At 37.3% G+C, this 576,716-nt stretch overlaps 5 protein-coding genes across 12 annotated transcripts; 3 read left to right on the top strand and 2 right to left on the bottom strand.

The window, feature by feature from the left end:
- Window positions 1–38,699: 38,699 nt before the first annotated feature.
- CHD9 (chromodomain helicase DNA binding protein 9) lies at window positions 38,700–117,282 on the top strand (the record flags this gene model as incomplete). Of its 5 annotated transcripts, none has more annotated exons than XM_082005826.1 (38): window positions 38,700–41,289; window positions 64,799–65,136; window positions 74,740–74,851; window positions 78,328–78,474; window positions 79,698–79,766; window positions 79,855–79,910; window positions 81,351–81,468; window positions 81,971–82,057; window positions 83,475–83,612; window positions 85,974–86,095; window positions 87,313–87,556; window positions 88,663–88,839; window positions 89,748–89,891; window positions 90,397–90,652; window positions 91,549–91,759; window positions 93,855–94,050; window positions 94,837–95,004; window positions 95,586–95,765; window positions 97,297–97,407; window positions 98,120–98,316; window positions 99,114–99,313; window positions 99,819–99,978; window positions 100,914–101,003; window positions 102,057–102,160; window positions 102,278–102,395; window positions 103,079–103,136; window positions 103,465–103,507; window positions 103,669–103,888; window positions 104,020–104,222; window positions 104,477–105,382; window positions 106,525–106,688; window positions 108,391–108,615; window positions 109,442–109,610; window positions 110,664–110,803; window positions 111,322–111,543; window positions 112,193–112,321; window positions 114,364–114,468; window positions 116,419–117,282. In XM_082005826.1, the coding sequence occupies 38 exons, from the start codon at window positions 39,853–39,855 to the stop codon at window positions 117,280–117,282; spliced, it is 8,628 nt and encodes a 2,875-aa protein (XP_081861952.1). The 5 variants fall into 5 exon arrangements, with proteins under 5 accessions (XP_081861952.1, XP_081861951.1, XP_081861950.1 ...); XM_082005825.1 differs by having other exon boundaries at window positions 108,391–108,663; XM_082005824.1 differs by having other exon boundaries at window positions 104,477–105,385; window positions 108,391–108,663.
- Window positions 117,283–124,386: 7,104 nt separating this feature from the next.
- On the top strand, window positions 124,387–148,413 carry RBL2 (RB transcriptional corepressor like 2; the record flags this gene model as incomplete). Its single annotated transcript, XM_082005880.1, has 22 exons — window positions 124,387–124,581; window positions 126,237–126,367; window positions 127,590–127,790; window positions 130,352–130,416; window positions 134,503–134,631; window positions 135,539–135,699; window positions 135,806–135,870; window positions 136,591–136,777; window positions 138,662–138,828; window positions 139,494–139,603; window positions 140,531–140,634; window positions 140,993–141,130; window positions 141,636–141,800; window positions 142,362–142,473; window positions 143,088–143,360; window positions 143,822–144,096; window positions 144,650–144,826; window positions 145,000–145,071; window positions 145,477–145,594; window positions 146,675–146,877; window positions 147,303–147,467; window positions 148,243–148,413. 22 exons carry the CDS (start codon window positions 124,387–124,389, stop codon window positions 148,411–148,413), a joined length of 3,384 nt encoding a protein of 1,127 aa, XP_081862006.1.
- Window positions 148,414–157,149: 8,736 nt separating this feature from the next.
- AKTIP (AKT interacting protein) lies at window positions 157,150–165,132 on the bottom strand (the record flags this gene model as incomplete). 2 transcript variants are annotated; one of them, XM_082005598.1, is made up of 9 exons in its annotated part: window positions 157,150–157,257; window positions 159,211–159,271; window positions 159,986–160,093; window positions 160,307–160,405; window positions 160,479–160,567; window positions 161,889–161,989; window positions 162,080–162,144; window positions 163,564–163,769; window positions 165,076–165,132. In XM_082005598.1, the coding sequence occupies 9 exons, from the start codon at window positions 165,115–165,117 to the stop codon at window positions 157,150–157,152; spliced, it is 879 nt and encodes a 292-aa protein (XP_081861724.1). The 2 variants fall into 2 exon arrangements, with proteins under 2 accessions (XP_081861724.1, XP_081861723.1); XM_082005597.1 differs by having other exon boundaries at window positions 157,150–157,260; window positions 165,076–165,117.
- A 50,256-nt stretch (window positions 165,133–215,388) lies between these two features.
- Window positions 215,389–286,036, bottom strand: RPGRIP1L (RPGRIP1 like; the record flags this gene model as incomplete). 3 transcript variants are annotated; one of them, XM_082005775.1, is made up of 25 exons in its annotated part: window positions 215,389–215,492; window positions 218,921–219,054; window positions 224,871–224,955; window positions 230,846–231,029; window positions 240,371–240,468; window positions 241,550–241,727; window positions 243,203–243,274; window positions 244,964–245,047; window positions 246,211–246,425; window positions 249,043–249,409; window positions 251,721–251,872; window positions 253,463–253,915; window positions 254,542–254,659; window positions 255,294–255,473; window positions 256,709–256,759; window positions 256,989–257,095; window positions 261,968–262,107; window positions 266,016–266,089; window positions 267,260–267,406; window positions 271,119–271,224; window positions 277,321–277,464; window positions 279,547–279,640; window positions 282,455–282,753; window positions 285,081–285,225; window positions 285,952–286,036. In XM_082005775.1, 25 exons carry the CDS (start codon window positions 286,034–286,036, stop codon window positions 215,389–215,391), a joined length of 3,816 nt encoding a protein of 1,271 aa, XP_081861901.1. The 3 variants fall into 3 exon arrangements, with proteins under 3 accessions (XP_081861901.1, XP_081861902.1, XP_081861903.1); XM_082005776.1 differs by having other exon boundaries at window positions 249,043–249,406; XM_082005777.1 differs by lacking the exons at window positions 243,203–243,274; window positions 246,211–246,425; window positions 249,043–249,409; window positions 256,709–256,759 and having other exon boundaries at window positions 240,341–240,468.
- A 4,595-nt stretch (window positions 286,037–290,631) lies between these two features.
- Window positions 290,632–542,565, top strand: FTO (FTO alpha-ketoglutarate dependent dioxygenase; the record flags this gene model as incomplete). The annotated part of the gene is made up of 10 exons (XM_082005743.1): window positions 290,632–290,673; window positions 335,267–335,344; window positions 340,834–341,494; window positions 350,475–350,618; window positions 359,967–360,046; window positions 361,957–362,100; window positions 368,327–368,446; window positions 402,625–402,749; window positions 446,466–446,524; window positions 542,453–542,565. The coding sequence occupies exons 1-10, from the start codon at window positions 290,635–290,637 to the stop codon at window positions 542,563–542,565; spliced, it is 1,563 nt and encodes a 520-aa protein (XP_081861869.1). The 5' UTR covers window positions 290,632–290,634.
- Between the last annotated feature and the right edge of the window lie 34,151 nt (window positions 542,566–576,716).

Below are 576,716 nucleotides of genomic sequence, written 5' to 3'. Positions count from 1 at the left end.
AAAAAAAAAAAAAAAAGAGCTGCATGGAACCATAGGGAGGAAGCAGAGAATTATAGCTGTGCTGGAACAGTTTGCAATTATTCCCTTACTGTTTTTAAACACAGTACAGGACCACATTTTCTGTTTACTGTACAAAAATCAGTGCATTTCAGCCAAACCCTCTAAACCAGGATGAATTTCACTTCAGTTTAGTGACCTTAGCTATTACTGACAATACTGTAACATCCAACATAAATGGCTTTTGGCTTTAAGTTACATGTTAGTTTGTCAGACTGAGGTCCGCACCATCGTAAATGGAGCCATACACATGCACTACCTCTTTAATGATTAGCTACTCGTTTAATGTAAGTGATAAGCATAGGTTGGCTGTATGGGACTAAGTAGGCTCTTATTTTCTCTATCTAGTGAAAGCTGCATCAGTAAGCTTCATCACTGGATGCTGAACTGCACATTTTTCCTGCATACACTTTAAAACATTAGTAAAGTTACACTGAGGTGAACTGTCTTAGCATGAAAGGAAGACTGATGTTAATATGGAATAACAAGGTAACAGGTGCCTCAAAGATGTACAATAGAAATAAAGAGGGAAACTCATTTTCAGTTCTTTTGAGGCAAAGAATTTGTTGCATGCTTAGGATTCTTCGAAGGAAAGCACTCTTTTTGCCCCAAATTAGGGAGGACCACCAATTTGCACATCTGAAGCAAATCAGAACAGCACCACACTGAGTTCAACTTCATGACTCCAAATACTTCTCCGATTACTGCCTCTGCCCAGTTATCACCAGGGGCAACACCACTTTTTGCTTTGAGGCTCACATTGTTTGTTCTCTTTGTTTTAGTAACTGCCATCAAGAAAGAGTTATTTTTTGTTTACATCGTTACTACCCTCCATTTTATTCAACTTCTATTAGGAACATCCAGTCAACCACTTATGACTATGAGCATTGGTAAGTAAACAGAGCAGGAAAAACATACTTCATTAAAAATACCTGAGGAACACACACGTTTATGTAACATATCTGTTTTGGAAATTTAATTCATACTGCTTTACTCTTGCATTTAATTGTATGTACAGTCTAGATGCCAAAGCAACCATAATGTAGTTACTGAACTTTGGAATTTGTAACTGCCAGACTGGTTTACCCCAGCATCCCTGTTTTCAAAATCTAAGAAAGGAAGATGGAGGCATTCAGACTGCCAAGGGACATAGGTAGTTTTTGGTTTTGTAAGGAAAACCCAGGAATACAATTCTACCATTCTGCATTTCACGATTTGTATGCTTCATCCACTTGGGTATACTTCCTCCATTTTATTCAGGTAGGCCTTAGGAAGCAGAGTGGCCTTCCTCGTAAGGACTACTATCAGACAAAAATCTCAGCAATTTCCCCGAAGTACAATACCTGTATAGGTATTAATGATTCTGGAGTGTTTACTGGTCTGCATTTTCAGAACACTAGCTCATATTCCCCACTAGATGGTAGCTGGATACTATGTTGATTGTGCAATATTCTACAGTCTACGGTAGCCAAAAGAGCTGCACGTGATGATTAGAGTTTTACAGGATTAATCACAATGCCTTTTAATAAAAATAAGATGAGCTCAGAGATGACACTGTCCCAAGTTATTACGGATAAGAGGTACTTAGATAATTACACTATCCTGTTATTTGAAACTGCTTTGGTCTCGCTGCATTCCACTTTGTTAGTTCAATTTTGTTTGCAATATGGGCAGATATATGTTTGACAGCTTCTACAGAAAGGTATTTCTTTGGAACATCTCTAACACATTTACCTCCTTCCTCTGTTGAAAGATAATGCTTTTTTGTAAGGCTCCTTATTACGTCCCTGAAAATACTGAAAAATTCCAAAACATGTTTCTTCATAATGAGAAATCATTCAGCTAAAGTACTTATTGCCCAGCTTGTATTAGTAGCCTAAGATTCAGTGCAGTTCAGACAGCAAGTGTCATACGTGAGAACTGGACAATAAATGCAGAAGCACTTTATATAGGAGTATTTGAGAAAGGCTTAAGGTGTTATTGATTATACTTCTATCCATTCTCAAAGCTTCTAACCTCCCTCTACTACAGCCTGGCTGCACATTGTTTCAGCATCTGAGCATCAGTCAATGTACTGATGTCCTACAAACTTCAACAGCAACAGCTAGCTTCTACTCATTTGCAGCTAATTATTGTTCCCACAGCAACAACACTACTTTTTCCCTCCCACATCTCCTTTTCAAAGCTGGACGTGCATAATAGCCAGACAAATAAGGAGGTCTACTGCATGGTTAAGTTTAGAATATTACTTCACCATGTTTGATTAAATGAACTAGAAGACACTTTCTAGAAACAAACTAAGACAACTTCTTTCCTTTGTCTCCTTATTAGACAGCCTATTACTTGCCAACTGCTTTAATAAAAGCACCCTGAAAGCAGCAGAGAAAACTCCACATTGAAACACATCACTGCGCAACTTATGCTGTCTTAATGGAGTATATACTATGGAGTATATTTGTATTTCAGGCTAGTTAAATGGATTATGCAGCAATACATTATGGCTTTATTTCATACTACAACTACAGTATACAATAAGATATTAGGCTTACAACTGGCTTGGGGCAGGAAGACTCAGCTTCTCAAAGGAAAGCCAGCAATCTTCAAACAGCTTCAATCCCTGTGTGGACAAATTCTGTCTTGGAAGCAGCTTCATCTACCCACAGCAAGCAGGCTCAGCACACTGTTTCCTCAGGATGCCTGAAAAAAGCTTCCATAACATGAAATATAGCTGGACACTGCGCCAGTGATAACGTTCACTCAGCACTGCACACTGACAACAAGGCCCATCGATGTGTTCAGGAAAACGGCCTTCTGTCACGCGTTTAGCTAGTATTTTTATGATTTTTCTCCTATTGACTAGCAGTTTCTGATCACCAGCAGCCATACCCACCTGGTCAAGCACATCCAAGCAAGAAGTATGAACTGCCATTACTTTGCAGGTACGCAATCAAGATACTTAAACATATTACTTCCTTCCCCACTACTGTGTTCTGCATTTCCAGTGAAAATACAAAGTAAGTGTTAAAACTTTCAGTGGCACATGAAGTACATACTGTCATCCCTCTATTTACCTGAGATTTTTTAAAATGTGAATGGCTAAACTAGACTGGTGACATTTTGTACGTCTATTAATTACGGTTCTTTGAAAAGTGGTCTGCGTTCCTCAGATAATAACCTTAACAGATTTTGCTATGAAATTCATGTCGAGTCAGTCTTGTTTAAGCTCCAAATAGTAATATGAAGAGAGACTATTTCCTTTTTTTCATTTTAATTAGTAGATATCCAGGATTAATTTAGCAGTATACTCTCAAAGGAATGCCTACTTGCTATTTATTAACCTAAAAGAGTAAGACAGTAAATAGCTCAGCAGAGAACTCCTCCATATATGCCTATCTTTGCGCATCAATCCTAATGTGCTGTTCTGTTGCTGTCAAATATGCCTGTGTTTCTGTACACTAAGGAGAAAGAACCACGACAATCTGTTCTCTTCAGAAACACAAGCTGTGTTTGATTGGATAAAAAAAAAAAGTCTGTCAAACTAGTAAATATGTTTTAGTACTTGACAATTTCACTGAACTACGTTTAAGAACTGAGCTTTTAGAATTCTTAAGTGAGCTACATCACTAACCTTTGTGTGCATGTTTTTTGAACATCAGTTAGAAATGTCACTAAATTGCCAAATGCCAAATGTCTGCCTTCTGACAGGTGAGGGAGAAAGACATCGAAACAGCAAGCCTACAGTATGACATGATAGAGTGAAGAACCCTGAGATTCTAAGCTTTTGCCTGTTCTGCCAGAAGGCAAGGTTATCTCTGCACCAAAGAAAACACATGCTACAAATTTGCCACATGAAATTATCTATCATAACTTGTTTTCTGTTTCGTTGGAAGTCTTGTTACCTAGCCTGAACTGCAAACCAAAAATAATTTCCATTAATGATCTGACAAGTATTCTGTATTAGCCAGATCACATACAGCTTCCTTCCCGATTTACTAGTAGAAGGATTCTTCTGTGTCCTTGAATATCAGAGACAGCATTAGACCTTAAGTTATGTGGTTTGTCAGAAGACAGGAAGTCACAGTATCTTCTAAGCAACTACTGCTAACTACCAGAAAGCTTACCACCTAACAAAGTCCTATAGCAGGGGTGGAAAACCCCCACAAAATAACAAGACACACAAAACAACACTATTCTTGTTACTGTAACAGGACATGTCAAGCTATTTTACCTGCTCCTCTTCCCCACTCCTCCTGCCCAATTACAGAAGTATTTGCCTAAGATATGCCATTATCACACATCCCAAATTAGTTTTATACTTTTTTTTAAGAGGAGGCTTTCTATTGTTTCAGCTTCCCCTCCTGTATCCTAGATGCCTTGTTTTGCAACCAGAATTTTTCAAAGACCTAGAACATACATGTTTCAATTCCAAAACCTGCATTAGAGCAAAACATCAATAGTCACCATAGTTCAGTGTTGCAAAATAGTCTGAAGGACTGCATGTTCAAGTACTGCCTTAATACTCAACGTCTAATATAATGGGTCAAATAAAAGAGAAATGTAAAATCAGTGCATGGAAAGGGACATAAGAATAAACATTTTAGAAGTGAATAGTTGTACCTGTTAGAGATGTTAACAAGACACACACTCTTAAGATCGCTTCCACTTTAGACTGTTTATTAGTTAATTAAATAGTATACCTTCCTCTAACAATGAAGCAGAAAAACAAACATCTTCCATTCATAAGCTGAAATCATGGTCTTTGTTCCAAGTTACCAATGTAAAAAATTGCAGTTTTACCTGTGATAGAACCTGCAGAGAGACAGGTTCCATCATGCTTGGGATAGAATGAACAATGAAAAAGGAAAGGCAAAGAAGATAGAGCTCAGAATGGAAAAGTCAAACTAAAGCATAGACTGATAATGAGGGGGAAGTGCAGCCTTTCGTTAGTGCAACCTTTCAGTACTTGAAGGGCGCCTTCTCATAGAAAGATGGAGACAGACTTTTTAGCAGGGCCTGTAGCAATACAAGACGATGTAACAGTTTTAAACTAAACAAGGGTAGATTTAGACTAGATATAAGGAAGAAAGTTTTCACAATGAGGGTGGTGAAACACTGGCACAGGCTGCCCAGAGCGGTGGTAGATACCCCATCCCTGGAAACATTCCAAGTGAGGTTGGATGGAGCTCTGCGCAACCTGATCTAGTTGAACACATCCTTGCTCATTGCATGGAGGTTGGACTAGATGACCTTTAAAAAGTCCCTTCCAACAGAAACTATGGTTCTCTAAGTGCATCTTTTTTTATGGCTCATGAAGACGTGGGGAATTTACCAATTTGGGGTGGGGAACACCAACATACAAACCCAACTATTGGAAGCCAAAAAAAAAAAAAAATCTCATGGCAGGATCTTAGAACACAGATTCATAACCCAGGGACTCCTATTCTGCATTCCAATAAAGGCACACAATTTTCTCGAGTGACTTCCCAGTTTTTCTTCGTAAGTCAGTTTTGCTTTAGTTACCTTAAACATATAAAGAATTATTGCCTTACAGTCCACAAAAACACTGTGTTAAAGTGCTACAGTAGCAATATCTGGTAGGTCTATATGGTTAACAATCTGCAGAACTAGTGTAGTAACTTGCTAACCATTAGGACAAACAACTGATCATTTCCACAAGTTTGGTCTATTCAGAGCTTTTAAAATTTGGTCTCGATATATTTTTCATAGTACTTTATCTAGCAAAGCTTATTTGTGGCTCCAGTTGCTCCTTTATTTCAAGTTATTACAGAGATTATTGAGCTTTAGTCATTAATATAAGAAGCTATATCAAACATACTATTTATAGTTTGGACGCAGCATTTCTAAGCAGCTAGATGTCCACTACCAGATGAAAAACTTTAAGTACTACTAATAAAAAGGTAACAACACTATTCTGCCACAACTTGAGACCACCAAATTTGATACCAGCCAAGACATTACACCTAGGGCAAAACTGTGAACCAGAATTTTAAGTATTATTTTGAGAGCTTAGTCGTTCCGTATCTTCAAATTACCAAAGGTATTTAACTTAAATAGTTCCTCCTGATGAACTTAGAATCAGAACTTAAGCTATTCTACATCACCCACTCCTGACATTACATCTCATTAACTATCTCGACTCTCAATATTTTCATCAGCTCTTTTGGAGTTTGTTATTTTAAGCCACTGCAATCCGTTATCCAAATGCTAATGCCATCCATGAAGTCTTCATATCAAGGGCATCACCTGCATTACAAGTCTTAGCTGAGATTCAAAGACACATATTCATTCAGTTAACTAAGATTTCTACTTAGAGGTTGAAATTCTAACTAATTTTGCTGAGATGAGAAGACTTGCCATGAACTCACTGGGGTCACGATTTAACTACACGTCGAAAAACAAAATGGTAAAGTCAAATTGTGGCACATTTAAGGAGCTGGAAGCACATAGAAGAATATAATTATCACCTTTGCCCTCATTTCAAGATGAGGCATATTTAAAATTAATATCAAGATGATAAATATTCAAAAATTAATTCCAAGACCAATACCTTAACATTCATTTTTTTCAAGTTTGTTTTCATAGGAGAGCTAGAATAGAGTGGTATTCAATTCAATTTATTCTAAGAGAAGCAACTTTTAAATTAAAGGGGTTAACTCATGTAGCTAGAAATAAACAAGCAGGTTCAAACTGGACAATGAGACCGGTTAAAAAAAATACATGTAGGTTAGATATACATTACGCTTCCTGAAAAGTGCTGTTAGTTCAGCATACTCATAAAAGAGTGGTAGGTTAAAAAAAATAAATTGAAGTCAGAGTGAACAACACCCTTCGGAACAGGGGGTTATTTTCTTTTATCTCTTCAAATAACAGAAAGGAGAGACTGAACACCCATTTAATTTATCAAATCATATCATCTGTCCATTGCTCTCCCCCTGCCCCCAACATTCCACTGTGCTTTGTCCAGTGTAGCTATTTTCGTAACTGTGTTCTACCTCTTATTCTTTCGTGCTCAAAAGCTTCAACTGCCCATGAGTTATACCTATTGATCGGGAATCCTTACAAGACAATTGGATATATAGCACTGTTAAACAAATGAGATTCTACAAGAGCTCAAAATGCAAAGATTTCGAGTAGCTACAAAACAAGTTTATGTATTTAAACTACTGCAAAATTGAACATAGTAGAATGTAACATAAAAGAACAAGAATAAAGAGTGGCACAAAGTACTTCCATGCCTTCGTATTTCACAGTTAGTCTGTTCAACTTTGCGCAACTGAAATAATCGAAGAGTTTGATATTACCTAATTGGGTGTTATCGGTTGCTGTATACACACACATACTTGGTCAGTTTGTATATACTTACATTCTCTTGAAGATTAAACAATAACGCTCTGCTGAATATATCAGTTTTAAGTTTTGCAAGAATCTTATTCTGACATGAGAGAATACAAGTTCTACACATGCCAGCAAGATACGACGGACAGCACTGACAGCCTGACCCAATACCTCTGGACTCAGAAACACCATAGCAAAAAAGTAGAAACCCAGACCACAAGCCAGTGCAGGTTTACTGTCTTCTGAAGTTTTATTTTTGTAGCAGTATCTAAGCATATCTTATCACTAAGTTTCAAAGAAAAGCTGTCCGGTCATTCTGGGTTGTTTTTTTCTTTTCTTCTACTGCGGGATTTATGACATGGAAGTATTCTAGCCATAGACAACGCATAACAAAATCTTACAAATAAAGATACTGAAAGAGGTCTGTGATTTGGATGGCAAAGGTCACGTAAGAAACGCTTTTCTGTCTAAGACCATGACAAGTTAGGGGAGAAATCAGTGCTTTACTGACATGCTTAGTGTGTCAGATAAATACCTAGAAAAATACTGTGCTGCCCCTGCCAAGCCTTCCCCATCAATGTGACAGCTTATGACCGGGATAAACACTGTATTCCAAGGTAGAAGGGTCTTCAGTTACTAGGAAGTGTCAGTAATCCTTAAAAATAAATCAAACGAGGCATTTCAACCACTAGTTCAAAAACAATATGGCCACAGTAACTTTTTGACTTTTCAACAATACATGAAAGCTCTACCACCTCAGTGATAATTACTTCAGAGCTTACAATACTTTAACCAGAAACAGTTTGGGGGAAGAAAACTCCAGTTGACCTATGAACTTCAGAAGCAGTGATTTCATAGTACTACTAGAAAGTTATAGAGAGTCTTCCTTTAAGCAGAGAGGATATAGGCAAGTGGGAATTAGTTTCTTTATTATTTTGCATCTCATAACAAGTTTTTACATAATGTGATCAATAGGCTTTATAGTAGACTGTTGATGCAGTGAATCAATCTTTTCAGCTGTGCAGAACCAGACCTTAAACTTTGCAAAAAAACCCTAGATTCAAGATAAACTCCATCAGTTGCACTCGGATTCACCTATTTCTTGATGAGGTGGAATCCAGTTAATCAATTCTGTTAACAGAAACTGGAAGATTTAAATCCCAGCACACAGCTCTCACTTAATGAAACCTCCTGGGAAAGTCCTTGACCTTTTTCTCTAGAGTTTAGTTAGCAGCTACTACAGACCAAATAAGCCACCTAACACATGAGGACAGATACCCTGATACTTCTGTAGAAACTGGAACACTGGCACAGGTTGCCCAGAGAGGTGGTAGATGCCCCATCCCTGGAAACATTCCAGGTGAGGTTGGACGGGGGTCTGAGCAACCTGATCTAGTTGAAGGTGTCCCTGCTCATGGCAGGGGGGTTGGACTAGATAACCTCTAAAGGTCCCTTCCAACCCAAAGATTCTATGATGTTGTAAACTGTGCTATGCATGCTAGAAAAATACACCGTGGCCAAGATGCTCTTCCCAAAAGTCAGTGGAACCTGACTTTGGCAGACAGTCTGTTCATGGCTATTCTCTCTTTGAGCCAAGCAGAAAGCACTCCACAATTTATTTTGAATCATTTTTACGAGGTGAGGAGGTGCTACCAAAACAGAGGTGAATGAACAACTCAAAATGGAAAACAGGCAAAGCTATTGAAGATGGAGAAAATAGGTAAGCTAGTAAGGCTAGCTGCTACCCAGGTAAAGAGGAAGTTTCAGGGGAATAGGCATTGGAGAAAGTAATCAGACACTAGGAAACCAAGCATTCCTGAGAATTAACTTGCACCGAAACACAACACAACCTCAGGATTACAAAATGAGTCTGTATCTCAAATAAGCAGAGCCTTCCCCATCCTTTAAGGCCTCCCCCTTAAACACTGAGCTGTTCCATACAGTAACAGAGATACACCTTGAGTGATTATTTCTGCAGAAAAGAACCACACAAGATTATCATTAGAGACAGGATTGGAAGCAGTACACAAAATGAGAGAACTGGACTAGTGACTGCCAAGGAGAGGCATGTGGAGCATATAGGGGCATGAAATGTATATTAGCCCTTCAACTTGGGGTTTAATTCATCAAATGAATACGGCAACATTTAAACATATGTGAACAAGTTCAGACAACTAGACTATTTCCCCCCCCAAGCTTGTCAAATACAGCCATTCCCAAGACCTGCAGGGCCATTTATGGCTTGAAATAGAAAACCATAAACCTCAGCAACATATTGTCAACTCAGAGCTTTGAATTGATGTTTTAGTCCTAGCAACAAACTGAATTAAAGAAAAGCATACTGACAATAGGTGTTTTTTTTTTCCTGAGGCTTTTGTACTAATGCAGTCAAAGAAAGACACTCTAGTATTTTATTAAATACTTCCTGTAGTTGAGTTCTCTTTTGGGGCAAATTGTCTCACAGGGGAAGTTTTTTCTTTCTTGTGTTCCAATATTTTCCTAATATTATCATTGAATAGATAATAGATACCCAAGAATGTTGGGTACATAAAACCCCAAAAGTTTTGCTATTTCAGCTTTAAAGACCACTTTTCACAAAAGTGCTGAAAAAAGTGGCCTATCAGCTCCAGTTAAGAAATAAATGCTTTAGCTAATAGGGTTCAGAGATTCTTGCTCCAAGTGGAAGGGTTTGACAGCCAAAAATATTAAGTAAATAGCTTCTGAATTAATTTTGTTGTTTAATTAAAGTTCTTTCTAGCTCCAGGTTGCAACTGTCCATTTCAACACAGGTCTGAACAGCAACAGAGTCCAAGTTTAACAGTACCATTGGACAAGCTGCTGAAGCAGAACTTCCAAATCCAGAGCATGAGCCTCTGCTGGCAAACTAGGCTAATTAGCTGGAATTAAGATTCCAGTTGACAGTTAATCATGACTTAGTAGCTCTTCATAAGGAGTACATTAAGGAGTAAGGTATTCAGGCTGGTTAGTATTTTCAAGTTAGATCATAGCAGTGTCACTGCATAGGTTTGCAACTTTATTGCAATACACTGCTGTGACTTACTCCTTCCCACACAGGGTCATGTCAAATTTACTAAGTCACACTCATATGCCATGGACAACGGTCATACAACATTTTTAAAGAAGACTCAGCTAGGTTCTTGGTGAACAGTGAGGTGTTCTTGATGCACTATTTATCTAGACATTCTTATTTAAGAAAAATTGCTCTTACCCCATTTCAAAAATGCATTTTCACAAGTCCATCCTGACAGCTCAGACTTCTTAACTTCCAAAACCGAAAATAATTTTTCCTGCCTCTCACCAATATAATGTTTTTATTGTTTAAAACAAAAGTTATCTTCCTTTTGGACATGACCTTCAGAGCACTGCATAAAAAGCAAATTTAAATTCTTCAGCTAAATCCAGTTCTCTAAATTCATTTTGCTATCAGAAGCTTTCTTTACTGAAGCACCTTACATCATTTGTTACTCACTTCTTCAGTAATCTTTTTTCTCATTCTATATCTGGATACCTCTGTTAGCTTTTACCAGTTGTCCCCCCCCGCCCCTTTCAGCTTGGGTTATAATCCTATAGCATATATGCTTCTCAAAAGCATACAATAAAATATTATATATAAAAATCTACTGAGGAAAAACTATACTTTATAACCCCTTCAGCTAGTCACATAATATGGTTCCAAACCTTCCTTGTCGATTTGGTGATATATGCTTTTCCTAACTTAAGAGTTCATGAGTTTCTCTGTCATTCAATAGGGGGTAATTTCAGAAGTGAAAGAGCCATAATGGAGTATTGTAAAACCAGCTTGTTCTAATGAATTTCTTCAGCAGGTAGACCCTAAAAGTCCAACCATTTGTGGGTTGCCAGTCTTTCATATTTCCACTGAGAAAAACCATTCTAGACCAGAAGTTTAAATCCAATGAATGCGTGGATTAACAGGAACAAATACAAAAAAAGGACTCTGCTTTAGAGTTCAGACAGTGTTAAAAAAAGTTATGTAGTGACAACTTCAGTATCAGACTAAATACCTTCATTTTGTTTTACTTAAAGCACAATATTAAATACACACAAAAAAGAGTTTGCAGGAACAATTCACCCACAACAACTAATTATTCTTTCAGGAGTCAGACCTTGAGGCAAGAGAATGCTATGAAGTGTAAAGACAAACATGTTCCTCCAGCTGTTTGCCATACTTATTGGACATAATAAACTTGATATGCTGGAGGCTATAATTAATCTTTACTAAGTGAACACTCCTCTTATGATGACTTGCCTACTGAGCTGTCTAATGACACTTAAGGCTTTGATAAGTAAATAAATTAGTTCATTACGGTCAGTCTTTTTTTTTTTTTCCAAGTGAGATCACAGATTTCTACATATAGCTTGCCTTACTCAATCATTGCCAGCTACAACACTTTGACCCTGAAGCTGACAAAAGGACATTCCATTTCAAAGCTCTCAACTCCAATTTCTGCATTACTTTCAAGAATTTAATCTCAGTTTCCAAAAAAAGAAAAAAAGAAAAAAAAAAAAGAGTTGGAAACCTTTACTGATAAGAGCTTGGTTTTAAAATGAATTATGCTGGAGAGTGATGATATTATTTGCCTTTCTGTTGCTAGATCTCATGGCAAGGCTTATGTCTCACAACAAAGTGCACAAAAGTAAAGTTGCAGTGCCCTCTTGCGAGCAGTCAAATCTCATTTTTGCAGAAGTAGTTTCAGCATTGGTATTGAGGGTTGGACAGCATTTGTGCTACGAACTGCCTTTTCTTAAGTAGAAGCATGGCACTCATTAAAAGATTACTTTATATATACACACACATCCCCTCCCTCCATCTAACCATTCTGAAACCGATAAAGATGCTAATATAAAAAAATGAAAGCATATTTAAATTCCACTGAACTTAGTAAAAAGGGAAATAGACTAAATTCTTTATTCTTAACTTCCAAATAGGAGAAACCAAAAAGCAGTTTCTTGGAGCCGTTATCATGAATCACAATCTTATTTTATTAAGTGCTACTAAAAAACAAAACAAAACAAAAAAACACAAAGCCACCTGCATGCACACACACACTCAAGAAGCCTTCCTACAATTTAAGCATTAACTAGACTGACAAGGACTGGAGGGAAAGGTAACTATTGGAGAAAGTTTAAAAAAAAAGGAAGGAAAAGAGTTTGTAGGAGGGAGAGTAAAAGCAATAAAGCAGTTGAACAATCAAACCCAGTGTAGCCAAAACGCAATCGTAATTCCTAGATGCCTATGGAGAAAATTAGAAGATGGTGATAGAAGTCTGTACAGGCAATGCATAGCCAGTTGGATATAACAAACATTTAAGATTACATTTTTTTAGTGAACTATAATTCAAAGTTAGCTAAAAGTTGGCAGCTTAACTCACTGTCACCCAAAGGTCAATTTTTGTATTCCACAGCATTACAAAAATACAAGCTCAGTTACAAATATCTGAAAATTTACTGAAGTTTTATGGCACCAATAGAAAACTAAACAACTCACAGAGAAGGACCAGAAACAGTACCCCACAACTGATTCTGTCGCCTAGGAAGTTCATTCTAGTATTAACCTTTCCGAAAGTGACAATGTGTTATCTGCCAGTAAATATTTTGCTAAAGGACTCAAATGCCTCATTTCCCTTGCATAGATCTGGTTTATTGTACGCACTAACAGTCAATCATCGAACAATGACAACCACCGGTACTCTAAGCTGCACACAACTGTTTCCGTAAGGCTTCCACAGGTAACATTTAAAGAGGCCTTCAAGTTTAATTTCACCATATTCTTGCACTTAGCGACTGGTAAAGAAGTTTCACAGAAATGAAGCTTAACACAAGAAAAGCAAGCCAGAATATTTCCAAGGCTTTAAAAGTTCATCTTACCACATTAGCTAATCACTTGTAAGCAGATGTTAAATATTTGACTTCAGCCCAGAGAGTCAAGGTCCAAAGGAACATCATTTATTTAGGCCCAGATCCAAAGAATTATTTCAACTGAATTCAGGCATACAAGTCCAAATTGCTGCAAAACCCCAGTGAAACAAAACCTCTCTTCTGTGACTTCCTAAAACCACTGGCAGACAGCCACATTTCTGTTCTGCCTTCAGCTCCCTCTCGGACAGTTTCAGGACTGCAGATGAGCAGAACGGCTGTGGCCTGCTTGTGTGGCTCTTGCAGTACTCCGGCTTTACTAAGGATTGCCTAAATCACTTTAGCCAAATGAGTGCTGAATCCCACAGAGTTTACCTCAAATCTGTCCTCAGGAGAAGATACTTTGGAGCACACAGATGTAAACTTCTTCGGTTTAGAAGTTCTACATTTATCAGTACCCTATCGAAAATTGTAGGGCGGGCACAGCAGTCACACAGAGCCACTCCAGAGGTGTACTACACAGACCAGCAAGATTTCTGGTCTACAGCAGATGATCCAATCTCATTACTGGAGTGCATGTATCTTAAGTAGCCACAGTTTACAGAATTCCATAATATTATCAGTTACTCTGTGATACCTCAGGTACTCACAAGACAACCATTTGCACAAACTGTATGGTACTGACGGACTTTACATAGTACCAAATTTATTTTACACAGGTCTTGAACTGCAGTTCTTGCTTCTACATTCGTCAAGTTAAAAGCAAAGGGAACATGGATCACTTTAAAAATGCAATGCACATCTGACACCAAAAAAATAAACATTATTTTTTTAAATTTGCCTAAGAGCAGGTAAGTTTTATTCTAAGTTAACAATACATAATTATAAAGAACAAACACATCCTCATTTTCAGGTTCATGATTACTTGGCTATTACCTCAGTGCAAATTTGAGGTTTACTTACTGAAGCCAACACTGACAAGGGCTTGAATCACTGCTTCATGGCTTCGTTACAAGTTTTGTAAAGCAACCAATGATAATCGATATCTCTCAGACAAAATGTTGACTAGTTGGTTTGGCATGTTACATTGTTTAGATTTACAAAACAAATTTCTGAACGTGCTCAAGGTAGCACAGGAGATTTCTGAAGACATTCTAGGGATCTGTTATTAGAAAACAAGCTTCCGGAAAGCAGGTTCCTGCCAGTCCTCCAACCTGTCTAGATCTGCGAATGGCAGTCTTGTCATTAAGCATGTCAGCTGGTTCTCCTCCATTTTCATGTCACTTGCAAACTTCTTCGAGCAACTGATAAAGATGTTAGGCAGAACTAGTCTCAGTATGGATCCCTGTAGTATTCTGTTACCAGCATTTGTATAGCTATTTAAACACTCTCCACACCCAATCATCCAACCAGTTTTTCACTCATCTGGCTATCTACCCATTCAAAGCATAAAGTCCTAACTTGGACATATGAATACTGCAGGAGATGGTGTGAAAAACCTTGCAGTTGAGATGAGTGACATCCACTGCTCTCCTGTCATCCACAAAGCTAGTAATTTTATCACAGAAAAATACTCCATATCCTGTAACATCAGCTCTTGCCTACCACAATAAGGACATCTTCAATTTTACCAGCAACTAAAAATTCAGCTTTAAAAGGAAAATTAATGTTCTAACAGCTTCAGAGCAAAAACGTACCTCTATAAAGACCACGAGAGGGCAGCAGAAGCTTTCTACACTTAGTAAGAAGTTCAGTCTTGCACGGCTAGTTTTGAGCACCCATTCATACTGCTCAGTCATGCTCTGCTTTATCCAGTCACTTCAGCTGAATGAATGCCTCGCACAAAACTAAAGATATCAAACCCAAGCTCTTCAAACCCCGATCTGTGACGACAGGGCTCTCACGAGGCAATACATGCATGCTGCACTATAGGAAACAAGTCAGTTTTCAGGGTTTCTTTCACTGGCTTAGTATTCCACAAAGAATAAAATTAAGAATAGGAATTAAGAGTAAAGCATAATATAATTAACATTAACCATTTGTTGCAGTACACTTCATAGAAAGTCAGGAAACAAACAGCATTTTACACTACAGCACTACATTAAAACAACATTTTAGGGATTTGCTTCCTGTGCTGCTCACGATGGATAATGCTATGCATGTAATAAAACAGTATTTCCAGCTGAATTTCAGAGGCGCCTAAGAGAACAGAGTATATATTAACTCATGAGCACTGGTACGATCTATGTTTTCTGACAAGTTTAAGGGGCAAAAATACTATCTGATTTTACAGCTAAGTCTGGACTGCAAAACAGTCCTGAAACTAGAACCCTAAGAAGTTGAGTAGAGCTACATGGGCAAGTCCCACAAGCCTATGGATTATGATAAGTAACCGTATTTATAGTGCTATTGTTCTTGACTATAATATTGTTTTTCCTTTAGGAGGATTCCTTCCCTACTACAGTCAGCTTATGAATTAGTAACTACTATACAGCAGCTGCCAAACTAGTAACTTACTCTTCCATTTTATTTTGTACATTCAAACTACCCAGAGAGTCTCTAAACCTCCTTTTTAACCACTCTGAAGTGTTTTCCTATCTTGCATTCAGAATCCGATATAGCTCCGCACTGATATTGCCCTTCCTTCCCACTCCTTACTAAACTTTTACCAGAGGTCTTGAATCTTTAACATATATCTGATTTTCCCATAGTATATGCTTATCCTTTTCACATGAATAAGACGACCAAAAACCTTCAACAGTGAGTAGAAATTACCAGTAGTTCTCTATCCATTTTGACAAAGAAAACTCTGTGGCTAAAACTACTCAAATATCACTTCCAGTAGATAGTCTTGTCTCACAACACCTAAAACCAGCTCTTTGGACATTCTATTCTTAAAGAAAAAAAGCAAAGGAAAACAACAGCAAAGAACAGAATTCAGTTCTAGCAGGAGAGCCATTGCCATCTCACAGTCAGGAGCCAGACACTTCCAGAAATTTGTATTTTTGTTGAAAAACAAAAAGCATACCTCTACTTCAAATACCTTATATGCTATCTCTCTTCTTTCTCCTCCTCCTAAGAGCTACTTAGTCCTTACTTAAGAACATCCTAGAAGTTTTCCCAAAGTCAAGAAGCAGTTTCCAACTCCAACTATCTTTAAAGCCAGCCCAGGGACAATAAACACAAATAGTGAGACCCACAATAAATAAATCGTAGTAAAAAGTATTTAACAGCACAAAAAAATCAAGGAGAATACTACACTCATTCTAAGGTCTATATTAAAAAATCAAGTAATGACATATTCATTACTTTTCTATGGATAGTAACAAACAGAAGACAATTGAAGATAAAAATAGAAAAGATACATTTTTAAAAGACTAACTACTACATTCACTTTCAGCATCTTACATAGCACAACTCAAAACACTCACCCTATTATCAGATCACTTAAGCCACTTCCAGGCTTCCTCTAGACTTCACAAACAGCTTAAAATCTCCAACATATTTCTACTTTAATAAAAACCTCTTACCTGTTATTTCTACAGCTGTTACTGTTTTTCTTCTCTCTTGAAACCTCCTCCCCATTCAACCACTCTACAGAAAACAGCAGCAAGGCTTACAGTGTTGTCTTATGTGGCCCAAAGAGAGCCAGGTGACTTTCAGTCCTGTGTTCCACCTGGTCATCAGAAGCTCCAACTCTGGTCTTCAAGGGCTAATTTCTTCCTAACACAAGTGCCTAGGAGAGGTCATGTTATCACCTTTCTTCTTTGAACATGATCTCTGCTGACTACCTTTTAAACCCCAATTCACAAATCTCCTAAGTCTCAGCACCCAGATGCACAAACTGGCCTCAGCCTATCAAGATATGAACTTCTGTTCTCTCAAAAGACAATTGCAGCAAACCTTTGCCAAAACCTAAAATGTTTACTGCCAGCAATCCCCCCAAAAATACGCTTTTTAAATTTCTTAATGAAAACATGATTTAGTAAAAAAATACTTTTTCAGTAAGCTCAGATTTAAAAAGTTCTCCTTTCACGCTCCCTATTTCATGACATACTTCATCTTAGTACTATCATTATGGTTTTATCAACAAACAGTGTACTGGTATCTGTCATTGTGGCAAATACCGCTGTAGGTATTTGAGGAAACAGCAATAGAAGCAGCTTTAGAAATCAGCATTTTGATACCCTAACTCCAGGTTTACTCAATTTACATCCGTAGTATCCAGCTACCAGGCAAACCTTCTGGATATATCATCCTGTGAGTAAAACATTCTAGCCTCTAAGAGATTTCCATCTTACGAAGTAGATTATTTGCACATTCAATTAGCAATCAGATTTTTATTTGTCACTATTTACCACAATATGAAAGGTTTATATTCAGAATTCCAGCTTCTCTTTGTGGTCCATACCCTTGGACGCAATTATTGCCACACCCAGAGTCAAAAGAACTAAATTTTGTCCTAATCTAGAAAGACTGATAACCATACCCTGGTTTACATCTGCCTCTTCTAGGCCAAGAAAAAAGCCACCTGCTTGCGTGTACTTACTTTGCATCTGCAGTGTTTCACATCTGCAGGTGTACAGCATAGCTGCTCCTTGCAGGAGTTCCAGTGTACATTCCAGATCAAACAAGTCTACAAGCTGTGAGCCAACAGCACAACAAAACACACAGAGCTCCCCAATTTGAACTGATGGGAACCTATGACTTCTAATAAATTCAGAGGTAAAATGTCATGAGCTTACTCTCACTTTGCAGACTTGTTAGTGGCTCCAAAAGTCATCTAGAGAAAGCATTTTGCTCCCTATTCATGCTGCAGGTTGCAGAGGCAATGCACCAAGCAGCCAAAAGACCTCAGCAAGGGCCCGGTTTGCATGGTACTACAAGTCTTCACCTGCATCACAGCTTCCTAGCAGGCTTTTAGAGCATGTCTACAAAGAGTTGCTCTAATAGCAGCAATCTGTGCAGACAGCTGCTTGTTGCTTCCCCAAGTCACACAGAGTGACTACTGAGAAGGATCAAAGCAGTCACTGTGGCAACAGTGGAATCTCAGCAGCTGATTCAGTTGCATGTGAACTTCATTCCAGCCCTGACCTCAATACCCCTGCAGCAACTTCCATGGATAATCAAAGTACAGGAAACCAGGCAAGTGCACCAGCCGATTTCCTCTGTCGTTTTTTCTTGGAAAATTTTATCCCGCACTCAGAGAAGGATAAAGTATGACTGCCCTTGTTTTGAGTACACAGGACTTCTCACCCTATAGACTACAGTGTATTACAAGGCATACACATGGCAAATCCTAAGGCAGAATAAATTGCTATAGTTCTGTGGGAGTCAAGAACGTAAAAAATGCATGTGTTATAACTCTGTTGTACATGGGACATCCAAAGAAAAATATTTATGGAAAATAAAGGAGGGGAGGGACAAAGTATTCTTCCACTCCTACCAAACCCAACATTTTAGAAAAGTCATCTCTATGCTATGATGGATAAAGGCAATATAATTACATTGTGAAGTGGTGGTGCTGAGAAAACAAAGATCTCATGAAATGTATAAAACCTGCTAAAATCACAATTGTTTGAAACAATAGTAGGATTTCAGGGTGATGATATAAAGTAGCAGAAGTTTTGATGGGAAGAAAATTTAACACATTGCACAACAGCAATCTCCAAAACTCATGAGATATTGACACATTTAAGAAAATGAAGCCCAAAACAAAAATCAACATTTAATTCTGTACATTCAAGCAACCGGGTTTTTTTTCCAAATTCTGAAAGGATCCATCCAGACATTAAGTGTTCCTGAGATTCCATGTCCTTTTGAGCAACAGAATAACCAGTCGATCATAACCATGATCCTATTTTCAGTCATCCATATGATTTATCATTCCAAGCCTGTGCTCCCAACTTATGACATTACTATTCACACTATCTACAGCTGAGAGCCCTTCACAATGTTATGATAGCGTTGACAGCTTTATTAAGGAAGTACTACAATTGGCTGGCTAACTCCAATAAAAGGGTGAAGGCTGCCTTTTTTATCCCCCCTCCCCCCAAAAGTACTTGCTTCCCTCTCTGAGGAGGTTAGAGGAGCAGAGACATATGTTTGCTTTTAGAAATCACTAGGATGAAAAAAAATCAATTAGGTTCACCTTTTAAAGTTGTTCTTCTTAGTGAGAGAAAAGGAAATTAGAAAGAAGGAAAATCTACTGGGATGGCTAAAACAAAGTTAGTACAGAAATTTTAGCATAACTGTTAACATTAGCCCTTCTGAACAGTCTGAGACCAAGATTAAATTTTTAGCCATGAAGGAATTGAGAGGTAGGGAGAAAGACAAAGTGCTGCAAAGCAAAAACATTCAGGTAGCTTGCTTAATGGCTTGTCTTCTGAACTAATGCTGAATAAGAACCTACCTTACACTTGCATCTCCAGCTCAGTTGAGCTATTCAGAAACACTGAAATAAAATAATGTATTATAACACATAATTAAGCATATAAAATACACAAGAAGTCTGATATTGGGTATAATGATAAACTCTTCTCTTAAATGATATCCTAAATATAGAACGAACAGGTTGGAGAGAACTGGAAGTACATCCCTACTTCCCTGCTAGCAAACTACAGAATGAAGCCTTAGGATGAGAGACTCCTCATTACCTCTGTGCATATAGTCCTCCCAGGCACGATATCCAGGTGTAGAGAACCTGACAGGGAATTCTCTTGTATTCCTTGAATTCTGAATTTAGTCCTTAGGTCAACTCTTCAAGAGTTATTTAACTGCTCACCTAAAGAGCTTTTTCTATTTATATGCCACTACAGATGAAACTGCAAGCAAGCCCCTTCAATGACTCTGCTGTCAACCACACTAGAAACGCACCCGCCAGCCTTTTGCTCTGGGCTCCTGCTAGAGGGAAATGAGTCTTGTCGCAACTTTGTAGCTCAGGACTCTTTTTAAAAGTTACTTCAGGTAATATGAGTATAAAGTGTTTTGTCAGCAGGTACTTCTAAATGTTGATCTTGAAATCAATAGTTGGCATTTAATGCACCTCGCTTTACATGACTGAAAAAATATGCAAGAACAAAGGAAAAGGCTTATAGTTAACTTTGTAGGAACGTATGTGTCGTGTTCGCATATTCAAGGGATTCATTTCAAAAGGGCTCGATGCGGCGCGCCGGAGGCCACGGTGGCCCTGTCTGGTGGCCACCTTTATTTACCTCTGAAAGGCGGGAATGCTCCTCGCGCTCCCTGCCAGAGCTGGGGCTTCACTTGCACAATCTGGTGGTGCCATCAGGTCACACTAACTGCAATCCTGCTCACACGGGCTCTCCCTGGAGAGAGGGAGAGAGTCTTGGCTGACTAACGCGCTCTATCTCGAGTGGAGGCGTTAAACGAACCCCAATTTATTTTAATAAAGTGAACGAACGTAGGCGCGTTGGCCGAGGCGGGAGCTCTCGTCCCCTGAGGCAACGCCGCGGCAGGGATCCCGGCCCCGGCGGTGAGGCGGGCTCGGCTCTGCCCCGAGGCGCTGCGCCGCCCGCCGCGCTCGTCATGAGGAAACCGCCGACGGCGACTGCGTAAGCGCCTCGCGGAAACGTGCCGGAGCTCCATGTTTCCCTTTCCCAGGGAAAATCCCCACTCCCCCCGCCACCCAGGGGCTGGCGCTCCGGACGGGCGCCGCTCCAGCCAGCGCCGCGGCGGCCTCCTCTCAGGGAGGGCGCCGCCAGCAGCGGGGCCTGCCCAGCATCCCGGGCCCGGCCTCTGCCGGAGCCTCCAGAGTAAACGCGCCCGGGATTGGCTTCTGTCAGCGAAGGGGGCCATATTGGATCGGCTCACCCAGCCGCTCGCACACCATTTTATCGGCTTCGCGGCGGCTCCCTCCGCCTCGCCCCCCACACCTCCCCCCCGCCCAGGGCTGCCCCCTCCCGCGGGGGCTGCGGCGTGCGGTGAAGGTGTCTCGGGAAGGAAATTCGCACGCTCCCGCTTCCCCTCTCCGCCTCCCGCGTACACCCCTCCCCTGCGCACACCCCTTCCCCCGCCAGCGTCCTCACTCCGCCCTCCTCTTCCTCCCCCCGCTCGCGGGCCCCGCCGGCCCCCCGCTCGCCCCCTCCCTTCTCGAAGCGCCGTGTCAGCGCGCGGCGGCGGCCCCCGCGCGGGCGGCCAATCAGCGCGGGGGTGACAAATATGCAAATGTGCCCCCCAGCCCGTCCCCGCGGGTTCGCTGGGGCCGGTGGGGTCGCGGCGCGGAGCGAGTGAAACTTCGCCCGCAACCCGGCCGCCCCGCCCGCCCGCCCTGCCTGCGCGGGGGCGGCGGGGGGAGCACAGCCCGTCACACCGCGCCGCCCTCGCCCCGCGCCGCCGCCCGCCTCTCCCGGCCTGCGCCAGCCACCCTGCCACCCGGTAAGTGCCGCCCTCGGCCAGCCGTTCCCGGGGCGCCTGGGGAGGGGCGGGGGGAATCCCCGGGGGGGGGAGGGGAAGCCGCCGCCGGTCTCGCCGCCGCCTCTGAGCCGCCGCGTCTGCCCGAGGCCGCCCCGGCGGGGAGCTGTCAGGCGCGGGGCATCTCCTCCTCCTCCTTCTCCTCCTCCCCGCGCGTGTGCCTCCTGCCGGGCAGCGGCGGCGGCTCCAGGCGCTGCCGCCGCCGCCGCGTAATGGCGAACCCGGCGGTGAGTACGTGCGAAGGGACGGGCTGCGCCCCGCCACCTTCAGAGCAGGCCGCGCTCCAGGTGCCGGAGACACCGGCTGGCCCCGGCGCCCCTTCAGCCGCCCCCCCCTCCCCCGCCCCTCCTGCTGGCGGGGCCGGCGCGGCCTGCTCGCCGCCCGGGCTCTCCCCGCCGCCGCGCCTCGACCTGCTTCCGCCCCTCGCCGACACCGGCGGCGCAGCCGGCGGGCGTGGGGCTCCTCGCCGGTCCGTCACACCGCTCCGGCGGAGGTGGGAGGAGGAAGGGGGGCGGCGGCGAGGCGAGCTGTTCCCGGGGGCGGCGGGGGTGGAGCGGCGCGGGGCGGGGGCGCCCAGGGATGCGGTCCCCGCCGCCCCCGTCCTCCCTGCCCCGCAGCCGGGCTGAGGCGGCAGCGCGGGGCCCGCGGGCGGGGGCAAAGTTTGGAGGGGGGGAATTGGGCCTTGCCTAGGTGGCGGGGCGGGGGAGAGGCTGAATGTCCTGCCCCGGCCTCATTCAGGTAAGAAGATGGCAGGGCGGAGGGAAGGGGGCTCGTCGCCTTCTGAGGGAGGTCGGAGCACGAGGCTGGACGTCCCTCTCGCCCCCGGCGAGCGGGGGGCAGCGGGCGGAACGGGCCGGGTGGAGCGTGTCCCCCGCCACCTTAGGCCGCTTAGGAAGGGGGCTGCGTGGCAGGGAGGGGATGTGGCACCCTCCCAGGCAGAAGAGTGGCGACGTCGGACCTGGTTTCTCGCCACACGAGATTATAATAGGGCTGAGCAGCGGGAGGAATTAAAATAATTTCCCAGGGCAAGCGAAGCGGTGGGGAAAAAGAGTCGAGTTTGGCAGCCTTGGATCTGCGACAGCAGAAAACGTGGGAGCTGGGAAAGGGAATATGGAAGGGGGGGTGGCATTGGGTGAGGTGTGTCTGAGGGAGGTGGGCATGCGGTCTGCTGTCCCTCTGGGTTGGAAGGTTTCTGGGGTAAGGAGGGCCGGTGGCGCATGGCTGCAGGTTCCCGCTGCATGGGTGGAGGCTTAAAAAGGGACTTGGCTGTGAAAGTGCAAGGTTGGAATTCACGGACTGGCATTTTCCAGGTAAGGGCCGCAAGCTGACTTCCTTCGGGGATGACAAGGAGAGGATTTTGTGGCTAGCTTGGTACTATATAGCACTGGGTGGATAGGTGACATTCATCTTTATTCTAGTGAAGTGGAGAAATTACGCTAGTTCCTACTCAAGCTTAAAGCAGTGAAATGTTAAAGTCTCTTCATTCCCTCTTCATGCACACAGTTTTGTGAATGGGAATAAAAACCAGGTGAAGAGAGTCCAGAATTCTCTCATTTGGCTGTGTAGCTTTGACATCAAGGTTGATGCATACACTTTCAGTTCCTAAGAACTGGTTTGCACGCCTCGCTATCTTTGTATCGTGCCTTGAGCCTTTAGCAATTAAAAACTTCCTTTGGTTCGTGTAAGTTAACTTCATCAGGGTGAGAAAATACATCTCAGTTTCCCTCCCTTATACATAAGAGATCTGAACCCTTTAGTGTTACAGTGCGTGCTCATGGGGGACAAAATAACAACTTGTGTAAAAAGGTAAGGTTTCTAGTTCTCCCCTTGCGTCTTTTTTGAGACTTTGTAAGAAGTAGCAGTAAAAAGTAATCTTCTCTTGGGAAAACTAGGCTCATCAGTCATAAGAGCTCTCTGCATCTGTTTTTAAACCTGTATCATTTGACACCATCAAGTTCCCATTTGGCAGGTGTGAGGTAAAATAATTATTTCGCCTTGTTTTACATGTAATCATCTGTATGCAAATATAAATGTTTATCATTGAAGGCAGAATATTAACATTCAGTCGTCTTTGAGCAATATCGGGATTTTTAACCTGGCTCTGAGTTTTAATTTATTGGAGCGTAGATCAACTCTTTGCTAGTTTCTTTCATCATGTAAGTATTTTTAAATTAATCATTATTCCTATCTTATACTTTGTTAACTGTTAAAGAATGAGTGGCAATTAGTATCTTTGGGTTTTACCTACTCACAAAGTTTCTACACAACCCCAACCATTCACACCTCCAACTAAGGATGACTTTTTCATTGTCGCTGCATCTGTCAGATGAGACTTCCGAAGTGCCGTGGACTCCAGTGCTCACTTTTTGTAAACCAAAGAGCAAAAATTAATATACATGTTCTTGAAAGTTGACCAATTCAGGGATCTGTGTGCCAGGCCCAATATATAAATCAAGGGCACAGAGAGATGTTAGTGGGAATTAAGGTGGAATTTGAACTTCAGATATGAACAACTCTGTGGTTACTGCCCATTGTGAACTCCCTAACGTTAAAATAAATGTGAAGTAGCTTTCTATTCTCCCCCCTGCCCATTGGTGGGTAAGCTACATAAATTTGCTTTGCATTTATAAGATGATAAGGGCAGGCACATATACAATGTGTCTGTGCTGGTTTAGTTTGTGCTAACTTGTTTGTGTTTAACCAAGCAGTTCAGTTTATAAGAATTTATGCTGCTTTTCATGATGAAGATGTATTAACTTCATCCTGCATAAAGCTGTCATTTCTTTTGTAAAAAGAACTGGAATTTTAAGTCTCTCAATTTATCAAGAATTTTGAGGAATTTCAGCACCTACTCATTTCACATGAGCTGCTGGTGCTAAATGCTCCTGAAGATTAGTCCAAGAATTCAGCCATGGAGAAATGTTGATGAAAGCACAGTGTGGTTTTCAAAAAGTATTTTTGAAACAGTGATGTTATCTAAAAGATGTATGACATGAACCACTACTAAGAGACTACAGAGGCCCTAAAACAGGCATTGTTCATTTGTTTGTTTTATGAGAGACAACTTGGTGTAATGCAGGCAGATTAAAACAAAAAGATTGACACGCTGCTTTAAAATTGCCTTGTTTTTGCAACCCATAACGTAAATGGATGCTTGCTTTATTTGGCTAATTGCAAGTTTTTTGTGTGTGTGTGTATGTTACAATTTTACAATACAAATTTTCCCAATAATTAAAGTATAAGTATCTTTCAAACACTTCAAAAGTACAGGTAAGCTGGACAATTACATATTTTATAGGTCAGGATTCCTTACAGTGCATTTTCTTCTTTTGTATCAGTCTTGTAGAAATAAGTGTCCAAACATTGCATCATTGTCTGTCTTTGATACTTTTCATGCAATTTAGGAGGAGGAGAAGTTGGATCTGATGGAGACGAATGGCATGACCCTATTCATCACTGGATTGCAGTACTCCACTTCTTTCCACCACTGTATATGAACTAAATTCTCAGTAGCATTTGATACTTATGTTCATAAATCATCCAGTTGAAATATTTTTCTATGTTTAACTGAAATCCGGTAACCCTTAGCACTCAGCGTGTTTTCTAACCAAACTAGTTTTGTGGATGCTTCCTATTCTTCCATTGACTTATCTTTATTTGTCCTTTTAGTGGTCTCGGTCCTATTAACCTGTGGAGCTGTGAGCTTAATGAACACTTAAAAATCTCACACTCACTCTGGTTCATGTAGTGTACTCTCATTCTGTTTTCTAGTGCTCTTGCTGTAGTTAGAAACAGTGCTTCAGGAATGCTGGGTATCTGCGTACACATAAACAGGTGATGGAGCAACCATCTGCTTGTTTAATCAAACATTCAAGAATTGGTAGTTAGCATTATTGGAAGTATTTTAGGGTATTGCTGAAGTATTTTCTTTCCCCGTCAGCAAAAGAAACTATGATGCTAAGACATAATTCTTTTGCGGATATAACAACCACCGGAAAGAGTTTGCAGCTCTTGCTTTGGATGAAGGAATAGCAAGGTTCTCATATTTTATCTGTCTGGCCAATTCATAAATGTGAGGGAGAGCTGGCCAGAAGTCAAACAGGCTGAACATGCGACTTTCTTATTTACAACAGTGCGGGGAGGGGAGATTTTTTTTTTAAGCATAATTTTTTTCTAAAGTATTACTTGAAAAAAAGTATATTGTGGTTTACAATGACCATGTTCTTGAGTAACTGCAGTGTTGAAAACTTACAGAAGACCAGCTCTAAATCAGACACTTTTTAATGATGTGGTTAGTGAAACTATAGCTTGACTCCAGAAACATTAGCATCTTAGTAGTACTTTCAAAACATATATATAGTAGTATTCAGATGGATACACAGCTGTCTCTTAGAATGAGCTTTGATGATCAAGTAAAAAGGCTAGTTTTGGCAGCACCTTGGAGCTGAGTTCCACTTCCAGTGCTGCTTTTACATGATGTTCACTTACTAAGCTGCAAGGAACAAGTTGCAAGGGAGGAAGCCTTTTTTTAAACTCAGAATTCAGCAGAAATATATTGGTATGATATGGCATCTGTCAGTGAGCAGATGTGTTGAGATCTTTGACTTCATTCATGCAGATTACCAAAAAGATATCAAATATTAATGTCTTTAGACTGTCAGTGTACATGCATCTTTGTTTTTTTTAGCATACATGTTTTTGTTTCAATCTTAAATCAACAGTTAAAATTTGCAGGAAGATGGAAAAATGTTCCCATCCTTTTTCAGAAGACAAATAGTAATTTTGACTTTGTTCTTTATCTGACTCATATTAGAAAATGTAGTAACTCTGGTTACCAAATTATTTCCTTCTGCAGTGCATTCTTGGGTGCTTTTCCTTGTGTTGCATGAGCAGTATTAAAAGGTTGGTTCACTCTTTTCTATTGGTCGCTAAAATTCAGGAATTCCTCCAAAGTTTTTTCTGCAAATGGCTTTTGAAGAGTAAATGATTTTATTAACATTTTATACTTAACAGCCTAATGAAGAAAATTTTAAGCATCGGAAACATTACGTCTGTATAATGGCATGAAAGTCTACCTATCTGATATTCCATATGTTAGAAGAAGTCTGAGAATTAAATAGGATCTATTTTTGCTTTCAGTTACCCAGTGGTAAAGCCATTGTAGTTAGTGACTTCCACCAACGTTAAAAACGGCATTAGGTAAGATAGTGGGCCTAACTCATTATAAATATGGTGCTGCTGGCTTCAGCATGTAGTTTTTGAATGTATTTTTTGCTGGCTTTCAGAAGCTAAACTAAAATTTAGCTTCAGAGCCAGACTTTTAGGTAAGTTTTTCAGAATTAATTCATAGATACCCTTGAGGGAGAGATGAGTATTGTCTCATTTCACTGGCAGAAGTTTTTTAGAATTCCACTTTTGTCAGACGCTTGTGGCAGAGTATTGATGTTACAGTAGAAGAAGTTTGGAGTCTCTGTTTATTGCAAGTGAATTCAGGAACATGTCCTGAATGTGCTGGAAGGCATAAAACAAGATGGAAAATGTTGTTTTGCTTGAGTTATCAGTTTTAATTGATTTCTTAAATTAAGATGAGTATATTGAACAAGTCACAAACTTGGCGAGTCTTGCTTAACATGTGCTTGGGAGGGACTTTTTTTAAAACGTTCATATCAAATCTCCTTAGAAACAATTTCTTCTTAAAATAGAAAAATTGTATGCAGCCTCTCTCTGAAACGTATAGACTTCTGTTGTAGATGGAACTCCTTATGCCAGCTGATGTAGTATGGAGTGGGAAGTCTGAACCTGTTCTGTTCAGTAGAATACTATCATGGTATCTTCATCTGGTTGTGTCAAGACATGAAATTGTGCTCCTCTTTTCCAAATCTTCACAGAGAAGACTTTTCTCTGTCAGTGTCAAGTCTTTGCAACTGTTGGTCTGTACTTGTAGATCATGATCCATAGGCATCTGTAAAACAGATGTGATCCTTTGCATTGTTGCAGTTGGTACCTCCAGGTTATAAATTTGTTCACAAAGGTGTCTGTCAGACTAGAACATGAGAATTGTTGGAAGTTAGTATATTAGCAGATAGTTTATTGAAAGAGGGCTATGCTGTGAAGTCTTTTGTCTCTGGCGGTTTGTAATGAAATCTTGGTTTAGGCCACATGTGAAAATGAGAAGCCTTTTTTCTGGTTTTCAGTGAAAATGTTTCTCTACATCTTAAAAAGGCAATGTAGTTCCTCAGGAAAGATACTGGAATTCCGAAACATATTTTGTAGGTCTAATTTAAAGTGTAATGCTGAAATTTTTGACAAAACTATAGAAACCCTATAATGCTTACGTCAGAAATCTGTACAGCACCAAGAGGATTTTCTTTTTAAACTGATAAGGAAGCTTGTGTAACTGTCTTTCTAGTGACCAGAAGTAAACTGTAAATTACAAATGTTACGCTAAATACACTATTTTAACTCTTTTGAAAATTAAAGAGGGTAAAAAGAGATATTCAGTTTCTGTACATATACGCTAAGATTTGTGGGCAGATCCCTCAAGGAAAGAAGTTAGGTTCAGTGGTTTTCAAACCTGAAGAAAAGAATACTGGGAAATTTTGTTGCCTGTATTAAAAGAATAAGCAGCAGCTCAGTGAAGTCCTGAAATTTATGAAAGTCTGCACAGGTACACTTTGGAGAAACGAAAAGGCAATAATGTGTTTAAAGAGCAGAACTAGTTCCTAGTATTACTGCAGCTTACTTTGGTAGTCTTGTGGCCAAACCCCTGAACTTTTTAACAATTATTTTCACTAAAATAAACTTCTTTTCAAGAAGATTCTCTGAACTTCGGTATCTTTCTAGCTCACAATCAATTGTACCAAATTAAGATGATGTAATTCTCTATTATTCCTGTCCGTTATCACAATGCCCACAAAATATAAATGACAAAATAGAGTGTATGTATACACCTCAGCCATTTTAATGCAAAGTTTACTGGCTTCATTTAAACTAAGAAGAGGAAGGGTTAAAACTGAATTAGGAGACTATACACTGAAGCAGCTGATGTACATGCACATGTTTAGTTCTGCAGGCTGTGCTTGGAGGGCAATAACCTTTGGCAGAGAGGTGAAGGTCGTTGAAAATAATAACTTCTTAAACTGCTGCTGTTAAATTTTCTAAAGGGTGTAGTTGCAAAGACAGAAGCTGTAAAAGCACACAAGGATTTTGTACAAAACTAAATTGTTTTATTAAATTTATGTAGTGTTTTAAAAATAGGAATTGCGGTAAAGTGGTTATTCTAAACTAATATAATCAATAGTTTATTTCCTGTTACACGAACGTGTAAAAAGTCTGTGTTTTAGTGTCCAAAATGAGAAAGATTAGTGTTGTTCAAAATACTTTGTAAGCAATAGTAATGCTTTAGGATTTCATCAAAAACATAAGGAAATCCATGTGCACTTTGGGAGATGTGGGTTCTTTTATTTCACTGTTTTATGAAGGAACTATAGTAGTTGGGCTGTGGAAGATAATTTTTAAAAAACTTCCTAAGATAGCTTAATATGTACCTAAGCATGCTTGTAACAAATTTAGTTCTGCTTCTATTTAATAAAGTATAAACTATGTCTTATATCAGTGAATTTTTCCAGTTCAGGATTTAAAAGCAAGCATTAAGTCTCTCTTCCAAAGAAGGAGATTTACAGAACATTTTTTTTACCATACCTCATTTAACAGATCTATATACATACATATTTATATATATGTAATTAAAAGTTCCCATGCAATATAGCTTGCTTGAGAATCTGTGGAGGTAGATCCCTTTCTGCTTCTTTAGAAAGCTTTGAGTTCCTTTTGTGTGTATTCCTTTTTGGCACTTCATATAACAATCAGTGATTTTTCTGCTTGTATTTCTTGTATTTCATATTTACAATAATGTGTCATAGATCTAGTGAATGCATATTTAGTTACATATGTGTTTTTCTTCTTTTCAACACAGGATTTTTCAAACTTTTAAGGACTCCACAATTGTCTCCATATTGGAGGCTGCTCAAGCAAGTGGACACTGTCCTAAAGAGTAAGAAACATCTTTTTTTTTCCCTTTATTTTAAGGATTCATGAAGGATCCAAAACAACTATGTTTTGGATCGCCAAGAACTTAAGATAGTGTTTGTATTATATGATAGTTACAGGTGAATTAGGTTTCTTTTTTTACTGTTTTTACTAACTCTTACAGTTAGGAGAAATTACTTGACTGCAAGTGTTCCATCTTTCTTTTTTAATTAAAAATAAACTTTTGAATGCCTCTATTCAGTTAATTTATATATTGTAAAACTAATTCGTGAAGTTAACAAAGAACTTCTAAATAGACAGAAGTTTAGGAATTAAAAATATATTGAAATGATGACTGTTAAGTAATTTCAAACTTTATTCTACTTTCTGGGTCTGAGGAGGACTTTTGCATGATGGGACTTCAGTATGGAAAAAGAGAACAACTAAGAGAAGTTTTCTGGCTGTTCTGATACAAAATTTGTATCACTTCACACAGAAAGAAAACAAAGATGGACGTCTTTTAGCAACCTTCACCTAAGTATGTGTTTGGGCACATGCTTATTGTTTATGAGTTTTGGAAAAAATATCTCTGCATGTTATTTCAGTGTCCCTATTAATGTACAGCAGAGACATTTCAGTTTAGCAACCTTGGAATAAGTCTTGAAGTTACTGAATAATAAAAGGTGGGTAAATATAACAATTTATGTACCAAATTAGTACCGAATAAATTTTTTTACTGGAACACTGCAGGCTTTTATAGCTGTTATAACCAAATTATATCTTTGACATGTTACGACATTGTCTCAAAGATGTGGGGAGAAGAAATAATCCCTGTGTTAACATGTATCACTGCATTAAGAAGTAGATTTTATCTTACTTCTAATAAAGATTAAAGGTTGAACTGTATTAATATTCTTGCTAAGGTGTTCAAGAGTTTGACATCAAGATACTGTGTTTAGGAAGGGGGAAATTTGTATTCATTGGAATTGGAGGATGCACTGTGCCTTGGAGAGAATGATGATGTTTTTGAAAGTGTAGCATTGTGTATGGAAAAACACACTGCTATAGAATGTAAGTTCATATACTAACTTTGTCTGTCTGTCAACGGTAGAGGGTGTTTTTGTTTGCTTCGAGGCTTTTAGACACAGGCCCTGGAAGTCTTTACTTTCACCCCATGCACAGTTTCCTGTAGTCTGTGTAATGTTTTCAAGCCTCTTCCAGATGAAAAGAGAACCTCTCAAAGTTGAGCTCCTCTATTTACTGTCAAGGCAAAGAGTAGGATAAAACTGTTACGCAAGTATGCTCCCCTAGAAAGACGGTGTCAATTCCTATTGGCAAGTACATCTGTCAGTGTGTAATAGCATACTGCTGTTAAAAGATAGTGTGTACAGGGCTTTTTGCATTGACAGGTTTAAAACCTAACCTCAAACCCTTTTTTTTTTTTCTTTTTTTTGGTCCTTTTATTGTGTCTTAAAGTTGCCCTTAAATACTTTTAGTAGTCTGGCACAGACTACCCTTCGACCTTAGAGGTTTTTTCAGTGGCCCTACAAAATGGGCACTTGACTTGTCTATTTATCAGACATTTATAAAATCATGGCTACTAGTGATTGTGTATTAATTCTGGTGTTCTTGGTTTTATGTTCTGTATGAAATTCTTGAATTTAAAGTATTGCATTTGAATATATGCTCCTGAAGTTGGTTATTGTGTGACTTGTTTACCGTGTTTCATTTTCAGGTCTCTAATGATGAGGTATCTGTCTGGATTTAAAGCACATCTCTGAGCTTCTTAATTCTTCATTAAAGAGATGTGTTCTATATTCATGGGTAAGCATATTTTTTATCTTGACTTGGGCCCCTTCCTTAAATATCTTGTGATACATTTTTAATTTAGCCCTTAATTTTGACCCAAGCTAGTTATTAAATCTTGGAATTCATATATCTAGGTATCAGTGCTCTAACTGAATCACTCTCTTAGTATTACAGGTAGAGAAACAGCATGGTGGTATATAGGTAAATAATTTAAAAACTAGTCTGTGCTTTGAGATGCCTTTTCTGATATATACAACAGTTCTACAGGCTTTAATTGGGCATCTTACCATACATCTTGTGAATTTAGCATTTTGGGAAGAAGGAAGCTCTATCCTGGAAAGCAAGAAAAGGAAAGAATGTGAATGTTGTGCAATTAGAAAAAACAGTAGAAACAAAGCAACCACAAAAATCTCACTAGAAAATACGAATTTTTCTGAGTGCTACTAGTATTTTTAATTTTTGTAGGTCTCTAAATAAAATAGTTAAGATTACTTCATACATTACAAAATTTGTTATAACGAGTTCTCCCCATCTATTAAGCACTGCTTGCTGAAATATTATTTTGAGAGTTTATAAATTTACTTTGAGTTAAAAAGCAATGTTAAAATGGATCTCTTAATGACATATAGGAAGCAGCCCAAACATATGCTGTGGGACTTTCTGATATTATGCTCTTGTATACAGGGTTCTGTGATATCCTTTCGCTTTGGTGTGGTTTTGCTCTGTTCAGCTTAAGCAAAGCTGCTCTCAGTAAAGAAGTGGTCCCATTCACAGTGAAGGCAAACATCTTTGAGAATGGTAGAAATGTGTCCTCAGTGGCATTGGAAGATGGATTTTCTTTCCAAGTGAAATGTCACTTATGTTGGTTGACTTGAACTTTTATGAATGACCATAACAATTGACAGTTACTGAATTTTTTTTTTCTATAAATCTTTAATATTCCCCGAGGCTACCTGCTTGAGGAGAAAGGAGGAGAGGTGGTAGAAGGGAGTTTGTGCATGACTGGGAGTAGAGGGGGAAACAGTTACATGAGGTGTTTGGTGCAAGCAAAACAAGTATAGGTATGAAAACAGGCTCCTCTGAATTACTGAAAAACACACATAAGCCAGTTGGCTCCAGTTCTGTGCTCTTACTCAGAGTTGGACCTGTAGCCATGGACTGGCACCTAGTCCTGAGAATTTACTTCAGGACTGTCAGTTTCAAATCTTTCTCTTCCTAATCTTCAAATCAAAATACAGAGTACTTCAGTTATCTATTGAGTGTTTAGCATGATGTCTGTGAATTCTGTAGCAGAAAAGAATTGTAAATGAAACTGGTATTTGGACAGGTGGCTCATTACTTGAAAAATAATTATTTTCATAATTTTATAACATAAGTATTCCAATAAAAAGAAATTTTAAAATAAAATAATGCACATTTATATATCAAATTGGAAGTGTATTTTTTTATTTAATGAAATAGACTATCCAAGCAAGTTTTATCCTAATTTTTGGAATAACAGTAAGATAAAATAATCTTTTCAATCCATATTTAGCTACAGATAGCATGGCAGTCTTGTACAAAGACTTACTTATTCCTTTCTGTTAGTGAATAAAAGAGTTTATCTCTACTAAATGTCTAAATGTTCTTTTTTTCATCTTCTACATTTCTGGGGTTTTGAGGAAATTGTGCTGTCCCTTTGTACATTTTAAATTTAACATGTACATTGATCTTTAAATCTATAATAAAATATAATTTATATTGGCACGTCAGTGGGAAGTAACTTCTGTATTATTTAATTATTTAATTTACTGCAGCTTTTTGAACTCAGCCAAAGCTTTAGTTATAATTATATCTGACAAATAATGATAGTGTAATTGTCTTTTATTTTTAATATTGGCAGGGAATGTCTCTATCATTTCTGAATATTATGCAGAAGTGATTAGTTCTGTGAGTATCTGTTAACACACAGTGTTGTCTACCTCTTTTGACGCAATATTCCATCCGCTAATAGATGGGCAAATCATACAAAGCCACAAACCTGTCACGCTGTTGTATGCTACATAGAACTTTGCAAATATAACTATTTTTTTCAGTCTCTCTGGCAGATTTCTTGTCTGGAAGCAAGTCTGTTATGCCTGGTTGCATTGCTTTCCTAAAAAAAAAAAAACCCCAAACAACCATTTTGCATGCATATAATGTAGAACTTGCCTAGTTATGACTATCTGTGTTGCCCCCTTCTGTGTGCCCCCTTTACCTGTAGTCTGGATTGCTATTACATCATGCTTTTATGACTTCGGTTTTAATTCCTTTTGTCTACTAACTTGTTCCTAGCTTCTTCCTGAGATAGCTTCTGTTATTTGTCTGAATAGCCATCGTTTAAACTTCTTTTGTGAAAAATGGCCATCAAAGCCACGGACTTCCTCTTGTCTATGGTATTGTCACACATCAGTGATATAAAGCAGTGATACTTGGTCTATCAAAGTATAGAAGTGTGATGTTGTGATAATGTGCTGAATCTTTAGCTGATATACTTGCTTATAACTAGAGTAGCATGTTTCCTGTTGTCACTTCATCAAAAGTGACCAACAATGCAATTATGAAATAAAACACTATCAGTAGTTTTTATTATCTTGTATTTTACTGCTATTCCCACTTCACTTTTTCGAAAGCAAAATTTGTGATCTCTGTTCCATTCTGTTTTCTTTTGTGTTCACTCTTTTTTTTATGTATTCTGTAAAGGAATCTTCTTTTCCTTTTTTTCTGGTCTTTAAATCTTGTACCATTCCCTTCATTTCTGCTCTTGCTTGTGTATGCTAATGTAGTATAAAAGGGGATCATCTCTCTGAGTCTTTCAGGCTATCTACTTCTTGGTCTGTCTTTCTTACAAGAGCAAAGGGTTGTTATTAAACTCTGATGGGCAACCAAAATGGAGAAAGTCATCTCCCCTGCCCCTTGCAAAGAGCTGCAGTAACAGTGTTCTCAGCTTCCTAACCTAGCTTTGGTATTGATTCATTCTTCTTGCACACACACTTAAGGAAAGGAATCAAACTGGGCTGAGTGTAGCCCAGTTTCTAAACTGTCATTTCTAAGTGGTTTTGAATATGTTACCTAAAATGAGGGGAAAATAAAATCTTAAAGTTTAAAAAAGTTAGAATTACACTAGTAGTGCATGAGCGCTGCTTTTGCAGATTGAGGAACAACAATAGTGCATTAATTTATATTTTGGTTGTAACTGAAAAGGTATTTTTAGACCATACAGAATACAACATTGTTTGTTTTTAAATTAAAAACATGGGTTATGCAGAAATTAGTATTTTCTTCATTTACTTGTGCTTGTTAGATCTATTTTAATACCTTTTCTCCTGTTCTAATACTTTTAGAGCTATTTTAAAATAAACATTTAAACCAGTGTTAAGAACTAGTGGATGAAAGAAAGTATAGGTATTCAGTTTAATGAATAGTGACCAGAGGGAAAAAACAAACAAACAAACAAAAAAAAACCCCAGAACACACATAACCCAAGAGTTGGGAGATGTTTCTGTTCTGATTCAAGTATGTTTGCAGAATAACTTAATACTTCTTGGAGAAAATGCTACGTTTTGTGCGAGACATCAAATGACACAGTTGGAAATTGGAAAAAAAAAAAAAGCTGTTTAAATTCTAGATGCTTTAGCATATCTGAAGATGACAAAGCTTGAAATGTTTCACCTTAACTTGGAGGATACTGTTGATGTTTCCTGGTAATTAATTTTAGAAAACTTCATGTTATATTTAAAAAAAAAAAAAAAAAAAGAAAAGAAAAAAGAAACAACAAAGCAAACACTTTTTTTCTTTAATAGTGCATCTAATGTATGATTTTGTTACATAGCCATTAGTAGTTAATCTGTAATAGTAGTAGTTTCCGTTTAGTTTTCTACATAAAATGAGCTTGATTGGTACAAAGTTGAGAGTTTAAAAAACAAAGGGAAAACCTAAATACTAGTAAGAAATATTGCTGAGTGCCTTAGGGTTCCATTATATTTTAAAAAACTTAACAAAACCCACTGCAGAAAATTCTAAATTTACCTAATGTCCTATAGTTGGTAAATACTGCTGAAGCAATTCTAGCTGATAGGGGGCAGTAACTTCTCAAATTCAAGTACAACAACCATAGTCTTCCAGTTGCTTCGTCAGGTTGTACCTCTGCTGTGGTGGTCATTTTATTGTCTAGAACTGGTCCAAGCAGTTCTTAGACATTGCTGAATCTTGCTAACTTTAAGCTGGGTAAAGATTAATACTAAATCAGTAGACAATAATGGTAGAGGATTTGGATGTACAAAGTATTAGAATTAATTTAGTTTTTACAAGAAGTGTAACTTCATCATACATTCTCAATGTAAGAGGGCACTAAGATGTCAATTTGAATTTACTAAGAGAAATCAAACTTTAGATTGCTGTAAAATTGAATTATTTACCGTAACAGTGATGGCTTGCTGTGAAATACTTAAGTTTTGATATAACAAAGTCCTCCTATTAAGGAAGAAGGAAGACCTCTTTTTCTTCTTTTTTTTTTTTTTTTCTTTTTTACACATTCTCCTTCTTCTACTGTAGTTTGCTTTATTGAGTAGGGATTCAGAACTTTTCCTGTTCTGACTAAAATGCAGCTCCAACAGGAGTTTATCTTCCATGAGGAGTATTTTGGAACTGGTACTATAAAACACTGGCTGCCATTGCATTGATAAGCTTGTAGTTGTCAAGTCTAATAGATTAAAGTCTTAAAAATATTTATTTCTTTGAATACTTTTCTGCCAGCTGAAGGTAAAAGCATGTCCAAAGTTCAAATTGGTACCACAAATCTGTTCAGGAAAGGAGGTGGCTTCATGAAAGTGTATTAAAACATAATTGTAGCTGCCATCATTTTCTATAGAAGAGGGAGTAAGGACATGGAGAAGAGGATCACTTCCAGAAAGCATGTAAAAAGTTTTCATGTCAGAACTTTTTTGTTTCGTTAACTTGGATTTGAGGAGGTAGGTGTTGTGTTGTTTTTTTTTTTTTAAGGAAGGGAAAGGAAAATAGTACTTGTGTGCCAATTAAGTTTGGAAATTCATCACAGTTTGCCTTCATATGCCTTCAAAATTTGCAAGCTGAGCATCTAATATTTCCAAGAATAGCAGAGAGGAACAAAAAGGACAATTGCTCAATAAATTTGGAAAGTGACTTTGTGTGAAAGGCTAGTTTCTCCAATATCCTTGAATTTCCAAGTTACGCTTTTCTTTAGGCTGAACAAACACGATGGATTTTGCAGACAAGGAAGAAAAAGGCTAGGTGTAAAAGTACTTTGGTCACAAAGCAAGGTGTCTTTGCAACAGAGTTGTGTTCAGGCTATCTACAGCAGTACCCTTTCCAAAAGAGGTTTGGGTTGGGTTGTTTTGTTTTCCCATTTTGTGATCTCTTCTTTACAGAAGAGCTTTCTTCATAATAAATTTACATTGGTCTAATTAGCTGGGAGAGGATTCTCATGTATCCAGCCTTCAGATTTCTTGCTTTGGAAGTTCATCTGTCCTATCCATCTTTCTTGGATCCTTGAAGTGAAGCTGATATCTTCTAGTTACATTTCCTTTTTATACCTACTAAGATTTATTTGCTTTATAAATCTTTTGCATTTTAAAAAGAGAGTTTTTATTATTTGTCTCTCATTTCCTCCCTTTTTTCTTTATGCTAAAAGAAAATAGGAAAAACTAAGATGAAAAGTGTTTCTTTGGTTTTAAGCAAAGAAGCAAATTTCTGTGAGGCAAGCTTAGTGTCACAACTGCAGTGACACCAGCTGTTATGCATGGGGTTTTTTTTCCATTTTTTACTAGAAAGGTACACAGTAGTCAAAACATAAAGATATTGTATGTGTTTTTTCAATACCGGTTTGTTTTAGCCCGGTTTAGTTCTAAGCTACTATGTGGTTAAACTCAAGTTAATTTCTATAGGGTGGCTGGCCCATATGTCACTTACCCTTTAAAAAAAAATAACTCATTTTTACACCCTACTGTATCTATAGCGTTAAAGATGGAAGAAATCTCTTGTTCTATTTTTTTCAAGTTAGCACAAATTGAATAGACTTCCTTACAAATCACAGTGAAATACAGTTTATCTCTGGGCATAACCAAGGAGCTGGTCTATTTATACTCGGTCTCAATATGTAAACTGTCATTGATACAGGCTTCAAATTTGAGTTTCTAAGAGCAGAGTCCTTGATAGCCTGGAACATGACATTTTACATATGGCTACCATAATTTCCATCTATCTTTCCCCAGATGGGGGTTTCTTTAATTAGATCACTTATTCTGTGTCTATGATATTCTTTCTTTGTACTTAATCTGACCTGATCGTCTTCTCTTAGCTAAAATAGCTCTCCCTGACTTAGCTTTTGAGTTTAAATATCCTAAGATATGAGAGATGATTGTATTAGAAATGCTACAAAAGTCTAAAACAATGCCACATCATCTACCTGGATCCTGATGTTGGTTTATCATGCATTGAGAGGTGATTGATACTGGGGAAAGTCATCATTCTGTCGCTTTTAATCATAAGCGGACAACTTGATCGGTGTTAGAAGGTAACGGGGTCTAATTTATGTTAGTGTTTCCTTTAACCTGGGACTTGAGGAAGTCCTAACTTTAAGCAGTAAGTTCTACATGTATCATCTGGAATCCACAGCTACTTTGCTATTCTAAGCTGTAACCTTCCTAAGCTTCTCTGCCGTTTTTATAGGATGCTTGTTCTCTATTCTCATAGTAATTAACCTCATACCAATCTGTACTCAATAGATGTCACCAGTTGATGTCTTTCAGTGTGATACAGGATCCATTTGTTCTTTTTTCTGCATAGACCAGAAATTTTATATACCCAAACCCTCAACAAGGCTTGTTAATTTAGGTTAGGCTTTATTCTGACTATGGTCACAACACTTTCAGTGGACTAGGAATAGAAGCAGAATAGGTTTTCATCAGCTTGTCAAAGACTACATTGTACTTAATAGGTTCAGCATGAACATTGTCCATCAGAGAATATTTCAGATTTCCATGGTGTCCATTTCTGGAAGGATCCTATACTCATTCTTAGGAGAATTCATTAATGAGAATTGCAATTGAAATGGAGGAAGAGAGTATGAAGGTGAACTTTAGAGTAGGGTCAGGAGTTAAAAGCTGTGGTTGTTTTCTTTCCTGCTTTTCTTTATAGTAATTAGATATATATATTGACAGGATAAAGGACTGGTTATTCCATGAAGATGCCCATTTAAAGTGATTGCTTCTCTATTCTCAAGGTTTAGTAGTTATCTGCGGAGGTAAATGATCAGACACACATTTCCATTCATTCCCCATTCTGTTTGATTACACTACAAATGTCAAAGTTTTTAGGCTAAAGTTAAATTAACCATCCTTCTCAGCTCTTCTTGCCTGAAATCCCTGACTGCAAACTAATTCACTGGTGATCAAAAAGAAAAACAACTTGTGTTTCAAAACTATGTAAGTGTGTGAACTCTGAACCAAAGGTAGTTCTTTTCCTGTGTTTATCTTTGACTGCATCACCGTATTCATCCTCTTGTCTTTCCTTTAAATAAGAGTTCAGTTATGTCTTTAAGTGAAATACATTTTTTTTTTTTTTTTTCCCCCCTCAAATCTTACGTAATGCAACCCAAATAGAAGAAACAGAGTATCTCAGCTTTTCCTACTAAGGTCAAGGTAGCTTTGTTTTTACACGTAGTTTATAACCTCTCAAGTTCCTTGTTTAAACATACAGAATTATTGTGTACATTTTATGCATTATATGATTTCTTTCTACAAACAAATCTTAATTCTGGACTACTAAAACACACAATTCTGTTAAAATTTGGTGGTTTTAATGAACATGGCAAAGGAGAATCTAAAAGTGTGCTTAGCTAATAGAGCAAACAATGGAAAAAATGCAACTTTTTTTTTAAACGCTGCACAGGGCATGTATAAGTATAAGCAAAAATAATTGAGTTGTAGTTTAACTAAACTGTAAAGTTATGAACAAAATAGCAAAAATCTGTGAAAGTGTTGGGAAGGGAAAGGAGAGATGAGGAGAGTCATGAAAGTAATTTTTCTTTCTTTTTCTTTTTCCTTCTCCCAAAGGATGCTTTAACACTTTAAGACGAATGTTTCATCAGAGGCATTAATGGATGTTGGCATGCCTTGGATAAGGTGGTGACCACTGGATGTCATTTGTTTCTCTTCACTGCAGAGAGCCGAAATTGACTCCATTTGGAGTTGAGAGAAAAAGCAGTACAGACCTATCAAGATGACTGATCCTATGATGGATTTTTTTGATGATGCCAATCTTTTTAGTGAGACCTTAGAAGGTTTGTCAGATGATGCCTTTGTTCAACCTGGACCTGTTTCACTTGTTGATGAATTGAATTTGGGTGCAGAATTTGAACCTTTGCACATAGACTCATTGAACCATGTGCAAGATGGTCAAAATCAACAAAAGATGAGTGAGTTTGATCAGCTGAATCAGTATGATTCACTGAAACTTCACTCAGTAAATCAGTCTTTTAATAGCTCAGCTGACAATGTCTTATCACCACACTCTCAATTCAATTGTTCACCAATTCATCCGCAAAACCAGTCTAATGGGATGTTTCCAGATGTGGCTGATGGTAGTCCTATGTGGGGTCATCAAACTGCCACAACTGTTTCGAATCAAAATGGGTCCCCCTTTCACCAAGGACATTCTCAGTCTATGCAGCAAAACAAAAGCTTTGTAGCACACCATGACTTTGCCTTATTTCAGGCTAACGAACCACAGCATCAGTGTGCCTCGCTACGGTCGCAACAAAGCAGAAACAACACGGGGCAAGATGCTCTAAGTCAGCCAAAAGACTTCATGGAGGTTAATGTATCTACTTCTCACAGAGTCAGTGTTAACCACCCACCTCCAGTTTCTAATCCATCAACTTCACAGCAGCCTCTGTCTGTTCAACAGTTTTCTCAAACTGCAAGTGCTTCAATACATTTTTGTGGGAATCAAGAAGGAAATTTTGATGGACAGTCCCCAACTATTACCCCATGTTCTGTCAATAATAGCCAACAATTTTCATCTCCTTATTCTTATTCCAGTAACCACATTTCTCCTACCAGCCTTCTTCAGTCTACAACAGCTCTTTCTACTAGCCAGCAGACACACTCTCTCTCTGACTTCACTGGAAGCGATGCCTTTACATCTCAAACAGGGACCAAGCAAGAAACAACTGAGCACATGTTGAATCCTAATACACCTTTGAATTCAAATAGTTTTCAAATGTTGCATTCTGCGCATCCTCAGGGCAACTTTAGTAGTTCAAAACTCTCTCCTGTGAATATTAATTTTCCAGCTTCTGCTGGTTCTGCTTCTCAGATAAGCCATTTCACTGACCCTATTGAAAGCAACGGTTTTACATCTTTAGATGAGAACTTACTTCATCAGGTCGAGACTCATAATGAACCATTTACAGGACTTGACCCAGATGACCTCCTTCAGGAAGACCTTCTGCCACAATTTGATGATTCTGCATTTGTTCAGGATAGCACAAGCCATGTTTTAGAGCATGACCTAGAACATCATATAACCCCGCAGCAAGTTACACAGTCAGCTGGTCTCGTTCGGGCACAGTCTCAAAGTCAGATCCATCCTTGGCATTCTTCAGTTTCTAATCAGCATCTGCAAGACAGAAGTCGTGTAACTTCACAAGGACAGGTATGTAGGGATTTGGGGGGGTAAGGGTTTGAGCTGTGTGATTTGGTCGATTTGATAAAATAAATAATAGTGACTGGTGGTTGTGCCAAAGCATGATAGCTGAAGTCTCTGAGCTGTTGTTATTTGACCCTGAAGAAGTCTAAGTAACTGCTAGTTTAGGGGAAAAGCAACCCAACCTATTGATGCAGACCTTGCTTTCTCCTGTCGTTTTCTTACTGTTGTAGAAAGCAAGGTTTATATTATCTGAAATATTTATTCAGAGAAAATGGTGCTGGTCCTTCTGCTGCTTATATTTCCCCATTCCAGCAGAGAAAATTGATTGGTTTATGATTTTGGTGGAAATGTAATGGCTTATTGTTTTTTTCAAGTATTTATAGCAACATATTTTTAAGAGCTTTAATAAGGCTTGTATGGCTTATGTCCTGCAAAAATTGCCCAGGTTTTGTTGTTACTCGGTCCTTTGCCTGGTATCTTTGTGCTCATGCTCATTCGCTAAAAAGATGAACTTATTTGTTGTTGCCTTTGGTGTGATTAGTAGTAATAGAAAACATATACAAGGTTATGCCTATGTTTGATTTAGTTACTTTTGGCTGAACCAAAAAACTCTGCAGTTGTTTTAGTGTCACGTGCATTTCTACAGCAAGTATTAAAGCCCTCCGCATGGAGCACAAGATAGCATAAAAATGACATTGTTCTTTCTTAATGGTATACCAGAGAAATGAACTTTGCAGACAGTGCTTTTCAAATTATTGGAGAGAAATTAAAATTGTGTGAGTATTGATGAGTTCAGAAAGACAATCCTGTCTCTTAGGAGTGCTTTCTCATAACATATGTAATGTATTGAATTTTATTTGAGATATTAAGTCCACTTTTTTACACACTGATCATTATCTTCATCTGTATCATCATCTTCTCTTTTATAGGAAGTGTGTAAGCATCAATAAATTGAAATATAGACTGCTGCTTCTGGATTGCTTTGGACTCTGAGGAGAGTAGCTAAGCTTTTCAAAACCAAACAAAATAGGGCAAGTAAAGTTATTTTTGTCACAAGACTGTAACCAGCAAAATCATGTTTTTATTATAGTTACTAGAAACATCAGCATATGTGAGAGAGTTGCAGATTTTTCAGCTCAAAAAAATCTTAAACAAAAATACATCTTGAAAATAGGAGAGACTTAATAACCAAAGGCACAAATCGTTATTCTTTCAGCTTTTAAAATGTATCAATCTTTAAAGCTCTTGCTATGACTTTGGAGACTTGTTTAGTGGCTTTCCCTTTAATGCCTGAAGAGCAGTATCAGTGACTGCATTACCTGTAAGTTCATACCTTATCACAGTTTGGCACTGTTTGGTAGCTTCCAGCCCAAATTTGATTTGACAGGAATGACCCAAACTTCTTCAGTTAGATGGTTTGGCAGAAGGAGCTGTAGCTTCTGTGTGATAAATGCCCAGATTCAGCTGCCACTGCTGGTTATCTAGGGTTTCCAAAATCATGAGACTGTTGAAATCCATGTACATGTGAACAGTGAAAGTAGGAATTTTTATTTTAAACTTCTGTTTTAAACTCTAGTAAGAATTCAGCTTGTATTTGGGGAACGAGATTGAATAGAAATGTCTTTGACTTTTCAGTCTGTGCACTTCAAATTAGAGGCAACCCTAACATCAAATATATACATGCAGATGGCTTTAAAAGGGCTGTAATAACTGTATTACTTCTCTATATTCTTGCTACCAATATTCTCTCTACCTAAGAATATAGAATGGTGTCTTACTGGAAAAAGATGATTCGGAAGGAACAGAACTTAATTACTGACTCTTGCTTCTACTTAGTTTGCAGGACACAGGCCTGTGAAGGAGGCAATGTGATGCTTTTTTCCCCTCTTTAATTTTATGTCATTAGTATATACATAAGGGTTAAACACATTTAATCTTCAGTCTTGGTTCACTAAATTGCTCCTCCATTACAACTCCTCCTTATGTTTATGGAGTGTGTAATTTTCAATTCCTACTAGTGAAACTTTTGCCATAGAATTGTGGTGTGATGTTAATAGAACATGTATATGGCTGCGTATTTCAGATTAGCTTGGTTAACTGAGTGATGCAGTAGATGCATTCTGTTGGTTTCGATAAACATCTCTTATTTTTTAGATCGGGGAGGGGGAAGAAGAGGGCATAGCCCAAGTAGCTACTCTTGTCAGTTATCTCATGGAGTAGTAGCTCCTGGTGAAACGTGCTCCTGTTTATTACTGTGTGTACAGTACCGCGGCAGGAGCAGCGCGGCCCGAGTTGGCCGCCAGGAAGTGGAGCAGCAGAACCCAGAGTTGCGAGCAGAAGCGTTGAGGCTGTTGGTCTCCCATGAGCATACTTGGGGTGAAGGGTGAAGAGGAAGTGGATTCCAGGAAAAGTGGGAGTGGCGAGAAATCCAGGGGTTAGTATCGTTTGTGGGGAATGTGTGGGATACAAGCCAGGCAGCGAAAAGTAGGTCTAATAAGACTTTCTGGTGCTGTGACTTTTCTGTTGTATACATCAGAACCTTGCAAGACTTACTTCGATCTCGCTGACATCCGTTTTGGCACGCTCTTTTGTAACTAGGAATAGAGGGAGAGTTCTAAGGCCGATGGAGAGTTTTTGAAGTTTTTCAGGGTTTCATTTTGGTTTTTATTGTGGTGTGAAAAAAAAGCAACTTTACAGTATTTGAACTTTTTTTACGTTTTTTTCCTGGAACTTTGAAATTAAACAGAAAACAGATAGCTATAAAACTGCTTGGTTTGGCTTTTATTATTTTGGGGTATGCAATAAATTGTATAAATTAGATTCTGACATTGAGTTTATGTAATCAGACAGATGTTTAATGTTTCCTTCAGAAACTGCTTGTGAAGCGGTAGCTGTGAAACTATTGTGAGGAATGTATTGATAGGGGAGTGACAGAAGCAAACAATGTAGAAGCCTCTTTAAATCAGCAGTGTGTGTAATATGAATAGTAATAGAAGAGTATGGCAATTACTGAAGTTAAGTGTTTCGGATCTGTCTTTTGTCTGATTACAATTCTAAGAGGGGTTTCAGTTCTAATTCTTACTTTTATTCTTTGATCACTTTGTAGAATTTAAAGTTCAAGATGGGTGTGTTCTGTTTGAGCTTTTTACAAATGTGTGCAGTTGAACCAGAGAGCAGAAAGGTGGGGTAAGGGATGTGGAGGGAATATTGCTCTTACTGAAACTGGTCGTTTTTAGGCTAGGAGTTAGGTGTGAAGGGATTTGGCTAAGATTTCATGTGTAAGAGTCAAGGTGAAATGTTTACTGTTTAACAAGACAATGTCTCATGCTGGCTTTTGTACAAGTTGAGGAAACAATTACTAGTGGATTTAATTATTTTCATCAGTTTTACTTCGATAATGATTGAGGTTTTTTTCAGAAAGGACAACTTTTTATTTTATGAAATAGTTAATGAACTGTAGCTATTGGAATGGACTCAACATTAGACAACCAAAGATTTTTAATTACATTTATGCTGAGGTTATATAAAATTAAGAAAGATCATTAAATACTTGTTTCATTATTTGAAAGTAAGCATATTCATCACATTTTTCCTTGTACAGCTATTTTGATAGAAATTAATTTAAAAGTAATACAATCTGTTCAGTGTAATAATGCTGCAGAATTAAAAACAATCTGGTATATCTTATGCTGCTATGATACTTTCTATGCCTGCTGTAATTAGATTATAATTGTAAATAAATTGTGCCTCAATTTTACATCATGCATTTTTCATCAGAGTTAGTTCGAGAGCAGAAAGTGAAATGGAGAAATGCACTGAAGATTCGTGTAGCCTTAGCATTGACTAATACAACACTTCTGGTCTTTTTAACTCCACTGAAAACTGTTTTGAGTTTGCTAAAACTAAACAATCTATTCGCTTTTTGTAAAGTTGAAAAAAAAGACATCAAAAATACAGGCTGCAACATTCAGTTCTGCATGTTGAGAAGAAAAAGGAAATTAGAAAGATAACGTGAAGTATAAACTGTCCAAAGAGAAGCTTACAACAATCTCACTGTGTATGTTATTTTGTAATAAGCATTTTATTCTCCTCTGGCTACATACATGAAAGCAGAATAATTGAGATGAAACTGGAAAATAATATTCCATTAATAATCTTAAGTGCTCTAGGACAAGGTGGTAGTCTTTGTTCTTAAATCAGGTGAATTGGTTTTTTCCCTCTTCTGACTAAGTTTGTCACATAACTTGGTAATTCGGTATATTCATGAATTCTAGTATCCCACATTTTTTTTTTGTAACTGACTTGAAACGTGCAAGTGCTTTTGCGCCTGCAAGCATGAGCTTTCCTACCACTTGTTTTATAGCAACAGATGACATTGTATTTTTGGAGAGAATTTGTCTTGACCGTTGTGAAAGTTTAGCAAAGAAGGTCTGAACGTTGTAGATGACTGGTTGGTATTGTACAGAAAGGCAAAGCCTCATATATGAGCGTATCACCAGAAATGGAACTAAGTTTCACCTGATCAAAGTCCAGGCTTAGGTGCTGCTGAGATGCATGACCTGAATAAGTGACAGGCCTTCCACCTCTGGCTGTGTTAGCAGATGCCTCCCTTTGATATCAACTCTAAATTTATTGTAGACGAGCATCCCCTGGATTATTCCACCCATAAACATCTCATTCTGCCATTGGTTGCTGTTCCACTTGTATATGAAATCTTGCACTGTAAAGTTTTTATAAGAGAAAGTCATTTCTCATCTAGTTATGGTAGGCACAGGCCACTTACTTGATAGATGCAGTTACAGAAAATGTATGAAGGTCAAAGATGTAGTATTTTTCAGAGTATATTTCTTACATTCTGTATAGTTTAATTTTAAGTGAGACTATAATGAGAAATACTTTAATGGCCTGATCACACACTATATAAATTCTATATAAGAGACTGGCTATTTTGCATAGTAAGTTTATAGGTTATGGCTCCTAAGTGTTGTTACAAGGCTGTAAAATTATGATGCTGTTATGTGTCTTGCTTGTGAAGCAGTGGATGGCAGGTCTCAATTTGCCCTACTTTGCATATGCAATCTGAAAAGTGAAATCTAGACTTCTGTTCCAGTGAGCATTTCTGTTTGGAGAGGGGGCACATTCAAAATCCTATCTTGTAATTCTGAAATGTAAAAAACTATATCCCCAAAAAAACCAACCCGCAAACGATAAGAGCCCTAAAACCTTGTTCTTTTTCCTAAAATGCTTAATAGTGCTGGTACAGCTCCCATTAAGCATATCCACTGTATTTATATTGTCCTTGTTCCTTTAATTATGGTTAATTTTATGGATGGTGTCATAATATAACAAATGTAAATCTTTGTCTGAACTTCCCTTTCAAACATTTCTAGGAGTTTTATGCTCTGGATTTCATTCTCTGTTTTTAAAGAACAATTTTCAGTTTCCTTGTAGGAGCTTAATAAACTATCTCTACCACAGTGAGGCAGCAGAATTCAGTTGTCATCTCCCTGCACCTAATTGGTTTATCATGTATGTATAAGTAATGAAAGTAATCCTTCCACTGACCTTCTTTGTACCGTATTTTCCAGCTTTTTTTTTTGTTTGTTTCTTTCTATTACTTTCAGTAAGGCCTGCACAAATACGGGGGAACGAAAGTGGCAAAGCTGTGTCAGACACACAGAGTTAATGAGAGGACTAGGGCAACATCTCTGAGCTTGAGTAGTGTGGTTCCTGGAATGAGCCAAGTCTTAAAACTATAGCTGTATATAATATGTTTTCATTACTGGTGTATGGCTTTTTGCTAATGATGTATTCATGGTTGAAGATAGCAATATTTTGATAGCTTTGTTTACAGTTGAGATTGTATGAAGCATTTCCTTTTGTATATGTTTTATATAAGCATTTCATACATTTTATTTCTCTTTAAAATGACAAATTGCATAGGTTGGGGAAAGGAAGTGAAATTAGTGTGAAATTAGTTTGTAACACATTTACTGATGAATATTTATAATAATTTTTAGGTTATCCGTTTTTCATTTGTCTTGTTTTTCCATTCAAAATACAGCTGTATAGTAAGGGAAAGACAAAAACTGCTGGACCTTTATGAACAGGGAAAATGCACCAGAGTATCTGCTGTACTGTTTTAAAGGCTTTACGAGTTTGTTAGTAATTGCCATCTCTGTTGGGTAGAGTTAATTGTTTCATCATTCTTTTTTTGAATCTTTTTTTGCTATCACTAATGCTTTTCTTAAGTCTCTCTAAACCTTCATCGCTTGTCAAATAATTAGGCTGTCCAATTCTTTGTGTATGTTTCCTCTTTAAAACGAAGTACTTGCTGTTGTAATGATTGTTATAATTTAAGAATATAATTTTTCCTGAGATAATTGCACACTCATTAAATGACTGCAATAATTGTCTTTAAAATGTGCCAAAAGAGGAACATTTTTGTAAAAAGTAGTTGACAGATGGCAAGCATAGGAAGGAAGTTTCTGGCTAGGTCAACTTACAGGAGTAATATTACAGATATCAAGGTGAGACTAGTTGACAAAACCAAGTAAAATAGATAGTATTTTTTTAAATGATATTGCAGAATAAGTGTGACTGAATAATCTAAATAATTATTTGCAAGCAGATGTCTCGTTAACACTGAAGAACTATAAAGCAATTCAGTCATGCGAGAGTACTGATATAATTGTGCAAGTTACTGTCTGGAAGAAGTGGTACCTAATTATAGAGAAAACGGAAAACAGACCCCATCTTCAGATGTCTTCTCAAGAAGAGAATATACCCAAGTATGGGTAATATAATAATGATATAATATATAGTAATACACTGTTAAAGCTGTAGTTCAGTATATGCCTAAAGTATAATTAAAGGAAACAAGTTTTTGGAAAAAAGCTCCTATTCTTCCACTTTGTGTTAATGCAACCATTTGTGCTATGAACCGAACTGTGAAACTCAGTCGGGTACAGAGAAACTTTTTCTTTTTTTGTCAGGCATATTTTTCAGGAATACAGGTTCCTGATGTAGTTCTCGGTTGTGCAGAACTGTGTACCATAGAAACAGTGGTGGTGTGAGAGGAAGGAGTGGGAAGCATAATTTTCTACAGTAGAGGCAAAATAAGTGCACATGGAACCACAGCCTCAAATGCAAAGATAGTGCAAGGGGGCCTCTTGTGGGACTATCCATTGGCAGCGGTAACCACTGATCTGCTTTGTCTAACGGTATTATCTGAAGTCTGAATTTTTGAGTGGCTTCAAACGTATCATTGCCTCTCAAACTTCCAGAACAGCACTTCACCTTGAGATATTTTGTAGAAAATCAACACTTTATAAAGTGTTAGTGAAGTGTTATTACTGAAAGAGAAGCAGAACTTGTAAAGATGTTAACCAGTAGTATGGTTTTGAAGCCAAAGGACCTGGCTTTTGTCCAGATGTCTGTGTGCTTTGTGCACTCAGGTTTTACAATTTTTTAGCTGTTATGTTAATTCTAAATATAAGGAGAGATCAAAATAATTTCCAGCACTTTGACCACCTAACAGCCTCTTATATCTGGAGAGGTATTGTTTTCTTTGTTCATTATCGGGTTAAAAAATTTGTACAAGTTCCTGGTTATATGGATTTCCAAGAGGGTGTCTACATTCAGGTGTTGAGTAGATTGAATTTGGGAACTCTTAAGGATAATAAATACAATTGAGCGGATTTGTAGGATGATGAGGCTGAGAATTCTCATGTTGATTTGACTAAGTTTGATAAATGAACCTAGGAATGTAGCTTTAGGCTAGAAGCACTTGACATTTCTTACATTTTTGAAAGCTGTGTAATTTGTAGTAGAGATGGATTTTTCTTTCATAAATGTGGCAGGTTTTCTTTTGTGTGGGTTATTTGGCTTGTGTTTGCATTTATTGGGTTTTTTGCTCCCTCGATGTCTTACTGTGAAGGCTAGAGTTCTAATTTATATCTTAGGAAAATGTTCCCGTCTTTTACATACTGCCTTTTCAGGAGTTAGTTTGTATCTGAAAGCAATTTCAATGCTAGTAACATATTGTATATGTGCACATAATGCTTCTCAAGAGCATATTGAATTGCAAACCAGAACTAGTTTCATAGATTGATAGGAAGGCAGCTTTTAAGAGATATTCATGACTTCACAATTTGGTTTTAGTTTATATGTTGGAAAGAAAAGTTTGCCTTAGTGTTAAAGAAGACATTGCAAATATTTTGTTTCTGAGAATTTTGTTTCTGTTCTTGTAGTTTGAAACATTGTTTCAGAGAGTTCTGACTGATAGATTTTTTTTTAAAAAGTTTTAAGCTTACTCTTGTTTCATTGTACCATTTTTTTTTTACTGAGTACCACACATGTGGAAGGAGAGTTCTTCAATCGTATTTTAAGCAAACTTACTAGAAAAACATAGCTATTATGCTTTCGATGACTTGCAATATGCTATGGCTTAATGTACCTGTTTGGATACTTCAGAAGAATAAAAAATAGTGCTAGAAGATACAGTACCTCTGTATTGTTTATCTTCTTCACTAAATCTCTGTAGCAGCTGCTTATGAGGCCTAGGTATGGCTCAGCTTGATGTGTAAATTTTGTTGTTGCAGGAACTTTGGGTCTTGCAAGTCTTAAAAGCAGCAACCAGCTGTTAAAGAACACAAGTTGTCACAGGGAAGGCAGGTAAATTTGTTTAAAGAACATACGAATGACACAATCAAACATGTGTCTTACTGTCTTTGAGTTTAGTAAGAACATTTTATTTTTTTTTTTTAAAGACTAGGCAAATGTTCGTTGATGTATCTGTGTTGTAGCTCCCATTTATATCATCCTGTGGAGGATTCTTTGACCTGCAATCATGTGGTATTATGAAATCTGATCAACTGAAGATACTACACAAGAGGTGTGTTTTGTGGTGCCCGCCCGGTGTGCTTTTTGGCGTAGTATAGTTAATTGCAAACGTGTACAGGCTTGGACTGATTTTAGGAGACTTTCAGAAATGGTGACCCAACCTTGTTTGCTGGGGACAGAGTTATGAGGGTGCTCATGCCCGTGTCTGTGCTTGGGGATGTCCTTGGCAGCACACTGCTGTCTAACCAGGCTGTCCTTGTGCTGTCTATTGGTAGCAGTTTCTGTTGACTTTAACTCCATTAAAATTGATAAGAATTTGTCTTGTCTTGAGCTTTACACTGGGTCTAGTCCTGCCTCTTCTGCTAATAGCCAGACTCAGTTGAGATTAAAAATTACTGCTATGCTTATGTTTCTAGAGAACTGTCTTGCAACTTTTTCTGTTTGATCCCTACCAAAAGTTCATGCTCCCTGCTGTTTTGTTTTTTCTTTTAATGGTTATCCCTGCAAAACTCTTGGATTTCTCTAGAAATTTTTAGGAGGGTTCTGCGAAGAAACAGTTTGGGGTGTTTGGTTTTTTTCTTGCTTTTGGATTTTTTCCTTTGCCTGAAATAGAGTCCTGTTGGTCCCCAGTAGTATCCTCTGACTTCTGACCTCTATTTTCAAACCATTGCCTCTTTTTGATAAATTCCTTTTCTGTAGACATCTAGTTTTCCTCCTCAACTGCAGGGAAGGGTTTTGTTCAGGAATATTTAATTGAGAAAACTAGATTCAACAGGATTGGTTTCATTAGGCTTGCATATATGCTAAAGTACTCTTTTATATTGGAGATTCTGGCACAGAAAGCTGTTGAAGTAGTTCATTGAAGCTGACACAAAAATATTTAACTTGGTTTGAATTGAAGTGGAAGAAGCATGCCCCCCCTTTAATTTAAATGGAAATATGCTGTGCAGTCAGTACTGGTTTTAATGATATTGGTGACTCCCTAGGTGTTAATGTTACAAAGAAATTACTTTTCCCAGTTTCTGTCAGTATATTTTAATGAATGTTAAGAGCTGATTCTTTTTGTCTTGCTGAGATTACAAACATTGAAAACATTTTGGTTACTCTTGTTAGGTATCGAGGAATCCTACAAAAAGAGCCATGTTCAGAGATTGAATAAACTTTTAAATTTACCTGCTTCTAGTGAATAAAATCATTGTAAATAGATCCTATATGCTTTCTGAATATGCAGTCGGTTTTGGTTTAAAGATAGTTCATGCCTAGTATTTCCCTATTAACACAGAATCAAATAATACCTTTTTTTCCTGTCTGTCATCCTTCATAATACTTCATTGTTCTGCCATGAAAGAACAGTGAAAATGCATAGTTTTTTTAAAAAACTAAAAAAATTTCTAAAAGGAGGTTGTCAATATTACAGAATCATTTCCTGGTACTGACCAAGACAACAATCACTTGCAGCACGTTGTTCCAGGAGCCTTCAAACTCTGAATAAGCTGCTTCACTTAACTTCTAAGTAAATTTATTTTACCATTGCACTCAATGTACTACAAAATTCGAGTAGAATTTGGTGAATTACGTTGTTAAAACATGTTGTGGAAAAGAATCTGTCTATGTGTTTTGTTTAATCTGTGGTGGTTTCTCTGACCTAGCCCAGCTTTCCTTTCTTTAGGTAATTGCAGAAGTGAGGTGTTGAGACAAAAGGCGGGCAGGTTCATGCTAGTTCTGCATAGTTCTTGCCTACTTGCCCTTATGCTTTCATCACTTCAGTAGATTTAAGGGACTCCTTTAAGTAGCAGAAGAGTACAAAAAATAGACTGTGGATGGTTCTGCAGTTTATGACACTTCATAACTGTAATGACTTCTGACTCTGGGACAAAAAACAAACAGAGAGGTTTTGAGAGGGAGAGTGTAAGTGGCAGTAGTAAACTTAATGAGGATGAAAAGAGTTTTGTTTTTAATTATAAAAATGTTTTCTTACAAGGCCACTCCCGTGAGAGGTGGAAGGAACACTTTAACTGAAATTAAGTTTTGACAAGAACCAGCTACCATTAAGGTTCTGTTGTTTTTTCTTGCGAACGAAGAGATGTATGCCTTACTGGTTTCGTAGTGTACTTGGGATAGGCATGCTGAAGCTGATCTTGGGTGTTTGGATTAAGGTGAATAAAAAGCTCCTTGTGTTGTGTTCTTTTTGGAGGTAGTTGCCAGGGGCCGGGGGGGGGGCGGGGGGTGACTCCTGGTCTTCCTCTCTGGTTGGTAATGAAAAACATGAGAAAAATTACTCTCTTGATGGCATGCAAAAGTGGTGGCCATTTAGAACATGAGTGGGCAGGTAGCAACATGGAAAAATGGAAAGAGGAAAGGTCTTTTTTCCAGTTTAATTTGGAGTTTTTTCTACTTCTATTCTGCACACTTCTGCAGACAATTCTTTGTTGTTTTACATCAAAATCGTCATTTTTAAAGATTTTGTCATCTTGTAGAAGTCATCATTTCTGTCTAAAGGTAAACAAAATTACTTGATTTAAAGCTACTTGAAAAGAAAACAGTAGCTAAAACTTGAATACCATTAAAGTAATGTGGAAACTTACTGAAGACTGTAAATCTGTATAATGCCTATGTTATTTAAATTGTTGGGTATGTAGTGAAGAGGTTGGCTAAAAGCTATCTCAACACATCAAACTTCATACCCTCTAGTTTGTATGACTTGTATAGGTTACTCAAATGTTCTTTTTTCCTTAAAAATAAAGTCAGTCAAAATTTCAGCTGCTCTTTACAGTTTAAAGCTTTATGCAGCTTCTAAGATAAAAACTTTATTTAGCATCTTCTTTCTGTATCTACTGTGTTGAAAAGATTGTCCTGTATTGTGGTACTTCCCAGTGAGCTCAAACCTGACTTTACAGTGGCAGGTGAAAAAGCTGTGTGCTTGCTCCTACTAGTTTTTAGGTCTTCCTCATTGTGAAAGGCATTCTAGTAATGTAGAAAAAATGTAGCTTTTAAAATTTTAATTTATTTAGATCGAGTTTGTGCATTTCTTTCTACCCCATTCCCTCTTTCCAATTTTTCATGTGAGGTAATTTTATACGTGCATATGGTAGGTATGGTAGGTTTTCAACTGCATATAGGTTTAATGATTGAACACAATTGTGTCTGTAGTTCTCACAGTATTTATTTCACAGTGTGCATCGCAGTTTGTATTTCTTTTGCGGTTAGGTCATTGGCATAGATATTACTACTTTGCTGTCTGAATGATAACAGTACTTGAATGCTTCGGGTCGGTATTGGTATTCTGTTGCATATACCGCTTGGGTATGTATTGCTTCCATAGCTGATACGCCTTAAAGTTGGATTGTTGAACTGCTAGTCTGCATCTGCTTGATACAGCTGCACATGATAATATTTGTGCACTAAGCTAAAGTTAGCAACAGAGTTCCAGTGGATTAGTGTGGGTTTATTTGAGCTGTTATAAAAAACATATTTTAAGAAAAGAGCAATAATTCAAAAAATAATAATTAAGAAAAAGCAATATATTCTGTGTGCACCATTTCTTTCTTTTGCCTTATTATGTGGTTGTAGTATATCTCATGTCAGGTATTTTTTTCACCTTGTTGCAGATTTGAATTTATAATTCTTAGTACTCTGATTACAGAATTCCAACATATTTCAAAGCAAATACAAACTTGGATTTTATGTGGCCCCTTGTTTTGTTTTTTGATCATGCTTGCAGGTTTGGAAAAGTGCTAATGCTTTACTTCCTTTTGTGAGTCATAAGGCCTTAAAGTAAGCTGCTGTATTGTTATAAATCTTACTCCTTTCCACACAGGCAGCTTCTGAAAGAATCTTTCCCATTAGAGAGTAACTTCCTTTGTGTCAGTAAAAAAGATTATGTTTCAGAAATTTTTACTTTGACCATCGTATTGCAAGATCTGTTTCTGCATTTAAACCCGAGCGTGTGAATTGACTTCAGACAACCAACCTTGTAAATTTATCTGTCGTTCAGGACGGGAGCTTTAGAATACCAAAAAAAAGTGTAGAAAGCAGTAGTTTCTGAAATTGATGGTTACAAATAGAAACTATTACAGCAATTTTTTTTTAATGTTGTTTTGTTTTGTGTTTATTATCCATAGAGAATTGAAACAGGCTTGAGTGATCAGAATGGAAATATATTATGTGGAATCTTTTCAGGATATATTACCCAAAATTTTAAATTTCCTATATTAAAATCTTTGGAAGAGGGAACCCTGCATTTCTGGGAATACACAATTTCCTCAAAACTTCAAAATTAATACATTTTAATGTATACATTGAAGTTCCCTTTCAATCAGAATGTAACACTAGATAATTATATTATGTGTGAACTAATACTTCAGTAGAGGACCAACAGTTTAAATATTGTCATAAATGGACAAGTACAGCATTTGCCTTTTAAAAAAGTATTTATTCAGCCACTTCTTAATCTATATAATGTAACAATTTGCCATGGGAGTCCTGTCAGTAGGTGTACATTTAAGAGGCTCAGATGCACAGGTAGGAAGGAAAAAAATAGAAGGCACTGTTAGATACTACTAAATATGAATTTAAAACAATAATAACAAAACAGGAGATGTAAAAGACTGATATTTTGGCCACTTAGTCAAAATATCTTCTGAAGAAATATGGCTCCATATAGCATTTCCACAGTTCTTTGGTTTTGATGCATTTGAATGCCTTCAGGGAAGGAGGAAGAGGAGGTAGGTAACGGGGAAGGTCATTTTAGCATTGCTTTAGCAGAACTTTTGTTCGGGTTTTCTGTCAGATGAGAGTTTGTATGGAAGTAGGGAGAAAAGAAAGAATGAGTAGATTATGCGGTGTCAAAGGGTTGGATTTTGCAGCTTGTGGTTACTCTAATTGTAATGTCTTATGTGGATTCTGAGAGGTCCAAGGAGGATTGAGCTCATGTTTCATTTCACTCCATAAGATATCTCTACCTCTCTGTCTGCTTCACGTAAGTGGTAGGGACATCTCTGAGACTTCTGTTCCTCTAATTTGACTAAATTTGATCAGTGGGTTAGAAGTTACTGGGAGCTTGGAAGTGCAAATGTATAAACTTCTATGGCATGGTTGTATAGCCTTGGTTCTGGGTTTTTTAAAAGCAAGCTGCATAAAGATTGAACAGCTGTCACTTGTAGTTTAATGTGCATGTGTAACTGTAACCTGAGAGCTGAAAAACAACCGAGCTGAATATTTTAAAGCCAAATTTTTCTTGTAAGTCTTTAGTCAAAGAATGTATGCTTATCAGAGACTGGCTTTATGATAAGGGACAAAAGTGTTCCTTGCTTTATGAGGGACAATGGTTCTCTTACTTGGGGGTTGCGGGGGGGGCATTTAGTGTATCTTACTCTTTTGTTTTGGATCAAGCAACTTGGGAAAGAGGCCCATCAGGTGAATATATTAATAAAGTGTTTCCTTGGGACAGCCAGTGAGGTTTATGGAAATTGTAGTGAACAAACGTAGCTGCATGTCACATTACCCTTGGTAAATTAATCTTGAATATGGTAACTGCATGAAGATGAGTTATGTGTCCAGTGATGAAGCATCCAGCTGGGGGGAAATGGGCTACTAGTTTGCACGGCTATTTTCAATTTCAAAATGTGTGGCATTTGCTATGCTGGCGTGGGTTTTCTTTGGCATAGAGGTGGTTTAGGTTGAGGAGCTTCAGGAAAAAGTCTGCTGGTGTCTGCAGAACTTTTTGCTACTTTACCATTCAGAGCTCTGCAGGCAGCTGAAGAGCAGTGGCATTTGCCCTCTGTTCACACTGCTGCTACATCTGTGTGTTTAAAAATTCAGCAGACAGTAGCAGGACTAGAAAATCTTGCCCACAGTAAGCTTGTACTTGGTACATCTTGTTGCTATGTGTTACATTTTCAAGATAACCGATGTTTGCAAACAGACGAAGGAATACTGAATCATTCTGTTACATAATAATGAATTTTTTATGTGTGTATGAATTTTTTTGGTAGTGCTTGTTCTTACAGTTTTGTAATAAATACTTGTATATTGTTCATCTTTTTTTCCAAAGCCTCAAAAAATAACCCCAGGAAAATGTCTGAAACGAGGACTTACCTTGGGGATAGGGAGAGCGAAACCCAAACTTACTCCAGTGAAAAGTCATTTAGAGATTTCCTGTTGTTTGCTTCTATTTTGTGAGGTGGTTTTGTTTTCCCTTTCTTAATCTTAAAGTTAGGAAATAAAGTTTCTTCTTACTGTATTTTTTTTGAAGGGAGAACACAAGTTTAATAAATGTTTTCTTCCTTTTTGAAGTTGGAGAGGCATTCAAAAAAACACGTTTCAGTAGTTCAGTCTAAAGTAAAGCTTATTTTAAGTACAGTAAAAATTATTTTTAACACCCCTCACTGCATTTTATATTTACATTTAATATCTCTTCAGGGAGTCCCCTTACTTTGAATTTAAAATATAATGCAAAAATAAACTGAATTTAATCTTGTGAGGAAATGCAAGGTTTCCTACAGCAAAGAACAAAGTTAACAGCTTATTCTGATTTTCTCCAGTATTGTTACTCAGCAAGTTCTTGAAGCACTGCTTACTGGTGTGAGCAACTGACATTTGTTCAGTGATGAAAGGCTAGAAATTAGTACAGTTTCAGTTAATGTCATATTTTTCTGGAGTATAAAAGGTCATTAAAAAAACATTGGGGAGAGCTGTTCTCTTTTGCTGCTTTGCAGCATTTCACTCTGCATGGTTTATAGATGCTACCTGGCTTTACCTGTTAAATAAAAGTTTTCCTACGGTAAAAACCAGGGGTGTGTTCCAGAAGGAGCGAACTCTTACCTGTACCTTCTAAGAATGTCTTTGATGTGAGATTTCAGTGGATCAATATATTTGTAGGGCTTTATGTGGGGGTTTTGAACTCTAATGTCTAGTCTTTTTAAATCAGAAAGATCTGTGTTGTTTTCTTGCCCATAAGTATTTGGCGAAGCATCTTAGAGATTGATTTCCAGATGCTTGCACAGGACTTGTTGCAAACAGTGAACTGAAACCTGACTTTCCTTTTATAGAGTATTGACTTAAGTCAACTGTTTTTTCTTAAGGAGTCAAATAATTGTGAAAAATGCAAGGTAAGATCAGTCAAAAGTGCAAGAAAGAAACAGAGTAGTGGAGCTTTTTTGCTAAAACGTTTTGACCCTTAGGGATAGGTATTAAAAGCTTTAGAAAATCTGTAGAGGTTTGGCATGACTCTGAAGTTGGCCTGAGCCTAGTAATTCAAATCTGTTGTGCATCCATAGTGCCAGTTGACTTGAATATGATCATTACTTTTTTTTTTATTATCGCAGCCCACAGTTTTCTTATGTTAAGTATAGTGGTACTTACAATGGCGACCCACACCATGCATGGAACAAAAGATACTGACTGCGTCAGCCTCAGTGCAGTACAAGTACCCAGAGTTACTAATTCTGCATGTGAAAAACAGCACCCAAAAAATGTTGCTGAGGCAGTAGGTGTTACTGGTATTGTATATATTGATTAAATAGCTGTGTTCACCATTACAGACTAGAACCAAACAGAAGTGGGTACATGATGGGCACAGAACACTAAGCCACTGAAAACTGGCAAGCATCCAATGCTGTAGCTTGGCAGAGCAAGCAGGATGAAGTTCTCCATTTCTTTCATTTCCTGGCAATTTAATACGCTCCATTACATAGTACCTCCGTTAAGAATTACAGTGAAAGTTGCAGACAGTTTCTATACCACTACTAAATATCTAGAAAAACAATCTAACTATATTTGGCACTGAGTCCCAAAAAACTGTCTTCAAACAAAGTCTTCCAAATGGAAGCATGTGTGTGTTGTAGACTCATTCTCTAATATCCAATGCTGCCTTTGCAGCACGCCCAAGTTAGCAGCATCTGGTCACGCTGGACAGTGGCTTGATTTTGTCCCAATGAATGACACAACAAATCAGAGGTTTACTGGTTAAGAAGCTGCTTCGAATCACAACTTGGGTTTCTTAGCTATAGAAGTGGCGAAACATGACTACTGCATTCCGTAGCATTTAGATGAGAAACAACATCCTACATAGAGAGTGTGACATGCAAAGCAGATGCTTGTTTCGTCTTAAACATGACTAGTTTAAGGTTGCTGACCTTTACATTAATGTTTTCATTTCCACGTAAATTTAAAAGTTGGTCATAAGCTTGGTGTGAAATGTCTTATGAGGTACAAATCACAGTAACCAAATTTACATTCTGAAATGACTATTACACAGATAAAAACTGTTGCCTGGTCATGTTGCTGTAGTTGTTAGCCTTTCATTTATCAACATTACCGATAACGAATATAGAAGATGGAAAAGGTAGATTTCCTCCACCACCACCCCCGCCCCGTATCTTTTTCCTTTTTTAAAATCTATTTGTAACACATCTATTTTAATTAGGGTTAGGTTTCACGTATGTATATCTTGAGATTCTGTATCCCTTAAACACTGAGACATTCATTAGCGATGATAATAAGCAAGAGAAAGAAGGAAGAATATTGCCAACATACTGAAAGAACCACAATTTGGAATGCTTCATTGGCTCTCTTAATAGTTCCATATACGTGCCAAAGAGAATGGAAAAATGAGAGAACCCCATGGATCTTCATTTGCCAGTGCACTTGGCTTTGTAGAGCAATCCCAACAGATGGTGTGGGGCAACTGTTGAACAAGAAAATAAAAAGCAATTCAGAAGGAACTCTGAAGGGAGAAAAAAAAAAGGCACTTTTTGGGAGAAAATACACCCTGTTCCATGTTTACATGATCTTCCTATCGCTTGTGCAGAAGTAGCTTGATTAAGCATGGAAATCTTATTTCAGTATATCATCCAAAGAAAACCACTTCTTTTGCTGAGATTGCCGTTCAGCAAAGGAGACTACTTTCTGTATGCATGTGGGGTGACACACATTCATATTGTAAGCAATATTCCTCACATTGACTCTGTCCAAAGGTGTGAGCTCCTATTTTTTTTAAATAGGTACGCTTCTTGATTATAAAATTGATATTAAAAAAAATTCACTAGAAGAGTTATTTATGCAGACTATTCTAGTACTCTGAACTTTTTTCCTCTAGAATGGAATTCAGAAGTCACTGAGTTGAGTTCATGCATTTTTTTCAAAGTTGCATTCCTAAATACGATTTTATAATTCAAGTGATGCATATTCCTTTAAGATTTTTCACTGTAGCAGCTTAAAAGCAACGGTGGTTTTCAAATTTTGATGTGATTATAATCTGAAAAAATGAGAAGCTAGTTTGGACCAAAACCCCAAACTATTGATTATCATTAGTTATGTGATACATTTATTTGTATTACAGTTGTACTATTGATACTATTTGAGTGACTTGACATGCACAAAGGGATTCCTTGTTTAGTAATAAACATGGACAAAGATGATGTGGTAATGCATGAAGATCAGGTTTCCAGGTGGCTAATTTTAGCTGCTTTCAGTACAGTTGATGTCAAGGTCATCTTTGTTTTCCTAAGGATCTGGTAGCTGGCAAGAACTCGTTATGCTCTCGAGGCATATGGTACTTGGTATGTGCATCTTCCTGCGGGTGTGTAGTACTACCAGTAGAAGTAAAAGAATCATTTAAGGCATTACAAATGTAAACCTTAGCTTTCTATTGTAAGACTAGTTAGGGTCGTCGTTTAGTTCTTAGTGGTAGCTAGTGTTTGGGTGAGTAGATTCACAAATGAAAAATCATTATGTTAAAAAAAAAAAAAGTGCTTTATATCATTAAATCAGGAATGTGTGACTCATTAGAATTCCAGGGAAAGGCATTACCAGTCCTTAGAGTATATCAAGAACGGATGCAACTCAGGAGAGATACTGAGTCTTAAAGATTCTGTGCACGCACAGAATTGAAAGTAATATTCCTCTATCATGAATGGCCATACCTACTGTAGAAAAGGTATTCTTACAGTAGCAGTAATGTTTTACTTATGGAACCGATAAGGCAGGATTTGGGACGGTTTCCTGGGAGAGAAAAGCTTTTTCTTTGTTAAACTTTCTTCTTGGGTCTTCTTTTGTAGAGATATGCAGAGGATCTGAAGAAACTATTGGTTGTTGTGGAGCAAATTAAAATGGGGTTAGGCATTCAAGGAAAAAAAAAAAAACTAATGTCTGTAAGCATTGAGGGCAGTGATTTGTCCTTGTTGTGGGAAGTACTGTTATGCCAGTGAAGGTCTCCAAATGCACGTCCCATGCAACCCACAACAAAATGTTGGAGAAATGCCTTTCCACGAAAAGCCTACTCAGCAGAGTACTGCTAGCTATTGGGGGACTGCTGTCATGATTCTGTCTCTCAATATTGTCTGGTAACGTGATTGCTTTTATATTAGTTTAATTGAGATATCATTCAGATGTGTAGCGTACCTTCTACTCCTGCAAGACAGTATGTCATTCTTTAGAATACTGGCGAAGAGAAGATGCTCCCCTGGCTGCTGTGAATCGGGGCATATGTGGGGAAGTCTACAGCTGTCGTCTTATCTGTTCCGCCCTTAGTAGCTTTTATGGCTGGCTCTTCTGTGCGAACAGCAGTGTGGCCTATACCTGCTGCTATTAATGGCTCTTGCAGGCAGCAGAGTAGCATGGAGCAGCTATGATTCCTGCCAGTTTCCCTGCTGCCCGCAGGATTGTGGGGAGCAGCGGGGAACTGACGGGAGGCTGCTTCTTCACACTGGCTGCTGCTTGGCAAAGCTATTGGCAGCAGCAGATAGCCCGGAGCGCACTCTGTGCAGCCTCAAGACAAGGTTGTATTGGTTTATGTTTGGTTATATTTGGATGGTTATCTTTGCAACCATGAAACGTAAAAACCTATTTTTCCAAATAAAATCTTTAGTTTTTAAATACGTAGCTGCCTCAGGGTATTTCTTTCCACCTTCTATATGTTTGTCAGTTAAGAATTTCTTCCTTAATGCTGATGGATGGAACAGGTCTGTAAGCCGTTGGCAAAAGGATATGCTCCTTGAGGCTGTTTGGTCTGCGTCCCTTCTCTGTAAGGGCGAGGGGTATTTTTGGCTTGGCAAAAGGCTTTGTCCTTTTTCTTGTAGATGCTATGTAGTTTTTTGAAATTGTTTTCAGTGTGCATGATGATTTACAACTGTCTAATTATTTTATAGCCACACATTTTTTGGAAGCGTGGTATGATCATCAGGATAAAAGACCTCTGCTGAACTAGACGATTTTTGTTGCTTTGGTTGTTGAGTACGTGCAGGTACTCTCCTGTGTAGTGCAAATGTGTTTCTGGTTCTTCTAATCTCAAAACACGTGTGCTGCTTTCCAGTTTTGGGTTTTGTGACAATGGTGACTTCCTTGATGAAGGTTTCATTACAGCTTTATTTAGCTTAGAACGGCTGACTGGTGCCTTCCTGCAACTTCATGAATGTCATTTCCATATGGTTAGAAATGTCATATCAAAATTAACAAAATACAGTCTTGGTCTTCTAACAAACAGCTTACTGTTTGTACCGTGCAGGAGGCATGACTTATAAACAGAAGCAACAGTATAGAGCAAGAGGCAGAGGGTGAGCCTGAGGAATTAAAACACAGAGTAGCCTCATGCAGCATATTCACAATTGTACAGTAAGAAGTAAAAGTTGCTGAGGAATAACTTGGGAGGCAGCTTTGCACTCTGAGGAAATGTTGTGTAAGAAACTTTGTTTTAAAGGAATAAAACATCTAGGAAGATGAATGCAAAAGGATTATGAAAAAGCCACCATTTCCGTATTGCCCGCTTAATTTTATTAGGTATTTTTTGTTTGTTTCCAGCCCAGGAATGTTCAAGAATGTACCAATTTCTTTTAAAAATCCTCTAACTGTACTGGCTTTAGTACTATTTGGCTTAGAGCTGAAATTATTCCAAGAATACAGTAGGAATATTTTTTTGTTCAGCTGCTCTCAAAATGCAAAATAGTACATTATTTATCATTTTTACTAAGTTATGAAATAATAACCCTAAAAGATAAATCACTGCATTTCGTTATAGATGCTGTAACTAATAATATAGAAATCCAGCAATCGTCCTTGTGATTATGCTGCATATTTACAGAAATATATTTGAATTTAAGTGCTATTCTTAAGGAAAGAATCCATTAAATATATTGGTAGCACTAGAGTTTTCAATGGACAAGGAACTTAATTTTGAAATGAATCTGAAATAGAAGTGAAATTCTGATTAAGTGTAAGGCCTAATCTTAACAATCTCAAAATCCCTGCAGTATTTTAAATTTTCTATGGGAAAACACATGTGTCACGAAGTAAAAGTGTGGAGATAATGTTAAACAAAACAGAAATCAGATCCTCAGCTATCTTCATTCTTCTTTTAATGGCTTCTGAGGGTAAAGGATGGTAGGATTGGAGCTAGGCTGTCAAAAGCTTCTTGGGTTTTTAATAACCTTTCAGAAAACTCAATGATATCTTCTTTTTGGTTTTATTTGATCTGTTGACAATACATACTTAAAAACTTGTCTGATCTTTTAAACTAGCACTTTAAAACCACCTTGGAATGAAGAGGAGTTTACCATTTAGCCTTGTCCCATGTAATTGAGGAGATTTTCCTGGCAAAGCGTCCTGTAGGTCTGGGCAGGGAGCAGAGGGATAAAATAAGGAGTTCTTCCATTTTCCGTAGGAAGCAGGGCAGCCTGTAAGCAGACGCTTATGCCGTCACTGTTGCTAGCTTAGAGCAACGAAGTCAGTGTAAAAAAAAAAAAAAAAAAAAAAAAAATTAAAAAGTGTATCGGAGAGCAAAATCTGTTTGAGGCCACAGATCAAACGTTGCTCTGTGCCCCCAGCCCCGTTTGGGTGGGAGGGCTGGAGCCGCAAAGCCGCGGTGAAGGCGGCCAGCGGAGGGGAGCGCCCAGTGCCCGCGCTTCCCCGCGGCCGAGCGGGGCGGGCGGCAGCGCTGCGGGGCGGGGGGCGGCCGGTAGGAGTTAACGCCCGCACCGCAGGCGGGGAAGCCAGGCCGGTGGGGGTTAAACTGCGGAGTCTAATGGAATAATGACGGGTAGCACCATCTGCTGGCCTACTTCCGCAGAAGGAGTCCGTATTTTTAACGACATCTCTAATATTCATGCTGATGCATTTTGATGCTTTGTGCATTCATTTCTTTCTGTGCTTTGTTGGAATCTGGCTATCTGCTCCCAGCTGTTGTTGAAAGCCCGCGCCGGGGGGGGGGCGGCAGCCCTCGCCGTACCTGGGCTGGAGGATCTGTGGACGCCCGCTTGCCAAGGGAGGATATGTTGATAAATCACGCTGTGTGTTTGTGGAGGGTTGTGCATATCTTGGCCGCAGCTCGCTAAATAGGCCATTTAGCAATCTCCTTTCAATGCTTTTCTCTTGAGCACTGCTTGGGGTGCTGAAAAAGCAGAGGGCAAGCCTTTGTCTGACGCCAAAAATGTCTTCAGTGAAGAGGCCGAGGGGAAGGGTAAGTGAAAGCCTGAATGAGTGGGAGGAGGAGGGGTTCTTTGGGCTAAAAGGCTAATGGGATTGAATAACCTTCCTTATTACTGGCTGCTTGCTGCGGGAGCCGTGCTGCATCGCCATCTTGAGCTTGTTGCTGTTTTCTCGGGTCCTGGTTATTTGTTGCAGCCCTGTAGGCCTTGAGGTGGCATTTTAGAGAGCGATCCTGAACCCTGCCTCCCTCCCGGCGCTCAGCGCTGCTGCTGAGCCTTTGATGAGGCACGTATAGGACATGTATCCAGTGAAGTGCACTGGATTGGGCCAGAAAATGTGGTTGGAAATTCCTGGTGGCTTTTCTCCATGCTGTAGGCAGAGGCGCATTTACGGGTGAGAATGTAACATAACTGTTATCTGCTGGGTTTTTTGTCTGTTTGAATAGGAAATTCTTTCCATTCCTCAAAGGGGAAGGGGGGAGGGGAGGAAAGCAAAAACATGTCTTCTTTTAGCCTGGCTAGAGAGGCTGATAATCTGAATATTGCTTTCGTACTGTGAACAATTTGGCGTCGATGAAACGGTGCTTAAAAACGTCAAAACAGAAACAGGTTATGTTTCCTACCTAAGGCACTGACCTCAGGCTGATCTAAAGAAAAGAAATCCAGCTTTCCGATCTTTTTAGGAATACAGAGCTGCGTAGTTTTGGTTTGTCTGGTTTTGAATCTTGATTGCGTTCGAGCATCTGTTCTGTTTAGCACTGAGTTTGTCTTGCAGGTCTTTCATCTGCTTTAAGGTATCTGTGGTCCTGGTATTTTATCACGGGCGAAGTACTGATGCTGTTACCTTCAGGAGTTCTTTGCTTTTTTAGCTGTTATGAGGAGAACATTTATTGGAGATGTTGGAGGTGTCTGTCAAATGTATGGGAATGTCTGAAAGGTTAAGGGTTGGTGCCTTTAACTAAGAAGTGGAAAGAAGTCTGAGAGAATTTTAGAAAGATACTTTTTTACTGATTTTCAGTACATGGATTGGTTGTTTAAAACCCACAATTGATGTAGTTATTCTGAAACCCACGCCATTCTGTGGTATAAACGGCATTCCTTCTTTTTTTTTTTTCGGTGTCTGCATGAGTCCCTGACAGTTAAATTTTTTTTAAATGCATAGCCAGATCAAAAACATTTGGACTTTTTCTTTCAAGAAATGTTTATATCCTTAAAATAAGGTGATCTTATTTACTTTTTGTCTCTTGCTACAGCCTCCTTCCTCCAAGAAGACTGATGGTTCAGGATCATATACTAAGTTGCAGAATACCCAGGTGAGGGCAATGTCTGAAAAGAAGCAGAAGAAAAAAACAGACTCGGAAAGTAAACAAGAGAAGGCAAATCGCATAATATCTGAAGCGATTGCAAAAGCAAAAGAGAGAGGAGAGAGAAACATTCCACGAGTAATGAGTCCTGAGAACTTCCCCAGTGTTTCAGCTGAAGGCAAAGAGGAAAAGAAGGGTAGAAAAGTTAAATCAAAACCAAAGGACAAGGAGAGCAAAAAACCAAAAACTGGTTCCTCGTCCAAAATTAAAGAGAAAACAAAAATTGGGTAAGTAGATGAAAATGTCTTCTTACTTTTCTTCAGACAGTAAATCTTTGATTAAAATGAAAACTGCTTACTGATAATAAAATGTTCTCCTCCACTGCCTACACAAAATTCTTCCTGATTAAGTCCATGTGTGGACTCTGTCATTCAGGGACAAGAACGCTCTGTTTCTCTTTAGATAAAATCATTGCAGAACTGTCCTTTTGAAAGGAATTATTTTAAATTCATATTCTAAAGCATTCTATACAAGCATAGACAAGACTGAACTATCTTTCATCCAGTGTTGTAATCGGTTACGACTCCAAGTTAAGTTTATCTGATATTATAAATGCTGTCTTTATCCGGTTTGGCATGTATCTTCAATGCAGTGTGCATGATAAACTGCATAGGGAGAAACTGGAAGCTTAATGAACTTGTTATCAAGTGAATATTCTTACCGATATCACATGTATAAAAAGTAGAGTGTGTATTGGAAAATCTGTATTCTTTGTAGTCTTCCATCGTATCAGTTTAATCTGACCTATTAAAAATTTTGCAGACTCAGCTGGGGTAAGGAGCTTTCAAAAGACGTTAGATGTTAGAATGCTCCGAGGGTTCAGTAGGTAGCATGTCTTCTGACTCTAGAGCTAACCTAGTTCTCCTGTACGCTTTTAAAGGAAAGTGTGTGGTTTCCAATGTTAGGTATGTCAGTCAGGACTTGAAATGTAAATCTTAGCTACAGTCTGATTTTAGGTTTTTAAATCCATGCTCTCTTTGCGGTAACAGAAATATTAACTGGCATATCTCTCCGCGTTTAAATGTCTCATATACATATGCATATTCTCGTGTATATGGAGCAGAAATGAATGTTCTTTTAATCAGCCCATTTCTCTGCATTTTTTTTTTTTTCTACAGATCAGTGCTTTTTTTAAAGGTTCGAAGTAACCAACTTCCTTGAGAAGTTACCCTGTAGTATAAAGGTTACTGCTCTAAACTCAACTTGATTCTTAATGTGAACTTTCATGGTCTTAATTTCTTCCTTGTCCGGTTATGGGTTGGCATATGAGTGCTGTTCATAATACTTAGCACACTGTATAGTGCTTCCTTTCCTGTGTTTTCTCCATCTTGTCTAAAGTGGGATTTTGGGTGTGTTACTTCCAGAGTTGATTTTGCTTTCATGTTTCTGAACTTACTGATGTTCTGTAACAGATATTTTGTGGGTCTGTCTAAGAAGAAAATTTGCACACTGTCTAAGCAGAAAATTTGCACACAAGCTTTATGTGACTTGCCCTTAGTGTGCTTTGTATTCACGCCTTTGGATATTTTAACAAAACCTGCCAAAATATCATCCTTAGGATATGCAACATAGTTGCCATAATATTTTTAATGTTTTTAATCAGATAAGTGAAATAAACTGTTACTTTCAATTTATACTTCTGCATTCCATTTTCTGTCTTCATGAAACACTTAGCTGTGCACATCAGTTAGGACCAGTTTTCAGGATTTCATGAGACACTGTCGGTTGAGAAACAAGACATTTCTCAAACTATGTTTTTAACCATGATATTTGTGCTTGATCCAAAGTACACTGAAGCTGGTAGAGAGACTCCCCTTTAATTAGATATTGTCAACTTCTCATAATTTTGCATTGAGCTGTGAAGGCTTGCCTCCCCATTATTTACCAGTTTAATCAAGTAATACCCCAGTAACACTGTTAACTTAAGCATGCTGCCAGGTATTGCTTTAACTACATGGGACACATACCTAAAGATGTAGCAGTCAGATCCTGATAAAGAACAGTGAAGAGAGTCTTCTAGAGCCACGTATTACAGATTTTACAGAATTTCTATGTATTTTGATGAACAGCAGTGAATCAAGTGCTTTGAGGCATCCACATACTTCATTTTTTTTTTTTATGAAAACAGCTTTGTGTGTTATTATGTTGTGTTAGCACTATTTTATATTATTTACGTAAGTACATAAAATATTAACTGTTTAGGAAAGAGTATACCGCAGCGGTTTTGAAGAGCAGTAATTGCAAGAAGGCCTTGGGTGTTTTTTTTAAGAGAATAATCCTACCAGACTTTGTTTTCGATGTAAAGGTAACCGTTGATCTTAATATAAGAAGAACACTTACTATGGAATGGCTATACTTGTCTTTTCAAAGGTGGTTAAAAAATTGTATGTTTAATAAGATTTGTTTTATTTAGAGAAGAACAAAATTAAATCCAATAACTAATACGAGTTTTACAAGGCTAAACAACTCTTCCAAAGGTTTCTTCCTATCTTACATTCTTAAGAAAATGTTTCTTGACAAATCTAAGTACATCCTGGAAATTATTGTTGTGTCAAAATAGGATTGGGGATTTGAATGTGTGGATTGCTACATTGGTTTTCTAATTTATCTTAAAATAAAACAAACTCTGACTGCATATTGGGAGAAAATTTTACTATGCTAAAATAATACCTTTAGAAGACAAGTGCTTTACTGGGCAAGAAGAGGAAGGGAGGACCCCAATTCTATAAAAACTGTTGTTTTTTTCTTGGAAATAAGGATTTTTGAGATCTGTTTAATATGGGAAGAGGGAAGATTACTGTTTGTTTGGGGTTTTTTTCTTTTTACTCAATAAGGGCAAAAACTTTAAAAAATAGCTAAGTTGTATAGATGACATTGCTTGCATTTAAGCAGGAAAGAAAACCTGAAGACGGCAAAAAGTCCCCTCATGATTAAAAAGATAAACAAACAATTTCCAACTGTTACACATTGTTATCGGCTGTAGTTCTTCTACAAGCAATAAAATTAGTGAAACCTTACAGTCAATAAAGGTCTACAATAAAAAAGAATAAGCTAATACATGTTTTTAACAATAGCGGAAAAAATGGTTTGGGTGCATCTGTACTTCTTTTTTAGAAGGAGTTCTACTGTATGTCCATCCTAGATGAATATGTATTTTTTTTTCAGTGTTTTTTACAGCAAAAAGATTTAACTTGCAGTAACTGTTAAGTATGCCGATTCAGCTTGGATTCGGAAAGCTAGACTGGTGCAGGACACGGTGTGGAGTTGTGTGTTTGAGAAGATCTGAAGTCAGACACATGTTTCGGGTGACTCCTGCTTGATTTGCAGGCTAGTATAGAGCTGAAAGAGCAAAAACTACTAACAAATATATTGGCGCTTTTTTTTTCCTTTGAGAAGTGTTCGGTTTTAATCTGACCTTTCACATCTCTGCTAACATCAAACATAGTCAATCCAATATGAGCACAATTATACTTTCTGTAGTCCAGCACTCAAACAGCAAACTCTTATTTAGGTTGTGATCATAAACTTTGCTGGGAACTTAACAAGGGTCCTGTTTGTGTAGCATATCCTGTGTAGCACGTCCTGTATTGCTGTTGAGGAGGGTTTGCACAGTTACCAAGTTGTCTCTCCATGAAAATTATATACTCTGTGTCACTGATGTGGTAGAGTTGGAGCTGGAACACTGGTTACTGAACAGACCGTGATAAAATGCCCTGTTAGCTGTCAGTAAAAAAAAAAGTATGCTTTTGAATGTAATACAATACAGCTTTTACTGAAATTGGGTAGCCCTCATCTAGGATCAACACAGGTTTTAATTACTGTGTCTTAATTTAGAGGATTTAGGGGACAGGATGATTTTTAAAGAGGTTTTGTTGGGGTTTTTTCCTTGTTAATTGAACATAATTGGTATGTGTTTGGGGGCTTCATGTTAACTGTTCACATTTTCCTTAGTGATTCCTCTGAGCTCTACATGTGCAGAAAAAAATGATAGCATGGTTCTTTCCAATTTATCATTGCTAGTTATAAATTACTAGCAGTTTCTTTCTAGGGAGACTGTAGTTTCTTTCTAAAGGTGAGGATTAAAGTTTTCAATCCTCTGACCTGTTGAAGTCAAAGAAATAATACCTCTTTAATTTCAGTCAAATGGATTAGAACTGGATTCAGTAATTAGTAAAGTTTCTATGCCATAAACATTGGTGAAGATAAATTACTGAATTATTTTATTAACAAGAACATTGTAAGCGTATGACAGGTTATTAGAAGGAGGAGAATGCATGTATAATATATTTAGTGTTACCAAATTAAGTAACCAGTTTGCTTTATGCATTGATTACTGATAATTCTTTAAAGTTAACTTACTTTATAAATTTTCTGAGGACTGCGGAACCGCTTTTCATATCCTGGCTATTTACCCAGGTGCGTTGATGTATGGACTCTATTTAAACCTTTAGTATTTTTGCTTTAGAACTTGCTTCCATTTATAAGCTTTTTCTAACTGAACATAATTCTACTTCTTCCATTTAAGGTGATCCATATTTAAACAAAAAAGTCTATTTCTTACCACTTGATATGAAGAATAGAAGAATTATGAATTTGTGAACATTCTGTTGTTCAAAAAAGTAGATTGGCATTTAGGTTTTATAGCTCTCAATGTATTCCCACCTACTCAAACATAAAATTAAATATCATGGCCCTGATGAAAAGCAGCAGCTCTGCATTGCTGATGTAAGGGACAATATCAGTAGACTACATTTGGGAATTTTTTTTTATCACTGCATAGTTTAAATAAATAAATCCCCCAAGTAGTAGGAGTTTGATTTACAGACGTTTGATTCAGGGTGGTAGTCCTTAAGTTCAAAACTGTTTCCTCTTATCAGAAATGGCTGTATTGTTTTGTGTGCTGAAAAAACAATTGTGAGTTTATTTTTAATTAATCCTTAAGTTATTTAATAATGAATCCAGCAAGTCCTATGTGATACTGTTGGCTACTCAAGTTAGTAAAAGTACTTGTTGCCTTGAACTAGGTTTCACATTTTTACAAGTCGGAGCGTTTTTAGGACCCAAGACCCTGATGGAAAGTCTTTATGTGATCGGTTGTTGATATGATGCTGTTAAGATGGTTTGAAACCTTTGTAAACTCAGTTCGCAACAGGAGACGTGGCGGGGGATGTGGAAAGGCAGTGATTTGCCTGTTATGCTGATCCTGTATCATTTAAGTTTAAATGCGCAGAACTTGAAGTGGAATTTCCTAGACAGCAGATGTTGTGAATTGTCTTCTGTGTTTTGTGTAAGTTGGGCAAATGTTCACTAATAGATCTGTGCTCAAAGGGAAGAGATGCTCACTGAACCTTTTTGTTCTGTTAGATCATAAACATTTTCTGTCGTGATTAGGAATGGCACACAAATTCCAAATTTGATCATCCTTCTGGGATGTCTTTGCTGTGACTCCTTGGTGAAGTTTTCTCTGCTTCCAGATTCTAGTTTTGATGCATAAGTTGGGTCTAAGTGACACAATCTTAAGTTTCTACTGCAAAATACATGAATACAAAGTAGTGTGGTCTTACAGAGTAAATAACTAAACACTTGGTTGTTTTATTGCTAGTAATACAATGAAGTGCTTTGACTACAAATTTAAATACTTGGGAGGTGGCTTTGGACACTTAGTTACTTGGTGTTTCTCTGGTTTGGGAAAATTTAACTAAAATGATATATTAAAGGCATGCATTGAAGGCCAACAGTACTTGTTATTTCTTACATGCCTAATACATATTTGCTGTTTTTCTGCTCTTTGTTCTTTAATGCTTCTTCATGTTTGCCATTTTGGAAGGCTTTGAAAACTGTTCTTTACAGTTTTAAAGCTGTTCAAAGTGCTGACAACTCTACTGTCACATTCCCTGCTATCAAACAGAAGGGGAATGGAGCAGATTCTTACTGGTTCTTAATTTATAAGAAACAAGTTGCAGTGCTCCTCAAATAGTGTCGTGGTGGTCTTGCTGATACTTTTGAGTCTTTTATGTTTGTGGATCTAAACAACATTAGGAGTCTTGTGCTCAGCTAGCAGTACTACTAGTAATACTACTACTCAGTAGTAATAATGCCTCGTGAGATGGCTTCTTTTTAAACTTTTCCATCAGTATAAGTTTCTTAACATCTTTAGTTTGTAGTTACAGAAGAAGAAAATACATGTTGAGGAAATCTGCACTGTCTAATTGTTCAAGTATTTCTAGTTGTTACGTAGTAAGATGCATTCTAAATTTTAAAAAGCAAGATAAAGTGAAATCGGAATGGAGTCTAGTGATATTATTTATTCTGTGTCTCCAGTGTGCTGTTTGCTTTTCATAGAAACAGAATAGATAGTTTCTGTTAGAACAGTTTGTTTCGGGGTGGAAAAAGGGATTTTAGCCAAGGATCTTTATGCTTTCATGCAGAAATTTATAAACTGGCAACAGAACTTGCACTCTCAATGAAAAATTTTCACAGAATTGATCCAGTTTACAAGCTTCTGAAAATCATTGTTTTCACATAGCAGATTTTTTAGAAGTTTTTGGCCAAAATATGAGCAGATTGCATTTTTACTAATAGAAATGCATGACTTTAGCACCATACTGTCGTTCAGCAACTTTTGATAGCAAGGAGCATTGTGATTCTGGGCACTGGCTCAGAAAGAAGTGAAACTGTGCATCTATTTCTCTCGTTGGCACCATATCTGTATTCTGATCTGCAACATGTAGAGAAGATGTTAAGAAAATTTCATGGAGATGCTTGTGAAAAGAAGTACTGGGGGTAGGGAATACAAGAGCAAGATAAGACACAAAAGCTGGCTAAAAAATGGAATATTATGTTTAAAACTGCAGGGGCACAGCAAGAGGTGAACACGAGGGGGGACTACAACTACAGAGGAGGAGAGGAAAAAATATGCAAAGAAAGCTGTAGCTAGAGCAGTCTAATCGCAAAATAAGCCCATGTTCTAAAACACAAGGTCCTTAAAATCCTCTGCTATTTAGTGGATACTACTACAACCCATAGTAAAATGGCCATGACCTTTTTTAATTTTGTGCTTTTTGAATCCAAAAGGGACCTGAGCCTAAAATATTACGCAGCAGTGCGTGAAATGAAGATGAATTATGGTTGCAGGGATACAAATGCTTAACGTAGCAACATGCATTTATGCAGAAGCATTTTAATCTACCATTTCACAAAAGAGGATCAAAATTTGGAATAGGTTGCCCAGGGAGGTGTCAGCCTTGGAATTAAGGAGAACTTGACTGGACTGAGCAACATAAAAGAACTCTGAAGTTGGCTTTGAGTAGGTACCAGATGTCCTCCAGAGACCTCCCCCTTCCAGCTTGACTTATATCTCAACATTTATTTGATGAAAGAACATTTAGTTATTCTTTTCTTCATTGTTAGTAGTTTTGTTGTTCATTTAAAAATTAAAATGTGTATCACATTTACAGCCATCTCTACATGCTATACATGCATCGGGCTGTTAATGCCTTTATTCCAAATCAAGGGAAAGTCTTGGGATCTTATTGATTGGTCAAAAATAATAATTTACAAATTATATTATGTGAGTTCACTGGATTGAATGTGCTCTATGTCCAGCCATTTAAATGAAAAGATGAGCAAGGGACAGATACAGATCAGCACAGGTTGTTGCACTTAATTACGTATGGACAAAGTTTAGAAGAGCGTATACCCAGTTGACACAAGAGTTCTAGCCAGTATCCTCTCTTTGGCGATGGCCAGAAGCAGATGCAATGGGAAAAATTTAAGAGCAGGGAAAACATACATGATACTTCTTAATATTTTCCCAAACTCCGAAGATGCAAACCAGGAACTTTGTGGGATAGGTACTGTTTCATGAATTTACTGGTTTACCAAGAAATTCTCACTCATAAGTTTATCAGGTTTCCCTTTAAATCCATGTTAAATTTTAGCATCCACAGTTCCGTTTAACAAGATCAGAAGTTCCATCACAGTGTGCCTTGACTGCATCACTTTGGAATATGTTAGCTAATTTGACATGCTAGCTGACAAGTGCTAATGTAACACTTAAATTCTATGAAACAAAGTGAGATAAAATTAGAAAAAGTCATTTATCTGAGCCCATCACCAGAAAGAGTCATATTGGACAAATACCGGAGAATCCAACAGTCTTAAAGAAAAAAAAAAGAATTCTAACAAGAGATTGAGAAGTGAGGGGAAAAAACAACCCCAGACTACTCTTGAAGACAGCAAGAAAACCAGTTGTTCATTGTTGAAATTATTTCCTGCAATTATGAAACAAGTTTTCTAAGTAGTAATTAAACTGAGAACACCTAATGAAAAGCAAAAACTTGAGGACCAGAATTTACATGTGAATAAGCAGATCTGTGATTATGCTTACTGCAGCTTAATTTCAGCATGCATTTGTCTCTGCCATTCACTTCATACTACAAGTAAAAAATACGGGAGTGGAAAATGTTTGTGGATTGTTTTTGGGTTTTGGTTGGTTTGTTTTTTTTAACCTTTCCACTGAACATACCTAGTGGTTAAATATTGAAAACCAATGAAAATGTTCATGGCTTCTGATAATCTTTTGTAAGACATGTTGCTTAAACCGTCCATGGTAATTTAAGATTTTCTTTTTCTGTGTAGACTGTTAGGTTGGACATAGTAAATATGTGATAGTTCTCTTATTTAGACACTTGCAAAGAGAAACAAATGAGATACAAGAGTTTCAACCAGTACCTTCTCATCAGTAGTTTTTCAGGTGGCCAATATGTTTGATGTTATTTTGGTATAAAATAAATTGTATTGTCTGTATAAAGACTCAAGTCTTGTTTTCATTTGTTCCATAAAGTGGCAGAAGGGGCTTCTATGCTGGAACAGTTACCTCATTTTCTGTTACACAGATCTGATGGCCAGGTAGTATATAAAACACATATTTTAGGACAGCTCATTGTCATTATCATGATTTTATTGGATAGCTTGTCATCATTTTGCAATTATGCCACTGATAACATATTTAAAGAGAAGCAGTTGGCACATTTCAAATATGAAAAAGTAAATATTATAACCCTTTAGTTAAAAACAATTCTGATAGATTGATACTGTGATGTACAGCGTAATCTTTAAATCTGAACAGAGATAATTGGTGCTTTTTCATTAGAATTTAAGTAATTTTTTCAGCACAGTGTTGGTTCTTAATGAATTCTGAGAGGTTCTGAGACTTCCTACAGATAAAACTACCGGGTTTTGAACACAGCTTCTCTTTTTTACCTTTTTTTAAAGGGCAAAAGGATTCATGCAATTCCCTCATTTTTGCCATTGAACGACTTATTTAAACATACTGGTTTTGCATGTCAGACAGTTTTGAATGATTTTAGATTGTTGTCCATAGCTAATTTTTTGAGTAAAAGTAAGAGAAGATGTATTTTGCAGTGATAAATTGTTTATGATAAATCATTTGCTGTCATCATCTGCAGATGGTATTTATGCTAACTTTGGATAGTTTACCATTGTAGTTCAGTTGAAATGTTGGATTGTGCATCTCTCTTACTCATGTATAGATTTAAAATATGTATGATACAGAGGAGTTTGTGATAGTAAGGTAACTGCTTGCCTGTAGAGAAACTCAGTAACAGCAATAGAAAATACTGTCTACTGTAAAGCTGTAGCTTTTGGTTTTGAGACTTATTTTTCATTTTTCAGACAGTGGTGCTTCCTGAGTTTTATATTAAGAAGAATACGGGAATTTCTCATGGCTGGGGTGTTATTTTTAATCTTAAAGTTAAGTAGACTAGTATATGGCATCCACTTAGATCTTGGGTTATTTTTCCTAACAGAAAGCTAATCATCACACTGGGTAAAAAGCAGAAAAGAAAAAATGAATCTTCAGATGAATTGTCTGATGCTAAGCAGACTCCACAGCGGCCATTGAAAGATGAAGACTCACAGGTAAGTAGTCAGAATTTTTCCCTTTGATTTTGTATGTGGTTTTATTTCTACAGGTCTCTTTTCCCCTCTCTCCAAAAAGTTATACTCCTTTTGACACAGTGACAGTTACTCTGTCACTGCTGTGTCTCTCTTATTGGTAGAACCATACATTATCAGCTACTTTTCCCACTTGAAAATCAGAAAATCCTACATGTTAGTGTCCCCTTTCTGTAATGGGATATCAGTACCCTCCTTGTGTCTGTTTCATTTCAGTACAGAAGTCCATAGATTTAAGACTTCAAGTACTTATCTATTGAGCTGACAGTTAGGCCTGATCCTTACTTTGGCTGACTTCATGGGGAAAATGCAGATATTGCCTAACAGAAGGGACATTTATTAGTGAAACTGGCTCTTTGAGAACATTTAAAAGACTTGTTTCAAACTTTACTGTTTTTTCTGAGCTCTGCTTCTATAGAAACTGAAAGAATTGGTTTCTTGCTTTGCTGGATCTGAAGGGAGCTGTGATCAGTATGCTGACAGGCTCAGGTTGCTTGTGGAATACTTCTGAAGAAAGTGCCAGATGAAGAATTCAAGTGGTGGAGTCATTCCCTTGAGGAGTATCTCCCTTGTGACTTACTTTCTGCAATTTTTTCATATATTGCCCTGGTATTACAGTAGCGTAGCTAATTATTTACAAAACTTATGCACAAAGAAGTATGAACTGTTTGTAAGAGATTATATCATATTTATGCATGTGTTAGTAACAGAATTATAACTTGCTTTAGGGCAGACTCCATTAAAAGTAAGATTATATGCTTGAAATGCACAGGTTTTTATCCTGTGGCAATTTCATCCGCAGAGATTAGATCAGTAGTCAAAATAAGGTGTTGTTGAGTTAAACTTAATTGCATTATTTGATGACAATGTCAGAAAACAATGATGAGATACTGAGTTGACCTTTATTATTTCAGAGATAGTAATGCTGGGGGGGCGGGGAGGGGGGGAAAGGATCAGAAGCCATTTCCCAGAATGGCTTTTTATTAACTTAAGTGATAGCTTGTCTTAGGTAAAGGTTACCTGGAAGGGAATATGGAATTATGTATTTCTCAGGGATTTTATGTTGGTATAGAAAGTCCATTTAGTACACTGAAGGAAGTGAAAGCAGATTTGGTGGTGCTGAAGTACTGTAACTTATCAATAGTGTTCTGTAATCAGATAGGGATAAATTTGTAGGCCAACAAGTATAATACACAAGACTGAAGATAATCTCTTTTTTCTCATGGCTTTTGATTTTTTGGATGTTTGATTTTTTTAGCATGACAAGGGTCATCTTCAATTCTGTTGTGGATAGACAGGGAGTATCATCAAATTGCACGGTCCTGGTGTGAAGGGAACAGAGGGTACAGATAATAAGGGGTGGCATGGGATCAAAAAAAACTATACTGCAGAATGTCACAGCACTGCCTTGTCTATCTTTGCAGGAGTTTGGGAGAAACATCACAGGAAAGACATAAGTTGTTTTACTTCATTAATCCATTCTCTCTATAGTTTTCAAACATTTTCATGATTTTCTTTTCCTATTGCGAATAGCTGTCTATTTCTAAGCTCTGGGGGGCAATTTTCAGTCTTTTTTTCCCTAATTCATTTTGTATGCTTAGTTTCACAGTAAGCGTCTTCCTTAAATACATTGATTTATTTCTTGGAAAAATGTGTGGTACTACTTTATTTTGTGCCTTAGAGAGTTTGTTTATGACCATGCTTCTCCGTTCAGGGAAATACAAAGGGTGTTTTTTCAAACAACTCAGGTTATATATTAATATGTTGGAGAACATACCTCTGTTCATGTTTTGTTAATCGCTTCATACTTTGACAAAAGACATAGTGAGAAGGATTGAAAATGCCAGTTAATGCCTCATTAGGTTTTGAAAAATTCATCAAATACTTAATGAGTAAAACTTGAACCTGGTTCTTAATACTTCTTTTCCGATTTCATACATAGTTTTGCATTGCTCGTATTAGCTGGCTTTTTTTTTTTTTAAAGCTGCTTCTGTCAGCAAACTATTGTTGATTTAGCTATAATGTGACAAAAATGTCACATTAATGTGTCGGTTTAAATATGAAGTTTCTTTTGTGCTAGCACCCCACCCTGCACACACTCACTTTTTATTGAAGAATAGCTAATCTGGCTACATTATTGTGGAAAGCTGATTGAGTAGTTTCATACATGCACTATTCCATATTCTCCAGAATGGTGATGCCCATTCTTTGATTTTTATTGTACATGTAAAGTTACTACTCTACCTTACTGAAATACTTGTAATGTAGTTGTTAAAGTATAGCCAGGTCTTTGCCAGGTACCAAGAGCAGAATTTAACAGTCAGGAAGAAAGTTCCTGTGCTGTAATCTTGCTGTTACTTAATATCTGCTCTGCAGAGGCCAGTATGACCACAGGATTTTGGATTTTGTTCTATTTACAACTTGTTCTTCTCCCAGCTGATTACGGCACTGTATCGCAACCAGCAATGGATTTTCCTAATCAAAAATACACTTTGCTGTGTAGCTTAATTTAATTTGTTTTATAGAGACTGTTTTTCTTTGCTGATTTTATTTCTGGGATGATCAGTTCTCTAAAGCAAATTGCAATGTTTTCAAACGTTAACTGACTAGTCTGATTCTGCTATCATTGTTTATCCAATGGACGTATGAATTAATCTTACGGTTGAATATGCATTGTCTCATTTATTGGTACTAAGGGGGGGGGTAAAGGATATGCAATATCCTAATAATCTAAGTATTTGCAACTTAAAAGAGTGAGTGAGGAGGAGTTATTTTTTTAGACTGAACATTTTTTCTCCAACTGGAACTCGTCATCCCCAGATACTTACAGAAGCAAGAGTGGGAGATTAGAGACATAAACTGCAAAGTAAGCCAAATGCTGCTGTTAAACAACCTTGATTTAAGGTGGAGGAGAAAACACATTAACAAAGCAACAAATTTTATTAGCTGTCAAATCAGACTTCATCAGCAATCTGACCAATATGATCTAATGAGAATCTTCATAATTTTTGTGTATATCACTGTTGTTAAGTAGAGATACTTCAGCATATTTTGTGTCTTTCACTCAGGTTCTTGAATTGGACAGTAACACACTGCTGTTACTCTGCCTTATGAAATTGCTGTTGAAATACTGATGCTTATAGGAGATAGGGTATATATCAGCTTTGTTCTATACCCTGAAAATACTGTTCCATGTTTGCTTTTGAACTCTAAATATAAAAGCACGTGAAACGGGGGGAAAAAAATATTAATTGATCGCAAGTAGTATATGGCTACTTCTGTCCCTTTGGATCATGTGTTAATATGCATCATGTTTTCTATCAAACGTTGGCCTTTGGTTTTAGACACCGCTAGAGTGTTGCTTAAAGTGTCCCAAAACTTGCAATTCACGTTAGAGAAAGTTTTTGCTAAAACCTCTATTTTTACTCTCCTGCATGCAGAAGAGAAGATCAAATCGTCAAGTTAAAAGGAAAAAATATGCTGAAGAAGGAGAAGGCAAACAATCAGAAGAAGAAGCTAAAGTATCTGTGAAAATCAAAAAGAATTCTGCCCCTTTACCTGCTGAACAGCCTTTACAATTATTTGTGGTAAGTAAAAACGGGCTTGGTCTTTTTTTTGGAACGGAACTTTCCATTTGTCTCAAAAAGTTCAGTCAATAAAGCTCATAACATGAATACATTATTATTACTAAGCCAGACTTTATTTAATGTGACACCTTGCTAAGATTTTCAAAACTGGAAGAAATGGCTTATTAATATTTTTTCTTTTCTGTTCTAAACATTTGTTGACTTAACTGAAGTTGAGGGTAAGACTAAGGATAGATATATCTCAAATAATGTGTTATGCTGCATAGGCATATGAAAAAGCTGTATGCTAATGTTATCGTGACTTCCGGAAGTATAAAATTAAATGAGCCTCTGGGGTTCTCTGCTTTTAGACGTTTTGAAAAAGAATACTCCTCCCTTTTTTTTCCCCGCTTCACATTCACACATCACTGTTTCAACTTACGCCAGCTCTGGTAGTCAAACTTAGTGTTGAGCTATTATAGGTACATGAAGTGGCAAGAAAGAAACAGAAAAAAGTGTTTGTGAGACGTTTGAAGGAGTGCCAAAGTTGTAAGGGAAGGAGGAAGATAATACGATTGGGAACAAATCAGACAAGAGGGAAAGTGACCTTTTTATTGGAAGCAACCTTTAAAGATTGGCTCTTTATCTCTGGAACCACAGCTTCAGTCTTGGCAGAGCTAAGTAATCCCATTTCTGTGTCATACCTAAGCCCTGCTGGAATTCCGAGGCATGACCTTGTCTGCCTGATTTGACAGCATGTTTGTTAACTATGTTCAGAGTAAAACTATTAAATTGGGTTTGACACATGCTGGTTTTGTTTTTACTAATTTTTTTTCACCTGTCTGCCAGAGTTCTTATTTCTCCATATCTGTATAACAAAATTCTGGGTATGTCCACTGCATCAGATCAACTCAACAGGGCATTCACGGTGAATTTGCATCTGGAAAGCATCAGAATCACCATTGCTTGCACTGTAAGGGTGTTTGGCAGGTGAGAGTCGCATCTGATGCTCTTTGGAAGTGCCACACTTACTGTACCTTTGTATGTATTTCTCTCAGGTTATAGACCTGGATTTTAAATTTTACTCCAGACTGTTAAAAGAGAATGCTACTGGTAGAGGTCAGATTTGCCTTTATTGTTGATCTTTTAACAAGTCGCTTGTGTTTGAGGGTTTTAAGCCTAATCAGTTTGAAGAGAGGGAATTTACTGCAATTTATAATGTCATTGTTTTCATGCATTTACAGGAAAATCCAAGTGAAGAAGATGCAGCAATTGTAGACAAAATCTTATCCTCCAGGGTCATAAAGAAAGAAGTAAGTGATTGACAAGGGATGAAGTTGCTTGTTTGGAAAAGGGGTTTGTATCTGTCATTTTACATTTCCTCTGAATTTCCTTTCCTAGATGTCTGCTGGGATGACAGTAGAAACAGAAGAGTTTTTTGTAAAATACAAGAACTAGTAAGTATTAAAAAGTTGTTTCATTGTAGGTGTTGACTGAAATAAGTACCATACTCATGTACTAAAGTTTTGTATTGTTTGGAGATTACTTATAACTAGATTTTGTCATCTTGTGAGGTTTTCTCTTTACAAATTTAATCTTAAAATTGCTAAGAATCAGCAGTATATTGTTAGTAATAATTTAAAATTCATCATTATTGTGAAACCCTCACTGACCAATAAGCTAACAGCCATTATTGCCAAAAGAACAGTACTTTTAGAGAAGATATGTTTATTAAATTCAGCATGGGCTACATGCCTGAGGCTAATTTTAATTTCATGAATTTAAATCTGAGCTATTTTCTGAACCTAGATTAGATTTACAGTGTCATACATTTAGGAGACGTTGATGTAGGAGTCAATCTTACTATTGTAAAAAAAAAAAACCTTCTTGCAATAGAAATGATTTTACATCAGAAGCAGGAAGTAAGAAAAGAATGAAGGAGAAGAAACTTTTTCCATATTTTCCTATTGTAAATTTCGTTCTTCTCTTCCTGTCGCTACTCAGTTCCTGATGTTGAAAATGCAAGCACATTTTAAATTTTACCTTTGTGATAAATTTTACTAGATTCTTGCTAATAAATGTAATTTTTTTGATGCTCTGGATTCACATGTTTCTGGAGACCATTTAGATCTTATTTTCTGAAAGGGTAAAGTCTATCTTTTCATCCGAGAATGAGTGATACCCAGGAATGGCTCTTTATTTTTAGCATATCTTTGGAAAGTTTAAAAAGTGATGAAAATACATTAAAAAGTGGGTGTGAGGAAGAACTATAGGTACTTCTGTCACAGCAATCTAACTTCAGAAAGGCTCACTTGGGGTGCAGTTAGATGGTGTAGGTAGTTGTGCTCATGCTTCCTCCTTCCTTTGACTGTTACTTCGTGCTTCTCTCCCAACCCAATCTGATGGCACGTTCTGTTTTGCCATGGGCTCTGATGCTCCTCACTGACCTTTTAATGTGCTCAGCTATAGTTCAGCAGTACCTGTGAAGAGTTGTTCACCTGAAGTACATGAAAAAATTAGATCCAATATATTAAGTACTTTATATCTCTGGGTACTTTCTGATAGAGGTGTCAGACTCTAAACTTGTTTTATTTAGGGTCACTTTAAATACACTTGTTTCTCTTCTTAAGACACACGAAAGACATGTGTGAATCCATAGAGTTCTGTGGATGCTAGCCCAAAAACACTGCCTTAACTAGATGCTGTAAGATGATTATTTGGAGGAATAAATCTTTGATGTTTACAGTGAATTCAGTTTTAAATGATAAAATGATCTTTTTTGAGTGAAAATAGGAAAATATGAACCTGAAAATTATAAAATATATAATCTTAACTGCATATTAAAAATAGATTGTAAGCTTTTGCTTTCACTAATATGTTAATCTCTGTAATTGTAGCTCTTATCTCCACTGTGAGTGGGCCACAGAACAACAGCTTTTAAAGGATAAAAGAATCCAGCAAAAAATAAAACGATTCAAACTAAGGCAAGCACAAAGAGCTCACTTTTTTGCAGATGTGAGTATGAAGTATACCATTAAATAAGCTTTTTTCCCTTGTAAAATTGTGGTTAATAGTTCGCTTTTAATTAGTATAGATGAATGTTGACAAGTAAAGATTAGTCATCGGGGTTGGATTTTTGGTTGCAGCAGGGGGTTGGTTGGTTAACATTATTTTAAGAGTCACAACTAACCTGACTTGCATGCTGTAAAATTGGGATTGTTTGGGTAGCTACTCAAAAGTGTTAGGGAGGAAAAGATTGTGTTAGTATGGCTAGTTTCTCTATTATGTCTTTCCCAAGACAGCACTTCATCCTGAAATGAAATTCCGTTTTCTATTCTAATGTCAGGTCCCCCTTCAGTGCCAGTTGCCCCAGGAAAAATGGGGTGGATTTTAATGTGTCTGCAAAAGCCTCCATAGTTTCCAGTTGCCAAATTAATTTTGTGTACAATGAGGCGAAGTCTTAGCATATACCAACTTTTTTTGCCTCTCTACTGATTTTATTGATCTTGCATTGCAGATGGAAGAAGAACCTTTTAATCCTGACTATGTTGAAGTAGATCGGGTATTAGAAGTATCTCTTTGTGAAGATAAGGACACTGGTGAGGTAAATATAACTTAAAGCAAGTCAGGAAGATACACCTCAAAGCAGTGTTTGATAATCGTCGTTTTAGCAGATTTCAGAGTAACACCTTAATGATTTTAAGCTTCAGTAATATTTTTTGACACATGACAGTCTTGTTAATTCCTATGCTATGTATTTTGCTATTTCCTAGCTATGTATTTTGAACTAGAAATCAGAGTTCAATGGCTTATATTTTTGTTAGTATTAATAGGTCATAGTAGGTAAAGCCGAAGTAGTTACTGACGTAAGTGCAAGGTGTGATAATTGCCTTGCGAGTGCCGACAGAAGGCTCATGGCATATACTGTCCTGTCTCTCTGATAGTGACGTGGGGTCACCGCTGAAAAAAAGCACAAGAAAACGGGGCAGTGGTGGTTCCCTCTTCCTCTCATAACTGTCCCTAGGCTTTAGGCAGGTGATGATTGAGAGGTGTTTCGATAACCACCAGGGGACCTTTCCCTCTGCATTTATCAAAACTGCTTTTAACGTAAAATACCTCTTCTGGAAAGGTATTACAGAAAAAAAACATGATATTAGAAAATAAAACAAAACCAAAACAAATAAACAAAGAAAAACGCTCAAAAAACAGAAAAGCAAATCAAGCAAATAAATTCCCAAAATTCAGAAAGAGTCTGAGGCAAGCAGGGAACAAAGACTGATGAAGTTATTGATTAAGGCTTTTTGGATAGCTGTTAATCTAGATAGCAAAGTGAGCAGACTTCTACCCAGTGATTTCTGCATTAATCTTCCCAAAGCAGGGTTGAGGGTTAAAATTACTTTTCATTGTATGCAGCAAATAAGTTGTTATTACATTTTAGAAAAAATGTGTTGTTGTCATAAGACTTTCCCCCAACTTCTTGAAAGAGGACTTTTTATTTGGTTTTTAGTTATTTATTTACTGATCTAAATAAAATAATCTGCTTTGGTTCCATCTTCTGAGACTTTTCCTAAATTTTTAAACATATGGTGCCCAGCAGACTTGTAAAGCTTTCTATTTTGTTGAGAAGACTTCTGTTTTAGGAACTTTGTCAAGCTCTTCGTTTTAGGCTTTAGCCTGATTGGGAGAGTCGAGGAAATGTTCTGGGTAGCACCTTTGTAGTCAATTCTGCCCCCACCCCGTTTCCCCAAACAAATGCAGTGATTTATCTTTCCTAAGACTAGGATTTACTTGTGGGTAGGTGGGATTGAAACGTACTCCAGGGGTCTACAACAAGTGGCAGAGTATGAGAAGCCAAGGATAAGTAGGTAGTTAACAAGAATCTTCACCGAACATTGTATAAAGGATCAGAAATGCGCTTTTGTTTCCAGCTCTCATGTAAGCTAGCTACTCAAACAGTAAGGCATATTAACAGTCTGTATACTAAATTAAAAGCTGATAACATTCAGAATTTTCTTCTGCAGCCTGTTATTTACTATTTAGTAAAATGGTGTTCATTGCCATATGAAGACAGTACGTGGGAGCTGAAAGAAGATGTAGATCAAGCAAAAATAGAAGAATTTGAACAATTGCAAGCTTCCAGGCCTGACTCAAGGAGATTGGTAAAATTATACCTAATTTACTTGTTTGTCTCAGCAAATTGGATTGGTCTTCCCAATGTTAAACTTTTGTGTTAAAACATAAGGCTTATTGACATTCTGTGTAAAGGATCTGTGTGCCTTGTTACCTAGCAATAATAACACTTTCAGGTAGGCACAGATAAATCACAGAATCATGGGGTTGGAAAGGACCTTTCAAGGTCATCAAGTCTATCCCCCCTGCAGTGAGCAGGGACATCTTCAACTAGATCAGGTTGCTCAGAGAGTCATAAATATTCTCATCTAATTTGTTACTCTGTTTAAAAAAAAAAAAAAAAAGGAGAGAGAATTTTTGTTTAGGAAAAAACATGTAGTGCTGTAACTTTCTGAGTGTCTGACTGATGAGCAATACATTGAAACTGGCTATCACAGAATCTAAACACCATTAAGATGAGGAGAAAACAGAATAAAGTAAAAACATCCTTTTATAGAGAACAGGGTTAAGTCTTGTGCTTCAACACTGAAGGAAATTGGCAAATGAGATCTGTCAAACAGATTCCGTAATTACTTCCTGCTTTTATTTTTCTTCTTGCCATAAAAGGGGTAGTTGAAAAGAAGAAAAATACATGTAATAAGGAAACGTGTTTTATCTTTAAATTATCAGTCTTCTGTATCATAGAGCAGGAGAAAACAAAATAGTTTTATTTTAAGTCCTGTATGTCATTGTCAGAGTAAGACGTGTCCTGCATGGTGTAGTACAGGACTTGTTCTAACTTACTTATTTTACGTAACTGAATATGCACAGTGTTTTAATTGGTAGGCTTTGGACTTTATTTTAGTGGGTTTTTTTTAATCTACAGGTAGTGACAGCAGTCATGATTAACATCTTTGTATTATATTTAGTTCATTTTTCTAGTATTTATTTAAAATCTTGACATTTTGGCATGTGGGAAGAAGGGCTTTTATACCTCTCCATTACTGTATTTGGCTTTGAGAGAAAAAGATAATTAAAGCACAACTGTACAACTGACAGTCATCTTAGCATCAGCAACAAGTATTTTTTGTTCCAGGCTCCAGCAAGTACAAGGAAGTATTTGCTGACTGCAGCTCTGCGAGCCGGAGTGTGGCTGCTCCTGGTGTGAGGGATTGGACAGATGGTTGCTTGTGGGTCAGGGGAGGAAGCCACAGCTGCTGGGGCGGGACAGCTACTGCTGCTCTGAGACCTGGTGTCAGGTGATGCTGATGTTGGCAAAAAAGAGATAAAAAATTCAAACCTAAAATTCAGAGCTGCCAGATAAGGCCACATGAGTCTAGAGTGAATGCAAGCTTTTATAAATACTAAGAAATGTAGGGAGGGTGGGGGAGGTACAGCTGATCAGAAAAGCTCTTACTAAAAATATTTTTCTTTAATGTGTCAGTTTGTTCATGTTGGGATGCAGAAGCTATCCAAAGAGAATGTTTTCTGCTGGAATGCTACCTAGTATCAGTCAAAACCATCATGATTTCTTGGCTGAGTTGCCTGCTAAGCTGATGGCCAGCCTGATGAGTCTCCAGGCTTGGGAACTAGTGTGTGTGTTTGCGTGTGTGTGTGTGTGTGTGTATATATTTTTATACATAGCCTCCCAGCTTTCCTTTAGCTTGCTAGGGATGTTAAGATGACATACTTTGATACCATTACAGTGTGTTTTGTCATGTCCTTTGTATCATGATCCTGCGTATGCCAATACTGTCTTGCATCTGATCCCTTGGTGAAATCGGTTCAGGGAACTAAACCAGCCACAAGTCTCTGCTTTTTTGTATTTCTGGTACTGGCTACCTGAATTGGCTAACTGTGAGATGGAGTGATCAGCAGTGACCAGGGCAAGTGCTGAAAGGAAAGGGCAAGATGACAGTAACACAGTGTAGATTGGCCACACTGCTTCAGCAGGATAGCATCAGCATCCAGAGTTACTTAGATTTCGAGGATTTTGGTAGTCCCAAATACTTGGTTGGCTCTGGTTGTAGGACAGCTGTTTTTAGAGCTTCCTAAGAAGGTGAAACTTCATATATTCTTGAAATTTCTCATAGAAATGAATTAGTGTTTCAAATTACCAGTGCCAAGCTATTTGTATGCTTAGTTTTAGTAATCAGTTGTTTGATATTATTATAATATAGTCTTGAATTAATTTTAAAAGTATTAATTTATAGAGACAAATAAATACGAATTTCTGGTTTCTGCAGACTAGTGGTTAATAAGTAATGTTAACGATGACACCTTTCCAGTTTTAAGGTTGAATAATTGCATTCTAAATCTAAATCGTTACACTTGGGGAAATAGTGAGTTAAAATGTATGTGAAAAATAAAGCATGTACCAACTTGCACATGTATTAATCTTTCCCTTAAAGGACCGACCACCTCCAAACTCCTGGAAGAAGATAGAACAGTCCAGGGAATATAAAAATGGCAATCAGCTCAGGGAATATCAACTGGAAGGACTTAACTGGCTCCTATTCAACTGGTACAATAGGTATATGCATGGAATGTTTTTTAATGTGAATTTTAAACCATGTGGAGTGAATCACTATTACTGAGGATGAATACTGTTTTAACTAAATGTATCTTCTTTGCTTATAGCTAAAAGGGTGTAACTGAAAAAAACAAATTTCTATTCTTTTGGCTGTACAAGTTTGTTTTTATCAACAAAACCAAAAAACAAATCTTAATAAAACTAACCTAACTGAAAATAATTTTTTCAGTGGCTATGAGGAAATTAAAACAAAAAATAATTTCCACCAAAGTACAAGCTTTCAGAATTTTTGGAACAACTGGGAAACTCTTGCATCTTTCAAAATTATTTCTAGAATTAGTATGTATTTAAAATAAAGCTATCTCTCTTCAAAAATAAAGCTAGCAAATAATTCTGTTTTCTATATTGTAAGCTAAATTAACTTTTGTTCATTAATGCTTTGATATATTAATGGAAATATAATCACTTTCCAGCTTTTTTTCCCGGAACGGTGTATTTTCTCTGTATCTAAGTTGGATATCTGTTTACAAATCTTCCTGCTTGCTTTATTTCCAAAATACCAGTTGCTTGTCCTTAATAAAGATGACGTTAGCAAGCATATAATTTTACCATACAGTTTGATGATCTGCAAAAGAAAAATTTGGTTTAATTTGGCTATGTGACCATCTGTGCAAACAGAGTGAAGGGCTGGAATGTATGGTGGTAGTGGTACTTAATGTAGTCATTTGGTTATATGCATTTGTCTCAGTTCTGGAAACAAGAGGGGAAATTTTTCAGTGATGCTATAATGCACTCCTTTTATGTGAGTGTAGCTGGGATACCTTCCATCTGTGACTTTTAGGGAATGTTCATTAATTCTAGCAGTTTTGTCAGGGTGAGTATACACGTAGGAAATCTGACTAACTTGAATTCCTTTAATTAGGGCAGATATAGTCCCAAAAGAACACTTTTGGAATATTTTTTTCTAGGAGAACCTCATGGAACATTCCAGCCTCGGGTTTTGCCGGTGCTAAACATGATTGAAAGCTTGTGGGTTTGTGTACCGAGTTCGTTCTTTCACCATAACTAGGGAACATTTGCAAGCACCTTTTACAGTGCCTCATTTTGACTATTGTTTTAAACTGGTATATCTGAGCTTTGTTGTTATCAATTGCCCATTTGAGCAACAGCTTTAGTGTCTTCAATGTTAGTAACAAATAAATATATTTCACTTTCAGGCGGAATTGCATTTTAGCAGACGAAATGGGTCTTGGCAAAACCATTCAGTCAATTACATTCCTGTATGAAATCCTCCTGGCTGGTATAAGAGGCCCTTTTCTGATCATAGCTCCGCTTTCCACTATAACAAACTGGGAAAGAGAATTTCGCACGTGGACTGACCTTAATGTTGTAGTATATCATGGAAGTATGATCAGCAGGCAGATGATTCAGCAGTATGAAATGTACTTCAGGGACTCCCAGGTACTGTAATGTCACTTCTATCCAATAACTTGTCCAAAACCTGTTTCAGGTAGTGGTAATGAAAAGTACACTTTTTATTATCTGTACGTATGTCTTAGTGAAAGTCATTTTACATCCTGTGATGTGTTTTTTAAGCTTTTAACATATCAGAATGTTTAACATATGCTTACTGAGTAAATTTTGTGAAAGTGGTTGCAGCAAGATGTATGTTGTTTTGGTATGCTGAGTAATTTTGCCATTGAGTTTCAATGACGCTGATACTCATGTGGAGATTAAAGTGTACACAGATGGTTGCAGTTGGGTCCTGATCTGAAGAGCAGTGAGAACAAAAATACAGCCCATTAAGCTCTGTGTTACCTTTATGTAGCTGTTGATTTCCTTTTCCTAGAGTAAACTAGCTTTGTCTGTCTGCTTTTTTGTCTGAACTACTGAATGACACAAAAAAACCTTGAAATCTGACAATTTTAAAAAGGTGGTTTTTTTTCTTTTCCATGTATTCTGCGTAAATAGACTTTTTTTAAACTATTAAGGTATTTGTACAAAATCGATAAGACTGAAAACTTTAAGTAGTGCTAACTATTAAAATGACATCTTGATTCTCTAGTGAGTTATTATATACTGCCTTATTGAAGACCTTACATATTCTCTTTGTCAGACCAGTGGAGTAGAGTAGGCTGGATAAAATGTGATCATTTAGTTCTCCGGTGATTACTTGCTGTATGAGTGCTAAATGTATTGCTGTCATATATTTTGATTGATTGACTGTAGGGATTTTCTGGTCAGTCTTTCACATTTTCCGAGGGTTAAAAATGGGATATTATCTCCATGCACATTTTGAAATAGTTTTATTAGATGGTTATATCTGTAATTTAGAAGTGGTTAAAATTTTACTGTTAGTTAGAGAATACTGGATTTGTGGCTATGGATAATTACTCGTTAGTATTAATTACAGACTTACAGAGATTTAATAAATTTGTATTGCGTAACAAAACAATTTATAATGTAGAATCTGCTGTCTGGCTCTTGATAAAATTTCAGCAACAAAGTCTTTAAATAGAGTAGATTTGAGGTAATGTAACAAATTTTGTGTGTTGATGAATCTCTAGGGACGTATCATTCGAGGTACCTACAGATTCCAAGCCATTATCACAACTTTTGAAATGATTCTTGGTGGGTGTCCAGAGTTAAATGCAATTGAATGGCGGTGTGTTATTATTGATGAAGCTCACAGACTGAAGAACAAAAATTGCAAACTCTTGGAAGGACTGAAATTAATGAACCTTGTGAGTAACTATATTTCATTTTTGGGGTTTGATTCTAGTTAAGTACACTAAAATATTAAACCACAAATTTCTTTTACTTGCCAAAAAAGACCTCTCAAGCAGCCTTTCTCAAGAGATATCTGTTCCTGATAGTGTCTTCCAAACGTATGTATTTTTGATAGTTGATGCTGGTATGTGTTTTTTATTAAATAAGATGTGGCAAGTTTGAACTGTAAGCAGAGTCTATTTCTGATTATACACTTGTATAGTTTGTTTTGATTATGATGATTTCATTTAAAATTTGCTTTCTAATAATAAAATAGTTTTGTGTGAGTTTTTGTGCAGTAATTAATGTTTAAAAACCTAGAAAGTATTTTAAACAAGTTATTTAACAATAAAAGCAAGCCAGTAGTCGAACTTAAACCAGAATTATTGTCAAGTCCCATAGTTAAGGTTTTACTTGATACAGTGCAAGATTTTGAAAAGTTTTGAAAAACTATGATGAATCTTGAGGCTTTTGATGCACTGCTACAGGATGCACCATGACTAGTTTTGAGTTGCTTTTTTGACTTCATTATTACTTTGATACACTTGTTGCTACATGTGCTCAGAAGTAATCTTATTTGCTTTCTGATCCATGCTTAGTGTATATCTTCCACACCATAGAGAGAGAGGATTATACGTGTGTGAATATTACAGGCAAAAGTTGAAGCGTTCAGTCATTTCTTCATTACAGATGTAGGAAGACAGAATTTAAAGAAACGGTAGTAGAAAATACTTACTGTTGTTCTTTTATAAATCTGTTTATCGCCTGCGTACTTAGTGACGCGCAGAAAGTGGTATTTTCAGGTTATGACGCTCAGGCTTAACACACAAATTTTTGCAAATGTGCACACATGAGGTCATGTGAGTTCTGGTTCCTTTTCTAGGAGCATAAAGTGCTGTTAACGGGTACCCCACTGCAGAACACTGTAGAGGAATTATTTAGCCTTCTTCATTTTCTTGAACCGTTGCGTTTTCCTGCTGAATCTACATTCATGCAAGAATTTGGAGACCTTAAAACAGAGGAACAGGTATTGCATGTTCATTTTGAGCTTCAGCGTGTAAGAGTGACTTCCTTGAAGGAAAAACTTGTTTTGCATAGTAACCGTTACTGCTCCCCACCCTACCCTTCACGCCCCACATATATCCTATGAGATCTTCTGTCATGGAATTTATCTAAACTGTGCAGGCAGTAGAAATCAGTTGAAGTATGATATTTTATGTTGAATTATTTTTACTTTTTGGGGGGTCAGTTTTGTAAATTGAGCAGCTAAATAGTAAGAATAATAAAAAATGAAGTACTCTGGCTTTGTAGGCAGAGTCTTTGCAGACAAGTGTTAAAAAGATAATCTTTTTTTTGTTTTGGAGTACATAAAAAAATTCTTTAGTAATTTGGGGTGAAAAATAAGGCTACATGCCACCTGGAAAATACTTTATATCTAGGGGGAAAAAAATAGTGATACAGAGTTCAAAAATTTTTAATTGCAGTACACTAATACTTTTTTATGTTCCAACCAATTGTTGTGTTTCATTCAGGTTCAGAAACTACAAGCCATCCTGAAACCCATGATGCTCAGACGATTAAAGGAAGATGTAGAAAAAAAGCTGGCTCCGAAGGAGGAAACTATAATTGAAGTAGAACTAACTAATATTCAGAAGAAATATTATCGAGCAATCTTGGAGAAAAATTTTGCTTTTTTATCCAAAGGAGCAGGGCAAGCAAATGTACCCAATCTGGTTAACACTATGATGGAACTCAGAAAGTGTTGTAATCACCCTTATCTCATCAAAGGTATATACATGATAAAGACTGGGGGGGTTTGTTTTGGTTTTTTAATTTTTATTTTTAAATTTTTCTTGTAAGCTACTTTTGTACTTTTATTTAAAATATGTAAGAACTTTTGTTGTAATTGTTTGACGTTTTCATCAGACTTTCCAAGGATTGGATTAGGTGAAAGCGTTTTTTTGATGGATGTAAGGCAAAGTTGTGAGGCAGTTGCATATTTGAGGCCTGAAACGTGAACTTGTTGTTTTGTAGGATTTCACAGAACATTTAAAAACTATTATCTCATGGAAATGTTACATCTCTTTAAAAGCAGTATGAAGAAGGACTTCCAGAGCTAACTTTTAAAATGAATACTTCTTGCAAGTGATATGGTCTGTGTCAGTCTCATTTCTCACTTAGTTATAACTAACTTGGATGTTTTTTCTGCTTGCAAGAAAATAGACATTAAGCTCTTAAAAGTTTTTGCTGTGATTTCGATCATAGTGGGACTTCAGAATAAGTCTTCAAAATTCTGTTTTTAAGACTCCTGTCCCATTTAAGGTATCACAGAGGCAAAAGGGATTGTTCTCAAGTATTGTAAAAAAAAAAAAAAAAAAAAAAAATCTCTAAAAAAAACCCCCACAAGTTGTATTTTCATTTTTGCAGTTGGAGGGGGGTGTCACCTCATTCTAGGTGTTTTTTCTGTGGTTGTCGTCTTAAAATCTTAAGACTTGTTTTCAAAGAGCGTAGAAACAGATGTTCTTGCAAGACTTAAGATCCATCCAGAACTTTGTTCTGTCTCTGGCAGTAGCTAATGGGGGATATTTAGAGGATAAGCACTGATTTTATTCAGTTAGTCTTGTAAGGGTACAGAGATATTTGTGTAGATGAACTTCTAGATACAGAAATATATTCTTTGATAGGTGCCGAAGAGAAAATCCTTGGAGAGTTTAAAGAAACGTATAGCCCAAGTGCTCCTGACTTCCATCTACAAGCAATGATCCAGTCTGCTGGTAAATTGGTTCTTATTGATAAACTTCTTCCAAAAATGAAAGCAGGAGGCCACAAGGTCCTTATCTTTTCTCAAATGGTGCGCTGCCTTGATATTTTGGAGGATTACCTTATACATAAAAGGTAAGGTACTGCATCTTCTGTCTCCTGTAGTATACTTTCCTCAGTAGCCATGTCTTTGAATGTTAGTGCAGGATTAATGATTATAGCATACCAAAGGTAGGATTTTGGGGGGGTTTTTTGCTAACCACTGTGTAACTTGCTGTGTTCTGTGATGGTTTTTCATTTATTGACCAACAAATGAAGAACTACAGAGAACAACTAAAGAGAGGTTGTTGAGTAAACCATGTGCCTTCAGTTTGTTGCTTTTCCTATTAAATGTTCTTGTATGTATGTACTATTTATACATTGCCTGTCAGAAACCAAGTAGGTTCAAGCTCAACATTGCTCATCCAAACCCCAGGAAGCATAGAATGTGTTCTTTATTTAGTAAGTGTCAGACTTGGACCAGACAGGGGTAATGCAGCTCCTTACTTCCAACAGAATATAAGTACAAAATGGTAAACAACTGGAGGTTTGTTTTTTATTAATGTAAAAATAAAAATGTGCTTCCTATCTTTCCTAAATTACTACTGCTTTGAATTTTGCAGCAGAACTGAGCTGCCAGCCATAAAGCAGCTCCTTAGATCAGCTTTTGCTGTTACATATAATAGCACCCTTTGATTATACTGTTGACTCCATGGAAACTAAAAGCTTATTTAAGCACGTGACTAAATACAATGCATAAAGCCTTAGCACATAAAATCTAACCTTTAACTTGGTTACAATCAGTAGTTACTAGATCAACCTGAAAAACTATAAAAACTTATAGTTCTGGTTGTTTTAATAGTCTTTCTGTTGGAATGTACATACTGCTTTGAAGTGTCTATTTGGCAGTCAACTACAGAGTAAAATAGAGTTAGTATGTAAATGAATAAAAAAAATTAGTGAAAATGTCAAGCCTTCTTGCAGTGGATACTGGAATGTATATTGAAAATCTTCAGTAGACTGTATTAATACCTCTTGTTGTGATAATTTTATGTGCCTTCTATGTTTCTATGATTTTTTTTTTTGTTTCATAAAGCTATCTAATTGAACTGAGAGCTCAACAGTTTGTATGTTTTACTTCAATAGACTAATTTTAAGTTCATAGTAGTGCTTATAATCCAGTACGGAAAATATTCCCTTTTCTATAATGATGTAACAGACCAGTGCATCATATCTATAGATAGAATCTTCTGAAATCCATAGAAGCTGAAACTTCCTCTGTGCTACTGTTTGATTAGAAATGTCACAGTACACACATGATTAGACTTAATACTTAACAGAATTCATGACTGTAGGAGATGGCTGCAGGCCAAAATGCCTGTGGTCCTGTGGATTATTTGCTGTGCCATTTTATAGCTCATTAGAAGAAAAAAAGGTGATGAGGCTTTTTGACTAGCAGATACACGTTCAGCATCTTACTCCTTTTACAATGTGTGGAAGTATTTGCTCCCTTTTTCAGCATTTCAGTTGATTTCAGAAGTTTCATAGGAGTCTTTGTAATTAGGAAAGGTAACAGAACAGGCTTTTAAATTTGCCAGCTTCAGTTTAGGAAGCCCAGGATTCTTCGACGCCTTGATAAATGCTGTTAAGAGGTGCTGTCATTTCATTTTTCTTCATTTCTATTAATCTTGACAGAATCAATATGCTGTTTGTCCAATGACAGCTCACCAAGTACTGCTTTCTGCTGACTACTTGGTTCATACAATTTGCTATATAATACAAAAGTATGCTGTCCAGCTTCTGTGACCCTAGGCAGGCATCCAAGCGTAATAGCATGTGAAAAACTTGTAAATGTCCACATGGGACTTCAGGTTATGGTGTCTTTTAATGCAACTAAGTGCCATGGTAATACATTTTTTCCGGTCTGTATAATCAGGTACTTGCTTTAATAGACATAGTTCAGAAGAGCTTGTCTTAAAATGCTTGGTGTTGGAACTGGCTGATGTGTCGTAGTACTACAGATATGTGAATTCTGTCATGATTCCTGGTTACATTACCCACTGATAATCAAAGTTAGTTTATATCACTTTTACTCACTGTAAAGAGTAAATATGCAAGCAGGAGATACGTTCTAATTCCCCAGGAAAAATTTTGTAATGACTTGTGTGTGTGTATCTGTGGCAATTTCCAGATACTTATATGAACGAATTGATGGCCGAGTACGAGGGAATCTCAGACAAGCTGCCATTGACCGGTTCAGCAAACCAGATTCCGATCGCTTTGTCTTCCTTCTGTGCACCAGAGCTGGTGGCTTGGGCATTAATTTGACTGCAGCAGATACGTGTATCATTTTTGATTCTGACTGGAATCCTCAAAATGATCTGCAGGTAAATTCCTTTGAGCATAATGGAGGCCTAAGAGCTCAATCAAACTTGGCTGATACAAATTTCATCGCTTTGAATATTGTCTCTGTTTTGAACATGCATCATTTAAAAATGTTCAGGTTTTTTTAAGGTATATGTTTAATGTTTTTTGACAAATACTTTCTACTTGGATAGGAGAGGTCATCTGGGTTTGGCTGGGCTCTAACTTGTTCTTTCAAACTGCTTACTCTTTAAAAGCACAACACAGGTAAACTAAGTCAGTGAGTTGATAAAACCCTTAAGATTTTGATGACACTATGAAACAGGGGGTTAGATTTTTGCATATACTGACTAACACAATTATTGGAAATAGAGCTGTTCAGCTTACTATGTAGAAAAGGATTTAATATGTATTATGAAGCAGTGAATTAATCAAATCTAGGCATTGGATGCTGAATTTGAATCCATTCTCGAGTCGCAACTCCTTTATCATTTGTAGTATCTGGAGATCAGAGAACTTAAGAGCTAGCATGTCTTTTTATCTAGTGTTACTGCAAAAGACGTAACATTCAGTAGCGTTCAGGACAGATCATTCATCTGCATTTTACTTGCTGTGCTGTTTTCAGAAAACCGTTCACTGTATGTAAAATGTCTGATAGCTTCCATTTATTAAGTGTGAATTGACTTCCTTTTGAGTTCATACTATTGTTTTTCAGATTGTGCTAGAGCAGAAAAAACTTCTTAAAAGAATCATATATTATTCCTAGATAAGTCTTAAATTCTTACTGCTGTTCTCCCTTCTTTCAAAAGGCTCAAGCCCGTTGTCACAGGATCGGTCAGAACAAAGCAGTGAAGGTCTACAGACTGATAACGCGTAACTCCTATGAAAGAGAGATGTTTGACAGAGCAAGTCTGAAATTGGGACTGGATAAGGCTGTCTTACAGAGTATGAGTGGAAGAGAAAACAGCGTCGGTGGTGTATGTAGACTTATTTCTTGAAATAACTATCCTTTTGCTCTTGTAATCATGTGGGAACTATTTTTAATTACAGAAGCTACCGTTTTTCTGTCATTGGCATCTCTGTTAATGTTTTCTGATGTGGACAAACAGTATAGTTGACATAATTTTAAATGTAGCCAGTTACTCCGATAATCTTTCACTATTTCTTGCGTCTTAAGGTCCAAGGTAGATAATGTCAGAGCTAAGGAGAAAAGTTTCCCTTTGTTTTCTTGTCTTCTCATATCGGTATAAAGTGTTACTTTAATATGAGATTTACATCTAGTATTAACAGATAACTTTTTTTAAACTTAATGTTCATCACGGTGTTGAGACTACCCAAAATAAAAAAGACACATATTGGTAAAAATGTAGATTGTAGCCACATAAAAAAAAATTTCATCTGCCAGCTAGACTTTTCTCTTAGGTTTTAATAATCTAGATTTTAAGTTTATAAGTTATAAGGCATAGTTGGATTGTAGAAACATTGGAAAGGAAAAAATAAATAGAAAAGACTTCAGAGGATTTTTCTTGACTGTGTAAAACCTATTTTATTTTCTCAGATCCAACAACTCTCCAAAAAAGAAATAGAAGATTTGCTTCGAAGAGGTGCATATGGTGCCATTATGGATGAAGAAGATGAAGGCTCTAAATTCTGTGAGGAAGACATTGACCAAATTTTGCAGCGTCGTACTAAAACCATCACGATTGAATCGGAAGGAAGGGGCTCCACTTTCGCCAAGGTGCAGAAGCAGCAAGTTGTTCTTTGACAGCATAGAGCTGTAAATAAAATTGAATGTTGTAAAGCTTATGCTTTTTTTAAAGTAATGTTTACTTTTATTTAACGTGTGTGTATGTTAGGTACACTTTTTGTGTTCTTACATCTATGTGTTTATGTTAACATGTGCACATAGCAAAATACGATTTGCACATACAGATTAAGTAAATGCCAGATGCAAAGGGCATGCTTGAGCAAAGATGAGTAATGGGTGTGTACCGCTTTTGAAAAGGCTAGAATTTATGTGAGGTATAATGGACTGCATTAACCAAGAATGTTAAAAGAGTTTTCTTTATAGATCCATCTATATTCAGATATATCACGAGTATGGGAAAATGTATGTAAGACAATAAATAATATAAAAATTGTCAGGCTTATTCTAAAAAGCCTACACATAGGATACAGTTTGAACCTTGAGCTTTTTTGGTAAGAGTTTGAAAAGCAAAATAAGAAAGCTCCTGAAATAACAGAGGGTTGACAGTATATATATGTACACGGAGGGGGCTGAGAATATAAGGTTTTAGCAGTAATAGTCTAGAATAAAATTGGACCAACATTTTTTAATTTTTGGTGGATAGGAGAATAACAGTAATACCACAGCATCCAAAAACCTATGCTGGAAAATTCAATGAACAGAACAAAAAGTAAATTTGGACTCCTTAATTTCCAAAGCATGTGCAAATACGAATCTGAACAAATGCAAATACAGGTAAATGTAAAAATGCATAAACAAATACATTTTTTAAAAATATCAAACAGTGTAACTGAGCTTGGAACATGGGTACTTGACGAATGCAGTTGTGACAATTAAAAAAAAAAAAGCAAAGGAATAGGAAAACTTTTAAGAACATAAATATATTTTTATTATTTATAAATAACCCTAACATCTTGCTGATTGTGGCTTAAATAAGAAATAGACTTCTAAAGAAGAGATAGGAAATCAATTAGGGAACGTCATCATCGCTGTCTTTTTATCGGAAGAGTTAGAAATTTTTATATGTATTTACTTTTTTCCCAAAAGCAGTGTATCCGGGTTTTTTAAATGCCTTCTGAAATTAAGCCTATTCCATGCTCTCAAGCTCTGATTGTTGGTAGTTTAAACACTCCTTTGAAATTTCCCTCCAGTGAGTGCTTTTGCGTGAGATGAAATCCCCGAATGCTGATAAACCTCTTCAAAAGATTCTATTTTCTCCCATTCAAGTAATTTAGATTCAGACTTAGAAGGAGAAGAATCTTGCTGCTTAATGTTCTTCTCTCCTGATGGTGCATAACAGTTCAGTAGATTTTTCTGATGTATTACGGATCTGAATGAAAAAAATTAAGGGGGAGGAGAACTTTTGAGTCGCTTTGCACTGTGAGTAACTTCTAAACTCTTAACAGCTGCTTGGGAGGTTTTTGATGAAACAAGGTTATGCAGTCTTCACAGAACTGACTCATTCAAACTCTACAAACTTTTGATGTATGACGTTGGTAAGATTTACTTTTATTTATTACAGGCTAGTTTTGTTGCATCTGGAAACAGGACTGATATTTCACTTGATGATCCCAATTTCTGGCAGAAATGGGCCAAAAAAGCAGAAATAGATATCGATGCTATCAGTGGTAGAGTAAGTACTTCTCTTATTTTTAATGCACGTTTTCTCAAGTATGTGCTTGCTGTTGAATTCTGAAATAGCAGGTGTAGGACTTCTTGTGCTTTTTTGATTCTTTGTAGTGGTTAGTTTGTGTGTGGGTAATCAGCCTGCTGATAGCTTTAACGTATCCTAGCTCCCTGCTGTACCGAAAGAGTTTTGGGGTCTTTGTTTTTTGTCAAAGACCTGGAAATGGTTGAAGGTGTTCCGGTTGCCCTGTTTCTTTCTGAAATCCTGGGCTGGAATCTACAAAATGGCTGACTAAGAATTATATCAATTCTATAATACTGGAAGTTGTCCCCTGTATGTGAAGACATTCCCATGCAATCAGTTCTAAAAAGATTTCAACGCCCCTTTTTACTCACAGAGACTGCAGCATAGTCTGTGTGTATATTCGACTCAGATGAGGTATTCAGTATTGTTTATAACTATGTACCGGCCTCATGGTATGAAACCCTTTTTTGGTTGTTTTTTGGTTTTGTGGTTTTTTGCGTGTGTTTGGTTGGTTGGTTGGTTTTTTGCCTTAAATACCAAAAAATGTTTTACTTTCTTTATGGATGTTTACTGTTATGTCTTCACAAAATCTGTATTAATGACATTAGATAGAAATTGTTGTTTCTGAACTGAAAGCTACTTAAGAAAAACTTCCCAGCTGTTTCTCTGATAAGGTTTGCTTGAAATTTTGCAGAACAGCCTGGTTATTGATACCCCAAGAATTAGGAAACAAACGCGGCCCTTTAGTGCTACAAAAGATGAGCTGGCTGAGTTGTCTGAAGTGGAGAGCGAGGGTGATGATAAACCAAAACTCCGCAGGCCTTGCGACCGTTCCAATGGATACGGAAGAACAGAGTGTTTTCGGGTGGAAAAAAACTTGCTGGTCTATGGGTATTGTATACATCCTTCTTTCTAGGAATTTTTAACAAACTACTATTTTTGAGTATACTAAATTGTATTTATGGAATAGCTTTTAGCTATATTGGCAATAACGTGCTGTGTATATATATAGAACTTATTTAGAATATGAATTAACGTGAATTTATCATGCACCCTGTATAAACCTTTGTGACAATTTGCAATTGAAGAAGCATTAAAAGAGAGGTGAAAACCTTTCTTCGAAGGACATTATGACATTTAACATAGGCACTACAGTAGTCTCTAAAAATCGTTACAGTAAGTGCTGCAGGCAGGCACAAAACTCTGTAGATAAATAAATATCTGAAATAAAGGCCTGGTAGGTAACTTAATGCTCATAATTTCGGAACATCTTGCACCTCCATGAGGTGCAAATAGCAACTGAAAATCTAACCGGTTGTTTTAAGCATACTTAAATCAAATATGTTGGTTTGGAGATAAAATCTTATGTCTTCTCTCACCCATCTTGTAAGATGAATGGCTGTGTTTGCTTATCAGTATGAGTTCCTGTCAGTTTTGTGTCTTAGAAGCCTAAAACAATCATCCATTTTTTTTTTGTAAACAGGCAAGTTTTGTTTAAAACTCTGTTTTAAAGAGATTGGAGTTTTGTTGAAAATGTTACTTTCATATTTCCACTCAGCAACTTAAGCTGAAGGAAAAAAAGTGGAAAGTGAAGTACTTTACAGAGAAATTCCCTTTTGTAACAGAAATCTACAGGCTACCCAAGTGTTTCACTTCGAAGTGCTGATTTGTGTTTCACTGTGGCCTAGGTGGGGTCGATGGAGAGAAATTTTGTCACATGGTCGCTTCAAGAGACAGCTGAATGAACAGGATGTGGAGATAATTTGCCGAGCTCTGTTAGCCTATTGTCTTGTTCACTACAGAGGGGATGAGAAAATAAAAAGTTTTATATGGGATCTCATTACCCCAACAGAGGATGGACAAACACGAGAGTTACAAAATCACCTTGGTAAGGACTTACATGTTTCTGCAGTTAAATAGCTTTATATACATATGCCTGTGGTACTGGGGTAAAAACAGCTGAAAATTCTCTCTGAATGCATCCTACTTGAAATAAATGGAATGTGTTCCAGATATACAACTCAATTCATGGGAAAAGAAGTGTCATTTCTGCTTTGCTTTGTATTTGATGGCTTACGCAAATGGATTGGTGTATTCTGCGTAAGCTTTCTTTTCATTTCAGTTCGTAAGAACTTACTCGAGTGTTTCATACTAGGCGACAACACGCTCTCCTTTCTTTCCCCCTCTCCTGCTTTGTCCTTAGCTAGTGAAATGTACTCCAGACATGGTCTAAGAGACACAAGAGAAGAAAAACTCATATCCAGAGGCTGTGATGCTAGTATTTTTTTCTGCACTGCGGGTCACAATACTGGTATAGGATATAGGAACTATAAGTATCACTGGGATTTATACCTACCTGTTGCTGTTACTGTATTATATTTTAAACTATATAGGCTTATCAGCCCCTGTGCCTAGAGGAAGAAAAGGAAAAAAGGTGAAGACCCAGGCTAGCACTTTTGATATACACAAAGCAGAATGGCTTCGAAAATACAATCCAGAACATCTGTTGCAAGATGAAGGATACAAAAAGCACATAAAACACCATTGCAACAAGTAAGCAGTAGCTGAAGTGTGAATGTCTTTCAATGCTTACGTAAAGACTCTTTTTTTCTTCTAATTCCTCACTGTCTTAGAAGACTTCAAAATACTAGTGACACATATATGAGGAAACAAGTTTTTATGGTGTTAGCTTGCTTAGAATAAATAGGTTGCAGTGTATTAGCAGGTAAACCAAGTATTTCACATTTAAAATAAATCTGTTACCATTTTTAAAGAAACTGTATGTTTGTGTCTGTACACAGAAGGTGAGAGTTACCTTGCATGTTTGGGGAGTCTTGTAGCAGCGAAAGGACTAAACAGCTTGGGAGTGCCTAGCAAAGAAACCGAAAGCACTGAAGTCATTACCCCTCAATTCTTATATGCTGTTTACCCTGGCACGTTTTCTAGGCTACTGACAATCTGAGCTACTAGCGTGTTTTAGATAAATCATTTTTATGTGGCAAAACTTGCCATATTCTGCTTGAAGACTTCATACAGCTCTATTCAAGAATTGAGATAAAGCGTGGAGAAGCCATTGGGGTCATGCACCAAATTCTAAGTGAGAAGGAGTTAAGAGGTGATGTGAAAAATGTTTATTGTCAGCCCACTTGATTCTTTCTAAGGAAATAGTCTAAGTAGGAAAAGGGAAGTAGTAGTTGGTTCTTAGTGGTATTTTCTGAAGCAAGTGAGGAGAGTTCTGCTGGCCCTGGTCTTTGTCTAGAATTTGAAAGAAGTTTTGTAATGAAGCAATTTGTAAAAGTGATCACAATAAAAAGTGTTAGGTCACCTGCATTGCAGGTTATCTCCTTGTAACTGAAGGAAGTATGTTTTAGGAAGATGACTTGAAAGCTTTGTGGTATTTCAAAAGACAAAACAAAACCACCGACAATTAATGAAAGCTTTGAGAGTGCTAATATTTGGTTGTTTGTTTGTTTTTTTTCTTTGTTTAGGGTTTTGCTTCGAGTAAGAATGCTGTATTACTTAAAACAAGAAGTCATTGGTAATGAATTCCAAAAGGTGTTTGATGGAATTGATGCCAGGTGAAATATAGAGAGGTTTTTTGCTTGTTTATTTTAAATGTAAACTATCAAAGGAAAATACAGAAATCTTCCTAGACCTCAATAAGAAACGTTAAAATCAAGTATTTGTAACTTGGGCTGTGATAAAGATGTTTTTGTTTACTCTTTGTTTATTAAACACTCTGTAGTGACTTGGTATGAGGAAGTCCAGATTCCTATTTTTGAGTCTAGCTATATAAAGTAAAATAATTTCAGTCAAGCAGACAGAAAAAGTGAATGAAAGATAGAATTCTATACTTTACATTCTAATTGGTGGTTTTTTTCTGCCTCTTTGTGCACACTTTTGGTTATGTGCTGCATATTCCATGAATTATTATTTTTTTTAATGGAAGTATTACCGTTTGGAAATTCTTGAACTCACTGCTACAGGGGCTTGTGGTGGATAGAAAGTTTTAATTTGATTCAGAAAGCTGTTACAAACACTCGTGGAAGAACAGTCCACCTCACGCTATTAAACACAAAAGCAGATAATCCTTGGTTTGCTAAGTTTTGCAGCACAAACTGCTAGGAGTTGGCAGAGTTTACCAAGAGAGGAAGAATATCGGATGCTGGTTCTGCTTTCGTATTCTTTCTCTGTTACTGGTCTCTGTCAAATACAAAATACCAAGCTGTCTGGGTGTTTTGTACTGCTGTTTTTAGGGTGTTACTGAGTGCAGAGGTGAAAAATTGTATGTCTCGGTTTCTTTAGGTTATCAAAATTATTCTTAATGATAAATTAATATTTTATGGCTTAATACAGCTTAGTAGCGCAACCATCCACTTTTTAACTGTTACTTGCTATTAAATAACAAAGTGCGTTACAAAATTAAACATTTCAATTCCTAGGACTCTTTACAACTTTCCATGTAATCTTTGAATTAATTTTCTGGACATGGAATGTTGTATATGTGTGCTCGACGAGAGAAGTTTAAAATCCCACATAAAGTACAAATGTACAAAGAGAAAATAACTTTTTTTTTTTCTCCTTCCTCTGACTATTATTGATCTTGATGTGCTGTTGGTGATTCTCCTTAGTGAAATTGATGTTTGGGTCCCTGAGCCAGATCACTCTGAAGTTCCTGCTGAGTGGTGGGATGCAGATGCAGATAAATCCCTCCTAATAGGAGTTTTTAAACACGGTAAGTTGGATGACTGTGTATGTACTTCCCCACACCTGAATATAAACGCCCTACACTCAATGTTTTTATAGCTTTTCCTGAAAGTTGAATTTATGCCCCTGTTTTTTTCCTTTATAGGTTATGAAAAATATAACACTATCCGAGCAGACCCAGCACTGTGCTTCTTGGAAAGGGTTGGCAAGCCAGATGAAAAAGCAGTTGCTGCTGAACAGAGAGCAAATGATTATATTGATGGGTATGAGCACTTAAAAGTGGGCATGAATGTTTCAGGGCCTTGAAGTAAAGGAGACTGAATTTCTATTTTGTACTTTATTCTCCTCTTCAGCTGGTTTTATACTACTTTGATGTCACTGTTGTGAAGAATACTACTTTGATTTTACTCCTACAGAGTGGAAAGGAGTTAGGAACAGTGTAACAGAACCAGTGAAGTTTGAGATTTCACAGTTAAAGAAAAATTGCATCAACTTGTTTTGTTAACAAGGACTCTACCTTGTGCTGCTGTATCAGATATATTACTCAAACACTGAGGTGCAAAAGCCTTCAGAGGCAGAGTACTACAGATCTATTTAACTTGATTTCGGGTCAGTCAGCTTGGTGCATTAGTCTTGTGTAGCTAACCAGTGACCCCAGTAGATCAATTTGAGTGTCACTGGTAACTGCTGGAAGGAAGAGCTGCTTTTACTCATTGCTTCATCAGTGAGGTCAGCAGCTGTGGTTGTAAAGAACATCTTTGAATGAGATAGTGAATTGGGGGGCCAGGATTCAATGAAATATTCATGAAGTATTTTTCTCGTTTCAAATAGAAAATTAAATACAGTATATCTAACTAAATTTAAATTAGTTTTGCTTAATTGAGAAGAGTGTAAGGACTTCTAAAATATTACTAAGATGGGTTCTTTTGTGTTGAAATTTTAACAGGGATGTAGAAGATCCAGAATATAAACCAGCACCAGCAATGTTTAAAGATGACATAGAGGTATAGTAGGCAGCTATTAATATCTCCTTTTAACACACTTAGAATGTAATACTTCCACCTTTTCGTTGAGAAAATTATTGCATTTTTCTATATTTCTCTAAAATGATAGAACTTTTTCTGTTCTATCAACTGTGTTTCTGCACTTGTGTGGGCTGGGGGAATGGGAGGGAATTGGTGTATAATTCTGCCTTGTTAGCCATTTGTCCAAAGGATATGTTACACTTGTTCTTTGTCACATTCGTAAATGTTTTGCAAGATGTAAGTTTAAAACCTAAATCTCTGGAGAGGGCTACATTTTAAATTTTGCTTCACTTTTTTTTGTCTACAGGATGATGTTTCATCCCCAGGTGATCTAGTAATAGCAGATGGAGGTAAATACATAAAACTTCAAATCTGAGTCACTTCAGTCTATTTTGAATTGTGTAATTCTCCTGACTCTTAGCTAAAATGTATGTAGATTGCCTAGTGTAGAACCACAGGCACCAGCAGTGATCAACAACTTTATTTTTCCTGTGACTTCGTTTTAATGCAGATGGACAAATGATGGAAGGAGACAAAATCTATTGGCCCACTCAGTCTGCCTTAACAACACGTCTTCGCCGCCTCATAACAGCTTATCAACGAACAAGTAAAAATAGGCAGACCCAGCAGATCCAGCCAGCATTCCCAATACAAACTAGTATGATGCAGCCTCCATATGAAGAAGCTGCTCTAAATCCAAAGATGGCTGCTAAGATTGAAAGACAGCAAAGGTATGTGCAGCATGTAAATACACACTTTTAATACATCCTTATATAAAAAATACTGAAGAAATAATAATTGCTAGCTGCGTGAAATGGTGAAGAAAATTACAGGATTTCCAATTTTTTTCTTGCTGATCAAGATGGACGAGAAGAGAAGAAGCTGACTTTTACAGAGTTGTGTCCACATTTGGAGTGGTGTTTGATCCTGAAAGGGGACGATTTGACTGGACCAAATTTAGAGCAATGGCTAGACTGCATAAGAAAACTGATGAGAGCTTAGAGAAGTACTTGTATGCATTTATGTCAATGTGCCGGAGAGTCTGTCGTCTCCCATCAAAAGAAGGTGGGTGTATGTATTTTTACTTTTAGTTTTATGTTTCATTTCTGTTGCCAGTGCTTAGTTTGAAAAGGTTTTTCTTTCATGTGTTCCAAAGTAAAAATGGGGGAGAAGAAAATAAGGAAACAAGTTAAGTGTAAAATTGAGAGTTTATAATGGGGAGACATACATTAACTAATTAAAGCCATCTACTTCTAGTATTGATTTGCGGTGGGTCCTTTTTTTTGCCAGATTCTCATCTTTGTTTTGTTTTAATACAGAACTCGTAGACCCAAACATTTTTATCCAACCGATTACAGAGGAGCGTGCTTCTCGGACTTTGTATCGCATTGAACTCCTAAGGAAAGTGCGAGAACAGGCTCTTAGACACCCACAGTTGTTTGAACGACTAAAACTGTGCCAGCCAAACCCAGACTTACCTGTCTGGTGGGAGTGCGGGACACATGACAGGGACTTACTTCTTGGAGCTGCTAAACATGGAGTTAGCAGGACAGATTATCATATTCTTCGTGATCCTGAACTCTCATTTATGTCTGCCCAGCGGAATTATAATCAAAATAAAGTGGCGCTCTCAAGGACTTCTACTCCACTCTTGCATCAGTATCAGATGGCGTTATCTGCTTCTCCTCTTACACCTCAGTCAAGATTGTCAGATGCTAAAGTGAATGCTTTAGAGGACACAAAAGCTAAAAATGAAAATCTGAAGGAGGACCCTCAGTCTTCTGAAGAGGAGTCTATGTCTACAGAGGAGACACAGACAATAATGAAATCTGAACCCTTGAGTCCAAAAAATGGCACACCAATACAAAACACAGACCACAAAGCTAGCATGAAGACTGAAACAGACAGGCGCATGGTGGCAGCAAGGACAGAGCCTCTAACTCCAAACCCAGCTTCCAAAAAACAGAGAGTCAGCAAAAGGAGTTCTGACTCTAGCTCTGACTCAGACTCTGACTCAGATAGATCATCCTGTTCTTCCAGGTCATCATCTTCATCTTCGTCGTCTTCCTCATCTTGTTCACACTCTCGATCAGGCTCTAGCTCTTCATCATCTTCATCTTGTTCTTCTGCATCTTCATCCTCCTCCTCCTCATCCTCGTCATCATCGTCGTCATCATCATCATCATCTGAAGAGAGTGATAGTGATGAAGAGGAGGCACAAAAACGTGGTATGTGTGTAGTCTTATTTCTGCAGTATAACTCTTAAACTGAACAAGTTTTGTCTTAATGGAAAAAATGTCTAAAAAAGGATATTAAATCCCTCAAAAGTGAGCTTAAATAATTTGCTTGATACTTCAAGTGAGTTGGAAGAATTTCAGGGATACAGCATTTTCTTTGCTTCATATCATTGCCTTAGATGAGGTACTTGGGATTTGTTGACTGATACCCTGAGCAAGCTTACTGTGCATGTGGTTCAGGTGTGGGAGGAGAGTTGAATGGCTAGTGTCTTCTGGAAGTCTGTTGTGTGTGTGTATTCCCTACTACTGTTTCTTTTTCTTCCTAAATGTAGAGATTCTTTTGGTTTCCCTCTTCGTTTTTCCACTCTTGCTCACCTGTCTTTGTAGTTTCCCACATTGTGCTTTCATGAGATCTTCCAGCTTCCTTCTATCCAAGCTATAGATTAATGTAAGCTGCTTTTTCTTGTAAACTTGTGTTTGCACTCAGTGTGTAAAACCTCAGTGTGCTTGCACTGAAATTTTTCAAACACTTAAAAATATGTACCTGCTTAGAAAAGACTGAGGTGATTATGGAGCATAGGACCAAATAACACAGAGACACTTTTGAAAGCTTCAAAGTAGAAGCAAAATCCTCTGATCAGTGAAATGATTTAAAATTTTTAATAAACCAACCAATGATTATTTAATTATTTATTTTGATGCTATGAAGTGACCTCTACTCTTGCCCCATTGAAACTCAGAGTATGCAAAGACTTCTCTGTGTGATAACGAATGGTAATGGGGGGGGGGGGGGGGGGAAGAGGAGGATCAAGTTAGGCAGTGGGATTACAGCTTACAAAGGAAATATGTTAAAATAAGTAGAGGCTGTCTCAGGTTACTCTGAAGCATGTTTGTTTTCAAATAGCTAAATGTTTGACTTGTTAAGCTCTTGAAATATTAACAGGAATATGTGTGGAATTTACGTGCCTAGAAAAGGATCAGCAGTCATCCTGAAAAACCTAACAGATTAATTTCTCAGTTTAACTTTGCTGTCTCCGAACATTGTTCTGTGTGTTTTGTTCACCTGAACGACTTAACAATGAGCATTTAACTTCTTTACGACATCAAATGATATTAGTGGTTTTATTTAGCAGAAGGAACCCCGCATATAAAAGCCTATGATGAAGAGAGTGTAGCCTCTCTGAGTACAACACAAGATGAGACGCAAGACAGTTTCCAGATGAACAACGGGACACCAAATTCCAGTTATATCCTACAAGGTGGCTACATGTTGGCTGCATCCTACTGGCCAAAGGCAAGTTTAGAAATACTACTTGGAAAACCAAAGTTGTAGGGGAAGGTGGGCTGTGACATTAGCATTCAATTAAATATGTTAAAACCATACCACTGAGTTATGGGGAGATTCTGGAAAAAAACATAATTTTGTTAATGGTAAAATACAGTAAAAATACGACAAAGCATTTTATACATCAGTTGTATAGCTGTATGTGTAAAAGAGAATGTTCACATAGGAAACAAAACTTTAAAGGAAGCATATTTAAGATGAAGATGAGATAATTTGTCGGGTATTTGGATGATCTTAAGTCTGTGAGAGGAATTGTTTAGACTAGCTCATAAAAATGTAAAAAAAAAAAAAAGAAACAGAACAAGAAATCAGTTAGGAAAGCGTTTCTGCTATTTAGTTTAGTAGTAGTAGGACTCCTTCAGCTACACTGCAAAATCCTAAGTCATATTAAAGTATGGGCTGGCTGAAGCACTGGTGTAATACAACTTTTAACCATACGATTCCGCATGTGAATTAGTGAAATTCTGAAGTATGCTTTGAAACGATACTAACACTAAGTGAGTGGAAATTAATCTTGTTTGAAATAAATACTGAATATTTTTCAGCTCCTTAGTCATATCTGAATTTCTATGGCTGACATAGCTTGGAAGACCACAGAGCAGTTTCTTACACTTTTAATTACTAGCTTAACCAAGAAGATGAAGAAAAAATTGCTGGAATGCCTGTTCACTACATAAACTTTAACTGTGATATATTTTTGGATAGGTTTCTTTCCTGAGGAAGGTCTGAAAAGGAAGGCAGCACAGGAGACACAGTGATGAAACAGGGAAAATACACGTAGGATCTGAACTTCAGGAGCTTTTAGTTGTTACATCTGCTCCTGGAAGATGCATTTAAGCCTAAACACTACTTTTCATAATTTCTGAATGTTCATTTTGGGAAGGGGAGCATAACTTTCGTGTCACGGGTGCTTTGCAGATAGTGAAAAATTCCATTCCAAGTGTATAAAATCAGACTTTTTTTAAATACGGGGTGGGGGAGGTGTCTTAAACCTGGCAAAAAATGTTTGCTTACAGAACAGGTAATTTAAATGTTCATATTTTTTCTTTGACAAACAACTGCACTCTGAAATTAACAGAAAACCTGGTAGTTTCCAGAGTCTACGTGTACATAGCTGAGTTTACTGGGACTCGAGATCTATGTATTCTGCAGGTGTGTGAAGTCAGGTCTGTGTTTGGTGTCTAAAGAATGGAACAGTGGTTTCAAAAGCTAGAGATGTGAATAAAAGTCTGTAGATTTAGTTTTATAAGTGCTGTCTGCCAGATACATTACAGTGTGCTGCTCACAGGTTCAGACCCTGCTACCAACGAGTCAAAGCCAGACCTACAAACACTACTTTGGTAGTTACATTATCTCATTGATTTTTAAAGGGAAGATATGGTGTTTCAAGCATTTCAGGCCCCAGACCCTGTATAGATAAAGAGAGATTGCATGTTTGTTTACAGCTGGTGAAATTGAGTACAGAGGTGGCTTTCACAAACTTTTATAGGGAATCGGTACAAATACAGGAACTCAGAAATCTAAGTCCAAGCCCAGTGATTAAAAACGCTGTTGTATCTCTTCTTTTTAGAATTAGAGGATAATATATAGATGGAATATGTACAGTGTTGGTAAGCATTACTGTTACGAAAATATTTTCTCTGTTATTTAGGATCGAGTCATGATTAATCGACTTGACAGTATTTGTCAGACAGTGTTGAAAGGTAAATGGCCTTCAGCAAGAAGGAGCTATGACAGCAATACGGTGGCATCTTTCTACACAACCAAACTTCTGGATAGCCCAGGTGCAGCTGCAGATTACAGCGAGCCCAGTGTACCAACACCCCCTCTTGCAGGTGTTAAAGAAGAATATGATCAATCACCACAGATGTCAAAGGTGAAGAAGCATGTACGAGAAAAGGAGTTTACAGTGAAAATCAATGACGTATGTTTATTTTTATTGCCCTAGGACCTGATTGCGATTGCGGTGTGCGGCATGCTTTACCTGCAAGTGGCTGCCTGCTTTTACTCTCACTTCCTTCACACACTTGTTTGTGGGTATTTGGGTCTGCTGCTTCTGGGCATTGAGTGTTTGGGTTTTGGGTTTTTTTGTTTGGGTGTTTTTTATTTGCATAAGCCACTGGAAGGAATCATTGTTATTTCTCTCTGAATTGAAATTTTGGCGTTCTGGTGCTTCCTCAGACAGCCTGTTTTACGCCGTTTCTTAGAAATCTGGTTAGTAAAGACAGGTATTTGTTGTTTTCCTTTTTTTTTTTTTTGTTAAATGTTTCAGCATGTCCGATCCAGCAAGCACTTCATTATTTCATGGCCTTTTAGAGGGTTATAGGTAAATTTCCTAGTTCAAATGCAGGCTAGAAGCTTCAAACATTTTTCTTAGCTTTAGTTTGAGACCTGTTTGTAGCACATACAAATGTATGAAAATTTCCTCTTGTAATTGGGTTTGGCATTTCTTTAGGACCGGATTAGGGAGCTGGACAGCTGTTCAGTGTCAAGTTTATATTCATAGAAGCAATTCCATGCAATTTCTGTTCAGATTTGGTTTTTACATGGAGGAGAAGCAAGACTTGTTTTAAGGTCTAATACAATGTTTTCATTCTTCCTCAACTCTTCTGGAGTAACTGTTTGTGTTTGAGAATCCTGATTATGAAGTAGTCATTTCTGCTTCAGAAGAGACACTTCTAACCCTGGCATTTATTTAACAGGAAGGTGGTTTGAAATTGACTTTTCAGAAGCAGGGACTGTCTCAGAAAAGGCCATTTGAAAGTGAGGAAGGAGCACTGGGGCAGCAGCAATACCTGGCTCGGCTACGTGAACTCCAGAATGCTTCAGAAACCAGTCTTGTCAACTTCCCAAAATCACTTCCCAAATCAGGTACATAAAATGTTAGAGGGCCTAAGGGTTAGTATTAAATCTTATCTTCTGGGTTCTTCTTTTGATCTCCATGTATAGGCAGTGGAGAGAGATTTTTGCCATGTTATTTGTTCTAAACTGCAGTCTGGAGGAATTCTCTCCAGTGTGTTAGGGAAATGGAGCACATAAGTTGAGGCGTGAGTTTGGACGCATGAATACTCTCTCGCAGTGTCAGTTACTGTAATGTTCATTTATTAGAAGGGTCCCATTATACATCATAAACACCCCCAGAAGAAGATTTCAGTAATCATAAAGTGCATCACTCTACACTGACAGTAATCAGTTTCTATCTCAGAGCTAGTTTGTAAGTAAACATGAAGAGTTCCATATTCGTGCCTGTGTCAGCTTGCACTCTTCATATTCTTCTCTGCATCTCATAAAGAAATAGTGGAGGACAATAGCCTAGAACCAATTTCTTGGCTATAAGCCAAAACTTATAGCTTATTTTCATAAAAAATAATATTGGGTGTACACTGACAAAAATGAGCATAAAGTAAGCAGTTAGAATTTGGATTAAAATACTTGAAATTGTTAGAATTGGGTGTTTGATTTAGGCCAGCTTCTGATTAAATGACTGCATTTCATTGAGATTGCATACATACATGGATGAGAACATTTCCTTTAAAAAAATGCTACCCTTCACTTGCATTTTGTACTTTATTGTTCTTTTGCAACATACCATTAAGGTCTTGTTATAAATATTTATTTAGGGATGTCTGCCTCTGTGTGTATGTGTGATGTCAGCAGTTTTTAACAACTCTCCTTTTCCTGTACAGATTTATTTGGAGGGGGTTGGGGGCAGTAGTAGGAAACCTTCATAGTAGAGTGGCTTTTCAGAGACTGATACTAATAGTGTTTTAAACAGCCATAAAACAATAGGCAATTTCTGTTAGATATTACATGTATGCACTTGCACTAGGTCAAGTAATTTTCTTTCCTTTTTTTAATTCAGACATGTTTCTTGTTACAAACAGCTCAAGTGTCTGACATAAATTTCATTGCATCATTAATTAGGTACTTCCAGTCACTTAACAGCCTGTGCCAATGGAGTCATAGTTGACAGTCAGCCTGCAGTCAAAAAGAGAAGAGGAAGAAGGAAGAATGTGGAGGGAGTTGATGTCCTCTTTATGAATAGAAATAAACAGCCTAATCATGTAAGTAAACTTGATTTTTGTATCCAAAAATAAGGTCAAAGTTACTGTTAATCCGTTAACTGAGCATCACCAGCTCTCAACGTAGAAGAAAATCTTTATTTCTCAAAACTGTTGGGTTTGGGTTTTTTGGTTTTTTGAAGTTTTTCACTGACAGTTTATGACTATACAAATGAGAACTGGTAGAATTTTACCAAATATTAGATATATACAATATTAATAACTATTTTTCAAAAGTAAGTTTGATTCTAGTTTTGATGAACTGTAATTAACAATATGTTATTAAAAGCTTGATATTTGACCTAGCAACACTTTCTGACATGCTCTCCTGTAACATCTGTTACAGGACCTGATTGTACAGTGACTTAAAGGAGCTATCTGTGGCATGAGTAGTCTCGCTGAGTCCTTGGGTGTGTGCATAATGATCTGCAGGGCTGTGGTCTTCATTGTATCATACATGAAATAATTGTGATACTTTGTTTTCTATGGAGAACCTAGTCAAATGTTTTTCATTTCTCCAGGTTAATCCAGGTATTAACTCCTGTCAAGTTGCTGCAGGAATAAACCCAGCACTCACTTACACGCAGTCCCAAAGCATGCTTGATGCAGAGAGTCCAGTCCCTGTTATTAACCTAAAAGACGGAACAAGGCTTGCAGGTGATGACGCACCCAAAAGAAAAGATTTAGAAAGGTGGCTTAAAGAACATCCTGGATATGTTGAAGACTCAGGAGCCTGTATTCCTGTGAGTATTCCTTTCAGCTTTCCTTCAGCTAAATAGTAAAACATTTCTCATAAAATATATTTGCATCTGTATTCTGTGTTAATGGAATTACTCCTTCAGAGTTACCTAAGGTAGGAAAACTCATATTACCATGATGCTGATGGTAGGAGCTGAAAGCAGTATATGTAGTGATGTGCAGGAGGATTAAAGACATTGCTGAGGGATGTATCTCATACCTACATTACAGTGCTATGGTAGTGATGTTTGTGTGGGTATGATGTTCTCATATTACCTCTGAATTTGGGATTTGTTAACTCTGAATAGAATGTAAGAAAATCATATGTATGATGTCTGGAATAACAACCTTACTTCTCCATAAAGATGTTACAATACAAAACAGTAGCAACATTCCTGACAGTTAAAGCACTGTTGAAAACTGAAAAATTATTAAAACAAAGCAATGGCTAGAGGCATCAGAGAGGATTTCGTGCTGTTTACTTGGCTGCTTATTATATGACTGTGATTAGTAAATTAGTATTGTTATTAAAATATTTCTGAAGTCAGAGATGGTGTCAAGTGAATGCCTGACTCAAGAGAATGCACAGATATCTTACATTTTAAAAACAGTTATATGGGAAAGGTAATTGGCTTTTTAAATCCTTTATAACAGAGGATGCAGCTGCACGATGGGAGGCCCAAACAAAAAAGACACCGTTGTCGAAACCCTAATAAACTGGATGTTAATAGTTTGACTGGTGAAGAACGTGTTCAGCTTATAAATAGAAGAAACGCAAGAAAGGTATTTATAACACTATTCCCATTCTGATGTTCCCTAACTAAAAAGTTACCTATATGCTCTATATGAACTCTATATGCTACACTTGCTAAAATACTGTGCAAAATGAAAGGTTACTGTTTTAAGGTTTTGGCACAGAGCAAGAAAGTCAATAACAATCCTCTAGTAAACGTTTTGCAACTATGCAAATATGTAAGATATGGTTAGAAACTTACCTTGTGGTTTATGTTCAGATAGAATTGATCACTCAATATATTATGGTATTTGTGTCAATGACTAATACAGAGGCATGGCCACTGAAATACGTGTTTGTCTGATCAAAGTAGAAACCTCCTCACCAGTTACAAATTTTGTGTACATCTTCTCGTTACTACTTACACGCTGTTGACATTATATTGGTAGTGCATCATGCATAGAAACGTGCCCACTGGAATTACTTAAATCCTGTGTACTGGATTATTTTGCTTTTTCTTTTTTCAATTATCTCTGGCATTTGACCTTTATGGTGCACCAGTATATATCCGTTGCAAATCACATTGCTAGGTTAAACAGTAGTGTATTACAGGGGAACAAAAGTAGAAGGGGCATTCTTGTATAAAATTCCAACAGCAGAAGATGGGAGACCAGGTGTTGAAATTAAGTTTTTGGACAGGTGATCAAAGTTTGGGAGAGGCATAATGCATTTGAACAGGCTTTGGGGAAGGCTAAAAGGTGATACTCAAGAAATGTATGCAGAACATTACTGTTGTTTATTGAACAAATTTGGACACGTGTGGGGATGGTGTCTTTGAATGTCAATGTAGTACCAGAGCAGCAGTCCACGTGTGAGTCTGTGAGGTATTGTGTCAATGTATGGAGTATCTTCTTTTATGATACTGCTAGCATTTCTTTTCGTTAGAGAGCAGTTGCAAGGAAAGCAGGCAATTTTTTTATGCTCTATACTAAGGTCAGAAGCTTTGTGCATCTGTACAGAAGAGTGATGCAGAGCTTGAGAGTCTTTAATCTCTTCAGTGCGTTGAGACAGCAGCTCTAAAGAGGAACCTGTATGGTTGCTAGTCTCTTGAAAAACAGACCCTTGGCTGCTCTACAGTAAGCCGTGCCCTGAGGAATCCTTTCGAAGTTGATGATCGAGGAGTGAGAGATCTGATCTGCGCTTGCTGTAAAAGCCTGTGTATTCATGATGGCTTCTTTAATAAATTTCCACACCATAGTTGAGGCTCTGTTCTGTTACTTCATTAACCTCAGTTTTCCCATTTATAACGTGTCCCCAACTTCTCTGTATCACCAAACTTATTTTGTCTTGTTTTCTTTTTTAATTCAGTTATACATTTAGTAGCAGGGGGTGAAGAGACCAAAAGTAGCCTAGAAATGTGAGTTTAAGTTGCAGTTTATAAAGTTGAGCAGAAACTGGAATTGTTTTGCCTTTCTTCCCTCTACCATTTCTTCTTTCTTTCTGGATGTGAACAATACTTCTGATTAATTTGAAAGCTTACTTTCCTGCTTATCTGATTTTATTAAGACATGCTGCCTAGCAGTCTTAACTTGGCCTTTTTCACATGAAAAAATATAAGAAATAATTTCACAAGAGAAATAGAGCCTCTTCATGGAAGTATTTTTAGAAGTAGACTGAGATGATAGGATGGGACTGAGTTAGTGCATAAAGGAAAAGTTTAACAGGATTGTAGTTACAAGCTTCTTGCTAATACTTGGACTGCTATTTTTCTCTATTCGTGTGGCTGCTCTTCCATTCACTGCATGTCTAAATAAACTCTGATACTAAACCTTACTAGGAACATTGAACATTGAAGTTGCAAAATATGAGTTTAATACGTGAGCTTGAGTTTAGTAGATTTAGAACAAATCAAGAGTATCTCACATACACCACCAGGAACCAGTCAAAAGCTATATCCTACTCATTGATAATTTAATATGAGACTTTATTTGTATTGTTTTATACAAAAGGCAGAAATGAAACCAGTTACGAAATGTTGCCTTTTTCTCACGAAATGAGAAGTATTTCCTGACTTCTGTCTTCTGCTTCTTAGGTGGGGGGTGCGTTTGCTCCTCCTCTGAAGGATTTGTGCAGGTTCTTGAAAGAAAATCCGGAGTATGGAGTGGCTCCTGAATGGGGGGAAGTTGTAAAACAATCTGTGAGTATTTGCAGAATAAGATAACTGTGACATGAAATGTATCTTACAAACAAACAAGGCAACAGGGAAAAAAAAAAAGGCATGCCAAAAGGCATGCTTTTCATTTCTGGTATTATATTAAATGCGGAATGTGAGTCAATGTTAGCTTTTTTTCCTGCTAGCTCTGTTTCCTGAACTGGTTTGCTGGCACAGCTGTGAGTAGGAGGAAGGGAGGGAGAGTGGCTGGCAACCCCAAATTAGAGATTTGGTTGAAGGTGCTGTAATACTGTGACTTTTTTCATCTCATAAATGCAGCCTTGAAGATTTTAAGAAAGGTATTAGCCCACGGAACACTTATTCTTAAAGTTACAGTTAGGAAGATAAATACAGTTTTAAGTATTTATTTCACTTTTTAGTTGATATACTTCAAGTGTGCACCTTTAAGGAGGTTTTGTTTTTAGCTAAAAACTAGTGTTGAGATTCTAGTGGAGGGAACAAGGTTAATACAAGTAGGAGTAGATTTGCACTACAACTTCAGTATTGGCCATGTATTCCTACTGAAAGGATTACCAACAAAGTTAGTGATAAAAGGAGTATGTTCCCTGGTAGTCCTGAGCCAGCTTCTTACTAGTAGCAAGATGCATTCAGTGAGTTTGAGGTTTTGTTTTGTTTGGGGTTCGTACTGGGTTAAATTTTAAAAGAAATTTTTTTGATGGACTTTGTCCACAGTTCCAACAAAACAGCAGGTACGCATTTTCATTACGGGAACTTTTATATAGCTGATCTCTCTTTCCTTTTAAGTGTCATTGGTTCAAGTATAGTGTGTGGTTATGAGTCCATTCCCTGTTTGCCTTGAACATAAGGACATACGCTGAACTTGAAAAGTTGTGTTTGTGTAGTAAAGAATGGTTTCTGGGTAACGCAGTTACTCTTCCATTCCATGTGTCTAACAGAAGTGAAGATGGTTTTCTCAATATTCTTGTGAAGCCTGTTTCCTCACCTACTAGGACTTGTCAGAAGTGTATTATATTTACGCTACACCTTCAGCCTAATCTTTCTGTGAAGTTCTAAATGCTGGTCTTTCCAGTACCCTGGTGGGACATTCTGGTAGAAAAATAGGTAACTAGGAGCAGGATTACACTGCAGTGAACAAGGTATGAGTAATAGCAGAATTACTTGTAGAATTTAGTAGTGATCCACAGGACAGAACAACAGAGCATGAGTTCTGAGTTCCTCTAGTTGTATTGGTGTATTTTAAATTAGAGATATTTGCTGGGGAAAAAAAGGCTATTGTAGTACGGAGGTGAGTAATAGTTGATCTTACGATTGCCATTTTTAAGAGGAATTTTCAAGACAATATATTTCAAAGAGGTTAGTATTAGTGTCCATCGTGATTCTTTCTTCATTAGAAGGTCTTAGAGGTGAAGTAATACTGTACAAGCTCTAAAGAGAAGTGCTGTGAATTTCATTCTTAAGTTTATGGATGAGGTGAAATATGAGGATGTTTAACAGACACTAGCAATAGTAAAAAGGGCTCAGAGATTGGTCTGTGTGCAGTCACACATTTATATTTAACTTCAAATCGAGTAACTAATTTTTTTAATTGAACTGTCAAATGATGGAAATGTGGTAATGCAGCAAAGCAATGCTGTTTTAGATCGTAAATTGAGATTGCTCCTATAATTAGCTATATTTGGCTTGATCTGCAAACACACATCTGAGGGTGAGTTAGCAGACGGTCTGAGAAGATACCTGCATAGACCTCACTGTGGAAATGGGCCTTGAGATGTTTGAGATGTGATAGCACAGTCACCACAAATCCCAGCGAGCTGTCTGGAGATCAAGCTGCTGTGCTAACATACCAGAATAACCTTTGACACCATTATTGTTACGCTTGGGACTCTTGTTTGCTTTTGCTTTTTCATCTTTAAGCTCTCAAAATACTAAAAATACCCAATGTGTCTCTTGCAGGGATTTCTTCCAGAAGGCATGTTTGACCGCATTCTCACTGGACCCGTTGTGCGGGAAGAAGTAAGCCGGAGAGGAAGACGCCCCAAAAGTGAGATTGCTAAGGCAACAGCAGCTGCAGCAGCTGCCACTGCTGCAAGCGTATCAGTTAACCCTCTGCTAGCTAACGGATTGCTTCCGGGAGTGGATCTGCCGAGTCTTCAGGCCTTACAACAAAACCTGCAAAACCTGCAGTCGCTGCAGGTAACAGCAGGATTAATGGGAATGCCAGCTGGCTTAACTACTGGAGGAGAAGCTAAGAACGTGGCTGCCATGTTCCCCATGCTGCTGTCAGGGATGGCTGGATTACCAAACTTGCTGGGCATGGGAGGACTTCTAACAAAGTCTACAGAATCTATTTCAGAGGAAAAAAAGGGAAGCGATTCAAAGGAGGCAGATATAAAGAAAGAAAGGACAGAAGACCAAAATACGGATACTGGTGGTGAAAACTCTGTTTCAAGTTCTCCGTCAACATCCTCTGCTGCTGCAGCTGCCAATCCTCTCTCTCTTAACCCATTACTTTTGTCCAACATACTTTACCCAGGGATGCTTCTCACTCCAGGCCTTAATCTTCATATCCCAGCTTTGTCTCAGTCTAATGTTTTTGATGTACAGAACAGTGAAAGCAATGACACAGGCTCAGCCAAGCCCACAGAAGAAAAGGAGGAAAATTGTAGGGTTAGAGATCAGGAAGACAAAGGGGGAACAGAGCCAAGCTCTCACAATGAAAACAGCACAGATGAGGGTTCAGAGAAAGCAGATGCTTCATCTGGATCTGATAGTACATCGTCTTCATCTGAGGATTCAGATTCTAGCAATGAAGACTGACCCCAGACTCTGCACTTAAATTATAAACTGATTTTGAATTTATTCTTTAATTATTTCATTGTAAATAACCCAGTGTTGAGTGCATCAATGATTTACTGACCGAACATTTCAGTATTTGTTTAGAAGTGCAAACTGCTTTCAGAGACGTTTTGCATGTAATATTTCTTGAAGTTCATAAGTTTCTGAACTTGTATGTACTATCAAATACACAATGGTGTAAAATTACAACAAAGGCATTATAATTTTGTTGGGGGGTTAATTTTATGAAAATAATGCTCAAGTAAGAGCTGTATATTTAATATATTTGCAGTGAACACAGAATACTTTATGCATATTATTGATTTAATTTGAATATAGTTTTACAGCCTCCTTGACACTTATAATTTACAGATCAAAACTCAGCAATAATTTGGGCAGCTAATGAATGTCATGAAAGCTGTAGAATCTACATCACCATCCATTGCTTTAATTACATGAAAATGCTCTAGTGTTGTGATGCACTGCTGTTTCCAATTCAGGTACAAGTGTGTTTAAAAGAAGATAAATTTTTCCCAATCAGCCAATTAAACTGGCTACCTGTTACCTCAGCTGAGTTAGTTTAGGAAGTTTACATTGGTTTCTATTACTTGTTTTCAGGTTTTGTTTTGTTTTCTAAAGACATCCTGTATATCATGTTAAAATCTGAGTTACCTGAGATATGACTGTTGGGGTTTTTTTTCCCCCCTTACTACAACTGTTCCCTTTGACAGCAGTAAGGGGAAATTAAAGCAAAAACTGTCTTATCTCATGCTACTTGGCACCATGTAGATCTATTTAGTTTACACCTTGCAAAGTTTTGGGCTCCCTCCGCAGAATTAGAAGTCCCAAAATGAGGAGTAGTTTCCCCAAGACTCAGAAAAGGCAAACTGTCATAAAGTGCCACTAAAAGACCTTTCAACACTGCATAATTCATGTAAAAATCGTTTGTTTGCTTTGTTTGTGTAGATTTCTATTTGTGTTTTATGTCATAAAACCTCCTGGAATGACCAGTTAATAATGGTAAATAAAGTATAGATAGTTTTGAACTCCTTTTGAGTTTAAACTTTTCTGCAGATTTAAATCTGACTAAATATTCAATATTACCCAAAATCATTATTGGGATATCACTTCATATATTATGCTGAGTTACCCACTAAAGAAAAAGCACTTTGAATAGTAAGGAAGACAAATTATTCATAGGAACCACAGTAACAGGGCATAAGGCATCTGTTCAAGTCCAAATCCTTAGAACCCTTTACTATATAAAATCTGTCTAATATTTGATGTGTGATATGATTCCTCCTTCTTAAGCTGCTATTACTCTGACACAGCCGAGGCCCAGATTCACATTTACAGAAGTTCTGAACTGACCAAGACTTCAGTTGACCTTGGTTACATCGTTTGCGGTCCAAGAATAGGCAAGTGTTAAGAGAAGATAGATACAGGTACTAGTAGAAGTCATTGAAAAAGCTTTACAAAGGGATAAATTTAAAAATAAAAAACAAAAACTGTATATTTTGATATAGTTCTGTTGCTTGCTTGTACAGTAAAACAACTGTGTTGTTTTTTATCAAGAACTTTACCAATGAAATAGAAGTTTCTATGTGCAAAATAACTAGCCCCATCATTAGAAGCAGTATTACATGTGATTACACAATTACACAAATACCATTTGGATTGTGCTGGTTATGTATTTTCCCAAATAGTATTCTGATTTTTGGCCCTTCATGCAGTGTCTTAGCAATAGTGAAAATTAAAAACTGCCAAGAGAAGGGGGTAGCAATTCTTCATCATGAGAAAAAAAAAAAGTAAAAGTATTTCACATTTAGTATTTTGCCCTTTGTAATATAGCACTTTTATTTAACGAGGATGCATCTATGAAATAGCCAAAGTTTTACAAACAGTTATTAACTTAGTTGCTGATGGAGTATGTCAACGATACCATCACTTTCCCACCCTTACCCCACAAAACAAATCCGAAATCTTGTGGCTAAAACCTAATTTATATCAGATTTATGAAATAAAGTATTTTCCTAATGATGGTCAAGTGAGTTTGGTTACCATTCTAGTGATTCTTTCTGTGTAATAAGGCAATTACAGTTTCAAGTAATGAAGGCTGGTGTAGACTTGAACATAATATATTGGGTTTATTTTTAATCAGTTTGAACCAGAAGGGGAAAAATGTCCCACTATCAGCTAAACTATATGCAAATACGGTTGTATAAAGTTAAGGGTTATAAGGAAACCTCAGTAGAATTACACTAATACTGAAGTTAAAATTAAAAGGATATCCAAGGTGATGATAAAGTGTGTGTTGGTAGTTACTAAAAGAACCTTAGCTGTTATTGCCTTGTATTTCTATCCCTTGTTTCAGGCTTCATGACCCAAGTCTTAGTCCAGTTTTTTTTTGGACATTTGCAATATTTGCCAGTTGTGTTCTGTGTAGTCTGAATTTGCTTTCTGTAGTTGAACAAGCGTCTTAAAAAGTCATTTGTAATTTATTGAATTACTTTCTATGATGTTCTATAGAGCAAATGGAAGTTTAATTATTTTTTATTAAACATATTCTTTGACTACCCATGATGTCGGCCTCAATATGTGAAAATAATGCTCTCTGTGTAAGGATTAAACATGTATCTTTCAGCAGCAAAGGTTAAGTTTCAGTGTCAAGCTCTAAAACTGAAATTATTCTTAAGACTGTAAAAAACTCAAAAAAATTCAAGGCAAGGATGTAAATTCACTCCCCCACCCCCCCGCTGCAAAGACCGTGCTTTACTGTCGTATAATTTTCCCTGTAATTCTGTTGTCTTACAAACAAAATAAGCTGTTGTTCCAGCCCTTCAGTAGTTATGGTTAAAAACAAGTATACAGTATAGGTTCTGGTCCAGAAGGTGACTTGATGTGAAATAATGATGCATATCGTCTTCTAGCGTAAGCATGCTGGCAGTGGAGTACCTTCTGAATCTTTCTTTTTAAAACTCTGCATCACTTTGTACATGTTTACTAAATCTTTCAATTATGTACACTGCACTTACTATTGCTATTTTTCATATATTTCGTACAGGGCATAGATATTTCTCCTGAAGGCGAGTTGTCTCCTGGTTGTCAGGTGCCTTCTTGTTTAAACCTGTCGTTGCACTTGAATGATTCAGTGGTATCCTTATTTATTCCGGTCTGAATTCTGTCCTCAGATCATGATCAACCTTTCTGAGCTTCTGCTTTCTCAAATCTGTACACAGGTGATACAAATGCACATACGTGTTATCAGCTCTCTTCTCCATGTTCTCGCCTGTTTCTTTTTTCCTTGGAGGTTCTGCAGAATCCCTAGTAGTATTTTCTGGAATATATTTTAGCAGGTCTATTGGAAAACTCTCACAGATTTTAAAAAAGGAAAAAAAAGGGGGGGGGGGGAAGTAATGTCTTGTAATTTTACAATCCAATCCTCATAGCCTGTAAATCAAAACATAACTAGATCTATTTTTCAATGAAACTCCCTTCAAGGAATAGATGATCAGATTTCTTTTAAGAATTCCCAAACTAGCTGGCATTAATGAGAGTCTAGCACTTCTCTACTTAAAAGGAGAAGGACATTTTCAAATTAGCCACATTAAGGCTATGATTTGTATTTTCTAACACTGCCTCCTTTCAGGCTCTCTTGCACCAGCAAGGAAGGAAAGTGTCATTGACAAGATCCAGCCGAAAGGTTACTCCGAACAATTAGGACTTTTTTCCCCCCAACCACCTCTTGTCTGCTTCAATCATGAACAAGACCCAAGAGTGCAAAATTGCTGGTATTCCAGGTAAAGTCTCGTGCCTAACCCTTTTACTGTCTCTTCTGTGTATAAGGGATCCTGGCTGGTTTGGGAACTTCTTGGGATCCTAATGCTAGATATGGTATCATTGTCTTCACCAGTGCTCGCCAAAACTGACAGCACGTCCTCAAGCTGTTTTCTGTTCTCAGAAGAGAACAGCTTTGACTTGGGAACTACTGTGTCGGCTCCTCTGCTTCACGCTGTTTGGTCTCTGTTCAGCTTCTTGAAGCAGGTGGTAGGAGCTTGGCTTTTTGCTCCTGTAAACACAACTTCTAACTCCTGGTCCCTAAATAGGGTAAGTGTACACTGCTTCATTTTTAATGCAGCAGCAATTCTAACCTGAATAAACTCTTTGGGTTTTTTTTTTTCCTTTTTAGTGTTACGCTTCTCGGAGTCGTGAGATGAAGAAAACTCCTTTCCAAAAGACAGCTGAAATCTTCATGCAATCATTGGTCTTCATCAACTGAGGCTTAAGGTAAAATACCGAATGTTGGAAGATTCTGATAAAGTTATGCACATTGACAAAATAGCATCAGAAGTATCAGGAGACTGGCTGTGTTGGAAGCGTCCCAGGGAGAATACAGGAAGAAAGGCTTCTGTGGTGTGTTTTTCTCCTTAAACATGTACTTCCAAGAATGTGTCATCTTGGACTTTCTGTAATAGGAGATCAGACTTTGCCTCCCAGACTTTGTCTGGGAGGCTGCCTTATTTCCCTGCAAGTAGACAACATTAACCACCACTTCAAAAACTTCTTGTCATAGTCAATCTTCAGTACTTGGGGTCAGTGTAGTCGGGGCCTGGGCTATGACTGTGCACTATTTGTTTGGCCTCAAGATTTGCTACCTGTCCCTTTTATTTTGCAAGGAAACTACAGTGTATTATCCAAAGTCACCTGGATAGAAAGAATTCGAGGTCATTTGCCGTATTTTTGTGCAACCCTATTCTGAAAAGTTTCGCTAGTTGTTCTGTGAGCTGCAAAGGGTAGCTGTGTCTCTGGAGTGCCACGTGCCTGACAAGCTTTCCTTGCCACGGCTGCATTCCCCAGTGTGACATGAGCCAGAGTGGGGCACAAAAAAAATATATATGCCTGAAGCCCTTTGATGCTCTAGGTACCATGTGTAATTCATACAGAAGTCCATTCCGTAGCATGCTCATGAGCTAAGCGGTTGAAACTTCAAAAGAGTGAAAACCGTGTTTTATTGTAGGGTAGCCTGGCAGCTGTCAAGGACCCAGACCGAGAGGATGTATGTGGTATCCCCGTTAGAGTTTTGCATTGGTGGTAACACTAGTGGCTGTAACTTACAGTATTGGTAGATACAATATGGAATCCAGTCACGGAAATTATTCAAGTAACTAACAGGCCAAATGAGGCTGTTTATTTCAGTGTTCATGTTGATCATTGCTGTTGTCTCAAAATTCTTGCTTCTTTGTAAGGAGGAAAAAGGGGGGAGAGGTAAAGTGGAGGAACAAGTGAAGTTAAGTCCTCAGGTATGAGATTTCAGTGTGTCTATTTAGCATCTAAAATGGTTCTTGTTTTAAGCTTTCAGTAGACCATTAAATGAAAAATTACCTTTTTTAAGTCTTCTATACAAGAGCAGTCAAGTCTGGATACATGGAAATATAGGGAAGTATGCAGGTGTAATCACAGCATAACTATCTCTACCTTTAACCTAGGCTTTGTTAGTCTTTCAATACTGTGGCGTTTTGATACATTTTTTTTATCCAAACTATTTTGAAGAGTAAATTCATGTTTCTCAGTAGAAGGTAGAGTACTGTAATAAATTACTCTGCTTTCTGCTTTCACAAATGCTGTAAATCTTGCTTAACAGAAAAGCCCTACAGTATTACATACAGACTTCTGGGTGGCAGAGAGCTTCCCATCAATGCCCTATATACTTAGAAGCATCTGCTGCCTCACTGCAAAGTTCACATCTTCTCTGTCTTAAAAAAAGAGATGTAAGACATTAGTGACAGTCTAACATTAGTTTTTAATGTTGCAGTGAAATGTGCAAGACCCTCAAGTTGTCCTGTCAGGCCGGGAGGCTGCAGGCTTGGGGGAACCCTGCCGCCAGCATCATCTTCCAGCGCCAGCTCTGGCTTTCTGCCGCCATCTGGTGCTCTCGCTGATGGGTAAAAATGCATACTCATGCTCTGGAAATTATCTCGGGTTAGACTAACCATCTTTTCTTGACATTTCCTTTCTTCCCCTGAAACTTTCATTGTTGTTAGCTTTGAAATATTAGTAGTACAAAAGCAAACAGACATAGTCAATAAACCTCTTCTAATAAAGTACAGTCTGTTTTACTGATCTCTTAATTCACAGGTATCTGCTGTAGGACTGACATCTCCTTAAGGCTTATTTTTGAGACTCTGCTTGGTAAGGCCTTTTCAGCTTCTTGCTGTCTCTTTCCAGCGTGTTGCTGTGGATCCTTTGAAAACTGCACTCACATGATTCACTTCCCGTTACTGGGACAGCCATTTAAAAGTTTTGACTCAAAAGTGATTCAAGTCAGAAGTGAGTCTTTGTTATTTTGTGGCCTCGTTTTGAAGCTGGGGGGGAGGGGTTCCTTCACAATGGTCTAAAACTTTGCAAACGTACTTGAATTAATGCCGTTTCTACTTTGTCGTGCAAATGCTCTGCACAACTGCCTGTAACAGAACCTGACTTCGTTGTCTTCTGGTTTTATTTAGTGGTCTCTTACGAGAGTTAATTAGTGATGTTTTTGATGTGCTCGTGAAGATTTCAGAGGCTCGAAATGTGACTAATTTGTGCAAATTCTACAGTAACAGCAGTGTCGGCACTCATCATTTACGGAATGTAGTCCCAGCCCCTGCCCCTGGGCGCGAGCCCTCCTCTCTCTCATTCCTCCGCCCCATCAAGCTGCCCCGCCGGCAATCGTGCTGTTTAACGGGACAGCGGCGTCGGAGGGGCCCGGGCCCGCCTGCCCGTGACGCGTAAACCGTGACGACAGCGATTGCGCAGACTTCCATCCCCCTGCATTCTGGGAGCAGGGGCAGGGCGCGCTGCCGCTGTGCAGGGTGGGAGGGGAGGGCTGTGGCGTCACCAGGAGCGCGGTGCGCCTGCGCACGGCGAGGATGCGGACGGGTGGGGCGTTCGCGCACCGCCCAATGAGAGGCCGCGGCGCGACGGAGGGCGGGGGCGGGGCCCGGCGCCGGGGTGTTTGGATTCGAATGCGCGTCTCGACCCAGAGGGGCGGCGGCGCAAGCGCAGTGTCCGGCAGGGCGGCGCTGCCCCCTAGCGCCGGGGTGTGGCATGCCGGGCGAGGAGGAGGACGAGGCCGAGTCGGGGGCCGGGGGGGCCGCCGCCGCCCCCCCCTCCCCGCCGGGCGAGGAGGGGGATACCCGGCAGCGCTACGAGGAGCTTTGTAGCAGCCTCAACATGGACGAACGCGCCCGCTCCGAGGCCTGGCTCAGCTACCAGAGCATGAAGCGTAACTACACCCTGGAGGTGAGGGGCGACGGGCCTGGGGGGGGCCGCGCTGAGGCGGTGGGTGGGGGGGCAGTCGCGCTGAGGCGACCGGCCTGGGGCGGACGGCCTGGCGGGAGGGAGAGGGTTAAGCGGGGGGAGGGAAAGGGACGGCCCTTGAGGCGCGACGGCCTCTCCCTCGCACCGTCCGGCTGAGGCGCCGCCCGGGCGTTAGGTCGCCGCCGGGCGAGGGCACGTTCCGCCCCACTCCGCCTCGCAGCGCGGCCCCGGCCCAGCTCGGCCCGTCAGCGCTCGCCCCCGTGGGGGTCACGCCTCGGCCGCGGGACGTTTCCCACACCCCGCGCCGTGATCGCGGCCTCGGCCCTCCCGCCCGTCGGGGGAGCGGGGCTCTCCCGCGGCGTCGCGCACAGCGGGCGCCCGCTGCCGGGGTGCGCGGGCGAGCGGCTGCGCAGCGCTGCTCTCCCGCTTTGAAGCTGGAAAAAACCCACAATCCTGAGTTGTAGCTCTGAGAAGGCGTGAAAAATAAAAGCGATCGTATCGCTGCAGTCTTCCTACTTCGAGCTGCCTAGCTGACGGCCGTAACAGAGTCATCTCGGTGCGCGCTTATCGGCAGCTCTTCAGTTGCTCACGCAGATGCTTTCAGCGCAATTATGATAAATTGGGTTTCGCGTGAACGTGGCACAAAGCTTCGTGGAAGGTTAAAGGTGCTCAGGTTTTGTAACATCATTCTTTAAAACGCTAACGTAAGGTGATGCACCCGCTCTGTTTTACCTGGTAGCCTTTTAAAAAATGAAGGTGGCGCTTACGGAAAAGCACATCTGCTTAGCGTTATTCGGAATTCTTTAGGGCTTCCCTTTCCATAGCAGCGCTAACGGCGCTTCCACGCGTGGAAGGCGTTAGTTCTGCGGTGCTTCAAGCTGTCTGCGTCTGCTGGAGGCAGGAGGTGTTCTGGGTCTCAAAGCACCCCTGTCACGCACACTGCTCCTGACACCAGAAGTGGGCTGAAGCGGCCAGAAAGAAAACTTGCCTTTGCCTCGGAGGTGTGGGCTCGTCTGGCCCCGTGGTACCGCGTAGCCCAAGAAACCCACAGCGTCGAATTCAGTGTTCTGTGCCCCCTTTTTTTACTGTACTTTTCCCATTAAGACCGTATTTTTTTAATCGAAGAGGGAGAATAAAATTCGAAAGATTTTGTTGGAATTAATGTCTGTCTTTATGTACCAGGTTGAGTAATTGTTCTGTTGTGCAACACAGAGAAAAATGGAACCTATGTTTTTCTGTTCCCACTGTCTGTGGAATCTTCTGATAGAAAGGGACTGTAGCTTTTTTTTTTTTTTTTTTTTTTGGTAACACCAAGGCAGTGCAAAATGTTGTTACAGAAGAGCAAAGCTAAAAATTTATTGTTAAGCTTTGGATCGAGTGTGAAATTCATAAAGGTAACCAGTAACCATGTAATTTTAGTTTTGCCATGGTTCCATGTTAAGTGTCTTGTTTAGCACCTGTTTTTCTTGCAGTTAAAAACACAAAGTAGCTCAACAGAACTTTGAAACAACAAATCTGGTTGAACTACATCGGTTTAGGACACAGTTACATCCTTTTTCCTGTTGTTGGGTGCATAGCCGAGAAGTATGTTTTTCTTTTAGTCAAATCTTTCAGATGCTTGATGTTTTAATTCACAGGGAAATGATCTGCATTGGTTAGCGTGTGCCTTGTATGTGGCTTGCAGAAAAGCGGTTCCAACTGTGAGCAGAGGGACAGCTGAGGGAAATTATGTATCTTTAACCAGAATTTTGCGCTGTTCAGAACAAAGGTAACTTCTTTTTGCTAATTTTTAAACACTTACAAAATCTCAAAGACTGCATATCAGCTTGTGAAATTTAGCCATTGAGAGCAAAGGCTAAACATCTTTCTTGTTTCCTGCTTTTAAAGATAGAATTTGTATCACTGGAATCTTTGTGTTATAGCTCATTACCACCGAAGTAGGACAGTTCCATTTGGTCATTACTATGTTGTAAAAACATGGGTTTTCAAAATCAGAGATTGACTTCTTTCAAATAAGAAAGAAACCAGTCACTGAAGAATAGTCTATTTTTGAAGAGTGTGCAAAGTGTGCACTTCTCACATGAGAAACCATTTTTAATTGGCTGTGAAAATATTCACACAAATTACCATGGTTTTTTGTTTTTGTAAGGAGACTTCAGTTTTCCCATGTTCTTGCTTTATGAAATTAAAGTGGTGTCAGAATCTGATAAACAAATTTGTATCAACTGTTTTTGTCCATAAAACAATGAAGTAAAACTTCCTGAAACAATTGACTTTATTTATTAGCAATCATATTATTTTGTAACAATTTATTAGATTGGCCAGAAAAAAAAAAAAAGAATGTCCTTATGCATTATTTCTCCCCATCTTCTTCACCATTGGAGCATGGCTATTGGTTTAAACAAGTGTTCCTTTAAAAACTTTTTTTCTTCCGAATCGGAAATTCAGGGATATTCAGGAATGTGGATAAATTGTTTCTGTCATCTGGGCTATATTAATATATAACATTGAAAAATAATAATAACATTGAAAAAGTAGGTGTAGAAAAAGGAGTGAAAAATAAATGAAACACAAATTTGTGAAGTGAAATTTACTGGAACTTAGGGGTTTTTTCATACTTTGTAGAATCCTCTTCGCATTGTACAACTCGGGGTTTGTTCTATTTAAGTGCATAAATTATTCAGAAAAATGAGGGAAATCTGATTTTTAGAGTAATCTGTCTGTTGGAGCTGATTGCATCTTCGTGAGGAAAAGCCAGAACTGTGAATATATAGTCGACATGGTCATCAACTGAGGATATAAAAATATTTTGCAAGCTGTCCGAGCTCATGCTGCTTTATGACAGAAGGACTGGCTCTGAGTACGTTGTCATATTTACAATAACGCCATTTTATCAGTAGTTTGGGAGACAGAAATTGCGTTGTTGTTAAAAATGTATATTTCTGCCAAAACCCCCGCCCTTTCAGATCTAACCCTTTTGGTATTTTCAGCTTGATCGAGTTTTTTAACAAGATGAAAAAGTGGGAAGACATGGCAAATCTACCCTCCCAATTCAGAGAACGAACCGAGAGGTTAGAGAGGAACTTTACAGTTTCTGCAGTAATTTTTAAGAAGTATGAGCCCATTTTTCAGGACGTTTTCAGATATCCTCAAGAAGATCAACCTCGTCAACAGAGAGGAAGAAAACAGAGGTAAGTCTCTGTTATTTCCAGACTGATTTTAGAGCATTACTGTTACAAAAATATAATGAACTTGCTTGGTTGTTTTAGTTGTATTTTTTACTATATTTTCATAGTAGTTCTTTATAATGTTGGAGTTGGTCTGTCTATCCTTGCTGACAGGGTGCAGGAAATCCCAAAGCTGCTAAGCTTCAATGATTTGGGAGGGCGGGGGAAATCAGCCTGTAGACAAGAGAAATATTAATACTTCTCAGGTGGGAAAGGCTGGAAGAATTTGATCATTGTACAATCTGTATAGCCTCAGCAGCTCGTAGAACGAGCCAGCCTGTTTCACTGTCCAGTAATGCCCATAGTTTTTTTCACAGATGTAGATCTTCCGGATCTTTATAGTAGAAGCTTTGTTTCTTTGTTAGTGTTCATATTAGGAGTGCTGTGAAAGCTAAGTCCTAGTCTTCTTTTTTGGTTATTCTGATCTTAACAACATTTTGTCTGTTTCTGCCAGCACTTAGGATGGTTTGTGATTTCTCCTGGTAGTAGAGATTGATTTATTCCCGTTCATTTTTTCTTTCATCTTCACTACTGTGAAGGGCCATTGTTTGGTTGCTGTTATGTGGGGTTTTTGGTTGGTTGTTTGGTTGGGTTTTTTTCATTTCTTTTACTTTTTCTAATATTTACAGGCTAGTTCTTAGTTGGGGTTTTTGGCTTTTTTTTTTTTTCTTTTTTCCCTCCTTTCTCCTTGATGTTCTTGTGAGCATCACTTGGTGGCACTTACAACCAAGTGTATTTGAATCTATAATAAAAGACAGGATTGTGCCTCAGTGATTGTGTTGGAGAATGCAAAAGGTGAGTAAATTGGAATTGGATTATAGATGGAATAGAGTTATGTATTGAGATGAATATTTGCTTACAATGTTGAAAGTAAAATATAGTGCATATATAATTTATGATTATATGAGCTGTACTAGTCGGCTAGCTTGGATGGTAAGGTGTGAAGTAATTTTGAAGATTAAGTTGGAAGATGATACTTAGTAATTTTTGTGTGAAAGGTTTTTGACATTTAAAACCATTATTTATATAATCTGATGGAGTAACTAAATAAGAAAGCAAAAGATTAAGGCTGAACAAAGTACTGAAGAAATAGAAAAGAATATGGCAATACCATGATTTAATTTGGTCTGAATGAAAGAATTTCCAATTTAAAAATATAAACCTGAATGAAATACAAAATATTAAACACAGTCTTAGGGAGCAAGCAAGCAACCGAAAACCTGATAAAGACTATATATATTGTGCAAGTACAGCTTGATTTTGAGCCTTATATGTCTATTTTAGAATCTAAATTAGACAGGTACACTTTAAAATAACCTAGAAGAGATGTGATAATGTTGAGCAAAACATGTCTCTATGCCACCTTCTTTGCTGCTCCAATGTTCTTCTGTCCTGCGCATGAGCTGCAATATATGAAATAGCACTTCCAGTGATACGTTATATTGGAAACAAGGAACGATGCTATGGAGTTATAAAAATTGGTGCTGGGGAGGGATTTTGGCGGGGGGGGGGAGGTGGTTTTGTGTTTGGGTTTTTTTTAAGTCCACACAGTAAATACTTAACCACAGTTTCTGATATTTTGGGGGTGGCATTGGGTGGGGAGGTAAATTTGGATGAGTTGATTACTTTGTCAACATTTTTATGTTACCAAGAACACAAACCAAACTTAACTAGACAGAAATGTGAAAGTAGGAAGGATATATAAGAAAATGGTCCAGTATGGTATGCGTGGCAGTATTAAGAAATAGCAAGTCCTCAATAGCTGCTAAATTTCTGATTTAAGAAGGGGCCTCATGAATGAGTTATATTTTATTTGAAAGCATTTTAAACGAAGACCAGCAGAGGAACTTGGTTCTGATAAACATTTAATGTCTTTCAAAATTCTGTATACTATATAAAATCCTACACAAAATGCTTCACATCAGTACATAGATGACACTGGTGAACACACAGTTCTGAAAGTCTTGCCTGTACTGGGTATATTAATATCAACACACTGTGTAATGAGTTTTTCCAAGAACACATGCTTATATTGCTCAGAGTGCTTATGAGAAGGAATTTCACCTCTGGCTGTCAAAGTACTTGAATTGACTACATGTATCATTTGTTGTACGAAAGAGCAGAAATAACACTTCCTGTAGATTTAAAATTTAGATGTTTACCTATTCTTTGGAACCAAGGTCATAATTTTGCCTTAAAAGAAACTGTTTAGGCCAGCCATGTTTACCATTAAATTTACAGTGATTTTCTGCTCAGGTCTTGGCCTGTTGCTAATGGAATCTGCTGTGTCAGGCTGCTGTAGTGACATTTGAATCACTGCATGCAGACTGAAACTGGGGGTCCACTTGTGTCCGCACTAAACCAGTGTGCGGCTTGCTTTATTACCTTTAGTCAGGTTTTTAAGGGAAGGGTTTAAGATTTTGGCCATGCTATTTTTCTTTTAGAGTGATTGGATGTTGTATGATGTTCTGTCACTAATTCATTGAGCTTATTGGGTGTCTTCTTGCTGTATTTTTCCCCCAAAGACGACAACCGTGCACTGTGACTGAAGTTTTCCAGTTTTGTTGGGTGCTGTTTGTTCATGCAAAAGGTAAGAGACTTGAAAGGGATTAAATACTGCAAACCTGATTTTGTTAAGTCATTGTATCAATCCTTAAACACTGGATAGGTACAGGCATTTCTGTATTCAGAACAGAACAGCCTGAAGGAATGTATTCTCTACTAATTTGCTCAGCTGTATGTTTTACCACACTTCTAAGGTGAGCTATATGTCCAAATAGTTCGGTAGCTTTTATGTGGAATATTTTTCTGTAAGTTTCCAGTATTGTGGAGATTTATGCTGTAATTCCAAGGGAAAAAAGCAGCTTAGAATTTTAGTGAATTCATATTTAGATGTTGTAATTAACATAAGGTGTATATATATGTTTACTAGGAACAAAGCATATTTAAGTTCCTCTGAAGTTTCCAGCAACACTGAAAATATGTAATGAATTTTTTTCTACAACCTAGTAAAAAATTATCATAAAATTCTAGGTGTGAATACTTTCATGCTAGTATCATGGATAGCATTCTCATTCTTTTGATAGCTTTTTTGCCCCCTTACCTTTTTAAAAAATGAGCACGCAGCAACTGTATCGAGTAACCATATTGCATTACTGAGTAGTTCTGCGTACGCCTGTCTTGCCAGGGTGATTTTCTCTTGCATTTTGGACGTGGTGGTACACATATAAACGTCTGACTGTTTTGAAGACTCAGATTCCTTTGGAACATGTAAGGGAATCCTCTGTTAACATGCTTCTGCAGAAATAATGCAATGAACAGACAATACATTGCAATGTATATATGACCATAAGAGCAGCCTTAAAGCTAACAACAGCAATTGCTCTTGACAACGACTGATGCGAGAAAAAGCCACAGGAGGGAACAGGATTAAATCCTTATTTTAGGCTTAAGTTGTTCAGTCATAGCCCGTATAGTCTGAAGTCTTTCTTCATCAAACCTGCGTCTTAAAGAGCTTCTGCATATTTATTTATTTAGGGCTTATTAAGGTACTGCTTGTATGAGTGTTCACTGGGAATTCTGTATAAGTAAGATAGTGTTTTGAGGAAAATAAAGACAAGATTTGTATTACTCACTAAAAGAACATCTTTGTAGATTCAAGTCCATTGATAATTTCCGGAGATACTTATTTTTTATATTTTTTCATAAGATAACTTCTGGTAGAAGAAAATTAATAGTTTAATTCCTACAAGGAAAGGGATAAAAGGAATTTTGTTTTGGTTTTGGGGGTCCGTTTTTATCCAATTTAGAAGTAAATCAGTGTTAAGATTCCTGCAGCATGCTGTGATTTCCTGAATTGGCTGCTTTTGTGGGTAGGACAGAGTAGGCTGTCACAATATTGAATTATCTGGCACTAATTTTGTTCATTACAGATTAGCCTTTCTTCCTACACTGTGCCACACTGCCTAGGGTTGCCAGCAGTTCCTTTTGGAAAAGTTACTGGCAATATTACTGGGCCCTCACCGTCACATCTTTGTACAAAGATCAAGAAGGGTGTGGTGTACACAAGTGCTGTACTGAACACTGTATCTTAATGTAGAAGATTCCTTTTTCCAATAGGCTGCAAATGACATTTTACTGGGGAAGAGAAACCTTTCCTAAACAAGTATGTTGCTTGCAGCCCTGAAACACAGTATGATTTTCATCTTTTTTTATTGTGGGGTTTTTTTTCAGTTCAGAATAGCGCAGTCAAGTAGTACGAAAAATCTATTTATATGCCGGGGAGTCCAGAGGAGAGTTAGTACAGTGCTTTATTTCCAGTCAGTCAGGACTGTACTTCTTTAGCACAGTTAGGCAGCTGAGAGAGTAAGTAGGTCAGTCTGAAAAATCCGAGATTTTTCTTTTCCCTTATAAAATCCCCACTTCTATGGGGAGATTGGACAGTTGACAAGGTGCAAAGGGACTTTGAGTCTCCCTATTGCTAGATTATTGGTAAACATGTTTGAGCAACTACATCATCAATTAACTACCTGTTAATTGCCGAGCAGTTTCAGACATTGAAACTAACTTTGTAGAGAATACCATGCTGATAACATAGTCGATTCAGTTTTACAAGAAAAAAGAAAATTAACAGTAATTATAAACTGTAAAATTAGTAGGTGACTAGCGGTAAATTTATTGAAGTGTGGCAGCACAAAAATGTAAACTAAATGCTGACCATTTCAGGCATTAAGTATTCATGTTAAGTTTTGTTCAGTGTGTTTTGAGGGTTGGCAGTAATCCTTTTCATGGCAACCACACATCAGTGGCAAGTTCAGGCTCGTCTCTCTGGTATTTCTGCAAGCCTGAAGCTCACTGCATTCAGTTTCACAAACGCAGAAAGTACAGATCTTGTTCATACCTTTGGTATACACTGCAAAGTGAGATAGTGACTTTGTTTAGCGAAACTGCAGTTCTTGCATACTGCAAGAATTTATCTTTAAACTCTCTTGACTTTTTTTCTGTCTTTAAAATGGGAATGAAAAAAATGCATCTCTGCTGCACTGAGACAGCTATTTTTTGTTACTGGTACTAGGTTGTGAATGGGAGTAGTAAGCTATTGTTTGAAATGTTATTGACAAATTGTTTGTATGAAACTACTGGTGCTGTAAAATCAGCTTCATTTCTGATTGTGCTGACAGTAATGATTGCCATGCTAGACTTTATATGGTTATGAAAGTGAACCTATGTTATGAGAGTTACTTCTTTTATTGATAAACATTTTGCTATTCTATTTAGGACTTTCGTTGCTTTGCTGTGAACCTTTAATGATTTGGAAATAACTAATAAATGTGTACAGTTAATACAAATTTCACGTGGGCTTTGTTATTTTAAAGAGCTCCAATTATCTGCATTGACATTATTTTTCTTTTAACAAACATGGAATCAGAAAACTGATTAGAAATTTGAACAAACTGGTACATTACTGGCAGAGAAGTAACAGCATAATTTAGAAAAATTCTTTAATCGTATATACCTTTAGATGTGCTCTAAGTGAGTTTACTACTACATGATAGATTCCTTCAAGGAGTTAAACCTGTGCTTCATTGTGGGCTCAGCCAAGTGGTTTGGAGCTTACCTGGAAAACAAACAAACAAACAAACACGTAGAAGAGTTATTAGTATTGAAAGAGTGATAGAAAATCATGCTGTGCATATAAATTCATGGAATTGTGATTTATGGTATTAATTAATGGTATAGTTTATTTTACAAGACTGTTTTTAGCTATGGCCCTTCCTCTAAAGGAGTATCATAAACCTAAATGAGTTCAGTAAAGAGTAATGAATATGAATATAATCTTTGTGAAAGGTGATAAAAGAGTGAAGAGGTTACAAGGATTCTTTTCTATAGAAGATGACAAGTAAAAAATACTTTAGAGGTACATGAAATAAAGCTACATTGTAAACCAGATCAGTGATACACATTTTAGCTCTTTTGTAAAGCACAAGGGAAATAAAGTTTCTGGACAATGGGGAAGGGGGGGAGTTGAAGGAGGGGGAGTGCTTGCTTTTTCTAGGACATGTGAACACTTGGCTCTATCCTAGCAAAAGTTGAAGTTCTTTGCAGCACCTTACAGCAGTGCAAAACTGGGGAGAATGAAAGGCTCAGGCGGAACCCATTCTTCCGCCTCATATGCCTTCAGACCAAGACTCTGCTTCAGACAGATGGAGTAAGAATCTCTTGAAGGATGTAACGCTGCCAGACAGTGGGGCTTGTGTTGCCAGAGTTATGGTAACAAATCTTTCTTCTTTGAGGCAGTTAGCATTATACAGTTCACGCTGCTTCGTGTTATTTATGCACCGATTAATCAGATTACTGCGAATGAGGGAGTCTGCAATATCGTATTTATCAACATTTTGGTAAGGTTTGTTTTTAAAACTGCACAATATATTTGAGTTCCTACACAATTACTGCTGTTCCTGAAAACATATTTTACTGTTATCTTTGCTATATTTTATTAAGCGTGTGTCTGTTTTACTACCTGCATTTCTATCCACATATTTATAGTCACCAAAGTCTGTGTTTCCAAGACTCCATTACTGATTGTAATACAAATCTCAACAGTTTCTTGGTTAAAAGATGTTTTTTAAGTCAATGCTAATTTTAATTAATCTCTTATGTCTTTCTAATATTGAAGGTAATTTTCCTATGATCAGTGATGACTTGGTCAATTCCTACCACCTCTTGTTGTGTGCTTTGGATCTAGTGTATGGAAATGCTCTCCAGTGTCCTAACCGTAAAGAACTTCTGAATCCCAATTTTAAAGGTATGTTGAAAAAAAAAAAACCTATCTGTCTTTGTCCAAAGCCTGCAAGAACTTCTAGGGCTACTGAAATTAGTATGAATCTATGTGGCAGTAAATAAATTGGATAATATTGATATTAAATATATGGGGATTAATATTTTCTATATCTGGCTACACAGATTTCTATTAATGTAGTATGTAGTAACAGACTACTGAATTTTGTCAATAATATAGTAAGTCAAGAATTTAATTTACTTTGGAAATACCATCAAAGGAAGTTCCAAAGTAAAAATTCCAGTTAATGACATTTTAATGCCAGTGCAAGAGTGCATAATGACACTGTCATTATTGGACACAGTCAAACTGGAGACCTCTCGTGAGGCAGCAGTTTGGACAGACCCCATGTTCAGATACGAGAGCGGCAGCTTGATTGTTTCTCTCTCATTTGTGGATTGTTGCTGTTCTGAAGAGAATGGAAATGTAGGTTGACTTGATAACCACAAATGCAAATGAATGCTGAGAAGTTTCCATTGAATTTCTGGTGCAGTTCTTTCCAGACTTACACTTCATTTTTAGTGCTGTACAGTATTCGCATTTGCTCTGTAGTGGTTTGGATCTGAACTGGGACCACTGTCTCAAATTTATGTGAATAAATTTTATAGTTCACAAGTGTTTGATTAGTTTTCTATTAGAACTGATATTTTAGATTTTTATCACTCAGTATCTAATTTTTTTAAATCTCTGATTCAAAATTGAGTTTTGATAACATAATCAAATTGTGTGGGCATTGTATAAGTAATAATTCTTTCAAGAGAGCTAATTAGATTACCATTTCAGTTTGACACCACCTGGACTACACAGTTTGGGTTTAATAAGAAGACAAGATATGGATTTGCAAAGTTAAATAATACAGTATTCTTAATTGTAGGTCTACCTGAAGACTTTCATAGTAAGGATTACAAAGTATCGTCTGATCCTCCCTGCATCATTGAAAAACTGTGTTCATTACATTATGGATTAGTTTTAGAAGCAAAAGGCATCAAAGAGCATTTTTGGAAGCCGTATATTCGGAAACTTTTCGACAAAAAGGTTGGGCAGTGGATTTGCAATGTAGAAAATTTTCCCTTTGCTCACTATCTTCAAAACCTCTTCGAAGAACTGAAATGTCCATCCTTTGTTCTTAACTGTCTTACAGCTTTTAAAAGGAAGAGATGAGAATCTGACTGGATTTCTAGATCCTGGGAACTTTGGAGATAGCTTGTGAGTCACTGCCTTCATGGTTGGGTTTGCATTAGCATCCTCTGTAATACAATTGCACTTGCATTATCATCTGTATCTTAACAGTGATAGTAGCTAGGTGACTTGCGCATTTATTAATGTTTATGCATTACAATGCATTTCAGTTCCTTTTCTTTGAGGTGGTACGGTCTGAGGTGTGTTTGAAAGAGGACTGATTCTTCACGACGATGTTACTTGATGTCTAATTCTATTCTTACGTTTCTCTGTTTCCTCGATTTTTCTGTATAAAGTTTTAGTATGAAAAGATGTGGGAGCACACTGAGTGAGTGGGAAGTGGGAGGGGAGAAACTGGGTTTGGTGGTATTTTTTTCTTTATAAACCTAGAGATGTTTATGAGTAGGACTTACTTTCTTTTAAATGGTAAGTGTAGTTTATGATGAAGTGGTGCAGTGTAAGTTTTGAGGGGTTTCCAGCCACGTAAGAGTTCTCAGTATTTTATTATGTTCCTCCTGTAGCTATACTAAATGGCAACAACCAGATATAATGGCAAAATAATGTCCTTGCCACTGTCATGTTTAAGATACTGTAGATTTTAAAGGAACTCCAATACTTAAGTCAGGGTTATAAGAAGTTCTGAAGTAGACTTCCAACAGGCCAAAACTGTGTTCATTCAGTAAGCAGGTGAACAAAGCGCTATCTAAATAAAGGGGGGTTTGCATCTGTCTTTCCTTTCTGCTGTAGCAAAGCCATCAACAAGGCCTACGAGGAGTATGTTTTGTCAGTAGGAAATCTCGATGAGCGAATATTTCTTGGGGAGGATGCTGATGAAGAAATTGGAACTCTCACGAGGTGCTTAAATACAACTTCAGGAATGGAAACAGCTGAAAGAGTACAAGTGAAGCATAATCTGCAGCAGCACTTTGACAAGGTGAGTCTGATGTGGTCTGCGTTGCTGTTTTTCTATGGAGAATGAGTTGAGTTAGTCTCTGTCCGATGAAGAGAAGTAGCTAGTACAAATTACCCTCTTTACTGTTTAAGGTGATCTGGGAGCGTACACAGCATAGCTGAGTTAGATTTTGTAATTGATTAGATACATTGTTTACCTTTGGGGATTTTGGACAGAGTTTCTCCTTGCATTTGGGTTTTATTTGATTAAAACCAGTATAGAGAGATTGTTTAGGTGATCACCTAAACAGCTATCTTCAGGTGAAGACTTTCAAGCACAACAAAACAGGAATTCTCCATGGTGGTTTGGCAGGTGCTGAATTGTCCTGCAACTGTTGGGGCCCTCTGGACCTGTTTGCCCAGCTACCCCTTCCCTCACACCTCTGTCCCATACGCAGAGTTTTTTAACATATGCAAAGCTGCTTGGCACTTGGCTCTATGCGCTTTTTTTTTTTCCTTTGAACAGATACACTTCAGGCATTAATATTGCATCTGTTTACGCTTTTAGCTAAATCACTAGGGAATGATTTTCACCTTGCTTGCCTAAAAGCATGATACATATATGACTAATACAATAGCATAGAATATGGGCTTTGAGAGGATAAAGAACACTGCATGTTTCAGAACAATGAAGTGAAGACCTATAAAATTATCAGGGACTTCGTGTGACTAGGGTAGCTTTTGAGAACAGGCACTGGCTTTGAATGCAGACATATGTATATACCTGTGACTACAGCATATCAAAATGTTCCTGAAGATGGAAAAGATGTCTTAAAGGAGGAAGGATACAAGACAGGCAAATGAAGAAGGATCTGAGCTGTCTTAGCCTTTTGCTCTCTGTAATGTAATTGTGCTAAGACAGTCTAGATCACTGAAATAGTTGTGTGATCTTTTCCCAGAGTGAGACCTGGTTTAATGTCTTTCAGTGCTCTAGAGAGAAAAGGTCAAAATAACCTTATTTGTAAAATCAGTGCAAGTGGTTAATTCTTCGCTTCGGAGGTATTTAAAGAAGCCATCAACAAGCAGGTTCTGGGTGCACAGGCCTGGGTGTGTGACTCCTGTACTGATGGAACTGTGGCCTGTAAGGCAGCAGCTCACCACAGCGCCTGTCTGTGCTGGTGCATGTGCCGGGGAGTCCGAGGCAGGGCTGGGGGAACCATCTTTCCTGGTAGGGTGGGGACACAGAAATAAAACACACTCCTTAGGAGTGTGTGGGGAAAACGGGAGGAGTATCGGCAGCTAGACGTAATGGTGAAAAGACTGCAAAATGTAATGTGTTCATTAAAATAAGGAAAACATTTCTTGGTTAAGTAATTGTGTGGTTAGATAAATTAGAAGATGCATTGTTTTTGCTGTACGCTAATTGAAGGAACAGCCTTGATGTTAAATTATTACGCTGTGATGACTTGATCTGATGCAAATTAATTGTTATGCTCAGGAGGGCTCTTCATGTAAGAGTTAAACTTGCTGCAAGGAAACCCTGGCTCAGAACACTTTTCCTTTGGTACTCAGGGAGAGGAGGGGACGGTTCGGGTTTTGGGGGATTTTAGATTTAGACTGGCCTAGCTGTTTCACACTTCGCTCCCAGCCATCTGCATCTCTGTGTGAGGTCACAGCCTCTGTTTATACGTTTATGCAGTACTATTTGATAAAAACATCCGAGTGACGCAGATAACTCTTTCATTGCTGGCTATTATCTGAGCCGTGAACTAGTTTGGGCTGTTTGATTCCTAGCCATTTTTTCCAGGCATGTATCATAACACAGGGTAAGAACTCTACAGATTGGCACATTTGAGGTTGTGACCCCTGTCTAAGTTTTGTAATAATAATGTAGAGTTATATGCGCTGATTTTTTTTGTCCTTTTAGTCCAAATCACTTAGGATTACAACCCCACTTACTGGCCGCAAGTACATTAAAGACAGCAACCCGTATGTGACACCGGTTTCCATAGCAACGTACAGTTTGAGCCGCCTCCATACGATGCTGGCAGGACTGAAGAATGCCCCCAGTGAAAATCTGGAGCAAATCCTCAGGTGAGTTTGCCGTCAAGCTAACCAAATAATTCTATTTTTTAAAATAGTTTTAATAACTGTTATTGCTAAACAGTGTGATTTAAAATGTGAGTCCGTCTTGAAATGTTCTGAAGTAAAACAGGACCCAGAGAAATATTCAAGTTTCAAAGGACTCTGTCCTCTTTGTTTGGACGGATTTCTTCTTCAGAGACTGATGGCTGTAAGAACACACAACAGTTGAAACCCACCAGCTCTGAGCTTCTCCAACAGCAAACTGCTAATACAGAAGTTTCAAGACTTTTCTTCTTCCTACCTAGCAAATCACTCCATACTGTAGGAGATTCAAAATAAAAGTTACTCTCCATGTAGATAAACGGTTGCCTCCGGTACAGTGTATTTTAAAACCGTTTTTGTATCACGTGGAAAATGCTGTTTATCCCTGATGGTGAAAAGATGTGCATATTTACTACAGTATATACAATAATCATAATATGTGGTGGTCATTTTACAGTACGTATACTGTTAGGCACCTATGGGTGTGTTTGTATTGCTATCCAAGTTATTTATAGTTTCATGCTTTAATCGTATGCTAAAAACAATTGTACTTTTTTTTTTTTTTTTTTTTTTTTTTTTTTTTTGGTCTTAGTGGGAATAGTAAGTTGAAAATGTTCAGTTTTTATTTTCAGGGCATGTTCCAGAGATCCTTCACAATCTATTGCAAACAGAGTAAAAGAAATGTGTGAAGTATACTGCCAGAGCATGCAGTCTGAAGGAGAATTCAGTAACTTTTCCAAAGGTGGGCAACATTTTACTTATGCAGATAAGAATTAAAGTGCCCGTCAACACATTTATCTCCTGTAAGTAACTTACAGTTTTACTTACAGGTTATGCTGGAGCACAAGCGTCTTTTCTATTACTTTTGTATTTTATTGGTATTCTTAAGGCATGGCAAATTTCAACCCTGCATGCAATTTTATAATCAGCCTTAGCTGAAATCATTGGAATTTAATGATACTTTCAGCTCTACTGAAAGAGCAATGACAAGCACTTGTATGGGTACCTCTTTTTCTCTCAATTACAATAGCGATGGCATGGATGGCATGGGACAGTAATGAAAAGTCTGCCTCACTGTAGTCTTTGAATGTCCTACAGCAATTCTGGCTTACATACAAGGATAGGTTAGTACAGATACTATGTAAATCCTGCCAGTATAAGCACAAAGTATTGTTAGCAAAGTTGTCAAGATCTGTGAAGCGCATGAAGACAAATGAAAAATTAGGAAGATGCTCTTGACCTTCTTGATTCTTAATAGGGCCTTACTTTATTTGTGTTTGCTCCTGTCAAGATCATTGCTTCAGTGGGTTCTGTTGCACAGTGCAAGCTGGATCCATATAGATATTCTTTTCAAACAATGCATCTTCTCAACTTGAAATACATCTATTATATTATAGCAATTTCAAGATTGTTCTTCTGTATGGTGTTTCCAGCAAAATCCAGGTTCAGTAGTAAGTTATTCTGCTCTGCATTCACAAGGCAGTGCAGCAGAGGAGAGGGATGCTGAAGTGAACTTCAAATTAACTGCTTTAGTCCTGAAAGTATTGTCGCCCCAGCAGCACAGAAATCCACACAAGCTACTAGACTGTTGTATCTCTATAGCTTAAGATAAAGAACATAATTCCTTTATTGCATTTCACTATATTGTTTCTATTTAAAATTCCTGCAGATGTTGCTAGTAAGCATTTTCGTCGTGCCGAGGTGCTGTACTATAAGGTCTTGGAGTCAGTCCTTGAGCAAGAGAGGAGGAGGCTGGGAGACACTGACTTATCGGTAAGGAAAACCGAGCACATAGTACCTCACTCCTGCAGTTGGATCTACAACAAAGGGAAACAGTTAGAGAGCAGAAGAGACAGCTAATTAAAACGAGGTAGAGCTCTGAAAAGTAGCCTGTAAGTACACCCGAATGGAAGATAAAGCATACAAGAAATCACTTGTGTTGGCAAACACAAAGGTATATGAGATTTTTAATGAGTAAAGATGTCTCATTTTGGATTCTGTTCTGTCTCTTACAAAGCTAGATCTCTCTTTATAAGCTTGATAATCCTGCTGTCGATGCAGAATAGAAAGCATTTTACTGTTCTGTAGTTACACTGTAACTAAAGCATTGAAATTTGCAACTCTCTTGCAGGCAATACTGGAGCAAGATGTGTTTCATAGGTCTCTGCTGGCATGTTGCCTTGAGATAATTACCTTTACATACAAGCCCCCTGGCAACTTCCCATTCATCACTGAAATATTTGACATTCCAGTTTATCATTTTTATAAGGTAAAGTGTTTGATAGCTAGCACCACTTATCAAGTCGTGAGCACTCTATTGCCTTATATATTAAGGAATCTCCTTACCTAGAAGTTAACTTCCATATTAATCCTTTGTTCTCAGCTTTGCCCCTTTTTGTGTTGAAAAACTATCACCCAGCTGTCTGTCATTCTGGGGTGTGTCTTAGGCGTTTAAAAATCAAAATGCCGCTAGCAGTTTAACACGGGAGCAGTAGTGCCCAGGTACTGATGCAGTACCTAAGGGGTTACCATTTCCTCATGAGCTCTAGTTGCAGCTAGTCTGCAACAGTGCTTGACATGCTTGTTTGTTTGGTAAGATAGAAATGTCTGTCTTCTGCCAGAACTGCAAGGTGGTGTATGAGTGAGTCAGAGTAATGCCACTTTACTATTTCTAACAGTCTCTTCGTCCTTGAAATCAGGAATTAGAATTGGACCTTTCTGTAAGAATATATGAAACAAGTACATTATGTTGATCATAATTATCCTCCTTACAGGTAATTGAGGTTTTTATTAGAGCAGAGGATGGCCTTTGTCGGGAAGTAGTAAAACACCTTAATCACATCGAAGAACAGATCTTGGAAAGTATGGCATGGAGACAGGAATCCATACTGTGGGACAGAATCAGAGATAATGAAAACAAAGTTCCGAGCTGTGAAGAGGTGAGCGCTTCTTTACATTCTGTAACATGTTTAACACAGGTTCCTCTGTGGAGAGGATGGCAGAGTGTGGACGTTATACCCTGAAGGAGAGGCTTTACATGTCCACATTTCAATTTCACCCAACAAGCTCATCAGTATAGGGAAAACAGTAAATGTAGCGTGCTCTGGGCTGTTGTCTACAGAGCCATCCAAAATGGGGACACGCAGCTGAGGGCATTCCCACCCAGTATTTGCAGAGCGTAGCAACAATGCACCAACTGGACAAGCAGGGAAGGCCTGGGCCAGTCACACTTGAAAAGATTACTAGACAAGAAGAAATGTGGAAAAAAGTACAGACTTTTAATTGTAGTCACAGAAAGATTGTAACAGTACTCCATCTTCTGAAGCAGTACAATCACTACAAACCTTCAGTTAGACTTACGGTAAGTTTTTTAGTGTTCTTGGTTTTATTTTTTTCCATACAGTTTTGCTGTTCAAGATTTGCAGCGTGGTAGCCTTTAAAAACTTGTTAGAGAGTCAATCTGTGCTACAGCCACTCCAATAGAACTATAAATATTTTAGGTAATGCCGCCTCAGTATTTCGAGAGATCTGCAGGGAACAGTGGTGTAGGTTCACCACTGACACCAAGACGAATAAACGAGGTTCGTGCTGAAACTGGAGGACTAGGAAAAGGTAAGACTTTTTTTAAAGCATAGCATACTTAGAATTAAAAATTGAAGCCACTTACAAAAACTTTAAGTGCTGTGCAGCAAGGAGGCTGCTTCAGTGTCAACGTACAATTCACTGCAAACACACTTGTAAATGGTGTTTCTGTTGCAACTCAGTTGTCAGGTGTCGAAGACGGATGCAGTCATTATTTCAGTGTGAACAAAACACTGTTTTGAGACTCTGTTTTCAGGAGGTTATGTATATGAACAGCATGTATTCATGCATGTGTTAAATAATATTTATACACACACTCGACTTACGTTCTGATCAGTGGCACTTGAACAGTTTGCTGTATCGCTATACCAGAACAGAAGCTTCACTATATATCTGGTTATGTGAAGTCTCCAAGTTTTTCTCTGGAAAAATAAAACATAATACATTAGCTTTGGAAAAGATTAAGCACAGCGTTATTCATGATTAAGTAATCTCTAGCAGCAATCTGTAAGCCACAAATATATTAAAAAAATATGTTTCCTGACCTATTCTGGTTCTCATTTAGACTTCTTTCAACATCTGTGTAATAAAGGACTACACAACAAGAGTTAAATATCTATGGGTGTGGTTTTTCTAATCCACAGGCCTTTCATCCTCTCCAACTACCCTGTATGACAGGTACAGTTCTCCTACAGCCAATCCTACAAGGAGAAGACTGTTTGCTGATAACGATACTACCTCTGACAGCGGAACTCCAGTAAGAGTTTCCCAGCAGCCCGTGGTAAATACGGTGCCAGTGCAGAACATGAATCCCGAAGCCATGTCGGTGACGCCAGTGCCCGGCCAGACGCTGGTTACAGTGGCAACTGCCACCGTAACAGCCAATAATGGGCAAACTGTTACGATACCAGTACAAGGTAAGAGAAAAGCTGCGGTGGCATTATTTGGACTTGTTCCCACCAGAGTATCAGTACACAGTAAGGGGGAGAGGGAGGAACAGTACACCAGTGGAGAAAAATGTATGTTTAGGGATTCATAATTGGGAAGAATTGTATGACTAAATAAGCAGAATTTAGAGACAGAACATATACACACAAGGATGTTCTGACTGCCAACATCTATCTTGTAAAACTTAGTTATTTCAGTATGTCTTCTTTCCTGAACTAGCAGGGGATGACGGTTGCAGTAGTATTATAGACTTAGTTCAATTTCATTATCATCTTGTCTCCTTATGACGAAAATTCCAAAGTATTTCGATGAAACAATTCCATGTGTAATATACTAAATATATAGTTATAAACAACTAATTAAAAATTTAAAAAAACACAACCACCCATCCTTGCTCTTATTTTCGACTCTCTTTTTTCTTAAATTACAGGAATTGCCAATGAAAATGGAGGAATAACTTTCTTCCCAGTCCAAGTCAATGTAGGCACCCAGCCTCAGGCTGTCTCTGGGCCCATTCAGCCTCTCAGCGCCCAGGCGCTGGCTGGCACCCTGAACACTCAGATGACGGGGGCCACGCTGCAGTTACCAGGCCAGTTAACCGTTCAGCAGATCTCTCCTGCGGAGCAACGGCAAACCCAGCAATTTACCGCTGCCACGTCCATCAGGCCTCGGAAGATGGGCTCGCTTTCACTCTTCTTTAGAAAGGTACTTTTCAGGCTCATTTGTGCTTTGCTGGGGTTGGATTCTGGTAAGTTGTCAGTCATCTGGGAAATATGTACTTATTGTTAGTAATAATAAGAGAATATTCCATTTCAAAGTTAATTTATATCCTTTGTCTATGCATGGACGTACCTGAAGAGTAGTCGTCTTATGCAGGAGTAGACTATCACCACAGCCACGGTGAATTGGGAAGAGTAGCTTCTGTACTTGACTGGCAGGTACTTAAAGGTGTCCATTTTCTTTAGGCTCTTTAAAAGAAAGAGATTTACCTTTGAGACATTCTGGTTTACTCAATACAGTGGTTTCCCTAGGCTATGCAGGGCCCTTCCTGCGCTCAGGACAGCTCAGAATTTAAGCTTCAAACAAATGTTTTCTTAGCATCAGTACTGGGACTGTCTGTGTCTTGCAAACAGAAAGCTAACTTTAGTCATTCTTCTTTCGGCTTACCATTTGCATAAGTTCTGCAGGGTGTGCAAGCCTGACCTGGGTAAGAAAAGCATCATTGCTGCAGCCCTGAGCACAGTCTCCATTTCAACAGGTGTATCACTTAGCGAGCGTTCGCCTGAGAGATCTCTGCGTCAAACTTGATGTATCTGATGAGCTGCGGAAAAAGATCTGGACGTGTTTTGAATATTCCTTGGTGCACTGCCCCGAGATCATGATGGACAGACATTTGGATCAGCTGCTGATGTGTGCCATCTATGTAATGGCTAAGGTAAGGTGTACATAAATTAAAAAAACAACCAAACAAAAAACATCTTTAAGACTTAATATTCCAAAGATTACAGTTCCTCAAGGGGGGAAAAAAAAAGCCAACAACGAACCAAACAATACACACAAAAAACCCCACAGAAAAACTGTTAACCTTTTCTGTTCATCCACTCTTAGGTTACTAAGGAAGACAGATCATTTCAGAACATCATGCGCTGCTACCGGACACAACCACAAGCCAAGAGCCATGTAAGTACAGTTACTATTAAATAATGGGGATGCTGTTTATTCAATGCCTTAGTTCTGTTTTTGGAATGGATCGCTTTTTAAAGTAGCATTTAGTGTTAAATGAATGCAGCCTGTGAGCCATTCTCCTCAAAAGACAGTGGTCATATCCAAAATCCTGCACTCCAGAAAGCTTTTTATACTAAAGTATCTCTCAAATAGAAAATAGCTTTACTTAAAACCTAAGGAGGCGGCGCCTATTGGATAGTACTCCTCTTAGGAGCCGCTATTTTCCTCTCCAAGAAGCAATTTGATACCACAATGAAGTTTCTAAAAAGCAGATGTATCATGCCAGCTGCTGTTTCCTGACTGTAAAACTGCACATCTAATCACACTACCTTTGCTACGCTCCTCTTTTTCCCCTGGCAGGTATATCGGAGCGTCCTGATAAGAGGCAGGAGACGCCGATGCCGCTCTGGCAGCAGTGACAGCAGTAGCCAGCAGAACTCGCCTACAGACAGAAGTAAAGACAGAAACAAAGAAAGAAGTGAGTGATTCCAGATGTTTGTTTTTAATTCCATTTCCAAGACAGCATGCGTAAAGTAAGAGTTGGATTTTGTGTCACCCCACCCCAAACAGTTCTTTCTTCGGTAAATGTGCACAAAATTAAGAACATACGTGTAACAGTTAAGAGTTGCTGTAACTCAACATTACACCTGCTTTGACAGTCTTGAACCTATCACCATGTGAGCTCACCTTCAGAGGTTAATGCGCTGGCCAGCCTGAACTCTGAGTTCGGTCTGTACGCCAAAGAACACGTCTTTGTAGATGAAAGGAACGCTGTGCGAGCCCATCTTCACAGCCAGTCACGGAGCTGCTTTTGCAGGCGCTGGCTGGCTGCAGAGATGGGAACGCACTAGCCACCCCCAGCATCTGTTTTAGCGTATCTGACATCCCTTGAAGCTTCCTTCCTTGGTATTTGAACTGACACGTTTCCCTTGAATTAACTTTTATAAAGGAAAGCAAATAAGTGATGCTGTATATTCCTAAGACCGATTTCCAAGATCTTTACTAGATGACAGTATAAACTGTAGGTAGTAATGTCTTCTGTCACAGGGAGGGGAGGAAAAAATTACATGTATTTCACAACTTCCCACATTAAACCAGCAGGAAGCATTACCAAGCCAAATATTTCTACTACTAGCTGAAAGCACTGCCATTCCTTATTTGACATCATGCCAGCTAGCAACAAGAGCGAGCCGCTGTTAAAAGTATAGCACAAACACCTGAAAAAATGGAGTTTTAGCTCTGCTTATGTGTGATGAAACTCTGCTCATACAGAAACACCACTTGCAGTATATCCAGTAAGAAGTTAGAAAGCAAACGTGTACAGAAATGTACACATCCTCAGTAGTTTGTTGTCTTTAACAACAGCGTGCTTTCTTGTAAGGAGAGATGCTAAGGGAACAAAATTAGCGTCACTGATATTGGCACCACATTCACGGCCCCTATACTGCCGTGTGAGCGTCTGGGACGTGGCGCCTGTATGCAGCTGAAGGCCTGGGGTGCCAGTGGCTGGGGTGCACTGCACAGCTGAGGCCAAACAGAGTCGCTCTCGCCTTTGCAGGCAGCAGAGACTCCAGCCCCGTAATGCGATCCAGCAGCACCCTGCCTGTACCGCACCCCAACAGCGCTCCCCCTACTCCAACCCGCCTGGCAGGTGCCAACAGCGACACTGAGGAGGAAGAGCGAGGGGACCTGATACAATTCTACAACAACATCTACATTGAGCAGATTAAAGAATTTGCCCTGAAGTATACTTCAAATGCAGTAAGTTAAATTCTTTTCATTAGAGTAAATAGATTTTTTTTTTTTACCATACATGCAGTACCCTTCGCTAAACTTACTGTAAGCAAATTCAAGGGATTATACTTTCATGTGACAATGATTTCACTTCAAGGACATACACAGCTGCTGAAATATTAAATACTTGTGACACCTGTTTGCTGTTTCCTCCTGTATGAAAGGCAGTGCTGAGCAATGTCATCCGCCAGCTGCAGATGGCGTTAGAAAAGTAAATTTAAAAAGTACTCATCTGGCCTAATAACGTGACAAATCTTGCATCTATTCTAAATGCGTACAGTATGACACGACTGGAAAACGACTAAATGGTGTTTAAGGTGGCCAGTTCACACTGTAGCAACACCGGAGATCAGACACCAACTATTGAGTGACCTTCATTTTCTCTTGTGCAGGCCGATTCGCCTCCGCTCTCGCCCTACCCCTTCGTAAGGGTTGCCTCCCCTCGCAGAATACAGCTGTCCCAGAATCACCCAGTGTACATCTCGCCACACAAAAACGAGTCTACTCTCTCTCCTCGAGAGAAAATATTCTATTATTTCAGCAGCAGCCCATCTAAGGTGAGACTAAAGGGTTTTAGTTTGCTTCTATAGATCTGTAATTCTAGCTTTGCTTTTTGGTAATGAAATTGGAGAAGATTGTGCAGCACACCTGTCTGTTTATATTGTTTAACATGTACTTTCTCACCTCGCGCTCTTCAAATTGTCAGCTGAGGTATCGAGGAAGTTGTAAAGCAATCGGGTGTCCAAGCTACTTGTGTACTTTTAAGTTACTCTCTGTGCTGGTAGACATGAAAGACTGGGGAGGCGCAGCTGTCGTGCCCTTCGCTTTCAGGTGACAGGCGGGTTGTAGGGTATAGAGACTGTTCAAGGAGCAGAACATGGAAGTACAATCACAGGCTCTTACCGACCCAGGGGGAACGAAATGGCTCTTAAGGTGCAAAAGCTCACCAGGTGAATATGTAAGCGGCTGCATCCTGTCATCTCTGGTCACCCAGAACAAAGCAGAAATCTTCCTCGAGAAGCATCTCTGTTCTAGACAGACGTTGGTGCATCTGTGGTGCAAGGTAACAGCCGTAACTGCAGCCGGAAGGCCCCTCAGCTCTACAGGTGTTGAGACAAGCAGCTTGCTCGAGTCCGAGTAAGACAGTAACACACAGGCCAGGGCGGTGATTGTAAAGGTTAGTCCGTCACAGGAAGCACTTTGGTGCAGTCCAGATCTCCAGAAATAAAGCATATGTAATCCCACTGCCACGCAGTTAACAAAAGTTCACTTTCTATTTTGGTAGTCACAATAATGACTGATAATTCAATTTCTGCCCCCACCTCTCTCCAGAGGCTAAAGGAAATTAACAGCATGGTTAGAACTGGAGAAACTCCCACAAAGAAGAGAGGCATTCTCCTAGAAGACGGTACGGAAGCGCCAGCCAAGCGCATCTGTCAGGAGAATCACACCGCTCTGTTAAGACGACTGCAAGATGTAGCAAATGACAGAGGGTCTCACTGAGCCCCGCACAGGTATCGCCCGCGGCCCTGCGAGTCACCAGGCCCTGGCAAGTGGCTTGAGCCAGGATGCCCTCTCCCCACCTCCCCGCCCTGGCCATTCCGGTCCCCTGTCCCCTGCCAGACTGCGCCGGAGGGGGCAGAGCCTCCCGCAGCGCCTGGGGCAGCGAGGACATGCTGCAAAGCCCGCAACCCAGCCTCACCCCAGGGTTACGCTAATCACAAGGCAAGCGATCCGGCTTTGGCAAGCAGCTGAAGTGCTTTTAAGTGCTTGCAGAACACATCCCTTGTACAGCTGCTCTGCGCTTTTCTACCCTGCACCAGGTACTTAAATCCATTTGCTCTAACCAGCGCTCTGCCATTTGCGTCCCGGGGCTAGGATGTTGCACTTGCCAAGACAACCGCAGTCAACGCTGTCTTGGCTTCTGCAGTTAACCACCTCCGTGAAATCAATGACTTACCCCTAACAGTCTGGCAAAGTCCAGTTCTGCTTGGGAAGGGAAGGTGGGAATAATCTTTTCAAGCCCCGAAGGAAGCTGGCTGAATGGATTCTTTCCGTATTCAGGATGTTTCGCGTGCCCCTGAAAAACCATCACGTTGTTTTGCTTTAATCTTTGGGCACCTTGTTGTATAAAGGTAGTTAATTGTGTTTATGCATTGGTTTTAGCTGTGCAATGTTTTGAAGTGAACTCATGTTCAAAAGGTGGCACTTTTGATAGGGCTGTGAAGCGTCATTTTTAACGCAGATTAGTTTTGCTGTATATTGGCAATGGCACTTTCTAAATGTGAATATTTTTTTCAAAGGCCGATTTCATGTGTCTTTCTGTACCGAAGCAATTTGCCTTTTGTATTTATTTGCAAATTGACATCCCACAGCTCCCCTCTTCAGCAAACAGCATTAAGAATTCATTTTAACGTGATGTACAGGCAGTGATGAATGCAGGAGGCCACGGATGTCTGCTTTTTCAAGGAATTTTATATGCTTGTAATGTTTCTTCAGATCACTCTTCTTGAGAGTCAGGAAAGGGGCCACCTCGCCTGCTCGGCAGGAAGAGGGGGGTGCCCATCTCTTCAACCATAGACTGAGCTTTTTCATTTGTTTTTAAAGGATGGGGGGTGGGAGGGGGGTGTCGTTTTGATTTTGTAATGGACTAAATCAGGCTGCCTGGGAGAAATCTCTCCCCTACTAACAGGATAAGAAAGTGGTGCATATATTAGACTTACTAGTTGTTTTCATTTGAATTAAGTTCCAAAACACCAGACTTCTTGTTAGGAAAGCTTTAAACACACTCGCACCTGGTGCAGTACATCACCGTGCCCCATTTCAGTGACATAACTGGGGAGAGCGGTGCTGCTCATGTACAACGCAGCACACTCAGATTCTAGGAATTTTTATAAGGAAGCAAAAAGTTAAAAGTGCCATGTTTTCAGTCATTCCTGCTCCTCTGAATAATGGGAAAATTTAGGACTTGATTCCACTGTAAAGTAAATAAAATAAAATAAGCATCTTTCACTCTTACCTGCATAACAAAAAGGCTGAAGTCGAGAAATTGTGTAGGTGTTCCTGTAAAAATATTTATGAAATTGTCAGACAATTCTTGTTACTCTGTACCATTTACATTACTTTGTATGAAAATACTGCAAGTGTATTTTTCAATAAAGAATTTATAAACTCCCAATTTTATGTTCTCATATGAAAAAAAGCACCATATGCACAAAGCTAAAACCAGGCAGTAGCTCTCAAACACTCGGGTTGACGGGTACGGAAATGATTGCATAGCCGGGCCCACAGGGCAGGTGCTATACATGATGGCAAGAACTAACTGCAGCCTGACCTTGCAATTAGTGGTTTAAAAGAAAATTTAAAAAAGTCACACACCAAGGAAAGGTTTTGCTTCTGCCCCCATCCAGGCATTGAGTTTGTTCTAGATGCGTTTCTCCCATTGCTCCGTCAGAACTGGAGCAGGGCTGCCTTCACCAGGAGTCACTCCAGCGCAGCCCAGGGCTCCTGCTACAGCTCCTCTTCCCCGAGGAAGAGGAGGGCTGGCTCGGCCTGAGCAGAAGAGGATCCTCAAACAAAAGCAGGCTGCTCTGTCTTCCTTGCGGGAGCTTTTATGACAAGATGGCACATTTTGAGCCAAAGAAAGCAGTATTAGTTTTGTACATAGTAGCCTATGTCCTCTCATGCACAATTGAACTAGGGAAATCTCCCAAGAGCTTCAGTAAGCTGCTAAGGGTGGGTTTGGCCACTGGCACCAGGTTCTGTACTGTTACAGCTGAGTCCGTATGGCTTTCCCCTGACTAAGTTTCATCAGCTTCTGTTGCTTCCACCCCTTTCTGAAACCAAGTTGTTTAGTAACCCTCTGTCATGAATAATAACAGGGGTACAATTTGTAGTTTACGCTTTGAAACAAGTGCTAAAACCAGATACTTCACCAGAGGTGTTCCAAAAAGGGAAAAAAATCCCGTAAGTAAATGTACTTTAAAAAAAAAAAATATCTCTAGTAGTTTCAGAGCATGTCTTTCAAGAGCTGGAATAGAACATCTCCGTTGGAAGGGCCCAACGATGATCATGTAGTCCAAGTGCCAGTTACCTGTTTAAAACTGCTATGGCATAACTGACGTTTCTCTCTCTGAAATATTCCTTATGGAGCTCAGAATTGCAAAGGTGATATTCAAAAATGCCACTTTGTCAAAGTATTGGCAGGGACTGACTTAAATTCAGGATTTCAGTTAACTTTTCCTTAAATGATATACCCACACTAGGAAAGAAAGGTGACAGCTAAATTCAGGAGAAAGGGTTCGATTTCAGTGGTATCGTTTCAGTACTCATTCACCTACCTTGCCCCTGGAACAGCTTCTTATAATGCCCAAATCCCATCACAGAAGACATAGTCACAGTGTTCTCTCCCCTTTGTCAATCTAAAAAAAAAAAAGAAAAAAAATTCAGACTTTTCATTCTAAGCTAAACAAAATTCAGCAGTCTTTAAATTAAATAAATAAAATTAATTTTCCGCAAACTGCTATTAGCATGGATTTAGCTCAGCGCAATCCAACCTACTCACCAGACCTACAGCTGTGCGTAACAGCTCAAAAGATAAACAAGACTTACTCCACTAACCATCATTTTTACTACATCACTCTGTCATTCTTCCTTGTCACTGTCTTTACCCATCTTTCACTGTGGTGTTTTCTAAACCCCAGCAAGTCGGACCAATAGACACTGGGTAACCACAGCTGGCTCCATGTTTAGCTCCCCTCCATCAGCCAGCGTGGGGATACAGTCGCTCTTCTGTGTCGTACAGCAGGAGGAGTCAAGGCCCACACTGCGCCTGCCGCAGCGGGGATGAAAGGGCATCCCAAGATTAGAAGGGATTAAACTTCTACGCAAGTCCTGGACCTAAGTGGCTACGGACATTCGCAAGTCACCGATTTATTACAAAGGCTTCTGAACAATCATAAAAACCAACCAAAGAGGACCCACCACATTCCCATTTCACGCTCTAGTTCTGTACACCGTGCTCAGTCACAATGCTAGGCCTGTTTTCTGCTTCACACAAGAGTCCTTTGAACTTCTCTAATGCTAAGTCTGAAGCATTTATATTTCCATTTCAGCCTTCCCCAGAAAAGTGCAAGAGAAATAACAGCAGCAACAGAATTAATGTTCACAGCGTTTTAGTTGCCACACCCCAGGCTGGTACACTAGCCCTTGAAAAAACCACATCACCGCTTTCCAGGCAATACATGCTCAGCTTTCAGGTCAGTTCCTCCGTTCCTGTTTTTCTACTGCAAACTCAAAACAGGCATTTGGCAACTCCAAGGCACTTGCAATTCCTCTTAACCTGCCAGATGTCCAAAACATACAGGCTAACGGGGGCAGGAATGCCATACAGGAGAGACAGCTGCCCAAGGAACATGACACAGGGCCACCTCTCTTCCCTTTGTACTGGGATACAAGGAAGCTGGCTGTTTCTCTCACAAGTTTTTACAAGTCCAACACAACGTTACTATGCTGAACCCCATTCTAGAGACCTCCCTAGCAGAAAAGGGCTACTGAAAGCAAGCTGCTCAATAGCAGGGTCATGCCCGAGTCAAAACTATGGATTTGTTAGAAAGGTGAACAACCAGTGGCAGATGACATGGAATATGGAGTGGAATCGAACAAACACATATTTAAGATTATCAGAAATCTGTTCCCTAGAATGCAAATAACAAAAGCCAGAAACACTATGAAGGATTTTTTTTTTTTTTTAAACAGCAATCAGCTGCACAAGAAGCAAGAAAAAGGTAAGAGTGCAACAAAAGAAACATTTCCCAAGTATTAAGCTAGTTGTCAAGCAGTTGTCAGTCACTCCCAGAAGTAGTGTGATTTAAGCTGCGGCTGCTGCAAGCGCTCCTCAGTATGTTATGCCACACGTCCACCCCTTTCCATGGGCAGAAAGTGCTGGGGAGGGTGCAAGCTGCACATTCCCTTCCTAACCATACAAATTGCAAGGCACAGCACTGAACGAGATCTCAAGAAAGATATCTAAAAGGATTGCAGGGATCTAAACCAGACTGAACGAGCAGCTGAACGCAGCTGAATGCCCCAGCTACGCAGAGAAAGGCTGTTCCCCACGTGCACTGCCTTCAGGTCCACAAAACTGCAAGCATGAAAAAAGCAAAATGAGCCCAACAACCTAAGCACACCTTTGAGAACAAAAGATTTTTGGCCAGTTCCTTTCTTCAACCCTATGTGCACAAGCACTCAGGCCTTTGCTTCTACAAAATGGCCGTTCAAGCAGCCTCCGCTTGTACACAGTAAAGTATTTCAGAAGTACTTGAGATAGAAAACAACGGAAGTCCCACACTACAGCCACTGTTACAGCCCTGCCCTGCACTACCTATGAGCTTTTCTTCTGGTACAAGAGGGAGGCTGAGCAAGACACCGATTCCCCACTACTGCCTCTCTCCCTCCCTCAGCAGCAGATCAGCAGCGAGATCACTCACCCTTTTCCACGAGGGGTGGACATGGTCTTCGACCCCTTCAGCAAAGATCCCAGGGAGAAGCAACCACATCCATGCTGGGAGATGAAGGCTAGAGCTTGCTGCGGAGCTGCCACAGGTGCTGCCTGCACACACTTAACGCGCCACCTCAGGGAACACACCGCATCCAAGAGCGGGCGCACACAGCCTCCCAGCCTGCAGGATTTCCCTCTCGCTGGCAGAGGTGGGCCAGACAGCTTGCGTGGTCAACAGTACAGAGCAAGAATGACATTCTTCGCTTTGAAAGACTAAAAAATTAAGTTTCAAACCCCTATCTTACACTGGCAGTCGTTTCATAAAGATCACCCAATCAGAAGGACTGGAGCAGGAAAGGGCCAGGTGCCCAGATATTCATTCCAGTTATCCTCACATAGGAAGAAAACCACATGCACGCACGTGCGCACACACACACACACGCTCTCATGCTCTGTCGCTGTTACTCACTAGCTTTTCGAGAAACAGCTCTGGCACTACACAACTGCTCCAGAAGGTTTCTGCTTCCTTTTGCTTTCCTGTGGCGGGTAAGGAAGAGAGGGAAGTACAGAAAGTCTTTCTGCACATGTCATCACAGAGCTGGCAACAGGAACAGCAGAGAGAAAAAACTCGCCTTCTTCCAAGATCCACAGGTTTTTGCTTCTTTTCTATACTGACACACGGAAAAAAAAAAAAAAATCAAAGGGTTACAGCTATCTGCCATCCCAGCCCTGTTCTCACAATTAGCTTTAGCATGCAAGATAAACAATGCAAAAACGACGTTAGAAAAACCATCTTTAAATAAAGAGGTAGAATGTTCCTACTATAGGAAAGAGTACACAAAACCCAAGTGCCAATTCAGAATTTTGCACTCTCCTCAAAGTTTTTGACCTGAAGACAGGACTTAACAGTTTGCTTCTGATGTGACATGTTTTTTCAAAAAAATACTTAAGAGCAAAGCTCTTGCAAGCCCTAAACCTTCCCCCACTCCTTCCTTCCCAAGGGGTGGGAATGGGAAAAAAAAGAAACCACCACAAAAATCTCCAATCCATTATTTGCATAGGTTTATTTTGAGGTTTGGAGTTGAACCTTTTGCTCCAACAAGCCGCCACTGCTAGCAAGAAAGCAACATTTAGTTTGACGTTATCTTGCTGGTTTCCAGTGTTGCTGTAGAAACAGATCTAGTGCTTCTCCTAACAGCAGCCACTGCTTCAAGACTCAAACAGCAAAACATCCTACACCAAGTCTGTTGGCTTTGTTCTAGTTACGGATATATCACAGTGCGGGATTGTTTGTGATTAGCTTCTCTGGGGATGACATGGTAATACCGACGTAGGGGAAATACACAGAATTATTCTAGTAATGACTTTGCAATGGTCTGAAAACATACCAGCAGCAAACTTCAGAGAGCCACTGAAGACTGCAGGTTTGCTCTAGATTTCCCTATCCATTTTTAAATACCACTGCCTTAACAAACCTTCTTCTCAGCCTCATAACAAAGTTGGATTGAGCTTTGAGCTCTGAACTAGAGGAGACAGATTTGCATTGAAGACAGTAGGAACTGAGTTTACTCTGAGCTAATTGCCCTACAGCATCGTATCAAGTCACAGGCATCTCACCCAGTGATTGCCTCGCCTTGGCAAAAGTATCCTTTTAGAAGATCTGCACTCAACCACTACTTTCAATACAGCATACAATAAAAAACACCGCAGCGCATTTAAAGCCACTCAGTATGTTTAAACCTGCCGTACTAGTTCACGTGACCAGAGTCTTCCGTTTAGAGAGACCCATACCTCACGTATACAGAGCTAGCAAGAGCTTTCAGAAAGCCGAAGGCAATACATCAGTTGCAAATAGCTTGTTCAGAAGGACCCGCTTCTTAGGCGTAGAATTCCTCTTACTTTAAACTTGGATTTGTTTAGGAAGGAGCCACTCTAAATTAGATTACTCTTATTGCACTGAGTATAAACAGACATACTAAGGTTTAGAAAGAACATTGTAGCATTTAGTCCAGAGCCTCAGTCCTGCAACAGACACTTTGTAAGATACGGGGAGTTAAAGGGGAAAGAGTAGTGCCAAGAAATGCACCTTTGGAAACACTTCCTTCTCTGCCTTAAGGAGGAGGATCCTTGCTCCCCGCATACCCTCTGCATCCTTCTGTCTAAGGAGGAATTCCAGCAGTACTAGAGAGACTCCAGGCAGCCCCAGGAAACCGCTGCATCGCAAAGGCAGAAGCTTTAAAAGGTCTGAAGCAACATCATGCATTTAGATCTCAACACTACCTAAACCAAAGTACTTAATTTATACAATGTTAAGCGCTGCACAGAACCCACTCAAGTCATCCTTAACAGTCCATTGAATTAATCAGTTGATATACGATTGCATATTACGTGTGAAGTCTTTTGTCTATTTATGTGAGGGCTAAGAAGTTGTTTTCAAAAGGAACAGGGAAAGGTTATTACATGACAATAAACAAAACACCACACCGCTCCCCACCCTCCCCAAACACCATGTCCCATTTATATATGAAGTCGCTACTACTTGTTACATAAGGTTTGCATTAGTAATACAAAACCACCAGCAGAGGTATGAGAAGCCAAAGAAAATGCAGCCCAGCTGTAAAGGGTTAACATCACAGGTTTTGACAGGAAATTCCTCTTGGGCAAGAATAAGGCATTACACTAGGCTATGACACTAGGAAGACTCCTGTGAAAAGTGGAAGATTCTGTCCCGAGTTCACACATGCTTTAGTAAGGTTTTCCTGCACGCGGAACAGAATTTAACACATCTCTTCAGGACATCCTGTTAGCCCATTAACATCCCGAACACCTATGCAGCAAAGTACGTATGTAGCCAGGTGCTTCCATCCCGGTTCCAGTCTTTGCTACATGTCTACAACATTGAGAAACAGAGGGACAGAAGCTAGATCATGGTTTCTTTTTATTTTAACATGTCACTATTAACACACATTAGTCAAGCTATACTACATAATCCCCTAGACACCTAGGGAATCTAAAATCCTCTAAGATTTTATTTGCTTAAGACACCACCGTTAAAAGCTTTGATTTTAGTGTTTATGTAATTACAAGTCCAACAAGCCTGACATTCTGCTTTCACCCTGTCAGACTAATGTGCGCTTTAGTGACAATATCCATTTACAAATCAATAATACATCATACATCATCCCCAGCTTTACCTCTGGAAAGTGCTAAATGGAGTCAATGAACCATCTATTTACAATTTCAAATCCTAATATATTTACAATAGAAACCGAAGTATTTAAAACCATTAAATATAGTGTTTAACTCTGCTATATTAGTTTACATGAACACAGCTTACCTCCGGCATCATATTTCCAATGCTAATATTTCTGCCAGTAATTTAAGATTTTAAAAAACATTGCTATTCCTGGAGGGAAAAAATAAAAGCTTAAAAACCAACCCAAATCCTCCAGGCATTTCAGAGCCCTGAGGAATTACCCACCCTAGACAGTTGTCAGGTAGAAGTACTGCAGTGTTCAAGAGAGACTTCCAAACTCCAGGCAAGCCTTTAAAACCTAATGCATATGTAAAACATTAAGAGTCAATAATCCACCGAACAGGTCCAGGTCTACTGGAGTCACTGCTACCATTCAGTTTCTACTAATCCGTAGTGAAGAAGGAAACTGCTGCTTTGCTGTTTCTCTCTCCATTACATTCCCTCCACCCACAGAAAGTGTTTTGTGCACCATAGTCCAGAAGGGCTAAGTAGGCATCGTCTTCTCTTCTTTGCTGAAAGGCTGAACTGAGCCAGGCTTTACCCATGACAGGCCAGAAACATGCGTGCTTTTGCAGTGCTGATCTTCTGGCTTCTTCTAGGTAGAAGAAAGTTAAAGTCAGAATTGTTAGATACCCTAAACCCGCTGAAGTCCCTCCCCATCCATTTTACCTTTGGCAAATACAAGCATAAGAGAATTCATTAGCTAGAATGCTCTAATTTCTGTGAATGTGTGTGGCATCCATAGAACTACCCTGACGTTACAGGAGAGTTTTAATGACTTCGTTCATGTACTGCGACCCCATCGTACCATAAATATTAACAGATACTCTCGGAATAGTGCCTTTTGCTTGAAGGCCGTGGCCCAGCACCACTCTTGGCCAAATTCCTTGGTTCTACAGAGAGAAGTGTCAATCCAAATCAGAACATTTCTGTCATTACTCTGACGTTATAGCCGTGGCATACTACCCAGCGATGCTGGGCATACTGTGGAGGAGCACCTCATCCCACTGACAGCTTCTGAACGCAAATTAACGTGGCAAAGCAGCAACTGATACCTTTGCTATACAATGGAGTTTTTCACTGCTTTCCAATGATGGTCCTTCCCTTCCCTGAGCATTTATCATTGTGAAACGCTTGAACAGTAACTATTTCTACCCAACACAGTGCAACAAACATTTGAGGCTGGCTATTGCAATTTAGGAATTTAAGAGACCAAAAAAAAAAAAACCAAAAAAAAAACCCCCAAACTTCAAGTTGAGGGAGAAAGGTGCAACTTCAAGCATCTGCAGACTTACAGTAGTTTAAGAAGATTAGTAAATTAGATACCTACTCTAGCAGGTCAAAGAAACAGAACAGATTGCATCTTTTTTTTTTGCATACCAGGAACTAGCCCTGCCTCCACGCTGCTATAGGCTCATCAGATCATCTGTATGCCAACTACATCAAACCTGGCATGACCTATCAAGTTCTAGAAAGGGGTAATTATGCGAGTAGACTTTGTCATACTATGGGAAGCCTTTTGCCTGACAAAGTAAATTACGTCAGTAAGAAAACTGAACCTGCACTTCTTTTGTCACTCCCCATGTTTTGTGTAAGAGGCGACACTGCATGACAGAATTGCCAGAACACATCAGATAGCAGGAAACAAGAGGGATCAATTAGGCTTGAGCCTGGCAGTGTACCACGTATCACATGCTGCACACAGGTCATCTTTTAGCAAAACCCACATGCTCAGCAGGGAACTGGGACATCACAGCCTTTCCTGGGTTTCAGTTCTAGAATGGCTTAGTTGTTTCCCAAGGCATAGGAATTACACGGGTAATACACCGTGGATCCAGGGTTGCAGAGGAGGGAAAGACAGGATATAGGATTAGAGAACTTCTTTTTACAGGGAAGGAAAAGAACGTTCTCAGCTACACTGACATTTTGGAAAAAATCTCCTATGGCACAGAAGTTTGGCCATTCCTGCTGCCAACAAACTACCCAAGCAACTCAAGTACCATACATGCAATAGTTACCAAAGATGTTAGTTTTCACTTAAAAAGAAATTGACCTGCATCTCCAACGATGTGCTGCTTCATAAGTTGGGAATGAGAAGCAAGCCCTGAAGCTTTAGATTCATTAATGAAAGGTCTCTCAACAGAAGAGAACAAGAAGTTGGGCACTGCCACGTTATGCAGAAGTAGTAATGGCCATGACAAGTGCAGGAGAAGCTAACAGGCAGTCAGCAAATCATCTTTCCCCTTCTTCTCTCCCTTCCACCCCTCAACAACAACAACAACAAAAATCTGCCAAGTGTTCCAACAATTGTACTAACAAAGCTTTCTAGCTGGCTAAATGAGTAATTGCTTAATACACTGAAGTGAGAACAGTGACATAACTGCTTCGTTAGGAGAGCAAATCAGTTTCAGCACACCTGCTGATCCAAAAGAGGGGTGGAATAAGGTCTGTCTAGCACATGTTCATCACAACGAGACAGAGAACCTTTCTTCCCTTATCAGGCATAAACCCTTAACTATAGGCAGAATCTGGACTTCACGCATACCTTTTGACTCAACATCTTCTCTCTAGCTTCATCATGTATAGCTGGATTCCACGGAGAAAAACTGTGGAGAAAATACAGTTCTCTCTTACTTTGCATTTTTGCAAACTACAGCAGAAAGCAGCAATTTTCCACAGTTTAGTTTGTTGAATGTCAAGTAAACTAAAAGTTTGCGTTTTCAGTATTAAAACATACAGTTAAGAACTAAACTCCCATTGTCATGGGTCTTTTCAACAAGAAATATTTAAGTTTGCATTTTTGTTTGCAATGAGAGCAGGTGCTACATGAAATACTACTCATATTCACTATGGAGCTGACTGTTCCACCCCCCATGCAGTCAAGCTTAAAAGTATTTTAAAAGTATGACCAAAGCTACAGTCTTGCAAATACAGTTCAGGAAAGCCCAAAAGAAGTATTTATTCCATGGGTATCTCTGCTTGAGGGAGGTGGGGGTTGGGGGGGGGGGGGGGGGGGGAAGTAGGGGTAGGTTTGTTTGTTTTGGGGTTGGTTTGTCGGGGGGTTTGTTGAGGGTTTTGTTGGGGTTTTTTTAAGTCTTGGTTGCTTAGTGACAAGCCAGTAGAAACACAAGTATCTGATTATATTTAAGATTCACTCAATACCAAAAGGAAGGAAATGAGGGTAGGAATATTCAAAGTATTGCTATAAATGTAAGAAAAAACGCGTCAGTCAACTTGGCAGAGAAAGGCTTCAAATCAACAATATACCAAAACTTGTTCTCGAAACATTAGGACATGGTGAATTTGCTCATGGTACTCACATGATTGCATAGGGATCCTCTATTTTGGGCTGATCAAATAAATGACTGCTGCATAGCTTGACACTGTCCACCACTTTACTTTTGAACAGCTGAATATCTTTTTCATACCTGCAAGAGAGAAGTAAGTAATGTTAAGTAATTGCAAGGAGGCACAGGTTTGCTCTAGAACGACAGACAGACTTGGCAAAGCCTCCACTTCAGTTCCTAGCGCGACCAGATCGAGACCATAAACTGATAAAGAATTTTACAAACCTCTCGTTTCTGCAAGTCTATGCAAAAATCTCTTAAGAGACCATGTCTGTACACATGAAAGATACTTACAGCACTGCAGCCTCAGGGTTCAGAGGACTAGTTGTATCAATCTTGTAGAAGACTCTGCGAGCATACATTAACACTTGCCATATGTGATTATGATTTCGCCTACAAAGAACAAAACACAATGAAAAAAAGGAACAAAATTCTTTCAAATTATACATCAATATGTACCACTAACCTCCATTTCGCAAATGCTCTTTTCACATCCAGTTCACCAGATAAGGGATCTACTAGCGGATGGAAGACAGGCAGATCAAAAACCAAGCTCTGCATTAGAAAAAAGAAATTCATTATGACAACTTCAATCCTAATGTTAAAACCACCGGGTGAAGGTCAGTCAGATGTTGCTTCCAAATCATAATTTTTACTCTATTAAAAGAAAGCAACCTAATTATATCAACTGTGAAACTGTAACCCAACACACCCATGTTACATGCAGGGTCTTGTCCTCTCTCACATGCTTATCACCAAATCTGGAAACTAATCCAGTGAACTGCAAAAGCACTAGTGCCAACACAGGAAATAATATCAGATAAGATCAGATTAAAGGAGTTTTTCTGGTTTACCTATTTGTGACTGAAAGCTTTTTGTATACTTGAGCTACGATCAATACTTTTCTTATCCTACACATTTTTAAGTAAACTGTGCAGTGGTACCACAGTGTCTTCAGTTCTGTACAGCTAGTTTCCTCTGGTGTTCATGCATTGAACACTTCTTTCCAAAGAACTTTCCAAAAGAAAACTTAGTTTCAACAGGAAGGTTTTAAAGCCCTATGCTAGCAAAAGAATGCTGGCTGTATGAGAGATACTGAAGTCTAATCTTTGAAAGAAACTACTTCTGTCCTTTTAAAGATGATAGCTTTACACAAAACTTGACACCAAGCAGACAACTTCCTGACACAGCAACTTGTTCTCAGATACAGCAGTTTCATACACCTGTCCCCCAATTTTCCCCTTAAAGAAATATGGCCAAGAGGGCCAGCTGCTCTGCTCTGGAGAGTCAGATTGCCACAAGATTTTTTATTTTTATTTTTTACTTGATGTAATAACTTGGATCCTTTTCCCTAAAGAGAAGAGGAGAAAGCAGAGGTGAAAGGTAACACCATACTATCTCCTCTCCCTTTGTTTCACCAACTTTCTCCTCGAGTTCTTTTAGTTCTTTGTTTCAATGTAATTTAGAAGAGAGAGGGGCAAGAAATCTTACAGCAAGCACAGCAAAGGTGCCTGGATTTTATGTTCCATTATATCGCTACTCAGAATTTGGATGATATTTTAAGCGTTTCAACATTAACTTCCTTGCCAAGGAAGTAACAGATCAAAAGTTGAGGTAAAGAACTGGTTGATTACTTAATACTATAACGCATCTAACCTGAAGAGTTAGGTTACTCTACACCAGCCTCAGGAATTACAGTAACTCAACTGCTTTACAGATGTTAGGAAATATGTACAAGACATTGCAAATGAGCCCAGCCAACTGAACAAAACTAGTTCAAGGAAATGAGAAGCTAACTGGCATCTTAGCTTTAACAAAAAGTCATACTTAAAGTACCAGAAAACAAGAAAAACCCAGGACACACAGAACCACTTACCGGGCAGTCTCCATCTGGGTAATTATCAGGAATATAGACAGTAAATTTAAACACACCATCCTGGTAGAGCCCATGTCTTATGAATATTACACCAAACCACACTGCAAGTGAGAAAGTTTGCTTGAGTGAAAGAATTTAAATATATATATCTCTCTATTAAAAAAAAAAATCAAAGTGAAGTTTAAACTTACTTAATGCTGATCGGTAAGATGGCTGCACGTAGACACCTGGCAATTTCTGCTTTACAACCAAGGTACTGCAATTAGAATCGGTATTTAGAACAGCTCCACAACTACACTAAATCTACAGCATTTTCCCAAACTTGCACTTATTTGCTATTTCACTTCTTGTGATGATAATCCAGTCACAATCTTCAGTCATCAATGACCAGTGCATTATGAAAAGAGTTTCTCCCTCTCCCTTTGCCTTTTAGGAAAGTCCATTTGATAATCAACAGTTCTACTGGGTGAAATACATTTACTGTTTTACAAACCAATGAACTCAAGAAGTTGCCAGTAAGTTTACCCAGCTGTAGTTGTATGGTACGCAGATTCTACTAAACACTTCAAATGATAAGCCAAATTATTCACTTCATAGGTTTTCCAGTTACTTGGCATATAGGCCCATTAAATTGAACTCCACATGCTTGCACAAATAAACAGTAACATAAAATATCAACAGAGTTCTCTGCTTCGATTTCCATACTATTCATTATTATTATTTCCCTAATAATGAATTTGTTAAACTAGAGGAGTCATATTACGATACCAATATATTTTCGCATGCTGCAGAATAAAACCATCTTTCTTGAATGAAGAAGTCAGGGTCAGAAAAAAAAGAGAGAGAGGTGAATGTTTTGAGAGTTCTCACTTTCAATTTAATGGTTAAATGCAAGAACTGAGACTTAGTGTTGCATAAGGACTCCAGGGATTTCATTCCAAAAGGCACTACATACTTGAGAATCCAGTGTGTCTATGACAGAGGAAGTCCCTTCAGCTTTGTAGCACAAAACAGTTTATATAACTTTATCTAACTAGGAAGTTTTGCAGACAAATACAGATTTGTATGCTCCCACAGCAGTCTACAGATCACTAGACTGGATTAAATGCAACTGATCCAAAGAAAGCTATTTAAATTGCGCTAACTCCTCCCACATAAGTTTGATCACTGAAGGACAGGAAAGAATATAGTCTTCCTAATAAGCGATATCGGGCAGCATTCAAGTGTTCCATGTAACAACTGAAGGAAGCTCACACACTCTCACTCCATTAGACAGTACCATAGATTCATAACCAGCTTCCCACTAGACATCTGCTTGCTTCTATTTTCATACTTGTTTCAAAAACTCAGTATTTCTGACCAAAAAGCTTTTAGGATAACTAGTCAACATGCCTAAACCCAAAATGCATTTACTTGAAGACTGAGAAATATAGTACCTCAGAGAATCACATCTAAACACACCACTTAAAACCTCATCTCATTTCTGCCCTGCCCTGCTACCTCCTGAAATTGAGACTGCTGCTCCAGAAAAAGAACTTTGTGGAACTTAAGTTTTACTGCCTTCTTCAAGGACTAAGGCACAGACACCATGCAAAAACTAGATCCCTGTATGTCTTTTCCTCACTGAAGCATAAGCCCAGTGACCTAAAAGAGACAAAAAAAAGTGAAAACCTACAATTCTGCAAGGAGGGAATACTCCAAATAAAAAGGCCCATAAGAAGCATGTGTTCCATTTGTCGACTGGGATGACGTGGCAGGTGAAGCAGGCTTGGTTATTGGCACAGCATTCTTTGGAATAGAAGGCAACTGTTTCTTTGTAGATGCTCGGAGAGGACTGGTTCGCAGCTCTCCACTCAAACTTTTCTCTTCAGCTTCAGGTCTCTGTTAGATGAAGAGAGAACCATGAGGTTACAGGCCATAGTTCACAAACATTTAACATACGAACGTATTTTAACACATTTAAACCTAACCTTGCTCATTACAGGTTTGGCCAATTAAAGGTATCTTGGGGCTTGCAGGTGGGAGTGGTGTCTCTTTGGCTTTTGCTTTTAAATAGACTTTTATTGAGTGAAACGTAGCCTACAAGTACAAAAGTAATCAATGCTGGACAGGAAATCTGCAGATTAGGACAAATGCTTAAGGAGGCTTACATTTATTTAGAAACTGGAACCAGACAGTATACAACATAAGCCTAGAAGTCAAGCTATTTCCAGCACACGGTGCATCAAGATAAATCATTTCCACTGACAAGCATTCCCGTGTTCTAGTCTTCAAAGAGTCTTTAAAAGTTAGCATAGTAAAGCTGAGATGAAGTAAGAACTTTCTACAGAAAATTTCATGTATTTCAATTCCTGCCTGTGCTTAAGACACCAGTATCCCACTTGGAGCTGACCATATAGCCCATTCCCACTGTGGGAGAATCACCATTTGACAGTGATATCAAGCCCAGTTTAAATAGCTTCGCTATAGCAAGCTTCTTATGCCTATGTTGTCTTTAACTAAAAAAGAAAAAACATTTCTACTTAGTTGGTCACTGCTACACTGCTAGAGAACACTGTTCTACGTACAGACCTCAAAAATCATGCTATAGATTGCCAAGACAAACCTGCAGGCTACAGACTTGCAATTAGCCTAGCTGTGGTGACTAAAGGCATGATTTAGGATATAGTGTTTTGAAGGGCTTGAGATTCAGACTAGTAACAATACCTATGTCACAAGCATCGCCAATGAAGTGATATAATTTGCCCCAGCACTGAACACCCGAGAAGTGATTAACCCTAGAACTGTCATGCTTTCATACACACAGTCTAGCAGCAATAGCATTATGGAGGAGCAGTTTTGTCAATGCTTGCTGCACATGCAATACGTAGCTAAGGTCCATACAGGACAGTAAGCAAACGTCCTAAGAAACAAGTGTTTCAATCATTCAAACAAGTTTGTTTCATCTTTCCTACTTATAGATCCTTCAGATAAGAAACGTCAACAAATTCTGGAGATGACTGCATCCACAGGCACATTCCAGTTATTGCAGCTCAAAACCAGCTTACACTTTTATTGAAGATTATCACAATCCTCTGGAGAAAACACACACTCCAACTGTATTTGTAGATTGTCCAACGGTCTTTTCCAGAACTGCTACTGCCCCTCAATGTTAACACCTTATGGCATCCATTCATTAAATATGTACCTTGCGCACAGAACTCGTAGACATGCTCCAGAAAGGGTTCATAACGTGTATTCCAAATAAAGGACTGCAACTCCTCAGTGTCTTCAGAGTGTCTCAGGCCTCTCTGGTTTACACCCTAAAAACACACAGAATGAATATACATTCTAAGAGATAAACAGGACTCTAAATATATAAATAACATTCAGATCTAATTCTGCAGTCAGCTTTGTATTTCTGTAACATCAGAAGAAAACTTCTTGTAGTTAAGACAGACAACAGCTAAAACTGCCAAAGCTCTATTATATTTCAGACTCCAGGACAATAATATAGTTGTTTATGAAATAACTTCTGTGTGAAAATCCCTGCCTTCCTTCTGCTAGAAAGACACTCTAGATGCCGCATTCCACATTTTGTCTTGCCAGCTGGAAAAAAAGATGATCTTTTGGCTCAGGACGGTCAACAAAGATGCTCTACACACGCAAATATTAAAAAGTTATCACTTCACCATTCAACTCCAGCTCCAGACAGTATTATAACAGCTTACTTATGTAGTTACAGTTAAGTGTTGCCCCTTGCATACACTGCTGACTTTGCATGTTTCTGACACGCTCCACTTTGAAAAAAATCTCTGCCATTCCCAGTGAAAGAGATGATCCTCCCATTGAGTTTGCATCATGTATGTGTCATTTTGTTTTCATCTGCATTGGAACAGCACCAGGAATAGACAAAGCCACAGAACACAGAAGTGTTTCTGTAGCTTATGTAATGGTTTTATTATGAGCACTAAGGCTTAGTGCTCTTTAGATCAGCAGTTCAATAACAAGGACTTCAGCAGTATTTGGCATTTCGGTGTGTCATCTACCGTATATTTCCTTGGGTTTCTCTCTCTCTTTTTTTTTTTTTTTTTTTTTTTTTAAAAGTCTTGCTATTGTTTGTGCAAGAACTCTCATCTACAGCACGTCTCATCTGGCACAGCCTATTTCCTCCACGCTTTTTTTTTTTTGTTCCCTCTGGTTCTAGTTTCCCTTGCCTCCGGTTGTGTCTATGTTAACTCAGGTTTTGAGGCAATTCACTTTACTCAATTTCTTTAATAGGAAGCTGTACAACATTGACAAGGCAATTCATAGGTTGTCAGAGAAACAGAAAGAACGGAACAGGGTTCCATTGTGGTCAACACTATTTTTTTTTTTACAGTAAGCAAGGCACCACCTGTTTACCCATTGCTTTGATTAGTTTATAGAGAAAACAGTAACATTATGATCAAAAAACTTCCTAAAAGGAAAATAAATGTCTGGCTTTTTTTTTTCTTCCCTCTTTTAACAAGATTGGCAATTTATCCAAAGAAAGTCTAGCAACGGTAAATTTGTAAAAGAAACATTGATATCAAATCATAGGTATCCTTCTAGACTATATAGCAGCCAAGCATTCAAAAAATGCAAGCACGATTCAGAGACATGATGAAAACTAATTAATTTCCCCACCCCAAAATCATCTCAAACATTCCAGTACACATGATTCTTCCAGATATTTTTCCTCTTCAGCAGCCAGAGCACCTCACATCAACTCTGAGTCACTGAAAACAGAAAGTCAAAGCATGGCTACTGCACTGGGGCATGCCCTGTGACAGCAGTGACAAGATGTTTTCACTCTTCCCCATCTCCTGTCTGGAAGGTAGGGCTATGCCAGAGGGCTATGCCATGGGCCTCTTCTCTTCCATAAAACCCAGCCAGACTAAGTAAGACAGAAAGACACTAGGCTAGGAAGGTACAAGACATTTCCTCAGGAAACTTCAGCGTAACAAGAGAGTGGAGGAACTGACACACAAAGAGAGCACCTGCGTGCTGTGGCTTTGGCAAGAGAGAAGAGTGCTGAAAGCTGAGGTACAGGTTGGAAGACAACTAGCTGGAATCTGGAAGGATTATGGGGTTTGGGTAGGATTTTTTTGTTTGCTTGTTTGTTTTGGGCTCGTGGGTTTTTTTAAGACTAGGGAATATAAATTGCATTATTCCAGAACTAGAAATATGAGATACAGGAGTTGAGCAGGACAAAGAATGAGGTATGTACATAAAAACAACCTAACCTGCTACCAGTGAAAACAAGGAACTGATCTAGAAGCTTGATAACTGGTGCTAGACGGAGTTCAGTCACTGACTCCACCTTTCAGAAAGCAGCTATGCATCTCAGTATGCTTCCAGCTTTGTTGAAAAGCTTTTCATTATACAGATGCCTATTTGCAGGCTACTAAGAACAGTTTATGTCTCCAAATAAAACATTATTTTAGCTCTAGCTAAACTACAGAATAACTTCCAGAGATTCTCCTGCACAGAGATCTTTTATCCAGTTGTGTGCCAGTACTAAGTGAAACATGGTGTTGTCCTAAACTTACTGTTAAACTGTCTCCAGTCTCATTCACCTGTTAAAAACACTATACTAAAAACCTCAGAGTACCAACTTCCCAGAGGAGGGTCATTTAAAAAGCCTTTCAAGGTGTTTCAGAGTTTATTTCAAATCACTCCTTCTAGCTATGCTATATGGGAAGGGATAAAGATTTCAGCACAGGAAGCTTACTACAACTGATTATGCTCTCTAGTGCCCTCACCTCACAATTTATTACCCCACATCAATCGGAAGAATAATTAAAAAAAAAAAAAATCAAGTAACAGCACATTTAAGGTAGACTGTTTATCCTACTTCTCACTATGGCAAAGGTCTGCAATAGGCAAGGACAGCCAAGTCCCAATATCATTAAGTGGAATTTCTAGGCAGTTTAGTCACTCGGTCTCGCACAGGGCTACCATGTCTACTACAAGGGACCTACCATTACGGCAGCTTAATAATGCTGTAACTACTGAAAACATTAGCTTCCCAAAAAACCCAACACACTCCTCGTTTTATGAAAAGGGAATAAATACACCTAAAATTACCACCCTGTCTCCTTTCACGCTGCCATCATTCCCAGTGCCTCACTTAAGAAAAGGCTTAATAGTACCCCACTCAGTAATACATTCTATTAAGTTATACTACTTCAAGAATAGAAAGTAACAGTAACCCTCCTAAGCAGTCCTCCTCCCAGGGGCTTTTTACAGATATTTTTCTGTAGCGTTTTTCTTCTAGTACAACAGCAATTAAAAAAAGGCACAAGACAAAGTTGTGAAGAAACATTATTTCAAACGCTGCTTCTTGGAAAGACCTTCTAACTTCCGTAGAGCACTGCATTACTAAGGTCCTATCATACCTGGACCTGACGCCAAGCGCAACCTTCTGTTGACTTTCACCAGTACTGAGGCACACAACACATGAGAGAAGCCAGAGCAAACAAACTCATGCAGTACTTCATCATCACTCTAAAATACTTCAAAAACAAAGCTATCACTAATGGAAACCAGAATTTTAAGTACTTCGCTTTTGCACCTTTTCCTTCTCTACACTAGGTATTCTCATTAAAGACTACTTCTACTATTTGTACCTGCAGTCATATCATGTGTCGTATTTTTCCCCTGTCATCAGCAGAGTCATTAGGTTAAATACAAGACTAAACCAATTCGACAAAAACGTCATCTCCCTGGAACAGAGCACTTTTGTAAATATTTTCAGGGAACATAAATGATTCCTCAAGAAGGAAAAAAGAAGTATAGACAAACATATACTATATATAAGATAAGCAATATAGATAATATAAATTGATATATGCATAGATATTTCTGGTTTTATGCATTTTATTCCCTACCTAAAAGGGCAGGTAACCACTCCTGCACCTGAGGATAAACAGAACTGATTAGGCAGAGCACTACAGAAGAACAACACACGTTGATCACAATGCTGTTACACATTTGCCCAGCAACCATAACTATCAGTTTACAGCAGAACTTATTTCTCGTCAGCATACCTACTCCTGATCTTCTTAGCACCCAAGGACTTCACTAGCCCACACCTTGGCCTACTGGACAACAGGGAGTCGCTGAAGGAATGCTGGCAGCCCACAGGAACACTGACCAGTCGAGCCTGTTTGCCAACTCTTCCTCCACAGGTGGATTACACCTTTCATACCAGCACCTGCTGCTACAACTGCAATCCCCTAACGCACTTCTCAAGGAAATCATAATCTATGCCCATGAAACCAGCTGTCGAACAGCAACTAACAGTTTAAAAGATGCAAGGGGAAGACCAGCCGAGTTTCACAGGACAGCTGAGTTTCCAGAGGGGACTGTCAGCTGGAGGGCTCGTGGATCACAGTATTAAAAAGACAACACAGTTCTGCGAAGTCCCGCGACCTGAGCGGGGCGAAGCCTGCCGCGTCAGTCCCCGGCGGTGCCTCACATCGAGGCCACGGCTGTGCCTGGCGCCACAGCGCGACGCCGTTTAGAAGGGCGTGGAAGGAGGCCCGCCGGGCCCCAGCCCCGCTGGCGGCCACCCCGCGCCCTGATGCTCGGCCCCGCCGCGGGGCGCCTCACACGGCAGGCACGCCGGGCCGCTTCCCCGCGAGGAGCAGGACTCTGCGGCCCAGCAGATGCTCTGCGCGGCGCTAGCAGCTCCTTACAGGGCGAAAAGGCGGGCGCCGCCCGGGCCGACCCAGACCCTCCCGGCGACAGGTGACACGGCCGCGCGGGGCTCAGACAAAGGACCCGCTGCCGTGGTCGCCCCTCAGCGCGGCCCGGGCTGTCCGCCGCCCTCCCGGGCCGGCGGGGATCATCCCGCCACGACCAGCGCTGGCGCTGCGCCCAGGAAGGCAGAGCTGGGCCGGGCCGGGCCCTGCCGTACCGCCGCGCTCAAGCGGTCGCACGCTCGCTCACCCGCGCCAAGGCTCCCGCCGCTCCACCTCACGCGCGGCCCGGCCCGGCTCTGCCCCGCCAGGAGTTGCCGCGGCTCCCCCTCTACCCCCGCCGCTGCCCCATTTAAAGCCCGCCCCTCGGCATCGCACATCCGGACCTGGCCTTCCCCTCGGCCAATCGCCCTCCGATTCTTCCGGGAAGGCTCCGCGGAGCGGGGCGGTGGTACAAAACCAGCCAATCACAAGCCACCGCCCTCTCCGTGCTGCCGTAAAGGGCGACTCCTGTCCTGTCACGGCGCGGGGCGGGCGCCCACTGAGAGTCCCGCCCCGTAGACGGGGACTTGCCCGGGTGCTTGTCCGTCTAGGGGCGGGTGGACCAATGGGGCAGGGGTGACGCACCTGTCACTCTCTCAGCAGGAAGAAAGCGTTGGTGCCGGAGCCTAGAGAAATGGATCTCTCTCATTGGCTGGCGTTGGGGAGCAAGGGAGGCGCGTGATGGGCCGGAGGGACGGGAGAGGGGGCGGCCATGAGCTGCCGGCAGCGAGCCACGGGCGGCGGGAGGCGGGGCCTAAGGGCGTGTGTCCGGGAGGAGGGGTGGCACCGCGGAGGAAGGAAAAGGTTCGGCCGTCACGTGATGGCTGTCCGTCACTCTCCACCTGTCCGAGCAGAAACTGCCGCTGGGGGCAGGTGGACCGCGGTAGTATGGCGCAGCCGGCAAGGTTAGAGTGACGGACTGTCGTCACATGACCTGCAACCGAGGTGAACAACGGACGGGTAGGGCGCGGGCCGCGAGGGACGGAACCGCACCGGGCTGTTCCCGCCGGAAACCGCGAGGACGAGCTGCCGCTCACATACCTGGGAATACATACACCTCGTTAGCTATACCCATACACACGCGCACATGTACAATTGAGCTCTAAAAAGCGGCTGCAGCGAAGGAGCAAAATAAGAACGAACCTCAGGAGTTAGTTCTTGTTTGCAATTAGACTTTTCCTGAGCCCAGGACAACAGTTACAAAAATGCTATACCAAAACTCAAGTAATGTGTCAGCGTTTCGAAGATGACAACAAAAGCCATGCTATCTCAAGTATAAACATTACAGAGAAAATTAGAATCTTTTTTTGTTGTTGTTCCTAAGCCATGACCAAAAATGCCATGCTGGGATTATCACTTTGTCTCCGTTATTATAACCTTTGCCTATGCTCCTGTCCTCAAAATGCCACTTTTACATCTTCAGCCAGTTAATAACGCCATTATTCTGGCCAAACCAGTGTCTCGGTTGCTAAAAGCCTTTTGCGATTTCCTGTTCTTCAGCGTTTCAAATGCAAGCTCTCTGCCCACACCTCTAAAGCGCTGTACAACTTCCCTTTAGGTTCCGGTCCTAAATGATCCACTTTCCGCTGCAACATGCAGTAGCAGCCACTTGCCACCTCCTTTTCTTTCTTAATCTCTTTCCTGCTACATAAATTTTTTTTTTTTTCTGCTCTAAATGTTTTCCCACCATCTCTCCGTTGAAGGTGACGCTTCCAGAAATCTCTTTTACATGGTCACCTTCATCAGTGGGTTTTTCGGGCCTAACCGCTCCTCCAAGTGTCTTACATGTTTTAGGTCCTGATCTTGCTAAGGAATGCAAGATGATCATTAAACGCTCATTTCCGTGTTACGCAGCTGTCATAGATCTGATACTGCAAAATTCTGTGGCTTGAACAATGTTCTAGTGTTAATTGAGTGTACAGATTCAGGTTGTTGCAAAACTGTATCACGATCATCATGTGAATACTATTTTAACTTTGACACCAGGGATTGAGAGGAATACGTTTATCAAGCCATTGAAGACAACGCCGTCAATCCTCCAAACCCCACTATAGTCCAAATTTCCTGTTTTGCCACTACAGAAATAATACTTTGACAATAAACTAATTTTTGTCTAATACATTTTCTTGAATGCTTTTTTTCTGAACCACTGATAAGGAAAACACTTTTTCTACCCTTTTTTTACTAGAACCACCTGTAATTGAAGTACGGATCTACATCATCATCTTTTCTGTGAATCCAGAAACAGTATCTGTTTGCAATCTGGATGCAAGGTCATCACTTCAAATAGTGTTTCTGTGCTCAAATGATACTAAACGTTTTCCTAAAATACCAAAGCACTGCGGTTTAGGCCCCTGGATTTGTTGCATCATTTTGTCCTGTGTATGATCAAGTGAGGAATTCTGGAAACATGGCTTTCAATAAAATGCGATAGAAAAATCTTTGGGTGTATGCATAAACCTCACTTAGAGGTTTATGCAGATTGTACAACTGCAGTGTAATAAAATTTATTCCCTCTTTTGCTTCGGAAACCCAAAGCCCATCCAAACAGATGTCCTCAGGTGAGCTTTACACATCAGGGAAGTTAAATGAGTGTACATTTTACACACTGGTAAATCAGTAACACCAGAATAGCTAAACTGAAACATAATGACTTTGAAGAGGAATGCAGAAAGTTGACCTGCAAGCTGAACTAAAATACCAAAGCCTCAAAAAATTACATGGTAGACTAGATTCCCTTCTTAGTCATACCAGATCCGAATTAATTCTACTTAACAAAATCTTTGTATTTTGACTGGTATAAGAGCACAATCTGGCCTAGAATGCTTTTGGAATATTGCTTACCTTATGAAAGGTTTCTTTCCCTTTGGATTAGTACCTGTAGAAAATATCGTAAGATTAATACAAGTCTAAATAACCTTTAGATAAAAAGTAAGTAAAAGTAGGAAAAAATAGTATCTATTTCACCCCGAAGTCTAAATACAGTACGGCATTTCACTTAAAACAATGTTTTTCAGGTTAGCATGGGAAAAAAAGCACTGGCCAAGATTGTCAACAATGTGTATGTTCATACCCCCAAACCGTATATACTCGTAATCCAAAACCTACGATCGCCAGGCCCCTGCCTGTTTCTCTGTGGAAGAAGGAAGAGCGCGATGGCCGTATCGCTTAGGGCATATTCCATATTACGTTTACTCGTTCGGTGTGCAAAGCCTCTGGATAGTTCTGACTGGCAACCGGAGGCAGAATTTCACCTCGTGGCGGCAGCAGCTTTGAGAAGTCATCCGGCCTAAAATAGTCGTCTTTAATGAGTCCGAGGGACCGCTCGGCACCACTAGGTGGCGCCCTGCAGCTGCTCTAGTCGCGCGCCGTAAGCCACAGGTAGCGTCACCGGCTGCGACGCCAGCCAGGCGGCACGACGAGCAGAACTTCCCGGGCCTGGGGCGCTTCCTCCCAAGTAGGTGTGCTCGTCCCCACTGAAGTCCCCAGCGGTTCTGCAGGGAGACTAATAAAAGAATTTTTTTTTTTTTAAATAACCGGTATAACTACACAAAAAATTACCTTGCTTGGTAATTATCGCTATAACGTGACTTTTTTCTCTCTAAAAATGCAAAGGTGGAAGATGGTATTTTCTCTTTTTCAAAGCTAAAAAGCAGAACTACAAACATGGTTAAAAACCTGAACCCCTGAACATCGTTTTTATACTTCCAAGTGCAATTCCTTTGTGATTTGTATACTAGAAGAACACTTTATAGAACAACCTAAGTAAAAATAAAAGCAGCCAAGTAGTCAATTTAGCTTTTGTTGGTTTGTTGTTTGTTTTTTTTTTTTACCTTTGTGAAAATGGCGTACTCCTGGATGCAGGGATTGTTTTAAATTTCTCCGTGCTGGTCTCTGTTTGCATAATTACTGAACGGTGAGTGTGGAATTGCTGATAACAGGACATATCCTTTCAGTAAACCAAGAGAGAGAAATGATCGGATCCCTAAAATATGTTGCCAAACATACAGGAATATTTAAAAATGGGTGTTTTCATTTTGAATATATCTAGAAGTCAGTGAATGGAAGGAGGTTATTTCACAGTGCACAACAATAGAAGTTGTCCATGAGGGAGAATTCATCATGTCACAGGTCTCTCATCATTCTGAAGGACAGTAGTACAAACAATATCTGAGTAAACTCCTTGGAATGGGCATTTTCTGGTAGGGCTAGAGCTATTGAATGTCTCTGGCCCTTCTTGCTAGATGATGTCAGGTATATGCCAGAAAGGTATTTGATTTGGGAAGACCTCCCCAAAACTTATTACCTAAAATGCCAGTTTGCAGACAGGCCTTCACAGCTTGACAGAAAATGCTGTCCAGGCTCCCATAACACGTGCTGGGGTATGGGTCTCTTGAGCTGCTTTGGCACACTGCTCTGTTTGGATTGGAAAGTAAGCACTGTTTTTCTCAGTTTCACCCAGATTTACCTTAGCACAAGACAAGCCTGTTATCAAAGTATAGGAAAGAAAAGATCAAAATTAGTAAAGATTCATTAGAAGGTAAGGTTTTTTAGGACCAAGATTGGAAACAAAGAGCAAATCAAATACAAAACCCCCTTCTAGCTTACCCTTAACAGTGTGATATTTCTCTAGTTCCTTAGAACCAAGCATAAGTGAGAAACTTTTTCTTATAATACTGTCACAGTTAAAGATGTTGTACTTATTTTTCCTAGTGTTTTTATTACAATGAAATTCCTAGAAAGGATGTAGCTATAGATGCACCAACATAAAAATACTTTTGACTGCATATTTATCTTCCTTGAGGAAGAGATAAGAATAAACAGCACATCATCATCATTTGTTATTTAGTTTGTAGGGTGGAATCGCAGGATCTACTGTTGGTCTGTGCTCAGTCAGAGCAGACTGCATATGTATATAACATTCAGACACTTTTATATTTGCGTGGCTGTCAGTGCAGTTAACAACATGAGAGGTTGGCTGTATTAATGGTTCCTGAATAGCAGAGATGTATAATGTCAGAATAAATCCCATTAAAGAAGTCTTAGATCCCAATTGCATTGTTTTTCTACTTAGGGGAATATCTGTTTATAGGGTAAAACATCCCAGAAAAGGTAAGTGGTTGGGAGGCACTAAATTTGTTTGTCACACGTTTTGAAAACAGGTTCTGTGGGTATCAAAATCATATGAATCCTTTGCCTTGTAAATGCTAACATGTAAAAAAAAAAATTAATCCAAAACCTACAAATCCATACAACTTATTTATATGGAGACATTTTCAGGATAAAAGCCCATATTTAATTCTTACCAACGTATGTCTACTGATGAATTAAAATTCCTCATTTTAGATTTTTCACAGCCATTCTTTGATGATTTATCACAAAGTGGCAATTAGACGTACAAGCTGTAATTACTATTTCCTTACAAACAAGGTATTTTTTTTGCAATACCTTCCTTTCATGTAACGTTTTGAATCATAAGCATGTAAACATACTTTCAAACAAATATGTATGTAATCTCACACTCTCAAGAATAACTAAGATTACAGAGTAATCAGATTAAAGAATCTTTTTGAAAAATCAGTTTTGCAAAGAATAGTCATTAAAGTGCATCTCTATGAGACAGCTTTGGCAAATGAGTGAACACAGTCCATGTAAACAACCTTTGATCAGCAGTTTCCACAATATCATTATGAACTCCAGTTTTTGCTGTAATGGTATGGTATGATGAGTGAAAGGCAGACCAAAACCAATCCAAAACTGTGATTTGCCATCTGAAAATTAATTTGTTGACTGAAAAATGCCTACATAATTTCAGAGATGATAAGACATAATAAAGTAGGACTATTTCTTTTCTCCACTCACACCTTGAGCCAAATTTCTACACAGAAGTCACTTTCCTCCTTTCATCTTCTTACTACTTTCCTGGTAAAGTGACATATTAAGCAGGTATGTAAGTGGCTGGTAATTTTAAAAAGCTGCATATTTAAAAAAACTTAAGCGTATGACTGATCAAAGAACTGAATATGTAGAGTAAATATGGAGGGAGAGGGTGAATATGCAAAGGAAGCTATTGCATTCAATGAGAAACAGCTATGTAAAGCTACCAAAGATGGTGTCTGCCTAGCTCAACTAATACAGTTCCAAATAGAGACAATTTAGGACTCTCTAGTCCAGAACATATCCATAAGAATTAGCAAGATCTGATACTTGGAGGAAATAATGCAGAATGTCCTCTTTCTGTGAGAAAGAGTATCACATCAGACCAATTAAACCTCACAGCTCAAATGTGGGACTTTAAACGTTTACACCTTCCACCTCTCTTCAGTTAAAAAGCCCAAGCATCTCTCAACCATATGAAACAATACTGGGCTCCTGGCTCCAAAGACAGAAAGAAAAAGCAGGATATGAACATGCATGAGATGTGCTTAAATAAATGGCATGCCACTTAGCAGCACCTTATATACCATGCTTCCAATAACATCTGCCTTCTTTAGGGCTTATCCAACCCTCAGTGAGACAATCTCGATTACTAGCTGCCCTGTCAGCCAGTGTAACATGTGAGGTATCCCAATAAATGAAAAGTTTGTGAGAAAAATTGTTTCTCTTCCCTCCGTATAGAAGCTGTAGCCAATGCTACCTACTCAGAGTTTATAACTCAGGACAGAGAAGCTACAAGAACTGAATGAATACTCAGAAACACCCCACTGACCCCCTCAATTTCTTGGGAGTTCTATATTCCATATATACATTTCTGGCTTTAAATATAAATACTATAGACAGTGTATAAAGAAAAACAATTACTTTGTTTAGCTCCTTCTAAAGCTAGACTGAACAGAAAGAGAAATAAAAGACTAGCTGCCTAGCATCTTCCCACAGCCTGCACATCCTGGCATTTGGGGTAGATGTGGTACAGTCATTCTTCCACTGGAAACAGGCATGTAGGAGCTGGTTATGTCTCAGATTTGTTCTCAAATTTTTAGCCAACACAAGCTGAGCTGGTGGGTGGCGTGGGAAAATAGACTAACATTTTGGTTCCACTGCAAATGGATCCCTTGCAATGAGCTAGAGAGAAGCAAGGAGAACACCGACTCAGACGACTATCTTGCAAGTACAGTTGGATTCAGGATCTGGCTATCTTCAGTTACAGCTGGAGAGCCTCAGAAAAACAAACATTGGTATCAATTTCAGTTGAGATACTTCATCTATGATTAAGAACTGGCAAAAAATCTTCAATAGAACATCTCTGTCCACATCTGCTTCAAGTCTTTTATTTTTCAGCTGAATTTTGGTAGCTTTTCTATGCCACCTGCAACCTTTTCTTTGTAGGTTAGTGTAAGTTTGTACCTACCCCTCAGTTGTTTCTCTTTCCCCAAGGGCCTGTGATTCTTATTTCATTCAGCCCTATCTTCTATCCATTTGACAGGTACCAAAACCACAAGATGTTGGGAAGTTTAACTTTTCTTCTTTTTTAAGGGATACAAGTAGTGTCTCTACAGTTTCGAAATGTGGTTTGGCTGTTTGTGGTTTCCTTTTATTGCATAGCATTTCATTCTAAAAAGCAAGAGTGTGAGCTGAGATTAGATTTAAACTGAGTGTTTCCAAACATCATGAGAATTCCTCTATCAAATAAGACTTTCATCTTAATTATCTGTAATAATTTCCACTTTGCAAATATAAGGTCCCTTAATGCCTTTGGAAAATGAAGATTATGAGAAAGACACTATACAAAGACAATCATGTCTCATTTTGCAGAATTTTAAACACCTTCTTTCAGATAGTAAATCTAATGTTAATTAATAGCAGGGTATAATATTAGATTTCCCTCGCTTATGAAAATCCTGGATAGGATGTTCCCTGATGCAGTATTTTCTGTGTTATTTTATATTGGTTCCAATTTATAGCAGAGCATATTGCTGGAAAATGTCAAGTAACTTATTCAATAGCCAAGCAAAGAGCTACTGTCGCAATTGAATTACTTTTCATTATTTCAGTACAGACTGTGTAATTATAAATTAATTTCTCTTTTCAGTACCTCTGAAAATCCTGCCCACCAAAGTTTTGAACACAGGCATATGCTTTGGGTATTTGGGCTGGAGGGAAATTCCCCATCATCTTCAATTCATGACAACCTCAGTCTGTGTATATGTGTATGCACAATATACAATATACTCTCCGTATAGGAATACAAAGAGTGCTAATCCAAACACACCAATACCTTATCTAAGTAATTATGGCAGCTGTGCACCAAGCTAAGCACTGCATTTTTAGAAAAACTCATATTATTTTCATTTTCTGTAACACACAATTCAGTATCCTATCAACTTCTAAAAACAATTTGTCTGAAACTAAGATAGCTCTACAAAAAAATATAGGCAACAATTTATTTTTAGGACTGTTGCCACTTCCTGTTGTAAATTGCATAAGCATGCTCTTAAAAAGGAACATGCAATGGACTGCATACAAAAAGGAGAAAGTGAGCCAACATGAAAACAATAGTAACGCAACAGCTGTACTTCCATGTGAGAAAACCATTAAGCATACAATAGTTAACATTTCTTCCAAACACTCATTACATTCCATAAAGCCAAATCAGTCACCATGACAAAATAAACGTATTTAGAGAAATAAGATCTTTTTAGTATTAGAGATTAGAAAGGATCAACAACCACCATAAGGGCAGGAAAGTGAAACTCTCCTTCCTTCCTCCCTGAGTACTCTCGTGATTAATCTAAATTCAAAACAATCCTTAGGGCTCGGTGTTGAAATTTTATGTGGCTGGCCTCTTTAAAAATCTGGTTAAAAACCTTCCTAACATTTCATTAGCAGAAAATATTTTGAACTTGCTCCTATTGACTAATAGTCGATGCAATTGGTCAGGCCTAAAAATAGCTAAGTAGATCTGTATTTTTTAATGCCACCCCCCCCAACAACAAAAACCCCACAATAAACTAAACAAAAAACCCAACCCAGGAAGAGAAAGCCAAAAAACCCAAAGCAAAATGAGGTTTGCAATTTCAGGCAAAATGAAGTTCTTTACAACTAGTAACGCAGATTAATATTTTGATCTCACTGTTAAATTATTCCTTACCAAATATGACAATAAATAATATTATATATTTCTATCCTTTATATAAAGAACTTTTACAAGCCATATGGCACTTAGGCATCCTTGAAGTATGGAAAGGATGAGGTGAGAAGGGTCCTCTGGAGACGGCCTGGTGCAACCCTCCCGCTCAGAGCAGAGCCAGCCAGAGCAGATTGCGCAGGACCACATCCAGCTGGGTTTTGAGTATCTGCAAACATGGAAAGACACCACAACTTTTCTCAGCACTTGATCACCCTCACAAGACCTTCAGTTTCATGATCTGTCTATATATGCTACTGTGTAGTAGTAACAACAGCGTTTCTGTAGTGAACAGCTATTTGGGTCAGAACACAATATGAAAGGTAAACTATGTTAGAGGACCGGATGAGAAACTGTCTTCTACAGAAAAAAATACCATGTAAACTGTTAATGGCCATGCAGACTGGTGAAAAGATCTTTAGTAGTCTCAAACTTAAGAGGAAAACTTCTCATCTCCCTTTCCTACTCACAAGATCTCCATCTATGGGTCTTTAACTACCTGAAGGAAATTTATATGTTTTCACCAATTTCCTTTGATGAACATTTTGTTATTTGGGAAGGATAATTAGAGTTCTAAGTTAGACTAAATCTGCAGTATTATATGTAATGTAGAAGAGGAGTATCCAAGGTCATTCATGAAGTAGAAGCAGCCTAGGCAAGTAACACTGTGGCTTCTAGCTAGAGCGTGCTTCCGATACCTACACCCCACATTTCATGTTTGGGTATCTCTATACTACACTGCAGCACATAGTTCAGTTGAGCTCCGTCGCACAGCCTGTCAGATTTACAGTGTTTTATATCATAACCTAGAACGAGACATCCCAGTGCTGTGTTGATAATGGACCTAATACATTTTTCCCTAGGAACTGAAAGTTACAAGCATACTTGGATAATACAAATGTTCGATCCATTCCACAGTGGTAAATAATGATCAAGATGCGTAGTCAGAGACTGGTCACAACTGGTCATTCAAACAAAAATGAAAGATAATTACTAAATGATACAGCAAAGAAAAAAAAGAAATGCAGTCCTTTCTTCTATTTCAAAAAAAACACAGAACTAAAAAAGCTCACTATTAGCTGCCCATTACAAGTGCTATGCCTCCCTGGCCCCCAAAATAAAGATTAATGTTATGCCAAACACTGCTCATATATCTGATGTCATTACTTACTTGTGATAAAAACAGACAAAGAGCCATGTACACATAAAGAGCTGGCAAAATGGCATGTGAAGGGATATGCTAATTTTGCTAAGAAACTACTGAGAAAGAACTCAATTACAAGACGAAAGAAAACAGAGAGAAAATGCTGGGAGATAAATATCTTTTTAATCTAGTGTGGAAAGCCATAACAAGAACCAATTTCAAACAAGACATTCAGTAAATATTTTAATAGTGAGAGTGATTAACCACTTAATCTAACTACTGAAAGGAGTTGTTTTATATCTCTTGATTTCTCCAAAGTGAGTTTGGAAATCTCACAGTATAAATTTGTTTTATCTAGCTACTAGGTTCAATATCACATTGACTGGATGAAACGTAATGGCCTACCACAAAGGCTGGAGGTGACTTACTAGTCCTTTTTTGGACTTCTGTGAGTTAACGGGCTCTTGTATTTAAATGTGGGCTTTCTGAATTCAGGCATGAATTAACTATCCCCATGTTAATATTACAACTAATCATTCTCTCTTTCTATATCTGAATACTATTAGATTGAGTTTATACAAATAGAAAAGATGTTCTCAAGTTCAACTGCCTTAAAATATTAGTACTTTCTCTGACCTATCAACAGAGTCCCAACGATCAATGCAGAAGAAAGAGGGAAGCTGAACATAAACATATTCTCTCACAGGCAATTTTAGTCTGGATTTTCATTTTCTTTAAAGTAAACCATTAAGTACTTGCTGTTTGGAATATATTTAAAAATACAAGTATTTTAGGCTCCTACTGAGTATGCCACTGAGATGGAATCACCCCCAAAATACGGGACCGTGGTTATTCTCACATGGCAGTGACTGCTATATTAACTGTGCAGTGAAGGAGCTAAGGGTTGTGTTACACGGACAGATTGCTTGTTTTTACTTCCACCATCCATCATAGTAGAATCTGCTGGAAAACGGAGTACAAATCATTCACAAATTTACAACAGTAAGTTGAGCTAGTTCTGTGCCATATCATTTCTGGAAGTGAATGCCTTTGTTTTGCACCCTAAGGGCTGCTCATATGCATAAGTGGCCCCCTTTTTCCCGTTTCTGAATCACAGTGTCCAGCCAATACAAAAAAGATTACGGAGTATGAAAACCGCACATATCTCCACCACAGAACAATAACGAGATCTATACTTTGATTTCCTGGGAAATAAAAATTGTAGCTATACTTCCTGTCAGCCCATTCCTTTGAACATGTTCTCTTCATAATTTGGATTTTGAATCGAGTTTAAATGGCAGTTAAAAATTGGATACGGCAGTACACAATGAAATTTAGCTTGACAGCTCGGACATCAAAACTAAAAATAAATGACTTCACATCCAAATAATAAGTAATAACAATGTTAGCCTGCATAAGAATAGCAGGACTGGATTCAAATACAATATTAATTTTAGGGATATGAGTGACTAGGGAGAGACAGAGGCAAAGAAACAAATCCTTCATATAGCAATAGTCTCTTCTTATCCCCCAGGCAACTGGCTGCCTTTCACCTCAGCGGCAGAGCAATTATGTGGCATAATGACTGCGGTGCAAATAAGCAGAGAGATTTTATTAAACCAAATGAGCAAATCATCTGCGTATTATTGCGATTTGATTGACAGTGACAAGTGTCGAGCAGATACGGATGTGAATATGATAAAGAAGCTTGCAGGAAAGCTCTTGATAATGTTACTCTTGATAAAGTTGCTCGGCAAACCTCTCTAAGTAAATAAAAGGAAAGAATGTGATGCATATTAATTCGCGTAGTTTGCAACCCGCCACAGGACTAGAGGAAAAGTTGCAGTAGGTTCAGCACATGGCATTTCATATGAATTCGAAAATTGCATTTATGAGTCTCATAGACTTTACAATAATATATTAATATTAAAAGTAAAGGTCATTCCACATAACAGTTAAGCTGCCTGAGCTTCAACCTTTATATCAATAACAGACTCGGGCTGGGGGCAAGAGGAGGAGGAAAACAGGTGGAACGATCTGAATAATGTAAAATGTTACTTTGAAAGATTGCTGCCTTTCGCTGGGATGTCCATTTGCACATTTGTACTGTCAGTGGACAATTACATTTCTGGCAGGCCTGCCGTCAGAATGATTAAATTGATACCTTTCATATGGGAATGGGATTAATTGGCATGGGCCTTCAGGTCTCCATATAAGCCACTGTCACATCAGTGACTCCCTTATGACATCATAGCTGCACAGATTCCAAAGTTTCACATCATTGCAGAGAGCGTAAAACTTAGGATAATTACTTTTGGCACATGGAATGAATCAACCAAGGGGACTCAGAAGGTTTAGCAGCACCACCCATGGAAGAAAAGCGGCAGGAATAAAATCACCTGTGCTGTAATGGCACTAACATCATGAGTAAACCTGAGCTTACAAGTTGAAACTGTTTTAGTGGATAAACCATATGATAAGTGGCGCTCTCTCCTCCACTCCTTTTTTTTTAAATGCTTCTAAATCTGAAAGTGAACAAGCAGCAGCATTATGCCACACTTAAGTTAACATTCTTTTGCCATCAAGTACCATCAAGTTAAAGATTTTGACTCTTTGAAAAAGAATTAGATCTGAGAGGAAATGTTGTTGTCATATGAAGTACACTATAAAATGTGGAGAGCATTTCTGATTTATGTTCTAATATTGATTTGAATATCTATTTGGACACAGTTCAGAGACCAGCTTTGCAAGGTTCTGCATACTTTGAACTGATTCCTACAAATTTTGTGCTGAACAAATGCAAGTAAACTTCAGCAGAGGCATTCAAGAGCTCACATGCTCAGAATAACTGAGGCTTGATGAAAACATACTTAATCCTTCTATCACTTACTTACATGAAAGATATCACAGATACATTTTCCATGATGCGAGCCCTCCAAACTCTAATGAGCCATCCAAAGGGTATGAACTAAGAAAAAGAACCCACAATAGAATACAATATTTAGTACAAAATCCATTTGTTATAACATTTGTTATAATTTGTTGTATAAGACATCTGTTATAATAAAAATTGTACTTATACAAATATTATCATTTAAAAGCATGAGATGACATTAATTCCACATAAAGGAACTAGGGTATTCAGTAAAATAAGTTACTGTACTAACCTAGTCCAGTTGCTGGAAATTAATTATTAATTTGTTGTTTATACAAAAATCTGAGTGAAATTTCATACAGGTGCAGGTTTTTCACAGTTTTTGAGTAAAATGTAGCAAAAGTATAGACGTCATTATCTACACACCAGGAAAAAACTGTCAGCATAAGAATTTCCTATGCTTTGAAATTGCTGCTTGTGGGTTTGTTTGGGGTTTTTTTAACAATTTGAATATAACTTTCAACATTTTTTTTTCTTTTTGGTAAATTGGTTTAAGAAACAGTACAACCTAGACAACTTTAGAGTGCCTAATATTCTTCAACTGTGTATCCAAGTTGATGCAGTCTGGTCATTAAATAGAAAAGTAAATACTCTGGTTATCAGATTTTGGTCATCTTAGTATCTAAATACAGATAAACAGCATTTTTTAACACAAAGCAGTTAAGCAAATATCTAAATAAGTCAAATGAAGTCCAAACCATCTCATTCTAAAAGATTATTTTTCCTCTAGGAGAAAGTCTGAAGTTTTACAATGAAATTAATATTTAGATTTGAAGATTCACATATGAAGGAAACTAGTTGATATTTAAACTAAATATTAACTACTTAAAACAGTTTTAGGAGTTTTCTTAAAGTTCTTGTGAGCCTTCTGGTGTAAATTAAAATCACATAATTACTATCACTATAAAAATAGTGCATATTATGATCTAAAATGCAAAGTTTCTTTAAAGAGCCAATTTAGAACCAAAAACCATTAGAAACAAAAATATTAATCACATATTCAAAGTTAACTGACAAAGTGACGTTTCCTGAGACTACTTATATTTCTTTGTAAAATTATTATGGTCCCCTTTAAAAAAAAGATGTCTGTGCTTATAGTGGAAACCTTAACATTTTGCAGAAGATAACATGAATCTGTTCACTGTAAGGAAGCAATTCAATTTTATTTTTAAAAAAATCACGTCTGTATATTTTAGGCAAAATTAGTATGTATATGCAAGCATGTAAGTTGAGGAAAATCAGACGTTAGCCTCGTCTTGATTACTGGGCAGATTAAAAGGTTGACTCACTTTGTGACACTACTTTCCAGGGTATGCAAATATTAGGCAGTCCTTTGGGGATACAGTCTTCGTTCCTTGCTTTTGTGAAATCAGAATTAATTCTAATGTGTAGTAAGCTGGCCCTCCTGGAAGGAAAGAAAAGAAAAAAAGTCAATCAAACAAACAAACAAAGAGAAGACATATTTTAGGCCCTAATCCCAGAGACTCAATGAAGTGAGTGTGCAGCAAGTAGCATTCAGTGACCCTACATTTTTTTTGTATCATTAAAGTCTTATTTATCTTACTATTTTAACACAATATTTATGGGGAACAAAAATTTGCTAGTAGTCCAGTACGGGAAAAGAAATATTTCCAGAACTAAAATATGAATAAGAAAAACATTTTACATTTATTTTCTGAAATATTACTTCAATTATTTTCAGGGATGCTTTGAGGGAGACAACCAAATGTTATGATAACCATTCTTTACCTAAAATAATACTTCAAAGCAGAAGTACAACCTAAGTAATGTTTAAACAATCATGCCAAGCCTAATTAAATTTTTTATTAAGTGTCAAACAGCAAGCAGCTTCAGATGCTCCATTTTTTCCTGAAAAATTCAAGTGATTTGCTTAAGAAGTAATAATAATTAGGGACTTACCTTAAGAAAACACTAACATTGGTGTTAATTTTCCCATTCAGTATTCCCACCTTTATTCAGTGAAGTATTTAGGCACATATTGAAGAGTAAGCATATGCTAAGTGTCATCTAAAACTTCTGCTGTTCTAGGAAATCTGGAGGATATTGAACTATTGAAGGCTAAACCAAAACATGTTATGGGCTATACGTTTGCATAAACTAATTGATGGCTGTAGAGGTAAAAAGCATTTATCACTGCACATCTCAGTAAACACGCAGCAAAAAACAACCACAACTTGCCATTGCATCTGGCCCTATATTCTTCATCCTTTAATTAGGCAAAAACTTTCATTGTTCCCGAGTTCCTACAAAGCTTATTGAGAACGCCTAGCAATCAATGCACTATTATTGGCCTTTGTTATGGCTCCTAATACCATTGACTAGGCTAGGTATGGGTCTTACCACACTTCTCTCTTCTCCTGTTATCTTTCAGAAATGGAAGATGATAATTAGATGTGAACTAAAGTCAGCAAGCTTACTCTTAAAACCAAAAATATGAAAGATAACCGTTAAGAATGTTTTGGTATACCACACAATTTATATTGATATTAGATATTTAATTTAGGATGAACATGTTATGAGAAGCAGTTTACCTTTAAGATTAAACAATACTTCTGGAAGTGTAATGAGAAAAGCAGCACTCAATTCTTGTTAGAGAAAATGACCTGGCCACTAAATCCTGGCCTGGTTTTAGTTTCTCTGGTAATAGAAGAACTTAACTACTGTTACATACTTAAGATAGTTAGATACCAAGCTAATTTTTGAGTGGGCTTCTTTCCTACCATGTAGGCTGAAGGTGTTAGAACGGTTTGTTAGAACTCACAATTTGAGGACCAATCCTGGTCACAAGAAGATGGAAATATAAATACATCTCAAGTCATTTTTGCATCATACTATCCAAACTTAGGATCACATGCTACCAGTCATAACCTGCATTATATATGGCAATGTGCCACCTTACTATATTTGTTGTAAGAACTAAGTATTATCTGTATAATAACAAGTGCCAAGTAAAAATTTGCCATTTGAAAAATAATATAGAGGCATTCAAGCCTAATGATTCCACCGCACTTCAGAAATAATGAGATATTACAGATAGAGGAGGCACTGATACAAATCCCTCTTTGGGAAGGATCATAGCATCTGTTAAACTAGGCAACATTTTAGAATTAGAAAAAATAAATTAGTTAAATTACAGGGCACTTTAGGCAAGTATTGTTCATCTATTCTGTGAACTGTAGCTCCACCACAGCTCCAGATAGTCCAATAATATCTCTAACGATAAGAAGTCACGATTAGTTTCTGTTTTACATGAAAAACCTGAAAATCAAAAAAAGCAAAGTGCTAGGTCAGGTCAGGGCTTCCCTGCTAGCTCAGAGGGTAAACTGATGCCTCCTTACAGGTATCCCATTCATAACGCACCTCACCTGACCTGTTAGCTTATGAACTCTGAGAAGATGACTGCCCGCGGTAAGATGGTATGGCTGGAGGCCATAACAAAACGTGTGAGCAGTACCGGCATTCCAGCTAGGCTACGGAATTCTCAACGATGTCCATAAGAAAGAGCACCTTTCTGAAACAGCTAATGCAGAGGTCACAGCCAAGTTGTAAACTTAATCAACTCGGAATACATCCTGCACAACACAGAACGGTTTGTAAAAACTACAAGCAACCATAAAACAGATCATCAGATTTTGTTTCCACCCTTTCATCCTTTCTAGTAAAAAGCACCTTCGATGTGGCAATCATAATTTAAAAAAAAAGTGAACCAAGCCCAAATACATTAGTTGCTCTACTAGAACCTATCAGTTATTTTGATACATTCTGTGATACTGAGGCTAATGAACTTTTTTTAGAGATAAGACATTTTTTCATTTTAGAAAATAAAATACAAGGTTATTACACAGAACTTTTGACAAAGCAGGAAAGCTAAGAACTCACACTGCACAAAATACAACACACAACTACTTCTTTTTTAAATTAAGTTTTAAGCATTTGGGGCAAAGCTAGAGAAACAAAGGGATGAATACGTGGCTCACAGTGGCATAAAAAAAGTACGGAGTCATAGAATGGACATTCACTACCAATATTTTACCTCCAACAAAAAAGGGAGAATATTCTGAGACAGGAGAAAGCAAAACAGGTAGAATGATCGTGTGTAAATCTCAGCATTGTCCTTGTATCCAGCCGGGACACAGGTAGGGTCCATGCTACATCTCTCAGTCCTGGTCACACCCCCTGCCCCACCCGATACACTCCTTCCCAAGTTGTCCAGACTGCAGGGTGACTTCTTAGTCAACTTAATCCTATTTATATATTAGATACTTTCATGTCAACATGTTAAACTTGTGTTCTGTACCAAACCCCGTAACTATTACCAGTAATATCTCAGAAGAACTGAAGTAGGTGGTTGACAATAACAGTAAAAGGGAACTTTTTTCCTTCCTTTAATTGGAACACTCAGAGGGAGAAAAACATGCCTCCAAACCAATGAACGTGCAATTCTACTAAACCCAGCGTATGCTTAGCCAGTGGATGCATTTCTGTTGCTCAGAGTGGCACCAGAAGTTACATGGTATATTTTTCATTCTTTCCAGTGGTAATTTCTTGGTCATTTACCTCCTCAATAATAATGTTTAGCTGGGTAAAATAATGCTTTAGGCTTTGCGTCTTAAAGGTTCTTCCCCCTTCCCCCCCTCAGTAGAATGACTGATTTCAGCCCTTTAGAAAAATAAGCTTACTTATGAGACATTAGTGGCATTATTGCCTCCTTTAATATTCGTGACAGTCTCCAGCAAATGTATCACAAGTTGGCATTTATTAGTGCTAGGCACAAGTAAGGGGCATGTTATTTGATTTGAATAACAGCTTGGAGCTACAGTTTGAGTCCAGAAATATATTAGTCAGAAACAATCTCATTTAATAACACAGAAACTAATAAAAGAAAAGTATTCCAACTGATTCAAAATTGAATTTATGAATATTGCTTAGCAGGATTAATGATCAAAAACTGAACCTGTTTGTCATGTTATAACAGACTTTTCGATTTAAATGCAAAACTAGAAGTCAATGAGTCCAATGGATTGTATATTGCTTTGAAGAAAACCAGTTCATTTTACACATAAGCTTTGAAATTGGCAATAAACTTTAATTACAGGGTCAGATAATCAAATTATAATCAAATAGCCTCACATAAAATCTATGTTTGAAATTAATGAGATACAATTCTACTAGTCTGTAATATTGTACCTCTGAAACTTACTAAAAGACATTTCATTTTCATTTAAAAGTCACCTTAAGGACTTTTCCCTCAATTTCTTCCACATAGCTCAATTTTATTTGGGAATGTCTCATTTTTAGACCACACAGTTCTAAAGATTTTTGCGTATGGAAAAATCATTTGTTATTCCACAGATTTTTTTTTATTGATAATAAGAATTTTAATATAGCAATATTAGAAATCTTTCAAGTAGTTGCATATTTATGCATTTTTAGAGAAAGCCACAGTTCAGATAATAAAGCTATATAGTTGTTCTCTGCACATATTTAAGATTTTCATTCAAGATTAAATTCTTGATGACTGATCTTAACTTGCAAGTGTAAACATATATGCTAATGTACATTACCACAGAATCTATTTATTTTCTGGGATATACAACACTGAGAATTTCTCCCTACATGTCTTACCTTATTTGGAAGAAGAAATAGATCTTATATTTAAAACAAAAGATAGAAAGAATAAATCCAAACTCGCTCTGGCTTTCTTAAAGATTTGCTGCGTGGCTTCAGGCAAGCCACATTATATTTTACAGCTAAGCTTTCTGAAGTAAAATGGCAGTTACAGCTTGGTACAGCTTCAGTACAACTCCATGGGACCTTATTAATTGTGCTCTGATTATCAAAATGAAGATGCAACATTGTCAGATAGATAATGTCAGACCTCATTGAAGATGCAACTGTAAAGGTACAGTAAAAGTTAAGGACTTATAAAGCTACCATTCCGCTCAATGGCAATATAAGCGCTTGACAGCACGCAATGTAATTTCTAAAAACCTATGCCAAAATTAACAAACCTCATACCAAAAGTGCAATTGTAAGATTTTACTACTAGGCAAAATATTTGCACTTTTACAAGTCAAGTTATTCCAAGTTGAAAAATAACAATTGACAAAAAGAACTACTTAACACAACTAATCATCTACTTAGAGGGACTACAAGAAGGAAAATTAGGTATGTTGCACAAGAAAATCACTACTCAGAAAACTTGGGTGTGAACTTACAAAAGCATAGTTACTTACCACATCTCAGTTAGGCCCCAGCAGGGCACTGTAGTCTTGCTAAGCTAGAAAATCCATGGAGAGAGAGTGTCTTCTCCAGATCTCAGGTGAACGAGGTCTGGACCTAGCTCCCTACGCAAATACTTGTACTACATGCCAAACACAATACACTGAGTGGCATTAATCAACAACTATGACGCACGTGTTTCTAAAGGACCCTCTGAACAGGCGCCTTGCTGAATGATGAGCTCCTCAGCTGCAGGCTCATACCCACAACCTCCCTCATAGTCCGTGGCCCCACGGTGGACAGCTGTCCCTTACCAGTGGGGGGCAAATGACGTTTTATGTCTTGCACATGGAGTTTAAAGCAGAAACACAGCACTGCTGCTATGCAATAACACAAGCTGCAAAGGAAGCTTTATAGGTGTGACCTATAGGTGTGGGGTAGCCTACAAGTTTTTCAGTAAGTAGCAAACTACTTCCATTTACCAAGAGCTAAGACCACACGCACAGGTTCTTAGCATAGAGTGGCATCTATTCGCATGTCCATGCCCTAAAACAACTCCCTTAACACTGACGTTATTTTGGAGAACACAAATGAACCTTTAGAAAGTTAAAGGAATATTACAATTCCTGTTGATTATTCCAGTGTAAGAAGCAACAAAGTCATACCATTTGGATCACAACAAAGATTTTGAAAAAGTAATTGTCACTAGTACAACTGCTCAAAATTGTTAATATCCCTGATAATTATGGGTCATACTGTGAAACGTTAAATACTGAGATGGGGTAGGAGCCTTTGTCATTCATAGTTCAGCCTAATTCAGACAGATTATGCTTGAGAACATACATCATATTTGGAATAGTTTTAAAAACTCTTAGGCAGTGGGGATTCCCTAGCCTAGTTTGTGAAATTAATCTACAACTTTACATATTTCACCGTTATAAAGTTTCTTGTCTTTCTAAGTGTGATCTACTTTCTGTCAGTCTCATCATTTCATAGCAACATAAACAAACATCATCTTTGGTGTTTATACAATTCAAATATTAGCTCCTTTCTACACTGCCACATAAAGCTATCATTTAGGAAAGTTATGCTGGCTAATACATTCAAGCCAGCCAAAAAACAACCACAAAACAAAACAGATAGAATATGTATTGTTAAAAGCAGAACTTTTTTCCTGTTTGCTGATAAGCAAGGTTGAAAATGTTCACATTTTACATGGAATTTCTGCCTGCCATGGAAACAAATGTCTCATTGTTTCAGTCATAATAAACCTGTGTTTTGTCCTTTTTATTTTCGGTATATATATTTAACCCAAAACGTTAAATTACCATTAAACGTCTGTCTGTAACACATTTCACTGGAAGAGAGTGATAAGCACATATGCATGCAAAAATTAGGCTTCCACTATAGTATCAAAATAAACTCAAAATAAAAATATCAAGCTCAAACATAGAACTGCTTTAATTCTGATTGGTCTGTACATCATAATGCTTTTTTTCCCCCTTCTCCCCTATAATGTTTTAAAGCTACATATGTTCCCCCCATCTCTATTAGATTCTGAGTGTTTTATTTCCTTGCAGTGGACAAAAGCCGATAAGGGAAAATACAATTTACCTAGCAAACATCTAGAAAGCTGCAAAGAACTTGAATTGAGCTTGACGTGTTAGTACTTTAAGGCAATGGGTCATGACAGCAGATGAAAGGGACAAAGTCGAGGACTGACCTTGCTCGTGGGACTTTTATGAATCCATTTGTACAGCAGCAGTTTCGCTGGATGCTTTGCAGAGTGGAGAGAAGGTCCAGTCAAACACCTTACATGTCAAGACCTTAATTATTCTCTTCAGTTGGGTGCTTTGCACTCTGATGGTGACAAGGTAGATTGAATCATGGTAGATTTGAATCATGCTGGTTAAAATGTGAATTTTGATGGTGATTAAAATCCGCAAGATACCTCAAGGAATAGAATTTTTCCTACTTTTTCAACTCCAACCTCTCAATTTTCAGTAAGCATTAAAATTAACTAATATGGTGGCATAGTTTAGCATCAAAATCAGAGTTACTACAGGCAGATTATTAACAACAGTTTAGGGCATGTAGAACTTTCACAGAAATACAGCTGGAAGAGAAAGGAATGTGAAGATCTCACCTGTATCATAGTGATCAGGTGAAACTGCAGCTCTATGCAGTGATTGTCATGTAGTGTAAAGAACAGCCTGGAGCTTTAAAGGCAACTCACTGTTTGCCAGCAGAAGAATGTTAATTTTGTACAAAATTTCTTTAGCTTCAAAGTTTTGAGGGTTTTTTTCCCTTCTGACTTTTACAGAAAAATATATGTTTTGTATAGGAATCCAAATTCTTTCCCTATGAATGCAACACCAAGCTGTTACTATTGGACATACTATTACTCCATTTTTTTAACCTGAGTTTTGGGGAAGAAAAAAACCCAACAAACAACAAAACCACAAGCAAAAAAACTCCACCAAAACCACTCCAACAGCCAAAAGCTTACTAACCTTAGTTTGTTTCCACTTGAAAAGAAACAGATGCTGAAATCAGGTGTGTTTCTCCTTTAATCCTGTGTATTTATAAAGAACGCACAACATTTTTGACCAGATGGAAATTGTTTCTTTGCTTCTTGCATCAAAGTCTTTGTTAGTCAGCACATCATACAATCATTATATTGAGGCAATTTTACTGAAATCCTTGTTATCACATCATCTATTCCTTATGAACAATTCTGAATAAAGTCTTGGGACACATAAGTATCCCATTCATTACTACTTATACACGTATCAGTATTTTATTGGATTCCTCAAAGAAGTCCTGCTTTTCTTTCTCCTAGGATTGCAAAATCATGCTGGTAGACATTATAAAATGTACAGTTAAGTGTCCTTACCTGCTAGAGTGTTTTAATTTTTGCAGAAATAAACATTGTTTTTATCTACAGGTTTTCTACCTCATCCAAATTATTGGTTTGGTTTTTTTTTCTTTTTAGAAACTTCATCCATGAGAATAGTATTTTTTGCCGGTTCACTACCAAACACTGTATGAAATCCCTTGGGGGTATTTACAAAGCTCATGCTTAACGTAGTGTGCTAAGCTCTCTTGATTTCTTCTCTCTGGCAAGAAATGATTCCACCCAAAAGGTGGTCCATCAAAGTTTGATCAAATTCCTGATCTGAGTGACTTTGCAAACAAATTTTCTTTCTCTACAGATTAGAGAGCTTGACAAACTTACTAAAACAATTTAAGTCTTTAACCTCACCAAGTGCAACCAACTTCTCCTTGGTTTCTTATAGGCCACTTTGTGAAAATATCCGGAGTTCCAAGACTGCGAGAACCTCATTCAGGTCCAAGCATAATGTGCAAAATGCCAAGGCTTCTGCAGTCCAGCAGTTTAAAAATCAAGATGTTATCTATCTCCTTTGTCTCAAAAAATTACACACAGATTGATGCTACAGGTACCCATCACCGGAGAGGAAAGAATAGAAAACACTTTTTAATTTTTTTACCAAGTTCACTCATTCCTGTTTATGGAAATACTTGCAACTAGCAATCAAAATGCCCTATGAATGCAACAGTAGCATCACCATGATTGTGTTCAAGTTTGCGGCACAGTGTGGTAGATCTGTAACTGCTTGGCAAGTTTCCCTCAGAATACCAGAATCTACAGAATCACTGAATGACATGCATGGTCTATCCTGATCATAAATTTCCAACTAAGAAAATAGTCTTTAAACATAGTCATGAGTTACTTTTGCAATAATTTGTCTTTGGAAAACTACCCCCACACGTCCTCCCCCTGACCTTCCACCCTGGTAATAAGCTAGCAATATCTCAAACCCTTTGTGTTCCTGTGTCAACACTATCCCCAAACTGTAAGTGTTAGCAGCTGTGCACAATATGAAAGGGTTTTTGAAACACAGGGAGACTAAAACAGGAGCAATCACAAGAGCCTCTTTGACTCTTAAAATTCTAAATCACACACTGCTGATCACTGAAATGGTTTCCTTTCTTTACCCAACTTATGTAGTGGTTTTGCTGTTCTGGCCAACCTACAAATGATCTTTTTGTAATAGGAGGCCTAAAAACTCTGAACATATGTGAGCATCCAAAGAGCTGGCAAGTTTTGGACAGCCTCAGCTTTCTTTTCATTGTGAAGATTTCTCTCACTGATTGTATACTCAAAATAATTTACTTGTTTTAAAAACTATTCACATTTCTTGGATTAAATTTTAAATTCATACTACAAAGTTACTATGTTTATAAATGTATCAGTTCCTGCTCATCCAAATTTTGCATACATCAAAATACAATTTAGGTAGGCTGTAAAAAAAAGAGTGCACCAATGTTCTGTAAGCATGTAAAACATGGTGACACGTCAACAACACAAGACAAAAAGCCATCACTTTAAATGACCACAGACCTTGTCCTTCTCTGTAAGCAGGGTCTTTCTGGTCTTCCACATTTTCTTCTATTTGCTGACATCTTTTTTTACAGTCCACTCTAGAACAACAGCAGAATCCTGCCACAGTGTTAAGGGTATTATCTACTCATGATTTAAAACAAACAAACAAAACCCAAACACACAAACCCTTCAAAATTATTTTACTGAACTTCATACAGTTTGCCCGATATCTACTACTGCAAGCTTTTTCTTTAGTTGAGCTGTGAGCGCTTTGTACGCCTCTCTAAGAATTGTAAAGGAATTTCCCTTCCCCATGCTGGTAAATGGTGAGGTAACTGCGCTAACAATGGTTTCTCCCATATTTTCAAACCTGCATTATCTCAGCCTTGTTCATTTGGAGCACTAGTCCTGATTTTTAACCAGAAAGTTTCCTTAATAATTTTGCTCTTCCCCATTTAAGTTAGGAGCACTGCAATGAAACTAGTCTAGAGAGGTATTTTTTTGTGCCCATCTCCAACTCTCTTTTCTTTGCAGTATTTTCCTGTAGCAGCATCTGCTAGAGCTGCTTGTTCTCATTTTGCAACCCTTGTTTCCTTCCTTAATATTTCTTACTTGTCACAAACGTTCAGGAAACAGACACACATCCATTCCAGTTTCAGACCTACAAGAATATTAGCAAGTAGTGGTTTTGACATACAGGGTACTAGAGGGTACCATCATCTGCACCACAGTAATTGTGTGTCCATTCCCTTACCGTACACCACCCTCCAGTAAACAGGAAGATAGAGGACCTCACTGCACTTGAGATACTGGAAGTAAGCAACTTAAATTTACCCTCAGTAGACACCTATTGCTAAGGCTTTTGCAGCTGCATGAAAGACTGCTGCAAGTGGATGCACAGAAAGGATTCACTTTGTGGGAGCTTTATTTTAGAAGAAAATTAAGAACTGGATTTTTTTGTTTGCTACTTATTAAAAAATTATTAACTATTAAAAAACCCCTAACTAATAATTTGTTTATCCATTATTTCAATTAGTCAGTCTTCCTCTTCTAATTAGAAAGTTCAATGTTCAACCTTAGTTACTAGACAGTTGTCATATTCTTTAACACCACTCTTTTTAGATTCTTACAACTTTTTAACATGCTTGGTCATACTCAAGAAAATGCCCACTACTCCATTAATTTCTTAGCTACTACTACGCAGTCAGTAGCTAAACTCTCATTAATACAGATTAACTATTTATGTACAAAAACCGAGAGGCTGATCTTTGTACCTCTAAGCTTTGTCCTATCAACTTCATGTGTCTAGTTGCTTACATGTGAGGCTTTCAGTAAACCGTGTCAATACTTTTGTATTGTCCCATGTTTAGCCCTCCTTTTTATTGCCATTTTTGATATTTAACTATTTCCCATAATTTACTACCTACTTCTACTTCTTTTATGAGTGAAGGACAAGACTTGGGTGTTTTTTGTTTACTTGTTTTTACTTATATAAGATTAACTATTCAATAGATTAGCAGACAGACAGTAGTAGAAAAATAAACATACTTGCACTTGCGTATTGCTCAGCTGCTTCGGTTTTCCTCACAAGCAGTTGTTTCCTCTTCTGCTTGAGTGTTCCAAAGAAATAGAAGACCTACGTCAAATTCCAATTCATATGTAGATGGCAAAAAGTACCAAATAAAAGAGCACAGTTTCAGTCAGTTAGTTAAGTACTATAACTGTTTCTAAATGTTATCTTAAATCGAGGGTGAGGATTACGTCCAATCTATTTTAACTCCAGGTCAATAGTGGCTTAGAATCAAGAGGATACAAGAAGCCCATTAATAAATTTAGATTGAAAGTACTGGAATGGTGCTTATCGTCTGAGGTACGATATTCTTGACGAGCCTTTCAACATGAAATAGTGAGGGGGCAAAAATGCTAACAATATTAAAAATGGAACTTGATAAATGTGTGAGTGAGATTATATGATAAGATTCTCTGTGTCTGCTATCTTTTTGATAATAAAGATAGTTGAAATTTAAGCCAACCCTTCCAGAATACTGGCATATGAAGAAATAGTCAATATAAGATTATTTGCTGCTTTATTGGAAATAATTAGAGATAGATACTTCAACTGTGTCTGCAAATCAGCTTGGAAGTATGCTGACCCAAATAAAAGGAGAGAGGTTTTTTGTGTTAAACTTGGAGAACCAGTGAAGCCCCAGAAACAGAGATAGCTGCAATCAGTGGTAAGATTATTTACTTCCTCATGACTGTAGATGGAGCCCTAACATAAGTAAACACCCTCTTGGCAATACAAGTTCGGAATTTTACAGAATCTATTTAGAGGCTTCTCAGCATTTTTACATTATTAAGGCTCTAATTTTCAGGACAAACAATGTGAGAAGCCCACTGTTTTCCTGGTTTCTCAACATGCCAAATTGATTCAGTTATCTTCAAAGAAACTGAGAAAGAAAGAAAAACGATTGTTCAACTTTTATTCTGTCCTGCAATCATCACCTAATCTAACCTTCTCTAACAATTTCTCTGCATGGCACCTCTAGGGCTGTCAGTCCAGCTGAATTCATTTAGAAAGTGAAATCCAAACCTGACTATACTTATTCATCCCCTACACGTATTATTCCTTTCATAATTTTATGCTACTGTACTAAAAGGCAAGGCAACAGCACATTTTGTGGATTTTATTGTATTACATATAAAACATACTGCTGAAATACGGAATGTAGGAATCTTAGTGAGGAAGGAGGGACCTTAGCACCATCTGACTGAAAGATGTTAGATAAAAGAAGAGCTATTTATAGGAGTAAAATATGTCTACAGTTATCACTGTGGCTAACAATACAGGGTTCATGAGTATAATTAATTCTTTCCTTCCTATAACTCACTTGTTCAAAAAACGAAGTATTTCTTGATTTCTTGCAGCAAAACAAACACAAACCTCCACAAAACAAATAAGCAGAAATATCAAAACAATACATTCTTTCATACTTCTCAAGATATTTTGTCTGTTTCTAACTCCAAGCAACAACTGGTATCACTAACGTTCTGCAAGTCAAAATATGTATGCAAGGACTATTGGTATTGGACTGGTATTTGGCATCAGGGTCTGAACATGGAGAGCTCTAGCAACCAGAAACACTTTTGTTTGTATTTTGTAGTTTTGGGTTTGTTTTTTTTTTTTTTTGGGGGGGGGGGTGGTGTGTGGGAGTGGGGAGGTGTTTCCCCAAAGTTAATGGAAACCCTGATTTTATAGCATGGCTGGGAAATCGCTCTGGTTCTAAAAGCTGCATATCAAAAAATTCACATGGCCAAAGATTACGAGAGCGCGAGAGATATAAAAGGGAAGGAACAGCACAGCTTACAGGTAGAAAGTAGAAATAGCGACCCTGTACTGCACTGTGAGTTGGGACTGGGTCACTTCACTCCCTCTTAAAGTCCGCAGTGTAAGGTAATTACAAGCCCATGTATTGCCTTCCATGTTCACATGACATAGCTTCTTGACCAACACTCAAATACATATGAGCCACAGGTGATTTAAAGGATAGCGGTTGATCGCAAATACTTGTATCCCTTAATTTATGTGAAACGAACAGGTACATGAGTTTATTTTGAGACCAAGGTTAACTTCTTGTAAACATCTGTGAAACTCATGCACTAACTGCCAAAATTGACAAAAAAAATATTATTTTCTAGTACATGTCCATGAAAGTGAACATCTGATTGTACAGTAAAGTTGTACAATTATCAGTTCTTGTTACATTACTTAATGATGGGACAGGTACTTCCAAGTTCAATACATTTACATTGCATATAGATACAGAACTTGAGTGTAAACTAAAATACAAACTACTGTTAGTTGGGTCAATTACACACCCTATGCATTTCATATAAATTGCGTATTTTATGTCAGCAATTGCCTTGAATATGGTTTTTCAGATTGAAAATTATTTGCTGATTCAATTAGCATGTTAAGTTAATAATAAAAGCACTTGGGAATATCTAGGTTTATTGCATGGTAATGGATTCTCAGAAGAGAAATATGATATATCCTATTTGTTATAAATTGTTTCTTTCAGTTGGTCTTGGACTATAGATGTACTTAAGGTTAAGAATATACTATACTGATTTGCAACTTGGCTTTGTTAATTTACCTCATTTTGGAATCAATTATTCTGTAGTCACTTTAAAATACAAAATTTTCTATAGGGAAGTGAATTTTTTTTTTCCCCCCAAACCTATGAGCTAACAGTTTTCTTCTCATCACTCAGAAAATATCCCTAAATGACTGATAATAACCCTCTTCATATTTTCTTTATTCAGTCATAAGAAAGATATCTGGTAGTTTTTACATATTATTTTTTTAACTCAAGGAAAAGCAGTCTGTACAGATGAATGACATTAAATTCAGTCTATCCAGATGCTGAAATGTGCTCCAAGTTATATTGTATGAAATATCATAGATGTCTGTGTATTCTACTTAAATAGAATTTTCAGATTCTACCTAATTAAAATAAAATTAAGTTAGTTTTAAAAGCTAACCTGTCCAAAAGATGCCCAATAAATTCCTATGTCAGTTATTTATTGTTTTAATCTGTAATCACCTATACAACACTAATAGCTGTAGATACTGTATAACATCAAGAGTTCTATTTAACTCTCTGTATAAAGACAAATAAAGAAAGGAGCAGAGAAAAAAAGGAAGAAAACAGGTCAGTTCTGTCCTGTGGTGACAGAATCAATATATTTAAACCAGCACAACATAGTTCAATCAACAAACCTTACAGCTCCAGTGTTTGAAAGCACTTGTTTCAGCTTCTACACCGTGACTTGGATCACATCTGAAAAGTAAGGAAACAGCATTTAACTGCATCATCTTTGGGTACCTGTTGACCCACAGACCAAATCATCTATCTGCAGCGTCTAAACTCTGGAGCAAATACGTTATATAATTAGGTGTAGTAAGATAATCTCATATTTCAAGAAACTCATTAGCCAAATAGAAGAATCCTTTAACAAAAACAGCTATAGCAATTAATTTCATTAAGATCAACATGTTACATTATTTATTTATTTCATAACTCTGCTATGGCCTTTTTAAATATATGACAGTAGAACTTGTTTTCTGGTGTTCTGTCTTACATTAGATAACCATTTTTGGATTTTATGCAAGACATATGGAAAAATTCATCGGTGATTTACTGCACGTTTCCACACACAGTCAAACTAATATCCGATCACTATTGAAGAAGCAAAACCCTGCTTGGCAGTGAATACATAAGCAAATTTCCAAACACATGGATGTGTGCAGCCTTGTGCAAGAAAGCCTCTGATAGTCAAAATAAAAACCAACGCACTACATCATTTACTGGGAAAAGATAATGGAAAATTTAAATTGGGACTTCTTTTCACTTCAGAAACTACTGCAACTGAAACAATCGCAAGAAAATAAAAATACTGCAATATCTATCTACAATACTTTGTATAATAGGTTTTAAGTTTTATAATTTATCTATATGACAACACCTGGGAAACTTTTTCCTTATTTTTAATAACTCTAGACAATAGCAGTTTTGAATGTTAGTCTGAATCTTTGTTTGTCAATTAAATGTTTTTAATTCCATTCATTCTTTTGGGTGACAATTTGCAGTTATCCATACTGCTGCTTCCAAGAATAAAAGCTGAATACGCTACCTCAGTATAGTTTACCACTTTCTGTCCTAACCTACTTTTTTGTGAATTTCAGTTAGGCCAATAAGGCTAGGTTTAGTATCACCGCAGCAGGTGGAATGACCTTTTCCCCATTCCTGTTTTACAATGTGTTTTGTGAGACTCTTGTCAAGTTATTTCAGAGCCTGTTAGGAATAATATACTGCAGAAGTTCGTGTCTTTAAAGTAAGATTTAATTATTTTCACATTTTATTACAGACAAAGCTAATAATTAGAAGATGTTATTTCAGCTAATCAGAAATCAAGCCTCTGTTTAAGGACTCATGCATTTTTTTTCCTTGGGGAAAAAACCCAACAAACAACAAAACAGTGACCGCTAATCCTGATTTGGGAAGTATTTAACTGCAGGGCATGGTTCACAGACAGTTTTGCATCCTCAATAGCTTTATGGGCAAGATAGTTAACTTCGATGATATGAAAATGTCAAGAAGAATTATGAGGGAGAAAAAATTCAAAAAGTTTTCTGAGGTTAAATGTCAATAAGGAGCCATCTTTCCTCAAGAAGTAGAAGCAAGTATAACCCATTTTTGATGAGATGATCCCCTTGAACAAAAGGAGAAGTCGTCCACTGGAAGAAAACAGAGTATTTGAAAAACAGTATCATGCCTCTTGCTTGATATTCTATCATGTGTACATAGTAGTTAATCCATTTTTTAGGAAGATTAGCTGTCAGATTAACACATTATCCATGTGAGTCACAGTTAGTCTAAACCAAGGATGTGCCTGAAGAATGATGTGCACCCACATGAAGGAAGGTTTACCGAGGCTAACTTACAACACCACTGTGGAATGCAAACCCAGCTTTTTCTTTTTTTTTTCCTGCTAATGCTGGCCAGAGCTTTACAAACAGCCATTCTCAATTGCTGTATCATGCTGAGTCGATACAAGCCTTGATGTGGATTTGAACATCCATATGCAGGCCTTGCATCTGCCACACACATCCAAGTATTAACTCCAGGGCATATATGCCTCTGTTGTTCTGGACAATATATAGTAAGACATTAAAGAATTTACTTACTCAAAATGCTCTTTAAATACTGTGTTTTTATCCATCCAAGAGCATTTGACTTCTTCTGGAAAGCCAAGTTTAAGTCAATTCAATTTCATAATAGAAAAACAGGACACGGTCTGCAAAGAGCATACTTTCTTATCAACCACGGGAGCACAGATGAAAGTTTTCACAAGCAGCTGATAGGTGTCAATATCCCATTAAAAAAAAAACATACCCTGAATATATGTACCTATTGTTATGTCCCTCAGACATCATGTAAAGAAATATAATAAGACTAATTCCATCTCAATTCAACGACGGTCCATGTGGAAAATAACTCGCTTCTGGAGAAATTATCTTATAAAAGATTGCACTATAACATGCAACTGCAGCTCGGAGTTGAAGACCTTTCCCCCGCTCACATTTCAGTTCACAGCATTATTTTACTCTCCATTCTTATTCAATCCCTGGCTTTATTTTTCACCCTTCAGCAGGCCAACAAAGCCCCTTTTTTGCACAGCCTGTATGTGTATCTTTTTATAATCTTCCAAAGTTAATAACCAAGCTAAATGAAGGCAAAGCCTGCTCTGAAACAAGCTTTGTTCCAATACATGAAGATTTGGCCAAAAAAAAGCCGCCTTCCTGTGGAAGCTTCTTAGAAGACAAGTCACAGCCAAACACTCCAAGTGGTGTCTGAAAGATCTGAGGCTTTTGTGCATAGTCAATGTTTGCTACCTATAGGAGCAGCTAAAAGTAAAGAAATAAGCTTTCATTTTCTTTCCTTTGGCTCTCTGTATTTGGTCGTGAACTATCTAAACAGTTGTGGCTTATCTTGCAGGCACATGGGCCAGCTGGTCTCTATGGGTAACCCCACATATGCAACGGAGCACAAATCAGAATATGAACTTTATGTGCTCATAATCTAAGGACACAACTGCCATTTGAGTATAGTTCACAGCTACTTGCAATTAGAAAATCTGTAGAAGTCAGCAGATTTAACTCTAAAAACCAACAATAACAACAAAAACGAACACAAAACTTTGTATGCACAACTGTATTAAGGAATTGAATTCACTCAGAAATGATCAAGCATCAGATTTTAGACCAAATATATTAGACACAGAACAGATTATTTCATGCAGTCTTTTGTATCAAAATGAGATAGTTAAGAAAACTTACCAATTCAGGTTAGAAACAATTCTAAAATTAGATTTTTTTTTAAAAATTGAAGCAAAGAACATCTTAAATAGCAATTTGGAGAAGACACAAATATTTTCAAGGGGCACACCTAGTCTTGCTTTTAAAGCCAAGTACGCAATATGAATGCAACATGAAATATTCTTTGTCAAAGCAATGCAATTTCTGATTGCATGAGAGTTACTTTTAAGTCTTAAGTCTTTTCAATGTCACTAAAAAACATTATAGGAAGAAGCAAGGGAAATGCCAATCACGTATTTTTCCAATCATCCACATCTGCTGCACTGTACTAAGGAAACACTGAGGTAACTGTCACAGGCTGAGTACTTAACAGTCTTCCTAGTAATGGATCATTCAACATTTTCAGGTAATTAATACAGACGCCCCACCTATTTCACATTCTCTACAACTCTAAGTAACAATATCCCAAAGTTAATAAATTCAAACGTAATAACAGGGGCAGCAAATAGGGACACAACTTACGTTTGAAGATTTCCCGAATTCACCAGGAAACTAGAATCCATGTTAAGATAAGCTGAGATTCAGTATTGACCTGTAACTTAAGATGTTCAGCTGACTAGTAGCTCCTGCATCAAGCATTTATCTCTAAAAAGAGAAACAATAACTACTAATTCTTTTCATTCTTCGTTCTAAAATGAATTATTGACATAAAGTCTATCCCAGTACAAATGGTGATGTTATTTCATGTTCATAAATGAAGGTAGTTCCTACCCCTTTACCTCTAAAGAACCAGTGTAGAGGTGGGGAATAATCTGATTTGATGTAGATGATAATGAAATAGTAGAACAACAGATGAGTAATGAAAACCGACAGGTTTCGTATGTGTTTGAAGTAAAGGATTTTTTTGTGTGTGTCCAGTAGAAACACTATTTGAATTGTTTCTCTGTATTTAATTTAACATTTCAAAACAACATTCTTTTCTAAGTAGACAATAGGAACCAAGGCAAGAAACTGTATTAAATAAATCTCTAAAAATCTTTTTAACAGGCTTCAGGCTATGCTGTACTTTTTCTTTCAAATATTTCCATGTAAAATCAGATGTTAACTCTCTGAGTGAACCCATGTGCAAACTCTTTATTCATCAGATTAATGGCTGTGGAGCAACAGGCAACTGAACACATTTCCACTCACATAAGGTATTCATGACTTTCCAGAAAACTTCACATTATTGCAACTACTTTTCAGTTAAATATGTTGCATCTAGTGAGGAAGGAAATAAATTGCAACAAGGTTTAATGGGAAACTACAGTAAATGTATTGACACAAGTAGGAATTTGTTTCTTTAAACAGGACCTTGCTATTAATTTGACAGACGGATTTTTGCCTTGCTCTACATTTGAAAAATTAAAAAAAACGCCCAGCCTTTGCCCTGGGATACTTCAGATTGCCCAGGGTAGTGTGTCTCTTTCTTGTTGCTTTTATGCTGATCTGAGGCACAATCAATAGAAGAATTTAGTCAGCCTCTGTGCTATACTAGCTAAGGAATATGTTAAGAGTGATAACCTGTAGGGTGAAAATATAGAGGAAAACACAAAAATTCAATATTCTATATCACATTTGTATTTATACTGCATATTAGTGCATACTTTTAAATTTATACAACATAACATTTGTAATATACACAGCTATATACACAACTAAGGGTAGGGTTTCACTTCTGGGCACTTTGATCAGCAGGAACATGGTCAGTATAGACAAGATGGAACATGCTGGTAAAGATGTTTATGCCACAAGAAGAGCAATGAACTCAGTAACGTTTGATGTAAAGGTGACAATATACAAGTGAAATTAAGGAATGACTCAACATTCATACATATGATAAAATTTGACTACAATAATAAACATCAAAAAGCAAAACCTTGGAACTTTTGAAAAATCTCTTCTTCAAATACCTCGTCAACCTTTCTCTACGTTTCTAGGATTAAAATACTTCCCTTTTTTTTTTTTTTTTCTTTTTCTGAGAAAGACATCTGTAATATTGCTAGATGCCTGCTTTTTAGGTTGATCATTCTACATCCTTTCAGAAATACTGAATCAGATCTGTTACTTCGTCTGACACTGTTTGTGAATGCTTACAAATATGATTGTTATGTTCTTCTTTTTGTTTTTAATTTAATACAGATAAATTGACAGTGTATGTTTGGGTTACAGTGCAACATAGTTAAAATGAACATTTTGGGACCACATCACAGTTCAGATGAGAGGAAGTTCAAACTTGTGCAACACAGTGGTTGCCTGTTCAAGTTGTATTTTCACATATACTAATGACTTCAAAGCGTATGTACTAAACCCTAAATTCTTGAAATGATAATAGTGGCTGGAAGAACAGAGATAGTGGCAAGTCAGCAAACCACAGAGTGATAATTTGATTACTGGATTACAGAATAGTTGAATTCCGCTGTGACCCCAAACTTAAAACTGTGTACAATTCACAACCTCTGGCATGCAAGGAATTCAAGATAAAAGAACCTGAGCAATTAGAATATATGACCTGTACTGTGCTTCAGCTTTCATAATGTCAGTTCCCAATTGCTTTTCGTTCTTCCTCCAGTTTAAAAGCATCTGCTATACTGTTGTCCCAAGAGGAACTAAGCTGAATGCAGTATACTGTTGAAGAGCTCTTTTGAGCAACAAAGTAGAAGCCTAACAACCAAGAGGCAGCATATAAGGCTTAATTTCATGCTCCAATATAAATGACTTAAAATTTGTATTGTGGAGTCAGATCAAAGGTCCAACTAGCTGATAATCCTGTTTCCTGCAATGTTTAAGAGTGCCTAAATAACAACAACAGGGAAAGATTATATGACACATCCTCCTAACATTCTCTCACCCTCTACCTATTTTCAGCTCAGGGAATTGCTGAGCCACAACCGGTTTCTAAGTATTTAGTAAGCCTCCATGGATTTCTGTTTCTTAAATTTGTGCTGTTGTCCCCTGGAGGCATGCAATCCTTAACGTTTAGAGCAACATCCAAGGAGAAGCGGCCACTCCTTGATATGGCTGATATACTCCCCAACAGTGCCAATGAAACCTCAAAAAGAGAAACAGGTCTTCTACAGAAATTAAGTAGTACAGACAGGAGAAACAGGTACTAGGACTGAGAGGAAAAGAATGTGTTGCCTTTAGAAATACACCATTATTCCTGCAATCTCAGTCCTTGTACAATTGTGTTGCCACTTTGCCATTGACATATCCTCAACTCCCATCAACTGCCCCCAGGCACTTTTTTCCCCTACTTTTTCTCTTTTCCAAGTAATTTCTATGTGCTACACACTTTGTAAAATGCTTTATGGGTTCCTTGTTGGAAACTGCAAATCAAAGATAGGATTTGAAAAAACTGTTATTTCATAAGATATCCAACAAAAATGGTAACTAAAACTTAATAACAACAACGTAATAAATCTTAACAACATCAGTGTGATATCAGTTGTCATCTGCTACAATGTTATGTTTGCCATTTATTACTGAATCATTTGAGATCTTTACATGCAAATTGTTCTGTCCGACATAATTTGAAAGCATAAACATTGGCAATTGTTTTGTTACCACTGTAGCTGTTTTCAAGTACCATTTGTACAGTGTAAATAGGAACACATACTCACATTGTGACTATGACAATGCTTTATAAGCTTCCCAGAGGTTTGGCATTTGTGATTAATTTATCCTCAGCTTTAATTATTTACGCATGTAATGATTGTGAACTGCTAACTCACATTGCTGACAAATTCTCAGTAAGCATCTACAGGTAGTTAAACTGAACTAACTACTACTACTACTACTACTACTACTTAAGGGATAAAAAAAGGTTGATTTACAGTGTTCTGAAAAGGCATCTTTTAAAAACTTAAAAGCTTGTATATTTGCTTCTTTCTTAATGTCCACAATGATTTGAACAAACAAATTACTTAAATTAACCATGTATGGTTGATATAGCATAGAAGGATACTCTACGATTACTGTGTAATTCAAATAAGAGGTCAGAAAGGGGTAGTTTGCAGCAACTAGCTAGATGCTGAAAATGAATATTTTAAACCAAATACCTTTACAGATTCATAACATCAGCATGGATACAGATTCCCTCAAAATTACATTTTTATTCTCTCAAAGTTTTATATGTATATGGAATGAAACACCAATCAATATCTCAATAACATTTTTGTTTTCCTTGTGTCTGTAATCCCTGTTTTCCCCTCCTAAACCGCCTTTTCTCCTTTTATCTAACATTGTATGCATTGAATGGCAGAGTCACGCTGTGTGGAAATCCATGAAATTTCCATCGCAATAAACAAATAGGAAAAACAATTAAGGCCATTTCAATATATTTTTTGATATAAATATATTTTTCATAAATAAATAAAAAATCGGAGGAATTGAATTGAAATGGCCGATATAAATTTTTTTAATATATATAAAAATAAATTAAATGCCAGATCTGCTTTACACTCATGCACAGGCCTAAATAAAACTAAAGAGATTACTTAATTTTAGTGTTTAATCTGTTCAGTGCTACCTGTTGGCTTTCACTGATGCACTCTTTGAGCTCATTTTCTTCCTTTAACATCTGATCCTGTATGTACCATATGTCCATTTGGAATTCTAAAATGCAGAATTAAAATATGTTCTTTAAATAAATAACAGGCAAATTAATCTCAAATTTTGTAAATTACTATTCTGTATGCAAATGTCACATCAGACAGTAGGGGGCAACTTTCACCCACAAGTCGTACTTCATGCATTCTGATACATAACATGACATGAAGTGGGTACTTCCAGCACTTACCTAAGTTTACTGTGTGGTCTATATTAATTTTCTAAAATGGAAGGTTTCATTTTTAAAGTCCCATTTTGTTCTCCAGGCAGTGTGCTGAAGAAATATCTGGTTTATACACTAGAAAAATGCTGCAAGATAAAATAACAAACTGCAATCTCAAAGCTGTTGAGAAGTAAAAGAGGACTATTATATTCCGCTAGTTTGCTGTCATAGGATTTGTGAGAAACCAATCTCAAAAGGATTATTTTTCCACATTTAAATTTTGATAAGTAATTCTTCCTTGAATAAGCGATTTATAAAAGCGGTAATTTAACACTCAAAAATCCAGAGCGTGGACTAATATAAAAGTTGATATAAAAAGCAAAAATGTAATTAATTATATTAACATCCATAATTAGACTATGTTTAACAATAAATCCATATTTAAGAATAAATTGATGTTCTACATTGTGTGTCAAATTTTGTTTCATTTGAAAAATGAAAGTTTTGCCATGACTTTTCCAGACAGCAAATGCTAAAAACCAGGCATGCCATCAAAGAAAAAAAAGCAAAAAACCAAAAAAACCCACACCAAAACAAAAAACCCCCAGACATAAAGTAATATTTTTTTCCAAGTGTGCTCAACTGTATTATGCAACTATGATTTGTGGATTAAAAGATTATATAATTTATATAATTTAACATGCAACTAACTGATTTCCCTTTAAAATTTATCTTTCATTTTTAAAATGAGCAGATCAGAGAAAGTAAAGAAGTAGGGTAGCACTGAAACTATCTTCACACCAAACCTAGTTAAGTAGAACAGTAATATGTGTAATAAACCCACAAAACCAGCGCTAGTTTTGCTATAGGGTTCAGAGAATGAAGTGCTTAGGCCTAGGGTGAGTTGTTAGCAAATTTGGGCAGAACCATGATTTCAAGTGAAGGATGTCAAACACCAGGAACTAAATCATACAAAACTTCATGCCCCATTTAAGCTTCAAACTTGAGAGTAAAATACACTGGATGTCGAACTGCAGTAACAAAGTGAGAGACTGACTGCAGACCTTCCTTCTAAAGTGTCCTGAGATCCTTCAGTATTTCAGGTAGGTAATGAAATGCAACAGCCGTTGTTAGGTGGACAGACTAACTTCTGGTGAATGTCTTGTCTGGCTTTAGACCCAAAGAACATCCAGTATGTATTTGTTTTTCTCAGCGATGTAGCTAATAATTATTTCTCTAAACATAACCCCACCTTAAAATACAAATCTCCCATTTCAGTTAGTGCACTTAAACTGTATTTTACTTAATAGACAGAGCATAACATAAAAAAGGATTACAAGATGTGAAAGACATCCACCCTCCAGCAGTTCCCAAAATGAACTTGCATTTCCATGTTAATACTCAAAGAGCATGTGTGTAACTGGTATCAACAGTACAACTTCACAGGCAAAACTAATCATAAAAAGCATAGCAAAAAAAGCATAGTAAAAAAAGCAGGGCAGATATTTTACCACAAGAGATTACTTGAGATTACCTCATGATCCCATAATTTGTGCTGTTTTACAAATTACTGGGTGGGGGATTTTTTTGTTGTTTGATTGTTTTGGGCTTTTTTGTCTTTTAAGCTATGGCCGAGAAGCATCATGTGGTTTTATCGCTGTGTTTTGACAGGACTGAACTCCAGGTGAAACCAAACGGTTGATTTCCACTCCCTTTTTCTCCCCCTGATGATTTTCCCTCTCGGTGCCCTTTCAGGAGTTGAAACTCAACTTCCAGTTCATTCGCCTCCTCACTTGTATCCCCGGTTTGATTTCAAAGGGGCAGTGGCAGATATGGTTCCTCAGGCCGAGGAGGGCCATCCTGGAGGGGCAGCCAAACCGACTGTGAAGGTCGGTTGTGTCCTTCCCGTTCCCTTGGCACAAAACCACCTCTACATGACAGACTTGCTTCTGGTAAAACCCTGGCAAGTGTGCCCCAAAGGCAAAAAAGCTGCAGAGGTTTAAGGAAATCTCCTTTTTGCTACTGTAAAAACGTCAGGAAAACAGGCTTAATACTAAACCAGGCAAAGGAGCAGAGACAAAACCAGACTCAGGCCATGCCCGGCCTGCGGTCCCCCCGGGATCCCCTCCAGTGCCTGCAGCCCTGCCTCTCCTCTGCATCTGAAACCAGCCCTGCTTACACGTGCTGAGGAGAAGCTTAGTACGAAACCTCGCTTTGTTTACAAACTTTACAATGTTTACTTCTCTCTCCATTTTCTTTTTTATTTCCTCATCCTATTTTTCCTCCTTCCTTGTCTCTCAGGGCATCTCCTGCGCGACTTCCTCTACCGCAGACCCAGCTTTTCCCTCCGTGTCCTCACCGACACACAGCAGTCCCAGGAAGGAGCCCATATTCCTCAAACATTCAAAAATTACCACATCCTTTGCAGCCACTTAACTTACTCTAGGTGGACGTAACTTAAATCTCAAAGGTCCTACCTCCACTTTTTTCCTCACCACCTGCTAGGCAGCAGCCAGGCTGCGGCCTGCTGTCTCCTGACCGGGGCCGGTGAGGGCAGGGCAGCGGGCAGCTGTGGCTGCCAGCACCCGCCGTGCCCCTGCTTGCAGTGGACCGCAGTTACGGGCCTTTTCCTCAAGCTGCCCGAGCGCAGGCTGGAAAGGTTCCCACAGATTGCTGGTCCTTTCCGTTCTCTCCCAGATGATGGGCACTGATGTGCAGCATTAGCTCGAATACAACAGAACAGTCACAAGAAGTTACGTTTCTTCTCCCGTTAATTGTAAAGCCTCGTTTCCTCACGTGGCAAGCATAAAGATAGAAGGGGAGCTTCCAGAAAATGGCTAATTAGTTTCATCTCTCATTTGAATAAAAGCCTCTGTTTCACCAATATCCCAAATGCATTTATTTGGCACCTTTTCAAGGATTCTTTCTGTTGGGAGGAAAGAAAACTTTTGGGGAAATGGTGGGGTTGGACAAGGCAACCTCCAGAGATCCTCTCCAGCCTCAGCCTTTCTGTGATCCTGGGATTTCTGAGGCAGTGCTCTCTGGTTACAAAGAAGGCAAGTCAAGTCCATTAAGAGTGCAACAGGAAAGAAACTCTTAAGAGACAATATCCACAGTTACAAAACGGAAATATCCAAATCGTTGCCCTCTTAACTGTAAACTAATTCTACACCAAAAAAGAGCTTAATCTCTTTGCTCTACATCTTTCTGTACTCTATTTTTTTTTCTGTCGTCATGGCAATTTGCTGAAAGTTCATAAAAATCTACAACCAAGTGCAAGAATTAAGGTTATGGACCTGATAGGTTGTGGACTTCCCACTTACTGAAGTACAATTCAAACATAAAAAATATTTTGATTTATAGCATCTAAGGAGTTCTTGTCAATTTTTCTCAAAGCCTTTCTATATGTTGATTGAAAAAAACCAAACAACAACCCCCCCCCCCCAAAACCAAACCACCTTCACCTTTAGTAGCAAAGTTGCCCTTCCACTTACCTGCTGTAGGGAGCCTGTTCCGCAGAGAATGAAGATGGAGAAACAGCGTGTCTCACACCCTACAGACTTCCTAACAGTCAACTTCCGTGCTCTCCCTTAAACAGGCCAACTCAAAAAGAGAAGATACTGAAGAGAGACTTAAAGCTACGGTAATCAGTGCTTTGCACAACAATGTATGCTGCTGTAGGATCCATCAGTAGCTGTACAGGAGCTATGTTACAGACTCCTATCCTATTTGTCCGGTGTTGTGGGTAGAAATATAATCCCCCATTACTCTCACAAACTTCTGTGAAAAGCTCTGTTACTAAAGACTTTGAGCAGGTAACTGTAAATTCCATTCTAAAATAAATTACTAGTCACACTAACTTGTTAGACTTAAATATAGATAGGCTACAAACCCCCCCCCCCTAAATTCTTGCTCAGGTTATTATTTACTGTATGCTGATATACAACTGATAGTGCTTTATAAATAGTTCCATTTTTGGGTATTTCACCTAAGATGTAAATTATACCATTGACATTACCAACCTATTGGAAAGTTTCCAAATAGGTCTGGTTTTGATATACTACAGTAACTGCTTATTACAGCAGAAAGAAGGTTAAAAAATGTTTTCCAAATGTAGAAAAATGTTCTGTATGTTCTCTTCTTAAGTTTGCTGTGCTTTATTTACTATTCATGTACTGTGTGTTTGGAGTCAGATGCTGATTGGTGTTTCCTCCTTTCATTTCACTGGGAAAATTGCCCTTTATATGGTAACACATTTTCAGTTTTTCATTATCATTGAACTCAAAGGCTATCAGCTATTGTAGCTATTTATACATATGAGTAGGTAATCAGAACAATCACGGCTGCATGATAGTTCTTCAAGTAAAAGAAACTTCACTGTATTGATTGGGGTTTTTTGGTAGAAGGACCACATTTTTCCAATGGTTTTTCAAGGAAAGTTCAGTTCTTGCAACTCTAATGCATAAAGAAATAATTTTGCATTCAACAAGAATAATAGTTTGTCTAAATAGAAAATAGATTATTTTCCAAATCCACAAAAATGTTAAACAAATCATTGCTAGATCATGAGCAAGACCTGTCTTGCACTGTTGCAGTTACTGATATTGGACTACTGAAGCAAGACGTATTTAGATACAGAGAATGGCTGTGGACAGAGGTTCCAGGTTTATATCCCTGTTTCTCACCATTCAGGGAACACAGTTTCTTTTTAAATCTAAAACATGTTAAGAATTCATGAACAAAGATCATGACGAGTATAATTCAATGTGAGCCTGGTCTTGTTTGATTTATCTGTTTGTTTTCTTAGTCTTAAAATAATCTAGGCCTAATATAACAAAACCAGGAATAAACCACAGTAAATTGGAAAACATGTTACTACTGTAATCTACAGAAAAAAGTTATCTGAGCAAACCACATTGTTAACAATAACATAACTATTTTTTGTCAATTGCTTCACAAAACTGGATGGAAATTTGATGGCATACTGCGAGGCAGTAAGCATGAAAGTCAACACTAAAATGCACAGTTATTTGTATTTCTGTGCAAAATCTTAAACGGCTGACACAAATGACAAATAAGGTCATGCTTATGCCATCCATAGAATTAAAAAAAATTAATTAGGTTATTAGATGGTTAGCTGTTTTCACACGCTTAGAGCTAGATTTGGCTTCAGTTTGTATTTAAGTAATATTTAGAAATATATTTCCTTTTCTCACCATGAGGACAATCAGGCATTGGAACAGGTTCCTCAGACAAGTTATGCAGTCTCCATCCTTGGAGGTTTTCAAGACCAGATTTTTTCCTTGAGAAACTACTCAGATGAAATCAAGTTCTTCAAAGGTTACCTCATCCCATTTTAAAAGATGCAAAGAGTATTAAAATTTGTCAGCAATACCAAAAAAGGAGCTAATGAAAAGCACAGACCAGTACACCTGTAGCATACTATGCCAAAAGCAAATTTTTTTATCACATGCGTACAAAGGTATCTACTTGAATTCATATTCTGCAATTAATTTCATATAGGCAACATAATGCATTCAATTCAGTATTAGTTGCAGGACTGGGATCTAGTCCAATCACTACAACCTATATCATAAACATTAATGTAAGGAAGTCTTATAAAGAAAATATTTATTCTCTTGTGGAATATCTCAAAAACTGATAGATAAATCGTTATTATCGCCTGCAAAAAGACCTGTTTATCTAAATGAAACATAAAATATTTCTCTGTCTCTGAAACATGCAATAATGTTTGTTGCACAATTTTAAGTCACTATTTGAATTTATTTCTCAGTTCTAATAAAAAACAAGAAAATTAAATTTAACAGATAATATTTAGTCTTCATATCTTTGGTGACTTCCTGAGTTATGATAATGTCTTACTATGCCTTGGAATAGTAAAAAGCATTTTAAAAATAATATTACTGGTAAACTTACATACTGATCTTCAGTTGCAGAAGTTCTGTGAGGCAAGTTACTATAATTTTTGTCAAGATATATATCTACTCTTATAAGCATATAATGAGATAAGCTGTGACATACTGTACAGCAAAACTGATTGAGTTCACACAGATGTTATCTTGGTTCGTGACATTGCTCTTAATAACATCTATCCCTAGGTTAAGGCTATAACATATTAAAAGCAACATTTTTTTTTGCTAAACTTAAGTTTCCATCTTGATAAACATACCTGGGACTCCTGGAGAGTAGCAGCTATTATAATTATATCACGTAAGAAGATACCTGAGCAAAACTGTAAGCTGTAACAATTAATGGAAAGAGATATAACATAACCAAACTGATCAACTGACTCTGCCCAATTCATCTCATGCAGGACTACTGTTACATCCAAGTTACTCCATAGACAAACAAAAAAACCCCCAAAAGAAAGAAAGAAACAAAAAATCGCTCTATTCCACAAAAATTAATTTTTATTAAGTAACATTTTAAAGTATGGTAGTACCCAGCATTAATAAGGCTCCTTTTTTAAAATGCAAAAAGGATTGTGCTTGCAATATATTGCCTTAGGCTAGAGAGTACATAGATGTAAGTTTTCTTCAAGCTATTCATAACTAAAATCTGGACAAAATACTACTAGATTACATTTTCCACTTTCCCTACACGGTGCAGCATTTACACTTGAGATTTAAGAGCATGTTGGAAATACAGACTACTTAGCACAAGAACAAAACTTTCTATTATGTTCATATGTTTATGTTGCATAAGATAATCCAATCCATCTGTTGGAAAAATCCTCACTGAATATTATATCTATCTTAGTAATAAATATGAATAGAAATCAAGATTTTTTTTTTCTTTTTGTTAAAAACCAAAACTGAGTAATAGCGAGCCTTGCAAAGAAATATGTTTAGGAACCTGAGGTAAATTATACATGTTAATGTTGGAGTCACTGAGAACAGTTAACACGATGTAACCAAATGTCAACTGGAATATTTTGCAGTAACTTACCAGAGAGGTCTGTGTTTAATGAATATATGAACGCTTGGTTTCTAAGTTTTCAACTTCAGATGGCGAAGATTAAGTGCTAAGGGTGTTACTGTAAACGTTTAAGTATGATGAACATCACTGATTTTCTAATTTTACCACATGTTTTTTTCAGAAGAAAACAAGCACCAGTTACATAGTTCTCCTGCAAGTCAGTAAACAGTCACACATGAAAACTCAATACAATTTGCTGCTTTGTTTATGTGCAGGATATTTAGTTTGGTTTGCAAAGTATTAGAAAAATAATAAGAACCTCCTGACAGAATACCACAACTAAATTTCTAAAAAGCCACTCAGTTAATCTCAGTGTTGAATCTAGCTGTTTCAAATTACTGTAATGTATAATAACAGTCTTATTGACAATATAGATGCACAGAGCCAAAAAAAGCTAGAAATAGTGGCCAAAATGATGAACTAAGCGCCAGCCCAAACGACAACAAACATATGGCCATTAACTGAAGAATGGAGGGGTTTAGGAATGCAGCTGTCTGTGGTCTCCTAAAAGTTCCAGAGGAATGAAATGCTGCAAGGATTGGCAAAGTCTGGATGAGAAGTACTACTGAAGACGGTAGGTCCTAAAATGGAGTCAACCATCGGTTCATGTTGGAATTCAGAGATTTCTGTGGTCAGAATATATTCATTCCATTGGCCTCATAATGTACATCAACAAATTAATATTGTATGGATGTCATTTCAAAGCCTACTGAAAACGAAGAGCCGTTATTGAAGCCATTATAGCACAGATGGTTCAAACTATATGCAGATATTCATACTTGCATTTCTGCATTATAGCTTTTTTTTTTTTTTTTTTTTTCCTGTGGAACTGTAATGAATTGTCTTATAATCTATTCCATCTTCTTGCCATTAGCAGGCTTTGAATGTTCACAAATAGGAGCAAAGAACTCATTTTCCAGAGCTTTAATCACACAAAGAGGGAATGCCTAATTCTCTAAATGAAATGGTCTGTGATCACTGAAGCAGAGATTTAATATATCACGGCAAATTAGGTAGATTTTAATAAATTACTTATCTCTCTGAATACTTTACATATGCTTATGAAGAAACATAGCCTGTTTGCAAACAGTGGAAATCCACAGCCTATAAAATCCTTTGAAGAAAACGACAAATAAAAAAAAGTAAATTAAAAAATGAAACGTATTATATCCTCGTTCTCAGGAGACAATCCTTTTGCAGCATTGATTCACAGCTCCATTAAAAATATCAATTAAACCCTTCACTGAGATTGGTTAAAAGCTGGAAAATTAACTTTCCAAGTTAGACACTGGTTATTCAGATACAACAATTCATTGTATATGTTTGATGTAAGTTCTAAAAGTGACAAAAAACAAATGAAAACACAGTTGCCTGTCCCTACTGCTCAAACTAGGTGAACTAAAACCTGAGGCTGTATGGCTTCTTTTTGTGCTTTGACAGATGTTAGCTGAAAGTAAATCTTTTACTGTATAGAATAATTATTGTGCCTGCCCTCCCCCTACTTCAAATCATGATAATCATAAACAGTTGATTATAATGTTAGTAGAAGGGTAAAAGTTATTTAAAAAAAGGTTGCAGTAATTTAATAAGTCCTGCAACTAGCCTCATTTTTTATATTTAATTGATAGGAACTGCATGCATCAAAGAAAACACATACTGAGATTTAATGTGCATAAAATGGATATTAGCATTTTAAAGAGGCAGATTAACACATTAATCCAAGTAATTTTCATATATTGCTTTTAATAAAATCTTCACAGTATAAAATTCTTAATGAGGCTAATCACAGGCATTCCATTTAGTGGGGTGATTAGGGATAACATAAAAGTATTTTTAATCAGTTTTCTAAGGCTTATGGTTTTTTTATTAAAAATTAAAAATTTGACTTGCATTTTTATTACTGTTTTATGTAGGAAAAAATCTTGAAAATGCAAATAAAGCACATCATTCAATCATGTAGGTATTAATTATTTACAAGACGTTGTCCATTGTGGAGAGATTCTTAGCCTTAGGGGGGAAATATAAAAACAAACAGACTGAAAAGTATACAAAACTTTACAACTACAAATCAAGCGTCCTTTTCATATAAATTATACATTAAATATACTGCAAGAATTACAAAGATTTCATCTTTGAAGCACTATCAAGCATGTATTTACACTGGGAGAAGGAACTTCTGTAGGCAAACTTCCCTTTCATGCCTCCTAGTCATCTTTGCATTCCTCATAGACTGAACGCAGCGCATGGAGGGCTTCCACTGTTACTTTGAGCTTTCCAATTACTGCACTATCATCTTGTGAATCGAAAACTAGAAAGGAGACATCAGAAAACAGCATTAGCAATTTCATTTAAGGTTTTGCTTTTGTTCTGATAATTTTCCTTAGCATTTGGACAGATTAAAAGGCACCTAGCATATGCTTAAAAAAGAGAAAATAAGTAAATAATTAAAAAAGACATCTTCCCGTTCAGGCACTCAGCCTACTGGAAACTGAGCACTCTAAGAACTAGAATGTACATCATTAAAAGTATTAGTGTTGGAATTAACTTTGAAATAAAGAAAACTATCTGTATGATAATTGCCTATATAAATTAATTATTTTTCACAATACATAAATATAGATGTTCCAAACCCTATTAAAGACATATATGCATACTTATAAATAGTTTTAAGTAAAAAATACACCGATGACTCCGTTTTCTGCACTGTATGTATGACTGGTCCAAATCAGCCTGGACAGTTATTAGTATTTAAACACTAAATCGTTTTTTCCAGTTAGTACAACGCAAAATTATTTTACTTTCAGGCTTCTATGTGTTGTAAAATAGTGAAGTGTAAAGATGGTATTTCTCCTAGACTACACTATTTAGCAACCTTCATCTTTGTGTATGTGGGTTTTAAAGTAGTATTTAAAATTTCTATTTTACAGAAATTAGCTAATGTTTTAAAATTGCACTCTTTTACAATATCCAAGTAAGCCCAGAGGGCCACAGTCTCTGCTGCTGTGATTAGAAACATGCTACTAACGGTCAAAAATGAGGCGCTTTCCCAGTACTGCATAACGAGCAATGAGGCTGCCTAACAAGACTCTAGAAGGAATTTGAATATAAAAAAAATCATCTTGACAACACATCTTTTCAAAGCAAATTATACAGTAGACAAATGGCAGGGTTATGCATTTAATATATAAACTGGGATAAGTGGTCTGGGACATGCAATGACACTGCATGCCACAACTTCTAGGCTGCTGGGACAGCTGAGAAGAGGTTTAAAGAAGGAAAAACATGGGATGAACCTTCCACCGTTTACTTTGTTGATAGAGCTATTATAGGACAGATTGGATGCTATTCTTAGAGATCCAAAGCATTTTGTATATCCTTGGACAAACCACTCAGTGAACTGCCAACTTAAAGAGCAGGCTTCAGGGGACATCATTCTTTTTACTTACAGTTATCCTACCATTCCTGTAATTCATGATATCAGAAGATAACATTAATTCCCTTTTCTCAGTTTTAATATTGTCGTATTATCTCTGAGACATATTGTTATATGTTTTGTCTATATTCTTTTTTTATCCAGCCTCTTGCTTAGCTATTCACTTAATTTCTTCAAATTTCATGTAGGCCACTTTCACACAATCAGCAATGAAAAGAACACCATGTGAAAAAGATACACGCTTGCAGTTGTCAAGAAGAGTGAAGGAAGCTTATGGTGTATAACTTAAGAATGAGTAGATCTTCATGTGGGAGAATCCTATGAACTTCCCTGTGTCTAGGTTTATTCTTTTTCCCTCAAACCAGTATCCACCTCAGAAAATGTGTACAATATTGTTTAGGAGTTCTATTTATTGTGCCATTACATTTAATTGAAGTCTGTGTTCAAATCTTAAGAACAGATCCTTTTACAATGACTTTGTCCAAGAAAAGATACTGATATATTCTACTTTTGCCATGATCTGACATATATTAATGTAAACATCATTTCAGTTCTCTGAAAGTTGTATTTTTCAGAAGATATGTTTATGGATGCAATAAAGAAAATCTGAGCTGTACAGCATGTGCAGGTAAGGGAAGAAGTGTGGATTGGAATAAGAATAAGAGTATTTCTATCTATTATGATCATTTTCATAGATATAATGTTCATAAGGTAAAAATTAGTTCATATGTCTCGTTCAAATGATTAGGGGAAGAAATGCTCCTCACAATATTGCAGTAGTTGTCATGACACGGTAATGATTACCTTTTGACAGAACAGCTAGTAACAAAACCCAGTCCTTCCTGTCATAGTTATTATCTCAGATGATTGGGAGTTCTATGAGTTTTGTGAAAGGTGACTCTCAAGGGTACAAAATTATATTTATATCACTAATCAGTCTTATCAAATGGGAATTATGACAATGGGAATTATGGCCATAGAATCCAGAACAAAAACAATTTTCCAGTGAGAGACTATGAAATACCTTTTTGGAGGAGATGTGCTTTTGCAAAACTACTTGGAGAAAAATTATTGGTGGAGAAAAGATTAAGTGGTTCAGCCACAGTAAGAAGTGCATCAAATCTGTATAGTATTTTTCCAGGGTATGAAATTTGATTCTTCCTAGAATTTTCCTTATCATGTTCCTGGAACTTTGATGCGTATTTTCAGTATTTTAGCTACAGCATGGATGCAAATCATGTATGATAATGGAAATGGGTAAGAAAGCCTATTGTTTTCCCTCACTACGCAGCTCCCCATCACTCAAGGTATGGTAATTAGACACAGCAGTAGAAGTAGCAAGGTCACATTAGCTTGGCATTCTACAAGGGCTAACTAGAATTGTTGCTATTGCAAAGAGTACCTTGCAAAGATGCGTGCACTATGTCTAGTAATTAAGCTGGTTCACTTACCGTTATAGGAGAGTAACGGTTTTATAACAGATATACTCTCAGCTTCTTCACTGAGCTTTATCACAATCGGGGAAGAGGATGGAGAGTAACAGGTAAGGAGAAAAGTACAGCATTGATAACCATGCCCCTGCAACCTTGGGAAACAGGAAAGTCTAAGCAAGGATAATGTTTTCCTTCACTGTCTGTGAAAGGACTGAGTAGCCTTCTTGAGTCTTCTTAGCAGCATTATACAAATGCTGTCTTAAGACGCAGGAATCTTTCCTCCACCTTCTACTCACCTCATCTTACTTTAATGGGTGACAGTGAAAGTTCGGTCACAGTTTGCTACAGAAGGACGTGTACTCTAAACTGATACCTAACCAAAGCCACCAGTGTGTTGTATTGTCTCAGATACAGGTTTCATATGGAGGACAGAAGCTTGAAGTACTCTGGGGGATATAACTTAACTTCAAAAAAGATACAGACATTAGCAATGCAGAATTACTGACATAAATTTTAATAACAAAATATATATTTATAGTCTTACTAGCATGAAGTATGTTGTACAGAATAGAGCATTGTAATAAGTGGACATGTCCTGAAAGTTCTTAGGTTTTATGAACTAATTACTATGAGCTGAGAGTGCTATTTGGTTTTGGGTTTTTTTTAAACAGGTTCTAAGGAATAACAGCAGTACACAATTTTTGAAGGCTTTTGTAAACAAATGTGGATGCCATTAGTTAATATTATAGAATTTCTTATTGAAACAATGTAAGTCAATTACTTGCACAGTAAAGCTTGTAAAGAAAAGCAGAAATTCAACAAATAATTTTTAGGTTACAAAAGGTTACAAGAAAGTAATCTCAAACTTACCATCAATATCTTGCTCAATGATATCTCTTTGCTTCTGGAATATCTCTCTCAAACTGACATAAGCAAAGCCGATATCTTCACATTCAAGATCCTGTTCATCTTCTGGGGGATCACTGACCACTGTAAACCGTAGGCTAAGCATAAAAAAAGGAAAAAAAGGATAGTCTACTTTTAAAAAGGATTGAAAATTAACTCAAAAAACAGCAAAAAACCATGGCAAAACACACACTGTATTTTACAAGTTAGGCATAAACCAGAACTCTTTATCAATTATATTCAACATTTTCCATAACAAAAGAATAGTTTGAGACCCTTTCTTTTAAGTCTTCTCTCCTTCTTTAGCATTATTTAGCAGTACTAGAAGGACAGAGAAGTTGTAACCACAGAACTGTAGGCTTATAGAATTGTTTCATTTTTCTCCCCCCTTCACCACCACCCACCAAATTGGCACAATTCTTGTTCATATGGCAGTGACAGGCAGACTAGTCTAAGGATTAAAGACTTTTTCACGTTTGAAACTTCTAAGTTTGTTTAGCTCAGCTGCTGAATCAACTGTTCAAGTCACTGAATTTCTTTTTATTTACCCCCTCATAGGTAAAAATCGAGAAGGTATCTATGTATTTTGAAGCTCTTCTAGCAAAACTCTTTTATATAAAATATCTAAAAATATAGTTAGGGTTTTTCTTGTCGTTTATTGTTTTGTTTGTTTTTGTTTAAATTTTGACTATGTTGACTGTACCATGCAAATTATTTGATGTGAAGAAATAAAAACAATTCATAAGCAATAATGAAAGGTTTAGATTAAAGGTAATTATGTTTTGTTGGTTAAAATCTTCTAACACCATCAACTTGTTAAAAAAGTTCAATTCCTTTAATTCAGTCAGGCCACATAAGATGAACCTGTATGACTATTTCAGCTATGATGCTGAGCATGCTTATGAAGTAAAACTTTTCAGTTGTCCCCAGTTACGGTGCTTTATTTGCACAGTAGTCTTAGAACACGGTGACTGGATTCCTGTTGGACTGGACTAAACAAAACTGAAGATGTGCTCCGGGAGTACCTAACCCTAATGCACGCTACTGCAACAGACCTTCAGTCAGTAGGATCAACTAGTATTCTCAATTCTCAAAATCATCCTACAAATCTATGTACTGTGATTATCCGATCGTTGGCAACAACTGCTTTGTGCTAGCGATTATCTGGTCTGCACCTCTTGATAATTTAGATCTAGCCTCAGTAATATTTTAAGCCATGCATTTTCTTGGCTTTACAGTGAGTGATGTGGGACACATGAGAAAAATAATTGTGAAAGACAAACCATATCAAACATTTTCCTGATATCAGAAATACTAGCCGTATTCAATGAAGCAACTATTTCCAAACACCAAGTGTAAAATATTTATCTGGAAGTTATGGAGAATTTTCACACCTCATTTAGATACTTGGAAAGCATATTCTAGCCAAGAACACATTCCACAAAAATAACAGGAACCTAAAAGCAGTTCTCTCAAATTAGTATCTTTCTAACGTTGAGTATTCATTATTTAAAGTTGGACCTTACACAGCAATTTGCCCTGCACTTGTTCCCTCTGACCAAACACCCCATATTTTATCTTCATTATTCTGTTCCTGTTTTATGCATAAAAAACTACCCGTGAGTATAGCCTGGATACAAAGGCCTTTGAGTATTTACCGTGCTGTCTAAACACAGCCTGTTTGTCCAACGCAGACATCTAAGCCCAAAACCTATACAAAATATTTGCATTTCTTCTGTGAACTTAAATTACACTCATAGCACCCAAGTATGGCTTTTCTTTTAAACACATAATTCCAGTATTGTGCTGGAGCTAACTTGAGTTAGTGGCTTATGTTGGGGCCAAAAACACCGAGACTGACAAAATGACAGCAATTCAGAGCTAACTACTTTTTTGGTATGTCTTGGCAGTGGTGTTTAAACTGTGAATGCTTATGAGCTTCACAGCCTAATAATGTTACAATAAGCATAATTGCAAATGAGTAACAATGAAGTTGCATAAAATCCAAGTCTACAGGAAAGGATAACTTAGACCAAATACAATAAAATCTTCCTAAAAGGCTTTAAACAAAAGACCAACCACAATATGCTTTTCTAGTAATTTTTTTTGTGCTTGGCTCTTACTAACAAATATTTACTATAGAAAATATATGCATAAATACTTGTTTGCCACTAAAACCAGACATGTATTGAAAATATGTGTCTTTAAAAAAGATTTCTGGAGGCATAAAAGGAAGAATATCACCGCTATTTCCAACAGCAGGTGTCTTGACTGAATATAATGACCTAACAAGATTTTGGCATAGAGCAAAACTGCCAAAACTCAATCAAAAAGAAAGAAAGAAATACTTAGATATGTAAGATAAATATTAAATTAAATAAAAACAAATTAAAAACTGTACGAATAACTGATAAAACTGTTAAGACATTGGGAACATATTTGTTTTGTTATGATTCTGTCAATGTTAAATCAAATCATTTGGAGAAACCAGCTTAGCAGTTAAAACAGTGACAGAAGAGGAGCAGATTAGTGCTGGATTAATTTTTATCACTTAAGGGTACTAACTACCACTGAAATTTTCCCTAAAGCATAAATTAAAAGCAGGCCTAATAACATTTCTCTAACACCAGCTATTAGTACTCACTTCCTTGCAGGAATCCCATGCCTACTAACAGCAAGGAATTCACAGTGCCCGGACAAAGCTGCGACGTAAGAAAATTTGATTCTAATTCTTCATTCCACAGGTAAAGTAATTTTTAAGCAACAAGGAGAAAACCTTGTGTGTTAATATAGTATATTAATGTGAAGCTAACAGGGTACACATGCTCTATACTCCCATGATGTGGACGCATAGATTTTGTTACTTTGGAGAACAATGACTTCTTACAGTCAGCTTCTTGGAGTAACAGTTATTTCCTACCAAGAAATGATGCACCTGTCAGGATCAGCCTGGAAACCTCTTGCATAAACCTGTTCACTCTTGTTAGCACAGCAGGGTGGCTGTTCGAAGAATGGATTCCTCCATTCTTCACATATGTCTCTCCTGACACTTGTCAGAAGAACATATACTCTCTCGCCAGGTCTGCAAGCTTGCAAGTCCAATCTGGCATGAGGAATCACATAAGTTTTTCTACATGAGCCGAATTTCTACACCTTTAAAGTACTGGAAGGCAACAGCAGAATACTAACAGAATGAACAATAGAAGATTACTATGACACAGTTATAGTAAGTTAAATGGACTGCCAGAAATGCAGCCTGTTATTAAGCGATTTAAAGACTTGAACATGTAAGTAATTAAGTATTGGGTTCAGATTATAAAATAAAATAATAATTTTGTATCCTTTTTTCCCCCCCAAACTTTTACAAATATTAGTAAGTAGAGCTTCCTAAATGTAAATAATGAATGTAATTTGCATCCCTGTTATACAGAAGAAACAAAACAAAAAGGCTACCCATGTCACGCAATACAGCTATAAGAGAAAGCAAGTGTTCTGACAAAATTTCCATATTAATGACAGAGACATTGTCTGTCTGAAAACGTAGATAAAGACAAAGACGCTTGTCAAAAGAGAAGAACCATCTTTGTGGTATGCAACAATTACTAACCTAAATAGGATTTCCAAGAGTCTTCCTAGTCTCCTACTACCACATGCTCATATATTTTAGATTTTACATCATTTTATTTAGCAGCATATTTTTTTATTATTTTCTTGAATACTGAATTCTTGTGGCAATACAGACGATCTTGCATTTTCTGCCACTAAACCCATTTATTCAAATGCGGAACCAAAATCAACGTTTCTAATAAACACTGACAATGATTCCATATCAAGAAATGAAATTGAAAGGAGAAATCAACTTTGTTTTGAAATCTGAACTTTTAATGAACAGTAAATCCCACTCCCAACAAGTAAACACAGTTTCTCACATAAATGCCATGTCAATCCACATTTATTTATTTGTAAGTATAAACTAAAAGAGTATAAAGCTGTGAAATCCATTATTTTCAGGGCCAAGTTGGCTCCTGTTTCAACTACAGGATTAGGCTATAGTTGCAACTTCAGCTTACCAGTAATTTTATGTATTATATTATCTCTGTTGACACCTGAGAATATTTATTGTTTTCAAGGGACATTCACTGAAATGACTCTCCTTTTGGAAGACAAAAAAATAGCATGTCATGTACCTATTTATTTGTGTTCTAATATGGACCCAATCATTATGAGTATCATTTGTAACAACGTTAATTATGACAGGGAGAAAGTTCACCTGAAAACTTAATACGCCACTTAACAGACATAAAACACTATATATGCTCCTATAATCTGGCATAGCACAAACACCAATAAACTGTCAGGCTAAACCATGTGCAGGCAATTTTCAATGATATTTATATTCTTGATAATTTGGTTTCCTGAGCTTTAAAGCATTAGTTTAGTTCAGTTCCTGTTTCAGCTGAAAAATCTCTGATATTAGTTTGTAAGGCTTGTGATAGAAAACATGTGTTGAAGATATAACCAGGCCAGGTTTAAAATGCATAGAGTTGAAAACATTTGGTGCATAGGCAGAATCTTTCCATAAATTTTGTTTCTTGGTGGTCCTCTTGCTTAGTCAACACAGAATTCAAAAGTCACCACAGACCAAACTAGACACACTGATAAATACAGAAAACAACCTATCTACACAGAGGACAGTACCATGATGGCTCATATAAAAGATGAATACTTCTGTTGTGGGAAAAAGCTTGCTGCTGTTATTTTACCTTGTTTTTACCTTAGGTTTGTTAAATATTTTGTATAGATACCTAAGTATTTACAGGTGAAATTTAAGCCTACAGACTAGCTATTTTACTTTGCTGAATTATCCCTCAGGAAAAAAAGAATATTTTGTCCTCAGTGTTGTTAATTTATTAGTAGAACACGTTCCCCACTTTCCTATTCTATATGGTAATATGGTAACATAAGTCTTCTGCTTGCTTATTAAGACTTTTTTTTTTTTTTTTTTTTAGATCTCCAAACCTAAGAATGTTTTGGTATGACATTTGCATCCCAACAAGTAATCATTTCATGGTGTTCTCTGCTCCATTCCAGTAAAACCTCTTTTCTGTTCAAGACATGAAACTCGGCTTTAGAAGGGAAATAGAATGAAGAGAGATCACTCTCTTACTGCAGAGTGAATCTGTGATTCGTGACTCAGTATGTATTTAGAAGATCTACAAGTAACTCCTACACTTCAAATACAATCAGCAGGTATTCTACTCTTTGGCAAATTAAATGAATCTTTAAAATACTAATTGTTCCATTTTGTTTAAGATTGACCTTCAAGAGGAAACAGAATCAAAGTATGTCATTCATTCTCTCAAACTAATGCACATGCTATTTCAAAAAATTTGGATAAGAACAAATTTATTATTATGAGCTTGGACAAGACTAATTCATACTATTTCTCATATGTATACATATAGTAGCTGCCTGCTACATATATATGTTTTTGGAAATTCTAGGGCCAATTCACACACTCCTCCTAGTACTCTGAATTCAGAAAGCAACAGTGGTATTACTCTACCATAAGGCAGATATATGCTTTTCAAATTCATTATTGATAGAATGCAGACGATAGAATCTCTCTTTTGCAAAACGAGGTTGTTAAAAACAAAACCAATACACAGCACTAAAACAACATTAAGAGACATTGCAATATTCCATGCCACATGAACCTACTCAGGAAAGAAATGTAGATCAATTGCCACATTAGAATATAGGTATCATTCCTAGCTGAAACTAAATCTTCTCTAGTTAGTTAGTTATATATTAACTTCTCAGGGATACCTCCTCAATAAAGTCAAACAACAAGGCAAACCATACACACGATTTACAAAGACTTCTTATAGAGTTTTTCAGCACTAATATGTACCTGTCAGTATGTAGATCTGGCTTTAGAAGCATAGACTTGAGATACTCTCTTCTTGCACGATTATTTGCCTTATCCACATGTATCACTGCAAAGCAAATCGGAATTAATTTACTTAGTTATCAATTGTTTTTCATCTTTTAGAAGAAAGAGCATGAAGAAAAGAAGAAAGAAAAATAAACATTTTTTTCCCCTTGTCTTTCCTAAGGAAAAGCAACAATATTAGGATCAAATTTGAAAGGTCATGTGATCTAATGGCATGTCATTGGCAGGTTTATGTGCACGCTGTCAAAAAAGATACAAGCAGCATCTAAGCATGCCACATAGCTGTCATTTTCTGTTAATGGCAATAGCAGTCACGATTTTAAAAGCCAGTGGTCTTTATTGCTTTGTATTTGAAGTGATTTACTGCATTTTCTTCCACTGAGGAAGCTAGTGATAATGATAATGTATGGCAGAGTGCTTGTCCTTTTTGACAGCCTCAGTAATTTAATCCTCCTTTCCTGCCACAATATTTCAATAAGAGAAACATCTAGACCAATGGACTGGAGAAAATCCAGAGCCTAGGGAGTGTGTGTGAGTGCTCTGAAAGCCTTTCATTGTTTTAATTTAAAATACAAACACAAGGACCAACTTTTAATTTTTGTACCATTAATATGACCTACAGTGAAAAACAGCCTTTGGAAAAAACAATGAGAGAATGAGAAACAGGGTTTTAGGAAATTCTTTGAGACGTTTTTTGGGCATCTTATACTTAGAAAGTAGCTGCTTTCTTGCAAATGGTATCAGCCTACAAGTATCAGTAAACTACTGTGAAAGACTATGAAAATTCAGGATGTAAAAATTGAAAAACAGTCTTAAAGGAATTACTTTTTTTTTTTTTTAAGTTAGAAATGCAGCTGAAAAAATTTTGCTAGGACAGAACTAAAATGAACATAACCCTCTGAAAAACAAATGTCGCTCTTAGGAACATTTTTAATTTGTTTTTGAGGGCAGGAGGAGGAGCTAGAAATTTGTCTGTGTTTGAAATCCAACATCTTTAGTATTCACTCTCTTCTACTGTACTAAAAAAGCTCTTTTTCACTCTCCACATCACATTAAAGTTCCCTTTTCCTACGTGCTGGCAGAAATCTTGGTTGTATTTTATACTGTCTTCTATTGTCTAAAATAAACTTATTTTTATAAACAGAAATTACCAATTCTGCCAAGGAGCAGAGAGTATTGGACTACATGAGTAGGAAAGAGAGATAAGAAGGCTCAAATTAACCCTTTGCAAAGGGTTAATTTACTGAGGGACGTATATCTATAAAAGTCCTCCGAGGAAGTACATCTTCCAGAGCTACTGGTTCTCCAGTTTTCTCCAAAGCTGGCTGCTCCTCAGCTCTTACCTGGCCAGCAGAATCACTATTAGAAATCAGTTACTTTCAGGAAACAGACAGTACAATTGGTATCTGGAACTTAACAGATTTACTAACAGAAAAGCAAAGCATTGGTGCTCTATCTTGGAATCCTTAGCTTCCACCCACAATATTCTTACTTTCTTAGACAGGTTAAAAGAAGCTGTTACTGCCATCTGCTATTCTTTTGGGCATGTGGATGACTTTCCACATGTGCTACTCTCATGGCCAAGTGCTCCTGGGGCCACCACAGGAAGTGATGGGGAGGCAGCAGGGAGACAGATGGACAGCCAACGGACTTCAAAGGCGCTGCCACATCGACAGATTCTTCCCTTTCCCATAAGCATCCCAAATGGAATTTCTGAAGTTTACTAATTCTGTAAACCAATTTTAAGTGGAAATTATTTACAAACCTGAAGTGTTCAAATTCATTTCACTCAATGGAAAAATTCAGACTAGCAAGTAAAACATTCCGGGCAAGAACTCCATTCAAGTCTGGGGAAAACTATTAACCATAGTGAAAATATATTTTTAGATCCTGATGAATAACATGCTTTTGTATCACCCCTTAGTACAGCCTGAATTTAGAATTATAACATTGCTCCAAGGCACGGAACAGCTCATATTTCTATCCAATTAATTGCAAAAGTCATTCAACATTAACTTGTGACAGTTTGCATCTAAAATCATAATTTTAAAGTTTGTCCTAAAAAAGCACTAAAACCTCAAGATTACAATGACCCTGGAACCCCATTAAAAATCACTACAATTCCAAACATTACCATAACTGGTTCTGTTATAGCATACTTTTTTCATAGTTTGCTTTCTAACAAAACTAAATGACTATGTATCAAAGCAGAGTTTCATCACAATGATTACGAAAAAATGCCTCACAGTGTTGAGCTTTAAATGGAGAAAAGGAATAAACACAAAGAAGTATAACAATGTTTTGTGATGCAAGGCCTTAACATTTTCATTTGGGTTGTACTGAGGAATCCACCTTTCAGAATATGGATCTTCAGAAGTTTATTTTTAATAAAAAATAAGCCTCATCATCTTTCCCCCACTTCCCCTTCCTTTGATCTACTTAGACTTGTACTTCAAGTTGTTCAAATAACTACCTGTTCACTGACGAGAGAAAGCTTTCTGGTTAAATGTCATAAAATCTTTGCAAAATTTTGTAAATCTTTCTTCTGCTTCTGCTGCCTGTTCTCTAGAACCACTGTTTGCAGTGATAAGGACACATTTCAGACCTTCTATCAATCTTACTTTCTAGTAACTTTCTTGCCATCTCAGCATTTGTATAGTTAAGTCTTCATATTTAATAAAATATGAATGCTTTTGGTTAACAACATTTATGAACTAACCTTAGCCTTGTAATTTAAGTAATTGTGGCCTTGACAAGAAAAATGTTCATTTTATTGAAATTATGTATCAAATATCAATAGATGCATTTATATGTGAGGGAGACTGGGCTTTGTTTGCTTGGTGTAACATGTTTCCCGATGTTTTTCAGGCAGTGAAACTGCTATTACGTTTGTTTTAAAGCATATATTGATTGTGATATGACTGGAATTAAACACTTTCTGGCACACAATTTTAAACTTCATTTAAAAGTTCAAGTATGAATTAATTGCTTACTATGATCTGCAACACACTAACATCAAAACCAAACCATACCAAAACAAACACCATCAGAAAATCAGAATCCTTCCTTTTTACCAAATTACAGGACAGAGTCACGGTGTAAGCACAGGCTGGCGAGTTCCACTTCTCTTGGAATTTATGGGACTGTAGTGTTTGGAAGCATGCATGGATATTCCAATAACTCTTTCCACCACTAACACACACACACACCAGCTCCTCTCCTCAGTCAGTATGGCCATCAGGACATAACACTTGAGGTCATGGGAAATCAAGACTTACACAGTATAACCCTAGACTATAAAAACGTCCCATTCAAGTTCCTGTTCCAAGACCTTGGAAGAAAGAAAATGATCTTTTAACCATTCCTAGTCAAAAACTCACAGTCAAGACAAGCCATTAATGCCAAGTTACATGCTCTAACTGCTTGTGAAAAGAGAAATTCATAGGATCTTGTATGTCCAGATCAATGGAGTTCTACTATATTGGTTTTCAACAAGACTCCATTAATCTTCTGGTATCTTACATGTCAAGCAATGACAGCGAAGGATGTGCAAAGGGCATGGAAAATCTTCAAATGTTTTTTAAGGAACAAATCTCATGGAGCCCTCTGTATCTGTTAGACATGTTTTTAAAACAGTGAAGCTGTTCCAATTATAAATAATATAAAATGTTTTATTTACAAGAATTCATAATTTTTTTAGATTGCTTATGGACTTACCCCGATTTTCTCCATGCAGAAATCTAGATGAGTGTTAGTTTCCTTCTAAGCTCAAAATAAATTTCTTTCTACCCATGCAAATCTCATTTTTATTAAAGAAAATATTCAATTAACCTCAAATATTCAACATACTTAAATCTAACCAGACATGAGTAAGAGATGCAGTAAACCTACAGTAAACACACATGCAGATTTCATTGCTATTATCTTACTGGCTTTCCAACTGACATTATCAAAAAGCAGACTCATCAGGGTTTTCTTCCTCCCCCCCATATGCAAAGCCAATCTTGACTAGAAATTAGATGACCAATTATCTAAGCAAAACTGTGCAAATGACAACCACGCTACTATGTATTATGCTGCAGAATACAGTCCTGAAGCAATTAAGACCAAACCCACCTTTTGATATTGACTCGTTAGGATATTTTAAAGTTTAAACAGTTCTATATTTGATACTTAAGCAGCAAATACAAAAATCAAAGTTATGAAGCCAGTTTTTGACTAGCAGAAATATGATACAGCACTACCAGATTGGAAAGCCTTATGAATTACAGTCTCGAGAAAGCATGAAACTATTTTCAAATATCACAGCTTAAAATTGTCATAATTGTCTTGAGTTTGAAATTCAATTCTGTATTCATCGTAACTTTGCCGCGTTTTCCTAGTTTAACTTTGCAGAGTCAACACTTAAAAAACTAATATTATGCTTAGACCATACCCAATACACACAGAATATTACATAAGAATTTTTATACCTTCTGAATGCTTATGAGCATTCAAGAAGCACAAGAAATTAAGACTGTTAAACAGCTTTTATTGGCTTATGGTATTATTTCAATGTGGTTTTAGAAAATTTATTTCAATTATGTCTGCCTATCTAGAACATTTGCAAAAGTGTTTACAGCAGCTAGCAAGACAAATATTGTTCAGCTTATAGAAAGAGTTCTTACTTATCTGATGTGTCATTTAGTATGTGATGCCAGAAATCCCATTTGTTTGAATGGAAATAAGCCTCAGTGAATGAGAGTTTGCTGCGCTATTAGTTTTTGTGGTTTTGGTTTTTTTTTTTGCTAAAGCCTTACAAAGATTACTGTCTTTCTCAGAGTCACAGAAGTTAACGTATTGTACCCTGTCCTCTCTATTCTCTCTCAGATGGGCTATAGTGATGGTTGATGTGACACCTATGAGGGATTTCAGGCTCCAACTATGGGGTAATCCAACAGTTTATCAGGAGGATATAAATAAGTAAATTCTTTGGCAAGTCTCCTTCTAAAATCAGGTTTCTAGTTGGTAGCAATTTTAAAGATCTAACTGTGACACCACTTTTGCAAAGCCATTTTTACAAAATAAATTTTAAAAGAATGCTTAATTTGAATGTCTGTGTTAGTGGTATGTCACAAATAGCAAACCGATTCACTTGCTCCAGGATACTCTCAGCTAAAAATGCAATACTTAAAGTCCGAGACAACATCAAGCACTCAGACTGAATCTTGGATGAAATAGACTTTACCAGGAAAAAAAAAAAGTTAATAACTGAAACACTATGAAATAGCTGGGGAAACAATTAACGAGAGAATTATCAATTATTATAATAGTTCTGTGTATGCTATTAGTGTAAATTGACAGAAAGTATTTTCAAATGTTCATTTGTTAGAGAACAGCATATGGAACATGCAGAATTAAGTATTATGAAGTAAATAGCAACGTATTAGTATTAAACATGGCTGAATAATTGCCTATTTCAGAAAGTTCTTATTAGAGGAACACTGAGTATTCCCAAGTGATGGTCAAGTCCAATTAGATATTTTCTGTCTTTTCAACTGTATTTTAGTCGTACATGGTTACATGGAATGTTCTTCTTTTGCTATATCATCATGTACCAATACAGAAACCAGTTCATCATGTTCTTTTAAAATGGATATATAAATTTCAGTTACGTATAGCCTAACTTTAAAATCTACGTGCTAGCAGCATATTTAAATATGTTGTAATGTTACCATTTCATACACAAGCCTACCTCAGTAATTCATTTTATACTTAATAATTGCATCCTTTCCTCATTGCTTAAAAAAACCCTTTAATATTTCCCAAAATATTTGAGAAATAGACAAATACAAATCGGTACATAGATAAATGCAACTATAATATATAGAGGAAGTGGGCTTTATTGGCAGGTATTTTCATAAGACAGAATACAGGAAATACATCATACTTACCATTGCTATAGTTATAGTGAATCCTCTGACCACTTGTTGGTTTTGGAAGTGACAGTGGGGTCTCCTCTGCAAGGAAATTGTATAATCTGCATTCTACAAACAGCTGCTGTATTGTTTCATCTGATGCAATTTGTGACTCAGTAAGACCAAGCGATATAATTTCAATCCGGATTTTTTCAGTTGCCTATTTAAAAAAGAAAGAACAAACATAACACAGATTATTTTTGTGTTTCTTGAAGTGTTAACACAAAACAAACAAACATACATGTAAATAATTGGCTATTTTGTATGATTAATGCTGATTCATTGATTTTGACACAGACACAATGAGATTCTAAAGCCCCAGGGTTTGTAGTTAAGAATATTGTTGCGACAGACACCGATTTACATTCAGTGCTGAAAATAGTTTTGCAATAGTCATATTCTGCTGGAGAAGATTAGGTTAAGGTTATCTTCACGTACAAATGATATCTGAAACACAAATTTCAGTTGCCATTGTTTTTAGCTACACAGCAAAGTGATTTGTATGTTGATCCAGTAACTGCTTGAAATAGTCTCAGCAATAGTAGGTACCAAAGTTTTCCAAATGAAAGAGGATTGTTAGACTTAGTGCCTACTGCAGACTATACTACAAATAGTTCAGTAAAAATCCATCAAGACACAAAGTAGTTAGGCATGTAAAATAACACTTTATTTATATGGAGTTCAACTTCATATACTGAACTTTTCTAGCCAAATATACATTTGAAAGTTAAAATTAACAATATGATAATAAAAAAGTAATATCCCAATTGTTCTTCACCAGAGCCTTTCCTTATTATCTTTAACTAAAATGACATTTTTCTGTTGCTTATTTGAAATTGTTTCATATTGCTCAGCAAAGTCTATATTATTTGCATACAGATATATTTTAACAAGTTAATGTATTTAAGAGGGAATGTCAGACTCCAGAAGAAGAGTCACAAATATTTCCCTAGGTAACTCTGTAATTCAAAGAAAGAAAAGCCATTATGGTTTCAAAGTTGGAGTACACAGGTGAGCATTCAAAGACGAGATTCTTCAAAGAGCAAACATAACATGTTGGAGCTCAGAAATGTCAAAAAATTGTTTTTACTTCTTTCTTTTCTTTTTAAATTCACAACTTTATTAAAAGTATTTCCCCTATATGGAAATATTTTGACAATTTTTGATTGTAAACTTAAATCACTTGAAGAAATAAGTTATATTCAAAAGATTATTTTTCTAGATTCAGTGTTAGAACTGCAAGTCAATACTTAATTTATTATGGAGATAGCTTATATTTTTCCAAGCAAATTATATAATTAATCAAAATCAAAAGCAGGTGTATCCTATTGTAAAAATATCCATCATATAGAACAATTTCCCATGCTGTCAAGCCCTTTCAATATTTGATGAAGTAATTTTACCCCCTCCTTTCAAAAAGACATTTCCTTTTATTACGTATCCTAAGACACTTTAACTAAAAACGCAAATCTGAATATTTCAATAAGGTTGTTTTATTATTCAGTAGATTCATGGAAATTTTACTAGGATGACAGAAAATTCCACACCATTCTGTCTCCACTAATACAGGTACACGGCTTCAGCTGGCAATATTACTGGGATTAGCATAGAATGATGAAATATTTAAAGGAATTTTTTTCCCTAAAATCTAATAAATCAAATGACTGCCAAATGTCATTAAAGTGATGGTCTTTGACTTGAATATGCTTTTCATATTCAAATTTGAAAAGAAAGAGATGAAAGCCTGGAAAGGTTACTCAGTTTCAACTAATAACCTCAAGCACTCTACATTCACATGCATAAAAAATGAAATTGGCTCTATTGTCTAATTTTACTTCAGAAACAACTCTTTTCTTCTTGCAGTGAACAGATGTATTAGCATCTGTATTTAAAATGGTATGCTGAGTGGTTTTGTTCGCCCAAAAGTATTTAGCAGCTATGTCAAACTAGTTTGTACACAGACAGTAGTTTATGAATCAAGTCCAAACACAATATCCTGTATTATAAAGTATTCCTTTTACATATCTTAAAATTTGTTTGACATATTTAATACTTGTAATTGCATACAGTAGGCAAAGAATATTACAGTTGTTCAAGGACAGCTTGGTAAATCCAGGTATCCTACTTATAAGAAAGCAAACAACTGAGTTATACTATTAGAAAATGGTAAGTAAAAATAGTAAATTACTTTAGAGCTTAACAGTCAAGAATACTTTACGGCCTGGTTTTATTAATACTAAACATGAATACAGCATATACAGAGAAGAATACAAGCTGATTAAAAAAATTGTATTTACAAATAAAAAATACAGAACTGCTTAAGAACTGCACAGCTAGCATGACATATTTCACTGCTAATACAAAACCGCTCATATTATGCTGAAGATGTATGTAGCATCCAATATACGATAGGAATTAATTTTTAAACAACCATTTATATTTCTGTGATGCAGAGTGAAGTATGTTATTTAAATCTTTTCCTAAGTTGCTTTTTTTAAAGCCTTGGTCTCATTTATTAGGTACTATTCAAGTGAAATATGGATAGTTTGTCATGACCAATTACTTCCCACAAAGCATTCGACTTCAATGGGAATAAAATTAGTCTTTAAATTTAGTGTTTAAAAAAAATTACAATACACAAAAATACATTTCCTTTAACAGAGAAACTGGACACGTATTAAAATAAAGAACACTAAATGCTTTCAAATACTGTCTCTGAGAAAACTGGATCAGTGCTTTCTTTTCAAGTGAGAAAAACAAAACATGGGCAAGATGTTTTTGCAAGATGTCTATAGCAGTATTCTTTCTTTTCAATTTAATATCAACTCTTTGCAATTTACACTACCCAGAGATTTGGAAGAATCACTGAACTCCTCCAACAAGCTTGAGGATTAGGTTAAGTACTAAACGCATGGGACATTACATCAGAATTTGAAGTCCCAACATATCTTTCTCATCTTTTAAAAAAAAAAGCTCTTTTAAAGCCATAAAAAGTCTTGACTGCCATCTTCAAGAAGCTGTATATTCTGTATTTCAATTTCCTTTTTGGTCACAATAAAATGCTAAGACTTTGATGTGAATAATAAAATTCCAATTGGCTCAAATGGTCCACAATAGTATCCCACAGAATTAAGTGTTTTATAGAAAAAAGTGTTTGTGCTTTTTGCACAAAAGAGCAGCATTGAAAAATGCCTTGTTTATAGCAACAATGTAAACAATGTTCCTATTTTTACACCCACAGTTTTAACTAATATACCGCCCTTGAAAAACTCAAAATAAAGGAAACTTCTTAACCTTTAGATTGACTTGAATTCTATCTTGACCAATGCTCAAAAATATTTATGCTTTACTCCTTAATATTTTATGTATTTATTTCCACAGTCCACTTACTCACTTGCTCCTTTCTATTTCAAGCAGAGAGCATATCAGTTAAACTATAAGCTATTGTCCAATAGTGGCATTTGCTATCAATACTTCAATCCCTATCAATATGACTTGATTGACAAATTTATTTATCGTATGAGAAAGTACCCTCTTCCTCTAACAAGTGCCAAGTTCCTGTGATAAACCTATTAAGCATGTCCGAACAGAGCTGCAAAGGAATGCTATCACAGGAATGTCAACCTAATTTAACTGGTCAGACACACAAACATTACTCGTTAAGTAATTATGATTAACAGGGCAACATCTTACATATACACATAAAAAAACATGTTACAAGGAATTTTTCTAGTCCTTAACTGTATGGAGTGACTTTTCATGGAACACCATCTTCTATTTTTAGATTTTCCCCATAACGGTGTAGATGCAAGAACAGAAAAAGGGATACAGCAATGCTCCCTGTTCCTTCTCCAAATGGATGGGACCTACAAAAGTGTAAGACTACACTGTAGCCTCTCCCTAAGACCTGGGGCAAAGGGATCTCTTTCTTCAATAGCTCTTTTGGAGCTGGATTTACTGTGAAGGAGAGTAAGACACATATATTCTTCCCCCAGCATCACTGTTCTTTGCCATGTGCTAGGAGGAGAATGCAATGGTACAAGGTTAGTACCATAGTAAGGTTCGCTGCAATCCCTTCAGCTCTATCTAGAATTAAGAACCCACTAAACAAAAAATCTGTTTGTGACAATAAGGGCGTCTCTGGTTGCTGCCATTTTATCTACTGCAGAGTCCAAATTCATCATTTTCAGAGTACGAATTCGTCTTTAATATCTTCCAAGGCATGAATTAGTAGCTACAGCTTGAGCAAATTCAATTCTTAGGTATTGCCTCTTCTATGCAAATCTGTAACATACTCATCAATACATTGATTTTTTTCAGAAAAGGCAATTTCTAATTCAGTATAAGACACCAAGCATTTCAGAAAATACTAAGTTCTTGAGGGATCTGAAGCTTTCCCACCATGACCATGGCAACTATACATCTGAACTTGAAGTCACATTTGCACTTTGCTCATAATACAACTTTTGATCCCCTGAATAATATACTTTCTTCCCTTCAAATGGCTTCCCCCCCCCTCTTTCTGAAGAATAAACTTGTTCAATGTTTCTCCAGAAGCTGAATTTTTTTTTAAAGATTTGGTTTTGCAATTTGCCTGTGGCATTGCCTCAACTAACAGCTTTTAAAGATAAACTGTTTCTAGGGATTAATAAATACAAAAAACCAGATATATCTGGAGCTGTTTGACTGGTGAGGTACAAACTTCCTTAACTCTGGAGTGTTATTTTCTCGCCAAGAAGCAGGGAGGGACACATAAGCAATATTGTTACAGTCCTGAACTAAGCTACACCCCTCTTTACCGCAGATTGTCTCAAAGAGGAGATGACTTTTTTTCTTTTTTTAGTGTTTCAACACTCACTGTTGATTATACCACAGAAAAAATAAAAAACAAATACAAACTTTATCAAATCTCAAAGCCAATTAGCTACATCAGTACTAACTAGTCACACAGTTAAGTAATTCAAACTCTGTAAACGTACAATTAACCTTCATTTCAAAAGGCAACATGAACCTTAGGTGAATAAGCATGAAAGGCAGAAAATTTTGTGATAAAAAGAGGTCTTACTCTGTACATTTTTTGGTACACGTCAACATTTCAGTTACAGAAATAAAATTAAGTAGCCGTATTACATAAAAAACTAAAGACAAATAAAATAGGATTTCTGCTTTTGTATATATCTATGCATGTATTTGTCTATATATAGCTCACAGACTTCTGGTTTGATTTAAAAAATAAATTAAATTTTAAAAATCTGTATTTGAAAGTTAATCCATTTAAAAAAAGAACCCCTTAGTACGGTAAGAAAGCAGAAGTATGAGTACAGCATTTTCATTTGTTAAGAGTGCATCTGTAGTGAAAAAAATATATAATATTGCATATTTTTAATACAGCTGTTCTTTTTATTTAAAGCTTTAATACTTAACATTTGATACTGTCCCCTCACTGGCCCTGCCATTATAGTATTGTATGGAGACAGTATATACATGCAAAAATTAATTAATTTGATTCTGTCTCATACTACCCATAGGGTGAAAAAAATTATGCTTGGCGATATATATCTCAGCTAATCAAAAGTCAAATTTAGTTTCAAATCCCATCCTTTGCTTTTTGGACCTCCAGTTAGAAAAAGAGTCCTTTCTACTTGTGAAGTCACCACAACTTACTTCCACGTCGATGAGCTCTGATAAATATAGTGTCTCAAGTAAGCAACTGAGGAGCATTCATCTTCATAAACACACAAAAATATTACCAGATAGGTTAAAAGTGGCTCCTGTTGATGGTTTTCCTGTGGTTTCATGCACTCAGCCTTTAATCCAACTTTCTACTTAATATTCTGACTTATTAGTTTTGATACCTAAAAAGTAATGGGTTACCTAATTACCTGTTGTTTTGAATAATTTTAAAAGCTGGTGTTTGGGGTTTTTTGGTATTATTTCTCCCTCTTCTTTCAGTTCTTCCATCAAGAAGAATGGCTTGTAGTACGTGCTTCTAATTATTAAAGTATATTTGACAAGTGCCAGAAGTTGTAAATCCATCATTTCAGCGTACTATCTATTCAAAGTACCGTCATCTCAAACTTTATCAGTGGCAAAAGACAATTTAGGTTTTTCCTGTATTCTTTGAACTTTCTCTCTTTTACTTTAGTTCCTGTCTAACAGTGACCATAATAGCAAACACTCACCTTAAAGGTGGAGAATGGCAAATGCTCTTTTTTAATCTTAGACCCATCAGTAGTCTTTGAAAATACTGACTATAAAGCTTTAATAAGTTACTTTTATCTTACTCTGATAAGTTAGAACCATCTCATCCCTGGAAACATTCCAGGTCAGGTTGGACGGGGCTCTGAGCAACCTGATCTAGTTGAAGATGTCCCTGCTCATTGCAGGGGGGTTGGACTAGATGGCCTTTAAAGGTCCCTTCCAACCCAAACTGTTCTATGATTCTATTATATTCTGTTCTATGACTTCAGGAATTTTATTTCTTGTTTTATTAAATACGCTGGTGCAGCGCTTTTACTTGCCCAAATGCAGATACCTCATAAGAGGAAATGCACTGTTCAAGTAATTGTACAAAAAAGGCAAAATAAAAGGAAAAGTAATTATTGCTTTGCTATACATAAGCTTTATGCTTTATATCTTCCCACCTTTGCACAAACATGTTTCACTGACCAGCAGAACCACAAGCAACTGGTATTGCTTTTTAATGGTGTTTAAGAAAGATTTTCATGTCAAAATTAACTAGACTCAGAGATCTTAATTTACAGGAACTGATAATGACTGTTTTCAAGAAACTGCTATTAGTGCAAGATAATGCACTCAAAGTATCTGCAACAAAAAAAAGAGACATAAACACACCTATAGAAAAAAGGGTACCACCACCGAATAGATTGGTTTTGCCAGTAATTGCCTTATGGGTACATTTTAAAACAACTTGGAAGCTGACAGCAGTAAATTTTATTGTGATAATTTAATGCTATATTACCTTCTGTAAGGATAAAGTGTAGACATGGGGGTGAAAGGGAGAAGGGGATGGAAGAGAAAGGATTTTTCTTTTTTAATATATTTTTTAAAATATAAAGACCATGCCAAAGAAAATGCAAATTCCCAGTTTTGATGTCTATTTTGAGGATCTAAAACAAGGCTTTTAATCAATGTATTATACATCAAATTGATAATGTTAACTTCTGATTATTCAAATGTATGAAATATTCATAGAGAACTGTCCAAACTTTTACATTTCTCAGACTTCTTTTCTCTATTAATTATCATGCCTGGAAGCTTTTTAGTAAAAGCAGCAGCCATCAGCCTGACTGAACCTGACAAGCTAGCAAGGCCCAATTACACTGGCACTCTGTGGCACTTTGATGTACTGGAAACGAAAAGAGATAGGGGCAAATTGTATAGCACATTATGTTAATGACTTGATTTAATCCAGCCACTAAACTTTATGTAGCCTGTTAAAAAAGATGCTAACACTAATTACACCACTTTGGAAAGGAAAGAAGGGGACAAGCATTTCATACCGACAAAGTGAAGCTCATAAATGTTGTAAATGAAATGAAACAAAATGAAGTAATCTGTGATTAATTATACATCATAGACAAGAAGAAAAGAGAAGGAAGCAAGTGGTACAGCTAAGTACTGGAAAATCTGTTAGATACCCTTTATGATCAACATATCTAAGAAATAACCATGAACTGTCTAATTTTCAACATGCAAAAAAGAAACAGTATGATCTTAAATGGCTTAAACAGTTTGGCATACAATGCAGATTTATAGGATAATTAGCATAACGATCTCTAAAAATCACAAGTCTTATTTACAGTGTTTGATTACCAGCAGGATATTTATCTCAAAAGATAAGAGGCACTGATTTTTAATCTTAAAAAAAATACAAATTCAATCACATTTTTTTCATGCTGTATTCTATAATTAACCCAAGATTTCAAATATACCAATGCCTATTTTTAAAATCCAATTTGTATAAAACATGTTGGCTTAATAGTTTATAGCTTTCGTTGTCTTATTCTTCTTGAACATGCACTTTGTTACCAAAGGAACAGATCAATGGAGAGAGGTAGAACTTAATGAACCTGAAATGCATCTACACTCAAAATCCTCTCATAGGTGTTCTTAAATAATTTTGATAAAATATAATACAGGACGACTAGAAATGTATAGATCAACTGTATTATAGTTTGACTTAATGGTGATGAGTAGCAGTCATTTTAGTTCCCAAAATTACAGATGAAACAATTTTTTAACATTTTATGTATAAGCAATGCTATTTTGTCTTCAAAAGTACCTTCTGTATCTTTCTGCAGCATATGAGTGATAGCATTTCTAAACCCCTTCTACAACTTAAAAAAAAAAAAGGAGCAATATTTCTCATGTTGATAGTTACTTTATAAGTTGTCACACAGCTTGAAAAAAGGATTAAAAAAATAAAATCAAACTACCTCTAGGTTATAACAGCATACCCCTGGTCCTTTAAAAAAAGACTAAGACAGATCAGAGAAGTATTAACTGTTACAAGTATTATAATTGATTTTAAGTGCTAGTTTTATATTTAAGATTGTTCAGTCAACATTAGATCTAGAAGTATGAAATACTCTTATTTTTTTGAGAACTATACGATTGAAATAGTGTTCAAAGTAAATTTTCCAAATTTGTATTATGCTTTGTTATTTTGTATATATGACTTTATACTCATTAATTGCAGGTTTTAAGAACAATTCAAGACAATATCATTACTGTACACGCCCACAAATAATAATAGAAAAAGAAGTACACTGTAGTGATTGGATACTGTACATGTGCAGACTTTATTCAAAGCTGATGTTCAGTTCTAAAACTGTTGGGAAGTCAGGAACAAAAAGATATCTATGTGGATGAACTAGAAAATATATGCAAACTTTGCATGTTATTAACAACCTCAAGCTTATGCAACCGCCATTTCAACAACAGTCAATCAAGTCAACACAGTGGGATGAGACACAGCAGGTAGCTAAGCATTGTAGATTTACTACAGGCTTTGACAAGTGACATTATTGTCCCCTTCCTCAGAAAGCAATGTAAAAAGCAGAAAAGCACATTTTCCCACATAAAGACAACAGGTAAGACTGAACAACAAGACTAAGTTCTTCAGATATTCACGTTACAAAAGTTATTTTTGATTAGAGAGATTTTGTGCAGGACTAAAATTTGAATTCAGACTGAAACTAGAAATGTCTACTTCTAAGTGTGTATGACAATAATGGAAAAGATAACAAATTTCTCTATTAAAAAAACACCTATAAATCACATGCACAATATGGTCAGATTAATGTTTTTTTCCCCTGTGAAAAGGTGTCTATTTGAACTGGAAACAGGAAAACATACATCTGTTAAAAATGCCTTCGAATCTGACCTTAGATATAGCAAAGCTAATCTTAGAGGACATTAAGCTTAAAATATGTTTCTTAGACTTACCAAATAATTGCCATAAATACTCTGACTCACCTGTTTAATATTCTTGGATACTGGACTTGAAATAATACAGTCATCACTGTCAGTTATTATTGATTCAATGGCATCATTTGCTTGTCTATCATCTTGATCTGTGGGGGGGGGGGGAAATGGGAAATCAATGTAGTTAAAAACCCCTGTATTTGTAGTCCATCTGAGACTTCCATGCTGAGAAACCTGATAGCAATATATTTACTTTTCTAATAAGTAAAGAACAAGTGCCAGGTAAATCTTCTCTTCCTTGCAGAAGATTAACCCTGGCAAATCAGTGACCTTTAAAGTCATCTAAACTGTATTTTTTTTTTTTCTGATTTGCTAAAAAAACAGTAATGTTTCCCAGATGAAAGTTGATGAGTGGAACGCTATTAAGTCCTGTCATCAGCTGAAGTATGAACAGCAGTTAGCTTTATATAAGAATATGGCCTGAATTTGTGGATTTCCTCTGACTCTGTTTAACACCATGCACTTGTAAAGAATAATGTAGTTCTGCTTGCAGGTGGATTATTTTCTAAAGCATTCAGGTCTCTTTTTCTCCAGAGCAAATTACTTATAAACACAACAGGGATTCAACATCACATTTTTCCAATTTTTCTGATGCATTCTTATGCAGATGCTCCAAAAAACTGAACGTAAAATTTTAGCACTTGGAATCATGGACTTCGTTTATTTCAATGATAAACAGTTTAAGCTTGAAGGTGGAACAGGATCACCCAGCTTTTATAATCTTTAAATAAATCTGCCTCTAAGAACTTTATGTCACAGATGTGATAAGACATACTACCCCTCTCACTGTCTGAAAGGATTTCCAATATCAGCATTGGCTGTTATCTGAAGGAGCACATTCATTAAAATAGTCTTTAGAACAGCATCGTTCTAAGGGAGAATATAAAGACATTTAAAACAGAAGCTAGGTTTCCCTTAATATTTTATGAATCTAGGTCAGATACCAGATTTTTGCATTCAATTACAATACAGTTTCCATTTGGGAAGAAAATAACACCACCATATCCACCATCCAGCTTCAGCGATAAAGTACACCAGAGTATCATTTCTGTCATAAAGCTTCTCATAATGAGGCAGCTCCCACTGCTAGTAAGAAATGCCTAAGAAAATGGAAAGAGATACAGGTTTATTAAGGAAATACAGTTACTTATTCTTAAAAATGAATTCTACCTTCTGGTTCCAATTCTTCAGTTATTTCTGTTTCATCTCCAGAGGTAACTGAGCTTTGGTTGGCCAACTGCCCCTCTGACAGATGTGAAAGGTCTTCTTTTTCTTGTTGAGTTTCTTCAGCCATCTTCTTCACCTTATCACCTGCTAGCTTTTCTTGTTTAACCTCATGTACCACATGCTATATAAAAATAGATAAACTTACAGTCTTTATAACACTCCTTGAATAGTATAAGTTACTAAAGTTCAAAACTTGAAGAGTTATGACTCACATTCATTATACATAGCCTTTAGACAATTATATTGCTTATGCAGTGCAGGAAACAGTAAGAAGTTGTCAACTGCAGTAACAAGTAATTGATACAGTAGAAAGACAATTCTCTAACAATGTATATTTGTGAAAGCGTAACTATTATAACAATTTGGTACCTGTCAACATATATACAGCCTGTTAGATTTCCAGATTCCTTTATATTTCAGTTCTTTCAGGTCTACAAGACTCAGTTTCAAAAAAAAAAAAAAAAAAAGAATCCACCACCACCTTACTCAGATGTCAATTTTATAACTTAAATTATGCAATATTTTCTGTTTCAAAAGCTAAAATCATACAAAAAAAGAATTGGCTTTGCTACAAAATACAAACATGTTATCTAAGGTAAAATACCTTTAATGCATAACTAACTTTTAAGTAATCTTATTCCCTTCTTTCTCTTTGAGTACAATTACATAGAGTAACACCTCATGAATGCATATAACATTACAGACATGGCATCTTCCACGGAAACTTGCTGAAGACCTATGCATTACTTTTTATCCAACAATTCTCATCTAGGACTGAATTTTCCACAGACACTGATGCCTCACCTTCCACCCTCAGAATCCATGAGGTAACTTTCTGTTACAGAAAGCTGTCCACAGAACATCCAGGTTTTGAAAACGGGACCTCAAGACTTACTTGTATTCTAACACATTTGGAGCCACACAAAGCAAAGCGATGTTAACAGACACTGAAGAGTCTTATTCGATAAATAAAGGTTATCCTTGAAGTTTTCAAGTCACAGAAAATTGACTTTATGTCTCTTACGCTCCTCCTTGGCATAAAGGATATATCTTAACCACTGTGTTTTAGACCAATGTTTTGCAATTCTTTTGAATTCTTTCAGTGACAGAGTTGCATTTTGTGGATAAAATTTTCAGAGAGAGAATACTTTTCTGTTATTCTACTTGACCAATACCACCTGATGTGGTGGAAGGGAGACTTCAGTCAAAGCCCCAGATGCAGAAAGTAAATGTTCAAAGTAGAGAAGCGAAAGGAAGATAAGAGCGAGTCATTAAATGTTGTGTTACACCACTAGAAACTACACATAATAGACATATAGAAACTGCTATATAATGGTAATTTTTAGAAGGAAGTAAAAATAAACTTCATCTAAACAGAGCAGGAAATAAGTAAAGATATTCCTCCCTTTCTAATGACCAAAAAAAAAAAAAAGATTGTCATCACAAGGAATCATTTTCATATTTCAGTGAAGTTTTTTAGCTCTTACTTTACTGTGGTTTGACTTTTGATGCCTGAGTCTGAATAAATAACATACACATGGAATTCAAATGCAATGTGTTATATGAAACTGCAAAACCTGAATAATAATCTCATACATCTGAAACACTTGGAATTCTTGAAGCCTTCACCTTCTGTGCAAGTTCCATGTTACTTTCAACAACAGAGCCCTAAGTTATGGGTAAAATAAGGGGAATCCTTTAATATATAGAAGACAAATAACACACAAAAGTAGGTATAAATTTACTGGTGGAGAAGCATTTGGACAAGAAATTATGTCCTCCTTTGCTTCCCTGCACTAACATTACTGCTGCTGTCCTCTGCTATAGCTCCTACCTATGAGGCTAGACAATACTTACAAATGGTTTGGCCGAGTCAAACCATTCATCCCACTTTTTAGTAAGTCTGCTTTTCCCAGAACAACTATTGCTTTGGCATATGTCACATTGATATCAAAGAACTAGATTCTCTGCTGTTCAGAAGATGAACCAGGAAATGAAACAGACTTTTCCTGTTCAATTTTAATCTGTTTTGCTTCTAATTCTCTTATATGGACACTCTCTTGCCATTTCACCACAAGATTTAGACATCAGAGAAGCCTCAGCTATTTCATTATTTAGTTCTAACAGTACTTTTGCTTTAACCAGACAGTGAGGCTTGGATTTTAAAAACAGCTAGGGGAGCTGCCCACCCAGTAATGAAGGCTTCTGAAGAAAACCAAGTATTGTCTCCTTTAGAAAAGCCTAGTTTGTGAAAAACTGTCAAACTTCGAGATGTTACTGTTTTGACAGCTGGAAATATGTTGTGTGTGTAACTGTATGGCTAACATTTCCGTTTTCCATGTCTAAGCTTTCAAAAGATTTGATTTCACCAACATTTGACTTATTTTTTTTTAAAGTTAATAAATACAAGAGATCAACTTAATTCTTATTTCCAGTCTATACTATATGGCTCAAAACAAAGTCTAGTCATGGTAAACTAAACAATAGCAGAAGGACCTGTGAATTGAAAACATGGTAACACTTCAAAAAATAAATCCAATCAAGGCATTTACAAATGGAAAAAAAATTATCACAGCTAACTTTTAATTAATGCAACATAATATTATTAACTAATAATAATAATAATAATTTTCATGACCTTTTATAATTAGCTGTTAAAAAAACTACCTTAAATTACTGGATTTAATTAAAAGAGGAAAGACAGCCTATTCTTAGTTCTCTGAAGGCAGATTATTTAGGATCAAATGCAAATCTACACTGTGCAGCAGATATGTTTGAGTCAGTTTCATGCAGACTCTCCTAGAGTCTGGAAGGATGTACACAAGATAGTGCATCCCAAGTTCAGAAGTGTAACTGTTTTCACTGTGTGTGTAATCTCACATGATAAACCTCGTTTAAGAGGTGACTCTGAACTGTGTCAAAGTGTGTATCTCATTAGCACAATACTCAGAATCTGTTTGGATCAAGCTGGTTTCTGTAGAGCCATTTGTATGTCTGTGCAAGTGGTACACTGTATAAAGACACTTTAACTAATAAGCCAGAGAGCTGAGAAACACAGTGCAGAGACAGTTGATTGGTCCTTTCGGATCTGCCCTACATCTATGAAAGTTGAAGCTTGTAAACTGTGGAGGATAGCAAGCAATTCTGAGGAAGTCACACAAACATTCCTGTATTGTATTTCCCTCCACCCACCCGCCCCATGCACCACTATGCTATTATTCACTGCCTGGAACATCCCAGCCCTGTGTTGCTAAAATAATTGAGTCTTCTTGATTATTAGTTCTACAAATTGTCCATTCTGAGACATAAGTAGTCTCTCTTGCTTCTACATGCATGAGCAAAATACTTAAAACTTACTGTCATCCGTGTTGTACTAAGATCCAGAAAAGATACTTTCTTGTCTGCTTGAGCTGCACGCTGCCTTGGTTTGGGTGTCGGTTTCTGTAATAAAACAAAAATAGTTGAAGACCATTTATTGCCATATTCCAACCATCTTATTTCACAGTAAATTTTGAGAGACCCTAATTTTTCTCCAAACCAAACTGCACTACATTCAATTCTAAACAGGTAAGATGATGTAGATGTTGTTTGAATAAGCAACCCGCCCTGCAAATGGAGATATATTTCAGAATTCAGCCACAAATGGGTATAAAACTCTACAGAACATCTATGGAATGCAATGTGAGTTCCAGGTGAGAATAATTGTAGAACTGAAGTCTGTGGTCGCATATATTTGGAAGAATGATTTATTATTATCTTTTATGGAATGCTCTATTCCTTTTCTTGTTCTGTAGGCTTACCATATCTTTCACACCTTTCCTCATCCCACTCTCTTTGGAGAATTTTAACACAGAAACAGAAAACAGACTGATAATAGTTGCAAAATTAAAAAAATTACCCTGAAATATTTCTGTCCTGATGTTACAATAGAAAAGACAAAAAATAATAAAGAAAAAGTGGTTTATTACTCTTCACGCTTTACTCTCTTGATGAAGGTAGAAGTTAGCCTCCATTTCCACTGATTTTTGTACACAAAAAAGTTCCTTACACTACTTTTAATTTACAAGTGATTTTTAAGAAGTATCTTAGCACCATGCTCCAGGCACCAGAATAACAAAGAGTAGGTGTATCTGCGCCACACATATCTGTACATATGGCTTGGGTCTGGCTGCTTGAGAATTCTTTTGGCTCAAAGACACCCGAGCTGACTGGGTTCTGAGTTTCTAAGAGACTACAGAAATAATAGCTGATTTTATGACTGACGTAAATTTTAACCGTAGCCCTGAAGTTATACACGCACGTGACTACCTTTCATGTAGGACATCCGCATTGGAAAGAGAATTAATAAGCACTAAATTTATAGGGAAGACATGTCATGTTTGTTATTTCTCCTCCCTTTTCTCCCTGCCCTTTTGCTAACCAGTTATCTACCATTATAAAATACTTTTAAAAGTTTTGGACACAAGAAAGATTTCTCTTCATAAAGTAAGTCGAAGCTGGTGGTTATATGAAGTATTTATACTACGCGTTATTTTACAGTAAATGACCTGCTGTAATAGGTCTTTTATATCTCTTAACTTCCATGAGTTTGTCAAATTACTTACTGTCACTGATGAAATAAAAGAAGGAGACGGGGCTGGAGTCTGTGTTTTTTCCTCTGCTAGTAATTTAGTTGCCATTGATTTCTCATTTTCAATGTAATTCACTAAGTCTGCAGCCACTGTTGATCCACTTGGTGGTAGGTAGACAAACTTCCACTTTAGTTCAACTGTGATGGTACCAGTAGCATGTCTTTCAGGATCTGTTAGTTCAAAAGTACCTGAAAGCAAAATGCAAATCTTGGCTAAATTATCTTACTTCATACATATACAAAAAAATGCAATACAAAACTGAATGGGATTAATGAATTAAGTAACTTAATACTCTTCATTTTAGAAACTAAATAGTGTCAAAATATTGTGTTTTGGAGGTCCAAATACATCCAACATAACACTGTGGACATTCCAAAATACAGAATGTAGAAGGGACTGGATTATTGTGTGTGTTCAAGATGTCTTGTAGGTTTCTGAGATAATCCAACACCAGATAACTAACTCTTACAGACATCTTCCAAAAGATCCAACTAAAACCTTTCCATGTTTTACTAATACTTACTTGTGTAAAAGAAAATAAAAGGGTTTTAAAAATCTGTAAGTTGCTAAATCTTTGTCAAAGAAGAAACACCCTAAATTCACTTGCAAATTTCTGCCTATTATCCATTTAAATGGGGTAATTATGGAATCGTATTTTTAAATTTTCATTAATGTCTTAGAGTTGACAATGCAATAATCATTAAGCAGCTTTTGTATTATAAATAGTAAATTTATAACTGATCTCAACTTGCAGGGAGCAGCTGATGCACTGAAGGCAGGGCTGCTATTCAAACAGTAGAAAAATGGACTGATGAAAACCCCACGAAGTTCAACAAAAGCAAATGCAAAGCCCTGCATCAGCCTGGGAATAGCCCCAAGCAGAAGTACAGGCTGGGGGTTGACTGGCCAGAGATGATTGGAACATAAAAAAGGACCAGTAGAAGAAGATATCTAATATTTCCAGATTTCTTTTGAGCCAGAGAGAAACACTTGATGTCTTTTTTCAAAAGTTATTTCAAGACACCTACTATTTTTGTTTCACAGATATCCTGTCAGTTATGAAAGCAGTAAATATTGAAAGTCAGCTTTCAGCCACCCCTTCCTACCTGATGTTAAGACTAACAGGGCCTTTCTACCTCATAATGAAAGATACTCATAATATAGTAGCGTGAGAAACATAACTGGTAAATTTGGTAGGCTTCTCAAGGCAAAACACAGTGGTAAGAGACAGATGCAAAAAGATTACTAAAATGCTAACAAAAAAAGAAAACATCAATAATTCATTAGCAATTGCATTTAGTCAGTGCTAGAGTGACACATCATTCCAATTATAATTATTTATTAAATCATAATTATTCTATACCTTCACCAGTATAGAGGACAAAAAAGGGTTTAGAAAACTTCTCATCCTTGTTAGGACCATGATAAATGAATGTTTGGACACCAGATTCTTTTTTTTTTTTTTTTTTTTTTTACTTGTGAATTTAAAAAAAAAATATTTACTTCTTTCTCTTAAATCTCAGGAAATGTGATGAGGGGGAAAAAAAAATCCTGCTATTGCAATCCACCCTGCAAGGTACAGGCATCCTGTTCAGATTCATTGCAGTTGATGGGTAATCACAAACACAAACATCACTTTAAAATTTAAGTTAAAATGCAACAACGCTGGAACATTCTGTTACTACTGTCTCAGTAAACCAAAGAGATATTAGAAACTTTTTCTCTCCCTTCGTCTATTCTTTCTTCAATGTTTCAAGTTTACTCTTTATATTAAAAATCATTTATCAGTTTCAAGGCTCTGACACACACTTTTCACTAGCCATGACTTAAGTAACACTGAGATGCAAAATTTCTTTCCACGATTTCATTAGAATTTAAAATACTGTCAGACAAGAACAGTAGATAAATGATACAGGTTTTTAGAATCATAGAACCATTTAGGTTGGAAAAGACCTTTAAGATCATCAAGCCCAACCATAAACCTAGTACTGTCAAGTCCCCCACTAAACCACGTCCTTAAATGCCACATTGACACACCTTTTAAATACCTCCAGGCATGGAGACTCAACCACTTCCCTGGGCAGCCTGTTCCAATATTGGACAACCCTTTCAGTGAAGAATTTTTTCCTGGTATCCAATCTAAACCTCCCCTGGTGCAACTTGAGGCCGTTTCCTCTCATCCTATCACTTGTTACTTGGGAGAAGAGACCGACACCCACCTTGCAACAACCCTCTTTCAGGTAGCTGTAGCCAGTGGAAAAGTCTCTCCTGAGCCTCCTTTTCTCCAGGCTAAACAACCCCCGATCCCTCAGCTGCTGCTCGTAAGATTTGTTCTCTAGACCCTTCACTGGCTTTGTTGCCCTTTGGATATGCTCTAGTACCTCAACATCTTTCTTGTAGTGAGGGGCCCAAAACTAAACACAGTATTTGAGGCGCAGCCTCACCAGTGGCCACACTGTTTCTGTTACAAGCCAGGATGCTGTTGGCCGCCTTGGCCACCTGGGCACACTGCTGGCTCATATTCAGCTGGCTGTCAATCAATGACCCCAGGTCCTTTTCTGACCAGCAGCTTTCCAGCCACTCTTCCCCAAGCCTGTAGCGAGCGCTGCATGGGGTTGTTGTGATCCAAGCGTGGGACCTGGCACTTGGCCTTGTTCAGCCTCATACAGGGGGTCTCGGCCCATCGATCCAGCCTGTCCACATCCCTCTGAAGAGCCTTTCTTTAGTATAGTTCTTAAAGAGATTTAAAGAAATATGAAACAGAAAGTGAAGATTTTGTTAAGTTTAAAGAGGTCTAATTCTTACCTGAGATGGATCTGTCATGTGCCAAAGAAATAAGAGGCACAGTGGCTTTCCCTACATAAGCACCTTCTTCCGTTTCACCATCATCAAATACATAAAAGGTTAAGGGTTCTGATTTTAGGTATCGGTCTAAATCTGCATTCATTGGCACTTGGAAACACATATGGTCATCTATTTGTGGATTGTTGCTGCTAGTAATGATGGGAGTATCATGGTCTGCAAAATCAAAGAACTTGTAGACAACATACGGATTTGGCTGAAGATGTTTTTTTCCGGATTGCACATTGTTACAACATTTTATCGTAATGTGGAGTTCATTTAAATTGCCATCTGTTGAAGTGCTGACTGGGGCAGTTCTGAGTATCTGCTGCTTTAAATGAAAAAGAAGTCAAATTAAAAACATTAGAATTCTTATGTTGGCAAACTCGAAGAGCTATATAAATAGAACAAATAACTGATTGATTATTTCAATGACACTCCAACTACTGTTTAATTTTATATGTCAAAATATTACTTGTTCTATAAATTCAATGACATCTCATTTGGGTTGTTGGTATAAGCTGAAGTTTTATAATCGATATGTCATTTGATTATCTACAAAGCAGTGAGGATCAGAGTTTTAAGAGTGTTTCATATCCTTAAAATTTTAGAAGTTTTAAAGTTAAGGATTCTGATCTTGACAGCTAGTCTGTGTCAAGAACTTTTTATAACTGTATATATGTACTTTTCCAATAATTAAAATTGCACTGCAGATTTCTCTGGGTTTTTTCCTCCAAAACCTTTACCTATATAAACAATTTAGAAAAAAATTAGAAATCAGCATGTGAAAAGTAATAATAAAAGTCTGAAGTAAAATAAAATATTCAATGATATCACAAATTTTTTTAATTACCTATCAGCCTGGCTTGCACATACTGTGGAACCCAGAGCAGGCAAACGGGGAAATTCATTTTAATAAAAATTAAAGAATAAGAAGAAAATAAAGAACATGACTATCTTAAATGAGTAATCCCCATCTATATTGATCTCAAAAGGTTTTAACTTTTTACTGTAGTATGTCACAGATATTTTCTTACTTGTACATAATTTTCTTGCTTGTGAAAGCAAGAGTTCTGCCTTCTGGTATATGGAGAAATATGTATCAACTTGATTTTGTGTGACATAATGTAAGTATTTTGACTAAATCATCCACACTGAAATAGTTAATAAGAAAACCAAACACGAAGTCCTTAATATGCAACCTCAGGACTACTATTTCTGGCTACATACAGAACTGGAAAAAACATTATAGCAGTTTATGCACAGTTCATGTCTCCATGATTTCTGCCACTATACAGGACAGAAAATTTTATATGTATGTTTAACTACTGAAAGCTTAAATTTTGTAACGCACAACTGAAGCTACTTTTGCAGCTGCAGATCGACAGAACCCTTAACATAATGTAACCATCTGCTATAGCTATAGGACATTTAGTGTCTGCCATGAAAACAGTTCTGAAAACTGTGGTGGTTCAAACAGCTCTGTAGAAGCTGTTCTTCATTTCTGCCATTGTTCCTGTTTTATTTTCTCCCATATAATCAGTATATTTCAGTTGCCATGTTTGAATTTGCAATTTTACAATAATTACAACAAAATGCTCTGTTCCACATGCCTTACCTTTCAACTGTGTTTGAATTGGTAACACAGCTAGAAATAACATAAAAAAAAATACAGAAAACGAAATAACAGATTTTGGCATTTAACAATGGCCAGATTTTGAGAGTTAGTTAAAAATACCTTTGATTCTTTTAAAAAATCAGATTTAAAGCAAATGTTACAATGTTATCAAACACGAAGTTATTCTGAAAATGCCCACACTGACCTTTAATAGAATTCATACACTAAACATACTTCTGAGATTACATCATGGAATCCATTGAGATTCTGGTATAATAAAATTTACATTATGGAATAATATAAAACATTAAAGTTACTCCAGACTTAGAGTAATTTAAACAGCTATAGATAAAAAAAAATGCCTGTTAGAAATACTAAAATGTTTTAATTTATACATTTCAACCTAATTGTTTTTTCTTAAACAATTGCTGAAGATGTCTGAAAGTCCATTTTTTTATGACCCTTACTTAAATATGATTACACAGTGCATTATATAGTCAAAATTCTCTTCATTGTTCAGCTAAAACAAAAAGGGAAAAAAAAAGAAAAAAGGAAAAAAAAAGAAAAAAAGAAGAAATAATCTCAATCTCATAATACTCAAGCATTAAGAACTTTGAGACCTTTCTGAACAACCACTTCAGCTGTTGTACTGTTCTGACACCCAGTTGGTTTAACATTCCTGAATATGGTACTAGAACAAAATGTTAATAGAACAAAATTTTAACAAAATCTGGCACTTTGATGTTAAGAAAATTAAGTATAATAATTTCAAATATTCTAGTGACAATTTCAGCAAAAACAAATACCTGAAGTTTAAGACTTTGTCCCTTCAGAAAAGCTATAATTCAACTGGTTCTTCATCTCTTTATATGAAAAACATTCAAGTGCAAAAGGTATTTTCCAGTTCAAGAACCTTTAACTTTAACCTTGAACATATCAAGACTTTAAGTAAGCTATTTGAACTGAAAAAGTAATTTTCAACAGTTGATTCTACCAAAACTATGCAGTACAAACGCAAACATACCTGGGATGGTTGTTCACATTTCCTAAAATTGGATGTTATATACCCCAGAGCCTTTGACCTCTCTTTGTAGAGACTAATAGCTTGATCCATAGGAACTCGTAATCTGATCCAGTATTCTACGGTACCATAATTTTGAATTTTTCCTTTGACTCCTTCGGAATAAATACATAGGGGATTGCATTAATTTTCTTTTCAACATTAATATATTGAAGTCAAAAGCTAGGAAACACCACAAATGAAACATTAGTTATCTTGTGACTATGCATGATGACAGCATTTGTGACACGAGATGTGCAGTTCCTGTTAGAAACAGAAACAACTCCTCTGGCTCCACATGTATGATCCAAAACATGACTATTTTTTCATATTGTAATCTGCATCCTTTACTGTCCAATCTATAGAGTGAAGTTCATTATTTTAATCTCTTTAAAACAAATAAATCTTAGGACAGTTTTGTATGTCAACAGTTGGAAATGTCCCATAAAGTGGTATGCAGATTAAATTACTGGCAAAAATACCACTTACAATGGCTTATTAAACCAGATTTTTGACAAAAGGAAGCAGTTAAGGGTCTCTGAATATACTGATCTGACAAAATACTTTCAAAAGAAAAAGTAAGCAGCACGGAGTATTAAGTACTTCTTAAAAAAGGCTTGTCTGGGATATCTTAAAATTATTTTTAACAATGAATTAAATTAAAAGGAAAAAATGCACAAAACCTAAACCAACTCCCCCATAGATTATGCTACTACACAAAATATTATTACCTATCATCACCATCATTTGCACCTTTTTGATGCCTTGCGACTACTATATGAAGACCTCTGGCTTACCAGTTTAAATTACAACCACTGTAACCATTTTCCCTTTATTTATTGATAAGGAATGAGGGGATATATATTTATGACACTGGGCCAGATACAAAGCCCTGATGTTTGACGGTCTTATAATGCAGAAATGTTTTTGGTTTTAATGTATATTCTGCCAAACAGAGAAATTGCATAAGCAAAAGTAGACTTATTTCATTTAAATATATTACAAGACTTCACTGAAATCACTGTATGTTTCACAGCTGAAGTACGGCCCCCTTGTATCAGTCTCAGAGGATGAAAGAAACTTGCATTAAATTACTAAAACACATTTAACTATATATAAAATAATAAAGCAAAATGAAAAAGAATGTCAGTCTTATCTTAAAATAACTTCTCTACAGTATTCACAGAGAAATTCTAACATATGAGTAGTACTATGATGCACTCAAGTAGTAGAATAGTACTACACTATTCTACTAACTACTTTTCTCCATGCTGTTTTTGTATAATTCTGTTGAGTGAGGTGATATTATCTTTTATTAAATTTCTTTACATGTCTAGTAGTAACATTTCGAAGTAACCTTTATACAAGACAAAGAATCACTTGCTATTTTCAGACAAGATTCTCTAATGTAATTTCCAGCACGTCACATACTTCTAAAGTCACGTACTTCAGGATCTCTCTATTAATTCCACCTTTGTCCTCAGCCATTATTGGCAAAACTGCACCTGTTAGACCTCTCCCACAACTGGCAGTAGAATCACTGGGACATGCTGCACATCCAACAGGAAATACCATGTTGTGTAAAGCTTTTTTTTTTTCCCCTTTTGAAATAGCAATACATTAATTCATTGTAGGCCAAATACACATTACTTAATTGTCACTTACAATGCTGCATCAAAGAGAATACTTTTTGCTATCTTAATTACCAACTAAATTTGCTGTGCTGTAGATCTTCCCATTGTTTCCCAAGATCTCATGGAGCTTCAGTTGACATGCAGCAACTGTTTCATAATCTGTGCCATATGCATGATGAACCTCAAGTGTGATACTGTTTTGCTGTACATAGTGCAAGAAGCAGTCATCAGCCTGCACAAGATACTGAGAAGTGAAGTCATATGATGGTGTATGCCCATAAACTACTGGGGTTGTCTGAAGTTCAAAGTCATAGAATGCATAAGTACAAAAAGTTGCAGGTTCATGGTCACCAAAAGCGTGCGTAGCTCCAGAAGAGAAGGTCACTTTGCTGATATGAATTTCAAAAAGGTTCTCTCCTCTTTCTAAATGTAAAGTTTCATCAAATTCACCCACTGGATCACCTGGCAATATTTCTGGTCTGGATTTATGTGGTTTTGTACCATAGACAATATCTCTTAGTTGGGCTGCAACAAATAAAGTAAAGTAAAATAAAATAGAACTACAATATGACCATCTTGTTTAAAAATCAAATATAATTAATGACTGAGTAGAGAGGAAAAAAGCATAATTCAATTACATTAACAATGTTACTTTCTTAAAGGCATTAACAAAAAGAAATCACACATTTAAAAATCATACATCTACTGGTCATTTAGCACACTGACAACAATCAAGAATACCTCCAAAATAAGAATAGACACAGGTCCCTAACAATTAATAACAGATTACAAGGGAGTTAACAAGCAAAAATTCAGAAGTTTTATGCAATGATCAAAATAAGTATCACTACACAAATGTAGCAGAGACTTAAGATACATATTTTCATAGGGTTGAACTAAATTTGCCAGGGAAAGAAAGAATACATTTGACTTTAACCGCTGTAATATGTCAAGCGGGCAGACCTATCAGCAAAGCCCTTTACAGTTGCCCGGCCTCACAGTAACCAGTGGCAAATGAAGAAACTGAAATACATGCTTACAGAATTAGGACATAAATCATCATGCAGTCCTTTAGGACATGGGCTGCAACTTGGAGACAAAAAATGAAAATTGTTATATATATATATATATAAAAATATATATAAAAATACCTTCTAGTTTTCTGATGCGTGCAGCTCTAATATCAAGAAGATGGGCATACTGTTCCAGTTTTAACTCATAGTCTTTCTGTAGACTTTCCATCTTTTGTGTCACTGCTTCTACTTCAGTCTGAAAAAAATTTGCATGTAAAAAGGACTTTTGAGGCTTGTCTGCACTGATGATGCACATGCTTGCTTTTGGCTACAAATTAAAACACAGATTTGAGGAAAGAACATTTAGAGTACACAAAGAGAGCATCCATTTTTAATTCAGCAATACAGCAATTAGTTTGAACTTCAGCAAAATATAAAAACATGATTAAGAAAAACAGACTAGCTATTATTTCAGGACAATGTTCCTAATAGTTTCTTTAATGATTTTGCTATTTTAAACTTAGATTAATTGAATGAAAAGTCAAAATATGATCTGCAATAATCCAGCACAAGAAAGTAAAAGCAGAGCGTTGTGGAAAAGAAAGCTTATTTGATAAGTACTGTTACTATTTTTTCTGTGAGGACATGGTAAGAGCTCAGAGATAATCCAAGAAGGCATGGTTTGAGGGCTTTGATCAGTGTGAGTTAAAGACTAAAGCTGTAGTAATTTGGATCTCATGCTTTTTAAACAATACTTTCAACAACAGCAAATCTTGTGCTAGGTTACCTACAAACAGGCTGACTTTGTTGCTGAATTTGCAAGTCTCTATTGCTACAAATGTTAAAAAGTTATCATCAGGTTATTTTCCATTGTGAGTAGAGTTTAGTACCTGGTAATCTTTGTTAATTTTGTGCTGCACAATTAACATATTCCTTGTCTTTTCAAGTTCTTGCACTGTTTCTGCATGTGCTAATTGCAGCTCCCGCATGGAGTGTTCTGAATCTTTATGGCTATCACCTTTCACTTTTTCCAAAAACATAAGGTCCCCATTCTTCTGCTGCTTTCGAACCTGGAGCAAATTTGAAAAATTACTAGAAGAAACTTTTGCAAAATATTTGGATGTATTTGTGCCTGGTTAAGTGTAACACTGGGGTATAATTTTAGAACAACAGTGAGACAGTAAGCGTAACTTTGTAAATTTTGAGCATGTGGTAACACAAAAATCAGGAATGAGGTAGACCACTAAGTGTCAGGATTGTATTCCGTAATGTAATCTCGTGATTTTCAAGAACCAATTACAATGTATGAGATATTCAGAAGCAATCACTCTTGTCTATCCAATGAAAATACAAAACCCTTAATATATTTGCCTTTCACATAATTAATAATTTTGCTTCAGTGAATGTACAAAACCTGAATTATTATTCTCAAGTCTACATTGCTTCTGTTATTAATACTGGGATTTTAATTTTCATCTAGGGGTTTTTGTTTTGGTTTGGTTTTTGCTTTCTTTTTTTTAATCAGTATAGAATTATCATTTGCATTTCAGTAGCAGAAAAAGATTCTATTTACAGTAAACAATTCCCCAAGAAAATAAAACATAAGTCACTGGAACAGTGGAAACTTCATGCAAGCTTACTTTTTTACTGATTTCTTCCCACCACCCCTACTTCATTTTCAATTTTGCTGTAAACAATAAAATTACAACTTATGTGCAAAAGAAAAAATAGAACATTTCTGGCTTTTTTGGTTTTCTTTTTTAACAAAGACAAGATGCTAAGCATTGCTGTATCGCATTTCAGAACTTCCAATGCTTAAAGTACCCATAAATTACCAAATTAATAAACAAATGTGTTTTTTAAGAAATACTATAGAAAGAACAAAATGGCATGAGAAATCATTTAACTAAGAAAAAGTAAGGTGGTTTGGTTTTTTTTAAATGCTTGTGAATCTGGGCTAATTCACTTTTGATGTTATAATGAATTATCTGCATAACCCTAGATTTCATCCTGGCAATTTTTTCATCTTCCCTTCTGTTTCACTGTAACTGAAGAATGACAAAACACATAGACGAGCTTGAAGCATCAACTAGTAAAAGATGCACAAATAATTCAGCCCTTGAAAATCCCAGGCATTGTGTAGAAAACATGTAACAGTCAGCCAATGGATTAAAAAAAAAAAAAAAAGAAGATAGAAAAAAAAGAATAAATGCAACATATATAGAATCATAGAATTGTCTAGGTTGGAACAGACCTTAAAGATAATTTTGTTCCAACTCCCATATGCTCGTTCTTTGTAAGTTACCTTTATAAGCAAGAGGGCTTCACTGAGTTCTGCCACATCAATATCACTTTCCTGAAACAGAAATACTTAATGAAAAGGTGTTATCAGACGTGAATGAATATCGACGGAATACATTCAGAATAACAAGATGCATTCTCAGTAGACGTGACATTTTGCTTGGTATCATGAATAAGTAAACAGTTATATTTCTGTATTCTTTTACTTTCAAGAAGCATTTACAATATGCATAAAACATAGAATAGTGTTTTTTGCTCATACTCTAAAGAGAAATAGAGTTCACCTTGGTCAAAAACTCCATGTGATTTTTCAGTTCATCTAGTTGTTGCTTATGTTCCAGGTAGCATAACTGCAGGTCTTTGTTCTCTTGCATCAGCTTTTCCTTTTGGTCTTAATGAAGAAAAAGAACAAAATATTCTACTTAATTCAACATAATTATCAATATTATAAACTTGTTTTTTCATGCTAACTTATGCATGAAAATTTCCTTTTAAAACGTAGAAGCTAATTTATTTTGTATAGGGAAATCTTTGGTATTAACAAACAAAAAGTGAGGGATAGAAAACTACTCCTCTTTGGTGTGGTATAGGTGTATGGATTAAAAAAAGCCAAACATTCTCACTTTCATTAAAAGAGAACTTATAGCATCAAAAATCTACACTTTGTGTATTTCTAAACAGAAAAATATACCAAACTAAGTTCAGCTTTCTGTTTTGGGGAAAGGGAAGGAAGAGAGGAATAGAGAGGTTATAAAACCCTGTCAGTGGGAATGACTAAACACCATTAAACTTATCAGCAGAAAGTTACACAGATATTGCACAAATACCCACTAATGCATAGCTACATCCACAATGATTTCTCAATAAGATGTGACAAAAAATTTAAGGATTAGATGAAATAATTTAGTTATTACAACATACCTTCTTTCACATGGAAAAGCATTAAAAGCAAGCCTTTCTCAAAATCACTGAGGTTTCTAAGGAACAAAAGCACTCTCTCACTCTCCTCCCGTGGCCAAACTCCTTATTCTCTTGATAACGATGTTTCTTCTTGTTCCATTTTTTCTTGTTTTTTGAAAGTCACAAAGTAATATTCTCATACCATGTCCTTAAATACTACGAGTTCATATTTTCAGTCAGAATGATATAAATGTTAACTGTCAACCTGACGTGCAAGTATTAGCCTTTGTAATTCCCATCTGCACTCGTGGGAGTTGACTGGTAAAACATTACATACTTAGTTTACAGTATATTCTACTGCTTTCAACGCAATAGTCCACAATATCTTTTTAATGCTGGAATCTTTTCTGTTGACCCTCAGGGCATGATGCACAACTTAGCTATTTTTAGGGAACAGCTTTTCAGTTTAGAGGCTCGAACTGAGCAGGAAACATGTGGCTGAGATGCTAGTCTCAAGGGGTTTGAAATGCTTCAAAAATTGACATCAGGTTAGCTGTAACTTTGCAGAGTTTATATATCAAATGACATCTTCACTAAAAATGAATCAACTGTAATGCCATTACTCCTATACAGAATAGCCTGACTTATACATGTGTTGGGATGCAACAAGAGTCACTTTCAATTCAAACACATAATAACCAGTAAGGTTTTAATTCTCTGCAGTTGTGATGAAAATGTAATGCATTTGTACAACTGAGAAGAAAATATAATTTGAAACACTAAGGGCTAAAAATTAGAAAGCAAATAAGAAAACAATGAAAATCAGCTTTTTGAATGGGCAGAGAAGGCAGGCCATCATAAAAGATGGTGAAACACTTAGCAGCAATTGAGTCTTCTGGACTCTCCCAAATAATATACCCGAAAGACCTATATCTGTTGGGAGATATCCCACAGAGAAAAAGGGCTCCTCGTGCTCATGTTGTTTCTTTTCCCTACAATATAAACTGAGATCTGAGCTGGCAGTTCTCCAGGAATAAGGACACAAGATATCCCTCCTCAAGTACTTCCATCTCATTGTGTTGAATTGTCTGACAAGACTAGCAAGCTCAATCCACTCTTTTTTGACATGAACCCCAGTGAAGTTTTTGCACACATTTTTAATATTCATTCATACTTGCTGCTTAAAAAGTTAACTTCAAAACTGTGAATAGTATATAGAAAGGAAACAAGCTTTTGTTCAAATTGAGGCAATTTCAACAACTTGTTGTACTGAAGTGGGCCAATCTGTCAATAGCAAAGCTCAGTCTACCTTAGTGGGCATGTTGCCTCTTCAGATTCTCAACAGGCTGTGTTTCTAGGATCCCAACCAAAGATAAAAATGCAAGACATGCTGGGAAAGAGGCAGGAAGAAAGGGAATATTTCTGCAATAGCCTTTAGGGAACAGAAGCAACAGGAGGGTCCTGCCATTCAGTTTTCCCATATAACTACACTGGTTTTCATCAGGAACCACTCAAACTCTCTATTGGTTGTTTCCACTTATAATACTATCAGCACTGTTTGGAGCGCACTTCGATTGGCATTGGTGCGGCATGCTGGCTGCTGCTTAGCTTGCTTCCCCTAATTTAACCCAAAAACTGCAACAGCACCATTGGTGACCGCATCCCACAAGAACACATCATCACAACAAGATCAGTGTTTTCAGCTGCAAGGCTAGACAGTAACAGCAGAAGAAAGAGGGAAAAACACTGCCACAGCAGCTTGCATAAAAGGCTACAGAGCCACGAGTGGAAGCAGACTACAGAGCTGCGGACAGCCCTCTGCGTTGGTAAGGGCCTTACAAGACACCTAAGGCACTGTGCAACAGTACTCTTCTCAGCCATAATCAAGATACACATTGTGCCAATATATGCGATCCCATTAAAAATCAGCATTTGAATAAACTTGCACAGGTGCCTTCCATATTAAATATTTTTACATATTCGCAAAACATGAAAATAATTAGCATTTTAATCAGCAAAAGCCTGACTAAAAAAGATGAAAAAGCACATACTTCCAAGACAACCGAGACCTATTTTGCTTACTATCCTGTCATCTACCTATTATCGTGTACAACAGCATTTATCCTTGCCAAACCCTCTATTTGTCTAGGTCCAGTTTAGGACAACAGGATTGTCGTCTTTGTTAGCCCATGGAATAAAACTGGAACAGCATTTATGCTGATTTTTTTGTGGCAGTTTTATAGACAAAAAAATATTTAGGGAGTGAAATATCATTTTTACTTGTATATATTACATGTCAGCTGTTACTGACACAGAATAAATATTTGTCCATTAAAACAGATGTAAAAAAACTTCAGTTAGTAAATAGTGTGCTCTGTGTAAAACAGTACTATGAACAACAAATGCAGCAATAAATTAGATTGTATTAATGAAAAATAAAAATTATTGACATAAATATTAGCAGGTAAAGAGATACACTGTATGAATTTATGAGATAAGTGACACCAATCTTTGCTATAGTAATTGTTTCAACTTAGATTTTATATTAGCTTATTTCACCCTTTTGGGACTTGCATGAAACAATACTGTCAGGAAGATACAATGAACATGAACCAAAGAGCTTTTGTAATTTATTGCTGAGAATCTGAGAGATATTGAAAAGACAAGAAACACAAGAATAAATGCCTAAGGGAAACGGGGCCGGGGAAGTGTGATAAAGCATCTGCAAATACCATATTCAAAAAAAAAAAAAAAAAAAAAAAAGCAGCAAACATAGTCACAATGTGAAATAAGTTATTCTGTTTTCTGTGTAAATGGACAGAAAAATACGATTAAAAAATTTAGATCCAGATTATATGATCACTCTAAAAGAGAAATACTGAAGGAGGACATGGAAAAAGGCAAGATGATGTTAGTCTCCTGTAGCATTAAGAATTTTTAAAACTTCGTTTATTTTAACATCTTTCTTGGTCCTGGAAAAGAAGTTTTGAAAAAAGATTCATATGCCAAACTACAAAGAGTAGACAAGACACTATTTCTACTGCACTTATACTGCCTAAGTTCTGTAATAAAATCCAAGCTACATAGGCCTTAAAGGATATTACAGCATCTACTTAAGCTGCAGCAAGTTCAATTCAACAGAAATTTCAACAGAATTGTAGTGACGTGGTGATCAGGTTTAAGAGTACAACAAACTATTAAGTCCCAATCTGGGGAAGGGGTGGTAAAGACTTACCACTTAATAATAACGCCTGTAGGAAGGATATAAGATGGAAGCTGTTGCCTGATTTTCCACATTCATCTTAAACAAACAATAGTATGGCCTATAACATTTTCATGCTTTTGATACCACTTTAAGATTTGCATTGCATAAATCAAACTCTCATTAACAACTGCCACTGTCAATATGTCATAACTTCATATTTTTGTAGCTTAAGGCATTTTATTTATTTCAGTATCACTTAAGGCTAATTTTGCAAACACTTGCTGTGGTCAAATAAAATGTTTAAATATTTCAGCTGGTATTTGAAGTCAGTAGAGCTACTCAGAATCTTAATAGTAAGCACATGCTGAACTCAAGCAATAATCATAAGAATTATTCACAAGTTGGCCCACTCGATTCTATTAGGTTGTTCACAGAAATACATCTTTTAAAAATTTGAAGCATCAAGTCTAAAAACATTTAGTTTACTTCCTGCCAGTGCTCTTATTTGTAAACTTCATGCTGCCACAATATATCACGGTATTGAGATTAAAAAAAAAAAAAAAAGAAAATATTGCAAGGTCTTAAAGATCCACTAAGAAGTTGTCCTACGGCATGGGAAAAAGACATATGAAATAATCTGTCCAGTAGATAGAAGAGAACTGTATTATTGTAAATGTACATAGCTGTAAATAAAAATTAGCATATACTGAGAATATTAAAAAATTACGAATACACAAAGTTGAAAGACAGTCAACCATCTTCAAGGGCCTATACAGGCTTCATGTAACTTTGTACAGTAAATAAAATAAAAATAGTCATTTATAATTTGAGAGGGACTGTCAGATGGTCTTGTTTTGCATAAGAATTATCAATGTAGAAGAGAGGACAAATATAGAATAAAGAGTAAATATTAACCCAACAGATGAAGAATGAAGGCAGCTGGAGTTACACAATCCTAATACAGCATGTAACCTGTATTGGGTCAATTTTGGTACTTAATAGCTAGTCATAACATAAGCCTATTGTTCAAATGTACACTTAAAAGGCAACTCTGGAATCACCAACAACAGAAACTACACTTTTCTGGGCAATATACCTGAACTGCAACACAGGAGAATCTCACATCATGACAAAATGATAGTTATTTCAGAAATATACCTCTTTCTACTTTGATCTTGTCAAGGATTTCATTTTTGTCTGCTAAATCAGATTTGATAGCAGTCTCTAGTTTAGCAATTTGCAGTTTCAGCTGCTGTTCCTTTAATATCCATTGCTGTTCATGGGTCATACTGAAGACACTGTAATAAAACATGCGGCATGTGAAAAACTTTTAGGAATCGGCTTCAACAGAAAATAATAAAGAAAAAAAGCTTTTAGTGGCACAAAGACCACTGTCATCATGTCTTAGGAATTAAGTAAACATATGCTGGTCTGCTGCTGTTGAAACCAAGGCGCCTTTCTCAGGCTGCGGTTAAAAAACATGAAAGAGTTTGTGGGATGAGCAAAGGAACTGGCCTTAATTTAGAGCTCCAAAGTCAGAAAAGTTGGCAGCATGCAACATTTGTGGGACTAGAAACGGAATTCAGATGCCTATCCCAGAGTAATCCACAACTCCAAACCTCAGCAACTGACAACTGACAAAACCATTCTTTCCGCATACAAAACCTCTTAATGTAGAGAACTGGGATCACCCACCTGATTTCTTTTAAATCTGTGAAACATGCAGAGCCTAAAGTCAGTTGCCCTTTCAAAGAAATGTTGACCACAAAGTGACAACAGTTTTCTCATACTGTAAAACAACAATTCTGATACTGATTAAGAAGCACATATAAAGTAATCTTTCTCCTACTTTAAGAAATAAAAAACAGAGATGGGCAAAGAAATTAGAATAACTATTTTGCCTGTAACACATTATTTACTTGTAAACTACCAATCTATGTGCAATAAGGATTGCATGGACACAGAACCAGAACTGCTGAAACCACAACAAAATGTTTAACTCAGATTGAAACGAAATTAAGTATGTTATATAATTTACAGCATAATTCCCAGTAGGTAAAAAGACAATGCAATGCAATGTGCTTTCATATAATTAAGACAGTGAGTACTATGGTCTTTGTATTATTATTATTCAATACTTGTATTCTTATTGACTGGAAAAATGTCCTTCATCTTAATCAATCATAAATCAGTTCATTGACTTTTGTATGCTGTGAAAACTCAGAAATTGTAGAGTTTTTTTTTAAACAAGAGTCTGTTCCTCAACTCTTCACTTTGTTGAAGGTCACCATTAAAAAAGTTATTTTTCACATATGTAAATGTATTAAAAAAATCTTCTGGTATCTATCTATCTATCTATTTATCAATCTATCTCTCCCAGAGATCTATGTAACAAAAGCTTCAGCCAAAAAAACATAGAGAATAAGAAAGAAATATCACAAAAGGGACAGCCCACATAGCTTTGAAGACTCTACATGCTGACTGAAAGAGAACTGCCTGTTTTGATGGCTATGACCACATAAAGCGGTTTTAAGTACATATAAGTGCATTTATATCTAATGTATTTGAAGAATGACCTTTAGATTACAAAAAAAAAGAGCTCAAATTGTAGACTCTAAAGTATATAGCATGAGTTTATATTCTTGATTTGTGATCTTCATAAAAAGTTCTACCTGTATTTTGTCTTTCTCTCATACTATATCTATCTCGCTTATTATAGAGTTCTCTAGGCATATACCATCTTCTAGTGTGATAGACTGTCTTTTATAGGATGCATAAACTTAAGCAATGCCTCTAAGTCCTACAGCAATATATACTTCACCTTGCTATAATTCCAAAGACAATGTGCAGTGAATATAATGCACGGAACCCACAAACATTTCTATAATGCTGCATAGGTAGAGAAGACACACAGTGTGTTCTATAATTGCTTAGATTTACCACTCTTCAGAGTTTGATTCGCTTCCATAAGGAAAGAATAAATCTTAGCAAGAGAGGATATCAAATACCCTTAGTTTTCACACTTCTGAAAATGTTTTGATGTTTTAATGACCGTCACATCTGGTTCTATGTGCATTCATTATCTTTAGGTACAATTAATTCACATAAAGATGTAGCTACACATGATTGCAGTTTTTTGAAAGACTATGCTGCCAGAAAAATCCTTACAGTTACTATGATAGTAATTCAGAATTTAGATGTTTAAATGAAGAACAATTTAGAACGCAGAATATAATGCTAATGTTTACTTCAGTTTGAATTGAGTCCACTTCCGTTGCTTTCTTCCTTTGAATTTTAAGATTACTTCTACTTGAATTCATGTAGAATTTCTTTCACATTTACTGTATTTCACTGGAGTTGGAGCCATCTGGGTAACTATAAATGGTCAACCACATCTGGCACTGTTTCCTCTGGAGGGAGTTTAAGCATTGCTAGACTTGCATTACAAGGTCATATGAAAACAATTCCTCCAAACCTTTTATCCAAATGAATTGTTTTCTTGGATACTGACTAAATAATAAGAGTCAACTGACAAATTCATACTTGTTCTTTGTAAACTTTTCAGATCCAGCTCTGCAGTTTTGGCTTTGGCAAAATTCCCATCAACGTCAAATGAATTTCCAAAAAAATAACATTAGCAAAGAATGGGTTTACCCCCTTTTCCTCCATTAAAAAAAGAAATAAATATTTACTAATTATCTGGCACCTGTGGACATTGGCCTATCCACTGCTAGCAACAGGTAAGCTGTAGTAAAGTTGCATTGTTCAAATGGGCAACAGGAGAAGTTGTTGGCTATTACACCGTAGTTATATGGAAATGATCCATTTCTCTTTCTAATTTCTTGTTACCTATATAGTAACAGGGCATGATGAAACATGAATCAAAGTTTAAATGGGAGTATATGAAAAGACAGTTCATTTTAGGGAAAAGAAAAGCCATATTGTAGATTACTGGGTTATGAGAGAACCATATTTAAATTTATCTAGTTAAACATCTTTTTAAGCTATCCCACTATGATTTAAATAGAACAGAAAATTATAAGCCAAGATTGTAAGTTGATTTGTTAGTAAGAGTTATTTCTCTGCATAATGATAGAGTAGAAAAAAAATCATAATCAGAAATATTTATACCATGAACAGACTTTGGAGGAATCTACAATGAACTTAAGTGAGAGACAACTGCCCAGCTGCCCCGATACAAAACTCTAAATATTGTGATTATACAACTGTCAGATTTCAGATGTAAAAAAAAAAAAAAAAAAAAAAAAAAAGTTTTAAGCTATTTTTATTCTGAGTTTTTTACTATAATTTTAATTTCACCATAGAAAGTACAAAAAGTATACTAAATATTGTACAAATACTATAAACAGCTTTTGATATCAGTCGCATTGTCTTTACTCATTGGTCATTTTTTTGACAGACATCACACTGACAAACCAAATAAATTTTAAGAGGATGTAAAATTTTGATATGAGAAAAGACTTCAAGCATTTTATCTACTTTCTGAGGCAATTATTAGCTCTAGGAGATTTCTCTTATTTTCTAACCCTCTTCAGTGTAAAAGACCACATGGTTTCACAAGGAAGGAAAAGTTCATTTGAAGGTCATTCCTTTGAGATGCTTGTGTCAATTGACTACAGTTACTTCTTTTCTGTACCAGAGAATTTCTGAACCATATCTGGCAATGTATTTTCATTGTAAGCACTGCTGATACAATTTATACAATTTATTATGTATTGGAACCTTTGTAAGTATTTACATGAGCCTACACAAAAACTTCAAGCAGAACCAGTACAAGTGAAATGGCTATTATCAAAACAAACCACCCCTCAAAAATAAACACTGGAGAAGTGTCAAATATCACACTTCATATAAGTCCCCCTGAGAAGTGCTGGAAGAACTTGCACAAAAAATTCAAATGCCACTTTTCCCCAAATAAAGTAAAATAACATCAAATAAACCCAAAGGAATATATGTCTACCTAGATGCATTCTTCTTTCAACCATAACCCTAAAAAAAAAATTTACTAGAAATTCAAATAAGAACTTTTTGCATTGATGTTCAAAGTAAAGTGACTTCTACTTATTTTTAATTAGATTTTTTTAGAAGAAGTAATCTGCTATTTCAAGAGTTTTAGAACAAGTATGGAAGCTGCTCTGTTTCAACAGAACAGATGAAATACAGACAGAACACCATAAACGCTTACCTGTTATATAGCTTATCATAGTTTTCCTTCAAGAGTTCCTTCTCTTTTTCTAGATCATTTATTCTTTCCTGTAACTAAAATGAAGACGGAAGTTTCAAGCAATGCACAGCACAAAAGCAAAGTACAATGACTGTGTAAAGACAATTAGTTAATAATTTGTAGGCATAGTCAGGCTTTTATTTGTTCTTTTAATACAACAGCCTCTTAAAAGCTTCAAGATAACACCTTTTTTCACCACGTGGATTTACATTTTGCGCAGACCATCATTTTCATGTTGTTTATATGAAGCCGAGACTAACATGTCACAGTTGAACAACAGTATCTAATCACATTCTGCCTTATGCAACAAAAAATAAATCTATAGCATTAAAAATACCTTTCATTCCAGTGAGTGTTAGTATTAGCTAGATAATGGTTCCTGTAAATATTTTTTTTATTGACCTTACTAAAACAACAAGTCCTTGCTTTCAAAATACTCAATAAAGCAGGATATGGTTTTAAAGATACAAGATACTTTAACCCAGAAGATATACCCTATATGCATTACAATAGTTTAAAGGTTTGGAGGAAATATCTATGAGGTAGTCTTGGTAAACTCGGTTCCCGTAAAATACATTCAAAACAGGTAAACCAGGTGGTAAAACTAAACTTAAGTTGCTACAAAATGAAAGAAAAAACAAGTAGAGTTTGTAGACACTTAGTCCTCACGTATTGAAGAGAATGAGGAATAAAACACTTTTTAGCCCTATATCTGGGTGACTGTTAGTGATAACAATTGCCTCGGAGAGACAGTAGACAAAGAAATAGAAGTGGCTGAATCAACTGCTGAATCAGATGTAATACTACACTACACTGTAACTAAATCAGGTTGAAATAATACTAAAAAACTAGCAATATGTGATCCATAAATCAAGTAGTATTTTTTTCTGGTTAAGAAACCACTTGCTTAGTATCAGAATTGACATGAACTCCTATGCTTTAGCCTCAAATATTGTCCAAACACTGGTGCAATGATTAAGTGCATGGGGACCAGGTACGGTTCATGATTCTATGAAATGCTAGCAGCAGCCACAAGATTTTCTTTTTTATGGGATAAAAGTATACATATTACCAGGTCAGTCTTCTACATGTGTTTGAAAGGTCTATTCACAGCTGCACAATTAAACTGTATCCCATCATTAACTTTTCCCTTATCTACATGTACTATCTAAAGCAGATTCTATCTCTCTTGAACACAATCTCACCTCCTCTGTCCTTCGGTTTGAAATAGTCACTGATTGCAATTCTTTTTCAAGATGGAGGCACTTTAACCGCTCCTCTTTAAGCTGTAAATTTAGTTCATCACCTTTTGCTATTAAAGCATCATGGCTGGTCTTCAAGTTCCTTTGGTTCTATGAAAAGGAAGGAAGGAAAATCAAGAAAAAAAATAAATCACACTTAGTAGAATGTTACAGCATTCTGCATGTTCAACCAGCAGTCTCTCATGGCAGTATTTAATATATATTCTCGATGTGGTCAACAGGAGACACTCTTGAACTGAGTAACTGCAAGCAACTTTCATTACCCATGGCCAGGAGAAGGTGGCATTCTTGTTGCTCTTATGAACATTAAACCCTCAGTTCAGTCACGATGAAAACAACCAAGAAATACATCTGTTGAGCAATTAAAAGATTTTGCTGTGGTTACAGTGGTTAGACATGCTGACCAAAAACACTGCAGTAGCAAGCAAAAACGAATGTTGACCAGAGTTATGTTAATCACAGAGCTTGCCACAGCTCTGTTAACCCTTAATTGTAGATATATAATTGTTTCATAACCCTAATGCACTCAGTTCTATTTCCCTGCTAGCAGTAATTTAATGAGGGACTTATGATTTCTTTTACATTTTAATTTACTTCAACGGATTATATTGAGACACATTTAACTAATTTTAATATTAAACTGAGGATGCTGATAGAACCTCTATTTTGAGAATATTAGTTAGTATTATACACTGTGCATTCCACAATGCTTTAATAAAGCCTCATTCATTAAGAAATTCAACATAAACCACATTCAAAGTATGATTTGAAACAAAACAGCCCAAAAGCCAATCTTCTGTTTAGTAAAATGATTATATGAAAATCTATGTCAAATACATGCAAGAGTATAATGTTTAATGATTGTAGGCAGAAAAAAGTTAGCTGCTTTTTCTCCATATAATATTCCTACAAAGCAGTTAAATGGAGAAGCTGAATGTGAATCCTGCACAAACTCTTTAGGCTCACATGCAGTCTGATTATCTTAGAAAAAAAGAAAAAACCCACAGAAAATCCAGTCACCAACCTGATCTTCAGCTTCTCATATTTCTCCATAGGAAAAATATCATGGAGAATAAATAATATTAGCAGTCAGTCTTATTTCAGAGAGATAAAGAAGCATATTACTCATCAATTTTTAACAGTCTTTCTTCAGTGCTCCTCTTGTTCTGTGCTATATCTGTGAACTGCATTTCAATAACTTCAAAAAACGACACCTTAAAAATTATTCTTTTACACTCTTTTCATTTCTCTCCAGATTTCTTTCCTTTCTCCTCAACATAAGAATCCCTACAGTCTCTAACCCTTCCACTGTGCAAGTGAACTCATCTTTTCTCCCCCACCTCTCAGATTCAATTTTTTCATGAACTTGTTTTCCATTTCAATAACTTGCGTCACTTCAACCTACTACATAAGAAGAAAAAAAAAAAACACTGCACCTTGGCAAAGCTTCCTTTCATATATCATTTCACCCTTATCTCTTTCCTTCCTTTCCAAAAGAGATGAAATCAAATTCAACAATCATATTTATTCTACTGAACCATCTCATTAAAAGCACTAAAAATAGCTGCCTAAAATCTCCTTGCTTCAACTTCTTTCTAATCCTTCAGTGTCTCTGCTACTCTCCTGACTGTTTTGGATTAACTTTCCTCATTAACTTTAACGGGACTAGGACTTCACCCTCATTATTATTTTTTTTTCCCCCCCTCCAAAACGCATTCTTTTACTGGATATTCTTCTATATCCGAGTGCTCTGTCAGCACTCTTTTTCCATTATGCCCAAACTGTTTTCTATCCTGCTCTCCCTGGAATAACCCAAGACTGAGGTCACAGCAACAACTGGGATGATGATTTTAGTTTAATATTTCTAGTCTGGAATTTTATTTCTTTGGGAAACATGCCTTGATATTGTTGTCAGTTAGAAATAACTCATTTAAAGAAAATTAATATATGCCTCCTAGAAATATTGCACAAATAAACATAAACTGCTCTCAACTACAGTTGTGAGATTGTTGTACCAATTGCTCAAGAGAATAATTAACTCTCTATAGTATTTTAAGTTGTAGCTGCACAGGTTAGCATATTTCATATTACAAATCATGAAATCCTGAATGTACAGTCTGTAATTAAAGCAAATAAATATCCCAGTTGTATCCCATATATAATCCAAACAGTTTCAGGGTCCTTTGTTCTTCTAAGCAGATTTCATCATTCCTTCATTCAACTGGCTACGTTAAAATTCTTTTTTAACAAAACTGTCCTGTAAACCTTTGTTAGCAAGCTCAACTTCAATATCATTAGATGGAGCAGGATTATAGGCTCTCATCATTCTCTGGTTTCACATTCTGGGCTGAGTCAAGTTCAAAGATGAACATGAAGGAATTATATGGGTTTCAATTGCTAGAAGCTTAAAGTAAATGATAAATAACTCAATAGTAACAAAAATAATCAAGATAAACATAAAAACCCCACTAAAATCTGCTCTGTTGAGAAGTACTTCGTACGCCACCTAAGCTAGAAATTTTGGATTTTACAGTTATTCACATTTAGTAGACACGTTTCAAACATTCAAATGATTGGAAACGGGAAAACCATTGTATCCATTATCTTGTTAAAAAAAAAAAGACAGAAAACACACTCATCCTTTTCAAAAATGCAGCTTTCACTGTGAATATGAGAAACAAGGTCTTCAAATACCAATTTGAATCCTATGCATGTGTTTCTATTCAGCTGCTGCCAAGATAGAGGCGTAAGTACTTGATGTTTGCTGTAAATTACCAAAAAGTCACATATGATTTAAAATGGAACAGTTTACTTATTGCTTTCTATTTAAGAACACAAAAAACCATGTGAAACCCCTGGAATTTACATTCTACATAGTCCAGTCTGTGAAAAATTAGGAAGTGCTGCTTTGGTAGAAAAGATACAGGTATGAGACTGAGGGGGGGAAGTGAAGCAAAGTAGAGCAAAACGTAGCAGAACAACACGGGGGAAAAAGGAATGGAACAAAAATCTGATGGCACAAATATTATTTAGCATGCTAAAAAAGCAAGAAGCGGGCAGCAGTAAGAATTTGCAAGGGTATCTGCTACTTCCACCTCATAAGGCTAAGATACTTTACAAAGCTCTATTGCATGTAGGATTCCTATTCACAGGAACTCTCCCATTTCTAAGCTATTATCATACTATCACTGTCTGTATACACATGTGGTTCTGCAAATAGAGAAGCAGCAGCACAAAAATGCTGTGTAACTAAAACCTATATGGAATCTATGATGCAGTTGCATATTCTAGTGATATTTTCATAAAACTGCTCTTTTGTAAATCTATTACTCACAGTAGCCCTCCAAAATAATTCCCATGAATCTATGAACACAAATTAAGTCCTAATGTCAGAACTCTAAACAGCCAAACCTCTCTAACTTTATCAAAGACTGATAAAGTGAAGGGGATCTGGTACTCCTTCTTTAGCAAATCAGTACATTTAAGTCAAAGCCCTCTTTTTAAATGATCAGGAATCTCTTTAGATAGCCAGACAACTCAGTTCATTCTCCAAAATCTGCCTGGGATGGCTTTGCAGATAAAATATTTAAGACCTGCTAGACCCTTCTGGGGAAAAAAAAAAAAAAATTAAGACTGAAAACCCTACACATTTGGAGTAGCTTGGGCACAATGTATTGGTTTGTGGTTTTGTTTTCATGTACTCAGCATTGACTCAGAATCAAGAACTGTGTATATTTATTTTCCATTTATGCATGCTTATGTGACAAGAGTAAAGGAATGTTACTGACCAAATTGCAATTACCTCTTGAAGCTGGAGAAGTTTTCCTTCCATTGCTGAAAGAGCATTGCTTTTCTCAACCAGCTGTTTATGGACCTTGATCATTTCCACATTGTCCCGAATGTTTAACCTTCAAAATTGTATTAAAAATAAATGCATCATAAGCTTAAATATACAGAATGAATTATCTTATTATTTTTGTCTTGAAAAGTTGAAATCCTTTGCAAATCAGCTGTCTATAACACATTTGGGAGAAGATTTAGTGTGTAGTAACCAAATTAATTTCCTCTTCTATTACGGAATTTAGGTAAATAAACATTCTACCACATGATGACATAGCAACTTGAAACAATACATATACATATTTGTTTATCATATTAAACTATATATGACAGGAAGATAAAACAGCCCTATACCTAAAGAGATTATTTGTTTTCCATTCACTTCTTTTCCACCCTCCAAAGTATTTGGTGCCAGTAGATTACCATTTTATGGAGTTTCCTCTTAGAGTTTAAACCTATCAAATACTGCTACAAAAAAGTGATTTAGCACTTTATATTGTAACACTTTAAGGATGGCATTCAAACAAGCTGCAGGTGTGTCTTAGCTGCATGAAAATCACTTAATATCCATGTAGATGTTCTATATTGTTACAATTCTAAGATTAATTTGACAACATACTGTTTAATAGAAAGGATGTTTAAAATAATTCAAAATTTAAATAAATATTGATTTCTGATGTTTTCCCTTACTTCAAACAGCGAAACTAAACCCCATTATTTTCACAGCTTCTTCGAGTATGGAAAAGAAACTAATTCTGATTTGTATTAGTATAAAATATGGTAAAATCAGAATAAATCTTTAGCATTTGAAACGGTAATTTCTCTTCCAATATTTATTTATTTTAGACATATCGGAGGAATTGTCACAATGCCATGCTGGAGCAAAAAAATGGACTACAAAGCTCACACATCTGTAAACCAGCTGAGTATGTGAAATACTTTTCTTTTATTCTGTAAAGTATCAAAGCCTATTGTGTTTTGGCATTGCCCAGTTAATTGTCCTTACACAGAAGATAAACACACTCACAAACCTGAGATCTTCCGCAAGAAACAGCCCTAATGCAATGCTAAAACTATCATGTGTCTAAAACATGTTATCTACATAAATTTAAGTTGTGGTGAGTATAGACAGCAGCACTGTCTCATGCTAGCTATTTAAAAGCTAATGTAGTGGCACGTTTTTATTAATCTTGTTCCACACATCAAACAAAAGGCTCTGATGCCTTCAAAGGCTTTTTCTTTCTCTTCCCCCCCTTTCCCCTTTTTTTTAAGCAGGGGGCTTTTTTTTTTTTCCTTTTTTTCTTTTTAAGTAGAAAAAGGAGCAGATGATAGTGAAATTTATGATGTACAGATGTAAACCCCATGGCTCCTGACAATCAACATTAAGTATTTTTTCAACCGTGAATGAAACAGCATTTCATTTGAACAGGTTAGGGGTACTGATATTATGAAGTAAATTATTGAAATTCATAAGTCAAAAATTGCTTTTTATTGGGATTATTTCAATTCTTACAATTTTAAGAGCATTTATCTCATGAAGTTTCTAGCTACAGAAAGCGTGTGCCACTAATTTCTTATTAGTGCATTACGTCAATCACAATCTCAGCTCTCATTATACGCTATAGCAAGAAAATTATTTCTCTACAGTAGTTCTACAATATTTTGTTTATTTATTTAAATAAAATATGTCTAAGAAATGTCCAGTGCATCTAGGCTCACGACAAGGAGCTTGCTGTTGAAGAACAAAATCATTTCAGAATTTCTGGGCAAGGCAACGTTAATTGAGGAATAATATGTTGGGAAGATTTATTTTTCTATAAATGAAGTCACAAGACAGTAGAATAGAGTAGAAATTAATTATCTACACAGCTTTCCCCCTCTCAGGTAGTTGATGTATTCTGCTACCAGAACATCTGCCCAGGTATTCTGATGTAACTTAAAAATAGGGGTTATATACAGATTTGATATACTGTCCTGAAGACATGGAGGTACACCTGGAGCAAAAGTTAGAAAAAGAAAAGGAACTAATATCCCTTTTGAGGTAGTAACCTGAACTAATGGGCATACGATTTAGCTCTAGCATACCTTCTGCCATAAATGCAGAAATAAGGAACATGAACTCTATCCTTCCACTCTAGACCTCATCTAAAAGCTGGATTAAAAAGTCTGAAATTGGAAATGAAGTTAGGAGAAAGTGACTCTTTAAACAAATAAGAATTACGTTTGGGGTTAATGTCTGAAGTACACCAAAGAGACAAATCTCTTCTCCAGACCTCTCATCATTTGGATTAAAAGCATATAGAGTGGGGTCCCAATAACAGGCTGGGGACCAGCTGCGTGGGAATGGGGGACTGATAGCAACCTACACCAGAAGGAAATGATTAAAGAAAGGATCTTGACCTGCACTGTACAAATTTATGCCAGTAAATCCCAGATGGCAAAGCTAATAAAATTGAGCTCTAATTAAACCACATCCCTTGCATCTTGTCTTTACTTCCATATGAGCAGGACATGGATACAATACTGAGACTACTCTCAAAGAGTCCTGACTGTTTTATCAACTGGGCCTGTGGCTCACAAACTTTCCCCTTTCACATTCAGAACAAGAAAAACAAGCAAGTAAAAAAAAAGTCACCACCATACTTCTCAGGATCACTTACCCTCTGTCTGGCAAAATAAATAAAAAGGTTTCTAGGCTAACAGTTCTCAATCACAAACGCATCAATGGCCAAGATACATAGACTCCCAAGCAGAGAAGTAAAGGATAGAACTGTGCAGTACTCTGCTCATTTTACAGTGCTTAGGAACTAACAGGATTATATATTGATATACATTATGTTCTTTCCTTTACCTGTTATTCCTTATAGGAAGTCAAATATAAAGGGGAAAAAAAAAAAAACCCTCAAAAATGCTTACCTTCTAGTAGCACCTTTATGTTGTAATTGCTAGTATATTTGCAATAAGCAAAACACTAACATTGCATCAATAGCTCTCGCATCCAAGTAACACAGATTATTTAGATACCAATATAAAACTCTCTATTTGTTTCCTTGGCTAAAGAGCCATCTACAAATGAAGAAAAGTCATGATCTTTAGGGAAACTGATTAAAAATTAAAAATGCAAATACAAGGGTGTTTTCTACCAGACATGATTTAGCAAATCTGTATACATGCTGTAGTCTCTCAAAACCGTTTAGATGATGCATTGTGACTAACATGTTCAACATTTTGGTCCAGGTCTGCAATGCTATAATGCAAACACAGAAATCATGTGTGCATCAGGTGAGATACTCCTGCCCAAAACCCCACACATTTAATAGGTCTAATTCCAAAGTCACGTTGCGGCAAAAAATGCCAAAGGAATTAAAAACTGACTGGCAAATAAGCTTTTTCATTAAAAAAAACAACCACCAAACAAACCACAAAAACCCCCACAAATGTGCAAAAACCAAGTACCTGTTTCGCAAATACATTTTGGGGTGGCTTTAAAAATGTCTTTGGAAAGTACAATGAGCAATTAAGTTATTTGAAGCTAGCTGCTTGCAAAATGTTATTGTTTAGACTTAATGTTTTAACTTGCATGTTGTGTATCATAGACATCAAACCATGAGGTGGTTATGGTTTTGGCCATCTTTGAATTAAAAACAGTCAAACTAAATACAGTTAAATTTTGTAGTTAAGAAAATGTCTTTAGTCTAACAACCCACAGGCCAAGTTTCCCCCTTAAGCTAGAATTAAGTCAGAATTATATATTCCTGAAACAATCACCAAACAATCTCTAGTGAAATATTGGAAAAAAAAAAAAATTGATTGCAGCCATGTTACAATAATCAAGATTGAGGAGTACACTGCATATGAACTCAGCTCTGTTATGTAGCTCTTGAGTTGTTATACAGAAACTGTAGTGAAGCTGCAATGCCAGCTTAAAAATATAACTGGATTTCTTGTGGGTATAGGACTCAGGATAACTAGTATCTCTATCCCTTACCACTGATGGATCAATGATTATTAACTGTGTCTGCTTCACTACTTGGAAACTACAGTTATTTCAATCACAAGAATTTCTTAATCATGTAGCAGAGTAAAGAATGTTTTCCTAAAGGTTGAAAGTAACCTAATTTTGTTAACACCAGGCTGAGATCAAATGGTACTACAACATGAAGATTGGTGGAAGCACATTTATTATGTCCTTTTGGCACCATACAGTTCCTAAATAATTTCAACAGATTAACTGTCTTTGGGTAGTAAAGTAACTAGATGACAGCCAAGTGTATTCTTACAAAACACAAGAAAAAGCTGCCAATTGTACCAAAATTTGAAGATATAAACTACAAAGACGAAATAAGATGACCTTATCAGTCACCCAAATTTCCAAATTTTCCTCCAACATTCCGGTATTGACAATTTCTTCTCTGCTGATGCATAGAAGATTAAAAAAATAAGAATTACATAGAACCCATAAATCTATCTCTGTAATAAAACAACTAACACAGACTGTTCTAGATAGCAGTTACAAGACTTCCAAGAAAGAAAACCAATGAAAAACTCCTAAAGCTAATATGTATAGGTACCTATAGTTACAGTTAAACCTGGAGAGAATAGTATCCCTCTAAGTTACAGCTCTGGATTGTTCAGTATAAAAAAAAATATATATAACTTGAAAAACATGGGGATTAACAGCCTTCCATAAAACATTCTAGTGGCAAAATTATAGAACTCACACTATGCTGGATATGCACTAGCGGACATTTTCCAATGTCTTTCCCAGTGTCTTCAAACACAGTAACTGTTAAATATTTAACGTATCTTTTATCCGGTTTCAAACAAGAAATAGACTGTAAAGGAAATAATTCCAGAACTTCAAACACGAATTCACAGATTGTAACTTAGGTCAAGTATCATGGATTGTACACAAGTAATTTGAGCAACGTAAATAAATAAGGATCTGCACTACTTTTTATAGACTGACTTTATTTAAGGATTTTTTATCTGACTTTGAAGTGTATCTTTACATTAAAACTCCTTTAAAATTTCACAGAAACATGGTAGCTGACATGGAATTTAGAAGTTATGCTTGGTTTCTGACTGCTGTACTTAAAGAACAGTGTTTATCTATAGAAAAAATAAAGCACAGAAGTTCTTTGAGATTTGTATCTGATCATTTTCAAATGATGAAAAAATCTTTTAAATATTTTCTGAATTCACTGTAGGCACAGACTGAGAAATTATTTATGGTAATAACTTCTTTAACCTATTTAAACTATATAAAGGAAATTCTGAATAGGGGAGACTTACGACTTTGTGAATAATTTAATAGCAAACATTATGATGTATTATTTATGTAGCACTACTGATGCATAAAAGAATGCTCATACATGATACCGGGGTCCCTCTTTTGAAGGTAGTTAAAGAACTGACCACCTATTTCTCATCCAAGTAGAACTTTCGTTGAAATCAAATGAGTAAGGAATGCAGGATCGTGGCATATTATATCCTTAATACAATTAAAAGTAACTGGCTGAAGTTGAAACAGTCAAAAGAGGGAAAATATATGCAACGCTATATAATTTTGCATATATTTTTGCAAAAGTAAAGAAAACAGAGAAAGAAAAGAGATTAAACTAATAGAGGCTTTACTGTGAAACATATTCCACAAGCATGTTTGTCTTACTTTGTTCCACTGCACAGCTATACCATAGCCCTTCAAAAATTTGCTAATCTACCCTTACAGGGCCATTATTTTTCTAGTATTTATAGACTCCAAATTGTCAATGAGTATTAATGAACATTAAATTATCCACTATGAACCTGTATCTAAAATTTTCTAAGAATTATATTGAATAAACAATAGATGATTAACATTTAATGAGTTGAACTTCAGTTGAGTCTGAATCAGCTGGAAATGAATTCTCTAAAATGGTAATTATGAACTTCTTTGTTTATTTGTGAAAAAACATAATAACCTATTATCATATCACTCTCCTTGCTTAGAATTATACATGGCTCTTTGGTAAAACATTTCATGACTTAAGTTTCACCAAAGGAGGGGGGAAAAAAAAAATTAATAAAGCACGTATTTTGTAAGAGAACAAGTAATTTTCACAGCTATATATAAGCATGATGACATAGCTCTTCTAATGCGAGATTTCCACTTTTGACAATACCTTTGGCTTGTTGTTTCTTGCTCTTTCAGCCGTAGGACGGATTCTTCAATTTCCTTTTCTTTCCTTCTTAGCTGACTCACAAGCATCTCTCTGGCATGTTCTAGTTCCTCAATGTGTTCCCTTTGGGACTCAATCACAGTCTCCCTGCAAGTACAAGAAACTTACGTTCCAAAGCAAGGTAGGTATTTAATAAAAGAAAAAAATTAAATGAATACTCAAGAGAGAAAAATTTTTTTAAAAGGTTCAGCAAAATCTGTATTTCTTAATGACATGTATCACAACAGAGTTTGAAGAGTTCAACTTACTATGAAAATAATTAGAGGTTATCACATGAAAAGATGTGAATAGTACAATAAATAGATAAATAATTGAAACATTATCAAACACAACAGAAACAACATAATACTCTTAAAATAAATGTTTACGTAGACTGAATAATGTTTAGCAGAACCTAGCCGAAAACATCATTTATGTCTTATACTCTGTACTAAACATACCTTCCTCCTAATCCACTAGTAGCAAGCATTTCTGTGAAAGGAAAACACCATTGCTACCTATCAAAAGAATACGAGATCTTCAATGGATGGAGCAGTGAGAATAATTTTTAAGCTTTTATTCCGAGTTGAGTAGCTTTACAAAAAAAACCCTCCACATTAAGTGTCTTCAACAGTGGAAATTATCCAGTAGATGCAATTAAAAAAAGGCAGAAAACTACAGAGATCAGAGTCTGAATAATTTTTAGTAGGCCACAACTTTAAGGCTTTGATTTTCTTGACAATTTAATCTCAGATATCTTTCAATAACATTTCTTCTAATAAGAATAAGCAACACTTTATCTACAATTTTTTCCACGCTGGAAGTTTTGATGCATAAGTTACAGTTCTTCATATACTTATCGTAGACTTAAATACCCAGGAATTTTTGGCCATGTGCTTGCTTTTCTACCCAAGTGCACCGTTCTGAGCAACTGTGGTTATTTTTTCCACATTTGTGAGAACTGAACTCTCTGAAAAAATGCTATTTGAATGTTTTCTGCATTATAACACAATGTTTTTGATCAGTCTTAGGAGAAAAGCTGTTGTGAACACCAAGATTCATGGCAGTCTTAATGGATAGCGCTTATTTTAACAGTCTTCAGAAGCGATAGGTAATAGGAGAAATAGCCCTTTTATGGCCCATCGCTATAAAATCACTACTATTTTTTTTTCAGTAACAACATTCCATTATAATGCAAAGTATTTAAAAAAAATTAACTGTTCAGCAAGGGCTAAAGTCAGACAGGATGCTAGCAAGAGTGCCATTTAAACAGTGCCAAATAACTGAAATTTATTTACTGAGATCATTTACAAGAATATTTCTGTAAAATTATTTCCTATGATCCCAGTAAATCTTTGTGTTTACAAAACTTCAAGCACAAAATACATAATTGCACATTAATTCATATATTTGCATACTTAGCTTGTCCATTTATTGAAAATTTAGCATTTACATTTATGTCTAAAAAGCATAATAGGTTCTGATATACTTTGGAGAAGAAAAATGTTCTAATCAGACCTCACTATGTTTAAATTAGAAATTAACTACTTTTTCTCCATCCTATCTAACACCTCTTTGTTCTGAGGCAGTGTCTACATTAAGGATGTTATTAAGAGTTTCCTGAGCTTCAATTTCAGTTAAAAAGTGCAACTGGACTACAGCCAACTTTCAAAAGCAGAAGTGAATCAGAATCATTTTACATTGCTATCCCATATAGCGCTTTTTGCAACTTATCCATAAAATCTGACCACCTCTAGAAATGAAGCTTAAATACATCAGTGTAACACATTCAATATAGTCACCACTTGCGTGGGTTATCCTACACATTTTAGGAGTTCTGTTGGTAATAATTTTGCAGCTAAGATTCTTTCTGCTTTTGTCAGTTTTGTCCAGTAGTAAGCTAGGCAGCATTGTATCCTAGCAAAACAAAAGGCTCACCATTGAAGATCAATTTTTAACTTCCAGCCAAATTCTTATGTATCTACATTCTGCATTTAAATTTCTGATCCTATGTTTTCCTTATCACAACACTTCTACATTGTTACCAGCGTTACTGTTGTCACATCCAACAACTTCACTTTATTTTCTGAAGTAAAAACTTCTGAAAAATGTGGGGGTTTTTTTCCTTCAAGAAAACCACAAGTTTTAACAATTACAATGACAAAAAAAAGAGAAATATTAAAATCATACAGATTTCTTATTTCAGCCCTTGGATCCTCGAGCAGACTCTGCCCACATCTTGGGGGGTTGGGTGATCTCACTTCTAAATCCTGAAATCTCATTCCTGAAAACAAAGAAAAGATAAATTTTTGTCATGCTGAATGAAAAAGCATTTAACAAAAACCCCATCTCTATACAGTACGAACACAGTATGAACACTTACAGCACCTACATAGATGCCATAAAAAGTATTTTTCTATCTAATTCACATGGAAAGAGATAATAAAAGGATCTGCAACATAGCTGCTGTAAAATTTGAACTATGGGCAATACAGCATGCGCTGTTAAAGAGAAGTGTTAAAACCTGTCTTGAAATGGTTTTCTTGGAAGATTTTACTTTTAAAGACAGAGAACAGAGAGGCAGTGTCTTCAAAGACGACCAATATCAATATAATTAAACAGGAACATGGACTTGTAATCACCTTTTCTCTGATAGCACTTTTTTACAAGACCATGAGTGTCATTTACCTAGACTAGCAACTACAGGACCATTTTCAGCAGCAGTGCAAATATTTCCTTTCCTTTTAGAAGCACACTAAGTCCCGGTGAAGAAGAAAAGTGAGAATTACTTAAGAAAGAATTGTTAGTTCAGGACTTAAAGTAATGGTTTCTCCAAATCCTTCTCCTTCTTCTCTTTCTTCAACAAGAAGAAATTAATGAAGTTTTGAGGTGGGACCTAACTATGCATTAAATTTCAAATACGGCATTAAGGCTGCCATCCCTCAGTCCCCAAAATGGAGTCATTTAGGTTCGAGGTACAACAATAACAGCAGGTTCACAAAACAACTGAAAAAAAATGTATCTACTTAGCATTTGTGCTGAGTTAACTTGATTTATTTATATGTTTTGAATGTTGATCTTTAAGTATTATTTTAAGGTATTTTAAGGTATATGCCTAGAGTATATATTTTTTTAATTTATTTTGTTCAAATAATGATATATCTTAGATGGCTATACTCAATAAATAAAGTAATGAGAGGAACCAGTGAGTATTTAGTGAAGATTCATACTTGATCACATCTTTCATATCAACTTACTACAGTATTTGTAAATCAGCCAAACACAAAGCAGACACAGTAAGGTGTATTTATTATTTATGGATTCTTCTTGCCTCTTCATACCCTGGAGACAGCTAAGTTCTCCTCAATTTTTCCTGGCACTTATTTTGTTTTTGGAGAATTGCTCTGAATATTTTCTGATCTGCACTAAAAAAATTTTCAGATTCAGCCTCATGGTTCCAGAGAGCAATGTAAGAGTCCAGCAGTCTTTAAAGACAGGAGGAACATACCCAACACCAGACTGCTATATTTATCATCATTAATCAAAAGGGCAGTATGAGAAAACATGCAAGAGAAAAACATGAAACACCATATGCTAATGAATACTATAGAAAATATTCTCTGACCTTCTGGAAGACAACACTACTGTGTCCAAGTTCTGAGTATTGGTTACTAGACTTTTAATAACAGTCTTCACCTCAGAAAAGTGTGTTCAAGAAACTGCATATTCATAGCACTCCAATTATCAGAATCCCTTCTAGTATGGACATGGTCTTAGAACAAAGATAGGCACACTAGAACTTCTGAATGTTATCTGAACTGGACATTCTGTGGACAGCGTTTCATTTTTTTTTTCTTCCTCATGTTCTCTTCAGTTTAAGAAGCACTGCCTCAGTCAGCATGGCCCCAATCCTAGTTCTGCATGGGAAATCTTTGATCTGGATCTGTTGCTATGCCAAGAGAAGTCCTCACAGCATGCCATATCGACATTCGATCTTCAATCCTTGAACCAAGTCGCCCTTTTCTCTCTGCTAGCACTGGGCCTGAATTAATTCATTATATTTCTACTCTATTTTTGCATTGTTAAAACAGGAAAAAACAAAAAACAACAAAAAAAATTTGTTTTGGTACTAAAGCTGCCTAAATCATGACATAAAGTGTGAAAATGTTGGTGTATTTAATATGTGAAAACTTGCACTTTATTCAAATTAAAGCAGCAAAGTGGTAGAGCCAATTGCTTTTTATTGCCTGTCTACAAACATGAGAATTGTTTCTGTTTTCGTATACCTGAATAATCGACGTAACCAAAATAAAGACCAATGGGAGGATGAGAAGCTAAGGAGACAATTCTGATGACTCAGTTTTGAATCAGGACCAACATAGCTGTCTTGTGGTTTTTTTGAACACATTATTTTGTACAGTGTACAGTTAACTCAGTACAACTACTCCTAAAAAGTTCGTATGACAACAGAAAGGTTTTAAAGTGTAATTTCCAAATGTAGCTACCATAAATAAAGGACCGAGAGTGAGACTGCCTTAAGCAGTAAGTCTTGACAGTAAAAAGCACCATTAAAGACGGCTGCATTGTGGTATTTTCTTTCGAAAGTCCACACATGTAATAGTTTTTCAAGTCTGCAGTGTTGTGTACACATGTATCAAGAGATTAGAACAAACCTTGAAATTAAAAAAGGAAAAACATGTGCAAACAAACTACAGATGTAAAACTTTGTTATAACATGATAATGCTAAACTTTTTCATATACCTCTTTTATAAGCCTTTAACTTGTAGAAAAGTTATACTAAGAAAGTCCCATGATTTTAACTGTTAGAAAACTTGCTTGATAACTACTTCGTTTCCAAATTTGTACTTTTGTTTTACCCCTACCACTGTGGATTCTCAAAGTAAGGACTTCAAAGGCAAACAAGTTACCACAACTGCTGTAAATAAATACAAAAAAAGGGCAGGGGGGAAGAACAATATTTCTGCCTGCAGGTACTATTGCTCACTGATGAACAGAAAAGAGTACATACTGGCTACAGTGAAGCAATAATTAGTGGTACCCACATGAACCACTATTCTTAATAAAGGTGAATTATACCTTTCTTTGCGTGCTCCGGCATGCCAGCAGCCTCACTCGCTCTTTTGAGACCAGTGTTAATACGAGATTGAACATAGCTGTACGGAAAAGGCCTATGGCCTTGAATCTGGAGCTGTTGTTTAGTTGAAATTAGTTTGCTGCGGAGGCTCTCGTTTTGTTTCTCAAGCTCATGAACTCTCTCTTGCAAATGCTCAATCATTTCTTCAAGCTCCACAGCCTGACCCAGCCGCTTGGGGCCGCCACCAACCTGTTCAGACCTTTTTTTATCATTAACAAGCCGTATTAACTTGGTGGCCATTCTGGAGAAAATAATAAAAAAGATGAAAAAGAATGTGAAAAGTCAGCATAAAAAGCATTCTGTTGAAAGGAACATAATCACTGTGAAGACTTCAGCATAGAACCTGAATAATAAATTTCAGGTTTTGATATAACTATTACTGCCTGTGAAGAACTCTTTGAAGATAATTGAAACCACTGTGCAGCAATCTGCTTTATAGCACTGACAAATAACAGTTTCCTAAGGCTTATCATTTAAGGTTAGTAAAGAGAGGACACATATTTACTCCATATGCTGCCTAAATGTAATTTTTAACGCATGACCTTCCTTATATAGGAACCTCTGCATGCTGTTAAGTAAAGTTACAGATTTGGGATGTGGTGGGGCAAACTATAAAAGCTACAATTCCACAAAACATTCAACTATTGAAAGAATGCTAATAATGTGCAACATTCCAATGATATATCATTTCTAGCATTTTAGGATTTAAATATATATTTCAGTTCTAAAGTGGCTAAAATATGTAGGTGGAGATATTTAAGAAGGTACTCTGGAAAAAGAGATTTCTCATTACCATACTCAATTTTATACGTGGTAAATATTGCCAATGTGCTTCAGAGAAGGAACGGTTAGCTGAAGAATATAATTACATACAGAGGGTATGGTTTTCATCTATCTTTAAAGGATACGAATTTTGCTTTTGGCATCTCAAGAGTTGTACCTTTGATTTCCTTTAGTTTTGATAAACACTGGTAAGCTAGAACAAAAGGCAGAAAGGGCACATGGAGGTGATGTAATATACAAGAACAGAAAACATACCCAGCAGTAAATGGAAAAAACTTGGCATATAAAGAAAGAAAAGGTGGCTTTGATGAGAGAGACAAGTTCAAGACTTTACAAAATTGGTCGCACATCTTCAAGACCTGTATCTAGTTTACAGGGAATCTATCTTTGCAGATCCAGAAAGAAAACTGAAAATAAGGACACAATTTCTTTAAGGGGGCTTGTTTTATTTTTGTATACTTGTGGACAGAAGCTTCTACTTAAAAAGAACAAAAATGAAACAAAAAAGATCAGTAATAACTTTACCATGTCACAGAATGTTACTTGCCTGTAAGCTGTTTTTTTATTTATTTGTTTTTTTCAGTGTACTTCTACTGCAAATTCATTCCAAATTTTTAGTTACAAGGGTTCTGGCATGAGGGATGCTGGGAAAGAAATTTAGTTTGAGTATTTAAGGTTTTTCTCTGGCAATCTAAACAAAACCTGTATTTTATATTTTCTGTGCCTTAAAAATATTAATTCAGGTATTCCAATTTGGACATTCTGTGCAATTTTACTTCAGTGGATGATGAGTGCATTTGATAAGTCATCTAACAGAAACACACAACATCTTATTTGGAATAAGCCAACGATTCATTTGTTCCACCATCTTGTATTTGACAGTAGTCTGACAGAAAAGATAGAAGTTATGGCATGCTGGTCAATGTGATCCTGACTCACTGAATACTGAGTCAAAAGGAAAGAAATTTTTGGACTTTAGAAAAGTACAAAATAGTCCCACCTCTAGAGACAGCATCTTCAGATGTCCTTTTATGAATGGTTTAGCTTCTAACCAGAAGCTGGCTTAGATGCAGCAAGATTTTATTATCTTAAACACAGCACAATGTGAACACAGGGTCACAGTGCTTTTGGATTAATTAGCCCTCCTGGAATACAGTAATACCATGAACAGTACTTCTGAGTCCAGACTGGTTTGCCAATACCGCACTAAGTTTAATAATCAGTGTAAAGTTGCTTGTATATATTTGGGTACGCTGGGTACTGTGCTCCTCATGCTTCTTGGGACTTCTTCAATGAAGTTATCTATTACCCTGAGAGTAAAGGAGAGCTGGTCATAATTATAAATATATTTGAGGGTTAACTAGACGATAAAAGGCTAGATGCTAGTCAGGTTCTTAGAGGACGCAGAAGGACAAAAAAGGGGCAGAATCGCTCTGTATAGGCCATTGTAATTCTAGGACAAAATTCCTGATGAATAATTAGGCTTCTATAGCCTCTTCTTTAGTTCCCAGAATAGCTGTTGAATTGGTACTCAGACAGCATAGCTATGAATCCAAGCGACCAACTCCGAAGCAAATGGATAGCAGTGTATTTCTCTGCGTGGAGATCTAATATGGCCCACTGCAAAAAAATTTCCCATGCACCACAGAGACAACCAGAAATCAATACAAAAATGAATTCCAATGAGTCATTTTTGTTACTGTTTTAAAAAATTTAATTTATTCGTAACGCATCGAAGGGCAAAAATGTTATTGTGAGCTAAAGTAAAAACATTAGAAGCCATACCTTTTAATTTTCTCCTCTTGCTTATTTGCATGCTGTTTGAGTAAGATGTTGTCATCACGTAAACGAAGAAATCTGTCTTCCAGTTCCTCTCGACTGACTCGTGAAACAGCTTGTCGAGCTTTTACATTCTGTGTAGTTGATGATTCTACCCAAACCAAGACAACTTTAAATTACCTTCAATACAGTCAACAACATGCAATCCAAAGTCTAACTCATTTTGAAATACTGGAAAAAAAAAAAGACAGTTTTCCAGTAATTTTATTATTCACTTCCTTTTCCCTCCCTCTTACAGATAAAGTAATTCAAGTGATACACCAAACTGATTACCTACTAGACAACACAAAGGAAATAGTTTAGCAAGTAACAAGGTACTGTCAAACATACTACATAAATAATATCATCATTACCACAGAGATGCTTTATCATCTGTTTCAAAGTTAACATACTCTCTTGAAGCTTGAGAAGATTAACTCATAATTCTGTAAATTTACTCAGATACAAGACTAAGCCCAGTACTTCCATTCTAATAGCAGCTGAGTAACATATCAGAATTACATAGTACTTTAGGTACCCATTTTGTTAAATGGGTCTGGCCTTGTCCTCAATTCAGCAAAGTCGTCTTTTCTTCTGGAAGGATGAACGTTATAGCTCACTGAGATTTCCAGTGTTTAGCATCTCACAGCAACTTCGCTTTTACAACAAGCAACATGAACACAGGATGGGTCATTATATCTTTCAGAATTTAACCCAGATTTTGAACAGTATTTGAACTTAATTTTGTGAGTGGGAATGTCAGAAACATTTTTAGAAAGAAACTAAAGAAGCCACTGGTCAAAGTCTGTAACTGTCATAAATATCACCTGGTACGAACCTTGTAATCCTCCAATTCCAGCTAGAGTTAAACCTACATCTCTCACAGGCAGGTCCCCCACAGTTTCATCAGCTGGAACAGACATGGCTTATCTACGGATAACAAAATTCAAAAGAAATTCTTCTCCATCTGTAACTTAAACTGCGAGACTAGAACAAACTACAATATATCATATAAAATAAAAGTAATGACAGGTTCATTGAAATGACAGACTTGTACGTCACTGTAAATGTTCCTATCTCAATTGTTATCGCTCAAAGAACAATCTAAACTTTTAAGTTTGACATTATGCCAGTTTTAATTTGTGCACAAAACACGGCTTCTTTGTTATGCAATCACTCCAATTTTATTTAATATATGTAGAATCAGCTTTTTTAACTTCTAGTTCTGTTGTCTTCAGCAACCTTTGGGCTAAGGCCATATTTCTAAGTGCGTGCGATAGGCGGACCTGTGGGAGGTTTTTTTATTTTGGTTTGGGTTTTTTTGGTCATTTTAAGACAGGACAAAGCTTAAGGCATCAACTGGTAGAGGAGTAATGCCATCTTCCACATTTTGAATGGGCCTCTTTCAAACAGAGGTGCTGGGGATTATGAAGTCATTTCAGTGTTGCCTACCAATTCCCTTAGTCTTTTTTCAATCATTGTCATAAGGGAAATTACTCCCCAAGATAGAGAATCTCCTATGAACGATTCTCATAAATCCAAACACATTTCTTTCTTGAAGCAACACAAAGCTTAGGTACATGACAAAGTGCGATTAGGAAAGTATTCATGTGAGAAAGTAGCACATTTGTTTCAATGTAGTATATGAAGATACTTGTTAACAACTACTGTTTCTTCTCTTCCAGTGCAGAAAACGGGGTGTGGGCCATACAGCCAAGTAAGGCTGAAATCATGTGAAGAGAGAGACATGAAGTCCTTTGGACAGCCTCTTTTTTCTCCTGTTGTTATCATCTCTCCAGGTGATATAAACCCCCAGTGAATCAAAAAACATTTAGGAAAGCACTGGAAAATTAACAGTGATGTTACTAACGAGCTGCAGAAGACAAAACTGACAAGTATAACCTACAAGACATTCCATCCCATCTGTTAATTCTATCACAACCAAAACTGCTGCTAAAGATATGCCTTTCCTCTACCAGTAATGTCTTCTATTATAAACAAGTCTCCTTATAGCTTTGTCCAAAAACAATGAAAAGGATTAATGGAAGTTTAGTTTCCAACAAGTCAATCTTACTTTCAATCTTTTGGTTTTTTTCATCATTAAAATTTAGGATAAAGTATTATTTCCAGCTTTTATTATTTATAACAGCCTGAACACATTTTTCTTTTGTGTGGAACAAATGTTTCCTTGTCATGACTGTTGAAATGCCTGAACTGATCTACACTGGTAGATTAGCAATGTGGTTGCAGTTTCAATGCTGTCAGTCACAGAAATGGAGAACAATACTTCATGATGTTGAGGTCCACAGCATGCAGCCATTGTAGCCAATGGCACAATTCTAATGACAGATACCTATCAACTGAAATCCAGCTCCTTTTGTGTTATTCGCAGAGATCCCTCAAAACTTTTTTGTGATTTGTTAGATTAGCGCTATATGCAGTCATTGACGTCGCTCAGGTGTAGGATCATTATTATGGTCATTATTTTATGTCACTGTATCAACATCACTGCAGAAACTGAGAATAAAGTAAACCAGAAACCTTTATCTCCATATGATCAATCCAAATTTGGTTCATGATGGTAGCAAGGAGAAGATGCTACCATTATATGTCTTTCTATAATGTGGTTGTCTTAGTCTTTACAAACAAAAAAAGACAGGGTTTTTTTTGGCAAATTTCAGAGACATGAAGAGCTAAACAATATTTTATGAGTGCAACTTTGTAATGATCGTGATCTATCAAAATCAAGCTCCAAAAACTCCAGCACAATAACAGGCACAGGCAAACATTACTGTTTGTCACTATTTGCCACTTGCTAAAGAAACTATGAATATTTACCTGTTATTTTCAGTGTGAAAGAAATCCATCCATTTAAAAAACAAAGACAAAACAACATGTGCTTGTCCCTCAAATAAACAAGCAAAAACCCCTTGCCAGCAGCAAACCATTAGTGGCTGCAGCAAAAACACAGAAATACTTAAGTTGTAAGCAAAGAAACATAGCAGGGCTGTCCATGAAAGCCAGTTTTTATCAGCAACATGACATGACTTGAAGACAAGTGACAAAATAAAGATGCTATAAATCTAAAGCCCAGAGAACTCAGAAAGGTGAAATTTTCAAAATTAAAAGGAAGAATTAATTGTTTAGTTTTCATTACAAAGTGACGGAAATTAAGTATTCCGCTTTCTTTTCTGTCCTGGGCCACAGGAAAGGGAAAAAAGAAAAAATTAACTGTTTTTATGAGAAAGAGTGGTTTTATGTAGAAATAGTACAAACTTGCCTCTTGGTTTTAGGGAGATAAAATACAATTACAGATTTAGAATTTGGCCTGGCAACTTACTTGCCTCATTAGTAACATGAGAGCCATCTATGTCTTCAATAAGTGCTAACAACCGTCATTTATGCTGCTTTTCCGAGTGGCCACTTCAAACAGCAAATCACACATTACATATGTTACAGTTACTTTTGAATATTACCTCAGTGTCAATCACAAACACTTAAACAAAACTATTTTCCTTGTAGTCAACAGTTCCAGGAGTATTTCTAAAAGCATATGAGATCTCTCCACAGAGAGATCAGTTCCAAATTACTTCTCTGGAAAGCATTTCCGAAGTGATTAAATCTGAATAAAATTTGTGCAGTGACACAATTTTAAGAATCAAACATTTCCTAAAACAAAGCATAATAAAGCAGAGATATATATACATTTGTATTTTCATCTGGTCGGATCCACACGCCATGCTGAACCTCAAAAAGTTAAAACAGTTTATTTCCAAGAAAGGTTACTCTACAGTCACTTCAGCAATTCTTGTTCCTAAAAAATAAAAAAGAATAACTTCACATACAAAGAGAGGAAAATTTTCCATATTTCTGAGATTAACCTACAAGAATTTCAAGTTTGGTATAAGCCAGAATTTCAGATATAGTTACCAAAGTTAAAGAAAATCTTTCTTACACACTGCACTATTTACAAAACTGGTACTATCACCACCTGTGTCTGACAAATTACTACAAAAAACTGCATACAAGTTTGTAGTGTTTTGCAAGACCAGACAGTAATGAGCATGAATACTTGAAGTTAACTATCAAAGCTCATGCTTTAGGTCCAAATTCTTATATAACTCACAAAAGCGTATTGTTACCCCAGCATAGTTCAAATGTAGCAAAACTGAGGAGAAATTACGTAAATCTTTGAAAGTTCTCAGTCAGTGGGGCTAGAAAGGACAGTTGCTAGGGGAATCTTAAAAATTACAACACTTACTTAATTGTTTCAACATGGATTTAGAATTTCATGAGTCTTGGCCATGGCCAAGATGATGCTTGTTTTACAAAAATCGTACCGCACTTCTCTGGTAGAAGGAAAAAGAAAAAAAAGAAAAAGAAAAAAAAAAAAAGGAGGAAAGACAGACTATCCATCTATCTTAGCCTATCACAAAGTATTACCAGCCTACATTCTTCCTCTATTGATTCCTTAAAGATAAATGCACTCCATTGGGCTTGTCATCTAAAATAATCTCATTTATTACTCGGTAGGACGATACACACAATTCATCTTTCAAACGTCACCTGTTGCAGTGTTGTGGAAAGGAAAAAAAAAGAAAAAAAGAGAACAAAAATCGAAAAAATTAGGAAACGAAATCACCACATCCTGCTCTAGCCTGAGGCAAGAAACTTCTCTCAGACCTGTAAATTCTCCTACAACACAGAAAAATCAGAACAACCGTGTCTTGCCTTCAACATATTTTACAAGTGGTTTCCAAATTTTTCTCCCGCTCCGTCAGTTCTGACGGTAACTTCGGCGGCCGGAGGGGGCAGGGAGGAAAGGTAGCGTTTGCCTCATGAAGGAACGCCTACACCCCCCATCTTTTCCCGCCCTCGGGCACGGGAACACAACTCCTGCCGGAGTCCAGCGGCCTTTTCACATACATACCAGAGACCACAACTGAGGAGGGCTATAGGGCTACTTTTAAAAAATGGAGAGACACCCCGCCTTTTCCCACGGGCACGAAGCTGCGAGCGAGGGAGCCTCCTCACAGGTCTGAGCCAAGCGCCTCAGGAGCTCCCCCTCAGCGCGGGAGAGCACCGCACGCCGCCCGCCCCACTCCTCAGCGACACCCCCGCTTCGGGACACAGCGCCACAGTAGCTCCAGTAGGGCTGTCCTCCCCCGCCTTCCCGCGCCCCAGAGGGGGAAAAGCTCCCCCCATACTCACAACGCCCTGCCAGCGCTACGTCTTCTCTCAGCGTTCTGTTAGCAACTGCTTCGGTTGCTAACCGTACCCTTCCACTTCCGGGGACCGCGGGTCCCCGCTGCCTGCTGGGAGTTGTAGTTCGGCAGCTGTCTTACGCTCGGGACTACAAGCTCATTTTCACCACCTTCTTCCCGTGTCCGAGTCGTGGTGTGTGCTGGGAGTTGTAGGCGCGTTGGAAGCGGCGCGTGAGGCAGGGTCTGGCGGGAGCAGCTGAGGGAGGACGGTTCCCGCCGCGTGCCGCTTCGGGCGCGCGGCTGGCTGAGGCGGCGCCATGAAGAGGAGAGCAGGGGAGCGGGAGAAAGACTTGAAGGTACCTTCTCTTTGCTTCCTGCTCCCCTTCAGCCCTGAGGAGTGTGCCCACGGCGAGCTCTCTTTCTCGCGGCCGCTGCGCGGCTTGTGGGGTTGTGAGGGATAGAGCGAGCCCCCCCGGGCTCCGGCGGCTCTAGCGCTGGAGCGGGAGCCCCGTGTGAGGGGGCTCCGAGGCCGCCATGAAGTTTATTGCGAAAGGGAAGCGGCCCAAGCACCCAGCTACCTGCCGCCGTTACACAGCAGGCGGCTGCTTTCCTGCGGCGCCTGGCAGGACCGCTGCTGCCCGCGCGGGCAACGGCCGCCTCCTCCCCGAGTCTTTGCAGCGGCTTCGAGAGGCCGAGGGCAGCACTTCCCTAGGCCGGAGCCCTTGCAGGGTATGGCCCGGGCTTGCGGCGTTAAAGTCGCTTTGGTTAAGCGAGCGCCGTGAGTGAAAGAATGCCCCGCGCCTCAGGGGAGGGCGCCGGGAGGGGGGGCGCGTAGGGCTGGTGGGGACTCTGGCGTGGCCGGGGGCGGCCTGCCTGCGGCCAGGCTGGCTTAGCCGTGGTGCTCTAATTTAGCTGGAAACCTTGGATTCTTTAAAGAGGGGAACCTACTACGGCTTTAACAGTAGCTAGAAATAAAGATTTTTACCATCTAGGCAAGATACTTCAATTTAAAAGGGAGTTCTTGGTGTTATACAAGAAAAAATTGTACAAGTAAATATGTGTTTGTTTTTGTCAAAACATTCTTAGTGAGATGATGCATTATGTAACTGCACTTTTATTCTCAAATTTTAAAGTACTCTTACTCTACACCAAGCCTAACCTAAATAAACGTTTTTAAGTCTTCTAACACCCCAGCTTTATAATGTTTTTTCTTGATAATGTGTTTAGATATGATACTTACATTGAAGATGTAGTTATACCGTTTGTGTCAGCAAACATCATTGCTGAATGTTTTGCCGTTTCAGGCGCCTTTAAGGGTTTTGTTCTTACTGCGCTGTACAATATTTGACTGCAACCCTTGATGGTGGTTGTAGCCCTGCTGATTTTGTTTACTAAATAGTAGTACAGAGAAGCAGTAAATTAGATGTATGAGAGCGTAATGCTGATTTTAATGATGTTGATGAAAGGAAGGCTATGTTCCATTATAAGTATAGAAAAAGCTTTCTTAAATGGTAATCTGGTTCACCTGTCTTTGCATACAGAATATACTGGTTTTGGTATTAGTATTCATTTACTATTTAACATTAAAAGCTATTTCACTATAGGGACAGGGAAGAGGTCTGACTTAAGTTTGCAACTAAATAATTTAATTGAAAAATAACTTTAAAGCCTTTTCACATTAGTAATATTCTTAAAAACTCTTTAAGGCCAACCTAGTCATTTTGTAATTAGCCTTTCTGCTGTTCCTCACCACTGAAGGACAGTAACTTCAGTATTTTGTGTCCTGCTCTTTCTATATATGTGAAAACACATGCATGTGTAAGCTGTCCCACCCAATCCAACGTAATTATATTGCAGAAAAAAAAAAAACCCAACAAACAACCCATACCTTTTTTAGCCTGTACATTTGTGCTATCCATCCAAGGGCTTTCGTCTTTGCAATATATCTCAAACATATTTGGGAATCTTTGCATTTGGAGAATAATTGCCATTGATAAGATAATCATCCAAGGATGTGTGAGGGAGTAAGAGGATGGAACTGTGAAAGATTGTAGGAGGACAAGGCACCTGAAGAGGTATCAGAGGAGCAATGTGTAAGAAAAACTCAAGGAGGCTAGAGTACTGCCTTAGACACACCTAGATGTTGCAGGTGCGCAAACAGGAGGATGAAAATTAAGAAGAGATCCTTATAGAGAATTTAAAGGTGTGACACTTAGAGGATGCCTTAGGGGGATGTTGTAAGTTGGGTGCTGTCCGAGTGAAGCTTTGAGTATACTGAAAGTGAAACAAAAGGAGTCTGTAGAATGTCTTAGAATAAAGGATGCCAAAGCAGAAGGCAGCTATGGGAAGGGGAGGAATTATGCAAGAAGAAATGTGTGCTTTCCTTCTACGGGAGCATCCTCACTGGCATTATTTTATACAATTTAAATAGGAATGTTATCTTTGGAATTCTGGCACTATGCCAGTTCACCCTTCAGTCCCTAGGTTTAACCATTGGTTGCTTATGTTGCTCACTTGAGAAATGCTGAAGGCAAAGGAAGTATTTATTGTAGCAGTTCTGCCAAGACTTCCATTTAGGTCCTGATCAAAATATTTCATAGCAAACCAAATATTAGTGAGGTTAACCCGACCTCTTCTGGAGAGTAAGATTTATGAGGCCTACTAATGAGAAGGAAGTGGTTGGATGGAGAAGCTGGTTTGGATTATGTATCTCCTGGCAATGTCTCTGTTCTGGAGAATTAAATCCTGAATAAAAGTTCTTGTTTTGCTATAATTGTGTACAGTTAAATGCGCTCTATCAGAAGCCCAGGGACTGGTGTTTGCTTTGTAATTATGCAGTATGTCTCTTATATGTGATAAGCTGTTCTCTCTCTCAGATTTTCATGTGTATAGCAAGTTTTGATTTATGCTGTTATAGAAGAACATTTCTGTTCTAAGTACATGTGGTAGAAATTCTTTAGAGTGTGGTGCTGTCATCCAGCAATTTCCACTTTGCAGATCACTCAATTGGATTGTGTAAGATTGACTGTGTAGCAGAAGTGAAATTGTTTATACTAGTATTTGATGTTCCAAGCCCAAGAGGAGGAGGATGCAAATTCATTCCTGGGAAGAGGGTCTGAAAAAAGTTGGGAAACAGAAGAAAATTACTTAGCTGTCTTAAACACCATGTTGGGGATGCTAGTGTCCTGTGGAATATTCCTCTGAATCTTAAGTGGGCAGCAAAACATGATTATTGTGAAGTTTCTAAAGGCATCTTTAGAGATGTTGCATACCATCAGCTTCTCTGGCCTTCCCCATAGCAAATAGTACTCTGTGCATAAAAACAGAGCTGTTGGAGTAGATGTTGCTCATTAGCTGGAAAGACATTTTAATGAAACAGGCCATTGGGGGTATGTTTTGTTTGTTTGTGTGTGTTTTAACTTAGAATTCAGTTTTAATTAGTACAGTTTATATTTTGATTCTTTATTTATTTACACTGTTGGTCAGAGTTTTGGTCAGCTTGCAGTAAACTTTCTTTTGCTGGGTGAAGAAAAGTTGCCCCGTAAAGTAAATCCAAACATAAACCTCTTATTTGGTAGTCTGCTTAGACTATTTTCTCCTTTCAAACTTGGGAAGAAAGCTGGTTTGCTTCTAGAATGTTTATTATCCTGACTAATCTTCACAGGTTAGTTAAAGTTCATCTTTAAGACTGTTCTCAAGACTTATTTAGTCAAAGGTTTTTTGTTTTTTGTTTTTTTTTTAAATAAGTTTCAGTGTGACAGATGGCAAGTTCTGGTAACTACCTTTATATGCTTCCTCTTGCCACTCTTTGCATATTGAGACCCTATGTCATTACTGTGTGAAAGATAAGATGCTCAGCTAGTCTGGAGTATTACTTTCTTTTACTTCAAAAGGATTACATTGATGGGCCTTTGGAATAGACCACCAAGCCCAGTTCACAATTACCTTATGTAGCTGTTTATGCTAATTCACATTACTGTGAAACCAGAACTGACTACAGAGAATGTATTCCACAGACATTACTGTTATGTTTGTGCAGCTCCCAGCACAGCTGGGACCCCAATCCAATGGAGTTATTGCTATACAAATAATAAATGCATCAGTATGCACATATCTGAATATTCACAAGGGCTTTTACAAAGATATTCATGCGCAATTTCACATTTGTGAGACATGTTAGACAAAGTGGCAAGGAAATATAAAGCTTTAAATAACACAAAGCTTTGCATGTGTTTTATTTACAAGGAGGAAAAGGGGATACAGTGTTTTGTCTGAGATTGCAATGAGAAATCTTATTTCCTGCATCATCCTTATTTTTGCTGGCTGGAAGATAATATTTATTTACAAGATAAAATATGTTGCTTCAGCATATTAATAGGCAGGGAAAATAGGCAAATTTTCTGACACATCTTAAAAGCAGGGCAATGATTTTAGGATTGATGCTGAAAAATGTCACCCGTACCATGCAACGAAGTGTATAAACTTAAACATTGTCTTATCATCATTTGTTCAAATATTATATTACTTTCTTGTTTCCTTTCTTGCTATTGTTCTGTGTCTTAAGATATAAAAACATATGAAATTTTCTAATTGGCAGATTAAATAGCTTCTTTTGGAAGTTGAGTTTAGGAAAATTGAAGTTAATGAAACAGCTTAGAGGCAGTTAAATAAGCTTCTTGTCATGTCACATTTCTGCTTAGGTAAATGTTGTGCGGGTTTTAGCAGAATCAGCAGCCAATATGCCAGTAGCAATTTTTGTGGTAATCACCTTATTGGCCCTTCCCATTATTAATGAGACAATAATTAAGAAATAGTGTTGATAGTCACATAACACATGATTTGTATATTGGAAGTGGTCAGGTAGAAGCCTTGCATATGCACAATAAAATACAAGAAAGAATGAGAGGCAAATGTTCCTTGCTTTTAAATTCATCACATTCCTGCTGCTTAAATTGCCTCAGCTGCTAATGCTGGAACCATTACAGTAATGGACTCAGCAAATGAAGGAGAACCAAGACATACACACTTTATTACTGGAGGGGTAATTTTCTCTTCATCTGTAATAGCAGCAGTGCCTAGTATTGATCAGACCATCAAGATACTAATCCTCTGTAAAATTACTTGTTATAACTGAAAATGTGTTAATCCAAATCAGTCTGTGTCCTGACTTTCTACTTACTATTGAATACAGACTATTATATGGTTTATTTTTTCTGATTTAAAGCCTTTATATTGATAATAGTAGGAGCTTCCTTTGCAAGAGCACGTGCTTAATCTTAGCTATGGCCCAGGGTTGTCTTTTTATTTTAACTAGAACATCACCCACTTAATTAAGAAGTGCGTGTCGATCTTGCTGCTCTGAATGATACTGGTACTTCAGGCTCTGCAGATTTATTAAACATGTTGTTTTACATTCAGTCTCTCGTTTTTGCTGTAAATAAGAGAAGAACTATGCACCACTTAGTAGAATCTTCTAAGATCTTGGAGCTAAGGACGTGAGGAGCATGGATACTGAAAACACTAATTCATGTATTGTTGATTGTGGCCTGTAAGGCTGTTGTGTGTGAGGGTAATGTAAGGGAAGTCAAATGCCAAGCGTCTAAAGGTCCTCAGTTTACTTCCATCCTAGTGATCCACTGCATGAGACTGTGGTATGGGAGCTGCGCATATTCCATATCGAAATATGCACTCTTGGGAAGGCTTTTCCTTTTTCTTTTTTTTCTTTCAGTGGTGTGTTTTTTTCTTTCCTCCCTCTGCCTCAACTTTTTTTTCTTAGTCCTGTATGTTAAGATTGTAAGTTTATGTCTGTTACTTGTATAGCCTCTAGCCAACTAAATTTTGGCTCAGTTGCATGCCACAAGTATAATAGCTGTTACAGGTACACAATATCCCGTAGGACATGGCTGCATGGCATGGTTCCATTAACCCTGACCTTTCATTAGACTTATTAATATGGACTCTTACCACGTGGCAGCTATTGGTATCTTTCCAGCTTATGGGGGCCAAGAAGTGTCCTAGAAGTGGGACAAGATGCAGAAGTGGTTGTTTATTTTAAAGAATCTGGTAGTGTTCCATGTATTTTAGGAAATATTTTTGTTGTTGTAGAGTCAATTAGATTTTTGCTCTGGCAAAATGAACAGCATGTTTATTTTCCTAATTACCCCTCTGCTTTCTTTTTTTGGACATAATTTAACTGATTCAACTTGTATCATTTAGAGAGACTTCATGTTTCCTAAACATATTGGAGTACCAATACCTTTACAGGGACTTTGATTCCTTGTCTCCCTCTGAACACTAAAGCTTTTTTCCACCTTCTAATAAACAGTATGAACAGATCATATGTTGCTTGCTTAGTTCCAATTTCCCTTTTGAACAGCCCCTTTACTATCATTTTCAAGACAACAGATGAGAAATGCATACAGCAAAGCATCTTGTGTGATGATTTGGTGATTTGGAGAAGTTCACTTATTCAGCTGAAAGCTATGCTGCCAAATGTAGGATGAGCTTTAAAGTTTTTTGTTGTCTTAGTAAATTTACGACTAGACTTATTAAACATGAGTATGTTCTTGGACAGCAACACTGAGACGAAGAACAATAATTTACAAATCCAGTGTTAGATGTGTAGTGTCTGAAAATGTGATGATAGTTGTTTACATTTTTTTCAAATATTTCTATAACTTGTGGCATTCAGGAAAGTTAAATTTACCCCCCAAAATGAGGGGAAAGTACGTGTGGAAATCTTTCCTGTTTTCTGTAGAAAGTAAAGCTTCATGTGGATTGAATTTTTGGTTTTGAATGAACATCTTTCTGGAGAGAAATCTTTTGGAAGTTGTTACCAGGTGATTCCATTTCAGAAAGCTCAGTGGTCTCAGATGTAGGTCGCCCAGCCGTTGTCTTCTGATGCTGAACTTAGCTTATCATCTTAGAAGCTTCAAATGGAAATCAGTGTTTTTTAAATGAAGCTATAATGAAATGTCCCTGCTGGAAGTGCAGTACCGAGCCTCCTTTCACTTTTATTTATAGATTTGGAAAACATTTAATGAATAATTATTATACTTTTTCTTTTTACAGCAGGTAGGATTCAGTTTCATCTGACCCAGGTTAGTGAAAACTAGATAGGCCAAACAGTGAATGCCTAAAGCTTGTTTCTGTTCCCAGTACAATTGGTAATCAAACTTAAAACAGCCTTCAGCTGAAGCAGGACTGGGCTTTCTTGCTTTTAAGAATTCATCCATTTCTCTAAATTATTTAATTAACCTTTAATGACCAAGAGCATCCAAAATACCAGATGATGGTCTTCCCTTCAGTTGATACTCAAAAGCACTGTGGAGTATTACTGTATTCTATTAGGTTCACTAGTGAAGTGCAAAACATGGTTATGAATATTTATTAGCATTTAAAGTGTGGGACAGATTAAGCATATCTTTGAAGCCTTCTGGATAGAAAATGATAGTGCTGTAATTTCAAAACAATTTTTTTTAGTTACTGGAGTCTTATTATGGGAGGAAACTCTGCTCTACCTTTAGCTTAATATTTTTTGCCTTTGTATACATGCTACACCACTTTCTAAAAGAAGTACATCTTTATCTCCTAGAACTTGTTCCGTTTCATTTTTTTTCCTTTTATCTGCTGCTCATCCCACCATTTTTATTTAAGATTGTAAAGTTACTTTAGTGTAACTGCTATTGTCACCTTTGCCCTCAGCTAATCAAATAGTTTACCTTGAGGGAAGCATTTATCTCCCACTTCCATTATTATTATTTTCGTAGCTGTAAAGGTAGATATTTTATGTCTCCAGAAGGCTGTAACAGTGAAACGAGGTATTGATCTGCTGTATTTGGCAATTTCTTTCCACCTTGCCATCGATATCATGTCAGCCTCTGTCTGTACTGTGGTTGACCTCACAAATAGCTCTTTATGTTCCCATTGGATTCAAATGATATACTGTGCTCAAAACTAAATCAATGAATGATTATAAAGTTTTTAGTATTATTTCATAACCCCCAGGCAACTGATATTTCATTACATTAAATTATGTTGCTGATTCAGTTCTAAGGTTTAAAATTGTATTAAAATCAAACATCCCATGATACTAAATTGAGGGTCTGATTTGTGTATTTCTGTACAGATACGAAAATTACTGAAACTTCCACCTGTAATTCAGTCTGTAATGGCAAAAGGTTTTACTTAAAGCAAAACCTCCCACTTCTGATGCATGCTGTGTCCTCTGTTTTGAGTGCAAAAATTTCGCATGCTGGATCTTGCCAGTGAAAGATCATGGATGTTACACTGCACATGCTTTTAGGTGAAAAAATGGACGTAAAGATCAGATAAAGTTTTCATCTCCAAACAGCAAACAGTGATTTTAAGTAACTTTGGGGTTGGAAAACATTGCTATTACTGCTCTGTAGAATCATACACCTTACATAGACTTCTAGCAGTTTTACGGGTAAAATTCACGTTCAAATACACATGTAATAGATTTTTCTTTTTTATTTTAAAATCTGAATCAAAATAGGTAGGATTTTCACAAGCATTTAAAGGACTTTCCTGAATTTGCGCTTGAGTTGGGCAAGAAGCTTTTAAAAATCTGCCTGTTGTCTCAAAGCAGTAGGCCTCTTGAAATGGACATCTGTATTTGGAAAGGACTGATGGAAGATTGCATAAAACTATCCTTTTGTATGCAAACAGCTTGTAGATCTGGAAACAATTTGTATTTGACTGCGTTCTCATCTGATTTTCTTCTACACTTCTAATGTAAATGATGTCATTGCAGCAGGTAGTAATGCTTTTGTGCTCAAAGGCAATAATTCATTGACTGGTATCTAAATCACATGATGGCAAATGACTGCAGATGGTAAAATATTGAACAGTGCGCTATGGTGCATATGTCAGTACCCGATCACAGAATGAAAACAGAACAAATAATCCAAAGAAACTGTCTCAGAGGAAGTTATTTGGGGCCTTCATCATAAACATTGCATATAAACAACAGTGAAGTGACCATGTTTCTGGGTTGGCCAGCCTATTTAGAGTCAGAATTTAGATAGAAATTTCTAATAACTTTTTTAAAGAAAATGAGCATTTGTCAAAGATAACACTTGTGCAAGACATTTATGCAGAAAAAGTGTGGAAAGGTGTTCCAGTGAGATAGATATGCAGTATTTCAATTATGTATTTTTGAGACCACCTAACTGGCATATTTTAGTATGCCATATGGAAACACTGGAAATTATACCAAAGCTCTGATCAGTCTGAAACTGTTTTTGTAAGCCTGTAGTTTTTCTGAAATTTAGACAAAAATTTTTTTATGTACTGCAGCTATTTTGAAATTCAAAAAATCCACTTCTGTCTTCTAGCCAGGTAGGAGCCAAAAGGTAACTTTTACTATATTTGTTATTTGAGATTTCTTATTTGTGGAGTATGATGGAAGATCAAAAGGCAGTTCCATTGCCCACTTTCCAGCTATTCCCTTTTCAATCTTTTAGAATAAGACGATTTGAATCAGTTGTGTGGCTCCTTTGGTGATAGGGAAGAGAAACGTTTGGTTTGGTTTTTTTTACTGTGATGACTAGTTCAGTAGGCAGTTACCTTTTATGAATGTTCAGTCTCTGTTTTTTGCCTTTGGCATGTGAAATGTAAAAAGTGTGCCATACTGGTGGTTTTGTTTCTTTCTGAACTTCATGAAGATGGTGGGAGTTGAACTTTTCATGAGGAAAAGTACAGGGACAAATGTTACTTTGCATAGACTTCGCCCTTTCCTTAAAGCAGAAGCTATTAAGCTTCTGCATTGTCAAGCTTGGAAGCCTCCTGGTATGTCTTTCATTTCTTGAACTTCTGTTACTGGTGTCTGAAAAATAGTCCTGTGATAAAGTCGTATGGACACTATCAATCTTGGTTAAATGGAAAGTGTTTATGGAAAGCATTTATACATAGACAAAAATGAGATAAAAGCATATTATGGGTACTGCCAATGTTTTGATTTCCTAGCCTTATATTTCACTTTAAAAGACTTTAAAGTCTTTTACTTGCATCAGTAAAAATGTATTCCTGGGTGCCTTCCTCTTTTTAACCAATTTTGCTTCAATATCATGGGTAATTTCTGTACACGTGGGAGTAGAGCTATTTTGATTTATATATTATATCTATCTCTATGATATACTCTGCACTCAGACAACAGTAATCGACAGGTAATTTAGCAGATCTAACACACAGTTTGGTTCTTGTTTTGTTTTGTCTTTTCTCAGGCCAGTAATGCCTTCTCCCAATGTTTCTAAAAAATTTTTTTTTTTTTTTAAGCTTTATTTTTCTGCTGGGTTTGTTTGCGTGATTACTATTCATATTTTCAAGTTACATTCCATGTAACAATACTCCAGTATTGTTGCAAATAAGAGTTGAAATTTGTATGAAATTTCCTGATTCCAGGAACTGATATTTTAGAGAACACTTCATAATCACTTGACTGTTGCAAGTTGTGGTGCTTGATAACAGTAAATAACAGAGTTCTTAGTGGCATTCAAGCCTAAACTCTCAGAATGAACTGCAGATATTAGTCAGCCTTCCCTGAACTGTTTTAAAAATGTCTTATGTTACTGAAGTATTTGTTTTATATGGTGTACTTACCTGCGACTCCTTAGTGTATCTTCTCATATTATTTTATAAGTTTATCTTCACAAAACACCTCTGTACTAGGGAGGTACTTTTCCCGCTTCTACAAGTGGAAATTACAGCGCAGAGAAACTTCAACTGTCTCATTATCACAAGTAAATTGATACTGTATGGTAGGTATCAGATACACTGTTTGCATTCCTAGTGACTGAGTGGTGTGTGTGCAGTAAGTCCAGTTCATTTGGACAGGGTTTTGATTGCCTGCAGTAGCTTGTGTATGTGCGCGCCCACTGTGCAGCTCATGATGAAAGAGTCGGGAAGTGCAGTACGTGAGCAGTAGCATTACGCGCTTCAACAATGAAGGATGAAGTCAGGACACGCAGAATTTAAGATCTGTAAATCTCAGACAAGTACAGAAGTGATCTGAATTGATTTGGACCTCATTATAAGGCAGAAAGAGAAGAAGCAACTGGGGAAAATGGATGTGCAACCAAGCAAGTCCTCTAACAATTAAAGCATGCTGTTTTCTTTTTCCCATTCTCATAGAGTTGTAAAACACATTGATGACTTTTCCCCAAATTTAAAATTTCTGCTATAGATAGCACCCTCTTGCCTATGTAGAAAAGCCTTGAAATTTGTCCTTCAGTCCAAACTAAGTTGAATTGTGATTTTATGCTTCTGGCTTCCTGAAAGCCATTCATTGTAATCAGGACAATAGATTGGTCATTATCTGTGATTTAAAAAGTGTTGATAATATGACTTGTGCAATGGAACATATGAATTCCTGCCTTAAAGAGTTTCTGCTCTGTGTGTGTGTGTGTCTGTGTACATGACAGACAAGTGGTTTTATGCTTCATGATCCAAACCTATTTCTCATAAATAATGGCATTTGCATTTTCTCTTTAGTTTGCAAAGCACAGGTTGTGAATAGGGTCTTAAACATGCTGGTATCATGACAGAAATTGGTACAAAGCAGTACCAAAATGTCACAAGCGGAATGATGCCAGTGACCCAGCAAAAAGAAACAAGCATGTTGCATGTTGATCTGTTTTGTTAAAGGGCAATATTTGGCCCTGTAAGTGCAAGAGAGATGTTCATGAAAAGAGCATAAAGAGCTAACCCATATGATCCTTTCTGAGCCTGATTAAATTTAGTGTCAAGCATTCATTCATATGAAAGATGAGCGGCGTCACTGTTTATCTAATAAAAAAAGTATTTATTTTTCCTGAAGTCTTTTATATGTTAATAGAGGCAAACGTGAGTATGATCACGTAATTTAAATGTGTAAGTAAAAAAATACATCTTCACTGGCAATGGGTTAAAAGTAAGATGTATACGTTTTATGCAAAATAATGCAATTTGATTGTTAATCATGCTGTTCAACCCATAACTCCACACAAAACAGTGCTTTTTAAACTAATAGAAAATACTGTTATTGTACCATTTATAACAGAAATGCATGGAATATGTAGAGGCTGATACAAAGTATTTGTTTGCATGCTTTAATGTATACTCCTATTGCAATATTAATATACAAATGCAGAATTAAAATTCCAGGTGAGTGTATTAGCCCTAATAATAAGGTGTTAGGCTCTGCTTTTTAATACTGGAAGAAAGCCCAGCATTTAGAAAAGGGGATACAACAGATGTAATTTTGGAAATAAATGCATGCTTTTAATAGAAAATGGAGAATTTCTTGTGAAATAATCAAACTTCTCTTAAAAGAAAGAGAAGGGGAAAAGTTTAGATGTCTTTCCCTTCACCCTTACTACCCTGCCAAATCTGGCTTGCTTAAAGCAACTGCTGGGAGTTCTGTTTAACGTTATACTTTGCATGCATTTGTGATTTGAAATAAAGAAGGGGGAGGGGGAAGTTAAATTTGAGAGAGACAGTTTGAATGGCGTGCTGTCAGTTTGGCTCTTCATGAATTGGCAGTGGTCTCATTTAGGACCTTCAAATATGTGTCTGCCTGGACAGAATGAGAACATTTTGCATGCTCTTCAGAAGACAACCACTCCTTGCAGCCACACAGTATTCAGTGGTGCATGACAGTTGCCCTTCATTGCTGTCTTCTACGAACTTAACCTTTGACCATCCACTTAGTCGCTGTGCAACCGTTGGAGCACGCCAAGATGTTCGTGAATGACGGGCATTGGCCTGCAACGTGCTTGTCATTATTTGACTGTCAAAAGTAGCCTGCCATTGGGTTCCATGAAGGTTTGAAACCTATGTGCAGCAGTCCATACTACTTAACTTCCAAGACTGTCAACAGAACGACCCAATGTGCATAAAAAATTTGATCATAATATAGGGAGATATTTTTTGTGGGGGCTAAATGTATTCATATGACTTTCACGAGGCCAAGAGGTTGAATCTGCTGCCATGGTAAAAAGTGAACTGTTGTCTCCTGTGGTCTAAGTTTCAAATAGCACAATTTAGATTTGAACAGCTCTGCCAGTTAAAACTCTCAGCTTGTCTTGCGTACCCTCTCAGCTTTTCAGCCAGCAGTATAAGCAGCGCGATGCTAGACCAGTGGTGCCTGAGGTTAGCTGTCAGACTGGAATGTTATTTTGGATCTTGCTGTAATGTAATATTATAGAAGGAGGTCAGGCTGTGTGATTTGTAAAGCAGTTGTGTGAACTTAAGATGACTGAGATGTTGTTTATTTCAGGTACTTTTTTTTTCTCTTGAAAGAGTTGAAGAGAAGATAGAATTTATCATAATAAAGTAGGAAACCTAAGGCAATGTAAAATGGTCATTTTTCTCTCAAGTACAGAATACAGTGCATAAAAGAGCATCAAAACTCAGTATGAAGAGTCACTGAGGCTGAAATTCACTAAGTGTTAAATGCTTGACATGGGAAAATATTTAAGACAGACATTTTTATCCTCTGATAACGAATGCTGAAGACATTTGGGGCTGAATCTCATACTTAATTTAACGAATGGGAACTGTATCCCTGGGTTAATTAGGAACATAGGCTTGGTGTGTAGGTAAATCACTTATGCAGACTATCATATATTAACACATACTTGAATTGCTTCATGCTTGGAAGAGTTGTATCCTCCTTTAGTGTAATATTTGGTATTTGCTTGGGCAAAAGCCATCTGTAACTGCAGTTTATTTTATTGAATTTCAAACATGACTGTTTTCTTCTCTTAAAATATCCCAGTTCCTTTCCATTTGAGATGGTATATCAAAATGACATCACAAATATAAATATCAGCTTTAAAAACCAGAAATTCACTAGAGCTTGTCCGTAGTGTCTTCTATCCAAACCATAAAAATAGCATTATCTTGCTGAATGGCTATGAGATTTTTTTTTTCTTCATTTTTCAAAACATCTTCATGCTAATTGAGCAAAAACAACAAAATCCTATGAAGTGGTTAGTGGTTAGATTGCTTAGAAACAGAGTGTGTTATTTTTGTAATATTTTGCCCTCTGTATTTTCTGAACAAGGTCTTTTTTTTTTTCTGCTTACAATGTCATTTGCAAGAGACGTCAGTTCAGATGCACTGATCTAAAAAATTAGATTGTGTCATGGAGAGCTTTTAGACTTTGGTCTCTTTGCTCTTAATCTTAAATGCTGTTGCTGTTTAATGACTGTCTAACTCTTTGATTTTAGTCTTTGCTAATGCATTAATATGTGCCTAGTCTGACATGGAGTATAAAATACATGCATTCAGATGTGTGTTTGCATACATGTATGTATATGGGCGTGCTGTAAATGTGCAAAGTTCTTTGGCAAATGAAGTGGTCTGTTAGATGTTAAAATCATGTTGTTCTAAACACTTTATTCTGGTCATGAAGCTGCTCTTACTAAGCTCTTCTTGTATACTTATGCAATATGTTTTGGTGAAGGAGGTCTGAATTTTGAAAGCGTATATTTGCAAATATGCAATCATTTAAGTGCATTTAAGTATACAAATAAATAATGAGCACTTAAATAATGAGCCATTGTGTGTGTTGGTATGACGTCTGAACTCAGAACTACCTTCATGGCCTCCACAGTTTAAAAAAAAAAACATGACCAAAGCAAAGAAAGATTAACCAGGCTGGTTTCAAAATAAAGGAATGGTATTTTCCATTTCAGAAAGAAGTAGGTCTTTCTCTTTACTGTACAACTCAAGGTTTGATTTCTAGTGGGAGTTAATAATAACACTTGCAGTTGTGTTCCTGGAGGGAAAAAGTTTAGAATCTTCAAACAGAAAAGTATTATTTCTCTTAAAGTAATTGGAAGAAATACCTGTTTGCCTCTAACCAGAGGCTGCTCTTTTGCCCATTTTGAAGTAACATTTTACACTTATGTGCAGAAGAAATAGAGCATCATTCTGCAGTTTATTTCAAGTGTGTTCATATCTTTATATTTTTCCAAATAGAAGAAATCCTTTTGTGAATGCTGTCCAGTCTCTGTAATAACTAAGCAGTTTGTGTTGATCTTGCTCTTGCTCTTGCCTGGCAGATCTTTTTAACTTACCGCTTTTTTAAAAGGATATGGAGAAACCAGTTTATTAACATAAAATGCAATAAAAAGTAAGTTTTTGTGTACAGGTGGTTATGTATTAACAATTATTAGGTGATGTCTTTTCCCATTGTCTTAAAAGATGTAAGGAACATTGCCATAAAAGTTTTCCAACTTTCTTTAGACTGTAGAATCAAATCTTTGAAAGTGAAAACACAGTGAATAAAGACAACAGCAGTTAAGTGTCATTACTTTGTTTTGTGTTCTGAATTAAGAGTATCCTGACTGAAAGCTAAATGTTTTAATCAAGCAAAGAAGCTTCTGAAGTTGTTTTCAGGGTGGCAGGAGGTGTATATGTGCTTTTCATTTCAACTTCCAAAAGTGTTCAAAAACTGCGTACATGTACTTGAGAGGTTGAACATCCTCTGTGGTGTTAGAGGAGAAAAATAAATCCTATTACCCAAAATAAGAGAGGTAGATACCTGAAGGGAAGTATTTTGTTTTCACTATACTCTCTGCAGTACAAATATCAGATGGTCGCAACCTTTGTGACATTTGTAGTGCATTCTTTCACAGTACAAATCTGTCTCTCTTCTGGCTTTAATGCAATAGCTGTGAAATATCTATATTAGGTAAAATAGAGGTGAAGGGACCTTAAGGGCACTGAATTCTTATCTCTTTTTACTAGCACTGGTGTCAACATGTACTAAAATGTGGTGACCTACTCTCCTCTCTGATAAAAAGGGAAATGACCTGTCTACTGTGGATGGTGATAGAGTTGCCTGGGGCAGATTATATTGTCACCTACTTTAGTATTGGTGTGTAGAAAAATAAAAAAGGCTAGGATAATTCTGTTTACCATAGAAGTATTTGACATATCTAGCTACTGATAAAATATACTCGGGGGGTAGAAAGAAGGAACTGGTTTATGCTAGTAAACCCTGTTATGAAGAAATGTAGAGATTCGTTATTGTGTGAGCCCTTGGTATCACAGGACACATGATATGTATTAAGAGATTCCTTCTGACCACTTCTGACACTCAAGGTTCAAGTTCTGCATTTAACCCTGCTTTCTACTTGTCTGTGGCCTTTTGGTACAGAAGAAGCTGACATCTTTTGAGTCATGTCTTGAAATTCTGATGTACCCATGTACTGTGCAACTTGGAGAGTTTAATCATGCAGTTAGGTAATCCAAGTAACAATATTTCTTATATTCTGGAAATAATCTCTGTCCTATTCAAGACCCTTTCTCTGTAGCATTCCAAAGCATTTATAGTTTTATAACAATTAATTTAGCAGTCACTGGTTAGTCATTTACTGTAACGTTGAGTGATGAAATATATAAATAACTTTGAGAGTTGATTTAAACTGTAGAGCTGGAACATCTCAAACTGTTAAATGTAATTTAAGCTATCAGGAATATCTCTATGGCACTCTAAATTAAATGAAGGTGTTCTTCATGCTAATCAGAAACTGGACTTAAGGATGAGAGAAAGATTCCTGTTAGCCTCTCTATCAATATTTAAGAACAGGGTGTGTTTCAGCACTCGTTCACACTTTGCAAGATGGTTATGAAATGCAGAAGATGCTTCTTGTGTGAATTCCTTGCATAGTAATTTTGTTTTGGGTTGAAAGCCCAAAGATTTCTTTCTGAGATATGATGAAACAGGCCTGCAAGTTAGATTTGTTTACAGCATCCTCTTAGAAGATTAGTGCAGTATCTTTTACCACTGCTTTACTGGGAGCTGTACAGGCTTGAGTCACGTCTTGAAATGCTGATGTACTGCGCAACTTAGTTTGAAAACTTAGAGAGACTAAACTCTGCCTGAATTAGTCACTTCTATCGTTTATTCCATATCAGTTTAAAAAGCCTGAGGTTGAACCAGTAACTTGTTGAAGTAATGAAAATGTGTAAAGCTACCTTTATAAAGTGTGACTTTTGAAAATTGAAAAATAAATGAGGAATTTAAAATCTGTCCCCTTCAATGGGCTCATTTGATGCTTGCTGACTGGTGTTCCAAAAAAAAAAAAAAAAAAAGAAAAAATGTTTCTCCTGTTTGCAAATGAAACTTATTAAACTATTTGTATCCTAAAGCTCTAAGTATTCATAAAGAAGGTAGAAATGTGTTGGTATTGGGTGGAATTACAGTAGAATAAGATGAAACTAGAATGTCAATGTTAACTCATTTAAATCAGATGAATGAAGTGTGTCTTGTTAGATCTTGAAAATTCTGTCATTATATTCTTCTGAAGCCTAAACAATTTACCTTTTGTTTTCCCCAATTGTTTAGAAAATTTACTTTAAAGCATGGAAAAGAGGAGATAGCTGTCAGACCATCCTGACAAATGACTTTAAGCAGACAATTCTTTTCAACTTGTTGAAATGGTACTTCTGCTGGGTCAATTTTGCCTCAAAAGTCTGCAGTTTCCGTAAAGTTGGTGCTGTACCATGGTATCAAGTGCTACAAACTTGACTTCCGCTTGAAAGAATTTTGAGCATGATGAGCTGATGAATCAAATCAAGTTTATTTTAAGCTATTTATAGTATAGCAATATCTGTGGAAATATCAATTTAATCCTTATATCTTTTGGTATGGTTATAAACTGAAATATGGATTAAGAAGTGAAAGAATAGTTAAGTCCCAGAATTTGGATTTATCAAGTGTTGTAGAATGTTTCTAATGATATCCTAAAAGGTAGTACCTAGATCTAAAGTAAAAGCTTATTGCTTTACAGAACTTTCCTCTTTCAATTTCTAAGTGTATATAGAATTCAATTTTACATTGGCTCATACTTGACTGGCCCTCGTTTTACATAAGTTTATAATTTAAAGAGTGTTCAGAAATTTGCATTACCAAGCCCATTTATTTATCTTTTTTTGTTCCATAATCGGTGGGGTTTTTATTTTGTGTTTTAAATAGTTTTATTTGAAGGAATTTAAGTCAGGAACTGGAGATAATCCAGTTAAGAAAAATAAATTAGAGAATGAAGTCAGTAGTGGAGACAGGCAATGAGCGATGAAGGAACAAAATAACAACTCAGCAAATAGGGACGTGCTGGAAGATGGTAAAATATCAAGGCAATGTGATATTTTGGGGGGAAGGTTAAATAAGCAGAAAAGTGACAGAAAATTGAGTGATGGAGAATCAATAAAACATGAATTAAAAAGCCAGACACCTAGTGGATTCCAATGTAATATCCTAGCATTTATTTGACTGGAATGTAATCAGTAACTGTTATATGAACTATATATAAATGAATTTACATGTCTGTTTTGCTGTTTAAAAGATTTACTGTCATTTTCTGAAAAGGAGCTATTGCTGTAAGGACATGTGAAGGACTAAGACTATCCAACTGTTACACACTAATGTGGCTGGAGGGAGTAGGTTGTGACTGCTATGCCAAACAGAGTAGGAGGAATAAGTCTTTTGTAAACCCAGCAGCCTGATCAGGGGGAGAATACTTTTGCTCCTCTCCTTGTTTCCCTCACGTTAAGTGAGGGATATTGGAGCTGAATTTCAGAAAAGAAGGTTGTGGTTATACTATTTTTTGTATTCAGATGAATTCAGGTGAGGCTTTTTGGAATGTAAGTGCATCAAATTTTTTTAAAGGCAAGTAGTTTTTTCACTTGGGCATCTGCTAATTCTTGTTTTATGAAAAGCAGTGAACAAAAGTAATTAATTGGCACTGAGGAAAAAAATGGACTTATTTTTGATCATGGAACATTAACATAGCTACAATTAAAAAAAAAAAATTCCAAATAAACTTGGGGAGACCATGTGGCCTGCTCATGCATAAGTACCTGCTGGGACTTGGCCGTTGAGTCCCTTAGAGAGGTACCCGACTAAAAACATCTGAAGTACTCTGTCAGAGGAGAGAATGTTGAGGACCTCTTCGCTTATTTCTACAAAAATCTCCTTTGCATGTGGAATCTTCTCTACTCTTGTGACCCTGGGCCTAATCTTCTCTCCTTTCTAATTTAGTTTTGGAATTCTTTGAGAATTCCAAATTTCATCTGTGTGTGCAAAATGGCACAATTTTGCATGTGTAATGAAAGCTCAGTGACTTCTTGACAGTGCCAGTGGCATGATTAATTCCCATGCATAATATATGCAGTCATCCTGTACATATGTAGTGACAATATAAGCAAAGAGGAGTGAAGGATCCCCATGGATGATGTCTGGGAGAGAGCTCTTGTCTTGCTGTCAAATACGTTTGCCTCTTCCTAACTCCCCATAGATCTCTTTCTCCTTGGGCTCTGTGCCAACTGCAGCGTCTTCCCCATCTGGTCAGTAGCATGAAGCTGGACTATACCTCAACCTCTTTCATCTCTAGCTGGCAAGTTTGTGTGACTCCTGGTAGAGACAGAAAATGCAACATAAATGGCATTTTCGGGAAGAGCCTTTACATAATAATCCCTGGTGTCTGCTACATTGAGTATTTTCCTGTTAATAAACTAGCACTGTATACAGAAAAATCATGCCTGGTGTTTTGACTGCAGAGATCTGGTATCAGATGACTTACGGCCTCATATCCTAAATATTAGGGCTTTTATTGTGATCATTCTTAGAAATGAGCCCGACTTTTCTTCTTACAGTGTTACTCAATCGTGTTTGTAGCATGCCGTATAGTTTTCTGTGCTTCTACAGATAATTTCTAGGCATTATTACATGAACAATAGTAAAAATGTTAAGATATTGGACGTAATTAAAAGATTTTTAACAAAGACCACCAAAGCTCCCAAACTAGAAAATTACTCAATCTCTTTTGTGATATGAACAGTTGCTCTTGCAGCCTCTAAACCATTATCACATGGCACCTGTAAATGTTAACAAGAAGCCTTAGCGAACTTCTGCTGAAAAGCCAGTATAGCTTTATGACATTATGCTGGCAAAACTGTGTCACATTTGTAGCTACATACATGGAAAGGTATAGTACATTTTGCTAACTGTAGTATTTAGGCAGGCATTGTAATTTGATGTCATGCTGCACATATTTTTGTATCGTAGTAAACAAAATATTTATTGGATCTATCTCATTAAATTAATAAATCAAGTAGGTTTTGCAGCTGTGTTTTAGACAGCAACTGGATAAGGTATAATCTGAATTCTCTCTGGTTATCAATGTTTATCAGTGATGAAAAATTACAGATTAGTCTGTGTTTCTATAATCAGAACATTTACACAGTGGATATATTGTTCCAGTTGTCGTTTTAGTTCTGATTATTACTCAGTATGTCTACTGCAATTTTCTCATTTACAGCTGTTATTGAGCTCCAAAGTAATAAATGGAATTACTTTGTCCACCATTTATTTTATGAATAGCCTACAGAAACATTAGTGTTAATAATATTATCCACTTAATGTACACAACAGTTTATAATATGGATAGATGAATAATGTGTTGCACTATTTAAATTTTATTGGAATGAGATAAATAGATCTAGTGCATTTTTGTTGGTAAATGCAGTGTTGAAGTCATGTGATGGATTTTAAAAAGTCAGTTCTAAGCAAAGTGATTGCAGCTGTTATCTAATATCTGAATAAAATAATTTAGATGTACAACTGTTTCTTTTTTTTTTTTTTTTTAAACCAAGAAGAAAATTTCCTTCTAAGAAAGAAGTGAGAGTATCAGCCATTCAAGTTCTTTTTTTCAAGGGGTGTATTCTGCTAATAAGGGGAACTAGGTGGGAAAACTACAAAAACAAGCAATTTCGTTTCTTTTCCCAGTAGAGAGAAAGTGTACATGAGATGCATATCTTAGATGAAACATAGCTAAACTAAATTTACCAGTTTGGTAAATATGACATACAGCTTTGCTTAAATAGGAAAAATAGTAGCCTGTATAGGAAGCAAAGTAAGGCCTTGCGCAATGTATTGTCTCTTCTCAATTTAGGAATTTTGAGTTTCTTGTTTTGTCTTGTTTTTCACTTCATACATATACAGATTTGAGGAGCTTGCACGGCAGTGCTGATTCTTTTTCACAGTTGTTGTCTTAACTGTGATTATTTGCTTTTTTCCCCCACTGCTGTTTCAGGTATTAGGATTGTGTAGCTCGAGATGAGAGGGAGACTGGACTGCCCCTCTACAGCAGCAATTGACGTTTTCCATAGGGAAATATATCAGATTGTAAAATTCTGTGTTGTGCTTGGATTGTCTAGTTGCCATTATTACTAGAGGAAGATGGTATGTAAGCAGCTTTGGGACTCCTCCTGTTTACATACAGGATTTGTCCATTTGCCTCCAGCCTTTGATTCACCTTCTGTTTTGTTTTCTAAGAGTAAAAAAACATTTGTGTGTTATTGAAGCACAAGTTACTTTTGTTTCTGGTGATTCTCTTGCATCAGAAGGTGGACATTAATCAAATTTTGGCTAAGTGGAAGTGACTTTTAGGCAGGCGGCTTCCTAGCTCTTGTTCTTTATCTGCTCTTTCGGCTTAGATCACCATAGGAAGGCTTGGTTTTATAAGCTTAAAAGGAAAATTATCTTTGTTTTTTTCCCTAGTTTTGGGTAATTCTGGTGGTATGAAGGAGAAACTTCTTAAACTGTTTTGTTTGCTTAAGTTGAGCTTCTCTAAGTTGATTCTTTAAGATACTGTTTTTGAAAATATCATTGTATTACAGATAGTAAGGATATGCTTTGGTTTCATGAAAAAGCACTGGATTATTCATTCAGTACATAGAGGAACTATAATTAATAACCACAGTTAAGGGATTTTTCACTTATTTTTTCAGGATAGGCACTTAAACAGAAGATACCCAATTAATGTTGTGTAGAAGTTAGGCTGTTTGAGTGAGAGAAAATGGAAGTTTTGTTAAGACAAGTTTGATAGGCAGAGGTGATATGTATTAGACCAGCTTGGAAGGTTATAAAAGTTAGACAAGGCTGAAGAAGGGCTTGTGTGTCCTAAAGCTAGTGCTAGTGATTCTGGGTGATCTTATAAAAGACATACTGACAGATATTACCTTGCCTCCAACTATCATGGCTGCCATAGCGCAATGTATTTTGGGTTAGTTTCCCCATACACACACAATGTGTACTTTGTAACAGACAGGCTGTGCTGTGCAGGCCAGCTAGTCTTTGTTGCTGAAATTGTACTATTAATCTATTGTTTAACTCCACAGACCTCAAAAGAGCTCCAAGTGATGTTTGGCATATTCAGTCTTGAATTTTAATTCTTTTTTTTTTTTTAATATGTATTTTTAACTATGTGGTCATATGGTTTAACTGTGTGCAGGAAGCTGTCTGTACGCTTATGTATATCTGGTGGATTCTTCTTCTAAATAAAATACGTCCCCAATCTTCCTGCCATAAGAGGTATGTTTTTGTAGTTGTGTACTCACAATTTTTTTAAATTTACTGGTACTTTGTCATTTAAATTCTGTCCATTCTGAGCTACATTGTAATGCATGGATTCATAATGACCAGTGATCTACTAGAATTTCAGGGCCACAGATGACTGCAGAGAGCTGTATGATATTTTGCCTCTAGTCCCAAAAAGTACCTGATGTTTTAGTGAAAGGTGAAATGTGCGAACCACAAGCACATGCTGTGTTTCCAGCCCGTTGTACAATATTGTCATTTTCTTTCTTAAGAGAACTTTACCTGTTATTTGTTTGCAGCCATCTAAAATTTTATTGCGAAGTTAATTTCCTTCCATCTTTCATATGATTGTTTTCTCAAAAACGTAGAGGTTTTTAGAAGTTATGCAACATGGAACAAATGAAGAATAGCACAAGCCTGTTATTTGAGCAGAATTATGGTATCTTCAGTGTTTTCTCTGGTTACTCTAGCAGTTCTTTTCACAGATTTTTTTTTTTTTTCCTTACTACAGGAAAATTACATCAAATGCAGGATAACAGAACATTGTCAAAATAAGAAGGTTTTATATGGACAGCGTTAGACAGGAGCAGAAAGATCCGGTGCACTAATAGGCACGCTCACATGAGCTACCTAGTCCATTGACAGGTTTTCCCTTTGTTCTCCCTTTCGACCCACTTTCTGCCCGTGATTTGTGACATATTTTTGTAAGAGATCAAATAAGCCCTTGACACCTGATTGCAATGTAGTGCTTGTTTACAGTTGCATTTTTGAAGGACCTCTAGACAAGATGGAAGGTTTGAGTTAAAAGTAATTAAATTTGCATCTGCTCTGTGACAGGAATTTTCTTATGTATGCATCCTGTTGAGCAACTTCTACCATAATTGGCCATGAAGTACCAAAAGAAAGATGCAGGTAGACAAAATCATTGTTGCCTACTACTAAAATCTGTCATTGTATTTCATAAGGATTGGCTTGTTACTTGGGTTTGTGCCTGATAGTTTGAAATACAGGAATGCCTACTTTTACTTGGAAGGGGGAAGGGAGAGATTCACAGAGCTTTGGACCTTTCTCTGAGTCCTCTCACAGTACTTGAGTGAGACTAGATGTCTAAAATGCCTGTAGTTACACTGATGTCTTTCAGAATTACTTTTGTTTTCTTGATCGTTAGTTACTATTTTGTTTTGCAGTTATCTGCCTTTTTTTTTTTTTTTTTTTGGCATGTCTACCTTTGTCCTTGGGCAGATTCCTGAGCTGTTTGATAGTTGTATAGCTAGGCACTGAACCTACCTCCTTTCATCATCTTGATTTTTCTTGATCATTAAAGGTAGATCTGATGTGGGGTGATGGAACTGTGCTGGAGTCGCTGGTGTTGTACTCCCTTCGGTTGGATCCAAATTTAACCAGATGTTACATCTGCAGATACCATTATTTTACAACAGACTGTTTGTGTTTCTATGCTAGTTTAGGGAAAAAATGAGTATTTGTTTGAAATTATTAAGGTGAGAGTTTCTTGATGTATTTTAAGTCTTGAAACAATCTTGAAGGATGCTAGAGGACTGGACAAATAAGCCTTAGGAAAACTGATTGATTTGGTCATATTCAAAGCAAAATTAGGGAATTAGCACTGGAAATTGAATAAAAGGTTCTTATTACTCAACGTCTGTACTAATCAGTAGGGTATGCTGTTAGAACTTTATAACAGTAGCAATGGTAACGCCCTGCCACCCTCAAAAAAAAAAAAAAAAAACCCCAAAAAAAAACAACCCAAAAAAACCAAACCAAAACCACGCCAAAATTAACAAAAAACCCTGCACAATTTTAGGAAACCTACGCTTTTACCACACAAATACAATGTAAAGTGGTTTTTGGTTTGGGGGGTTGTTCTGTTGTTTGTTTTCCCCCCACCCCTTGCCAGCCATTTGCTACCAGTGCATTAAATGTTTAGTTGTCTTGTCAGGGATTTCAGTAGAAGTTTTCTAGTGGGCTTTGATAAGAATTGGCTATAACTTTTACGTGTGTACTTGGCTTAGTAGTTGACCCGTCAATTAAAAAAAAAAATCAGTGAGGTTTCAGTTGGTGTCCCATAGTATTCATGTTACAGTAGCTCTTAGAGGCCCTAAGTGAGAGATGAATCTCTGTTGTTCTACATACTATACACATGGTCTCTCCCAGTTATGTATAAAATGTTGATGTGATTAAATGTGGCATAGAATTTTTCTTTGTGTTGCACAACCCAAAATTTCTGTGGTTGGGGTTTTTTTTCCCTCCTATTTAGCTATTTTGTTGAGATGAATAAGCACTAGGTTGCTGTTAGTTGGCAGAACTCTCAGGCAGTGTTTAAATTCACTTTATTCTAGAACAATCTGCACATGACTTATGCTCAGTAGAATATTTTTTTTTAAGCATGCATTTTATTTGGGGAAATACTACTTGCTGTGTATCCAGTTCGTCACAAATTTGTTAGTAGCCTGGTAGTTGTCAGCAAGCTTTTCTTAACACCTCATTTTGAAATAAGTGTCTGTTCTCCAGACAGTACTTAGATCTCTCATTGAGTTATCAAGTTTAATTTTTATACTGAGCTGCTGTCTCCTAATGATTCCCAGGATTCTCATGTTCCCCACCAATGTGAGAATCTTTTTTTCTTTTAATGTGATACAGGTCAATGTTAATTCTTGTAAGTCAGAAGGCAACCAAGACACACTATAGAGACTGAAAATAAGTAAGGCTCTTTTCTTCTTATATTCTTTTAAACGTGGACCCTGATTGGAAAGATAAATTAAGCTGATCTTGGTGGATAGCATTTTCTATTTGCATTTTAAAAGCTGAAGAACTATTTTACAAGTGCTTTGAATTTACCATGATTAATTCTTATCCACTCTTTGTGGTATATTGTGGCCAAATGCAGCTGATGTGACGTAGTATAATGTACAATTGATATTGTTGAGGTTCCTCCTGTCAGTGACATTTGAAGTAACATGCCATGATGTTCATCTAACACCATTTGAAGTGGTTTTATGAGGACCAAGAGTTATTTGCGTCTTGCATGACCTGTCCTTATTGCTACTTTTGAGTACAGCATAGGTTAGAAGAAGTAATTATTTTCAGCCTACTGACTACAAGCGAGATTAATAGCTTTTGAAAGGGCTGTAATGAAAGGCTGACCCAACTGGCTTTTGTATTACACCTTGTTTATCCTACTCTCATCTCTATCACCTTTGGGCTACAACAAAATGTAATTTATGTTAGCAGTGCTTCATAGAAGGTGAAAGGTCATATTTTTAATGAGGGAAGCTCTGATTGGGATTCAGGTTTTAAAATGTTGTGTGGTAGCATACAGTCAACAAAGTCCATGTAAACAAAGTGATTGCAGAAAGGGGCAAAAACCCCTATTATGTGACAGGAAATAAGACCTCTTTCTTTTCCTAGGCATTAGTACAGTTCAACTAGCAGAAGTTAAATAACTAGAAAAAGGGATTTACAAAAATACCAGCGTTGCGATGGTCAAGTCTAATAGACCTTCATACTTTCGGGGGAGCACTGGGTTCCTTGTACTGAAAAAAATATTTTGCAGATATTAAATTTCCTCTTTATTTTGATGCTGTTTGCTAAAAAGAACTTTTATATATATATTTAAGAATAAAATATGTTTATCTCATCTTTGACTTGAGCAGGGCAGAAATGAAATGACCACTTGTGCTTGTTCCAGGGCGAAACATGCTGTACAGTGCAGCTGAGCTTGTCCACATTTGGAAAGGTTAACCATAGTACTCTCAACTGGTTTTGAGATTTCCCTTGGAAGGAAAAGTTGCATTATGTTCTAGTACAGTTTGTGAGATGGAACAATGGTGTCTATTAGTAGTGTGTTCACTTCAGTAAAATTGAACTTTTGAGAGTGATACGCTTTAGTGATAGTCAGTGCTGCTGGGTTTATTTGTTGAATGGTAATATTAGAGTTTACTATGTTACTTACATAATCATTTTTCACAGAATGTGCTGCCTCCTCACAGAAGTGAAGATTATTATTTTTTTTTAAGTAGGTTACAACTTCCAGAACATTCTAGTCAGAGGGAGTTTAGGAGGTGCAGGGGGAAGTTTTAGGGGGTAAGAGAGAATGGTAAAGATTTCAACTTGGAGTAGTCAACTGATTTGAAAAAAGTTCTTGGGTTTGGGTTTTCAGCATTCAAATGCCTACCCTGTGTGACTGCTGCTTCCCATCAAAGCTCACTCTTGTCTTTCATGCATGTTTTTTGCAAGTGACAAATTGCTTCAGTTATGTTCCAGAAAGGAACGGGAAACACTTCAGAGGTTTTGAATTTCATTACTGTTTGTGGAAACAACTTCTAACCTGGGTTTAGTTCAAAGTTTGCATAGAGAAGAATGGTGGGGTGAGCTCCTTCAGTTATTTACAGCCAAATAGCCTTTCATGGAGGTAAAAATTATCAAAACCTGAGCTTTTATCTATTGGGATTTTACCACGTAAGAAGTTCAGTGTTAGAACAGAAAAATAATTGTTAGCTTTCCCATATAACAGCATGGTAGCTGATGGTAAATGGTAGCCACTATGGGCAAAACCATGAGGCATATAGGATTCGCTTTGTGTGGGAATTTATTATGAAAGTTTGAGGGCAGCAGTTTAGATTACCAAAGAGCTGCAAAACTTTGGAGTGGTATTGTGCTGATGTCACATGCTTTTCTTCTTGGTTTTGCGCTATTTTCTGTGTATCATGCTGCATCATAATTAAATACGGGATTGTGCTCCTATATGACATGACCTTTTTATTTTGTGGTGAAATGTGAAGCAATATACTGAGAACCTGTTCTAGCAGTTTGAACGTTGGGTTTCTTCTCCCCGACACTCCCCACCTCTTGCTGAGGTCAAGTACCTACTTGACTGCCTGTTTAACCTAGGTCAGGCTTGCTATGCTGTCCTCCTGCAATGCCATTCCATGCTGCTGTCTCCCCCCTTCTCTACAGCAGCACTCCCCCATGTCTTTGAGCTTCTGATGTCGTTGGCAAGGAGGAGAGTCACACGTTACTTTAAAGCAACATAATGTTGAGATTCCCCTTCTTTTCTTCAGTGTCAATAGGTCTTAACCTATTAATGCAAATCTTCAAAATGATTCTTTTAAATTTACACTTGTTTTACATTATTTTATAATTACGTTTTAGTGTTTAAAGAGAAGAAAAGAATGGAAGTTTTTCAAGTGATTAAATATTAATTTTATTCACATTTAACCCTAATTTACATTAAGGATGTTAACTGCAAGGCAGATCTTTTGAATTCAACGTTTTCATTTCCTCCTAGCCTCATTGATGAATAGCTGGATCTTGTCATATATTCATAAAGGGTGATGGTCCACTGGGATATAAGGAATAATTGTGCTGTCTTAAATTTTCTATGATGGTCTGTTTGTTTCCTTTAAAAAAAAAAAGCTAATGATTCCCTTTTGTCTAAACAAAAACTGAGATTTGAAACAAACACTTGAGACCATTAGAGAGACCATCCTGCTTCTCATATAGCTAATTGTTTTTCTTTTATTTCAACAACAACATTCTCCTTAAAAATTATGAAAGTAATATATTTCAAATATCTTCTTGTTAAAGGCTTCTCTTTTGTTCTTTTGAATGAGACTTTTATTAGCTCTCCCTGGTTAGGTGCTTCTGCTTAAGTCTTAAACGATTGAACAAACAGACCAGCCTTAAGCACCTGGAAAACTCAGCCACTCCTGTATTGTCCTCATTTGACTCTTTGTATGCAGGTGACATTAAGGCTGTAGATTATGAAATATTCTGCTTCCTTTTATGTATTTCATGTCCAGATTTTTCTGCTACATACAACCTGAGAGATTGATTGGAAGACATCTGTTTAATCTTAGGCAAGCCTTTTAAGGACTCTGGCAATTTGTCTTGTCTGTCTTCACAGGGCTTCAGTGTTTTGGAAATCTGATTTCTGTGGTGTTTTGTTGGAAGGTGTATCAAGTGATAATACTGATGATAAAATCTTGTGTTGCACGTGTGATATATCTGTTACGTAGATACAGGTAAATACAAAAATATTCTGATGCATGCAACTACAACTGAGGGTAAAACTGACTGCTGATGTTTATTTTCCTTTTTTTTTCCAGAAGATTATCTTAACTAAAATGCATTTGGTATACTCCTATTAAAATCTGTATTTCTTTCCTGGGAGTTCTGGTGACATACAATTTATTTCTGTAATTTAGATTGCTTACAGAACCCTGAGTAAAAGTACAGTCTTGGTATTGTATAAACTGCTGTTGCCTGTTCCATGCGTTCAGTACATACACTTGCACAAGTAAAGTCCTGCTTTTGCATACTCTACAGTTAGGTGTTTTTGTAAATGATAGAGACCTTTGTGCACTGTTTTTTATAAACTATTGAACTTTGAAGAACCTTTGAGAAGTAGGGCCTGCCTGTGACTGAGCAGTAGACATGAATGTTATCCTCAAGTGTATCTAGCAGACAATAATAGATGCTTGATCAGACAATATGAGCACTGAGTGAATGATGGTAATAACATTAAATATTTACATATAGCAAAAGCCTTTGGACAGCAGAAAAGAAGCTGTAGTAGTAGAGCTCTGCAATAAGGTGGATAAAACCCACTGTAATACAGTATACCTTTCTATAAGACAACTTTCTGCTAATAACTAGCAGCATTTCTCTGTAAGGCACATATTATAACAGTAGTTGTTTGGGACTCACAACTACGGTATTTCAGTCAACCTATTTTACACAACATTTTAAAATCTGAATATGTACTGTCATACAAGACTATTTTTGAGCCTTTTTCTGTATAATTTCCTGGTGTTGATAGCACTCCATACCTATTATAATCTAAAAATGATGACTAAGTTCAAGAATAAGAATTAATAATTGGATAATAATAAAATGTTTCATATGAACCAAAAGTACATTTTGACCTGTGTGTTATTAGAAGCTCAGAATAGCTCTGCTCTACTTCACCTTAGTTTTACACTGGATTTTCTAACATAGGAACTGTCTTGAGAATTGTGTCCAAATGAAAGTTTTACTCTGGCTATGCTTAAAAGAATTCATGCAAGCAAGAAGCAATATCCTTCTCCCTCCTGCCTCCTCCACTGCTGAGCAGTTTCATGGGAGTAAATACATTTTATTGATGTCCAGAGTCCTTGAAGTGCATGACACTTGTTTATGTGCCCTTGTTTTGGGTTTTTTTTTGGGGAACCTGCAGATTATGATTGTATAACAGTTGGTATTGCTTGTACTGCACTTTTTAAAATTAGGTCACTCTTGATTTTCCACATAATTTTAAAAGGAAATTACTGTAGCAGAAGCATAGGATAACTACTTCATTTTTATTCTGAAGAGTAGGTTAATTCTTTCAGAAGTTCTTATGCTTTTTAATGCATCCCAAACAGCTTTCAGTTATAGGAAAGAAAGAAAACAAAGGTGGCAATAAATTGATTTCTTTTTAAATACTCTATGAAGCTTTTATTACTATGGTGAACCTGTTTGCATTTAATGATCTGTCATGTCATCTAAGAAAACAGATTAATATTGAAAATGATGTAAAATGGCATACTGTCAAGCCACTTTTTCATATATTCATTTTCTTGTAATAGCAAAAGACAAGATAGAACCACAATTCTAGATTTTCTTGCTTTAAGTTGTCATTGAGGTTGTTTTTATATTTTTGTGGCAAAGATGATTCATTGCAAGTAGATATTGGAAACTTTGTTTTACCTTTTTGCTTAGAATTCTTCCTCTTCTTACTGGTTTTGTTGGTAAGATGCTTAGCAGTTTGTTTCTTAGAGGTGGCTTCAGCATGGGTAGCCATTCAATGTTTGCAAGTAATTAGCACCCTTGAGAATATGAATGATTATGGTGGTGGAATAGCTAAGCCTTACGACCAGTTGGGCATTGGTCAGTCAAGCCTTTCTTGAGGTATAAGGGCAAATACATTTTTCCAGCTCTTGAGGAAAGATGCAGATTTTTTTTTTCAATGCAGATACAAAAATGAAGAAGATTCTTTGTTTGTCAAATAATCTTTATGGTCCAGACCCTGTAACAGTCAGGATCTGAGCACATGCAAAACCTTGCTAAAAATCTTTTGTTTTGATTTCATTAAGTTTCAGGTAGGGTAGCCTGTATAATATTTTAATGAGCAATGTTTTAAAAGCTATTATTCCTTCTCTTCATTCTTCCCCCTCACACTTCTCCTTGCTGCTTCAGCATTTGGGGAAATTATTTTTAAAGCAGTCTTTAAGCATCTTTCTTTACATTTTGTGATAGAGGTTATATTTAAATTGGGATTTAGATTTTTTTTTTTCCAGATTTTGTTTCCTCGTTCTGTAGTGTGCAGTTCAAAAATGCACCCTAAAATATATTAGTTTTATTTAACTTGATGAAGCCAAGAACATGAAATTTAGTCATGAGACACTTGAAGTGGCAATTTAATGCCAGTAATATGAAGCAGCTTTGAGGGTGGTTTTCTACTGAAATTAGTACTGTAAAGTATTACTACGTTGCTATCCATTTGATGATAGATGTGAGGTACAGATGCAGAATTTTTAATTTATTCATCTATGTGTAAAGTGTCCATAAATAAATAGTATCCATGTGCTAAATGGCTGGTGAACTTAAAGATTTTACTTGCCTTTTCTTGTAAAAAATCTTGTAAAATTAATAATGCCGGGGATTATATTAGAATCTTTTTTGCAACCTATGTTTTTGACTTGACCTAAGCATGTAAAATTTTTGTCTCTTCGTGTTGGTAAACAATTATGCTGGTATTCAACACACGCTAATTTACATTTGGCATAAGATATATTTCAGCCTCTTCACGGCTTTTCTTGAGCTAGGTTGCACTGCAAAGTTTAGTTAGTTTGCAGGAACCTAAACATTCAGCTGCAGTACTAATCTGCAGTTCTAGTCAGCAGAAGTGCAACAGGATAACAGAGATGTGAAATGGCTGTTATCTCCACTGTAGTAATAATAAATACGGTGGCAGAAGTATACAAAATGTCAAAATGCAAACAAGGAATGAACGTGCAAAGTTTACAGTCTCTAAAACACTTTCATAAGATGTGAAAGCACTTCGGATAAAATAATAATAATTAATAACGTCCATTCAAACGGGGGGGGGGGATAATTTTGAAAATTATTAAGTTGATGGAATATTTTCCTAAAATCAATTTAATGAAATATCCAAGCTAACTAAACCATCTTCTGCATAGTATAGGCTTTAAAATAGTCTGGCTTTTGTTCTTTCTCTTTTCTCTCTGTTTTTTTGGGGGGGGTTTTTTGTTTGTTTTTTTTTTTACTGTAAGAGCAGGCTGTAATAAAAATGTATGTAATGCTATATCAGCTATTTAAGGAAGCGTATGTTTTAATCATAAAGAAAGGGGATTAGTTTGTCTCATGATGACCGCTTTTTGTTTTGTCTTGGCAAAGAGCGAGGCTCCTCTTCAGTTACTGTGCGGACTCCACACTTGAGCTGAATCAGCTTTTGAACTTTTCATGTACTATAAATCTTATGAGACAGTAAAGTTAAAGTGTGCGTCACTAGGTGGCACTGAAACATCATTGTATGCCAAGTACAGTCTGGAGCTCTTCGCCTGCGCTACTGGAGCTGCCTGGATTTGTAAGTGTCAGGGAAATTGTTTTATTGTTAAAGGGCATAGTGTAATATATTCATCTCCATCCAAGGCAGCCATTTCATGCCCCAAAACATGCCCTCTCACAGCTCTGGCCTGTTGACTATGCTTAGTTTGGTGTAATAATTAGCAGAATTTCTCACTAACAGTAGTACTTACTAACACCTCACATTTTCCTCTGTTTTTGTACGTGATGGATTGTGCATTCTATGAATAAAGTTAAGCGGGTCACAGCCTAAGCCCTGTACAACACAGCTATTTTCTGCACAATAGTTTTGAAAAGATATATATTAACTCCTTTTTAATCCCTATGGGGTGTAATGCAAACAAATTTTGGCCTTTTTGTAATAGGCTATTGAAAACTTGTAAGTAAGTAACTTGTAAGTTAACTTGTCAGCTTAAAGAGCTATAGGGCTATAGAAATTAGAGTATGCTGTCTTTTAACAACGGCAGGCTTTAGAACCCTGTTGTAATGCTTTATGAACTTTGGTACAGATCGCTGTACTTTGTTCTAGAGAAACAATTCTCATATGCATGTTAAAGGTGATCTTTCTGCTGTCACAATGTTTTAACAGTTACTCTGCTTAGTATGAAAACAGAGGTCGGAAGCCTGTGTTACATCTCTCTTGCTTTTTTTGCACCTTGTTAGCCGGAAATGAGGATGTTGAGAATTGTTCTGACAGAAATAAAAGGTCCTTGAATAATGTACTGTGGTAGGGATCCCTGTCTTGTTTCTTTCCAAATGCAGTGGCAAGGACAAATACATTTAAGTGTTCCCAAAATTATTAGGTAACGGTAGTCTTTTTTTAGTTAAACTCCTAACTAAAAATCTAATGGAATTGCTGTATAATAAATTAATTCAAATACCAGTGATCTGAGGCATTTGTCATGTGGAAGCTCAGGTCTGCATGGAGACCATCCAACCTTTGTCAGTTCTAGTTTAGATGGTAATTGCAGCATCTGTAATGTTGAATATTGGTCATAAGCTCTTGCAGTTGTCTGATACTATGTAACTTTAAAATTCTCCCTTCCAATATTTTTTTTTATCCTGCATCATGCATTCTTTTTTTCACCTAGGCCTTCCTGAATTCTAGTTACTGCTGGAGCAATTCCATTGTAGAAGGGGAAGTAATACAGCATGTTAAGCCAGCAAAGGTGGCTGTGGCAGCTTTGTCTTAATGTCAGTTCCTTGCCCTCAACCTCCTGCATTAATGCATCTGAGCTGCTGTCACTCAGATGGTTTTAACACAGGCGTGCATACTATGAGTCAAAAAGGGTGGCCTAGATTTTTGAATTTCAGGTTGAGAGTACCCCAACGTTTAAAACCACTGTAACAAATCATGAAATGGTTGACTCCAGTCCTTGTAGACATTCTGAAGGAAGTGAAATTTATTTATTCTTGTCTTTGACGTATGCTCTAAGGAAGGAAGAGAGTTTAGAATTTTAAGGTGTCCACATTACTTTCATTTGGACAGAAACTTGCCTGTATGCCTTTAATTTTATGATAGTTCAGATGAATTCTTCTCTTTGTTGAGTTGTACTTCCACATTAGGATTTTTTGTGTGTGTGTATCTCTCTTCATAAAGAGTTTTTGCCTCTCCTCACTGCCCCAGCTCCTTCCCTTGTACTAGTTTACCTGTGGGTTTCTTTGGTGATGTTCTTATGTAACACATACAAATACTTATTTAAAATTACAGTCAGAAACTACTTGGTGCTTTTGCCTTACTGGGTCATTTAATGGATTCACTCTGAATGTTACCACACAGTTGATTAAACATGTCTGTATTTTCTAAAAGCTGTACCAGGCTTATTGGTATCTGTTAAGGATCAGGATGGCTGCTGTTCTTCTTCCTTTTTTTAGAGAACGAATCCAAACTATTCTAGAATGAGCTAGTACTTTTTCTAGGAATAGTTTGTTTATTAAGTTTGGCAGTAGGAATAATTGCAGTAATGTTAAGTCTAGGCCTTTTTTTTCAGCAGAAGGGAGCAAATAAGGTAAAGGGGAGTTGTGGTGAAATCTGGAATGGTCTTCTCTTTGCCAGCCTCTCTTTTTCACCTTCAGCAATCCATCCTGTAGTTGAAAATAGCATGGAGAAAGGAAGAAATGATTTTTAGAAAGACTTGTCACTACTGTACTACTCATGTTCCCAAAGTACAGTACAGTGGTAGCAGCAGGACTATCTAGACTCTTAGACCAGTTAGGAATATAAGTGTATGGGGAGAAAGGACAGACAAAAGTTTCCCTGCACAAGTATACACAGAAGACTTAAGAAATAATTTTTGCACATGTCCGTTTCAGTCGAGTAGTGCTGCTCTGCAAAATTACAACTGATCACTGCAAGTAAGGGAAAAAGTTAACAAGAAATAAGGTCTGTTTATGGAAGTAATAAAAATTAAAACTGGAAATTAAATATTAGCTTTTTCAAGAGTTAGGATTGCTTTATTTAAATAGCATTCTTTGAAAAAGTAACAGTTCTTAAGTTTGCTCAACAAATGTGTTCTTCAGCAAAACATTACTTTGCATGCTGAAATTTGCCTTGTTTTGGCACAAAGGAGATGGCTTAACAGACCTACTTCTTTCATACCAGATCAGTACTCTCTTGTGTTTTACCTCTTGGTATGCCCTAAGTTTATTCTTTAAATTATGCAAAGTCAGTTTAAGAATAAAATGTGAGTGAAAGGAAATTGAACTGGCGTACATGTAACTACTTCAGCTGTAGTTCTTTAACCTTATGATAGTACTGTGACTGTTCCAAGTACTATGAAATGCAGATCCTGACAAACTTGTCTAAGTTTGTATGAGTTGTGAGGGAGAAGAGAATTTCTAACACCAGTTTTAGGACTTCAGTAAAATATATTCTTACAGAAGTAGACCAGGGTCTCCTGATTCACTGACCGCTGGTGACTGGCAAAGTGATGAATCACAACCAAACTGAGGAATAAAATGCATCAAACTTTGTCAGTGTGACTCTACAGTCTCCAGTTTATTTGGTTAGGCTGTATGTGCAGAACTTCTTAAGGAAATATGGATGATTCATTGCAATCTGCTGGTCTAAACAGCTTGGGAACCACTGAACTAAAATGTATGATTTAGAAAAACATCCAAACTTGATATTAAAAAAGAATTCCCATGAGGGAGAATTCACTTCTCACAGCGGTGATCTGCTCAAATGGTTAATTATCCTTCTAAATTGTGCTCCCTGTTTCTGGTCTGAACTTGCCTAACCTTCTTTCGGACCCTGAATTTTGCTAATCTTTGTCTGCCAACTTAAATGTTAGCTTTCTGTTCCCCATGTGACTTATTCCAAAGGCTGTGAACAAAACAAAGCCTTCAAACTTAAACTGAGTTTGAATTGTTCACTATGCTTGCACTGTTCATGATGAGTTTTTTTCTTTAAATAATTTTTGTTACAAGAAAATCCCATCTTCTTTCAGCAAACCCCATATTGCAGTGTCCTCCTTGAACTTATCTGCCAAAAATAAATGGTTTCATTAATAGTTGTCTGTTATGAAGTGTATAGGTTTTCTAAGTGAGTGTTGTTACCATCATTTGACCAATGGTGTAGTTGATGCAAAATTAGGAAATTAGTATGTTAAAAATACAAAACAATGTTTCTGCATTTATTACGCAGTTTACTCTTATAAATGTATAAAATGTTACAATTTGCACTTTTTGCCACTGGATAATCCTGTACAAATATTGATACATATGGTAACTTATCTACCTAATGTGATCGGTAAGTTTTATGTCCTTAAAAATTACTTGTAAGAAATTATGCAACTGTATTACCATTGTACTCCTGTGTAGCTTCAAAAATAACATCTCATTGGTTGTGCCCTTTTGGAAATAGTTGACAATTTGTACGACACCAAGCTTGTTGCAACCATGATAACAAGTCAGTGATGGTTGCTTTTAAGTTGTTTTGGGGAGAAAAGTGGGAATTTCACAAAGCTTCTGCTCAAAGGCTCCTCTAGTATGAGAAATGTTTGAAGGGAAATCAGTGTTTATCATGTCCTTAAGGACAAATCCCAAAGGTTGAAGAGCAGAGGCGGGAAGCAGGGTCCTGTTTCTGCAGCTGAACCCCAGGGACCTAATATACCCTTTCCTTCTGTGTATTCTGTCTGCAGTGATTTTGTTAATTATAGCATATATTCTCAAGCATTATCTTGTAAATACCTCCTTTGAAATACATCGGCTCTGTATCTGGTGAAATGTGACTAACACAAAAGAAAAGCATTCCTGGAATACAATCCTTTTATCTTTAAGGCTTTCAACCATCTTCTTTTCTCTTCATTCTGGAATGAAGAATACAGTTAAATAATCAAATGTGATGTCTTAGAAGGCTGGGAAGGTCTCCGAATTTCATTGAGTTTGTAAGTGCTTTCATACTTTCATAGTGCTTATTGTGCTAATAAAGTCTCTGGAAAACAATTTTGTTCTGTAAAAATGTCAAGAGTCAACAATTTTGTAATGGCCTATGAAGATGTTCAAATACTATGTAATGGGCATGGCAGTTACAGTATGTGAGATTTAATGCTCTAGCTCCTTATTGATCTTCCTTGTAGCTGGTTGCATGGCACAAGCATTTGCACTTAGCACCTGCTTTTTCTATGTTAACACTGTCTTCAGCAGTGTTACCAAGGGGAATTTGAAAACCACACTTGATGCTAAACTTAAGTATTTAAGGAAATATATTTTTTTTCAAGGATCCATTTTACTTTTGACTGCTGTTTCTTCTGGGTGATGTTTTCTCCCTCCACCCCTGTTTTTTTAAAGTATCCTTATTACACAGTGGGTACTTCTACCATTACCTATCAAATACATACAGACCAGACATCCTGCAAGGCTCATATATTTTCTGGAAATGAAGAAAAACTGCAGGAACATTAATTACATCTTTGATCTTGCTGGTGGTTCTGAAAAACTGTATTAGTGTGACCTGCTCATCTGTGTGTTTCAAAGTTCTTTCTCTGTCTCCATCAACAGAAGTCGCAAAGGTTCTGATTCTGCATCTTAAGCTGTGTCAGCCCTTGGTTTTCATTCTGGGGGTCCTTGATTCATTCTCTGGTTGCTGGTCAGCGTGTTTGCCCTTGCTTTGCTAGACTGATTAGATATTATACTGCAGTGAAGGTTGTACAATTCCACTTTGCAGATATGCAATGCTTCCCAAAATGTTGTGATTCATAAGGGTTCTTTGTGTTTCCTTGAGCTATTCAAGGAGGAACAGCACCATGTCACTATATTTCCCATTCATAAGCATAGTATGCAACTCCCAAGGCTATTCAGCTCTAGTACCCCACATTCTGGTAATAGACTTCAGTAGAAGTTAGGCAACATCAGTAACAACTTAGTGTTGTTAGAACATGGAGGTCTACAGATAGCAATTCCAAATGTATCCTTGTTTCAACGTTAACCCTTGTTATAAACTATGGTTTTATTTTACCTGTTTTTAATCTTTATCAAATCTTTTCTGTGTTAAAGTGTTGGTGCTTTGTATTTCACAACTGGCCAAACCCACTTGGTTTATTGGAATTGGGTGTGTAGGGGCAGTTTTGCTACATTGTGCAGAACCAATTATTTGTGACAGTCAAAAAGGTTTCTGTCTGCTGATTCTTTGGAGGTGAGCTGCTTAAGAACTGCTTGATTAAGAAATGTGTTCGGCAGCTATTGGTATTCTTCAGTGAAACTATGCAAAGACAGACATGCAGAAATGGCCCAGAGTCCTTGTGATTCACAAACATGTTGATCTAAATGTATCTACTGTTTTAAACGGTTTTTTAGGTGCATGTATGCTCTTGTGTCCCTATGTGTATGAAGAAAACTGAAGAACTGGAAATCTGATTGACACTTGATCGTTATTTTTGATCAAAGTTTGAATGTCCTTACTTCTCGCCTAAACACAGCTGATTTGTTTGCCAAGTGGTACCTGCTCGAAGAGGATGCACAGATGATAGAGGGTACAAGAAATGGATGCTGGTGTCAAGATGCTTGCAGTGATGGTAGACGTTTATTGACAGGTATACTGAGGAGTCTTAGGGGTATTTTGTCACCAAAAAGTGGCTGTGTTTTGAATGAATTATTTCAAATTTCTCTTATGATTATTTCAAGTGCTAATCCATGCATGACAAATCTACACTCAGCTGGGTAAGAAAACTGCCAGTTCTGTTCCATTAACAGCCACTGGCCAAAGGTAACAGTGTTCCTGTAGGTTAAAACAACAATTAAGGGGCCCTTAACATGTCAGGGTGGGGAGACGGGGGATACTGGTAGCAAAGACATTTTTAACACATTGCTAAGCTGCTTCAATGCATAAATTAACTCTTAGTTCAGTTACATCAGTCAAGTATTTTGTGCATATGCATGACTGGCCTGTGTGTGTGTGAACCAAAATCTGGGCCTGTTCATTTACGAGAAAGGGTAAGAGAGGTTGAAATTAGTAAGCAAAGCCAAACAGTACCTTTGCAGGAAAGAATGTCAAACAGTCTTTTAGACAGCTGCTCAGTTACTGGTGTTAGACCTGTAGTCTTTGCATTAGAGTAGATTGTTCACTAGGTAATTTTTTTGATGACCAGATCACTTGAATTGCATCTTACTACTTCTGTAGCTGAACTGGTTTGTTCAGTTGGAGAGCAAGATGCACAATGGTTATATTAAAAAAACTAGCATACTTAATTGTAATATAGTTAGGAAATGGATTTATGGGTATTAAATATTGTTAGAGAGTGATGGGTAATTTTAATATGAGCATGTTATTATTATTGATATTATTATTATTGATGATAGTAGTATTATTATTACAAGGTGTTGTCCTTCATATAAATTATTTTTGGCAAATAGTATTATAGGGGGGAAGATACAGTATGCAACGTGTGGTACAGTATGGTCATATGTCTGCCAATATTTTTGACAGGCTGGATTATAGAAAGAATGTAGCACAGACAAGGCTTTTGGTAAGACTTGAGTGTCATGAAGGGTAACCTGGAAATATAACTTTCATGTGAGTAAATGGTGCTGTAAAATTGGCCAGTCCCTTAAGATCTTTTAATGAGTGGAGTTTACAGAAATAATTTGAAGAAAAAAATGTCTGAAATCTAATATATGTGATAATGGAGAAATAGAAGCGGTAATAGTGCATTTAGAATGTATTTTTTATTACCTAGGTTCATTTCTGGCATAACTGGTTTTAGTGAGCCACTTGAATGATCTTGGTTGCTATGAAGTTTTAATGGCTAACACTTGCAAAGCCTTGCAGTTTAAACAAATGTCAACTTCAAAATCACATTCCTGCCTTAAGTAACTATCCTAAATTTGGTGGATTTTTTCCTTTTTTTTTTTTTTCTTTTTTTAAAAACATGTGAGAGAATGTTAGGAGGTAAGGTTGTGGAAGTTCCTGTGAAGTGGTGGCTTTTTTCTAGATGGGGTCTTAGTACTGTGTCACAAAATTTTTACTATATAAAGTATTTAATGTTTCTCCTTTATAAAGCCATTGAGCTCTCACTTCAGAGCACTAGCCCTTTTCTTCATGCGTGAGTTGAAAGAAATACATGTTTTATTTTAGTTGATTAAAAAAAAAAAAAAGAAAGAGAAACACAGGCCCTAATGTACATTCTTATGTGGGCAAGAAGCTAATAGAAAGGAGGGATTTTTGGAAAACCAGAAGTTTGCATTTAAATTTCTGATACAGGTTATTCGTTCATGACAATACGTATTGTCAGAATGCCTCGCTAAACTTGATAACCTTTTGGAAAAAAAAGACTATTGGAAAAAACAGTATTGAAGATGATACTTTCTTATGCTTTGAATAGAGGCCCTTTTTTTTTTGAAGCCACCCCAGAAGTTTCTGCAAACACGTTGGATTGCACTGAAGACAAAAAGATGTCAGTGTCTGTGTTTTACTAATTCTAGTCCCCAATCAGTATTCTCAAAAGTGTAAAAACTGCAGCAGGCAGTTAGCAAAACTTTTTAGGATTAAAAAATTGGCCACTATATTAAGAACTTCTGACGAAGAGAGCTAAGGTAGAAGGTCTTTTGTAGGCTGTGAGAGGAGATGATGTTTCAAAGCTACTAGGCCTTCCTTTTGCACTCTCACCTGTAGCAGTATATTGTTCCCTCCTTCAGCCCCAGTAAGATTATTTGTCAGATGTAGACATAATATAGGTAAAATTCAGCCTAGGTAAAATGTTCAGCCTTCATTTACCTCTTTGTCTAAGATTGTTGGGGGTTGGTGGGAGTAAAAATGATGAGCATTTTCAATCTTTGCTGTATATTAAAAATAAATTGTTGATCCCATGAAATTAAGGCAACATTAGGTGGGACTTTAAGTCACTGTAACATGACTATAGTCATGTTGTGACTTATTGTCACAGTTGTGACCTCACAAGTCAGGTAGTGAATCAGAAAATTCAATTACTTAGCAGGGAAGAATGTATATAAGCACATAGAATTGTTTTGCTGGTTATGCTGTCTTCTCTGCGTCAGGCAAGCACCAGCTTGCTGAAAGGTAAATTGCAGAGTCCAGCCAATTGTTAGCCGTCTGCGGAGTATTGAAAAAGATTGTTCCCTAGTGTGATGTGTATATGAAATATTTGTCAATAATAAATACGTAAGAATTGTTAAAAGGAAATAAGAAGTTAAATGCATCAGTGAGATACTCAGTTTTTGTTGGAATTGTCTTCTTTCATGAGTCTTTTCCATAGCATGATTCATCTTTTACTTCATTCTGCATAATGCTGATTGTAAGGTGAAAGCAAGTAATCAATGGCTGAAAAAAAATTTGCTTGCATCCCCTCAGAGGTCAGGAATTGTGCCTGTTAGATGTTCCAAAATACTGTCTTTTATGAAAAAAATCTTTTTTTAGGGATTAGTGAGATGGCCTTTTCCAGAATAGTGGGTAGCAGTCATGTTTTTTGACAATCTACTAGTTTGAATAACGTATATCTTTTCAGCTGCTCATCAGAGTGAGTTCTTGTTGTATAAGTAAAAAACTAACATCCTAAAGTGTTTCATAGGCACTGTTGTATCTGTCCATGTCTTGGACTTGTGTGACTGACTTTTTATACCTGTATGGGATGCTGCTCCAGGTCCAGAGAGATTACTTGGTGTAGTGAAGCTGAAATTTTCCCCAAATTCAGGAGAAATGCGGGGCTGCACACAGCGTTATCTTTTTAGAGATAAGTTACTTAAGTCTCCTTGTGTGAACAAATGCAATTTCTTCAATAAATTCTTCAGTGTATTTTGTGCCAAGTACAGGGGGAAACAAACTTTTGCTTCTAAATGTTTTCAGTGTTTTTATGTGTTAGAAATTGTTGCGACATTGCAGCCTTAAATTTGTTGTCAGAACTAATTTCAATAATATTTCAATAAAATTAGTTTTCAGAATTGTTTCAACCTAGACAATAATTTGTCAGTTGGAAAATGACTATTATCTTCTGACTCGTTTGATGATGAAACTAAGTGGGAATTCTATGTTTGAAACACCAAGGCCTTCATAAACCTTTATAGCCTAGATATTGAACTTGTGTGTTACAATCAAGAGAGAAACAAACTTTTTGAGAATGGTATTGACACCCTGCAGGGAAATGACAGCTGCAAAAATTTTTATCCTGTCATGCTTCTTGGCCAGAAAATGTCAGAACAGTCCCGTCTTTCCCTTATACCACTCAATTTGAAAATAACAAACCGTGGATGTGTAATATAACTGTATTTTGGCCTGTGACTTTGACGTGCGTTAGCTGTGTTTCTATTACTTCTCCTGCTCTGTAACATAGAATGCTTTATTTCTATTGCCATGAAGAAACTTAGGAAAAAAATTAAATAAAACTGGCATGTATAGTGATTTGAGAGATTCCAATTATTGCTACTGCACTTGCTGAATTTTACAACCAATCATCTCGTTAATAAACCTGTTTATTACTAAGAAATGATCCGAGCTTGTTAAAATCTGCAGGAAGTTCATCGCACACTCTGAAATTGGGTATTAATGCTTCTGTTATTCATTCCAGTTATCAGAGTCAGATGTAATAGATCCATTAACAGCCACAGCAGCCTATGAAATAAGATACTTGCAGACGTTTTCTCCTTTGAAGGCCCAAGTACAACAGTTACAAGGTTTCTTGAGCTGGGCAGAATGCATGATGACATTATAGGGATGGTGCACATACGATTATCTTTCACATATTAGCATCGCTAATATATATATAAAAATTATATTGGTTTTTAAAGTGTAAGAAACATAATATTGGTACCCGAATAAACTGTTACGCTATTGATAATTTTTAAAATGTAAACACCAGATTTAGAAAAATGCTTTTCAGATGCCTGATACCTTCAAGTAAAGACAATTTTTAAAAAATTTATTTAGGGGCTGATGTGTTGAAAGAGCCTATAAGCGATGCTTATGTAACAGTGCTTACACATCAACCAACTGGTATAGCCAGATCTTCAGTTTTTCTCTTATTTTACTTTTTGGAGGTATTTGTGAGTAGCTTGATGTTTTTGACATCTGTTTGACAGCTTCTTGCGTAAGAGATGAGCAGCGTGTTATACCACCCAGCTGTCTGTATTAGTCTGTACATCAAGCTGAAGAGCAGCATTTAGCCAGATCTGACAATCAAATGTGAGCTAGTACTACCTATACACAAGAGTGCATTTTACTGTGGTGTGCTTTTTGCCAAGAGGCTGGTACTTGACAGAAATTGTCAGAATCTTTCTTCTTCCCATCTCTTTTTTTTCCCCATAGATGTGAGTCCATGTTGAAATATATTATTACAGAAAACAAAGCCAATCTAACGTTTTCAGTGATTTCATGTAATAACATTGCAGCAAGGTTTTTGTAATAGAGAAGTTTTATCGTTTTAGAATATGCAGCAAATTACCATGTCGTTTTCTGCCATCTTAATCTGAAGTTACATTATGCTGGGTTTCACCATGTCTTCATGTCAACATACCAACAACCTGTCCCCAAAGAAAACTAGAGACCTAGAGAAATTAAATTACATTGCTGGCATGTAAATATTGCTGCTGCTCTTCTCACTTTAGTTGAGTTGGTGATCAGCAGGTTGCGAGTGTGGAGAAGAGTAAGTGAGAACTACCTGCTCTTATTTTAGTTTGACTGATCTGTGAGCTGTAAACCCTAATCTTCTATACTTCCTCATGAATTTAAGCTTCTGTCATCTTCGTTGATGCTGAAATTTGAATAAATGAAATTAACTGTCATAGCATAAAATACACAGTAACACTCTTCATAGTTCAGCTTTCCTTGTTTATGTGTTTGGTGTAAGGCAGAAGTTAGTTACTACTGTAGTATTTTTCTTCCTTTTTTAAATAGAATTGCCAGAATAGGGAAGACCTGTTTTGGCCTGTATATGCAACCCTAAAAGATTATGAAAAGGGTAATTTACAACAGAAAAAAAGAATTTTTTTTAAACAATATCTTGTCTATGGAGTAATCAATTTGCTGTGACATCTAGGTGATGAATATGTAGTTGTTCCCATATAACTTGGGTTTATGAAAGTGTTAGTGATACCCTTTTTAACTTACGCCATGTTTTCCTTTGTATTATACCCTTATAATTAGTCTAAAAACTGTATTTCCGTCTGGTCTTATTCTTACAACATAAAAGTATTGAGCGAGCTGCAACTTCAATTATTCCTTTTGCTAGTGTTTATGTAGTTGAAAATACTACAATAAAACTGAGAATTTGAATCCTGTTATCTGAAATATTCAAACATTATAGCAGAAGTAGTTTTATGATCTTTGAGTTACATTTTTGTTAGTAAATATTTGTTAATGATCAAAGTTGGTAAAGAAACCATTTCTGCAAGCTAAAAGAAAGACTAAATAAAGGAAACTGTATTAGTCTTCTAGGCCAGTACTTCCACTGTAACAATTTTTACACTGTTGTTAATCTCTGCTTATGTTGATTTAATGTTGAGTTAGACTGTGAGTAGATAAATGTGAATGGATTTGTCATGGATTGGGGCTGTTTGATTCCATCTGATGGCATGTTTCAAGCATTTCTTGCACTTTCCAAATCTTTAGCTGCACAATTAATTATATAATGCATGCAAAAATTCTGTTTTTATTAATAAAAACCTGGAAAATGCAGTTTGGGGAAAATCAGGCATTTACCTTAGCGATTTCATACTGATTGTGTTGGCTAAACATTGATGGAGGTACTCTCAGTCTAAAACACAAGTAAAAAGGGAGTTAAGAGAACAAGGGGACAGAGAAAACCTGCTCTTCAGTGTCAGCTCGTTTTTAGCATACTCCCAACATCAAATGAGATTTGTGGCTGTCTGCTGGGATGGCAGGTCTTGAGTATGGCTTTTTAAATACTGTCAGGTTGTAGGGGCTTTGGTGTGCAATAGATGATGTTTACTTTTTCCTTCATACACCCATTTCAGAACACATTTTAGAATATGCCTAACATTGAGGGTCATTGTTTTAATAAAGTATATAATTGAGCCATTTAAGGGAATAAGAACTTTGTGGCCATTGGATCCACAAATTGAGGTAGAAAATAAAATGAGAAAGAAATAAGAAATTAGTGTCAAAGTACAAGGTAGGCATAGTTCTGAAGAACATTAGAATCCTTCTTGGTGAAGGATTTTCATCAGTGTAATAAGGACTGGTTATCCTAAAAAAGAATTTAGGAGGAAAAATACTCACATGCTGTGAAACAACCTAACCTGAATTACTGCGTTGTAAGTGGAGGAGCTCCATGGATTATTTTTTTTTAATCCATTTTTCCTTATTTAATTTCCCAGAATTGAAGGTAGCAAGAGAAATAATTGCACACATTTGTATCTCTCTAATACAACTACTTTTATACTTGGCTGTTCATATGTTGCATTTCAGTCTAATTTTCTGTTTCAAATTTACCTCTCCAAAACAGAAAAAAAAGCTTCTTGAAGAACTTGGAGAGAATAGACTTCCATATATGACACCAGACGATGCTGATTTCCATCAGTTGGTAATGTATTTCTTTTAACTGTACTTGTTTTAAACTAAAATGGCTCTTTGCACTGAACAAGAAATAAATCTTTCTTCAAAGAGACACTGTGAAATCTGATATGAAAAGAGTGTCCCAGTGGCTGATAATGTACTTCCAGCAAAATAAGGCCTCTAGAATTTGGATTATTCAAGAATGAAAACTTTATGAACTTCATTTATCTTTAGGCTTTTGCCCTGAGTATCAGTACCCGAGTACCAGGTAATACATGTAACAGTGAATCAGTTTCTCATGCTTTGGTAAAATAAAGTCAATCACCATTCTTGTAAAGTTGTTTTGTTTTGTTTTGGGGGTGGTGGTGGTATTTTTTCTGACTTAGAACTATTCTTTATAGCTCAAGTTTGGCAAAACAGGGAAAATATTAATACAGAAATTTGAATTCTTTTGGCTTAATTCTACTTTCAAACAGTAAGTATCCCTTAAGATTTTGCTTAAAAAACAAACTGTGGAAACTGGAATGCATGCCTCAAATGAAACCAAATAAGAGTAAAAACAGGCCCAGCAGCCACATGAGTAGTAAACTAAATGGGTGTATGGAAGAGTACTGTGAAATTAATAGAAGATTCTGCTTCTATCTTGGATCTTTCTAGGTCAGCTACAAAACATGTGGCAAGAATTTTAGGTTCAATCAGATGAAATCAGAACATGGTAAGATGAAAAGCCTAAGAAAGAACCTCGTAGTTTGAACAGCTAGAGCAAGTGTGCTTACATTACAGGCACGTCACCTTTCCTGTATTGACATATGGCTCAAAGATGTATATGGTAGCATAAAAATAGGTATGACTCTTTCCTTGCAAGGATGAATTTCCCTCTGCAGGCTTCCAAGGCCTAGAAAAGTTTAGCACACGTCACACAACCGAAGAGCAAAGATGCATTTGTGGGTCAGGTACTGGACTGTGACTGAGAAGAATGAATTCAAACTCCAGCTTTGTCACGGGATTACAATTGTGATATTGAGTGATCTGTATATTTCCCTCGCCTTTCTTGTTCATTTGGGTTGTGGGCTGCTGAGGGAAAGCATGGTTTTCTCCGTATCCTTACAGTGCTGAACATAGTGGAAATAAGCTCTTGACTGGGATCTTCAACAGCTGTAAGGATATAATAATATGAAAACACATAATTTACTGTTAGCTATGAAAGCACTTCTGTGGGTAAGGGCAAGGAGAAGTGCAGAAGAGCTGGAAAAGTGTAGAAGAGCTTAACAGTGATTTTTTTTTTTTTTTTTTTCCCCCCTTTACAAATAAAAGCCCCAAAAACATTCTTTTCAGTCTTAAACTAACATTCAAGAAGCTCTTCTCCCTTTTGAGACTCAGGTAGCTTCCTAGTCCTGTTACATCCCTTCCTGTTTGTTCTCTTCTTTTATACCTGTTGCTGACAAGAGCTGCTATGCCCAGCATCTTTTTCTTTTCTTCATCTTAGTAAATCCACAGTCTCTTGGAGCTGACGTGAAAAGAGAAGATGGAGCCAAGGCTGCCCAAATGGCATCTTGTTTGCTCAGTATCAGTAACCCATAAATATAGAAGACAATGGCAACAAGATAAGCAGTGAAATCAGACCTGTTCAGGCCTTAATAGAGTTTAGATACATTCTTTTTGAATCATATAGAATTATACTTTTTGTGTAGTGTTTGTGTGCATGCTAGGAATTGTGAACTATATGTAATAGTGCACGATAATGCATGATGCTTATCACGTATAAGAATCACCAAATTCTTATGGTGGCTATGAAATGTTACTTTAATCACAGCTGTAGATTTTACAAGTTCCATGGTGCTTAAATGTACTATAGAGAGAGAGGAGATGAAGGGTGAGAGCTTGAAGACAACAAACTGGCAAAATAAAATACCACATACAGTTTAGTTTCATACTCTGTCTTTCCTGGAGAGACTTGCCTTGCTCCTTTACGGATTCAACCCTTATAAAGCAGTATATTTGAATGTGTTGGGAAGGTTAGGTAGGATGTGATTAAAAAAACTACAGTATCTTGTCAGGTATGGAAACGTACAGTGTGAACAAAATGAAGAAATTCCATCATACGCAAAACTTCACGGACATACTCTTTCAATGAGTCTTGCTTGATGAAGGATTTTAGAAAGGGGCCCCAAACCACAGGCTGAAACAATGTAATGTTTAAAGCCAAGTGTGAACAAGGCAAAGTCTCTTAAAGGCAATTCACAAATAACTGAAGTACGAACTATCATTTTATCATTTAAGTGGTGGTTTGTTTAGGAAGGGTCCTTATTGCTGACTTCGAACTTTTATTCTATCACTTGAGTCATCCTGTAGGGTGATTCTCTGTATTGAGTACCACCATTAGAAATTAATGCTTGTGTATATTTAAAATCATGTGTGTAACATTCATAAGAAGAATTGAGCATCAGTGTGCCTTTTTTTTTGTCCTGTAGTTGCCAGTGACATACATACTTCTTTCAGAGTGAACAGTGAATTCACCTTTAATATTTGCTGTCAGTTACAACACAGAGTACATGGTTGCTTCCCCTTTCCCATCCCCCCAAAACAAAAAGGTGTCCAGTGTGAACCCAGCGTTCACCCTGTGTTCTGATCCCTTAATGCTTTCCTTATGTAGGACATATCACAATGACTGGTTAGAGATTTAAAGATGACCAAACTGTTTTCATGTGATGTTTTGGAAATGTGCTTCCACTTCCTGCTTTCTTCTGAGATATCAGTGTGGTTTTTTGTTTTGTTTTGCAAGGTAGAATCCCAAGTATACTGTGTAAAGCTTAATGATAAAATAGTTCTTAAGCATGTAATCTTAAAACACACCCTAAAAGTAACATGCCTCTGACTTGGCTGGCGACAAAATGTGAAACACATTATCTCTGCAGTTCAGGAGGGAAATACCATGTTGTTACCTCTATAAAATCTGTATGCTTCCTTTCTAGTGTGTGTTTCCAGGCATTTAGTTGCTTTACATAGTATTGTTATTTCCCTCCTTCTGTTTGTAATAATTGTTTCAAATTTCATGCGTGCGATTCATGTCAGAAATTCAGTATATTAAATGGTTTAAAAGTATGTAGTAATAATGACTTTTAAAATATGGCATAATAGCATATGTAATGTGGTAATTGGTTAATCTGACCTGAGTATGTCTAATATACTCTATATATGTCCAAAGAAATACTGGGATACTAATAGAGAACTGTTAGTGCTCCTTTCTTTTATACATGTCATTTGCATAATGAAATAAATCATGCAGTAATAATATTTATATGTCACAATATATAATGTTCTGTCATTATGAAGTATGATTGTGAAAGAATACTTATGACTCCCATCAACTTATATCCACACATGTGATTGTAAAATAGCTGTAAATCCTTAAAATTTGCAGTTACTGATTTCAGTACTTATTCTTTGTAAGGATTTTTTTCACCGTACTGTTCAAAGGCTACAGATACAAAGCACCGATTGAAACAAAGGTGACAGTTCAGGACCCCTAAAGGAATTGTTTCAGGCTTTTGGCAAGCTCAGGCGAATTGCATTTATCAAGTTTATATTCAGTTCTTTTCATGAAAGCTGAGATCCAGTATTCTGTGCTGGGGATTGCAGAGGGACCTTCAAACAGATATCTGGGACTATTTGCAAGCTTTGGTATTTAATGTTAAGCGTGTAAGTGCTATTGTCAGAAGTTATTATCTGTAGATAACGTTAGGGTTTTTTTACCTCTCTCTAGGAAGCTAGTTTCTGGAAACCATAGGAATGTGTAAAAAAAGGGAGTTAGCTTCATTGTAAAAATTCATAAGAAATGGCAGCAAGGTTTATAGATAACATAAGATTTATTATGTGTAATCATTGTTTTTAAAATAAACTTCCTTTTATGTTCCCCTTTTTAGGGGAAACAAATGATCCTGTAAAGCCACCTCTTCAGTGCTGTAGGATAACAATGTGTTATGATGCAAAGGTCTAACTGTTTTCATGCGGTAGAAAATGTGCTTACTGACTTACTGCCTGGTTTGTGCTTTTAAAGGCACATTTTCCGGATTTTAAAATTAATTTCCTGAAAGGCAGGTTCAAATCTGACTTGGAAGTAGATAGTACTTGTAAAGTGGTTTTGAGTTATACCAGAAGGAGCCCACAGGTGGATCACAGGTCAGTGTGATGCTTTTGTGCTGGTGGCTTTTATTTGTTTTTTAAAAGCACTTTGAACATAAGCTGTTATGTTAGTAAAGGTTTTGGAGAGATCAGTTTTGTGCATCCATGTGCTCTTGCCCCATTGCCCTCAGATGTCAGTTTACCTTAAGTTTTCTTCCCACACCACAACCAGTATTTACCTTTTCCCCAGACTAGTGACAAACTTCTGGACAGAAGGGAATAGGTGTAGTGGGTGGTTCGGAGCTTCACACATTGATACCTGATAGGCTCACATTACAACCTTTCCCTTGAGGGCAGTAGTTTGCATCTATTTCTTTTATTTATCTATTAATTTTAATGAAGTACATCAGAATTTAGTCTATTCAAGAACTTATTCTCTAGCTTTTGTCCAGTTCACCAAACAGTCTCAGCAGTAGCTAAAGCAGATTTACAGGCAACCAATAAAAGGTGTGATTATGTGATACTTCCTTAGAAAACCAGATTAACAAAATAAATTTATCCAAGCCTTCCTGGCATGGGAAGCAGCTTTTTGCATACAAAGCAAGGTAGTGCTGATTAGCAGCATTATACCTTGCTGGGGGTTGTTGCCTCCACACACTAATGGATTCTGAATTCCAGCTGATACCAGAGCTGGTGTGGTCAGAAAAGGGTATGAGGAAAAAGGATATTACAGGTGGGAAGATGGGGAGGAAAATGAGTTTGGAAGTTTTCTTTTATCTAAAAGGGGACCTTTTATCTAAAATAGGAGAGCTAACCTAACTAATAGGCATGCATTGAGGAATGTGAAAATAGAAAGGACCAGTATGTCAAGGACTATTTTGAAGGTAGTGAAGCAAAATGTTGGCCTTTTTTGAAAGTATACATTTTCATTTGTTGTTTTTGCCCAAAAAATTGTTGTTATATAAAACTATTCCAGTTTGTCATTTAGCCCGCTAGAATTCTGTACATCAGAATGAGACAGAACAGTCTTTGCAGCCATGGCAAAAAGAGGAATTGCTTTGTTACTGGTTGATATTCTATTGTTTATATACTTAAAGTAGTATAAGCTCCCCAGGTGAATCTCTAGATAATACGTTCTATTGATTTCTGCCAGGATCGTTATTTACTTATTTAGAAATTTGCCCTGGTGATACTCTCTGGTTACAGGCCACTGGTACGTATCCACAGTTTGTGCAATATATTGGAATCTGAAAATGAAGTGATAAATACTGGCATCTATTTCTTCACCATATTCTAGATTCATGCTTGATAACTTGAAATACTTCAGTTACTGTAAAAAGAATAATTATTTTGGTGTTTTTATTGTTGGTTTGTTTGTTTGTTTTTCTCCTTTAGTGGAAGGCCAAGTATTCCAAGCTGATTTTCAGAAAATCTGATACAGTACCTGAAGAGCTCCATCAAATGGTACAAGAAGGATTTCTGACCTTGCAAAAACATGATTGTTTCTTTCGAGATCTTGTAAGGATCAAAGGAAAAGATTTTCTTACCCCAGTGTCTCGTATATTAATTGGAAACCCAGGATGCACTTACAAGTACTTGAATACAAGATTATTTACAGTTCCTTGGCCTACTGAAGGTTATGATCTAAAATATTGCAGTCCTCAAATACATGATGCTTGTAAAGCATTAATCAGACTTAATGACTACTTGCATAGTGAAGCAGTCAAGGCATTACAAGGACAAAATTTGTTTGAGACCAAAGAAATTAAAGATACTACTGTAATAGATAGGGAGCAAACTTTTGCTACTTCTCTTACAGAGAAAGGGTCTGTTTCAAAAGATCAAAGCAGTTGTTGTGTACCAGATGATGACTACATAAGTCTAAAGAACAGAACATCTTATAACCTGACTTTATTAAATTACATGGATCCACTACAAATGCTGTACTTGAAACAAGAACCGTATTTTGGAATGGGGAACATGGCAGTGAGCTGGCACCATGACGAGAATTTGGTTGAAAGGTCAACGGTTGCTGTGTACAGTTACAGCTGTGAAGGTGAGTGATGGAAGATATGAGTTGACTAGTGATATAAATATCTTACATTCCTGAAGCTCTTCCACATTTCTTTCCTACGTGTGTACGTACATAAGCACACCTGCATGCTAGTCTAGATTTGTCATGTGCTTCTGAATACATTGTGGTACTTCTTGTATTTGAGCCCTATCTTTCTTTCTATTAAAACTTGTACAAAATATACCTGTGTTTACTGCAAATGGCTTATCAGTTGTTCTCTAAGTAGATTTAAAAATTGGTCTGATTAACTGCCTGACGAAGAGCCGGGAAATCAAAATCTGTCAAATACCTATTTCTGGTTAATGCATGTGCATATTTTTCTGTCCTGTAAAATGTTTAATTGTAGTTGAGATCACTGTCTTTACTGTGTTATTTGCCATATACAAGCTTGCTTCTGCTTTATGTTGGTTTTACTACTCTTCTTCCTTTGGAAAGATCGTTTTAGGTTGGTTTTGTATTAACGTATTACTGTATTTACTTGTCTTGTGATTTAACCTCAGTCAGCAACCTAGCACCACACAGCTGTTTGCTCACTCCCCCGTGGTGGTATGGGGGAGAGAATTGGAAGAGTAAAAGTGAGACAACTCGTGGGTTGAGATAAAGACAGTTCAATAGGTAAAGCAAAAGCCGTGCACACAAGCGAAGCAAAACAAGGGATTCATTCACCGCTTCTCATCGGCAGGCGGGTGTTCAGCCATCTCCAGGAGAGCAGGTCTCCATCACATGTAACGGGTACTTGGGAAGACAAACGCCATCACTCTGAACATCCCCCCCTTCCCCCTTCTTCCCCCAGCATTATATGCTGAGCATGACGCCATACGGTATGGGATATCCCTTTGGGCAGCCAGGGCCAGCTGTCCTGGCTGTGTCCCCTCCCAGCTTCTGGTGCACCCCCAGCCTGCTCGCTGATGGGGTGGAGTGAGAAGCTGAACAGTTCTTGACTGCTTAGCAACAACTGAAAACATCAGTATCTTATCAATGTTATTTTCATCCCAAATCTGCACCATAGCCTCATACTAGCTTCTGTGAAGAAAATTAACTCTATCCCAGTTGAAAACTAGGACAACTTGGAAGCATATACATTTTGTCTAGGCGTGCTGTAGTGCTAATGCATGTTTTGCTGAGGACTTGCCAACGTTTCTGTAGTTGGGAAGGGTGGAAGTTTTCCATTAAAAGACCTGTTGTCTGACAGGCTTTGCAGTTGTTTAAAAACCATTTAAATGCTGGATTAGGGGAAAAGAGTGTAGTTGAAGAGTCATTAAATATTTCTAGTTTGAAGTACCTTTCCCTTTTTTAGTCTTTATCTAAGAACAGACATGAAGATTCTTGTGTATTTTTTTCCTAACAATTTTTGAACAAAGCCTTGGATTTTTTTTTAGTGGTTTCCAGTTTTGCAAACGTAAGATCAAAATTTAGACATTTGATTTGAATTTTCAAATGCTCCATTATGTTTCATAAATCATGACTGATCTTTGGTCCTTCCAGAAATCCTTTCATGTTTGCTTCAAAACATGGAAAAATTCACTTTGGTTTTGGTAGATTTTGGCTAAAGACCATGACGTAAAAATAATAGCTTATACTTTCACGTGCATTCTCTTGCTAGTTTTGCTATTAGTTTTGAAACTATGGGTCACTTTAACTTAATTTTCATCTGAAATCATCATGTTTACATTTTCCTGGACATAAAACATCAGCTGGCTTAGCAAACTGAATAAAAGAGATTCCTTGACCAATAGAAGTGTTATTTTGTTCATGAACTTTTTTCTGTCCTATTTGCCAAAGACATTTGCCAAATGTCCAGTAAATGTATTTTTTTTTTCAGTAGTACTGTAGATAAATATTTTTTCAGTAACATTTTAAGTTAAAGAAAAATAAACATGAACTTGAAGGAATAATAATGTGTGTGAGGATTTATTGTAATATGCTTAAAACCTTATTACTTTAACATAAAACTTGCTTGTGGAGGGGAAAATATGAGTCCCTTGAAGTTCAGAGCACTATAAATTAACAAAAAAAGCAAACTTCTGTGTTTATTCATAACTCATCACTTGATTTTGTTTCTTCAAGTTCAGCAAGTTAGATAGGTAAAAATTGTGCAAATTCTATGCAAGGTTTAATTAGCATAGAAAGAAATATTTGGTATATTTAGACCAAAAATTATTTTGATATATATATAATGTAATTAGTGGTTTTGCCACATACAAGATTTTTTCATAAATACACTTGTACTTAAACGTTTATGTTGTTTTTTTTCCTGAAGGATTTAAAAATAGACATGAAAGCTTAAAAAAAGCTAAGAGCTTGCCATGGAATAAATGGATCATTCTATCATTTACATTTACAAAAAATATTTTAAAATTACTACTTCAAATTTTTATATTTTTGCAATGATTCCAGAAGGTTTTGATCAAACTAAAATGTGATAATATATTGTGGGGGGAAAAATATCTCTTGGCAGGACGTGCCGATATTAAAACCTCAGTGTAGCTGGAGATAGTGTAAAAGACACTTTTGGGGAAGAATATGATTTATGCAGTCAGATCTAAATCTGAACAAGGTTGAAATCTGCTTGATAGCTCTTGAGCATGGCTCAGGTTCATTTCATGAACTTTAGAGGGCATTTAAGGTCCTTAGCATGGCTCCTGAGCATGATGAGGAAGTGCCCTGTAGTATATACCTTTATGTGAAAACAGTTCAATCACATCTGTCTGTGTTCAGGTTGTGGTTGTCTTTGTATATCCCTAAAGTGAAGCTGTATTTACGGTTGGCCTACTTACTCATAAATTGGAGGAAATGGAACCTGTTTATAGCTTATGAATATGGCAATGTAATTAAAGTGACATTAAATACTTGTTCATGTTGAAGTTTTCTACCCAGGGCATCCAAGAGACATAATTAGTCTACTTGATTCTAGAGAAATAAATAGATGGTCTTTTTGCTCTTGTGTTTTCCTGTTTATAGCTTTCAAATGCTGGTGGTTATAAACTGATGAGTGCTTATAATATTATTCCTTCCAATTCCATATCACTTCAATGTGTTGTTGGTTTCTGTAGTTCACAAAGACTGTCAATACTTACTGTATCTCCATAACTGCGAAGCATGAAGAAGCTCTGCATCTTTTTGAAGATTGTTGTTAAATCTTTGTGAAAGTGTGTCTAGACTACTCTTCACATTTTCCATAAATATCTGCGCTTTTTATGCCAGTATCTTTTATTAATACTTACTCCATTTATTCATTTAGTATTGATTTAGCATAGAAATCTCATGGTAGTGTATAAAGACTATCACAGAATCATTATAGAATACATAATAAAAAGCAGAGAGGTGGTCAGAATGTTTTTGGTGGAACAATTTTTCCTCAGATAATGACTAGATGGATTAGTAATTTTCTAGGAGAGAACACTAATTCTGGGGGAAATTCAAACATAAATAAGGCATGTTGATTTTTATTAAAACTAGCTTGATATTCTGCTAGGTCCTGCACATTTTTTTGTGCGATTTCTATTCCTCAGGTTCTCACTGGTCTCTGTGGTACTGCAAACCCCGAAGATCTGTGGGAGCCCCGTGGCATGGGGAAGCTAGGGCTTCCAGACCTTCATGGCTAGTACCAATCCATCCTGCCACAAATGCGGAATCCCCAGGTTTTCAGATTTTGAACAGCAGGAGCCCTTGGAGTCAGGCAATCTTAGCGCGTTATGGCAGCTCTTTGTCAGACTGTTTAGAGATGCACAACTCAGGTTATATGGTTTTATTTTTAGTTTAAATTGCATTTTTATATCATTATTTGTTTGGTACCTACTTACTATGATTAAATAGTATTAAAACAGATCATGCTGTAATTGAAATAACTTCATTTTCTTGTTTGCTTGTTCAGTATTTGATGCTATAATGAAAATTTAATATTAGAAACTTTGATCAGTATTAATTGGAGTAGAAGAGGGTTTTTAATATGCCAGAAAAGAAATTTGAGAGACAACTTAAAGATGCTGGAACAAGCTGATATTCTAGGTGGTATCACTGTTTGTTTTCTTGTTTCCAGTGTCAAACTGTTTCACAGTAACTTCAAATGAGGTACATTTCCAGTAACAAAATAAGATAGATGTTTTGCTTGATGTTGATCTGAATAGTATTTACTTTTATTTACATTGAAATAAAATGCATTACATTACACGAGGTTAAAAGTACATTATCAGGGGATGAGAATAGGCCCTCACAAAAATTTGGGAAATTTTCTTTTAATGCGTATACTATGTGAAAACTCATGAGTGGTAGTCATGATGCAGTTGCAGAACTGAATACATTATGGACTGTGTGTTCACTAACATTGTTCAGAATTAATTTACTTCTCAGAATTTATCATGGAACAGTAATTCCAAATTTTGAGCAATTTAGAATTTTTAATAACACATTAGCTTACCCATATCCTATCACATGAGAGCATTAAAGTAAAAACTTTTTCAGGATTGTAATATAGTAAGCTAATAACCCATTTTAATTTCCTGCTCTATTTATAAAAGTGAATTGTAATCCAAATACTGGTGGAATAAGGGCATTTTCAAAAATTGGATTTTATCCCTGAAAATTTCCTAATGAACAGTTTTCCCTCAGGTCTTAGTAAGTTTTGTAGGAAGTTTTATTGCTTAGCAGAGCCCTAGTTGGTTCTAAAGATGTTCTTTGAAGTAGAGACTTGCTTCAGTTACCAAATTAAGGAAGATGGAAGATAATATAGTCACTGGAAGTGTCCATCTTTCTCTTACCTGAATTTCCCACAAACTCTGTTGGAGGTTAGATAAGTAGTTTTCTCTAGATTTCTTACAGTATCTTGTTTGTCGTCTTCCTGTAGTGCCTACTTGCTCTGTACATCTCTTGAAGTACTAAACAACTGGCCCTGTTTACTGGCAAGGTAGTTTTGAAAGGTTTAACAAAATTCCAGTTAGTTGCAGTAATGACTGATCTTGAAGGAGCTTTTATGCTTATTTCTTTTGTAAAACACTGTTTGTATTTTTTCACACTATGATATTAGAAGCAATATCCTAGCACTAACCCTGATTACTGTAGAAATGAAATAGCCGCCATCACGAAAAAAAAAATTGAGATTCACTACAGATGTATGTTTCCTCACTAGGTTAAAAAAAAATCCTGAAACTACAACAGTTGTTCAGAATTGTAGTCAATCTAAATTTTTAGTGGACCAATAATCGTCTTTATGTACTGCTTAATGGATAAACGTCCTGGAGTAGACGTTTGTACACGATAAAAATAATTATATGAAATGGTTTATATTGTCAGTAATGTAGTAGAAATACTGCTTGTTGAAAGAATAGAAATGGTATGTAGAAAAATATATATTACTTCTTAAGAAATGACTATGTGAGTGAAATGGTCACATCTGTAACTTGTAGATTCTGGCCAGCTAGAATTATATTCCAAGGGAATCACAAATTTTTCATGATCCAATTACTTTTATAATAATAGATTTGAATCCCTGTTTTCTAAAAAGAAACCATGATTTGAATTAACTGTTGTGGGCTGTGGTTTGTTTTGGTTTTTGTTTGTTTTCATTTTTTTTACCCATGCTCTCAATGATTTGATCAAATGAAGCCTCTCCTTCAAGAATGAAGGGATGACAGAATATTCTTTGTTCTTATTTTAGTGCTTTTGTTCTTGATATATTTGGACACAGTATTCCAAACACGAATTGTTAAGGACAATGTTGGCAAATCATTGTCCCATTTTTTGTTTTTGTGAATGTCAGTGGCAAGCAAACATTAAAATGTTAGTACAGTTTAATTAACCTCTTATGTTATGTCTTATCAGTAGTAAGGTAGACGAAATAACTCTGGGTAGATGGTCAGCTGCTGAAACACAAAGCATGTTCTTTTTTTTCACTTCTTGCATGTAAACATATAAATTGCTATGTAAGACAGTAATAATGTATATATTTCATTAATTGCTGAACACATGCCCAAATGGGGCATTTTCATTCTGGAAAGATCAATTTGTAAAAGAAAAGAGGAAAAAAGTCTTTTTTCTTTATCTATATAACAATGGTCAGTTGGATTTAATGACAAGGTAGATGTTTACAGTCCTCCGTGTTTTTATCAATGTGTTGGCAGTGATACCTTGATCGAAGCAATCATGTTTGATTTAAGACTACGGTTAGTATATAGTTTGGCATTATAGTTTGACTTGAGTAGAGAACATTCAGGTTTCAGAGTGTCAAAAAACTCTCAAACTTGTCTTGAAGGTTTTGGTGCCGAATAGCAAATAAACTTTCAAGGCTACTTTTACTTTATGTTTGTGGAACAATAACCAAACTAGATACAGGAAAACAAGTTTCATGTTGTTATGAACCTAACCATGACCCAAACCTGATAAGGTCAGGTCTTAGAGCTGTAACATCTCTGAAATTTGTGCTATCTGGTTAGAAAGAAGCATAATGTTGTGGCCAGTTTTCTGCAGCTACATTCTCTCTTGCATGGTTCTACCTTAATTGGAGGTTTGATGAGGTATTGTTATGTTGTGGTAAGCTTGTAACCTGGTTGCACCATTTCATTTGGGATGCAAGCATAAAGGTTTCTTCAGGCCAAATTCTATGAATCTTTAATTAACAGAATTCAAACTTGCCGATTGTTTTATTGTATTTCCATTAAGTATTGCTACATTTGACCATTTCTGTGTAGTATAATCCAAAATAAATACATGTTCCTAAGGTGCTGTGTATGTGGGTTTAGATGCATCCAAATGTTTTCACTTAAATGGGAACTGTAATTATATCAATGAACATACAGCATTCAGTCATGCTTGAGGTGTGACATACAGAATTTAATAACAACTTCTTTTTATGTAAAAGTTTGTCAGCGCCACCTAAAGCTATACCACAAATGTTAAGGTGCCTTTTTTTTTTTTTTTCCTTGGTCTCACTTTCAGAATAGCTTGCATTTAAAAGCTAGTAGCAGCTTGCTTCCATTTGTTACCAAAATAACATAGTAGGAGCAATCAGTTTCAATTGCTGCTAATAATTATAAGGTGCAATAATTGAGAATATAGAGAAAAGGAGACTGTGAGCTATATTTGAACTCTGTACTTAAGCAATAAAAAATTTATCAAACTGCAAAAAATAAGTCATTTTAACGAGCACATTCCAAAGGTGCTGGATTTATGAGGAGACCCCAGGAAACTTTGATTGAAATTGCTGTCTCTGATTGTAGTTCTATATTTTATTGGTGCCATATTGTGAACAGTGCTGCTGCCAAAGTGAATGGGAAAGCAGTGTAACAGAGAGAGTTAACCCAGAAAGGTTACCTCTTTTTATAATATCCATGATGTATTGCATTAAAAATGCCTTGAAAGCCATCCTATTTGCAGTTTTCAGAAAACATTTTTCTTAAATTAGGTTACGATTTATCTGAACAGGGCAGAAAATATGAAAGCCCCTTGAAGACTTTAGTATTGATTTTTCTGAGTATTTGCTAGCTCATGTTTTCTCATTTGTGTGCTCCTTGATAGAAAGGCCTAGAGCTGCTCCTGAGCCAAGACTTCAGCTGGATGAGAACTGCAGCAGTGGAGGGAGGGAATATGGGGCCTGAATTTACTGTAGAAGTTTTAACTAAGAACTTTAGATTGGCTGTTTAAAAGGTTTTGGCTCTCTGCCTCCTGAATTTAGGCAATGTTTAATTGACATAGAAAATCAGGGCAATTTATTAATTATTAAAGGCTATGCCCAACTAAACAAACATTGCAGTAACCATGCGAGATGAGTGACTTGAATATTTTGTAAGTGTGAGTTCAAGGTTACTTTTTATGTGTGCGTATTATAAGAGTTATAAATCTTTATTTTAGTATTTTTATTTTAGAATTAAATGAAGACAAAAGTTTTAAAAATTATTACACGAAAGCACATTTGAAATGGATAGTGAAATGGACAGCACAGTTACTAACTTAAAAGCAATAAGGAGGCGTGCTACATAGTTGATGATTTCTAAGTGTTCACTGCCATGCTGTGCCAACTGCTTATTAAAACTTCATCCTCCCTCTGTCAAAATGCTCTGTTGCTTTAGCCATGAAACTGTTATACCATAGCTCTCAAATACCTTGTTATAAATGCTGACTGTATCTTTCAATTTATACTGCAGTGAAGTAAGCTTATGAAAACAGTTCTGAGGGATTAAGCTCTCAATACTATTTCTATGCAATGGATTATTTTTTTCCCCAAGCTCAACACATTCATGTCGCTTAATGATAAGAAAAATGTTGTAACAGATGTATTAAAGCTTTGTTGGCTCTTGCACATGTTATCTAGCATGTTTGACTAACAATTTTGAGAAAATAATGACAGATATGATTCCAAGATTCAATCAGCTTTGGTCTAGATTGTGTTTTGTGCCCATCATTTCACCTTACTTTGCCTCAGTTTATGATTTGGTGAAATTGCAAGTATTGTTTATAAAATACTTTGGCAGTTTATGACTTGAAATCCTTTCAGTAGTTACCTATTTTTATATCAGTGTTGCTGCTTTTTTGTTTTGTTTTGTTTTTTGTCTATGCTTACAGTTCTAGTAATGTAAAAAAAAAAAAAGTTTAAAAAATTGAGAGAGAAGATTAACTAAAACTCCCATTACACATACTTGATACTTCAGAAAAACTTGAGTCCATTACAGACTTTACCTTGATTTGTCTTTACTTTGTAGTTAACGTGCAGTTTTCATCTTGGTAAAGTTGGTTGCAAAAAAAATTCCTGATCTCATGTGGCTTTTTTGTTTTGTTTTGTTTTTGCTTATTATGTACTTTTGAATTTGGAGGTGGTGATTATACCAAATGGAGATTATAGGAAGTTTAAGCCTACTAAAGTTGTACCAATGTGAGAGATAATTAAATCTATATTGTTAGAACAGCTTTTGTATTTTATGTTTCTAGCCTTGTCTGTTGTCTTTGTGGTATTTTTCCTTCTCTCTCTTTACAGGTTCAGCCATGGAAGAAAGTAATGAACAAAAACTGACGGGAAGAGACCCAGCTGTTTGGCACGTAGGCTTGAAGGTAGCATGGGACATTAAGACACCTGGATTAGCAATACCACTTCACCAAGGAGACGTCTACTTGATGCTTGGTAATTTTCAAGGGCTAAGAAGGTGAACTTTCTGTTGAAAACAGAGAAAATGACACTTACTTTAAGATAAATTAATCATACCTTCCTTTCATTTAGGGCTTTCCTTACTTAGAGAGACACGAGAGCTGGCTAGAGATACAATAAATTCTTCCTGCTCTGCCCACTTCCAGTGTATTTTGGGGAACGTTTTTTTTCTAATGTTTCTTTTACTTCACATCTGAAAAAGGAAAATACTCTTTTCGAGTCTTTTTTTTTTGTCTGTTGTGCAGTCAGAATTGCTAATCCAAGTCAGGCTTCAGGACATAAGCAGAATTCCCCCAAATCCTGTGAGAAGTTCAGCTGTATTTGTCCCATCCTTGTATTTGTAGATGCTGATCCTTTTTCTGTTCTTAATGCAGTTACTGTGAGCATCTGCATCTGTGACGTTAAAATAAATAAATAAAACCCCGTTCTTGAGTTTGCCATGTAGACTGGCTACCTATTATGTAAGCTGAGACTGTAGCAGTCTTAAAGCTTTCTGGTACCGTGGTTCTTAAAGTGTCAACCATTATGCCAATCTGTGGATGTTTTATTGGTCACCAATTTTAGACATGACACTTATCTCTTTCTCCTATGCTTTTCTATGTGTATATTCAAACATACTCTTTTCTAGTAGTGGGATTATACTCTGTTATAATAAACAGAGCTGTCATACTCCAAGAGTGAGTCTCAATGTTTCAAGAGTAGAGGGCTAAAAAAGGAAAATTAAATTGAATTGATTTACTTGAGCAGCTGAGCTCACGCATTAAGGTTTTTTCCGTTGAAAGAAACGAGGCAAGAATTGTGGCTAAGGTTTCTTGACACACAATCTGTTGCTTTCTCTTTTGGCTTGTGTTTCTCTTAGTTATCATTTTTGTTTAAACAAATTTAGTTATCAATCACACAACTTAAAACATGAACAACACTTCTAACATCGCCGTGTTTGCCTGTTTAGTGCCTTGGCTTGACAGGCATCATCTTCGAAGAGTGAGAGCACTTGCAGTGTTCCCTGTTCATGTGTTTGTGACTTGGAAGGTAGACACCATGGATCATCCCTAGAATTACCTGTCACACTGCCAACTTGTTGGGCTGAATGGTCTTTTCACTTCCAGCCTCTATCTTCCAACAAATACGAAAACAGCTTACTGCAACTATACATTTGTGGGCAAGCTTAAAAAACATATACCATTCCTTGTTCTTAGTTACCCCATCAAATCCTGTGCACTGCTGTCAATGAAGTATATTGTAGAAAGGAACTGGTCTCTCCGTGATCTTAAGTATGTTCAGACATGTACAGATCAAGTATTAAGATGTGATATCCTTTGGCAGAGTGAGGTAGATATGCCTCCCTTTTCTGTATTTCTGAGGATATAGAGTAACAGCCTGGAGGGAAACAGACATTTCTTATATGAAAGTGAAGTTTAAGTGGCAGCTAAACATTCCTAGAAAGGGCATTATTAATCCATTTTTGTGCAATAGCAGTTTGGGCATCAAGTAAACTTCTTATCTAATCCTTCCTGACTGGAAAGTTTGTGCATGCACAACTTTGATAGGCAGCAGATTCAGAAGGCAAGTAATAAAAGAAGGGGTCTAACTTCAGTATTTTTATTGCAAAATACTGTAGATTGTCGTTGACTGAGTTATCAGATCATAAGGACATTTCTTTATTTCATGATGGAATTTATATACAGTGACTAAAGTAATATCAGGGATGCTATATGAAGGGTGGGTCAGAAAGTTAGTTTATTTAAGGCATAACATCATGATCATGTTTAGATGGAAACAAAGGATATATTAAACATTCTTTTGAAGATGATGTGTAAATCACTTTCTTATTAATACTTTGTGAAGAGCAACAGATTTGAGCTCTGTAGGCCAGGTGTTAGATCATCTCTTCTGCATTTCCATAGCCTTTGGTGTTGTTTTTTTTCTCAATTACATTAAAAATATTATTTGATACAGTCTGAGAGAGTATTCTCAAACTGGCCCTCTTATTAGGTTTCTGTATACAGCAGAACTGCCTTTATTGTTTTCACTTGAAGGGAACGACTAAGTGGATGTATACAGTTCTAGTGTATTTTTTTTACTGTTCAGATTTTTTTCAACTGACTTAAGAGGAGGCATCTTGAGGATGCCATCTAAAAGATAAAATATGGAAACTTTGTTTAAAAAATAACTTGACAATAAAGAAGCCACTTTTAGATTAATTTATCTTGTGCCTTTATATATCATATGTTCCAGAACCTCATTTCAGTAAGCAGAGTCGTCTTGCTCGCCTTATTTTAAAAGCAGGAGCAGTAGTATTCAAGGCATCTAGAAAATACAATATTAAGAAAAGACTACTGCAGCTAGTAGTATCTGTTGATGTACAGGGACTGATTGGTTGGACCATGTACTATTTCTGACTACCATAGACATCCAACTCTAGCAAAAAAACTTAGTAACTCTGTAGGTCTGTTCTTCCAATTGTTGAAATGGTGTAGTGCTTACTGCTTTATATGAATGTTGTAAAATACTAAAATGTCAAATTCAGTATGTTGCTTATAACTAAAAAGTCAAGTCTTATTAATTTCTGTACCTGTAATATCCCAACTATTTCCTGATATTGTACACACAAATCTTAAATGTGGTAACTTGATATTTCTGATAGTAATGTGCAAGTACAGTGACTTGTAAATCCTGATCAATGGGTATATCAAAGTAACAAAAGCTTGGGAGTGTTTTTTAGCATTTCGAGTAGACATTTAGTAATGTTTATGTTCCTTTCCATTGGCTCTATAAAATGTTTTTTGTTATTCTGGATAGAATTTTAGTAAAAGGCAGTCTTAAAATATAGATTTACACCTGCATTCTCAGCAGTCCTCTTCAGATGTAATTTTAAGCCATACTTAAACGTATTTTGGTACTAAACATGAGGTGATCAAATCCATCCTTCAAGTAAGCTATTACAATAATATAAGTGTATTTTGTTTAAACAAAACCAAACAAAATCCAAAATTACTTTCAGCAAGACAGATTAATTTTTTTACTTTTTTTACAGCTCGCTTTTCGTAACATGAAGAAAAAAGATCTGGTGAATAACTGCAAATCTGCTGCCTAAAAACTCAAATCTGAACTTTATATCACTCATGAAACGGAAACACTTTAGCTCAATTTAGAATAATATATTGGTCTGCAGAGGAAGTGCATACTGAACCCTGCTGTCTCAAGTACACAGTCAAGGGGTGTCTAATATGAAACGTGTTGGGCACTTGCAATAAATCCAAAGCGCGTGGAGGTGAGCGAAGGGCCCCATCTGCTCTGTCCTAGAGCATGCTTAACTAGGGTTGTCATGGTCTTACTATTAAATTGGAATCTTTCCCCTAATCTTTGAGTTAGACACGACCAGATTTGCAAGCAGATTTACAATTTTCACTAATTTTCCTACCATGACTTCAAAACATACTTAACAAAAATACATTCTGGACTTTTTCAAAGGGAGGTTTACTTTTCTGCAGCTGTTTCCCATAGATCAAGCTCTTGCTTGAAGGTTGGGGTTTTAAAACAGCATGAAGATGAACTTGGAATCTTATACCCCTCCCCAACCCCTGCAAATTATAGTTCAGGAAGCATCAAAAAATTATTTTCATAACCAACCAGAAGTAGGGTACACACACTGCAGAGCTTGGCTTGTGGTAAAAGATAAGTATTTAATGGAAACACTTCCACATGTATATAGTGGCTCATTAAACTATTTCTAGATATTTAATCTGCTTCTATTTCCACAAACTAACTTGAACCCTCTTTGCTCTCTAGCATCTTGAACGTGTTGGAGTGTTTTAACCCTTTTTTTTTCTTGAGTCCATATTTAATCCAAATGCTATATTCCTTGATTATTAAGACTTTGAACCCCAGAAACTTATTTGTCGTTACCAAACTTTGATCATGAAGTTTGGCAAATCCCAGACATCTTTCTTTTTTTCTTTTTTCCCCCTAGTTCAGCCTTTTAATTCATTCTGTGTTTTGTTTCTGCGCACTTTCTTGTTCAAAAAACAAAAATATTTCTTAATTAGGGACAGATCATCCCTCTAGCTTTCTGTTATGAAAGTAGTATTCTGCTAACCCATAATTTCTTGGGGAAGGAGACATACCTTCCTGGTGCTTTTTCTTGACGTACTGACAGTAAAACTAGTTCAGTTAGGTTTTCTCCTGTTGAAGCAATCGTGTGCAGTTGGATACAATTAGAAATGGTGGAAAAACATTTTAGTGCTTTTGAAAATTGCACTGTAATATCATGAAAAATAAAATTATTTGTTTATTGTAGTTAAGAAAACTAATAGCACAAGTCCATTTCACTTTTGTTTGTAGATACTTGTGGTGTTTAGAATGTCAGACCTTTTGCCGGTGCTTTAAACCCCACTGTACCTATTGCTTGCTTCATGCAACAGATGACAAAAAGACAACTCTCTAAAAAGTTCAGGAAGAACACTTGAAAGAAGATAGAAAAGGTGATATAAACCCCTATTGCTAATTCTGAGAGCATTTTCCGTTGTGGTTTGTGTACTTTACCTAGAAGTAATATGTTTTGGGCCTTTAGTCCCTACTCCTTTCAGTAAGTATTGGCCAAGAATTAATTTAATTTCCTTCTACCTTGTATTTGTGATGTTTTAATAATCTGCAGCGACATGGGTATACAGTCACTCTTTCTCTCCTAGTGCTTTGGCACCTCACTGGTGCTCTGATAATTAGTTAAGTAGTAGAATTAGATAAGTATACATATGTTAGCTAAGTATGTATACTTACACATAGCCATTAGTCCATCCTTTCGCAGTCTAGACAAGCACAAGGCTTTCAGTGTTTCTGCTGGTGGTGCTCACGTAATTCAGCTGTCTACAAGAAAGCATACAGGTGAGGTGTGGACAGAGCAAGGACAGGGACCGAGAACAACAGGATCAGAGAGATAGGAGAGGAACTGGCAATAATCTCAAGCAGTGGAGAGGACTGTGCTGAGAGGGATGAATTTGAGAAAAGAAAACAGGATGGCAGAAGTCTGTATGGGGGAGGGACAGAAAGATCTATGACACGAACTTGCTCCCACAATTAAAAATAGAATATGCAGCATCCAAATTCCAAAATGTATCTGCTGTCTGTAAATAGCAGGAAAATCACTGAGAAGCTTGTCTGATAAGGGGATCCACATAGAGAATAATAGTCTGCATCTGATAGTAGAAGGGTGGTCAGGTGTTAAAACAATAGCATTAGTTTTAGGAGCAGTAAGCCTGCTTATTTCAGAATTTCCAAGTAAGCTTTGGCAAGTCCCTTAACCTCTCCTTACCCTTAGGTCTTTCTCTGTCAGTTACCAACTTTGCAAAGGTCTTGCATGGGTAAGTGTATTAAAGCACCAAGTACCTTAGATGGTTTTGTGGTGTTTGGTTTTGGGTTTGGGTTTTTTTTTTTCCCTTTTTCCTGCAGGTGTGAGGAATAGGGATCTGTGTTAAATAAAAAGTCCGTTTTATAACTGTGTTTTACACAAGGTGCGTTATATGAAATTTCTGTAGCTGGAGAGTGTGTGACAAATAACTGTATGCATTTGCAACTGATCAGATCATCTGCTAAATGTTGTGACTTCTTAGTACTTCATCTGTAAATCTGACCTCCAAATTATTTAAACAGACAAAGTTGATAACTCTGTTTTCCAAGTGGCTTTGGCCACTTGAACACAATCATACATTTGATAAATTTCTTTTAATAAATCTTGCCTCAGCTATAGTAGCCCTATAATAGGATCTGGCCGTAAGGTGACAGATGATTCATTGGGAAGCGGCAGGCAGAAAGTAGCAGAAGTAAAAGAATAAAACAATCCATTTAAAAGGAATACAGATTTTTGCCATATACTTGTACGCAGGAAATTGTCTCCTTGTTTCTTAGGTGATCCACCTCAGAAAGAAAAATTAAGTTATTTTTTCCAGTATTCAAATACCAAGTGTCTGTTACCAGCCAACTTGTGCTCCTTAGAGTGCAAAGAAGCCCTTTGCAATGTTGTCAGTAGTTTGGGGAAACGGATTTAGGCTTTGTACTGCCTGACGTGCAAGTGATTATCCACACTTGCATAGTGACTGGTGGCACAATGGTATCCTGTTAATACAGGTAAATATGAATACCTGTAATGCAGGTGATTAGGCTTTGATTGAGAAAATTCTCTTGGTCAGGATTGCACTCTAGCATGCATTGGATGTCTTAAGTTTTTCTTGATTGTTTTCTAGAATTACTATTTTAAGTTTGGATAATTTGTAGTGTTTTAAAACTTGTAAACGAGTGAAAAGCCTGATCAGACTTCAGAAAAATAGTCTGTGCAAGTGACAGCATTTTTCATGGACCTGGGAAAGCTTTGAGAGAGCAAGAGTCATGTAAGCAGAAAATTGTTGGCCGGTTCTCAAAACTTGTCTCTTACCTAGCAGTTAGTTAATTGGCATATGCAGCTCATAAGTATCCATATGGAAGGACAAACTTTTAAGAGGGAGAAGGGATTGTGTGATAGTTCTTGAAACTGTGTACTAAATACATTTCTAAGTTGGTGCTAAGGGTGACTCAAAATAAAAAGTCACTTCTTGTGCATTATACAGTTCACGTAAGTTTTGTGGGGTTTTGTTTTTGTAATACAGATTGAAATGAGATGTCCCTGCCATAGTTCTTCTGAATTTGTGGTGAGATGAGGGCCCACTCTTTTGTGTCAGAAAAGACACCATGTTGGCTTTTACCTCACCACAAATTCAGGAGAATTGTCGGACAAATAACTTGCCTGCATGCAGTTTTCCAAAGCAGGACTGGTACATATATTCCTGCTTCTATGTGCATGTATTTTATGTGATGCGTAATACTGGAGAGGCTGCCTTTTGGTTTTCCAAACCTTATTGATCAGTGTTTAGTCATGTAAAACTGATGTTAGCTCAATATGTATTGTATTTTACCTAAAACCACGAGAGTGCTACGGTAGTTTTGAAACGGCTGTCCAAGGAAGGTAACAGTTTTAGTTTGTCTCTAAAACACATGTGGTAATCTGGGTGTAGTGTTCTGTATTTGAATAAAAACTTTTGCTGCCAAACGTACAATGGCCAATTTAACAAGAGTGCTTTTTCTTCTCAATTAATACATTTTTAGAAGAAAAAGAAAAGCAAATCTTTACTGTAATCTTTTAAGACCTAGAATGTATTTTTTCAAATATCCTTTGAGACATGCAATCCATGAAGCTTCAACTATTTTTGTACAATTACAGTTTTAGATTAATTATAAACTCTTAAATGAAATTACAGGCTTCTTTCTAAGAGTCGTAAAGGATTAGAGACACTTGGAAGCAATTTCAAGGGGGAGGTCGACGATGAAAGATTTGCCAGGGGTTTGAATGAAGGTGCAAATCAAAATGTAATGCTTTTAATGCTGTATTTGCTACATAAAACACACTGCAATGAATGGGCACTGAATGGGGTGGTAGAGGTTTTTAGGTTTGTTTTCTGTTGCAATAGTACTTGAAAGTGATTGTGATATTTAAATATTGCCGTGTCCAGAGGTAATATTGTTCTGTGGACCTTGCAAGACTTGGCTCTATGCAATTTAACCCTTGTATATTTATGTACAAAATGGCTTTTTTCTATGTTCTTTTTGTTTGTGTTGGAGCGTTTTTTCAAGCTTTTCAAATTCATCTCCAATTACAAGCCTCATGCAAATAGAAGATAAGCCTCCCATCTAAACTTTCTCATTGGGAATTCAATCCTGTTTCTTAACACTTGTCTGCCTATTCCTTACATAAATTCTTTTTATTTATTTTTATAATAAAAATTTATTTTTATTTAAAAATTTAAATTTGTTTTTATTTTTTTCAAGTTTGTGACTCTATCTGCTGTCTGGGATATGAACTTTGTTAAAAGGTGCTTATAAAATTCATAAAAAGAAGACATAGTTCTTAGAGCTAGGATAAATTCAGTCATCTTTCTGAATTCTTATTTGTTAGACTTTTCTCAGTTTTGACGTTTCAGACTTGTTGCACGGTGAAGTGAAAGTTTCAGTGCATATCTTTTTTCAGTAATAAGGAGAATACCATTAAACCTCACATACTGTGTTCTGTTCAGTCTGATAATCTGTAATTATGGTCAGAAGAGCATTTTCAAAAATCAGTAGGAATTTGGGATATCAGGTTTCATGTATGCAAATGTTGATCTCTTCAAGAGAACTTATATTTATGTGATGTAAGAATGAAGCTTGATGATTTCTCATCATGCTGTATTAAGATGACTGAAGCTGAGTTCCTTGGAAGAATAGATGTTGTTGAAAACTCCAAGGTAACTAGCATCTTGTAGGTCTCAATTCCCGTCCCCTTTGAATTTTGTCTATGAGGGTTTTTTGTTTGTTGGCACTTCAGGTCACCTAGTTTTCTATGTTTTTTTAGTCTCTTCCTACTAACTTCCAAGACTGTAACCCAGGAGTGATTTTACAGAAATTTTTGATTGAGAGGGCAGCATATTTTTAACCCCAAAACTGTTTGAATTGAAAGCACTTCATGAATGGTTTTCAACATAACACGTGGGTGGTGTTACTAGATCTAGTCTGAACTTTTCCAGAGGAATATGTTTCCTCTAAAAAGTGCTAATTTGTCAGAATTCAAGCGTTCTTCAGTTATGATGATTTTGATGAAGCTCTGATGGCAACCAAGTAGATTCCATCGACAGAGGTTTGTGGAGTGGTTGGTTTGCCAGTTTGTGAACTTAAGTCCATGACAGCCCTCTGGCAGGCTACAAGAAAGTCACAAATGAAATGCTTTGGAGACAGGTCTTTGAGCAGATTGTGCTTTCTGGCTTCCTGGTTTCTTGGCTCTGAGCTGAAGGGAGAATTTCAGATAAGTTTCAGATAAAAAGATGAAATAATATGTCTTTTTCTTTCTCTTTGTTTGTTTCTTTTTTCAAGAAATACCAGTATTGTTTAGTGATTTTTTTTTTTTTTTTTTGAGAAAAGAGATTGTAATTTCTGAGTAGTCTGTTCTTTATAGTGATCCTCAACTTTGAAATAGTTAATTTGTTTACTTGAACTTTTCCTCTAAGAGGTGGGGAAACTGACACTTACAAACTGTATAAACTGAGAGAAAACTAATATGAATAGAGATCTCTGTAAGACTAGGACAGTGAATAGGTATCATGCTCTGCTAAACATTAGAGCTCTACGGAGATAGCACTATCTGAATGAATTCTCTATTTTTTTTTCCTTTAATTGCTGAACTTAATGTCTTTAATTTATATTCAGCTAGAATAAGTTTTATTAAATATAATTTTTCCCTGTACTTGAGGTTTTCTAATCTGTCCCTAGATGATCTCAATATGACACATCAGCACTGTGTTCTGGCTGGTTTTTCACCTCGATTCAGCTCAACTCACAGAGTGGCAGATGTAAGTATCAAAGTGGATTGCTGTGTGGTCATTCGTAAAACTAATATTCTGGTACCGTATATGTAGCATCATGTTGTCTTATCCAGAACTGTGGTTCACAGTTGTGCGCATGACTCAGACTGCTTTCTTGAACAGCTGATGTTTGTCTCTTTTTGGATCGAGATACACTTGTTTCTGTATTGGTAGTTTGCCTAAACTCACAGTTAAACCTATAAGATATGAATTAAGAATGTGCCACACCACACGTCATGGATTACGGAAGAAATGTAGAAACAACTGTATTTTTACATTTACAAAATTAAAACATTTCAGTTTTTTAAAACTTTTTTTCTGTGTTGACATCCTGGTCCTAGCTGAAATGCAGGCAGTATTCGTGATGAGATGTAAATACTCAAAACACGTCAGTGGTGTCCACTGGCAAAAATGGCCTTTAGGAGGTCAGGACAACTAAGAGCAGATATGAATATTCTTTAAATTGGATTCTTCTGTGCGTCTGAGGATTGAAGAAGCAGAGAAGTGATGCAGAATCCCTTCTCTGAGTTGTTCTGAGGTAACAAGGCTTCAGCCTGATAGTCTCAAGTGCCTTTTTTTCACTAAGTCTCTCCTCCCTCTTCCTTTCCATGGTGTTATCAATCATTTTGTTTTCATAGTATTCTAATGGAAAAGCACACAGAAAAATAGAGTAGAATGTATTGTTAAAAGACATTTTAAAATACTGCAATTACCACTTTCTTCTTTCATAAAGGCAAAATATACCACCATTGTATCCATAGGCTTCTTTTTTTTTTCTCCATTCCTGCTCCTAATTTCTGCAGGAATGGAAATGAAGCAATAGCACCAAACATGGACATATCAGGCATATAAGCTGTAATATTAAAAAAGTGCCTTTATTTGCCAAACAAATGTATGCTCTGCTTGCTTGAACTGTGTTTTGACATAAAGTTGAAGTACACTGTACATTTTCAAACAAATAATTCTGTATTTTTCCTTTCTCATTTTAAGAGTGCTCTGACCAGTAGCTATCTGTTACTTTTGCAGGAAAACGCATGCTTGTTTTCACAGTATGAAAAGCTTCTCTATTAAGTGATTACGCTTTGTTTTTTTTAAACTGTTATGACTTCAAGTTTTATAGTATGTAACTTTTCTTTACAAAGAATATGAGACCAGGGGGTCCTTATTCAAGATTATTCCAGGAAATTTAACTAAAGGTACAGATATTTAATTGAAAATAATTAAAAGATGTAGATCTTCTTTCTTTTTGTTTCAAAAGCTTTTTTACATGTTTCCTTCTAATTTTGAAGGGAATTTGATGGGAAAAAAAAAACAAAACAGAAGTGCAAATTTGTATTGTTCATATTATCTATACCTTGTAAGTAAACAACTCGCTGACTGAACTCCATTTTAGTGTTTCTGGGAGCCCACAGAACTAGGCAAATATAACGGATTCTGAAATACTGTCAGAAACTGACCAGGAAGCAATGGAAAGCGTGGCCAAGTTTTTGTATGCCCGTCCTGGTTTCAGCCAGGACAGAGCTGGTTTTCTTCACAGAAGCTAGTGTGAGGATAGCGAGTGGCTGCGTGGTGCTTAGTTGCCAGCTGGGGCTAAACCATGACAATGCCATATTTGTAAAGTAAATTTAAAAGGGATTATTTTCTTTCTCCTTTTAATCTATGCTGTACTGGTCGGCTAGATGTTTGATATATTACACTTTTGCACAATTTGTATCAATAACCATGTAGACAATCTAGGGGCCATTACACTTTTGTTTAAGAGATCATGGCATAAAGTTATAGAAATACATCCCTTCTACTCCTTCACTTTGATTGTTTCAGAAGCAAATCGTTCAGTATATTTGAGAAATACTGTTCTGAAGCAGCTATTTATACATTTTTTTCTTGTATCTATATAGTGTTCAAGAGGAACATTGGAATACATATTTGGACAATGTGAACTGGCACTCCAGAATTTACAGACTGATTCTGATTCAATGGCTTTATCTTTGAAATCACTGGAAACTGCAGTTATAAAGCAAGTAGAAGAAATACATAATGAGGTGAGATGATCTGCATGGAAAATACTTCAGCCAGGTTCTCAGAGTTGCAGTCTGCTCATGGAATTAATGGCAATTAAGTGTGTTCAGCTGCTCACAAGGCATTGCTCTGTATAAGTTTGAAGTGTGTTTTCTGTGACTTTTTAACTTGGGTACAGTAATTGGGATTAACTTGGACTGATACTTTCATTCCCATGACGTTTTCATTTTCCTTCTTAAGATCCCTCTGCTGGTGGAGTAAAAGAGTTTTTTCAGTAATATTACACCAAATCTGATAGTGTGGTGGACGAACCAAACTACTCTAGCACTTTTCTAACACAAAGTTACACGAAATGTAGTCAAAACTATATATTGGGAGCTTAAAATGACAGATTGTTTAGTTGCTCTGGAAAAGCTGTCCTTCTACCTGAAACAAAACTTTCAGCCGTTCCTAACTGTAAAGCACTGATGAACATCTCTCTCAAAACGGCTATAGCAACCAATTACTACAAACTTCTGAACCACTTTTTGCTTAAATATCAGTGTGTTTTTACAGCACTCCTGTATTCAGACATTTTGAAAGAGCGGTTCGGTATTTCTACTAGGTATGATCACTGTTAGGAGCTATGTACTACATAGGTAATTTTCACTCCAGTTAGAATTTGCTGAGAAATACAATATTTTGTGTTGTTACTAAAACTTCGTAGAACGTGTTTTTATCTGTATTGTGTTTACCGTTGGTAAGACTGAGAATAGTGATGGCAAAAGATTTGCACTCTTGACTTTTAGCAGAACAGCTCCTAGAGCAATTTAAAGAAGTCTGATGCATGCAGGTTTTTACAAAACATTAATCAGGCTCAGTCCATAAAACTATACGCATATGTGGTTTGCACAGCTAGGGCCACATGCACAGCTGGTGTAAATTTGCACGGGTCCTTTAACATCAAAGACATGTGCCGTTTACATCAGGTGAGAGACTAGCCCCTGGTGTTCGCAGTCACCTGAATAATTTTGCTGTGTGACATACAGGGATGTTTCCTGTTATGCATGTGGGATATACTGTAACAGAAATCATTGTTTAACTTGTACATATTGCGCACTTAGATTCAGTAGACACGTTGGATCTATATTTCATTTGAAAAGAGAATACCCGCTCACCTCTTTTCTTTTTTTAATTCTTTTTTCCAAAAATCACCTCTTTACTTGAAGGATAAATTTCATATGTTAAAGTGCTATCTAAATTTCGTTTATTTACTGCACTAGTAAACAAAATTACTAGTGGCTTATCACTGTGGTAAATGCATGTTTCTTCTTCAAACATCACTGAAGTGAAAACGTACGGATCTGTGAGGCTAATTCCACTTTTTTCCCCATGTAAAACCTTCCCACCTTCTCATCACTCTGTAAGTCTGTGTATTTTCAGGCACTCATACAGGTTTTAGGTTCAAATTTTCTCAAGCAAGTGAAGAACAAGAATGTGTTTTGTTTCTCTGAAGAATCAAACTATTTACTGATGAAAATGAGTCTTCCATTTGATTGATATGGTCGGGATTTGGTCACTGGTTTTTGGTTTTTGCTTTTTTTCCCTAGTTTGTTAGTATTTTAAAACACAAAAGATAAAATTGCACAAACACTCAAACATAGAATTAATGAAGAACTGCCATCCAGTTCTGCCTGTGTATTTCTGTTCTGATATACAGCATTCTGTGCTAGTTCTAAACCTCCTGGTGATTTTTTTTTTTTTCCTATTCTTTTGGACCAGAGATCATGAGCTTGAAATTAGGTACTAGCCCTGTCTCTAGAGGAGGTGGTACGGTTGTGTTTTACTTTCAAGTATTGTCATAACTGAAGTTATTCACAGAGTTTAAGTCAGATAATTAGATGCAGCCATTGTTTTAGTTCTTTATCCTCCTAAAATTCTACGGATTTGGCGGGGGGGGTGTGTGTGTGTGTGTGGTTTTTTTACCCCTCTTGCTGGCATCTCTGAAGTAGTCATCAGAGATCATTAACCACAACAGAACCATCATGGTACCATCAGGCTTTGTGTGACTAAGCTAAACTATAGTAGTTTAGTGCAGATTCAGTCTGTGCTGAAATTAACTGCTGTGCCAAATGAGTTCTGGATGCATTATCTGTGTCTGCTAGAGGGAAAAAGCCTAAAAGCAAGTCTGAAAGAATGAGGTATGAGAATGTGCCTTCACTTTTGTATTCCTGGGCAGGAAAATTGACTTGCTGTGCTGATAAAGTGGGTTTGAACTGAAGACCTGAAGCTTAGGTGGAGTCTGGTTTTTCCATTTTTGTGGTGGGCAGAGAAACCTCTACAAGAGGTATGGGTGAATATCTGGGGGATGTCTTTACTGATCTTGCATTTCCCAGAGTTCATTTGTCAGAGCCCTGTCTTGGATGTCTTGGCAGAGGTATTCCTGTGGAAAACAGTAAGATGCTAACCTGAGGAGGTTTTTAGCATCTCTAGCAGGCAGCCAGGTAGAAGTTTAATATTTCTTTAGACTTAGCTTTTTTGTCATGGTCTCCCTCACTAAAACAGCCTTCAAAGGAATGTCTGCGTAATTGTAAGGTATGTGCTGTTTGTTAGATATGAGAGTCGCTTCACTCCCAGTATGTACTTTGCAGTTGTAAGTAAAGATAACCTTAATTAATGGTTTTCACGTGCTGCTTGTCTAAGTAGCTTATGGGCTTGAAGCCTGAACAAATACTTCGGTGGCAGGATATCCAGTGAACAGAGTGTAGCAGGGTGAACAGAAGTGATTACCTGGACAGCTGTGAAGTATGAGAGCCTAACAGTGCACGCATAGAGTTAGAGATTGAATGAAGTTACCTCTTTAAGCAATCAGACTGCTGTTTGGCCAGTAATAATTTATCCTGAAATAAATGGTCTTGCAGAGTTCACTGAATGTGAACCTCTTGCCCCTACTGAATCACACTTGAATTTCCAAAATACATACAGGTACTGGGTGTGTCCCAAACAGAGCTACAGGGGACCTGGAGAAACCCATTATCAAGGAAACACTTGTTAAAGTAATAAAACACTGCAGGACAGATCATGTAAATGCTCATACATATAAAAAATCTGCAGAAATTGTCAGCCTATTCTTAACATTTCAATGAAAATTTGTTTTCATTGCTCCGAGTAATGTAAAATCCCATAGTAGTTCATGTTGTGTGAGGTCGTTTCAAGGCTTCTTTATTTGCCAACACCAAACTAATAATCAGATGTTCTCTATGAAATAAAACACTGGAGGAAGTTTTTTAGTATCTGTGAGTTGTGTTGAAAATGTAGCAGGTTTCAAAGTAAGTACTCAAGTTTGAAAAGGGAGGGTTTTTGCTCAGATGTGATTATCAAATCCTGACTACCGTGATTAAAATTACAACTGAATTGGTTGCTTTGTTGCTTGTGAGGTACAGTCACTTCTGACTACAGCAAATCTATATTTATGGCAGCAGTGGATAAATTTGATGTGGTGAACGCACAGGGATGTAGAAAAGCCTGGGCTAGCTAAGTTGAAGGCATGTGGTGCTAGACACTGAGGTTGCTGCTGGGAAGGGGTAGTGGTGTACACAGCCAAAGGAAGGTTAATATGTTTTAGCACATCGCAGTCAGCTGACAGCATGGTTGGTGGCTGGCTAGTACAGAAGAGAGAAAATATAGATCACCTACATGTGTGGCATTTAATAACCAATACTTTTAAATAATTGACTGAGCAGCACTGCCTCACAAAATGTCAAATGCCAGTGTTGGCCTTTTACTACCCAGTATTGACTATAACCTAAAATTGACCTTTAATCATTGTTTAAAAGACAACTTGAAAATACACAAAGGTTATACATAATGAGGCCTGATTCTGAGCTTACTTGCACAGATGTAAGTCTTAAGTGAAAATTAATTAGGAGATTAAAATTGTTCCTAAAATACTCAGCATATATATTTTTATATGTTAACACGTTTAGACTTTGTCCTGTTCAGTCATGAAAAATGCTTCCTAATGATAATGAAAGTTAGCCCTGATATGTGGGAGTCTCCAAATAAAAACTCCGACAAAATCCTTGGCAAGAGCTGTTAACGTGAGAGTTTTGTCACAGAAGATGAATGTTCGGTAACTTCAGAGTACCACTAAGGCTAGAATTGAGCTTTCTGTCTCTCTCTGGTATTTACTGTTGTGTGTGTGTGTTTGTTTGTTTTTCCTGGTACAGCTCTTCTTGTTTGTGGAAGGAGGCAAGCCAGTAGGGGTGCCTTGCTGCTACAGGAAAAGATATTACTGAATTGAGTTCAATGAAAGCTAGAGGACACAGAGCTTTTAAGAGAGCTTGGAAAGCAGATAGCATATGTTCTTGTTAAAACATGTACTTAGTAATGGATGTGGTGAAAAAATTGTTCATGTGTTAATTAAAAATACCAAATAAACTTAGCATAACTGGAATCTCTGGAGTTTTTCAGCAAAACTAAGTGTTTATGTGTGCATGTATCTTAAAACAAGGATACAGGGACAGAGTAATCGTGTCACCATTGCCTTATCAAGATGATTCCCCCCCTGCTCCAGGAACCAACAGTTACCTGTTCGGGGTGATAGTTCAGAGCGGTCACTTGTCAAGCAGCTTGATGGCTAAATTGGTGGGAGAAATGGTTTTTCTCTCCAACCTTCATTTTATTAACTCAGTTTAGAGCTAAACTGAGACCTTGTGAGATGAATGTGGACCTGAGTTTGGGCGCCCTAGTAAGTGGCAGTCCACATCATTAAACAGCCACATGTTGCAGTTCCAGCTAATCCTGCAGAAAATTAATTAGCCTGTTGCTAAACTTCACTTCTTACACTCAAAAAGCAGCACTCATGTGAAGTTGTATATTCTGTAGAGGATCAAGATACATTTAAAATTTGCCCAAGATGCCAGGCTTGAATTTGACTGAAATTGCATAGATTAATGTAACAAATCAGTATGACTAGTCAAAAATCAGATCGAGTGAAATAGATTCTTGTCCTGATGAGCTGTATTGTAACATTGGTTTTAATTATTTTTTATTGTATTTTATTCGTTACTAGCATCATGTGATTCATTTCCTGAAACATGTTTGCCAGACATCATGCCCTTTCAGTGGCAGAGGCCAGAAAAACCAAAAAGAAGTGGGGGAAGAAAAGAAGTATTAAGTTCTTAAAACTAGTTGAACTGTTGATGTGCTCAGCCTTCCCAAAACTGTGTATACTGATTCTTAAGAAACCATAACTTGACCCTTCATAACTTGTTAATACTGTAGAGGAAGCAAACTTTCCTTCAGCTTTTTGTTAGGAAAGATGTCATCAAACTTCTGTGCTAAAAAGTCCCTAGACTTGCAGTCAGTTTTTTTGGAAATATTTTAAGATCTGTGTCTGCCAACTAATCATGTTGTTATATTTTACCAACACAGTTGCTTTAATATTCTTTTAATACATTTCAGATTTAAGTATCTTTTTTTGTAATCCTTAACATATATTGACCAAACATTTAGTTAATGTTAACTGAAACATTGGTTTTCAGGTTTCTGTAGCCATTCTGTTCACCCTTGCAGGAAAGAAAGCGTGAGGTGACAGCTTTGGGCAGTTTCCTTCATTCTTTCGCTTTGGCAGGTTATCTGTCTTTGCATCATCAGAGCCGAGCAGGGATAACCAAAAACTTCTTTGTGGTACAAATAATGATGAAAGCAGCTTTGAACTCGGTGTGAAATGTAACTGTTGCAACAAAGAAAATACAGAATTCTAAAGACTAGAACTACGGATTACTATTAAAGGAAAAAACATTTAGTAGAAATTAGGATAAATGGAATTCTTTTCCTTAAAGAACATCTGTTGAGTTACATATTTATATTATATTTTAGTAAGCTAATATTTCTCTCATCTAAAGTTGATGTCCATGTGCATACGAAATTTTTTACAAATGTTGCTATTTTTTCGGTCCTGGGTCGTGTGCCTTGCTCTGCGTTAGAGGCCTCTGATGCAACGGTAGGCCCAGCAGAGAGAGCGTGAGTGCTGAGGGACACGCCTCCTCCCCACAGCCAGGTCATCCAAAAGCTGTTGGCAGCCCAGCTGGTAACGGGCTTCTTGGGTCAAGTGTGAGATACTGTACTTTGTTATAATGCTACACTCTCCTTCCATAGCAATTGACTCGGCTGCATTCTAGCAATTTTATTACTGCAAGTTTTTTCCATCTTTTTTCCAAATAATTAACGTAGATGTTTATGCTACCATATGTTTTTATCTTGCAGGTTGAATTTGAGTGGCTTAGGCAGTTTTGGTTTCAAGGCAAGAGGTATTTGAAGTGCACTGATTGGTGGCTTAAGCCTATGGCTAAATTGGAAGATTTTTGGAGAAAAATGGAGATTATGGTAAGTACTAGTTTTATAGTTTAAAGCCTCTAGAGCTTAATTCTGAGAGCACTCACAATTATGTTTTTAATTGTACTGTAGTAACAGGATTTAAACTTTATTCAGAACATATGACAAGTAGAATCAATGTCAGCCTTCCACTGCCGCCTCTTATCTTTTCTCCCCCAGTAGCCAGAAGAAATGTGCGCAAAGTAAGATCCAAAAAACCGAGAGGAGCTTTTAGTTATTTCGTGACTTTGCTTGTTTTTTCAAGTTTGTCAGCCTCATAAGATGACTGTCATAGATTTACACTGCACCAATTGGTACGTGAAACTGTGCTTTGTCAACTTTTTCATACAACGCCAAGGTAGCCAGCTCTGCCAATGACGACAATGGCGAATGCATCTGAGGAGAGTTGAGAGCAAAATTTGATGATCTGGAGGTACAACTATCCATCTGTAGTCCACCTGCACACTTACATCATAGCTAGAACCAACAAGAGATTAGTTTCTTGAATAATTGTAGTGACATTGCTTCCTGCATACTTGAAAGTACATCCCTGCTTTCCATGCAAACAGACTCAGTGACAAGCACTGTTAAGCCTGCTCTCTGTTGCAGTCTATGTAGAGACTTAGCTGGGAGACTTTGCTAGTGTAAGTGTTTGATACAATTGCCAGCGTGCCTCCTTCTAGATTTGTACACAGAAGGTACTGCATTGACAAACGTGTCTTGCTCATGTCCATACATCTCCCTTAGAAGCTTCTCAGTCATTTCTGCTGGTCACAGCATAAGCCTCAGTTTGCCCGTAGTTGACTTGGAAGTTTGTAATGTAGCTGAGGATGTTCAGTACAATTTGTAGTAGAGGTGTTTTTGAATCTCTGGAGGTGCGGTGCAACAAGAACATGCTCTTGAGTCTTGAGGCAAATGTTGTGACTCCCTGACCTGCTCAAATGTATTGCAAGCTTTTCCAGGAACAACTGATTTCAGACTTGGAAAATAAGTGTGGAAAAGTGGAACTTTCATTTGTGAAATCAGTTGCCACAAGGAATCGGTGAACATTAAACTTTCCTACAAAAGGAGATAAATTATTTATAACTTGTTTATGTGGTTTTTTCCTCATTTTTGTGTTCTTATGTGCTCGCATTCTTGAATGACCGTTATAATTTTAAAAAAATCTTTTGGTTTGTTTTTCTTTCAAATGACAACTTACTCTCTTGTAACACAGGCTTAGATGAGGTAGAGACAGGAATGTTTGATTGTTATTTTATATCCATTGTGTGTTGAGAACATGGAAAAACAGCAAACTCGGGAATTCTCAAGGGTTAGGTTTTCTGCAATTGGTGTGACATTACCATGTGTCTCCAATTAGAAACATGGTGGCGTCAGTGTATCTCCTTTCAACAGGCCTCAGGATGATATTTATCAGCAAACTGAAGGTTGGGCCAAGACAGAAGCTGCTTCTAATTTAAATTTTAAAAATTGCTTTAATGTTTTATGACTTATAACATATTAATCACAATTAATTGCAGCTATTGAAGGAGACAGAAGAGAATGTTAATTGAGAATGTCTGTTTTGTTGAGCCTCTAAGTAAATTTGATGCTTGATGTATTTGGGACTTGGAGGTAGGGTGAGGGTTTTTTGGGTTTAACCTACTTTTTGTCCTTTAGTGTTTCACAAGATGACAGTAGGGGGCAATGTTGAGCCGCAGTTTTAATGCAACAACAGGCACTAACTGAATAAAAATACATAGAAATGTAACATTAGCATCAAGAATTATCCCTGTTGCTTCAAGTTAGCTGTAATCTCTAAGATTCCATAACACAGGAAATCAATTGTGGGTTAACAAATTCAACAGCAATTTAACATAAAAAGTGCAGTGTTTCGGTGTATGCTTAGCTTCCACAGCATTAAGTTAAATCAAAAAGGTATTTCTGAAGGTACTCAGTGGCCTACAGTTGATGGTTTCTCTCCAAATTTATAATTTCAGATGGATGATTTTTTAAAAAAGAAAAATCGTGGCAAAACGCTAAAAGTGAAAATGTCTTAGAATTGTTGATCTTGTCTTGGAAAAATATTCTTGCTTAAAAGGAATTATTTCTTAAAAGAAAATACTTAAACATTGTGTTTTTCTTACTTTTATGAGTGAGATGAACGACTTACAGGGTTTTTTTTTTATATATGTGTCTAGAGTAATACAAAAGTCAGTCTAGGTCCCTGTGTGCCTTTTTTTTTTTTTTTTAAACTTGTTTAGTAAAGCAGTTAGAAGAGAAAGTTGCCAAAATAATTTCTGATTCTACTAATTGTAATTATTCCCGTGTCACAGCAGAGCATGATACTGCAGGAAGTTTAACATGGTGTCTTCAAACCTTTGGGCTGTATTTAATATTTTTGTACATTATAGCAAGCACACAATTTTATGATAATGTTTATTCCTGGCATTTCTTTCCCTGAGGATAGTTTTACTTAGAGCTCACTCTTGTGATGTAAATGTTAAACCTTTCATTTGAATGACATTCTGATAAAACATCACATCTCCCACAATATTACCTCATGAATTTATGAACCATTAAATCCAAAGCATTTTAACCAATCTTCTTCTCTTTTTCCCCCTCCCTTGAAAATATGAAGGCTATTCAAATGTTTGAGGGTTTTTTTTAAAAGTCATCCAAGATTAACACGTTATCATCTGCGACATCAGGATAAATGCTTACTGAATTCAAAGGGAGAGTTACCATTTGAAAAAAGACTGTACAAGCTTTGCTTTCTGGGTAAAGAGAAGTCTGAAAAGCTGAAATCTCATGTGATGTGAGGAAGTCTTGCTGTAGCTGTTCTGAGATTCAGTGGAGAGACAATTTGTCTCTCAGGGTCTGATATCATGCAAACCTTGCAATCTGACATTTATTTTAGCTATGAAAATCTTTTAACACTATGCTAAATCAGTAAGAGCTGCAGAAGTCCTGCAGTCTTTTTTTTTGTTTTGTTTAGTTTGTTTTAGAATGATTCACATTTGAATAAGTAAAATGTAAATCAATGAAATGTTTTTGTTTATGTAATGAAAAGTAAACATATATGATTGTACTTAAATATCGAATCTTTACACTTTTTTAACGTATCTGGTGCCCCTTTAAAAAAAAGAAAGACAACCCTACTAGTGCTATATGGTGTGAATTGTATTTCCTGCTTTGACAGTCCATTTAGCAATGTAGCAATGTATTTATATGGCAGTTGGCCTTAATAACCTTTATTGACTTTAGTGGGTAAGAGCCAAGACTGGGATTATTAAAATGTATCAGTTTCATTGCAGTATAAAGTCACAACATATATAATTATGTTAGGTAGGCTAGGCTCCATTTAATCCCACCTATTTATGCGGGAATTTGGCAGGATGAAAAAAATTGTAGAACTAAAATATAGAGAAAAGTATGACTGATTTGGAGTTATATTTAACAGCATTAACCGTTTGCCTACAATAAAGGGTCTACTTAAAGGAATGAAACATAGATCTTAAAAGAACTGATTTTTAATGGTATAACCGAAACACAAGTAATTGTTACACCATTTGTTTCACTTTTTGGCATCCTAAAATACAGCTAATGATAATGACATGTAGCACACCTTTTAATTTATAAGTGTAGTGTAAAAGCAGAAGTGTGCACTCACTGTGTAGGTATAATGAGCAAAGTGGCATTTCATGCAAACTGGTAACTGGTATCTTTCTACACAACTTCCATTTTGATTTGTAAAACTTCTTAAAAGCTATACTTACTAGTCAAGTTGTTATTACTGTTATTCTCAATAGCATGCTTTTATCAGTTTATACAACTAAATTGAAATTAGAGAGCAAGGCTATTTTCTTGTAAAATTATTTTTCTTTCCTTTTTGAGATCTATTTCATTATTTGCTACTGTTACTACATATGATGTATGTCATGGTTTCAGCTATAAGAGCCTATTGTCAGGGGCTTACAGCCTGACAGTTGGAATTGAGTCTAGGCTGAAACTTGAGCTACAAAATCTCAGCCCAGGGCCATAATATTCCCCCCCACCCCTGCCCAAATTAAAACAAAGATTTAAATATGTATTTAAATCAGAGTATTTCAGTTCCAGAATAACCATGAAAAGCTATAAACAAAATATGCCTTTAAAAGGAATCCTCCTAGCTTTTATAGGCTTTGGCACTTTAAACAGCTAACCAATTATATTAAATAAAAAAAAAAAGATAATGGCATCAAACAAGCTGGTTGGTTATTTAGCTTTTTTCAGAAAATGCAGAGCAACTTAACTGATATTTGAATTGGTTTGGCCTTGTTAGCCAAAATTCAAGAAATTGTGAGGTACTATTTTAATTTCGTTTTTAGCTTTCCCGTTGTACTTAGATATTGCAGTGTCATACTCCTTTATTGGAAGACCATGCAGTGATGGGTGATCGTATTGCATAATGAGCTGTGAAATGTAGGCACAACATGGCAGCTCAAAGACCTACAATTTAGCCATATTTCTTGTCTTTTGGGGCTGCTCTTATCTGTTTAGGCCAGACACTTTAAATAAATGTATTTTTGGCAGGTTGTATTTTATGTACATTAGGAGTCAGATGTTTCTGGGAATGTACCTTTTATCTTAAACAACAACAACAAAACCTGATCCTGAAGACTTGTTTTCTTTTTCTTGCCTTTTTTTTTTCTTTTGGCACTAATTTCCTTGACCCTAATATTTTTAGCTGTCAAATGGGAGAAAGGATTCAGCATTGTGTGTAGTAGAATCACTACGGATCTTTAAAAAAAAAAAAAAAAAGTTAAGTTTTATTGCACATCTTTCAGAAAAAAAATATTTACAATTCTGAGGAAATTCAGACTTAAGCTTCCAAAACAAAGTGTGTGCTGAAAGCACAAAGGACTGTGTTTATGATTCTCTTTGAAGTGTTTTTGCAACAGGATAAGGAAAATTTTAGAAACTGTCTGATAGTGTTAAGGGTAAATACTTAAACCCCTTTAGAGAATTTCACACACAGATACTGTGCAGCAGAAAAAAGGATACTTATGTTTCCTAAAGCTGCTACAGCCTACAGCTTTGTACTTAAAGACAGAGGTGTTGAATAGAATTCTACTGAGGATACATCCAGTGACAATATCTACAGGAACATCAGAGCAAACCAGTGGATAGCACTTTCTATTTTTAACCCTTATATGAGCTGGCTGAGATCTTAGCTGTGTTGATATGAACCGCTATAACATTTCTGTTATAAACTGGAATTGTTAAAAGGGCAGCCTTGCAACTCGTACAGCATATTGTGAGGACTGCGCTGAAAACATTAAGGTTATAATGTAAACTGGCATGAGCCAGGAAAAGTGTAGGACAATTTATGTCCCATGGGAAGGCGAGATGTGTTTCTGACAGCACAAATGGGAGGACCATGGGTGGCTTGTGCAGCTGTGCATGTCACGTGGCTGGTGGTGTGTGCTGCACCAGATGGTGCAAAGGAGGTGGGCATGCTGTCCCATTTTTGTGTTCCCTTCTAGGTGGCTTTGCACCTGAGTTACAAGTTTGACATTTGTCAGTGTTCTTGTGCACACAACTTTGTCTTTGCAAGCTTCAGTTTTGGATGACAAGAATTCTGTTGTCTTAACTCTTGCTGTAATAGGGCTTCTTTCTGTCATCTTCAGTATATTTTTATACCATCAGATGTATATGATCATGTGTAGTCTATACACGTACTTGCACGTAAAATGTGATGAGCTCTGTGTTAGTGTATAAAACCTAATACATGTAACACACAATCAGCAGACATCAAAACTGTGCATATAGGTTATTCCCCAGTCTTGTATTTGAATTGTGTAAAGGGGCCCCTCTGTCCGAGCTGAGCACTGTGGCTTAAACGGGATTCTCCATCCCATGTAAAAGTTTTCTCGTAGTGGATAGACTATCAGAGTTGGTCAATAGTGTGACTGTATGTCTATGTACCTGCTTCTACACGCAAATACATACACAGGTGTGTTGTTTTTTTTATCTGTGATGATCTTCTAATTAACTTCTTTATGTAAATTCTGAATCATAGATAGTTATATTTAGGCAAAAGGCATTTATAGGAAATGAGCACTGCAGGCAACTGCTTGCAGTTCTTGGAAGCAGGAGCAAGGTAGGAAAAGAGCTTAGAGAGCATTAGACTACATGCGGTAGTACTGCAAGTCACCCCCTGTGTGGCAGAGAGGGAAACGCTCAGATCGTAGTACCCGCTGCATCCCTGTGAAGCCAGTTTTAGTCCTGGAAGGATATTTTAAACCTGGTGTTGCCCTTTTATTGTTAATGGGAACTATGTGATTGATTTCAGTGAAAGCAGAATTGGTATGATGGGGCTACTGTAGATTGCATAGAATTGTGTGCTGTTTCCCCCATTTTTTTCCTCAGAACCTTGAATGGGCATATACTGGAATAACAAAAGATCTCTTTATCAACAGTGTGTTTATCGAGGCTTATTTGCTGTGGAAATAGTGAAGTAGTAGTATTGTGCTATTGTTTTACTAGCCCAGTTAATCTTTGCAAAGCCTTTTATGTTCTTAGAAATCCATCTCCGAGTAGAAAAACTGAATAAAAGACCATATTTGAACACTGAGGACAACATTTCTTGAAAAGAAATTCTCAATTTTTGAAATCTGTGTATGTATGTTGTGGAAAACTTGATTATTTCTTAACTGTGAAGTGATTCCTATTTTTCATTTATGCAATCATAGATGTGATCAGATACAGAGTCTATGGATTGGTACATTTGTGTATGTATGTTTATGGACATGCTACAGAGATAGAAAAAAAAAGATTTGGTTTGGTGTTGAAACTGTGAATTACAGTGGTTTGGCAGGAACAATTTTTATGGGGTTTGCTATAAACTCGAAGTTGTGATTTCGAATAAAAGAAAGCAAATGGCACTATGACTAAAACGTCACCATCTACATTGCTATAATTTTTTAAAATTTTGAGTACAACTAGTATTGCTAAACATGCTTTTTATTGGTATTGTATTTTAGTGGCTATGTAACCACTGTAAAAAAGAATACAGATGTTTTACTTTCCAAATGGCTTTTGTAAGCAAAGGGGGTGACATCTTCCGAAAAGCTGCCGTTGCTGCATTGATACTTTTTCTTTCCTATCTGATCATCAGTCCTTCTAATTCCTAACAAGATCATGGGTGAAGAGTGTTTTTGCAATGTCTTTTTTAACAGTGACTTCATCTTTGATCAAAATTATAGCTCTCATTTTATATATAAAGAAATAAAACTTGGCTTCAGTAATTGCCATGGAAAGCATTACGGTCTGATGGATTTGGTGCTAATTCTTTCACTGACCTTCTGTTTAACTTGTGCAAGTAACTTAAGTGAGGTTTTCAAAATCAGTGTGGAGATCAAAACGTTGAGGTCTGACTTTGATTTTAGATTGCAGACTATTTCTGATCTTAAATTCCTCATCAATAAAATGAGGCTATGATTTTTACTGTAACTGATAAAGAATTACTCATAGGCTATGTCCTAGGGAGAGAACATTCTGCAGTCAAAGGAACCGAACAAACTTCTGCCTCCCCTCTACCATGACTGGAAATTGTAGCATTTGGGCCACATCTAAGATTCTTTAATTTTTTTTTTTTTTTTTTTTTTTAATTCTTTTACAGATGGACAAGTTCCATCCATTTAAGTATGACTGAAGGAGCTTACTGTGTTCTGGCTGACCCCAACTGTCTCACGGCAGTTCCCACTTGTAGCTCTCAGGAGCTTTTGAGTGAATCTTTTTTGCACTTTTCATTTCTTCCTACACATGCTTCTGCTTAGTAATCCTGAAGCTGTAGACATAATATAATGTTTACTGTTCTGAAGTAAGAAGATAATTACTGGCTTTTCTCAAATGTCTCTAGTTAACATCAGGTTTTGGCAGTTCTCCTTGGACTGCTAGTGAATTTGAACGCTGTCTAATTCTCACAGCAGAGGCTCTGATGTAAAGTTTAAGTGTAGAAAGTCTTGAAATTATTCCTGTAAAACAATGTGATTTTTTATCACAATCAGACTAATGATATCTCTTTCCGTAGGGTTCGTTTTGAATTTCTGTAACGTAACAGAATGATTAAGGGAATGGTGAGAACAGACCAGATTCTTGCTTGCGAATAGGAATGGCATCAGTGGAGCTATGCTCAAGATGAATCTGACTACCTGCGTAGCATGCACTCTTCTGCAAAGTGCACTGTTAATAGCTGCACCAGTTTATGTTGTCTAGCTGCCTAGGGATCAATAGAATTGTGTAATAAACTGAAGTGATATTTTAATTTCTTGTGTGTGTTTATATATGTATGTATATACACTGCTAATAATTATACTTTAGCTTGATCTTCAAGCTGTGTGCTACATGCTAATGGACTAAAGCCTCACTAGCTAGCTAGGTCAATTGTTTTGTCGATGTGGTTGGACTCAGCTTGGATAAGTGAATTATAAGACTTTTCTTGTAATTCAGACACACGGCAGAGTAAGTTTACTCATTGTCATTCTATATTGATTGTTCTCATATTCTGTCCAGTGTCATGCTTCTATTTCATGAAATAGGGGTTTCTGTACTGAAATCGTAGGCAGTAGTAGGACCACAGAATTCACTCCTTTGCTCAAAACTAGTGATTGGTTATGTTGCTGGTGAAAGAGTTGGATAGAAATTATTTTCAGATTAGCCTGTACAAACCAATTTATGCTGTTGCTGTGTAGTGCCAAAGTACAAAAAGGTTGTACTTCCCATAATTCCTGGAGGGGATAGAGTATCTCAGAATCTTTCAGCAGCTAGGCTTTGTATTTCTGTCTTCTCTTACAGGGAAGAGGAAAGAGCACCTTGGTATTACATGTACAATGGTAATACATCTATCCCCAAAGAAGCAGGGATGCAATAACATGAAATTAATGCTATGCTGCATTTATGTAGGTGTTCAATGCAAAGGCCAATACAAGTCCTGGCCGTATCTTAGTCTGAAATGCTACAAGGCTTTTAAAAGGATTAAAATTATACATAATTGGGATTATTATTATTTTCCACTTTTAAAAGTCTTCTCCTGTAAGTAGTATCTTCATTAAGGCAACCTTACAGTGACTGACTTTGTCTCTCAGAGGAATGACAGTAGAGAAAGGAGAGGTTACCATGCAATTATAGTTTTACAGTCAAGGCTTTTCAGACCATTATTCTGTTACTGATCTTTTCTTGGCTTTCATGTAGGACATCCTTGATACACATTTATAAAACATGTATACATTGATGGGTCAATGCCACTGGTGGTCGTTGTGCTAAAGGAATTATGAATCTACAGTATCAAAACTTAGGAATCTACTGGGGTGGGGAAAAGATGGGTAACATAAAGTGAATCAGTCTTTATAACTCAAAAATTGCAAAAATACTGAACAAAAAAAAAAGTGCCACTGGTTTCTTTAAGAAATCCTACTTTTAAAAACAGGATACAGCATTGTTTTCTCAACTTTATTCTTAGCTGTTCATAGTCTACATTTTTTTGTTAAATGTAAAATACTGTAGTTGAATCACAGCATTAGCTGGCTTTTTCCAACAAAACAGCAGATTTAGGCTCTTTGCTGCGAATTTTGAAAGTAACAGAGAGAGAGAGGTCGTGAAGACAAAAATTGAACACATAGATGTATAATCCCAAAGGAGTAAACTGACTTCTACTAGACAAGCTGAAAGCTGATTAAAATATTTCTCATCCTTTGGGTATGCAACAGCTTTTGATGATGGAGAGTGTATTAATATTCAGCTTAGCTGCTTGTCGACACTTCAGACAGGTCCCAGGAAAGACTCTGATACTGACCAGGTTTTCTCACTCTGCCAGAAATCTTTATGAGACACAGAGCAGCACCCTTGTACCAGCAAAAGCCAAGATAAGAATAATGCTATTATGCTATGTCTTTATTTTAGAAATTGCTTTTAGACATTTTGAAAGGATTGAAAATTTTAAAGAATTCTTTTAAGGATATAAACTCATTTAGGTACAAGAAAGGAGAAAGATTAATCTTAATTGTTTTAAAATAAGGCAGCTGCAATCTATTCAGTTTTAAATCTGTTTGTCTGGGTTGTTTGCAAACATACAAAGATCCCAGTAATAATATTAGTGACCGAGATTTTTCAGAGAGAGTGTTCCTACTGCGATTATTTATAAAACAGTCAGGTCTGAGGTGTTGGGGTAATGTTCTCTTAACTTCATCTATTCCCTTGTAATGTAATACCTACCTTCCAGACAAGAATGAGATGTAAACAGCTGCTTTATCAGCTGATACTTCTTCTGTTCTTTTGTTGGCAGGCTGACATATGGGTTGTTTGCTTTTTCCCCTTCCACGGTGACTAAATATATACAGTATCTCTGGAAAACATGTCATACGCTCTGTGAGGTGCCTTTAGGATGGCTGCAGGGCTAAATACTTCCTGTAATAGGTGAAAGAGCATGGCTTAATCAGCTTAGTTAACTAAATTAAGCTGTGCTTTTTCTCATGGTGCAGCCTTAAAGTGTATTTCATTTAGAAACTGTATTTCATACTTGTGGAATGACGCAAGGTTGGAGAACTCTCATGGGTTTTTGATAGCGGGCTTGAAAAAGGTGAAATTTGCTAGTTATTCTGCAATGTGAAGAAGTGCAGTCATGGCGTGTGTCTTTTTGCTGAAGATTTGAAGGAGAAATTCTAATGCAGTTTAGATAGTAAAGGCTTCTCAAACTGAGAAAGTCTACTTTTCTTTCTTTTTCCCCATCTAATTTTAACGTTTTTATACATGGGAAGAGCTGTCCATGTTCAATCCAACCTCACCTTGCCTGCTTGCAGATGTGTCACCAGATTCTGTTACACTACCTTCTTTCATCATTCTTTGGAAGGAAGTAAACTAGTGTGGCATGATTGTAAGGATGTGGATCTTCTCTCTCTGATCGCTCGGTCTCAGTAGAAAATATGATTACTGAGTTGCTCTTCCTTAAGATGAGTTGTTCTTCACGAGTTACTCTGTGTGAAAGACAAGGTCTGATTTTCCTCTTGGGAACATGTTGGGATCCTGGTCCCAGTGCAACCCTCCTGCCTGGGAGCTAGAGAAGATTGATTAGCAAGGCACAGGCACAGCTGGAAACAGTTCTACTTCCTATCTCATTTGGTTAATCTAGTATATTAATGTTTACTTATTTACCTGTACAGGTTTTTGAAAGACTTAAGGTGTGTGTGTGGGGGGAAGCAATCGGGACAGCAGGGTGCAGTTGGCCAAGGAGAGAGTGGCAGCAAGTGCCAGTAGGCAGTGAAAACATGGGAAAGAAGGGTTAGGAGCCGCCCTGTTCACAGAATAATAGGACCAAAGGCTGTATGAGTGAGGACTACTGGGACAGGAGTTTTGAAGTGGTTGGAAAACTTGAAACTGGATGTGTTGTAGGTGGAGCAGACCTTTGGGTACAGTGGGAATAGATAACAAGCTTGGCAGGAAAAGCTTTGGAGATTGAGAAAGAGTAAGAAAGGGTGGCAAAGGCTCTTGGGCAGAAAAGGAGTGGTGTGGTTTGAGAGAAAATAGGGTTGGGGGAGGTTTGCAATGGGGGAAGCGGTTATGGAGAAGATGGCAGAAGATAAGGTAGCTGTGTGTCTCCTTCAAAGCAGAATATTGTGGGTAGTGATTTCTTTGAATTTTTTGTTTGCTTGTTTGTTTTTATCCCTTTAAAAAATTGTGTTTTGATATAAATTTCTATATTGGTGCTTTTGTGCAGTAATAATACTGCATTTAGTATGCTACTGGGTTATACTACTGAACCAAAAAAGGGAGAACTAGTCCTTTTTTAAGCAAAAAAGGGTTACATCAAACACAGAAATTTATTTAAAGTATGTTAAAAAGTATTTGATGTTAATGCAACAAACACAAAATTACACAGGGAAAAAAAGATGAAGGAGATCTTAGACGCATCGGTTTTTACAATTGAAAAAATGCAGATAACATTTAAATTGTGTGTTTATATATATAAACACGTGGGCACACACACATACATACGTACATATATATATACACACACGTGTACACATAGAGGGAAAGGTGTTTAGCTATTTAAGTCCTGAGCTGTTCTCCATAATGCTTGAAGTTGCAGAATCTCACTGAACTATACACTATGTTAGTTTCTCATAGTACCTCCGACTGGTTGGGCATAATTCTATGGTAGACTTAAGTGTTTCTTGATTATATGGGGTGTTATAGTTTCCTGATGACTGGTTATGTTATTTATAATGCAGAGGGTGTTAATCCTTCAGTGATTAACACCCTATTTGAATTACCAGAGGTTAAAGGTACATTCTTTTTATTTGTTTTTTTGCAGTGTTTCTTCCTTTGGTATGTTTTTTTACTAAAGGTTTTGTGTTCTCTGTTTTATCTGAAAATTACTTTGAGGTAATTTGGGATAGGGGGGAGGAGAGGAGCATCCTTCTTCGTTAGGGGCCCAAGTGTGTTGAAGCTGTGGTCATTAGAACATAAATTCTCTTTGCAATGAGTAGGTCCTCCAGAAATCTTCCATTTCAAAATAGTGGTAATCTCTTAATGGACAGACACATGGTCAAAACCACATGGAAGAAGGCATTCCCTACTCTAGCCTCTAAAAGAGGAGACACCTACCTGTGTTTCATTCTAAGCCATTTTGGAGAGATTTATTAAATAAAAGATTATATGTGTGTGTATATATATGTATATGAAATCATGTGTATGCATACACACACAAACACGCTTTACAATGTATAAATATATAAGGCTGTCATTTCAGGTGGTTTGGAGATACTGTAGAGATTCTTGTCCAGCTCCCAGCTCTCTCCCAATTACTGTGTTTACAGAATCGAGGTGCTATGTTAAAAGCCTTCAATTCTTTCAAAGGTTGTGGCTGCACAGAAGTTACCCTTACTCTAATATTTCAAGCCTTTCTCTAAATACCGTGGTCTTTCTTCTGTTTTGCCGAGCTGTTCCTCACAGAGCTGGATGTGACGAGAGGGAATCAGTGAAGGTTTTTTGCCATTTTGTTTTTCACACAGTCCTGGGGTTATGTAACTGTTCATCTATCTCCAGGAGAATTCAGTTATGTGTCCAGGTTTTCTGAGTTGGTGTGTCCAGCTGCAAAGACTTTCCAGTGGTGTACAGCAACTCTCAGGGTTTACTGAAGAATGCTGTGACACTGGCTTTGCTCCCTTCTGTAAAGATGATTGTAACACATTCCTTGATTGCAAATGCTGAGGGAAATGTTCCACCTGGAGGTTTCTTCATTTTGTGGGTGTTCCACCTACACCAAATCTGGAAAAGTATGGGGATGGCGAAAGACCCACAAGAGTTCCTCACTGACACTTTTCGGCTCTACAACCTCTCTGGTACTACCTGAAACTGCTAGAAGCCAATTACAGGAGAATTGTGTTGATACATGGTAACCCTCTGCAATGTTTAGGACTTGGGTGCATATGTAAAATCCAGGAAGGTGGTCAAAGAGCAAGGAAGGAAACATAAATGCGAGGAAGCCAAAAAGGAAAGGAGAGCCCCTCATCTGGTGGGGTCAGTATTTCATGCTTCACATGTAGTATGCTCTCAGTTCAAATGATTCTAATCTTGGAAACTGCAAAGGGATATGATAGCCTGCCTCTGCATTTTCCAATAGAGGCATAACTGATCTTGACTTGGTGTTTTAAGAAAACTCATCATCAGACTAGACTGATCAAGTGTTAACAATGTGTATTTTGCAGAGCTGGAACATGAGTTCACTGGTGTATAAAAGCTCTGTTTTAACTCAGTTACCAGCTACAGGCTTAATGCCTGACCTGCTGGACGAAGTGTTCAATCTGTCAGAAAATTGAAACATACTGTAATAATCTATGTTTAATCTACATACCAAATCTGCGGGTGTTTTAATGTTGCTCTGCAGCAGATAGGATGACTGTTCAGTAAGTGGAAGCGCAGAGACAAAATGTTCCTGTACAGCTAGTCACTTATGATTTTTGTTTTACTGTCTGTTGTGTGCTAGCTTTCTCTCTGCTTTTCTCTCTGGTGTTTTGCTCAGAGCTCTGTGAGGTGCTAAGATGAGTGCTGGTTTGCTTTTGTCATAATCTTTCATGTTTGCTCTGACAGATAGGTGAAAAAGTAGTATTTGTTCGGCTCCAACATGCAAGGAATCCAGCTCAGACACTGAGGACAATTAGTCCTGTGTGGTGGCATAGAAAGCAGACATGCTAAAATTTTAGGGGGACTTTTTTCCTGTACGTGCTGCAGGGGGAACCCTGCATATAGCACTGTGGCTTCCTACCTGACTTTTCTGTTTGAGATTGTTTAACTGCTGTCTGCCATTCAATTGCTGGCCTGTGGTTAGCTGTATTTCTCTTCTACAATATACTAAGCACTACATTGGCTTTGTTCCTTCTTTTTTTGTTCCTTTAGTGTTTCACTTATATTTTAATAGTTTCATTTGTGCCTAGAAATGTTTCTTCTGCTTCTGCAGAGAGATTGTGAATAGTATGGCACCACAAAATGTATGGGAAACTTAGGAACTTGAAGGAGGGTTCAGCAGGAGGCAGAGTTAAAGGCCAAGGTGTTACTGTGAGCAGAGAGAGAAATTAGGAGGAAATAAGTTGCAGGAAAGATGGGAGGAACAAGGAAGGGAAACAGTTGTAAGAAGGAAGATAGTATAACAAAGTGAGAGAAGGGTTAAAAAAATAGAGAGAAATGGGAACAAAGATAATGGAAGTATGAAGAATTTTCTAACTGCAAGAGATAATATAACAGGAGAGAGAACAGTAATAAACTATAAGGTGTCTGTACTTTTAAAACTTCTTTTTGTAGTCAGCATAATGAAGTTAATGTGAAAGTTGATGCCTTCTCTTTCAGAATTACTTTTTCTTTCCTTCCTGTTACTCCTTGAAGTTAGAAATACCACAGGAAGTGATAGAAACGAGGCAGATATTTGCTTTCATGGCACAAAAGAACTGCAAGGTGCAGATCTGCAGTATGAAGATCTGAGTTTTCATGTATTAAACTTGAACTTGTTGGTTATGGCATTTAATAGGGTCTTGCTCTGGGAAGACTAAATATGTAAATCCCTAATAACAAATGATGCAACTAGTTAAAAATGAGAGTTTTGTGTGAATGTGTTATTTCACTTTACATATCAAAAATTGCTTTTTGTCTGCTGACATGTTTCGGAATCAATTTTCTTGAAGGAGGAGTTGTATTATGGCCTCACTGTAGCAGAGCATGTAGCCTGAAAGTCTGCAGATAGAATGTTTGCAACAGTGTGTATATGTGAAATTTAAAGTGACGAGCTGCTTGATTAAAATCAGAATATATTTTTTTTTAGTAAAACTTTTTATTGGTTTGGTATAAATCCATTTTTACTACTACAAGGGGAAAAAAAGAAGTGGGGAGGGAAAGAAATTAGGGGGTAGCAAGAAAAGACTGAAAGAACATACAGCTGAAGGTGTAACTTAAACTTACATAAATATCAACACTTTATATGTGAATAATAAGATCCAGCTTGGTAAGTAAGATTTGGTTCAGGAAAGATGGAGCAAGTTGTTTGCTGAGTTGGCTGGTAAAACTAGAACAATCTACTTAACAGTTTTTATATCAAAGATTATGTTGTGTACAACTATATATTGTATTATAATTTTGTTAGTCCCTTTTCTAAGTCTGCTGAAATCTGCTTGACTACTTCTTGTATCTGTCACAAACAATTATTTATGTTCTTGGGTTGAACCTTAAATATTTGCAGAAGTGCTGCAATCTTTTTTTCAAAACAACCATTTGAAAAGTTTGCATAGTGGACTTAAGTAAATAACATGACTCTCTCAATAGGGCTATGAATCTGTTATTCAGGATGTTCTTTTTTGGTGACTCTTTCCATAAGTGGAATTTTTACAATTAAATTCATTACTAGACATTCAAAGTATGCTACTTGAAATAAGCTTAGAGATATACATCAGGAATATTAAGTCTTTGTATCCTGTTTTCATTTTACTGTCGTGTCTCCTTCTTTTTTACAGTTGTACTAACCCAGTCAATAAAGATGTGTGAACCAAGTCAACTTTTGCTGTTTCAAGAACTAATTGCATTTTTCAGATATATTTTAATCGAAAAACATTTTATTGTTTATTTGCACAGTACAACTTCTAAACCTAAGACAACACTGAGTTCAGAAGATAGTGGGTAGCCTATACAGTGTTTGAACTTGTACTCCATTTTCTGGTTTCCTGAGGATAAATGTGATTGCTCCAATATAAATGTTTTAGATCACAGTGACAGCTGTGGAAATTAAACCTACCCAGCAAAATCTATTTTCTGTCTAGCTAAGTAAAGGAGAGGACAGATGAAAAAAAATCCCTGGTGAATGAATTCTTATGAACAGTGATGAATCTTTTCCTTTTGCTACATTAATTTTATTGTAGTCTCAAAAAAAAAAAAAAAAAAAAAAAAAAAAGGAAAAAGTCCAACTTGGGTTTCTTTGTATGTTCTTCATATTCAAGTTTATTATTTAAAGGTGAAAAATTTAGAATATCATTGCTAGGCCATGTTGCAGAACACATTGCAAACACTTTTTTGAACACACAGAAAATGTACCCTTTAGGATAGTTTCCAGAGAGTTGCAATGGTCTGTGTATGGAATAGGCTTTAAATTTCTATGAAAATCTGGGATTTGGGGAGAGGAGAAGGATTTCCAATTTCCCAGGAATTTTGTTGCTCCTAACACTGCTCTGTTTTCAGAGGCTTCAGCTATATTAAGCATTACCTTATCCTCTTTAAAATATCTTAAAATGTTGAGTCTTCTACAGAAAATTCTCTTTTTTAACTGTAAGTTTTGATACCTGCTTCAGAGGCTACTTTATTGCAGAAAAATGCAGAATTTTCTCATGTAGACTATGTAGCAGTTTTGCACCAAGAAAGAAGCAGCAGAGACTACCCTGCCAAAAGGTAAATCTTTGAGTAATGTTCGTCACAATTTTATTGTTTTCCTGAGGTGCGTTCCTGACCTGTGTAGTTCTGGAGGAGTCATTTTTCCCTTCTAGCATCTCCTCAGGATCTACCTGCATCTTCACTAAACCTGCTCAGTCTTGACAACTGGTTTGAGTCCACTAAATTTGCACTCATCAGAGGAGAATAAAGGACTCTGCCTTTTCAGGTGGTTAAGGCTTGGAGCACTTGAGCATGCTGTCGTTAATAAGCTTGTGCTACTCCTCTCTGGGCCAATTCTTTCTTGTTTCCACGGCAACTTCTTAAGTAACTCCGTCTAGCAAAGTATGCTTTGTAGCAATTTGCTGTTGGAAGTAATTTGATAGTCTTTTTTGTGAATGATACTAGTCACCGGGTATTTCTGGTTGGGCTGAAGACTCAAAATGAGCTATGGACTGCTCAGTTGTTGCATCTGTTGTGATTTTTTTTTTTTTTTTTTGCCAAGGTGGGGGAATTAATGTAGATTGTAGCTCAGATATGGGGCTGTAGGATATTGTTTGTATATTTTAAAGAATCAGTATATTGTGATTCTTAAGATATATAGACTTTTTTTGTGGGAAAAAAGAAGTTCTCTTAAAAACGTTTATTGCAAAGTAAATGGTTAAAATGGAGCTGCAGTTACTTGAAAGAGACAAATATACATTCATTATTTCCTGAGTATGTTGTTTTTATGGGAAAGCAAAGGAAGCAATGGCTGGGTGTCGTTAAGGAGTAGCTAGTGGAAAGCGGTGAAATGAGCAATGAGACTTGTAAAGCGTCATGAAAACTGAAACACCAGGGTACAAAGTACCGCTTATCCTCACAGATATGGATACCATATGGCAACATGAAGGGAAATGAAGGACAGGAGACAAGAATCCTATTATTCCTCACACTTTCATTTGCTTGCTCTTTGCTTTGGGCAAATGACTTAAGAAGTTGTGCATGAACCTTCTTCTGGCACAGTATTTATTGACAAGACACCTGTCTTCCCTCTCAGGCTCCTTGAAGTTTCTTTGGTGTCATTCCAGCTTGGGCACTTGTGGTTATAGTTTTATTGTTATTTTTCTCATAGTTCCGGAATAATCTTTTCTCAATTGTTCCGAGGTTGAAATCTGTATCCGTTCTTCTCTTACAGCATTTCACTTACTTTCCTTAAGAAAGGCTGTCTGCTATGATTGTGTTACTGCTGTCCCTGAAACCTCTGCCTTCTCTTTTTACCTTTGTTTGCACATTTTCATGTCTGGACAACCTTCTGCATCTCTCTTTAATATATCTTTGGTATCAGATGGTCTGATTGCGAGTACTTTAATACCAGACGTTGAAAGGATTTGGCTTCTGGAAAGACGGCTATGTGGTCCACATGCCTTTGAAATGATACACTGGAGGAGACCCTTTATCAGCTCTGTAGGGGCTACTACGGCTGTGAAAAGATTTTTGTCACCTCCTCAGCTGCTTCCTCCTTCCCACCTCCTAAACTACACACCTATCTACTGGCCACAGTTTCCTTCACTTATAACTGTTTTGTATTAGTTTCAAATTTCCCTGAAGTTTACAGATCCTCCTTAAAAACTGTTAAACTAAGCCTACCAATATTCAATAGTTAATCTTCACTGTAACAGTTGTTTAAAATGTCAATTCTAACATCTTTCACTTTTGCTCCTCTAACTTCAGTGTTTGTGAACCTATACTTGAAAATTTCCTCTTCTGATGATGTCTCCCAAAGTTAATGGTTGGTTGTTAAGTGGTTACACCATGCAAAACCAAGGAGAGTATGCTTACCCTCTGTCTTTCATTGTTACTTACATTGAAACTTTCAGCTATTTTGCCTTGCACGATCTGAGGGAACCATTAGTGTATTTGATTTTGCCCTTAGCTGAGGTGGTGGAAATGAGAAGCTGTTTGGCTGTGTTAGAGCAAGATAACGTGATTTTCAGGGCAGGTGAATGCTTTTGTCATAGCAGTGGGTGCTATATCAAGAGAGAACAAGAAAAGCTGCACAGAAAGGTTGTATGGGAGGGCAGGAAAATCGTGCAGAATTTAACAGAAGATGTTATAAAGGGAGCCCCCGATGCATAAGTTTTATGCTTTGTGTGTTGTAACTCTGAAAATTAATGCTTCATGTGTTATATCAGGCTGTTGTGGGCGTGTAGTGGCAAAATTACAGATAATAAATTACGACTCTTCCTACTGAAGCTATATAGCCTTCTCCTAATTTTAACACCACAAAGAAACGCAATTTAGTGGCTCTCTATGCTATGGAGTTTAGTGCAAATGTTTGAACTTCACTGTGGTCTAGGAAAGCTGGCATTTTAAGAAGTATTGCATAGTTACAAAGACTACCATTACACCATTATAATGGTTTTGCAGTGCTTTGCTCAGTGGAACACTAGCCTATTTGCGGGGAAAAAATGTCCAAAAGACATCCTAGCTTCTGTTCTCTAAAGAAGTGCTCAATGTGACCTAGCATTAAGGGATAGAATCAACCCAATATATTCTCAATTTCAGAAACAGGGAAAAAACTGAAATATGAAGCTATTCCCACTAGAAATGTTGTAAATCTTACAAAATATATAAGCTCTCCTCTTCGACACACATCAAAGGCATGAAACTTGGGAGATTAAAATATGTTTTTAATCTTGGTTTGATGAGCAAAACTTTCACTGTAATATTTATTATGAGAGGCTCTACTTGTGTCGCCTCTTCCCTTTGTTCTGTTTATATATGACTTCCTTTCTTCCAAAAAAGTAGGAAGTATCGCTTTCACAAAGCCAAAGGATATTGCAATGGTTTGTTCATTTAAGCTGAATCGTAGGTCCACGTGGCAGACACAAACTTTTCTTTTATTGTCCTGGGTCCCAGAGGAAGAGCAATGCTTTCTGATGGCTTCCCATGAATGCCTTTCATTTGTGGAGGAGTTTCAGTGGCTTATGCTGACTGTACAAAGATCAAACAGGCAGGAAAATTGTGGTTTTGAGAAACTTAGCCAAGATCTTTGCTATTTTCTCGGGAGTTTTTCTTCTCTAACCCTAGTTTTTAAGGACAATATTAGGACAATTGGTTGTAGTGGCTGATGGAAAAAAAGCTCATTCTTCTTAAATTTTCTCTTTAAAATTTAATTATTTTCTTACTTATTAGAAAATTTGTAGGCATGTATAGAGAAAATACTAACCGTAATTGCAATCTGTCTTAATTGCATTTGGAATCAATGGTATCCAAAATGAAGCTTAAAAAAAAGTGTTGTGGCTGCTTGGTCCTGCAATTTGATCTATATTGGGACACTGCGCTTGCAGAGTTTTGCTGAAATCACCCAGGTTTTTTTGCCTGGGCACAAAGGTCTGTCAAACTGATTATGGGAATTGACCTGCTCAAGTCTCTTGTTTCAAGAACAGTTTTGGGGGTTTTTCTCAATAGGTTTTCTTAATGTTCATCATAAAAATTTCCAATTTGCTTTGCTGTTAGTGAACTTAAGTACTGGAAAGAGATGTGCAGACCACACCACCTTTTCAACTGTGGCGACGGCATGTTTTGCCAGCAATACATAATTTTCATTGTGTTATTCCCTAAACCTCATGTTTGTCATAGAAATTCAGGTTTTGATGAAGGATTATTTTAATAAAACTAAAATGGCTTAAGTTTCTGAAGTAAAACACTAGCATCTTTAGAGGTCAGATGTAGCTGAAACTTGAACAGCTGTACAACATGCATCCTAGATTGTTTTTAATTGTCTTCCCTTTCTCTAACAGCAGTAATTCTTGTTTATATTGTCAAGAACCTTTCCACTGAGCACAAGCGCACCATACTTTAAGGTCACATGCTTAACCCCACTGCACGGTTACAATGTAAATGGGCCCCCTTTGTTTTCATTAATGTGTGAGGGGTGGGTGCAAGGCAAGCCTGTTCACAAGGATTAAATGACTTATTGTAAAAGTGTCTTAAAGAAAGCATATTTTGTCTCCATACCACAGTTGTTTAGCATTACTCTTGTGCATCCAACCAACAGCCAGTTTGGCAATGGATTTTTGTGTGTCATTTTGTTCTTTTGACCTGTGGTACTTTTTTCTTTCGTTTTTTTTAACTGAGCTAATGGATTCACCTCAAATAATACAAAACAAAGAAGCTTTTCCTCTTTCCTTTCCTAATACCCTAGAAGTAGTAAACAGAGCTGGAACTGCTCTTTTCCATACAAAACCCTTTACATAACAATTTACCGGTTGTTGTTTGTGTGTTGATGTAGAGGTTTAAAATTAAGACTTTCTAAAAACGTCAAATTAAATTAGTATGCTCAGTGCTTTTAATCAGTTTAAAAATGAACAAAGTATAGCCTCTTAAAGTGGTTTCAGGAGTTTTAAGTAAGTCTTTTGCTTTTCTACCTGTAGTCATTGATGTATGGAAGAAAAATACTGTTGAAATCTTACAAGTTATTTTGGTTTTGGTTATCTAGAATTGGCCCTGAGTCCCAAGATTTTAGATGACTTCAAACCCAATGCTGATTGTAATCTGTGGCTGGCATCTGTAATTGTTTTTGTAGGCCAAAAAAAGTTAAGTAATGCTCTTAAATAAGCGCTGCTCTTTGTCAAGAATTGAATCCTTTTTTTTGGGATATCTCTGTTCCAGGTTGTTTTAGGGGTGGTTGTGTTTGTTGTGGTTTTTTTTTTTTTTTGTTTATATTTGGTTATAATTTTGGACCATGAATACAATTTGATTCATGTCTGGTTTGAGACACACAGATTTATGCCAGCACATGAAAAGAATGTATACAACTGGCTGTGATGCATCCAATGTGATGAACTTGATCCAAGAGGGTTGTATGCAACAGTTTCTGTGTGTGTACTGAATGTGTAAGCAGTGAATGAACAAGGCAAGGGGAAACTATTATCTCTAGAAGATGAAGCAATAATACTTGCTTATCAAAGCAGAACACTGTTCTGAGTATGGCAAGTTGTAGCTTAGTAGGAATAGTACTTTGTTGGTTTTGAAATTGTGTTAATCAAGATAGAATATTGTTAAAAGGCAGTCTGTATCCTACTGAAAATCTTTTAGCTTATTTTTTCCTAAATGAAGTTGTCCCTGAGAATTGATTTGGTATATATATAAAAAGATTGCATAACATCTTAAATAGAAATTTAAGAAGGAAGAGAAAAAAAAGAACACAAGCTCCAGAGTCCAAATATTGACGAGAGACACTAGTTTTTTTTATCAGATAACATGTTTTCCTCTCTAAGAAGAGAAATTTTTATATATACACCACATGAATAGTTTGGGTGATTGTTCATGTAGACTAGATCTCTTACCTGTGGACTTGAATGCTGTGAAGTGTGATTTGCCCTATAGTGTCATGTTAAAGCAGAATGCGAAGTAGATAGTAACATCAAATGGAGGTTTAGAGCTGTAGTGTGTAGCTCATCGTGATGTATCTTTAAGGTCACAAGTTTTTGTATGAGGGAACACAGGTCAAACCCTCCTGCTCAAATTTCTATGCAACCCAGAAGATCCACTTTCTTAGGTTAGTGGAGAACATCTCCGTTGTGGCATGTACTCACTATGGGCCTGTTAAGGACACTTCGTCAGCTTATGTTAATACATCCTTGACATTGCTTTAACTTTTACTAGTGGATTAACCGATTCTTCTTGAGGAGTGCAGAGGTGGTTAGTCAGCCACCTTTGACCTCTCTCTTAAGCTGGACTTTGCAGCTGAACTTGAGAACCCCTATCTTATTTCACGTGCCTGTAGAAGGCAACCTTAGTCAATGTAAGGCAGGAGCTGTGAATGTTGCGGTGCGGTGTAACAGAATATACTGTTATGGGGTGGCACAGAGTAACAGTGTTTTCTGTTTGCCAGATTGTATTGTCATAGTTTGTGAGCACATCATGCAAATGTCACATTTGTTGAATTGCCTGAATCTTCTTTGGTTCAGAGAGTAATCGATGTGCATATATTCAGTGATCTGTTGATCACGCTGTTTGTTTGTTTTCTTTGTTAGGCACATGAATCATATGATAAAAGTTTTATTTTCCCTGATTGAATGCTTGAATGCCATGAATGAAAATTGTCTATATAATGACTTTGAGCATAGTGAACTTTTCAAGTAGTTGGCCGTTCAAGCTTTAAATGCTTTTTCAAGTATTCATGTTTAAATACTTGAATGTTCATGGAAAATGAATATGACAAATGGACAACATTTAGAACTTGATTAAACTCTAAAGAAAAATATTTCCAGAAGTTTTTTTTAATGCACTAGTAGGTGACAGGAAACAAATTCTAAAATTCTCTTAACTGATTTATTTTGCCCCTGAGCTACTTCCTTGTTCTTTCCTTGTGTGTACTTTTAGTTGTTGGGTTATTAGTTGATAATCTTCCTTCTTAAGGGTGAAAAATGAATCTTGTGTTTTCTTCTTCCTGAGGAGATAAACTAATCACTGAGAGCTTTATTGCTCCCTTCCTAAGACTGTGAGACAGAGCAAAAATCCTTCTCCAAAATCACAATAAAGTGAAAACAAACCCATATGGGATATCATGGAATATTAATGGAAGAAGAGTGCTACTTCGATAGCATCGACTATTAACATGTTGATATTTGTTGTACCTGCGTAGCCATAACATCAGATTTCTCCGAAAGAAAAACATGGGCAGAATACAAACCTAAAGCCCAGGAATTGTAGCATATAGCATGGTCTTTTACTGGAATATAAGTCTATCAAAACAGAATAATCAATAACTGGCTATGGTTTGCATTAACAGGTTTATAAAGTGTATGTGTTACAGACATATTGCATTCAGAAGAACACTAAATGGCAAGAAATGTTACTTGGCATGATGGAGTTAGGCAACTGGGCATCACAGGAGGCCGAGACCCTCTGTGGAAAGTGACCTGTCCTCGGAAGGGGTGGAGGTCCACCTGCATGTACGGTGGATCAATGCTCCAACTCCATGAAGGCATACTGCAATTAAGCAGGATGAGACGAAAACTGTGACTGGAGGTGTCTTATCTGTGTTGTACTCTCCTCGTCTGTGTGTATCTGTATAAAGAGTATACAGGCAGACACATAGAGGATTAGGCAGAGTTTACTTTCCGGTTAATTTACTTTAATTTAGGAGGAGGGTTGTTTTTGTTCTGGAAAAAAGTCTGTGTCTTTTGAGCCTACAGGTTTGTGAGCTTGAGCAGACATATTAATTATAAGTAATAATTAATAATAAGCATTGCCTTATTTAGCATTTTAGGTGTGCCTGGACTACTGAATTCATTCTGCAGTTACCTTTTTTCTTGTAAGGGCAAGATTTGTGTTGCCTGTGTATACTAGTAAGACATATTCCCCTTTATCACTCATAATGGGAAATTAGTGTTCATATGTAGGTGGCATATATATATATATATATATATATATATATAAAAAACAGGGTTATGTAGCTTTATGTTCTAATATGTCAGGATAACATGTGCAAAACTTTGTTCCTAAACATAATCTGAATGTAAGAGAACTAAAAACAAGTAGTTGCCTGTCCTCCCAGGAGGAATCTATATTTACTCTAAGTACCGCATCTGAAATAGTGACTGTACTTATTATGGGTGACTCTGATGAGAGTTAAATTGGTAAACTTCTCTCTATGTTCTCCTTTGTCAGTCCCCCATTTTTAAAATTTGATAATATTTTGCATTTGTGTGTACACTTACACTGCACACCCTCAATGGCAGGTCATCACCTTTTGCATGGCCTATATATCAAGTGCCTAGCACATGTTTTTATGTAAAAATATAGTTATGTACTGTAACAAAACTGCGGGAGGATAAGGCACTGAAATTTCATTGCCTACTTTTCAGTTGAGGAACAAGGATCATAGCTTGCCAAGTTGTTTATTTCCAAGTGCTGTTTTAGTCATCAACCTCTACTAGTGGGTGGTAGTGTCCTTCCTGCTTGACAATGCCATATTCCCCATACATTAAATACATGTAATATATCGGGTTCCTGTGCTCTTCCCAGGGGCGTGCTCTAAGTTGTTTTTCTGCCCCTTTTGCCATGACAGCTAGTACTACTACTTTACTTACATGATTATGAATCTTAAATCTATGTAAAGGTGTGCCATGGTGTCAGTGGGCATAGTGAAGCTGTTACTTGAGCTAAACATGACAGAACTTCATTGTTGAGGAGTCCCATTCTCACGGGGGTATCCACAGACCTGGTGTGTGGATGATACAGGCATTGAAACCCTTATATAATTCGAAGATATGATTCAGCTGTATGTGGTTGTCTTGCATATGTACTAAATTGCTCTTTTGCTATGGCATGTGTCTTAGACAAAGCATGCCCTCAGGCACTTCTGGACATGAGTGGCTTGCAGCTTCTTCATTCTGCAGTGTTTAATCCATTCTCTAACTTGGCTTTCTGTGTTTTAAATTATTTCAATAAAATTAATGACACTGGGAATATGTCCCAAATTATTACACAGCTGTATTTTTACTAGACGTTGTGCTAGAAAGCAAGCATTGTGGCTAAGGCAGTAAGTGGCTTGAAGACAACAGGTGGTGGCTTTGGTGATGGGAGGAAAATGGTGTTTCCGTACTAAATGGATATGAGCATGTGCTTTTCAAGGAAATCAGTAATATGACATGTAAATAAACCCTAAAAGGTAGTCACAAATAAAAATGCAATAAAGAATTCAGAATCTAGCACTCACTATCTTCCATATCTCTTTATATTTTGGGGATGTTTAAAAATAATTTTTTCTGTGACCAGTAATATTAACTTCAGTGATTCCAGGTTGTATTTTGAGCGCTACAAGGACTGGGTGTCTAGTCTGGAGATCTTGGTACAAGTCTGCATCTGTAAATGTTTTAAGAGAAGCTTGTATGTAGCTTAACGTATTAGGGCTTCAGTATAAATTAGATGAGTCAAAGCAAAGCCTTGCTTACTTGTAGAATTATTTAATTAGAATCAGTAAAGTTACAGGAGTATTTAATTCAAACTAGAGTTTGTTTCAGTGTCTCTTGAGATGGTATTATCTACTTCTGCCTTTTGAAGCCCATCATTTTTTCCTCTCCTCTTCCCTCCCCCCAATTATTCATAATATGATGCTAATTTTGATACGCTAAGAAAATTATAGGGTATTCTTGAATTCATTTGATCACATAAGATTGTTTATTTTATGATTCTTCAGTGCTTGTTAGAACTGGGCATAATTATTGACACTCAACATCCTGTCTGCTGGCTAAGGGAACTTGTGCAGATAGTACTCCACGTGATTCAGTATTGCAAAACGCAAGCTGTCCAGAGTGCACATTAGTGAAGTGAGTCTTGTATTGCATCTTAGCTCAACTGATTTCAGCAATAGTAAATAATCACTGAAGCATACAGTGCTGTGCAGCCCTTCAGAACTTAAGTGTTCAGCCTAACTACTGTTTGCATGTGACCAAAATAGGAAAAGGGAGGTGTATACAAAGGAGTGAATTATAACAAAGAACACTTTCTGCTTCAGCTCTTGTTCAGAAAACATATGTTCAGCCATGCAGGCAACAGTTGGGGTAAAGACACACTGTAGGTTTGGAAACAAAAGGCGTGTTCTTTTCTTGCATTCACAATGTTTTCAAACATATTCACTTGTTAGGGACTAGCCTGTCAGCTGGATCTTCTTGCAAGCATGATTTCTTTTTCCTGACTTCTTTCAAAAGCTTTTTCCCAACAATGTTTTACACTTCATATAATCCACTATGCATGGTAGGCCTGCTTCAGTCTTTGTGCTATTGATGATTCAGAGGTGGAGGGGCCATGCTCTGGGAGAATGTGGCTAAAGAGTAACCTTTCACTCACCCATACATCTGAAGGTGCTAAGCCACTCTTTATTCCAAATATCTTCAATGGTTCCATTGCTCTTCCTTGATGAGATGGCTTATAATTCACCATTAGAACATTGCCAAACTGATTAGTACAGCAAAAATATTTTTAAAGTGTTGATCCTTATGGTGTTTGTTTTTTTTTTTTTGTAGAACTAAGTATTGAAAATCTTTCAGAGACCTATCATAACTGCATTGAATCATCCAGTAAAAAAGACTTTTTTTTTCTCTACTGGTAATTCATTCAGTTTTGACGTGCCAGAGTAACCAAAAATTACTTGGTCATTCCTTCTGTTTGGATTCCTTTTTCCTAAATATATGGTTTGAGACCCTAGTATAAATACACTTATATTGGCTTAAAGGTAATGGTTATTTCCAAGTAAACTCTGCCTGGTTTAATTTATGACCTTTAAACTCACATAGCTAGAAAATGTACTGCTTTAGCTCCACAGGTATATAGTTAAAAGGTGTGACGTTCTAGTATAGACAAGGCCTAAAGTTTCTTTGAAGATGTCGCAGTGATCTACTCTCTGTAGGTTTTTCTAGGTCGAACTACTCATCTATCAAGTAAGATATTCATCCTTTGTTGTCAGCAGTGAATACCTCAGAGAGACAGGGCTCCCTACATTTTAATGCGTTTAGACTTGTATATAGAGCTCAAGCATATGTTTAACTTTAAGCTTTCTACTCTATAATTGGGTTATGTACTTGCTTAGTTTAGATGTGCACCATTGAATATAATGGTAGGGGAGAATATATAATCTTTGTGGCAGTGGTTTCACACCAGAAACCTGAACCCTTGTTCCTCTTACCCTACAGAAACACAAAAATTATGTGTCTTTCATGAAGTTCTCTATCTCTTTATATTTTATTTAAATACAGACATAATATTGGACTCAAAGACAAACTGTTCTAATGTTGGAAGTGCTCTATCAATAACCAGAATGGTTATGGAGTTTTATGTTGACTTGTGGATTATTCTTGTATTCTGTTGGAGTATTAATAGTGCTAGCTGAATTCAGTAGCCTGGGAAATTACCACTGATTAATGTCCATGATTAGAATTTCCCACATAAGGCCCTTCAGACCATGAGGATCATTTAGACAGCTAGAAAATCCACAGACAAGAAGACTCCATGTAAATATTTTCTAATGGAAGGTGCCAGCAAATACCTCCTTGCCAACATGTCAAAACTGCCAGAAGATCTGTGAGGATGGGGATTAACTTTTTAGCATTGTCATCTTAAGGGCCTTGACAGGCAAACATTATTTATATTTTTCTTTGACTGCATATGACTGAAAAGATTTTAACGGTAGATAAAACTAATATAAAGCAGTTAATGATACTGATGTATATTCCAAGTGTGCACCTTTTTCTTTTCATTGAGCTCTGTGTCAGGCATCCTTGAGAACACTACAGCTTTAAAATAAATTGTCCTTCCTTCTCAAATCAAATTTGATTTGTCTCCAGTCTGATAAAAGAAAGCACACACTAGTGTATTGCTTCTTTTCAGGAATTTTTTCTTTTGTTTTATAGGCTCTTTAAAAGTAAATTATGTTTTAGATGTTGCAGTGACTTCTCTGACTCTCAGGAAGAAAACAGTTAATAATAATTTCTTTCCTTTCAGCTCCCATGAGCCTACCTTCATTGTACAGTTTGCATATAACAGCTAGTAAGAGTAGAATGTACTGAACCTTAAACAAATCTATTAGGATCACCATGGCAAGAAACTGGGAAAATGGCAGGAAAAACGAACAATGATTTTGTAAACCCTCCAAAGGTCAGAAAAAGGCTTTCAGTAAGTATGCAGAGGCTAGAAATCAAATCCCATTTCCTATCATAAGAAACCAGTTGTTTTAGCAGCAGTGGTTAATGTACTGTACGTGAAAGATTTAAGACTACTTGGAAAGCTTTGCTTCTGTTTTATTAGGCTGCTATTGAAAAGCCAACAGCATAACTTCAACTAGGTGCTTTGAGATTTCTTAATGGGCTGTCAAGGGCAAGACACCAGGTCTGTGCTATACTAGCTCTTTCCTGTACATTAAAACAACAGGGGCCAAATGATCATATACAGAAGTATGAATTACTTGATGCTTTCTCTGTTCCATATGGTCAGCCATGTCTTTAGCAATTAATCATGTACAGAATCAGTTGAGTGCTCTCTGAAGCATTGAAGTCAACATTTAGTTGTACCTGTGCCAGTGGGGGCAGTGGGGGTTGCGAGTGTAAAATAGCAGGATGAAGAGCTGCTGGCGCCGAAGCCAGAGCAGCTGGCTTCTATAAACAACACTTTTTTCCTCTTTACCTTTTTTTTTTTTACTTTTTGACAAATATGAGCCGTTTTTCAATATCATCCAAAACATGAGGGTTGTTGAGTGAAACTCTGATATCTGGCATAGTGGATCAATAAACAAAAGGCAGAGAATTGGGTTTAATGTGCCCAAATTACTGGGTGATAACTTAAACCATACTGGCTGCTTCCATCGTATCAATGAAAACGGGTACATTTGCTCATATTTTAAGTAAAAATTTTAAAAGTAAAGAAGAAATGAGCAGTGGTTTGTAAGCAATTACTAGCTTTTTTTATCACATAGAAGTTATGACATGTTCAATTAACATGGCTTAAAACATTTCAGAGGGGAAAAAAATGAACCTAAAAGGCACAGTGTTCTAGTTTTACTGAATTTCATTAGGATACTTTTTTGCATTAAAAGCAAAATCAAGTCACAAAAATAACAAGGAAGGTACAGAACGACTTCTAAAATTTTAGCCCTGCTTACAGATTTTACGCTTTATGTTTTTCCTTTCCGTATTAGTTATTGACTATAGAGAGATGACTGCTCTATTAAAGTAGAAGTGGTTAGTAAATATTCAGAAGCTTATCCTATTTAAACTGGTGGTGAGTAAATTAAATCTTAACTCAGAGTGAAAAATCTGATTTGTTGACCCAATCAAGTGGGACCAAGAGACAAACTGTCCCAAGTGCCACTTTAGTTCAGACTGAAGGCTAATTTGTTTGACAGAATAACTAGGCTTCATGTCTCCAGCTATACAATGCTTCTAACCTTAAGTCTGGCTCCTCAAGAGGTCTGTATTGAAGGAGGGAAAATCTAGCTTTAAAAGACTAAAAATGTACCAGTGTGAATCCTGGAGTGTTTAGAGTTTGCTTGAAAAGTTTTTTTGCTTGCTTGTAAGCATGTTGTGGTATTCACCGAGGATACGTACAGTTAAGCAGGGTAGTGGCCTATTGATGTTGAAATAGAGTTTATTCTGCTGTCTATCTAAGAAAAAACACACCTGTACTCCTGTTCCGATACCTAGGTTAGCTCATTAAGACTCACAAAAGGTATCTAATTTTAAGTGTGTATCCTGGGTGAATAATAAGATTTGGCTATAACATTTTTGTGTTCAGTCCTGTGTCACTGATGGATTTTTTCAGAGAGAGTGAGAGGAATATGATACTGGTCTCTTAAAATCTCATTTTAGTACCTTTCTTTCTTACATGATAAGAAAGATGCTCTGATGGCTGTTGCCTGATATGTCACTAGAGCACTAGAGTTAATTCTGCCACTGTACCAGGAGGAAGGTAAAGGATGTAATTCCCTAAATGCTGTGTTTAACATAAAAGGCTGAACTGGCAACTGCTGTATATACATGTGTGTATGTAGCTTTGGGCTTTTTTGAGGGCTGGGTTGTGTGTTTGTTTTTAAGACCATGCTGTTTGGGACTTCAAGGAAGTGCCCTAAATACATTAATAGATCTGTAAGGAGAATTGCGGAAGATTTGCTGAAAATATTAACATATTACCAGTACTACTTATTAGAGAGACATGCTGGCCAATGAGACAATCCTTCCCTCAAGTGATCAGCAATTTGTGTAATCTCGTTGCTTAGGTTGTCCAGGATATGTTTTTGCCAGCTCAGGAAGCAGAAGAAAGAAAGTTTCAACAATTTGTAAACATTACCACCCTCAAGAATCTCTGTGGACACAAGGATGAGATAAGACAGGCTGTAGGGCTGGTTACACTGTTTATTTATTCTACTGTCCTGTGGTCCCATGTGTGCAGAAAAACACTGAGTCAGTGCTGAGTCCAGCTCCGAAATGTGAAGGCTTCACTCAGCATTGTGCAAAGGGGGCCTCTGCAGACAATTATCTGTCATTAAAGAACATTAAAAGAATTGAGACACAAGGTCAGATTTTCTTTGATGGGATGTGCAACTATAGTGATGTTCAAAAGAAGGTCACTCTTGCCCTTTAGAGCAGGGGTGGTATCGGCTGGGTATCTGACGGTTTTTTATCAGTGTTGATGTGAGGAAATGGCTTTCCCAGCTGATAACATCTTTGACCGAGTTTCTTGAACCCTTGACCTTTATCAGTCAAGGTATATATTGAATCCCCTTGTTAAAAGTAAATCCCAAAACAAGTTACATGGAAAAGGAAACTTTCAAAAGAATGTGGTTTATATTATTTTACCCAGAATGCTGCTTTATTTGCTACAATTTGGGATTTTTATTGAGATTATAAGAATAGCAAGTTATTAAGAAATGCCTCTATAAAAGCTACGTATCAAGCCCTGGACTTGTGTTGCAGGTAACCTTAGTGCCCTCAGCACTCTTGGAAAACAAGTAAATCAGTTAAATTGCTATGTATTGTTGTTGTATGTTGCTTAATAGTACTATTTCACCCTCCAGGTAGCTGCAACTGGACTCACAGGGCTCAGTAAAGAAGCATTTATGATGTCAGTGTCAAACTATGAGTTTGATTTGAACTGTGTACATCACCGCATAAATGAAAGGTATTAACAGAAGGCTGGAGCAGTATAATTGTTCTCTCAGTAAAAGTTAATTTACGTTCAGTTTCCAGAATTATGATGTTCCTGTAGATGGAGGGAACTTTAGTGGAACTCAGTACCAAAGCTGCAATTTGGCCAGGCACTCAGAATTCGTACAAAAGCATTATGTGACTGTGAATAGTTGAAGAAGTGGTCACCCATCTTCTCTGACTGATAATACTCTAATCACGTCATCTTTTCATCAGATTTTAATTGAAAATTCTGTAGGGACTATCAGTTCTCTATGCTCTGCACTTTGGGAATCACACATTTAGGGTATGTTGATGGTTTTTGCCTGCAAATAACTATACTTTCAGCTTTGTGAGGCATAGCATCACTAAACTTGGGGCTTTTCTGCAGTCTTGGAGAGAAGCAGACTTTTACGCTATCACCAGTGGATTTCACTATCCCATTGTGTTTAATAAGGCCATCTAAGGACTCTGAAAAGGTGTTCTGTGTCACTCGGTGTACTGTGACTTAGCTGTATGGCTATACTCTGATGATCCTATAATACAGAGACAAGCTTTAGTTATAGTGCTGTGTCAAGTATTGCACATGGTAAATATAAAAGTTAAAGCATGAACGTGCGAGGAGTGTTAATTGACATTCATTAAAGAATGTACATCTCTTCATCTCATGTAAGTATGTTCTCGCATGCAGAAGTCCTCTATCAAATCCTGCTTTAAACTGTGCAGCTGCTGGAAGTGAGACTCTTAAGATCAGATTGTTGAAGTTGGCAGATACTAGAGCTTGTGGAAAAGATGTTGTAGGTCAGTGCAAGGGAAACTCATGTCAGGGAATCCTTATCTGAAAATAGTCTCTGGCTTTTTGTTTGCTTTGTAATGTCAAAGCAGGGTCAAGAATGTGATCTGTATAGACAGAGTTTTGAACGTTTTGGGTTTTTACAAGAAAATGGTCTTTTTGATGTCTAAGTCCTGTATGACAGGGTAATGCCTGTTGGTAGGCCAGCTGATAGAGCCGGGAGGTGGGGAGGAAGATGCTATTCGCTCTTTGTCATCTGATGCTGGTGTAATAAAATTATTTTCTGTCTCTATGAACCCTGTCATTTTTGTCTCTTGGAACCACCATGGCAGTAGCAATGTTACCACTCCTTTACATAGCTTAAGAAGTGTGTAATCTGCATATTATTCTTTCTCGTGGAAAAAAAAAAAAAAGCTGTCAGATCAAGGATAGATCTTCCTGTTTTCACAAACTGAAGATAATAATAACCATTTACTTCACAGAATCCCCGCAGGAATTTTAGTGGTGTACATTTGGCCAGGGCAGAATGCAATGTGTATGTGATGCGGAGGAGGCTACATGCCATGTCTTTTTGTCATGTTGTTCCTGTAAGAGAGGCCATGCTGGGAGTAGCAATTGCAGCTCTTGGTGATGTTTGAGTTGTGTTTTCAAACTCAATTCTACAACTGCTCAGGTTAGAAACACGTTTTTGCATCATTTTCTGTGGAAAAAAATAGGCTTGTGCAAGCGTTCTGTCCGTTCAGTCATCCTTCCCAAAATTAGATTAGATACTTTTATATGTTTGCAGAAAGTGTGACTGAAGGTTAGAATAGCAAAAATAATTAAGTGAATATTAGGGGCTGGTTAAGGTAAGAAAGGCAAATACAGTATCTTCACTGAAGGAAAAGGCTACATCGTCGACTCTAGATCTCTGTTGTGGCTGGAATGCTGCACACCAAGTCAGCCCATGTACCCTGGTCGACGTATGTGTTGGTAGCGTGAACATCAGCTTGTGCCATTTCTTTCCCAAGTTGGCAGACATGGGGAAGCACAGGGGAAAAAAGAGGAGAAAACGGTGGGCAGGTTAGTAGTTGAAGGTAAAGATGGAGTGAGGGAGTTTGAGTTAGCTTGCTGGGTGGATGAAGGACAGTAAGATGATCTGTAGTTTCATTACATCAACACTAACTGTTGATAAAACATTTGGGAAGGCCAGTAACTTTTGGTCTGCAGAGACTGAGTGTGATCCTACTCCACAAAGACTTAAATCCATTATATGTGTGTGTGTGTGTGTGTATATATATATAAAAAAAAGCTATTTTTAATTTATTCCATAAAAGAAAAAAGGTAGAGTTTTACAACTTACTTCATGATAAAGAGAGCATGGGGACATCAGAAATTCCTTTCAGAAGATACAATACAAACAGGTATTTCTTCTTTAGCTTCACCAAAGATCAAAGCGGAGGTGGAAGTCCCCCACAGGAATGCTGTATTGAGGGAAACATTTCTGATATGATTTGGGACAAGAAAATATTTAGAAAAGAAAAAAATTATGTCTCAAAAAAATGAGACCTAGAATGCACAATGTCATCTTGTGTTACTTAAGGCAATGAGATTTTAAGGTTTACCTTATGTGCCATGTACATTGATTAAATACCAAATATATGGTGGCCATTTCTAACCATCATTTACTGTATTGATTTGTCAGCAGTGGAACTGTAATAAAAAAAGCTATTGATTTACTGTCCTTATTTGCTTATGGGCTTTTTATTAATTTTACACATTGTTTCCTATTTCTAGATTATAATTTTTATGTGGGTTTTTTTCCCTTTAAGACAAGCCTGGTCCTCTCTGAAGTTGGAAAGGAGGAACAAATTGAGGAACAAAGGAATGAAACCATCAGCTGCTTCTTGCTAGTTCTTACTGAGCGACAAAAGCTGCGTAAAGAATGGACAGCAAGGTGAGAAATCTTTGAAAAACAGTAAGGTAATAAAATTAAAAACAAGTATACGAATATAGTCCTATAAATGTCCTTGGGGGGAGCAAGTTCACGTTTTTAAAAAATTTGGAATTTTTGAAGTGTTCAAATAGTACTTTTCCTTGAATGGGATCCTCAAGGTTTCTGCTTCTGATTTCAGAGTTACTTTTTGGGAGAGAATGCTCCCTTACTGTGCTTACATAGTGCAATCTGTTGAGAATAGCCTGATAGGCAGCATACATATTTAAGGATTCGTATCACCTTAAGTGCCCTAAGGTTTTCCGCATACTGCTAACAATATGAGCAGTACTCCTTGCTGGCATGCCATGCTAATAGATGTCTTGTCCTTATTGTCCGCTTTCTTCATGATTTTCACATTTTTACATGGTGTCTTACTGGTATTAACTGGGTTGTGTTGGGTGAGTTTGGCCTAAATATACATATTGCTAGAGTTCATATCATGTGACTGTTCTATTATACCTGAGTTCTTAAATTGAACTTACTGCCATGGTAATAAATCAGGTGGTGGTGTCAACAATTTTTAAAAGTTGTTTATGTTTTTATGTGAAGAAGTTTATGTTACTGGAATCTGGTTGGACGCATGCATTTCAGAAACTACAGATCCATCATACTTCTAGTTCTTTCAGAAATATGTGAATTCAAAAACAATTTCCACTGAATGCCACCTTGTGTCCTCTGTAGCTGCTAAATGAGTTGATGTCACCTTTTTTCTATTTCTAAAAGCTATAATTTATACTCTTTTAATATAAATCTCCTCTTATTTATGATACTTACATAAAATATATAACAGTCTGAAATTTTCTACCAGATGTACAGCTTTCCTTTAAAACCGGATGTCCCATGCTTACAATTAAACACAGTTTTTAGTCAGAAGTATTTTTTAATGAGATTTTGTTAATCAAAAATTAAACTAATCAAAACTAGCACTTAATTGGCATGATCTTTTTACCTGCACTGAATGTTCCAGTTAAGGGAGTTCTCCTGTGTTGTGTTAGTGTATAATTTTGGAAAATTCCTAAAAATTCTATGGGATTGACTTTAAAAAGTTGATTGTACATATGGGATCTGACACTTGAGTGGTTTTGCTATTCCAAATCATTACAGTGAGTGGACTTGAAACATTTTAGAAGCTTTAGAGAAAAATTAACCATTATTACACAGCAGCAATTATTATTACAAATTAGAGGCTGTGTTTGATAAGTCTGCATTCTTATGAGTATGGAATGTTACTAATTAATGTTACTAATGTTACTGATACTAATCAGTTAAGATTCCAGAGCGAAAAAAGAGCTTAGTAAGGTGGATCTACAGTATTGTTCATATTATCATGTGGGGTTTGTTTCTTCCTTTTTGAGGAATATAAGGGATTTGGAGGGTGGAGGAATTTGCCTCCCATCACCATGCTTACTAAATAATGCCAAGTGTTTGGCTACATTGGAGACAGAGGAAATCACTTCAGGCTTTTCCAAGTGACGCGTGCATCTTTGTTGTGAACCAAAACAGAAAGCTTCCTAGAGCTTGGAAAAGGCTAAACAATTCTAATGAGTGGAGTATCTTTTTAGTGTTCGTTTAGTTTAAGAATGATTTCCTAATATACGAAGTCATCAGGACTCGTGGCAATCGGAACTCACGTAAAAGCAGTGTAGCTGTAGTGTTTCTAGTCTCTGCTTGCTGCTCACAATGTACCCAGAGGCTGGAGCCAGGGTTGCCGCTGTAGACATAGTCTAGTCTTTGACACAGAAAAGCTAAAGTTCTTGGGAAGGGGTAGGGAGAGGCACAAGCAGACAAAGTGCAGGCCTCCTTAAAACTAAACACCTGAAAGAAAATTTCAAGAGCATTGTGCCTTGAAAGTTCTGAAAGAATGTGTCCTTTGAGTATTAAATATCCATACTCCTTTTTCTTTCCATTTGATGTTTCCCATCCCAGTGACCTGTCTGAGAGTCTCATCCATATGATCTGCATAAAGAGACTGTTACCATACACCTCACTTTACTTCATCAAAGCTTCAGCTAGATGTCTGGAATGAAGCACTGGCTGTGGTAGCCATCAAGCATACGGTGGTGAAAGTTATAAAACGTCCGCCGTGGTACTAGCAGGGCTGCCCATGTTTTAGAGATCAGTCTATTGTGTACTTTGGAATTACATGAGAAAAATGTGCTTGGACAGGAAATAATTAGCACTTGTCAAAGGGCAGGCAATAGGTTACAGTATTTTACTTTCAACAGGCTATCAGGGGATCAGCTAGATTAGATAATAGAATTTTTTTCCTCTGGAAGTTAAATACAGATGACTCTAATTACCTTACATTGTGCATTAGAGAGCACATTATGAACACTACAACTTCAAGAAATTTAGGTCAATGAAGGGAGGGCAGCTGGCAAAAACTTTACTCTGCCCTTGGTCTTTGTAGAGTTACGTAGGCATGCTGTTCTTTCATGCGTTTTATTTGTGTCATTGACACCTTAAATTAAAAAAAAACCCACGCATGCTGGCAATTGATAATACAAACTGATTCAGCTTTTACAAATTCAGCCTTTCTCAGAGAAAGGCATATGAACTGTTTTGATACATGTATGTATCTACTGGGCTAGAGCATGCCCTTGCTGTATTTGCTTTAAGTTGTACCACTGTTTCTCCATATTAACCGACTGAAATTACTCTCTAAGTTTTTATTTCAGCTCCATAATCCAAAACGCGTGGTAGTGCATTTAGTCTTACGGCTCGCCATTTCATATACTTCTGACTCGAAGACGTCCTCAGGATCTTAAGTATCAGAGCAGGTCTTCTAGGGATTCAAGTTGTTCTATGTTGAGTGGTAGTGATCCGAAATACTTCAGGTAGGACTCAATGAATGTCCCCTAAGTGCTAAAAGAAATGGTCCAGAGTTTCTAAAGCCCCAGATTTGTTTATACTGCATGATAGTGCCTGATGGACAGGTTGTTAGAGCTGTTAAAGAGCTGCTCTAGCCCTTTGAACTGACCCCTTCTTGACCTCTGCTTACAGAAGGTCACTGTTCAGCTTATGAAGTAAGGGAACCTTAGATTCTACTGTAACAAATAGCGAGTCAAGAGAACAGCTGTGAATTTTGGACTAACCATGCAAACCTGTGTAGACTTTTTAGGGTCACTGTATGATAATTAAAATTGTTACCAAATTATATGGAAATTTAACAGCAATAGTGGGAAAGAGAGGGTGGAGTCTAATGCATTGGGTTTGATAAATGAAGTGTGAAGTTACCCATCTGGCTCTAGACAGCCCTCTTTTTCTCAACGAAAGGGAAACATTTAAAAATAACCATGGTACATCTAGAATCAATGACCCATAGAGAGCTGGAATAGATCAAGGTTTAATGGTGGCTGTGGAAGAAATTATCATTTGAAAAGTGAGACAAAGGATGAAAAAGTACAGTTCAATATCTGCACCTGATTCATTTCAAAAAAGGCCTTAATATTTTTAGCCCGTTGATGATGCTATTGACATTTTTTATTTTACTTTTTAACTGGAACCAGAAAGTTGTTATATCATAAAGAAACAGTTTGGCCAAAAAAAAAAGTACTTGAATTTCAAGAGAGAATGTTGCCTTTTCCTGATCAGTAAATGGCCAAGAGGACTGGGCAGTATAGTTCAATAATAATTGTATCTCTTATTTCTCTTAACAGAACTTGTATCATGTTATAATAATACTGTCTTTAATGCTTGCATGACATACTCAGCTTATACTACCAAACTAAATTGTCATCAAGGAATCAACAATAGATTAATTTAAAGGATAATGTTTAACTACATGCAAAATTATTAACTGCTAGTAAAAGAACATGGTTAGTTAAACCTTTACTAAAATAAGTATTTTTCATGCAAAAATTTTATTAGACCAAAATGGTTTTATTATGATGCAGACTATTGCACCATTTCTTCTAGGGGAAATTCAGTCAGTAAATGTAAAGTTTTGGAGAAATACATATTGAAGTGGAAACTTTGATAGGAAAAATAAAATTATTTATGATGAGTGTATTTTCATAGTTGTGCTACTTAAATTCTGAAATGTTAAGTTCTCTCTAAGTCATCACATAACGACAAATTAACATAGTGAAAACAGCAAACATCCAATAAATAATTTCAGCCAAAATAAACACAAAATTCTTCTGGTTCATGAGAGAAACAGCAGAAAAGTGTTAAGTGATTACATCTTGGAAGAATCAAGAACTTAAAACTTTGGCTTATCGAAATAACACAATGAAAAAAAATCTATTTTATGAGGTCATTCTAGAACTCATAACATTTTGAAGATCAGATCAGTGTGTATTTTTAGAATCGTTATATTTTTCTATCTTCGCACAACACTTCAACAGAAGAACTTGTTACTCACGGCAAATAATAAAAGTTTCAGGTTTCAAGTCAAACTTGAGCTACAATTCCGTAGCGGTTTTTTGCCTTTGTCAAACCCTTCTTACATGTCACAGTTTTGACATAACAATGTAAAGGTATCTATTTTTCTTCTACCTACAGAGAACACTTATCATACTACCGAGATAGTCTTACCTCTCAGCAATGAAATCTGTATTACTATGTGGCTATTTATATGGGTATTTAAATTATAAGTACATAGCGTAACAATTGAGTCCTAATCTGTGATAATTAGGTTAGGTTCTGTTAGGTTCTATAATAAGAAAAACAAGAAAGAATGTGAGAGTGGAATCCTAAAATAGTATGTATGCTAAATGAAATAGATACAAACAGGAAGAATTTTTAATATTTTCTGTTTTGAATAAAAAGTTTGGGTTTTGTTTTTGGTGTTTTTTTCTTATGCTTTCCTTCTTCATACCTTGGAATTTTAGATCATATCTAAGAAGGTAATTGAGGTAGATTTTACTCTTTTTGTCTCCAGTAGGACAAAGTGGTGTTGACATAAAGAAGGAACATATATCCTTCTGTAACAGAAGAAATGTTAAGAAGTAAGTAGGGGCTTTGGGAAAATTGGAGCCGATTTTTTTCCTTCCATCACAGACTTTGTGTATTTTTAAGGAACTCACTAAATGCTAGGTTTTTTTAATGAAAAGTGGTAATATCAGTTGAAAGTCTAGTTGACAAATACTGAACTGTTTTACACTCTCAGGCCTGCCAAGATGATACATGTATGAAACATTGTGAACTCTTCAGAAACTACTGCAATGGGAGCTACACCAGTTCCAAAGATTTAACAGACAAATTGCAGAGGTGTCAAAGTCTGATAGAGAGTGGGGAGAAGCATTTGGGTTGTTTAAAGCTTTTGTGGTTGTTTTGTGTAACATTAGAATGACAGATTTTTTTTTTTTTTCTCATGTTGAGGATTCCAGCTTCCACGTTTCTGAAATTGGTAAGGATGTCAGTACACACAGCTGCGTGATCTCCAGTGGGTTTTTTGTGACAGTTGTCCTTTCTGGACAATATGTGTGTCAGCTGGAATGGATACTCAGTAAGTTAGCAACAAACATAGACAAAAATTTTGATTCGTTATTTTGGAAATCACGGGGCGGGGGGGAAGAAAATGATATTTGGATTCTTTGATATTCATACTTTGCCTATGTGCGTTTGTATGCTCTTTAAAAGAAGAAAATCGAACTGTTCAGCACCCAGTATGTCATCTAAAACAGTTTTTCAGAAAATAGATGTACATTGTGACTTAGATGGTAATGTTGAATACTGTGTGTTAATTGGGACGAGGCTTTGAGGCAGGCTGAAAACCAACCTTGCATCTTTCAAATGAATGGAGGAAACACTGCGACTTCAATGAAGTTGTCAGGTCTCCTGCTGTAGTTATGCTTAGACATCAGCTGCCTTGATTGACCTTTGACTTTTCTCCAGTTGCTTATTACCAGACTTCTTTTGCTTCTCGTGACCCTTCCTGTTCTCCGCCTCTGTCTTTCACCTGTGTTTCTTGTACTGAGGAGTCTTTGAAGCAGCCAAGCTTGGGATCAATAGGTACAAGTACTCTATGGAACAATGGAAATACTGCTTGATTAAATGCTGCTGTTTAACCACCACTATTATTTCCTTTCAAACTGTCTTGACCCTTTACCCTTGAAAAGACTTTGTGTTTACAAGCTGTGGCTACTTACAGAAAATGCTGCTTCTTACCTTGGGATGTCACTACATCCACAGCAAATATGGTGCAAAAAATGTTATTTGGTGTAGGGGCTTAAAACAAATTGTATTATAGGGCAGTCTGGTATAAGTTGCAGGACTTCAGCTCTGTGTGTGGCTTCTGTGTGTGTCAGACTCTTTCATTAGGCACTTTGTAGGCAGTTTTTATTCTGAGGGTTTACTTTATCATTTTAGTTTAGCTTTAATGCTCCATTTCTGAAAACGATGAAGAGATGCATCATTCCCTATCCGAATAACTACTAGATCAAAATTCTTTGACATTTCCCTTCTTTGTTTTCATGCTTTTCTTGTTATGGTAGATGGATTTTTTCAAAAGATGATTCAGTGACACTTCCAAAACTGACAAAAGTCACAAATTTAGTCCTTATTTATAGTGCAATTAAAGTTTCCAAAACCAAAAGTGATAAAGAAATTGCCCACTCTATCAGAGTGCAATTGATGATGGTTTGTTTTTTTTTTTAAGCTAAATTTTTTAGAGGTTTGACTTTATTGCACCTGGACAGGCTCTTAAAGTCAGCATGGGTGACGTTTCCTTATTTATGTAAGCTTTATACTAGTACAAGAAAGATATTTATTGCTGTTTTTCCAGTGGTTTGACAATGATTTGCTCACTACCACTGGGAGATCTGAATGCTGGAAATGGAGATTATTGTGTTTCCAGGCTGCAGGATACTGGAGATTCTATAGATCACAGAGGTGACAAATTTATAATCTGTGGAGACGAAGTGTTAGCCACATCATCAGACAGTTGAACCACAAAGTAGCATTAGCATCAACTGTCATCTTTCCTGGAAGAGAGAATGGTATCTGCCAGAGGCAGGGGAAAAGGAGAAAAGCCAGGAGAATTCAGTGTGTTGTACATTGCTCTTTAGCTGCCCCTATTAGCCAAAGATCTGGTGTTATAAACTAGGGATAAAGTGTGACTGGTCTAGAGAATGAAAAATTATCATAGATCTTTTTTGTTTTATCCACTGAGTTTTCTTTCTTCTGCAGTATCAATCCATACTTTCCTTTGCCTTCAGCAAAATGTGCTAATTGTATGTAACATGTCCATAAAGCTATTCACAAACTTATTATGAACTGAAACGTTGTCTAAAACCAGACATTTAAAATTAAACAAAACTAAAGATAGAATTCTCTCTTCTGTAAAATAATAGAAGCCTTATCCAACCAAGACTTTATTGTTGTTAGCTGACCATTATTGTCACAGCTTTATCTGTCATAAAGCTGAATTAAATTAATTTGATTTGGAGGATCTGTGTTAAATAATCTGTATATATTACCAATACAGAAAAAACAGAGGGTGACATAAAGGGTTTACCTAGCCAAATGGTGTGCTTATCATGTCATAGCATGAAGCATGAGTGAGCAGATTCTTACATAAGTTCATGACTGAAGTCTTAAATGCTGTCAGCCTTATGTTATTAAAAGTTTCTCCGCATATATAGAACTTGATGACTCCAGGGATTGGTAATGAAATACAAAGCCTTTTGTTTTTAGGTCAGAGGTTCAAATACAGTTCAGGTAGATAGTGCCAAAGATTATTCCCATTGGGTATCTGTGTTTGGCCTATGTAAAATGCACTGGTTCTCCAATCCTAGTAGGCAGGTGTGTATATCACATAAAGCAACTGTTACAGCTGACACTAATTGGTACCCTTGCTGGCATTTTTGGAACAGCGAAAAATTAAATGGATGTAGAAACTGAGCAAGATACTGTCAATGCTCTAAGCAGTCTAGACTGTGGTTGTGAGGTAGTGATAAGCCAATGAATATCATGGCAGACTGTCGTCAAAAAGAAGAATGTCAGTCGTTGCATTGCTCTGCAGTTTGCTTTCACTAAATGTTATGGTAACTTACTCAGATAATCATATGCTGGTGAGAAAGCAGTGGTAAATTACTGGACGATGTCAACAGCATTGGACGAGAGGGAAGTGCAATCCACTGGGAGCCCAAAAGAATGGGTTGGAGACGTATCGACTAATCAGAGAAAGTAAGATGAACTAGGGAATAGAATTAGATTTACTTGCTTATTTTCACTACTAAAGAGATCTTTTGGGCATCTTAACAGTTTAATTTGGCTATGTTATTTGTGCTGTTTATTTTGTCTGAATTTTCAATTCTTAATGTATCATTGCTGTGGGATTATTCAATTCTAAACTATGATGTTTAAAACAGCTAAAAAAGGAAGTTGCCATTTTTTATGCTTAAGATGTTCTGTAAAAACAGAGAACTTGGGAACCTGTTACATAGCATGCATTGTTTTGGTATTCTTCGTCTTGTTTTGGTAAATGACAGCAGCCCCAAATGGACCTTAAATCATATGTAGTACTAGCAGAAGAAAATCCCCCTATAACTTACTTGAGTAGCTTAGCCAACTGAGAACATTTCTGGACATACGCAACGCCCTAACTTACTTGTAATTCACAATATATATTGGTATTTCCGTATTGCTGTATTCTAGAGACTATTGAGCTTGGGTTGGTGGTGGAGGAGATAGGACTCCATGGATGAGGAGTGTGTTAAAGTAACATCAGTGGACATCAGTCATCCATAATTGAGAGAAATAACTGAAACAAAAAGGTACCTTGAGATGTATCAAAAAGATTAACTGAGAAACAGGTTCTCAAAATGCAGGGTTTGTGGGAAAAGCTAAGAAAAGTTGGTTGACTATTAAAGTAAAAGCGGTAATACTAGGAGAAAAGAGTATTCTGCTGGAAAAGGAGAGTTCTGAGAGCTACTAATAAGACAGTGTTCCACACTTTCCACAAGGGTAAGCTGAATGGATCTGTTAATTATACCGGTGGATGTGCTGGGCTTAGATTTAGCTCCAAATTATGCTGGAGGGCATTTTTTGTACAAGTTTAGACGGTAGTCTTAAAATTTTGCCAGCTGTTTTTGAGCAAGTCGACATTTTCTCATTTTTGTTCTCTCATCTTTAGTAATGTCAACATTTGGTCTTTCTGAGTTCTGAAAAATATTCCTATCAGAATGATTTTTGACCACCTAGTAAAGGTGGATTTGAACCAACTGCTTAGTATCCACTCCAGCATAGATGACTTGCTAGCTGTACAACATGTTTGTTGCAAGGCATATAAGGTCTAATTATTTTATATTAGACCATCCTGAAAGCAATTTACGTATTTGCCCTTCTTTGGAGATACGGGTAATCCCAAAATCCAGATGTGTGTGTTAGGGATTGAGGGGGAGGTCGACAGAGGGGAAAGGAGGGGAGGAATGGGATTTGAGAGGGAAGAGGGTGCAATGTTGGAGGTTTTTAACTGTTTTGCTTGCCTGTAGGTGACACTGTTGCATCATTTATCTGCACATTTTCACATATCTTGTCCAGGGACGAAAAAAAAGTTTCACTGAAATCATTTGAGAGAGATTCAAATAAATACATTACACTAATGGTTCCTTAAGCCTATTCCTTAAGATACAGGTAGATGAATTGCATGTTCTCCTTCCCAAAGATGGCAGCAGTTTATAATATTATTTCTGATTAACTAGCTCACTAGCATTGCATCTTCAGTTCAGTATTCCCTTGACAGGCAAGATGCTAAAAGGATTGCTTTGCATGTTTCTAAAGACTAATGTAATAAACCAAGATGATAATACACTGATGAAAAAAAAAAAATCTTAATTCGCTGCTAAGTTATGGCAATATAAAGTTAAAATGTTTTTCTTTGCTCAAGTCATTTAAATTAATAATGTGTGCCATTAAGTGAAATCTCACAGAGGATTTTTTTCTTCTTTGCCATTAAGTATGCTAGCTACAGAGAAAATGAAATATTCTATGAGGCTTGAGCAATCATCTGTCTCTAAGCTACTGTGTGTCTGCTGCCAGATGTTCAGGTGCTGGTGCTGCTGCTTTGACATGTATATCTCTTCCAGGCAAAAAAACAATATATACATCAGTCCAGGTGCAAGGTGGCCTTGCCAGCAAACCTGCCTCCTCCTAGCTGTGACACTCATCCGCTCCCCATCAGAATGTGTACGTTAGAAGGGGATTGTAATTAACCCCTGGAAAGCATAGGTTTCACTAAAGTGATGTGCACAGTAATGATATTGTTAGCTTCCTTAATTTCCAGTTTCACCATCAATTATGCCATGTGTTTCATCCAGTTGCTGCTACCCTCCCAGTGTTAATTATAACCTACAAGACTGTTACAGTTAATTTTATGGCAAGCATATTGTCTCTTCAAGGCTCCACAGCAGCTCATAAATTATCTTGAAGGTAAAATGTAACTTGGGGAACTAGTTATGAAAATTCCATCCATCTCGCTTAGGAGGTGCAGCTGCTACTGTCAGCTGCCTCGCTGCTGCATTGTGAAGGAATTATGGTGGGTCAGGTTTAAGAGGCTAGGCCCAGGCTGTCACTGAGGAGAAAGGCTGTCCTGGCCCTGTCAGACAAGTACCTTCTGCCAATCCCTTGTGGTTTCACTTTGCAGGCAGGAAAAGGCAGGCAGTGCAGGTGGATAGTCCCCAAGCTGTCTCCATTCATTACTTTACAGAAACTTGTTTTAGGTAGGCAGGTACGGAGACCTTTTCACCGTTGTCATAATGTTAGGCATCATCTGCAAAGTGCAAGATAGATAACTCTATAAATAACTGGCTCTTCTGTTGGGCTGGGACGGTGGAGAAAAGATGATTAGCACTGTAGACGCACGTGAAATAGCTCGCTGGTTTGTAAAATGACTGTTGGTTTAATTGTAGCAATAGCTTGGTTTGGAAGAGCACATCTGTTCCCTTTTATTTCGCATACACAATACGAGGAGGTGCAATTTCACTGCTAAGTAATTTGTGTTGGAGTCTCACATTAAATAAATTAGCATGGGTTTATATTGGAATTATTTATGACATCTGTGTGTGTGTCCTGTTTTTCTGCTGAAGGATTTGCAAACACTCATTTTCTTTGAAAAGGAGGGGGAAGGGGTGAGAAAAATAAAAACTAAGTGGTCCACTGCTCAGAACAATGAGCTCGGCATTCAGTGCTATTTATATTTTTGTAGCGCACTTGTATTATGACTATAATGCCTCATTCTGCTCTTTATAGTAATAATACAAGACTACCATAAAAATATAATGCCTTATGCTGCTGTCTCTTCCTTCAATATTTTGTATTGTAGTAGTTTGAAATGCTGTCAAGCTTTGGGTGTTCCTTTAAGAATGAAACCGAAGTACAAATCAAATTTCCTGAAAAGCTTCCCCCCGCCCTTTTACCTTTCAAAAGGACTTCTGTGTTTACAGTGTTGTTTCCTAACATCATTTACAGCTGGGAGGGCATATGAGAAGGAACACAGAAAGCTGATACTTAACGTATTTCCATAGGCAACCTCTGTGCAGATGTGAACATACAGACACGTTGTGAATGAGTAAATGTTGTGAATTCAACTGAGGAGAAAATGAGCAAACACAACAACGAAAGCCAGCAAGGGTAACGCGTCTAAATATCTATTGTGCATTTGTTTTGACAGTCTTCATTCAGTTTTAATTATTTTTGATCATGTATTATACAGGGAAGAAAAAATTTTCAAAATAATGTTGACTTTGTAAATTGGACCTCTTACATGTTTGCAAAGTGGGGGGAAAAAGGCTGATTAGAGTGCAAATTAGTACGCTTCTAATGTATGTTCATTATTGCTTCTCCCTTGGACTTTAGAGCAAACGTGCCTTGTGATATCTTATAGAGACCCATTCTATTCCCAGAGTCAACAAAACATGTTTCAGTGTATTCAGAGAAGAAACTCCAAAGCTTCAACTAACCAGAATCCTGTATTTCTATTGGTTTAGTTTATTCGGAGGGAAGGTGCGCATTAGGCACGATGGGCAAAGTGAGGTGTAAAAACAAGATTGCCTCAAGAGTAGACGCAGATGCATTGCTTCTCAGAAGTAGAGTTCCTTCTTGGCTTCACCCCTTCCTTGTCTCTCTCAGAAGAGAGAGGGGAAAAAATGTAACTGGTGCTAACATATGCCATTTAATGCAGGGTTGCTTCGCCTGGTCATCTATCATTACCTCCGACACTCTAGGATGTCAGTTACTCTACAAAGATTATCCATCAGTATTGCCAAAGCGATTCCTCCATTGTGGGGTACTTCCCAGTTATGATTCTGCGTCATAACTGGGAGCTATCTGCAGCTGCTGTAGTATAGTTCTTGCTAAATTTTTGATGAATTTGTGTAGGCGGAGGAGGCTGGGGACAGGGAAGAAGTCTGAGAATTTTAACGTCCCGTACTCGTTTCTGAAGAGATGAGATGACTTCTGAGTATCCAAAAATGTAACATTTATTTTGTTTAAAATCATGTGAAAGTGTCTGGATTACCATTGTCGTCGTCATCTCTTCTCAGGTTGATTTTACACCATTGCAATATCACTGAGTTCAGTAGAGTTACTCTTGGTTTAAGTTAGTGTAACTGAGAAGAGAATCAGGACACAGGTCATGGAAAATACCCTTCACATCTTGTTTTGATGGAATCTCAGACTTTTATTGTGACACGGCTGCAGAAGGACGCATCCAAGTGGAAAAGTCTTTATGGTTTGTAATTTGGCACGTAAAATGGTCATTGCCAAAGTAATTCTTTTTTAAATATAAGAAATTTCTTTGTGCAATTGAATGAGAAGAAAAACCTTCTCTGGCCGCCCCCACCCTCCCCGGGAATAAAGTGCCTTTGTTTCTTGGCTCTTGGCCAACTTCCATAGGAAAAGCTGTATTTGGAAAGCGTTTGAATTATGTAGTAGTGCAAACTTGGTTTTTAGGAAGATGGATTAAAGTAGCTGTAAAATAATGCGAGAGAGGACAACTTCAGGGTTGGATCCAGACCACTCAGTTGTCACAGGTGGACATGTTTGAAAAAATGTTGCTGTTTCTTGCTTAACATGACTTAACATGTTCTTTTATATCATCAACCCAAGAAGAAAATTAATTTTCAAAATAGCCTCAGTATTAGATAGTCATTAGATGCCAAAAACATCTGGGGAAAAAGACAGAGGGTTTTTTATGGCTTTAGAGTCTTATTTATGACACACAGAATTTAGACTGTTGTAAAAGAAGTAATTTAAAAGAACAGAAACTCAGATGAAATATGTTTGCCAACTAAGTGCCCTATAAGCCAAATGAATGTCTAAGAATAAAAATAATTTTGTAGCTCCAATATAGGTAAATATCAAAAGGATTTAAATCGGTGATAGGTTGTGCAGATCAGTGATGAAGCTTCAAAATGTATAAAGAAAAGAAATAATTTTTAATGTTGTTGTAATAGGAGAATTGATTTTTGGAGTTTTCTGCTTTTTAACAGTTAATTATAGGTTCCAGTAACATGGGAAGATTTCTGTGCTTGTTTGAGTCCTGTGGAATCGATGGAGCGCTGCATGCAGTTGACCATTTGCTCATTCAGTTCACCCATGAAAACAAGTTATCAATACTGCTTAGCTCTCTTACTGTACTCTAATATAGCATGTTTTGATGTGAAATAATTTTTTTCTTCCATTTCACAGTACTCCCATACGTTGGTCTTCTGTTACTCTGAGATGGAAAATCACTGCTCTTCACTGGCATTTTAGGGCCTTCTGATCTATTTGCTCTCTGTGTAAGGTAGCTGTTTTATAATTCACCTTGGGTGAGAAGTTTAAAACTTTCTGAGTAGGATTGCTAGACTACCAAAATATTATTTAATTACACAAATTTAATTGTGTAATTAAAATTACATGATTAAGAAGTATGTATTTGGTTCCTGGCTCAACAGAAGCATTAAACAAGCTAATTTCAAGAATGTATATAGTCTCTTTGAAGGAATATACCTTGCAACAAAGTAAATAGAATCACTTACGTGTTTGAATTTTCACATGTTCAAAGCAAGCTACTTCATATGTCTGAGTTCTAGCATGAATTTAGGGCCTCTTGTCATTAGTCCTGCAGTTTAACTGAGCACACAGAATTACTTTGTTGAAAAAACATATTCTTGGTTTGATGGATTTGGACTATATTTAGGGATTTCTCTCTCTCCTCGATGTCCTTCTGTAAAAGGAAACCCTCTTGGTCTCTCTTCAGAGTGTCTTAAAACAAACCAACGAACCAACCAAAACAAAGAAATTCCCCAAAACAAAACCAAAAAGCCCCCTTGAACTCTATGAAGTATCTAAATTTATGAAATACATAACTTTTCTTTTTTTCTCCCTGGAACCTATAAGCAGTATGTGGTACGATGCTAACAGAGTTGCTGATCTTGAGAAGTGCTTGCTGACTGACCTTTACTGTGCACTCTTAATAGCTAACTGATATGGAAAATACTAATCCTTCAATTTTTACTAACTTTTAGTTTTATCCTACAAAAAAAACCTACAAAAGAAAACCTCATACTGTCAAATATCAGAAGAGAAAAGGTTTAATTTTTAATGTTTAAATGTACAACTTTAAAAAATGTATCAATTATTATGAGGTGTAATTGATGATAAATACAGAAAAATAATTTTGTTTGCCTGCTCATTTTTTTTGCTCAAAGCCTAACCTTTATTTAAGCATATTATTTTTCTGTGTCACACACACACCAAAAAACCTCTCAAGATTTATTGGCGTTTGTATGGAAAAAATGAAAGGATTTTCATGTTTTGTAAGAAACTTAATACACTCTCACAGATGGCCCAGCTCAGGTGTGATTTTAATTATGAGATAAAACAAAGCCCAACACAGTAGGAAGTAGTCTTAATAAACGGCCTGAAGCTTTTGTCTTCATGTGTCAAAAAGCCTTTTTATTGCGTGATGAAAACATTTTTTTTTACTAGCTGTTTCTAAAAATGCTTGAAAAAAATACAAGGGCCTCCAAAGTTCAAGTTAATTACTTTGGTCAAGTAAAAAAATAAGGGATTTTTTCGTTTTCCATTTCTTTTTTCTTCCCAGTAACTTTAGACTACTGATGGCAAATGATAGAAAAAATGCATTAATAATAATAATTAAACCTGCAAAGACACTAATGCTTTATTTATAAATAAAATAATCTTCTAATTAGATGTTGTCGTGTTTGTTGGCGTATTACATTGCTTAGTAGTAACAAAAAACGAGAATTTGTTAAGCCTGGCTTAAACTGCACCATCGGAAACTAATCTTAATTTAAACTCTGCTGTGGTATTCAGCCTTCATTATTAAAACACAAATAGTATGATCCTGTTGTTAAATATTACTAATGTATTATAATAATGTTGTACTGTCTTTCCCTTAGTGGGGAATTACGAGGATCTCCTGTTAGGACCTCGGTGTCCTGACATAGTTAATTATCCATAGATAATGGTTTTCAGCAGTAGCTGTTCTGAACATCACAACCTCACTGTTAAGGGCTTAATAAATATTTGCAGACTCAGGTGCAGAGCACCTACGTACTCCTCTACAGAAGCAAACAGCTGTGGTTTCTTTCCTGTGCTATACATCACATACAACGTCTCATTTGTTGTGGCAAACCTAATGGTGCAAATGGCAAGCGTTGCGTCCTATGGTATACTGCGGTAATCTGTTTGTGGCAGATATGCTAACTTACCTTTCATGAGTTATCTGTCTTTTCTAATACAAAAATATCTGAGAAAGCAGAAACTTCTGGGGTTTGTTACTTGAATGTTGTGTATATTGATAAAATTATTTAAAATTTTGTTTCAGGGTGTGTAACCACTACCACCACCAGTGCTGGAAGGTGGAAAACGAGAACCAGATGGCTCAATTGAATTCTGTGTCCATGAGCTTACTTTTAGGGGACAGTTATTTGTAATAATTATTTCAGTTATAGGACAGTGAAGAGCGTGAACATAATGAGCTTTTACAAGTAATACAGGTTAGGGATTTTTTGTGTATGTGTGTGTAGTTGAATACATTTCATGCAAGGAAGTACCCATAAACTTCATGTAGTGGTGCATCACCTTAACTTGTGGCTTGGAATATTGGGTGATTCTTCTATAACATCCCATCTTTAATTGCTGTTGTATAATGGAGTGAAAGGAAGAAATGCTGGGTTTATGTACATGGAGCTAAGCCACATTCAGACTGGATTCTAGCAGTGGTATAACTTTCATGGTCTTTGATTAGTAGTCAATAAGCCTCCCTGTGTAACCAGTCAGAATAGAAGTAATATTTGAAATGTTACTCAACAAATTAATTGGTGTTCGGTCAAAAAACACCATTAACAACTTCATACATTTCCCATAGATTTCAATGCTTTCAACAAAGGCCTCAAGGGGAAGTTTTGGGGCTTTTTTTCCAGAAACTTTCCATGCAGTGCTTCCCCCTTGCCCTGCCATCCATGCATCTTTGGTCCTAATCCTTTTCCATATTTGGATTTTAAGGCTTATATTGTATTAATGCATCTCTCTTCTAGTCGTGTATTATGAGAATGTATAATAAATTAGTAATGATGTCTTTTAAGCTCTTGATCATGTGCTGATTGTGAGGGCATTTGGAAGAATGGTTCATATTCCGCAGAATTCATGGTCCAGTTTAGGCAGGAAAATGATCCTTGTCTGTCTTGTCCTGTGTGCATCATCCACCGAATCTCAGCTTATGTAGTGCCAAATGCTCTGTCAATATTTATCTTTTCTATGATTTCTAGGAAATCAGTTACTGATGAGAAAGGGTAGCAATCTTCGTTGCCTTGATGTGTGCCATGACTTGCATGGGTTGCTGTGAAGCATGAATACTCAGCACTGATTGCCCTGGTCTCTGAGACACTTCTAACTGGTTTATGGTTGTCAAACACACCAATTTTTTTATACTCAGCAGCTGGCAAACTGTGTAGTGACTGTAGGAAGCTTTGTATACTGGTGTTAATATTACCATGAGAATTATGTTTCAACTGAAGTTATGATTATGATGTTGCATAGTCAGATACCAGATATGGCTTTGGTACAAACCTTGAGGAAGGAGTTTTCATTCCGATGTGCATCTTATGTGCCATAGATTGTCTTTCTACTTGTTAATCCAATTCTGCTGATTGTCTTAAAGTGAAACAAAAGCTGGAAATACTGGTCTGTTTTACTCTGACAGATGCTGCATTCTTCTTCCACACTGGATGTGAGTAGTGTTGACTGCTAACATGCCACTAACATGGCCTGGCTATCTGGCCAAGAAGTCATTAATGTCAGATAAAAAACCAAAGTAAATGAAGGATGCTGGTTTTAAGTGGTGATAAACTGTCGGTCCTAAGTGTTATGTCTCCCCATCGAACAGGAGAAACAATGGCAGTGCTTGCTTCCCTTAATTTTTAATGGTACAAACATAAAAGTTACTTGAAAAACACACATGACTCTAGGATTAAAATTCAGCATTAGATTAATTTAATTGCCATTATATACCTTTTTAATTGAGTGCACTTTAAAATTCTGCTGGTAACCATTCTCTTGGTAACCCATGCCCCTTTGAGTCATTAACAAAATGTAACTGATCTTCATCTGGGTTTTTTTGGGGGGGGGGTTAATCTTCAATATAATCAAGGCAAGAAGCTTTTGGCTCATGAAAGTAAATGTTTTCGATCCTTTGTTGTCAGATCCCACAATTTTCTCTACAGCAGACTTAGATGAAACAGAAAACTGATATACTGAGCCACTGGAATTGCAGTCTTGTAATTTAGAAATATCCATTTTATCCCTTATAATTTCTTCACTAAGATTCTTCGGTCTGAATCTGATATAGGTAGGAGCCAAGGCAAACAGTAACCATTTATAGTCATTCAGACCAGTTTGGATTTCACCAGAATGTAAAGCCAAAGAGTTCTTGGCTTTGTTTCATGTGTCTTAGAAGGATAGAAAGTGCATTTAAATTGTAGTACTCACCATAGCTGCATGTTTCTGTAACATCTGCAAGCTTTTATTTTCAACTTCATAAAGATGTGAAAATACTTGTGCAGTAAAGTCTCTTAACTTACCAGCTGAAGAGCTTGATGGAAGGTCCTTTAACTTATTAGAAATAGTGTGTACCAGAAGCCATCTCCAGTCCTTCAAGCAGGAGCTAGAATGCAGTGATACCAGCGGCGCCATACATGTGCTTATATAAAGGAAAGGGCAGGTGTCCATCTGTTCTGTGTGGGGCATTGCCCTTAGAGTGCTGACGTGTATTGAGAGTTTTGATCCTTCAAAACGCTTCTGAATGCACAGCTAATTTGCTGTGGTTTTAAAGAGCAAGTGCTGCAGCAGGTAGTATTTGCAGGACCGAGCCATAAAATTGCTTTCCTAATTTACTTGTTTACTTGTTCTAGAGATATTTGCCAAATAGCTAGAGTAGATTATACTGAGTGTTCCAGTGGCGTAGCACAAAAATGGAAAACGTATTTATTTTGCTCCAGGAGTCTTAGTGATAGAATTATAAAAACTGTTAAAACAGGCTCTTCCCCTCATTTTAGTATGTTATTGCCTTACCACCCAACATGCATGTGCACGTATACCTGTGATTTCCTGGTATGTTTACTGAAGTGATACATAATGAATCCTTCTACTAAGCAGAGTTTGCCAGAATATCATTCAGAATTTGTCTTGTCTAGCCCTGTCCTCCTGCGTTATAAATCACTTGAGATGCAGAGCAATGGTATAATTGCTCTGTACCTCCAGAAAGCTTTTTTAGCATAACTTAAACTATTTAGTCTACCTTATATAGCACTTTGAAATTCCTAGAGAAATTGCCATGCAAGATCTATGACAATGAAAAAGAGAAGAACCCTCCTGTTTGCAACATCCACGCTGAGAAAGCAGTATGTCAAAAATGTTGTAGTACAGAATTCTTTACAGCTGAAAGTTGTGGAAGAGTTTTGAATGTTGCTGTTATCTGTTGCTGAATGCCTTTGAAATAGATGTATGTAATCTACAGAAAAATGCCGTGACAAACTGTGTAGAGAATGTGTCCCCCACCAGAACGTGTATATGAGGATGGGACCTTTCTCATGTGTAATTAGTTTTGAATCAAAATAGGTGAAATAGTAACATCTAGTTTAAATGCGTGTCACAAAAATACGCATTGGGTATTTTTCTGTCAAAGACTGTAGTACTTATTTCTCTGTGCAGTAGACTGTTACCTATTTTTCTCTCTTCTGCTTCTCATAAAGAAAATGTTTACTATGAACTCATAGTGAATTCAACTCCCAGTCACTGAATGGAGTTCAAAGAACAAAATACTGACTTCCAGTACTTCAAAAATCCACAGCAGTCCTTTATCCATATAAATGACATAGAGGACAGAAGTATTGGCCTCAGTAGAAAGATACCTTGTGTGGAGGAAATTGCAAACCGGATATCCCATGAAACAGCTTAAAAACACATAATTTTTTGAGATAGGCATTAGTACCAATTATTAAAGCAGCTGGCCTAAAATGCAGGGCCCGTAGCGATAGCGCAGGGGGTAATATTTTAAACTAAACAAGGGCAGATTTAGACTAGATAGAAGGAAGAAATGTTTCACAATGAGGGTGGTGAAACCCTGGCCCAGGTTGCCCAGAGAGGTGGTAGATGCCCCATCCCTGGAAACATTCCAGGTCAGGTTGGACGGGGCTCTGAGCAACCTGATCTCGTTGAAGATGTCCCTGCTCACTGCAGGGGGGTTGGACTAGATGGCCTTAAAAGGTCCCTTCTGTCCCGAACTATTCTATGATTTAATGGACTAGAGGAAATAACTGCATTCTGGATAACTAAATTTGGAAATGGTTTCACAAAAATCTCTCCAAATGTGCAAAAAAAAAAAAAAAAGGAAAAAGAGTTTTGAAAGACTATAGATATTGGCTTGTGTTGTCATCTTAGCTTAGAGCACTCTCATTCTATATAGAAGTAATCAACTGGATTATAACCTAAAGAACTGATAGAACCTTTTAGTTACTGTACGCATTTCATTCTGGGGACAGATAACCTTAAGATGACCTTTCCACATCTGGGGTCAAGTGCTAGCAAAAGTTCTTACTCTTGGACTTTATCTGGGCTGGCATTTCTGACAGACGTGTAAACAGATGCAAGCATTGTTGCTAATGACAGGTGATTATAAGTGGCATGGGTGCCAACGTAATTAAACCATGCCTTGACAGGAACATTTGGTGAAGTGGTATTTCAGCATCAGAAAAATCATTGCAACACATTTTTCCCTGCTAGGCTATAGACCTGGATATCATTAATTTTGATTCTTTGGCCGTAGTACTCCAAAATCTGCTCGCTGCTTTAAGTATAGAAGTACTCAGTGTAGCGCAATGGGCAGAAATTGCTAGTTGAATAGAGCTGGTACATATGAGTGGGGTTTTGGAGCTTTGAATTGAAGCATCTGCTTCTATCAAGGCTTTTAGCATATAAATACAGTATAAAAATCCAGCATGCAGGGATTGCAGCTGTATTACCATACTTTATGACAAGATAACGGTTATTGTGCCAGATTTATTAATGGCTGAATTATTGTGCTGTTCTTTGTCATATATTTCTTATTGAACATCTTAACTGCTTTTACTGCTGCAAATTGTAGTTTCTAAATCTATTTAAGATTTTTTTTTGTATGAATGTACTTCACAATGAAATACAGATTATTCTTAAAGTGAAAATAATGGTTGCTTTAGAAATAATGTACTTAATACTAGAACTTTCATGAACTTCTGAGAATATACTGCCTGATCTTCACTGAGCAATTTCATAGTTTAAGATGACTTGGTTTGCTGTTCAGGTTTCTTTTGCTGATAGTGAATAATCACAGAATCACAGAATGGTAGGGGTTGGAAGGGACTTCTGAAGATCGTCTGGTCCAACTCCCCGGCCAAGGCAGGATCACCTAGGGCGGGTTGCACAGGAACGCGTCCAGTCGGGTTTTGAAGGTCTCCAGAGGAGGAGACCCCACAACCTCTCTGGGCAGCCTGTTCCAGTGCTCTGTCACCCTCACAGTAAAAAAGTTTTTGCTCATGTTGAGGTGGAACTTGGAACTTCCTGTGCTGCAGTTTATGCCCATTGCCCCTCGTCCTATCACTGGGCACTACTGAAAAGAGACTGGCTCCATCCTCCTGACAGCCACCCTTCAGATGTTTATAGACATTGATAAGGTCCCCTCTCACCCTTCTCTTGTCCAGACTAAACAGCCCCAGGTCTCTCAGCCTTTCCTCCTACTGGAGATGTTCCAGTCCCTTAACCATCCTTGTAGCCCTCCGTTGGACTCTCTTCAAAAGTTCCCTGTGTCTCTTGAACTGGGGAGCCCAGAACTGGACACAATACTCCAGATGAGGCCTCACCAGCGCAGAGCAGAGGGGGAGGATAACCCCTCTTGACCTGCTGGTCACACTCTTCTTAATGCACCCCAGGATACCATTGGCCCTCTTGGCCACCAGGGCACATTGCTGGCCCATGGATAACTTACTGTCTACCAGGACTCCAAGGTCCTTCTCCATGGAGCTGCTTTCCAGCAGGTCAACCCCTAACCTGCACTGGTGCATGGGGTTGTTCCTCCCCAGGTGCAGAACTCTGCGCTTGTCCTTGATAATTTCATGAGGTTCCCCTCCACCCAACTCTCCAGTCTGTCCAGATCCCGTTGAATGGCAGCACAGCCTCCTGGTATCAGCCTCCTGGTATATCAGCCACTCCTCCCATTTTTGTATGATCAGCAAACTTGCTGAGGGTACATTCCAACCCTTCATCTAGGTCATTGATGAAGATGTTGAACAAAAACAGACCCAGTACTGATCCCTGGGGAACACCACTAGCTACAGGTCTCCAACTGGACTCTGCGCTGCTGAACAAAACCCTTTGAGCCCTGTTGCTTAGCCAGTTCTCGATCCATCTCGCAGTCCACTCATCCAACTCATGCTTCCTGAGCTTCACTATGAGGATGTTATGGGAGACAGTGTCAAAAGCCTCACTGAAGTCAAGGTAAACCACATCTTCACTTACTTGAAGAGATTCAGTTAAATGACTTGTTAGATACCTTGCTTCCACATTCTTATGAAAAGAAGGTAAAATTGAGTTAAACCCATTAAGATCGCAATGAAATTTTCAGTGTCTTTTATTGCTTCCCCTCTCCCCCCATCTCCAAGTCTCTCAGCTTTCCATCCATTCTTTCTTCTAATGAATGTACTAACAGAATTTAATGTGCAATTAAAATACAATTTTAAGCCCCTGGACTGAGACGGATTCTGGCAAAAATTTGTGTGGTCAAAGGAAGCTGTATATATCTCATGGAAGTCAAGTGTGGTGGTGGCAAGTGATGTGTCTGTCAAACACAGCAGAGGTGACCTAACGAAGTGTAGCAGTGCCTCTATGGAAAAAATAAACTAGGGGATCACCTGTAAGGATTATAAAGCTGAAAAGTGGGAGGATGTGTTTTTGCATTTAGAATTTCTACATACAGCAGTGTTTCAGAGGCTTTAAAAAGCTAGGGTGTTTTCCCTTGTCTTCAGCATATCAGAGGGCATGCAAATTATGCTTCCTGTGACTGTTTGCAGCATACAAGTAAAGAAACTGTAGAAGACAGATGAGGATTTGGATGCCTATACTTAAGGGAGGTGTAATACTTGTAACGCCTATCAGAAAAAAAATCAGTATTATATTTTGGTCCAGTATTAAGTGTGTGTGTCTATAAACGTAGTACAGTATATAACTTTTTCTAAGGGTTTTAATGTTATGTGCAAGTAGCCTTGGAGCTGCCAGTTTGTTTTATTTTTGATGTTGCCCGCTAGTCCCTGAAGCAGATAAACTATGGATTTTTTTTTTTTTTTTTTTTGATCTTCCATTTGCTAGACTTTTGTTATATTGTGGCTACAGCCACAATGTCAGCACATAAAATGTTAAACATCACTGGTCTGAAAGAAGCTTCCATTGTCTTCTGCTTCTGGTGCCTGGGGATTTTTTCTAGTCTTGCAGTGGTGGTTCTGTCAGTGTAATATGTCATGAAGCATTTCTCAGTAATGACAGACATTGAATATGAGTGACAGGAACTCTGACCGAGTGAAATGGGTTCAATTACCAGAGATGTAGGGTTACCTGAGATAAAACCAAATGGTCCAATTGTGCTTGGTTTTGACCCTTTGACTCCCAACTACCCAGCAGCAAAGACAAATGGCTGATTAACCATCCCCTAACCCTCCTTTTCTGTGATAAACTTGTTTGGATTTCCTTGTCTGAATAAAAATCTAAGTGTGGCATGTTTCTAAAAGGAAATATGATAGGAAAACAATGGGTACTGGTGCTAGTCATTTTCTCCTCTTACCGACACAAACCAGAAAGCCGTCATTCTATCTTGGAATGTATCTAGGACACAGTGTCCAGAAATCAATACAAGATAAATGATTGCTCTCTTAACCTCACCTTTCTTCTGCTGCAGTGGTTATGTTGCTCCTGTTCACCTGTAGCCAACCCGACGCCAGAATAAATGAGAGAACCTGCCATGAAAAGTATCTTCTTGGGTTTTTTTTGTGTTGGAGGGTTTTTGTTGGTTGGGGGGTGGCAGGGGTTGCTAGTCAGCATTGAGTGCTGTTTTACACTTGTTCTAGTCCAGTGCCTACAGCTCCCAGATAGAGTTATAGCAAGCTCCCTAATTAAACTGTCGCTGTCTGCCCTCACTTGACTGCCTTTACAAAGTCATTTAACTAACAGACATTCCAGACTATTAAAGCTAGGAGCAGTGTGTCTCCAGTACTGGAGATAAAATGAATGAAATTTGTTAATCTCCACTGACACTTGATCCTAGATGTTGAACTAATGCTGTTGCACCTGAACTTTTTCTTTATTGTAATTACTTCTCATGTTATTATTTCATATAATAAATTGGAGAGAGATTTCAACAGGTATTAAATTATTCAAGTTGATTTATGGATGCTGAGTGAATATGACATTCATCTTGTGCATTCTTCAAAAGCACATTTCAGTGGACATTCAAAGCTGGATTCAAGGGTTGTGCTAATAGAATACTATAGTAAGTGGTTGTATTTCCTTCACCTGAAAGGAATGGCATTTTTAAGTCCATACCCTTTAGTAACAAAAGTAAATTTTGCCTTTGTGATTTTATCCACTCTTAATTTAAACAAATACTTTGAATGAAAATTTAGTACATTTTCAAGTAGCACATCAAAAGCATTGCACGCCATTGGTGAAATTAAGAGGGCTCAAATTACAGAGTAGAATTCAGTTCTGTTCGAAGGAACAAATATTTAAAAAAAAAAAAATTTGTAGTTTATTTGCCATCTCCTGTATTTGTTCTGTGTTCTTTTTCTGTGATTCATAGCTTCATAGACTTTAAGGCCAGAAGGGACCATTAGATCTTCTAGTTTGACCTCCTGTATATCATAAGGCATTACATTTCAACTGGCTGTCCCTGTATTGAGTCCAATGATTTGTCTTCAGGTTTAAATGCATCTTTCACAATCATGTCCATTGGTCTGAGGACAATGGGAAATAGAGAATCTACCATGTCTCTGGAATTTAATTCAATTGTTACTCAGCCTCACAATTTAAAAGTTCTATTTTTTATTTGGATGCTTGGCTTCAGCAACCTTTCGGTCTGTAGTCCTTACTAAAATTTTTTCTACTAGACAGGAAAAAAACCATTAGCATCCAGTACTTTCTGCCTACAGAAGTACTTACAAACAGCAGTCATTTCACTTGTCTCTCTTGTTTCTGAACAGCTTGGCAGACTGAGGTCTCTAATGGTATTTACCTCACATAGTAAGGTTACGTGCAGAGCTGCTGTCTTGGGTTCAAGAAGCTATAGACACTAAATGTGATATTAGATCAAGGGTCTGCACCACCTTCTGTCGTGTACTTTTAGGCCCGTACTTCCAGCATTGTAAAGTTTCTATAGGATGTTAGTGTTTTACAACTAAAAGTGAACAGCAAGCAAAAGAAAAAACCCAAATCTTCTCTTCCTGCTCTTTAGGAACTCTTGGATACCTAGTTACACAGTTCATTTTAAAAGCTTATACTTAACAGGTGATGATTTATAATGCTTTTGATTCCTCCTGAACTTTCACATGTTCATCACCGTGTTCATCACTAGGTTGTGCTCCTTATTTCCAGGTCTGAGAGGTATGTTTTGAACATTTCTGACTCTTCTGTATAGTGTACTAGTAAGGGTATAAATACTAGGAGGTCCAGTTGATCCTGGAAGCTATAGTTCAGCATAATTTTTCTTGCAGGGTTGGAAGGAAGATATTTTCTTAAAACACTCTCTTCTGCCCTAGAGATACTTTAGTTAACTACTTCTGCTAAGAGCAAATAATAATGCCCCTAGAGCCTGACACTGCAATTTGTTGAGCTAAATCAATGGATACATTTTCCACACTCAGGACATCTGAGTGATGATATAACTGGTTAATCATAGCTGGGTAAAGAACATATATTTTCTGTGAAAAAGATTTTTAAAAAAAGTTCAAACTGGGTTCCTTTCCAGATAGATCAGTAGTAGAAGTATTATTACATTGTTTCAAAGTACTACCAGAAAGCTGTAGTATAAACTTCTTCATATAAAAGAGTATTTTTAACCTTGATTTTACTGGCTTCTTGCATCCGCTGACTGAAGCAGTATTGTGATTAATTTTTAATTGTGGAGGTAGAGGATAACCATGAACTACCTGATTCACATCTTTTCTGTGTGACTGGTAGTGTATCTAAAGCAATTTATTTTGCTTTTAAAAATTGTTCGTTGTTTTTCTGTTCACAAATACTATTCCTATCACATATAAATAGAGTTCTAGATAACTGCTGATTGCTAAGTGTTCTCTGCCCTCTGTTTTTAGGGTTTGTCCTTTACAGCTAACGGCAGCCAACAAAACTAGTGTTTTCTTTTTGAAATAACATTTTGATCATATAGGGTTAGATTTCTTGAAATTAGATGGGTTGTGACTAATTTTAATTCTGTTTGTGCCAGAAAAAGCATGGATATGGCTCTTTTTGCTCTGTTATATTCTCACAAAAGAGTTTAGTAGTGAACTTCTGAGTGAATCAGCAAAAAGCTCTGTGCCTGTCTACACAATATGCAGAAGAGACCTACATCTCCAGGAAGGTCTCAAAAGCGTTTCACTTGTCATAATAGTTTCTTAATTCCTCCCATCTTTTAATGCCTATGAATTTGCATCCCCAGTGCAACTTTTGTGTTCTCGTTGTGCCCACCGAAGCAGTAGTCTTCCAGCTGAATGGTGTGGAGCTGCAAAAAAATAAGTGCAGTAAGTTTAGTGGAGTATGTTCAGAAATTCGTACTGTTTATTATTCAACGAAATAAACTATCCTAAATAATAATAATAGAATGAATGAATTTTTTTTTTTTTGTCTAGTTGGTGCAAAATCTGTCTTACGTTGTGTAGAATTTCCTCTATTTTAAGCAGACTTTGTAGCCAGGTCTTTAGGGCTATTCACAGAAATAAAATATTCTATTAATTAGTGCTCGCAGCACCAAGGTATTGGACACCAGTGGCAACAGCCAGAGGCAGACAAAGGAGAAAAATACATGCATCTCTCTTTACAAATCTAAATAAAATATTTATCTCCTTAACTAGTAATCCAAACTTCTATACAGTGGGCAACCTTTTCTAAAAGCAAGAAATATTTAACTAGCATTTGAGTATGAAAGTAGACAGTTATCTGCCAGTCATAAATTTACATTTCTTTCTGTACTGTTGTGATAATAGTCCTACCACATCCTTCCTCTGCCTCCCCTTTCCTATTTTGACCTTTTACTTGTATCATTATAATCTATCGTTGTAATCCACAGGAATAAATTCTTTGAAAACTAGTTATTTGGTTCATATACATTCATTTTTACTCTCAAATTCCACAGCATTCAACATATTTGACAAAAATCCATATCGATGTATAGCAGAGTGCAGTCCCATGCTGTTCTTACCAGTGCAGCTATCCATTAAAAATGCTTTCCACAGCTGCTGGGATGAGACCTTGCAGTAAACCAGTGTCCTGGTTTCAGCCAGGATAGAGCTGGTTTTCCTCACAGAAGCTAGTGTGAGACTGTGTTTTGGATTTGGGATGAGGAACTGTTGATAATGTGCTGATGTTTTGGGTTGTTGCTGAGCCGTCAAGGACAGTCCAGCTTCTTGTGCTGGCCTGCCAGTGAGCAGGCTGGGGGTGCACGGGGAGCTGGGAGGGGACACAGGCGGGACAGCTGACCCAGACTGGCCAAAGAGATATTCCCTACCATCCGACGTCATGCCCAGTACATAAACTGGAGTTGGCCGGGGGGCGGAAATCGCTGCTCGGGGACAGGCTGTCGATCACGGGGTGGTGAGCAATTTCTGTATTGGGCCTCACTTGTTCTTGTACATTCCTTTGTTGGTATTATCATTATTGTTCCCTTCTTTCTTTCTGTCCTATTAAACCGTGTTTATCTCAACCCACGAGGTTTTTCCTAATTCTCTCCCCCGTCCCACTGCGGGAGGGGGAGTGAGTGAGCGGCTGGGTGGTGCTTAGTTGCCGGCTGGGGCTAAACCACGACAACCAGCCATTGCATCCATCTTGGAGCACTGTTTCCACACTGTCCCCCCTGAGCCTGGTGGGCCAAAATTAACGGTATGAGTAGTTGATGGATGGATAATCCATGCTTCAGTAGCATCTTATTCTAGGCAAACTTTTTCACCAGCTCAGGTCATGAATTGTGCGCTATGCCATAAGAAATTTAGGAAATTAACCCTCATATTTTGGTATTCAGGAGATTTAAGAAGGTTGTTTGGCTTGAATTTGTATGCTCTGTTGCATAAAGAGCAGCAAGTGTGGGGATAAAAGTATGTAGCACCGTGTTCTGAAAAAAAAAGAAAGTGGATATTTCCAATGGATGTTTCCAAAATGGATGTTTCTAAGACCTAAATATGGGCTAGCAAAATCATCCTTCGGTTGCATACATGTCAATTATACTTTTGGAAAGTATATTTTCTTTCAAAAGCTTGCATATTGTGGTGTATTCACTATTTTGGATTTTGCTTTTTTTTTTTTTAATCTGTTGGTTTTCACTTTAATATTTGCAACAACTCTTGTATTAAGTTCAGTGTTCTAAGGTAGCTGGAATCTGTTTCACAAGTATAAAAGTACGTATAGGGCATTTCTCTCAGATTTTAGGGGTCTCTACAAACCAACCGAAACAAGCAAAAAAACCGCACCCTCTGTTATTCCTTAAACTACATTTTTAAAAAATCATGCACAAGGTCTGCAAAAGAAAGCACCGCTTAATGCAAGTTCAGAAACACAGGGGATTTACTACATTACTGTAAAAGGTACAGTGTATAATCTCTTGTGTGGCTGCCCAGGTCTGCTGCTCTTTGTGTGTGTCTCAGGAGGAAAGGGTGGAACTTTGGAGTGAAAATTTTTTGTAGATGTTTTTTGCATTGAAAAGCTGCATTTTTCTGCAGTCTTGTAAATGGTCATCTACCTGCATAAGTTTGATGACCTCTTGGGTTTCTTTCACTCCGTATTTTACAGCTGCCACAGTCAGGTGCATAGGTTTGAAAACACAGTTCACAAGAATATCAGAAAAATAATTTGGTAATATATTTTCTGTTTTAAATAATAATAAAAAAAACCACCCTCATCTATGATGGGGAGAAGCAAGACTTAAGTAAAAGATTATAGGGAAATGAAAAAAAAAATACCATGAAGGAAAAAAGCTTCCATATTTTGTGAGAGGGAGGGCAAATCAGAAAATTCCTGAAGTAAAGCAAAAGTACACTTAATTTATATAGGTCGGACTTGGGTAGGAATACAAATGCTGCTGTCTGGGAGGGGAGTTCTTTCACCTGTGAATTCATGCCAACAGTAACATTTCAGAATAAAATCCAAAGCTAACTTCATATGTTTGCTTAATGTAGTCATACATCTTTACCCAAGAAACCTCGAACCCAGAATAACCGTAGAATGCAATAAATGAAACTATCTGAATTTAAATTTCTCATAAAGTAAGTACATTTCCAGTGAATCTTACTTGCTTGTAAATATTTGCTTTCAATCCTTCAGAACCATCTTCAGGGCACCAATTCTATACTGTGACTGCTGATATGGTGAGGAGGCCTTTTGGTGCTTTTATTAAGGCCCAAAAGGCCTCAACCAGCAGCTCAGGAGGAGGGTGGCGTGCACATACATTTACCTAAAGATTAGTCTCGTGTGGTCCCTGTTCCAGCATAACAGAAACCCTACGTTATAAATAACATTATGTCTTCGCAGACTGCACCGGTAGCTTGATCTCATCTGAATCCCAGGGTAACCCTTCTTCCAGTTTTGGCTTTGGCCATGTGCTGCCATTGATTCTGCACGTGGAAAACAGAATGCCAATACTTAGCAATAAGTATACGCAAGAATTAGTAAATGCTTGTAATATTTGCACGTAAATTTTGGCAAGTGTTCTGTGATGTTATGGTTCTGCACAGCATCAGATGCTAACCTGTGTCTTAGTAGGCGAGTCGCATCTGATTTAATAGATTTCAGGGCTGAATGGTAAAACAAAGGAATAACAGAGTTCTGTGCTAAAACAGGCTCGTTACCTTCTATCGAGCGCAGTCTTCTGAATTCAGCTAAATTCTTCTGCCTTTGAGGTATTGATGAGGATTGTCTTGTGCTTTAATGAATTTTCCTTAATAGGCTTCTATTAAAAGGTAGTAACTGTAATTCTTGGTTTAAATGAGATGTACTCTGGCTATAGCAATTTATTTTTACAATTCATCTTTTTATTCTGTCCTGTAAACTTGTATCAATAAGGTTGACTAATCTAGGACTATTTGCAAGAGATACCCGTACCCTTATTCACAGAGCATTAAGATTTCTTGTTTGTGGTGTATCTTTCTTGGTTTAAATGTTAGGCAGCTGGTTTTTGCCGGCTTAGTTTTGTTCCCAATAAAGTCAGTGGCAGAAATTCTTTGACTCTTGTGGAAGTAGATGGTCCATCATGTACAAGTTTAAGCATGGAGATAAGATTGAAGGAGTATTAAACTGATGGGGGTAGGTCTCTTTTTCTATAAATACTGTATTCTGCTAGTTCATCAAATGTGTATTTGAGAAGGATGCAAATTTAAAAATCAAGTGTAACTATTAGGTAGAACTGTCTAGTTTTCCTTTATCAACGAAATAGGTATCTTGGTACTTGGAGTAACCCCAAATATTTTTTTTTAACTATCGTGAGCTATTCTGAAGAGATGTTACTTAAAAATTATTGAATGTCAATGCATACGTCGTATTTCTTGGATGTAATGATATACTTGCATATAGTAAACTTTTGTGGTAAATAGTCTGAAGTCCACCTTTTGGAAGCTAATTGGCAGAATTTTTATATTCATATTCTTTGGATTAGTAGAAAATAACCTCTACATTTTCTCAGCACATTTAGTAAGAGTCATGTAGTTTTAGTAGCAATATGTGCTTTATTAGCACTTCTGTAAAGTTGCATTCCTGTCATTAAGAGAATGCAACTTTTTCTGTGTTGTAACTATTTTGTGTGTAACCATCAGGCTCGGATAGGACAGGTGAGTATTTTCCCTCACGGAGACTTTGATCTTCGTAGGTCTGCAAGCTAAAACAGATCTCTGTGTAACTTTGTTCTGTGGATATCCATAAGCATACGTAATTCTGTTCATTTTAAAATTCTGTGGCTTTAAAGCTGCAGCTCTCGTATTTCATCTGTGTAAATAAAGCTCCTCCTGCAAGCCAGCCAGGAAAACATATGATACCATTTGCGATTGCAGAATGCGGCATGCTGTTCTTCTGTAATTATAATGGCCTGAGCAGTGAGGGGTTGGTTAGCCTTCCTTAGCAATCATTAATCTATTGAGTCTTAGTTACAGTGGCCCATCTTGGAGAACAGCAGTCCTTGGCGTGAGGCACCTTGGGCTGCGAGTTTGTTTTGGGCAGGGGATAGCCTTGTTTGTTACGTGCTGCTGCTCGCCGGTCCCTCAGGAGTCTGGCAAGAGGTTTTTTCCCCGTCTTGATTGCTGCTTGCCCTCTGCTTCACTCTCTAGCTTGTCCCTTTATTTCTCCTTGTTGTGAAAGTTTCTTTCTGTGTGACCGCGAGTCTGTTTAGCAGACCATATTGCAAGTCAAGGTGCATCGTTTGTTGCCTGATTTTGGCAACGCTGGGCAGTCAGCTGGGATGTAATTAAGACTCTGAGAACAGGCTGTCTTCTCCACAGGAAGGGCATGTTAGATGTTGCTGGGATTTGGGGCTGTCAGTTTGGCCAAGGCTGGAAACTGCGAGCTAGGGACAGTGATCTTTCCTTTCATTTATAATCCCTTTATGTACAGTGTATGCACTTGGCAAAGTTTACATATAACCTAGTGGCTGGAGCTTACAAGCCAGTGCGGCTAAATTAGCATATGTTACATGTATATTTTAGTAACGTTTTAAAGCAAGTGCAAATTTCCAAAGTGAATTATGCATGTATGACAGAAATAGGGTTGTGTTGCACTGGGTGTCAAATCCCACAACTTTTTGTCAAGACCATGGATTTTACATTAAAAAGGCAGAGAGACTAAACGAGGTAAAACAGTTTTAATTTTTAACAGTTTGGTCCAGCCCAAGGAACTGCTCTCTGACAGATATAACTGACATTTGAATAATTGGATTAATTCAGAGAGGGGCAAGTCCTGTATTGATGGCTGTGCTCATTCTATATATTTTTTTAAGTTAGGCATGAAGCTGAATGGTTTAATTATTTAAAGGGCGCTTGGTGCGATCTAAAATACTGCTGTTTTGAAACGTTGGTCTAAATTGAAGGAGGAAAAATATTTGCCTTATTTTATTCTTTACCTTTAAAGGTTTAAGGACAAAAATTATGAAACTTACTGTTTTGTGCTTTTTAAGCCAATGTAAAGAAAACTGGGAGACATCATTTGTGGCCCAAAGCACCAGACATGGAGATGAGCATGGTTGAGTCGACTAGATTACAGTCTTTTTTGCAGAAGTGTAAACCCTCAGTAATAATTGTGTTATACTGTAATTGGAAAATATTCAATTAATGCTATTTCAAACAGTATCTCTTCCAGTTTTCTTAAACCAATATTAAACTCATTTTTTATTCAGAGTCTTTTTTTTTTTCCCGTGAGAAACTTAGTATTTACAAAAGCAAATGGTTTTACTGTGCTTAAAACCAAGGGTACGAAGGCTAACTATTGTCAGAGACAGTTTAGAACACCAGTTTGGTTCTGACTGTTTTCGCAGCAGGACATTAATAGTATTCACACTCAAGGAGAAAGTGTTGGTTCACAGCCTACGGCATTAACACCCTGTAAGCGAAGTATGAAACACGCCTATGAAATGCCACGTGCATCTATGGATGCATGTATGATTTTAGACAAGCAGAAGTGCTTTTTTTGAAGGATTATGAAGTCTTCTTTGGTTTTATTAGTTTATTGAAATGTTTTTACGTTGCAAAACAAGCGAAGAACATCTTTCCTAAGCGTTCCTACCTGCCATGCTGCATTTACATACTACCTCATTGTAAATTCTGCTAATATAATTTTGTTTCCAAAAGGATTTGTTTCAACGGATTTGTATATAAAGAACGAAGTGAAATTTGAAAATGGGCAAATGAATTCTAAATTTCTATGATTGAATGACAAGGAAACTTATTCTTTAAGTTAATTTTGTCCATTGTCATCCTAAGGAGTTTCTGTACATTCCTGAAATGTTTTATCATTTGCTTTGCAAACAAGGCAGTTCAGCTTTCCTGTATCCAGACTAGCATTCCTTTGGGAATTCTCAAAGCCTTTTAAAATTATGGGCGTTTTGGTGTTGGTTTTGTTTTGGGTGGTTGGGTTTTTTTCTGGGGCAGTCTAAGGAAGTCCCAGGAGTGAAGTTGCCATCTGTCCTCTATATTAAAAGAATCTTCTGTGTTGTATACCTGATGTTCTTGTCCCAGAGATAAATGTTAATAATTAAAAGGACGGAATTTGTCCTTTATTCTGAATAAAAATTCTTTCTTATAAACAGTTACAAAACTTACGGGCAATTTTTAGGTTCTTTAAGCTGATATCTTCTAGTATGTCCCGTGTTTTTTTTTTTCTCATTCCAGAGTTTTGATAAGTATTGGCAAGTAAATTGCATAGTTTATTAATCTAAGCATGTGCATGTATGATTTAAGGAAGGCTTCAGCAAGGCTGAATACGGTAGAGTTGTAGATAAATTATTGTGATAGATAAGTCTGTCTTGTGGTAGAGAGGAGGGAAGGCAGCAGGTCAACAATGAGAGATTTGTTTGAGCCAGACACCTATTTTGGGATTGTTTCCTCCATAAAAAATGCAAGTTAGAGACTCTGCCTCCCCCGTTTAGGAAAGCAACCTACTTCATTGTATGAACTTACTTCACCAACACACATTTGCACAAGAACGATTCTGCATCTTTACACTTCTGCTGTAGCTCATTAGTGTCCATAGTTGCTCCCAGTGGTCCTTCCATTCAGTGAATATCATAGTTGCGTGCGTGTTCTGAATACCAAGTACCTATATTCCGAATATTATATTTATGCAAGTCAAGAGTAATAATTTGTAAGTAGCATCCTTGTTTGTTGTTTTAATAGTAGCTGCATTCGTGAGTTTAATATAATAATGTAAAGAAGAATGTGTCTATCAATAAGAAGAGTGGAAAAAAGAGTGCTGAGACGTTGCTATAATAATCTATTGTGCTGCTCTTCTTCTCCCATGGTAAGCAGCACCATGCCAGGTGAGACCAAAGATCTTTCTAGCTCAGTGTCATGCAATGCTGGATAATAGCAGATAGCAAAAGAAAAAAATAAGAATAAGGAAAGTATGTAGTGATTCTCTCTCTGGATATTGATCTAGCCCCAGTAATTTGTGGCTAACAGAATTTCTGATGCAAAAGTGGTATCTTTGTGTTTAATGGTCCTGCATAGATGATACCTTTCACTGAATTGATGCAATCATTTTTGATTTACGTAGATTTTTAATGGCCTCAGTATTCTGTTCTGAGCAGTTGCATTACATACTAAAGATTATGACCCCACCCCACCCCCCAAAAAAAACAAAACAAAACACCCAAACCAAAAATCCCACCAAACCAAAAATCCTATCTGCTTTTGCTTGTTTTATTAGCAAACAGTGAAAAGCAATTCCCTGGGTAAGTTTGTGTTTTGGGGTTTTTTTTGTTCAATCTTTATTTTATCAAGTTCCATTGCATCTCCCTTTTGTGATCACTTTTTTTGGCTGAATGGTCTTCCTCTATTTAATAATTCTTCCTACAGAGTCCTTTCCATAGTGCTCTGCTTTATGTCTTTCTTAATTGTAGTGTATCTGCTTTGAAGAGGGGAACCAAAACTGTTTAGTTCTTCATGCTTTGGCATCTAATCATACACAAACATTACCATATTCATATAAATGAGTTAATTTTTCGTCCTAGTTTGAATGGTTTTTTACTTCTAATTTGTCTAAAAGAGCCTGTGTATTTTTTCTGAAGTGATATGTAAGAATTCACATGCACGAGTAATAGTTACTATTTTCACAACACAGTAGATGTATAGCATCTACTATTCAGATATAAAATTGTATCTTCATTTCATTGTGTGTATCATTAAACGTACAAGGTGGAGCTGAAGTCAGATCAGAGTTTATTTACCTGCCTTGGGTAAAAGAACAAAGATATTTATGATCTCTTTGCTAGGCAGAATACTGGTGTTGAGATATCAGTGTACATGTAAAGGGACTTCACAAGTATCTGTTCTAAACTGGGGTTATATTCTGTCTGGAACACCTTGGATATGGAAAACCTATGCAGAAGTTAAATTTGGGAGATATGCTAGCAAGACTCCTCCTTATAAATAGGCCATTGGAGAAGTCTATAGATAATTAATATATACTAATATATTAATTAATATATTAATATTTCATTCAGAAGGCTTGTTCGCATACAGTGACTATAATTTCATTTTAGTGCCAGACTATCAGTAATCAGAAGTTTCATAATGACTCTCAAAAACTTAAACCTCCTGTGCAGCAGCTCTCTGTATTTCTGTCACAAGTCAGCCTTTTGTTAGTAACTATTGTTAAGTTTTAGCAACTAAAGATTTCCTTTCAGTAAATGTCTGTCTGTTGTTTCTTTGTTTCTAAAATTATATACTAAAAACGTTAGTGATTTGTAAGGCATGGAAATATATTAACATTCATTAAGTGCTTTCTTATTTGTTCTGGTTGCCATATGTAGTCAGATACTGTATTCTTAGTTAATTACTTTGTTTTACCTAAAGACAAAATATTTTGCGTGGTCCTTAATGGCATAATAATAGTCAAATGTATGCTCTGTGTAGATCCAGCTGTTCAAAAGGAAAGTGATTGACAGGCAGTATGTTTAAAATCCCATACCCCTGTGCCACGTGACAAAGAATGCAACATAGCCCATGTGCCATCCTACGCATTCTTTAGTATAGTTAGGGCAAGAAATAAGAAAACCAACTTACTCAAATTACAGGGGAGGCTGCATACACTGTGCAGCATAATTCAAGCTGGATGTTGGACTTGACATGGGGTTTGTAAAAAGTTCTGTGGGATTTCTGAAGATTTTAGGATATGACATTTTTGTTAGGCCAAATCTTTGGTCATTTGGGGAAGCGTAAGTGAAATCTAGTCTGGTATGTGCCATTGAGTAGAAATGCCTTAAAATGACTCTGCATGATTGCTCTGACTTTCAAACCTCAATACTCTTCTCAGAAATTGTGAATTTCAAAGTTGATTGTTTGCATTATTCCTTCTCTAGGTTAAGGAGAGACAAAGAACCTAGATACCTGTTCTACGAACGTGGATCCATTTCATTGCAGTCAGGGATCTTCCTTTCTATGCGTGTGTGCCCTCTGGTGGTACAGCACAGCTGTAAATCCAGGGGTATGGATGGCTCGATGCTAGGTACCCTGTCACCACCCAGGTCATGTTTAATCCTTCATAAATGCCTCGATGGAATGCTAGAAGAGAAGAGGCAAGCACCTGTATGCCGAGTTACTTTAAGGTTATTTCTAGATCCATCTCCACCACCTGTCCTTCAAGTCAATAATGTCTCCATTGATCTTAGAAGCTCCTTTAGACACCCAGGTTTGAGATTGATTTTTGAATATCCTACAATGGTTTTGCAGTTTACATCCTGGCTCCCAGCATGCAAAATTTATCAGTAATGGTCTTCCATTTTTCTTTGCCTGAATTTGGTTTCATCTGTACGCACCTTCTTCCACCCTATTGCTAGCGAGAGGAGTCAACTCTTAAGAGGAACTAGTAATACTAAGAACTGATTCTTAGAAGGTCTCATGTTGAAGAAGACTTCATGATCAAGTCTTAATGCTTGGCTGGATTTACATGCAACTAAGAATTTTGAGGTTACTTCCTTCCTGAGCTATGAAAATTGCAGGAGGGAAATAAGACAGTTGTGCACAAGAAGTAAAAAGAGCCTATATGTAAAATGTAAAAGCTACCGCAAAAGAAAAAGAGTATTTCTATGAAAATATATGTATATGGCAGTTAGTTTGTGGATGGGGACAAATAATAAACAGAAAAACTATCATTGAACAGAAGGATGTGTCTGACAGGCGAGATGGGTGTTTTAGAAGGCATTGTTAACAATTGCATAAAACCATGATGAATTAAATATGGGACACAACTATAGGATACAGCATAACACACTTGGATAATTGCTTCATTTCCATAAATGATTGCTGCCTAGCAATTTTGTGTGCGATGAGTTTGCTACTGACATTATGTGTACAAGAGGCATGTATTGACTAGTGATAAGCGGATTATTTCAGATGTCATTCTTCACCTTCTTAAGAGTTGCTTGTTCAACTTCCTATATAAAGTGGTCAGGTAGTGTATGTGAGGTATCAATCCCTAATGATGAATGACCTTCCAGAGTGTATACAGAATTGTTAGTTTCTTTCTTCTTTAAAATCATGCTTTGTAGATTTTCTTTTATACAATATGTGTGTATCCCTCTGATTATAGAAAACTTAATAAAAAACCCAAAATCCTGTTCCCCAATAGCTACTAACGCACTAGGTTTTGTTACCGTAACATTTTTCTTTCATTAATATTGATTAAACTGTAGACGGCTTCATTGCTGTTAATAGGGGGCACATTTTAAATTTTAGATTATTAACATTTAAATAGATTTTAATTGTTAAATGTAACAAATTTATGCAGATAAAGATTCAATTTCTTCAATTAATTTACATTTACATGTTCAGAGATCTTTCGCTAAGGCTATTCTCATAAAACTTTAAGGGTCCCAGAAGAATCTCTCTATACTTTTATTCTTTTAATTTTATCCCTGCTACTCTCTCCATATTATGTCTTTGAAATTGCTAGGCTTTTTTCCATGCGCTATTTAATAAAATAACACTTCTCTTAGCCTTTTAGGCAGAGGTTTGTTTCAGCAGATTTATATATAAAGAACCAAGTGAAATTTAAGTGTGTGACTGAATTCTAAATTTGTTTTACAAGTTCAAGAATTGATCATCTTCTCCGTTATGCACCCATGGGAAAAATAAGTATCAGCTTGTTTGATGTAACATGCAAATCAGTCAAAGGAACAATTCCTGGGAGTACTTTTCCATTCCCACAGGTTCCTAAAGCCCAAATGAAAATAGGCAGCGTTAGTTTGGTGTTTTATCTCATCCTCTAGAGGAAAATTCAGAAAGATTGTATTCTTACGTATTCCTTGATCTGGGTCTGGCATTTCTCTGAAAGTGTATTATCTTGGATGTAGCCACTTTATATTTACATAGTATATGAATATGTAGGAGAAGTTTCTAACAGCTCAGTAAAAAGTTCTATGTTTTACTTTACCAAAGTAGTAAGTTAATATTGACTTGCATGATGTCAAGATAAAACACAGTATAGAGCAAGGACAAGAAAGACAGAGGTGAGGAACATGTCTGACTTATGAACAAGAGGAGAAATATGTCTTGCAATGTTAAATTTTACAAAGAAGGGAGACAAATGACTTAATTTACTTTAAAACGGCCTGATCAGCTTATAGTTGCATATGTATGCTCCCAAATAAATTGCTAGTGAAGATTAAATGTAACACATTTTATGTTACTATGTGTTCATTGTTTGCCGTGAAGTAATTTTCTGAATTCGTTAACCCATCACGCGTAAACAGGGACTCAAGGGATTGTAGGAGATGGATCGGTCATTCAAAGTTTTTAACTTTAAGAAAGTCACAGAGAGATGTCAGGGACATGATGTGAGTCTGACAGTGGGGTCAAATCAGTAAATGAGAAAGGGTTTAATATGTTGGAAAGTAAAAGTTAATAAACTCCTTATGAAGGATCTGGTCATTTGAGGAGATGAGTGGACCAAGAATGGCTCATGGGAGGAGAACCACCTGCTAGAAGACATGTGAAAGGGAATATCAAATCTATCTTAAATGCTTAAACACAAACAGATTTCAAAGATTGTGGGCACAGAAAGATTAGGGGCAATAAAGATGGGGAAGTAAAGGGGAATGGAAGCAGGAAAGGCTTGGGAAAATTTTTCAAGGGAAGTATTACAACGTTCAATGGAAGTGATTTCTGTGAACGAACGGCGGACCAAGCTGAGGTGAGCAGAAAGGACGCCGAGAGGAACTTGGGCCAGTGGTAGTAAACTGACATTCAGTGTATATGGGAGGCATAAAAATTGAAGTAAAGATTGAAGAGGAAGTTGAGGTCTAAAATACTGTGGGGTTTTTTCCTCATTATAATAAACATTAGTGTTTTGGGAGGGCTTTGCCAATAAGGAGTGAAAAGTTGAGTGAGAGAAGAGAGAAGGAAAGAGGGGGGAAAAAAGGGCTCACACACGAAGGGGAAAGTCAGTAGTTAGTTGACTCAATATACAATCAAAAGGGCACACTGCTGGAGTACACTGACCATGAAGGAGCAAAAATGTATACATATCTTGAGGGTAACTCGACTTGTCCCTGTGTTATGAAAGGCAGCTTGTGTCAGAAGGTGGAGTGTTTTTCTTGGTAGTGATTTATTCTGTCAGGCAGTATTGATTTTAATTGTGTAGAAGGTATTACAGAAAAAAAAAGTAGAAAAAAAAATTACCGATTCGTGGTGAACAGACTTGTATGCAGAGCTGTTGGCTTCCATGCTGGCAGCATGCAGAAGTGTGATTATCGTTTGTGAGGGAGAGAAACTCACTTGCAAGTGTGATGGCTTGGTAATTGGGGGAAAAAAATTCTTCACTGGGTCAGTTTCATGAGTTTCTGATAATCATAGGCAGCTATATGTCCCCCTTCAAAAAAAAGAGGAAAAAAGTTACACAGCTATATATTAATAGAGGAAATAGAGCTAAGCTGGAAAGTGATATAATTTATCTTAAAACATAAAAACAACAAGTCAAATCAAAGGATATTTCCTCCATAGAGCCAACGTTTTATTTAATTTTTAAAAGTTTTTTAAAATTATTTATTATATTTTACCTATTAATTATTTTTATTATTTATTTATTATTTATAAAATTTATTTATTTAAAAATGTTTTACTCATTATTTCAGTGAAGGGTTTGCATTTCCATGTTTATGATTCTATATCTGTCCACCACCAAATGCACACATGATTTTATGCTTTTGATTCTGAGCTTAAGAGGAAAAGACAACCTGATTTCCAAGACGGAAAGTCTTTTGTATCAGAGCATCATGTTAGTCTTGGGCCTTCTGCTAATGTGAAAATAAGAGTATTTACTGCTGAGGGACTAAGGTCTACACGTAAAATAGCTATGAAGGAGATATATATTTTAAAATGCAAGCACTAAAGTTGTATTGGCACTTCAAAATAGGGTCAGAGGCTGGTTCCTCCTTCAGAAGTGTCAATGTTCTAATGCGTATTACTGCAAACACTGGAGCTTTCATGATAAAGTAACTGCTGTTGCTTTTTTCCAGTAGAAAAAACACACAGAGTTCTTTTTTTATTTCAAAAGATTTCTATAAATAGTCATATAGGGCTTCAGTGTTACGCAAAAATGGAAGTTTTCAGAAAAATTATTTTGTCTATCCAGACCGCACAGGAGAGACCACCAGAATAACGTCTGCCTGGCAAGTTAATTCATGTTTCTTTTAATGAAGATAATTTATTTAAAATTAGCAAAGAAAAAGCCATGATTCCACAAGATAAATGTATCTTTTTTTTTTTTTCCCCAGTTGATCCATATCTAGTGCCAAAACACGTAAAAATGTACTTCAGCCTGTATGCACTTAGCCTTAGTGCAGAAAAGGGGAGGTGTGCAACTTTGTGTCCGGAAGCCAGGAATTCTGCAATCTCAGCAGCCTGCTACCATCAGCTAAGTCCCGTTTGTTCTAGGTAGCATAAACGATGCAGAAGGAGATCGAACCTTTGCTTCAAAACCTTCTTGCACCTAATGTTGGTGATGTTACTTGATCTATCTTTTTCAGGTAGACTACTAAAAGTAGGACTTTCCAGTAGTCCTATTTCCTTCCGATGTACGATGGCAACAGGGAGTACTCAGATCTACTTGCTGCCTTTGCATATTCCCCCAAATTGGTTTGTGCCTTAACAGTAAAATATGTTTTGGTTTCAAGGTCAGATTTTTGTACAGAATCAAAGTGTATATTATGCTTTAAGTAATACTCTGTAAATATTAAACCTCTGGTAGTGATGTCTGGATGGATAAAAGCAGAGAAGAATAGACTATTAATAAAATAGAAATGAGGGGAGATAGATTTTGAGGACCCTAAATAGGAATTTTGCTTGCGTCCTGAGCTGAACACATACTAAATACCTGTAATTAAATGCTGAGCAAGCTGAACTTTTGTTGACCTGGTTGGGAACTGAAGTTGTTTCAAATGTGCCTCCTATCACTGAACAACCCCCAACTTTCTGTTGCAAATTACATATGGTTTTGTGTAAGTGGGAAGGTTAAATAGCTTGTGCTCTTTACTTTACGTGTTCTTATGCCTTCAAACTGCTAGTAGGTGAAGCACATGTTCAGCTGTACGATTCCTTAGAATTTGCTATACTTAAAGATTAAAATTCCAAGGCAAACAATGAGAGGACAAGAGGTGTGGTTTATCAGTGAGTGACCACCTCAAGTCAAACTGGAATCTGGTTAGATCGCTGCTGCTTGCGGTGTCAACAAAACAATCTCACAGAAAAAGGCAATTCCTAGATGGAATTTGGATATTTGTAGATATTCTTTTTAAGCAAGTAATAACTTTAAAGAACATATGTATATGCATATGCAAAACAAACTGCGTGAGTTACAAAAACTGGTGTTTGAATTTCCTACTGAAATGGTTTAACAGAATTTGTTAGGGTCTGGCAGATTAGGGGAAAACAGAATCATAAATTCAGGTGTTTTATAGCTAATTATCTAAGGGACAACTAAATGAAATTAAAATGTCAGGAAAAGTGAAAATAATGTGAATTTGAACATTTCAGTAAGTTCCTTGGTGCTGAAGAGCTACTACCTCTATCCCTTCATTGTGCAGAAGAGTCATCTGTGTAAGTGTTATTGTCTTGTCTTTTTTTCAACAAAGCAGCAAGCACACATCGATCTTGCCCCAGTGTGTTTCTAAAGAGGACAAAGTTTAATTCAAGTCAACTAATGATAAGTGTCCTGCAGGTACCGAAAGCATCAGTTTAACTTTAATGTTTACATCAGCATTATTTTGAAAAAATACTCAATAATATCCCTGTTTATTTAATATAAAAATAATTTGTTAGAAAAAAAATGACATGCTTTTGCATGTTCCTACAGAGCTCTGCTTATCAGCCTGTTGAACCTTCATCAGTCATACGCAACCTAATAAGTCAACGGAAATGTAATAGGATATGAAGAACAGTCTCTAGCAAAGTGTAGATGTACAAACAAAACCTACATAATAGCTGCTTCATGCAGTAGATATAAATTCCACTCTCTCATATCCACCTACGGAGGAAGTCTGTACACTTGGCTTGGAAAGACAAGCATGCAGCAGGCGAATTCTGTAAGATACTAAGTATAAACAAATAAGGTAATTAAAAGACAGGATTTATTGCAGATAAAAATGTATGATTGCTTTTCCCTAAAGTGGTGCTCTAATAGAAGGCACAGCTATTTGCATGTAATGGAAATATATTAATACAAAATGTTACCACTGTCTTAATTTCCTGAGAGTGACGGTAGGAATACGGAATCCTGCATTTGTGCTTCCTTTTCCTGACTGTCTCACATAGGCTTAAATATGCCTTAGCAATGCAAGTCATCCTTTTGTATTTGTGTCCAGGCTTTGAAATTTTAGACCTTTCTGGTAAATATGTTTGAATGAAAATTAGATTTATTTTCCCTTCTTTAAAGACCCAGGAGGGTTGATTCTAGTCTTTCCACTGTACTCACTATATTTTGATTAGCCCCTCAAAGTTAGCTCTAGTGAACATATGTTTGCATAGAGAGCAGCAGAAATAAATATGGTATCTCTTCTGAAGACTGCAGTTTTCTGCTAAAAATAAAAAAAAACACATTCTGATTGCACTGTTGGGACATGATTTCTGAGTCCAGCCAGTTCAGACAGTTCTGCCTAAAACTATAATCAAGTTGATTGTATTGCATTGGTATTCTAATTTCCAATTTGGGATTTTGCTACATAATCTCTAGTAGAGTATGTCTAATCTTTATGAGACCCAAAGTCTTTGTATAAGCTCTCTGAATTTTCCTCCATGTGTCTCTGCTAAACTGAGATGTGTCTTCTGGCTGAGTTGTAGAGACATTAAATTACTGAGTAAATCAATACAGTGCTGTTATGTCACTGTATCTTTTTCAAAGACCAGCTCAAATTTTGTATGCTGTAGCTTTGATCCCTTTCATTTAATTCTAAGTACACTTGTTATTATAGTAACTGTTGTTTGTATGTTATTTTAGCTTTTTACTTAAGTAGCTATTTAGCAATTTAAATGAAAATGTAATTAGGTTACATCTGTTTTACATGCATGTAATACCACGCAGATGTAAACTTATATTAAAGCCATATTTTCTTTTTGGCAGAAAGACGCAAGAATAAAATCGTAGCAATCATGCAATACATCTTTTTTTTTTTTTCTTCTTTTTTTTTTTAGTAGTGTACACAAGATGTATTCCAGTGTTTATGTTGTGATGGTAACAGCCCTTTCTATTTTTATGAGAGACAGCACAGGGAGCTGATGGGTATAACCTTTTATTTTAGTTGTACAAGGACAAGTACACTGTTATGCTGCTGTAAATCCAAAGGAACTCCGTTGAAGTTAGTTAAAATTCCTTACCAAACTAATCAGTTTTAATAACTGACTCTTTCCAGAGGCAAATTCCACTCTAAGGATCTACACTGAAATAAAGAATCTGTGCAGGTTTGCACCATTATGAATGACAGTGATATTTGGCTTTCAATAGCTTTATTTTAAAGAAAGATGAACTTCTTGCTGGACTGATCTTACAAAGTGCTGCGTGCCCTCGGCTATTGTTGACTTTGATAGGGGTTTTTTTTTCTATGCTCTGGAAAGAGAGATAAGAGGTATGGATTCAATTCCAGCTTTTTTTTAGTCTTTGTATAGGTACTTAGGGAAGGTGCTTGATGTCTCTGTACTACTGTAATCATAACACAGAATTTCTCCTGCCTTATTTGTCCTTTTCTTTTTTTGACTGTAGGCTCTTCATGGCTGATTACTACTCTTTGTTTATATGGTGTCTAGCACAACATCAGGACTGTGAGTAGTGTCCGTTGATACAGGTGTAAATCAAGACCCAAGTGAAATATATAAATGCATTGGGGTATTGGGCAATTCCCTAAAGAGTACTAGTATCTTTTTAGACCTTGGAATTTCTTTGGAAGAGCTAATTTGCTTATCAGTCGGCTAAAAATATTAGGCATTAATATGTTTATTCTGTAGCGCAGCACACAACTTTTTGATAATGTAATGCCTTGAGACCTGCATTAATAAGGTAAGACTTCTTACTCATTTAGTTTCACTTGTATAAGCATCAGTTCAAAATAAACTATGTATGTTTTCCTTGGAGCAAGGGTGTATTTTAGTAGACTTTTATTGTTTCAATCTATATTTCTGTTCAATAACTCTGCCTTTTTAGAGAATAACCGTGAAGGACACATGAGAAAACCGTTGCATGGTTTTTTCCTTACTTTTTTCCTATGAACATTTAAGGCCCTGATTCTACAGCTGTGAACATAATCATACAAGTCTATATGGAGACAGAATCAGAATATAATTGAAGATTTATTCCCGTTACGTATTATTAAACACTTCAGGGTAAACCTTGCTGCTCTTAAGTGTGAATTTGGCCCAAATAAGGACTTCAGGACTGTCTCTGAGGAGTATTTATACTGGTAATTTAATGCAAAGATGATTGGAAGCCACAGAGAGTCAGTATTATGGTATTGTTTCTTAGTCATGCCTGATAGCTCTGCTACAGTTTGCATTTGTTACAAGGTTTGTATTTCAGGAGTGTGTAACTTAATTATTCTGAACGATCTGTAATGACTCAAAACAATTTTCTCCAAACCCATTGTTTATTTGTTTAAATTAGCTAAGACAGAGACTTATCCATGAAAAAACCACAATTTAAGTCTTGGTTAAAATTTACGACTAAGTAGTTTTGTAAATACTGACTAATCTTAATATTTTTGTAAGCATATAGAGTATTTTAAACATCTAATTTTAAAGTACTTTTCCCACATATACTGTGCAACTCCAAGCTCTGTCATTTCATAGAATTTATCTTTTGCTTTTGTGTTAACCGAGCCGGTCCCATTAACTTTGCCGTATGAGGTGCTCCAAATTTTCTTCATTACTTTGCCAGAGAAAGTGATGGATGCAGATATCTTTACTTCCCACACACAGAATTTGGTTGATTGGTTGGCTGTTACGCAGGGTTATACATATGATATGGGTGTAGGATGGTAATATTAACAAGATGGAAAGAAGAAACACAAAGGTTTTTTTCTAACTTATTATCAGGCAAAGACTGAAAGCTGGGGTGCTGAACAGATTTCCCCCTCCTCTTCCTTTCTGCGTGGAAATTTTTTTTTTCCCTTTTGGGAAATCAGTGCCGTTCCCCTTTCCTGTGGACTGGGCTGTGAAGTACTTGCCCTCAAGTTGATATAATGATTTATTGAGATACATAGAGAGATGTATAAATATAGAGAGAGGGATGTATATATACAGATGTTTAAATATATATGGAGAGAGATGTATATATACATATTTAAAACCTCTTGAGTTTTAAGAATTTTTGCGTGGCCCAAAGCCATGTACTTGGTACTTGAATAACTGTCTCGGTTTCCAGACTGCTGGTGCCAAGTGTACCTCAGCTGCCGCTGGTGAGCAGAACTCGGCTTTCTGCACCTCGCTCGGTATTCACAGACTGTGCGGGTAAACTTCGCAGAGAATGATTCAGTGTTAACTTACATGACGACTGGCTGTGTGATTTATGGTGACTTTAGGTAGGAACATACTATGTACAGTGGATTCTTTCTATTTCTGTCTCCTCCTGGACAGACGTATCTCCATTTATTGCGTATAAAACGTAACTGCCTGTTGGTGGCAAGGAGAGCCGTCTCAGAGATGTGGTGGTGAGGCTTGTAACTCCTAAGTGCTTTGTCCTGGATCCACACCTGTCCCGGCCCCGCTACTCGAGTGTTCCTTCCTCTCCTGGCAATGCGACGGAACGTGCTGTTCGTCATCCCTAACCTGCCCTTTTATGCCAGTATGATTTAACGCTTCTGGTAAATAAAACCATTGTAGTTGAGTTACGGGTCAACATTAACTTTGATTATTGACACCTCTAGTTGACTGAGACAGGCCTCTGTTTATTAGTATTTTAATAGTTTAAAAACAGCCTTGCGAACTAAAGATACTGAACGTATTTTAAATTCAAAATACTGTGTGGAGGGGGAGAACATAGCTACAAGATTAATAACAATTGTTAAAGAGCTTGATGTAGCGTGTCACATCTTTCCCTTTATGTTATGGCAGCTTTCTTTGCTGAAGAGGTAAATGAGTGTCTGTTCTGACTGCCGGAGTGAGGAAAGAGCATTGAAACCTGGACTCAGTATCAGATCGTGTTTCGCTAACAGAACAAGATTGATTTATTGTGTTACATCAGGGTTGGATGGACCTAGTACTGCTTCACCACATGCTATTTCATTCCCTTGTCTACTAAGTATGCAAGTACAAACAGCTTTAACACAATTCTTTACCTAGAAACAAGCCTGAGGCTTCATCCAAATACTTTTAACATATGAAAATTGAGCTGCTTTGAACTTGTATGTTTTTGATAACTGCTTGGTATGCTTCCTGGAGGATCACCTGTAGGCTTTTCTTTCCAAATCCTAATCCCTTTGATTAAGTGCCAGGACAGATAGCTCTCATTGAATAACTCCAGTCTCATAATTCTTCCTTCATTCAGAGTTGAAAGGGAGCTGCTCAAGCTTCAATAGGTAAATCCTCAGATGTAGTTGAAGTAATTCAGACACTTAGAAACTGAAATTGTTTTGTTCGGAAACAGGGTTCAGATGGGCCGCTGAACATTTACATACCACTTGCTGCCAGAAGCTGTAGGATGAAAAAACAAAACAAATTTTTTAGCAAGAAGGATTAAGAGTAGGAAAACTTTGAGAACCAGACATTAAAAGGCAACCTGGCACAGGAATTTAGGCCCAGAAATAGGAACATAGCTACTTTGCTTCACTGCTCTTGTTTTCTTTTTCTGCAAGATGAGACTGCGGTGCTGGGCTAAACATTCCATTCCTTCCTTAGCCCTTCTCCTTGTTAATAGCTACGAAAATAGGGAGAAGGGGGAGGGGGATCCTATTCTTTTTATCTTTACAAGTATGCCTCTGGGAACAAACTTGAGCCAGTCCCAGATTCTTCTATTTAAAAGTCTTTGTGGCAGGAGAGTATGATGGGGAATTAGAAATAAACCTGTTAGCTGCTGATATCTTGGGGTAATAGAGATATCTATTGCATATACATTTTTGCACACGTCATTTTGCGTATGTGCATAATGAAGCAGTTTTCTCTGTGGAGGAACAGTGTTTCCACATGAATAATTTGCCTTGGTTAATTCTAGCACAAGCAGAAATGGAGCAGAACAGTTAGAGACACTACACACATTTCATGTCACAGATTTTCATAGCTCCTTCGGCCCGAAAATTCGTTATCTTTAGCAGCATGCAACCTGCTGAAACAGTACATAAAACTGAGTATTGTAGCACAGTACTGAAGAACTAGCCCATTCTGTGAACAAAAGGTGGTGCTTCCGTGGCTATAACCACAGCTTCTGGTTAGACTTGAGCAAAAACCATCGGGTGACTGCACCTTCCCAGCAGTAGACTTTCAGTCAAGTCCTTTTACCTCTTTGCTACCAGATTGTTCCAAAATATTCATGTACAGTTAACCTTGTAGAAAACCTTTTTTTTTTTTTTCACCCTCCTTGTCTCCCTTATTTGTTGTTGCCATGGTAGGCAATAGTGGGGTTTTTTGCAGCTCTTTGGCAGGTCGACCATGCTAGCCATTTGAAGACATGGCTTTACCGTTAAAATAAACCACCTTTGGAATTAATCATAGACCTCAAAAACTACAGGAGTAGATTAAAAAGTAGGTAATATATAAAGAAAGCCAGCCCCCACGAATCTGGATTAGTTCTGACTGTTCAGATCACTTTCCACTGTGACAATAAAGTTTTTTTTTTTCTTTTAAGACGACTGTTTTTTCAAATCATACCCACAATATCAAGAAATTTGTAATTGAGTTGCAGTTCAGCTACATAGATAAAATTGAATTTGGAGTTAAAATGGAATGGTATCCGGCTGCAACTAATAAGCGAAAGTAGGCAGGCAAGATGGCATAAATGAGCTAGAATTTTTAAGGACATAAGTGCTAATTTCTTTGATTAGCTAGATATTCTGTACAGGAGTTCAATGATTAGGATTTCAGTCTTTTCTGAGAGATCTTGCTGCAAACAGCATAGCAACACCTATTGTCTTGAATCAGCACTAAGTCAGTGTTACATAGAGCCGAGGTCATCTCTGTCTAGTATCGTGAGGCTTTATAAGGTCTTAGCTCTAACTTGTTATTTGATTCCTTAACTATCTTGATAAATGAATCCAGTAGATCTTCAAATTATTATTAGGGCAACGACAACTTGAGGGTTCTGGTTAATAAGATAATAACAAAAGTAGTTTGGTTAAATAAACTTTGAAGCAGAAAGCCTGAAGGCCTCTTGTTATTACCTCATTAACAAGAAATGCCATTAAGTTATTATTATTATCCTGTAATGGTTCTCTTTATCACTCTCGCATTCTGATCAGCAAGGATATTTAATGAAATAGCAATAAATTTTAAGAAATTGCATGTACCCAAGCAAGCCTATTAAACTAAAAATGAAAACAGAAAGATTTAACATTTGAACATACACTTCTGAAATGGAGAAAGATTCTGCGTGTTCTCATGACAAAGCTTTGGAATGAAAGCAAAAGTTTATGAAACATTTTATTACACCTGTAAATCTGAAAGCTTAGCTATCGTTTTTAATTTTTATTTTGCCTCTATAACTATTTTTATACCCTTTTTATAGTTGACTGGTCCAAGGTTTAAAATAAGTTCTGCTGGGAGTCTATGCCCCATTAGTCTTCTATAATAAAATGTGAACCTGGCTAAAATAAAACATGATGCCTTAAGAGCAATTAAGAATGGTCTTTTGTAGATAACTGTAACATGAAATACAATCGCTGTTTTTATTAATGGATTTGGGAAAAGGAGGTCAATGATTTATAGCAGAAGAGTGGGTTATTTTACACTTTTATTTCTTTTATTTTATGTCTCACTCTTCAAAAAACCTTTTAAGACCCCTGAAATAATCAAATTCTGTTTCAAATGTTTATCATGTTAACGTGAACCTTGGTATCTGTTTTATTTAGGTAGTGCTATGATGTCAGCTAAGGTGGTGTCCTTTTTTTTTTTTTTTGCTGTTACTCCAATCCAAACAAAGTGTTGTTTTTGAAAGAAAATCTTGCTGAATGTTTTATAATAGTGATAAAATGTAAAAGCTGTGCTTTGTACTTTATAACGGCAGGATTTGTAGGACACAGACGTAATCCATGGGCATTGTCTGAACACAAAGCATAGGATCTCATTAAGGCATAGTTTCTTAAAAACTATAAATACAGTTGACAGATGTTTCTCTACTAGTATAATAATAGTTTCTTTGTGATTGTTAGGTTAAGCTTCTAATAACTTCAGGTCTTGAAGATGGGTGTTTAGTATGGCTGGAAGTGAAATCTACGCTGTTAAACTTGGAGAGGTTATAGTTCTTATGTTTGAAACATTTAGAAAGACTTCAAGGACAGCTTGAAATGTGAGAGAAAAGAAAAAAAGTAAAATTGGTGTCACAATGAATGCGGAGAGAAGGAAAGGGAAGTGAAAGGCAAGGCTAAAACGGCCGGTGTCTTTTCTCATGTCTCTGAGACCGTAAACGCTGTCAGTAATATGTGGGGTATGTGTTCCCTTGGAGGCCCTGGTTTTCCAGAAGGCCTGAAACCACCTTCTGCCGCTCTGCCGGCGAATCAGTTAGCTGGAGGGTACCACACACACGCCGTGTCCATCTCAGGAGCTGTCTGCGGGGACTCGCAAAATCTTCAGGCAGCGCAATCTTGGGTACGCAAATTTAGAAGCGTGTTTTTGTACTAGTATATTTATATCTCAACTAAGAAATTGATTAGTATGTGCTACTAAGTGTGGGAAGATGTTTAAATAAAGGTAGCTCGTTGTGTCTTTCAAACCTGTTTTTCCACAGCAGAGCTGTGCATAGCTTGAAAAGCCGATAGCGTATACAGAGAAGGGCCACGGCAGTATTCCGCACGAGGTGACTGCTGGCATTTAGTTCATGCAGGATCAAGGTAGACAGAATGTGTGCCTGGTGAAGGACAGAGTTTACACTCCTTATAGGCTAGGTAGGTTGGGAAGCCTGAATTCTAACCGATAAAACGGAACTAAAATGCATGTCTTACATTGACCTTTGGTAAAGCAATCAAAATCATGTTAGCTAAGCTTGTCGTAAACTATATGTAGTATTTATGTATGTGTGGGTATATATATGTATTTTATATATATATATGGGGGGGGTATTTTAGTGTGGAAAAGGCTCTTTATGCTTCTGAAGAGTAGTATGAGTATTGTCACTGGCCTTATTTTACTTTTTGTTTCACTTGAAACAAGAAAGCGCAAGTTTTAAATTAAGTTTCCTTGCAGGGAATACTGCTTCCACAGCTATGTCGAAACAGACAATAAAAATCAGTAGGCTAATGCTTCTGCACTTGCAGAAAAGTGTAGTTGCAGCTGAAACAATTTATTTGATTTGTAAGCACATTTGCAAATGTTGGTTTGAGAGCCTTCTAGTTTACACCGCAAATTTTGTGGTAGCAATGATTTCTGGAGTTAAACCTTCTGGCCCAAAACCAAGGGGTGGTCTTAACTGTCTTCGAATGTTTGGCCCTAAGTCTTATTTGGTAGAGACAAATAGTAGCTGACATATACTGTGCTAGTAATATCCTCTGTCTGCTGTAACCAAATCCTTCCCTAGCCAATGCAGTGCCCTATTTTGGGAATGTGCTGGCTGGCAGTACAAAGTGGGCAGTTAGTCACCTTGAATTCCACCTGGCTGACTTTCAGTCCCCAGGGACTGGGCTCCACGCTCAGTGCTAGCTGCTGCTGGCATGGGCCCTTCAGTCAGTCAGAATTCTGGTCATTCTTCAAGATAAGATGTGAAATAAATCTTCCTTCTGAAAACTTGTTGCCATAGGCGTAAGAATTCAGCCTTCATTTAAAATCGGCAGCGTATCAGAGGCACTATCTGTGTCTTTCAGAAAATGTTACATGGATTTATCTGGAGATTCATAGTCGAGAATGAGGAGCTAGGACCTCAGCCTGCTTCAGAAAGGTAGCAGAGAAATGTTAAAAGACTAAGTCAAGAAGTTTCAAAGGTGTAGGTAAAAATCTAGTGTGTCGATTCTCTTTATAAATTATAGGACTTGTGCTCTGAACTCATCTACTGCAGCTCTGAGATGTGCCACAGAAAGTCTAACAGGGCTGAGGGGTAAAGTAGCCCAAGGAAAAAAGACCGTATTGAGAGACCCAGCAGTCCACCTCTGCAAATCCACATACCCCAGATTCACCTCCAGAAGAGACAAATGAAAATCAGAACGGCTAAAAAGTATTCTGTAAACTTCCAGAAATGTCCTCCTGCTGTCTGGAGTAGTTCTGTAGGAACAAAGGGGTTGTCATATAAGTGCTGCATGATCTGGGGTGATATACACAGAATGATCCCTAACAAATTCACGCAGTGGTAGAAAATTTAAAGAAAAATATTCATTTTGGCATCACACTACAGGAATATGAATTTACTGTGTTACTGGTTTACAAAAGTCGTGTGTTAGATATTTTTCTTCTCTCTGTATGGTACTGAAAATAATCATGAAAATTAATGATAATTGTCGCTTTGCTGTAGCACTTTATCTTGTATTAAGTTAATATTTTTACTCAGCTTTCACTGCTAGTATCAACATGGCCAATTTCCAAGGGTTTGTTCATGGTTTACTCTATGCTGTGAAAGTGTACTTTAATGTGATGTTTCTCGTACTGAAACTGTCAACACGGTTGGGAGATCTGCATGATAATTTAATTATCACTGGTTTTTTCACATTGAAGCAATTAAAAGCAACTTGCCACAAGTCAAAACAGTTAACTATGCTCATACAGGCTAAAAAGAATTCTCAGAGAATAATAGTTCATATGGCAGAGACAGGAGTGGCTGTGGTGGAAGGGAGTGTATAATTACTGGTCATCACAGAAAATGTTTTCTTCTTCTGTTTCTTCCTCTTTGCTAATGTAGTTATTAAACAGTTTTTATAAATGCAATAAATAGTCTTCTTTAACTTTTAGAATTTTAAAACACTTCAGCCTTTCTTGAAGGACAGTACGCAATGGAAATATGGTGCATTTGTGTTAAACAAAATGGATGCTCTGGTCTTGTCTTAGTAGCATTGACTTGAGAGTGAATACGAATGAGATGTAAGACGCACAAATCCGTTCAGGGCCTTTGCTTGAGAATTTGTGATGCTGCACTTCCCCATGTGCTTTGTTCGCTCTCTCTAGCTGCTACTCAGCCTTTTGTCTTCAAAACAGGCAATATGATTCAGGCTAGCCCTGTATTTTAGTCTTCATTGGAGCTTGCCATTTTCATTCATGTTTTGCATCATTTAAGTTTCCTAATATGAGGAAATGCAGGTCGACATTGATGTCTGTGAGAACTTTGCAATTAACTACAGCAGACCCAGGAATTTGATAGAGATTTTGCTCATTGAAGGTGCAGAGCTGCAAATAGTGTCTGGGATTGTGGAAAGTGTATATATCATGTTTCTGAGGAAGTGACCTAATAATCTTGTGGCAAATTAGATACACGCTAGAGATTAATTCTGTAGGAATAGATGTTGGTAGTGTTCTAGTTTAGACTTAGAATTCTAGATGCTTGGTTTCATTGACAAATTGTCAACAAAAACTCTTGTCATGCATTCCTGGCATTTCTGTTGGCATTTATATTCTTCATAGATATTCTGTTTGTGATGTTTAAGTATTTATTATAGTATCCCAGAATTATTTTTTAAGGTAACAAAACGGAGGAGCATAGGAAGAAATAATGTTACTGTTTGGAATCAATAAATATATTTGTATATGCATTGGTTTTAGTTATTATATTTTTAATTTTGTTATTATGAGATGTTAGGAGATATTTCTGTACTGAAAAGACACTTCTTATCCTCCGTATAAACAGACAATAGGTAAGCAAAGCTTAGTTTGACTGTGATTTATAAGGCTCATCATTGACGCTCATCACTCATGCACAGTAACTCATGCCTTCAGCTCCTTCTTCATATACAATAAAATGTTCGATTAACACCGTGCTAATTTGCACATCTGCAGCACCTTTTTCTTCAGCCTACTGTATTACAACTCTTACCTCTATATACAACTGTTGGTGGGATGCATGCTGTTTTAAATATTTGCAAGTAGAGGGTATTAGGGGTAAAGCTGAATTATTAAAAATCTTACGTTAAAATGGTTCGTAAAGGGACCTATACTTTCACACAGAAAACTGAAAATACACATTTTCCTATCCACTTAGTTGTTCAGTATAAGTAGCACGAAAATAATTTTTAATCAACTACTTTCAAGTGTTTGTATTCTCTGCGGGGAAATCCTTCAGCTTCTTTGTAATTCGTAGAAGTTACCTTGGTGCTTGTATGTCCCAATGTCTGTGACATTCAGTTCTGCACTGATTGTACTGAGGCACCTAGTGCTGTCGATGTTTTGCTCTTAAATACCGTGATACGAAATATGCACGAAAGACTGCGATAGGGAGTGAAATACTTTATTAAAAATCGGTTTACGGGAGCAGTTTTGGGACGAAGCGACCCACAGAGTGGTTGCTGAGATCACAGACAGTTGTGCTTTCCGTAATTTTTAATCGCGTCGTTACATTTATTTTAAATTATAGACTAGAAGCTGGCTGTTGCATTGAAGAAGGCCGAGTCTCTATGTGGTTCACGCTCTGGTTTGGGGGCTCTGGCTGGAATTTTGTAGTCCTTTCAGGAATTCCCTCACTGAGTTTGGATGAGTCTCTTCATGGAAAGTGAGAAAGCATTAGTTAGCGAACTGCAACGAGCTGCTTGTGCAGACAGAATAGATGTCTCCAGCCTCCATGCATAAGGTACGTTTAAGATCACATTTACTCACAAGCTAAACGATATGTTTGCACCACCCTAGCGTAGTACGTGTAAAGGATGCTGGGAACAACACTAATAATCAAAAGATTTTTAGTGGAACGTGTTAGTGCGTTGAGGCTGGGTTAAGCTACTCTGTTACTCATGTTCTTTCAGCAGGAGGTATTAAACTTGCTTGTGTTCTTCAGTTAAGGACAAATGTCAGATCATCTTTCAGTAATGCTGGATCTGTCTTTGTGCTAGGGCAGATAATGTTGTGACTGTGTTTCAATGCTGTTGATTTTTCCCATAAATTACACAATGAATGAAAAAATTGCAAAGGCATGAAGTGTTTACTATAGAGGTATGTTTACCCTGCTTAGCTAAATCCTCATATTTCCCTTGCAAAATTTTTTTGGAAGTCTGTAAAATAATTTTGTGTAACGTCTGTAGACTATGAAGAACAAAGGTACCATATTTGCACAGAAGGGGGGGAAAAAAGAGCATTTCAATGATGTAATAAATAGAAATGCCTGTGTTCTGTTTGTCAAAAAACAACAGCTCTGTATTTCAGAGCGTATTAACGGTGTGGCACACTGAGAGGTTTTCTGCACAAGGATTAATTTAATCTTTGTGTTTTGTTGGACACTGCCTACACTGGTTTTGAAAACTGTTTTTTGAGAATATAGTTGCTTCAAGTCAAACGAAAAGGGTACAGAGAATGCAATAATGTTGGTAAAATGGAGTTCTTGGGAGCACGGCATTATCCCTGCTTGTGAACTTTTAGTATTTTGATTTTCTATCAGAGTGAACAAGGGTTGAAAGACGACTAGCTCCTGCTGATTATGTGCAAACTTTATCACTCCGCTATTACCATCTGAAGTCTTGTGTAAACAATTGTACCGCAGGGCACATCCTCTAAATTGAGAGGTCTTCCTGGTGTGCTACCACAGAAGGCTGACTGCAAGTCAATCCTTGTCAGCTCATGTTAAAATAGACCCAGTCCCTGTTAGGTCATGTATTAGAGATACATCTCTCTGCTAAATCAAATTAAGCTTTTTCTGGGCATCTGCTTTTTATCACCAAGATTTCTAAACTGCTAACACTCATTGCCACGAACAGGGAACGTCGTCTTACTGGAGCACTAAGTAACTGCATATGGGCTTTATAGGCTTATGGACGCGTTATTTCCATGCCGTACCTACGCACCTTTGAGGAAGGAGGTATTTTGTTGACCTGCTTGGGCTCATGTTTATATAATTACTTCAGATGTATTTAAGAAGTAAAATTTGCTTCTGATCTTCCCTTAAATTTTGAAGTTAAGGAGACTTCTTTGCTTCAGCTGTAAAACTTGCTGCGAGAACTACCTGCTGAAAGCACTGAGCTGGACTGGCAGAGAAAGCTACAGGAAAGCGTAGTTTTGTCTGTTTTCCTCAGACCCTCTGGAAAAGCTATTGGAGGAGAATTTATATAATGAAGTAGAGGTTCATGTTCTTCTTAAGAAATATAAAGGCAAGTTTAAATATGTTATGTAGAAGTTAGAGTACATAAGAAAAAAAATCAATGTAAGGAAATTAATAAAACCTGGGGTTTATACACAAATCATTCTGGTTTAAAATAAATATGTAAAAATAAACATGAGAGTGTTAACATACAGACTTCTTGAGATCAATGAAACCCATTTGTAATGCAACGATATTCATGCAGCACACTTGTTTCCAGCTGAAGTTTTAAAGAAAGTCAAATGACTGAAAGAGTTAAATACCTGGAGCAAGTCTGCTAAACTGCTAAGCTGGCTTTCGGCAGCAGTAGCAGCATGCAGAGAGAGTTTTTCCTCCATTATGGTTCAGTTCAGTGACTAATTCATTCAAAGCTGAGAAACCGATTGAGAGTTGAAAAGGCAGGAAAGCTTATTTTATTTTCCTATTCTAACCTTTAAATAAATTGATATATAATAGGACTTGAGCTACAAGTTTTAAATGCTTGCTGGACATTAAAAACCAAAAATTAAAAAAAAAATTTTTTGGTAATGTATCCAATCTACTAACTTTTTTTAATTTTAGTTAAAAAACAACTATTCAAGAAATTATCCTCTTGTACATGTTCAATTCTTTCCCAAATGTAGACCAAAATCACACTTATTGTCATTTTTACTAAAAATTTAAATAATTAGTAATTATTGACAAAGTACTAAAATGTATAGAATTGGCTAAACAGATAAGTATAATATAGACTTGAGAAAAATATATGTCTATCAAGTGTTGTAGTTATTGCACTGAGTTGTAAAACAACTTTTTTTAATAGTTACTAGTCAACTAGCAACATTTTTGTAAGAAAACAACTGAAAGTTGTAATTAGTACTTCTCAGCCTCCAGAAAGAATGCCTTTCTCTGGTGGGTCCAGTTCTGTTTACTTAGTTGATGTTGCTCCTCTGAGCTAAAACTATTCCACCGTGACACAATATAAGGTTCACATGTCGGATCTTGGGCATTTACAGGTAGCAATAACTGATTTATAATAGTATCTCAGGTTTGCCTATATGAAAATAAATACTTCTTTTAAAAGGTCAGAGGCCATCTATGTTTTGATAAATTATATTCTTTACCCAGATCTTCTGTATTTTTCCTGTACTTGTGAAGGCAAGTTTAGACAAGGAAGAAGTCCCATGTATTTTCTGAAAATAAACATGATATAAGCCCACTTCCTAATTTGTTGAATATGTTTGGGAAGTTTGGAATAGAGGTTTAGATAAACAGATGGACTCTCAAAGAATTGAATTACAGGAAATACTCGGTTTGAAGTTTTAATTTTAGTTTTTCCTCACCTTTTGATTCCGGAAGTCAGACATAACTTAGAATATTTTTAATCTATTATCTATTGTTGGCCATGATCTTATAGTTACCAAAACAAATTCTCAAAGCAGTGTTCACAAGAATACATCAAGTACTAGTTGAATAAGATTTCAAAGGAAAAAGGAATTTTTTTTTTTAGAATTGCAATTATAGAAAAATAATTTTTCTAGTTCGTTAAGCTCTATTTCATCCCTCTATAAGTTCAAGTTTCGTAACCTTTTCCCTCTTATTTCAAGAGATATTTTGAATATGAAAATATCATGTCAAAACTTAGCTGAACCCTTCATCAGGCTTTTTAAAACCTAAGTTAGAATTCTGTTTCTAAAATAAACAGATTTGGATCAGAAAGATTTTCAACTAGCTAATATTCATTTTGGCTGAGAGTTCAAGCAATGTCTTTAATCATATTTTTGTTGATTATTTATTAGTTTCTGTGGGAAATCAAAGGACCGACAACCTAAAATCTGTCTTCCATAAGATACATCATGAATCAGAAACTGTAGCAAAGAATTTCAAGGAAGTGTCTTTCATGTACGGATATGAACTGATTGAGAGATAAAATATGCATCTTTAGTGTGTGTATAACATGCAAATGAAGGCTGACCCAAAAATGGAAGACTCCACGATTTGGCTGGAGTAGAATTTGTATTGCATCACTAGAGTAAGAAAATCTGTTGTGAAAGAAAAGAGTATTTCTGTTCTGTTCCATGTCATCAGAGGGATGATCGTTAAGACTAATGCGAAATGAAAAAGAAAGTTGACATAAGAGTGCACATTAAGAATATGTTGGCTACCTTTGGAAACTTGGCAAAATATGTATTTCCATGATTGTATTGGGTACTAATAAAATTTGCTACCATTGAAATATAGCTATGAAACCCCAATCGACTTTTAGCGATCACTGTATATATTTTTGAATGGTGACAGCCGAGGACTAGCTTTAGTACTGACACTAACTGGCAGAAAATAGTATCTTATTGTAGGAATGTAAAATATGCTGTGCATTTTATTGCAGACGTCAGCACTAGAAAAAAACATTAGTTATTTGAAAGTGTCATTATGTAAAACTAAATCTGGATTTTGAATCTTTTGCTGGAGAAATACTATACTGAGATTTTTACAACTTTAGTAACCCGCATTTAATTCAGGAAGCCATTGAGAAGCACCATTATCTGACATTTTGAGTAAGAAGCCTTTAGCTGTTTTCTAGCTGCCAATTCATGTTTCCCAGTGAGCTTTCTAGCCTCTTCAGCTTGCAGGGGACTTCTTGTCTGCTTCTCCCTTCCTTCCCTTCCCCAGCCCTTCTGCATGCACATTATCTAGGATTCCTGCTTCTCTCGTAACAGGGTGCCTGTCATCAGCGATGTAAATTTTTACTAGCATAATTTGTTGATACAAACTGAGCAGACAGAATGTCCATCATCAAAGGCTAAGGCGGGATGCTGCTGGCTGCCTAGAGAAGGAGGAAAATACCAAGAGAGTGACACATGCCCCCCACCAAGAATACTAGAGAAAAAAATAAAATGCAAGCAGATTCATGCCAAATTTATAGTAGAATTTGGATTTTCTTCTAAAATACACTGACAGTTTAATAAAAATAATTTTAGTATTGAATTAAATTGTTAAAAACAATTCTTTTTATCAGCTTTGTTTCCAGTTTGAGTGGCAAATACATTTTTCTTTGATTTCTACTGCCACAGGATATATTCTGTTCTTTTTTCCCCCAACACAGGATAACAGAAACTAACAGACAAATATAAAATTTTTATAAATTAAATAACATTTTCTTCATTTTGGGTTGCAAAGCAATCAAATACCTTGTAAGAAGACTATCGTTCTTCCAAAAAAATATATTGAGCTTTTTTTTTTTTTTTCCAAAAAGCCATTGTTTATAGGGGAAAAAGTAATGATTTCATTTAATTCTTCAGCATTTCCTTTTGAAGATTTCTGAAGGGCAGAGTCTGCTGGAGTATTAAAACAGAGGTTTAGTCCCGTATTTGGAATTGGGTGGTATTTGGCAGTCTAAATATCAGTGCTGCCAAATACAATATGATTCACAACCACTAATAGGTTCTTCTTAGCCGTATGTGAGATTTTGTAAATGTCTATGGAAGTTGTGCAATACTCTTTTTTTTCTTTTTTGGATGATCTAAATATGCAAACACAAACCGCGTCCTCGTTCTGTATCCTAAGGCAAGATCTCTGAACGAGGGAGGGTACAGGCCACTAGCCAAAATACAGCATCGCTTTTATTTTGAGACGAGTATCATCATCAGTGTAGAAGTTCTGTTTATCCAAACAATGAACTACATTGCCTTGTGTTCCATTTTAATCCAACAAGCCAAATTCTTGAGGAAAGCATCAACTATTTATTATTGCCTTTACTAGTTATATATTAGATGCAGACTTTCATATTAGTTTGTCCACACAGCCCTAGGTTTGCTTGCCTTTGTCAAGAAGGGGAGAGATGTTACTGCGGTTTATTTCTCTTGTATCTCAAAGTTAGAGCAAAGCCGGTTGTTGTTTTTTCCCGTAGCTTTTCATAAATACTTTTTTTCTTTATTGACATTAAGTGATTTAAGGACACTTGGGAGCAAGGATTTTTTTTTTTTTTAATAGTCATTATTTACTTTCTAGATGTATTGGTGAGGAAACAAAGATTACCTTGTTCATAAGGGAATTGGTGCCCCAGGTTAATGTCCAGGTGTTCTTTCAACTGAAGTCTGAGACTAATTTCTTCCTGGCCCTTTGGTAACCAGCTGAAGCAGGAGACCAGCTGGTATATCCTCACTCTTGCATACCAACATCTTTCACTGATTCACAGATTTCCTTATATCCTCAGTACTTCCTCTACTGCTTAACAATCTTTGAAACAGTAGTTTGAAGATAACCGCTGTTGTGCTTTGCAATGGCTGCATTTGAATCAAGGAATGAATGATTAAAAAAAAAAAAATGGCCTTTATGAAAAAAAAATCTTATCATGATCCTCATAAGCTCCATTTGTCAGAAGGTCATAAATTTAAGAACCCATCAAAGGTTTGCTAAAGAAGTGCTTAACACTGAGTATTATCTGGTTTGAATCTTACGAGTTTGGATGGCTTTTCAGCAGGTAATGCTACAAAGAAGAATTCCTAATATATTTAATTGAAAGGTTCAGTTTCTTATATTCACACACAGACACATACGCACTTACTCCCAGTTTCAGTTACTTTTTGCCTGCTACGTACAGTCATCAACTACGTCAATCTAAAAATACTGAGCAGCAGAAGCATCTGATATTTCTTTACTGCATTCTGAACTTCAATGCATATATTGTGTATTTATTTTTTAAACTTCTATGCAAAGTTTACAGACCTCTTGTATTCACCATTTGGTGTAAGACCCATTTGAATAAGGCAGGTAGTAAACTTAAGATGGAAGCAGGCGAGGGGACAGCAAAGGGGCAGCCATCAATTTCAGCTGCATCTTAGTAAAGAATTTACTTACCCTGAGGGTACAGGGAAAGTGGAAGCTTGAGAGTTGGAGTTTCTTGTGGGAAAGGATGGCAAAGTGATCTTTGCAGGTGCTGTTGACCTGTGAAGTAGGAAAAAAGCAGGTTCACTGTGTGGTGGAAAATGTTAGGTGGGAGTGCACAGCATAGAGAAAAATAAATTTAACCTCATACAGTAAACACCAGTTTGAGGAAGTAGACCCTTATCAGGAAAAAACAGTGGAGTCGTGAGGGATTCATTGAAACGCTTAAATCTGAACTGAAATAGCTTCAGACTTTTTATATAAGCCAGATAACACTTCGTAGCTCCAAGTGCTTCTCATTACTACTGTAGATGTACTGGTGTGATGTTACTTGTTTGTACATAACTGAATCATACTGTGAGGAAACAGATTATGTACATTTGGACATTTAGACCAAATAGTTGGATTCAGAGCAAATACCACATAACTGCGTCAGTTATGAAGGTGTGGTAATTAAGATGTGGAAACGGAAGTCCTTATTCACCGGAATGTCCATATAACTCCATCTCTGCTTTCATTGTAGTCGTTCAGACTTTTCCGTCCCTGTTAGACATTTAAATGACTGTTAGCAACTGTGGACGGAGGGAAGCTGGAAGCTGCTTATAATGGTGTGTATAAAGGATTGTCATTTGAACAGCTCTTGTAAGAGAAACCTCTGAGATGATTCCTTTGGTATTGTCAGTAAAAACTGAAGTGGAGGTCAGTGAGTTATGTTAATTACCTCGTGTATGTGTTCAGTATCTTCTGGGGTTTCTTCAGTTCCACAAGGACCTTCACAGCATAACTGTGTGTTCTAATTATATAATCACACATTTACACCACTTATGTCATTAAGTATAATTGCACTTGCTATATGAACGTGCCATGATAGAGCAAAAATTACTTTGAGCAAAATGATACAACAGAATCTTAATTAAAAGACCATTAAGTAAGTAAGACATGCTTACCAAAATATAGTCTGTACTGAAGGCTAAAAACCTCCTGATGCACGAGTGTTTGCAAAGTCTCAGTGTTTTCGTACACATACGCTTGTGAGACCTTTGCCTTAATTTACATTTCCATACACATTGTGTATGTTAAACTCATCTAATGCCTGTGCTACATAGAGATAACACTAGTAGTTGAGAACTGTAGTTCTGGATGTAGTCAAAGAAACCGTTGTGTATGCGTTCCACCGTGATACTTCGCTAAGGAAATATGAGCAAGCTGATTTAATAGTTGTAGAAGAATGCATTGCAGAAAAACTTGGTGCTGAGCTAGTGCGTGGCGTCAGTCTGCAGGTGGCACTCTTCTTTCTGCTCCTGACCTGCTGTTATCCATGGAGAGGTATTTGCATGAAACCTAGGACATTGGTGGAACAATGGTATTTTGGGAGAGACCAAGTTCTGCCTTCAAGATGTTGTGAGGATTCCTAGCATGGATGCTACAGGCACTCTAGTGAAGAGCAGACGGCCATGCAGATACCCATATTCTGACTCAGTTCCCTGGACTGTTTCAGTTGGGCTCTGGTTTGTCTTTCCTAAACCGTTGATCTGTGTTAAACAGCTGCTGCCTTTTATTCAGACCTGGCTGCAGTTCAGTGATTTATTTTAAGTTGTGAAGCTAGTGTAAGACAACTCATCAAAGGCTTAACAAAAAACAGTTTCTTAATGGGAAATAATTTTGCAATCAACTTAGAACAGAACTGTAGTAATACATGAGAGTGTCCTTTTCATGTCGCTTAAGACATACGGTTGCCTAACAAGAATGCCTAATTGTACAGGTTTCATTGTATGTAGCTGGGGAACAATTTTTACTATCTTCTAAGGTGTTATGGGATACTTTTGACCGAAATTTAAATTCAAGATGATTCATATAATGAAAATGGAGACATGCTGCATTAGCATAATTATATCTCTCTAGTTGTAAATATTTATATAACAATACTCCAAAGACCAAATATAGTTATGTGCTTTTATTCCAGTTAGTCCAAACATTCAAGAAAAACTAGTTCTTCAGCAATTCTAGGAATAGTTTATTCATCACGTTATAAGCTTTCAGAGCATTTAAGCTCACCTTTCTAACACAATTTTTTTTCTTATTTATTTGTTTCACTCTTGGGGTTTCTTTATGGTATCCCATGAAATTTCTTGTGCTTCTAAAAAGAAAAAAAGCCACTTTTATGTCAAAGTTTCTGTTGGAAAACACGCTTTTAAAGCTCACCTGTACCTTTCTTTTAAATTAAAGGTCTGGGCAAGGAACATTGTCTGCTAGGTATCTCTCTTAACATATGGGCTGAATTACTCAGCAAAGAATTGAACCACGCTGTTTCAGATTGGTTACGGTGGTAAAAACCGCCTTGCGCTGCTCTGCAGAAGAGGGATGGATAAAATGCTCTTTGAACAGTCAAGAATTTTTTAAAATGTCAGTGCAGAGGGCTTGCATTTGTATTTGGCTTTCTAGACCTGCCTCTTGACCTTCTAATTACTTTATTTGAAACAGCACTGAGGGTATAATAAAACTGGAGGTTGTCTCTCGTTTGCTTTATCATAAATTAAAGCTGTTAGTTTGGTGAGGTGAAAGTAGAGGCAGAGTGTTCATTACCGCTCAAGTGACGGCTTGTCAATAGCACTGCCTTTTAGTTTGTTCTAGTCAGCACTTGCTGTGCATTTTGTTGGACCACTGGGAAATAAATACAACAAGATTATACATTTGGAATACCACAAGAGTTCATGAAGGGGAAAAAAAAAGAAAAAAAAAAAGATAAATTATACACTTGGTAGAAAGTGACATGCTATCTTGTGCTATTAACAACGAGAGATAATTGCAGCGAATTGTAATTGCAGTTTGCAACTTACAGTACAGTGTGTCCAACATCAATCTTAATAGTGAACAAAGCAATTTATATTAAAAGTTAATTCACTTGGTAAGTTTCGGTTGTATACAAGGGAGCTAACAGATGTAGCTCTTCAGAAAGTTCAAAGGCATTTAGAACATGGAGAGAAATGCTAATGTAGTAAGCCTTAGAGAAATATTGCATTACTACTTGTAAAGAAAACAAATATGCCATTATATCCCAGTTTGTGTTTATTTAACAAACTATACAGTTTTGTGCATTGAAGAAATTGTATTTCTGAATATAACAAACCCAGATTTGTACTCACAGATTACACAAGAATAGCAATTATGTATGTATAGACTAAAGAGGGTCTAGATTTCCATGCATTTTGAGTCTATGTTTTGTTTTAACTTAATCCTTTTATGAGACAGTAGTAAAATGAGTGAATGTGTGTATATTTGTTTATATTTATACATATGTACTGTTGGAATTTTTAAATCTAGGGCTTTATTCTGGAATTCTTTACTAGTGCCCAGGATATTTTGCAAGGTTGCCTGGTTATAATTACTCTAGATTTTGAGTGATATTTTTAATCTGGTTTAATTAAAATGAAACTTTATTTTGTGAAAGGCTATCATCCCTTCTAATGGAGATGATAATCTTACTTTCACTGACCACCTAGTGGTGCCCTGAAGTCTGGAAGAGATTCTGCATACCACTGACTTCTGTTACGTGGGCTACATCACTTCACATGTACTTTAGCAGGTATTACCATTTTCTCAATGTTGTGGTCAGACCTCGGTGTTTATCAGACGACAGAGAATCCCCTGAACTGCAGAGTCAGGACCTAAACACGTGCTGTTCTGCTATGGGATTGACTGCGTTTTTGTGAGCGACCATCAATACAGTTTGAAAATGCGGGGTGAAAGTGCTGCCTTTTTGGATGGTTATTTGTCCAAGTATGAAAATCTCTAAATTAAACCATACTTAGGTTTGCCTAATTGAATAACGGCTACCTTTTTTTAGAATGGAGAAGAGACGGGGAGGAGGGGTTTTTACTTTACTATATCAACCTTACATATCCAGACCTCATTCAGACAATTCATCCAACGCAAAAAGAAGCATTGTTCTTCATTTTGTACCATCATGTTTTTTCATGAACATCTTATCCTTACGAGAGTGCAGAGTTAATTCATATATAAATCTTGGGTAGATTCTCGCCTAGCGTGAACCGCTGTAGTTCTTCTGAACTCAGTGGAACAAAGACATTTAACAGTAGCTAATGATTGGTTCGTACAGGAGTTTGGGGAGTGGTTGAAAAGTTGGACTGAGGCCATTTTTCTTCTTTATGACACCGTTTTCATTGGGTAGGTAAGAATGTGCATTTCAGAACTAACAAACTTGCTTAGATGTACGACATGGATCTTCACTTGTCTGTGCTGAAGGAGATACCGAGTTGCACTAAACTTCGTATCTCGTACACAATATACCCGTATGCTTCAGCCATGGTTTCGGTCTAGGCTTCAGTAAAGATTTATCCTGTTAAAAAGTATAAACTTAAATTATTTGATCATTAGTGTTATAGTGTAGAGGTAAACTAGCAATATTCAGTAGCAGGCTTTTAAATTTGGCGGTAAATAGTTGGTTGGAATTTTTAGAATGGGATATAGCAAATAAAAAGACCTTTTTTCCTGGTAATGAATTCTCTCCTGTAAAACAATGTATTGTATCTCACATAAATTGGCAGGAAAGGTAATTTGAGAAACTCGGTTTAGAAATGTTACGTATAGTTTTCCATTTCTTTTAGGAAAAACTGTCTATAAATCTGAGGGGCGTTTTGACAGCCAGTCATTCTGGATCTAAAGTATTCAATTAAAATTATATTTATTATGTTTATTTTTCCACAGGTAAAAGCAGAATTCTTAAAAATATATAAAGTTATCTTATATATTTTACTTTGTTTTTATTAGGACCAAGGCTCTCTGCATATATGAATATACTAACAAGTGTGATTCATTTTACAGAGAAGGTCATGTGGTTCCTCCTGTATATATTTATTTTATATGTCATAATAGGAATTCTTTCCCTATTTTTCACCTTAGCTTTGTGACTATTAGTGCATGTTCCGTGCATTACTCTGTTAACAGAACACCTACCCAAAAAACCCAAATTAAATTAATCCTAAAATGTATGACTAGTCTATAACCCATTTGACGCTGCTGCAGAAGAATAGAAGGCAGTTGGACACGGCGATGCATAGCATCACTGCTCCTGGCAGTGGGGAGCATCTCCTTTTCAGAGGTGGGTAGGGTGACATGGAGGTAAACATAGGACTTAGTTCAGACCAAGGATCCATCAAACTCTACCTGTTCCATCTCCAAGAGTGGCCATGTGCCACCACCTAGGGAATAAGGAAAGGGCAGGTATAAATGGTACTTTACTCATCCTCTAAATACAAATGAAGGGGATTCTTACCTGTTATGCCAAGTGCCCCAATGTATGCAGTGCTGTATCTGTGCCAGTGTATCAGATGGGTGTGCTGAAGTAGCCCTGTAACAGTTAACTCTTGCACTGGGGCAGTGTGGAGTCATGGCTGGAAAGTGGCTTGCTTTTGCTCTCTTCCAAATAACGCTAGCGATAAAGGAGCACTGCATGAGACTGGGTAGCAACGTCACAATTTGGCATGGAGTAAGATTGTCTTGCCGGAGAAAGAATGGGAAAGCACAAAGATTCAAATTTTTAAAAAGCTCAGCAATTAACACTTCCCATTTAACAATCTAATTAAAGGAGACAGGTTTTCACAGGAGTTCAAGTACCACTTATGTATTTACTCTGCTTGTATATACATTCCATAAAAAGGTGTGCCTATCTTTTTCTCCAGGCACTCTTTGAGAACTGTCAAAAGTGCAATTATACAAATAGACTGCTTAGGACCCTCAGTTCACCCAGTAATTAACATAAATCATAATCAGGCAACAAACCTTATTCCTAGTGTTTGTCATCTCCCACCAGAACAGTTAAATGGTCAGACATCCAAATTATTGAGCTGTTAGTAACTCTCCACCTGGAACAGATTTTTTTCTTTTTTTCTACACCTGTATATCCGTGCAAGAAAAATTTCTGAATATTAGTCTCATGAATCAGTTGTGGCTTAGTATTACCCTTTCTTTAAACAAATGATGTCACTTTGTCAGTTAATGAGTATGTTTAGCATTAATTTGTAGTATGTTTAGCACCTACTACAGAGAAAAAGTTGCAAAGAATTAACAAAAGAAACCTAGTGACAGGAATTTATTAATAATGAAAATGAGCAATATGAGACAAGCCTGAAGAATTCTACCAGCTACTGTAACAGAGCATGCCATGAAATACCTTTTAATGAAATTGAAATTGAAATAATTTACAGTATCCCTGAAATAGAAAAATATAACTAACAGAAGAAGCCAGTATGATATCCTCCGGACTTCTTCAAAACTGAAATATATTAGGGATAGAGAGAGGAACAGAAAGCAGAAGACGTAACAAAGGTTAAATTGAAGACTTACAGAAAAAGAACAAAGGTCATAAACACACATGCATGATGATCTACTTCTAGGAAAGAGGACTAGAAAAAGCAAGGCTTCAAAAAGAGCTTTGTTCAAAAGAAATGTTAATAAAACTGTAAAGCCACCAGTATGTAAAACTGGAGAAAGGAGTAAGAATCTGAGGAACTTTACATTCATCAACACATTTTGAAAAATCACTTCATTCTTTACATTTTTTTTCCTCATTTCTTAATAGAGCCACAGTAAAAGCTACATACTAAATGACTGTGAGACAACACTTGAATCACTTGAACATGTGAAAATAATCACATCTGGATGACATGCATTTTGTAACCAGGAGAGATTGGACTAGCAACTCCTTTTTAATATTAGGGTACTAGAACTAGATGAACTGATTTACAAGTGTAGTTTGGAGATAAAAGTAATAAGTTCAGAGAGTTGTAAATTCTAAGTTCATATTTTTTCTTTGCAACATTCAAAGAATTTTTGTGCATTCAGGGAAAAGCTTGTACATTTTGGTACAAGTTCAGTGCCTTTTGAAATATAGTTCCATATTTGTATTTTGTGTTCACTAATACAAACATCATTATGTTACTTCTTCCATGGTACTTTTTGGCAGTAGATCTCTGAATAATTCACAAAGAGGTAAATAGTATTACCCTTCAGGAAACAGATGAATAGAGAAATGCAATAACTTATCCAAAGTGACTTTGAAGTATCATGGTGTGTTACTTTAACTTTTTTAATTTATGCTTTCAAACAGTAAAACCACCAGTCTGGTATTTGGACAGCATGCCATGTAACGTAAATAAAAAATAGGTGATACAAGGAACAAGAAGTTTACAGAAACCATTGTCTGAAAACAACTTGCCAAAAGCATTTAAGCCATTCTTGCAAAATAAGGATGCCTTTAAAAAAAAATGAAATTCCTGTAGATAATTCTATAAGATCCTCTTCAAACTTGAACCTAATTCTTGGGGTCAGGGGAGAAGAGTGTGCAAATCTGTTTCTGTTGGAGAATTTTATTTTATTTTTGTGAAATAATTGTTGATGCTGTATTTCCAGTTCTTAAGGCTTTCGGAGGGGAGAACAAGTCTAGCTCCAGTTACGTCAAGAGAAATGAAACCAGGCCAGGAAACCACTATAGTCTGTGAAAACAAGATCCAGCCTGAATACTTGGTGTTGTGTAGTGCTAGGAACAAACTTGAACAATTCTGGTAAAGTAGTGAAAATAAGAATTTTTGGTGGGTTCTTCTTGTTGTTGTTATTTTTGTGAAATATGTAAAGCTGGTGAAGTTATTGAGAGCTAGGTATTTACTGCAGTGCATATTTTTTTCAGGATCAGAAGTAGCGCTCTGATTTCAGGCATTGTGAAAGAGATGTCTGTGGGGATTTTTTTTCAAAGTAAAGGTACAAATAGCAGGAATAAACAAAGAAAAGTTTAGCTTATTAAATAAAGTTCCAATACTTCTTACTTGCTCAAAATATTTGCAGCAAGTTCTATGAAGTAGAAAATGAAGGGAATGTGCCATGCAATTTTTCTTTAGCCTTTTTGCAATGCAACAGGGCAATCGATACAAATCTTTGCAGTAATCATCTATTGATTTTCCTAGAATATAACTCCATTTAAAGCATTTTTATCCCCAGGAGTGAAAGCATGGGAGGCTATCAAAGGAGGAAGTAGCTTTCCTTGACCCCATCTGCAGTTCACATTGATTAACAGAGGCTAGGTAAAATAAATAAATATGTGTGAGATAGAAGAAAGAAAAAAGAGTCACAGAAAGGTTAATACTGGCTGGGGAGAAACATAATTATAGTGCATTAGGGGTTTTGTAAAATTATTAGGTCAGGAGAAGCTAACAAGTGACTTGGAGAAGGTGGATTCTTCATTAAGTTGGAGCACAATATTACAATACCTATTTTTCACTGGCTGCTGCAAATTCAGGTAATGGGGAGCTTTCTAGTGATCTACCCGTGTACACATACAGGTATCAGGGTAGCAAAATTGAGCTGAAACTGGTAGGTTTTTACTTTACTCTGTAAAGGAAGGTCTGTTATGATATACTGAGTCTGGGACAAATTCATAGTGAGCATGCAGAGGTGGCATTGTAATATTGTAAAAATGCCATTGTTATAGTTTTAAAAGCTGCAGAAAAACAATATTTTATTTATTATTGAACTTTATGACAAATTATAAATAATGCAAGATACTCTTTTAATACCATTTTAGTAACACTGAAGGCAGTCCCTTCTCCTTGTGTGATGTATTCTAGACAATTTTTAGGTTTTAACCACTTCTTACATTCACTGGAAGTGCCAAGTAGATGATATCACATCTCATGTAAGTGTTATGTTCTGTAGTGTATTACTCCTACGTGAGACAGGACACCCAAGACGATGCAATAAGTGGAGGCCATGTGCCATAATTTTGGAATCAGGTTTTTCTTCAAAGCAAGGGATATTTGGATTTCCTGATTCATCCTAGAAGCCCTAGAAGTCTCTGCAGCCCGTCCTATGCAGCTTTCAGTTCTGTACTTTCAGTCTGGCAGTTTTGCCGCCTTTCCTGCCATTTACTGTTTTGATTTCCTGGCCCTTCTCCATTTCCTATGTTTTTGTGGCTGAAGCTAGGTTCTTCATAGATCAGCCTGTATTAAATTAAAAGGTGCATGTAGCCTCATTATCCTTCTTGGTACGTTGTAGTTGATACTGTTTATTTTACCAGCAACTTCAGAGCTTTTTTGCTTCAGGCAAAGCGACTACTACACATTGTCAGATAAAGTACCTTATCTGTCAGCAGCACTCTTGTGAATTAATCATAATTCAATAGGTTTACTAATCAAGATTTGAGATGAATGTTTTGATAGAGCAATCAGATTTATCTAATCTATCATTACTTGACAGTTGCTTTAGGCAGAGTGCTAACTTGGCATTAGTACCTGGTTTTGATCAGTTTGGCATGGCCCCACCAGTCAGTAGCATCAGTTATTGCAGCAATGGACTTCTGCATAGATAGTAATTGTGGTTCTTTCTCAGTTTCAAGAGAGACTGGAGTGAAGCTGAGATCAAGCAGCTCTCACCTATCCTGTAACACATTATCAAAGAAATTTTGAACCAGGAGTTCACTTTGTAATTTTCTCAAACAACAAAAGTACTCAGAGCTTGTTGACAAATCTGGGACATGATTTATGGTAGCATATGCACACATTGCTCAGAACTGAAAGGGTCACTGGAATAGAAAGGAGATAAACTTAATATATTGTTAAGTGTTGCTAATTATGAATCCAGTCACGTCTGATGTCACTAAAATTTGTTCTCTATTTTGCCCAGTTAAACATTCTTGGGGGTAATTTACAACATCGCTTGCAGCAGTTTGCTCAATTTGAAAGCATAAATGAAAGCTTTCATTGTATATTGACATATTTTTCTTGTTAAGCAATGTTTAAAGTACTGATACAAGGTGCTGTAATAGTGGGTTAGACTGCAAGTGCAAGTTTGGTACATTGTAGTCAATAATGCATTAGTGTGGGAAAAAGGAGGAGAGACTTGATGTATCTTTTTTTCTTTAACATGGGTGGAGTCTTGTCTCCATGTAGAAGAAGGAAAAAACCTTCAAGCATCAATATATACCCTTATAGTAAGGTATATACCTTTACTCCCATTTAATTTAATTCTAGGGTATTTGTCAGTACTATGAACACAAAACATGTGTGGGCCTTTAGTTTCATCATCAGCTCAACACATACTCTTTTTGTCATGCTATTCTTACAGTACTTGTGATTTTGGGGATCAAATAGTATTTGCAGGTTAATGTGATGAGAAGTCCACTGTGGACTGTCCTCTGTGCAGGTGGTGGTTATGGGTGACGCTTGTTCTTGTGCAGCAGGCTACCATGAGAATTATGTACCATTTAAATTCTGTTGAAGCCTTTAACACAGAGCTAAAACCAATCCCCTACCAACAGGATATAAACTCTTCTGCTTGTGTACAGTTTCTCTCCTAATCTTTTTAAAATTTGAAATACATTAGGCAAAAGAAGCAGCCAAAAATTCCAGTTCTCCCTAAGCCCAGAAAAAAAAATGTGCAGGTGTAACATTTTACATTGCAGAAATTAGTGTCCAAATGCCTTTACTGTTCCGGTTATGAAGGAGTTGAGTACAGTGTAGTGGCAACTTGCAGTGCTAATATTTTGGTAACAAGATGGGACAGGAAATAGATGATCACTTAGTGATGAGCTCAGAAGACCGTGGTATAAATATTTGTATTCACTTGAGACTAAATAAGCAATCATAATGCTGGACCTTCGTGGCCATGCTTTAGTTGCTTTCCTGCAGTTATCTATGAGCTCAAAAGCTCACTAACTTCAACTATGCCTGCACAGATGCCTTCTGAAGTCCTAATGCAAATACTTCTTGAACACTGCTGTGGAGTAAGTATACCAGTAGCACTAACTACTCAAGAGTATCAGCAGGCAAACTGAGTCAGAGTGTAATGCTCAGCCGGTCTGTATTGAATCTATTGCAGACAGTGAGGACAGTAATTCCTCTCAGGAATGATTAATGAGATACTTTCCTAGGTATTGTCATCACAAGTGAAACGCCTTCAAGTATCTGCTGCATGTCAGAGAGAACTTTTGTGTGCCATCCGGTGATGCAACACTGATTAGTTTAAAAAAAAAAAAAAAAAAAAAAAGTACTTAAGTGCAAAGAAGAATGTACTTCTAATTTTGCCCTTTGGGGTTTTTAGCATAGCCTGGCAAATTAAAAAAAAAAAAAAAACCCAAAACCACCAAAAAAACCCTTTTTGTTTTAAAAAGAATTTTTGTACTTTTGCCAGTCACTACTCTGCTAAAAGCCAAAGTGCATATTATTTGTACTCGCTGCTCATAAGATACCATAGGCCTGTTTCAACAGTGATGAGAATTACATTGACTTTGCCATCACAGGATTCCTTCTAATATCCCGTCAACAGTCTTATGCCCTGCATTTACTGCTGTGCTCAAATCCCATCTCTATAGCATTTAAAAGGAATAATGAAAGGGCACCCTTTCCAATATCAAACTACTCTATTGCTTCATTTGTGCACTGAAGTGCTGTTGAGTACTTTGCAAGTTCCCTCTACCTGGTAAACTGGGCAAGATTTTTTCTATACAAATTTAGATGGGGAAAGCTTTTTGATGATCAATGAAGTATCGTGCATGTTAAGTGGCTGATTGAATTTCCTTGCTTCCTCCATCAAATTCTGCAAGTTAAAAATCCCACTCTGAGGTTCTCCACTCAAAACCCTGCTGCCTTGACAGCTAGCTTTGACTTCATTTTCTTCTTGATAAAATCTAGCATGACACACGAGAGTGCCTTGCTCATATGTGAGATGAATGATGGTCCAGCGTGCTTACTACAATAACATGAGATTAACATAGATCAAAGATTTGCCAGAGATATTAAGAGTAGGCAGCCTCCACATACTTAATTCAACTGGATATTTTCCCTTTTGCTCGTTAACATATCAAGCTAATAAATAGTAATGAGTCATTTTGGTTTTTTCTTTAGAGTGCTAATAAATATATTTGAGTTGACAGTTTTAAAATGGTGAGGAGACAAAAAATGTTCTTGGTAAAAAGATGCTCTGTGTGAATACTTGTATGCATTTCTGTTCACATGGTCATATATGTAACACCTGTGTGATCCCTCAGGCAATTCAGTCACTCATTTTTCCTGCCAATTTGCTTGCTTCATTTTGATCTATGTTTGCTATCATTTGTCAGCTGACACATTTAGCATGTTTTCACATCAGTTGTTTTGAGAATATGAATGCTGATAATTACATCAGTACTGCCCCATTGCAGAGGATAGACTAGATGGTCACCTGGGACTGCTTTTTAACAGTTATTAATTTCTGATTTTCATGTGTTCCAGAATTACTGGTTGCTTATCCAGATTTGTCAGCAGTAACTAGAACTCCTTCAGTAAGTGCATGTCCTCATGGCTTCAGTATTGGAGCTTGGTCCTGGGTGTCTTCCCCAGTTGTACATGTCTTGCCTCCCCTCAGATAGATGTAAAAGACCTAAAGAATAGTTCAAGTTTCCTGTGCCTCAGTTATTCTCAACTTCCTTAGACTGGTCTTCATGGAAATTTTGTCTACCTTTAGCATGGCTTACTGAGATTCCTTAAGGGCTTCATGCAAATATTCTCTATAGTGTGAAGCATTCCTTATCATTTCTGCCTCTTTATCATTACCATGATAGTTCCATCATCATCTGGATCCAGCTACTGGTTGTTCTTCCTTTCTGTGAGGGCAGTATTCTCTCTAGCACTCACTTTAATAAAGGAGCACAGGTGAGATCTAGACAGTAATTGTGGTTCCCATTCATATATGGCTTCGCACAAACAAGGTATCCCAGAGGACTCTCTGCCAAAATTTTCATTTTAGTCAACTGATTCACCTAGTTTTCTTCCCCAAACCTCATGCTTTGAGAATGGAAACATTTGATGGAAGGAGTAACTTGTCGTTCTGTGTGTATATGGGACTAAGCATTTCACCCAACTGTTATCTTTTCATTTAGACAAACATCAAAAGACATCATGAAATAAGCCAGAGATTCGTTGAAACAGAATCATGTCATCTTAACAGAAACACATTTTGTACCTGTAACCAGTAGGTGAAGCTCCATAGCACAAGTCTTAAATAAAACAAGAATTGTTCCAGTAGCGCTGAGCCAGTGCTACTGCTTTAAAAGAGACTTAACCCAAAGGGCTTATTACCACAATTTTCCAAGTCTTTAATTTATTGCATGCTCCATGTTTTACTACCTTTCCCAGATTTTAGTTGTCTCAGCCCCACTTTTGAGTGCTGAAAGGTCAAAAGGTGCACTGCAAAGGCTGAGAGTGTAAAGGCACAACAAATGCTAAAATGTTTAAGCTATTTGAAATCCAGGAATAAAATATAAAGCTGTTAATTTCTGAAGTGCATATTTTAGAATCCAGCATAAAACCTCTTTAAACATTATAGTGCGTAATTAATGTTTATCTTTTTATCTATCCTTTTTTTCATAAATGTCTACAACAGGATTTATGGGAGTTCAATACGGGTCTTATAGCAAAAGGTCTGTCAGGTTTTCAGCCTGAAATCTAAATTTGTGGGGTGTGGTTTTTTGTTTTTATTTTTGGTTTGGTTTTTTGTTGGTGTGGGTTTTTTTGTTGTTTTTTTACTAAAATGTCTTTTTAGTGTGTCTGTCACAAGCAAAGTGATAAGGTCTTCTCAACAAAAATGCAACTTCTTGTGCAGTCTGCAAACATCTAGATGTACATGTGTTATAAGAGAAACACAACTTTGTTATTTAAAAATATACATCTTACATTTATGTAGCACCTTTTCTCCCCAAGGACCCCAAAGTACTTTAGAAAACTCTTAACATATGTTGGATCATCTAGCACACCACTAGAGTATTGGCACCTGTGGTACAGAACACAGTGGCCTTTTAAACAAGTAAAATTCTTTTTAAAAAATATAGATACAAAAGACAATAAGCACAATAAGCATCCAGGTCAACTGCCACTGAAGTCTTTCCAATAATTTTGATGGGAGGTACACAAGAAAAAAAAACAGGAAATATGACCATTTTATTTGGCAAATTAAAAAAGAAAAGCATTTTCAACCCCACCCCCCCCCCATAGTTTTACAGAATCACTTGTATACTGCTTATGATTTCAGATCCTAAAGAGACTTTCTAGGCCATTCCAGTTCAATTTCAGCTGAATGTACCTAAACTCAAGAATATTTTTCTATTGTAAGTGAATAGGATTTTAGTTAGAGAAAAAACTGGAGTTTGACTAGGAGTAGAATGGATGCTGTCATTTTGGAAAAAAATACTACTATAATGTTAAGATCCAATCTTGCTTGCCTTGGCAGTGAATAGAAATTATGGTGGCGACTTTGACAGGCTTTGAATATTTTTTTTTTTTTAAACTGAACATATGTTAAAATACATTGAGTTTACCTGTCTACCCATCTTTCCCTGTATAGATGTAGTTCATGGTGATATGCATAAGAAGTGCTTCCAAGACTTTTAGAGGGAAAGAAAGTGGAAAGAGAGTTTTCCTCTTGCATATTAATGTAGGTAGTTTCCTTATTTCACTTCTGTGTGCTAAGGGTTCTGGACTGATCCTAGTTAGACTTTTTTTCCCCCCGCTCTTCTGGTCAAAAAGACAGATGCCCAAGGCTATACACCTGAATGCACACAAGGACTACTGTAGCAAGGTGTATGAATCTAAAATTCACCTGTATGACTTAACAGCTGCTGGTTTTCATCGGAAAGGAGAGACACCTGATGTTGTTAGTGCAGCCAGGGAAAACTGATGGTCTTTGTTGCAAGTCGTGCCATTTCACATATAAATTGCTCCGAAACCAAAGCTGTGGTCTTTTAAAAAGATCTTCCCTCAAAGTTTTCATTTACACTGTCCAGCTCTAGGTAAGTGCTAGGCATTTGCCTTAGAGGTGCTGCTGGCACAGAGAGGCATAGAGCGGCATTGCTGCTGATGGTTGGTTACCGCTGTCATCGAGATGGGCTGTAACAGAAATGGCGGCAGCACTAAGCTTGTCCTGACACAGAAGTGCTTGGCTGTGGCTTAAAGCACCAGTACTGATTTTATACTGCCGGTACTGGCAGTGCTTCACTTAGGAGCCCGAGTCAGACCAATGTGGTTTTGTCTTTTTTTACAGGTATTGTGCCACCTCATAGCAGCTACTGTAGTCTCACAGGCGCTGCTGAGCTGGGAACGGTACCAATGCCACTGAATGGTTTGGGGGTTTTTGTTGACTATCTGAATATTTGCAATCACCATTGTTGTGTGTAAAATATTTCCTAATTCTGAATCATAAGTAGTACTGGAATATGTTGTGGTACATCAAAAAAATCATCCTTAGCGTTATCACTTAAGGGGAATACAGGAGGTGTAACTTTGCTAGAAAAAATGTGCTTATAAGCTTTATCAAGAACATATGATCTTGATGAAGAGCTCTGATAATATACAGTACATTATCATTCTTAAAAGCACATTTCACTTTAATTATTTGTCATAATAACCACTTGTTGGAGAAGACCTGAAAAATACTCTTCTCCAAGTCCAGTGGATTGAGTTTTGAGAAACTTGGTACACGCAGCAACAGTAACCAGGCCATGCACATTTTTAGTGCCTACGAAACACCTCTGTGAAAAAGCTTTTTAATTTCTGATGTAAAGTTTTTGGTTAAGAAGCATCGCTTCTGTTGGCAATTGCATTAATGAATTTCTATAATTAAAATACTTGGATTAATTTGTTTCATTTGACAACATCAACAGCATTGATGATATTTAGACTTTCTCTAGTCTGAAGTACGCAGTACATATTTTTGAAAAGGAATTCATCTGTTCTTAAGTGAACATACAAACATAAAAGCAAACAGAGATAATGTGTTTCTTACCCCTTTGACCATCCTGCTAATATTCACTGTCACTTTGTAGCATGAGTCACAAAGTATCTAGGAACTTCAAATGTGGAAAAAGCCATGTTGGCATTCTAATGTGATCTTTCTAAATAAATGTTTGGCTTGGGAATGTGTTTCAGCTTCCATGCCCAACACCCCTTTGTTGAAATACCCTCCAAAGAGAAGAATTTTTAATTCATGATTAGTCTTTATGGTTTAACATGGTTTAGTTGCATTTGCAGTCCCTGAATGTGTTAGCAGCGTGGGGTGGAAGTGCAATAATTACTCAATGTTATTATACAGAATGTAAAGAACCAGACTAGAAAAAGTTGTGATTCTTTTTTTCTAGATCCTCTCCTTACAAAAGCAGAGCAGGAAAAAATAAGGCAGCCATTGGTATGGGAAATAATTTGAGAAATACCCATAATTATGCTTTATCCATGTAAGGATCCAGAAGAGCCTGGACCTTTGGAGTTTGATATGATCACCCCGGCTGAGATTACAACACAAACGAGGTTATCTATCGGTTGGGAAGGCTCCAAGCTTTATTGGCGACGAAAGAAGTGAGAGCAAGCGAGGCAGAAAGGGAAAACATAGCGAAGATAGATTTTAAGCAGGGGATAGTCACCACCGCGGGTCCGAGCAACGCCTCACCGTGTCCCATACAGCCTTTCCTCGCTAGCGAAGTTGCGCCCAGGTGCCCCCAGCACCGCCTTTTATAGCTCTCCAGTCCCGCCTTTTTACTCCGGTTGCCCGGGGAAACGGCACGTCTCACACGTTCTTCGGTGCCCAAGCGACGATCGCAAGGTACCCTGGGCAGCACGCGCCTCTGTCCCCTCCCACCACACGCGCGCGGCATCAGGCGCGGCGGCGGGAAGCGAGCTCTGAGGCAGGAGGTGGGTGGAGACGCGCGTTCCACAGGTGGTGTGTGAGGCCACAAGTCTGCGGTAGGCCGCCACAATCCGTTTCACTGATTGCATGCAAACCAATGGCTTTTGTGTGTATGTTTTTAGTAAGGCTGGATGGTACTCAGAAGAATTTAATATGCTTTGGAAAATGTCCAAAACTTAGATAATGTGCGCTTTTTTTTTTTTAATACCGGTTAATAAATATTCTATAGTTAAAATTGGTAGCAACTGAGTGTTGATTAGGGTCGGATAAATAGGAACAAATATTCATAACTTGCTTGTGTTCTGTGTGGGCAAAATTTCGAGTCGATAATAAAATATTGTTAATCAGTGGATTGATTTGACTGTAAAGCAGTTGTATATTGATGCAACTGAGGCATTAAATTTGAACATTGTCAACTCTGGGTGTGTCAGATCTGAAGGCTACATTGCAAGCTATGAATTCCCCAGTATTGATAGTAATCAGAGCAGGGGGTTTTAAAGGAGATATCCGCCCTCTACAGAATGGAAAGGGTAAAAAGTTCTCTAATGAATATGATGCGAGATGATCAAAGCAGATCATCAAAGTCTGCAGTAGCTACTGTACCGGCCATATCTCTGCGAAGGGCTCTTGCTGTCTACCTGTCACTGAACTGTAGAGAGGGGGAGGGGAAAGTAGTTCAGAGGACAAAGTAACATGGTGGGGAGATTATTTTCCCAGACACATTCATGATATTTGAGACCCTGGGTCATATCGGGCACCATAGGCGCGTCATGCTGTAATTTTAGATGTATGGCTTTTACTGAGCTAGAGGTTGTCGTTCAGGAGATAACACTGAGGTCCGGGTTTAATTCTCCAGGAGGTACTACTTGGCGTAATGTTTGGTGCATTGCTATTAGCTGTACATTGATTCAGAACCAAAGGCTTTGGCAGTTACTGTGAACATCTGATCTTTTCCCCTTAGCAGTGGGTTTTCATCAAGTGATCTTTTATGATGAAGAAACTGAACTGAGTTTAGAGAACTAATTTTTGATTTCAAAATAAAAGGACATTTGAGTTTGGGCACAGGGGAAGATGTCTTCTCTCTGCCTGTTTAGCACCTCTCAAATTCATTGGAATATGTTTATTGGTTCTGTGAAGACTGAAAAGGCTTTGAATTGTCAGTGGCACATGTACTCACACGCAGAAATCTGAGGGAAGCTGAAACTTTTGGGTTTTTTTGACTGGCACTTGCAAGACATCGGCTAAGTAAAATGCAGTATGTAATGCAGTATGTACTGTGAACAATTTCCTCCTCCTTCTTTTGTGTTCATATTTTATTTACTATTTCTTACTCTCAGTGCTCCAAATAATCTTAAAATAAATCTGATCCTATTTGATAAGAAGACCAACAGTTTCTTCCCTTCTTCTCTCTTCCAATCAAATCAAATACCTTATCAACCTAAAAATAATGAGAGCAAGTCTCTTGAGAATTGCCCAGAATCTGACTTTGCCCAGAATGCTTCCTCAACTCTTAGGGAGAAGGGAGTGCCAGGGAAGGAAAAAAATTACAATAATCTGGTGTCAAAGAAAGAGATCTCACTCACTTGCCAGTGTTGCTTCTCTTAGGCATTTCTTCTGCGTACAGTTGGAGCAGTTGCTATCGTGGACAGACGAAAGAAAGGGCATTTAGACAGGTAATTTCCCCCAAGTTTTAGGAGTTTACAGGACAAACTGTGTTTTAAAATGTGCTTAGAAGACAGTGGTAAATATAAATTTCCATTGCAAATGTTTAGAGAGCCATCACTTAGCCAGCACATTGTGCACTGGCTACCATTTCCAAATAGACTTGTTATAGATATGAAACATTATGGAACAGTCATTGCCATGTTTTCTATGGCAAATGAAGTAATCGTTCAGCAGAAAACAAAACCAAACCAAAGCAGGTGGTGTGGTGTCCTTTGCTAGCTAGGAAGCAGTTATGACGCATGCCAGAGCAGCTTCCATAAGCAGAAAAGTTCTGTGATATCTTAACCCAGTAATGTTGTATTGCATGGTTACACATCTCAAATGAAGTCAGAACAATTAAAGATTGAAAGACTGTTTTATAATTATTTTTTTAAATCTATGCGCATTATAAATAACATATAGAACTCGATCGCTAATTGGGGTAGCATTGTGTATGGTGATGAACAGATGTCTAAGTGCCTGAAATTAAATGAAGTGAATGGCCCCTTCTGTAGTCGCAAACCATAAAGAAAAAAGAGAGAGACTTACTCGAGGCCATATAGGGAGTTCCTGGCAATGCCAAGGTGAAGCATTACAATCTTCTGAATCTCAGTCCAGAGCTCAGTCCGCTAGAGCTCACTGTCTACCTTGTATGGAGGGATGCTCCCGCTACAGGCCAGCACTTTGATTTGTGAGCTCTGGACATATTTGAATGGTACTGTAGATGTAGGATGTAAATTCTTACATTTTTATTTTTGTAAACTATAATTCACTGAAAGACATGAACTGAAGGTGAAAACTAGCCATTTTATTCATGACTACTTCTCTCCTGTTTCGGGCTCAGTAAGAACAACAGTGAGGGCCAAGTGATTGGATCGCCCTTAAGCGTAGTAATTTGTCTGAAATTATCTTCTCATTCTGATTCTGAAAACATGACAGAATAGGAATAGGGAACAATTTACACCTGCTTTTAAGAATTTGTTTTAACATTGCCATGTGAAATAAAAATTTCCATTTGCGCTTAGAGGTTGAAAGCTACTTCACAGCAAAAGCAAGCAACTTGTTTGCACTGTTTTCTTACTACAGAATGTTTAAAGCAGCAGAAACTAAATTAATAAAACTGGGTGAAATAAGTACAAATGTATCAAAGGGATCTAGAAGGTGCAATTTATGAATGAATCTATATGAAGACAGACTGCAAGCTGCTTTTTGGTCTATATGCTTCTCTCATCCCCATGTACAAAGTCTGTGTGCAGGGGAGGAGAGAAATGGGGCCTTTTATGATTAGTGAATCGAGAGCTGGAGTACACATAAACGCTGTAGTATTAGTATAGCCCAAGACCAAAGGTATTGCAAATTAATTGAGCAAAAAAAATTGTGTACAGTTGGCATGTCTGTTTATACATGAATCAGAAGGAAGAGTTGGGCAGAGAACCTTTTAGGAAGAAAAGAAAAACATATGTTAGTTATTGTATTGAGAGGATGTTTTTATGAGGAAAGGGGATGCTACTTCATTAATAACTCTGACATGTCACACCAATTCTGGTAGGTCTGATAGATTAAACATGAACCTCTCATTATTCAAGCAGCTGAAATGTATTGGCTGCTTTACCCACCTAATATTTATTCCTTGCACAGTATAACTACAGAATTGACGTCTTCTTTTAAAATTGTTTGGCCGTAATAAATATAAAACTTTCACCACTGATATAAAGCATTGCTAGCTGGCATAATTTCCTATCCCTTTTTAATTATTCTTGACACTGTGGAGAAACATCTAATATAGATCTGTAATGTGCTCTGATGACAAACTACACGGTTGGAAGACCATGTAATCTCTCCACAATTAATTAAAGTGCACAGAGCTCTTTTTCCCTCTTTTTCTCTCTCTCTCCCCCCCCCCCCTTTTTTTTTCTGTTTTTTCACCCCCCAGCAACCAGATGCCACAGACTGGCTCAAATAACATTGCTGTCAACTGTAAAAAATTAAGATCCAAACCCTAAGAAAGGTACTTAAATAAAGAAACCAGATGCCAGGTTATTTTTTTGATACTATGGCATACATCTTGGTGGAAGGCACTATTGTTCAACATCTGTAGCTCTACATACTTAATTACTCACATAACTTAGCAAATCTGTCGGCAGTTTATTTCCACAAGTATCTGTCACTTCAGCAAATCCTTTATTAAAAATTGAACGATGCCAATAAGTGTGCATAGTTCACCAGCATTCCTAGAGCAACTAAATTGTGGAGGATTTGGCTGCTGTTTGTTGAATGGGCATATCCTTTTGTTTTTGAACGGGTGTGAATCTGCTTCAGACGAGCTTCAGTTCCGTGCTGGAAACAGTTAGCAGTGCTGTTAGGCTCATAGGACACATGGAGTCGATCAAATACAAATTATTAACAATTTTTAGGCAACATAAGAATGTTGTTGTAACATTTACTGACTGTAATAATACTGTGGGTAGAAGACAGGTTAATAAAAGGTGTTTATTAAATATTACTGTACCACCATTTGACTTTTGGTGGTGAAGTCTATAGCCACAGGAAACTGCAGGTGCAGGTTAATTTGCAAGATAGCAGCAAAAATCCAGATACTATTAAATCAGGTTAAAAAGAAAAAAATGCATAAGCACACTCTAATTTTTCATTTACATTACAGTATGAAAAAATCACCTCATTGTTATTTAACATGGATATTTTTAGAGAAATGTTTGAAATATGTTAATGTATTTTCTGCTGTTTCTGTAAAAATAGAATCAAACGGATGGTATGCTAGTGTCAGTGGTTTTCCTACCCACATGACAAGTGTATTTAGAGCAATAAAGTAAAATGTTTTGGGGTTACAGTTATTTGGAAAAACTTCACTATGCCTCATTATTTCTCAGTCAGGACTGTTTTATTTCTTAAAAAGACTTTTTCAAGCACCATAAAAGAAATTGTTGTCAGTGAGGCCTTTTGTGGGTGGAATGTGCAACTGTTGTGACAAGCGGCGAGTGAGTTTCCATCTCCAACCCATCTGCTATATGCAGTGCAGCCTTGTTCTTTGTGCCGTTCCGTGCACAGTACCAACTGTAGGGCAGATGTCATAACAATTGATCTCTTCAAGGATTAGGAGCGTTGTATAGTAAGTATTTAGTCATGGAAATAACAATAAAGATATAACTTAACTATCCCAGTTGATTATGTAGTACTGATGGTTTAGGATAGAGTGGAAGGTCTGTGCTTCTGTTGTGTTTTGGAGAGGTTTCTTGTTATGAAATAACATTAGTGTCTGTAAACTCTTCTCTAACTCACTAACTTTCTGGTTCACATTTCGCGTTACGCCACCATTCAACTCACTCATCATGAATAAAATGAAACAATAGGTTTACAGTACATTTCCTTGCTGCATGGCGTATTTCTTAAAAGAATTTTACTACTGTTTCTAGAGAAAGTGGATTTTTTTTTTTCTCCTGTTACTAGACAGTTGGCATAACTAGAACCTAAACTACACTGTAGTGGTTAACGCTCTTGGAGAGAAACCTCCTCCATTTTACCAAGAAGCACTGACTCGTCAGCTTTGTAAAGCTTTCTGATGGAGCACACAGTGTTTCCACTGAAACATTTTTAAAATAGAACAGTCAAAACTACAGAGCAGTTCATAAATGGGGAATGTGGATGCAATCTGGTGGTTTAAATCCATATAAAACTGATACAAACAATGTATAAGCTTTTCTGTGCTGATTATTTTTGCTGTGTTTTTTAACATACTTTGTGTTCTATCAAGGGGTTTAGTGTATTCTCAATGATTACATTTTTTGAGTCATTGTATTTGGGGTTATATACAACATAATCATGTTATTTATACTTGCATTATAGTTGAGGGATTTGAAACTGTGTTACAAACTATGGATCAAATTTCACTATCAAGTACCTCCAAGAAATCCCATTAGTTTCACCCATTTTAATGGGCTGTAACTGAGACAGCATGTAGAGATCCATATGAACGCGTTTACATGCAAGACACTTCTTGAAAACATTTGAAGGGCAGCCACTCCTGTGGCAGAACACAGCACGATTGCAGTGGGCTGGCTCAACACCGAGCGGCGTAGAGCAGGCGGGGGAGTTCTGGCTAGAAGAAAATGCACAAGGAATAAAGCTAGGTGGCATAAAACTTGTGTATTAAAAACATTCCACTGCGGGCAAAATCAACATTCTAAGGGTACAGTAAGCGCCAGGGGATTTTAGTGACCACAAATGGTTAGAAACTTGGTTTTACATCTCATCTGACCAGCAGTTTATGACACGCTGTGGTTTTTGCTTTTCTGTAACAACATGTTTCTTGGATCGTTTAAAGTATTTGGCTTGCAACACCTCTGAGGCATGGGGTTTAGCTCGCAGTAATGCATACTTTGATGTGTCTTATTGTTAAATTATATAGTGCATACAATATTTCATTTTATTTAATACAAATCATTTTTATTTACTTAAAAGGAGCAAGCTGTCTTATTATATGTGTTTGGCTTAGAAACAAAGGAATTATATTCTTTTAAGAGGTGTTTTATGTTTTACGGTTACTGAGAGAATACATGGCCCTTTAATAGGCATTTATATAAGTGGGATCCATGTCTCCACTCTATTATATATTTTCAAATAATTAAAAGTGCTATACAAATGCCATATGATAGCCTTACAAAAAAGAGGGGAAAAACCATGTGGTTTAAGATGCCAGGAAAAAAAAATCCTGTTTCTTGGGGAGGAGAGGAGGCAGAAAGGTTTATTAGGGTAATTTAATTTCTACTGATGCTACAAACATGCATGGGATAAGGATGTGGGAGTTCAAATGTAGACGCTGGTTGTACTGTTCCCTATAGTGACCTGTTCTTCATTGAGACAGTCAATTGACACAGACGCCAGTGCATTTATTACTGAGTCTACTGTAAATGAGACTTTCAGTCTTGCCAGGGATAGATATTTTTCCTGTGTTCACCACTATCACACATCACGTTCGAGGGAGGGGGAAAAGGAACTTTTAAAACAATAATATCAAACAACTTGGAAAAAAATGTTAAATATTACCATATGAAGAACTGATTAAATTTGTATGGTTTTCTTTCAGTAAAAATTGATATGTGATGAAACACAGTGCAGCTGGATAACTTGTTTTGGCTAACGTTCCAGTGTTCTCTGATCTCTTTACTCAGCTATATATAAAAAAAGAAACCATATCAGCATTCTTGTTCCTATTGTATAAGCTCTGACATAAATGCCCCCTTTTCATTTACCCCTTACCATCTGGACTGTAAAAAACTTCAACTACCTCACTGGCAAACTCATGCTATCTACATATCTTCGTCATACTCTCAAGTATCATTTTTGTAAGTCTACTCATCGTAGTTTTCATGCATTGAATTTGAAGAACTACTGTAGTTGGATATTTCCCCATGCTAAGGAGCCAATGAGCAGACGCTGCTCACGTTTCCTTTTTGGTGTATCCCAAGGGAAGTATGTTCAGATAGCTGGGAATCAAAGACTAGGTCTCATATTTAGAAGTTGTCTTGTTCTGTCCTTCAGACTCCATGGGGTCTTATACATGGTCATTAATTAGTAAAAATGCCACAATGTTTAGGTACCTCTTCTGGTTTTATTGCAATGCTTTTTTTTTTTTTTTTAAATATATTTACTGGATTTATGATAGTAGTATTTTTAGTGTGTTGAAGAAACTCGGGATCAGTTCTTCCATGAGGATAATGTTTTCAAACAAATAACTGATTTTTAAAAAGCATAAAAGCTTTGTGTCAGAGGCATAACCTTATGCTTGTCAGTATCAGAGGTGATTTTAAAATTCATATTCCTTATGAATATTCCTCAGTACCTGAAATGCAGGAGTGTGAATTTAGGCTAGTATCCTTATTTTAAATTCCTTTCTTCAGCGAAATGTCCTTATATTGCAGCTTTTTGGCTGGCACAGGAAGATCAGACTTCCTGCTCATTGATGTAGATAGAATTTTTCTTTTATTTTGGGAGTGGCAGGGGGTTGCTACAAAGTTTAATTTTCCATTTTGTTAACTAAGAACATATGCCAAGGGTCTTGGACTCTCTGATGTACTGACTGACATAAAATATAATGGCAATCTAGCATGGGCTGGGGCTGGAGAATCTTGGATATTGTCCCACTAGATACTGGAAGACTGCAGATTTTTTTAACTGGGATAGATAGCATGGGTAATTTGCTCTTCACTTTGGCACACTCTGTTTAATTGCAACTGCAGCAGAGCAAAACCATCTGCTAAAGTGATCAAGGTCGGAGTTTCTGAGTTATGAATGTTAGAGAAAGTCTTAGATACAGTTCTTCTTGTCATTTCTTGTGGTGGAACCCCGCAGACATAGACGCCATTCTTGGTATATAGTGGTTGTCTCTCTTGTTTGGTAAGTGCCAACCATGTGTTCATCCTACTGCTAGTCCTGTACCACTGCAGCTGCTAGCACAACGTGCTGCTTCTGCTTGCTCTGTTTGTCAGTGTTGTTCCTAACTCTTCTATGTTTTTCAAGAGTGTTCGGTGCAGTGCTGTGTTGGAAAATAGTAAAAAAATAAGAAAAGCTTCATGACCATAGTAGGCTCAAGTTAGGGACTGCACAAACCAGAACATCTAGAGCTATGAAGTTTTCCGTACTTAATAACAACAAAGCTCTATTTTAGTTAGATTTTCTACTTTTGCTGACATCAGAACATTTTTCTTTTCCGTATGAAAACTTTGCACCTTGGACCATCAGTGAGGACTGCAGAAGAAATGACTCCTCTGTTCTTGTGTTTGCCATCGTGCATCATTCTGTGATGACTTACAAACCATTCTTCAGTCTCAAACATAAGTTTGCTCTGCAAACATCTCCTTAGATTTTTTTTTTCCCCCCTGTGTAGAATGCTACACTTTTATGGAAGAGAACACATCTTTCCTGAAAAAAAAAAAGAAATCTATAAGCCCCCAATAGAGAATTAAAGAAGAACAGGGATTTTTATCCCTGCAAGAATTATCTAAATTAATAAAGAAATACCAACAGTTAATATAATATTAATACTCTAATTCTTTCCATTCCTATTAACTTAATTCTCAGTAAATTCTAATGAATTTTTATATTAAAATAGATAATTTCTCTGCTTCAAGTGAAGAGGGATTATTATTATTTATTGAATGACAGGACAGAAAAGATTTCAGTGTGCTTTTTATCCCCAAAATACTAATGGCAGAATTCTGATGTTCTGACATTCTCGTAGTTAGCTTTCCTGAATGTGATCGTTACATAGCGATTTTATACCTCCTTTTTGTCACTGCTAGCACTGCACAATTGTGCATGTATGGATTTTTTTATGCTCAGAGTTCATACTGTAAAACTCAGTAGTATTACAAAACCTACCTTTCTTGCCCAAACTCGTAACCATGAAAATGAAGGCTAATATTCTAAAAGGAGCAGTCAGTAGCTACTTCCACTCTTTTAACAAAATTTTGACCAATTGTAAGCATTTTCTGTACATGTAGAGAAAGATTGTGGCCTTCTACACCCTTTAAAACTTACTTGTTTCATTTTTCTATCTTATTGCTACCATAACTCTTCTTCTGTTCATATCAGTTAATCACAGAATCATTAGGGTTGGAAAGGACCTTCAAGATCATCAAGTCCAACCGTTAACCCAACACCACCATGCCCCCTAAACCATGTCCTGAAGCTCCACATCCACACGTTTTTTTGAATGCTTCCAGAGATGGTGACTCCACCACCTCCCTGGGCAGCCTGTTGCGATGCTTGACCGCTCTCTTGGTGAAGAAATTTTTCCTAGTATCCAATCTAAACCTCCCCTGTTGCAACTTGAGGCCATTTCCTCTTGTCCTATCGCTGGTTACTTGGGAGAAGAGACCAACACCCATGTCGCCACAACCCCCTTTCAGGTAGTTGTAGAGAGCGATGAGGTCTCCCCTCAGCCTCCTCTTCTCCAGACTAAACAACTCCAGTACCCTCAGCCGCTCCGCATAAGACTATGGTGCTTAACTTCTGAGAAGTGGCTACTGCCTCAGCTTTGTGGCTACTAACTTTTTTTTTATTCTAAAATACTGATTCTGACATGATACAGAGACAGTAGAAATGACCCAGAGAATGTATGAATCAGCTAAAAAAAAAGAAACAAGTGCAAGGAAACAGTAAAAGAAATATTCTTCTATCGGTTCAAAGTCTTGTCCGTCTGCTCTTAATTTATCGTCATGCAGAGGTTGGATCTTTCACTGCTGTTAGGCCACACAATGAATCAAATCCTCCTTCCTAATTTCCACCATTCTGAGTTATGGTCCTAGGAAATGGAATTCTGCAATTCCTTGCCTCTCTTTATGACAGCTGAAGGAAAGGAACGAGACAAAGAGAGGAAGATGGCAGTGTAGACTTTTCACTTGGAACCTGCCTAGATCCCTAACTTTGGCTTGGAAAAGCATTGACTTTTTGTATGTCTTTGACAGGCTTTAGGTAAGGACTTTTAGTGGCCATTGTCTACTCTCCTTATTTGTATATAACTGTGAAGAATTTGTCTTATTTTTGCTAGATGCTGTCGAACATTTTAATGGCATTTCACAGAAATTAAGGTGAAAATGTTCTGTGGCTGAATAAAAAAAGAAAACCCCAATGGCTGACTTCATGCATTACTTAGTTGCCCTCTTCCAATGAAGTCAAAATTATATTAAAACCTCAGCATATCCCTTCTCAGATTTTACTTGCTGATTTTAGTATGCCTGATTTCTTTATTTAGATGTTCTTGAATTAAAAATATACACAGTTGGGTAGGAATTTAAAATAAAATCTGGGATCAAAAAGTCTCCAAACCAAGTTCATAGATGTGCTTGAAAAGGAACTGCTTCTCCTAAGATGTGGGAGCAGTTTGATATGAAGTGACAAAAGTCTGAGTATTAGTCCTGTTCTACACATAAGGGGCCCAATTCACTGCTCCATTGTGTTCTCCAGGCGTCTGTGTATCAGGATATCAATTGCTGCAAAATTAGGATGCTCACACTTCACATCTGCTGACTAGGCAATGTGCAAATAAAAGTAATGCAGGCTTAAGATATTTCTGGGATGGCGAAGCAAGGCAGGTTTTGGCAGATGGTATTCAGGTCTGGTTGGAGTCCCTGTGTATAGTGTATGATTCTGCAAAAAGTATGTGATGCTTATGTTTGGTTTCAGCCTATAGTTGCTGAGGTCAGTATCTGATACTGTTAGTTCCAACAATGATGTTTTAAAACATTGATAGCTTGATGGGGAAAGTTGTGGACCACACGTCAGCCCACAACCCAGTCCCATTTGAAGGGAAATAAAGGCTGCACAACAAGGAAAGACTTTGAGCCTGTGTGTGATATATTGCAGTAAAGTATCGGCTATTGTGAAATCACCTTTATGTATTGTGTTGAATGTCTGTAGTAGACTTCCTTTCCCCAAAAAGCATGCTGAGAAGATGTGGTTGTCTCAACTCTCTGAAGAGCTTTCCAAATTAATTTTTTTTTAAATGTAAGTAATTGATTTACTTATTAAATTTATGTAAGCTGTTAAATGTAAATGCTTCGCTTTCAGGGGGAACCTAAATCGTTTGTACATTGTGGTGTAATCCTTTTCTATTAGTATCAGAATAGTTTAGAGCAAGGCATGGCTTTCTCCCACACAGAGTCAGTATGCAGCCCCTTTTCTTACACATCCTGGTGTGGGTTTTTCCATGAACACTTTTTGCTCTTTAGTTATTTGTTGTAATTATCAAGTTCATTTTTCTCTAATAGATGTGATTAAGTATATTTAGCACTGTGTAATGAGTTTTCTGCCTGGTTGCATTCTGGCTAATAAGGAATTCCTCAGAGTCTCTTCTGACAGCTGCTGTGGATCCCAGGTTTGTGCTGCCACAGGAGACCTCTTCCATGAATTGCTAACATTAGAGAAATTAACTCGGTTAGACTAACCATAAAATCGGGGCTGAAATTTGATTACTAATAGATCTTGTGTTAGCTTTCAGCAACACAGATATTGTGGTGTTGATTCGCACAGAAAGACCCGCAAAAAAACATCAGAATTCAAAAATACTTTTGCGTTCACACATAGTGAATATGTAAAGTTCTTTGTGGATGCTGTACTGGTAAATAAGCCTGACTGAAAATAATACTAGCAAGAATTGGTCAGTGTTATTGTTATAGTAGTCTCTTTTTTAGTTCTTATGATCCATCTGCTAAGTTATTGGTCTATGGATAATACTTTTGGTACCCAGACTACTTCCTATTATTATACTAGCTCCCAAATTTGTGAGGCTGAAAATGATGGGGAAGATGTGTAACTGGTGATGCAGGGCTGTGGTATAGTTGCTTAGCAACAGTCGCTGCAGCCTCTTCGCTGAGTCTCCGGAAGGGGGATACAGAGACAGGAAGATGAAATAAATACAGTTTCGGCGTGGTTGACTTTGTAAGGGAATGGTAAAGGTTGTAAGTTATTTTTCTGCTAAGTATCGGTGACTGTGGGAAAAGTCTTCTGTAAACAGATCCTGCGAAAAAGGAAAAAAAACAGAAACTGGTCACTTGACTTTATGAATTAGTACAACAGAATGAAAATATAGCAGTAAATGTTTTCTTGCTAACTGTGAGCCTGTGTTATATTATGAGGTATTTTCTGCTGTGATGTGTAATTGTTACAGAAAATGCATAATCATATCCGTGTGTCTTCTATTTATCACTACAATTGAGTCCCAAATTCATGCAGAATAGGTATTGAAAATTAATGCCAAGTACCTCTTAAATTCCCTGCTGGTATGTTAATTACATAAAGACTGTTCATAATAAGGTTAGTGGTAATGTAATAATTATGGATGGGTATACAATTTTAAATTCTTTTGAGATCTGAAAAGCTCTACCTTTAGCATCACGCAGTATTAATTGCTAGGAACTATATTTCAGCCCTGTTCTCTTTTATCCAGTGAGATATTTTACAAAGACTCGTGTGATTACTGAGGTATCACAGTGTTATTTTATTTTCAGTACCGTATATCCCACACCTCGAAGACTTTGGAAACGTGCTGAGCTTGAAGCCTCTCTGTAGAGCGAGGTATCATGCTTTGCAACATTATTTAGTACAAAATCTCAGCCTTCAGAAAGCATAAAATGTAAAAGGGAGTAGGAAGTAAGTTGATGCAGATATATCCAACTTTAAGGAGCTCTTATCTGCAGTAACCAGCAACACGCGGGGTTTTTCCAAGTGCAAGTTATTACTGTTAGTGCTGCTTTGCAATTAGTGTTGGCGCACCTAGATAAGGTGGATATATAGGAACTAAGAACAGATAACATAATGCAAACAGAGAAATTGAAACCTTTTCACCTCCTTTGTACATGCTTATTTCTGAACTGAATCTTAAGCAAAAGAGCAAAAAGAGGTTGCATTTCATTATGGTTTCTTTGGGGGGAAAATATGTTTAGAAATTTAGAAAGAAACACCTAATTATGTAAGAGTTTGTGTTGCTTCACTTCTACATTGATGCATTTTGCAACTGCACCCATCGTAAGCCTGATCCTAAAATGCATCATAAATAAGACACTGCATATCGTAAAAGTGAAGAGGTTTTGATCTAAGTGGGAGTCTGCTGGTTCATTTTTAGAAGGTCAGATTGATAGACAATATCTCACAGTCTAGATAGTGACTCTATCAAACTCATTCTTAAACACATAGTAGTACAATGAATTATTCCTGTCTTGGAAGTATGGTTTATGACCTTTCTGCCCCAGGTATTATTGCTGATTATTATCTGAGAAAGGGTAGTAGCATGCTTTTTGTTTCATTGGGGTTTGTGTGGTTTTTTGTTTTTGTTTTTTTAATTTTAACTCAAGATGTTTTTTAAGCAAGTATGTTTTATGAACCATTTAATATAGCAGATCCCTGATAAAATAAATTTCTCTTATAGCATGGTAATAAAGAAGCACTCTTCACCTTTTTTTTTCTCCCCACTCGTAGAGGATATTGCTTAAACTAATACGTCAAGTTGTGCACGTAAGTATTTCAGTGACCTTTTGTTTTCTGCTTTTTTCACACTGAGTTGCAGAAAAATGAGAGCATTTTACAATATTTTAATTTATTTTGCAAAATGTGCATTTGCTAATTGCTGGCTTTTCAAAAACAAAATGGTAGAATTTTTCATACAAGGCTGCATAAAAGATGGAGCTATTTTGTATATAGAATATTGCCTGTCCTTTAGATCTATGTGTTTTGCTTATGGAATAAACCAAAGGAGGAGAGATAAACTAATATTTTGTATAAGCTCAGCCAGACAATACACATGATAAAGATGTTTCATCTTCTTATGTATGCAGAAAATATGAAAAATTGTAGTTTACACATATTTTCTCAATTCAAGTGTAAAATTGGGCCCCCAGATTGCCCTGGGCCACGGTGGTTGTGTTAAAGAAGCACTATTTACCTAGCAGCTGAGTGAAAAATGATCAGAATATTAGACTCATCTAGGCCACATTAAGGAGCCATTGCATTTCCCGACAATTTTATGCTATCTCAATATGAAAACAGAGCAATTTCAGCTCATATCAGGTTATGATCGGCAATTACAGTTGCATAATTCACCTAGTCGTCTCTTTTCAGGGCCTTTATTTTCCCTCTTGGTGACATTCCTGAGAAAGTGCCTGATAAAAATGTCATATATCATCCTGGCTTTAAAACTCGTAAGGGGGTAATCTGCTATGCCTTGCTGAGCCTATATTCATCACTAGATTTTTGACTTGGAGGGGTCATGACACTCATAATTTCCTTTTTGATATTGTCCTCACTAGATATGACAAGGGGCTGTAAAAGCTCAGTTGTGTGCTGTGGTTAAGAGCCATTCCAGTGGGGCTCATCACTAGCAATAACAGTGCATTACTGTGGATTGTGCAGTAGTTGGCCGTTTCGAAGATAATTAGATTTGATGTCAACATTTCTTTATCACCTGCATCCTTTTGTGCATCTGCGTGTCAAGTTGTTATTTCCGGATTTATTAGCACCCTCAGAGCTACTATCTATCTGTCAGGCTGTGTGGTGGTTGTGTTGACAGTTGTAAAGTTAATTACTAGTACTAATGAGCATCGGGCTTTTGGTGGACATGGCATTTTGGGCATTTAAAACTGTAATTAGATTTTTTTTTTTTCCTTTGTGTACAGCCACAGGAAAAATGCATAAAAAGAAAAAGAAACCCAAACCAAGCACCCTGACCTCAAATCTCTATCTCCAATATGACATTGTTTACAGTATCTCTGATTCAAAAAACTCAAAAAGGCAGCTTTGTTTGCTTTTTACTATTTTTTTCTTCTCATCATTAACTCCATGACTATTTGTCTTATCATGTCATTCAAACTAAGATCTTAAAAAAAATAAAGGTTTGTTTTCAGATGACTGTATAAAAAACATGTCCAAATAGTGTATGTATCAGTCGTTCCCTTTTCTGTAAAAGTGTTTGTATTTTAGCACATAGTCAACGTAAGTATTGTGTTTGAAATAATTTAGTAAGGACAGCAAAATTAGCCCGTCTTCTCATCCCTCTCATTTTAATATAATAATCTATTAAACCAAATGAACACTTGTTGTTTATTATACAATTGTAAATCCAGAGTAACTTCAGTGCAGTGGGATTAACACAGATGGAACAGAAAGAAGAACTTTGATACTTATTTGCCTTGCATACATGTTAAATTCCGTATCCTGTAAATCATATTACCAGATCTTTTATGTGATGTTCCAAGTAACATATAACTCATAGGATTTAGAAAAATGGCACTTACATGTGACATATACTTTATGTAAGTATATTGTTTATTCTACTGCTGCAACTAAGAACCACTCCCTTGCTGCTGTTTCTATTTACTTTCTATTTATCATTATCTGCCATTTTGTTAAACAACTACCCTTCCCAGACATAAATCATCGGTGAAAATACTCTGGCTCAGAGAAAATTTCACCCTGGCACTGAAATGATGAGATAACCATTTTCATCTCTTGTTGAAGCATTGAGATTTATTGGGCTTTGATGGGCTACAGACCAGACATCATTCTCTGCTAAACAGACTCCCACTTGCATTTATTCTTATTGCATTTAGCAATTCAAAATGGAGCTCCCCAAGTCCCTGCAGAGCCTCTTCCCAGCTTAGGTGGGGCACAGGACGTCAGTGTTATTACTTTATATTAGATAAGGAAGGGACACACGCTGCAGCGTGTGGTGATTCAGATGATTTTTTATTTCCGTTTAGCAGTGATGACAGCATGTCATAGTGAAATGACTTCAAAAGTCATTTCTCCCTCTGCCCTGGTTCTGCAGCCTTGTCCCTCGAGGGCACTTCCATTGTACAGTTATATTAATTCTGCTAACTTTCAGACTTCATTGCTGACAATAGGCCTTTTGGCTTTCTTGGACTATTACATTAAATTTCCCATCAAACCATGTCAGCCTCTAAGGTCAGAGATTCTAGGAGAAGCTTTAGATATTTTGCCTTTTGACTTCACAGGCAGGTATTTCTAAATTGCTTTTAGGTTTGTTTTTCCAGTGTCAGAAATCATATTGAACCTATTTGAAAACTCAGACAATGAATGCTCATCAGGTGAAGGACAAATGGTCTCAGGGGTGGGAAGGGTGTCCGCGGACACCCAGACACATGTTTGCTGGAGCATTTCTGTCCTCAGTTGTGCCAGTGTTAACGAGGATCAGCCACCCTTGGTCCAGCTGCATTTCTCAAGGTAGCAGAGTTTGACCATACATTTCACATACACATGCCTGGTCATTCTTTAAAGGTTCATCTTCCAAACCAAAGGCTTTTATTCTATCTCAATGTATGTTTAACGATAACTAGTTTTACTACTCCGCAGTTTGCTTGGCATCTTTATAAAAAAAGCAGCATCATATTCTCCAATTGACAGTTAGGGAAACTGAGGCACGGAGAGGTGAGCTGTTTTAGTGAGGTGGTGGAAGCACGGGAATGCAAGGCACTCTGCTTCATGGAGTCCTGTCAGCTGGCATTGTCTGGAAACAGTTACCTTGACAGCATTTGGAAGAACTGAAGACCTAAACAAAGCAAAACTTATTTACATAAAACATGGTTCAGGTAAGAATCATTGAAATCCTAGATTGTACTATGTGACCATTAAATAGTTTTTAGATTATTGAGCAAGCTTTGCTGCTGAAGCATTCTTTTTTATATATTCATCAAGATTCTCAGTCTTCTCCAAATAACACATAAATTGTTTTAACTTGATGGATTCTTTTTGTCTTGGAATGATTTTACGTTGGGGGGCAGGGGAGAAGTATTTAAACCAGCCTGTGTTGAATAAGTTTTTTAATTTATCACAGATTCACACCCAGCATTGAATTGGGGAAAACGTTATTTTAAAAAATGTGTGACTGCATGCAGAATATAATTAAGTAAAAAATGCAACAAAATCGTGGGGGGGTGGGAGGAACAGGCTTTGCGTGATAGAAACACATCAAGAAACTAAGAGGTTGTATGGCATATAGAGTTCAACAAAATTCAGAATGTATGTCTATCTTAGCCACTACTTTGAATTTGTAATCATGATTTCTGTATTTAGAAAGCAGGGATTCTGCAGTGTTTTCTTCCCCCCAAAACCCTATTATTTAAAAATAAGGCAGAGGAACAGACTTTTCAGAGAAGAAGATTTCACCCTGCAAACAACCTCTGCTCATTTTTCGTGGTCATTTTAAAGGACCAAAATTAGAACTGCCTTAATTCTTAACTGAAAATTACATATGTAGAGGGGAATGGGTGCATGTGTGTACAGAATAATGGGTGTGTGGCAGGACTGGAGAAAGATGAGCTTAGAAAGGCAGTGTCGATGTGTTACTACCTGCTTGCAGCCATAAAGCTAGGGAATCATTTCTGACACTCCGGGGACAATTTTGTCACCCTGACAGTAATGCTGTTATGCACCAACTTGACACACAGGAAGAATCCATAAAGACGGATAAGTAACTGTGAAAGTGGCTGGGGATCAGCCTGAGTGGTACCACTCACCTGCAGTGACAAATAGATAGTCATGAAGGATTGAAAATCCTGCCCAACACAAGAGATATGTCAGTCCAAGGCTAGAATACTGCATGGTTACACGAAGGTTGTAGTAAAAATACGCATAAGGCATGCTCACAGAAGAGCCCCCAGGTGTAAGTATAAGAAGTATATTAGTTCTTCTTTGTAGCTTTTTTCTTTTTTTTTAGAAGAATACTTGATGTCTTTCACAATTGGGCCAAGTTCTTATATTAATTACATTTGATTGGGCCAATTGCTGCGACTTTAATTGAAATCAGTAGAGCTTAACATTGACATAATGAAAATCAGAATTTGGCCAATGTGATTTTCATGGGAGCCAATGGGTCTGTCTCTAGGTGTCATTTTTTTAGTAATTATTTTATACCAATAGAGGTCCCCATCTGCAAATTAAATGAAGAAACTTGTAACTTAACAAATACATTCTGCTTTTAAAAATATTGTACTTGTAACTGCTGCAGTCAACCATCGGTGCTAAAAATCAGTACTAAACTCTTGGCTGTTTATTAGGTTCAAGAATGTGTTAATTCCTCTTGCAAATACTTTTTTTTTTTTTTTTTTTTGTTACAAAAAGTGACTTGCAGTTTTTAAACTATTCTTTGGAAATTTTATGATAGTTTTAGTGCCTTTTTTGCTTGTTTGTTTAAGATAAAGGAATGTAATCCAACCTTGAAGACCACTTCTGAATTCAGTTGCTCTTCGTGACCTTCTTTTCATTATTCATATTTTATAATTTGAAGTTTATTTCTCAGGAAAGAAATGAGTTACAACCAAAGGCAGATGATATGCTTGGATTTTTATTTCGTTTAGTTTATAATCTCCATTTTCCCCCTTTCTTCTCAGTCTAACTTTCACTTTTAAGAAACTGTCCTTCAGAGGCAATCTCTGAAGTCATTTTGATCCCCAGAACAGAGAGCAAAAAGAACTGCCACCCTTACATTTCCTCATATCCCACACGTTCAGGATTATTTTTTCCATGTTTGTTTCTTTTTTCTTCCAAACTGGAAGTTCTTTGTTATGTCAATTCCCTTCCACACTGCCAGCTTTTGAATAACTTCTGCAGTGCTGTGAAATGGTACCTGTTCCCTTCACTCGAATACCTTGAGACATCTGGAAAGCAGCAGGGTACGACAGGTTCCATGCTCAGCCCCAAGTGCCAATCCTGACTTCCTTGCTGAGCACTTCTATACATCACATAGAAACCCTATTTAAGTATTAATTTCATACTCTACTATTTTCTTTTTATTCTTTGCCTCTTTGGCATAGTGTTGGGCACAGGTTTTCTGGATGATTTGTGCAAGGTGGGACATAGTCATACATTTGATCGTCTCCCCACATGATCTGCGCTGACCTTCCCCCAGTCGCCTGCTCCCTGAGCATATGCCCCGTGGCATAAACGTTTTCTTTTCCTGAAGATGCCCGCCTCTGGAGCTCCTGAAGAATATGAGTTTGAGTCACCTCAGGAACCAGTCCCAGTAAGGACAAGCCACATAATGGGCTTTTGTGCAGTAAGATACACTGGTCATCATTACCACCAGTTTCAAACTATTTAGCAATGTCTAGCTTGCTTCTCCATTGCTATATCTTTTTTGAAGCACAGAGCAAACCCTAATAAAGAGATTGTGAAACCTGTTTTCTGCCCTGCCCCTCCCTGTCTCAAGTTCCTCATCACAAAATGCTTTTTAGGCTTAAGTCAGAATTCTGTAGTCCCCAGTACCTTCCCCCTTGCATTCTTGCACTGCTTTAGCCTTTTCTGTTGGTTATGTTCTTTCTTTTTCTTTCCTTTACCTATCCCTTGCAGTAGAGTCCCTGTTCAGACAAGGCTTCCATTGCTCACAGGTCTTCTGTTGCTGTCTATCAGCTTATATGAGTGGGTCCTTTTTCTTGATCTGCTTGCTTCTTGTCCGAGGCTACAAGAAGTTTTGTCTTTGTCAAGAATCGTTTGTAGTCATTTTAGCCTGGTGTAAGTTTTTTTTTTTCCTGATTTTTTCTGATTGTTACAGTACTTTACAGAGTATTGAGAGAACAGTTTTACAGTAAAAAAAAAAAAGTTTCAGGAGAAAAATGAAGATAGATATTTATAAATTTAGGGTAAATATACATCAGTGTATCTCACAATTGTTAAAGGTGATGCCCCCCAACCCCAATCCTTATACATTTCTAGATTCTAAAAGACCATTTCTAATGTGTTTTCCGCTTCTATTTTTGAGCAGGTAGGGTTTGTATTTCCATTGCAATTTTGAACAGTAAAGCCTTTTTGAAACAGAGGTTAAGATTCATGTGTTATTCAAGTCCAAGAATTTCTTATTTAGTAAAGATGCCACAAATACTGTGAAATTTTTGGAAGTGATAAGAATTAGCAAAGCAGTGTCTAACTCTTCCCATTTTACCATATTTTTGCTGAGATACAATTATTTGAGCCAATCAAAATTAAGGTCAAAGGCTTTTTCACTAAAAAGCTCAATTTTTACCAAGCTAAAGCTTTCCATGCTAAGTATCTCTGTTTTATTCAAACAAAACGTTTAATTGTGTATGAGTTTGATCTGAAGTATAGTAGTTTAGATTTCTGATTATTCAAAAACATTTCATTTTGTGTGATTTGAAATTGTCTTCTAGAAGTGCAGATTAAACTCCCATTTTGTTCTGTCTGTTCAGCTTCTTGGCAAAAATAGTATATCTTGGATGTATTTTGGATTTTGTGTAATATCCTGTAGGAGTTAAATGACTGCTGAATAAATTATAGGAGGTGCAGTCTCCCATAAGGGCTGTCGACTACAGTGTAAATGTGAGTGTCAGTCTCACCTGCCACAACTTCTATCAAGCTATATGTCACCATGAAGAATACAGTTCAGTGTCTTACTGATTAAAACACGTGTTTCAGCTCAGTTCTACCCATCAGAGTGAACATCACAATTTGGAATTATTTGGGCATTATTTGATTTAAAAAAATGCACTATATAAAAAAGCAATGGAAATTTCAAAATTTCCTCTGGCACGGAGATTTGTGTGTTCATTCAGCTTATGTGCAATATGCAACTGGCAAAACATTTTTCTTCTATAGTCAGTTGCTCTTGTTGGTTGGACTGAATGCTAATGGAGGAGCTTTCATCTCATCCAAAACACATTAGTCAGAACCCAGGGAGCAAGAGGACACAGCCAAAAGGTGTCTTGCATTGACAGCAAAACTTCTACCTCTAGAACTCATCTCTCCCATCTCCATTCTAATCTTGGCTCTGAGTTGGGGAAGGAAAATACAGTTATTTCCTGTCAACGCTTAGAAATATTAAAAAAAAAAAGAAGTTTGTTTCCCATTTTCCTTCTCTTTTTGTAGTGCTTTTACCCAGAAGGTGCGTGATGACTGCAATTCTTGTGCTTTGAATGGTGCTAAAGCTGTAGTCGTGCTTTACTACCTCATCAACTTACAAAGGGAATTGGAAAACATTTTTTATACCTCTATACTCTCTTCCATACACTCATGAAAAAATTGACTGTAATGATTCGATGTATTAGAAACATAATATGCTTTAGAAAACTGGTAATGGGATATCTGTGTTCCTAATGCTTACACTTCTTTAGATAATGTTCATTTTGCCTAGATGTTCTCCATGTTTTCAGTGTATGTGTCTATATCTTTCCATGAAAAGAATTTTGAAGCGATGTTGACCTGTCCCTGCTTGATGTATAATCTATGCATATATAAAATGTGTGTGTGATATACAATATAAACATTGCTAATAATGAAAGACCTATGTTTTTAATTGTATGTCATCTTTGTGCACACTGGTGTAGTAAAAACTTTTTAAAGACTTTAGGAATTGTGTTCTTGAATTGATCTTAGTTAAGCCTACAGATTTTGCTAGTAAATACGTTATGCATTCAAACATTTTTAGCCTGAGTGTTTGATGATGCAAAACACTGAGCTGAAAATGCTGGTTAAATTTACAATGGAGTGATCTTTTAGTAAATTAATTGCTGGAAAGAAATGGGCTCTTCCTACTACCAGTCACAAGAGGTTGAGTGTTCACTCTAAAAGCCTATTTCAAGTCCCCTCATTTATGGTTGGTACTAACAAAAACCCCAGGAATGTTTGCTGTGACACATCCGCGTTCCTTTCAGCTGAGCCCTAGCAAGGAGTGCTTTGGCCTGCTTGAGAACTTAGGCCTGTGCTGTTCTCTTTCTTTGCCTTATGTAGGTACTAGAAAGGGCAAAATCCCTCTCTGTTCTTTAGGAGTGATGATAATGAGTGTCTATGTAATACCTAAACCGAGGCTATGTAATTTTGTCCAAGGGCAGGGAGTGGAAAGAAAACTGGCTTTGTGGGTGTTTCGTTAGAGACCCCCACAGTGTTTCCAACCAGTTAGAACATGGGGTGGCTGAAAAGTGCTTTCCACTGAATAAGCGGTGTGGGCACAAGGAATTGTTTCGCTGGAATTATTAATAGGAATTGAAGTAACGAGACACCATAAGTATTTTTCTGCAGAGAAGCCTTGGGTTGTGCACAAAAGGAGGAAAGTCACAGTGTTACTAGAAGGGCTTACAAAGGTCAAACCCTCAGTTACAAACTGAATAGATTGTAAATAATACACGTAGGTCACAGACATATCTCTTTTTCCAATGATTAATTATGCAAATCTGGTATTCTATCTCAGGTCAGATCTATGACTTTATAGCGTGTTCCCTTTTTGTGGAAAATTTCTGTGTTCTACTCCTTCCTCCCAAAAAGGAGCTACTAGTACAGTTTCAGAACTTGCAAACCGTGTTTCTTGCTAATTTATTTCAAGCAAAGTGCATTTTATGGGCTTATCTACTAATTCTTTTGATTAAAACACAAGCAAAACTCAACCAGCTTGAACAGGTTGAATGCCACATCTGTGCAGAAGATAGCAGCCCACTTATTTATGGCTCAAAGAAACAGAGTCTAAATTAAAGCAGCTATTGCTATAGAGTGGATAAGCGGCCATTATGAATTATCCTTAATTATAGCGATTTCCTAAACTAATAAACCTGCTAAATCTTTATTGCAAAGGTTAGTTTACACAGTGCATATAAAATCCGCATGTGCTATGCATCAACCACCAGCTGTCTGACAGTGTGTTGCTATTGCAGTGAGTGTTCACATAAATTTTATGTTGGTTATATTAACAGTCAGTCCATATCACTACCCACAGATGCCAGTAGACATAAAAATTGCTCTCCAGTGAGCCTAAATATCCCTAGAAGCTAGTTGTGTCTAATGTTCCATGTAGTATTTGTACGTGAAAGCAGCAGATTGAAAAGTTATTTACAGATGAATATTTCAATCCAGTTAGTTCATATTGGCCTACTTAGGCTTCTTTGCTGGTTTATTTGTATGCTAAATAATTCAGTAAAGGTTCTTGTTTACTTTCAAAGGTAGTTTCTATGAAATGCAAACAACAGAACCAACTTTAGGTGCTCAAAAGGCTGAACAGCCCTGTTTTAAATGCAGGTCAGAGCTACAGACAGCATCTTGCAGATGGGCTGTCACTCAGTTTTACCCTTTTAGTTGCTGGGTTTTTAAAGAATTTAGTGAGATTTGATGTTTTCTTATGCATTTTTGTCAAGAATGGGTTATTTTTTCTTAATCTATCGCTTTTCACAGGCAAATGTGAAGTCCTTCAGGGTCTTCCCATTAAGCAGGCAGCACTGGCAGCACACAGCATGTTGTGGGCTATTAGGTGGATTCTTGACAGTGCACAGGACTAGCAGGTGCAGTGGATATGCGATTCCTCCTGCTGTAGGACATAAATACATTTTTGTATGAATTTCTGTGGTACAACGTTTGCATACCATTTGTTGCATACTTTGCTTTCTTGATTAATCAGAGCACTGAACAAATTCAGCCACTGTCCCTTTTCTGAGATGCAAGAACTTAGGAACACTCCTAGCACAGCACTGTCTAGATCACAGAGTTCATCCATGTGCTAACTTTTTATTTTATAATATTGATTTTATCATTTTTACTGTTTGTAGTAGGAGTTGCTTTATTGATATTTACTCAACCCCTCTTTGTGAAAACACTGTAGAATACTTTGTTGCAAGTATTGACATACATCTGCTGGTTGTTTCACCACCATCAGCTTATTTCACCCAAATGGTATTCAGATGCTGTAATTGTTTCTTGCTATTGATTTTAGATTGCCTTTATAACATGCTTCCGAAGACCATAGCACACATGCTGTGTCCAGCTAGAGTTTCAATTCAACCTTTTCAACAAGAATACAAATCACACGTATTGAAGTGTCTTATATGTGTGCATATAAGCACACTTACATGTGTGTGCTTATACACATACGCACTTAAAATATATGCATAATATTTTAAGTATAATATTTTAAGTCTAGATTTACTTTGCAAAGATCTCTCAAGAAACATTGAGACCAGTCAGCTCTTGAGAGACCATGAAGGAGTATCTTAATGCTTCCTAAAGAATAGTTGGTTATTTTTGCAGCATTCTGAGCTGTTACTGAATATACTAGCATAATACTAGAGATGCTATACTGTCAATGGTGACCTATTTTTCTACAAATATATAGTTGCTCAGGCTATGGTTCACAAAAGACATTTAAGAGCCAGTTATTTTGTTGTTATTTTGTTTGTCTATGTCCTACTGTTTGTAAAATGAGGACTTTGGGGCAAATTTCATCTTCAACAGTTGCTAAAGATGGGTGTATAATGCAAAATACCTTCGCAAGTGTTTCTTTAAATAATGAGGGTTTCACTTGGTTTATGCTCAAGTCCCATTAAGTCTTTCCACAGAATTTTTTTATTAATAAGTTAACCTGCCAAAGTGCCATGGAGGCACATGCCTTTAGTGGCATCCCCCAGAGAATGAAAACTCTGAATGTGAAATTAAAATACTTGCACTAGGAAATACTCAAGGATGAAGTAGAAGCCTATGATATCACCTAGTAAAATTAACCAGTAGAACATACATAACATATCTGTTGAATTTTATCAATTATATTTTTATTTATTTTATTTAGCTAACAGCAGTAGACCATAATCTTTATCCTCAGTTTACATAACATTAGGAAACCTGACATAACCTTCCAAAAAATCAGAGTAAAGTAGGTGCTGTAAAGTATAGGAAAATTTCTTCTCTTGTGCTGCTAAAATGTGAGCTAACTGCCGAATTTTTACTTATTGGCTGGTGGTGCATTTTGCACAGCAAATGCTGTGTTACCATGCTGGTTATAGAATTAGGTACCTATAGAAGATACCTCTTCGAAGAACTGAATAGTGGTTTTTAAAATGAATTTGCACGCTTATTTTTGAAAACCGAGTTGCATTCTGTTTAATAAAAGAAGGGTGGTAAATTAAATAAGATTAAATGCAGAATCACTAAGAAGGTTAATGGGGGTTTGCACCGAAAGTGTTTGGGCAGTTTTGAAAATTTCACTTGCATTAAGAAAAATAAAAATAGTTAGAATATTTCATAAACATGCAACTGTGTCTGTTTATGTGGAGGGCAACTTCACAGGGAATTAGTTTTCCCAAAAGGGGCCGAGTTGAACATTGTTAGTATTAAAATACAAAACCCAGCTACATCTGCCAAAATATTAGCAATCAAATTCAGTCCTCCCACGATTGCATCAAATAGAAAACGTGGCCCCACAGTGTTAGCTGTGAGTAAAGACAAATCAGCAGTACTTCTACAACAGACAGGCAAAGAAAAAAGGCCATTATGAAATATTAGAGTACGTGTTGTGAGACATCAGTATTTTGCAGAAGCTGTGCCATTTGTCAGTGCTGCCCCAGTTGCCGTAGAATACATGTATTTAAGGAAATTTTTCTGTGTAAATTTTATATGTTAAAAAAATCTGAATTCGTTCCAACTCTCATGTAGCACTGAGAAACACAAATTTTAAGAAAGGACTTAAATTACATGCTTTGTATTTTGATAAGAGAGTGTAAATGTTTTGCAAGTCTACTAAGTATTTGGAATGCAGCATTTTACAACGGAGAAATCGTGCCATCTTCAGACAGATTCTCAGCTTCCTGAGGACTTTTCCTGAATTCAGGGGAGTTTTCCTCTGAGCGAGAAGCTCAGGGATGGGCTCCGTCATTGTCAGTTAATTGGGCAGAAATCTGGCAATGAGAACGTTTGAAAGAAGCATGTGAATGAAGGCAGACAGGCATCCTGCAACAACTAATTCCCCCACATAACACATCTTTGAACTGTCTACGGCATACCTAACTGTTTACATGCTACCAACAAGAGTAAATAGTCTGAACAGAGGGAAGAGACACAGTTGCTGTGAATAAAGAAAAAGATTACAAGACAGCCCATCTGCTAGAGAGTACCTGTCACCTCTAGTTACAAGCTGGAGGCAGCCCTACCTCATAGCAACTAGAGAGACCAGTTTATTATTCAAACAGGAGAGAGGAAGAAGCTAACTTAGTCCTCCACTTTCTGTCTGACAGTGGTGTCAAAACATTAGTTTCAGGGAATCTTGTGGACAGAATAGTGAGGATAAGTTGCGTCTAAACACTAACAAGAAAATAGCTGAAAGAAACTACAGCTTCAGCGAAGCTAAATGGCTATCCTTGCTAATAGCCGTGAAAGGGAATGAACACATTGGCTGTCGTGTGTGGACAAGAATTCTGCCAAGGAAAGTACTACTGGCAATGGGGACGAGAACTATATTAATAGCTAAGGTAATCTTGTTATCCTTAAGAATCCTGATTATAGTCATTTAAAAAACAACGACCTATTTGTCACTGTACTGTAAGGCTGACAAAGGCACTTTTAGAGGCCCTTAAATTAAGCCACCTCATGTTCTTTTCTCTTTGGAATACCTATTGTTTATACATGTGGAGCAGGTATTGGAATACCTATTGTCATTGGAAACCTATTGTTTATGCCTACAGCCAGGTCAAGTTTCACTCCTTTCGTTGACATCTTCAAGGTCAGGTGGAGTGGTCATAGTCAGTTTTCACTGCTCTTATAATGTTTTGTTTGGTTTTTTTTATCTAGTATCCCTTAGGGAACAGACAAATTGGGTGCATACATGTAGCAGGCCATCTTGACATTGATTTTTGAAGGTTCATTAGATAAATGCTGACATCATAGATTGATGTCTCTTTAAAACAGTGCCTAGCACAGAACCATTGGGGGAATCAAAAATATCGACTTACCATGTTTGTGCAGAAGGCCCATTGGAGATCTTCAGCATTAATGGGTCCATCAATTTAGATGTTCTTTAATTATTCTAATTGCACACCTTGCAGCTGGAAACTGACTTTATTAGGACTTCTGGCTAGGTAGTCACACCTTTCACTGAGAAGAAATAGTAGTGAATAATAGTGACTTTTATCTACATCTTGAATTGTTCAGTAATTTTTTTTTTTTCTTTGTTATGGGCTAATTTGCCTGTGTAACATGGTGGTAAAAATGAGTAGGGCTGCAGTGATGGGCCAATGCAGAGGCCAAGAGGATATATGGTACTTTAGAGAAATACATGCTGGTAAAATAAAGTTGATGGTTTTGTTCGTGTTTAACCCCTCACCCTGGTACCATCAATAGATTGAAGACATCATTTGTATCTGCAAGTGTTTGTTTAATTAAGACCTCCTAAAAATCTTTGCTATTGATCCCTTCCATTATCTTATTGATTAACTGCACTGGATCATGTACTTGCTCTTTAGTGGAAGGCAACAGTTTCAGCCTGCTGTCATTTACCCACAGATGTGAACAGTAAGCAATGTTCAGCATCCATGTCTGCCAAACTGTCTTGTGTTTTAATGAAGTACTGGCTGCAATTTCCTGTATTACATGAGTAAAGCCAGTTGTCTCCTGCTGGTGGTGTGACCAAGCATAAAGGTTTTCTTCCAGTTATTCATAAAGCAGCTGTTTACCAGCGAATGTTAGAAAGTTGTGCTCTGCATTTCTATGTTAAAATCTAGAGGTTCATGTCAGAGCAGCAAATTAACACAGATGACCTGCATATTTTATGTCCACGCTTTTGTATTTGCGTTTTTTTTCCGTACTGGAAAATAATGTAAACCAGGATTTTTTTATAATATGATGTCATATTTGTACCTTACAGCTTCAGCTTGTGGAGTTTGCTGCATGACCTAGTATTATTATATGTGTATCTGATAAAAGCATCCCACCACTGCCTCTCTGAAGATTTCTCTCAGGAAAATAGTTTGGTAACAACATTCTGACTGCTGAAGAATTGGACTGTCTGGCTACATTCGTGTACCTGCATGTGCCCTTGTTTGTCAGCTCTTTCTCATCTTATTTGTGGAGAGAAGTCCCTTCCTTCACACACCAGTGTGATAGCAATGTGGCATGTAGTACCTTATTTTACAATTCCAGAAATGAGTTTCTGTGTTGAAAGTGGGAATCTGACAGCTCAGACCTGTGGGGACTGGCTGCCAGGAGGTCACACAAGAGTAACGTACCCATCTACTTGCCCACCCCTAGGTAGGCTGAGTTGCTGGTTTTAGAAATGCTCATGCTGCCTCTCAGATTTTTAGGAGTTACCATTAGTAGCAAGAAAGAGGTGGTGACTGACAGTAAAATTACAGGTAAGTATAAAGCGAAGGGAAAAACCTAGCCTGGCATTTTCTCCTTCTGTCTTGACATTTGAGTGACAATCCAGATTGGTGCAGAGTAACTGCCAATATTTCAGTGGAAAATTTTAAAACATTCTGCATGCCATATTGAAGCGTTTCATAGGAAATAGGGCATATATTCTTTATTTTCACATGCAGCTCTTTCTTGACATTTCCAATATACTGTATGTACTGTGGGTGGTCTCCTAGTGAGTGCTAGTGGGTTCTTTGTTGCCATTGTGAAGGGAGGGCTCAGAAACTCCTCCCCTCACAAAATCGCTACTTTTTTTCCTCCCTTTTTTTTATATAAAAGGAATATTTCTCGACTTGGGCTTTTTTAAAGTTCTAGCTCAGCTGAGACTTTTGTGTTTAGTTAAATTTATGTATCTGCTGTCATGCTTTGTTAATTTAAGCCAAACCCTCAACTTTACCTTGGCAGAGACACTGATTTTGTTGGGTTCCCTGCACCCTGTTAAATGAGCTAGTACCAAAACAACATCCAAAGGACAAATGACTATGTTCTGATTACTTTTCAGGGTCTTTGATGGCAGCAGTAAGTCCTGACTCAGCCTTTACGATACCTTAGCATGGCAGTTCTGAATGCCTCAGGTTATTTGTAACTGCATAAATGCTAAAATTAAATCACAAAGAAAAAGTTCTTTTTTAAGTTCTTCTTCTTTAAGCCATCTCTGAGAGCATATCATAGAACACTCTTTTTTTTTTTCCAGAATCTGTTTACGTGCAAATAATAGGTTCTTCTGTTTGCTATCATGAGTAATAGTAATATTTATGTTATAAATATGTAATATGTATCATACATGAGAAGTTACTAGCCAAATTTTGGAATTGTGCAGGACAAGGTAGGCTGCCTTGTTGCAGAAGTCTCCTTCCCTTCTGAATTTCATCTGTTTATTTAACCCCAATAACTTCATCACTTTGGGATTGCTGCTGTGGGAGATCCTGGGAATCACCCAGGTGGCTGGTAATATCCTTAGAAGGGTTTGTCTCAGAACAGACCTAGAACTGGATTTTGTATTTGGTGGGGAATCAGAGTAGGCACAGAAACGCTTGCCTGACAGGTCTATGGAAGGCTGAATGACTAAGGCAGAAGGCTGCTGTAGGTTTTAGCAGCAGATGGGGCGGGGGGGTGGGACAGGACAGGACAGGACTTGTTCCTTAGTTTGATAGGGCTTGCTCAATTACACAGTCTTGGCATCTATGTGATATTCTTTCTGTTCCATGTCTGGCTTGGATTTTTTTGCTTAGCTTCGGTCTGCTCCTTTGCTTAGGTTCTGAGCACTTACTGTGATTAGAGAACAGAGCAAATAGCCAGAATGGGCTTGGTCCAGTTCTTTACCAGTAATTGGAATAATGGGGGAAAAGCTCTATGTGTCCCTTCTTATTTCATCTACAGATGGGCTGATTGGAGCCACTGTTTTAAATTACAGTGCAGCACTGGAAATTCACTTTAGGTAGTCATACCCTGGATGGCTTTAAGTAAACTGCAGTTGGGTACTGGTGAAGCATAGCTGTATAGTGTTGATCACCTTGTTGAGGTCTGAGTTTACTTTGTAAGATCAAAGACATATACTATGTACTGCTGTTACCTAAACTGGTAAGTGTATTCTGACAAGCTCAGGGATACACTTAGCTTAGAGGACCTGCATCACACCTTTGCATTGTGATTGAGGCTTTATTAGTTTATACTCACAGAAGTAAAGAGCAATACAGTTTCAGCATGTTACTGGAAAACAGACTGGTTTTGTTTCTCACTGTTCTAAAATCCAATTACTTTGTAATCTTAAGTAATTCACCTATATCTCCACAGGAAAATGTAGATAGCAGTAATCAATATTGATAGAAAGGGTAGATGTGAGTCTCGGGAAAAATGTCAGTGTTTTAGACATTTTCTATAAGGACAAAAAGTCAAATTATTAAAAATCTACTGTAACCTTCAATTCAAAAGACACTTTAACAAAGGCTAATGAAAGTATTTTATGTTCCCAAAACATATATGAGTTTTGGGAGTTCTTCTGGGTATATTTAGCTGAAATTTCCAAATGGAAATTACTTGTTTTGAATATGTTAGGAAATATCTTTCCAAAATATTTTGGAAATGTTTAATAAATTGAAACTGACCTTTTCCACCAACCTTTACAGTTTCAAGAAATCAGAATTTTCTGGGGAAAACATGTTTCATTGAAAAGATCCCAGCTAAATCTATTGAAGATTTATTATTTATCATGGACCAAATCTTGCTTTCTGTACCTACATAAATAGTTAATGAAAGTGCTTCCAAGCATAAAGCATAAACTATTTGGACCAATGTTATAAAGTGCTTTGGGCTGAGAGAAATAGAAGCTGGAACATGGAAGTTACATTATAAGCAGAGTTATTTTTGTTCTGTGGAAAAACTTTTAATTGTCAAAGACTTTAAAAAGAAAGTCTCTTGCTTTCCCCTTTAATCCTCCAAGAATTAACTTCAACGCACATTACTAACATTTTATTGCAGTTGTCAAACACTCAACACTATTGTTTTGATTACTGAGATTTAGCAGAGATCAATTGAACAATTAGAATCTCCAAATAAAATTTCATGAATTGTCAAATTGAGCATGAGCTCCCAGTGGAAAGGACTTATTTTTTAAGTTGAAATTTTGGTCCATAATGTCTTTACCAGTTTACAGCTTCGCTGAATGGAGCATACAAAAATATTTCACAAACCGTGACACTTGGTCTTTTATGGATAGTGACCTTACTGCATTCATATAATAGATACCCTAACTCATGTATCATTATGTAACGTCAGATAAAGTAGGTTATTTTAGAAGAAAATAACACTGGTAATTGCTGAAACTGGCACAAGTGTTTGGAGTTACTTTGAAATCTGAATAGAAAGCAAAGAACACTTTCAAGTAAGGTCTACATTAAAAAGTAATGGTTATCCAGTATTTTGGGGGAAAGAAGTGTAGGGTTAATCTTGCTGTCATATTAATATAATTTCTCCCAAAATTTGTGGTTTACTCTCTGAGATAGATTAATTCTGAAAGTGCTTCCTATATAATTCTGAACACTGTATCAAAGGGAGTGGGAGTGTTGTCTGAATAAGAACAGAATAAAACTGTAATGTCAATATGAGGCATTGCAAACTGAAAGAAGTATGTTTGGAAAAAGTAAACTAAAGCTTCATGAAACTTTCTTGTTAAGTAAATTTAGTGGAAACATAAACAAGACTGCTTTCTCAATAGATAGGGACCACCAGTAATAAATGTAATTGGGCAAAATGTCTCTAAGAACCTAGGTACTTGGGAAGTAATCCTATGCTGAGCCCTTGGCTGCTGTCACTATATTAGCAATTTCCAGGTTAATTTTCATGTGGAATACTGCAGAATAGAATCCTAAAATAAACACTTCATATCCACCAATTCCTTGACTTGTATGTAACCTGTACAGTTCAAATGCAAACTATGACTATCCTTCTATCCAGTATGTTAACCAAAAAATGACATAGAAAACTTTTCTGGAAATAAGATAGTCATAATTTTCACTGATGTGAGTGGGGTTTAGTTATTTGCTTGTATTTGCTTATAGTATTGGTGAACTTGATCTTCCGGCAGAGGGTTTGGTAGGTCATTCCACACCAATGAGGAAAAAAGTGCACAATAGCACAATCTAAAAGTAAAGAAGCAAAAACCTCTGTGGAATTTCTGCTCTGTAAAACATTGTCTTGTGAAGATTTCTTTTTAACTTTTTTTGCCTTCCATGTGAGCCCAGATATATGCCTGTTAGCATTTCTTGGAGGCTGTAGCAGACTAAAACAATCCCTGCTGTGGCTGCTGGTACACACATGTTAGGTCTGTCCCTTCTTTCCTACAGACAGTAGTGTAGGTTTTTCTGAGTCTTTGGCCAGGGCTACCCCAGCAGCCTTCTGTAAGTGGGAGATACTTACTCTGGAAGAAGAATCCAAAGGTATGGAAATGTTGATTTTCATTCACCCTAAAAGACTCGGCTATCTGTATTTTTCCGCTTGCAGTTGCTCCATCTCTCTATAGGTAGGCATATATCTTTTCACCTGGAAATGCAACAATGACCAAAATTGTATGAATTGCTTTTGTTTCCTGACCACTTATTGCTAAAACACTGAAGTTTACTTTTAATCCTGTCTATACTTTTACAGAATCCGTAGGGAAGAGGAGCTGATTTATGTACAGCTTAGCCTGCAGCGCTTGCGTCACTGTACAGTTTTGTATTGCTTGCTTAGTAGACCACAAAAGTCAACATCTCTTTGGAAGAACAATTTGTGCTTAAAGTAGTCACAAATTCCAAGGGATCCTGTTAAGGCAGGATGTTGTGAGAAACCCAGAGTTGGAACAAAAACTCTTGTTTCCTAATTATAATGTTAATACTTGGGAAACCTTAAGCCACTGTGTCTTGGTTTATGTCAATAAAGGTTTGGTTTTTCTACTTTTTTTCTTGCCCATCCTGCTTTGGGAAGTTGGAAGCAAGTCAACGTTTTTAGCTGCAACATAAATTTCAGATGTCTTGTTATGGAAGCAGATGCAAGATCACATCTCTGAAAAGAGACAGGAGAGAGACAGACAATCTGCATTTAAAATACCTTAATAAAACAAGGTCAAAAACTTCAGTTCACAGTTTATAGAATACATGAGGTTGGAAGGGACTTGAGGAGTTCTCTAGGCCAACCTCCTGCTTGAAGCATTATAATCGATGAGGTCAGATCAGATTGCTCAGGGCTTTAACCAGACAGAGCTTGAAAATCTCCAAAGATGAAGACTACGCAACTTCTTCAGGCAACCTGTTCCACTACTTGGCTGTCCTCATGGGAAGAAAGTTTTTTCTTATCTCTGGTCAGAATCTCTCTTGTTTCAGTTTATGTCCATTCTCTCTTGTCCTCCTCCTGTGCAGTGCACTGAGGAGCCTGGCTCCCTTTTCTTGCTAACCTCCTCATAGATAGTAGGAAGCTGCTATCAAGCCCCCTTTAAGCTGCTATTTCTCCAGGCTGAACAAGCCCCATGCCTTCAGCCTCTTCTCACAGGGCAGGTGTTTCAGCCTTCAGCCATCTCAGCAGCGCTCTGCTGAACTTATTTCAGTTGATCAATATCTGTCTTGTATTGGAAAATCTCAAACTGGACACAGTATCTGGTTGTGATATAAAAAGTATTGAGTAGAGGGAAAAGATCACTTCCTTTGAGCTGCTGGCCATGCTTCCCTTTATACTGTTGGCCGCCTTTGCTGCCAAGAGAGACTACTGGCTCATGTGCAGCTTGCCGTCTACCAAGACTTCCACAGCCTTTTCAGCAGAGCTATACCCCCGCTGGTCCTATATCATTATTCCTTCCTGTGTGCAGGGCTTAGCCATTTCCTGTGTTGAATTTTGTAAGGATCCATGCCCCATTCCTCCAGTCTGTATGGGAACCCTGCCCTTGAGCATATTGACTAGTTGTTGTGTGTCCCCCAAGTCTGATGTCATCTACAAGCCCCATGAGCATGCACTCTTTTACCTGCTCCATATCGTTGATAAAGCCATAAAATGATGGGCTCCAGTATAGACTTCTGTGATTCTTTACTTGCTTACTGACATCCTGGTGGATTGCAAACCATTAACTACTATGCCCTAAGCCCCCAGTCACCCAACCAGTTATTCTTTTTACCTTTGTAGGTGTCCATTCAACCTGGGATGATCTTTTTTTCCCTGCAATGGTTGGTTGTAGGTGCCTATATCACAAAGGCAACTACTGCATTTAGTCACATGCACAAAACATTTGGTTGTTCGGTGCTTAAATAGGTTTTATGTAGGTGAAATGCAATTAAATCATTAGTCTTACAGGAGCATAAAAGTGATGTATAGCCATATTCATGCCAAGTTTTTACTGGCACTTTAAAGTTTTCATCTTTGAAGGATTAAAATAACAGCAATTCTAGATTGCGTCCATATAGCTTGCAGCATGAGCTCACTTACAATAATCGCTATTAAGAGCGTGCCAGTACATACTTCAGATCAGTCTAGTTTCAGTGTTCCAAAGACCTGGAGTAGGAGGTTTGTTAGGTTCAGTTCTGAATGGGTTGGTTTAATGTGAGGGATGAAACTTTTTTCGCCTTAAAATAAACTTTAGTTATATAAAAGACATATGGTATAACATTGCTCATCTTAGTCACTTTATTCATGTTAGCTTCACTAATTTTCATAAGATGTGGCATGTAGTATACGCTCTTACAGAAGTGTGTAGTATGCATTTACAGAGGAAATTAAGCACTGAAGCTGATATAAGATTGATGAGAAAAAGCTCATTGTCAGCATGTCATAGCATTACAGGCTATAGCAGATTCATGTGTCCAGCATTAGGTTTAGAGGGAGTGCATGAAAACCAGTGTATGGTTGCCTGGTTTCTTCTTGAACTATCAAATACAAAGCCACACATGAGCAATTCCGAGAGATGAATATAACCCCCCTGATAATGTCAAACTCTGGAGTTCTTCTGACAGCCACTGATAAAGCCAGCTGATTTATAGTATAACACATTGTCCATTCCTTCAGACAATTGAAATTACTGTCCTCACCTGGTCATATTGAAATGATTTCATTTTATTTCAGGAAAATCCTTTTCTAATAACGTACAGATTTTTAGCAGTTTCTGTTGCGATGGATAATTTTACTGATTTCAGACAGCAGCTAGAGCTTCTAACCACCTCCTATAGTAGTCATGAATATTTCTATGTATACACTCATGTCAATATTACACGTGTTTCATTTCACAGATTGCTAAACATTCCAGACCTACTTATGCACTCTGTATGGATCTCTGTGTAAGAGAATTAGTAATTCTGCTGAGACTCATGTCTGAAGATGAGTGCATGGTGAATGACTTTGTTGAGTCAGAACCAGAGTATACAAAATTTTGTGGCATTGAGTTAACAGTTTATTGAGGTGCAGGGTCGACAAGATACTTAAGTATGCCTAAGTAAAATGTCTTGATTTTCTTTTAATCTTGGATTTTCCATCCAAAAAAACTTTCTGTAATTGTGCTTTGACTATTTTTGAAGGGGAAAAGAAATACGAGCTTTTAAAAGACTGCATGACCAAGTATCTTAATGTATAGATACAAATGATCTAGGCAGCTTGTCTGTTCAGCTGTTTGCTGTGGCAAATCCACATGTTGCCATCTTCCTAGAAGATAGAAATCTGAACTGCAGTTAATCTGCTAGATTTTTGCCGTAATCAATATTACTATCATATCTTGAAATGATAAGTGTATGGTTAATGTGGTTGACATTAAGCCCCTTCTGCACATACCTAATACCTTACGATTATTTGTAATGTGAATATATAACATTCTTCACAAACATACCATATATTTGATGAAAATATTTTTTTTTAACTGGGTTGTTTCTGTAGGGTTTTCATTGTTTCTTTTCTGTATTAACATCACCATCATATACGTTAATTTGAACATCCTACTTTGGAAGACTATAACAGCAATTTAATTTTTTCATTAAATGTATACTGTACTTCATTTGCTCATTCTTTAGTAGAATGTGTATTTTGATTAATTTAGTGCTCTGATGTTTTCCTTCTATTTCTAAGTTTTTCACCGATGTTTGCAAACTGAGTACCTTGGAGCCTCTCCTCCACTGTAAAAGAGAGTAGGTTTTCTACTACAGTGACCTGTTTCTCAGCCATTTTGGCTTTTGCAAGACAGTGATGTTTGCACGTAACGTTTCTCTCAATGTTCCTTCAATTTAGCAAGGACATTTTATCAGCACAAGCTTGAAGTATGTAGTGTTTCTAGTCCTCCTTTCTTGGTGAAAGTGGTGAATGAAACAGATATAAAATAAACTCTTTGTTGGATACAAAGAACAGACAAGAACACTGGGTAGCAATTAAGAACAGGTTTGAGGGATTTAAACATTATTGAGAGAAGGTTAAGCAGAGTGAGAGGTAGATAATCAGAAATAAAAACAGGTAAAAGATGAGAAGTGCAGCAATGAAGAGCAAAACATGGTGGTGTTTGTATACCATACAAAAAGGATGAAGACAAAAACCTTACTTGTAGAAGTTATAGTTAAAGTCTAGTTACAGAAAGACAAAAATGGTGCTTTAATGAGCTGCCTGATGCTGAGATTATTACAGGTGACCAAAACCCTACTGTTTTATAGACAACTGAGCAAATCATGAAGAAATCCAAGGGGCAGTGGAAGTGCTCAGGTACAACAGAACACAAAGTGTTGAAAACACTTCTGCTGAATTATTAACATTAGCAAAGGGTAAGTTTTGTTTGAAGGCTTTAAGTGGAAGTATGAAGACTTTTAAAGATAGAATTTGGAGATCTAAAATAAATTTAAACAGCTGAAAATTAGGTTGCAATTGAAAAAAGAAGGGCATGTAAAGTACCACTGCATCTCAGTCCTTATTACAACCTATGGGATTCTTTCTTTGATGCTAATTCACAAGCTCGCTTAATATTTGGCAGATACAGTAAGAAAATACTAGGAAAAAACCCTATGTCCACTATGAACGAAGTCTTTTTGTTATTTCATATCAGTGTGGGGCTTGGAAAAAGAGTACGCAAATGACCTCCAACCAGCTTTTGGACAGCTTGTGATGTTATTATTTTAAAGAAATATAGGCAGGTGAAAATGGCAAGTAAAATGTCATCCAGATAGGTAAAGATGAAACTAGTTTTATCAGGTGAGGCAACATAAGAACCCAGACAAACTTACAAACAGTTCATAATGATAATCATACTATTTAGTTTATGTACCTAGAAGCATTAATTACTAGTAATAACTTAAGGAGAAGAAAATAAGGCACAATCCAAGCAACAGTGGGTGTTTGCCTCTCACTTTTATCTTTTGAGAAGTTTTGGGTTCAATTACCAAGATAAAACGAGCTGAAGATATGCAAAGCTAATTAAAAAGAAAACAAAAAACCTATTGTTTATGATAAAGGAAATTGAGCAATCCTGTGGAATAAATTACTAAGGCACGTTTTTGGGTGGACCAGAGAATGATTGATATACTAAAATGTAATAAGGAACTGTGGGAGGCTGGTAAAGAAGCAAGTGTATGAACATGAAACCAAGCATGTTCCAGGCCAGAAGAGGTAGCAAAAAGGTCAAAAAGACCAGCTAGGTGTCTTTTGGAAGCTTATTCTTTTGGGGTTTCATCTTATGCCAACCAAAGAGAAGAGGGAGCAATAGTAATTGAATGAGTCCTAAGATACTTAATATGAATTACAGCAATAGACAAAAGATACTGCTGACATAAAATGGGGCAAATTATGAGTGCAGCTGAGGACCTTTAGGGTTCATAGAGCCTAGCAGGTACATTTTTTTTTTCTGGTAATTCCCATAACAACAAGCAAAATTTTTATTCTAGACAAAATAGATATAGTACTGTTTTTTCACCAGTAATTAATTAAATCCATTATCTACATTCTTATAGCATACATAGAAGGGGGGAATTTGTAGAGAACTTTAAAGCAAATATGACTTACTTTGTCATTGCAAGAATCTGGGATCAAATTTGCAAGTGGTATCCTGCTCAAATTTCTCTTCTAGGCTGCTATGCTCTAGCTCTTTGAAAGCTGCCTGTTATTTTCTACCCGTTTGTTACAGTATCCTGTTCTTGGCAATATGCCTACTATTTAAGGTTACTTTCCTTAATCAGCCATAAGTTAATTTCTTTGTGGGCAGAATCTCTGATCTCATTATGTTGTCTTTAAAGCTGAAGGCCTCAGGTGTCTTTTTTTTTTTTTTTTTTACTTTGATATCACTGTAAAAAGATACTCTTAAGTTAAAGAACTGTGTCTCTGGGGACTCACTTGGTAGTCTTTGAAAAAGTGACAGTTTGGGCAATCATAAAGTAATATTCACATTTTTATTTAAAAGTTACAGAATTCAGTGACTGGTGCAGCTGTGGAATGTGGATCGTGTCCTTAAAATAACCTGTGCTCCATAGATTGCCTTGCAATGGTGCATAGAAGAATTATTCTCACAGGCTGCCTGGTCTCAGGGCTAAACACACAATCAAGTCAGTTGGTAACATGACAAAATCATTTTTCCTGCCCTGATGACATGTAATTCTTTTCCTAAGGGTTATGTGCATATTTTAGCTAATAGATGTGACTCTCCTTGTTGTACTCCTTTCTGACTTTTTTTTTTATAGCAGCCAACATGTTTAAAAGTTTATATACTGATTCATGACTCCTGTGTAGTACATTTGTGCTTTGGGATGTTTCTTTTCAGAACAGGCTCATCACTTTTTTCTTTTTTCTTTTTTTTCTTTTTTTTTTGTAAGATAGATGGCCATTACCAGTACATGGAAACAACAGTCAAACTTGATACGTTGCATATACTATGAGTTTAATGTTTTTTCCATTGCACTTCATTTCCCTAATGCTACCTGAGGTATTTCGAAACATATACATCCCCATCTTTCTGTCTTTCAGAGTTAACTTCAACTTCAGCAATAAAATCCGGGTGCTTTTTAGAGCATTAAATCTGGCGAGTGGAAATTTGTCATGATGTCTTTCAGGACCACCAGGTGTGTGTCAGAGAGTGGGGAAGTTGCTCCACAGGTAACTTAAATCTCTGTGAGCAAGTCTAGTACATGAAGAAGCCATTTGTATCCCACTGAGTCCCGTAATGTTGAGCACATTGCTGAGATTTACACAAGTCCAATCTATGCAACTGATAAGATGGCTGCAGCAGGGGTGACCTGAATCACTGCTTCTCATGCCTCAGAGGCTGTGGCACTAGTGGGGTTTTTGGGTTTTTATTTGTTTTGTTTTCAGCTGGGTCAACGCTACCGTGAAGGGTGCATTTTATTAAACTAGGCAGCTGGAAAGCAGTTAGGTGGAAGAGCTCAGGAAAGGAAGCCACGTTGCCTCTTGGGCACGGAGTGGAAACACTGGGTCAAAGGTAATGTATTGGCAAAGGCCCTGAATGTCTGTTTCCATATCTTACTTAGGGTTGGCCCAATGCTTTTAGACAGAATTATTGTCAATGGTATTGATTAGATGTTCTGATAATCTAGCAAGCTTCCTGATGTGTTAAATTTCCTTCTTTGACGTGGCGTTAAGTGTGGAAGAAGTATATGTAACTGCAGAAGTAACTCTCAGTGGACACCACCAAAGTATGACTGCTTGCCATCAATTGTGCTGTGCATGCCAATTCCAATTAGTCATTTGCTAGTCACTTTTAACACTTTCTAGCAACTCTGTGTACCCCTACTAATACACTATGTACTTTTAGAGTTTTAATTTATGTTCTTATCAGAAGAGATTACACCAAAAGTTTTATTTTTATCAGACATTAAAAAAGTCTGAATTACATGTTGTAAGTGATGCAGAAATTTATTCTTAAAAGTGTATATTCAAACTCAAAAGTAGGCAAAGAAAATATGGACTCCAGGATAGCAAAATTTTGCACTTCTGTCAATAATTTATCAGAACGGAAACAAATGTAACATTTGAACTTAGAAGTCAAAATTTTAAATGCATCTTGGAAGAAAACCTAACTTCACGTAAGCTTCTGATTTCTTTTGCATAGACATATGCAAAAGTTGATAGTGGATAGCTGTTTTATGAACAAATTCTTGCTATGGAAAATATTATGAAGTTTTCAATCCACTTTAGCTTGTGCTTTGAAGCAGTTACAATGTGAGAGGAAGGGTGTGATTTTCAAGACCTCTTCCTTTTTACTGGTGCACACAGGTGTACATTACAACTTCCAGATTTCCCATTTTCCATCACCACGAGCACGGAAGAGCTGTTACTGCAGACAAGATCAGATGTCATCACTAGTTTTGTCTAAAGGGTCTTGTGTGACGTCCCACCTAATCAACAGCTCCTCCCTTGCTGCCGTACGCTGGTAGGGCAGCCTCTGAGCCTTGTTGCAGCCCAAAATTCCCATCAGTCAAAAGAAGACCTGTTACAGCAAGAAATGGGTTAATGACTGTATCTCTACTTCAGCAAATGTGCAATAAAGAGCTAGATTAGCAGAGATGAAAAATTTATTGCAAAACTGCCACAGTATTATGAAAAACAAAATGATTTCATTGAGCAGTAGTTCTGTTACCATAATCCTAATGGTAAACTCTGTTACAATAATAATAGGAGAAAAACTAATTGCAGCGAGGACAGGACAAATCTTTTTTAATCCTCATCGTCATCTAAACTAAATCCAAACCTATTTGTATTAACCTTTGCTGACAGAGTCACATGATGGACATAATTTCTTGTAATTTACCAGCAGTAGATCTAACCTTTCTTCATCAAATATTCATAAAGGCAAGATTCTCAATGATTTTCTGTCTCTTTTCATATTTACAGCTTGTTGTCTTCTTCCTTTTTACTATAATTTGAACACAACTGAAGTCAGATGGAATTAAAGTTAAATTGCTTTAGTGGCTACAGTACCTGAAAGCAAAGAATAACTAATTGAAATTTCTTACAAGTAGAGATCATGCTATACTCTAATGTGACTGCCTTAAACAGTCCAAATGTCCTTGCCTTTGGAGGGAAAAAAACCCAACCCAGATTAAATGGCATCAGTTCTTGTCACGTGCATAACTGTTAAAAGTGTGTCATGTATCTGCGTAAAAACAACACATGGAATTGAAAGTATCCTTGCGCAACGTATTTGAGTCGTGGAAAGAAATGCTGTGGGCCTGATTCCTTATTTAGTTGTAAATAATAATAACCATTGAACTCAATTAAATTATGCTAGTGTAAAACTGATATAAAAGGTTGAGGGTGGATCAGTTTGATTAAGGCAGTGTAGAACTGGCATGAGACTTGGACTATGCATTTTTTTCCATCCAAGAAGTTTAAATCTGAAGTATAATTATATACTAGCTGTAGCATGACCATGCTTCCTACTGGATTTTTTTGTGAGGAAATGAGACTGTTTTAATGCAAATGTAAGATATAATAGGAAATATTAAACAGAACTTCATATACCTAAAATATTATAATGTGAAAACTTCTCAGAAATACTTTAGACTGGTATATCTTAACTTAAGATGTCGTTGTTGTAAACATTCTTTGCATCGTGCTATGAACAGAAACTATGCCTCTGAGTAGCTCTAATAGACAACTTGGTATCACCATGCTCATTGTCTCAGAATAGATTGTGGATAAGTGGAAACAATATAAATGATTTAAAATAAGCATAGCTTTAAAATGCAATGCTTCTTAAGTAGGCATAAAATGCATAGGCTTTTTTTTTAAATATAAAAAAAGGCAATGCTTTTTAAGTAAGCATAAAATGCGAGGCTTACTTTGTCTTCATCAATCTGTTGCCCAATTCTGGGTGCATGCCAGCCAGTAACTGAGCTGTTAGGACCTTGCTTAACATTTTTCAGGTATGACTGTCATTCTTTTTGTGAGCAATCCCTACTGTCTAATGCGATGAGCTGCTGAGAGCCGTCAACTCCCATTTCCATCACTGAGAACTGAATGTTCAGCACCTTCTAGCATTAAATCTCTAGAGAACAGAAGGTTGTAGCAACTCCTAAGTAGTGAGATATTGATGAAAATTAATGAAGAAAATGTCTTAAAGGTACATTTGTCATAAATTTTATTTTTGTGGAAAGTAGGGATGACTTGTTTCTGCTAGGTTCCTGTATAATGATGGTCAGATGAGGAGTACTGATGAAAAACACTTTGTTTCTTTCCTCAAACCTGCTGTCATCTATGAAGGAGTAGATGAAGAGGCATTAACTGACAGAGCGCTTTCTGAACTTTGAAGGAAGTGTTTTAAATTTGTTTCATTACAGAATTACATTTCTGGAACTTTTGCAGGCATGCTAAGCACACTTGTAATCTATATTTCCTGTAGCTTTTCATTGTGCTTTTTTCTTTGCCTATGGCATCCTCTGTAGAGTTGGATTCTCATTTGAAAGTGCATGGCCTGCTATTGCCAAATTGAGAGAGATAATTGAATGGTGAGAAGAAAGAAGTAGTAGTAGTGTGATGGGAAGGAAGTTTGCCTGGTGGATTAGGCACCACACTAAGATTGGTGAAGTTAATTCAGTTCTTGACTAGTTCATGCACTAATTTCCCATGCACTGAGAGCACATTGTTGTGACACCAGAAGGAAGGTGTGACAAGTTTGGTTGGAGCAGTGATGAGGGCATAGAAAGTATTTAAATATGCACTAGAAGCAGATGAGCTTACAGATGAATACCATATACTGAAGCAGTTGATACATTTTTATTACAACACGAAGTCTTTGTTTTAAATTTAGCATATTTGAAGGTAGGTGTAGAGGTTTTACAGAATTTCTTAACTGAAACCAAATGAAATGCTGTGGAGAAAAATGCAAGGAAGCTATCTTGGAAGTAGAACAAGTTATTAAAAAGGCATAGAGAATTAAAGATAGTTGTTCTTTCATTTCAACTTTGCAGACAATTAGAGCGAAAAGTATGTATGACTATGGTTATTCTAGCCTTACTCAGAGAAAAGCACTTTCTATATCCATAAAATAATGAATTTAAGGGGAATGGTTCCTATTAAATACATGCATATTTGAAGATTGCATGTTTTTTGTATAATTAAAACTTTAAAATGATGGTACAGCATTTTGAACAAAACTATTTTATAGCAATTTGTAAAACTGCATTTCCTTTCAGCTTTAAGCATTACAGAGAAAATGTTTATTTCATTGTCTGAACTCACAGCTCGGTTATCTTTAGAGGTATACGCATCTAAACATTTTTAAGTGGAAACAGCTTTAAAGAACAGAAAGACAAACAGTTAAACATAACTAATATCCTCTCATCAGTTTTTGGTATGAAACTATGGTTTATTCTTTACAGCTCAGGAGACTGCAGCAACATAAAGTTAGATGGGATGCGCCAGGCTATACTCAGATTTGGGGACAGATTCAGGAGTTACGCAGAAAGTCCATAAAAGGGGGTGTGTGCTATCTCACCATTATGCAGAATTAGCTTCTTTCTAGCAAGTAAAAAAAAAAAGAAAAATCGTAAAATAAAACACAACAATTTATTCATTGAGAATTTGTAGAATTCTGCTGAGAAAATGATGGTAAAAACGCCATATTTTTACTATGACCAACATGGGAGGAAAATCACGGGACTTTTCAGAGATTCGTGCCAAATGAGCATAGTATCTTCAAAGGGTTTGTGGCAGATACAGAAGGAACCTAGTCCTGCTCATTCACCAGTATGCGGGATGTGATAAAGAGAAACTGAAACCAAATACTTCTATGTGGAAGAAATGATTACAACCTAGAGATTTTTTTTTCCCCCATTTTCTGTATCACCTTATTTTATGAGGTTCCTCCAGTCTGGAAGTTTAATATAACCTGTAGTTGATGCGGTGAAATGTTCTCCAGCTTTCTACCGTAGCTGGTTACTCAAAAATAGTAAAGATATAGAAAGAAACCACACTGGATTCTCACACATTTCATATTATATATGTAATTTGTTTTTTGTAGTAAGCTAATTATGTTTTAGGAGGTCAAACTGCTTGCTTTTATGGGAATATGATGGAAGATTCCGTACAGAGAAAACACACAGAGTTCAGAATTCGTGCATATATTGAAAACATGGTTTTACTCTATTTGTATTCTAAAGAGAGTGCTTTAAAGTGTCTGGCATGTGATTACAGGTTATTTCCAAGAAAACTTATTTTCTGCTGATATGTTCCTATCACCTGATTTATGGCAGTCAGAAGGAATCAGACAATTAAAAGTTAGTATGCCAAAGTTACACTCTTCTTAAGCAGACATGAATCTTTACAAAAACTTCAAGTTCAGACTGTCTTTATATGCAGAGAATTTGTGATTAGTGGCCTAATTATAATGCTCATGGTCATTCCAATAGACAGTAGTGAACACTGTACAGTAATTGAAACTAAGTGCTTCAGATGAATCTCAGACACTTTAGTTTGTATAAATGTTCATCTGAAAAGCATGAACACCAGTTTAGTAGAAAAATTGCTGAAAAACTGGATTTTCCATTAGCCCCTTGGCAAGGGCGGGAGGTTACTGGGACTAATCAAGTTGGTCTTGGGGACAACCAGTGAGGCCTTATGGTTTCCCAGGTGACCTTGGTCCTGTAATGCACTGTAAAGGACTGACTGTCTCCATTAATAGTTTTTTTGCGAGAGCTGTAAAGGTGACTTGTAATACAGCTGCTTTTTCCTGATTCTTCCATAATGACATTTTGAACAAGCAGATGATGTCCTCTGATTCAGTATGACCTTGTATGTTTTGATGATTCCAGGATGCTTTAAGAGAAATGAAGTAAATTAAATGTTAAACATGCTGTTTACTTACATTTTCATATCTTGAATATTTTTCTTAAATTACACGACAGATTGTAATATTAATCAAATATATGTGTGTGTGCATGCCTGTTGGGCAATTCTCTTTTCAGTTAAAGGTATGTATATTAAACAGTTAGACTTATACCTGTCTGTAACAATTCCAAGAGAATGGAGAATATGGTTTCTCCATTCTTCTAAAGATTTTTATCCCCTGCATCAGGGGTTTTCTCTCCATAGTGGTATTGGGTTCAAAGGCTAAGCTGATACTTTTGGGACTTTGCCAATAGAAGTCTTCTTTCTTCTTTCATTCTCCTGGAGTATCTATTCCAATTAGAATGTATAATTTTACAGCGAGATGTATTACAAGGAATTTTTAAAGTCTTACTCAAAGTAATCTTATTAAAGAATGGTTGTGTAAAAGTTTGAGCATCATTGTATTTAGGATTTTTATGTCAATTCTTTTGACTTCTATCACAAGTTACTGAATTTTATCCTTTTGTCCCTGTGCTAGCTGTGTAACTGCATGGTTTTCAGGCAGGAATATTTTCTTGATTTGGAGATGTCAGAACTGAAGAATACTCTGTTCCTTTAATAGTTTGTCCCAGTGTGTGATTGACTTCATCGTAAAAGAACAGGCATATTTGAATTTCTCTGGGTTCTTTTTCAAATTCCATCTTCCTCTGCTATACAAGAGAGCTCTTTCATACAAGATATTTTCCTTCAGTCTATCAGTTTTAAATCTGATAAGTGAAACAGATTGAGTTAATCATTATCACATATTTTCCACCTGTCTCCACAGTCTCGTTTCTCTGCTTTCTTCAATGTACTTCTAAAAAGCTGGCAACAAGGTTATTCCATGCTACTCTTATATTAGTCTACCTAGTGAAACACAGAAGGATTAGGTACTGTGCTGGGAATTAATTTTGAGGTCAGCATAACATCTCCATTGTTTTCAGTTGCAGTGGTTTTGAGCACAAACTCATCAATTTTCCAGTCATCCTTCTCCCTATCATTGTATGTAGTTCTATAACACATTTGGTCCCGATCGCTAAGTGACCTGGCAGGGCTAAGTCCTGTCCACATGTTTTTTAACCATATCAGTCTCTGTGCTATCTGCAAAAATTGTCATACAGCTGATCATTGCCATTTACTTTCAGAATACTGATGAAAACGTGACTAATACTGGCTACTGTCTTGGTCTCTGGAGGAATCCCTTATAAGGGTCACCATTCAGTAGTGATTCCCCATTTATGTTTATCATTATGTTGCTTGATAGCCATTACTTACTTGTGGTGTATGTTCTGTTGACATTCAGTGCCACTTAGGGGAAAAAAAAAAAAAATTATTCATTAGCTAGTGTAAATCAATTCATTCTATTCCTCCATAGTTTCTTCTAGTACCTGAACTTGTCATCTTGAAGGGTTTGTCCAACAAGATTTGTTTTCCAGAAAAAATACATTGAATGGCATGCTTTAGATATTCATCTTATCTGTCAAATGAATCCTGTACCAGCTTTCCTATTGCTTAATGGTATGCTACAGGGCCTGTAGATACCTGGATCATTCCATTTGCTTTGTCATGATAATAGCACTCTAACAGTCTTTATAATTTCCAGAATTCTAATTGACATTATTGGGCCACAGAGTTCTTCAGTCTGTTACAAGTTAGTAACACAGCATAGTGCCAGACATTAACATCTCTGGGCTTGCTGTATGCAAAGATGGATACTGTTCTTTCTTGTGTGTGTTCTGGAGGAAGTTGAGAAAAAAATGGGTCTGAACACTGCTAAAAGCTTCCTGGCACAATCCTAGCTGACCTCTACCAAGAGGGTTTTTGACACTGGTAGAAGATTATTTGCTTCTTAAAATCCAGAGGTGCAGAGAATAACACCCTTTGTTGTTTTTGAGTAAAAAATACAAAACGCAGAGTGGCAAACAATATTTTTAAGCCCCAAAGTTTTCATATTGCAAAGGTGTTCTCTTGAAGGTATTCTAAACATCCCAATTAGAAAGGTCACAAATATCTCTAGAAGATTGGCACCTTGTTTAAATTATGAGACAAATGTAAATGAACAGTATTTTTCTAGTATCTTGTCAGGAGGAAAAAAAAGGGGGGAAGAAGTGCATGGAGCAGTCCTCAAGGACTTGAGAAGAACCTGTGGTTACAGTGTGATTTCACCAGTGTTTCACTCTGGCTAGACAGACAAGCCTACATTAAGTAAAGTGAGCCTGGTAAAGTCATTAAGGCTTGGAAAAGGGAGATTAAATTGATATCTGTTAACAGAAAGTAGCTAATCCAGGCCTGTCACTGTTTTGGCAGGCAGGAGTTTTCTACATGGTTAATAGTGGTGAAATGCTAGAAAAGCTAAAGTGAAAGTGGAAAGGACAAACTCTGTAGGAGAAGGTCTAAGAAAATGAGCTTTTCATCTTGCTGAGGAAAGTCATTAACTTCCCTAGATGCTCTTACTGGCACTTCAATAAACAGGAGAGCGCGTGAAATTCCCTGTAGAACTGCATATATCAGAGAAATACAAACTACAAATTAATTAATAACTCCTCAGGAGTACTTAAGAAAGGAAAAAAGAAGAAAGGACACCTCCTGTTTTTACCAAAAAGAGGAGGATTATGTAGCTATTGCCAAAACCCTTAAAGTTTACATTAATTCCTTGGCATTAAGATAGGTTGGAGTAATAGCATTTCAGCAAAGAAAAAGGTAAATTCATACTTTGCATTTTAGGCTAATACAATCACAATATTATTTGAAAAAGCAAACTAAGTAGGAGGGATATTAGGTCTGCTGCATGCTACCGGGAAGTAGTGTTTCTTGTAACACAGAAAAAGAAGAAATATCATCAGCATTCATTGAAAGGAATGACTAACATAGCTCAGCTAGCAAGCAATAAACTAGGAAAAACAGAATCTGAAATACAACATTCATAGACAAAATAAACTATATAGAAGGCCAAGGCCATCCACTTTTCATAAAGTTTAAATAACTGTTCTTTAGCAGACACAGAACAAAGGAAGACAAACCAGTAGGTCTCTTGTGAGAGTAATAAAATGGATACTTTTCAATGTGTGTATCTTGATTTCCCATGAATCTGCACAAAGTAGGGAGGGATGGACAGCTTATGGCACCCAACAACAGAAGATTTCTGTTTCCTCGAGCTCAAAAAATTACATCATTATCCACAGAATTTGAACCTAGCAGTGTGCCTACTACATATGTTGCTTGGCAGAAGTCCCTGGAAAGCACTGCTGGTACATTGCTGTAGTCCTGCATTACTTCAGATAACACGTGGAAGATTCATGCCCATTGCGTTATGAATTAGAGAGAACAGGTCAATGCAGTACAGGGACTAGAGGCTGAATGTGAGGAGGGGGGCTGGGGTAAGGATAGGATGGCTACCTCAACTTAAGAAAAGTTGCAGTTAATCATGTAATGTGTGTACAGGTTGTGCACTGAGCAGTGATGTAGAGATCATCTCAAGGGACTCTACGCACTGCAGCTTTTAAGCTTTGTGCTGAACTTGAAATATATTTGAAAGTTCCACTGAGCTAAATGAGATTTAAATATGTGACTATGCATTTTGCTCAGTCCTGATGGAAGATTGAATCGGGTCCTTAATTAACTAATGTAAGAGGTCTTTGGAGTTCTGATGTGATGTTTTAAGAGGAATTATGTGACAGAGTAACGTGAGAGTAGCATTGCAGGCCAGTCAGCACAGCAGATCTCAGCTTCTCTTATTAACAAACTTAAGCTTTTTTAGCCATTTTATAATAAAGAATTAGTCGAGAGAAAGCACATAAATGTTTGAGAATGAATTTGAATTGTGCCTTGCAAATACTAACAAAATAACCCATCTGAACTGCTCTTAAGGCTTTGGCACCATATACTTTATTATCATTAGAGTGTCCCCTATGGCAATAACTTCATCCAAGAAGAATTTCAAGAGTAGATGCATTATCTATTGAAAAGCAATTTTTCAGTTTCTATTCAGGCAAGACAGTTTTACGAATAACTCTGAAGTTTACTCCGAAGGCCATTTCAATCGTCCATAGATCTTAGGATATTATGTTACCTTCTTTCGTTTCAAATTCACAGCATAAGAAAGAAAAAGAATGACATAAATTGGATGTTAGAAGAGTTCTGAAGATAGACATCAGAAGAATTCAAGAGTAAGAAGAGAACTCAGCATTATTTGTTATTTTCCATCCTAAACTAAAAAGAGAACAAAGCATCAAAAGCATCAGTAGTGAGAGAGAGCTCAAAGCCAGGACTATATATTATAGCATATAAAACAAGTGAGTTGGCACTACCGAAAGGTCTAAAGTCTTAGTCTGTGGTTTAAAGTCATTGATATTGCAGTCAGAAAGATTCTTTACGCCATGGACAATCGTATGAAGAGCTATATGCATTTGTTGCAATAGACGTTCTAAGTTTTGCCTTCTAGCAGCATTTTGGTACGCACTTGGGTGAATAAGTCTTTGTGGTGCTGAGAGAATTCAGGTCTACTGATCGAATGTTATCGATTGGGATCTTGCACTTTTTCTAAGCACTCATGGAAGTAATGTCTGTGAAAGTAGGGCAGGATCAGGTGCATGTAGTTTATCCTGTGTTTAAATTGGTTGAATGCAATCATATTCCATAAAGAAAAGCATATTCCTGTCTAATAACTTTCGATCGTCATGCAGTCTATACTGGAATTTTAGTTGGTATTAAAAATATTGCAGAATTACATTAATTGCAAAATTTTGAGGTATAGTGAGGCTGAACTTTCATGCAGAATTTCTTTCCTTAATGCAGTTGAAAATAAGTAAAGAAATACATTTATTTGCATTGTATTTGGGCGATGGTAGTTTTTTACAAGTTAAAGTAGAAAGAATATTTAACATCTCTATATAATGTTTTCAGTTATTTGAAATGCAAAGGGTAAATAGAAAAAATTTTGAGGTCTTGTTTGGTAATCAGATTTACTCCACTTATGGAAGTAGAGAAGAAGCATATTGAGCATATTGTTGCCATATGATTTTTGTTTGTTCCTCGATGTATTGTGGCATTTCCTGGGACATCAAGTCTGTTTCTCTGCCAGCACTGGAATTTTTTGAGTGCGTATATTTTCATAGTGATTTATCCATAAAATATCACTGAATAAAGTAGCAACCATGGAGAAATTCTGCAGTGATTGTAATGTGATTAGTATGTGAGGCTTTCTGGTTTTATTCCTAAACCTCTTTTTCCTCTTTTTGAGCCTCTCTGCCTTTCTTGTATCTGTTTTCTCATTTCCCTATTATTTGTTCCCTCCTCCTTCTGTTTTGCCTCATGTTGACCTAAAGGAAATTGTGTTTTAGTCCATAGGATTGTGTTGCTCTTATAGTATTCGTTCCAATATATGTTATAAACATTCTGGTTGCAGGCTACAGCTGAGCTACAAGACACAGGGAAGACAATGTAGTTCTGCAGCACGATAAACCAACCTTTTTTTTTGTTTTTTTTCGTTCCCTAAGCCACATAGGAGGTCACGGCCATATGTCTTGATAGAAAATGTGGTGTAAGCTCTTCTTAGATATGTGAGTATAAAAGTATCTATGTATGTAGAGAGAGATGTATATATGTATGCATACATATTTGTATCACAAGTTGTAGTCATAAGCAAGATCTTAATTTCACTCTGCAAATAGTTAGTCTTGTGGTTGGTTGACCTTCCCATCTGATGCTTGCTATCAGTCTACCATTGTTTCCTTTTGGCTAATGAAACGGGCAAGTTCCCTAAAATGGACCAAAGCTAGTGAGAGCTGCATTTTAGTAAGAGTCTGAGAGCAGCCAGACAACATGGCTCCTGGGGCAGGATCCACGTTTGGTATCACTCTCCGTAACAAATTTACATCAACGGACTGTTCTGTGTAAAATGGTATATGGAGTCCTTCTTGCACAGTACTTACTACAAATACATAAGGTCTGTGGTTCCACTTTCCTCCCAAGTAGTGCCCCTTCTCTGTCACCCTCGCTTTGGTCCTGGTGGAAGTTGTGGGATTTTGAGGATGGGTTGTATTAGCAGCTTGCAGGAGTGACTCAGGAAACACTTCGGGCTGAAAGGATTACGTAGCTTTGATGCTGAAAAGATATAGCCCATTTCTGTCCAGTCTGGTTCAAGGATCAAGTAATACAGTTGCTGTAAGTTGCATTCAGTCATGCTGCTTTTGGTTTTACTTTCCACACATAACAAATAGGGGTTTGTCATACAGCAGTTAATTTTTATTAACGTGAAGAGTTGTCTTATGGGAAAATGCAGAGTCAACAAGGAAAATGTTTTAGGTTTCTTGCAGAAGGACAGAGCCTGCAAACCCTGAAGTTCTTTGGAAACTGGGATTGCTTAAATGAAGGGGCATTAAATGGAAGGGTCATCCTCCCGCAGTGTCATCAAAAACCACACTATGTATACATTTTTCCTTGGCTATATGACATCCACATAATAAAAGGAGTACAAGAGATAAAGTGGAACAGTAAATTATGCTGGAAGCATCACTAACTTTTTGGGTGGCATTCTTTTGGAAAACAGTGTCTTTTGAAAAAATGTACCATATGCATGGCTCAGCCCCAAGTCTTCCAGCAGTCTAATACTGGCAAGGGAGGGCATCTGTGGCTCCCTGGGAAGCAGACTGTGGAGATCTCCTTTTCTCCTCTTTGTTGCTTTTTTATTTCCATTTCCTTTTCCTTTCTTTTTCTCAGTCATTTAATGCCATTCTGCACAACAGAGGGGAGCATCTGGCCCCAAAGTAAACACCCAATAAAATAAGTGGGGGAAGTTCACAGCTCCCTTGGTGCTATTGCGTCTGTCTGTCTGGTTGTGGACTCAACAAGATAACCATGCATCAATTTACATTGTCCAGGCTATCTTCACAACCAGAAGTGCTTGAAACCTTATTTTAATAGAAGCTTAGATTCTGGAGAATACTGTAAAATCTCTCCAAAGGCTTCAAATCAGCAATTCCATCTGTGTTTCTGCAAATGTAGAGGAACAATGCCCCAGCTGATTATGCAAACAGAATGAAAATAGTTATTTTAAAAGTGCATAAAATCAATACTTTGGGGAGAACAAGTCAGCTGTGTTTATACTCAGAGTATAGCAGGCATTTTGTTTCTTTGTGTGAAAAATCATAGGAAAGCAAGGATCGCAAGTGAAATAAAACAGCCAATCGTAGAGTGCAACAGAGGGGACTGGAACATCAGATGCCTCAGCAAAGGCTTAAAGCATTTTAGGTTCCTTTTGAGGAGAATATAAATTATATTGAGGTTGATATATTTCTATGTTGTTTGAAGTCAAAGCCAAATATTCTCAGCACAGAGGGAATAACTCACATCCCACTGATGATCGTGAAAAGTATATAACTAAATCCATGTCTGTGGTGCTGAAAATTTCCTCCTAAATGCTGTCTCTCTTGGGCTGATGGGATTTTCTGCAAGTATCGTTATGAAGGGGTTTGTATATAAATATGTATAAATGTGCTTCTCATACAGTCAGGATGTATTGCTTGTATACATATTATTCTAAAAACTGGAAACAAAAGCATCTGAGAAACAGGGCTGAAAGGGAACAATTTGTAGACCTATAGGTTAAATTGGATTAAATGTCATCTTTCGGCAAATGCTGTTATTTGTTCAGTGTTTCTCTGGGGGATTTCCCTACCCCCTACACTTTTATAGAGTGGTGATGTTTCTTAATTAAAAAATCAAACAAACATGGAATGGAGGCTGCCCCATACAGCCGTTCTCTTGTGGGAATAGGAGGCACAGTGAATTTCTCATGGACGGTTTCTAGGTCTGTTGGACAGAAGCCGCAAAGGAGAGGAAAAGCTCTGGCTGGAGAAGTTAAGTTTACATCACGCACCCAATGCCAGCACTCTTCTCGGTGGCATTCCAGTTGCTGCAGTGCCATCTACTAGGTATGCCCCAATTGTAGGGTGGAGTGGGTGGACATGGTGAGGAAGGTCATTGATAATCTCATCAGAAGTATCTTTTGGGTAGATTTCTGTTTGTTTATTCACCCACAGTAGAGATAAATATATCAGAGAAAGGAGCTGCTTGTCTTTTCTTCCATTCTTTCCACCCAGAGCTGGAATGTTTCTGAGGTTTTGGGGCTTTGTTTTACAATCCCGACTCTGTAACTGAAGATACCGTGCAGCAAATCTTTATCCTTTCCAATAGTTTGTCAGCTAAATAGTTTAGAAAGACTGAAGTATATTTTTTCAGATCTTAATTAATATTGTAGCAAAAAAAAAAATTAAAAATTATTTTTGTTTCTCTACAGTTAAGGAAAGCAAAACATCCCTTAAAAATAGTTTTGTGAGTTTTTCATGTATTTCTACAAATACATGTGAAACACATTGGTGCACCACTTGAAAACTCTTTGAAGTTGGGCTCCACCAGTGCTTTGGTTGCTGTTATTTCAACATTTGGAGTGTATTAACAATTTAAATTTTTCTTATATTTACCTGATTTTGCAATTTCAGTAATAATAGAAACTCTGGCATTTTCAAGTTCGTGCAACTGTCACTTAAACCTCTCTAGTGTCAGGTTCATCGATCTCTCTCCTACCTCTCTGTGGAACAGAAAGATGCACTCTGCAGGCGAGTGTTAAAGGATGGATTCTGCTATAGATTCACTTTGTGGAAGTACAGGCATGGATAACGCTGGCTGTTTTCAGGCTATCCTACTATGTCACCAGTGATGCCTCAGGATATTTTAGCAGGGTCCGTGTTTCCAATGGAATGGCTAACATTGGAGGCATAAAGCTCTTGGGTCAGTGACTGTACATTTTGGTTCTGTAGTAAGGGCCAAAATGCATCAGTGACACAAGTCATTATCATCTTTTGAAAGAAGCAGACGAGAGATCTTCTAACACGCCATCATATGTATTTGTACTCGCAGCTGATCCATGTTTTTTTCTTGGATTAAAATTTAACTGACCTGGCTTCCACCCCTTCCTAAATCTGGCATTCTCTTTTCAAGTTTCTTATCTGGAAACAACCTCATTTTGTCCCTGCTATAAATGCAGTCGTGGTCTCAGCCATTACTTATGGCTGGGCACACTTGAGTTACAGCACGTGAAAGAACATCAGCAGTGACTTAATGTAAATGGGACAGACTCCTTGGGAATACACTGGGGATTAGATGTTCAAAAGAACGAAGCACTGCTCTCTTTCCATCTGGCCCTTTCATTTCACTGCCTGTTTGAGACTGGTACTTGTGAAATCTGGTTTGCAAAGTCAAATATTGATGTAAATTGTTTTGCTCTTAAAAGGCAGAGTAAACCTGGGAAGGTTTTAGTTGTGCAGAGTCACAGTAGGGACAAGCGTGGAACAACTGAAAGAAATACTCTCTGCCAAGGTTGACAACTTTCTGATTGGTTAATTTAAAAAGATAAGAAAATCTTTGGTTTAAGGTTTAGATTGAACTCGATAACTTTAAAAATTCCTGTTTTGGCATGAAAAAATATAATTTTGTTGGTGATAAAGCTTTTACAGCCATACAAAGAAAACATCTTTCATATTGTTATATTTCAATATTTTTGTGTTTTCCTCCATCCTTTGTTTTTTCAGTAAACATTTTTTAGGGTGCAAAGTTAACAAAGTTAATCGTAATACCAAGTGAAGGATTTCTGAATTACTCACTTGATTATGCTTTACAGAGTTGAAACAAAAAGATCAGAAAACATTCCACCCTAACCCTGTGTCATGATGGGGCATTAAGTAACCCCCATTTTCTAAACATCCTTAAATTTTGATGAAGTTCCATCTGAAATACTGATTTTGTATGTGTTATTTCCTCTAAAATAAGCGCAACCAGAAGTCAAGATTTCAACAGTTTTTAACTATAAAGAAGTTTAGCTCCAGATTTCTATGTAAATCTCATGTCTTGGATTATGTCCCCAGAAGAAGTACTCCTGGGAGAGCATAGGAATGGTTTCCCTCTGATAGAGCTGATCCAGGCTGGAGCTCTGTCCATGCAGGATGAGGGCAGCAGTGACATAATGGCTGTTGCATGTTTTGCTCCGAATGGAAAAGTTGCCATTTCTTCAACTGTGTTTGTTTTCATTGTTCTTTGAGAACTTTAAGGCCAAGTGCCAGGTCCTGCACTTCAGTCACAACAACCCCATGCAACGCTACAGGCCTGGGGAGAAGTGGCTGAAGAGCTGCCCGGTGGAAAAGGACCCGGGGGTGCTGGTTGACAGCCGGCTCAATATGAGCCGGCAGTGTGCCCAGGCGGCCAAGAAGGCCAACAGCGTCCCAGTCTGTATCAGAAATAGTGTGGCCAGCAGGAGTAGGGAAGTGATTGTGCCCCTATACTCGGCACTGGTGAGGCCGCACCTTGAATCTTGTGTTCAGTGTTGGGCCCCTCACTACAAGAAGGACGTTGAGGTGCTGGAGCGTGTCCAGAGAAGGGCAACGAAGCTGGTGAGGGGTCTGGAGCACAAGTCCTGGGAGGAGCAGCTGAGGGAACTGGGGTGGTTCAGTCTGGAGAAGAGGAGGCTGAGAGGAGACCTTATTGCTTTCTACAACTGCCTGAAGGGGAGTTGTGGCGACGAGGGTGTTGGTCTCTTCTCCCAAGTAACTAGCGATAGGACAAGAGGAAATGGCCTCAAGTTGCGCCAGGGGTGGTTTAGATTGGATATTAGGAAAAATTTCTTCACCGAGAGAGTGGTCAAGCATTGGAACAGGCTGCCCAGGGATGTGGTGGAGTCACCATCTCTGTAAGTATTCAAAAAACGTGTGGATGTGGCGCTTCGGGACATGGTTTAGGGGGCATGGTGGCATTGGGTTAACAGTTGGACTTGATGATATTGAAGGTCCTTTCCAACCTTAATGATTCTGTGATTCTGTGAACAATGTATCCATTCTCCCAAATGGCAAGGAAAGCTGCCTTGTACGTCTGTGAAACCATGCACTTTTTGTTTTGTACGTTTCTACAGTCGTCTCAGCTTTGTGCTGAGCTCTGGAATTTAACTCTGGGTACATGCAAGCTCTAGCAGGGTTGCCTGAAATGTGACATATATAATCACCCTTGCCATTTGACCCCCTTATTGTTCCACGTGGGCAGGTAGGAGCAATGCAGGCTACAGGTGCCCCCCTCCGGTGGCTGATGTCAGGGGTCAGCAGTTCCTAACCGGTCAGCTGGCAAAACGTCCATTTGTCACCACTGGTACGTAACGGACATGCTGACAAATAAATCTAGGTATAAAATTGTTCTCAGCAGTCTACCTGATGGCCTTAAACCTTAATCATTGGTTGGAAATTTTCACTTGTTACCAGCTGCTGTGACCCAACAGGTCCCTGGAGTAGAAGAAAACTTAAAATTGTGCATATCATAATTTCTGAAATTGCTAATGCTGGAATGGGCACGCAACTGGGAAGCAGCTGGTTTCATATTTCTCACCCCCATTGCATTTTATCATGAATTACATTTATCCCTTCCACCTTTTAATTTTTCGTGAAGATAAATGTAAGTTCAGTTCTTCAAATAACAGGGGTGGCTTTTTCAATCCTTTTTAGGGACTTTATCCCAATATCCTATCCATGTCCAAAGGTGAAGGAGAATGTGTATTTACAGCATCAATTTAAGTTTTTTGCGCTTTACTGAGCAATTCAGTTTGATAAAACAGATATTTTTTTCTTTCTGTGGCATCTTTGAAGTTACAGAACATCACATCTTGTTACTCCACATTGTATTAGCTGACTTACAATGTCCATAATTTAACCAACATTGTAAATGGATAAAAAAATTAAATTTAGTATCCCTTGCTAAATTTCACTTTGAGAAGCTGTATTCAGCCTATTTCATTCCTTCCATAGTTTCTTTTGGATGTTTATTATTATGCTTACTAGCTCATGTCTATTTGAATGTTCTCTGGAAAACCATTTGGATTGAAAACTTGGCCTTGTTGAAATCACTCAAAGTCTTAACTTTGACTGAAGTGGTATCAGGTTTTAATTGTGATGCATTCTGCAGCAGAATTTAATTTGTGATACCTGTCAATGAGAGACACTATTTATAAAAAAGAAAAATCAAGGTTAACTTATTTGAGGAATTGCTCTCATGTCTGTAATCTCATATTTTCTCTGTACTCTGCATAACAATTGAGATAGCTGAGAATGAACTGTATGCTCTTGTATATGCTCTGGCAACGAAGAATGTTAGCTTGAAATGACTTGGGATAATCCTAACACTGAGATTAGAGTAACTACACATAGTTTGCATAATAATTTCCAGGCAGAGGAAAGTTTTGAAGGACAAGGATGAAAAAATACTTGCAAGCAAAGCTCTATGTACCAGGTGTCTGTAATACTAGGATTTGTGTTCACACAGCAGAGCTCTGTCTTGGAACAGTAATAACCCATATTTGATCATACCCAAATTCGCAAAGTCATCGTGAATCTTAAGAATGAAAAACGCTGTCTAAATAAGCCACTACTGTTACTCTTACTCAGAACAGCATCCATGTTAGCAGTGTTTTATCGTTTTAACCAATGTTAGTATGGGTTTAATGAATGCATTTCTTTTAGCCGGGTGATCCAAATGCTGTTTTTATCCTGGGCCATTATTTTAAAAAATACTCTGAAGTTCTGAATAACAGCTCAGTAACACTTTTATTCTAGCATGAATGGAGGGAGGAGAGAAATCCCATATAAAACATTTTAATAATAGGAATGCTGGAGTAAGCATGTGTGGATGAGTGTGTCCTTTTGTACATGCAGAGCAAATATCCCATCCTCCCTTTCTGACCATATCAATACATGGGGAAGAGGGCCAGACCCATGTTCCTTGACTTACCTTACAAATTTCCACATGGTCCCCATTGGTCTTTGAACTGCCAGGCGTAGGCAGCTAAATTAGTACCATCTAGCAAACTGGACTGTTCATGTCATCTCACTCTTAACACACCTGTGCAGTCTGAGCCACAAATTGACCCCTATTGATCTCATTTGACTACACCTCTGTGGAGTAGACAAACAGTGCAATAGAATCCAGGGACCCTAATTCACAGTACCTTATTTAGGTTCCTAGGTAATAATTCTTATTTGCATTAATCACATTCATCAGCAGAACCTGAGGCCACCTTCTGGCTTATACGCATTCCTATTCCTGACAATGGAACAAAAAAGCATTTGCTCTGAAAAAGAGTGTTTTAAGTATATCGGTATTTGATACTTAATAGTTGCAAAACTTAACTGTTAGAAAGATGACTGTTTTTCAAATCAATGGTTCACACATTACTGTAAAATATATTGATTAAAAACAAAGCAAAATGTTAGTCATTTAGTCAGTAGAGTGATGCAATACTGAAGTAAATTTATCCTTTGACTTTTGCATTAACCTTTTATTGACTGCTTGCATACTCATAATTAACACACACTTTAGCTAGTTTGGTTAATTTTAGCTTCGTGATCAGTGTCCTCTAACATAGCTCACACCCTGATCATCAAAATGTCAGTGCAGCCCAGGGGACCATAACCAGGCAACTGTCTGTCTCGGTGAATGTACACCTGCCCATGGTGATACTAGCCACCTTCCAAGGGAAGGTGTCATAACATTGTCATACAAATAGCATACAAATGTTTATCGTGACTTAAGTTGAACTTACATTAATTCAGCTATTGGTAAATACTAATGAACAAAGTCCATTTGGCAAAAATACACAAAAAGGGCATCAAAAATCTGTGAAGTTTACAGTGGAGAGGTGGTGAGAATGTGCACTGCAACAGTTCCTTAAAAATGGGCTTTGTAAATTGAAACTGGCACAGGTCTTGATTGTTTAGCAAGAAAGTAGGGACCATGGAGTTTCATGTATTCTGCACATCTTTAGACAAGTCGTCCTTTCTGTACTGTGCTGGTGAACACGTATTATCAAGGTGTTGGAGCTGAATTGCTCTGAAATGTATCATGCCAGTTTTTCCTGTTCTCCTGCTGCAAATAATGTATGAAAAAAGCCTCTTGATTTGGCACCTGTTCTGTATCTCAGAGCATGTGTTATTTCCACTCTTAACATGTTTTGTGCATACAATATACATGATTAGATCTACTCTCTTTTGGAGATTTGACTTTATTAACTCAAATAACAGTTTTTAATTGGTATAAAATGTTTTAATTAACTTATATTCTAAATCTTGGTGCTTTCCCGATACCACTGCACATCGATGTTTGAAATGTTTCCTACATGGAGCCTCATAAATTCTTTTGTATCTGGGAAAAGGTAGAATTTCTGTTTATCCTGAGTTGTCATTGCTAACTTATGTTGGCTATCTTTTCCCAGACACAAAGGAATTTGAAATAATTCTGTGCAATTATTTAAGTGCCTTTGATTGTTCTGCTTCAGTTAAAAATGTTGCTATCCTTTTGCAGGATCTTCGTGTCTGTTGCTCTGCTACAAATTAAAGACCATTGTAGGAACAGTTTCTCAGACAGAAATTTATTAAAATCAATAGTAATATACTCATCTGGAAAGAACTGTTCTTGCACCCTAACTCTGAGTCAGAAAGCGTGTATTTAGATGACTGCATTCAAGCTTGCGGAATGCCATTCAGGTGAATTGCTTAATGAACTGCCATGTGCAGCAATGACTGCTTAGAACCCAGTCCCGTATTTTTAAATATGAGCAACTTGAGTTGACTTTGATTGTCAGCAGATTTGGCACAGGGATTTTTAATTTTGGTCAAAATAGGTGACTCACAAAGTGGTAAAATGTAACATTCACTGCTGTACTTGCTAGTGATATAAAGCAAAGCAATAGAAATCCCGGACGGAAAGACAAAGGAGCTATGGAATTGCAGACTTTGGAATATTACAGCACTGCTTTCCCCTTTTTTATCCTTTTGCTATATGCTGATGCATTTCTGTCATCGGACTTGCACAGGAAGTCCGAGGACCTGACACATTTCCATTCCTCAAACACCTCACGTGGGGTATGATACAGCTAAAGCTTCCCAAGTGCATGATTGACTGGAAGTTAAGGCATATGAGGCATAAGGCATTAAACCTCATATGTATGAGGTTCAATAAAGCCAAGTGCTGGGTCCTGCACTTCGATCACAGCAACCCCATGCAACGCTACAGGCTTGGGGAGGAGTGGCTGAAGAGCTGCCCGGCGGAAAAGGACCCGGGGGTGCTGGTTGACACCCGGCTCAATATGAGCCGGTAGCGTGCCCAGGTGGCCAAGAAGGCCAACAGCGTCCCAGTCTGTATCAGAAATAGTGTGGCCAGCAGGAGTAGGGAAGTGATTGTGCCCCTATACTCGGCACTGGTGAGGCCGCACCTTGAATCTTGTGTTCAGTGTTGGGCCCCTCACTACAAGAAGGACGTTGAGGTGCTGGAGCGTGTCCAGAGAAGGGCAACGAAGCTGGTGAGGGGTCTGGAGCACAAGTCCTGGGAGGAGCAGCTGAGGGAACTGGGGTGGTTCAGTCTGGAGAAGAGGAGGCTGAGAGGAGACCTTATCGCTCTCTACAACTACCTGAAAGGGGGTTGTGGCGACGAGGGTGTTGGTCTCTTCTCCCAAGTAACCAGCGATAGGACGAGAGGAAATGGCCTGAAGTTGCACCGGGGGAGGTTTAGATTGGATATTAGGAAAAATTTCTTCACCGAGAGAGTGGTCAAGCATTGGAACAGGCTGCCCAGGGAGATGGTGGAGTCACTATCTCTGGAAATGTTCAAAAAACGTGTGGATGTGGCGCTTCGGGACATAGTTTAGTGGGCATGGGGGTGTTGGGTTGATCGTTGGACTTAATGATCTTAAAGGTCTTTTCCAGCCTTAATGATTCTGTGATTCTGTGATATGCTTAGTTGTGGGGTGACCTTTCAGAGATGGCTCTGCTGGTAAGAAAAATAGAGAAGGGGAAGCAGCAACTAGAATAGTTGCTCGTGGGCTGTCCCGTCACAGCATCACTGTGGCTGCTGCCACATTTACAGCAGCACAAATGCCCAAACACCAAATGTGAGGGAAAAACTGGTCAATCCATTTGCGTGAGAGAGCAAGGGAAAAAAGAGACATGGAAGGTAAAAAAAGGGCTCTGAAATGGTGGAGAAGCTAAATGTTGGTATATTTTTCCTCTTGGTGAAAACTCTGTTGTTAATAGCAGATGTGTGAGAACGTTTATTATTACAAGTGGAGTTTTGCAGACCACATAACATGCCTGCAGTATTTACTGGCTGGGTTTCTTGATTTGTCATCTGCAATAATCTCTACATGGTTAATTTATCCACTTTTAGATTGAAATGCTTAAACTGAAATATCTTATACTACCCAGCAAATTGAGCGTATTATTTTGTGCCAAAACAGAAAATAAAGCAAGATTTTAAAAGCCTTATAGAGTTATGCTGTAATTAGTTTCAGCTTCCCCTGCATATTAATTTTCTCCCGTTCCTTTATATAATTTGGGAAATGTCTTCAGAACATGATGGCACAATCAGTTAAGTACCTCTCAGAACTCATACTCTAAACTGCATTTGCTCTAACAACTATTATAAGGCAGCCAGCAAAACAAATCTGCTGTTATTCTGTACAGTGCAGCTTATCAATGCAAACAGTTTAATATTTATGCTAAGAGGATTGTCACAAGTAGCTTCTGTTCCTTTAATTCTTGTTTTAAATAAATAATGAGAACATTTAAACACATTACTCTTCCCAGGGCCCTGAGGTCGGCTAATCTTATTATTTATGAAGTGATGTGCTACATAATAGTACTTAGTGCATGTTAACAGATGCTATTATCAGGGGCTGATGTGGAGAGCTGAAGATATATTGGACTGTTATGTGTTAATACTGTCCTTGTAGTGTAATGTACGATGGATTGAGTGCCCAGGATGCTGGTGCAGCAATTAACCACACACCAACATGGGTGTAAAGCTGAAGTATGTTTTCTCATGGGGATTACACTGCCATTAATAATTCCCAAGAGAAGAAGACATCTTTCATTTGGAAACGGTCTCTTCCAGAAGGCGGACAGTGTAGACAAGGAAGTTGCATGTGTCAATATTTTTAGAGTTCATTTTACAGAGATGAAAGATGCTTATATGTTTAAAACAACTTCAAAATTGTTACAATTATTTGCTTTATAGAACATGATTTTTAAAAAAGTCTTACAAGATAACAAGATAAAAGTGTATTTCTACAATTGGCTCATTATCTCTTTGAAGAACTACGTTGACCTGCAGTATATACCACAATTATAGTAATGCTTTGCATTTTTCTTGCCCCATTGCAAACATTAACTAATTAATCAGCAGCATGCAAATTGTTTAAGGGGAGGGGAAAAGAGAGGGAAAGAAATCCTTGAACTGTGACAATTTTTTTGATGCAGCATGTTATATTGCAACCTAATCTTAAGAGATGCAATGGTTGCCACTTACAAAACTTTCCTCTGCAGGCTGCAGTTCAGTTGAATATTATAATTAGACTTCAGTAGTATTGATGAATAATCCATTTAATAAAAAACACTGTAATTCAAACATTTTCTCTGGGGACTAACATACACTAACCTCTTAATTTAATTTTATTGAAGTTTTGCCCACCTATTCATCATTGCAAGTTGTTATTAACCTTCATTTCCATTTATCTTTATAGAATTTTCTCTTTTTATATTGCCTTTTTCAGAGCTAAGCAGGTTGATACACTTGTAAATCTCCAGAATCTACAAAGCTAGTCCGGCTTCTTTAATATTGTTTAATCTATCCCCCCTGACCTTAATGCAGTAAATTCAGTTTAATCTTTCTCAATAATCTAGTAATACATTGGAAACCAGCAAACATTTAAATCTGATAATGGTTTAATCACATACTTTAAATAACAGCTGAGATAATGAAAAAATAATTCACCATATAAAGGTACGCTAACTGAGTTTTCTGTGTGATTGGCTTTTTGAGAAATCCCTATAGAAAATACAAAGCCTACAACAGAAATCAACTTCACTGGAAATGAACAATCCATTTGGTCAGAAGATGTGGTATTTCTTTTTTATTATCATCTTTCTTTTTAAATTAATGCACAAATGTATCCTCGCTGAGTATTCAGTTTCTTGATACAGTTTTACTTCAGTAGTTCATCTGCTTATCTTTCTTTTCAGATGCCAGTCCGAAGCAGCAGAGAGCTTGCCAGAAGACCAGAAACCAGAATGCCATCCCTTCTGGACAGATGATGAATGTAATATGCCTCTGCCATATGATCTTGAAGAAATAATTGCTAATCTACAAAATCTTGTTCAGTGGGTAGAATAACAAGTGACCTTCCAGCCTAGAATTATTGATACTCATCATTTGGAAAGAAGCCTTTTAGTTTAACATAGGTCTTTTCATCTTTATGATTCCTTGATCATGTGGTTTTTTATGTGTTGATGAAGATTTTACTGGTCTCCACGTAGTACCTTAGTTAATGTCTCATAATAAAAAAGAGCAGGCCCCAAATCTACAGAAGCAGGTGGCTTTTAAGACCTGAAGGCCAGAACACCAGCCTCAGTTCATTCCTCCTCCACTCTAATTCCCATTGAGCCTACAGCCCATGGATATCCATGTTTCCACAAACTCCCTTGGCATCTAAATTTTAGCTTCCATGAGTGCCTGGAACTACCTCTGGCTTGGCAGGTTTGAGCAACGCAAGTTGTAGCTCCCACCTGTGACAAAACAGAATCCATGATCTCGGCATCCTAATGAGAGGCCAGCTTGTGGTGAGCCTGCTGGATATCTTCAGAATAAAGCTGTAACTTCTTCATCCACTAACAGAGACAGAAGTGCAGGAGATGGTGAAGAAAGTCCTTTATGCAGCGGCTCCTCGTTAGAGCATTTTTTTCCAATGAGGAACTCTGGAGCAGCATCCTGACGTAGATCCCAAGACTTTCTTGCTGTGTTTCATGATGGCAATTGAGTAGTACTGGGAGAGATTTCTGACGTGAATCTTACACCTCCTGGGCTCCCTGGAACTCAGAATTCGGTTCCTAACCATTACTTTGTTTCTGCATGTTGTGAATCCTATTCTGAGGCCAGGTTTCCCAGTGCATTGTCTAAAGACCTGATGGACCAAAGTATGGGTTTCCATTTGGGGTGTCAGGTCCTCTGACAGATTAGCTTTAGGTTGTGTGATACTGGGCATTGCAGCATCTGTGTTGACCTAGTGAGATCTTCGAGAACAAAACCAGAAGACTGTGAGAAATGGAGCTGTTTCTGATCTGTTTTGTAATAACATGCTATGAAAAGAACAATTCTGTGTTGGATGATACAGGGTGCCCCTGAATGAGAGAGAGATTTTTCATTTGGTTAAGTTGCTATTTTAACTTGAGCTGCTGTACGCCTTTTCTTTTGCCATAAAAAGCAGAAGAAAATCATATTATGGTGAAACAGCACACAGTCTGTATTACCACTACAAAAGAAACCAGTAGTCAACTTGGCTTGACATTGCCACCAAGAAATGAATACGCCTCCTGTGTTAGTCTTCTGTTTAAAATCACTGTTGAGGCCAGGCTTACCCAGAGCATACCAGTATACTGTATTGGCAAAGCACTCTGTGTGCGGGTGAGGCTTGTACTGCTGAAAATTGTACTTTTGACAGCGTAACATATGCCAGACCTCCCTGGAGCTAAAGAAGCTGTGCCAGCAAAAATTTAGTTTTAGTAGTATAACACTGTGTCCACACCTACCAACTTTTGCCAGGGCAGTTATATCAAGTAGAGATTGTACCTCTTAATACCTTTGACATAGCTGTGCCAGCAAAAGTATAAAGACCTGCATCAAGTGTTCTCATTGTAGAATGTAAAGACTCTCTGAATAATAAATTATATTTAAAATAGGTTTGATTATATTCCAACCTTGGTCCATAAATTTATGTATTGTCTCTTGTGCCACAGATTTCTTAACATTTTGAAATACTATGTTATGGGCATAGCTTTTTCTGTTCTGCACTAGCTAAAGCTGCCTTTACCACTGGGCAAATACCATATATTTGGATTAATGCCACACTAAATACTGTTTACTTTGGAGATCGCTTAGAGAAAAGCTAGCTGAAGATGTGGGAATTCTGCTTTTGAAAAGGCAGTTCTCACAGAAACAGATACTACTTTGGAAATGAGCACTATGAATTCAAACAAGCTAATGATGTAACACTGTTAACACAGCGTTTGAGGAGATTGTTTGGTTGTTTATGCTGTTACTTTATGATTATTTTGTGTTTAATTAAGCACTGCTAGAAACCATAGGGATCACAGTATTGAAATGAATCTGACAGCCATAAAAGGTAGAGAAGGCACATCAGTGTTGTAGTTTGTAGCTGAAGTGGAGGCATAGCTATTAAAAAATGATTGGCAAATAATTATTTCCAGCAGTAGTGGGGAAAAAAAAAAAAACTGGGTGGGTGTTTTTTTTTTTTTGCTAGGAGACTGCTGGCAGCAATAATAGAATTTTTTAAAATACATGATTCTAGGTTTGTTTATGCTGAAGATTTAAGCTAGTGAATTGGCTGAACGAGTACTAGCCTCAGTGCAGTCAGATAGCACTCATTTAAGCCATGGATGGCAATGATGTAGACAAATGAACACCTTTGGAATGAATAAGACCATTCCAAAGTAATTCACTGGCAAAAAATCAAGTGGTTAAAGAGAATTAATGCTCTGTGTTACATTCCAGTCTCACATCATCTAAATCAGTGTAACTTGATTGAGTTCAGTTGAAATACAGAAGTATAAGAAGACTTCATATCTCCAAAGCCCACAGGAGTTGATAGCAAAGACATGAGCAGGATTCATGGAACTGTTTGAAGCATGTAGTAATGCCAAAGGGTACCCCAAAAGGAGAACATTGTTAAAGGTAAATATCTATAAAAAAAATGAGAGATCAAGTGTAAATTATTGCTGTGTTTTGATTACATACTAGAAGCAGTTAATACTTCAACGTTTTCTTTATTTTATTCAAGTAGTTATAATTTAGCCTATGTTGCAATGATACTTTAGCAATCCCCATTTATATTCCAGCATTAGATAACCCATTTCCATTTTGGATGAGCTGAAAGACACAGCCTCTAATGGATGTTCTGTGTATAGCAACTGTTTGCCAAGTGGATGCTCTTAGAGGCACGAGGACCAAGGTCAGTTTTTTTCAGGGAAGAGGTGAGAGTATAAATTAGCTTCTAACATTAGATTCAGTGATTCTTTTTAAATGGTGAAGTTCAGGACTTTGCTTACATTTACTTTTCATCAGCCATGAAAGGATTAAGGTAAAATAGTTCGCTTGCACATGTGTGTCAGGCTAAATGGATTACAGAAGATACAGATCTGTTTGCCTGTCTGCACTTGCCTTTAGACAATATTCATCAATTCTGCAAAAGCTACTGACTAAACATGGACCCAATACAAATGAAATGCTCAAGGCAAGGGCTTTCTTTAAAAAATCTGATACAGAGTTGGTTTTATACTGATAGAAAGAAAATGTTGGCAGAAAATTAAAAACTTCTATTGTTTCTTTAGTTTGGGGGATGAAAGGTAAAGGCCGTTTTTAAGTATTTGATACAAAACTGCTGTGTTATGCAATGTAATTAGAAATGCTTCTGTAATTCTTTATTCATACTTCCATATATGAAAATACTTTATCCTGTAGGTCTGTCCATCTTTTTAAACTGTTATGTAAATAAAAATATTAATCTCTATACAATAAATTTTAAAGGCATCATGCTTATGCAGATTCTGGTGATGTAAAGCGTAAATAAGAATGCCATGAGTAATCACTGACTGAAAACTGTCAAAGATGGGTAACATGCGACATAATAAATACCCAAATCAGTTATCATCTTATCATCTGGATATAGTTTTCGTTTCACTGGTAATGATGCAAGATGCACTTTAAAATCATGCAGGATTCCTTAATGCTGTGGGACAGATTCAGGGATTCCAGTGCCGTAACAGGAAAAAAAGAAATTAAAAGAATACTAAAATCCATCATGAAAGATGTCTTAAAATATTCTAGTGTGTTAAGAGTGGGCATTGCTCCTTTCTCAGTTACTGTAATGCCATTCCATTAGCCCTGTGTCACGTAGTGGAATTTGGGCTAATGTAACAGAGATTAAACTAGCCCAGGAGCTGATGTCTAAGCTGGGTTGAGAAGAGGGGAAGAGAGATGAAATGAGATGAGATGCACAAGAGATGCAAGGGATGTGCTTTCTCAAGGCCACAGCTTTATTAACTGAACTCATATGGGAGTCATTGAGTAGTAACTTGCACAGTGCAGGTCAGGATCTCTCCCTTAATTGTTACCACCTGGTGCAAAGTTAATGTTGGCTCCTTCACCCCCCTCATGACCTGGACAGCTGGTCCTCAGCTTTTTGTTAGGAACTGACCACTGTTGTCTTGCATCAAGGTTACAGAGTTGGGAAGAGTGGTTGTTCCACTGTAGCAACAGGCATGAGACAGCCTTATACCCAGCTTCAGCCTCCACCTCTGTCCTACACCTCCATGGACTGAGTACCTCCACTCAACATCTGTTTCCTGTTTGAGATTCAAGTTGCTGCAGCGTATCTTCTGAACTATCCCACCGGGACAGTGAGCTGCTATGGGGAAGGGTCAGACAAACAAACAGAACACTCTGTTCGCAGTGAGGTTCCTTGTTCCTTCCAAAAAAAGACAACCAGTGCACTCCCCACAGCAGAGCAAAAAACTCAGCCCTACACTAATCTAGCATTAGAGGGTGGGAGCTGTTAGGCAGTGATGAAAGACTCAAGCAAACATACCAACATTCAATGTTTCTGAGGACTCCCAGCCTGCATGATCCTGGCTGTCACCTCACCCCATCTGTAAGGCAGAGGCAATCCTAAATAGAACCATCGTGCTCTTCTCTTTCCAGTCCAAACTGAAACTCATCACTTTCAATGTGGCTGGGCTTGCATCTTAATTTAAATTCATCTGTTCCCTTTGCCTTAGCCTGGGGGCATTCATTGAACAAGAGAAGATAATTTATACAATTGCAAAAAGGCTACTTAGTAAGGCTGCAGAACTAGCTGAATAACATGTCAAATAAAAGCCAATAAATAACTGATAAAATTATCACATTAAAATGCTGATGTTTGGGTGTGAGCACTTCACACATTACATGAAAACTATGGTTTATCTTCTTGTTGCTTTGGAGATGGCATTCATAATTCACAAGATAGATAAAGGACGTACTATGCTATGGTTTACATCCTCTAATACTCCTCTGGTTTCATGGTGCTTGTCCATGATGAATCAGAATTTGGTCATAAAAGTTGTTCTCCTCCCCCTCTGTATCGTCAAATATTTGCTTTCATGCCAACACATCTTGGTCTGATTAGTCCCCTTGATTAGAGGCTAAAGTAAAAAGTCAGGTGTATAGGATTCCCATTATCCTTTATTTCACTGCTTCTAAGAACAGGTCAGATAGAGTTATTTCAGTGAAAATGTGAACAATCAACTTCTGTTTACCATTAACCTTCAGTTTTCTTTTCTTAAAATCAAATCAGGGCTTGGTAGGCAGTTATTTTCATACATGTCCCTTGATCAGTGGAACAATCTGTCAAAAGCTATTAAAGCCTCTATTAGGTTGAATTGCATTCAAAGCTAAACTATCCAATCATTTAAGGGGCTGTGATGATTGTTTTTAATATAGTATACATTGATTTCTCTCTCTGAGTAGTAACATAACTTTGAAACTAAGCATGTATGACTAGGGCTTTTTGCTATCCAGCATATCCTGAGAAGCTTGGTTTCTTGTGGAAGATGAATGTGTACATAAAAAAGGAAAAAACAAATGCAGTGAAATCACCTGTATATCCTCAGAAGCTTTTCCTCTGTTTTCTCCTATTTCATTATATCCATCCATCAAAGTGTAACGTATATGGAATGGGAAGAAGAAATTTTCCAAGGTCCTTGGTTCAAAAGCTTCACTGAAAAATTAAACATCTAACTGTAGTAATATTTTAAACTGGCTTTTTATCTTAAGATCGCAGGGTGCTTTACACAGAGAAACTGAGGCGGAGGTCAAAAGTGCAGCTGTGTTCTGACAGCTAACGCGGGAACCGAGCACATGTAGCCCTCCATCGCTGCCATGTCTTGATTACTTCCAGTTAATCAGCTCAGTTTACAGATTAAAGATGCTCTCATAGAACTTCTTTTCTCCAAAGATATGTCTGAAAGTGGAGTTGGAATCTGTCCTCCTCATGTCGTATTTAACATACTATTTAATTGCCTAACATACAGTAATACATCTCATGTAATAGAGACCTTTCAGGCCTCCTAATGTTTGATTAAACTTTCCAGTGAATCTTTTAGTTACATTCCAAGTCCCTGAGCTCTCAATGAGAAAGGTAAATTTTACTGGAACTATTAAATTATTCCATGGAGAATATGCAGATATGCAGTATATAATACAGTGTAATATAATGTGATACAACCCGCTCTCTTTTACCTCTATTTCAAGTGTGTCCACTGCACACCCCACAAGGTGGTATAACTGCTGTACTAGGAATCTCTAAGAAAATATCCTGTGGGGATTTTGGTGCTATTTATCAAGGTGAAGATGCATTGCTGGAACAAACTGGAATGCTGGTTATGCACCTGTTAGCACTTTTGTCTGGTACTTATTTGGTAGTCTGGTAGTACTTTACTGAGAGCAATACTTTTCTAGTTACTTTGATGAACATCCTAATAATTTATTACCCAAACATTATCAAAGCATTCCACAATTCTTTCATTGCTGTTCTTTCTCTTCTATCCACTGATGCCCTTTCTTTCCCTTTTGTCTCAGTATTAACAGTAATTTTATTAACAAGTTGTGTTCTTTGTTAGGCTGACATGACTTTAAAGTGAGAAAACTTTAAAACTATGTCTCAGATAGCATTCTCATGGGGACATTTAGTTTCAAACCAATTTATTAGGATATTTTTGCTCCTTGCTTATTTGGTACTGCTACATGTAATTTTTATTAAGGACTATTTATATAACACTGCAAGATATACAGTGATATTTAAGTTTGGGTTATGCATGCGCTAATGCACCGACATTTATCAAATAAACCACTTAAAGAATCTGTTTGTCTATCATTTGTCCTCCAGAAGCATTAGGTCTTGTCTCCAATACCTTGTTGTTGCAGTGCATGAAAGAAGACTGTATTTTTCACACCATCTAACTTCAGGTGCCTGCATGATAAAATTAATTTCTGTAAGCTTCCTATATGCTGACTAGGGAGAGGTAAGCTTCTTCAAAGCAGCAAACTCGAAGATGCTCTGAATCTACTCTTCAGTGGGGCATCTCTCTCTACCTGAATTGTATTGCAAGGGCAAGTTAGGTGGCGTAGTTATCCTCATCTGCTTATGCTGACAATTTAATAATGGTAAATAAATGAAAGATAACAGGGAACTTGTTGTTATTCTTTAAGTTTGTAGAATTAAATTCTGGTTATATTGCAAATCTTCTAGTAAGGAAGGTGGATTAATTTCTGTTACTTTGGTAAGACTCATACCATAAATGGACATGACTGACTTCTATCCCCTGTAATAGTGTTTCCTTCAGCAAAAATTTATGGCTCTACTAGTACGTTTAGCAGATATTCTTCTGGCTGTGCAACCTCACACTTCCCATATTTGACACAAACTCTTCCATTATGTGAGTAGTAGGAACTCAGTGCCTACCAGCGCTGCGTCAACCTGTTTGAGCGTATAAACTGTTCTATGTTTGTTGCAGTAGAATTTGCAATTTAAAACCTCTGTAGCCATGTTAAACAAGGCAATATCAGAGAAATGTGTCCTGCACATAGAGCAGAAGGTGGTGAGGTTTGTGATGTCTGTTGTTTCTAGGGAACTTCATTTCACAGTGTTATCTCCCACTCACAGCAGATTTTGCAACAGGATTCTACTGTGTCAAAGGAGTAGTTATCATCAGTGGTCTCCGTTTCTTCTCTGTGGACAGCCTAAAGGCCAAGTTAGCCCAGATTCAGGTCACAGAGCAAGGCAAGGACCAAGACTGCAAATTTCCCTTGATACTCTTCAGAGTGCCATAGAGTACAGCAGAGCGATTTGATGTGCACGTGCCCAACGTGGCTGAGGTGCACTGCAGTGTTCTGTATTACTTCAAGTTCCCTTAATGCCAAAGGCTGAGTGCCCAAATTATTCTGCATTAATAGATTCCAGCCAAGAGGTGACGAAAGCGTGAATAACAGAGGCCAGGTCATTCCTTGCCAGGATGGAATGGAGTCTCCGAGCCAAAAAGAGTTGACAGAGAGCATTATTCACAGATACTCCAGCTTAGAGTCAGCAAGGCATCCAAGAGGTAAGAAATTTGATTTCTTAGCCTAGAACATTCTTTCCTTGGCTTTAGAAAAAATTTAATTGATTTAACTGAAAGTCAGTATACAGGCAACTGGATGGAGAGCCATTTGTGAAACCAGTATTCTGAAACATTTCTTACAATTCATTGTAACATATATTACATGTATTTAGACCAAATGAGCATCCCTGGGATCTGGAATCCCTTAAGCTGTTCCTTTTTTTCTGTTTCTCTCAGAGCCAAAGATTCCCTAGATTTTCCTGTTCCTTAACTTTTCATAAAAATGGGTAAAACCTGTGGCAGTAGTGACCTTTCAAAAAAAGATGCAACCGTTAGGGAGCCTTTTCTGCAAGGGTACAAGCACAAGGAGATGTCACGCCTCTTCACTCAAGAGCAGGCATCTTCTGGGGATGTTAAGGCACTCTTCCAGTCTCTGCACTCAAGAACAGCTTGTCTTAAATGAGGCAGAGACTAATCAGATGCATTGCTTGTTGAATTTTGAATTTTACCCTAATTCCATCCTTCCCATAGAAAATCTGTCATGAGAACCTAAATTCTCTTTGAGGACATGGACTTGTAGTTGTCCTTTCATCATAAAGACTCCAGCACCCTGTTACATACAGTTATCACCCTGCAAATAAGAGTTTCACAAAGGTTATACGCCCTGCTATAGCTAAAAGCGGTGATAAAAATTTGTTTCTGAACTAAAAGGTCTTAAGTTATATTGCTGAAGTTGCTGAAAGTTGCAGGCGTGCAATTTATCTGTCAGCCAGAGCGTCTTTATTTTGCAGTCATATAGTAATAACTAGAAGTGGTTTTTATTAAACGTTTTCTAAAGTGTTGGGTTTTTTATTCCAAGGTCATTCAAATTAAAGAACCATTTCAAAACAGAGGAACCATGCTGAGTTTGTAAATAGGTAAAAAGAAGTAGAGAAACTTTGTATCACTCTGGATACTTGCTTTTTCAGTGAGTGAAGAGTAAGATTTTTAGACTTTGTAACTGAATCATCTTAACTTCTAAAGACAGCATACATGCAAGTTTTCCTCTATATGATATCCTCTTTGCACAATTATATTTCAGCAGATATGTGTGAAACATCTTGCATAAGTATCACTAAGATTTTGGAACTAACGGCACTTCATAAATTAGGCTTCTGTTATTATTCTATTCCTAGTTGCATCTTAATTACTAGGGTGAAAATAAAGAACCTTCTTTTCTAAGTCTCCATTTTTTCTGTTTACAAGGATTTTACTAACATCTAATAAATTTTATGACCTCTAATAACAAGAGGAAGTGAAATCCTATTTAGCAAATTCATAGCTTTTCAATGTATCTTGTGGCTTTATGGCATTTCAAACTCTAGGAATGTAAAAGCTGTTCAAGGAGCTGTTGCTGGGTTCCACAAGCTGCAAAAACTGTTAAGTTATTTTTGTTTCTTTTTTATTGCTTAACCTCTGGGGCCTAACTCTGGGCTACCTGATAAAGCAGTCGTTCAGGAACTTTAAACCATACAAGCTTTGACTTGATAGACATAGAACAAGGTCTTGTATTAAACATATATTTTAAAAACATCATTTCAAATCTGGAAATTGATTGTGGCTTGACCTACTTATTTTGAAAAGCTCACTGTTTCTTACTTTCTTCGCTTTGCTGATATTATTAAATATATTGTTATTTTATCAGAACTCTAAGATGACAGAAGAAAAATCAATGTAGTGCAAAGCTTGTTGGGCAACAGCACTTTCATTAGAGTCAGGGCCACAATTAACTAAGTTACGACATTTCCACTTTTAAAGGTTACAAACACTTGTATTATGCCACTTCCGGTATTCTCAGAGGGACAGAATCAAACATGCATGAAGCAAGCTGGGAACAGAGCAGTCTTTTTAAAAAATTCCATGTTACACACTAATTTTTAATACATGCCAATATGAGAATTATAAAACATGCAGAATTTCTTTACAATGCTGATTTTTGAACAAAGTGTATGTCCAAAGTAACACTTCTCAGGACTTTTTATTTAGTTGCATTGCATTTGCATTTGTTCACTCATTTCAATTACCTTTTGTGCATACTGACCTCTCAGCTGCCTATTGCAATGTGCATTTGGCACTCTCCCGTATGGTACAGCAGCATGCAAAGGGATCTCTGAGGATGCGTCCCTTCTGGACACAGTAGCCTGCGCTAGCTCATCTTGGATTGAGGATGCTCAGAGGTCTGTAGTTCAAACACAGATCTGCCCAGCTAATGGGGTCAGAACATCTTCTTCCAATAATGGATTGGTTCTCTCTCGGGTGAAGTGCCTCTAAGAGAAATTGAGAGGAGATCCATCCTTAAATAAGATTTGATGCAGCCCAGGAGAATGACAATTACAGCTTTTACTAACACTATTCCTAAGGCAAAGTCGTGCTTTGTAGGAAACAGGATGATGGAGTACTCGGGGAGCTTTTTTAGCGTAGTGCCTGTACATGATAGGTCCATGCTATGGAAAAGTTCTGTGAAAGAGAAAATGAAGCTCACATAAGGGGCTCTTATGTTGGAGACAATGAGAAGTGTCCCTGTGTGGGTCACCTTGGTAAAGTCTGAGTTATTTTCTTCTTGTGCTCATGCAACTGTCATAGTTTAACCCCAGCCACCAACTAAGCACCACACAGCTGCTCTCTCACTGCCCCCATGGCAGGATAGGGGAGAGAATCGGAAGGGTAAAAGTGAGAAAACACGTGGGTTGAGGTAAAGACAGTTGAATAGGTAAAGCAAAAGCTGCACACACAAGCAAAGCGAGACAAGGGATTCGTTCACCGCTTCCCATCGGCAGGTGGGTGTTCAGCCATCTTCAGGAGAGCAGGGCTCCATCACATGTAACGGTTACATGGGAAGACAAACACCATCACTCCGAATGTCCCTCTCTTCCTTCTGCTTCCCCCAGCTTTATATGCTGAGCATGACACCATATGGTATGGGATATCCCTTTGGGCAGCCGGGGTCCCCGCTGTGTCCCCTCCCAGCTTCTTGTGCAGCCCCGGTCTGCTCACGGGTGGGGTGGGTTGAGAAGCAGAAAAGGCCTTGACGCTGTGTCAGCACTGCTCAGCAGAAACGAAAACATCCTTGTGTTATCAACATTGTTTTCAGCACAAATCCAAAACAGAGCCCCATGCAGAGGTTAGAGTTCACGGAGGCAGCCAAGTTGTACAGTAAAAGAGGTGCTCGGAAAGGGCTGACGAAATCAAGTTAGGACTGCAACTAGAATTCACATCTGAGCAGTTCTTTGCTGGGGCTTAGCATGTCCTGTGGCATAAGTCTCAGCCGGGGAGCCAGGGTAGGGCTGGGCACAGGTGGTTATAGTGGAGACGGTGGGCTCCATCTCCACCTGAACCGTAGCACTGTCATACTCCTATTTCCTCTGTGCTGCTGCATGGACCATGCACATGGTAGCAGAAAAGCTGCCTCACAACTTCTCAGAGCAGGGAGAACACCATTGCTGGCCAGTAGCCCTCAGTGGCAGGGAAGGGAGATCACACCAGCTAGAGAGCATTAGACCCACCACTGAGCCATGTGTCCCTGAACAAAAGCAGAGTTGGTTTGCTTGCCCCTCTGAGGTTACTGATTCCCAGAAAGTCTAAGGCATCCTGGTATTTTCACCCCTTATTCTTGAATTCAAATCCTGACTTACATGGCAGATCAGTGGCTGAAATGTAAAATGGAGATGTGGGCAGTAGCTGAGACCTTCCCTGTCTCTGACCACTTAATTCTCAAATTTGTAATTCCACAGCCTTCTGCACATGCCAGTTTTCCACGCAAGATGTAACAGTAGGCTCTCCAGTCATTGCTCCTAGCTTAACTGACATCACTCATCCATTTTGGATACTCAGGACACTTGCATTAATACTCCTGGCCCAGACTCCTACATTAGCACTAGTTTGTCAGAAGATCAAGTTGCTACGGTGGCACCACAGCCCCTTCTGAAATGTGGCTGCAGCCCTGGTGCTCTCACCTTCCTGCTGTAACCCAGTGTGGGAGATGGCACAGTCCTTCCTTTTACCCTTTTTGTCTCTTCCTGCTTTTCATACTTACCTGAACTTGCTGCTGGCCTCAGCTATTTGGTGAGGGTCCCTTTCCTTGAAGAAACCTAACTCAGCTGTGTGCTGTTTGTGCTTACCATGACAGCTGTCTTTTGAGATTGCTGATTAGTCTCGTCTCTGTCCTCCTCTCCATGCCCTGCAGTCTGACTTGCCCCTGAATATAACCTGTGTAAGACCTCCTGACTTCAGGTATGGCCATGTCCTCTCCTGTTTTCTCCCTGATTGAGTGTTTACTTAACCTAAAGCACGGAGCACGGTCAGGGCAGCAACAGAGCAGTGGGTGCGGTGGCTGCCGGGCAGGTGGACGGGCAGCAGTGCTCAGGGCATTGTTGCTGGTGCGTTCCCTTTACCTCAGGAAGAGGTATGAAAAGGCATCTCAACGTCAGGGCTGTCTTTATGAAATGATTTGACACAACGTGGCATGTTGAACTGTAGATAGGGCTTTTTTTTTTCTCTTTGAGAGCAAACATGTAGCTCCTTATTAATGGCTAACAAACAGGAGGAGACATCTCTCCAATTATATGTGCAAAAGTTTGCATTCTGCTGTGTCCAGGGAAGGAGTTAAATGTGCAGTGATCTAACATGGGCATTAAATGGTTACAAAGAGCTGCATAAGCAGATGAATGTGTGTATGGCTCTTTACCCCCTCAAAACCCCAAAACAAAACAAATCGGGGCTGGTGTGAAAACAGTTACAGGCTGGGATTTTAACGTACCTGTAGAATACCTGCCCTGTCTCTGCCAGTCTGCCATTTTGGCTGCCATTTGTGTTTAATAGTTCTATAATGTAAATCCTCTCTTCCCTTTAGTATTGCTGGGGGTAAAATGGTACTGAAGCAGCAGCGTTTACTCGCCCAAGGCAACCCTCTGACTTTCCCCAGTAACCACCTGAGCGGTGTATGGTAATTACTGAAATGGCTGTGTCATTCCTTCTTAATTCTTATTTACTATACATAGCTTTCAGAGCCTCACGGGGTAAAAGATAAAAGAATATAAGCTCCTGTAGTGTAAATATATCCCAGTGTTAAGGAGCAATGAAAATACATTTCCTGAAACATACTGCAGTATTTTCTATTATTTAGAAACACTGTACATCATTATTTTATGGAGAAATAAAATATGTAAAAACATTTCTGCACAGTTCTTTTCTAAAGCTAATGCAGAAGCTTTTTTCTTTTTTTTTTTAAAGCAACCATTTAATAAAGTCTGACACTTAGCAGTGTTTTGAAATAATTTTTGCTGCTCTGCCAGCAGTTGGCTTTGCTGTGAATCTCTAAAGACAAATCCATCTACAGTGAATCTAGCAAAATTCAGCTCCGTGTTGTATGTCAGGGTTGAGGACTACTTGTCAGCTCTGGCACTGTCAGATTTTATCTTTAAATATGACAGGCAATTTGTTCAGGGAGCACTTCTGAATGACAAGATATAGTGGTGTTGTAAAACATGGCACCTGTGTGGTATGCCCTGCCTTTGTGGACATCAGAGGCTATTGTTTCCTTTGCTATTAGACAGCCACGGTCAGACAATAAGGTGTGTAAAATGTTCACAGAAACCTTTTAAATAGAGTAGCAGGAAAGTAGATACCCTCCAGTCATATAAGTCACACCATTTATCATTTTACCTTATAAAACACAACATTCGCTAAAATATGATGCAAAGAGAAAACCACATGCTCTGCTGAGCAACACTGGTGCAAGCCGAGGGTTTGAACCAAGCTGTAATGAAAGGGTTTTATCTTTAAAGTGCCATGCAGCAGAAAAATTAGGATTTTAGCTCCTTCACCATCAGACAGGTATCAAGAGCTCTTCAGAGGGCTGTTGTTGATGTATAGAATGAATACGGTTTCACTGAAATATCCGCTGTTTACTGCAGTAGGGCTTCCTGGAATGGGGCCGTAAAAGCAGGTGATGAAACATTAATATACCTAATATGTTTGCTTTAAAAATAAATAAATAGCGGGCCATAGTGGATAATGTTCTTACAATATAAACCAGATCAAACTAGCGAAATTAAACTGGAGACATACTGTGGGTATGCCACTACCAAAGTCAACGGAGGGTTTTTCCACACCACAAGAGCCATGGGAGTGGTAAGTAGTCTTCTTCAGAACATGAGTGTAAAACTGAGCAAATGCAGAGAAATCTGGTACTACAAACACACTGTATGCAAGCATATTCCAGTATGCTTGTTCTTGACCAATGCTAATGCTCTTGCCCTGCTGACAGCGAGTGGTGGCCATATTCTGGAGGAATTAGGAGAGGGCCAACCAATTCTTTTAAAAGAAAAAAAAAAATCCCTTTAGACTCTGTTTTTAGTGAGTTTTTGTTACCTAAGAAGTGGCCAGGGTATTGTTGGCTGAATGCTTTCTGCTCCTGCATGTGCATGTCAGCAAGGACTATGCCATGCCTCTACAGCGCAGCTGCCATCCTGCTTGTAGCCTTTGCACACATGAACCAAGCCATTCCTGAACCCAGCGCCTTTAAAACCTGTACTACTGCCAATACGCCATGCTGTCCTTGTTTATCTACAGTCATGTGAAACTGCCTTAAAGGCAGGAGAAGAAGATACAGGTCTGCTCTTATAGATGAAAGAATGTATTTAATCTGTGATGCGCATTTCAGTTGCCCCTTAGTGGCCCAGGCAGTGACTAAGGCTGTAGTAGATCTGTGACATGGGAAGTCTGGATTAAGGCCGTTCTGTGTAGATTTTCTAAATCGAAGATCAAGGAAAGGATCAAAAGGTAGGGGTTTGATTTGCAGTAACACTGTGATCAAATCATGTTAGTGTCTTATTGTGACTTGGAAGGCATGCAATATTTGATATTTTACTTAAAGTCTCAAGTCCTGGAAATTAGTGACTCTGTAAGAATGTTGTTTTAGTTTTCATATAAGAAGCAAGTATCTAGAATTTCTGTTTACAGCTGAATGGAATAGAAGTGAACTCTGCAAACTCGAACACTAGGTGGCAAATACAGAGATCCCAACTGAAAACATGTATTAGTAACAAAAGTACAGTTTCTGCCCCATTAATAGCTTTATTAATAGCTTTATTGTGTCAGCTTGAACAAAAATAAATTTAATACAAGCTGATGGGTGATAGGATGGGATCAGTGGTTAAAAAGATGTAGCATATTTGCAATTGGACCCCTCACCGGAAAGATTTGGCATAGTTTAAAAATACTTTTGTATTTCTTCTTCTGAATAGAAATTAAGTACTAACTTCTCACCGAGGTATAACTACTTTAAAGGAAATTCTGCAGATGAAGTAGCCTGTGCTATTTCCTTTGTGTGAGACAACACTATTTGTCATGTTCACTCTTCGTATGATTTCCCCATCTTCAGTAGAAAAATGATACATTTGTTATTAAAATAGCATAATTGTATTCAGGTATCTATGAATTTGCCTCGGCTATTTTTATCTGTTTCTTTTTTACATACAAGACTGCCATAATTTTAGAACCACTGTGCATTCATCTTATCTAACCAAAGATCTTTTGACAATTAGGTCCATATTCTAAGATGGTTTCCATAATCAGTGAAAAGCAAGAAGCAGCTCCAGTGGGTTAATCATTACACCTGGTTTTGGTATTCATTTCAGGTTAGGATGAACTGTCTTTGAAGAAGCCTGTCTCTTCCCATTGACTCTAGGGAGAGCTAAGATAACTTGCTTTCTAACTTTCAGGTAGCTAAATTTGGTTGAGGAAAGTCATCTTTAGTCATCTAAGTCCCGTGACTTTCTCTCAGACATAGAAACCTAGACAGATCACAAAGGTGGTTTTGAACAATGTTTGCCTTCTCTGTGTTAACATACCACAGATGGCTTTTAAAAACAGAAAGATTTTATTGTAACTAATGGTGATGGATGATTGGTATTGTCATACAGAGCAACATAAATCTTTGTGCCATGCCCATTCCTAAAAAGCAGATAAACTCAATAGCTCAGGGAACCTGTACTTAAGCATAGGAAAGTCATACAGGGAAAGGTTTGCAGATCTGATGTCCATTAGGACAGATAAACACCCAGGGAAGTAATTTTGTCTGCCCATCACTGAAGAGCGTACTCTGAAATGAGATGCTGCAATGCAGTTCCACCCTCCTCAAGTAAGTGGCCTTGCTAGCACTTCTAAAGGGAACATAATCAGAAAGGAGAAAACCCCTCAAACATTAATGAGGAAACCACATACATCAAAATTAACTGCCCCAAATAACAGAAGCAGCTATGTGCAATTCTCAGTTATCTACTTGCTGATTTTCATTAGGAATTAGATACAAAATACTTAATACATCTTTCAAATGTGGTGTATTCACTGGGTCTATGTTATGCAGTTGTATAAAAAGTATTGGGATTAAAGAGCAGGAAGGACTTTTTTAAAAGGTGAAAATTGAAAATCTGGGATAGAAGTGAACAGATCAGTGAAAGAAGACACAGGCCCATCTCACAAACTGTGCACCAGTGGTCAGTGTATAATCTTTTGCTGTTACAGTGGTTTCTCCTCTCAAATGTGGTAATTTGAATATGTCTATTACAGGGAAACTGAGATGTGCCAGCTAGGAAGGAGTAGTTCATCATATTATGCACTCTACAAAATGTAATGCACTGGTGAGCATGCTTTACTAGTTCCTTCTATACATAGTCCACAGATATCATTTAATGCTACCTGCAGTAGAAGTATTTCAAGTGTTTTTAGTGGAAATAGTAGGTTTTTTGCTTTACTGGGCTCCTTGTGCCCTCACTTTGCTTTGTGTAAGCCATGAAGGTTGTTATCATGTAAGTGTGGGCTTATACAGGAATCCAAATAACGTCCTCAAATACACAGGAATATCTTCCTTTGGCAGAGGAAAATTGCAATTCATTGATGTGCAAGATGCCACCCCCCTCTGGTCCTGAAACATGAAGAACTTGGTTATCCACAGCTATAGTAAATCTGAGATGACACGAAACAGAAGCAAATATGCACAAGCTCCATTTACTTCCCCAGCTGCCCAGGAGAAAGCCTTGAATCTGCAATGGGAAAGAACTCAAAGAGACTGGAAGAGCTTGTGGACATGCTTGAAGGCAGAAAGGTAGGTGGGAGTGTTCCGCCATAGTTGTGAGTTTAGTGTGGTGTTTTGCAGAAAGTAGTGCTTTTAGTAAATAAGTTAACACTTTCTGTGATTAATAGAGGAATCAAATTCAGGCATGGAAATTTTTCAGCATGACTGTTCCATCTGTAGGAACAAGGCTTTGGTACCCTGTGGATCAGGCTTGTCTTGGGAAGACAGGCTCTGTTGCTTGCTCTACTGCTTTATAGCTCTTTCTCCTAAATGGGGAGAAGCCTCTTAAGAATGCATTTTCATCACATGTCCATTTCTGAGTTGTCCTAGGGACTTTTGCATTTTTGGCCAGCTTTAATCAAATATGAAATAGAAATTCAAGTCTCAAAAATGAAAGTTCAGAAATTTTTGTGAAGTTTGGAACGTGGCAAAAGAAGCAAGATGTATATCAGTGTCTCTTTCGAGGAGGAACCAGCAGAACATGACCATCACTGTCCCTCTGCAGCAGCCAGCTGGTCATTCAGTCACAGCAAGGTCTATGTCCTGGGTGGAGGAAACACTAAACTACGTGGAGAGAGCAGGGCTATTGTGGTGAAGGGGTAGCGGCAGGATTTTGGTGACAAAGAATTTGAATCCATGGGAAATCAGGCTTCATTAGTTCTGCTGCTCGCAAAACAACCTCTTTCTGGTAACCCTGGGAAAACCACAACTCCCTCTGTTTTACACTTATAAATCAAGGGTCTTGTTATTTAAAGTGCTTTAGCTATATAAAAGCTAACATTTTTCAAGCTTCCAGGAATCATCCACAATGGACACACATTCTTAACTCATGTTTACTTGTAATAGTCAAGTAGAATCGGGCTAGGTATTGAGTTCTTCAGCCCCAAACCAGAAAAGCACTTGGGCATATATTTAGATTGTAAGTTGCATGGGTTTCCCAGTTGCGAAAATGTGTTAAGTGCTTTGCTGGATCAGGGCTGGTGCTTTGCACTGCAATTTCCTAACTTTTTGAGAAAAGGTTATTTCAGAAGAAGAAATCATTTAACCCGATTCCCTAAGGAAGTGTGATGTTTGCAGTTCTACTATATGCTTATACATATATGTCTGTTAGTTCTGTACCCTAATCAGCCAAGGACCTATTTAAACCAAATTTAATTGGAGAGGGTAAGTTTCTGCAGGTTTTCTGAAACTCGAAAAGAGGCATTATTAATACCAGTTAAGGAAAAAGCTGTTTTGAGAACTCAGTCGTACTAGATCAGCTAACCTACACAGGTGTGAAATTATGAGGCAAGAGCTCCATAGCAAGCAAGAATTGATGGCTCATACGGCTCAGAGAGCTACCTGTGTTTTTTACTGTGATAAAGCTTTAAAAGCAAACATCATATTCAGATCAATTGTTCAGAATTTTTAACCCAAAGCAGGGATCTTTTTCTTGCCAAGGGACACATGTGGCAGGCTGCACATTAATGCAGACCTTAGCATTATCCAGAAGCATCACAAACAATGTCCATGGCTGCGTGGGTGTTTGTTAGGAAGTTCGCCTGCTGGCTGGCCACAGGCTCCTTCCCCTCTTCACCTTCCTAAACTCATGGAAGGAGAAAAATGAAAAGAAGGGTGGCCCAGACATGCTAATCTGAGTCCTAGGATGAAGAACAAATAGCTTGTCAAATCACAGTATTATGTGAGATAATGTTTCTGTTATTCCTACAAAGAGTTGGCAATTACGTTGCAGCTTTATTTTGTTTTGCTTTTCTTTAAAATCAGCGGAATACCAATCTACAATCAATAAAGAAAGTTGCCCATAGGCAGTTCTACCTTCAAATCTACTTCATGGATCAGCTGCTGGTAATTTATACACAGTCAATAAGACACATTTCAAAAGTGAGGTTTTTCTCCCAAAAGGCAAAACTGCTCTAATTTACAGCTGGATATGAACTGGGCAAACAACATACACCTGGAATGAATGTAATTTCAAATTTACAAGAAGCGCCAGTGAAAGATTAGATCTGATCTACTCTCTATGCAAGTAATCTATGGATATTTATATTATGATAACTGGAGAGCATCAATTGCTTTTTTGTTTTTCCTTTTGGGTATCTTTTTCATTTGTTTGTTTAGCAAAACCTGCAGGGGAAACTAGAACAACTATAATTACAGTCACAGTTACAAGTTGTGGGGTCTGTAGATAATAAGCTACAAGGCATTTTTATTGTGCTTTTTTATTATTATTTGTTTAAAGGATGCTTTTTTTCCCAAGACAATCCATCTGTATTTTGTAGGAAAGAGAATCAAAGCAATAGCTGTCAAATATCAGTGAGATAGCAGATTTACAAATTAATCCCATTGCTTGGTATTTCCACCAAGGTTGAAATCTATAATTGGTGCTAGAAACTACAATTAACTTACAATTAGAAGCATCCAGGCAGCTAGGTGTGCAAAATGGCAGCAGATGTGTAATATCATTAGAAATACTCTGTATAAAAAGCACCTCTGAGTTTTAGTCCTTTAGTTTCATGCTGCCAGCTGCCAATTTCATTGGTTAAGTAGTTTTGGGCTATGCAATACTCTTTCTTTTGGATTGATGTGTTTATTACTTTTTATGACAGGAGATCCCAAGGCAGATGTTCAATAAAGAAACAAGCTGCTACAGACCAGAGTAAAGAGATAGGTGGTGTAGATGCAGGAAATTGGGAAAGTTATCATATGCGCTAAGTTGTTATTGAAGATTTTGCTCCCAGCATTTGTAGCAGTTGTGTTATATACTCTTCCACAGCCAGTAATCTAACAGGGAATTATTGAAAGCCAAGTGCCAAGATTTCAAATTGCACTATATGATCTGGAGCTGCTACTCAAACAGGGAGCTGGAGCTTTGAAATTATGAAGACATGGCCATGCCATTTTTAGGAGAACTGTGTGTGAACGGTTAGAGCTGCTCTGCCCATGCCCAGCCTTTTCTCACTGAGATGCACAGCTGAAGGTCTGCTTTTCCTTTGTACCGTATGCAATCCTTTACATTAGTACAAAGTGAGTGAAAGTCATTGATGTGAAGGAACATAGTTCAGAATTTGGATAAATGGTGAACAAATTTACAGTTGTATAGAGATCTGATTTACAGATCAGTCAAAGCCAAATTCTGCTCTGTCTTCACCAGTAAAAATGCAGGATCACCACATTTAAGTGAATGGGAACATAGAGATGGAGACACAGAGAAAAACAAGGTTTTTTAATTCTTATAATTGTTCACAGCTTGGTTTCTGTTTTGCTTAGTCTTAAAGGGGAGAGAGAATGCAAGTTTCATTGCTTTCAGAAACTTTTGAACACTCTTATAGGGAAAAAGCAAATGTTTTTTAGAGAGGCTTCTTGGCATAAACCAGCCTTTCTTTTGAAGTCTTTTAGAAGGAAGCAATAGAATGTGATTGACATAAAAATCTCCTTTTTAACTGGTTTAGTATATTTGGCTGGTTTTGTGACTCTAATTTAATGTATTACAACCAGATAGGAGGAGAACTAATAATTAATGAGAGAGATGTTATTTTCTAATCAGATTTTTGTGAATACCCCTAATGCTTCTGCCCAGAGGCAGAAGCTGGCCAACAAATTTGGATTATATTGAGAGCAAACTGTTCTGCTCTGTCCATGTTCTTTGAATGACTGCTTTCCTTTGGTTTCTTCTTGGCAGGTGTTAGCGTCATCCCTGAAATAGTGTTCTTCCACCTGTGTTTTGAAGGAATGAGTGTCTCATTCTGCCTTTCACCACCTCTGAAATGCTTCCTGACTTACCCCTGTAATCTCTTCTGACCTTTCTGAGGCTCAGCTGTTCAAACTCCACTGGGCACAAAGTGCTGCCCTGCCCTCTCTTGCAAACAAGGAGGTGTGACTATGCCATCCCAAATCTTCCCACTCCTTTATGTGTTGACGGTCACTAGAAACCTCCCTTCTTTGGTTATAAGACTGTGGCAGACTTGTTCCAGCCTGCCTCATAGGCAATGCTTTTCTGTACCCTCTGCATTTTCCTGCTTGTTTCTAAATTATGACGTGCACTACAAGGGAAAAGAAGGAAATGTGTAATGGTCTCTTGCTGTCTGCAGGGTTGGGGGGGAAATGCCATTCAAATTCAGTCTTGAGAGCTGCAGGACTTCCCATGGTCTGAAATGGCAGATTTCATGGGCTGGGACAAGTATTCCAGGTCGTTTCCCAGCTTTCCATTCTCCTCTAAGTGGAAAGCTACTGAAGCCTTGAGGGGGGAGGAAAAAGCTCAGGCAGTTATCAGATTTAGGCTAATTATTAGAATGCTTATCAGACCAGGCTAAACAATACACAATTTTGAATTTCTGTTGATTGCAGTTCAATTAGCAGTAGACACGAGGACAGGTCAGGCAAGGCTAACACTGTGTGGAAACAACCAAGAGAAATGCCAAGCACACATCAAACATGTAAGGCAGAAAAGAAAGAGTTGTGACAACAAAGTTGTATTAGAGGAAGGGGTGAACATAAAACTCGAGAGTACTTTCAGTAACAGGTTGTGTTTTGTCACTGCATCTCAAAGCATGAACAAAGACAGTTGGAAGAGACAATGCAGACCGCAGGAGCTGAGGAGCAGAGGAACAGGGGAGAGGAGAATCATGCTAAAAAGCAATATAAGCAGTTGGGGAAGTGACGTTTTTAAAACAAACCACTGTGGTTGCTGCATTGTACAAACCTAATAAGACATAGTGAAAAATATTGGATTTATTTTTACAAGTTAAAAGTGACCTTGTTGGCCTTATGAATGGATTCACTTCTCACAATACCTCTTAAGGGCATTAGGGTTATGACTAACTCATAAAAATAAATCCAATATTTTCCCCTTGGCCATGTCATATCCAGCGTTGGAATTCAGCTGTGAGAACTGTTGGGGCTCCAACTTTCATTTAGTTTGACCTCCCATTATGAGAAGTACCTAGCTCTCAATCCAGGTGGGTTGCAGCATAATTCCAACAGCGGTCATATCACACACCAAGTGGAAATTGAGAAAAAATCCAAGAAGACCTAGAAAATAGCGGGTTGTGCAACACAGTATGTAACTGAAAACAACATATGAAAAGAATAAGTGTTTCAGATACTGGTAGGGTTTTTTCCTTCCCTGTTTTTCATTTGACCTGCATAACAGATCAAGGCAGGACTAAACTGCCAGTTTAGTCATACACTGTATACAGGGGAAAAAAAAAATCTAAGCTAATGACTTATCTCATACAGTTGTTCATTTCTGTTGGAATCAGAGGAACTTAAAAAAATCCAGTCAAGAAAACCAGAGAGCAAGTGGTTTTAAAAGTGGTTTAAAAAAGTAGTTGAGAGCTTTAAAGATGATAGACACACCTATCTAGTAGTTGTGATAGCACAAGACCTCTACTGAACAATAACCTAGTCCAAAGCAGTTGGAAAAAATAATAAAAACCGCACCCATGAATCTGAAGCTTTGTTCCTGCCCCTTACTGGGCTCTGTTGATCACTGAGGACCTCTGTTGGGTCCATGCACACAGGTGACTTCAGTGTAAGGTAGACATACAGTAGTCACTGTCATGTGTGGATGAGGAAAGGTTCATTGTAAGTGTATACCAGATGTGCTCTCTTTATAACCCGTGTAGTCTGCATATCTGTTCTGCATGCTTCTAGGAGCCTCAGATGAGTTCATCCTCCCCTTGGCTGAATAACTTTTAAAGGCCTAGTATATGCATCTGGACATGGTCCTGAGGTACACTGGCTGGAAGTGGCCCTACTTGAGAAGGGATGTTGGACCAGATGACCTCCAGAGGTCCCTTCCAACCTCAACCGTTCAGTGATACCATTATCTTAAATCTGAGCTGTAACAGCACAGACTTCTGTATAGGCTCATTTACCCTGTCGAGAAATGTAAGGTGGGCAGAAAACCAGCCAATGACATAGGAGTGATGGTGTTATGGGGTTAATTCGAAGGTTTGCCAGTTGCAATTAATTAGGCCAAGCTAAAACAGAAGCAGCAGGAGATAAAGGGTTTCCTGCATTGTGACTGTCCTTGCAAGGGTAAACCCTTAACTAGTATAATTTGAGTCAAACACAAACTCTGGTGCAAAGAACATATAAATCCATTTATCTGTGTTTATCCGAAGCCAAGCTGGATTCCAGCTTGGTTACTGCCAGGCTAATTTTGCCATTGTTCAGTGCTGCCCTTTCTCCTCAGATTTTTCTCCCAACAACTTGAGCAGCATGCTGAATTAGATACTGTAGAAAATCATGAATGACATGCATATGCTGTAGGCATTTTTGAGGTTGCAGGGCTAACAGTAAATATTCACACTTAAAATACTGAATTTAGGTTTATATGCCATGGAAATGTTGAGTACCTTCTTTGCTTTGTTTTCTCTGCCTCTGCCTTTCCCATGATTCTTTTATTACACTGAACAAGTTCCATTATCTGTAACATCCAGAAGTCGATGAGTTCTCATATTGCATTTCCTTATTTTCTCTGGAAAGGTTCAATGAGTGTTATTTTACCTGCATTATTTTGGTGTCCAAAGTATTCCCATAGTCAGATCAATCATGGGAAAATTTCCCATTCCCCAGAAACATACAGGATCCAGAGATACTGGGTTCCTTAAGTCTGTAGGATTTTAGCCCTGCTCCGTGCTGCTCTGCTGTGCTCTGCACCGCAGATGAACCGTTGACTTTCCTATGGAAGAGCCCGTGCACTTTAGTACTAACTTCACACCCCAGGCCAGGCAAATGCCATGCTCTGAGCATCATGGTGACTTCTGCAATAGCTACCACACGCTAAAAAGGTATGTTGGCAAGTAAGCCATAACCACAGATTTACCTTTATTCTATGAGACAGCTTTGTCAGGATTTAAAGGTGTTTTTTCCTAAATGTGACAAATAAGCCTGCTGAACCAACTAAGAACTCTTATTTGTATAAACTGACTCTGATGTTACCTTGTGTAAAATACATTTAATTTTAACCAATGCATATTTGAATTATAGTTTCCATAAATATTTGTGAATACATTATGATAAAATCTAAAACCTTGGCAACAGTTAAGAGAAGAGAGTTTGCAGATAAAAATCAATATTGCCTGCAGTATCCCAGGAGAACATACTGCTAGTGAAGTTTAAATTAGCTTTGCCCTAAAATCTAAGACATTCCTCTAGCACACTTTAAAGCATCTTAAAGTGTGAAGGAGTTAAGCTAATTACTGTAGCATTTGAAGACAAGACATTTGTAAAATTAATAGGCTAAAGTCTGCAGTCTTTCATTCAGCAAAAATTTCTGCTGTAATTGTGTATTTATTATGGATGAGATGCAGAACTTGGTCTCCTGCGTTTAAACAGTGGCATCTATCAAGAAAATAGCCCAAATACTGGGGGTTTTTTTACAATTTCTGGGTACACAGTGAGAAGAGGGTGGTTACACAGTGAGAAGAGGGGGAAGTTGGACCACTTAGCTTCAAGCATTGCTTGATGTTATCTGTCTGCAATAGCAGGACCTCATCCCAATCCCCCGCAGAGATGCTACCTTGCACCTCTCCTGAACAGTTTGGTATCCTGACCAGTTGTGTTTGTCTTTGACTGTCTCTGGATGCACAAGGCCAAGCCTACATGAGCAAGTCATGCAGCCCAATCGGAGCAGCTCTGTAAAGCAAAACATGTGGTGCTAGACACCCGAAGGCCACACTGTGGGAGTTTAAGGGAAGCTTATTGCAAATTAGCTCAGGTCTGCTTCCATACGCCGAGTGCTTGCCTGTGGCTGGCCAACATTAGGTTTAGCTTTACCCCAGAGGATCCCAGTTCATACAGTGGCTTTCTGCTCCGCAGTGCAAACCAAAGCATGGGAAGTGGTGGTGATCGGGAGATTCACCTCCAAAGGGTGCTCCTCGTCTGTACTAACACACTAAGGTAGACGCGTCCTGATAAACTACAGATACCTGCAGTAGGTGTGACTCCCACTGGCACCAGGTAGCGTGGCTCCTCTGCAGTAACGCTCCTGGGGGTACTGTATCACCTACTGAAGCGTGCAGTGAAAGTAACAGGATCCCAGGCTCTGCTGCTTCACCTTTCCATGGGAATCTGTTGAGATGTGATGTCCATATCCTGCACAGAAGTGAGACCAGTAGAGCCCTTTGGAAGGGACATTGCTGCAAAGTTGCTCTATCTCCCTGCATGCAGGAGAGACGAGCAGAAGTAGCTGTGTGAGGGCAGGAGTGATGTTTACCTGGGAGACATGAAGCCCCGTATTTGGTTTAGGCATGAGCTCTGTTCAGCAGCTTTGCTCTTTCTCAGTGTTCAGGTTCTCACACAGGGACATGACTATGGGATACAGATAAATAGGGATTCCGCTAACAGTTTCTTTGTGAAGTGTTAGAAAGATGCGACCCTCTGTTAAAGCATTTATAGGGCAAAGCACTGGTCCACTGCAATTCATTGGCACTATTCACGGTAAGAAGCACTGATTTCTGAGCTCAGGCTTAGCAAGGCAAGCTGTTTGCTATTCAGGTTGATTCCCGTTTCTCCTCTAAACCAGTCCAAGTCAGTAGTGCAGTTACAGAGAAGACCGAAAAAATTTGTGTTGCCCCCTTAACGACAAGTGGCCTTGTTCCCTCTGGGCTATAGAGACATTTCTTCCACATCTGTTTTTTAACTGAAGAGTTTTACAAGGCATTCACAAACGTGAAAAAAAAATTTAGCATATTATGTGAACATTTGCCCAGCTGCATTTTGCGAAGCTTTATTTTGGCTGTGGAAGCTGATGGCTGGAAAAGGGTCAGTATAACTGTAACAGACTTCTTGATTCTTGTTGTTCGACAAGAGGCTCCCGGCTTCGCTCACCTTAAAACAACAACCTTGATTTGGTTTCCTGACTGAGGTAGGACTCAATTAATGGAAATTAACAGTTGGTTTGAGATTGAGGGTGAGTGGCTGGGTAGGGGAGAGGATTGCTGCTTAAGAATTTACAGCACAGACTCTGTTCGAAAATGTTGTTTCACATTTTTATCTAAATATAATCGCATTACTGAGTGTTGGCCAGATGAAAAGAAACAGTGCACCAGCTGCAATTTATATACACACACACACACATATATTTGTGTATTTCTGTACCTTTGATCTTCATAGAAAAATATTGTCCCTGCAGTAGATTCATTTTCAGATGAGTTTGCTTGTCTTTTTCCAATTCAAAGATGTAGTCAATAACTGAGGTTAGTCTGGCAGAGATGGTACAGAAAATTGTTCAGACTCACACGAGAAGTGTGATAATTGCACTTTTTATAGCTATCATCCAATGCAATTCAGTTTCACTGGACCAGCGACTGTTAGTATTCAGTTTCCTCCCAACTGCTATTTGAGGAAGTTTTTTAAAATAAAATTTTCTAAGTGTTCCCTAGCCTTGTGCAATGTTCTTATAGTTCACTGCAATTTCCCAAGTAACAAGTCTTTATTATGTCAAAACCTACATTAGAAATGCTTATGTAGTAGCTATGCAGCTCATCAGCTTTTTGCAAGGCATCTTCTGTGCTTGTGCACTTAGAAGTTTATTGATTTGAACCACATTCTGAATCTGTCCCCTGCCTTTAAATTCTTCGAGCATGTCTAGATGCATCATTGACCTGTGAGTCTGTTACCTTTTTTATTGCAGCTGCTCAGCGTCTCAAGCACCTTTTTGGCATGTAGTAGGAGCCTTCAAACTTCTTTAGATGCTTGTCTGTAAGCTGGTAATAGTAAAGCCTTGTGAGCCCCAAGCCCTGGCAGGCAGGACTTTCCTGTTCATCCCCAGCAGCTGCCCTTTCAAAGCAGGCTGGAAAACTTACAGTCTCCTTGACAGACTCCAGAATGTCCTTTCTGAATTGTTTCTTCCCTAGGGCAATCTGAAGGAATATGCCTCAGATGACCGCATTCAAGCAGATCTCACCCTTGCATTTCACTTTAGTCAATTTAAATCTCACACTTTATGCTGTAGCCAAAGCCACTAGCCCATGTCATCCTTCAGTGTAACACAGACCTGCTCCTATCTCATTATGACATGTTTAGCTCTGCCAGAGGGTCTGATATACACATACAGAGCTACGCTGAATTATCAAGGGTTTCACTTAAACCAGCAAGACTTGGGTAGTTTTGAAACTCTGTCTTTAATGTGACCCGTAAGGTTTAAGTACTTGAGAAGGTCTCTCAGCAGCTGATGTTTTTAATATGCTCTGTGCTGTAGTAGTTTAGCACAATGGGAAGTTTGGAAATTTTACTTAGATCTGTAGTAATTACATGGCTTTTGACATAGATATATGTATTCTGACTTTGGACGAGACTGCCTCTGTTGCAGTTTGGCTGTAACAAAAAACTAAAGACCTTTTCCTCTTACGTACATAAACAACGAAATCCTTCAATCTTCCTTGTCAGATGAAAGCCTGAGCATTCCATAATAATATTTTTCATGTGCCTTACAGTAGGAATTACTTTGAGTGTTCAACTTTGCCTTATTAGGTCAGAGATTATATTCTTTTTACACAGATCTTTAATATAAGCAATATTCTCTCTCGCCCCTGACTCATAATACAGCAGTTTCCCTTCAAAGCGTAAATTAAAGTGAAGCCACAAAAGGGTCATTAATGGACTTAGTAGAGTCAATACTGAGGGTATCATGTACTGCCTGTTTAATATTAAAAGCAAAGTCAATGGAAGTATGGCCTTAATATATGTGGGCTTTGTGAATACCAACGAGAGAGAGCAGAAAGTTTAAACTTGGGAGTATGCAGAGAGATGAAACAGCTTGCAATGAGGCATTAATGTTGGGGTTTATTCCTGAAAAACCAAGAAAATATATGCCTGCAGCTAAAGGTCAGAAACTATTAGTGAGGATTAGGTTGGTGTCATCCACTGTATTTCATATGTGGAATTTTTAAAAATTCTAATGGAAGGAAAAAAAATGTGATTCCAGAGCCACCATTTAAACAGTAATATCCAAATCATTGGCTAATCTTTTCCTTCAAAGTAATGAATGGAAAGGCCAGAATGCTGTAGCAAAATACTCTACAGAACATACTTTGCGAGAGAACTAGTAAGACACACAGTATAACTTTATTCCACGTAGAGTATGCAAGACTTTTAGAGGACCAATTAAAAGAGACTTAAAATGCTATTAAAGTAGAAATCACTTGGCAACAAGGCATTAGCTATCTCTCCAATCAGCACTGCATTAGCAAGCCTTTAGCAAGAGATTTGCTGGTGGATAAAATCTCTGTGAAGCCTAACAGTGGGGCTGAGCTAAAGCAGCTGATAGGAAGCTGGCCTCTGGGGAAGGGCCTGGGACTGCCTCTTCTTCTTGCTGTGCTGAGATGTAAATGGTGGCAAGTGACGGGAAAGAAAAGCAGCTTCTGAGAGATGGCTGCACTGGAGAGCAGAGGGCACAACCTGCGGGAGCTCTTTCGCCCTTCTGATAAATGGTACTGCATCAGGGAGCCCATCTGTTTCTAGCGCTGGCAGTGCAGATTTGTTTTTAATACCAGTCTCTCTTTCCGTGGGAGGAGGCAGGCAGTATTGCCATGACTCGGTTTTACCTCAGTGGGTTCCTCACCAGAGGTGCAGGGGAACAGCTAGGAACAGAGGTGCATCCACGCACCGTGGCCCAGCACATGACGGGCTCTTATCCTTGAAGTGCACCTTTGTATTGGGACAAGGTGATAGTTCTGGCATCACTTAAAGTTTCTGTATGTTGGGGTCTGAGCCTGGGAGCCATAAAATAGAAAATTCTGCAGAAGGTAAGAAGACCTGCTTGTACTAAGAAAATGCCAATGGCAGAAGAAATATTATCTTTTTTAAGGAACAAATCTGTAAGTAGCAGGTTTGTGTGTATAAATCCAGAAAAAAAGAACTTTCTGTGAAATCCACTTTGTGAAGTTAAGAATGGCAGCCACAGAGCTGAGTTTAAGAGCTGGAGACCTATCCAGGCAATGCTTCTTGCCTGCCCGGGGCCACGACTAAATCGTGTCTAATATTCTCATTAATACTAGGTGATGAATGCCGCAAATGCAGCTATATCAATAGATGAGGAATGTAATTTTAAATATGTACGTGCTGCTTGGGCATTTAAAGGTAAAATGCATGTGTGCATGGGAGTTTTCAGGTGCTTTACCTGTATCCAGAAAATCGTACCCTGCCTTGTTCGGTCAGAGGTGCTGCTCTGCTCACGCAGCCCTGTGTCATACCTGTCTCTGCACAATGCAAAAATAGTTTTAATTGTCTGTAATGTATGGCAGCGAGCCATGACAACACACTGCTTCCAACTGTCTCTGCCAGAGCTGATCCCTGAACAGTTACAACTGACCATACTTCCTCCCCAGCACCGGGTGGTGGAATAACAAACTGGTGAGCGGTAGCAGTGCCTGCGACAGGGTTCATGTAAAAACAATCAAGCCATGAATTGAAAGGCTGAGTAACTGTTCTGTGTTACTTGCAAAAAGAAATCTTAGACAGGCAGTCTGTGCACCTCCTTTCTCCCCGTTAAGTAGCTGTTAGCAACGTGCTGCTACTAATAATTTGCAGAAATGAACATTAATTAATTTATTTTTCCTTTTCCACTGCTGATTACATTTCAGACACAGCTTGGGCATTTCTTAGCCAAATGGCTCCAGATTTGCATAATTACAACCGTGATGCATTTTCAAATTTTAATAGTGGATAATTAGATTTTTTTTAATAGAGGGAAATACCTTAAGAGAAGGCAAAGCAGAAGCTTGGCCGTTGTATTTTAAGCCACATTACGTGGACAATAAAGAAGAATTAAATCATCCACACCTTATCTACAATGAAAGAAAGGATGTTTACTATTGCCTGCCCCTCAGCACAGCAGAGTCCTGAAAGGACACTTGTTTAACCAAAGCACTGCGGGCCCCGAGCTGCAAAGCCTCATCATGAAGAGTGGGGCTGACATTCCAATTTAGAAGCATCACGTAAAATCTTTATCAGTGCAACCAAATTAGCAGGGGGAAGCTTTTACACCATGTTCATTGTTTACGCTTATCATTTTTAATAAATTTTAAATGCTTTTACAGGTGTGGAAATAGGCCTATTACCAAGATAATTTTCTTAATCATAGACATCTTAGATTGAGATGTGACATTTACCATAGTTCCCTTGCTCTATCTCATATAGATAGAAGCCATAGAAAGCTATCTAGGTTCCCAATACCATCTCTGTGGTAGAAGTGGTCTCTTGACTGACATATCTCCAAATAAGCCTTGGAATAGCTTTCCATATTGGCCTTGAAGTAATTCAGACATCAAATTGCCTCCCTCCAGACTTCCTGACTCCACGAGGCCCCCTGAATATGTTTTTTAAAGTATTTAGGGGGAAAATATTAGATTTTTCTAAGCTGGATCAGGGTTCATAGCATTTGCTAATAAAGAGGCAGGCAAGAAAGATATTTACTTGGGGAAGGTTTTGAGTGTATTCTGTGCAGCAGTTGCAGGTTAAGATGGCCTTTGGTTTGTGTTTCTGAGTTTGCATGCCTCCAGCTTTTGGCATCTTTGCATTTTTCTCCTGTTCTCCTTTCAAGACAAATAAGGAAACAATTTCAGTATTTTCACACCGAGCCTTTTAGCATGGTCCACATATTCAAACTGCAGGTTGAACTGCTGCTCAGTTTGACAAGGAACATACTCCAGGTTCTCATTTTGTTGTCTTTTAAAATGCCCTTACAGCTGAAATGCATTGAGAAGCGTAGAGCACATTGTCCTTGCGAATACTGGCAGGCTTCCATCAGCCATGGCGTGCTGCATGCCAGCAGCGTTGCAGCTCTTCGTAACGTTCATGTGATGGAACTAACCAGGAGAAATGATTCTCACTGTTGCTTTGGTGTGCAGAGACAGCTCTGTCTCACAAAGCTGCTGGATAATTGTTTGTTTAAAGATTGTCCTAATTACTGGTTTGCCTCTCACTGGACATTGTTAGAAAATCCCTATTAACATTGTTCTGCCCGAGGGCCAAATGGTAAGATTGTCATCTTGTACTGCTCAAAGGCCAAATTTTCAACAAAAAATCCCTTTTATATTTTGGAGCACTTTGTAGTGGTGATGGAAAATGGCCTCTGCCTTTTCTCTGGAGGATTAATGCAGCAGGTCCTCAGTCACTCCTGCTGCTCGTAGCCTGCTGCAAGCGTGCTTTGTAGAGTGGCTTTGTGTAGCCACATCAGTTGAGTAACACAAGGTCAGTACGGAACAAGGGCTAAACTGGCCTCCTCCTGCTGTATTAAAAACTACCTCCAGAGAAAGGTGCATTGAAATAAAAACTTTTTCACACTGGTCCTTCTGGATGGCCTGGCTGTGGTCAGTTCCCTTCCAAATCAAGCACAGGCACAGGGGTTTTCTGCCAGAGGACTTGGTGGAAAGCAGGGCTTTCCCTCATAATCACTTGGAATTTCTTTCAAAATGCTTCATCTTTTTGGGTTTTGTTGTTCTTATTCTGGAATAAGATGATGAAACAAATTAGTTTTACAAAGACGTTGTTCTCCAGCCCAGTGGAGAGAGAACTGAACAAGGTTCACTGACAGAACCTTGGAACTGGGCAAGCACGCCAGGGTGTAGAAAATGCAAATGAAATTCAACCCTGGGTTTCATCTTTTCTGTATTAAGCTCATGACATTACAGATACTAGCAAATAAAATTTTTATCAAAAGCTTGATTATCTAGAATGAACCTTTTCCAGGAAGATGACAACAAGGTTGCTAATTGATGAAATATTTCAAATCTGGAAAGAAGCTTAAAGCTCCAAATAGTTTCTCCCTGCAACATGGGACTACACTCAGATGGAAGCTGCTGCCTATATTTTTTAAAAAATTAAAATAAAGAAGTATTTGCAGTGCATTTTCTTCAAATAATGCACTAAAATGTGAAAGTGAAATAAAGGTAACGTAGATTTAATTGCATGAGTAGAGAGTTAAAAAAGCCTGTTTCTATTTTTAATTGCCCTGATTTTAATAATCTGCAGTCTAATTATACATGTGGAAGGAAATGTGCTCATTTGCTATCTACATTATTAAATCGGGTATCCCCTTAATCAGGCCCTCTATCTAGTTTGCCCTCTGTTTTTCACTTCTACTGGGTGTTTCATATGCCAGAACCACTCGAAAAAGTGGTTAGTTGCAGTTTATCACTTTTCAGAACGTTTGCTGCAAGCATCTGATACTTGTCAGGTGGTACAGAATCTGTTGCAGAACCATGGGCTGAAAATGCCCACAAGTATTGTTTCCTTTAAAATAATGTCTTAGCTTTAGCCTTATCTTACAATGTAGACTCAAGTAATCTGAAAGGTAAATAATCAAAGAAAAGTTATTACCCAAGACTGCTTGCAGTGCTTTTAAAACCAAGTCTCTGCACAATGTTAAAAATGCTGTAGTTAATTTTAGAAACAAGCATGTGACAATAGTTACACACTATCAAAAATACTTAAATTCAATTATTACAATAAAAAAGTAATTATACATTGCATTCAAAAGAGACAGTTCAATGCGTCTGAGAGATCAGTTACAACCAAAATCTGTGAAAAGAAGCAGTGAGCTTGTATGACTGTCACGCAAAGCCCTACCAAATTACTATTCACTTCGATTAACTTTCAGTGACCGTGTCTATAGGCTGCTTGGTTAATGGTTTTCTGTCAATACTGTAAAAATGCTAACCTGTCTTTACACCTAATCAATTCTGAAATGGCTCTTTACATAAATGGTCTATTCCTTTTCTTCATTAAAAAAAGCAATCAAATAGGATTGAACTGAACAAGCAGTTGTAAAAAAATACAATAATTAATTTTGAGTCTGTGTATTTTGAAGTAGTTGTCCTTGAGTATTTTTTTCATCACCATTTTTTAAAGGGCATTGAAAAATCAATGTTTCACTTTACTATCATCCATCTTTATATAGTAATAAATTAAGTGGAAAGTATTGATATTTTTGACTGAGCTTTTAAAATTTACATACTAATGACAATTGTACCCTTGTGACTTTTGATTTCTGTTGCTGTTTACTGACACTGACTAGAGGGAAATTTCAGTCATCTGGGGACCGTTTTTCCTCTGAAGGAATAAGACGGTGTCATCTCTCTGGTAATATTATGCTTGAGATCTTAGCCCTAGTATCTCTTGCTGGACTTCTTTTCAAAAAACAACTTAGGAAGTGAAAATGGTTGAAACGCTTATCATGTCGCTCTGTCTTTGTGTGCTCCAGCTAGAGCGATAGACGTTGAAAACACAGCTAATGGACCTGCAGGAGAATCAGTGAGTGCAGTGGGTAACAGCAAATAAAAACGCTGTGACAACGTAGTCATGCCTTAGTGTGCCCTCAGTAATGCAGCTAGCCTTAGGAGGAACAGGATTGCATCCTGCCATGTATTTGGAAGGGAGACGGATGAATAAGAAGCTAGGACTGTCAATCCCATCGTATGCTTTCTGGCTATTTTTCCTATGTATGCTAGTCTCATAAGCAATGTCTGGGTTGTATGATAGATTAAAAAAAACCTAAATCCAATGTCTGAAAGGAAGGAAGCTTTCATGGATTCTATGATCTTTTTAAAATACATTATTTAGAATATAGTCGACTATTCCAGCAGGAAGTTAAGGGTTATTTTTAGCGGTGTGTGAATCCTTGAAAAAATTATTTGTGCGTGTTATTTCAAATGAAAGGCGCAAGTGGCTTTGACAGCATTTGCTCCATCTTTGTTCACTTCCTGAGAACATTATGAGCTCTCTGCTGTGCACGAAAACATTTGCAGAAAGAACTCATGTGATTATTAATTGCTGGTGCCAAAAGTAGGTGGTTGTCTTACGCGTTCTTCGCTGGCATGGGACTCGGCTAACCCAATAGAGCAGGGAGAGAGGGAAAATGCCACATGACTTAGGTGGGGGAGTGCTGAGCACAAATTGCTGATTGCACGAAGAACATATATTCATAGTAATAGTTGTGGTAAAAAACCTGCCAGTAAAGCA

This window comes from Phaethon aethereus (genome assembly GCF_964289735.1).
Source record: "Phaethon aethereus genome assembly, chromosome: 13".
NCBI lineage: Eukaryota > Metazoa > Chordata > Aves > Phaethontiformes > Phaethontidae > Phaethon > Phaethon aethereus.
Note: the sequence above shows the minus strand (reverse complement) of the source record. Positions and strands in the feature narration are given on the sequence as shown.